The sequence below is a fragment of the Podarcis liolepis genome (assembly GCF_965112155.1).
Source record: "Podarcis liolepis genome assembly, chromosome: 8".
Lineage (NCBI taxonomy): Eukaryota > Metazoa > Chordata > Lepidosauria > Squamata > Lacertidae > Podarcis > Podarcis liolepis.
In genome coordinates, this window is record NC_139560.1 from 13,527,360 (window position 1) to 14,026,230 (window position 498,871).

General features: G+C 45.2%; 5 protein-coding genes across 9 annotated transcripts; 2 read left to right on the plus strand and 3 right to left on the minus strand.

Annotated features, from left to right (window-relative positions):
* Positions 1-74,650: 74,650 nt before the first annotated feature.
* On the minus strand, positions 74,651-91,947 carry TRIB1 (tribbles pseudokinase 1). 2 transcript variants are annotated; one of them, XR_014529093.1, is made up of 4 exons: positions 90,823-91,504; positions 87,275-87,567; positions 76,830-78,862; positions 74,651-76,713 (listed from the first exon to the last, which is right to left on the minus strand). XR_014529093.1 is itself a non-coding variant. In XM_083516902.1 (3 exons), exons 1-3 carry the CDS (start codon positions 91,213-91,215, stop codon positions 78,394-78,396), a joined length of 1,155 nt encoding a protein of 384 aa, XP_083373028.1. In that variant the 5' UTR covers positions 91,216-91,947; the 3' UTR covers positions 74,651-78,393. The 2 variants fall into 2 exon arrangements, 1 of the variants encoding a protein (XP_083373028.1); XM_083516902.1 differs by having other exon boundaries at positions 74,651-78,862; positions 90,823-91,947.
* A 16,253-nt stretch (positions 91,948-108,200) lies between these two features.
* Positions 108,201-320,252, minus strand: NSMCE2 (NSE2 (MMS21) homolog, SMC5-SMC6 complex SUMO ligase). Of its 3 annotated transcripts, none has more exons than XM_083517045.1 (7): positions 320,116-320,252; positions 318,589-318,735; positions 293,614-293,720; positions 239,446-239,599; positions 116,399-116,502; positions 114,556-114,662; positions 108,201-108,608 (listed from the first exon to the last, which is right to left on the minus strand). In XM_083517045.1, exons 2-7 carry the CDS (start codon positions 318,719-318,721, stop codon positions 108,494-108,496), a joined length of 720 nt encoding a protein of 239 aa, XP_083373171.1. In that variant the 5' UTR covers positions 318,722-318,735; positions 320,116-320,252; the 3' UTR covers positions 108,201-108,493. The 3 variants fall into 3 exon arrangements, with proteins under 3 accessions (XP_083373171.1, XP_083373172.1, XP_083373173.1); XM_083517046.1 differs by having other exon boundaries at positions 320,063-320,204; XM_083517047.1 differs by lacking the exons at positions 293,614-293,720; positions 318,589-318,735; positions 320,116-320,252 and adding an exon at positions 245,578-245,712.
* Positions 320,253-320,411: 159 nt separating this feature from the next.
* Positions 320,412-368,382, plus strand: WASHC5 (WASH complex subunit 5). Its single transcript, XM_083516553.1, has 29 exons — positions 320,412-320,664; positions 324,665-324,961; positions 326,181-326,326; positions 328,124-328,208; positions 328,471-328,571; positions 330,263-330,452; positions 331,816-331,968; positions 333,768-333,881; positions 334,639-334,810; positions 336,201-336,328; positions 336,688-336,817; positions 338,716-338,828; positions 339,050-339,216; positions 343,430-343,505; positions 344,974-345,084; positions 345,216-345,356; positions 346,022-346,102; positions 347,665-347,766; positions 348,363-348,542; positions 350,408-350,532; positions 350,729-350,891; positions 354,221-354,323; positions 356,584-356,663; positions 360,426-360,529; positions 362,036-362,165; positions 362,997-363,093; positions 364,630-364,783; positions 366,738-366,825; positions 367,864-368,382. The coding sequence occupies exons 2-29, from the start codon at positions 324,776-324,778 to the stop codon at positions 367,918-367,920; spliced, it is 3,477 nt and encodes a 1,158-aa protein (XP_083372679.1). The 5' UTR covers positions 320,412-320,664; positions 324,665-324,775; the 3' UTR covers positions 367,921-368,382.
* A 16,677-nt stretch (positions 368,383-385,059) lies between these two features.
* Positions 385,060-405,483, minus strand: SQLE (squalene epoxidase). Of its 2 annotated transcripts, none has more exons than XM_083516767.1 (12): positions 405,378-405,483; positions 403,362-404,204; positions 402,157-402,409; positions 401,321-401,501; positions 397,874-397,970; positions 396,444-396,557; positions 394,730-394,901; positions 392,684-392,779; positions 391,892-392,034; positions 390,309-390,405; positions 388,441-388,528; positions 385,060-386,461 (listed from the first exon to the last, which is right to left on the minus strand). In XM_083516767.1, exons 2-12 carry the CDS (start codon positions 403,641-403,643, stop codon positions 386,269-386,271), a joined length of 1,716 nt encoding a protein of 571 aa, XP_083372893.1. In that variant the 5' UTR covers positions 403,644-404,204; positions 405,378-405,483; the 3' UTR covers positions 385,060-386,268. The 2 variants fall into 2 exon arrangements, with proteins under 2 accessions (XP_083372893.1, XP_083372892.1); XM_083516766.1 differs by lacking the exon at positions 405,378-405,483 and adding an exon at positions 404,396-404,888.
* Positions 405,484-405,494: 11 nt separating this feature from the next.
* On the plus strand, positions 405,495-410,944 carry BBS10 (Bardet-Biedl syndrome 10; the record flags this gene model as incomplete). Its single annotated transcript, XM_083516710.1, has 2 exons — positions 405,495-405,859; positions 408,605-410,944. The coding sequence occupies 2 exons, from the start codon at positions 405,495-405,497 to the stop codon at positions 410,586-410,588; spliced, it is 2,349 nt and encodes a 782-aa protein (XP_083372836.1). The 3' UTR covers positions 410,589-410,944.
* Between the last annotated feature and the right edge of the window lie 87,927 nt (positions 410,945-498,871).

Below are 498,871 nucleotides of genomic sequence, written 5' to 3' on the forward strand. Positions count from 1 at the left end.
AGCAGGCAAGGAGAGAGCCAGCCCGCAATGGTGCCCGCCTGAGAGGTGCTGGAACCATGCTCCAGCCGAAAAGAAGCACTGATTCACAGTGAGCAGAAGAAAAAAGGCTTGCGTGTCTTTCTTTGACTCTGGTACGTTCTGCGGATATTAGTATCCACAGAACTAAGGCGCCAGCTTGGGCGAACCTGTTCCTCCACCACCCGCAAGCTTTCTATATTTTCCCTTGTTTCTATGTGTAGGGGGATGTTTGTAGATAATCTCGGCCTTGCAGCAACAGAGAGGTAAATATTATATCTGCGTGAGTCAGTCCATCTCAAAGGTCACTCTCGGTTCATGTTCCATGTGAAAAGGGAAGCAGAAATCTCTCTCTTGAATTCTGGAGGGCCCTCTTCTCTCTCGGCGGTGAGTCACCCCCCGCACCCACCCTAGTCAGAGCTATAAAATGACAAACATTGGTAAATAAGATAATATTAATTACATTGGTGACTCAACTGAAATAAACAGAGCTCAGTGACTGTGAAGTGGAAATAAAAGTGTGTTATCAAAAGCAGCGGGTGGAGAACATTAAAAGCAGGATAACCAAGGCAAGCCTCCTATTCTGTTGTGTTTTTTTCATTGACAAAGAGGGTCCTGTGCTATATTAGATACAGAGGTACCATGTTTTCCTCATGATGCTCCTGTGCCCTTAGCAGCAGTATTCCAGGCACCAGGGGAACAGGTGGTGTTGTGGTCTAAACCACTGAGCCTCTTGGGCTTGCTGATCGGAAGGTTAGCGGTTCGAATCCATGGTACGGGGTGAGCTCCCGTTGTTCTATTCCAGCTCCTGCCAACCTAGCAGTTCGAAACTATACAAGCGTGAGTAGATAAATAGGTACCGCTGCGGCGGGAAGGTAAACAGCGTTTCCATGCGCTATGGCACTCGTCACGGTCCCCCATGCTCCAGTAATGGTTTGGTCATGCTGGCCACATGACCTAGAAAGCTGTCTGTCAACAAACACCAGCTCCCTCGGCCTGAAAGCGAGATGAGCGCTGCACCCCATAACTGGACTTAACCGTCCAGGTTACCTTCACCTTTTTACCTTTTTTCCAGGCACCCTGAAATGTACTAGTTAAGTCTTTCCCCATTGCTTTATCTCAATGCCAGGCATAATGCCAGGCTAACCTTCCAGGAGGGCACCAGCCTGGGCTGCTCCTTTTAGAGGAACTCCATTGGCAGAAATAACAGGCGAACCTTTCATGGCATGGTGCTGAGCATCATTCGAACCTGCTGATCGTTGCAGCTCAAACGGCCGTTAAAAAACACAGCAAAGGAAACTGGCAAGCCTGGTCAGAGAAAAGCTTGACCTCTTAGGTTTCTGACAGGACCAGTCCTATCATTAGATAGATCGAGGCGGCAGCCTCAGGCGGCAGATGCTGGGAGGCAGGGAATGGTGTCATAGGTATCAGAAGGCATGTCTGCCACATTGCCTGCCCTGCAAACCCCTAAGCTAGCCTGCTCCTAGAGATGTAAAAAGGCATCATTTTTCCTTTCTGCTCTTGTATTCATCACACACAGCACTGTTCCTGTGCCACTGCAGTTTGGACTTCCACCCCAAAACTGCATTACTTGCCTCGCTGTCCACTATGGTGAAATTACACAATTTATGCAATTTACGGACTTGCATAAATCGTAGAAATAAATTGTAATTAAGCTGCTCCACCCCACCTGTTTCAATGCAAAGGAAACACAGTGTAGGGGACTGTAATCAGTTCAGCAACTATCAGGAGAGCCAAAGGCTCCACACACCTGCTATATTATGATGGCATCAGCATACTGTAGCTTGTAACACTTAGTTCTGGACCGTTTTGTTGTGTCACCAACGAATCAAAATATATCCTTATGCACAAAAAGGTTTCATAAGATCAGTTTTATAAGATTATATATTTCTGCTTTTGTTTCATGTTTGTAGAGCACCTATTGTTGTTGAGTTTTGTTTTAGAGGAGAAATCATTTCGTTGAATTTATTTCAAAACACAACCAGGTTCCATGGGAAGTATTTCAAAGACATTCTGGAATACAGTACCTCTGCTTCAAGATATGAGTTACTCATATTCATCTTCTAGCCTTTGAGCTACTTTTTAAAGTTTTGAGGCCACATAACACATATGTCAGGGCTGCCTCAGGTCTCAGCTCACGAAAGACCAACGCCAAGTTCTTCTTATATACAAGGACGTTTATTGCAGTTCATAGTAAGTTCCACAACCGAGGCGCGCAGCCCCCACGTCTGTTAACCTTAGACGGTAGAAGTCCCCTCTGAATCAGTCCCTCCTCTACACCAGTTTAATAGGCTTACGCTGCTCCACCTCTTTCTCTCTTTCCTTTTCCGCAGGGTCTTTCTGCCCGCTGGGGTTCCGCCCCTCCTGGATTCTCCTGACACGGAATCGCCAGACTGCTCTTCCCCCCTCCTGCAGGCTTTGGGACCTGGCTCCTCCTCCGGGCTCCCTGTTCTTCTGCGCGCCTCCTCATTTGAACTTGGCGCGCGCGCCCAACCTCTAACCTTCCTTTTGACAGTTATGCTACTCCCCTCACTGCTCTCCTCCCCTTCCGGGAGAATGGCTTCCTCTGACCCCTCCTCCTTCTCTGCTGCCGGAGCTGTTTCCCCTGACACACTGGAACCTCCCCCCCCCCTTCGCTGCGCTCTGGTGGGGAAGCTGGCCCTGATTCCCAGCTGCCGCTTTGGGGTCCCCTGCTGGCCCCCCGCTCCTGACACTTTCCCCCTGGGGCTCCCCTTGCCCTGACCACAGGCACCCCCTTCTGGGAATCCTCTGATTCGCTGGAGAGACTCATGGAATCCCTTGCATCATTGCCATCCTCTTCCTCGCTGTCCTGGGATTCCTCTCCATCGCTCTCCATTTCCTGCCTTCCCTGTGCCTCTGTCCCTGTACCCCTGACAACATACATTTTCCATCATACAATATTTCTATAGTTCTTCCTGCTGTTTTCAAGGGGGGAATCATAGGGGAACAGTATTGCCCATGTGCAGTAGTGACATCACCCAGTGATATTTGTAGTTGTATCACACCATACACAAAGGTACTGCAATGTGAAAGGGATATTAGAAACTGGAACAAAAGCGCTAGCTTTATAATCAGGAAAACAAGCACAATATTCCTCACATCTGAACGCACCCTTTCTCTCTTCACAAATTCCACCTTCACTCCAGGGCAAGAACTGGGGGTTGTTTTCAATGAACTTTTACTCAAAGTAGACCCATCAGAATCAGTGGACCTAAGTTAGTCGTGGCCATTCATTTCATTGGATCTAGCCTAAGTGAAAGCTGGTTGAATGCAGCCTTAGATATTTTGCCACCCTGGGCGGCAAACAGCATGCCCCAAAGCCAACACCACATTTTATGGTGTAACCAATTAACCGCTGTTGTAATGAAAGGATAAGCAAGTACATTTCCAGGTTTGTGAAAGGGCTTTTCCACAATTCTGCTTGTCCTGTGTCCTCGTGGTTTTCCATTTGGTCCACACTTTCTTGGCGCGTCTGAGTGATTTCCCCCTTGCCCAGCTCCTTTCCAGGGAAAACCTGCTCTTTCGTGCTAAATCGGAGCAAACGTCAATCCGGAGAAAACCCGAATTGCCGTTTGTTCCAGGTGGCTTTCCCCAGGGAAAAGAGGAAGTGTGAAAAAGCCATAAAACTCCTAGTGAATATTCATAGATTATTTTCAAGCGGTCTAAACTTGTTGTTGCCTTGAACTGGGAGAGATCTGATGGCACCTGGTGCTTAAAGTTTACGATTTCTGGCAAAACTTCTGCAGGATTTTGATTGCTCTCGTGTTTTAGTGCCAAGTGGAATAATCTTGCCTAGCACCTCATTAAAATATATAGGGCTAGATTCAGCTAATGAGCCCTGCTAGTGCTTTCCCCCTCCTTCCCCTCCGGCGCCCTCCCAAATTGTCTCTGGGGGTGTCAAGAGAACCACCAGAACAGAGGGGTGAAGAGGAGAGGGAGATTTAGGGAGAAGAAAGAATATGGCATGGACAAAAAGGAATTAAACAAGGCACAAAGGATTTACAGTCCACATTAAGCTGAGGTATGGACAGGCCCAAGGTTAAATTAGTAGTAGTAGTAGTAGTGGCACTGTGGTCTAAACAACCGATGCTCTTGGGCTTGCTGATCGGAAGGTCAGCAGTTTGAATCCCCATGATGGGGATCCCGTTGCTCTGTCCCAGCTCTTGCCAACCTAGCAGTTCAAAAGCATGCAAGTAGATGAATAGGTACCGCTGTGGGGGGAAGGTAGACGGCATTTTTGTGCACTCTGGCACTCGTCACAGTCCTCCGTGCACCAGTAGTGGTTTAGTCCTGCTGGCCACATGACCCAGAAAACTGTGGACAAACAGCAGCTCCCTCGGCCTGAAAGCCAGATAAGCACCACAACCCCATAATCTCCTTTGACTGGACTTAACCACCCAGGGGTCCTTTACCGTTTACCTTTTAGTAGTAGTAATATTAGCATTACAGTGGTACCTCGGGTTACATACGCTTCAGGTTACAGACTCCGCTAACCCAGAAATAGTACCTTGGGTTAATAACTTTGCTTCAGGATGAGAACAGAAATCGTGCTCCGGTGGCACGGCAGCAGCAGGAGGCCCCATTAGCTAAAGTGGTGCTTCAGGTTAAGAACAGTTTCAGGTTAAGAACGGACCTCCGAAACGAATTAAGTACTTAACCCGAGGTACCACTGTAGTAGTATTATTAGTATTTCAATTTATACACTACCCTTTATCAAAAGATTTCAGGGTGGTGAGACATTACAAAACATCAGTGATAAAAACATAATAAAAACATAGCAAAAAGCATACTGACAGACAGCCTAATGGTAAAATCATCATCATAATAACAGAGCACTCCTCCACACTTTTACAGGCCATACATTATTTAATAGCCATTGGCCTGGGTAAAGAGGAACGTTTTTGCCTGGTGTCTTAGGCATGCAATGATGGCACCAGGCGAGACTCCCTGAGGAAGGCATTCCACAGTGAGGAAGCCACCACAGAAAAGGCCCGTTCCAGACCCTCAAAGTGTCCCTATTTTCCAGGAACGTCCCTGATTTAGAAAAGCCGTCCCGGTTTCTGATTTGATCCCGGAATGTCCCGCTTTTCCTTAGGATGCCCCTATTTTCTTCGGAGAAATGTTGAACGGTATAGAGTTATCCAACCCCCAAGCTGTCTGAAGGCAATCCTGTATAGGGAAGGTTTTTAAAAATGTTTAATGTTTTCTCTCTCTCTCTCTCTCTCTCTCTCTGTGTGTGTGTGTGTGTGAGAGAGAGAGAGAGAGAGAGAGAGAGAGAGAGAGGGAGAGAGGGAGAGCGCTGGCCAGAGTGGCTGGGGCAACCCAGTAAGATGTGTGGGGTATAAATAGTAAAATTATCATTATGGAATGGGACATCCCTATTTTCTTTGAAGAAATGTTGGAGGCTATGCCGTTCTCATGTTGCCACCCTCCGAACCTCTTGGGGACATAGAGAAAGGCCTCAGATGACAAGCGCAGGGTCTGGGTCAGTTTGTATAGGGAGAGGCAGCCCTTAAGGTATTGAGGTTCTGATCCATGTAAGACTTTATAGGCTTTATTATATATTTAAAAACCTGTTTAAAACAACCTACAAGGAGGCAGATTTCTAGGTATTTGGGGCCTGAGTCATTTAGGGCTTTAAACACTAGCATCAGCATATTGAATTGGGCCCGGAAATAAATTGGCAATGAGCATAGCTCCTGTGTTTCATTTAAATCTTTACGTGAGATCTTAATGAAAACCCAGCCAGTAAACTGGTTGTTGTCCCCGGTTACCTGATAAAGAGGATTAAGGTCATGATGGAGAGGGGAGGGGAGCGAGCTCTACAGCGATTTCCAGAAGCTTCCAGGTGCTTCCTATTTGCAAAACAAACCAAAGCAGGCAGAAAATATCCCCTGGCTGTTTAAACAACAACGAAAACCCCAAAGTCAAAGTGCACAAGGTTTACAATATGCCTTACTTCTAACCTACACGTAGACAAAAGCTGGAGGCTATAATGGCAATAGATGGGCGATGTTTTATGTTTTGTTTAAAATTTGTGTTTTGGATTTTATGCGTTTCTGTTCCTACTTTTCACCTCCATGACAAGGTTCAGTTTTTTATCCTGCGAATTGTTTGTGATACGTGTGCAACTGCATTCCTTGGCATTATGTGGCTTTTGTATCCCCCAAAATTCCTCAGATGAAAATAGGGACATTTCTCCCCCCCTCCCCCCAATAACCCCCACAGATTTTCCTCCACCACAACACCAGCAGGATACACACCCTTGAACATCCTGAGAAAACCCCTTAATTCCGATTTTATTTTATTTTATTCTTTGGTAAATTTACAAAAATAAAAACTCACCAATAAATAAATTTTAGAATGGGGCAATATTAGACCCGGACTCACAAAGCATTTTAAAAATAAATAAATCAAGACTTCTTGCACTCAACGTGTCGACGAGGTTACGCACGAGAGTTAGACAGGGTTTGTCGCGCGTTTGTCACCTGTTTCACCCATAAAGAGTCTTGGGCTTCTTCAGTAAAATCTCACTCATGGCTTTGATATATTTATAAACATTCACTGGTGGCATAAACCAAAACTTATTAGTGTTTAAATAAAATTTCCAAATAGTATCTGAACAGACAAGTACAAAAGTCTATACTTACAGCCCATATGTTACATTCCTTTTTGGCTTAAGCTACAATATTTAATTTGTTTCTTCAGGAAATTCTCCCTCAAGATTTTGGTGTATTTCCATACATTCACTGGTGATATAAACCATAACCTGATTAACCTTTAAACATTCATTATATAACTTCTGAGAATATAAATACAACAATCAATACACTTCATATGCTAAGTTCTTAAGCATTTATTCATTTATCTTTGTTGATATCTAACCCTTGAGTGTAACATCGCCAACACTTCATTTGATCAAACTGACCTTTGTTGATATCTACAGGAGCATGGCTAAAGGAACTTTAAAGACTGACTCTTCCTTTTGGACACAATTTGAATGAGTTTTCTGTTTGTGGCTTTTGTAGTAGATCTTGTACCTTGTTCTCTCCATTTTTGGATTATTGAGATAAGATTAAGAACGTAGAATGGTTTGGTAGTGTTTCGTGTGCCGCTTATGTGCTGCTTACTTCATACTGGTCTACAACGAGAATTGGCAGCACAGGTTCATTTCTTCAGGGCTGGACCTCAGTGGCTGCAGCCTCCTCACAGCAATGACTATGGGGAGGCCCCAGAGAGGCAAAGGGATGCTCAAGCACTGCTGCTGCTGCTGCCGCCGCTCGGGACAAGCGCCAGTTCATCCTCCTCTCTGAGCTTGGTGGCGGCGGCACTGGCAGAGGAAATAGGGACTTTCCAGGATCAAATCAGAACCTGGGATAGCTTTCGTCATTCTGGGACTATCCCTGGAAAATTGGAACACTTGGAGACTATGGACTGTTAACCACTGTTGCTGATTTGGTGGGCAGAGCAGGTATTCAGTGCTACAGAAGACAACCTTGATGTTTTCCTTAATGGACTGGTCCTCTCTCTCTCTCTCTCTCCTCTCCTCTCCTCTCCTCACTCCTCAAGTTGGAGGAGCTGAGAAACAGCTTGTGGCACATCCTTATGGATAGTGGTGAGACTATATTGCGGAGGAGTGCAATACAGGAAGCAGGGATTGTATGCTGTGCATTTTTTCTTTTAAAAAAATGTTTAAGGGTACTCTCATTATCCTACTCATATTGAAATACTGCCCCTCAATGAGGCCAAACTTAGATTCACAAAATGTTTAGAGGTATGCATGCCTCTGTGTCCCCCCAGGGGGAAAAAAGCACTGATTGTATGAAACCAGAACTATCAAAGAAGCAGCTCACAAGCTGGGACTTTGGGCTTACAGGGACTTCGTCAACAAACCTGTAGGTGGCACTGCGAAATTTCTAAACGGGCTCATTTTGACTCAGGATGAGTTCCGCAGCAATCTGGTTTTCAAAGGAAAATGTAAGCGTCCACGCAATTCAGCACTTCCAGAGCTCAAAGCAATGGCAACAAGGGTTTGCCTATGGGCATACCAAGTGTACGTTTTCAATAGGAATCAGATGTGTTTGATAAGAACACAGGAAGGTGCCTCATGCTGCTGAGCCTGACAGTTGGCTCATCTAGTTCAATATTGTCTACTCTGACTAGCAGCTGCTAGTTTCAGGCAGGGTTTCAGACAAGGGTCCCTTCTAGCCTCACCTGGAGATGCCAAGAATTGATACTGGGACCTGCTGCATGCACTGAGCACTGCCAAGTATCCATGTATCAAGAGACCTGCTTGCTTCCAATATGTATTGGTTTCTCTCAGTTGGTAAAGCATGAGACTCTTAATCTCAAGGTTCGAGTCCCACGTTGGGTGAAAGATTCCTGCATTGCAGGGGGCTGGACTAGATGACCCCTGTGGTCCCTTCCAACTCTCCAGATCTGTGATTCTGTGATTCTTGTCCTCTTTGATCCACATAGATCTCTGCACAATTATGTCATCAGGGGAAGTGTTCTGTCATGGAGATAAAACGATCAGGTCTTTCTTTTTTCCTTTGTTTCTTCCGCATGCCCAGTCCTCTCTGGTCACATCCACACAATACATTTAAAGCAGGCATGGCCAAACTTGGCCCTCCAGCTGTTTTGGGACTACAACTCCCATCATCCCTAGCTAACAGGACCAGTGGTCAGGGATGGTGGGAACTGTAGTCCCAAAACAGCTGAAGGGCCAAGTTTGGCCATGTCTGATTGAAAACATAAGGATGTAACCCTGCTGGATCGAGCCCATGTTCCTTCTGTAGCTACACAAGATGCCTGTGGGAAACCCGTGAGAAAAGAGCACACCAAGAACTCTGGCCAATAAAAGTTTCAATAGTGGGCTCGCAAATCAATAGTCAATTGTAACAAAAACTAATCCATTCAAAAGTATGTATTCTGACAAGAATTACAAACTCAAATAGAGATTACAAACTCAAACAGAGATTTCAAACTCTTAAGGATATGTATATCCAATTATGGATCAGAAACCAGTAAGTTCATAGTCAGATTTGACGTGAAGGTCTTAGTTTCAATCACTGAGCAGAAGTCAGAAGTCAATTATGGATCTGAAACCAGGACAGGGCCCTGTTTCGATGTATTCACCTTCATCAGCTAATTTGAAGAATTCATATAAATATATCCTGTTATTTTCTACGTTTCTCAGAGATAGCAGTAGGGTGGATAACATGGGGCAGATCAACATGTATCACAAGCTTTTCTGTGCACATAGCTCATCCACCTCATGAATCCAGGGAACTATGGTTTATTAAGGGTGCTGGGAATTGTATGTCTGTGAGGGGTTTGGCAATCACACATGGTCCCTGGACATTTAACGGTCTATTGATCCCTGTGCCACCACTGTGCTCGCTTCCCCGCTGCCACCAGCCCGTTACTCTCTGGCAAAACACTGAGTCCAGACAGTTGTTAAAATTGAACCAAATAAACAAGTTTATTTTATAAACATTAACAAGTTTATGGTCGCTCAGATAATATTCCTGTCAGTTTCTTAACTTTAGTTTCTTTACCGGCCTATACCTTCCTAATACCTTCTGACTGGTTATCTCAACTGTTTGACTGACTCCTCTTAACAAACTCCCTCCCTCTCTCACATCAGACTAGCCCAACCCACAGACTTAACCTCTCCATCCCTTCTCTAACCCCAGACTGTCTTCTCAATCACCTTAACGCTAACTCCTAACTCCTCCCCTTGGGTTCCCATTGGTTAGTCATTTTACACTTATTTAACCCTTTCCTTCTGAACCCAGTATGATGTCACACACCTAGGAGGGCAAACGCCGCAAGGGGTAACCTATCGTTCCCAGGATTCATTGCAAGAAGCCATGTGCTTTCAATATGGGTGTGACAGGCTCTTTCTCCTTTCGCTCTGATGCTTCAGTTAATAACATAAGATGAGCCGGCTGGATCAGGCCAGTGGCCAATCATCCTGTTGCCACAGTGGCCAACCAGATGCCAGCAAGCAGCACCTAAGCAGAAGAGCACTCTGGTTTTTAGCAACTGGTATTCAGAAGCCTTGCTATCTCCAATTACGCAATAGGAAAAAAAGACATAATATTATCAGAGGGATTAAGCCTCTTTGGAAATTGGGAGAGTTCTACCTTAGGAAATGCAAGACAGATTAAGGAGGTTATAATATTAAAATGAAGGTTCAGAGGATGATCTCGTCCAACCACAATCTCAACTAAAGCATCCATGACAGGTGGCCATCCAATCTCTGCTTTGAAACCTCCAAGGAAGGAGAGTCCACCACTTCCAGAGGGAGTCCATTCCACTGTCAAACCGTTCTTACCATCAGAAAGTTCTTCCTCATGTTTAATTGGAATCTCCTTTCTTGTAACTTGAAGGCATGGGCTTGGGTCCTACCCTCCAGAGCAGGAGAAAACAAGCTTGCTCCATCTTCAATGTGACAACCCTTGAGATACTTGAAGATGGCTATCATATCTCCTCTCAGTCTCCTCTTTTCCAGGCTAAACATACCCAGCTCCTTCAACCATTCCTCATAAGGCTTAGTTTCCAGACCAAGGGTTGTGCCAGTAAAAGCAAGTACAGAAGCCCTGTCCAGCCTGGTACCACGGACTATAATTCCTGATGGGAGTTCAAAACATCTGGAGGGCACTAAGTTGAGGAAAGGTGGTGCCGAGGGTGAATATTGAAATTTCTCTCATTCACTCACTGTGCTTAAATGCAGGGCTGTGCACATACTGAAAAACACTGAGCCGTAAATTTAGAATTGGCAAGGAGTACAGGCATTCTCACATGTTACTGCGTATACGCACAGCACCAGGAACTAACTACAGTGGTACCTTGGGTTACATACGCTTCAGGTTACAGACTCCGCTAACCCAGAAATAGTGCCTCGGGTTAAGAACTTTGCTTCAGGATGAGAACAGAAATTATTCTCCGGCAGCACGGCGGCAGCAGGAGGCCCCATTAGCTAAAGTGGTGGTTCAGGTTAAGAACAGTTTCAGGTTAAGAACGGACTTCCGGAACGAATTAAGTACTTAACCCGAAGTACCACTGTAAATAGATTTGACTCCAGAAATGGTAGGGGAGAGCTGGAGAGTCCTCATGACTTCCTGGAACACGAAGAGGACCTGAGGCACAGAGAGGCTTTGTTTAGACTGCTCAGCCTCCCCGCCTAACAGCTGGCATGAGGGGTAGCACAGCAGCAGCAGCAGCTTTCCAACACATCCTCCAGCCTCCTGCCGGCTCCAGAGCTTCAATTCTAGTTGTGATATTTTTGGATACAGTATTTTTGGTATGGATTGAAGAGAGGACATTTAAAGGGTGTTTAGAGGGTGTTCCCCACTTTACATGATTTCACTTATGCTCACAAGGACATAACCTTGCATAAGTGGGGAGTAGCCGGTAGTTCTTCACATAAATTGTAATGAAACTACCTATTTTACTCCCACAAGAAGCAATGACATATGAGATTCCTGCATTGCAGGGGGTTGGGGAAAATGACCCGCTTGGTCCCTTCCAACTCAATTCTATGATACTGATGAATTTTCATGAGGAACTTTTTTTGAAATAAGAAAATTGCAAACGGAAGTGCGAATGTAGGTGTAATGGGTTTGAGTTACTCGTGCGTAAATTGTCCCCGTTAGGGGGGCTTAATTGCCTTGGTTAACCTTCCTGACTGCACAGCCCATCTCAGCGTGGCTGCCTCAGTCGCTAGCAGAATCTGTCTGTGGGCGTTTCTTAAACCTTTTCCAGCATAAAAGCTGTTTGACTCCCAGTCGTCTCCGCCTCTCATTGCGCGGGAGTCTTCTGCGCAGGGAGGGCGTGGGTAGTGGAGGACCAGTGCTTTCCTCACTGATGTCCAGGGAAGAATACCGGAGCTCTCCCTCCGCTTCCCCCATTTGCCCCCCTTGATCCCTGGTGTTACGCCGATTTCCTTCCTCCTCTACCAAGCTGCGTCTCCCCCTAGTGCTGGTACCTTCTCCTGCAGAATCGGGGAGCCTCTCCTTCGCCTTTCGCTCTGATGTCGGTTCCCTGACAGTAGGGGACTGTACTAAAGATTGGGGAAATAAGAGGGAAACCAAGGTTGACAGACTCACCCATCCCTATTTAGGAGAGGTATTTGTTGTTGTTGTTGTTTAAGCAACTGGAACTAGAAACTCCTGCTCATCTACTGCAAACCATTCAGTGATCTAGTAGTAGATCCTAATCTACCTTCTGCCAAGCACTACTGTAACCTGGCAGTCCAGGTGTCTGGAGGCTGCCAATGACTGTACAGTGGTGCCTCGCAAGATGAAATTAATTCGTTCCGCGAGTTTTTTCGTCTAGCGAATTTTTCGTCTTGCGAAGCACGAAATCCCATAGGAATGCATTGAAATTCAATTAATGCATTCCTATGGTCAAAAAAAGTCCAAACAAAGCCAAATTTGGTACAACAAGAGTTTATTAAGTGCTATTTAAAGTCACACATACTGTAAAGAGCATTTCAAAAACTGAAGGAACAATAAATTAAGTTTCTAAACATGACAGAAAAACATTTAAAAATCAACAAAGTGTACAGTACATTTTCTAAGACTCTGGGGGACCACTCGAAGAAGGTTCCTCTTCCACTCTTTGCTTCTTGCTGAAGAACCCCCTCCCCAACTGTTCCCCCAGCCGCCCACAACACAGAAATTCAAATCCAGATTTTTTAAAAAAAAAACAGCAGAGTGGCCCAATGGTCACAGAAAATCATAAAAATGCAGAAAAACACACACACAAGCTTCCAGATTCTTGCAAACCCCTCCCCAACACCAAGTCCTTGAATTCCAAACACCCCAACCCAAAATCCAACCCCCCCAAAAAAAAGTTTTAAAAGTTTAAAAGAAGTTTTGGAAAAGCTTCAAAAATCACCAAAGTCTTCAAAAACCTCAAAAAAGGCTACCACACCAAGTTCTATGAGTTGCTCCTCGAAGTCAAGTCACAACTGTATTAACGGTGTTAAGAAAAAGGAAACAAACTTGCAAGACGTTTTCGTTTTTCATCTTGCGAAGCAAGCCCATAGGGAAATTCGTCTTTCGAAGCAGCTCAAAAAACTGAAAACCCTTTTGTCTAGCGAGTTTTCCGTCTTGCGAGGCATTCGTCTTGCGGGGCACCACTGTAATTAGGGAAATTTTCTCTCTACATTTTTCCACGCACCATCACTGCTGCCATGAGCACAAAGTCAATAGGATCAAAAAACAATGCAAGTAATAGGTGTTATTTTTGATGAAAATGGCAATGCAATATATTGAAACTATAATGTGTTAAAGCACATAGAATCATAAAGTTGGAAGGGACCTCAGTGGTCATTAGTCCAACCCGCTGCGATACAGGAATCTCAAGACATGTGAAATATATATTGATATGGAACAAAACTCATACTGCGGCCAAAACAAGAGAGTCTGAGAAAGCAAAATTCCCCTGTGAAGCTGGATCTAGAATGAGGGCATTGTGGACTTGTTGACGAGATCCCCAGATTACATCTCATTTCATTACTTCATCAAAGCCAATTTACAAATGAGGAATTGCTCATGGCTGGCAGCTGAATTCTTGTAACATAGGGGAATTTTGTTTTCAGCCTATTTTATTTATCTATATATACAATATGAGTTTCCTCATATTGTAAAACCACCTTTGTGGTTTTAATTGTTACGCTTTATTTCATTTTTACTTTTACCCTGTACATTGCCCAGAGAATTGATTGTATCTGGCACCACACAAATATGATGAATACTGAACTAGCAGACAAACGCCCCTGGAAGCCTATAAGCAAGGCATGAAGGTAACAGCTATCTCCTCTTTCTTCCTGAGGTGGCAATTTCTCCTTCCATTCTTAGCCATACCTTCACACCCCATGAGGCTTTTTATATATACGATATCTTTATTGTCATTGTCCCATGCAGTTCTGGCGCCTCTCAGGTGGATGACATTGTCAATCTAAGAGGATGAGGGAGGTGTTCATAGTGAGTTCCAGCACCTCTTTTTATGGAAAAATAGCATTGATTCTCCTTTCATTTTCTGTCTCTCCAGAGGCACCAACTATGGTGCCCAGTCTCCTCAATATTTCTGGGCAGGCGGTGGTCCTTAAGGGGACTGCCATCTCCCGCCAACCCCGGGCTAGCACTGGCCTGCCAAATGGGTCACATGATGTCCCCTCAATGTGGGGGGCAAGTTGGTACCCCTGTCTCTCTCTCATTCCCCCTCTCCCTTTGTCTACTTATTTACCTCTACTACATTTTGACCCATGGCTTACAATAATGGAACAATAGCATTACAGCTAAAGACCACTTAGTTTCTATCCAACATCATTCTAACATTCATTAATTTTACAATATTTCTGTAGATAGTCTTTAAATTTCTTCCAGTCTTCTTCCACCGACTCTTCTCCCTGGTCTCGGATTCTGCCAGTCATTTCCGCCAGTTCCATATAGTCCATCACCTTCATCTGCCATTCTTCCAGGGTGGGTAGATCTTGTGTTTTCCAATACTCTTATGCTATAAGAGAATATGAGAAAATGGTTATTAATAGGTAAAAACTTAATGTTATAATATTTTAAAATTGAAGATTAAGATGATTGAAGAGGGGAGGGATTTGCTGAATTAACAATTTGAATTGGAATACAGAAAAGGGAGGCGTGAGGAGGTCCGGGAAATAAGCAAATGAAAATATGTGATGGAAAGACTGAATTGTTTTTAACTATTTTTATTTTGTATTTTTCTTTTTTTTCTTTTTTTGTAATTTTTTGAAAATCTCAATAAATATTTTTAAAAAAATAATAATGGAACAATATCCACAAAGCATGGGTGTAGCCAGGATTTTTGTGGGGGGTGCAGGCTTTTTTTCGGGGGACGGAACCTCAGGTTTGTATAGATTTGTATAGATTTGGGGGGACAGCTGGCCCCCTGCCTCCTCCCCCCTTGGCTACGCCCATGCCACAGAGTCAATAAAAGAATTCAAAACAAGACAAGAAAATCCAACAAACATGCTGGCAGTAAACAAATACAATCTTAGAGGAGACCACAACACCCACTGAATTAAAAATGTTTTTTCCTGACACCCAAAAATGAATAAAGAAGTGAAAAGACTTCTTGGGGGACACATTCCTGAACCTCAGGGCCACCACAAAGATGGTAGACTCAGATCATGGTCCTCCATTGATGGTCTGAGTGCTTGGCTAGGTTTGTATGGGAGAAAGTGGTAGACCATATGTAATGGGTATGAGTTACTCGTGCGTAAACTGGTGCCTTTCTCGGCTAATTTGCCTTGTTAAACCTTTCTGACTGCATAGCCCTTTCTCATCGTGGCTGCCTCAGTCGCTGGCAGAATCCGTCAGTGGGCGTTTCTTTTTTTTTTTATAATAATTTTTATTACATTTTTTCCAATTACAAATACAACAGAAAAGAGAAAGAACATAAAGAATAGAAAAGAAGGAAAAACAAAAAATCCAGACCATTTCAACAACTTCTTTCAAATTTCTATCGGACTTCCCCACATCTCCCGCCCAATGCATTCTTAACAATAAAAGTTATCAGCAAGTTATACCCTTGTTTCATGTGTTTCTTTGTACTTTCAATTGCAATTTAAGTTTAAATCCCTTATTCTCCAATTGCTCTAAAAATATAGCATATTATTGTTTTCACACATTTAAACTTTGGTTCTTTCATAAATATTATCCAATTTCTTATATAATCCACTCTCATTGCTGGGGCTAACCTTCCAAGTCATACGGCATCTCAAAGTTCATATAACTTATAATACTTTTGCAAATAGTCCTTAAATTTTTTCCAGTCCTCTTCCATTGCTTCTTCTCCCAGATCTCGGATCCTGGCAGTCATCTCAGCTAGTTCCATGTAGTTCATCAGTTGCGTCTGCCAATCCTCCAGTGTGGGCAAATCTTGAGTCTTCCAATACTTGGCGATAAGAATCCTTGCTGCTGTGGTGGCATACATGAAAAGAGTTCTATCCTTCTTTAGCACCTTCTGGCCGACAATGCCCAGGAGGAATGCCTCCGGTTTCTTAGGGAAAGTGTATTTAAACACCTTTTTTAACTCATTATAAATCATTTCCCAGAAGGCCTTCACTCTTGGGCAGGTCCACCAGAGATGAAAGAATGTCCCTTCAGCCTCCGTCAGTGGGCGTTTCTTGAACCTCTTCCAACATAAAAGTTGTTTGACACCCAGTCTCCTCCTCCTCTCACTGCGCGGGAGTCTTCTGCGCAGGGAAGGCGTGGGTAGCGGAGGACCTGGGCTCTCCTCACTGATGTCCAGTGAAGAGTCCTGGAGCCCTCTCTCTGATTCCCCCATCTGCCCCCCTTTATCCCTGGTGTTGCGCTGATTGGCTTCCCCCTCTACTGAGCTGTTTCTCCCCCTGCTGCTGGGTCCTTCGCCAGCATCATCTGGGAGCCTCCCCTTCGCCTCTCGCTCCGATGTCAGTTCCCTGACACCATGAGATATTTAAGGCTTTTTGGGACACCATTCCTTCCACCTCTATCCTACGTGTGAAATTTGGATGCCCATAGTTGTTTGTTTCTTTGCTATTTGTTTCTTTCAAAAGTCTTGGCTAACCTGGAGGCAACCGTACTCGTCATTGCACTATAAAATATTGCACAATACTTGATTAGCCCTGAATGTCACTGTTGGGTTATACAATAATGCTATACTTGGAGACTTGCTCAATTACCGCACAAGTTCCTGGTCTGTTTAGAGTGAGCAGGTAGTGGATTGGTTCGTGGCTGCCCAAGGTGATGAAAGCAGGAAGGTCCATGGCAAAACTGGGCAGCAAAGTGTGAAGTCACAAGGCACCTTGCAAGCCTTTCCAAACAGCACATAGCAATATATCCTACCTGTTGCACAACGGTGGCTACCAGCTGCAAGCTACAGAGCTGGGGGCGTATGTCTGTATGCGTGACGTGTGTGTGTGTATGTGTAGCGAGAGAAACAGGCAAATATTGGGAGAGCAGTTTTCTGTTGGAACCTAAGCACTGACACCATGTGATCCCTTTTAACAAACAGCATTGAGATTGCATCATATTCACCGGGATGCAAAATTTTAGACAACCCAGGTGAGGAAAGGGCAGTTGAGTCTCTGTGAATCGGGGGTGCTAGGATAGAACAGAGGTACCCAACATGCCACACTCTTTTCAGGTTTCACTTCAGCCATTGCCATCTGAGGAAACCATTAAGACTTCTGTCCCACCTTAAACTCCCAACCTGAAAAAGTGCATTTTATTCATTGCCAACACAGCCTGCCCTTCACCGGATGACGGAAATACCACAATTCAAACAATTTACATTCAGAGCATAAAATGAAAACCTCAAAACCAAACAATGACAATGTTAACAGAACGGCAGCTTAGAATAGCAAAGGCAGGGGAGAAGTCATCCACTCAGCCAAAGACCAAAGCGAAAGAGATCCTTCTTTAATTTCTCTTTATTTATGTCTTCTGCATTCTGATTTTTACATTCTACCCACCTGTCATGATTTCCCCCCGTTCTTCTCTTGTCAAAGCATAACCATGGAACTGTTGAAAATGGCCCGTCTTATATGAGGTTGCAATCCAAGAACTCCTAGCTAATGGCTGTTTCTGTATTGCCAGTTACTTATTTTGGCAAGTTCCAGTCATTTGCGATGCATTATGGTTTATGAAGCTTTCGAATTATGATGCTTTTGAATTATGCTTTTGAATTATGGTACTGGAGGAGACTCTTGAGAGTCCCATGGACTGCAAGAAGATCAAACCTCTCCATTCTGAAGGGAATCAGCCCTGAGTGCTCACTGGAAGGACAGATCCTGAAGCTGAGGCTCCAATACTTTGGCCACCTCATGAGAAGAGAAGACTCCCTGGAAAAGACCCTGATGTTGGGAAAGATGGAGGGCACAAGGAGAAGGGGACGACAGAGGATGAGATGGTTGGACAATGTTCTCGAAGGTACCAGCATGAGTTTGACTAAACTGCAGGAGGCAGTGGAAGACAGAAGTGCCTGGTGTGCTCTGATCCATGGGGTCACGAAAAGTCGGACACGACTAAACGACTAAACAACAACAACAATGGTTTAATATTCCCCCACCTCTGTGTTCTCTTTTGGTTTCCAATATCTTCGTCATTGATTACAGTATTTATTTAGACCATTTAGACACTGTTTACATTTTAGTGAAAAGATCCTAAGAGATTTGCAGCGTATCTTAAAGCACCATAAAGATCGATACTAATTTAATAAGATAATAGTAATAGCAATCCACATTATAAAACCCACCACAATTCTCAACTAAATAGTGCATTCCTTTAAGCCCCGGGATAAGCACTGCACAAGAAAATCAACTGCAAAAATACGGTTAGCAGCTGAGAGCACAAGTTAACAACAAAAGATCCTTTAAGTATACAGATTAAAAAAAACAAATAGAAACCAGCTACAAAATATGGATTCTACAGGTGGTATTCAACTAAGCTATATGCAGGCAAAACCTGTTGAAATTAATGGACCTAACTTAGTCATGTTCATTAAATTAGATGGGTACACTATGTGTAAAACTTATTGAACACCACCCAGTGTTTTTAAAACAACATAACTGACAACTAAGCAAAAGGGTAAGAAACCCACTCTTTCCAACCCACCATGTGCCCAATCATACAATTAAACAAAACAAAGCAAAACCCCAATAAATTCCAGGCCCCCCCCCTTCGTTTTGTTCCATTGACTGCTGTCTTGTTGCAAAATTGCACAAGCAGGTAAATAGGAACTCTGTGTCATTCGTTGTTTTGCAAAACTGTGGCGTTTTCCCTTTCCAAAGCACATGTCCTCATCTTTTCACATAGAGACAGGACTTTTGATTGCCATATGTCCTTTCCACAGGCTCGTTTTGCACTTCCCCAAGGCCTTTTACTTCATTTTATTCTTGCAAAGTTCTTTGTTCTGCTGGCCTCCAGCCTTCAGCCTTTGCACCCTTAATGGCCAATGAGCACCAGCTGCTACTTCATGGATAGCTCCACTGTGGTTCCTCGAAGCTAACCAGACCATCATTCCTCGGGATCACGGTTTGTTTTCGCCTTGTGTGAGCTGGGAGGAGCAGAGAAGAGTGGAATGTTTGCTTGTGGCACAATTAGCCACTGGATATTCAGCTGGAGACTACAATTCACATATTGCAGGAGGCCAACTAATGGTGTCTACCTTCACTATCATCATTCCAATTAACCACAACCAGTCCTCACATATCCGGGATCTGTGGGGGTCGGCTGGGGTGTGTCAAACAACATGCATTTCCAGCATGATGGAGTGCTACAAATCCTCTCCCTCGACCCATGGAAGTTAAGCCCTTGTATTAATTGACAAGAGGGACGCAGGTGGCGCTGTGGTCTAAACCACTGAGCCTCTTGGGCTTGCCGATCGGAAGGTCGGCGGTTCGAATCCCTGCGATAAGGTGTGATTCCGTTGCTCTGTCCCAGCTCCTGACAACCTAGGAGTTCGAAAGCACACCAGTGCAAATAGATAAATAGGTGCCGCTGCGGAGGGAAGGTAAACGGCGTTTCCATGCGCTGCTGTGGTTCGTCATAAGCGGCTTAGTCCTGCTGGCCACATGACCTGGACAGCTGTCTGTGGACAAATGCCAGCTCCCTCGGCCAGTAAAGCGAGATGAGTGCCGCAACCCCATAGTTGCCTTAGACTGGACTTAACCATCCAGGGGTCCTTTATCTTTTACCTTTTATCTTGCATGAAAAGGTGCTTTCTTTTTAGGCTTTGCCATTTCTGTGTTGTTTTTTCTAAGAAATGACCGGTATACAAGCATTTTATTTTATTTATATTTATTAAATTTATTAACCCCTCCCTCCCACAACACAGTTAAAATGGCGTTATTCAGCCAAAGGCCTTGTCAGGGAACTGACATCGGAGCTAGAGGCAGAGGGAAGGCTCTCAAATGATGCTGGAGAAGGGCCCAGCAGGGAGAGAGGCAGCTCCACAGATGGGGAAGCAAATCAGCGCAACACCAGGGATATAGAGGGGCTGATGGGGGAATCGGCGAGAGGGCTCCAGGACTCTTCACCGGACACTAGCAGGGAGAGCACGGGTCCTCCGCTACCCACACCCACCCTGCGCAGAAGACTTCCGCGCAGAGAGAGTAGGAGGAGACTGGGTGTCAAACAACTTTTATGTTGGAAAAGATTTAAGAAACGCCCACTGACGGATTCTGCTAGCGACTGAGGCAGCCACGAATACCCATTACAGGCCTGATTGAAGAGGAACGTTTCTGCCTGATGCCTAAAAATGTATAGTGAAGGAGCCAGGCAAACCTCCCTGGAGAGAGCATTCTCTGGGGAGCCACTGCACGAAAGGCCCGTTCTCGTGTTGTCACCCTCCAGACCTTTCGTGGAGGAGGAGGAGAATCTCAGGGTCTCCATAGGTTCATATGGAGAGAGGTCCCCCTTGGGGTATTGCAGTCCTGAGCCATTTAAAAACTGTGCCTGCGTTTGCCACCACAGCCATGCGGGCTGGACGCTTCGGATTTTTATAACCAAGCTCAAAGGGATGTCGGGCAGTTTTGCCATATGCCGGCGCCACTGCTTGCGCCACGCAGCCACCTGGCTAGCACACACTGTCCTGCCTATGGATGGAATGCTTCTTGCTCCATGGGAAATAAGGAAACAGGCGACGTTTTGAAAGCAGCCCTCTCATGACAACAGGCCCTGGGCTCTGAGCAAGATGTCACACTCCGCTTACCACATTGGGTATCCAGCACGGTGTCGTAATCTGCCCCCAAATGGCTTCTCGAGGACTCGATGTGAAACCGTGTCTGTGTCTGTCTGCAACGTGGGTGGATCAGAAACTTTGCAGCGCAGAAAAGAGAAGCCGTTATTTGGGGGGGTAGGAGTGTATTCCCCTCTCTTCCTCTCCTTAAAACGTTGGTTTGCTGTTCTACTCGGGGAAACCCTAATCTTAGCAGCTTTCCCCCACCTCCGCCAGTCTCTCCACACATGAAAGCAGAGCTGGTAACTTGCCCTTAGCCAGTTTCAGCAACCCCAGGTTACATTTCCCATTAAGAAACACTGCTGCCTTTTGAAATGTCACATTTCTCATTCAAATAAGACAGCAGTGGCAGTTCCTGAAGGGAGGAGGAGGAGGTAGATTTTTATCAAGAAAACAGCATGGGGAAGGGGGGTGGTTTTTTTGCGCCTTTGTTTAAGGCAGCTTCTCCCAGCATCACAACCATGGCCTGAATCAGCAAACACGTTTCCCACATCTACACCAAAACCTATAAAAGCCACGGTGTCTAGCTTGCCCACCCCACCCACTGGACACTTCTACAAGGTTTAATTCCTTTTTTTAAAAAATGGACAGTGCCTTTTTGTAATAAAGGGTTTGAGTTTGGGTTTGATATCCCGCTTTATCACTACCCAAAGGAGTCTCAAAGTGGCTAACATTCTCCTTTCCCTTCCTCCCCCACAACAAACTCTCTGTGAGGTGAGTGGGGCTGAGAGACTTCATAGAAGTGTGCCTGGCCCAAGGTCACCCAGCAGCTGCATGTGGAGGAGCGGAGACACGAACCTGGTTCACCAGATTATGAGACTTCCGCTCTTAACCACTACACCAAACTGTTCTTTCATTATTATTCAAGCCGAGGAGGCAAAAAGCAAGAAGATATACCAGGGATCAGCAACCTTTTTCAGCCGTGAGCCAGTCCACCATCCCTCAGACCATGTGGTGGGCCGGACTATATTCTGGGGAAAAAATAAATGAACGAATTCCTATGCCCCACAAATAACCCAGAGGTGTGTTCTAAATAGAAGCACAAATTTTACTCATGTAAAAACATGCTGATTCCCGGACCATCCGCAGGCCAGATTGAGAAGGTGATTGGGCCGCATCTGGCCCCCGGGCCTTAGGTTGACTACCCCTGAGATATACCATCACTATTCCAAAGCTCAGGGGTGGTGCATCCCGTTTTGTGGCTGGAGGTGCAACGGGAATGGGCCGGTGTGCTGTTGTGCTGCCCTTACCTGGGAAACCACACGGCACCCCATGTTCCACACCCTGCCAGCCACTGGCGGAAAATCAGCAGCAGCAGTTATCTAGAGAGGTCTCTCAATATCTCGATGAAAACTCACGAGATCTCGTGGTGCTCTCAGAGCCACTTCTTCACCAGCAGCAGAGGCAGCAGGGTGATGCAGTGCCTCTCCAGCTTCCGCCACCCAAGGCAGCTGCTTCAGCCCGCTTCATGGGCGAGTCGGCCCTCCCAAAGCTGTATCAGCACTCCTGAATCCTCCATGATCCACTTCCAAAAGCAGAGCACTGAATTCTTCTTCTCTACCTCCCTGCCCCCCTCATTTCAAATGATGGGTCCCACACAAGGCTGATCAAGCCAATTCCAAAGTCCTTCTCAACCAGCAGATGAGTGGGAGGAGGGCATTCAAACACCTGCTGCTTGGACTCTCCAGGGCTTCACCTCAGTTGTGGTCACACCATCAAAAAGCTGGAGAGAGGCTTTGGCTAACTGAACTACACGGCTCATAATATGAGCAGCGTAAGCAGGCAAGCAGGCAAATGGCAACACTCTTCGATATAACTCTGTGTGTGTGTGTGTGTGTGTGTGAGAGAGAGAGAGAGAGAGAGAGAGAGAGAGAGAGAGAGAGAGAGAGAGATCCAGAATCAGGACCAGCAGGGCATAGCTAACTTCCCATAATACTGTTTGGGGTGGCTGCCACTTTAATTTTGCGTCATGCTACACTCCCCGTGGCAGCTGTTTTGTTTTATGCCACACCCTCCCCATGGCAGGGCCTGACACGAGGGCCAGCTGACACATGCGGCTAAGTGAGGAGGAGGAGGAGGGCAGATCCAGCCTCTGAGGAGCATGCTTTTCACCACCAACACCTACTCCCCAGCCCCCCCTTCTGCTGTTGCCTCTTCTGCAGCTCCACTGCACCACTGCCTCCACCTCCTGTGTGGAGGACCCCTGCCCCACCACCCCGCCTGCTCCTCTCCAGTCTCCTTTTACTTGAATGCCACCTTCAGTGCACTGGGCATTCAACTGGGCTGCATCTACTTGCCTTAGGTGGTGGAGGAGGAGGCAGCTGCAGAAGAAGAGGTGGTGGCAGGGTGGTCTGTGGCAGGGTCTGCAGAAGAGTAGGTGGGTGGCAGAGGAGGAGCGGGGCTGTGGAGGAGGCAGTGGCAGGGAAACTGTGGAGGGAGGGAGGCAGGGAGATCCAAAGGGCAAGTGCTGCCACACGACACGATCGAATGCTTACAAATGTGAAACGGCTTTTATGCAGCATTTCTGGTAGGGCCAATTCCGCTGACCAAAGCAGTCAAGTGGGCACATGTGGGGTGTGGCTATCTCGCAGGTAAACTATCACTAGTAACACCTTGAATTTGGCCCAGCAGCAAATCATCAACCAGTGCAGATCTCTGAGCCAAGGTGTTAGATGCTGACAAGGCCTCACTCCTGACTGCAATCGTGCTGCAGCATTCTGATGATCCTGCGGAAGACAGTGCCTGCAAAAGGCTTAACTGTCAGCGGGAGAGGGACTATGTGGACATAGCCTGCGGCTACCCAGAGAGTAAGTGGTTTCTCGGTTCCAGCCACCGTCTGCAATTGCATTAAAAATAGCTCTTATGCAACTCCGGAGCTGATTCTGAAATTCTGACATTGTTGGGTCTTCCCCTCTTAGTCACCCTCATTTCAACTCATTTCCATGCTGCCAGGAGAACTTCATGCAGAAATAGCATAAACCTGAAAGAGGAACCAAGGCGGGGGATTGGGAAACCCTGTTAGAGAGGGTCATCAATTCTTTGCAACCGGGAGATGAGGAAACCTCACAGCTGTCATTCCTCCTGTAAGAAGTGAAATATGCCTACTCGACAAAAAAGAGAGAGAACAGCATTCTTGTGGATAGCAGGAAGGATGGGGGGAGATCTCTTTGATTGTCTTATGAGTGACCAAGGAGCAAGAGGTTCTGAAGCAACAGGAAGGGAGGGATTCCTGCAATGTTATGACAATAGTTCAGGAACGGAGAGGCACATAATTCTCAAATGTGCCTGGCATCAGGGCTCAGACTGCTCTATCCCAGCTCCTGCCAACCTAGCAGTTTGAAAGCACACCAGTGCAAGTAGGTACCACTGTGGCGGGAAGGTAAATGGCGTTTCCATGCGCTCTGGTTTCCGTCACAGTGTTTCGTTGCGCCAGAAGCAGTACAGTCATGCTGACTGCAATGTTATGACAATAGTTCAGGAACGGAGAGGCACATAATTCTCAAATGTGCCTGGCATCAGGGCTCAGACTGCTCTATCCCAGCTCCTGCCAACCTAGCAGTTTGAAAGCACACCAGTGCAAGTAGGTACCACTGCGGCGGGAAGGTAAATGGCGTTTCCATGCGCTCTGGTTTCCGTCACAGTGTTTCATTGCGCCAGAAGCAGTACAGTCATGCTGACCACATGACCCAGAAAGCTGTCTGTGGACAAACGCCAGCTCCCTTGGCCTGAAGCGAGATGAGCGCTGCAACCCCAGAGTCGCCTTTGACTGGACTTAACCATCCAGGGGTCCTTTAACTTTACCTTTTTAAGATGAAGTCTAAGGGCTCGTGTAGATCTGTGTTTGTCCCGTGCCTAGAAAGTACGGTTTTCCTTTTCCACAATTTTTTTAATTGATTTTCAAACAATTTAACAAATTCAATTCAGTTTCAATACAATATTCCCTTAACATTTTGATTTCCCATCTTTACTTCCGTGATGTTTCTGTTCAATCCTTTATCCACTGCCTTAAATGTAGTACTTATTTCTATAACATACCCTACATTACATTTTTTTATCATTCCCATTCCTTTGCTTCTATTTCCAGTCCTGCATGCGATCTCATTTGACTATAGTATTTTCTCAGGTAGCCCAAAAAGGGTTTCCACTCTTCCACAACCATTTTGTCTTTTTGGTCTCTTACTTTTGCCATCAATTTTGCCATCTCCATATAGTCCAATAGTTTTAGAGTCGACTCCTCTTTTGATGGAACTTCTTTCTATTTCTGCACATAGAGAATTCTGGTTGCAGTGGTAGCATCCATAAACAATTTGACCAACTTTTTTTTGGATCTCTGCCCCTATTATTCCACCAAAAAATGCTTCTGGCTTTTGGAGAATGACTATTTTAAACATCTCTTTTTAAAAATCATTACAAAAAGTGCAGTTTTCCAGGTGGTTTTGCCCTTGCCCAGCCACTTTCCCTAGGAAAATCTGCTCTTTAGCGATAAATTGGAGCAAATGTTAATCTCAAGAAAACCCAATAGCTGTTTGCTTTGATCCAGTGGTAAAGATCCGGTTTCCCCAGGGGCAAAACCAAGTCTGGATGAACCCCAAGAGCAGGAAACCACCACCAGTTCCCAGTTGCAGGGCATCCCTCTAACATCAGAACAAAATATTTGTTTACTTACTATATTGTTTATTTGTGAATGCTTGCATTTTGAAATGACAGGCTTTGTCTTACTCAGGAGTAGGCCTGCTCACAATGGAAGCACCCCAGACCATGTCCGGAGCCAACAACAACAACAATTTTATTATTATACTCCGCCCATCTGGCTGGGTTGCCCCAGCCACTCTTGGCAGATTCCAACACATACAGTATAAAAACGTAATAAAACATCAAACATTAACTACCTCCCGATACAGGGCGGCCTTCAGATGTCTCCTAAAATTCATATATAGTCAAACCTCAGTTCCCGAATGCCTTTATTATTGTATGTTTCGACTCCCAAATGCCGAAAACTCGGAAGTAAATACTCCGGTTTTTGAACGTTTTTCGGAACCTTGACGTCCAATGCGGCTTCCGCTTGAGTGCAAGAAGCTCTTGCAACCAATAGGAAGCCGTGCCTTGGTTGTCGAACGTTTCAGAAGTCAAACGGTCTTCCAGAACAAATTACATTTGACAATCTCACCGAGATTTGACTGTAGTTTATCTCCCTCATAGAATCATAGAATCATAGAATCATAGAGTTGGAAGAGACCACAAGGGCCATCGAGTCCAACCCCCTGCCAAGCAGGAAACACCATCAGAGCACTCCTGACATATGGTTGTCAAGCCTCTGCTTAAAGACCTCCAAAATAGGAGACTCCACCACACTCCTTGGCAGCAAATTCCACTGTCGAACAGCTCTTACTGTCAGGAAGTTCTTCCTAATGTTTAGGTGGAATCTTCTTTCTTGTAGTTTGGATCCATTGCTGCGTGTCCGCTTCTCTGGAGCAGCAGAAAACAACCTTTCTCCCACCTCTATGTGACATCCTTTTATATATTTGAACATGGCTATCATATCACCCCTTAACCTTCTCTTCTCCAGGCTAAACATGCCCAGCTCCCTTAGCCGTTCCTCATAAGGCATCGTTTCCAGGCCTTTGACCATTTTGGTTGCCCTCCTCTGGACACGTTCCAGTTTGTCAGTGTCCTTCTTGAATTGTGGTGCCCAGAACTGGACACAGTACTCCAGGTGAGGTCTGACCAGAGCAGAATACAGCGGCACTATTACTTCCCTTGATCTAGATGCTATACTCCTATTGATGCAGCCCAGAATTGCATTGGCTTTTTTAGCTGCCGCGTCACACTGTTGGCTCATGTCAAGTTTGTGGTCAACCAAGACTCCTAGATCCTTTTCACATGTACTGCTCTCAAGCCAGGTGTCACCCATCTTGTATTTGTGCCTCTCCTTTTTTTTGCCCAAGTGTAATACTTTACATTTCTCCCTGTTAAAATTCATCTTGTTTGTTTTTGCCCAGTTCTCTAATCTGTCAAGGTCGTTTTGAAGTGTGATCCTGTCCTCTGGGGTGTTAGCCACCCCTCCCAGTTTGGTGTCATCTGCAAATTTGATCAGGATGCCCTTGAGTCCATCATCCAAGTCGTTGATAAAGATGTTGAATAAGACCGGGCCCAAGACAGAACCCTGTGGCACCCCACTAGTCACTCTTCCCTCACATCTGAGGGGCCCTCTACCTGGTTCCCTTGTAACCTTGCAGAGAGGGAACCACCAGAAGGTCCTCAGAGCTGGACCTCAGTGTCCAGGCTGAATGACGAGGGTGGAGAAGATCCTTCAGGTATACAGGGCTAAGGCTGTTTAGGGCTTTAAAGGTCAGCACCAACACTTTGAATTGTGCTTGGAAATGTACTGGGAGCTAGCATAGGTCCTTTAGGACCGGTGTTATATGGTCCCAGCAGCCACTAGCAGTGACATTCTTCCCAAGTCATTGCCAGATGTTGGGGTCATTGGGGTCAAGTTAGCTAGCAGGCATAATAGCAGCAGAGAAGGTGAGTGATAGGCAGAGACAAACCCTTCAGTGACTTTAACATTTGCCTAAAGATCGCCTTAGGGACCACTTCTTCCACTGAGTGTCTCAGGTTGGAGGATGGAAGGCGGCTAACAGATTGAGGATGAATCCTGACAAGACAGAAGTACTGTTTCGGGGGGATAGGGGGCAGGTGGGTGTGGAGGATTCCCTGGTCCTGAATGGGGTAACTGTGCCCCTGAAGAACCAGGTGTGCAGCCTGGGAGTCATTCTGGACTCACAGCTGTCCATGGAGGTGCAGGTCAATTCTGTGTCCAGGGCAGCTGTTTACCAGCTCCATCTGGTACACAGACGGAGACCCTACCTGCCCACAGACTGTCTCGCCAGAGTGGTGCATGCTCTAGTTATTTCTCGCTTTGATTACTGCAATGCGCTCTATGTGGGGCTACCTTTGAAGGTGGCCCGGAAACTACAACTAATCCAGAATGCGTCAGCTAGACTGGTGACAGGGAGCGGCCGCCAAGACCACATAACACCAGTACTGAAAGATCTACATTGGCTCCCAGTACGTTTCCAAGCACAATTCAAAGTGTTGGTGCTGACCTTTAAAGCCCTAAATGGCCTCGGTCCAGTATACCTGAAGGAGCGTCTCCACCCCCATCGTTCTACCCGGACACTGAGGTCCAGCACTGAGGGCCTTCTGACGGTTCCCTCACTGCAAGAAGCCAAGTTACAGGGAACCAGGCAGAGGGCCTTCTCGGTAGTGGCACCTGCCCTGTGGAACGCCCTCCCATCAGATGTCAAAGAGAAAAACTACCACCAGACTTTTAGAAGACATCTGAAGGCAGCCGTCTTTAGGGAAGCTTTTAATGTTTAACAGACCACTGTATTACCAGCAAACAGTACTTCTTCTCACCCAGAGTCACCTCTGAGAGCAAAAGACAGCTCTGGACCTCTTGGAAACTCCCTGAAAGCCCAAATGCATCTGGTAGCATCAGCATAAAATGTTGCCGCCCATCTCCCCGTGGTGAGAAGCAGCAGCAGAAATAGCTAGGATCTGCAGCATGTGCCACACAGAACTGGGCAGTTTGATTCACTTCCACAACTTGCGTGTGATTTCTGGAAAAGGAGGCACTGGGGTTCAGCTCTTTCTGGAAGAACCACCAACCTCCATGATGTGGGAGGACTGTCTAGACATTGCCTTACATATCATAACGCTTAGCATTTCTGCAGCGAACGACAAGGGTTCAAAACTCCAGCCAAGCAAAAGATTTTGCTGTGAAAAAATGGAGTCAGAAAGGTTCTTTAAAAAAAAAAATCCTCCACAAACTTGGGCGGGGAACTTTAGGCTAGGGACATAATGCAGCCCTCCGTAGCTCTCTGTTTGGCCCTTGGGAGTCTCCAAAAACCATGCTCATTGGGCCTCTACACCCTAAATTGCTGCAGAATAAAGGCAGCTGCCTTATAGCGCATCAGGACCATTGGCCCCTCTGATTTAGTGTTGTCTACACTGACTGGCGGGACGTGGGTGGCGCTGTGGGTTAAACCACAGAGCCTAGGACTTATTGATCAGAAGGTCGGCGGTTCGAATCCCCGTGACGGGGTGAGCTCCAGTTGCTCGGTCCCTGCTCGGTCCCAGCTCCTGCCAACCTAGCAGTTCGAAAGCATGTCAAAGTGCAAGTAGATGAATAGGTACCACTCTGGTGGGAAGGTAAACGGTGTTTCCGTGCGCTGCTCTGGTTTGCCAGAAGCAGCTTGGTCATTCTGGCCACATGACCCAGAAGCTTCCTTGGCCAATAAAGCGAGATGAGCGCCACAACCCCAGAGTCGGTCATGACTGGACCCTAATGGTCAGGGGTCCCTTTACCTTTACTTTACACTGACTGGCAGCAGTTCTTCAGAGACAGGGGGCTTTCCCTGGAGATGCCAGGGATGGAACCGGGAGCTTTCTCCATGCAAATCAGATGCTCCTTCACTGGGCTACAGCCCTTCCCTTGCTGACACATGCAGAGAGGGCAGGCGAGGTCAGATGAGACATCGTGTTTCTCTGAAAGTAGTTGTGTTTAGGGTAAACCACCTCGCTGCTCTGGAGCCCTGTGGCTCAGGACAGCGAAAGTTGCCAGAGCAGGAAATGAATAACCTACAAGAAAGCATGTGAGGAGCAAACTTCACCATTCCAGGTGAGTCATTACCCTTTGGAGATCGTTTCCAGTGCCGGCCGCTCAAAGGCAGTGTTGCCACTTGGGTTACAGTTATGTGTTTTGAAGATATTTTTTCCCTTGTGGGTTTTAAAAAAAAAATTCCCAAATTTTAAAAGACTTAGGCATAATTGCATGCAGACTTTCAGATTATTTAAGGAACGCTGCAGCCAACAACATTGGCGTGGTTGCCAGTATTGAGCAATATTACTACACTATGTATTTTTTAAAAAATTGAAATTTGCAATGCCATGCATATACAACGCATACACACAGTGTAATATTTGTACTGTCATGATGACTGAAGGGTGACAGGAATTGTAGCTGGCTGCTCCTGAGTCCCATGGACTGCAAGAAGATCAAACCTCTCCATTCTTAAGGAAATCAGCCCTGAGTGCTCACTGGAAGGACAGATCCTCAAGCTGAGGCTCCAGTACTTTGGCCACCTCATGAGAAGAGAAGACTCCCTGGAAAAGACCCTGATGTTGGGAAAGAAGGAGGGCACAAGGAGAAGGGGACGACAGAGGACAAGATGGTTGGATAGTGTTCTCGAAGCTACCAGCATGAGTTTGACCAAACTGCGGGAGGCAGTGGAAGACAGGAGTGCCTGGCGTGCTCTGGTCCATGGGATCACAAAGAGTCGGACACGACTAAACGACTAAACAACAACTCCTGTGAAACTAGGCTTGCTAACTTTGTCTGGAAAGGCCCCTGTGTCAAGCAGTTGCATGATGACAGGAAGAAATTAAGACTACAACAGATAGGCCTGCTGGATCAGGCCAATCAGTGGCATAGCCAGGGTTGGTTGCCCCGGGCACAAAATTGTTAGGGGGTCCAAATTTTCAACACCCGGTACTGCCTCAATACAGCTGTGCACTTCCAATGCTGGGCTCCATCAAAAAAGGCTACATGAACCAGGAAGTGAACTCTCCGGACAACGGAACGACTCTTCTTTTCTTATCTCTACAGCTGCAATCTCTTGGGTGACGTGGATGCCATGAGGCAGCTGAATGTGTATGCGTACTCCATCCATTTCCCTTCCAACCCCAACCCCTCTGCACTGCCTGGGGAGCTGGCAACCCATGCTAAGCCACTGAGGCCAATGACCCACCCCTGCTCCAGCATCCTGTTCTCACAGCGGCCAGCAAGATGCCGTGTAGGAAACCCACAAATAGGACTTGGGTTCAATAGCACTCTCCCCACTCCCCACACTCCCCACAGCTCACAGGCAGAGGTACCTGGCCTCCCCCGAGGCAATTGAGCGAGATACTGTGCTTACCGTCCGTCTGCGACCTCGGCAGACTAGGTAAACAAACCCGACGATTCTTCTCATTAGTAGTGAGAAGAACACACCCTCTGCTTCTCTCTCCCTCCCTGCATTCTCCCAGGGAGGAGAAATGAGACAGACAGGAGTCCTTTCTACATGTTTTATTCCTGTCACTCAACAGTACATAGAAATGTGACTGTTCCCTTCAGACTCCATAAGAAGAGTCACAACTCCACCCCTGTACTTCCAGCACAGGTCAGATGACACACTGAGCTAACATCCGGTGCTCAGTACAGAGAATAGGCTCCACCTTTTCTCCAGCAGTACATCTGCAAACCACAACATCCTGTTTTGCATTCCAGACACCTGGAGCTGGCTTTTGCCTTGGTGCTTTTTCCTGACAGCCATTAGGCAGCTGAATGTGTATGCGTACCCCATCCATTTCCCTTCCAACCCCAACCCCTCTGCACTGCCCGGGGAGCTGGCAACCCATGCTAAGCCACTGAGGCCAATGACCCACCCCTGCTCCAGCATCCTGTTCTCACAGCGGCCAGCAAGATGCCTTGTAGGAAACCCACAAATAGGACTTGGGTTCAATAGCACTCTCCCCACTCTCAATTCCCAGCCACTGGCATGCAGAGGGGTTACTGCCTCCGACAGCAGAGGGCAGAACCCAGTCATTGTTGCCAGTGTTCATGGATAGTCTGATCCTCCATGATTCTGCTGCCCGAAATTCAACGTAAGATATCCAGTCTAGCATTCTGTTCCAACAGCAACCAGCCAGAGGCCTCTCAGGAGCCAATTCCATTAATTAATTCATTCATTCAATTTGTATTCCATCCTTTTGCCAAAGGTAAAAGGTAAAACTAAAGGACCCCGTGGACATTTAAGTCCAGTCAAAGGCACCTATGGTGTTGCGGCGCTCATATCGCTTTCAGGCCAAGGGAGCCGGTGTTTGTCCACAGACAGCTTTCCAGGTCATGTGGCCTGCAGGGTTAAACCACTACTGGCACAACGGAACACTGTGACAGAAACCAGAGTGCATGGAAACGCTGTTTACCTTCCTGCTACAGTGGTAACTATTTATCTACTCGCACTGGTGTGCTTTCGAACTGCTAGGTTGGCAGGAGCAGGGACAGAGCATTGGGAGCTCACCCCGTCATAGGGATTTGAACCGCCGAACTTCTGATTGGCATGTCGAAGAAGCTCTGTGGTTTAGACCACAGCACGAGTGGCAAACATCAACATGTGCAATTTAAAAAAAATCTAAAAACAACCACATGCCCTCACATTTATTCCTTTCATGGTTGCCATGGTCAACATCTACCAGCCATCAAATGTAAGCAGGAATGCTTTTAGAGTTCTCCTGGAAGTCAATAATAAGGGTGATAGCATAAGAGCCAACTCCTAGGGGCTGAGGTCCCTTCACTCTCCTCCCCAATAAAATAGCCACCACCCCCAAGTTGATGGGCATAGCTCTTCAAACAGACCCTCCAAGTGCCCCTATTTTCCAAGGACAGTCCCAGATTTACAGAAGACATTCCAGTTTCTGATTTGATCCCAGAATGTCCCGCTTTTCCTTACATCGTCCCTATTTTCATCAGAGAAATGTTGGAGGGTATGGCAGGACATCCCTATTTTCATCGGAGAGTATGGAATCATGAGACCCCTGAGCCAAGGAGATAAGTAACCATACAACCTTTAGAAGACCTCTGAAGGCAGCCCTGTATAGAGAAGTAGTATTTTAAAAAAATAGTAATAATGTTTAATTATGTTTATATATATATATATATTGGAATCCAAGCTCTCCCCTCCCCTCCCCTCATTCAAGCATTTCTACTCCTTAAATTTCTGTCTTCCATGCATAGAGGTAGAACGAGGTAAAGGTCAACGGCAGCAGGTCTTAATAATGTCAGGAATTGCAAGCAGACGTGAGCCTCACATTTCCTACAGGCAAAGATGCTTAAAACCTCAAGCCGCCTCATGTCTTCTGATCTCTCAGTGATTTAACCTTACAGAGCCTAGAGTCAGAGAGGGTCATGGCTACCTGGAAACGAACTGTAATTTGTTAAGGGTGCTGAGAGTTGGGGGGGGGACACACACACACCCCCCAAAAAAATCCCCACCCAGAGCTACAATTCCTAGAGTGGTTTAACAGTGACTCTCTCTTCTCAAGGCAATTGCACCAAAGTGCTGCTGAATTTTTATTTTAATGCAAACTGGTGTGTAAGAAGAAGAGTTTGGATTTGATATCCCACTTTATCACTGCCCTAAGGAGTCTCAAAGCGGCTCACATTCTCCTTTCCCTTCCTCTCCCACAACAAACACTCTGTGAGGTGAGTGGGGCTGAGAGACTTCAGAGAAGTGTGACTGGCCCAAGGTCACCCAGCAGCTGCATGTGGAGGAGCGGACACGCGAACCCGGTTCACCAGATTACAAATCCACCGCTCTTAACCACTACACCACACTGGCTCTCACCACACTGGTAAATACAAGGAACCAAATTTAAGACAGGAAAAGATAAGTGCTGGAGATGCAAGGAGGTTGAGGGAGCGTTTTTTCATATGTGGTGGACCTGTAAAAGGTTAAAAGAGTTTTGGGAAATAATCCATAATGAATTGGGGGAGGGGGAATGTTCAAAAGTACTTTTCCAAAAAAACAACAACCTACCAGAGTCCTTTTCGTTGGGGATAATTCAGACAGAAATTCCCAGGTGTCAAAAAAGGTTATTTATGTATGCCACTACTGCAGCCTGTGTTTTCTTAGGCCAAATGGAAAACAAGCAAAGTCCCAACTAAAGAAGAATGGCAACTTAAACTGATGCAATATGCGCAGCTTGTGGACATAACATACAGAATAAGAGAAGAAGAAGAGCATACATTTAAAGAAGATTGGAAAATGTTTATTGGATATATGGGGGGGGGAATTGTGTACATCTGAAAACACTGGCAGCATTAAGATAAATTCAACAGTGTAAATAAGTTTTGATGGATGTAGTAATGGAATACTGAATGGTTTGGTTTATGTAAAATATGCAAGGATTTATGGCGTGCAAAATGAGCCACAGAAAGAGAAGATGGGAATAATAATAATAATAATAATAATAATAATAATAATAATAATAATAATAATTATTATTATTATTATTTATTATTTATACCCCGCCCACTCTGGGCGGCTTCCAAAAAAATATTAAAATACTGTAATACATCAAACATTAAAACCTTCCCTAAATGGGGCTGCCTTCAGATGTCTTCTAAAAGTCTGGTAGTTGCTGTCATTTATATTGCAAGGGTGTTTAAATGAGTATTCAAAATTGTAAAAGAGAAAATTTAATAAAAATTATATAAAGAAACAAAAACAAATTTAAGACAGGAAATAATAGAGACTTGAGAGAAACCAAAATTAACAGCTTGGCCCATCCCCAAGAACATGGCTCCTGCAACCTTAATAGTTGTGTTTGATAAAGGGTTCTCCTAATACAATTGTGCCTTTTGAGGGGCAAAAGGTTTTGCCGGGTGTCAAACCGGGCCGGGAGAGAAAGAAAAGAAGCCGTTTTCAACTTTTCTTGCTGTGCGGCCTCTGCGTGAATGGAAGAAGGAGCGTTTGGGGGCTGTCCCCTCCCACCATCAAAAGACTCGGTGTTCTCCATGTCCTAGAAAATCCCCCTGGCTCCTACACCTTCCTGAACGACAAAAGGCCTCGGCTGTTCTGTTCTCTAAAGCAGCTCTCCCCACAACAGTGTATCGTGCAGTCAGGCGTTTTCAATAGAAGCACATGGTTGGGGGTGAAATAATTGGACTTCATGTCAGATGCCCTGTGGCTGCAATCAGTGTCGAATGAGCCGGGTTGGAGAAAGAAAGGAGGAAGAGAGTGGGTGGCTGGGAACTGCGAACTGGCTTCCAACAAAACAGTACGCCGTTATTTCACTGCTAAGTGTGGGGGCCCCACCAACCTCCTCCATCATTTCCTTGCACAAACTGTTCAGCAGTTTTGAAGAGGAAAAATATTTTACATCGAGTTGGACGGACGGCCACACATGCAGGCTTTGTCTGCTGGCTTGCTCTTTGTGGGACGTACGTGGGTGGGGACCCAATTCATCCTCTCAAGTGTGGTGTAGTGGTTAAGAGCAGTGGACTCGTAATCTGGGGAACTGGGTTCGCTTCCCCGCTCCTCCACAAGCAGCTGCTGGGTGACCTTGGGCTAGTCACACTTCTCTGAAGTCTCTCAGCCCCACTCACCTTACAGAGTGTTTGTTGTGGGGGAGGAAGGGAAAGGAGAATGTTAGCCGCTTTGAGACTCCTTAAGGAGAGTGAAAGGCGGGATATCAAATCCAAACTCCTCTTCTCAACAGCCCTGCGGAGAAGCCCAGGATGAGAGACAGTGGCTGGATCACATCACCCAGCGAGTTTCAGGGCTGAGAAGGGATTTGAACTGTGGTCTGTCAGGTCCTTACCTGACCACTGCACACCATGCTGGTCTCAGATGTATGCACAGAGCAGTTATCCTAGCAAGCTCACCTTGAAAAGCTCATAGGTAGGACTGGGGAAGACTTGAGTCAGTAGCCATACTGCCTGTCAGTGGGTACCTGTTGCCCTCCCTAAGTTGCTTTGACTCCAGCACCCGTCTTCCCTGCCTGGGGCCGATGGGAGTTAGAAGAAAAAGAAGAAGAGTTTGGATTTGATATCCCACTTTATCACTATCCTAAGGAGTCTCAAAGCAGCTAACATTCTCCTTTCCCTTCCTCCCCCACAACAAACACTGTGAGGTGAGTGAGGCTGAGAGACTTCAGAGAATTGTGACTAGCCCAAGGTCACCCAGCAGCTGCATGTGGAGGAGGGGGGAAGCGAACCCGGTTCACCAGATTATGAGTCCACCGCTCTTAACCACTACACCACACTGGTGGAGGAGACAATCTACTGCCAGCATTCTCCCTTGGGCAGCTCATAATGTCTGCTGGATGAGAAGGAAGAATGGCTGAGCTTTGGCCGGGTTACATGCCAGCTCTGAGGGGCAGGCAGAGGGCAAGGCCACCCTGGGCAGGAAGAAAGTTGGGGCAGAGTCTTAGTTGTTTTTAAAAAAAAATGCTTTGTGCAGCCTTGTCTAATCTCGGCACTTTCTAAAATCTATTTATTGGTGTGTGCTTTTCTTTCTGTAAATCTACAGAAATAAATAAAACAAAATCTGGGGTCTTCTCAGGACAGTGGAAGGTGTGTGTCCCGTTGGTGAAGTGGTGGTGACTGTTGCCCTTCTTCTGATAGGAAATGCCCTTCAGTTGGTGGGGAGTGGAGAAATGTCCCAATTTTCATCTGATGAATATTGGAGGGTGTGCAATTCATGGATGATAAGGTTGTGAACCAAGATGACTATGTTCTCCCTTCTGATATCTTCTGGTTGCCTATCCCTGCCCAATAGTAGCACTAAATAAATAATAATTTGCAATTATAGTACCAGTGAAATATTGGTAGCTCAGTGTGCCAACCTTCCACAACATTATTATTATTATTATTATTATTATTATTATTATTATTATTATTACCCCACCCATCTGGCTGGGTTCCCAACAGAATATTAAAAACATGATAAAACATCAAACAGATGTCTTCTAAAAGTCAGATAGTTGTTTATTTCCTTGGCATCTGATGGGAGGGCATTCCACAGGGTGGGTGCCATTACTGAGAAGGCTCTGTGCCTGGTTCCCCTGTAATCTCACTTCTTGCAGTGAGGGAACCATCAGAAGGCCCTTGGAGTTAGACCTCAGTGTCCAGGTTGAACGATGGGGGTGGAGACACTCCTTCAGGTATACTGGGCTGAGGCCATTTAGGGCTTTAAAAGCTCACCAACAACACTTTGAATTGTGCTCACCGTTGCTTTCATTCATCTGTTTAAATTTTCCATCACAGAATCCCTTTACTGCCTCAGCATTAGTGGTGCAGACAACTACACAACAATCCTATTGATGCCTCCTCTCCCCATCTGACATTTAGCCTATCTTGACTTGTGTAGGTTTTTCTTTGAAGGCCACACCTGTTGCAAGGTAGGGTATTTGTAACATTTAGCTGCAAACTTCCATTGGGCAACCTGATTGTGTCTGATGGAAATATCTTGAGTAAACAGCATCTTGTGCACATGGACACTTGCTCAAGAGGCCAAACATTGCATTACTCCTTTGCACATGGGGTGTTTTGAAAATTTAGAAAAACCTCAAACGCCAGATGGCTTATCTATAAAAAGTCAGATTAACTGCCCAGATTTCTAAAGGCCAGCATCTGCACTAAAAAACCCAATGTGGTTCCGAAACAATGCACACATCAACTTGGTTTTTATTTGGTCCCAGGGTTCTCAAAGTCTGAAAATGAGTTTCTAGAGAAATGTAGATATGCAATTGCTACTAATTACAGTGGTACCTTGGGTTAAGTACTTAATTCGTTCCGGAGGTCCGTTCTTAACCTGAAACTGTTCTTAACCTGAAGCACCAATTTAGTTAATGGGGCCTCCTGCTGCCGTCGCGCCGCTGGAGCACGATTTCTGTTCTCATCCTGAAGCAAAGTTCTTAACCCAAGGTACTTTTTCTGGGTTAGTGGAGTTTGTAACCTGAAGCATATGTAACCTGAAGCGTATGTAACCCGAGGTACCACTGTATGTGGTTTTTCCTCAAGAGATCAAGCAAACACAAGGAAACTGGTCTCTGGAAGATAAAGGGACCCCTGACCATTAGGTCCAGTCGTGGCCGACTCTGGGGTTACAGCGCTCATCTCGCTTTATTGGTCGAGGGAGCCGGCGTGCAACTTCCGGGTCATGTGGCCAGCATGACTAAGCCGCTTCTGGCGAACCAGAGCAGCGCATGGAAACGCTGTTTACCTTCCCGCCTATTTATCTACTTGCACTTTGACGTGCTTTTGAACTGCTAGGTTAGCAGGAGCAGGGACCAAGCAATGGGAGCTCACCCCATCACGGGGATTCGAACCGCTGACCTTCTGATCGGCAAGTCCTAGGCTCTGTGCTTTAACCCACAGCGCCACCTGCGTCCCTGGCCTCCTCCCTTGCACAGGATTAAATTGAGATAAAAGGGTTTTCTCAGGACAGTGGAAGGCATGTATGGCATGTATGTTGTGGCCTGTTAGTGGAGTGGTGGTGGCTCTTGCTGTTCTTCTGACAGGAAATGCTGGAGGACACACACACAAAATGAGGGGGTCAAAGAGAGTCAGTTGGGGTAGAGTGAGCAACATCCCTATTTTCATCTGAGCGATGTTGGAGGGTATTGCCTTAGCGGGGGGGGGGGGGGAATGAGGCTCTCTTCTGCTCAGTCTTCCAAGCCAAACAGGTCTGGTCTCACACCTTCACTTGGGATGTTTATCTATTAATCCTTCCAGATCCTTGCTTTCCCATCCATGTTGTCTCTGCATGCCAATAAAATAAAATTTAATATGGCCTTGAGCACCTAATAAATAATATTCTTGTGGATGTACGAGCTCATGCCTTTCCTTTTTCATGTTTACTACTTTTCTCTCGTATTCTGAGCCCAGGCACGTTCCCCATCCTCTTCCTCTTCAGAGGCCTGTCTTGCAGCCAGCCCTTTTCATGTTTTATGTGCTCATTAGGGCTGCCTAATGAAACCAGGACTGCGGTGCATCATAATGGCAGCACGGGGCACCTTTTCAATTTGCTTCATAGCAATGTTTGCAGCACAGCATTGAAGTCCAGCAACGAAGCCTATTGTAGAGGTTAAAATAGCCATTGTTTAGATATATGGTGGCAAATTACCCCACAAATGATACACCTCTGTAAGACCCCGAGGGATGTCTTAGTAGTTAGGCAGGGCCAAATGAAAACCTGCCTTTTTGTTGGAAGACACAAGACCTACTCACTTTGGAAGAATGGCAGATGAAGCTGATTGACTGTATGGGACTTGCAGAAATGACTAGCAGAATCCGGGACCAGGTAGAAGAGTTGGCAGAAGAAGATTGGAAAAAATTTAAGGACTATTTACAAAAATGTTGTAAAATTAAGGAATGTTGAATGATGCTGGATTGAAATTAAGTGGTTTCAAGCTGTAACTATGATAAAACGACTTTCTTTTTGTAAGCAAGAATTTAAAGCTATAATAATCTAAGATGTTGAGATAAGGATTTGCTGTACAAACAATTTAAACTGGGTATACAAGAAGGGGAGGTATGAGGAGGTCAGGGAAATAAGCTACAAGAAAATAAGCTGTGAAATTTAAGTGTTTTTAATATTTTTATGTTTGTTTTTTCTTTTGTTTGCAAAAAATTGGAAACTTTAATAAATATCCTTTTTTTAAAAAAAAGAAAACCTGCCTTTTGGACTCAATAATGTTCGCCACAAACCTGGAGCAATTTGCACTTCATGGAGCTCCATTTCTGTCTTGGCTAAAGAGCCCATCATAATGTAATGCTGAATTCATTCTGAACGCTCCCCCACATGCTGAATGAATGAATGAATCTCCTTGCAACTAGAAAATCAGCACATCAGAGTTCCAGCAGATCCATCTCATAACTTTCTACACATATGGAGTTGTAGTTTTGTTTCAGCTATGGAACCTCTAAAAAAAATTAATGATTCCATATCTGCTGCCCAAAGACATGCAGACCATTCTTCCCAAATCATTCTGCTGTGTGCATATGGATCCAGCGGGACTTTTTCCTGAGACTCAAGCTTGCTCACTTACATGGTGAACTTGTGTGCGAGGAAGCCCTTCCCACCACAACACCACCGTTGGAAACCCCCAGCTGGATGTGCAAGACTCAGGACTTCTTCTGCCTTCATATTCATTGAGTGGCCTTGAGAAAATCACTACGTGTGGGTGTGACCCAGCCCAAGCTCAGCATGGTCCTAATCCTTTCCCATTCACTTCAATGGAACTTTGAAGGCCCTAACTTTGACCGGGTTAAGGCAACCCATATTTCAACCCATTAGTATTGTAGGGTGATGGGGAAGAGAAAGGCACCTTCCTCACCCTTGCCTTGAAGTGGGTTCTCAGATGTCTGCCGAACAAAACGTCCTATGCTGCCCAAACCCAAGTATTGCATTCATGGAGGGTTAGGAACAACACACACAGAGAGAGAGAGAGAGATGTTTTAAATCCCCTGCCACATTTCCCCCCTCTGTATCTGCAGTAAACTTGCGCCTAGCCTTCAGACTGCAGATTGTGTCACTTGGCTGAATGCTTCTCCACACCCAGTTCTTACTATATGAAAAATCAGATATCAGGGAGAATGGTTCTAGCCTAATCCTAGAACTTATGGTCTTTCATGAAAGCCCAGCCCTGAAAGTGTCAAGGACACCTTACACAAGATACAGGACTCCTTTAAGAAATCTTTAAACTATGCTTCCAAGGACTCTTTGTGGGAAGCCATAACTGTTTTCTGCCCCCTTCCATTTTGTCTTTAAACAACCCAGCTAGGTAGGTTAGGCTTAGAGATATTGACTGAACCAAGGTCACACAATGAGAACTCCATGTGGTCCTAGCTGTAAGCACTGCACCACACTGTCTCTCTGTTCATGTTTGTGCTGCTTCTTTGGACTCTATGCTCATATACACAAGGATCACCCCTGACATCTAACCTCGGAATGAGTTGGTGTGTGCCTACATATTAATTACCTGGGTCATTCCACTTCTTCATTATTATTCTCAAAAGAACGTCAGTGAGCAAGTGAAGAATGGATTAAAATGAAGGTGGCAGTTTGCATGTTAAAACGAAGGAAGAAGTTTGCACGTTAGATTTCCATGGGGAAGTTCCTTGCCTTTGAAAAAACCCAACCTGGAAGTGGGAGACTTTCCCCATAAAAACACAGTATAGAGATGGATTTGACAGCATCACCAGAATGCTAGATCATCTCCCGTCATGAGTAAATGGGACAGTCAATCTGGAGGCTGTGAAAATGAGGTCATAAGAATAGCCCTCCTAGAGGAAATGGCCAAACGCCTATATAGTCCAAAAACCTGTTGTTAAGAGAAAGGGAATCTCTCCAAAGAGAGGAGGAAATGTGCTATTAACCTGCTTGAAGCAAGACTATTATCAGCTGTATGAATAAACATTTAAGACTTGTCAGAGCAGACTAAACGTCTGGTTCTTTATACAGCGAACCAGGAAGAATGTAACAAAATGTGACAGCAAAGCATGGTAAGACAGGTCTTCTCATTCCAGAGCAATTAGCAAGAGTCCTCTGCAGATGTTGCTCACATGAAGCGGGCAAGCATGGAACAAGAGGACTGGAGAGACAAACAAAGTCTCACGGCTGCCGCCACAAGCCATATTGGGGCATCACTTTGGAAGCAGGAACCTTGGTCTACAAGCGGACCTTAGGCGTTCTTAGGGTTGAGCCCTGGCTCTTTTGCCCTGAGCCCCTGGATCTTTTGCTCTTTTATCAAATTTAATTTTTACAAGACACCCCACTTTCATAGAATTGGAAGGGGCTCCAGGGTCATTGAATCCAACCCACCGCACTGCAGGAATCTCAACACACGGTCCCCCATCCAATTTGAAACCATTCCAGATGCTGCTTAGCTTTGCAAATGTGCTAACAGTTTGATTGCTGCACCCTTTGGTTTGAGGGCAGCCCAGAGGCAGCAGAGCATAGAAATTAGCACATGAAAACATTGTGCAAGTGTTGAGAGCTCTGTGCTAGCACCTCGAGACCTTCAATAACCTTGCAGCACCGCTGGCATGGAGGATTCCTACATGATTTAGCACCCTGGGTGGCCAGGGTTCGAGGTCACACTGAGATTAGGCTCCCATCTTCAGAAGCTAGGTCCACACACAGCAGGATGGGTCATGCAACTTGGGGGGGTGGGGCTAAATTCACATTTCTCCATCCCTGCTTCCTTCCTGTGAGCAACACCTGAAGAGACCTCAAGTCAGTAACTAGAAGTGGAGCAACAATTTCCTCAGAATATGGTGAAGTCAGTTGAGGACATCTGTAGTGAAGTGCTTCACCCAGAGTCTGGAAAGCTCACGTTCATCCTGTTCCAAAAGGAACCAGTTCCAGTTTGTTCCTTTTCAAAACAAGCTTAATTTGGTATGGCATACAATTTAATTCACGTTCATCTAAATTATCCTCGGCCATTTCCACACACACACACGTGTCCAGAATGCTACACGCTGCTATGCTGAAGAATTAAATGTACTTTAAGAGGCTAAGAAAACATGGCATGGAATGTGGATTGTTGAATTTTCCCAACAGTTACGGTCTTTAAGCTAAAATGCCGAAAGTGTCTATAGCGTGAGATGACTGAGAAAACCTTAGAATGCACACATAGTGTAAGTGTGACTGCAAACCTTTTTGTTCTTGGGTCACATTTGGATTTTTTAAAGTGTCCCCTTAGCGCCATTCACACAACAGCCGCCACTGTTGTGATCTAACAGGAAATGACTGCCATGGGGGGGGGTGGAGCTGGCTTAACACAAGATGGCTGCCCCAAGGTCAGACTGTTACAGAATTGGCGGGGGGGGGCACTCCTTTGAGAACGGATTTCTTTGGTTGCCCCCTTCTGCTTTCTCATGGCACGGGACAATGAGCCCAGAAAGCCTTTTCTTCCACAGTCCCAGAAGCACAACACACACACACACACTTTTCTGTTAAACGGAAACCCTGCCTCTTTGTCTCCATGTATGCAGACTCTGTATGTTATGACTCAAACTCATGAATGAACTCTGTATTTGTGAACTGCCTACAACTGTTTTGCTCCTATATTTGGCCGGAACTTCCTTCCTTTCAGGCCGCATAAACCCGTGGGTTCTGTTCCGACGAGCTGGGCTGTTGCGTAGCAACCCAGAATTTCTTGTATCAAGACAAACTAGAAAGTTCCACCCGAACTCACATTCAGTTCACCCAACAATTACGCAAACAAAGATTCTGAAATGTTTGAACTAAGGCAAAGAACTTCATTCAAGCAAACCAGTTCCTTCGAAGCACTGACATCACCACACTTTTGAAAGCGGACAAACTTCTCCACATTAACCACTTGGGAAGATGATTGCCTGTGTTCAATCTGCGTCCCATCGTGATACCTCAGACGAAACAAAACACTTTAATAATACCACCTGTAGACCAATAAATAACACAAGGCCAAGAGTGCCAGAAGTGGAGTTCTTAATTTTTATTACCTGAATAATTAGGCCATGCTTTTGGCTTCGTTCTGGATTGCCTGAGGGGTGTGTGTGTGTGTGTTACACACCACCCCAATCTCCACAGCAATGTGAGATTCCAGGAGCTCCTGGTGCGTCTTACACACCAGGGTCTTTGTTTCCTTTTGGGAAATGAGGCACAGCAGAGACTGTGGTGTCTTTATGATATATGGTTTATTTACACATATTTACAATCTGAGTCTACAATGGAGGGGTCCCAGAATTGCACTCCAATAGGGTCGCACCTTCTCCATAACACTCAGTTCATTTTTTTAAAAAAGATATTTATTAAAAGTTTAATAGTTACAGGAAAAAAGTAGAAAACAATAAAAAGTTCACAATACATCAAAAATAAAGAGAAAAAAACAACAACAAAGAACAATACAACAAAACGACAAGAAAAGCAAAAACATTCAAAAAACACATCCAATATCTCTATATCTCTACCTTTCATTTACTTGTATCATCGACCTCCTCACACCTCCCTTTTTTGCATTCTTGTTCAATTAGCTATTTCAGCAAATCCTTTCCATCTTTCTCAATTTTTGTTCTATAATTTATCTTAACACAATCTGACCTTAAATTTTACACTTTGGCCCATTAACAATCTATTTTTACTTAGTTCTTTATAACATTTCTGCTAAAACCATGTAACTTCATTCCAGCATCCTTCTAACATTCATTAATTTTACAATATTTCTGTAAATATACTTTGAATTTTTTCCAATCTTCTTCCACCAACATAACACTCAGTTCAAACAGACACTAGACATTTTTCTCCCCCCCCCCTTTATATAATTTTTATTAAATTTCCTGTTATACAATTTTAAATACTCATTTAAACATCCTTAAAATATCAATGACTTCCCTTCTCCTCTTTCCATGGTTCGTTTTGCATACCATAAATCCCTGCATATTTTACATAAACCAAACTATTCAGTATTCCATTATTATGTCCATTAAAAACTTATTTACACTGTTGGATTTATCTTAATGCTGCCAACGATTTCGAGTGTACACAATTTCCCCTCATATATCCAATAAACATTTTCCAATCTCCTCTAGGCATTTTCCTCTGCCTCCTACATTCACATAACCTTGTCTCTCTCATCTTCTGGCCCACGGTATCTCCTCCCCCTTCCCTAAGCTCTTGGCTTTATCTCTAGAGTCAAAGGGGCCCCACCTATCTGATCCTGTGTCATGCTAATGTTCCATTGCCCCCAGGCTGCCACCTCAAAGGGGATCAGTCTGAGTTAATTAGTTTTAAACATATCGCAGGAAACACCAGCCTCCCTTAATTAGCCCTTAACACATGCTAATTTCAGAGGGTTTGGAATTGTCTAATACACACCTGGGTCTAGCTATCACCTCACACAGGAGACTAGGTTTTGACACCCCAAATCTTAATTGAACTCATAGGATCTTTTGGCTTACTGTCATCTTAGAAACTGGGCCAAACAAACAAACAATGAATTTAGTACAGTAGTTTATTGCACAAAACTCACATATACATGGTACAAAACTCACATATATGTACATTAGTAACGGATATGACCTCTGCTATTTTTAAGCAGCGTTTGAACACGGTTTGGCATGGAGTCTACTAGTTTCGAACTGTCACTGTTGATTTTCGGATCCCTGTATCACACTTGAATCAGCGCCTGAATGAGCTTTTCCGTAGTTGTACAATCTACAGCACGAAGGCGACTTTTGCATATAGTCCACAAATTCTCAATGGGATTTACGTCCGGAGAATTCCCTGGCCAATCAAGTACCTGTATTTGCTGCTCTGTCATGAATTTCTTCACCACTTTCGATGTCTGACAGGGAGCTAAGTCCTGCTGCAATATCCCAGTACCGTCAGGATACCTCTTTTCCAGTTCTGGAATAACTATCTTTCGTAGAACCTCAATATATTGTGGCGAGCACATCATTCCTTCTATTGGCTGCAGGCTTCCAACACCATAATAACTGAAGCATACCCAACATCTTTTGTGGGTGCCTGACAGACTCATCAATGTGGCATAGAAAACATGCTTTGTTTCAATTAATTTGCACAAGCATGTATATATATTTACAAGTCATATCTGCTTGGCTATAATGCTAAACACATCCAGCTCAGCAAAGTGGCCGTGGAAGCAACTTTAACAGTCTTCTCTGCTTGAAGGAACCTATTTGAAGAACTCTCCAGTCAGTGTCTAGTTCAAAGATAAAGAAAGGAGATCAGAAGGAGACCTTGAAGCTGCCGGTCTGTGTCTGGGCAGCAGAGAGAGCAGGCACAAAGCTCAGCTGATCACAGTAACAATTGCAGATGTGCAGCATCTGCACATCGGATAATGGTGGAGCACAGAGCAGGGTCTCCCCAAAGACTGCACTGGTCTTTTGTCCTCTTTTCTGGTGATGCAGTTCCACTCTTTTTGGGCAGCGTGTAAGTCGCCAACTCTAGCCAAGCATTCCCCCCCCCCATACACACTGATTCTCCCCTGCAATGCCCTTCCTCACCCCTCTGTTCATGTTAGCTGAACTAAGCTGAGATTCCTCCATGTTGTTATCAACAACAACAACAACAACAACAACAACAAATTTTATTTATATCCCGCCCTCCCTGGCCAGAACCAGGCTCAGGGTAGCTAACATCAAAATCTATAATACTTGTTGTTGTTGTTGTTTAGTCGTGTCCGACTCTTCGTGACCCCATGGACCAGAGCACGCCAGGCACTCCTGTCTTCCACTGCCTCCCGCAGTTTGGTCAAACTCATGCTGGTAGCTTCGAGAACACTGTCCAACCATCTTGTCCTCTGTTGTCCCCTTCTCCTTGTGCCCTCCATCTTCCCCAACATCAGGGTCTTTTCCAGGGAGTCTTCTCTTCTCGTGAGGTGGCCAAAGTATTGGAGCCTCAGCTTCATGATCTGTCCTTCCAGTGAGCACTCAGGGCTGATTTCCATTAAGACATAAATTCAGCAATCGACTGAAATACAACTTAAAAGCGGATTAAAATCAAAATAAGATCAGATGGATCATACAGGACGCGGGTGGCACTGTGGGTTAAACCCTGTTTAGGGAAGCTTTTAATATTTGATGTATCACAGCATTTTAATATTCTTTTGGAAGCCGCCCAGAGTGGCTGGGGAAGCCCAGCCAGATGGGCGGGGTATAAATAATAAATTATTATTATTATTATTATTATTATTATTATTATTATTATTATTATTATTACTAGGGCTTGCCGATCAGAAGGTCGGCGGTTCGAATCCCCGCGACGGGGTGAGCTCACGTTGCTCGGTCCCTGCTCCTGCCAACCTAGCAGTTCAAAAGCACATCAAAGTGCAAGGAGATAAATAGGTACCACTCCAGTGGGAAGGTAAACGGCGTTTCCGTGCTCTGCTCTAGTTCGCCAGAAGTGGCTTAGTCATGCTGGCCACATGACCCAAAAGCTGTACGCTGGCTCCCACAGCCAATAAAGCGAGATGAGCGCCGCAACCCCAGAATCGGTCACGACTGGACCTAATGGTCAGGGGTCCCTTTACCTTTAAGATCAGATGGCTACCCGCAAATTATACCTATAGGGGTTAGGAACCTTAAGTACTCATTGGGCTCAACAGTAAGAGCTGTTCGACAGTGGAATTTGCTGCCAAGGAATGTGGTGGAGTCTCCTTCTTTGGAGGTCTTTAAGCAGAGGCTTGACAACCATATGTCAGGAGTGCTCTGATGGTGTTTCCTGCTTGGCAGGGGGTTGGACTCGATGGCCCTTGTGGTCTCTTCCAACTCTATGATTCTATGATTTGTATGAGCCGGTAAGAAGAGTTAGAGAAGCCACTTATATGCAGGGTCTTGTAAGAGGAGAGGGGTCAGACTGAGCCCCGACCAAAGGCCAGGCGGAACAGCTCCATCTTGCAGCCCCTGTGGAAAGATGTCAAGTCCCACAGGGCCCTGGTTTCTTGCCACAGAGAGTTCCACCAGACTGGGGCCAGGGCCAAAAAGGTCCTGGCTCTGGTCAAGGCCAGTCTAACGTCCTTGAGGCCCGGAACCTCCAAGATATTATTGTTAGCGGACCGTTAGGTCCTCTGTGAGGCATACCTGGGAGGCAGTCCCGTAGGTACGAGGGTCCCAGGTCGTATAGGGCTTTAAAGATTAGAACCAGCACCTTAAACCTGACCCTGTACTTCACCTGGAGCCAGTGCAACTGCTGTAGCACTGAATGGATCTGGTCAGTCAAATTCATTGGCTAAAAACCATCACAAAAACTATTGTTAATGTATGAGTTATAATATAATGTATGAGATATAATATAATAAACCCACAAAAAGCAATAGACAAGAGTCTGTATCGGGAGGCAGTGGGGACAGAGAGAAAGCAAACTGAAAATACTACAACGGATACACCTTCACATATAAATCATTTTTACAAGATGAGCATAATGTTACTTTCCTCCTGTTACTTAACAACATGCAACAGCATCTCTCCCTGCTCATAAAGATGTTCATCAGATTTTGGTGGTTTCCTTGCTAATTGAGATTGTTCTTAATCCTAGGTTACAAGTGTACCTAAAACCTTAGTGCGGCAGTTCTTGGCCTGCCAAACACTACCACTGTCTGGGACCATAAACAAATCACCTTTGCTTCATAACTGTATTAAGATTTCTTCCTAGAAGAATTTTCTCAGGCTGTGCACTGTTTGTACCGGCATCACCTGACGGTTCTCCTTCGGACACCTGATTTCTGGGAAGCGCGTGCCGGATCTTAATCTTCCTTATAATCATCCGTTTTGCAATGGGGCGAGCAATCCGTTTCAGCACCCTTAGCAAACCACGGAACCCAGAATTCATTGGGGGGGGTGTGGAACCATGTCGGTTAAAACCGGTGCAATACTGCTTTAAAGGTATAGCACAGATGGGGAATTAGTTTGGTGTAAAAGAAGTGCAGCTGCTTTCAGGAACTTCTGGAAATCATTTATTTATAGCATCCAGTCAAGTGTTACTACTCAGAGGAGACCCACTTAAACAAATGGCCCTAACTTGATCACGTCCATTAGTTTCAATGGGTCTACTTTGCGCAAAACTAGCGTGGGATGCAATTTCCTTCCATTTATGAATCACTTAGCATTGTGAAGGGATTTCGCAATGAAAGATTCAGCAATAATAATAAAAAATCTATGCACAATTAAAAAAACAAAACACTTTCATATGTAGCTTCAAAAATCCCCTCTGGCAAGCAAGGCTTAGGGTAGCCCATGTGATCCCAACACAGTTCAACAACGTTGCTTTCAAAACACGTTTTCTAAAAATTAGCTCCATGTCAGATGTGCTGCGCTAGGCTAGCCTTCCATGTGCTGTCCCTAAAGTTACTTCCACTCCTCTGACATTTGTCGCCCTCAGCATTTTGTGGAAAGCAGAAGGTTGTGTGTGTGTGAGAGAGAGAGTGCTGGGGAATCTGAATTGAGCAACAGGGCACAATTCACAATGGTCTTACAGTCACAAGCGGCCATCAGCACTGCAGCCGAACAGTTTGCTCGAGGTAGACTTCACTTAATCCTTTAACAAAAACTGCCTTGTAAATAAATAAGCCCACTAGGCTCTGGAAAAATAGTGAAAGAAAAGAAAAACAAACAAACAAACAGAAAAGTAACTTTCTCTGTCAGTCACCTTGAGATTTATTTATTTTTACGATGAAAGGATGAACAAATGAATTTTTTATGTACTTACATATTTATTTTATTAAATTTGTATACCAATCCTCCTCTCAGTGGACGCTGCTCCTTTGCTCACGCTTAAAGTGGTTTCACAGTTGAAGAGATACGAAACAGAACATATCTCATTTACTGGTAAAGTCTATTGCAAAAGCCAGGAGTGGTAAATCTTAGAATTAAATAGATTAAACCCTACTCAGAGCAGACCTACTGAAATCAATGGGCATGGCTAATTTAAGACCACTGGTGAACTCTGAGTAGGACTAAGGCCCCACCTGGGCTTCACATTTAAAGCGGTATCATATCACTTTAAACAACCATAGCTTCCTCTAAAGCTATGGTTTAGAGCAGGGGTCAGCAACCTTTTTCAGCCATGGGCCAGTCCACTGTCCCTCAGACCATGTGGGGGGCCGGACTATATTGGGGGGGGGAATGAATGAATTCCTGTGCCCCATAAATAACCCAGAGATGCATTTTAAATAAAAGCACACATTCTACTCATGTAAAAACACGCTTATTCCCAAACCATCCGCGGGCTGGATTTAGAAGGCGATTGGGCCGCATCCGGCCCACAGGCCTTAGGTTGCCTACTGTTAAGTTGTGGGTGAACATATCAGACAACACAGCGATTCTTCAAACAGCTCTTGTTTATTCACAGGCCAGAACAGAACTGAACTGAAGGGTTCAGCTAGCCTGCTTATATAGAGCTCCACTACAATGCAACTGTAACAACTTTCTGTAACTATCCAATCACTGAACGTCACTTTCAATCCCTTATTTACATATGTGGACCTGAGTGAAAACTATCTACAGTATCCCCCTGCTGGCCCAGGGTGAGAACTTCAGTACATAACACCTACCCCTGGTTTAGAGAGAACCCCTCACAGAGCTACAACATGTTGAGCAGCGTAACCATCGATCCCTCTTCCTGGGAACTATGGAAATGAAGTTCTGTTATGGAAACAGGGTGTGATGTTTCCTAACAACCCTTAGCACCCTTAGCAAACTACATCTCCCAGGAATCTTTGAGGGGAGCCATGTCTGTTTGAAGTGCTGCTTTCAATGTCTGGTGCAGGAGGGGTATTCGCTGGAAACAAACCTTGGGGCTGGAAGGGACCTTGAAGAGCATCTTCTCCAAGCTTGAGGTCTTGCCACTACAGCAGCCGCCCAGCCTCCAGTTCAATAACTCCAGCGAGGGAGAGCCTTTCACTTGCTTAGACAGACCTGTCAAACTAGCTCTATACCATTCAAAAGCACATTCAAAGCACATTCTTCACCTCGAAGAATTCTGGGCCACTGTAGTCTCTGCCCTCGCAGAGTTACCTTTCCCAAGAACCCTTTACAAACAACAGCGCCCATAATCCTTTGAAGTAAAGAATGTGCTTTGAATGTGCTTTAAAGGTACGTACAGTCTGCTCCAACTTGATGGGCAAACGTCTGTGGCGCAATTAATTCTGCATGTGCCAATTTCACACACCATAATGTGCATATAATTTCCTGAACAGCAATTATCGACATGTGTGTGTGTGTGTGTAGCTGCCCTAAATCTTCTTGATCACACCATCAGAGATACCACCGGAGGAGGAAATAGTCATAATTATCCTGAAGCCTTTTACGGGCAATGAGTAACTCCTAATCCCACAAACAGGCCTAAATGCCTCCTTGCGAAATCAGGTTCTTTGGCATTAATTATGTGAGCTAAAATTGGCCACAAGTTATTCTGACATCTTCAAGCCCCTCCTCCCTCCCTTCCTACTTGGGCTGTGACCATAAAATGCTTTCACCATGAGGTGACGTGTCGAGGCCTGAGGTAAAACGAACACAGGCATTAGAACCAACAAAGCTTTTACACTTGATTACATTTAGAGTTTCTTTGTGACTCATCTCAACTTTCATAGGTTTGTCATCACCTGTTTACGGTATTTATTTTGAACATTTATTGGCAACTTTTTAGAACAGCCCTATCACCTAGAAGGGACGCAGGTGGCACTGTGGGTTAAACCGCAGAGCCTAGGACTTGCCGATCAGAAGGTCAGCGGTTCGAATCCCTGCAACGGGGTGAGCTCCCGGTGCTTGGTCCCTGCTTCTGCCAACCTAGCAGTTCGAAAGCACGTCAAAGTGCAAGTAGATAAATAGGTACCACTCCAGCAGGAAGATAAACATTGTTTCCGTGCGCTGCTCTGGTTCACCAGAAGCAGCTTAGTCATGCTGGCCACATGACCTGGAAGCTGTACGCCAGCTCCCTCGGCCAATAAAGCGAGATGAGCACCGCAACCCCAGAGTTGGTCACGACTGGACCTAATGGTAAGGGGTCCCTTTACCTTTACTTTATCACCTAGAAGTAGGACCCGATCCGTGTCTTTGAGAATCACTGCATTACACAGCACCGGCCCAACCATTAGGCAAAGTGAAGTGACCGCCTCAGGCAGCAAATGTTGGAAGCGACAACCAATTTGTTGCTAGTTTTGAACTAAGATCAAATTTCCACACTAGCCAACTTCTGTGCATGAAAAAGGGAGGGGCATCATATTGACCTTTTCCACAGGCCACAAAATGTCTCAGACCATCTCTGTCATCAGGTGCTACTACTAGCAGATGAAGCTCTAAACGATTTGCAGCCCAAGTACCTACAAGCACAGCAACCACCCTGGGCCCTACAATAAGCAAAGGAAGGCCGTGTTGATAGTGCCACCACTGGGTGCTGACTGGTTCTTGCTCACCCAGAACAGGGACTTCTTAGTGGTGGCTCCCAATTTGTGAAATACCTTCCCTGGTGAAGTGCATCGGTCACCCTCACTATTTACATTCAGGAAGACTTAAGGGGAGAAAGCATTCCTGTTCACTCAGGCATTTGATGACTGAAAGGTTTAGTATTGGAATGTTTACTGGGGTACCTTGATGGGAAAATTTGACTATGAATCTCTGGCAAACCTATTTGGAAGACAGAGGCTCTTTTTGTTTGATTTGTTAAGGGGTGGAAACTAAGTGGATTAAGTTTGTTTGCTGGAGTCTTCTGGAGCTGTCTGTCCTGCAGGAAAACCTTGGTTCTTGCTCTTTCTCTGTTTGTGCTCCACCTGAGGGGATAGGAATTTGGCCTGGTAAAATGAGAGGTCGCTGTGGAATGTAAAGCAAAAACGGAGGAGTGAAACTGAAGAAGGAAAAGAAGCCAGATAACCAACTGACGTATTGGGACATAGGAACAAGAAAAAGAGCCCTGCCAGATCAGAGCAAGGGTGGTCCAACAAACCCCTGTCTACTTATTTATATACAGACTTTCCCTCAAGTTAACTCTGTGCTCAGAGTGGTTCACGCAGAAGTCAAAGTCTGCACAGAGTGATAACAACAATAATAAAGTATGCAGTATCACTGAAACGTAACACCAAAAAGCAAATAGCCAACAATTAACAGATCATTTAACGTATATAAACGTGTAAGTAAGCATGCAGCATACCAATAGGTCAAGTCAAGGTATCCATTAAGCTACTCCCTTCTGAAGACTCACAGGACTTAGAGGGTGGGGCAACACAGGTGAAACCAACCACCCCCTGATGGCAACTACAAAGTCTCTCTCCACACACAGTTATTCCTCTGCAAAAGCCTGGAGGGGGGTCAAGAATAATAATAAAAAAAAACCCACACACTCCAGTGCCTGGAGCGGTTGGAGGATGGATGGCGGCTAACAAATTGGGGTTGAATCCTGACAAGACAGAAGTACTGTTTTTGGGGGGCGGGGTGGGCGGGTGTGGAGGACTCCCTGGTCCTGAATGGGGTAACTGTGCCCCTGAAGGACCAGGGCGACTGTCTACCAGCTCCATCTGGTACGCAGGCTAAGACTCGACCTGCCCGCGGACTGTCTCACCAGAGTGGTGCATGCTCTAGTTATCTCCCACTTGGACTACTGCAACGCGCTCTACGTGAGGCTACCTTTGTTGTTGTTTTTTAAATAATATTTATTGAGTTTCCAAAAATTTAAACACTACAAACAAAGAAGCAAAAAGAAAAAACAAACAAAAACCAACACAATGCAATGCAAAAACACTACAAAACACTAGCACATAAGACAAATAAAACAAAACAAAGACCATTTTAAACAATTTCAATGTCATATCTTTCATTCGCTTATTTCCACAACTTCCTCACACCTCCCTTTTTGTATTCCACATCAATTAATTATTTCAGCAATTCCTTTCCATCTTCCTCTGTTTTCTATCCTATAATTATCTTAACACATTCTAACCTTATTTTATTCCCTTTAATGCTCAATTGATCTATTTATACTTAATTCCTTATAACATTTCTGCTAAAGCCATATAACTTCATTCCAACTTTGTTCTAACATTCATTAATTTTGCAGTATTTCTATAAATAGTCTTTAAACTTCCAATCTTCTTCCACCAGCTCTTCTCCCTGGTCTCGGATTCTGCCGATTCTCTCAGCCAGCAAAAAGCAGATGATTCACAACAAAATTTAGGGGTCTGGCAGGGCAAGTCCACCTCCTTCTTTAGCATCCGTTAATATCTTAAATTTTACTCGAGGCTTCCTGCCCTGCCAAACATATCTAGAGACGTCCCTCTGCCACCTCCTGAAACAATCCCTCCCATCCAAAACTTGCAATGTTTGAAACAAAAACAACATCCCCGACATCACAGCAACCCTCATCTCCACCACAGCAACTCGGCCCAACAATAACAACTTCCAATTTAACCCTATTTCCAAATCCCCCTTCTCTTCAAGCCAACGTCCTTCACAGTTGCCCTTGAATAAATTCACATTTCTGGTGGTCGTACTAACCCCCAAATACCTCTCTTTCTCAACCAATGTTAGTCCTATCTCCTCCTGAAACTCTATCAAGGTTTCCTTTTCCTCAGGTAGGGCTCTGATCCTCAATTTCATCTGTTTCTCTTTAAGTTCAGTCATATCAAATGTCAGCTTGTATTCATCAAATTGTCCTTGTATGGATGGGACTCTCTCTCTCTCCAGTTGAGTTACTTTAACTTCAGCAGCAAGGGTTTTCTCCTTAACTTCATCTGCAGTTTGCCGTATCAGGATAAATTCCTCTATCAATTTCTAGGTGGTTTCTGTATTGGTATTCACCTTTTGTCCCAGGTTATTTAGACTTTCTACCATTAAATCAGTTTTTATATTTGCAGCATCCACTTTCATATTTATCACATCCATTTTCTTGTGAAGCTGTTCCAGCGAATCATTTATTTTCACTAATACAACCGCTAAGGCCTCTTCTGGCGACATTCCGTCTTCCCCATCTGCCATAACAGTCAATAGATTCAAGGTCAACTCACAGTCTCACGGTTTTTATCTTACAACTGGAAATTTCCCAGCCCAGATCTTATGTAGCCACCAGTTTCAAGAACTTCCACTAGAGGGAAACAGTTTCTATTTGTATTGATAAGTAATATTCTAACTAATTTCAATTTTCAGTTACTTTCACTGCTGGAGACAGTAGAAACAATGTATCTTCTCTTATGCTGTCAATGAACGATCCAAGCGCTGTCAATAAACGTCCCACCAAAACGTCGAACCTTCTAGCAGCCCGTTACCAGGGTCCAAGTGGCAGTGTTTTACCTCTCTTGGTCTCTTCCGCAGGCAAACTCAGTTCACAACTTCCCTCCCCCCTCTTCTCCTGCCTCCAAGGGGGGGATTATATTCTTTACTTATGGAAATTTAGTCTTTTACAAAAGGCTTTCCAAGACTTCAGCTTGCAGCCTCAATTGCTTCAGTCTATTTACAAAAGGGGAAGGCGGACTTCCTGTATTGAACCTTCCCCGTTTCGATGCCAAATTAGACGTTTTAAAAAATCCAATTTTCCCGATTAAGCTCTACTCACGGTTAATTACTTTAGAGTCAAATTGTCCACAGGAAAAAGTCAGCGCTCTCCGACAACAGCTATGCGGCTTCGCTCTGTGGAAGAAGCAGATGATTCGAAGCACCGCGCCGCTCACCCCACGTCGCTCCGGATCCCCGAAACTGGGTTTCCCCGCGAGTGGGGGAGGTGCAAAAGGTGCCCGCCAAATCCCACGCTCACAGGCTTCTCCCGCCTGTGATTTTTAACAGGTCTCCGCCTTCGCCGTGGCGGCCAGACCCAGATTTCCACGGAGCTGATTCCTCCCGATCAGAGGAATCCAGCTATTGCCAGAGGCGCCTCCCCGGAAGTCTCTACGTGGGGCTACCTTTGAAGGTGACCCGGAAACTGCAATTAATCCAGAATGCGGCAACTAGACTGGTGACTGGGAGTGGCCGCCGGGACCACATAACACCGGTTCTGAGGGATCTGCATTGGCTCCCAGTACGTTTCTGAGCACAATTCAAAGTGTTGGTGCGGACCTTTAAAGCCCTAAACGGCCTCGGTCCTGTATACCTGAAGGAGCATCTCCACCCCCATCGTTCTGCCCGGACACTGAGATCCAGCGCCGAGGGCCTTCTGGCGGATCCCTCATTGCGAGAAGTAAGGTTACAGGGAACCCGACAGAGGGCCTTCTCAGTGGTGGCACCTGCCCTGGGGAACGCTGTCCCGGCAGATGTCAAGGAAATCAACAACTATTTTACTTTTAAAAGACAGCTGAAGGCAGCCCTGTTCAGGGAAGTTTTTAATACTTAACGCTGTATTGTTTTTAATACTTGATTGGGAGCCGCCCAGAGTGGCTGGGGAAACTCAGCCAGATGGGCAGGGTATAAATAATAAATTATTATATAATTATTATTCACCCACATAATGCATGCATGCAAGGACTGGCCACCCTGTCAACAGGTGTTAGTACTAGCATAGAAAAATTGGTTTTGGCAAGTCCATCTGTTCCCCCACAAATTGAGAAAATAGCTTGATTCATTCCAAGCCAGCCAGATCATAGTCCTGTTGAGAATGTGACTGCCCCTTTTACCATATGTGGTGGGAATGCAGAGAAATTAAGAAATTTTGGGAAATGATATATAATGAATTGAAGAAAATGTTTAAATTAACATTTGTATAAAAAAAACCCAGAAGCATTTTTGTTAGGGATGGTAGGAAAAGACCTGCCAAGGAAAATAAAGAATTTATTTACGTATGCTACAACGATGGCAAGAGTCTTGATAGCACAAGGATGGAAGAATGAGGAAACCCCGACAAAAGAACAGCGACAAGAGAAATTGATGAATTATGCAGAACTGGCAAAACTGACATACAAACTGCGAGAGAAGAAGAAGAAGAAGAAGAAGAAGAAGAAGAAGAAGAAGAAGAAGAAGAAGAGTAGTAGTAGTAGTAGTAGTAGTAGTAGTAGTAGTAGTTTGGATTTGATATCCCGCCTTTCGCTCCCCTTCAGGAGTCTCAAAGCGGCTAACAATCTCCTTTTCCCTTCCTCCCCCACAACAAACACTCTGTGAGGTGAGTGGGGCTGAGAGACTTCAAAGAAGTGTGACTGGCCCAAGGTCACCCAGCAGCTGCATGTGGAGGAGCGGAGATACGAACCCGGTTCCCCAGATTGCAAGACTACCACTCTTAACCACTACATCACACTGGCTCTACACAAGGACAACTGTGACTTCAAAGAGGAATGGGAACTTTTTACAAACGACTTAAAAAGACAACAAAATTAACTTGGCAGGTTCATTCAAGACACTGCCAGAGCCACAGTCAGAAAAGTGGGTGAGAAGGAAATAGGAAGTCCTTTTCAGGTTAAAGTTGTAACCCAAGCCAGAGAAGGAATGGGAGGGTGGGTATAGCCCAGTTCAAAACACCTGTAGGCTTTTTTTGGTTTATGCCAAATTCCAATTCCGAACTAGGCTATTCTTATTTTTATTATTTATTAAACTTACTAGTTGTTGCTGGTTTTCTTTTTTTTCACAAAAGCGTCTAACCCCAATTAAATAAATAACACCTGCATTTGAACCAGCATAAAAGTGAAACAGAATAAAATCTAAAACTCTAAAAGGCAGGACTGAAACTTTCCACCCACTGAAGGAGGCAACAAACGATCAAAAAGCCAGAAAATAAATGTTTTTGCTTGGTGCCTCAAGATAAGCAATGATGGTGCCAGGCGAGCTGTCCTGGGGAGAGCATTCCACAAGGCGGGAGCCACCACTGAAAAGGCCTGTTCTCATGTTGCCACCCCTCTTGACCTCCCATGGAGCAGGCACATGGAGGAAGACCTCAGATGATGATTGCAGGACCCAGGTCAGTTCATATGGGATGGGGCTGCCCTTGAGGTACTGAGGTCTTGAGCCATATAAGGCTTTGCAGATCAAAACCAGCATTTTGAATGGAATTATGAAGCCACTAAAAGGATGACTTCATCTACCTTTTGTCAACGCTAGCTAGCTGGGTGCTTTTAACATACTGCAAGTAAGATATGGATGACGAATGTGATAGCCCTCTCCCGTTCTTTGCCCCCCCCCATCAATATATTAAATAATATAATTGTTTCTGAACATACAGGCTTATTTTAGCGATCTTTTCAGGCCGTTGTAGCAAGACCTGTCCAGAACATATGGTGACATCCTGGTTTTCTCTGGAAACAGCTGGAACCAAGTTGAAAGTTATTTAACAATACAGTGGTACCTCAGTTAATCCGTTCCAGAAGTCTGTTCTTAAACCAAAGCATTCCAAAACCGAGGCGTGCTTTCCCATAGAAAGTAATGGAAGATAGATTAATCCGTTCCAGACAATGAAAAACAACCCCTAAAACAGCAATTTAACATGACTATTGATCCATAAAATGAAGGCAATAATCAATGTACTGTACTATAAAATAAATAAGACAGTATTGTAGATGATAAAAAAATTAAAAAAAAAATTCTTATGTGCACTGATGATAGTCATTGTTTGGATGGGGGGCTTTTATCCATTTCTGCAGTCACACAATCAACCAGTAGCTGAACTGGGTTCCACACAGTCACAAAAGCGAAGTCACAAGCCACAGTCACAAGCCAGTCCCATAAAACGAAGAACAAGTCACAGTCCAAAAAAATGAAAAAGCCACACAAACAAAAACACAATGAGATAGCAAAAACGAAAGCTCCAAATATCACCTCTGTGTTGCGTGGGTGCTCGGGACGCAACAGCCAACAGACTTAACAGGAAGCCTCTGATTAGCAGCGGGGAAAACATGTTCAGCTTCCAAGGCAAAGTTCACAAACCAAAACACCTACTTCCAGGTTTGCAGCATTCTTATTCCAAGTTGTTCATATATTAAGCTGTTCTTAAACCAAGGTACCACTGCAGTAGAAAAAGCAGTGTGTGTGTGTGTGTGTGTGTGTGTAAAATGCAGACATAGGTTATTTTGCCAGAGAGATTCAGGGACGTGCTGGAAACTTAGGGTGTTGCAACAAAAGTGGGAGAAAACATTCTGACACCCTAGCAAAAAAAACACCCCAGCAACATACACTTAAATATAAACAAAACTGTTGCGGTTAAGAAAGTCTCAGGTAAATGCACAGAAGCATGTGGGATGAATGAATAATTAAGTGAGAGAATGGAGGATGAATGGCGATCGTCACCACTAAGCTACCGCCAGTGGCGTAGCGTGGGGGGTGCAGGGGGGGCGGCCGCACCGGGCGCAACATCTGGGGGTTAGGGTTAGGGGGCGCAAATCCACGGGTTAGGGGACGCAAATTACTTGCCTTGCCCCGGGTGCTGACAACCCACGCTACGCCACTGGCTACCGCCCTTTCCATTTGAAAGCGGTGCCCTGGACCACTCTGCCCTCTCTCCCCTTCCCTTTCTCTTTCTTCCTAAATGAATCAGCACTTGTCATACTATTTGATATTGCGTCAACCTTCTGTGGGTTGCTTTGACAGATATTATGTGGGTGACTGCACTTTGGACGTGGGTATTGGCTGACGACTTCCGGGTCTCCATATCCTGCTTCTTAAATTCCGCTGGTGGCGTCAGTTCCAGGGCAACCTCACTTGTTTCTACACTGCCAGGCAGTGGGACCAAAATCTGAGCCTTGTAGGAGAAGTCTATGCCATGACTCTTCTTTTTGCCAGCATTGCCCGACTATCATGAGGATGGAGCCACAGTCTCCAGTGGCAAGGGAAAGAACATTTTACTTTGGGTAATTTTTTAGTCTGGATAAAGGGCAAATAAGAAGTGACATGGCGGAAGTTTATAAAAGAAGTGCTATTTTTCTAGAAAAAGAGATGCCGCAACTCACCACAAACTCACCACAAACACCTCCCTTGTTCTCTTAGAATGGCAATGGTGCCCACCTGAGAGGTGCCAGTTTCAGTGAGATCCAAGCTGGGGGAAAAAGAGCTCTGTATACATAGACTGAAGCTGAATGTTGGAAGACTTGGGACAGATAAAAGGAACAGCTTTGGCCCTGTACCTCGGGTTACAGACACTTCAGGTTACAGACACTTCAGATTACAGACTCCGCTAACCCAGAAATAGTACCTCAGATTAAGAACTTAGCTTCAGGATGAGAACAGAAATCGTGTGGTGGCAGCAGGAGGCCCCATTAGCTAAAGTGGTGCTTCAGGTTAAGAACAGTTTCAGGTTAAGAACAGACCTCCGGAACGAATTAAGTTCTTAACCCAAGGTACCACTGTACCTGAAAGAGTGTCTCCACCACCATCGTTCAGCTCAGACACTGAGGTTCAGCTCCGAGGGCCTTCTGGCAGTTCCCTCACTGCGAGAAGTGAGGTTACAGGGAACCAGGCAGAGGGCCTTCTCAGTGGTGGCGCCTGCCCTGTGGAATGCCCTCCCACCAGATGTCAAGGGGATAATAATAATAATAATAATAATAATAATAATAATAATAATATATTATTTATACCCCGCCCATCTGGCTGGGTTTCCCCAGCCACTCTGGGCGGCTTCCAAAAGAATATTAAAATACTGTGATACATCAAACATTAAAAGCTTCCCGAAACAGGGCTGCCTTCAGATGTCTTCTAAAAGTCTGGTAGTAGTTGTTCTCTTTGACATCTGGTGGGAGGGCATTCCACAGGGCGGGTGCCACTACTGAGAAGGCCCTCTGCCTGGTTCCCTGTAACTTGGCTTCTCACAGGGAGGGAACTGCCAGAAGGCCCTCGGCACTGGACCTCAGCATCCGGGCATAACGATGGGGGTGGAGACGCTCCTTCAGGTATACTGGACCAAGGCCGTTTAGGGCTTTAAAGGTCCGCACCAACACTTTGAATTGTGCTCGGAAACGTACTGGGAAACGTACTATCTGCAACTATCTGATAAGCAACTATCTGACTTTTAGGAGACATCTGAAGGCAGCCCCTGTTTAGGGAAGTTTTTAATGTTTGATGGTTTATCATGTTTTTAATATTCTGTTGGGAGCCGCCCAGAGTGGCTGGGGAAACCCAGTCAGATGGGCAGCATACAAATATTATTACAATGGTACCTTGGGTTAAGAACTTAATTCGTTCTGGAGGTTCGTTCTTAACCTGAAACTGTTCTTAACCTGAGGTACCACTTTAGCTAACGGGGCCTCCCACTGCCGCCACGCCGCCGGAGCACGATTTCTGTTCTCATCCTGAGGTAAAGTTCTTAACCTGAGGTACTATTTCTGGGTTAGCGGAGTCTGTGACCTGAAGCGTTTGTAACCTGAAGCATCTGTAACCTGAAACGTCTGTAACTCAAGGTACCACTGTGTTGTTGTTGTTGTTGTTAGTGTTAGGATTATTATTATTATTATTATTATTATTATTATTATTATTTGCCTTATACAGCACATTGTTAAACTATGGAATTCCCTTCCACAGGAGTGATGGCTACCAACTTGGATGACCTTAAACGAGGATAGGACAAATTCATGGAGGAAGGGGCTATCAATGGCCAGTGGCGTAGTGTGGGGGGTGCAGGGGGGGGCAGTCGCACCGGGCGCAACATCTGGGGGTTAGGGTTAGGGGGCGCAAATCCACGGGTTAGGGGACGCAAATTACTTGCCTTGCCCCGGGTGCTGACAACCCACGCTACGCCACTGTCAATGGCTACTAACCACGATGGCTATGCTCTTCCTCCACAGTTGGAGGCCGCAGCGCTTCTGAATACTGGAAGCCACAGGAGGAGGAGAGAGTTATTGTGCTCAGGTCCTGTGTGAGGGTTTCCCACAGGCATCTAGTTGGCCACTGTGAGAACAGAACATTGGACAAGATGGGCCATTGGCCAAATCCAGTAAGCTCTCCATATGTTCAGATGCTAGCTGTGTTTTAGCAGCCTGGGCTTAACCATTTTGATGTGAGGAGGCGACTTAATAATAATAATAATAATAATAATAATAATAATAATAATAATAATAATTTATATCCCGCCCTCCCCAGCTGAAGCCAGGCTCAGGGCGGCTAACAACAATAAAATCGTACAACATTCTAATATCATTTCATTATAAAATTAATTCAACTCAGATTGATGGCAACCATTAGGCTAAAGTTCTGTGAAGATTGCCAAAGGTGGGAGTCAGGCTGTGCCCTGACCAAAGGACTGGTGGAACAGCTCTCTCTTGCAGGCCCTGCGGAAAGATGTCAAGTCCCGCAGGGCCCTAGTCTCTTGTGACAGAGCGTTCCAGCAGATCGGGGCCACAGCCGAAAAAGCCCTGGCTCTAGTTGAGGCCAGCCTAACCTCTCTGTGGCCCGGGACCTCCAAGAGGTTTTTGTTTGAAGACCGTAAGTTCCTCTGTGGGACATACCAGGAGAGGCGGTCCCGTAGGAATCCCAACTCCACTTACCTAGGAGTAGGCCCCATTGAATTTAGTGGGCCTTACTTTTGAGTAGGCATGGCCAGGCTTGCAACCTTAGGCTCGCAGCCCGGAGATTCTGCCGTCTTCAATAGCGAGCAACCACATTACTGATCAGAAACTCAGCTGCTTCCTTGAGCGACGGGAGGGCCATTTCTTGCGGTGACCAGGGCTATATTTGACTTCTTAAGCAATGTCAGCTTTTGCATGCTGAATTCCTTGGCTAATAGCCAGAAATGATGTGTAATACTTAAGACACACTGTTGTTACTTAATCCTTTCCTAATCTGAAATTTGCGCAACAGGGTAAAAGAAAAAAGAAAAAACTAAGAAAAGGCAGTGAGCACACCATTGCTAACCATTTATCAGATGTTGTGGTGTTGTTGCAACTGACAGATGCAGACCCTTTTTACTGTAAACAGAGGCTTTCCTGGAATACTATTTTTTTTAAAAGCATTTTTTTAAAAAATCCATAGTATTGGCCAATGCAATGCAGGGTCTCTCTGTTCTGGAAAGGCTTAAATTAGAAGAGAGAGGGACATTGTGTCATCCAAATCCCCCAAAGGAAATTGTTTGTTTGTTTGTTTGTTTGTTTGTTTGTTTGTTTGTTTCATTTATATCATCCCTCCAAGGTGCTCACAACTGTGAGGTAGGTTAGGTCGAGAGGCGGTAACTGGACCAAGGTCAACAGTGTGGTGTAGTGGTTAAGAGCGGTAGTCTCGTAATCTGGTGAACCGGGTTCGCTTCCCCGCTCCTCCACATGCAGCTGCTGGGTGACCTTGGGCCAGTCACACTTCTATGAAGTCTCTCAGCCCCACTCACCTCACAGAGTGCTTGTTGTGGGGGAGGAAAGGAAAGGAGAATGTTAGCCACTTTGAGACTCCTTCGGGTAGTGATAAAGTGGGATATCAAATCCAAACTACTCCTCCTCCTCCTCCTCCTCCTCCTCCTCTTCTTCTTCTTCTTCTTCAACTAGTGGATGAGTGGAAAGTCGAACCCTGGTCTCCAAGGTCCTAGTCCGATACTCTAACCACTATGTCACACTGGCACCAGCACATGCCACCCTTTTCAGAACAAGAGCCTGGCACGAAAAACGAGTTTCGCTTTTAAGCTTGTATTGTGCATAATGCCATCTTCTTCCTCTCCCTCCTTCCTTTTTTTCTCTCCTTCTGGTAAAAGCTTTAGGCAAGCAAAGGAACATTCTGGTGATGCCAGCAGAATGGCCCCTCGTGGCCAGCGTGTTGCAAAATGAGCAGCAACTGGGAGAGTTATTGCAGCAGAACAGGAGATACAGTGGTACCTCGGGTTAAGTACTTAATTCGTTCCGGAGGTCCGTTCTTAACCTGAAACTGTTCTTAACCTGAAGCACCACTTTAGCTAATGGGGCCTCCTGCTGCCGGAGCACAATTTTTGTTCTCATCCTGAAGCAAAGTTCTTAACCTGAAGCACTATTTCTGGGTTAGCGGAGTCTGTAACCTGAAGCGTCTGTAACCTGAAGCATATGTAACCCGAGGTACCACTGTATTGTCCTCCTGTTTCACAGGCTGCAGCTCCTTCATCCACCTCCAGGAGAAAGCAACTGAAGAAGTTTATTCATTGGTCCTCAACGCTTTCCCTTGGAAACATGCGGGTGATAGGACTTGTAGTTCAAAATATCAGGAAGGCACCAAATCAGGAAAGGCCACTGTATACTAATGCATAAGGCTGCCAAGACTATTTTTTAAAAATTGATTAAATTGTCTAATATACTGTGATATTAGACAATCAATAATTGTTGATTGATTAATCATCCTAAATTGGAATGTGATATGCTTTTCTTATTTGATCAAATCACCTGATATACTCTGATTTAATAACTGTTGATTGATTTATAGACCCAAGTTGGAATGTGTTATGCTTTTTTATTATTTGATTAAATCATCTGATAGACTCCGATTTAGTAATTGTTGATTGATTCATCGACCTGAGTTGGAATGTGCTATGATGCTCTTAAGACTGAACCTCCTGTTTCTACACGATTGGAGCAATTCTGCATCGACGGTCATGCCTAGCAGTTCCCTCGACCAGACCAATGAAACAGAGGAGGTGGGGCTTCTGAGCTTCTGGCTGCCATTGGCTGGACTGCTCTGATGTGAGAGAAAAGCAAGACAGGCAAGAAGTTTCCAAAGATGTAGGAGTGGGCAAATTATAACAAAAGCATTAAAAAAAAATTAATTGGGTAACAGGCAGGGGATCCAGTGCAAAATACCCAGGGCTTGACCCTTCTCACCCCAAAACACCCCTGAACACATCAGAAGCAGCTTGCAAAAATTAACCAACTGGGCCTTTTTGATTGTGGCTCCCTTTTGTGGAATTCTTTCCCCAGTGAGGTCTACCTGGCACTATCACTAGCAGCTTTTCTGTGCCAGGTAAAAATTTACCTTTCCCTACCCTCCACAAGTTATTGATGGACCACAGCAGGCATCCCCAACCTTCGGCCCTCCAGATGTTTTGGACTACAGTTCCCATCATCCTTGACCACCGGTCCTGTTAGCTAGGGATCATGGGAGTTGTAGGCCAAAACATCTGGAGGGGCGCAGGTTGGCGATGCCTGGACCACAGGGGTGAGACTTGTTATTGATGAGTTGTTGCTTTTGCTGCTACTTTATTGGGGTTTTACTTTATTTTATTGTCTGTGGATTTTTAATGACCTGCTATACATTGTTTTTTATTATAACCTATTTTTAATGTATACTCTCTGCTCATAAAAAGTGACCAATGGTTTTTAAAAAGGAATGATATCAACATTTGCTCTCCCAAAATCTATCTATTAATCCAATGCAAGTATGTGTCCTGACTGAAATTTAAGCCCTTTTTAAAGTGCTCCCACCGAAAACAAGTGGGTTTCAAAGGAATGATTGGGGTGTTTTTAATTTATTTTTTAATGTTTTGTTTTTGCAGGATAACCAGCCGCATATAACCAACATGCATAAGTCTAATTAATGCATGAAGGGGTTAAGACCAGAGTACAGTGGTACCTCGCAAGACGAATGCCTCGCAAGACAAAAAACTCGCGACTTTGTTTCCTTTGTCTAAAAACAAAGACATGTTTTGTTTATAAAGTTAATTTATTTTCCCTTCAATTTTTGAACTCCTCTTTACAGTATGTGTGACTTTAAAGAGCAGTTAATAAACTGTTGTTGTACCAAATTTGGCTTTGTTTGGACTTTTTTTGACCATAGGAACGCATTAATTGATTTTCAATGCATTCCTATGGGATTTCGTGCTTCGCAAGATGAAAAATTCGCTAGATGACAAAAATTGCGGAACGAATTAATTTCGTCTTGCGGGGCACCACTGTAAACTTTCCTGTCAAGCTTAGCTCATCTGGGATTAGGTAACCAAGCCTTTGTTCCACTTCCAGTCTATCTGAGAAGCTCAAAGTCTAAGCCACATGGCTCTCACAAGCCACTCTTGAGTTTCTTTACCAATAATTTAGGAACTTTCACCACTACAACTAAACCAAGTTTTACTGCCTGTGCAACTTTTCAGACTGATGTGTTGAAAACCACATAAATCTGACCTTGGAAGGGTTTGTAAGTAAACCATTTTTAAACTTACCAAATGTGTGGTCTTTTCCTATGCTGGGGGAAGAGGGACATTTTGGAACTCACTTGGACATATGTTAAAGTCCTAACATCCTATATTTCCACACTTTCCTTTGCTGCATATTTCGTGATTTTTAAATCTCCACTGGAGTTCTCTCACCAAAAAGTACTTGCCCAAACTTGGATCTTGGTCTCCTAACAACTCTTAGCCACCTTAACAAACTATAGCTCGCGGGATTCTTTGGGGGGACACTGTGCATGTTCCTTTGGCAAGGAAAAGCAGCCAATTAATTTGATTACTAATAATAATTCACTCTGGGTGGATAGTTTCTGAGTCGTTTTATTGTCTTCCCCAGAACCCGGTGGATTGCTTAACAACCAACCTACAGAATGCTTCTTCACACCAGGGCAAGGCCCGACCTAACCTCTTCTGTCTAATTAGAAATTAATTGCTCGTGAGGGTTGTGCAAAGAGCCCTAAACAACCTCCTAGTCTAATGAGTCTCTGAGCCCTCTCCTATCAGTCACGGTTTCCATTCCCGCATAAGAAGCAACACCCTGCCTGTGCAGATATCCAGTCATCAGAGATGCCTGACGGTCCAGCGAAGGCATGGGGCACGCCAGGAATGCACTTGTCCCTGCAACTCCACCGTCCCGGAGTCGAGAGAAGTGTTACCTCTTGCTCTGTGAATTCTATTTATTTTGGTCTTCTGTGCATGGCTTGCTGTTGTTAGGGGCATGATTGCTTCACGCAGTTATGCTAATGTTTGCACTTCGCAGAACGTAATTGATACCCCGGCTGCTTCCAGGCCAAATATGGAAGCGGAGTCCTGCACATCAGGCTTGTTTTTCTCCTTCCATACTGTAAATAAATGGAGAGAGTCAAGCTGTAAAAGGGTGGGAGACTTTTAAAATGCCTGCTCTTTTGCAGCTTGCATACATACATATGTCTCAACAGCCTCTCCTCCCTTCTTCTTTCGTTGGAGATTATGGGTATGCAGCCAAGGGCCAATAATTGGATTTCACGCTCTGAGCAAATGCTTTTCAGGTTCCGCGAACCGTATCCTCGTAGCCTTCTCTGCAAGTGTGCTAAGTGGATGTCACTGGATTTCAGGCCCCCTGGTCCCATGGAAGTCTGTGCAACAATCCACTCGATTCATCACTGTATCTAGAGGGCCAGGGGAGATGCAAAGGGTAACTGCAGCACTTTAAGCCACAAGGTCTCCCATATCCAAAATTAGAGATGGGGAACCTGTGTCATTGGACTCCAACTCCCTTCAGCCCCAGCCGACTTGGCATACAGTCAGGGATGGTGGGAGATGTAGTCCAGCAGCATCCCCACAGCCACATGAGCTCCAAAGACAAGGCTCTTTCAATTTTAACGCACCCTGTGTTGAGGCTTCCTGCCAACCTAGCAGTTCAATAGCACGTCAAAGTGCAAGTAGATAGATACCACTCCGGCTGGAAGGTAAACAGCATTTCCGTGTGCTGCTCTGGTTCGCCAGAAGTGGCTTAGTCATGCTGGCCACATGACCCGGAAAAACTGTCTGTGGACAAATGTCAGCTTCCTCAGCCAGTAAAGCAAGATGAGCGCCGCAACCCCAGAGTCGGTCACAACTGGACCTAATGGTCAGCGGTCCCTTTACCTTTTTATGTTGAGGCTTCCATCCAAGATGTAACTTGGGGAAGGTCTGTAGGTTCAGTGGCATGGCGTCTGCCCTGCATGCAGAAAATCTTGGGTTCAATCCTTGATATCTCTTTGTTGTTGTTTAGTCATTTAGTCGTGTCCGACTCCTCGTGACCCCATGGACCAGAGCACGCCAGGCACTCCTGCCTTCCACTGCCTCCCGCAGTTTGGCCAAACTCATGCTGGTAGCTTCGAGAACACTGTCCAACCATCTCATCCTCTGTCGTCCCCTCAATCTTTCCCCACATCAGGGTCTTTTCCAAGGAGTCTTCTCTTCTCATGAGATGGCCAAAGTATTGAAGCCTCAGCTTTAGGATCTGTCCTTCCAGTGATATCTCTAGGCAGGCCTAAAATCCTGGAGAGCCACAGCTGGTCAGCAAACAATGCTGAGCTCAATGGTCTCGCTGTGTATAAGGCAGCTTCCTATGGCTGTGCTGGGGCACAGGGTAACCTAATCAGGCTGCCTCGTCCATGTACACAACACAGTCAAGATAACTTCAGGGAAGTAACTTGAGATACAATGGCGTCAGACATCCACTCAGTTCATGGGTGCGATGCTTGCTCTGTGTGACAACACCTTCAGAATAGTGCAGGAAGCCATAGCTAAGAGGAGCGTACTCTTGCTGTTGTTTTGATTGAGGGACTCCGACCATCCTTCTCCTCTCCGAAAGGAAACTGGTAGGAAAACTTGCTCAGGATGAAATATTGCACACAAATGTCATTTGAAGCAATATTTGTAATGCTTAAACTCAGGTTTGCTGTGGTGTAAAGCAGAGACATCACCTTGCCAACAAAGGTCCATATAGTTAAAGCTATGGTTTTCCCAATAGTGATGTATGAAAGTGAGAGCTGGACCATAAAGAAGGCTGATCACCGAAGAATAGATGCTTTTGAATTATGGTGCTGGAGGAGACTCTTGAGAGTCCCATGGACTGCAAGAAGATCAAACCTATCCATTCTGAAGGAAATCAGCCCTGAGTGTTCACTGGAAGGACAGATCGTGAAGCTGAGGCTCCAAGACTTTGGCCACCTCATGAGAAGAGAAGAGTCCCTGGAAAAGACCCTGATGTTGGGAAAGATGGAGGGCACAAGGAGAAGGGGATGACAGAGGATGAGATGGTGGGACAGTGTTCTCGAAGCTACCAGCATGAGTTTGACCAAACTGCGGGAGGCAGTGGAAGACAGGAGTGCCTGGCGTGCTCTGGTCCATGGGGTCACGAAGAGTCGGATATGACTAAATGACTAAACAACAGCAACATCTACAGTGGCCACAGGTTCACCTTCCCTGATCTAGATGACTAGACAAAACCCCAGTCCTTGTAACCCAGCGGTTCTCAACCTGTAGGTCCCCAGATGTTGTTGGACTGCAACTCCCATCATCCCTGAGCTCTGGCCTTGCTAGCTAGGGGTGATGGGAGTTGTAGTTCAATAACATCTGGGGACCCACAGGTTTGAGAAAGGCTGTCAGAGCAGCCGGCAGGCTACCCGTTGTCTCAGGAGAGCTGTTGTGCATTGGTATGTATTGACATAAGGCCAGCCCTGCAGAATGAGACCAGAGACCTATGTAGCCCAGCCCTGAGTTTTTTCCACTAGGGCCAAACGGATGTGTCTGGGAAGCCCAAAAGCAGGGCATGAGGGCATTGGCCGTCTCCTGCAGTTATTCCCCTGGAACTGGTGGTTTCAAGGCATACTTGAAGTCTCGTAATTCAGTAGTTGCATCTTGGCACAGAGACACCTCCAAAGGAAACTCCACCACGAAACTACTGAATTACAAAATCCAAAGTTCAGTTCTATTCATTTGGGTCTGAACAGAGACAAAGGCTTCCTATTTTCCCTACAGGTGTTAATTTGCTTAGCACTGCTAAGGGGATTCAGTTAGCGCCAGCAAAGGGTCATTTAATCTACCTTTGGATGTAATGGAATTTATTTATTTGTTTCCAAGCACTTATAAGCTGCTTAATAGGTCCCCCCCCCCAATTTTTAAAATTAATTTTCCAAATTTATGACAAATATAGCACACACAAAATAAAAAGCATATTAAAAAAGAACAACAAACAAACATATAAAACATCTTACGATTAAAAATCCAATTTGATTTCCATTGTTAAGTGACTTCCTCGAATATTAACTTATTCAATTTACTATCTTCCTTCCTTTCCATAGTTTCTCAGTCCATAATATTATACATAATATTAATAAATTAATCAATAATATTAATAGGTTTTTAATCCCTAAGCGCTGTACAATATAAAAACAGACAATATGGGGTTGGGGGGAGAAAATGCAGCTTAAAGCCAGTAAAACAGTAGCATAAAAGCATAGGAAAATGTGCATATATTTTTTTTGTATGCATTGCCTGCCCATGGCAAAATTCAGAGAACGATGAATTTTGAAGGGCAGCTGTGTTTCAGTTTGCACGTTTCCCCAGAAATTGTGTGCAATATCCTTCAGTGGATACCTCGTGCAGCTGCTCGCACGGGTCGCACACTGCCCTGTGAACCATGTGGCGCCACAGCAGACTCCGAGATAGCAGCAGAATGTCTGCTTTATTGAACAGGTGATAAACAGGACTAGCTCAGAGGACAGCTTAAGCAGAGCTTCCTTGGTTTGGGGCCCAGAACACAGGCACACACACACACACACACATCACACAAACATAAATCTTGCTCACCAAGCCGTGAGAAGAGCAATGGCTGCCATTACTCTCCTTTTTAACCCCTTATATAGCCACATACCACCATTCAAAATAGGTAAGACTTTAAATGCTGACTGAACTGAATTTGCAGTTTTTGCTTTCTGCGGAGAACTTAGGTGCAAGATTATGCCTTCCATATCAAGGTGAAGCTCTCTTTTTTCCAGAAAGCAGTTTGTTTCTCTAGATCAGGGGTCAGCAACCTTTTTCAGCGGTGGGCTGGTCCACCGTCCCTCAAAACATGTGGTGGGCCAGACTATATTTTAGAAAAGGGGGGGGGGGGAATGAACGAATTCCTATGCCCCACAAATAACATAGAGATGCATTTTAAATAAAAGCACACATTCTGCACATGTAAAAACACCAGGCAGGCCTCACAAATAACCCAGAGATGTATTTTAAATAAAAGGACACATTCTACTTATGTAATAACATGCTGATTCCCAGACCGTCTGTGGGCTGGATTTAGAAGGCGATTGGGCCACATCCAGACCCCGGGCCTTAGGTTGCCTACCCCGATCTAGATCAGCCTGCATTGAGAAGCAATCATATAATAATAATAATAATAATAATAATAATAATAATAATAATAATAATAATTTATTATTTATACCCCCGCCCATCTGGCTGGGCTTCCCCAGCCACTCTGGGCGGCTTCCAAAAAAATATAAAAATACTGTAATACATCAAACATTAAAAGCTTCCCTAAACAGGGCTGCCTTCAGATATCTGGTAGTTGTTGTTCTCTTTGACATCTGGTGGAAGGGCGTTCCACAGGGAGGGTGCCACTACCGAGAAGGCCCTTATGGGGCATGTTATGTACTGAGTTGAATAGGATCCAAAATGCAGCAGTCTGATTGGTCCTAGAACAATAGGATTCAGAATGCAGCAGTCTGATTGGTCCTAGAACAATGCAGCAGTATGATTGGTCCGCAGGAGCCAACCAATCCAGCTCCAGGTGGAAGTGAATCCACAACCTGATTGGCCTACAGGAGAATCCCGGAATTGGCCAATCATGTGCGGCCCATTGTGTAAATAATGTATATAAAGCAGACATTCTGGGGGAACTTCCATTCCTCCTCACCACTATGAGCTGAATAAAGAGCATGAAATCCACTCTCAACTCCGAGTATATTTCAGGGCAAGATAAAAGGGATTTAAAAGCTCTGCTGCCTCTGTTGGATTAAATGTGCTTGTGGTTGTTGTTTTCCTCCATGCACAAACAGAGACATCAAGAGATGATCCTTCGCCTGAGCATTGCTTCACCGAATGACTGAGCCAACCTGGCAGCAGTGGCAGCCAGAAGTGGTGTGATGCCTCACACATGACTGCCGGCTGCAATCATGCCCCCACGCACTTGCTCAACATCGGATGGACATCGGCTTTAAAACATGATGCCTCCCCGTAATCTAAAGCAAAGTCCACCCACAGAGAACCATATTGCACAGCAGTTCCTCGTCTGCAATTACCCATCCTCAACTTTTCTACCTGTGGAGCAACCAAGTGGGAAGTCGTGGGAGGGGAGAAAAACTGGACCCAGCTCTCCTTTTCAAATCTAAAGTTGGGAAACCCAGATGCCTACTCAATGTGGTTAGACTGTAACACCCATCAGCTACAGCCAGCAAAGCCAGTGTTCAGGGATGACGGGAGCTGGACCCAACACTGGCTCCCTTCCTACTTTAGAAAGAAATGTTTTTTGGCATCTCAGTGTTAGCCCTGCTCTCCAGTGGCGTAGCGTGGGGGTTGCAGGGGGGGCCGGCCGCACCGGGCGCAACATCTGGGGGTTAGGGTTAGGGGGCGCAAATCCACGGGTTAGGGGGCGCAAATCCACGGGTTAGGGGGCGCAAATTACTTGCCTTGCTGACAACCCACGCTACGCCACTGCTGCTCTCTACAATATGGGGAGACGAGTCTAAAAAGCCCGGGACCCAATTTTCATGGCCCTCGAGCAGCAATAGTGGCTCATTTAGCGGAAGTAAATGACAAGTGGTACCTCGGGTTAAGAACTTAATTCGTTCCGGAGGCCCGTTCTTAACCTGGAACTGTTCTTAACCTGAAGCACCACTTTAGCTAATGGGGCCTCCTGCTGCCGCCGCACCGCCGGAGCACAATTTCTGTTCTCATCCTGAAGCAAAGTTCTTGGGAGCCAGTGTGGTGTAGTGGTTAAGAGCAGTAGTCACGTAATCTGGGAAACCGGGTTCGTGTCTCCGCTCCTCCACATGCAGCTGCTGGGTGACCTTGGGCCAGTCACACTTCTGTGAAGTCTCTCAGCCCCACTCACCTCACAGAGTGTTTGTTGTGGGGGAGGAAGGGCAAGGAGAATGTTAGCCGCTTTGAGACTCCTGAAGGGGAGTGAAAGGCGGGATATCAAATCCAAACTCTTCTTAACCTGAAGCACTATTTCTGGGTTAGTCTGTAACCTGAAGCATATGTAACCTGAAGTGTATGTAACCCGAGGTACCACTGTAATGTATTTAGTGTTAACTTTGGAAGTGTATACTCAATTCTGACCAAACTAAGCATCCTAGAGGACTATATATAGCAGGAGGCCACACCACTAGCATGGTCTAAACTCTGGCCATGCCCCCTTGGGCTGATGAGAGCTGGGGTTCAACCACATTGGGAGTTCCCCATTCCCCCTGCAGCACAGTCTAAAGACAGAGCATCCACTTTGCATGCAGAATTTCCAGATTCTTGGTGGACCACAAGCTTAGCTACTTAACACTAATGCTATTCTAGGCTACATCAACAGTAGTGTGCAGATCAAGGGAAATAATAGTCCCACTCTATTCTGCCTTGGTTAGACCACACCTGGAATACTGTGCCCAATTCTGAGCACCCCAATTTAATAATAATAATAATAATAATAATAATAATAATAATAATAATAATAATAATAATTTATTTATACCCCACCCTCCCCAGCCAAGACTTGGCTCAGGACGGCTAACACCGAATATAAATACAGTAAAAACATTAAAAACAAAAGAAAACCAAACCAACCGCTGATTAAAATATAAATTAGAATACAGTTTAAAATGCAGCCTCATTTTAGTGGTAGCCTATAGATCAAAGCCATAAGGGGAAAAAATGTCAAATATTCACTGGGGCCAACTATCCATGCTGGTCCTACATGGGCCAGCAAAAAGAGCCGAGGGAAAATTTATATACAAAATCCCATATAAGGGGTTCCATTAAAAAAAAAAAAATACATGGGGGGGTAGACTGAGTCCAGCCCAAAGGCCAGGCAGAACAGCTCTGTCTTGCAGGCCCTGCGGAAATATGTCAAATCCCGCAGGGCCCTAGTCTCTTGTGACAGAGCATTCCACCAGATCGGGGCCACAGCTGAAAAAGCCCTGGCTCTGGTTGAGGCCAGCCTAACCTCCTTGGGGCTTCCAAAGTGTTGTTATTTATGGACCTTACGGTCCTCCATGGGGCATACCAGGAGAGGTGGTCCCGTAGGTACTGTAGGGCCGCATTGGGCAATTTAAGGACGTTGACAAGCTGGAACGTGTGCAGAGGAGGGCAACCAATATGATCAAGGGTCTGGCAACCAAACCTTATGAGGAACGGTTGAAAGAGCTGGGTATGTTTGGCCTACAAAAGAGGAGACTGAGAGGAGATATGACAGCCATCTTCAAATATCTAAAGGGCTGTCACCTGGAGGAGGGAGCATGCTTGTTTTCTCCTGCTTGGGAGGATAATCCTTGAGGCAATGGCTTCAAGTTGCAAGAAAGGCGATTCCGACTAAACATTCGGAAGAACTTTCTGACAGTAAGAGCTGTTCAGCAATGGAACAGACGCCCACGAGAGGTGGAGAACTCTCCTTCCTTGGAGGTTTTTAAACAGAGGTTGGGTGGCCACCTGTCATGGATGCTTTAGCTGAGATTCCTGCATTGCAGGTGGTTGGACTAGATTACCTGTGGGATCCCTTTCAACTCTAAGATTCTATGATTCAATCCCACAAATACGATGAGCCCAGACAGTAGGTGAATCGTCCAGAGATGGACACCACCACTGAGGCTACCATTCGCCTCCAAAACACAGGGGCATGCAAGGACCTCCAAAGATCTTAAGCAGGCATCCCCAACCTTCGGCCCTCCAGATGTTTTGGACTACAATTCCCATCATCCCGGCCCACCGGTCCTGTTAGCTAGGGATCATGGGAGTTGTAGGCCAAAACATCTGGAGGGCCGCAGGTTGGGGGTGTCTGGTTCAAGCAGGCGGTCCTTTTGATATCTGTCCCCACTTCACGTGTGGTCAGAAGAAATTGGTTGGATGACTCAACTGACTTCCAGCTTGTGCCCATTTTGCCTGCCCTCATTTGCAAGCCTGTTCTGTCCTGCTTCTGTGGGCTTTTTTTCCTTTCACAACTGCACAAATATTTTGCATTTAAGTTGCATGCGTTCTTGTACGCACCTTCCCCTAGGTTTGTGGGCCAGCTAGGTGGCTTATCTCCTAGCAATGGAGATTTTGTTTGGTCTGCGTATATTAAAGACAACCAGCCAAATTCCCAGTTTCCTGGACCATGAGGTGGTACATACACATTCATTATTTTTTCTGTCCATTTACTTCTCCATCAAATGGCCTCGGTCCAGTACAGTGGTACCTCGGGTTACATACGCTTCAGGTTACAGACTCCGCTAACCCAGAAATAGTGCTTCAAGTTAAGAACTCTGCTTCAGGATGAGAACAGAAATTGTGCTCCGGCAGCGCGGCAGCAGCAGGAGGCCCCATTAGCTAAAGTGGTGCTTCAGGTTAAGAACAGTTTCAGGTTAAGTACGGACCTCCAGAACGAATTAAGTACTTAACCCGAGGTACCACTGTATATCTGAAGGAGCTTCTCCACCCCCATCGTTCTACCCGGACACTGAGGTCCAGCACCGAGGGCCTTCTGGAGGTTCCCTCACTGCGAGAAGCCAAGTTACAGGGAACCAGGCAGAAGGCCTTCTCGGTAGTGGCACCCGCCCTATGGAACACCTTCCCATCAGATGTCAAAGAGAACAACAACTACCAGACTTTTAGAAGACATCTGAAGGCAGCTCTGTTTACGGAAACTTTTAAAGTTTGATGTATTACAGTATTTTAATATTTTTCTGGAAGCCGCCCAGAGTGGCTGGGGAAGCCCAGTCAGATGGGCGGAGTATAAATAAATTATTATTATTATTATTATTATTATTATTATTATTATTATTTATTATTATTATTATTATTATCATCATCATCATCATCATTCTTCCATAATGGAGCCAAATGCTGTTTATGCACTGACCAGACCCAGACCCGATTTAGCTTCCCCAAGGTGAGGGCCTCATTTGCCTCTAGTCTAGAGCATAAGCCTGGGACTTAAAGGAAGAGAAAGACAAGTATTTGTTATGAAACCAGATTTATTAAACCTTTTTGTACAGGAATTCTCCAACATCATCATGTCGATTTTCAAATATGTACATTATTTACAAACATCCAACATAGTGTTATTAGCATAGTACCTACCAATATATACAGATTCATAGGCAAGTTTGTGGATATTTTTTTCTTTTTTAAAAAAACAACAACAACTGTATCACAGATACAAATATATTAAAGCAATCACAAGAGCTTTAGTGCAATCAAGGTCAAAAATTAAAGTTTCACCTCTAATTCTCTTGATTCTATCAAGTTAGTATTGCCAGCCATTAATTCACATTTAAATGCTCTTTTGACACCTCGGGTTTTAGGACACTCACACACACCTCTACAGTCATTAAGAAAACACAAAACCAATCAGAAGATGGCAAGACATTATGTGGGAAGGTTCATAGCAGATGAGGTATAAACAGATCACAAGAGCACAGTGGCTCCACCCTTTTGACAAAGCTAAGCCTTAAGAAATAGCAGGATTCTTAAGCAACGTCCACATTTGGTACTTTGAATTCTGGGCTAAACAGGTATATCCAACCAGCTTTTCCCCATGAAGAATTCTGGGAACTGTAGTCCCATGAGATTAGCAATCTCAAAACAGCCCAAGCAGAAATACATTTCCCAGTGTTCCTTGAAAGGTAAAGGTAGTTTGCTGGTAGCATATCCCCAAAGCTGATGAATACATCAGTTTCAGATACGGGATAAAAGTGTTTTTGAAACAAAACCTGGTTGGCGTGTGTTTATACACACCCACCCACCCTTGCAAGCAAGTCAACAAGAGATGTTAATCAACAGAGCTGTCTGCTAGCCTGTTGACCCACACATTTTTCCACAGGGCACATCAACCGCCTCTGAGAAAGGAGAACCAACCGTCTCCCAAATGAACAAAAGTTTCCCTCTCTAGTTCTCTGGGTGATTTCCAGCTCACCCCGGGGCAAGTACCTATTTGCACAAACCGGAGCAGTCGTCTTTGTCAGGAGGAAGTTCATTACCGCATCCAGGAAGCAAATGCTTATTCAAGTGTATTCATTATTCCACAAGAATTGGAGATACAAAAAACAACCACCACCAGTCACACGTGAACATTTAATAAGGGGAAGAGATTTCCAGAGGGAGATTACTCTTGAACAGCCTGATGGGAAGGTGAGGACATTGTTTAGAAGCTTACCGAAATGAGGATTTGTTTTTGTTTTCCTTCTTGTGCAAAAGAGTGGTGCAAGGCACCAGAGAGCAGAGCCCACACACTGCCAACACAAACGTTGTTTCGGTATATGTAATAAGATCGGGCTTCTATTTGCCTCTCGGGTTCAGGTTGGGACACTCTGGGCTGGTGTTTTGGCATTCAGATAGATATACCAGGCTACTTTTGGAGCGACACCTTCACACAGGAGCGCCAGGCAAGTTCCTTAGGATCATTTGCCTCAGAAACCAAAAATGTCATGTTTTATAGCAAGGATGAGGAAGACCTGTGTCCCTTCAGATAGCTGATGGACTCCAACTCCCACCATCCCAGGCCGGCATAGTCAATGGCCAGGAATGATGGGAATTCCAGTCCAACTGGAGGAGAACCACAGGTTTTCTCACCGCTGGTTTAAAGAGCTCAGGCAGATGCAACACCAAGGCCGGAAGTAAGCTTTAAATCTGCACCCACCAAGGACCAATTCTAGCACTCAACGGAGGACACATTCATCAGCCAAGTCAAGGAGATTGCTGCATCTGAGCCAGAAATGTCTCCGCCAACTGCCAGAAGTTATTCAGGGGCTCGGAAATAAATATCTCCAGACCCGTGGGGTGGGGCCGTGTTGTTGCTGGACTACAGCTCCCATCATGCTTGACCACTGGCTGATGGGAGGGCAGAATATGAAGTTCCCCTTGTGCTACATAGAAACGCTCTTCACTAGAGATGCCAGGGAGCTGTTTTGAGAACGCAAACCACAATTCCTCCTTTACTTGTCTTACGCAATGCGGTCGGTTAGTTCAATGTCGGACCAGAAAGTTCCTGATCAGATGGGAAGATCAAGTCCCATTAAGCCTTGGCCCTACCTCCACCTGTTTGCCTTCAGCATCCCCATCTGCAAAATGGGCACAGCGGTGCTCTGCCTTCCAAGATTATAAGGCTATGTTCACAGGCGCCAGCAGCAGTATTGCATCACCTAACAAGTGCACCCCATTTTATGGCTAAGACACATCTGGCAGAGGGTTTTTTTTTGGGGGGGGGCTAGCTGGCCAATTCAGGTTTTCCGTAACCCTTCGTAAAGGCTTACACACCTCCTTAGAACAGGCATGGCAGAGGAGGAGGAATAGGGCCAAAGGGAGAGAATGTCAAAAGGAAACCTCACCTATAAGGAAGAAATCTGTGAACTGCTCCCCTTAAGGAAGAGTCCTAAAGTCTGCTAAAGAATTGGCTCCAAGGGAAATCGGATGTGGAAGCATTTGGAGACAGAAAGACAAGATTTGCTACCTGCACCGTCACACAAGAGACAGGGGACTCCAAGGTTGTAGGGGCTTTTGTGGCAGTTCAGGAGGCACCAACAGTCCTGATCTCATCAATCAATCAGACATTCCTGGTTTAAGCTGACAATGGGTTAGGAACAGGGTGGTCTGATGTTCAAGCCAATGGCAAAAATCCTCATTGTTTCAAGAGCCCCCGTATTCCAAAGCAAAACAATTCCGGTGCAAAGGCACCCTGTGCCTGCCGACCCAAGTCCACCCCAAACCATTAAAGTCCCAAGAATTCAGAGAGGAGCCCAATTCATCCCACAAGACGCATGGCCAACTTCTACAGCTGCCTGATTTATCCAGACCTTGGCTAGCACAAAGCCGTTACAGCTCTGTCGAAAAGCCAACGAGCTACAGTTTAGTTGAGGTTTAGATTTTGAAGTGGGGGGGAGGGCGAATTTGACAAACCAAGTAATTCCAGGTTAATCGCCTCCTGGAGGGCTGAAAAGAGTCAAATGGGTTTCAAGACGCAAACTCAGAAATGCAGCTAAGAAAAGGAACTGGCAAACTGGAGGCAGAAGGGGGTGATTCTCACATGTCAGGGGACGCAAGTTCAAAACCAGTTAGATAATCTTAGCTATAAAAATAGACAATCTGGCTGGTTATTATTTTTTGCACCGTGACTATCACAAGCCCCCCGCCTAGCACTTCAAGAACTGTGCCTGCATTCTCTCTTACATCACCAGCGAGGAGATTCTGTAATCTAAGGCAGCCCAGAGCCCTGTCACTTTGATGGATGAGAGACAGAGCAATCCAGTTGGCCCTTCTGTAGTTTCTACAACAATATAACCTTGCCTGCAGAACAAGACTGTGTGGATCTGAACATGGAACCAAGAAGCTACAAGGTGTTTTGCTTTTTCTTGAAAAACCAGCCAACAAAGATTGCAAACTTCAGACCTGCTTATTCCAGACAGCCCTGTATGTAAAATTCCCCACTGAAGTTCAGAGCAAACTTTCAAAGTCACAGCCTAGAAGTCCCAGGCCGAAACGCGTTTTGCAAAGGTCCATTTGCTCCAGAGTAAGTCCCACAGGGATCCAAATGGGAATTCGTGAAGCAGGCGAAGGATGCCAATCTCCTACTTGCAAGGGTACTACTGTCCTGACCGCAGCTCAATTTTTGGGAAGGACCACAGAAAACAAAGACAGAGGCTAGAAATTAAAGACTGCAGGAGAGTGTGAGAGGCTTCTTGTCCCCCGAGGCAAAAACCCAGAGCTAGCAAAAGAAGGAGCTAATGTCGTCGTCCTCGCTGGATTTCTCAGGAACAACCTGATCAGAGGCTCTCATGTCCTGGTTGGCGTAACCAGATTCCAAAACAGAGTCAAACCAAGGATGGAGCAAGATTTCTGGAGCTGCGAGTCTCTCAGAGGGCTCCCTCCTGAGCAGGCTTCGGATAAGGCAACGGGCTTTGGGAGAGACGTGGTCCGGGATGCAGAACTGTCCGCGCCGGATTTTAGAAAAGAGGGCAGTAGGGTCCGAGTCATGGAAGGGGTAACGTCCCACGAGGAGGGTGTATAGCATGACTCCTAAGCTCCAGACGTCAGCCGACTTGCCGGAATAAGTCCCCATCGTGTTAAGGATCTCTGGGCTGACGTAGGCTGGGCAGCCGTGCTTGTCCGACAAGGCATCGTCCTCCCCTTTGATGATGTGTGTGTCCTCCAAGCTTTCGAGCCGGAGCTGCGTCCTGGAGAAGAGGAAAGAGATTGAGGCATCAGTTACCAAGCAAGGCCAGGAACTGGCACAGAGGAGGAAAGTTGACCGGGGGGTGGGGAAAATGGTATCATTGCACGCAAGAGCTCCCAGTTTCAATCCCAGAGATGTCCCGGTAGGGCTGGGACAGTCTGCTGTCTGAAACCTTGGACAGCTGCTTCCAGTCAATATAGACAATACTGAAGGGACTTTTAATCATATGTGGTGGGAATGTAGAGAAGTTAAAAAATTTTGGGAAATGATATATAATGAATTGGAAAAAAATGTTTAAAATGACATTTGTAAAAGAAACCAGAAGCATTTCTGTTAGGGATTGTAGGACAAGACCTGCCAAGAAAAACAAAGAATTTATTTATGTATGCTACAACAGCGGCAAGAGTCTTGATAGAACAAGGATGGAAGAATGAGGACATCCCAACGAAAGAAGAGTGGCAAGAAAAACTGATAAGCTATGCAGAGTTGGCTAAATTGACATACAAGGACAACTGTGACTTCAAAGAAGAATGGGAACTTTTTACAAATTATCTAAAAAGACAACAAAATGAACTGGACTCCTTGGCAGGTTTTGAATAAACACACAAAAAATTATTGGTTGATAACATGATAGACAAGCCAAGGATATGTATAATTTTATAACATGCAGAGAATACTATGTGCAGAGAAATCAGAGAGAGGGGCTGAGGGAAGTTTTTGGTGGGGGGGGGAGGAGGGATGGAAACGGGGGGAAAATAATGTATGTGATTATATGGTTTGATAATTTGCTATGCTGAAATTGCTTAATAAAAAGATTTTTTTTAAAAAAAGACAATACTGAGCTAGATAGACCAATAAGACAGTTTCCCTAGTCGCTTTTCCACACGAGGGCGAGCAAAATGGGTCACAAGACAAGGACAGAAACACAAGGAAGGCACGCCAACACGTAATTTCAACAAAAGGTCCAGCAATGGTGGTGGACTCCTTCATTGTATGTTTTTAAGCAGAGGCTGGATATGAGAGGCTTCAATTGAGATTCCTGCACTGCTCTACGCTTCTCTCAACCTATCAGATCTCAAAATACATGAACCAGAGTCAGGGATGATAACATAACCAAGAGCCAGTTCCTCAAGAATGGCAAGTGTAGGGAATTGGCAAACAGTTTCGTCACATCCTGGAGATAAGAACCGCCCCCTTCCCAAATGACAGCGACTATGTTGTATCCTGGGACACGGGTGGTGCTGTGGGTTAAACCACAGAGCCTAGGACTTGCTGATCAGAAGGTCGACGGTTCGAATCCCCACAACAGGGTGAGCTCCAGTTGCTCGGTCCCTGCTCCTGCCAACCTAGCAGTTCGAAAACACGTCAAAGTACAAGTAGATAAATAGGTACCGCTTCAGTGGGAAGGTAAATGGCGTTTCCGTGCGCTGCTCTGGTTCGCCAGAAGCGGCTTAGTCATGCTGGCCACATGACCTGGAAGCTGTACGCCGGCTCCCTCGGCCTATAGAGCGAGATGAGCGCCGCAACCCCAGAGTCGGCCACGACTGGACCTAATGGTCAGGGGTCCCTTTACCTTTATGTTGTATCCACGACCTGTACCAAAAATGGAAGACTTGCTCAAAACTTTTAGATTAAGGATCTAATTCTGTGTATTCAGAATTAAGTCCTACGGAACTCAGTGAGGGTTACTCCCAGGGTAAGTGAGCTTAGGTTTGCAGCTTCCACCGATCAGAAACCATTACACACAAACCGCTGCGGAAAGGTTTCTGCATGTCGTGCTCATCATTGGTTGACTGTAGCATCAAGAAGTGACTCAAGCTATGATGAATGGGACGCCTCAGATCACAGACCACAGCCAGAACTTTCATGATCACCCACCAAAAGAAAACACAAAGGCAAGGATTTTTGACTGAGACAAGTCACACGCTCCGGGAGAAGAGAGATTATTTATGCACGTGAAGGAATGAGCCGGACGGGAATATAGTTCCTGATGTCAACCACCATGAGACAACTGAGCCACTCAGGACCACTTCAGTGGTGCAGGGCAATTTCCCTGGGCAAATAATATATCAGAGAAACACACTGCGAAGACACTCACAGACATCACTCTGTGACTGCCACACCTACCGATGCCAGCACTCAGGTGACACAGCTCGGTAGGTAAAGCAAAAGACTCGTGCTCTCGGGGTTGTGGGTTTGAGCAAAAGGTTCTTGCATTGCAGGGGATTGGACCAGACGCCCCACGTGGCCCCTTCTGAATCTCCAATTCTACAAGAACATTACTCGTTTGCTCCGGCCTTGAGGATTTCAGTGCGACGATGCCAAATTCACAGGGCAGAGATCCTGGGCTGAAGCCAGCCGAGCCCCGGTGACGTCAAGCCTTAACTGGCTGGTGGATCGCAGCCAAAACCCACATCCCTTTTGTTCCTGATATAGTCACAACACTTTGGGCTCAGATACGCATTGCCACCACACACACACAAACACACATACAAACGGGCCTTGCAGGGTATATACCCTGCTTTTATGCAAACACCCCATTTCCCAGAGGTTTTCACAATTTAAGTTGCCGTTTTTTACGTTAAGTTGGTCAGATATTCTCTGGCTCTTGCAGGGCTCCCTGCTCAGCAAGCCTTCCTTACGGTTTTGTTGGCCTGTAAAATGCATTGATTTGCTCGCTGTCCTCAGGGTGACCTTCCTGTCCTCTAATGCAAAAGATTCCTCTCCCTTCCCTCCCCAACTCCACCGGATGGTTTTCTAAGCGGAAAATATGACTCAACCTACCCTCGCCTGCCCTCCCACTGCCTGGCGGGGCATACAAACTCTGCACCTGTGCTTGCCAGGCTAATTGCTTAACCCTCTGATTACCAAACAGGGAAGCACATGATACACTCCCTGCGCAACGCTTCGGTTTCCAAATTCACAGCACTGGATGCAAGCTGCTATTTTGGCTAGCGGTTGTTTGGGGGGGGGGTTGCTTTTCTCTACAGGACAACTTGTCATTTCTGCTGCGAAACTATAAATCTGCAAGCAGGGAGGGCAGAGAATTATTTGGCTACAAGGCTCCAGTCTCGATTTTTGCTCACCAGGGCGATGGTTCGTACATGCATGCCCCCTGGCCCTTAGGTGTTATTCAGCAGCTGATGACTTGGGAGCAGAATGCGTGATCCAGTTTCACTTTTTGTGGGGGGGTTGGGCTAGGGGGCACACTGGGTGAAAATGCAGGCTCCGTTTGTGGCGCTTTGATCATTCCGGCCACCCCATAATGCTCATGCTCAGCACTTCCATAAATAAGATCAGAGCGGGTTTGTTTTTTTAAAAAAAGAAAGAAAATCCACAGTCTGCTCTGCAATTGATTGGCATACATGGCACACAATTTGAACTCACTTCCTAGGGCAGATGCCAAGCCCTGCAATAGATTACTAAGTCCTTTCGACCCCTCAAAAAAAAATTACACTCACTACCAGATCTTTTTTTAAAAAAGCAGAAAACAAATTTGTGTTGTTGCACCTGCCTATCCCTCCATTCCCATTTTTAAAGTAAAAACTAAACCAAATAGCATTAATAATAATAATAATAATAATAATAATAATAATAATAATAATACTCTGGGTGGCTTCCAACAGGTATAAAAACTTAACAAACTATCTCTCAAAGTTCCTCTCTCTGCAATGTCAGGCCCCCTGCCTCCAAACAAACGAAACTAGATTGCATGCAGAAGCCCCCAGATTCAATTCCCAGCATCTCCAGTTAGCGTGCCGGGGGGGGGAGGGGACGACACCCTGCCTGAAATCCTGGACAGCTGCTGCCAGTCAGTGTAGACAGTACTGAGTATAAGTCAGATTCCTGTTTTCCTAGATTTACTGTGGTGTTTATTGTGGGGCGGCTGTACGAAATCAGAACTTATGAAATGCAACCGCCACCTCTTTCGTACAGTGGCTGGAAGCCTCCGAAATGGCTAGAAGCTCGCTTCTCTGCGTCTCAAGCCTCCTTTAGATGGCATTGCACACGGGAAAGACGTGATATTCTGCACCAAGAAAGTGATGTGGGCAAATTGAATGCAAAAAGGAGCCTTGCAAACAAGCTGCCCTTCAGGAACTGCTCTGCCAGGCTGAACCAAAACTTCCTTATTCCTGTCCAGGAGCAGATTCTCCCACCTGTTTGGAGGTTACTGTGTGGGGTGCCTTGAAGCAGATCAGAGAATCCAGGGGTTATATGTTTGAAACGCAGGAGAACCAAAACCTGTGGGAGCTTAACAGCCACCTTTACGAAGGATGCACAGTCATAAACATCACCCCAACGCAGGCTGCAATTTGCACACTCCCTAAGATCCAACAGCTGACTATGGCATCACTTCAAAGTAATGCGTGGATTGCAGCCCTCAAGTGTGAAACTGTTTCTGCTGATGTCAAAAGCAGAACTCCCACAGAGTTCAAATGGGCTGGAGTTTCACACCTATTCCGGGCTGCCCACATAACACCCAACTGCAGGTTATCTTCAAAGAGTTCTGCAAAACCTGCCAACACTTTAGCAGCAGCAGCAGCAGCATCCTCTTCTCCTCATTTTCAGTTGTATGCATATATATTTATAACAGAGAGAGAGAGAGACAGATGAGGCTCCATGCTTCTTGCACCACCTTTAAACAGTCCACCCCTTCCCATGGCCTGTATATACACAGTGAAAACTGCATCAATCCCGTGGACAACAGTACGCCAGGTCTGCAAAAAGAAGCAGAGCAAAGCAACCAGGTATGGATTGCAAGGCTGAGCACCGTTTGTGGATCAAGAGCTGGTTTCTAGAAGATGTGCTCTCTCTCCAGCGTTAGAAATCATAGAATCATAGAATCCTAGAGTTGGAAGAGACCACAAGGGCCATCGAGTCCAACCCCCTGCCAAGCAGGAAACACCATCAGAGCACTCCTGACATATGGTTGTCAAGCCTCTGCTTAAAGACCTCCAAAGAAGGAGACTCCAACACACTCCTTGACAGCAAATTCCACTGTCGAACAGCTCTTACTGTCAGGAAGTTCTTCCTAATGTTTAGGTGGAATCTTCTTTCTTGTAGTTTGGATCCATTGCTCCGTGTCCGCTTCTCTGGAGCAGCAGAAAACAACCTTTCTCCCTCCTCTATGTGACATCCTTTTATATATTTGAACATGGCTATCATATCACCCCTTAACCTCCTCTTCTCCAGGCTAAACATGCCCAGCTCCCTTAGCCGTTCCTCATAAGGCATCGTTTCCAGGCCTTTGACCATTTTGGTTGCCCTCCTCTGGACACGTTCCAGTTTGTCAGTGTCCTTCTTTTTGCACCTGGCTATCGGCCACTCGCCACCAAGCGAAGGCACCCAACGTCTCCTCCATCTGGATGCGCGTGTCTGGGAATCCTTGGATCCTGACCATTTTTCGCACGCTAACGACACATCCTGCAGATTCCTATCCCTTCTAATTTTATCTGCACAATCAGAATGAATTTCAGGAGCTGCAAAGTCACGTTGAAAAATACAACGTTTGAGCCGCCTGGCCACAAAATGGCAACTGGGCATTGTGTTTTGGCACCTGTAACCCTGGTTTAAGTAGCTATTTGGCGCCTAGCTTATATATCAGAGTTTCTATGAAGATGATGGACTTTTCGGAGCTAGCCGACCTCACCGGAAGAGTCCGCGACCAGAAGGAATGGAGGAAATTCAAAGACTATTTAGTTAAATATGCTAAGATAATTTAAATAGAAATACTTGCAAACACCAGATAGGCTCGGGATTTAAATATGTGATGTTATAGAATAACATGTTTAAATTTAATATGAAAAGAAATAAAGACGTTAATTGATTCAAGTAAATTTTATGAGAAATTTGTTTTCGAAAACTGTTACAATGATATATATTGAAACTCAGCCAGGGGATTTGAGGAAGTCACGTAACAATGTTATTAAGAGTGGAATAATTACAGTTAGGATTTATGTTTATAAATTTTGGAAAATCAATATATATATTGGCTCTCCCCCACCAACCCCATACAAATCCCTCCCTGAGCATATGTACAGCTATGGGTAACTGGACAAACATGGGACTGAGAGTAATGTCAGCCGTGTCTCTGCTTCCAGTAGCTTGTGTCACGTGACAACTGCAATAACACAAACCCTGGCCAACCCTGGATAGTTAACTACATGCCTGTTCAAATGCAATGGAAATCCATGCTCTAGGGAAAGGAGGGTGGGGGGAGGAATCTGTGTTGGACTGCGGACACAGGAGTTGCACTTTGCTGAGGCTCACCCCCAACCATTGTTCTGAGAGCGCCAGCGTCGTGTCAGCATCAGACCCATGGGATCTGACTGCCTAGCTTGACTCCTGAATATCAGTACTGCCTTGAACAATTCATCGCAAGTACACACTGTGCCAACTGCAACCCATTTCTCTCGCTTCACCACCCCCAGCCAACACAATTCTCATTCACGGTCCATGCCCAAATGTAAACCATTTGAATATGCAATACTTAAGAATGACACCAAGGTGTAATTTGCTGCCGTCCTGCCAGACACCTAGCCCTGTAATCTCAAGGAGACCTGGAGTAACACATAACCCAGCGCAATCCACAAACCAGCTGAGCCAGTCTCCGCACACCTGAACCAATGACCCACCCGGATCCTCAACAAAATCAAGACAAAGCTTTTCAGATTCTACATGGTTTAAGTCCAGCTGAGTTCAGGGGAGCTCTCGCTTACAGGTCGAACTTGAGAAAGCACCCTCTCAGTCCTGATCAGTATTCCTTTGCTTGCAAAGGAAGCAGCTTAGGAGCAACTTCACAGATGGAAACCTCCCTACAAAGGGGTGCCACGAGGTAATGCATCGTCCACAAACACCACGCAAGATTTAATTTCATCGCAGGCATGCAGATTGGGAAATCAGGATTTGGCAAAGAAATTCCCGACTTTGGTACGTGCCATCTGCACATATGATGGAATGTATGTTTTCTCCCACACCTAAATAAAATTGTCGGAAGCTTGGCGGTCCCCATCTAAAGCTGGAAGACTCAATGCACTACTCTGGCAGATGGATGGATAGCTCAGTTGGTTAGAGCATGGTGCTGATGACGTCAAGGTTGCAAGTTCAACCCCCCCATGAGATACTTGCCTATTCCTCCATTGCAGGCAGCGGTTAGATCAGGCATGGCCAAACCTTGCCCTCCAGATGTTTTGGGACTACAACTCCCACCATCCCACAACAAGCACTGTGAGGTGAGTGGGGCTGAGAGACTTCAATAAGTGTGACTAGCCCAAGGTCACCCAGCAGCTGCATGTGGAGGAGCGGAGACGCGAACCCGGTTCCCCAGATTATGAGACTACCGCTCTTAACCACTACACCACACTGGCTCTCAAACTAGGCAGACATACAGTAAAATAATACTCTAGATCCCTTGCCAGAAACAAGACAGATGTTTATATAACATAACTAATGTGGTGCAAAGGCAAAGAAGGTGCGCTTTGAACCAGGAAGTCCAAAGTTCAGATCTCTTGACTGTCATATACACAAGCCAACTGGCTTGGGTACGCTCCCGTTTTTATTTTGGGTATAAAACTACAGGGTTGTTGCACAGATTAATGTGATAGTGACACTTGCAGCAACCAATGTGGTGGCCTCTGTATGTTGCCGGGAAACAACTGCCATCACCACGGATCATCAGCCTCCCCGGCTGGGGCAGATGGAAGCGGGGATTGAAAAAAACACCTGATGTTTCTTATTATAAAGGAAGCACTCTAAGATATTCTGCAGACAAAAATGTATAGCGAAAAAGAGGACATGATGGTGGAACCTACACACATATAAAAAACCGCTTTGAAAACGCTTTGAAAACGTTTTTAAAAATACATCCAATTCTGCATAGCTCACTTTCACCATCTAGAGTCACACTTGTATACTGCAGTTTGCAATGCCTTTAAAACGTTTCACTTGCAGTTGTGTAGCTGAGTCCTACGACGACTTGGCCCCCACCAAAACTTCCTTTGGCTCAACAGACCAGTCAAACCTTCTCTCCTAAAGAGGCTTCTATGCCAATACAGGTACGCAACTTGCAGCCAGTGGGCCAAACCTGGCCTTGCAACCACCAGCTACAGAGCAGAGGGGTGCAAATACAGGGAATGCAGGAATCTGGCATGTGTTTGATGAGTGAGGCATTTGATCCTCCTAGCAACAGGTTTCCAAGCAAGGGAAGCCCCAGCTCCACCTTGAGACGCTGGGTCTTGAACCTGGGACCTTCTGCATGCAAAGCAAATGTTCTACCACCAAGGAATGCCCATTTCCCTGCAAAGCCCTGGGGGGGAAGTCATGGCTTTTTTGCCCTCCACCCAAACTAGCTGAAGAAGGAGCTCTCCCCAGAGTGTACGGGGAATGTTAAGACAACCACGAACCCCTTGCTCACCTTTCTTCACTAGAAAACACAAACTTCCTGAGTTTGAGGTCCCCCAGCACAATGGCGGACTGGTGGCAGTGGGCAACCGCCGAGACGATTTGCTTGAAGAGACTGGCCGCCTCCTGCTCTGGAAGACGCTTGCAGCTCCTGACGTAGGAATGCATGTCGCCAAAGTCCTTATCGAAGAAGACGTAGGCTTTCGTCTCCCCGAGAATCACTTCCACGATCCCGGTGATGTTTCTGTGCGACGGCAGCTGGATGTAAGGGCGGATCTTCTCCTGGTAGTGTTTGAGGGGGAAGACCTGGAAAAAAGAGGACCAAGGGGTTAGAGAACGGGGATTCGCCAAAGGGGTTTTCATACAGACAAAATCTAAGTTGATGGACATAGCTTGAAACATCCACCGCCTTCAAGCAGCAGTGGAGAACTTGTGGCCTTCCAGATGTTGTGGGACTACAACTCCCACCCTCCTTGACTGTTGGCCATGGCTGATGGGAGTTGTAGTTCAGCAACCTCTGGAGGGCCAAAGGTTCCCCTATCCCTGTTTTAAAGCATTAGAAATCAAAGAGGGAGCAGGTGGCACAAATTGCAGAGAAGGAGGAGTGACACACTGTTTAAAAGGGGCAGAGAATGGGAAGTCGGGAGGGTGATTATTTAAAAAAAAAGAATTATACATTTTCTTAATGGTGTCTGTTGAGATAAATGGATTTCAATGAAATGCACAAGGGTTTGCGTGCTGATAAATTCATGGACCATGGCATGCATATCAACAGCTACCAGCCAGAAGAACTGGAGAGCTTCCACTTGGGAGTGGCTGTCTATCTGGAATTGTTACTGGAAAGAGGTGTGCCCAGCCAGAGACATCTGGTTGGCTGCTGATGGAATCGGAAGGCTGAACTCATCTAGACCAGGGTTTCCTAAACTTGGGTCCTCCTGCTGTTTTGGGACTACAATTCCCATCATCCCTGACCACTGGTCCTGCTAGCTAGGGATGATGGGAGTTGTAGTCCAAAACCAGTTGGAAACTCAAGTTTGGGGAAACCCACAAAGTAGTACCACCCCCAGACCCAAGGCATTTGCATAGCCACACCCCTTTCTGTCCCACGCCAGCTTGCAACGCCGGCCAATTCCTAGTTCTGCACACTCACAATTACTGAAGAGAAAGGAAACCCCATTTTCAGCACCAATACCAAGCCGGCCACCCTGCCAGAAACCTCCTGAAAGCAAAGCGCCCAAGTTACATATGAGCTCAGTTCCTGAGGCTTCTCTGCCAGCCCTGAAAAAGTACCTCTGGGTATGCAGTGGGAAAGAGAGAGAGAGAGAGGAGCTGGGAGATGCATTTTAAACCCTCCACCCTCCAATCTGTCTGCGGTGATTCAGACAAAGGCGATGGCGACCGAGCTCCCATTTCGGAGCATGCCAAACTCTGAGCAAGGGAAGGAGAGGATTAAAAGCCTCTCTCATGCTTTATTCACAGATGTTTTGCAAGACTTTGGGCATGTTCTCCGGCTGACCTGCAAGGGCTCTGCTGGGTTACTCACATCCTAGGCCTGACTGGAAACTGTGACGTACACACAGAGTGTCATCATTCCAGTCCAGGCAACCCGGCAAGAGACTCCTCACCGTGGGAGCCCCATCGTCCTCTCCTCCCTTCCCAACTTAACTCCCTGCCCATGTCATTTCAGCTGTCTCCAGTTACTGCAAACGAGAAGAGTACGGAAAATTAACAGTCACCGAATTGTAGAGTTGGAAGGGGTCTCTGGGTCCATCTGGTCAAAGCCCCTGCAATGCAGGAATCTCAACTAAAGCATCCATCAGTGGCTATTGGCCCTTATTGCTCTAGTATCAGAGGTGCTTATGCCACGCTGCATACAGATCATACATTTAAAGCACATTCTTTCCCTCAAATTATTCTAGGTACTGAGGCTTAGCTTCCACTGAGCTACAATTCGCAGCAATCCTTAAACCGGTGAGTCCAGTCACAATCAGTCTATCAATGGCCTGCTTGAGCTATTCCAATGGAAAGAGATTCCCTGCTTGGGGGAGATCTGTGGGGCTGCTTGCAAAGCTCGATTAAAAGATCCTTGCAGTCTGACCTCCTAGGCGCTTTCACAAGCAGAAATAGGTCAGAACTGCTATGATAAAGTAAACCAAGGAGCAGCAAACTAAGCCGTGTTGCTACTAATTTGGCATGCAATATCCACTGAAACCTTGGGCACATTTTCTCTGTCCCCTGCCGCTTAACAAAGCCTAAATAGGGGTAAGTGAAATACATGATTATTCTACCCATGTTAATTCCTGCCTCCTTCCCTCCCCCACTTCCGTCATCTACCCTGTACCGAATCTTGTCCTTTCATATTTTCTAAAATCTGTCGCGGAGACCTGTGTAACTCAAAAGCTTGCCTCCCAGTTTGAAGATGAAATAAAACGCATCTCGCTTGTTTCAGGCTATGCAACTGTTAAGTGCTGCAATCATCCAGGGACTTGCTCCAGAACCATCTCATTTATTTTAATGGGTTTGCTGCAGAGCGAGCAAGTGCGGGAAGGCCGTCCAGGTCTCCACAACTGCTCCTATGAGAGAGCCCGCAAACAGCAGGTGGCAGCAGTAAACCCATCTCTCCAGCTACTGCCCTGCTCAAAGAGACTGGGGGAATATTCAAGGACAGGGTGAGTGTGCGCGTTTTATTTAAAGAGCTGAGGACACCTCATGGAAAACTTGGAAAGCTCTGCTAGTCTCAGCCAATTCCTGCTTGCGTACTATTCTGCAGGAGGGAAGCGGAAAACAGAGGAGAATGACGGAGGAGAAACTTAACCCTTCTTTGTCAAGTGTGGGGAATCTTTCCAGATGGCTTCCAACCCCCCAACCCCCCCCCCAAAAAAAAACCGAACGCGGAGAAATCCAGCCCTGGTCTCTGCACAGATCTCCACAAAAAGAACACAATCTAAGGTTGCAAAGTTCTGCCGGCTCAGTGCAGCCCCGACCAAATTCGTCTACATCATGTTTTGCAGATATTTGCCTGATTCATCACATAAATCCAGCGCCCACTACGATCTTATTTCCCTTCACAAGCCCATTCTTACACGCGTTTACTCGGAAAGAAGCCCAAACCACGCTCAATGGCATTGACTCGCGAGAAAGCGCGTCTATAGGCATCCACATCCTTTCGGATCACGGGAATTCCAGGAACGTGTGGAGCCTATGAGCTTGCCAGTGGGTCACCAATCCGTGTTGTTTCAAATTCTGCCCCCAACCTTCCACCTCGCGCACAAGAGTCCCTATCCACGCGCCACTTAAGCCCGAGATTCTGATTCAGAAGACCCGATTCGGCTCGCGTGTGAAAACACCGGATTTTCAAGGCTATTACGCACGCCTTCCTCAAGGTAGCCAAGTTCCACTGAAGTTTACTCAATGGAGCTTGCTTCCTTCCTTCCGAGCGCAATCGCCGACGGCGCGGCCGAGGCTGGCCGGCCCCCCTGCTTTCCAAGGCGCAGAGCGGGCTCCCCCCAAACACGACGAAAAGCTCGGACGCCCGTCCGAAGCGTCCCCGGCGGCGCTTACCTTGCAGCGCAGCTCCCGTCCGGTGTTGATGTCGAGCGCCCTGGAGACGTGATCCCGGTCGGGCAGGGGCAACAAGAGGTAACCGGCGACCAGGCTGGGGCCTTGCGCGCTGCCGTTCCCTCCGGGGGTGCCCGCAACCGAGCCGCCACCTCCGGGGGCCGGAGAGACCGGCCCGCAAGGCGATCCGGGCGCGCTGAAGCAATCGTGGGGCGCCGCCGCGCTGGAGCAGTCGACGGCGAGGCGAGCGCACTTGGCGGCGGGCGGCGCGTCCTCGGCGCCGTCGTGCAGCAGGAGCCGCTTGGCGGGCGCGCACCGGCAGCGAGGGCCTCCCGCGCCGGCTGCCGGCGGGTGCAGGAGCACGGCGGGGCTGCGGGGCTCGAGCTGGCGGCTCATGGAGCTGGCGGGCGGCGGCGATCCGAGCGCGGTGTGGCGCGCGAAGCCGGGAACAAGGCGGCCAAGGAAAGCGGCTCCGGCTGCTGCTGCCCAATTAATTGTCCTTCTGCGGCTGATTCAGGCGACCTCCTCCGCTCCGAGGGAAGCAGCGCTCCCGGCCGAGGCTTGTGCAATGCCGTCCAGCAGCCTGGCGCGCATCCCCTCCTGCTCTCCTCCTCCCTCGATGGAGAGCGCCCGGCCGCAACTGCAGGCGCGCCCCTCCGCTCACCATCTGCCGGCAGCGCGGCCAAACTCCCGGGAGCTCATCAAAGTTCCCCGTGACGCAAGGGAAAGCGGGCGGGGCCTCGGGGAGCCCGGCCTCCCATTGGCGGCCTCGGCCCCATTCAGCACGGCTGCAGCCGACGGAGCGAGTAAAAAAGGGAAGAGAGCCGAGCGATCTCCAGCCAAGCAATGTGAAGAACCCGCGAGGAGAGAAGGAGCGCCTTTGTCACTCGCCTGGGGCGCACCGGGGCGCTTCAGTACGGCGCGGGGTGGAGGTTACAGCCCTGGGCTGGGAGATCGGGGTTCAAGTCCCCCTCGATCAAGCTGGGAAAAGTTGGAGAGCAGTGGAAGAAACGCTCAAAGGCAGCAGCATTCTCCGACGTTGCATTCGGGCCCCGAGCGCGACTTGCATGCAATGGGTGCGAGAAGCCGCCGGCTGCTCTGGAGGGGAAGTCTCGTCAGTCTCGTGTCGTCATCCCACCACGGCCACCCATTCCCCCCACGTTTTCCCAATCTTAAATTCAGTTCTCCACATTCAGCCATGAATAATAGAAAGGGAGAACTGCAAAGTTGGAAGGGAAGCCCGAAAAACATCTCCAGTCCAACCCCCTGCAATGCGCAGGGAATCGAACCTGCAACCTTGGCGTCACCAACTGAGCTATCCAGATGCACATTTGCACATCAGTTTTGGAATTCGTTTTATTCAAAAAAAAAAAAAGCCCTTGTGAAAACGCACCAGCATTTTAGTGCAAAATGTATCTATTTTTGCATGCGATTTTGCCCCATAGGCACATTACTTTTGCAAGCAATTTCTCCCTAATGTTTTTGCATGTCATTTTCACCTCTATATGCAGCCCTATGCATCCTTTACCTAGCAATATTCATTTTCCTACAGATTCCCTGGTTGGAGCCTTTTGCATACCAAAATCTGGAGAAATGCAAAATTTGCTGCAGTTTGGTTTTTGAGAATTCCCTCAACTCAACAGCGTTCGTCCCATGTGTCTTAAAACTGCAACCATTCCTTGCAAATAGTACAAACTGGATGCGCTGGAATGATTTGTTGATTTGGACTACATCTATAACCATTCTTCAGACAAACCACCAGCTGGAGAAAAGCAGCCAGGACCAACATATATTGTCTAGAGATGGGTCAGGCATCCCAGCCACAACAGGAAGAAGAAAATACTCAATGTGCACACACACACACACACCTGCAATATTGAGCCATGAATAGTAAGCAATTTATAGGGCAGATCATCCGCTAAGTGCCAGATGCAATCAGTACCATCTGCTGATTCGAGAGGCAAATTTACTGCTTGAGGTCACCATCCACAGAATCATATGTTCCAGGAATACAGGTACTTTTAGAGATCTCCAAAGAGATACGCAAACCGCAAGGCCAGTGGCCAGCTTGCCATGAGCTACTTTCAGTGTATTTTAAGAAGCACATGCAATGCCTTGTGCTGGATGACTCATAGCATATCAGTCCCATTAATGCATCTGAACACTAAAAACAAGAACTGCATTTGTTCAAGGAGGATATCCTGGGGGTTCCATTTGCTGCTTCCCTCCATGATGACACCAGGAAAAGGTTCTGCAAATGCTTTCTCAGCCACTCGCCTTTTCTTTCAAAGTGCATCATTTCCTGGTCTTCCAGCCTCATAGAATCAGAGTTGGAAGAGACCACAAGGGCCATCGAGTCCAACCCCCTGCCAAGCAGGAAACACCATCAGAGCACTCCTGACATATGGTTGTCAAGCCTCTGCTTAAAAACCTCCAAAGTAGGAGACTCCACCACACTCCTTGGCAGCAAATTCCACTGTCAAACAGCTCTTACTGTCAGGAAGTTCTTCCTAATGTTTAGGTGGAATCTTCTTTCTTGTAGTTTGGATCCATTGCTCCGTGTCCGCTTCTCTGGAGCAGCAGAAAACAACCTTTCTCCCTCCTCTATGTGACATCCTTTTATATATTTGAACATGGCTATCATATCACCCCTTAACCTCCTCTTCTCCAGGCTAAACATGCCCAGCTCCCTTAGCCGTTCCTCATAAGGCATCGTTTCCAGGCCTTTGACCATTTTGGTTGCCCTCCTCTGGACACGTTCCAGTTTGTCAGTGTCCTTCTTGAACTGTGGTGCCCAGAACTGGACACAGTACTCCAGGTGAGGTCTGACCAGAGCAGAATACAGTGGCACTATTACTTCCCTTGTCGTTCAGCAACTACATAGGCGGCTCAGTTGGTACAGTGTGAGACTCTTAATACTCAGGGTTGTGGGTTCGAGCCCTATGCTGGGCAAAAAGGTTCCTGCGTTGCAGGGGGTTGGACTAGATGACCCTCAGGACCCCAACCAACTAGAATTCTGTTGTTCTAACGTGCATAGAGAATTTTTCAAATGTTTGGTGTTTTACTGCGCTTAATGTTGTTCATTTGTTGGAAGTCTCCCAGAGTGGCTGGGGGCAAGCCAGCCAGATGGGCAGCTTATAAGTAAATAATAATAATAATTACTGTACTTTCATCTACCCTGTCTAGCAACTGTCTACACAGACTGGCAACATCTCTCCAGAATTTCAAGTGGGACATGGAGATGCCGGGATTTGAACCTGGGACCTTCTGCATGCAAAGCAGATTCTCTGCACTGTTACAGGGGTCGACATTAGGGCAGGGCTGTGGAAACTGTGGACCTCCAGATGTGGGTGAACTATAATTCCCACTACCCCTGACCTGGCTGGGGCTGGTGAGAGTTGGTGGTGTACAGGAACCTCTGCAGGTCTGCCAATTACCCAGGCCTGCACTGGGGCCGAGATCTCTCACCAAAGTGGTCATCCAGTATCTGAAGTGTACCAATGTGGTCTAAACCACTGAGCCTCTTGGGCTTGCTGATCAGAAGGTCGGCGGTTCAAATCCCCACGACGGGGTGAGTTCCCGCTGCTCTGTCCCAGCTCTTGCCAACCTAGCAGTTCAAAAGCACGCCAGTGCAAGTAGATAAATAGGTACCGCTGCGGCGGGAGGGTAAACGGCGTTTCCATGCACTCTGGTTTCTGTCATGCTGCCCCATTGTGCCAGAAGCGGTTTAGTCCTGCTGGCCACATGACCCGGAAAGCTGTCTGTGGACAAACACTGGCTCCCTCGGCCTGAAAGTGAGATGAGCACTGCAACCCCATAGTCACCTTAGACTGGACTTAACAGTCCAGGGGTCCTTTACCTTTTACCTTTTTTCTACCACTTCAAACGGCAAGCTCAGACTCACTCTTCAGGTGAGCTGTTTGACAGTGGAATGGACTATTTTGGAAGGTGGTGGGACTCTCCATCTTCCTTGCAGGGCGTTGGACTATATGAGCCTTGGGATACGTTCAGTGATTTTTTAAAAAAATTAAATTGTGTGTCCTTGTTTCTCAGTTGGATCCTGTTGTATGTTTTGTGGTATTTTATGCACTGTGATTTGCCATTATTTTTATTTATAGCTTACTATAATTATTTACTGTAATTGATGGGTGGAAACTGTTTAATTATTATTTACTGATCTCTAATGTTTCTGTTTGCTATTAGTTTCTAATGGATTATTGAATATTGCTTTAATTTGATTCAAGTTGTTTATTTTAGAGTTATTGTGACTTTTTTGTATTGGATCAGATGGTTGTTGTTGTTGTTTTAAATAATTTTTATTGGGATTTTATTTACAACATAACATAAACCCCCACCAATACACAAAATACCCTCATTAAACGTGAACATAACATACAGCGAGTATAACATACAACAATACAAACAACGAAATAAAAGACTTCCTTTATCCTGTATCTGGCCTCCTTATTTACCGTATTTTTCGCTGTATAACACGCACCAGACCATAACACGCACGTAGTTTTTAGAGGAGGAAAACAAGAAAAAAATATTCTAAACGAAATACTGGATATATGATTTTTATGGTTCATGCTGTGGCCACAGACATGTGATCTGACAGTGAGTTTGGAGTAGCCCAATGCAAAAATCCTGAGGATCCATGTGGATCCATGCTTTGTAACCACAGAGGAGGGAAGGAAAGGGAACCATGGATCCTCTGCTCACGACTGCAGCAGATCCCCCCCTGCCACCCGCAGGCATTCGCTCCATAACACGCACAGATATTTCCCCTTACTTTCTAGGAGGAAAAAAGTGAGTGTTATGGTGCAAAAAATACGGTACTTCTTTTTATTTTAGAGTTATTGTGACTTCTTTTTTTTTGCATTGGATCAGATGGTTGTTATTAACGTGTTGGAAGCCGCTCAGAGTGGCTGGGGCAACCCAGCCAGATGGGTGGGGTATTAATTATAAAATTATTACTATTATTATATCCTTTCCAACTCTGCAATTCAGGATGATGCTCCATCTATGCACATAGGAAACTACATGCAAACAAAAGGTTTCCCTGACATGCTTGGGTGGGGGTTTCTCTTTTTGTCTGGAGGAGCATTCAATTACCTGTCACCTGCAAAGTCAGTGAGAACTAGGTCCTTAGGGGCTGCCAGCAACTCACAGCCAACAGTCATGCACCTCTTTTATCTATGGGTTGGCAGGTGCAGGTGGGTGAACCTAATAATTGTCAGCCTGGATTTGGTCCTGAGGCCCACAGGCAGCCCCAGCTATCTGGGGCATGCAGATAGCAGATAGCTGAGTGAAGTACTTGGTCACAGACATCCAGCAGCAATTTCAGTGCTTAGGGGGTGGGGAAATCCCGTTAAGGGGGCTCAATGCCACTGGGTTCAACACGTAAGCTGCACAATCTGCTCCGCTGATAGAAGAGGTAGGCAGAGGCTGTCAGAGCTTTGCCATCGTTTTACGATCGCTGTTTGTCACCGCGCTGAGTGCTTTGTCTTGTTTGACCTCACAGCAACCCAGTGAGTAATCTGCAACTCCTATTAATATTTTTATAGCGCTAACCAAGTGCTTGGATGGGAAGCGAAGGCACACAGAGCTGCATGTGCCACCTCTCTCTGATAGGCAGCTCCCCACCCCAGCCCTCCAGATGGAAACATGCCAGCCAGGATCTAAGGTCTCAACAAGCCTAGAGCTGGTGATCTGCAGGAAGATGTTGGTCGTCTGTGCCACTAGCCAGGTCTTCCCTAAGGAAGGACAATGTAGACTTCCTCAACCTTGCTTTCTTCTTCTGACCCATCGTTTCAGAACGGTCTGAAGTGGACTTGCCTCTTAACTCCCAACTGCAGTGTGAGACCATTTATAATTTTTTGTAATATACACCTCTAACTCTCTCTGTCTCAACACATGCACACTTAAAAACTGATTGGTGCCAGATTCAGGACAGACCAAAGGATGCCCTGCGTCCAGAAGAGCTCTTCTTTCTGAAGGAAGTGCAAGAGCTCAGTGGCAGCGCACTTGCTTTATATGTAAAGGTCTCAGGTTCAATTTTAGCACCCCCCAGGTAAGGCTGAGAATGAAACCCTGGACAGCCATCAGTGCAAACTATTGTGGGGAAGGTACAGGGGAGTACCATACGCCCAGAGAACCTGTCATTGTGCCATGGGTGTGGTTGAGTCTACCGAACACATTCTCTTGACTTGCCCTTCTTATGCAGAGCTTAGACAAAATTTTATAGACCCACTCCTATGTCAATCTAGCTTCCTACCCGGAGAAAACCAGGTTTTACACTTGCTGAATAAGGTCACTAGAGCTATACCTTCCTTGGTGGCCAAATTTCTTTTTTTAGCTTTTAAGCGTCGCAAGACTATAATTGACTGTATTGATATGGGGCTATCTGTTTAGCCCATTTTAGTGTTGGCTAAGTTCTAAAATCTTCCTGGAGTTTTTAACTGTGTATTGACAAATGTACTTTTTTCTGACTGACGGTCAAATAAAAGGTTGATGATGATGATCAGTGCAAACAACGCTGAGCTAGTGTCAGGAGCGAGCCAGCAGTAAATCACACTCTTCAAAGTTGGAGTTAACTCCTCATTAGCAAGAACACAATCTGCACGGTGTCAGGTCTAATGAGCACAGCAGCTCATCTCCAGTGGGTCTTTCCCCACGGATGTGTTGCTGAGAGTTAAAGTCCCGGCTTCCCTATAGCCATCTAAGTACCCTCCTCTCGAGGGTGTCCCCCATTGCGTCTGTTTGAAGCTAACTTCTCCGCCCTTTTCATGCCTCTTCTGGTTCTGCAAGACCTGGGAGGGGGGGAGTTTGTCACAGCAGGAGGAGGAGACACCTGTGACTCTTCACCAGCCTGACTAATATCAGCCTCTTAGGCTCCCTTCACTTCAGCTTCTGCTTCTCAACCTCTCTCTGCCACAGACTCTCCCAGCTCACTAAGCCCTGTTATCTCTTCAGCTTCTGACACCTCCTCCTCCTAGTTTTCTCCCTCTGACCACTCATTGTCATCCCACCCAAAATCCCAGGGCTCTGAGCCTTTTTCCCTTGGGGGCTCCCCAGCTGGTTCCTGTTTGTTGTGGGGGAGGAAGGGAAAATGAGATTGTTAGCCGCTTTGAGACTCCTTAGGGCAGTGATAAAGTGGGATATCGAATCCAAACTCCTCCTCCTCCTCCTCTTCTTCTTTCCACCATTCCTCTGCATCCACAACAGTCCACTACAGCCAGATGGACTCTGTATAAGGCAAGCTGTGTTCCTATGTTTCCCAAGTTGTTCAGGACCTCTCCTTCCCAGTTGATGCCCAACAACGTAAGGCACCCAAAAACACTTGAAAGTCATCTTCTAGCACAGGGGTCAGCAAACTTTTTCAGCAAGGGGCCGGGTCCACTGTCCCTCAGACCTTGTGGGGGGGCCAGACTATATTTTGGAGAGAAAATGAACAAATTCCTATGCCCCACAAATAACCCAGAGATGCATTATAAATAAAAGGACACATTCTACTCATGTAAAAACACCCTGATTCCTGGACCGTCCGCGGGCCGGATTTAGAAGGCGATTGGGCCTTAGTTTGCCTACCCATGTTCTAGCGCAATAAAGAAAGGAGCGGCAGTAGCAAACACAGCATCTGATGTGAGCAAGCAACCACAAATATGGGGACTCACATGTAACGTCCTGATGACATGCACTGTGCATGGGTGGAGAAGAGAATAATGTGAGAGTTATCTCCTGTTCATGTGAGATTTTCCCCTGGGTTCCAGCCATATGCTTCACCGAAAAAAATCCAGTTCCTCCCCACACCTTTTCTTCCTCTCCTATTCTTTTGGGGCTGTCACGGCCCTTTCGCTTCACAAACCTCTCTGGAAGTGGGTGGAAGTTACTACGGAACGGAACAACTGCCGAGCGAGGAGTGTTTTTCGTGTCAGCTGCTGGCAGGCTTGTTGAGGGTGACAACTTGTCTCACTGCTTGGGTGGTAGCGGAGAAGCCTGACAACAGAATACTACTGCAATGACTCAGCGTGGGAAGAATGCTAAGAAGATCTGTGGCGGGGGAGATAACTGATTCAACAGCACCACTGGAGAGACAGGCCAACGCTTTGCAGAAAGGGCTGCTTCGTTGTTATTTTTCGACTCGGCGTTGTTTTGGCATTTAGAAAAAGGGGGAAAAACATGAGGCTGAACTTGAGCCAGAATTCATCTGGGCTCAGGCCTCAGAAGCTGCCCAGAGCAGCTGGGGCAACTCAGCCAGATGGCCAGGGTATAAATAATAATAATAATAATAATAATAATAATAATAATAATAATGCTGTTTTCCATGTTAGAGCTCAGCCCCTGAGAACAGGGGAAGTTCTTTGACACGCAGGTGTGCCCCGACTTTGGGATTAAGAGCATGGTGATAAAATAGGCACAGTTGCACATTTCTCCCAAGTTCCTTAAAGAATGCCTGGAAGCGAGACCCCCACAGAAAAGTGCACGCCTACTTGCTGTGCGTACAGAACTCGCACGACACTATGGCTAGTGGTGTGGTGAATATGATGATGATGATGATGATGATAATAATAATAATAATAATAATAATAATTTATTTATACCCTGCCCATCTGGCTGGGTTTCCCCAGTCACTCTGGGAGGCTTCCAACCAAATATTAAAAACAATACAGCATCAGACATTAAAAACTTCCCTAAACAGGGCCACCTTCAGTTGTCTTTTAAAAGTAAAATAGTTGTTTATTGCCTTGACATCTACTGGGAGGGTGTTCCACAGGTTGGGCGCCACTACCGAGAAGCCCCTCTGCCTGGTTCCCTGTAACTAGGCTTCTTGCAGCGAGGGAACCACCAGAAGGCCCTCGGAGCTGGACGATGGGGGTGGAAACGCTCCTTCAGATATACTGGACTGAGGCCGTTTAGGGCTTTAAAGGTCAGCACCAACACTTTGAATTGTGCTCGGAAACGTACTGGGAGCCAGTGAAGAGGGAACATGGGGAAAACACAGCTCTTGGGACTTTTTCTTTCAAGAGCAGAGGTGATGGAGAGCAAGCATAACTGAGACATCTTCCTTGTGATAATGAGGATTTTGCATTTTACTATTGTTCGCACCAGATTAGAATGGAGGAAGCCGTATTCTACGACCTGTTGTACTAGGATAACTCTTTTAGTAGCAGCTGCAAACTTTGCTTTTGCAGCTTCTAAAAGTTTGCGTCAAATTTTGACCTTCTCATTATCACACCGTGCTATTGTGAACTATTCTTTTGGCAGGGGGTACTTATTCATTATTATTTTCTTACCCACTCTTTTGACGGATACAATGGTACCTCGGGTTAAGTACTTAATTCGTTCCGGAGGTCCGTTCTTAACCTGAAACTGTTCTTAACCTGAAGCACCACTTTAGCTAATGGGGCCTCCCGCTGCCGCCGCGCTGCCGGAGCACGATTTCTGTTCTCATCCTGAAGCAAAGTTCATAACCCAAGGTACTATTTCTGGGTTAGCGGAGTCTGTAACCCGAGGTACCACTGTAGTTGGAACCATAAATACCGACTCTCTGTGTTGCTGTTTTGTTATTTATTTGTACCTGACCCATCTGACTAGGTTGCCCAGTACACAAACACACACACAGCTCCCTGCATTTGAACTCTTCCTTGGGAGAGTGGCTACAGATCTGAAGCTACCGCACGTTCAAGAATTACAAGCCCAAAGGCAGGGATGCTGCTGGTTGAAGTTCAGCAACATCTGGAGGGTTAAAGGTTTCCTGGATGCCAGGAATCGAACCCAGGACTTTCCTGCATACAGCACAGAGCACCTACCAATGATCTACAGCCCCTCTCTTTCCGAGTCATCCTAGTCCATCCCTGGGTGGCATCACCCATGCCTTATTACTCGCTAATAGGAAATACGTGCTGTCTACTTGCAACATAGGGTGGTAGCTTAGTTTGCAAGATAGCTACATTGACAACGTGTGTTGATTTCAGGGAACAGACAAATCGGGTTTGGGTCCACCTCTCTGCCACTAAAAGCCATACAGATCCAAGGCAGATGGAACTAACCACAGGGTAAGATACCAAACAATATATACAGGTCTTTTTTCCAGCTGAAACACACCAGAACTCAATTAGGGCACCTCTGAGCTGGGCGCCATTGCTTTTCCAAGAGAACGAGGGAGGCTTTCATGGTGAGTTCCGGCACCTCTTTTTCTAGAAAAATAGCACTGCATCTATATATTTCCTAAATAGCAAAATGGTGTGGCCCTTAGCAGCTTTAATTTCCAAGCATTTTGGTGCTTGAGTAAACATGGAAGGCCTTAACACCACACGTAAAACCGAAAAGGGCTTTGTTAACAGAATCTGGTTGTCGTTCCAGCAGTACAGTGGTACCTCGGGATGCGAACGGGATTCGTTCCGGAACCCCATTCGCATCCTGAATAGAACGTAAGACATGACATCGCGTCTGCGCGTCCTGCGTTTTGCCACTTCTGCGCATGACGTCATTTTGACGGTCTGTGCATGCGTGAGCGGCAAAACCCGGAAGTAACGTACCCCGTTACTTCCGGGTTGCCGCGGAGCGCAAGCCCAAAGTGCTCAACCTGAAGCACATTCAACCTGAGGTATGACTGTACAACTTCCGTGTAAGCCAAGCACACGCTTACTTAGGAAAGTGAGGTGGTCACACCACAAAGCCCCTGTCCTCAAATTCTCTTTCTCCCTAAATGTTCAATGCAACAATAATGGATGAATCCAGTGATAGGAAGTAGCCGTGATCCCCTGTGGGCATGTGACTGCTCCCATGCTTAACAAAGGGAGACACCTCTGTTCTTGAAGCTTCAGGGCATCATTAGCCCTAGCGAAAGAGACAGGGGTTTGTGCCAGGAGTGCGAAGGAGCTCAGCCAACATCTTATGAACACTCATCTCCTGACTTCACTCCATTCCAATCTACGCAGCATGAAAGCATCCTTTGTTGTTGTTATTATGGGATATTTGCAAATCAGAGAGACGAGCTTTGAAACCCCATTCAATATCCCTCCCCCCTCTTCACATGCCCCAGAAGTTGATTACACAAGTGAAAACACTCGAGTCAGTGTCTTTTCATTTCCCTTTTTAACTTTTGGCCCGGAAAAATAAGTCTTCATATTTGTCTTACTTGTCTTTCGTTACCCAAAGGTCTCCAAGCGATTTATAACACATTTAAAATATGAATACATTATACCATAAAAACAGAAAAGAAACCACCCCACGTAACAGCCGCAGGAAAATTCGGCGGCACACTAGTTAACAAAAGAGCATCGCCTTAGCCCAGCCTTTCCAAAATCAGATTCCCAAATGTTGGACTACAACTTCCATCATCCTTAGCTAGCAGGACAAGCGGCCATGGATGATGGGAGTTGTAGTCCAAAAGTATCTGGAGACCCAAAGCTGAGAAAGGCTGCCTTAGCCTATCAAAATCCAGGGGTGGGGTTGGGGAATGTACATCTTTACCTGGTGCCAAAAAAGATATCAATGAAGGCACCAGGCAGACCTCATTGGGGAAAGAATTCCGCAGATGGGGAGCCACAACTAAAAAGGCCCTCTCCTTTCACTTGATTAATTATTAAATTTTTTTGCAGACTCAAATTGCCAAAACAGAAACAATTGCCCTCTAACTAGGCTTGTGGGCTGAAGGTACAATATAAGGCAGCTTTGAAAGCTCAAATGGCTTGCCGTCAGGAAAGACGCTTCTGCATCCAGTTGAAAGAGAACATGCAGAGTGCCTGCAGTTAAGGATATAAAATTCATTACCAATGGCATGGCTTTCATTTCCTCTTTTATTTTGGAAGGATAACCTTCTCAAAGCTGCCATTGCTCAGTTCGAAGTTACAAACAGCCCTTCTTACTTATGCACGTGGCTATCTTATCAGGGATAATTTGGCGGCTTGTGTGCTTAATGCCAAGCAAAAAAACAGGAAAGGTTGTATTGTATTGTCAGGCATGGGAGTCTTCCAATGACCCTTTCAGATGGCTTGGAATGACGCCCATTTCAGGACTGCTCCCGTACTGTTTTTATTCAGTATTTCTACAACACCATGTAAGGTCCGTATAGTTAAAGCCATCGTTTTCCCAGTAGTGATGTATGGAAGTGAGAGCTGGACCATAAAGAAGGCTGATCGCCGAAGAATTGATGCTTTTGAATTATGGTGCTGGAGGAGACTCTTGAGAGTCCCCTGGACTGCAAGAAGATCAAACCTATCCATTCTTAAGGAAATCAGCCCTGAGTGCTCACTGGAAGGACAGACCCTGAAGCTGAGGCTCCAATACTTTGGCCACCTCATAAGAAGAGAAGATTCCCTAGAAAAGACCCTGATGTTGGGAAAGATTGAGAGCACAAGGAGAAGGGGATGACAGAGGACGAGATGGTTGGACAGTGTTCTCGAAGCTACAAACATGAGTCTGACCAAACTGCGGGAGGCAGTGGAAGACAGGAGTGCCTGGCGTGCTCTGGTCCATGGGGTCAAGAAGAGTTGGACACGACTAAACGACTAAAGAACAACAACACCACCATGTTGTATGCGAATGAAGTGAGGAGCTTAGGATTGCAAGCAGCATTAGCCATACTCGGAGGAGGCCCATTGAAAACAATGGACATTAACTTAGGTCTGTTAATTTCAATGGGTCTTCTCTAAGGGCAAATTTTCTGGTATCATTGTGCATTCATGATTTGTGCTCATGATGTTTATTGGGGTGGTTATACACAACCCTCCTTTTCCAGTTTGTGCCTGCAAATGTTTTGGGGTGGACATAGTGCTTCCTCACTACAACTGGTGTACGTCTTGTATCTTAAGAATGTAACACATAAGACAAATCTGCTGGAAGATACAAGATTTACCAACTATCAAAGAATGGCAGATGAAGATGATGGACTATATGGAACTTGCCAAACTGACCGGGAGACTCTGAGACCAGAGAGAAGAAACAATGGAAGAAGACTGGAAGAAGTTTAAGGAATATTTGAAAAAATATGTTAATATTTAAATCTTAGAATAGCTTTGGAAGTGGATATAGGATGTAGGGTTAGAAGTAGAAGATAGTGTATTTTAAAATAGTATTATTTGTAAGTGATAAAATAAGAAGTTATCTTAAGTGTGATTAAAAAAAAAGATGGTTAGAAACTATGATATATGGAAACTGCTAAAGATGAAGTAAAATGAAAATCAGATAGGTGGGACTTGGGGAAGCCCACCTAACAATGTTTAGAAAAAATAAGGATATGACAAGAATTTGTTTGTATTGTTTGTTTTTCTGTTTGTGTTATTTGTGTTATAAAATGAATAAAAAAAAATGGGGGGAGACAAAGCCATTTCCGAGCTTGGGAGGAGAGTGGGTTGCGGGTTACCCCCTCCCACACACGCGGGGGCTGGCCTTTTGCCCCTGCAAGATCCAGGGAATCCCCGGGCGTGCCTGCGACCCGACCCGCCAATCGGCGGGCTGGGGAGGCGTGGCCTAGCCTACTTAAGGCCAAGCACTCCCGGGGACCGCCCTCTTTCCCCTTGCCAGCTGAGCGGTTTTTTTTATTCGCTCCGGGACCCGTGCCAACGAGGTTTTTGCGTTTTTTGTTGCTGTCTTTTCTTTTCCTGCTGTTTTCGTTCAGACCGTTGTGCGTGCCGCCTCGCTCTGCCTGCTACCCCTTGTGCTGAAACCACTTCGGGACTCAGGTCTGGAAAAAGCTGAAATCACTAACCAGGAGTCCCAGCGGCTTACCTTTCTTGGATGTGCGGAAATTCAGTGCAGCGGTTCGCCACGCGGCTTTAAGATCTGCGCCCCGGAGTCCCGCCGGAACAATCAGGGGTTGGTAAAGTATCCGGGTGCTGGAGGGGGGGCTGGCTGCTTGAGACTCCGCACACTTCTTGCTTCCTTAATTGCCTCCCTTGTTTACTCGGTTCTGTGAGGAGCTTGTAGTCCCCCCCCCCTTCCCCCTCACCTGCCTTTCTCTGCTTCTGCCGGTCTCCGTGCCGGGTAGTCGATAGGAGCCAATGCCTAAGGCCAATACCTTTCAATTCTGTAATCAATAAAGTTGTGGCCTTTTTATGCCCATTAACCTTAAATAATGTGTCCAGTGTCTTCATTTCACATGGGGGAGGGGACTTGCCACGCAAATGTGCTGGATGAGGCCAGTGAATCGTCTAGTCCAGCATCACGGTGGCCAACCAGATGTCCGTGGGGAGCCTGCAAGCTGGACATGAATGCAACAGCACGCTGCTCACCTGCAGATTCCAGCAGCAGTGAAGGTAGAACATAGCCATGAATTTGTCCATAAGAACACAGCTTCCTGCTGGATCATAGAACTGCAGAGCTGGAAAAGATCCTGAGGATTATCTAGTTCAACCCCTTGCAGTGCAGGGATATTCAGCTGCCCCATACAGGGATCGAACCTGCAACACTGGCGTTATCAGCACCACACTCTAACCAACTGAGCTATCCAGGCTGATATCCTGCAACTTTAAATACCATAAATACTGCAGGGTGATTTTTTTTTTGGGGGGGGTGGTCCTGTTTTTGCTGCACTCCATCACAAGAGTACTTCTGCAGCTGGCAATAATGTGGAAACATTGGGAACAACCACCGTATTTTTCGCTCCATAAGATGCACTTTTTTCTCCCTAAAAAGTAAGGGGAAATGTCTGTGCGTCTTATGGAGCGAATGTGTGGTCCCTGGAGCCAAATTGCCCAGGGGAGAAAAGATCATTTTGTTTTGTTTTGTTTTTTTGAAAGAGGGAAGTGGGTGTTGAAACAAAGCCGCTGATCGACAAGCGATCGGGAGGGAGGTAAGGTTGCTGGTAAAGGAGGCTGCCAGGGGAGGTAAAGACCACAAACTTGCAAGGAGAGGAGACAGGAGTACTAAAACAAGCAATGAGGAGAGAAATTAGAAGAAAAGGAGGAGCAAAAAACTGCTCCAGCTAAGGAAAAGATACTAAGGCAAACAAGAAGAAAGGGGGTGTTGAAAGGAAGCAGCTGATCGGCAAGCGATCGGGAGGGAGATAAGGGACGCCGTAAAGGAGGCTGCCTGGGAGGGGGAGGTAAAAGCCCATGGATCCTCAGGTTTTTTGCATTGGGTCACCCCAAATTCACCATCAGATCACATGTCTGTGGCCACAGCACGAACCACAAAAAATCATACATCCACTGTTTCGTTCAGAATATTTTGTTTCTTGTTTTCCTCCTCTAAAAACGAGGTGCGTCTTATGGAGTGAAGAATACGGTAATAAATCAGGTTGAAGTGTGAAGGGTCTGCTATTAAAAGAAAGAGACACAGAAGGGATGAATGTAAGCAAACACTGACATGGATATGGGCCAAAGGCTTAGTGTTCCTACCAACACCTTGACCACCAGGACCATCCCAGCCTATTCTACCAGCTTCTTACACAAAGGAAAGATGCTCAGTCAGTGCAGCCTGGACCAGACATCCCAAAGGAGCATCTAGACACAGGAAATGGCTTCACGCTATTGGTTTGCCTAGCCCAGTGCTGCCTGCTGCCTGGCATCTGTTTCCTAACGTTTCATGCAGAATTATGGCTCTGCAGAGAGAGAAAAACAACAACAACGGAACGCCGAAAGCCAAAACGAGTGTGTGTAGACTGCAAGGCAAGAAAACATTTGTTTCCCGGTTCCTTGGCTTGGAATCAGAGGGAAAGCGTATGGACAAACGCCAATCAAAGCAGCTTCTTCCATTGAAAATAAAACTGGGGGAAATGTCAGCTTGTCAAGCAAATCTGCTCAGCTCCATAAACCAAGAGCCCACCTGTCTTGGACGGTGTTCCACCAGCTGTCTGGCAGCCCCTCTCTTATGGCAGTTTCAAAGCATAGCCCTGATGAGATGCCAGCATAGCGGTGGGCAGCGTGGCTTGGTTTGGCGTGCCAGCAATTGTGCTCACCTGCAGGAGAGCAGAGCATGTCTTTAAGCCAGAGGCAGGTCTCTCCTGCCTGAATGCTCTTTGCCTCCTGTTTACAAGGGTCTTGCCCTCTGGGTTTCATGGCTTCATCAGGTGTTGCTTAATCCGAGCGAGGGATGAAGGAAAGGTAAAAACAACATCAAGTATGTGGCAACAGTTTCCACCCGCTGTGCGGGGCGATTGATGCAATGGCCCATGTGCTCTTCCCCGTGAAATGCTGCGCTTCAAATTATCGCCAGCATTCTTCCAGCAGCCCTCCCCACTCCTGGAATCGTCACACTCCGGAGAAGATGAAAGAATGACGTGCTTGCAATGAGGATTTTTCCAAGAGGTGTTGCTCGGATGACCACTGTAAGAACTGTTGCCTCTAGCAGCTGCCACACCACTTGGCTGTTTCAGATGAGATGGCATCACCCCCTCCTTTGGCTCACCCAGAACAAATAGTCACAGGACTCATTCCTGCCCAGAACTGCCCCAGTCAGGGCCTTGATGTGCCTTTGTAACACAACAGCCTTATTTACAGGCGTCTCCCCATAATGTGGGGGTTACGTTCTGGGTACCCATGCACAGAATCGAAAATTGTGCTTAAGTGGGGAGCACCTCTGAACACCAGCTTTTTTCCTGTTCTCCAGAGCTCTCTCCAATCCAGACCAAAATATATGGAGCTGAAGCTCTGGGGCAGGCTAGAGGATGAGCTGGAAATCGGCTGCTGCTGTGCTACTCCGCACACCAGCTGTTAGGCGGGGAAGCTGAGCAACCTAAACAAAGCTGTGCTTCGGGTTTCTTCAGGGCTTCCTCTGCCCTCACTGACATCCTCTTTGGGCTCCAGGGAGCCACAAGGACTCTCCAGCTCTCTCCCACCATTTCCTGGTTTGAATCTATTTATTTCCAGGCACTGCACATAGTGACGTAGCGTGGGTTGCCAGCCATGCGGTGGGGGTGGGGAGGGAGGAAAATGGATGGAGTATGCATGCGTATTCAACTGCCTAATAGTGTCCATGTCACCCAGGAAATCACAGCCTCAGAGATAGGAAAACAAGAGTTGTTCCATTGTCTGAAGAAAACAGCCCTGTTTTCAACGGGGCTGTATTGAGGCAGAACCGGGTGTTGAAATTTTGTGCCCCTGACAATTCTGCACACGGGGCAATGCTACACCACTGGTTACACATCTATACAGTTGCATGTGAATCAATTGTAAGTAGGGGGAGGCCTGTATTAATTTCTCCACATTTACACCCTGCCTTTCTTCCCTCCCAGAGCCCAAGTGTGGTTCCCAGGTGGTCTCCCATCCAGGCTCTGATCAGACTCAGACCTGCTTAGCTTTGACACAGAGTTGGCCTTGCATGCCTTCAGACCAGCCTGTTATGGAACTGCAGCGTTAGCCAAGCGTAGGCCTTTCTTTAAAAAGATTGAAGGGGTTGCTTTGCAACGTGAACTCTTTTACTTAGCAGACTCTGGCAATGAGAAAAATACGTTTTTATTTACAGAACGCAAGACGTCAACTGCTGGGTGACATTTTTAAAAAGGAATTAAAAAACAGGTTGGGTGGCAGCGTTTTACGCCTGGCACTCTCGAAGGAGCAAGGAAAATGCTTTCGGCGACAGGTCAGACCTTCAACTTTGCCTGCAATTGGAATACTTGAAATAACAACCGGTTACACAACCACCTGGCAATCAGCAACTTATCTCAGGCGACCTCTTCTAACATCACATTTTCTTTGTCGTAACAGCCGCCGGGAGTGCCAGCTGACTTCTACTGTGTTGACCGGCTCTGTTTACTCTGACTGTCGATTGCTCTCTTAACGGCTTCATCCGGCACCAGGTCTGATCTCCTGACGGTGAGGTTACTGCAGCCAACCTTGGGGCAGCTGTAAAAAGACAGGGAGAGAAAGTGACCCCAGTAAAATCAGCAGAACGGAATTTCTCACTTTGGTTTACTTTCAGGTCCAGCGGTGGTTTCCACTGGCTACCTACAAGAAATGGGAAATCAAATACATAGGGAAGAAGACTTTTTCTGTCCACATTCCCACAGCATTCCCCCCAACAGCAAAACACCATTTTCAAAATCATAAAGACTCTGAAACTGACATACTACCTCTATGTGGCAGATCCAGTGTACTGAATTATGGTTCAGGATTACAATGACACCTTGGGTTACAGATGCTTCAGGTTACAGACGCTTCAGGTTACAGACTCCGCTAACCCAGAAATAGTACCTCAGGTTAAGAAATTTGCTTCAGGATGAGAACAGAAATCGTGTGGCAGCGGGAGGCCCCATTAGCTAAAGTGGTACCTCAGGTTAAGTACGGTTTCAGGTTAAGAACAGACCTCCAGAACGAATTAAGTACTTAACCCGAGGTACCACTGTATTGGAATTTTTCAATGTCTACAATCAATACAGAAGAGAAGAACGATTTGATAACGGCGAATAAGAAGCTGTTTTTATCATGACAGCCTTCTCTTTTGCCTAGTTTTCCTCCTCTGCTATGCCAACTTTTTGTAGTGCGATTTGAAAACGTGTTGCCTTTCCTAGGTTCTGTTAGGACTCTTCTTTTTCTGAGATCAGCCAGATCAGCAAGGTGCAATGCGATGTTGATCTCCTTCCTTGCTGGGTAGCAGTAATCTGTTTTGGGGAGACACATGACGAGGAATGCAATTTTCCTGAGCAGGTGGGAATAGATGCCCCCGGGGAGGTTGAATGCGCTGAGATATATGAACGTTTCTGCTTGTAGATCAGTCTTAAGTGGAACACAATTTGCCCGTGGTAGTAATAATAGGTAATAGCATTGCAGACTGTAATCTCTGCATATTGTTTTAGGCCTTCAAAGAACTTTACAAACGGCAACTTCTATATTCTCACCCTGCTGATGAATCTGAAGAGACGGGGCGGACAGATAAGAGAAGCAGTTTGCCTTGGGCCGCACTGAGAAACTGCAGCGAAGCAAATGTCATGGGAAATAATCAATTCTAGCCAAAACCTCAAACTCTGACACTCGACTCCAACAGTATGTTTTTTTTGGTCCATGCCAAAGCATGGAGTTTGGTGCAATGCACAGAATTTCCTTCCCCTTATTATTCTTCACCAGTTGCTTTTAAGAAAAGAAAAAAATTCCAAATTTTGAAGTAGAATTATGCAAAGTTAATAGGGTGCTCTCTACCTGTGGGCTCAAACGTGAACAAGAGTATTCGTTTTATGAATATGCAAAAGGCTCAGAACTATATTGAAACTAGAGGGAAAACTGCTTTTGCAAAATAGACACTGTGGAAGGGGGTAAGTGAGAGCTGTGGGGGCTTACTTCGACATAGGAGCAAGCCGTTCGTTTTGTGGAAAACACAAAGAAAACTACCAGACCCATCATGCCTAACCTGAAATGATGCTCAGAGTGTCATTTGGGATTTGGGTGCCTCATGAAGGCGTTCTTATCCCAACAGGCCTTCCCATAAGGCAAATCCTGGCCTCGTCGCTGTTGATTTTGTAACAGCATAAAGGTATTTTAAATAAGTATGTATATGAATATCAATGTACTGCATCGTGGTTTTTATTTTTGCATATAGCTTCGAGGTTCTTCATGAATATAAACTGATAAAGGGATTTTAAAATAATAATAATAATAATAATAATAATAATAATAATAATAATAATACAGTGGTACCTCGGGTTAAGAACGTAATTTGTTCTGGAGGTCCGTTCTTAACCTGAAACTGTTCTTAACCTGAGGTACCACTTTAGCTAATGGGGCCTCCTGCTGCCACCGCACGATTTCTGTTCTCATCCTGAGGTAAAGTTTTTAACCCGAGGTACTATTTCTGGGTTAGCGGAATCTGTAACCTGGAGCGTCTGTAACCCGAGGTACCACTGTAATTTATTGCACAGGAGAAGCTGTATGGGGTCTTTCACAAGAACATAAGAAAAACCTACAAGGTCAGGTCAATGGCACATCTAATCCAATATACTCTTCCCAGAGTGCCTTGTCAGATAATCATGCGAAGCCACAGAGAAGCATCTGAGCTCAATAGCACTCCTCCGGACAGTGAAGACAGCACATAGTCAATGTGGCCATCTTTCTTCTGTCTGTCCTGTATCTTCCAACCACAGACCCTCCAAGTGTCCCTATTTTCCAGGGACATCCCTGATTTAGAGAAGCCATCCCTGTTTCTGATTTGACCCCCTGAAAGTCCCGCTTTTCCTTAGGACGTTGCTATTTTCATTGGAGAATTGTTGGAAGGTATGAAATTACGCGACCCCCCCGAGCCAAGGAGATTAGTAACTATACAACCTATAGTAGACGCCTCACGGCAGCCCTGTATAAGGAAGGTTTTTTTTTTTAAAAAAATGTTCATTTCTGTTTTTATATATGTTGGAAGCTGGGGCCACCCAGTCAGGTGGGTGGGGTAATAATAATAATAATAATAATAATAATAATAATAATAATAATGGAATAGCACATCCCCATTTTCCTTGGAGAAATGTTGGAAGTTATGCACCCATCCCACTAACCAGGGAACTCAGGAAATTGAAGTTCTGTGAGGGAAATAGGCTTTTCTTAACAACTCTCACTAGCCTGAACAAACAATGCTCCCCAAGAATTCTTTGTGGGAAGCCACAAAGTGTTTGAAGCGGTTGAAGAGCGCTTTATTTGGATGGTGCAAATGTGGCCTTCAAGGGTTTTTTTTGGGGGGGGGGTGTTTGCGGGTGTACAGTTCAGACATGACAGTCAGGAGTTGGACATTTCCCCCCCCCCCGTGTCTTACGGCGGCCACCCATAAAAAAAGTTGCTCAATATGTACTGGAAACTGTTGTCAAAGACTCTACAACGCACAACAACTTGACAACCATTGTTACTGTGTGCGTCGCAACCCAAATTGTTTGAGGCCCCAAACTCTACCGACCAGGGAGCCCCAATCCAAAGCCCTTTTTATTTTTATTTTTGAGGTCCTACTCATCACCCCATGGACCCATTCTGCCTGGGAAGAAGGCACCTTGCCCCAGACTCAGCATTTGGAGCCGAGAGTCAGCAGTCATTACTTCTGCGCTGTGTCTCCTCGCTAGTTGCCTTTGCCTTGGGCAAACCGCGGAGTCTCACCGTTTGGGGTTTGTTTCTCCCAGTCTACAAAGTGGTTAGGGCAATTATGATCTATTTGGCACATGTTTTTGCCAGGATTAATTAATTCTGGTGAAGCGCCTAGGAAGCCTCAAGTCAAAAAGCAAATCTGCGCGACACAGGAATGCCGATGTTACTCGAGCACGGAGATTATTCTCAGCCGTTCGGAGGAGGAAGAAGCTAGGGTGGGGTCGTTTAAGGAAGGAGGGAGGGATTTGTGGAAGTGGGATTTTGTTCTTATTTATTTACGGATATCCATAAGGCCAATTGAACTTTTAAGGTGGCTTAAAATTTAAAAGTACAATACAGTTGCAAATTGTTTTTTAAAAAAAGACAAACACCCTTAATAATAATAATAAAAAGCCAGATAGAATTAAATAAACTCAGGCAGCCCCAAATCAAAACAGCTCAAATACTGGTTCATACTAAAAGGCAAAACATCTCAAGCAAAGGCCAATGACAATAGGGTTTGTTTAACTTCCACAAATCCCTGCACTGGTGAGGTTCAATGAAGCCCTTCTAGCAACGGCAGCCAGTGTGGTGCACTGGTTAGAGCATTGGACTAAGCCCTGGGAGATGAGGGTTCAAATCCCCATTCAGCCACGAAGCTCATTGGGTGACCCTGGGCCAGTCACAGACTTTCCGCCTAACGTACCTTACAGGGTTCTTATGGTGTTGAGCTGGGGAGGCAGAAAAACCCTGAGCTCCTTGCGGGAAAGGTGGAATACAACTGATAAGCAAATAAATTCCAGAGGCATGGGGGCTACCACCGAGAAGGTCTCCTCCCTTGTGCCTGCCATCCTGGTTACTTTCAGAAACAAGCGCGTGAGGAGGGCCTCCATTGAACAGGCAGGATGTGTGGCAACTAATGGGAGAGGTGTTCCTTCAGATATCTTGCTCCTCATCAGGGCTTCATACACAGAAGTGAGCATCTTATATTGAACTCAGCCAACAGGCAGCCTGTGGGGTTACTTTTAGGAGTGCCATGGCATGATGACATCTAGCTCCACCACCCAGCAACTTGATGGTTGTGCTTTGTGCGAGATGAAGCCTCTGGACCCTCTCTTTGGGCAGCCCCACATAGACAACACAGCCATAGTCCCATCACAGCATCTCAAACCAATCCATACCACGCAACAGAATGAGGTGGTAGAGTTTTGGAGTGATAAAACAGAGCAGGTAAGAGATACTGACTTTGCTCCTGAGATCCATAAGACGGAAAATGCTCAGTCCCCCACCTCCAATCCTTTAAAAATCCTCTCTGGGGGATCAGGAGATTCTCTGGGTCTGTGAGGATGGGATGGCGCATGGGGCTTCTGGGGAGAGGTAGGGGCGCCCAAAATTGAGCAGAGGTACCTTGCTTTGATTGAAACGCAGGTAGCAGAAAACCCCTTTCTGGGAACATCCTTGGATCACAGGATCTAAGCCACCATTTTTCAACACCCTGCATGATGAATTCTTGCAAAACAAAGTACGTTGGGCTACAACATTTCTGCCTGATGTGCCAGCTTTCTGCTTGCAAGGGAGCTTTCGGGTTTAGTTTGTTCTACCCAAGGGAACACTCGAGATGTATGAAGAATACATGTAATAGATGTGCGCGGCCAGAAATTATCTTTAAAGAGGGTTGTGGTGGAACTACTTCAGAAGCTGCCAAAAAGAAGAGCCTGGACATTTCCGCCCGTTCCAGAAAACAAGTCGGAACACAGCGCCTCGTAACTGCGCACTGCAGATGTTACATTTGCATCCTCACTTTAATATTGCACTAGGTGTTAATTACACCTTGAGATATAAATTACACTTTGCATCACCTGTCACGGGTGGACAGGTGTAGGGCAGAATGGGACAATATTCTGCTCAACTACTCCCTTCCTTTAACCCATTTACACGGGAGCAAGGCTCGTCAACGTGACTTACTTCTGAGAAGCATCTGTAGGACTGCCCTGTCGGTTGCTTTCGAGGTGAGGGCACCCAAAACTTGGGATTTAAAAATGCAGTCAGATCAAGGGCATGATGGTGGCTTCACGCCCCTGCAACTGATCCTCTTGTTTTGTTTTGCTCATGCTGATCCAAATGATCCCCGTACTTCCTCCTGGCACTTCCTCAACATTGTCATGTGCTGCAGAAACGCCAGCCTTCTCTACGATACACAACGCCTGTCTGCTGTGCATCATCTAGAAAACTTATGGATGTGGCCTCGACTCTCCGGCCAACAAGGTACACATCTCTAGGTAAAGGTAAAGGGACCCCTGACCTAACTGTCCAATCGCAGACAACTCTGTGTTGGTGGTTCGAATCCTCGCGACGGGGTGAGCTCCCATTGCTCGGTCCCTGCTCCTGCCAACCTAGCAGTTTGAAAGCACGTCAAAGTGCAAGTAGATAAATAGGTACCACTCCGGCGGGAAGGTAAACGGCGTTTCCGTGCGCTGCTCTGGTTTGCCAGAAGCGGCTTAGTCATGCTGGCCACATGACCCGGAAGCTGTACGCCGGCTCCTTCAGCCAATAAAGCAAGATAAGCGCCGCAACTCCAGAGTCGGCCACGACTGGACCTAATGGTCAGGGGTTCCTTTACCTTTACCTTACTACTACTACTGATTCTGACTTTGTCTCTCAGTGTAAAGAAGCAACTTCCTTTACTTATTTATTAAAAGAACCTACTTTTTTTTTGTTTTGGAGCTTAGCAAAATTCCCTCCCCCTTTGGTCATGGTTGCTTACCAAGCATTCTTGCCACGCTGTTCCTTGCGTCGGATCAGGTCCAGGATGGCTTCTTCTTCATAGAAGTGACCACAGACTTTATTCTTGACAGGTTTCTTCATTTCTACCTGCAATAATTAATCCACCTGTGCTTAACAAAGATCTTGATGTGGTTAGCCATGTTCTTAATTGAGCTCCATAGCATTCCATTGCCATGGAAAATATCTGCTGAGTAACCATTTAATAGTCTTGTCCTATTTTTTGATACATTTATTTCATTTGAAACATCTCAAGCCCTAGAAAGATACCCACTAGGAACAAAAGCTCCACTTGGAAAGCTTGCTGAAAGAGAAAAAAACCAAGAGTAAAAGTAAAAATAGCCAACATAACTTAAAAAGTAAATATGGCAAAAATAAGGCACAGGCAAACTCGGCCTCCAGATGCTTTGGGACTACAATTCCCATCATTCCTGACCACTGGTTGTGTTAGCTAGGGATCATGGGAGTTGTAGTCCCAAAACATCTGGAGGGCCGAGTTTGCCTATGCCTGGTCTATTGCTCTCTCTCTCTCTCTCTGTGTGTGTGTATGTGTCTACTGTACTGTGTTTGTGTGTGTTCAATGCAGTAGCACCTCCCTCCTGACCTTTGTGCTGCTGCAGCTCAGCCAGATGGCACGAGGCAGGGTGGTGACGTCCAAGCTGCATGAACGCCCTGGCAAGAGTGCTGGATTGACTTCACCAATGTGCCCACAAAGCCCCAGCCATGCCGCCACCTTGCCACAGCCCAGTCTGGTTCAGGTGAGCATCCGTGATGCTGGCGTAGTGAGGGGAGTCCTGTGGTTCTGCCCTAATGCCTTGACTGCTATGGATAACACAAGCTGCTACACTCAGAAGCTTAAGGCCAGGCAGATGAATAGAACAGGAGGAAGACAGAGACTGCAGAGTCAAAGTCAACAGCAGAAGACAAGGAGGGGAAGATGAGAGAAGGAAATAGGAGAAAAGGGTGAATTAGCATTAACACATTTACATTCTAATCAGTACCGGGACAGTTACTTCCCTCTAGGGCAGGGGTCTGCAACCCGCGGCTCCGGAGCCGCATGTGGCTCTTTTACACCTTCGCCGCGGCTCCGGGGTGGATACTAGCGAGGGGAGGAGGCGCATTGTGCGCCCCGACACTCCCCACTGTGGCGGGCGCTGTACTGGCTGTGACGTCGCATGGGGGTGGTGCGTGCGTTAGTCACGCACCGTCCCAACGTCACCTTCCCGCCCGCCCACCCGCTACATTGTAAGTGGCATGTACGCTGGTCACTGCATTGAAAGGGGGCATGTACGCTGGTCACTGTTTTGAAGGGGAGTGAAGAATACACACACACAAAAAGGTAACTTGTTAATTTAACGTTTATTTCTATGAGGAGGAGTAATTCTGAGGGATCAAACAAAGAAATAATAAAAAAGTGAGAAAAAAGTTATTTTTATAATGACGAGTTTTGCGGCTCCCAGATGTTTTTTTCCTTCGGAAACGGGTCCAAGTGGCTCTTTTTGTCTTAAAGGTTGCAGACCCCTGCTCTAGGGCTTCCCAAACTAGGGTCTCCAGCTATTTTTGGACTACAACTCCTATCGTCCCAACTAGCAGGGATCAGGGGTGATGGGAATTGTAGTCCAAAAACAGCTAGAGACCTAAGTTTGGGAAACCCTGCTCTGGTGTGACAGTCCAGGCTTTGCCCAAAACTTTTAACTGGAACATAGGCAATTGACACATCCATCTACGACAAAAAATTGATGTCGTGAGCAGAGGTGAAGTGGTTAGGGATAACTAATGAAGCCACCATGAATGTTCCCCACCAGGTATGAGTGTGTGTTGCCTACCTGTGTGATGGGGCACACAAAGTTCATTTGACTTTGCGTCACTGCAAGGTCCTCATCAACCTGTTCAAGCGGCGAGCTCTTTTCCCCATCTGACTGGACACCGACTGCAACATAAACAAGAGGGTGGAAGACCACTCAGTTACAGACATGGCTGCCATCGTGACATTCAGATCTTTGGGTTGCGCCAACCCCTGTGGAGGTCTACCTTGCGACAACCTGGAGGAGGGCCTTTTCCACTAAGGCATTATTATTACCTGTTCATAAGCCACTTAGCAGCCCGAGGCAATCAAGAGATATGCAACAGCAAGAGAAAAATGGCATAAAGTACAAAAAAAATGCAATTATTAAATTCGCTTCCAACAGCAACAACAAGACCATTCCTCTATAACCAGGCCTTGGGCTGATGAAACAATCTAAGACCTTTTAAATATGTTTGTGGTTCACTTCATGCACGGTTTTAAAGGAAAATATTATGAAAATGATGTATAGATGGTACTTAACCCCAGTAAAAGTAGCAAAGATTTATCACAATAGTGATAATCTATGCTAGAAATGTAAAGAAAAAGAAAGTACCTTTTTTCACATGTGGTGGACCTGTCCCAAGGTGAAAGACTTCTGGGAGAAGATTTATAATGAATTGTAAAAAATGTTGACATATACATTTATTAAGAAACCAGAGGCCTTTCTTTTTGGAATAACGGGTTTGGAACTGCCCAAGAAAGATGTTAAACTGTTTTTGTATGCCACAACTGCTGCTCGAATTTTACTAGCTAAGAATTGGAAAACACAAGAAGTACCAACAGTGGAAGAATGGCAGGTGAAGATGATGGACTTTTTGGAGCTGGCCATCCTGACTGGAAGAGTCCGTGACCAGAAGGAGGAAGACTACTAGGAAAAATGGACAAAATTTAAAGACTATTTACTTAAATATGTTAAACTAAACTAATTGGATTGCCTGCAAGTATCAGATAGGCTTAGGATTTAAATGTGTCATGTGATGAATTAATATGTTTAAAGTTGAAATGTAAAGAAAGAAAGATGTTAAGTGATTAAGTTAACTGTTTTAAGAATTTAGGTATTGGAAAACCATTAAAATTATTTACACTGAAATTCAACCAGAGGGATACGAGGAAATCACTTAACAATGCTACGAAGTTTGGTTTAAATACAGTTGAGATGTATGTTTGTTAGTTTGTTTATATGTTTAGTTGTTCAATTTTTGGGGGGAAAATTAATAAAAAAATTGAAAAATAAATAAATATGTTTGTGGTGGGGCTATAGGTGTGCGTTATTATGTTATTTGTGTTCTCATTTTGTCTTTTCATACTGTAAACCACCTTGTGATTTTTGGATGACGGGAAGTATATAAATTTCATAAATAAAATGAAAACCACATCTTGTGGGCATTGCAACTAGTTCCTTTTGGCTCTCAAACCACCCGGGAACAGCCCTAGTTATCTGTGTCATCTCATTTCCACAATTTCCAGGATAATTTTGTCATCTGAGTAGCTTCCCATAATTTAGTACTAACAGAGCACTGGAGACTTCTGGGATTGTCATGGCTGGCATACACAATTACAGGATGCTTGTGCCTACCAGCACGACGGACGTGTCTCACCCTTTAAATCTTACGATGTAATATTAATGATAACTTATACTACCCGGGTTTCTAAATGGCTGCTTGCCTGTGGCACGCTAAGGATCTCCTCAAGAGACACAACTGGAAACCTTCTGGAAACTAAAGAAGAGTTGAGTCCCTCTTTCCTTTTTAGTGTATCACAAATGAGAAGTATAAGAACGTGGGCTAGTTAAAAAAAAAGTTGTCTAACTACTTCCATGGACTTGTTTGCAAAGCTGTACCACGCTGAGGGGGTGGAAGCTTCTAGAAACTGCACACTGATGAATTACTTACTTCTTGCAGCACTAGGGTTGTGTTTACACACACACACACACACACACACACACACAGCCTTTCAGGCTTAATTTTCTAATAAAATGACCAGGTCTACAGAATACAGTGACTTTCCTTCCCCGCTGCAGTTTGGCCAGAGTTATAGAACAGAACGGCACTGTGTATGTGTGTTACGCAACCGCTTTCATTCGGAGACATGTCCTTCCTTCTCCTCTGCCAAATAAAATCCATTTCTCTTATTTCCTTACAGTCCTTTATGGTGGCCAATCATCTCCTGGGCAGAACTGAGGCTCAAGACAAAGGCTGGCTAACCGACGGTATACAGAGACGGCGTTGAAAGGAAGTAAAAAAATAAAAAATAAAAAAAAGGTCAATCCTCAAGCATGTTGCAGGAAAGATTTGGGGCTGTGTATCTGCCAGGAAGAAAAAGTGCAGAATGTGCAACTCAATGCAGATGCCAGATTCTGGAGAAATTTGACTCCCATTAAGTAATTCTTTTGTTTTTTTAGAATCCCCTGCCGGTGGTGAAACCTGTTGGGTGGCTTAGGGCCAGTCACTATCTCTCAGCCTTTCCTACCCCACAGGGTTGTTGTGAGGATAAATGGAACCTGAGGGGAACCCTGTGCTCATCGATGAGATAAAATTCTACTTAATCAGGGATGGGGAATCTGTGACCTTCCAACTATTCTTGAGCTAGACCCAGACACTGAACACTTGCCAAAACACCATTGGCCATGTTGGATAGGGCAGAATGGGATTTAACGCCCAACAACATCTAAAGGGTGACAAGTTTAAATAAATACAGGTGGTGACTACAGCGGTACCTCAGGTTACATACGCTTCAGGTTACAGACTCCGCTAACCCAGAAATAATGCTTCAGGTTAAGAACTTTGCTTCAGGATGAGAACAGAAATTGTGCTCTGGCGGTGTGGTGGCAGCGGGAGGCCCCATTAGCTAAAGTGGTGCTTCAGGTTAAGAACAGTTTCAGGTTAAGAACGGACCTCCGGAACGAATTAAGTACTTAACCCGAGGTACTACTGTATTTTAGGCAAGTCCAACTGACGCATGGCCACCAACAAACGGCCCTTTTGGACCCGGAAGAAGGCAGAATAAATGGCAACGTTTGTCTGTCTAAGGCAGAGGTTTTCAACCTTTTTGGGTCCCTGGCTCCCTTGACCAACTTTCTTTCTGCGACTGCTCTATGCAGCTCAGGAGCCGTTATGTCACCCCTTGCCTGCAGAGCTGGCAGCCTCAAACAACCTCCCTTGTGGACTCTTCCGCTAGGCTCCTCTCCTTTGGAGTCCTCCGTGCAGATGTTGCCCCTGGTCTCTTAGCTGCCCCCCACCCCGTCCCAAATAGAGGTGCCTCCTTGTCTGCCCATTATCAACAGCAAGGGTTGATAGACTGGCTGGGCTCCCTCACCCACTTGCTTCGAGGTCGCTTCAGCTCCTGGCAACCAGGACCCCCTGGCCAGAAGCACCATTCCCCTGGGGAGTTTGTAGTTGGGGCTGCTGCAACACACAGCTGTGCAAGCCTTTGGGAGGCAGAGACAGGAGAAGGCATCAGAGGAGGGAAGGAAGGAAAGAGGGACAGAGGCCAGTGTTGCCTGCGGCACCCCTGACCATCATTCAAGGTAGCCTAGGGTACCACAGCACACTGGTTGAAAACCTCTGGTCTAAGGGATGTTGTCGTTTAGTCGTTTAGTTGTGTCCGACTCTTCGTGACCCCATGGACCAGAGCACGCCAGGCACTCCTGTCTTCCACTGCCTCCCGCAGTTTGGTCAAACTCATGTTAGTAGCTTCGAGAACACTATCCAACCATCTCATCCTCTGTCGTCGCCTTCTCCTTGTGCCCTCCATCTTTCCCAACATCAGGGTCTTTTCCAGGGAGTCTTCTCTTCTCATGAGGTGGCCAAAGTATTGGAGCCTCAGCTTCACGATCGGTCCTTCCAGTGAGCACTCAGGGCTTATTTCCTTAAGAATGGAGAGGTTTGATCTTCTTGCAGACCATGGGACTCTCAAGAGTCTCCTCCAGCACCATAATTCAAAAGCATCAATTCTTCGGCGATCAGCCTTCTTTATGGTCCAGCTCTCCAAAACAAAACATAGTCAAAGAAAATGGTCACCACTTGCTTCCAGAATGCCAGCATTGTAGACTTTTGAGCAAAAGCCCAAAAATGCCAATCTGGCTGGAATCTGGCCTTAACTATGGGAGTTCCATAGTTTAAATGCGGTCCCACCCTAGATTTGCAAAGTGGCATAGTGATATCGGCAGTTTTATTTTCAGTTCCTTTCCTGATGATCCCTAGCACGGGGTTTGCCTTTTTCAGGGCCGCAGCACGCCAGGTTGAAGTGGACATCTGTTGTAAGCCACTTTTGGCTCAGCTCACTGAGCCAAGTCAGCATATCATTAATCTGAATCCGTCAATCAACAAGAAGAGGGAGGCTGTAAGGTTTCCCAGCCATGATCTAGCCAGTGTTATCTATTTGGGTGGGTAGTGATTCTCTTTCCCAAATATGCAACCTGAATCCTTTTAGCCAGAGATGTTGGGGATTTGACCTGGGACTGCCCACATAGAAAACACACATTGCACCACCGAGTTCATCCTTCTATCTAGTTTGTGAAGTGAGAAGAGGCAGCAGTTTCATCTTACTATGGTGCATGTTGCAACAATTGCTCAAGGAGAATATGCAGTGCTCTTGTGGACTTGGTTGCAGAGAGCTCCTAACTCAGTTACTGCCTCCAAAGCAGATGTTCTAAGGGACAAGCGTGCATTATCAGCAAAACACAGATAAGCGGATTATTGGTTGCATAGGAGAAAAGATTATGCAGATGAGCAGAGATTTGCAGGATACTGTTTTCTTCCAGGGAGGGAGTGTGCATTTTCTGCGCAAAGTAAGGGTGCCTGAGAAGTCCAGTTTCTGGGAATTACGAAGCAAACTGTCCTAAACCTGCGCCTCTTCAACTAATGCACAGACCGTATATGTAACCAGAACCTTCAATGCAATATATTTTAATGTTGCAATAGTGCCATTCAAATTCAATCACAGCTGAAGGACCACAAGCGATAGCTTGATAGGCAGGATAAAGGTTAAGGTAAAGGGACCCCTGACCATTAGGTCCAGTCATGGCCGACTCTGGAGTTGCGGTGCTCATCTCGCTTTATTGGCCGAGGGAGCCGGCGTACAGCTTCCGGGTCATGTGGCCAGCATGACTAAACCGCATCTGGCAAACCAGAGCAGCGCATGGAAACGCCGTTTACCTTCCCGCCGGAGCGGTACCTATTTTTCTACTTGCACTTTGACGTGCTTTCGAACTGCTAGGTTGGCAGGAGCAGGGACTGAGCAATGGGAGCTCACCCCGTCGCAGGGATTCGAACTGCCGATCTTCTGATCACCAAGCCCAAGAGGCTCTGTGGTATAGGGAAGCTTTTAATGTGTAATGTTTTACTATGTTTTTATATATGCTGGAAGCCGCCCAGAGGATGATAACAACAACAACAACAAAAACATTTTGAATGAATCTAAATCATCTGTGTCTTGCAAGAATTCCTGCAGCTGCCCCACCATGGCACACACACACACCCCCAAGTGGACACTGGCAACTGGCCGCTAGCTGTTCCAATCCAAAGGCTCTAGAGCTGGTATTATTAGTATTATTTCTTCCACATACAAGGTGATGTACATTTTTTTTAAAAGCTACAAAAAAACGCAAGCCCCATAGCAGATAAATTTAAAAAGCACTGCACAGTCAACATCCGTAGCAGAGCCCTATTCATCCAGTTGTTCCAGAATTTGCACAGTTAAGATGTGGAGAACATATAGAGTCATCCAGGTTCTTCTGGAGTAATGCAAGCCTATAAGCAAATCCTGAATTAGCAGCTGTGTCTTCACTGTATATTTTGACTGTGGGCAAAGCTCATGGCTTATTTCTTAACCGTTTCTGATATGACCCAATCATTCTTTTCATCTTTCCAAATCTCTTGAGTGAGAATATAAGGAGTTGCAAAAGAAAGCAAGGCACTTTTTTTTTTTTTGCACAGCTTCAAAGCATTTATGGGACACAAGCTTACACCTGGAATTGAATTTCAGCAGTTGCAAAAGCCCTCAGGTTTCTATACTGCCTAGGTTCGCTTTTGCATGGTTTTCAAAACAAGTCCAGCATGGTGTTCGAAGTAAGTTCCAACCATGGTTTTGAAAACTGATCTCTTCCCCGCCCCCCCCAACTGTGTGACGGTCTCCACAACAAAATTTCTGATGCCTCGAAAATGTTTGCCATACCTAAAATGCTGATATTGCAATATTAGCACTCAAAAAAGCACTCAAACTCAAAAAAGAGTTTGAACACAGTTCCCCAGAAATTTCTACTATACAAGCCCTGTTGAGATGAGCGGAAACACGCCAGTGCAGATACTGGAAAACTTCATAGTGCTGAGGTTGCAATCCTTCACACGTTTACCTTGGAGTAAGTCTCATTGAATGTGGTGGGTCTTAAATTCTGAGTAAGCATTCATAGGATTGCCCTCTAAGCCATTATTAACACAAATTCATATATTTCATTCACATCAAATTCATTTTCTTTCATCTCAGTTGCCTGTCTTTCTAAAGGTATTTTATCTAAAAATGCTCTCTATGGCACAATCTGCTGGGTTACACAGTGTAGGATGAAGCAGATCTCAGATGAAGCAGTTTCTCAGCCCCACTCACCTCACAGAGTGTTTGTTGTGGGGGAGGAAGGGAAAGGAGAATGTTAGCCGCTTTGAGACACCTTCGGGTAGTGATAAAGCGGGATATCAAATCCAAACTCTTGTTCTTCTTCTGCTGCACATCCTGACTCAATGCTGGCTGAGCTAATGCCAGCATAAGTCTCAAAAAGGGTATCCCAGGGGTGTGGTACGGGCAGTGCCAGAGAGAGGGGACTTGGGCCCATTCAGCTTGGTTGCGTGACCTGGCAACCTGGTACAGAACACTGTTTTACAGGCTTGTTTTTCCTCTGTCAGACTTAGGCAAAGGAGCAGCAGCAGCAGCAGTAAGAGCTGTTCGGCAGTGGAATTTGCTGCCAAGGAGTGTGGTGGAGTCGCCTTCTTTGGAGGTCTTTAAGCAGAGGCTTGACAACCATATGTCAGGAGTGCTCTGATGGTGTTTCCTGCTTGGCAGGGGGTTGGACTCGATGGCCCTTGTGGTCTATTCCAACTCTAGGATTCTATGAATGAACCCGATTTTGGATCTGGTGTAACTTTTTGCTGGCTTAATTTACACCGGCATGCTTTACACCAGCTTATTGCACATTGTGTTTTCTCTCACTCCTGCCATCATTCAAAGTACGTACTGAGCGCATACCACGAGCACAGAACATCTCCACGAGGAAGAAAGTGTTCTCTGTTCATCATGCCTCAGACGTGGTTGGGAGGAACAGCAAGCGGTTTGTGTGCTGCAGCCAACTCCAGTTCTCATCTACACACGCCCGACGCATGGAAGAAGGCTTAGATGTCACGGCCCATGCTAGTGACTGTGTCTGACACCTTTTGATATGCCATGTGGACAGAGCACCAGTTCTTGACCACTGGGACATTTTTGTCCATGTCTCATGTATATTCCTGGAGCGGGTGACCCTGTTCTTCTCCCTCCCTGCTGTTAACAGAGACTTAGTCTGTCACAACAGCCGAGGTACTTTTGAACCTACACTGGGTAGCAGTATCTTAGGCCAAGGCCTTGCACCCCACTGATTATCGGTTCTCCCACTCCTAAGGAATCTCGCTCTTCTTCTCCACATTTGGAAACCACTTTACCTAACGTGTAACTTTTGTCTGTGTGTATCCTGCCTATCGGGACGCGGGTGGCGCTGTGGGTTAATCCACAGAGCCTAGGACTTGCCAGTCAGAAGGTCGGCGGTTCGAATCCCCGTGACGGGGTGAGCTCCCGTGGCTCGGTCCCTGCTCCTGCCAACCTAGCAGTTCGAAAGCACGTCAAAGTTCAAGTAGATAAATAGGTACCGCTCTAGTGGGAAGGTAAACAGCGTTTCGGTGCGCTGCTCTGGTTCGCCAGAAGCGGCTTAGTCATGCTGGCCACATGACCTAGAAGCTGTATGCTGGCTCCCTCGGCCAATAAAGTGAGATGAGCGCCGCAACCCCAGAGTCGGTCACGACTGGACCTAATGGTCAGGAGTCCCTTTACCTTTATCCTGCCTATCGGGATGCAGGTGGCGCTGTGGGTTAAACCACAGAGCCTGGTGTCCAACCTTCTTCAAGGTGGCATGGGGTTCAACCCAGCATGCCTAATGCTAGGAAGCCATTTAAAATAGAGCTCATCCTTTGGATTAGCAGAAGTGTTGCTTCTTTTCCAGGCTTGCAAACTGGCACACGCCTGGTCGCCTGCGGCGAGTAAGATCCACGCAGAAGTGACCAGGAATGACAGTTCTCATTTATGCCATAAAGAAGAGATAGGTATGCTTACAGAGGCAGACACATATTTTTGTGTACGTATTGTTGGTGAACTTATTTTGCCAGGCTACTGTAACCACTGCATGCAGGAGCCAATTAAAACAAGTGAGTCCTTCTGACAATTCATCCAGGGGATATACTGCCATAAAACAGCCTTAAAATGGGGTTAAGACAAATTTGTGGAGGAACTGCGTTATCAATGGCTATTAGCCATGGAACTAAATGGAGCTTCCCTGTTCTGGAGCAGTATACCTTTGAATATCATTTGCTGCGGGTGGAAAAAGGAGAATGGCAGGGGAAAGCTGTTATCTTCATGGCCCTGCTTAGTGGCTTCCTAAAGGCAACTGTTTGGCCACTGTGGGAAACAGGATGTTGGAGCAGGCAGACCTTTGGTCTGATCCGGCTTGGTTGTTCTCATGTTCTTACTGCCCTGAAAGGGGAGTAGCACAGAGTTCGTCTGAATGTTTAGCTCAGCTTATAGAGTTGCATGGAAGAGGAAAACAGCACCATATTGGTATAATTCCCCCCAATGCTTCATGTGGAGCTATAGCCCCAAGGAGCTGCTGCCATGGTTATTATCATACCATCATAGAATCAAAGAATTGCAGAGTTGGAAGGGACTCCATGGGTCATCCAGTCCAGCCCCCTGCAATGCAGGAATCTCAGCTAAAGCATCTATGACAGATAGCCATCCAACCTCTCCTTAAAAACCTCCAAGGAGGGAGAGTCCAGAAACTCCCAAGGGAGATTGTTCCACTGTTGAACAGCTCTTACTGTTTATGTGTATTTATTTGCATGTGTGTTTGAATGAGCTGAAGAGAGCAAAAGATTATGAGTCACAGTGGTGTTGAGAGTGTGTGTATGAACTTGTACTGCATTTGTAAAGAGTTAAAGTGCCACGTTTAATTTTTGGCTGCTATTTTGTTAATGTTGCTGAACAACTCCAAGCACGCCTGGAGGATGTGGACCATTTGGATCCCTTCCAGTCGGGATTCAGGCCTCACCACGGGACTGAAACTGCCTTGGTCGCACTGGTCGATGATCTCCGGTGGGCTAGGGACAAAGGTGAGAGCTGTTTCCTAGTTCTGCTGGATCTCTCAGCGGCCTTTGACACCATCAACCATAACATCCTTCTGGACCGTCTTGAGGGGCTGGGAGCTGGGGGCACTGTCATACAGTGGTTCCGCTCCTTCCTCCTGGGCCGTGTTCAGAAAGTGGTGGGGGGGGGATGAGTGTTCAGACCCCTGCGCTCTCACTTGTGGGCTGCCTCAGGGTTCCGTCCTCTCCCCCATGCTTTTCAACATCTACATGCAGCCGCTGGGAGGGATCATCGGGGGGTTGGGTTGGATGACACCCAGCTCTACCTCTCTTTTAAATCAGAACCAGTGAAGGCGGTGAAGGTCCTGTGTGAGTGTCTGGAGGCGGTTGGAGGATGGATGGCAGCTAATGGATTGAGGTTGAATCCTGACAAGACAGAAGTACTGTTCTTGGGGGACAGGGAGCGGATTATTATTATTATTATGTTGTTTCATAGATTATAAAAGCTGTATTGATCTGTTAATTATGACAGGACTTTTGCTTCCATTGTGATGCTTAGCTTATTTTTTTAGTTACTGCTTCCTTAACAGTACATTACAGATTGTAATTGTTTCGCCGATTCCCCCCCCCCACCAATTTTTTTATTGATTTTCCAAAAATTTAAAACAAACAAACAAACATCCTATTTGTAATTAAACCAATCTTTGTAACATTCTTAAGTGACTTCCTCTAATCCCCTTGGTTGAATTTCATTATATATCATTTTAACAGTTTTCCAAAATCGAATTTCTCAAAAAATTAACTTGATCACTTAACATCTTTCATTCTTTCTAAGTTAGCTTTAAACATCTTAAATCCTATCCTTACATATTTAAGTCCTAAGCCTATCTAATATCTGCAAGCTTTTCCAATTAAGTTATCTTAACATATTTAGCTAAATGTTTCACCGATTATTTGTTAATTATTCTTTATGATTTATATGGCGGTACTTGTGATGTGCTATTATGTTCTATCATGCTATTGTTATTTATTGGTTTGTGAGCCGCTTTGGGATTCATCTGAACGAAAAAGCGGCATAGAAATGTAATCTATCAATCTATCTATTTATCTATCTATCTGGGTCTGACAACCTTAATAACTCAAGCAAATGGAACCTCCAGTTCTGACATCTGACCACATTTCGAGGGAAGCAGATGGTTTGCATGTTGCACTGTAAATAAATACAGTCATAATTAGCTTCTGAGAACATCTGTGGTTTCTCTGTATGGCTAAACTGTTACATCTCAAGTTGCGCTTCTGGTTCAGAAGCAAATGTTGCCAGCATCAACATGGGGCACTGTCAGTGTGGCTTATAATAGTCGCCAAGATTTGACAGATGTCTGACTTTCAAAATCCCACCACAATTTCGAGAGACAGCTGTACGTTTACATAGCAAGCTTGCTTCCAGACCTGTCTTCTACCAATATTACTAAGGTTGGGAAGGGCCAAGGATCAGCAGCTCTAGGCCTCTAGGGCTGGGAAAGAACGAAGTCTGAGATCCCGGTAATCCACTGACAGCCAGTGTAGACAAGACTGGGTTAGATGTAAGACAGCTTTCTGTGTTCCTGTATTCCTACTCTCAAAACTGCTTTGCTAGCATCCTGCGTTTCCATGATGGTTGCGGTGAAGGGGCAGCCCAGTTTTCCCCAGGTGCCATGGAAACTGTTCTCTACCTGTTGAGCATCATATGTAGCTCCATTTCTGTTCTTGTTCCTCAAAAGGATACGAGAGATCCAAATACCACTAGAGATTTGTTGTTGTCCTTGTTTAGTCGTTTAGCCGTGTCCGACTCTTCGTGACCCCATGGACCAGAGCACGCCAGGCACTCCTGTCTTCCACTGCCTCCCACAGTTTGGTCAAACTCATGCTGGTAGCTTCAAGAACACTGTCTAGCCATCTCGTCCTCTGTCGTCCCCTTCTCCTTGTGCCCTCCATCTTTCCCAACATCAGGGTCTTTTCCAGGGAGTCTTCTCTTCTCATGAGGTGGCCAAAGTCTTGGAGCCTCAGCTTCAGGATCTGGCCTTCCAGTGAGCCCTCAGGGCTGATTTCCTTAAGAATGGATAGGTTTGATCTTCTTGCAGTCCATGGGACTCTCTGGAGTCTCCTCCAACACCATAATTCAAAAGCATCAATTCTTTGGCGATCAGCCTTCTTTATGGTCCAGCTCTCACTTCCATACAGCACTACTGGGAAAACCATAGCTTTCACTATACAGACCAGCATGCATTTCTCTCTCCTCTCTCTCTCTCTCTCTCTCTCTCTCTGTGTGTGTGTGTCTGTGTATCAGATACACATAACATCAATTTGATGTCCAAAGCTGCTTCTTTTACTTCCTCCCCATACATTTTTCCTATTCACGTATTTTGTTTTTAAGATTGTAAGCTTGAGCGCAGGGACTGTGCCATTTTTACAAGCTGGTAAGTTTTTCTGCCTGAAGAGGAAGATATTAATGTTTTGAATGAATGAATGAATGCACACATAAATTGGAACACAGACAACTTTGCTCTGAGGATGTCTTTGTGAACTCGAAACTCTATCAGCATGTTCTATTTCTAACATAATCGGTTTCCAGAGGGTTAGACGCATTAGCCCGTAGCAGCAAAAAATAACAGGAAGTCTTGTGACAATTTCTTTTTCTTTTTTTAATGGTGTAAGTTTTCATGGACTGGAGTCCAGTTCAAGATAAATCTGATGAAGTAGACTCCAGTCCATGAAATCTTATGCCATAAAACATCTGATAGGTGGAACAAGACTCTGTTACTGAGCCTAACTGAATGTCTGCTGCAACTTACAGCTTTCTTCCCAAATTTGAAAAAAATAATAATAATATGCAGGCTTGGAACAGAATAGCTACAGATTTTTCTTTGCTTTTTAATATTCAGACTGAGGAAGAGTGAAGAGTCCTGCGTTCAAAGCTCGCATTCAAGACACTACTTGCTCAAAGGCAAACATGGATAGAGGGACCTTTGTTCTCTCTAATCCATCAGAGGAGGACTGAAGCCCTTTTTTCAAAATATAGAGCAATACACCAATATTTGGATTTGCAAAAGTGAATCACCTACTCGGACTGCTCACAGATAAAAGGAGTGAAATTTAAAAATAAACTCTGTGCTGGGGACCACACCTGTATGAAGAATCAGGGTTTCACAATTCAGATGCACCGGGAAGAATGACTGACTTATCAGTGCTCCTCCCAAAGCAGTAACACAGTCATCAGAGTAGAAGATTTTACAGGAGATTGCTCAGGTCAGTTCAGAAAGAGGTCAGCATCAAAAGACTGCACGGTGGGGCATTGGCCCCAAAGGGAAAAGAGCCCCCAGGACATGCCGCTCCCCTCCACCATCGCGACTTGCTTGCTATTTTGCCCACTCCTTTCTTGCTCTGGCCCAGAGAGGCTACCTACCCAAGGACCTTCCAGAACCTGGAGCCAAAACAGGTCCCAAGGATATGAAATAAGCACAGTTCTTTCAATTCCTCAACCCTTCCATTAAACCCACCACACTTTGATCGAAGTAACAGCAGAGAGCTGGGATGGCCTTTGTACATGTTCAATTTCTGGAAGATGCATTTGCTAAGGACGCTGGGAAATTGGTTTTCTGAGCCCTCCTATTTCTCAAGTGCCTAGGTCCCATCTTGCCAATACAGTACCTTTACCTTCCCGCCGGAGCGGTACCTATTTATCCACTTGCACTTTGACGTGCTTTCGAACTGCTAGGTTGGCAGGAGCAGGGACCTGAGCAATGGGAACTCACCCTGTTGAGGAGATTCAAACCGCCAACCTTCTGATCGGCAAGTCCTAGGCTCTGTGGTTTAACCCACAGCGCTAATGGTATGTGCAAGCATATTTACTCATAGTCTATCCCTGTTTTATCAGAAGCTAAAACTATGGTTGAAAGAAAGAGTTGGTCCATATGTTACAAGGAGAAGCCGGGAATGTGCAAGCAAAAGCAACTTTTCCATTTCTCGTGCATCCTAAGTTGTAGATCTCCCTTCCCCACAAGTTGCATTTAGCATCTCTGCCATACAGCTTTTGCCATATTGAAATTGAAATACTTTATTGTCACTTGTACAACTTGTATACAGTGAGAATACATGAAGATTCCATATGCTGAAGACGTGTCTTCTCCCCCCGTCCTGGCCTTGGACAGTTAAGGTACTTTGCTACGTGGGTGTAAGTCCTTTCTCGAACTTATACTGAGCCTCCTGGTATCAAGCCAATGGGCCCATCTTGTTCTCACTGTGGCCTGTTCCATTTGGAATGGTCTTAACTTGTTTTATAGCTGTAACAGTTTTACCTGTTCTTATAATTGTATGGCATACGGTTGTAACCCGTCCTGGGAAATTATTGTGAAGGAAGGGCAATAAAACTTATAAATAAACAAACCCATGAGCCCTGGCATCAGCAGGAGCTGACTGTGGGTGAAATGTGTCCATCTTTACTCTGAACTTCGCAGCAGATCCGGAGAAAACCGAGGTGTGAGTCACACATTCTTTTCCTTCTGCTGCCCTTTTTTGGGGGTGGGGTGGGATATATAAGCTTGCCTCTCAAGTGCACCGTTCTACGTGTCAGATCAGCTCCACAAAGTCGTGCAGAGAGGCAATCTCCAAAATAGCAAAACAGATAATAGAAGCAACTCTGGAATTAGCTCTATTAAGAATCTTCCAACGACGAACACGCACATGACAAGGAACTTGTAAGTCATTTGCTCTCAGCAGCTAGAAATATCGTAACTAGACACTGGAAGGGACTATCAGGAATGAACATCGACCACTGGGTACCCAAATGTACGGGAAACCGCCCTACTAGAAAAGTTATCCAATGAACTTAAAATAACATGGGGGCAAACAGAGGAATACACCTTCACCCCACTGTGGCTCCCCTTTATCACATCTACAGCACAAGAAGACAATGACCTATCCCCACCCCCCCAAAAAACCCAGCATACCAAAAAATATGGCTAATCTAATCCAACAGCCCACCTCTCACACACTTACAAACAAACCACACTGCAACCGACCGACCGAACACAACCAAGCAAGCTCTGGACCCTCCAAACCCTTGCAATGCCAACAACAGCAACAACAAAACTTAGTAATTGTGTACAGATTGTGTAATGCTGACACAAAAACCTGGCACAAACACTATGCAACCCAACGATAAATCATCATCTCCTCCATCTCTTGCCCTCGCTCTCCCCTCTTTTCCCCCAACTGCACAATGCCTATGACAATATTGTCTCGCACTGAATGTAAATGAACTGTGAAAAAGATTCTATGAACTGAAGTGGAGACGCTATATGTACTATCCCTTAATTGTTTGTTTTGCAACACAATAAAATCTTTAGTAAAAACAAATAAAATAACGGACATTTAGAGAGGCGTTCTCGGCTTCCTTTAACTTTGGAATTTCGCTTTCGTTGGAGGCCCACCAAAGGCCAAGCCTTCGGGTTTTGCAGAAATGCGGAGAGTTGTTTTTATGCTAACTGATTTTTCACATTCAGAAACAGGACAGAGGACTTTCCATCATTTATAAGACGAAGCGGCAGAGGTTCTCATTTATTTAACAGGCACAACAGCAAAGGGTCTCTTTCATTTAACAAGATTTGCCTTCATTTTAGGTGGAGGCTAATCGCTGCTCATATCCTCTCCTGCAAGGCTGAAAACAGAAGCTTCTGCTTTCACTTTTGAGCAAACCAGAGTTCTCTGTTACTCCCAAACTCATGAAACAGTGATTTGTTCAAACTGTGGTTACAAAGAAGTTGTGAAAATATCTTACTGTCACTATGCAAGATACGTAAATAACAGTCCTTGATATACAGTCATACCTCGGGATAAATATGCTTCAGGATAAGTATTTTCAGGTTGCGCTCCGCAGCGACCCGGAAGTAATGGAGTGCGTTACTTCCGGGTTTCGCCGCTCGCGCATGCACAGACAGTCAAAATGACGTCACACACATGCGTGGAAGCGGCGAAACGCAACCTGCGCATGCGCAGATGTGTCTTACGTTCTGTTCAGGATGCGAACAGGGCTCCGGAACGGATCCCGTTCTCATCCTGAGGTACCACTGTATTCTAATGCAATGACCAGCTACGTAGCAACAGCTCTGAAGAATAACTTTGCAATGCTATGTCAGCTGCACTTAATATCTCACCAACTGCATTATAACCTTGACACTCTAAATCATGCGTCAGGTGAAGCTGAACACACTAATTGTTCTCAAATACCTTGACTGTGTTCTGTAACACCAATGTTTTGGATAGAGCAATTAATCCAAGGGTATGATAAGCTAAAAGGTATTGTTACCTCAACTGTCTTACGATACTGATGCTACAGATCAAGATTTTGTAATAAATTTGTCAACAGCAGCAAAGATAGGTATTGCAGCACACTGGAAGAACTTTGCAGCACAAACCAGTGCAGAGCGGTTCCAAGATGATTTGGAAACCTGCCTTTATTACTATATTGACCTATTTCACAAGATGTTATCTTAAACAGCAAACTGACGGATTCGTGGAAAAAAAATGATATTTTTTATTGTGTTCTGGAACAACTAGTTTCACCTTTGACCCTGATCTGGCCCCGCCCACCCCGGTGTTATAATCCAATGTATGTTATTATAGAAATAATAAAAGATTGTGAAATGGAATAAGTGTGTAAAAAAATCTGGTGGATTGCGCAAGCTTAAAAAAGAGAGAGATGAAAGTGGCAGAAGTAGAGATGTCTAGAGGCAGGGTGGTGTAGTGGTTCGGGTGTTGGACTAGGCGCATGGATAGGCAATCTAAGGCCCAGGTGCCGGATGTGGCCCAATCGCATTCTCAATCCGGCCCGCGTACGGTCCAGGAATCAGCATGTTTTTACATGAGTAGAATGTGTCCTTTTATTTAAAATGCATCTCTGGGTTATTTGTGGGGCCAGCCTGGCGTTTTTACATGAGTAGGATGTGTGCTTTTATTTAATATGCATCTCTGAGTCATTTGTGGGGCATAGGAATTCGTTCATTTCCCCCCAAAAAATACAGTCCGGCCCCCCTCACAAGGTCTGAGGGACAGTGGACCTGCCCCCTGCTGAGCGCAGGACCTAGGAGACCAGGGTTCAAATCGCCACCCAGCCATGAAGCTCACTGGGTGATATTGGGCCAGTTACAGTCTTTCAGCCTAACCACCTCATAGGGTTGTTGTGAGGTAAAATAGGGTGGGGAGAAGCATGTGTGCCCTCTTGCTTTCTTTGGAGCAAAGAAAGAATATAAACATAATAACAAATAAAGGCGTGTTTTGGAAAGTTGGTTGCATTTGGGGTCCTCCCTGTGTAGGTGAGAACATAGCGTACAGTGGTGCCTCGCAAGACGAAAAGAATCCGTTCCGCGAGTCTCTTCGTCTTGCGGTTTTTTTGTCTTGCGAAGCAAGCCCATTAGCGGCTTAGCGCTATTAGCGGATTAGCAGGCTTAGCGGATCAGGTGATAAGCGGCTTAGCGGATCAGCTGTTAAGCAGCTTAGTGGATCAGCTGATAAGCGGCTTAGCGGCTTAGGATCAGCTGATAAGAGGCTTAGCGGCTTGGGAAAAAGGGGGGGAAGGGGAAAAAAACCCGCAGGAACTCGCAAGACATTTTTGTCTTGCAAAGCAAGCCCATAGGAAATTTGTTTTGCGAAGCACCTCCAAAACGGAAAACCCTTTCGTCTAGCGGGTTTTCCATCTTGCGAGGCATTCGTCTTGCGGGGCACCACTGTAAATGAGCCCTGTGATATTTGTGGGGTCTTTTCTGTGGTGGCTCCCGGGTTGTGGAATACCCTCCCTTCCAAGGTGCATCTGGCTTCATCCTTTCATACATACTGACATCAGATCCAGATGCATCTTTTTGCAGGGGTTTTGGGGGCAGCTTGCAGTGATGGAGGAGATCAGAATATCCCTCCCATTGCAGTATTGCTGCTATTTCTGACTGTTGATTCAGTATTATTTATGATCCAGGAATGCTTGGGTATTACATGGCTTACCCTTGTTGTATGAAACCCACCCTGGAACTGCATAGCGAAGCGACTATTAATTCATATAAGTAAATAGTTGCTAATAATGGAGAAGAGAGGTTGTTAGCTATTCTAGGAGGAATTTAAGACCAGACCAGCTGGATCCAACCAAGGATCTATCCAGTCTAGCACTGCTGAGAGTGCTAAAAACAGCACAATAGCTTTCAGCTCAACAACCAGTATAATTTAGAGGTACAAAATTTTCTGAACATGGGGAGTTTCTGCTTAGGTACTGCAGCAAATTATAGAGCTGAGTAAAAATGGCTAAAAAAGAAAATCCACTCTATTTGGGGAAGGGGGCACCTGTTCACCAAATTCCTCCAAGGGAGGGGATTATCCAAGAGTTTGTGAGGGGAAGGAGCACACTATTAGCAATGAGAGTAACACAACCCCTCCCTCCCTCCCTCCCTCCCTCCCTCCCTCCCTCCCTTCTTCTGCTGTACCAAATAGTCATTGGCAGACTGGACCTCCATGAATTTGTTTAAACCTTGACTAAGGTCACCCTTAGTCACCGACAAGGGTGGCGTTGTGGGTTAAACCACAGAGCCTAGGACTTACCGATCAGAAGGTCGGCAGTTCGAATCCCCACAACGGGGTGAGCTCCCGTTGCTCGGTCCCAGCTCCTGCCAACCTAGCAGTTCGAAAGCATGTCAAAGTGCAAGTAGATAAATAGGTACTGCTCCGGCGGGAAGGTAAACGGCGTTTCCGTGCGCTGCTCTGGTTCACCAGAAGTGGCTTAGTCATGCTGGCCACATGACCTGGAAGCTGTACGCTGGCTCCCTCGGCCAATAAAGCGAGATGAGCGCTGCAACCCCAGAGTCGGCCACGACTGGACCTAATGGTCAGGGGTCCCTTTACCTTTAAGGTCACCCAAGCCAGGGGCCACCCTCGCATCTTATGACAACCATGACACATGCTTTCTTTGTCCATCCTTGGAAGCCACAGTCAATACAGTTGGTTAGAGTGTGGTGCTGATAACGCCAAGATTGCAGGTTTGATCCCTGTATGGGACAGCTGCATATTCCTACATTGCAAGGCGTTGAACTAGACCAGGGGTTGGCAAACTAAGGTGCATGGGCCACAAGTTTAACTGACCCATGGACCCCCGCCGCCTGCTCGGGAACCCCCACAGCCTGCTCGGTTGGCTCCTGTGCGCCGCGCTAAACCGGCGCGGAGCAGAGCAGGGACTGCCTTCCGCAATGCTGGCCGGCTTACCATGGGTTGCAGGAAGCTCCTACAGCCAATGGGAAGCTGTGCACGCCTCCTCTGTGCCAGAAATAGTATTTGCACATGTGCGCGTGCGCGCACTCTGGCCCACCGCGCCGTCTGCGGGACCGTGAACCAGCCCAAGCCACAAAAACTTTGCCCACCCCTGAACTAGACGGTCATCAGGATCCCTTCCAACACTACAATTCTATGACTCACTGGAAGGTGTAGGGTAAAGGAGGGATAACAAACATGTAGCAACTCAATATGTTTCTTGGACTACAGCTCCCATCAACCACTGACTACGTGGGCTGCGACTGATGGGAACTGGAGTCGAATACCATCTGCAGGGCCACAGGTATCCCAGCCCTGTAGTATGGTGACCAGAAAATACAGAGGAGTACAGGTCTATCAATCCATTCGATTGGGCGAGCCCAAATGATAATATTGTGAGAGCAAAAGGACGACTTCACTCTATCCACTTTGTCTGCAGTATTCACCATCTGTCTCTCATAGCCTCAGAATTTGGAGTCACCCATTGAAAATGATTTCGCAGTGTTTTCTCCAGCCTTTCCTGAATTGTCTGCCCATTGATTTCAATGGTTGACCCACATCTTGAATAAGAATGTAAGAGGATGGCAAGATCTAGTTCTAAATCTCTCTCTCTCTCTCTCTCTCTCTCTCTCTCTCTCTCTCTCTCTCATAGATGTGGGTTTATTGCAGCTGCTCTCTCTCCTTTCCCTAAAAATACCTCTTAAGTAACAGCAGCGGAGAAACAGAGGCCAGTTCATTGCTTCCAGCTGCCATTAGGTATGGAAGAACAATGGGAAAGAGGGGAGGAAGAAGAAGGCTAAGAAACAAAGGAAAGAAAAACGAAAGCTAAAGGCATCAAGGATCATCATTTCCAAACAGGGGACAGTGCAAACGAGCAGAAGTGAATCAACAGACAGATCCAGTCCAGAAAAAACGCATATGCCTCAATTCTAGTGCAGAACAGGAGAGGGAGGGGAAACTTGAACATCAGTAAATTTAGGTTGTCCTTGTTTAGTCATCACTGCTCCTAACAAGTGGATAGAGTTTTCCCATTTCTTAAAAAAATGAACATTTTTCATGCAGATTGACAAGGAACTGGGATTGATGAGTTGGCACAGGTGATATAGCAGTCATAACAGCAGCAGCAGCAATCTGGATGGGAAGGCAATTGGTTCAAAGAGGCCGTAGTGATGCAAGAAGCAGCACTCTGTGACTTTAGCCAATTGCTGAAGCAATGCCAGGCCTATGGGAACCGAATTCTGAAATCAGATAATCCGGAGTACTTTGATTTGAATCAAAGATTACCCCAACCCGTAACTTAATGGTGAAGCAAGCACAATGGCATTTGCAGGGATGCAACTGCATTCATTTGAAGTTTACATGAGCATCTGTCTGAACCAACTCATCACACGGTCACGGTGCCAAGCAGCTTGCGCAACCTCCAGTATTTGGAGAAACCAACTTGACGTGGGAATTGTTAGAAGAGCCTGCTGGATCCGGCCAGTGGCCCATGTAATCCAGAATCCTGTACTGTCTCAGTAGCTAACCAGGCACCTGAGGAAAACTCACAGGGAGGACCCAAGAACAAACGCACTCTCTCCTCTCATTTTCTAGTACAGTGGTACCTCAGGTTAAGAACTTAATTCGTTCCGGTGGTCCGTTCTTAACCTGAAACTGTTCTTAACCTGAGGTACCACTTTAGCTAATGGGGCTTCCTGCTGCCGCCAGGCCGCCGGAGCACGATTTCTGTTCTCATCCTGAAGCAAAGTTCTTAACCCGAGGTACTATTTCTGGGTTAGTGGAATCTGTAACCTGAAGCGTCTGTAACCCAAGGTACCAATGTAACTGCCTTTGACTGCGTGGGGCATGTCTAGGAGCCACTGATTGCTTAATTCTCTTTGAAAGCCTAATTCTCTTTGATAGCCTTGGCAGTTGAACTTGCATGAAACCTTTTGGAAAGCTAGAACGCAGCTATGCCAAAAATCTCACAGGTGGTGAATTTCCCCACAATTGGGTGGCGCTGTGGTCTAATCCACTGAGCCTCTTGGCTTTGCTGATTGGAAGGTCAGTGGTTCGAATCTGCTCGATGGCGGTGAGCTCCCATTGCTCTGTCCCAGCTTCTTCAAACCTAGCAATTCGAAAGCATACCAGCACGAGTAGATAAATAGGTACCGCTATGGCAGGAAGGTAAACAGCATGTCCGTGCGCTCTGGCACTTGTCACGGTGTGCTGTTGCGCCAGAAGCGGTTTAGCCATGCTGGCCAAAAAAGCAAGATGAGCGCCACGCCCCATAGTCTCCTTTGACTTAGACTTAATCATCCAGGGGTCCTTTACCTTCCCCACGATTATTAATTATTTTTTTTGGGGGGGGAAGGAGTCCTTTGCCTATGGCATTAAGAGATCTAGTTTCCAACCATGCATAAAACAAGGCTTAGGAACCAATAAAAGGAATCCAGCAGAAACTAGACACATAAGAGGAGTGGTGGTGGAATCACTTCTCTGAAGGGTGGATCTGCAATAAAATCCCTGAGTCATGATGAGGCTACTTTGTAAACAAGGGAGAAATTTACAGGAGGAAAACCTCCTCCTGGCCTGGTGCTGTGCTACCTAGATGTGTAGGCACTCTCTCCCCTCCCCGCCCCAGAAAAGAGGTGAGGAAATATAAAGAAGAGTCATCTGCAAGTCAGAGGTGTTCCTTGAGAAGCACAATTACCTGGGATGACACATTCCTGGATCACTAGAGGTTTACGTAGCACACAGAGTCTTTAAAACTGATAGAGTGGCTATCGCTGCCAATTGCTCGGGCATTAAGAGCAGGGCTGCACTGGCTTTGAAGAAACAATTTTGTCTTCTGATGCTGAAGCAGTCCTCCAGAGATCCACCAGGAAATGGTGTTACATCACGATGAAGAGTTTCAGGAATTGCTTGAGAGCCACACTTCAGAAATACAGTGGTACCTCTGGATACGAACGGGATCCGTTCTGGAGCCCCATTCGCATCCTGAAGTAAACGTAACACGCGACTGCACGTCTGCGCGGGTCACGTTTCGCCGCTACCGAGCATGCACGCGACGTCATTTTGAGCGTCTGCGTATGCGGCGAAACCCAGAAGTAACGCGCTCCATTACTTCCGGGTCGTCGCAGAGTGCAACCCGAAAATACTTAACTTGAAGCTACTTCAACCCGAGGTATGACTGTAGGCGCATCTCCCAATGCCAAACTGAGAAAACAATGGGAACCAGAGGGAGGGTCTCGATTCTATGAAATATCTTTCAAAAGACCTGCCTGTCAAAAAGGAAGGAAGGAAGGCTGTGATGCAAAACACATAGCTTGTGGACTCTCTGCTAAATAACCTGTACAGTGGACGTTCGGGTTGCGAATGTGATCCGTGTGGGAGGCACGTTCGCAACCTGCAGCGGCGTGTCTGCGCACACGCGGGTTGCGATTCGGCGCTTCTGCACATGCGCATTTTCGTATTTCTGCGCATGTGCGAGCCCTGAAACCCAGAAGTAACCCAGGAAGTACTTCTGGGTTCAGCGCGGTGCGCAACCCGAAAATGTGCAACCTGAAGCGTCTGTAACCCGAGGTATGACTGTACTTTGGTCCCAACCTGTTGCACAGCGTGCAAAAGTATCAAATTTTGCAGATTAGGTAAGAAAGCCCTGGATACCCTTGGCTTCTGAGATTTCAGGAGGCATAGCACATGTGTGTCCAAGCTTCTCTCTTCAGCCACAAAGGCTAAAAGATGACTTCGGCAGATGACTTTAGCTCATTATAGATGACTATGCAATAACTTTGCCGACTGTGTATTAGAAGACACAGATCTAGCAAAGAAACTCGGTCCTGATATTTGGGGAAGGGCTCTAGCTCACTGGCAGAACATCCACTTTCCATGCAGAAGGTCACAGGTTCAACCTGGGCATCTGCAGGCAGGGCTGAGAGAGACCTCCTGATTCTGAAACCTCTGCTGGTCAATATGGACAATACTGAGCTAGATGAACCAATGGCCTGACTAATGTCAGTTTAATCAAACATTATCAAACATCAAATCATATAATCAAACGTGGTTATAAGATTAGTGTTACGATATAGAAGCAATGCAGCCGCGAGCTGCTGGCTTGAAAGCAAAACATAATGGGAATGTTGGGACTGTTCCATGGGAAACAGAGGGACAGTCTATTCACAGTGCGAAGCACCGGAATTAGCTCAGAGTGTAATATGAGCTGTACAGGAAGTACAGGAGGAGTTTGTCTCTCGGCTGTTGGAGTTTGAAGGGAGCAGACGTGTTTTCTGTACCGCTGCAAAGACAGAAATAAAGGCATGTAAATACGTTTCTGACTATCTCTTTCCCCTGCCCGGGGGGGCAGGAAAGAGGGGGTGTGTTCTTCTCACGCTGAGAAGGATCGCCTATCGCGACCTAGCCTGTATCCTGCCGGGGAATGCAGACAGGGAGGTCAACCGGAGATCAAGCCGGGTGCCTGGAGAGTGGCCAGTTTCTCCTGATAAAGGCTTGATTCCCAACAATTAGAAGTATGTAGGACTATTAGGAAAGAGAAAGGATTGATTGATGAGTTAGTGATGGTTAATGAATGACAAATCAATGCAGCATTGACCAACAACATGTTGAAATATTTTCCCTTTCTTTTCCTTATATCGTTTCTTCTAAGGGAGGTACGATTTTGAAATAAGCTAAGCAGGAAGTTAGGAAGCATGGGGTTTTTTTTTTGTTATTATATGTTAAATATCATACCATAAGATTTTATGGTAACTATATTTGTAATGTATTTTTGTCGGTGTTTGTCCTTTGATGCTATGGCCTGTTGGCTACGCAAAAATAGTCTATGGTAATCATGCTATTTGATGATTTGTTTATTTTTTTAAAGTTGCAATGAGGGTATAGATCCTGCAGAAAGGTGCATTCACTGAAACCAGGGGACATTGGTGGGGGCGGGCGGGCGTATTTTTGTTGTCGCTATGTTATGTATTTTGTGTTTTTATGTTGTAAATTGCCCTGCGATCTTCAGATGAAAGGAGGCACATAAATCTAATAAATAATCATAGTAATAGGCAGGGTATGGTACAATGTATGTCCAAACATGAATCATAGAATCATAGAGTTGGAAGAGACCACAAGGGCCATCGAGTCCAACCCCCTGCCAAGCAGGAAACACCATCAGAGCACTCCTGACATATGGTTGTCAAGCCTCTGCTTAAAGACCTCCAAAGTAGGAGACTCCACCACACTCCTGGGCAGCAAATTCCACTGGCAAACAGCTCTTACTGTCAGGAAGTTCTTCCTAAGGTTTAGGTGGAATCTTCTTTCTTGTAGTTTGGATCCATTGCTCCGTGTCCGCTTCTCTGGAGCAGCAGAAAACAACCTTTCTCCCTCCTCTATATGACATCCTTTTATATATTTGAACATGGCTATCATATCACCCCTTAACCTCCTCTTCTCCAGGCTAAACATGCCCAGCTCCCTTAGCCGTTCCTCATAAGGCATCATTTCCAGGCCTTTGACCATTTTGGTTGCCCTCCTCTGGACACGTTCCAGTTTGTCAGTGTCCTTCTTGAACTGTGGTGCCCAGAACTGGACACAGTACTCCAGGTGAGGTCTGACCAGAGCAGAATACAGTGGCACTATTACTTCCCTTGATGACATGAAGGCTGGCAATATCAAGCCTGCCATGGGGAAATCCCGTGCAAACGACCGCAGTGCCTGGAGATGGATAATCAGGTCATGCGTCCACAGCAGTGACCAGAGGAGAAATAATAATAATAATAATAATAATAATAATAATAATAATAATAATAATAATAATAATAATTTATTATTTATACCCCACCGATCTGGCTGACTTTCAAATGTTAAAAATCAAATCTTAAAAACAGTACAGCATTAAATTTTAAAAACTTCCCTGAACAGGGCTGCCTTCAGATGTCTTTTAAAGAGAGGATAGCTTCTTATTTCCTCCACAACTGAAGGGAGGGTATTCCACAGGGTGGGCGCCACTACCGAGAAGGCCCTCTGTCTGGTTCCCTGTAACCTCACTTCTCGCAATGAGGGAACCGCCAGAAGGCCCTCGGCGCTGGATCTCAGTGTCCGGGTTGAACGATGGAGGTGGAGACGCTCCTTCAGGTATACAGGACCGAGGCTGTTTAGGGCTTTAAAGGTCAGCACCAACACTTTGAATTGTGCTCGGAAATGTACTGGGAGCCAATGCAGATCTCTCAGGACTGGTGTTATGTGGTCCCAGCGGCCACTCCCAGTCACCAGTCTAGCTGCCACATTCTGGATTAATTGCAGTTTCCAGGTCACCTTCAAAGGTAGCCCCACGTAGAGCGCATTGCAGTAGTCCAAGCGGGAGATAACTAGAGCATGCACCACTCTGCCGAGAAATGACCGCTGGGAGGAGCACAGAGAGAAGAAACACCTTGGTGAATCTGCAGCAGCACAACCAGACACCTTCATCTGCCCCAGCTGCAACAAAATATGTCTATCCCTTACTCGTCCCCCTCCCCCCAAAAAAACCCTCAAAAGCTTTCCCCATAGAGGAGTTATTCCAGGCCTGTGCCTCACTAGTGGCTACAGACATGCGTCTTCTCATCTAGCTATTTTGCTGGACAGAAACATGAAGGTAGACCTCAGTTAAGTGCCTAAAAGCAAAAGTCTGGAGAGAGATTTGGAAGCCATCGTAAATTATGAAAAGTGATTTACGGGCAAGAGGGCAGCGCCACCTCTGTGAGATTATAAATGTACTCCCATCCACTAGTTGTCTCCTTTGCTTTCTAGGAGATGATATAGTGATTGCACTTAAGATGTTTTTCTAGTTAGGCACTAATTGACTAATTTTAAAGCTTTCCCACCCAGAATGCAAGTTGAACTCAGATGAGTCCTTTTCAGCAGAAGCAATAGTGTCAGTCAAGATTTACAATAGAAATGATAACATTTTAGCACCCTTTGAAATATGATCATCTTATTTTCCAAGGCTTCTAAAAGGACTCGGAATGAATGGATTCCTGCTGCTTTCTAATGCCCCTTCCCTTTGCTGTTAATATTGTATTTAGCTTGAACTTCCAATTTCTTTTATACTGATGATTTCTTTTGTGACTTTTGAGTCACTGCTATGTCCCCCTCCCTAGACAGTTTTGCTTAAAGAACGTGGGTGGGTGGAAGTTGCTTAGATAAATGAATAAAATGAGCAGGCTTCGCCTAACCAGGCCCATAAGTGGAAGTCCTTGCGAGGACACCCACCATTGTAGCCCCGTATGCCTCTGAAATTGGCTCAGGCAAGGGGTGTTCAGGAGAACCCCCAGAAAAGCATATGGGGCAAGAAGAAGGGGGGTCATGCCATGTGGCAAGAGGCAATGCTTGCAGAGACAGAACAACTGGAACATTGTACAGTGGTACCTTGGGTTACAGACACTTCAGGTTACAGACTCCGCTAACCTAGAAACAGTACCTCGGGTTAAGAACTTTGCTTCAGGGTGAGAACAGAAATTGCGCGGCGGCGGCAGGCCCCATTAGCTAAAGTGGAACCTCAGGTTACGAACAGTTTCAGGTTAAGAACGGACCTCCAGAACAAATTAAGTTCTTAACCCGAGGTGCCAATGCAATGTTGAATTCCACCCAATTTATCTATCTACATCTGCATAGACATATGACACCATAGCATATTGCATTGATGCCGAAATCCAGCACCGCCTGAACTCTGCGAGTGCAGCTTTCTCCCAGTTGAAGTGCAGAGTGTTTGAGGACCAGGACACTTGCAGGGAAACCAAAATTATTGGTTACAAAGCTATTGTACTACCAACCTTACCGTATGCTTGTGAAACATGGACCACTTATAAACGCCATCTCCAGCTCCTTGAAAGATTTTATCAACAGTGTCTCCGAAAACTTTTACAAATCACTTGGGAAGACAGGCGAACCAATGTCAGTGTACTGGAAGAGGCAAAGATCACCAGTGTCGAAGCAATGATTCTTCATCAACTTCGTTGGACTGGTCATGTTGTGCGGATGCCTGATTATCGTCTTCCAAAGCAACTACTCCATTCCCAACTTAAGGATGGAAAGCGAAATATAATAAAAGAGGTTTAAAGATGCCCTCGAGGCAAATGATAACTGGGAAACACTGGCTGATAACTGGGCACTGATAACTGGGAAACACTGGCTTGGGAGTGCTCCACCTGGAGAACAGCCTTTACCAAGAGTGTCACGGACTTTGACGAAGCCCATACTCAGGGTGAAAAGGAGAAACAGGCTAAGAGGAAAGCATGTTTGGCAAACGCTCACCGTGATCAACTCCCACCCAGAAACCTATGTCCCCACTGTGGAAAGACATGCGAGATCCAGAATTGGCATCCACAGTCACTGTTAAGACCGTGTTCATGGAAGACAATCTTACTCGGCTACACGTGATTGCCAAAGAAGAAGGCGGCACCCAAAATTATATTCTGGGCGCAAGCACCATACTGATGCACCTGAAGATGAGCCTTTGAAACAACCCGTCTCCCTGGTGGGGAATGTTTTTGCTTTTGTTCTGTTCTTAAAGATAATCCCAGCTACAAATTTCAATATAATCTCTGGAGACTATCTTTGGGTTTCAGTTGCGCAAGTCTACTGCAGTGTTAGCCATCAAAGCAGCTCCAGAATGTTTCTCTTGGGCATTGTCGGCCAATTGGTGCCAAAGAAGGATAGAACTTTCTTTATGTATTCCACAACAGCAGCAAGAATACTCATCGCAAAGTATTGGAAGACACAAGATCTACCCACTCTGGAAGAATGGCAGATGAAAGTGATGGACTATATGACATTGGCCGAGATGACAGGCAGAATCCGTGACCAACGAAAAGAGACGGTGGAAGAAGAATGGAGAAAATTTAAAAGTTATCTTAAGGACCATTATAAACTTAATGAATGTTAAAGTGTTGTGGTTTTTAGAAATAAAGGGATACAGTGTTATAAGGCTAGAATATGAAGAGGATTAAGAAGACAGAGGTTGGAAAGTAACAATTGGGAGTTGCTATAAAATTATGGACATTGGGATGCAGAAAGGGGGGGTATGGGGAAGTCCAAGAAAAAAGGTTTATGAAAATATGTTATGAAATTATACGTGTATGTTTGTCTATTTAAGTGTTTGTTTGTTCTCTAAAAATTTTGTAAAACCAATAAAAATCTTATAAAAAAAAAAAAAACAAAGCAGCTCCAGAATGGATGCCTGCAGCATCCTGAGTCTCCATTGTCCTGCAGTTCCATGGGCTGTTGCACAAGCAAAAAAACAGGTCTCAGCTGGAAACATTTGTAGGCAGGTGAGGTCGGGAGGAACCAATGGACTCTTGGAAGTACCTCCAAGCTACACTCAAGAAGAAATAATATAGACCCACCACCACCACCAGTCTCCAGCTTAAGTGGAGAAGATTTCTGGTGGGCTGACCCAGACAAGTGCTTTCATTTGGTGAACTTGGGACATATCAGCTGCCCATGCTGAATCTCAGCACTTGGTTATTCATGGCAGAAGTCAGAGGTGCTGAGGTCCAAGCTATCTGAAAGACTGTACTTTCTGGGGGCTTAGTGAATCTGTGGCAGAGAAAAGTTCAGAATCAGAACCTGAAGCAGGAGAGTGGGGTGAGAGAGAGCAAGAGAGGAAGAACCAGGCTGCTGAAGAATTATGGATGTTTCCTCCTGCTGTTGCAACAAGCTCCCCTCCCAACCTTGTCCCCCAGAACCAGAAGAGCCTTGAAAAGCATGGAGGAGAGATTGGTGACGGGCTTAGAAGTCTCTGATTGCTTGGATAAAAATATGGAGAGGACAGGACAGACTGCTACCCACATGCAAGGCCTACGGAAGATGAGTTGCTGTGCTCATTAAGCCTGACACTCCTGTGTTGATCATGTTTTTGCTAATACTGTGGTACCTCCGGTTGCGGACGGGATCCATTCTGGAGGTCCAGTCGGATCCCGAGGTTTCCACAACCTGCGTATGCGCAGACTGCTTTTGCACATGCGGCAAAATCCAGTAAAATACTTCCGGGTTTGTTGCGCACGCAGAGGGTTACGTTAACGGAGGTTTGACTGTAAAGAGTTATCTCCAACTTGAATGGTGTTATTTACTGCTGGCTCGCTCCTAACACCTTTGTGTAGAATTCCTGCTCCGTGATTGCAGTCATGGGATTTTGTCTATCACATAACTGTGTACGTTTTGACTCCACAGAGTGGGAAGTGACGGAGACAGGATGTTTGTGTTACTGTGTTCCGTGAAATGGGACTATTCTCCTTTGTTCTTTTTCTCTTTGCTATCTGATGCTAGAGAGAGAGGGAGCCATGTTGCAGTGCGCCATGTGTGTTTATATGTAAATAAAGTAGACTCTGTGGATCCCTAGTGTGCCGGTATCGCTGTGTTGTTCGGGCTGAAGAAAGCTCTTGAAGCTTCCGAACGAAAGACCAGGAGGGAGAGAACATGCCAGTTGGGCACGTGTCTCTACCAGGGTCCTACTTGAGTGTAGGCTAAGCTCCTGACAGTTTCTACACACACACACACACACACACACACCCCTCTCTATCCTCCACCCAGGCAAGGAGGAAGCATTATGAGAATTCAAGGCCGCAGCCCTAACTATCCTTACTGCTGCTGAAGCTCCAAGCAGCTCGGCGGTGCCATGTAAGAGGTGAAATTATGGGAAAGGAGGACCAAGGAGTTGCTTGCTCCCCAGATTCCTCTGGCTGTTGGTCACATCCTCCTGACACAGGGCGGAACAGAGTTAAGCTTCACAGAGCCTCTTTAAGAGATGCCAGCAATCAGGGCAAGCATCACATTAAGGGTGAAAGGGTGGCTGATAGAGCAGTAATGAATTTAGATTAAGGGCAGGGCTTGCACTGTGAAGGTCCTTGCAGGTTCCCACATTCAGTCATCTCTGGATCAATCTTGGAATCTCATCTGTCTTGTTTTGACTAGCCTCTCCTTTTCCCTCGATGTGTCGGCCCCATCACCTGGTTTTGCACTTGGCTATCTTGGGTTTCAAACCCTTTAGGGCAAAAGGATGTTCCATACACTTCTCAAGAGGTGTTTAAAAACAAAACAGCAATGCAACTTTTATGACACAATATAAACGGTCGCTCCTCAATTTGCACCCTGAATTAATGGAACATAAACCTCTCGGCGGATCCAGCCCCAGCATGCGGCACCATCTAACGCTGATAATTTCTTCTTTGACAAGAAGAAATTACTGGAAACCAAGTTAATTTAAAAGCGATTGCTTAAGACGTGGAGCTGGAAACAGAAGTTCAGAAGCGGTAAGAGGAGGGTGGGGATGGAGATGAGGAGAGAACTATAAAAGTTTTACCCAGACACAGAAACTTGTCAGTCAAAGGTAGCATTAATAATGAGACAGAAGGGGAAACCCTATCAAGTTAACTGTCTCTCTGCAGTGCTAGAGAGGAGGAAACTTGCACCCAATAAAGCTATGTTTGTTAGTGAGTTGATACTTACAACGTATTACAGTGGTGCCCCGCAAGACGAATGCCTCGCAAGACGGAAAACTCGCTAGACGAAAGAGTTTTCCGTTTTGGAGGTGCTTCGCAAAACAAATCTCCTATGGGCTTGCTTCGCAAGACGACAATGTATTGCGAGTTCCTGCTGGGTTTTTCCCCTCCCCCCCTTTTTCTAAGCCGCTAAGCCGCTTATCAGCTGATCCGATCAGCAGATAAGCCGCTAAAAGCCGCTAATAGCGCTAATCCTCTAATCCGTCAATGGGCTTGCTTCGCAAGACGAAAAAACCGCTAGACGAAGAGAATCACAGAACGGATTCTTTTCGTCTTGCGAGGCACCACTGTATATCTCTTGAAGTGCTAGGGTAGGAACGGGAACAGGGAAGCGTCCGTTTCAAATCTAACTTCAGCCATGAGCCCACTAGATAACCTTTCCCAAGAGACTGTTCCACAGCCTCAATTCCCAACCCGTGTCTGCAATACGGAAACTAATAGTCTTGCTCAGCCTTGTAAGGCAGTTGCAAGGATTTCATTAATCAAAGCCTTCTCCGAATCCATAAAAGCTTTCGTATTACAATCACAATCATTTGGTCCAATCTCTGTTGTGATCTAGGGGACGCGGGTGGCGCTGTGGGTAAAACCTCAGCGCCTAGGACTTGCCGATCGTATGGTAGGCGGTTCGAATCCCCGTGGCGGCGTTTGGTCCCAGCTCCTGCCCACCTAGGAGTTCTAAAGCACCTTTAAGTGCAAGTAGATAAATAGGTACCGCTTTATAGCGGGAAGGTAACGGCATTTCCGTGTGCTGCGCTGGTGCTGGCTCGCCAGAGCAGCTTCGTCACGCTGGCCACGTGACCCGGAAGTGTCTCCGGACAGCGCTGGCTCCTGGCCTCTTAAGCAAGATGAGCATGCAACCCCAGGGTCGGACACGACTGGCCCATATGGGCAGGGGTACCTTTACCTTTACCTGTTGTGATCTAGGAAAGATGGCTTGAAAGTGGAAGGCATAATCGCCAGTGATAGCCGGATCACAACCCTTCCCCCTCTATTACACTGACGATTCTCCAATGGCGACACATTTCCAATAAGATGCTGACAACTATCAGGGGAGGCCTGAACCTCTCCCAGTCCCCTTCTTCTTATGCGCAGGTGTCTTACACCGAGTCAGCAGAAAGGAGCAATATGCCCACACCCTGTCCCTCGCGTTAATTAACACTGATGGGGACACTCATGATCTGTATTACGCAAGCCTCTTGGTTTCCTGGGAATCTTCTCACGAGGACTTTATAGCATGCTGCAGCCTCCCTCCGTCCCAATAACATTTGCGGCTTGTTTTTCACCCACTTGGGCTGGGAACAAGAGAGAATGCTATCTTATGCTTGTCCCATGGGCTGGTTCTGACACCGCACCGTCTGTAACAGGAGCCTCAAACAGAACTGGAGGAAGAAGAGACGAAGGCAGAAGCCACATGGGAAAGGTAGAACATGATGCAAAAGGACCGTGGGACACAGAGCCCCTGAAATTCCCATGTGCCGAACCCGAGTCAATCATTCCTATGTAAGAAATGCTCACATTTTTAGCTGCCTTCCCACCATCATCATAGAACCCCCTATATCATGGGTAGGCAAACTAAGGCCCGGGGGTCGGATCCGGCCCAATCACCTTCTCAATCCGGCCCGCAGACAGTCCAGGAATCAGCGTGTTTTTACATGAGTAGAATGTGTCCTTTTCTTTAAAATGTATCCCTGGGTTATTTGTGGGGCCTGCCTGGTGTTTTTACATGAGTAGAATGTATGCTTTTATTTATTTAAAATGCATCTCTGGGTTATTTGTGGGGCATAGGAATTCGTTCATTCCCCCCCCCCCAATATAGTCCAGCCCCCCACAAGGTCTGAGGGACAGTGGACCGGCCCCCTGCTGAAAATGTTTGCTGACCCCTGCCCTATATGCTAGCATGCAGCGTGGAGCATTGCCAGTGAGTATGGATGGGGGAAGAGTCCCGAGAGATGGATGGAGAGGTCCGCATTTGGCCCACGACCCCAAGTTTCCCCACCTCTGCATTGTAACATCAAGCCTTTTGATTTGTTTAATTATGGTCCGCCAACAGGAAGCAACTGGGATGATCCACGGAAACATGACTCTGGAAGACAGCAGGTGGAACTCAGCATGGTGCTAATACGTACGATCGTCCCAGCAACACAAACATTTCTAGCGCAAGTATTTAGTTGTTGAATCCAGCCCAAATAGTCAAAAAATGAGATTTTGGTTAGTTACATCCCACCATATCAAGAGTGTATATTATTCCCAGATCTTACATGCATATTATGTTGTACCTTGCAGGCATATTTGTTGTCATACTGCCAGGATGCTAATACAGTGGTACCTCGGGTTACATATGCTTCAGGTTACAAACTCCACTAACCCAGAAATATTACCCCAGGTTAAGAACTTTGCTTCAGGATGAGAACAGAAATTGTGCTCCGGTGGTGCGGCAGCAGCGGGAGGCCCCATTAGCTAAAGTGGTGCTTCAGGTTAAGAACAGTTTCAGGTTAAGAACGGACCTCTGGAACGAATTAATTACTTAACCCGAGGTACCACTGTATTTCAGTATTTCAGTCTTGCAACATCAACCATTTAAGACTCCCCCCCCCCTTCTTTTAATTTACTGGCAACCACCACAAACCAAAACAATCTAACTCTAACCCATTTCATTTTTACGGTTCTGATGAAATTATTGCACTGAACAACAAGGGCCCATTACGGTTCTCTCCCTGCCTGGAATTTTAATACAACAAACAGCATCCCGGTTCTCATCACCAGCCCTTTGAAGGCATGGTGAAGCAATCAATCAGATGATCATTTCACCATATGCTCACTGTGATACGAGTAGGAGTTCAACGCATATAAAATGCACAGAAAAGCCTTTTAGTAGCATCTAATACTCCAGCTGACTTGCCTGACCACCCTGTTAATTACTGTTAACGGACAAGGAAATGAACCCATAAATTTCAGGTATTCACCCATCGTTCTGTTCATTCACCCACACTAGGTGTGTGGCATCTCTCCTATTATTCATAGCTTGCATTCAGGGCAAGTTGGATTCAAGAGTAGACCCACTGAAGTTAATATGCGTGACCACCATAGGTTCATTAGCGGTAACCGAGTCTGCTCAGTGTAAGGCTAGCATTGGTTGCAACCCTAAGATTCTAGAATCTATTCTAGTAGTAAAGCAAGTTGAAGATACAGCTGAAAAGCCATGGAGAATCTATTCCACAACTTTCTCAAAGGTAAGGCCTGGTCCAGGTGTGCAGCGAAGTGAGTTGGCAGAATCCTGAAATAGTTGACTCGATGCTTCCTATATCCTTGGCCAGAGTGAGCAGCGTACACTGCCTAATGTGTAGCTTTGTGATCAGGAGTTCTCGTTAATTCTCTGTTTCTCCTAACATTCCCCACTGTCGTTAAAAAAAAATGTGTTTCAGCTGTGATGGTTGTGGACATACATCTGAAAATGTGATGGTAACAGCTGGTACTTCAGTTGCCATACTAGCAAAGCTCATAAGATTCTCGAAGGGTGAACCACATAAAAGTTTAGATCTTTTTAGATCTTGAAGTACTGAGATCAAGAGAATATTCCCACTGTTAGAGGAGAGGCCATTTTTGCTGATCCCCCTTCACTAAGCTAGGGTTGTTGTGGGAAATTGAAATGGTGGCTGGACCCAGCTGTCTAATGTTGCTTGAAGTGATGGGCATGGAAAAATTAAAATAAGGGGGGAACCACAGGGCACACATCCACAGGGCAGGTTCCATGGCAAATGCCCAAGGAAACTTCATGCTGATCCCAACCTTGGTTGCAATCCGTGTCGCAGAACTTTTGGAATCAAAAGGTAGGGTTCAAATGATCTATGAATAAATAAGTAGGGTATCATGGTTCTAGGCTTGGCCAGGATGCTACTTTTCTGTTTGCAGGGAGATTTTTTTAAAAAACCCAGTTACACAGCATTCCTGATCCATAGTGGTACAGTCTCTCTATACCACCTCCTTATGCTGCCTATGTAAGCTAAAGCTAAAGGGACCCCTGACCATTATGTCCAGTCGTGACCGACTCTGGGGTTGCAGCGCTCATCTCGCTTTATTGGCCGAGGGAGCCAGCGTACAGCTTCCGGGTCATGTGGCCAGCATGACTAAGCCGCTTCTGGCGAACCAGAGCAGCGTACGGAAACGCCGTTTACCTCCCCGCCAGAGTGGTACCTATTTATCTACTTGCACTTTGACGTGCTTTTGAACTGCTAGGTTGGCAGGAGCAGGGACCGAGCAACAGGAGCTCACCCCGTCATGGGGATTTGAACCGCCAACCTTCTGATCAGCAAGTCCTAGGCTCTGTGGTTTAACCCACAGCGCCACCCGCGTCCCAATGAAGGCACACAAATTTGACTTCAGTGAAGGCACGCAAGGAGCACACAAATTTGGTTCAGGGCTTGAACGAGTCTGTAGGTGTGAAGTAAAATAAATGTCCGGTCAGGCCTTGTCCCCCTGTGGTGCACAAGATAATGGTTCAGGTTTGCCGAAACCGAACATATATGAGCTCTCGGCATTCACGCTTGAAGCCTGAACAGGAGGAAAACAAAACGGAACCTTCTGATCGGCAAGTCCTAGGCTCTGTGGTTTAACCCACAGCGCCACCCGTGCTATGCCTATGTAGAGTAGGCCTAACTGAGATTACTCAAGATGACTTAGACCAGGGATAGCCAGTAGGATGGTGTCCCTCCGATGGTGTCAGACCACACTGGCTACCCTGACTTAGGCTGCATATACAGCACACCTTTGAAGCAACCCCACTAAAATAATCGTGGGAACAGTAGCTTACCCCACAGAGCTACAATTTCCAGTACAGTTAACAAACTACAGTCACTGGTGGGGGTGTAGGCTTTAGCTGTGTGGTGTGTACACACAGAAGAATTGATGCTTTAGAATTATGGTGCTTTTGGAGACTCTTGCGAGTCCCATGGACTGCAAGAAGATCAAACCTCTCCATTCTTAAGGAAATCAGCCCTGAGTGCTCACTGGAAGGTCAGATCGTGAAGCTGAGGTGCCAATACTTTGACCACCTCATGAGAAGAGAAGACTCCCTGGAAAAGACCCTGATGTTGGGAAAGATGGAGGGTACAAGGAGAAGGGGACGACAGAGGACGAGATGGTTGGACAGTGTTCTCGAAGCTACCAGCATGAGTTTGACCAAACTGTTGGAGGCAGTGGAAGACAGGAGTGCCTGGTGTGCTCTGGTCCACGGGGTCACGAAGAGTCGGACACGACTAAACGACTAAACAACAAGAAGTGTACACAGTCCCAGGCGAACACACCCTTTCCAAGAGACCAAAGCTGTACCTCTGATGGAAAAGAAAAACATAACCATGACTCCATAGCCAAGGAGTCCAAAACACAGTTTTATAGAAAGTAACTTTGACTTATCTTCAGCCAACATCAGAGAGGCAGAGTGGTGCCACAAAGGGGGATTTCGCAAAGATGGGGGGGGGGGGAATCTGCGGAGAGTCATTAGCACTTTGGAAATTGTACTTCAGGTAGGCAAAACCTTATAATCAAAACACTATTATAACTTGGATTGAAATTCTTTAAAAGGTCTCTGTTCAGACAGGCCTCAGGAGTTTCCCTTCCTTTGAGAAAAAGAAAAAAGAAACTCAGGAGAAATCTCTGTGTTTGAATGGGTGGGTGGGTCTCCTTGTGAGATGAATCAGACTGTTCATTCAGTTTTATAATAAGTCTTGCTCCAAGCTGGGCCTGTAATTATCTTCTGTTGCAAATCGGATGTGGAGTAATTACAGAGTGGTTATAATCCAATACAATTTATGGAACTCAGCTAATGGTGCAGCAATTATGTTAAGTCTTCCCTTGTGCTCCCACAGGTCGAAAGACAGGCCAGTCTCTCCCACTCTGAAGAGACACACACTCCTAAGCACAGAAACCACTCCCAGCAATCATCTATATTCCCTGTTCATCTTCATTTATACTACAAACTGGTCCCTGCGCCATCGGTTTTCTGCAGTTTGGGATCCTCAAGGAGCAAAATGTCCAGAAATGTCAGCAAACCTACCCCGTTGTAAAGACTGCAGAGAGAATAATTGGGTGCACTCTTCCTACCTTGGATCAAATCTATGCTTCCAGGTGCCATAAGAAAGCTGCAGAGATAGTGCAGGATAGTGCGCACCCCGGAAATGATCTCTTTCAGCTTCTGCCTTCTGGAAGAAGGTACAGGGTTATAAAGACTAGGACTAGCCGCCTGAGAAACAGTTTCTATTCAAATGCGATTTTGGTTTTAAACGCAGTGTAAGGTAGTCTCTAGGGACGCGGGTGGCGCTGTGGGTTAAACCACAGAGCCTAGGACTTGCCAATCAGAAGGTCGGCGGTTCGAATCCCCGCGACGGGGTGAGCTCCCGTTTCTCAGTCCCTGCTCCTGCCAACCTAGCAGTTCGAAAGCATATCAAAGTGCAAGTAGATAAATAGGTACCGCTCCGGCGAGAAGGTAAACGGCGTTTCCGTGCGCTGCTCTGGCTCGCCAGAAGCAGCTTAGTCATGCTGGCCACATAACCAGCTGTACGCCGGCTCCTTCAGCCAATAAAGCAAGATGAGCGCTGCAACCCCAGAATCGGTCACGACTGGACCTAATGGTCAGGGGTCCCTTTACCTTTACCCCGGACAAATTCCATGCCCAGAATGTCCCCAGATTTGCAAATCTGTCCCCCGGAAATGTGGCAGCAGCAGCCTCAGCAGCTGGAGCCAGCCTGGTAGTGCAGTTGGCTCTGGCTGGCTTCAGGAGCTGCTTGATGCTGTGGCGCCCGCCATTTTCCCCATGCCATGGCAGCGAGCAACTCCTGAAGCCAGCCGGAGCAAACTGCACTACCAGGGTGGCCCCTCCTGGGCAACGGCTGCCCGCCCGTGACTCCCGAGCCTCCCCTGATCTGTCAAAATAAAGGGGGAAGGAGATCAGGGAAGGCTCGGGAGTCATGGGTTTTAAAAAAACTCTGCGCATTTATGTTTCACAGGGTGCAAAAGAAAGCCTTTGCACTTTTGCACACATCACACCAAACACCGAAAAAACAAAATATAGCTCATAGCCCACCAATGAAACAAAGCTGTGAAATTTCAACAAAAAGAACAATTGGGGGTGGGGTATGATCTATTCTAGACAAACCTTTGGGTACTTTCTCATTCTGTGTAACATTTGAAAATAGTGCAGCTGCACAACAACTCAGGAACCTTTGAGGAATTGTCTGGACTTAAGAAATAAAATTAAATTAAGCCCTCTCTTTTGGGGGTCAAGGGGTTCGAGCAGTTTGCTGAGCACAGCAAAGCACAAAGCATCTTCTCGTTTTATCTCATGGGGATGGGGAGGGAAATAAATTGGAGCCTGCTTTACAAAGAAATTCACCACTTTTTCTTTCTTTTTTTCTCTTCATGAATCAACGAAGCTTCAGACAGAGGAGGAGGAGGAGAAATGAGCAGCCTGTGAGAAACGAGGGGGGCTTTTTAGACTGAGGATAAACACCAACAGCCTACAGTACAGTCATGCCCCCTTGCAGACAAGACAAAGCCATGCTTGTCATTAAAACTTAGCCTACTGCTTCTTTGGTGGTGGTGGTGGGGAATGCGTTCAGAGTTACTAGTCACTTCCACACCTGCGGTGTCTCCCCATCACGGCTCTATATGCAAATCCATCCTCCACATTCAGCCATTCCAATAGGTGCACTTAGGTATCTGGGATTTCCAATCTAGGTGGGGAGGAGGTAGGCTTAGAAAATTTCTAAGGACACTTTGGGCTCCTCTGCGGGTCACTCATGTTATACACTTTTTCCCCCTTCGTGGATGTTAATCTCTGTGTCACAAGAAGAGTGTACTTTGTAATGTCTGAACAGTGGCACAATTGTCTTTTCGGAAGATGCCAAAGGTACTGGTAATAAATGAGGAAAAAACAACTCACCCACAATTAAAAACGTTTCCGAATTCATATGATGCCTCCAACACTGTGATTAATCTCAGTACTGAAGGGGGGGGGCATGAAGAGAGGAATCTGAATAGGACAGATGGAACGCAAGGGGTCCACTTTTGGCTCTGGGGGTCAGATCCTTATCTGGTCCCACCCCACAGGCTTTCAATCACATAGCTGAGAGGTGGGTTCTCTCGCTCACCTGTCAAAATCCCTTGCATAGGTTTCCCCAAGTGCAAGGTGTGCTGCCAGCCCTTAGAGCTGGCAAAATAGTTTATTTCTGCCCCCAGCCATCAGCTGACGAGTGTGACAGAATCCTACATTTTGCAAGCATGAACTGCGAGAGGGACTTCTCCCTCGCACAGCCGATGTTTGCAAAAAGCTGCTCCCTCCCTTTCTTCTTTTCCCTACCACACATCAGCTGATGAGGAGGGAAGCAAAAAAAATCACTTCCCTTCCCCATTCAAAGCTTGAAATGCTGTACGTGCCTCGTCAAATAATTGGAGGTATGCTACCTACCCCTGCTAGAGGGGTAGAAAGAGAAATGAAGCCTTTGTAACCCTGTGCACTGGCTTCCCAGGAATCACCAACATAACAAACCTTGCTTGCTTATAATAGAAGGTGCACACTGCTTCCGTGGGCTGCAGAGAGAGGAAGGCAGCTGCAAATCTTATATTCCTTCAGAGGTTTCGTAAGGCTGAGCCTCTGACATGCCAGTGATTCATGACATGAGTAAGATGTTAAAAAAATATATCAAAAAAGGATTCTGGGGCTGCTTATAGATTTGACGAAATAGAGATGAATACAAACTTCATGGATAATTTGCCCTAAAAGGAAATGATTTAGAACATATGCAAAGCCGTTTCCCAATTAGCAAATTTCATTTCTCATTTGTCTCCTGCTCTTGCTGGTTCTGTTATGCCTTCCATTCTGCAGATTCCTATGCCTGGAACCCCAGCTCCCTGCCCTTATCCATCTATCTGGCCAGTTGCATCTCCCTCTTTTCAAATCCAGAAAGCTTAGGCAGAACGTAAGAATCCTGACCCTTTTTCTTTCAAAGGCCAAGAGAATATGCTTGATTATTTCCCCCCAAAGTAAAGTAGTCCTTGGCAGGAGTGGGAAATAGAGGTGCACAAAGTATATGCAATAAATTGGAACTTTTTCATTAAGAAGCAGGGTAGAAGCACATGGAGCAGCAAATAAAACTAAATCTGCAAGCTACTTGAACTTTCTTGAGTGCAAAGGGCTGCTTTATTATTATTTTTTTTAATAATTTTTTTATTGCTTTTTTTCCAAGGTCAGAATACATCGTCAATAACACAACAAAAGCGATTTTACAGAAAAAAAGAAGAAATTATAAAAGAAAATTCACTTTTTCAAGTCTATTTTCATGATCGACTGGACTTCCCCACGTCTTCCATCCCCTGCTTTCTTTACAATGAAAATAAACAGCAAATTGATACCTTATTTTATGTGTTTTTGTACTTTCATTTAGTTATATAATCTGTAATTTATACTTTTCAAAATCATAACTTAATTTCCATCATTTACCAATCTCAGTACTGAAGCATGTTTTTCCCAAAAGCTTAGCAAATTCTCAACATTCATATAACTTATAATGTTTTTGTAGATAGGGCTGCTTTAAAGGTAGTTCACGACAACAGTATTTGTGTCTTTGTTTTGATTTCATGTCTTCTTTCTGTTTCCTTTTGGAATAGCTCTCATTCTCCTTCCTTCCTTCCTTTAAAAACAACCCTCTAGTGGAAGTAAAATGCGAGGATCATGCAAGCATCTGGTTCTAGAGAACCATCTGCATCGCACCGTCCTCCCTTTCCGGGTAAAACAGTGAAGCCATCTGCTGGCATCTGCCGCACAGCTCTTCCAGAACACATGGGGAAATCCAGACTGTTCCTATTAAGCACCCAAGGGCTGTCCAAGTGCAGCTTACGTGAAGCATCACAATTTACAGGAACGGAAGGGAAATCCCCAGTTAAACAGCATTGCATCATTCCCTTAATGTACAGAGCGGACCTGAACGAGCCAGTGCAATATGAGAGCCCACAGATTTCACCTGGGGTTGCTATGATCTAAATAAACCTCGGGAGGCTGATCTGTGTGCAAGAAATCCTCTTATATAAAGCAATGCCTCAGAGACACGGCTGGGGAGTCAAAAAATACCTTGTAAAAATACCCTGGCTTTAAAACTCCCACAAAACAGCGTGTAATTAATAAGCGGTTCATAACAATAACATAAAGTAAGGATAAGGCATTGCCTCTGCTTCTCAGCCATTACGGTTCATGAATCATAAATCAAGAAGCTTTCTATAGATTATACTATATATACTTCCCCATCCGAGAGAGATCCACAAAGCTCCGGTTTGATTTTACGCATCCAGTGAACCTTTCAGCTACCTTTTCAACTCTGGATGGTTGTTTGCTGGCTCTCATTAATTAATAATAATAATAATAATAATAATAATAATAATAATAATAATAATAATAATAAAAACATTTAAATTCTTCAATTGGTTGCATAAGTATGTGCAATAATATGGTTCTCGGATCCCACTGAATAAACTCAGGTGGAAGTTTTACTTTTACTCCACAAGCGCTAAAAAAAAACAGAACATTAAGAACAGAACATTAAGACCTACTTAGAAAGGCACTTGAGGGACGCGGGTGGTGCTGTGGAGTAAACCACAGAGCCTAGGACTTGCCGATCAGAAGGTTGGCAGTTCGAATCCCCACAATGGGGTGAGCTCCTGTTGCTCAGTCCCTGCTCCTGCCAACCTAGCAGTTCAAAGCACAAGTAGATAAAGTGCAAGTAGATAAATAGGTACCGCTCTGGCGGGAAGGTAAACGGCGTTTCCGTGCGCTGCTCTGGTTCGCCAGAAACGGCTTAGTCATGCTGGCCACATGACCCGGAAGCTGTACGCCAGCTCCCTCTGCCAATAAAGCGAGATGAGCGCCGCAACCCCAGAGTCGTCCGCGACTGGACGTAATGGTCAGGGGTCCCTTTACCTTTAGAAAGGCACTGTCGTTGAGCAGAGGTCACCTTTTCAGGGAACACTTTCAATGTTTCTATTATTATTATTATTATTATTATTATTTCAACATACACCGCCCTATACCCGGATTTCTCAGGGCGGTTCACAACAATACCACAACATATAAAATCAAATCAAAACCAATAACCCAATAACCCGCCCCCCCAAAGCCACATTCTAAAAGGGTGTTGGATATCAACAAGATCAACCAAAGACCAAATGTTCCTTAAAAAGGAACATTTTTGCCTGGCGCTTAAAGGTGGATAATGAAGGCGCCAGGTGAACTTCCCTGGAGAGAGCATTCCACAGATGGGGAGATACTGCAGAGAAGGCCCATTCTCGTGTTGCCACCCTCCGGACCTGTCGAGGAGGAGGCACACGAAGGAGGGCCTTAGAAGATTATCTTCTTTTACATGGAGCCTGTTACAGATAGGTAGCCGTGTTGGTCTGCCATAGTGAAAATAAAAAAATTCCTTCCAGTAGCACCTTAAAGACCAACTAAGTTAGTTCTTGGTATGAGTTTTCGTGTGCATGCACACTTCTTCAGATACACTGAAACAGAAGTTGCCAGATCCTTCTATATAGTGAGAAGGTGGGGACACTACTATAAAAATACAGGATGGGCGCATAGACACCACCTTATACCGTAAACCAACTGACCAACAAACATATCTACATGCCTCTAGCTACCATCCCAAACATACCAAACAGTCCATTCTATATAGCCAGGCACTACGTTACAGCCACATCTGTTCCAATTCTACAGACAGAGACTCTCACCTAGGAGATCTACAACAAACCTTTTCAGAACTAAAATACCCAGCAGATGAAGTTAGACAACAGATCAACAGAGCCAGACTGATACCCAGAGAGAACTTGCTGCAAGACAGACCCAAAAAAGAAAATAACAGAACACCTCTAGTCATCACATACAGCTCCCAAGTTAAAACAGTACAACGCATCATCAGAGATCTACAACCTCTCTTGGACAATGACAGTTCTCTTTCTCAAGCTCTGGGAGGAAGACCTTTCATTGCCTACAGACAGCCACCCAATCTTAAACAACTCCTAACCCACAATAATACTACAACCAGACTTAACATGGACACTGGCACCAGAGCCTGCAATAAACCCAGATGCCAACTTTGCTGCCACATACACCCGGACAACACCATTACTGGCCCCAACAACATCACACATACCATCTCGGGACTATTTAATTGCTCATCGTCTAACATTGTGTATGCCATCAAATGCCAACAGTGTCCTTCAGCTCTCTATATTGGACAAACAGGCCAAACCTTACGCCAAAGAATAAACGGACATAAATCTGACATCAAGAATCACAAAACAGAGAAACCAGTAGGAGAACACTTCAATCTCCCAGGACATTCTATACAAGATCTCAAAGTAGCTGTTTTACTACAAAGGAATTTCAGAAATAGACTGGAAAGAGAAGCTGCTGAATTGCAACTCATTACCAAACTTAAAACCATGGAGAGACCTGGTCTGAACAGAGACATTGGATTCTTATCTCATTATACATGACTAAGCCATTTTTCACCCTCTCACCCCTTGCCTTTTCCTGTAAGACCTACTGCAGTCGTTAAGAGTCGTCAACAGGCTAATCTCAGCTATCTGCCAATCTCCCATTCCCACCACCCTTCTGAGTAATACCCCTCCCCACCTTCTCACTATATAGAAGGATCTGGCAACTTCTGTTTCAGTGTATCTGAAGAAGTGTGCATGCACACGAAAGCTCATACCAAGAACTAACTTAATTGGTCTTTAAGGTGCTACTGGAAGGAATTTTTTTACATGGAGCCTGAATGCACTGTGGCACATGATGCTAAATGCAGCCTGTTAGGGCCGGCCCACCTATGAAACAGGGTGAAACAGCAACCTTGGGCGGCAGAAGCTCCGGCCTCTGGCATCAGAGTTGCCTCTCTTCCAGTGGTGGCGGCAGCACAACGAGCCAATGGGTGGTGAGGTGGCAGTGCTTGCTGGTGGCAGGGCGGGCAGCGAAACGGGATGTGCCGCCCCTGCCATCCCTTTGTTGTGACTTGCCAGAAGGCTGCCTTCACCTGACACACAGACCTATTTTACAACCCATATTGGAAATAGGGGTGGGGGAATTGGTATTTTCAGGTCCCTGAAGAAGCCAAGGGCATGACGAAAGACGAGTCAAAAATACTTAGGAAGACTGTAGTAAATGTGTCAGGTGCCTCAGCCGCAAAACCACTGCAGATTCTTGGAAGCAGATATTCAAATGCTTTTCTGTGTCCTCAGAGAGAAAGCCTGCTTCTTAGAATTTGGAAAAAAACAACGACCTGTTCTCATTAAGTGAAACTGGATGAGTCAACGGCACATGATGCAGGGCTTACTTGACTGCACGGCTCACTCCAAATGTAAAACGGGGAAAGCCATTGCTGCAAGTTCTTAAACCACAATATTGCTTCGTTTTCACACCGATTTTCCCATTGTGCAGAAATTCTCAATGTATAAAATAAAGTGGTCCATTTAGCTATTCATTCCAAACATGGAACTAATAATTATCCTTACTGTTGTTGCTGGTGTGATATATAAAATTCAAAACCAGGTCTCTACCGTGAGAGGCTCGCAAACTAAAATTCAGCACACAAGGAGGTAACATGGAAAGGGAAAGGAATTGGTGGAAGAGTAAACGGAGGGAATCTTGCATTTATTTCAGTCACATGGCACCCTTAGGTGTTGCTGGACTACAAATTCCTTCGTCCCCAGGCAGAGTGGCCAGTGACTTGGCTTGATGGAAGATGTAGTTCAACAACCTCCAAAGGACAGCATGCTGTGTACTCCTGCTTACAGCTACCATGCTTAAGTTCAGGCTTCCTCAACCTCGGCCCTCCAGATGTTTTTGGCCTACAATTCCCATGATCCCTAGCTAGCAGGACCAGTGGTCAGGGATGATGGGAATTGTAGTCCCAAAACATCTGGAGGGCTGAGGTTGAGGAAGCCTGCCTAAGTGCATGAAACAACAAGAAGAAGAGTTTGGATTTGATATCCCGCTTTATCACTACCCGAAGGAGTCTCAAAGCAGCTAACATTCTCCTTTCCCTTCCTCCCCCACAACAAACACTCTGTGAGGTGAGTGAGGCTGAGAGACTTCAGAGAAGTGTGACTAGCCCAAGGTCACCCAGCAGCTGCATGTGGAGGAGCAGGGAAGCGAACCCAGTTCACCAGATTACGAGTCCACCACTCTTGCCCATTACACCACACTGGATCTCCACAACCAACCCCCAACCTCTCCCCACCATTCCCTCCCCCTTCAACGTGTTGAATTTTATTTTTTTTAATCAATTTTTGTACTGAAAGTTTTCCACTTAACATACAATAAAATCAATGTGTTGAGCTTTAGATTCAGCACACAAGGAGGTAACATTTGTTCTACCCGGATACTGAGGTCCAGCACCGAGGGCCTTCTGGCGGTTCCCTCACTGCGAGAAGCAAAGCTACAGGGAACCAGGCAGAGGGCCTTCTCGGTAGTGGCACCCTCCCTGTGGAACGCCCTCCCATCAGATGTCAAAGAGATAAACAACTACCAGACTTTTAGAAGACTTCTTAACCTGAAGCACCACTTTAACTAATGGGGCCTCCTGCTGCCACCGTGCCACGCCGCCGGAGCACGATTCTGTTCTCATCCTGAAGCAAAGTTCTTAACCTGAAGCACTATTTCTGGGTTAGCAGAGTATGTAACCTGAAGCGTATGTAACCTGAGGTACCACTGTACTTACCTGGAGATGTTGGGGATTGAAGCTGTGACCTTCTGCCTGAAACGAGATGCTCTGCCATTGGACTATAGCATCCCTTACACTAAGGGCAAATCATGCACTCAGTTCTTGCTCTGGCAATTCCTGACAATCGGAACAACTTTATTTAGATTCCTTGCCTAACTAAATGACAACTATAGCCTGCCATTAAAGGGGAAGGGGGTTTCAGTTCAGCTATTTCATGTGTTCCAGCTCAAGCACACCTGGTGCAACTAATTAAGCCCTTGATCAACTGCATCAGGTGTGCGTGAGACGACACCGGTTGTATTTGCGCTGTTGTGAGGTTTTCTGTTCAGGGGTTGAATCAGTGTGAGACTGCAGAAGCCAGTATAAATTGCATTTTCAGATGAATTCGGGAGAACCACTTGAAGCATTCGTTGTGTTGAGCTATTCCAATTGCTTTTGTTTGATATGCCCATTGCAAACAGCTGAACGTCTGCAAATTTTGATAATAAACCCGGTTTTCAACGGGGGTTGAGCAATTTCAACTGCAACCGTAAGTGAAGACTTCTATTATAAGATTCATTTCTTTCATGGAGAATCAAAGCTGCTCATTGCACCTGCATCAGCAGAACCTAATAACTTCATCTACCCCAGCTGCAACAAAACATGTCTCTCCCGTATCGGTCTCTACAGCCACAGCAGGTGCTGTAAGCCTCCAATGATTTGTCTGAAGGCACACCCTTCCATTGTCTTCTAAGGCAAATGGATAACAGAGGTCAACCAATCCATAGCTACAAGGCTGTACCAAACAAAGTTCTACTTAGAATATACCTGGTGAAACTAATGGAGACAACTATTGTACATCCATAAATTTCATTGGTTCTTCTCTGAGCAATACTTAGTTGGATGCAAACCACACTCTCAGGTCCAAAACTTCACTTTCACGTAGGACTGAAACAGCTGCTGAAACTCACTGGAAGCAGCAGAATCCAATTGTGTTTCATTTCAAGAACTATTTTTAAATTTGGCCACATTACTGATTTAACTTAATACCTACAGGGCATCCATCAGATGTGTGTGTGTGTATTACACCACATCTAATCACTCAATCACACATTTCCTGAGAAGGGAAAATGGTAATGAACTTACTCTTAAAACGTCTGACAACTTTATTGCGATTTTTAAATCAGTTGTTGCCTAATTTGGAGGAGTCGGTGTGATGAAACTCCTTAATTGAAGTTCGCTTCTGTTACTTTTGCCGACAAAATCCCAAACTAAGGGCTCGCAGATTTCAACGGAGGTTGTTTGTGAGTAGAAACGGCACCCATTAAGCAAAAGAATGCCACCCAAAAATAATAATGAATGGCTATCATTGTGTTTTCCCAAAACACTGTACTGTTTCTAGTCATCTGAATGAAGTGTCAGCAATCACACTTGTTATATCAATTTCTCACCCTCATATGAGCTATCTGCGTGTACAATAATGTGTATATATGCCAGAATGCACTCCTGGTCTGCACACAACTTAGTGGAGATTCCCACTGAATGGGAGATTTGCATTCCTACCTAAGACTATCAGTTGCATGGGAAGGGCTGTAGCTCACTGGGATATCACATGCAAAAGATCCCTGGGTTCAATCCCAAGCATCTCGAGAGAGGGCTGAGAAATATTCCCTGCCTGAAAAGCTGGAGAGCCGCTGCCAGCCAGTGGTGACAAACACTGAGCTAAATGTAATAATAATAATAATAATAATAATAATAATAATAATAATAATATATTATTTATACCCCGCCCATCTGACTGAGTTTCCCCAGCCACCCTGGGTGGCTCCCAATCGAGTGTTAAAAACAATACAGCATTAAACATTAAAAACTTCCCTAAACAGGGCTGTCTTTAGATGTCTTCTAAAAGTCTGGTAGTTGTTCTTCTCTTTGACATCTGATGGGAGGGCGTTCCACAGGGCAGGTGCCACTACCAAGAAGGCCCTCTGCCTGGTTCCCTGTAGCTCGCAGTGAGGGAACCGCCAAAAGGCCCTCGGCACTGGACCTCAGTGTCCGGACTGAACAATAGGGGTGGAGACGTTCCTTCAGGTATACAGGACCAAGGCCATTTAGGGCTTTAAAAGTCAGCACCAACACTCTGAATTGTGCTCGGAAATGTACTGGGAGCCAATGTAGGTCTTTCAAGACCGGTGTTATGTGGTCTCGGCGGCGGCTGCCAGTCACCAGTCTAGCTGCCGCATTACTTGCAGTTTCTGGGTCACCTTCAAAGGTAGCCCCACATAGAGCGCATTGCAGTAGTCCAAGCAGGAGATAACTAGAGCATGCACCACTCTGGTGAGGCAGCTTCCTAGGCACCCAGCAAAGCACGACTGGTGCTGTGCATCAGAACATTTTCATGTGATGGCCAACACTTTGATACATCATTGCAAAGGGCTGAATTAGACAGTCGGCTGCAGAACGAGGTCTAAGAAACCGATCACTAAACAACAAAAAAGCAATAGAGGGCATAATCTGAATAGGGGAAGTGGGAGCTGGGAGAGAGGGGAGCTCCTCCTTTTTTAAGATGGCACCTGCCCCCAATTACTTGAATCATAGCTTGAATCACAGAATCATAGAGTTGGAAGGGACCACAAGAGTCATCGAGTCCAACCCCCTGCAATGCAGGAATCTTCTGCCCAACGTGAGGCTCAAATCCATGACCCTGAGATTCTCTGCCAACTGAGCTCTCCCACCCATTTAAAGGGGACAAGGATCACCTACCTTGGGGTGCAGGGACTGCTAGAGAGAAGCAGGGGAGACGTGGTAGGTGAGGAATGAACTTCTTCTCACCACCCCTCCCAATAGCACCCTCTCCCCAATTTTCAGCTGCTTTGGCTGCAAAAATCGAGGTAGTGTCCTACAAAGACTGGAGAGTTTCTTTCACTTTCTGTTTTCTCTTTGGGATAGCCAAAATGGCAGCCTCCAGATATTGCAGGACTCTATTAAAAGACAAAAGGACATTGGTCCACCTAGTCTAGCATCCTGTTCTCACGACGCCAATCAGGTGACTAATCCATCTACCATCAGCCTCAGCTACCATGGATGATGACAGCTCTAACCCAACAGCAGATGGAAGGGAAAACCTTGGCTTCCTCTGCTTTAGACAATGCTGGTGAAATGTCCATGTCTTGTGAGGTTAACAATGAGATCTCCTGCCTTTGTACTCCAATGGAGAGCTAGGCAGATAGGTAACTTGTTGCTACTTCTAGTCTCACAGGACCCACACAGTACATCACTATATAACATTCATGCTTATGCAGTGGTACCTCGGGTTACAGACGCTTCAGGTTACAGACTCCGCTAACCCAGAAATAGTACCTCGGGTTAAGAACTTTGCTTCAGGATGAGAACAGAAATCGTGCAGCGGCGGCGCAGCGGCAGCAGGAGGCCCCATTAGCTAAAGTGCTACCTCAGGTTAAGAAAGGACCTCCGGAACGAATTAAGTTCTTAACCCAAGGTACCACTGTATAGAATTTTAGACCATGGGAAGCAAAGTTGCGGCCCTCGATATGTTGTTGGACTAAGACTCCCATGATCTCTGACCACGGGACACGATGGCTACAGCTGATGGCAGCTGGAGTCTAGCAATTTATTGACAATCACAGGTTCCCCATCCCTAGAGACTGGGAAATTTAAAATGGAGGCTTGTGACGGCCTGCCACTTCTGCTGGAGAGCTGAGAATTAAGGAGAGGCCCACCAGAGAGAACTTTGCTGAAGGCCCCCTGAAACCTCCTTTCTTTTTGAAGTAATAATTTTAAAGTTAATCATACCCATTCGTAGCAAACCCAAATCCTTCCAAAGCTTCAACCCCCACACCCACCAACTTTCAGTATAGGGTGATATTGTACTAGAATTATTTGGAACTTCATGGCTTCAATCCAGCTCAGTGTTCTTCACCCTCAGGTTCACCAATGTTGTTTTGCTACAACTCCTATCATCCTTGACCACTGGCTAAGCTGGGCAGGGATCATGGGCACTTAAGTCCAACATTTGGAGACCCAAAGTTGAAGAACATGGCTGGACCACTTTTTCAGAGGAGTAGCACCAGTATCACAACAGACTCCTTGGAGCTAACTTAGTTTCAGTATGACTGTGGGCACCTAATATGCCATTCAGACCTAATTCTATTTATATATTGAGTATCAGCTTTGCACCTCATTGCTGACACATGTTCAGCTCTACGCACCTCTGGCTTCCAGGAATCTCACAGATGTGGCAGCTACTCTGAATTTTTTAAAAGGTGCTACACGGGCAGTGCTGTACTGAAATTAATTAGCGTATCAGCAAACGGCAGCAAAAAGGGGGGTAAATGAGAACAAGAAGTTCTTATTTAGAGGTGAAGCTATTGCAGACTTATGTCTGTTGCAATGGCTACACTGAGCATCTAATTGGTGTTTAGGTAATAGAGCAACTGACAAGCCAGGAGAGATGTGCAGCGCATTAAGTCAGTGACAGCATGAAGCATATTACGTCCAGAGGTCAACGTGAATTTTAAACGGACGCCTTCTTCAAAGGTTCCATTGAGACACCTCACCGACTTTGTAGATGGGCAGTAATAAATTCGCTTTGTGGCAATTCACTGACATCACCCTAGGAAGGGATTAGACTGGTGCAATACATGGTCCACATACAAATGAAATGAACCATTGCAGACATATGATAGGTGTGGGGAGAGGAAAGCATCCCTTAGAAGAGCTTTGATGGATTCATATTTTTTTTAATAATAATTTTTATTAATTTTCCAAACATATATAAAACAAATAATAAAACAAAACAATACAAAACATACAAACAAATAAACACATATAATTTCTTAAACTTATTTTCATACACCTTATTTCATGGACTTCCCCATACCTCCCTTTTTCTGCATCCTTATGTTAGCCCTTTCTCAGCAACCCTTATTTCAATTAATTCGCTCATTTTCATTTTACATTCTTTAAAGTTATGATTTACAGCTGCAATTCTCTATTTCTTATAACCATAACATCTCAGCCATCATCAATCTTACAACAGTCTTTAAGATATATTTTAAATTTCTTCCAATCTTCTTCCACCGTCTCACTCCCCTGGTCGCGGATTCTGCCGGTCATCTCTGCCATTCCCATGTACTCGATCACCTTCGCTTGCCATTCTTCCCGAGTGGGTAGCTGCTGCGTCTTCCAGTACTTTGCCATAAGAATTCTTGCCGCTGTAGTAGCATACATAAAGAATGTTCTGTCCTTCCTTGGCACCAATTGGCCCACCATGCCCAGGAGAAAGGCCTCTGGTTTTTTCAAAAATGTCCATTTAAGGACTTTTTTAATTTCATTATAGATCATTTCCCAGCAGGCCTTTACCTTCGGGCAGGTCCACCAAAGGTGATAGAAAGTACCTTCAGTCTCATTACATTTCCAACATTTGTTGCTGGGCAAGTGATAGATTTTTGCAAGTTTGACTGGGGTCATGTACCATCTATAGATCATTTTCATTATATTCTCTCTCAATGCATTACAAGCTGTAAACTTAATACCTGTATTCCACAACTGTTCCCAATCATCAAACATTATGTCATGACCTATGTCTTGTGCCCATTTGATCATAGCTGATTTTACTGTTTCGTCTTGTGTATTCCACTTCAGCAGCAAATTGTACATTCTCGACAAGTTCTTAGTACTGGGTTCTAACAATTCTGTCTCTATTTTCGACCTCTCCATCTGGAAACCTATTTTCCTGTCCTGTTTGAATACCTCATTTATCTGACGATAGTGGAACCAGTCTCGTACCTTAGACTTTAATTTGTCAAAACTCTGCAATTTAACTCTTTCACCATCTTGTTCTAAGATTTCACAATACTTTGGCCATTTGGACTCCATATTTAGCTTCTTTGACTCATTAGCCTCCATTGGTGATAACCACCTGGGAGTTTTACTTTCCAGTAAATCCTTGTATCTTACCCAGACATTATACAGTGCTTTCCTAACAATATGGTTTTTAAAGCCTTTATGCGATTTTACCTTGTCATACCATATGTATGCATGCCAACCAAATCCATTGTCATACCCTTCCAGATCCAAAATGTCTGTATTCTCAAGAAGTAGCCATTGTTTCAGCCAGCAAAAAGCTGCCGATTCATAATAAAGTCTCAAGTCCGGCAGGGCAAAACCCCCTCTGTCTTTTGCATCAGTTAAGATCTTAAAGTTTATTCTGGGCTTTTTGCCCTGCCAGACAAATTTTGATATGTCTTTTTGCCACCTCTTGAAACAGTCCATCTTATCCAAGATCTGGAGTGTCTGGAATAAAAACAACATTCTAGGCAATACATTCATCTTGATGACAGCAATTCGGCCTAACAAGGAAAGTCTCAACCTTGACCATATTTCTAGATCTTTCTTCACCTCTGTCCAACATTTATCATAATTGTCTTTGAATAAGTTCACATTTTTAGAAGTCAAGTTCACACCCAGATATTTCACCTTTTTTGTTATTGTTAAACCTGTTTCACTCTGAAACTTGTCTTTTTCTGCCATTGTTAGATTTTTCTCTAACACTTTGGTTTTTTGCATGTTCAGTTTAAATCCTGCTACTTGACCAAATTTCTCAATTAGTTCTAAGACTCTTTTAGTACTAGTCTCTGGCTGTTGCAAAGTCAATACCAAATCATCTGCAAATGCCCTTAATTTGTAGTCTTTTGCTCCAAGCTGAACACCTTTAACCAATTGGTCCCCTCTAATCATGTTCAGCAAGACCTCCAGGACTGTTATGAAAAGTAAGGGTGATATTGGGCATCCCTGTCGTGTACCTTTTTCTATAGGAATCTCTTCCGTTACCACATTGTTAACGATCAACTTTGCTTTTTGCTTAGAGTATATAGCACCTATACCGTTTTCAAATCTTTGGCCTACCCCCATCCCTTGAAGATTCTTCTTCATAAAGGTCCAACAAATGTTATCAAAGGCTTTCTCCGCATCCACAAAAATTAACACTACTTTTCTATTAATCTTTACTTCCAACAACTCTAAAATGTCTATAATGTTCCTTACATTGTCTGACATATGTCTCCCTGGGAGAAAGCCTGTTTGGTCCTTATGAATCTCCTGCACCAAAACTCTCTTCAGTCTTTTTGCTAAAATGTCTGCAAAAATTTTGTAATCCACATTGAGTAATGATATAGGGCGGTAGTTTTTGACCTGATTCTTTTCAATCTCTGTTTTCGGTATAAGTGAAATAAAAGCTTCTTTCCACGATTCGGGTGCCTTTTTCCCTTCCAAAATTTCGTTACAAACTTCCTTCAATGGTTGTATTATCCATTCCTTCAATGCCTTGTAATCTCTAGCAGTCAAACCATCTGGGCCTGGAGATTTTCCCAGTTTCATCTTCTGAATGGCATCCTCTATTTCTTGTCCTGTTATTTTCTCATTCAAAATCCTTTTACTTTGATCTGGGATCTTTGGTAATCCGTGCTTTTTAATAAATTCTTCTATTTCCTGCTCATTAACCGGCCCTTGTGCATAAAGTTTCCTAAAGAAACTTTGGAAACAGTTATTTATCTCATTTGGTTTGTGGATGATTTTTCCTTCCATTTCCAAACTTGTCACAGTATTCAATTTTTGTCTCTTTTTCAGTTGCCATGACAGGAGTTTCCCACATTTGTCTGCCGATTCAAATGTTCTTTGTCTCATTTGCTTTATCTTCCATTCTATCTCTTGATTCATCAGTTCCATATATTGTGTCTGATAATACTTTATTTCTCTCAAAATCTCATGAGACTTTGGTTTGGACCTCAATTTCTTTTCGGCTTCTTTTATCTTTTCCAAAAGTTTTTCTTTTCTCTCATTCTGTTTTTTCCTCTTTATGGAGTTTTGTTGTATTAGGAAACCTCGCATCACGGCCTTGCTAGCGTCCCAAATTGTTCTTTTTTCCACATCAGTTCTCAAATTTATTTCAAAATAGTCTTTCAATGCTTTTTGGGCCTTTTTGTAAATCTCTTCATCTCTAAATAGGGCGTCATTCATCCTCCATCTGAAGGTTCCAGTTGTTGTTAGTTTCATCTCTATCTTCACTGCGTTATGGTCGGAGCAAGTCTTTGGGCAGATTTCTGCTTTTTTTATCTTCGGTGCCATACAACTAGTTACCCAAATTTGGTCAATCCTTGTCCAGGTCATCTTTGCTTCAGAGAAGAAAGTTCCCTCCCTCTCCAGAGGGTTCTTTACTCTCCAGATGTCAATCAAGTCCAGTGTTTCAGTCATTTCAAAAAAAGTCTTTGGAAGTCTTCCATCGTTGGAGATTATCTGTCTCTGTGCCTTATCCATGTTAGCGGAGACAACACCATTCATGTCTCCCATCATTATAATTTTAAAGTCCAGATAGTCCATTAAAGTCTCATGCAACTTCTTGAAGAATTCCGCCTTCCCCTCATTTGGTGCATATATTCCCAATATCATAATTTTTTCTCCTTGGACTTGTATTTCTATTGCCAGGTATCTTCCTTGTTCGTCTTTAAAGATCATTTTAGGAGCCAATTTCTCTTTTGCATAAATCACAACACCTCTTTTTTTAACTTTATCTGATGAGATGAATTCTTGTCCAAGCCTCTTATTTATAAGTAGTTTCCTATGTGTCCTGGTCACATGCGTTTCTTGTAAGCAAATTAAGTCCAATTGCTCTCTTTTCAGAATATGAAAGACTTGGCGTCTCTTCCTGGGGAGGTTAAGACCATTACAATTCCAACTAAGAAGTTGCAGAGACATTTTGGTACTATGTACCTACTCCTCCAACTGCTCCAAGTTTTTGTTCCTCCTCCGATGGTAGTAAGAGTCCAAATGAGAGATTTGCAATATCTGTCGGTTCTTTCGAGCTTTGATGGATTCAGCCAAGCAGACCATGAGCCCACAAGGACAGCACAAAGAAAGCAGCCTGATCCAGTGTTTGTCTCCATGGCCTATTCTTCAAAAGGATGCAGTACCTGAACAGGAGTGGAGCCTTCCTGGATCACCCAAAAGGCCCACTAGGTTCAGTATCCTGAAGGTATCCTGAAGGTAAAGGGACTCCCTGACCATTAGGTCCAGTCGTGACCGACTCTGGGGTTGCGGCGCTCATCTGGCTTTATTGGCCGAAGGAGCCCGCGTACAGCTTCCGGGTCATGTGGCCAGCATGACTAAGCCGCTTCTGGCAAGCCAGAGCAGCACACGGAAATGCCGTTTACCTTCCCACTGAAGCGGTACCTATTTATCTACTTGCACTTTGAGGTGCTTTCGAACAGCTAGGTTGGCAGGAGCTGGGACCGAGCAACGGGAGCTCACTCCGTCACGGGGATTCGAACCGCCGACCTTCTGATCGGCTCTGTGGTTTAACCCACAGCGCCACCCTAGGATGCCTAATTTGGCCCATGGTCCAGAGATTCGTAATAGCTGAAGTTCCTCTCCCTCAACTCCCTACCCCAATGAAGCCCCCTCCCTCAATTCTCCACTCCAATGATGGCTATTTTTTATTACGTCTAACTATTCAACAAATAGGGCATTAAAACAAGATGTTGCGACATATTCCCTCGCCAAGGAGTGCCTCTCTTCCCTACACCTGATGCTTGTCAAAAGTCTGGTGTGGTGCAGGTGAAGATGCAGAGGAACAAATGGGAGCCTTAAAGTGTGCTCCTGAATGTTCCTTGGCGAGAACGGCTTGCAGTCAGTGTCAATCAGCTGACTGGTGTTGGGATTAGCTGCCCTTGGGAGTTTCCAGGCAGAAGCTCCCAAGTGAAGCCGATCACTACTGAAGAGCTGATGGGCACTGGCAGGGATCTTCCTTTGAAGCCCAGTTTGAGTTTAAACTGGGCTGCAAAGGAATGGTTTTTGCTTTGCATCGACAGCTTTACCTCGAGCTGGGTTGTAAAGGAAGAAAGGAAATAACTGGGAGTGCACTTAGGACTGTGCTCGCGATTTGTTCTTTTGCAGCTGGGACACCTGTTGTCATGGTGACACCAAGCAATTGGCAGGTGAGATGCTCCACCTACCTGTCAAAATGGTCTGCAGTGGAGCTTTGGCTCCAACTGGCTGGCCAGAAAACTCTATGGCAATTTATATTAAAGACTATATATGTTAACATTTGGCATCCAGGGTTTTTCACCTGATTCTGCCTTGGGTGAAAGTGTCCTTATTTAACAGTACGCATATTTGGTCATTTTATATGCACTCCATCTCAAAAGCAGGGTGAAAGAAACAACAACCAAGTCTGTCGAAACAGCAAACAGCTGGATCGTTAACTTCCAAAATAAATACATCAAGGAAAATTAGTGATTGCTTATAAGGGCTAATCAAAACAACTTAGCCTTGCAGTCATGAGAGAGGTGACATTACACTAATGAGATCTTGAGATGAAACAAGAGCAAGAAGAGACTACACCATAGGATCAGGCAGAGAAAAATGTTTCATAACACAGCCAACACACAAAGGTTTCCTATGGGAAAGGCATGGTTTTAACTCTATTGCATTACCTCTGTACAAATGATTTGAAACAGGGAGCCGGCTGCTTCATATCAATGGCACTCTCAATACAAGCGCCTCAGCTTTCTCATGGTAGAGAACAAGCCATCGGGGCACCTTAATTGGCAATGTCCTCCACTCATTTCTTCATAGTAGCTAATGAATTTGCAGGTTCTGATTGGGAAAGAATTGTACTGATGTATATCATCAGCATGTTAATGGGGCTTCTATTCTACATATAGGATTAATCTTAAATCAAGAGATTGCAAACACATTGAGCAATAGGTGAGATAGGATATGGCCTTGAGGGCTGCTGCATTTCAAAATCCTCGTGGGCTATGTGCAATTCATCACCACCTAGAAGATCCTCCTTCTAGGTATGGATGGATATTGACACGCCCGCGTTTCTCAAAAGCGTTGCCTGCAATGAAGCCCTGCTGAGATGTTTTGGGTTCATAAAAGTGGTCGGCAGACCTCAGGTGCTACTAGAACCAATGCGGGACAATGATCTCTGGCCAAAGTTTCCCGAAACAGCAAAACCAGAACACCACTGGAATTTACCCAAGTCAAATGATTTATCGGGATTTGTAGGGCACCCAATAATAACAAAGAGCAATACGTTGGAAATATTGTAAAAATGGAAAAGGGGAGATGATAAGTTAAGAGAGGTAAAGACAATACAAAATTAAGTAATGCATAAAAAGAGGTTAAGACGGAAGATCATCGGAGGTCCAAAAAAAGTGTATTTGTAATAATTTGTGTTGTACGTTTTGTAATTTGTATGCTAAAATTAATAACAATGTATTTTTTTAAAAAACAACAAAGAACAACACAGCTCGTTTTGAAGGTGTACTTTAATTTGAAGATCCTGTGCCTCTCTTCTCTAATCGGCGCAAACGTTACCTATGCAGCTGACATTTTAAAAGCAAACCTGGTAATCTAGGGCAGGCATAGGCAAACTCCGGCCCTCCAGATGTTTGGGACTACAATTCCCATCATCCCTGACCACTGGTCCTGTTAGCTAGGGATAATGGGAACTGTAGTCCCAAACATCTGGAGGGCTGGAGTTTGCCTATGCCTGATCTAGGGATTGTGGTTCATTGCTGGAGAGGACTGCACCCCCTGTTGCCCCACAGAACATTTATGTTGTCCCCATAGCATGACAACAGCAAACTCCCTGAAGATCTCTCCTTGAGGACAGCTGAATGAGAATCTCCTTATATATTGTTTGCAATTTCTACTGTGGAGAGAGAGAGAGACAGAGAGCTCTTTGTATATACTCGTTTAGCTTTTTCACAGGGCTCTAATTTTCCAGCTGGTGTGAGCAATGAGAAACACCCTCAGGCACTGTGAATATTTTACATGTCATCCCTGAGAAACACAGGGCAAGCCAAGAAAGTGCTTGTCCTCAGGGTGAAGAGAAGCCAGGGACAAATTTGGCATCCAGGGTTTCTCACCTGCCTCTGTTTCCAAAGTAGGAATCGAGTAGGGCTGCACCTCCCAGAAAGGTGTCCAACGTGAAAGGAGTGGAGCAACATCAAAACAGGACTGCGAGATTCGCAGCACTGCACCTAAGCACACCTTAATTGCAGAGCCAATGGGAAGGCAAAAGTTGAGCAGATAGTGACTTATTGCAAATAGTAACTTGTTACGGACCGCATCTAACCACTTGGCAGTCTGGTCTACCATCTTGCCAAGTGGTGAGGAGAATGTTGCCACATCTCTGCACCTGATCAAAAGCAGATTTATTTTTTTTAAGCTCCTCATCAAAACACAAGACATACACAGATGACAAGTTTGCCAGGTTGTCAGATGCTGTCAATCGCCGCTTGAGAAACATCCGTCTGAGGCTACAGTCCTAATTATGCTGTCTTATATGGGAGTAAGTCCCATATGAAAAGAGTAGGATTTGCTCTCAATTAAGCATGCATAATATGTGGTTATCGGCACAGAACCAAGGAGATCTGGATTCAAATTCCGACTCCACTATTAAAGGGCAATTCAGTGACTTGGGACTATTTGCTCTCAGTTTAACCTACACCATAGGGCCGTTATATCTTTAGGTGACAACATTCCTTTCAACCAAGCCTTTAGGCATAATAGCCCGGCAACAGCATCACCTTGCCAACAAAGGTCCGTTTGGTTTAAGCTATGGTTTTCCCCAGTAGTGATGTATGGAAGTGAGAGCTGGACCATAAAGAAGGCTGATTGTCGAAGAATTGATGCTTTTGAATTATGGTGCTGGAGGAGACTCTTGAGAGTCCCATGGACTGCAAGAAGAGCAAACCTATCCATTCTTAAGGAAATCAGCCCTGAGTGCTCACTGGAAGGACAGATCCTGAAGCTGAGGCTCCAATACTTTGGCCACCTCATGAGAAGAGAAGACTCCCTGGAAAAGACCTTGATGTTGGGAAAGATGGAGGGCACAAGGAGAAGGGGACGACAGAGGACGAGATGGTTGGACAGTGTTCTCGAAGGTACCAGCGTGAGTTTGACCAAACTGCGGGAGGCAGTGGAAGACAGGAGTGCCTGGCGTGCTCTGGTCCATGGGGTCACGAAGAGTTGGACACGACTAAACAACAACAACAATTAGAGGGTTACAGGTTTCCTATTCATAGTTTATATTACCACAAATGCACTTCAGTAAGCTACAGGATCCACAACTGGTACCATCCATATGTTTGGTCAACATGAGAAGGAGCTGTGTGTGTGTGGACCAACAACTAGCTGCACATGGAGAATTGTGACCCAATCAGAATCCCTCTCGCAATGAGGAGGCCTGCACACTTACATGCTTAGAACCTCTTTCCATGTGTTTCAAATGCTGGAGGGGGGGCGTATGCGTGGCCAAGGGGCATATAAGGGGCAGGGCTAGTGTGTGTGGCCCCGTGACTTCCCTAATGATTCAGACCTGGGGTCCATCAGACCTAGCGATGTCTATTCTCAAAGGTCTCAAGCAGAGAAAGCTCCTTCTGCGCTCTGCCACCTGAAGTCCTTGTGGGGAGAGAGATGTGGGGGAGATGGAGATCAGGCAGTGGCTTTTTCCACCTGCCTTGCCCTAACTCCAGCCCTAGGAGCCTTCATAAGGGAGCTGTTTGCAGAGGAAGAACTGGGAAGGAGAAGAGATTATGTGCTGTCATGTGGGTGGAGGAGTATGTGCATATGAATTCAACAGGGCTTAGTTTACTTTTTGATTGCTATTTTGTTGATGTTGGTAATATTGTTTTATAGATTATGAATGTCAAGGTTCTTAGTGAATCCTATAATAAGACTTTTGTAACTGCAGCTTACTTTTTAAGCTGTTTTCTTAATAGTGTTTCATAGATTATTTTACTAATGCTTTACTGATTTGTTATTGCTTTACTGGTGATTTGTTTATTATTCTATATGACTTATGCTGTATTTGTGATGTTCCATTGTGTTATTGTTGTTTATTGTTTGGAAGCTGCTTTGTGGATGTAAAGAGAAATATAATCAATCAAATCAATCAAGCTTAGGACCTTCTGCAAAGTACATTCTCTACTACCCATGAACAATAGCACCACCTAGAACCACTACAATCCAGCAGAACAGCCATTTCCAAACTAGTACCCTCCAGATGTTCTGGACTATAACTCCTATCAGCCTCAGCCAATGTGGGCAGTAGTAAGGGATGATGGGAGTTGTAGTCCCAAGCATCCAGAGGCCAACAGGTTGGGGAAAGCTGCAGAAAATATTTTGAGCATCTTATAAAACACCTTATGATGTAGTAGTGCAATATGAGCTGATCACATGTATTATATATAGATATATTCCTTACCTCGTATCACCTAAGAAGTTCCAGTTTTTACAACGCCATAAAAATACCTCCTCGATTACTCAACTGTAAGGACATTTACTTTGCTGCTTATCTGCTGATACTGTTCCATTTGTTTAGCTAAGAATATACAAGGCCCAGAGGATTCATAAACCAGGGTGGAGAGTGCTAACCACGATATATTGGACACTTGGCAAGAGATGGACTTCAAACACTTATCCCTCTCCTTTAAAAAAAAAAAAAATCACGGAAAGATAACGTTTCACGCAGGAATGTTTATGAGCTAGAACATTGTCCGCGATATCTGAGAGACCCTATTTTAAATCATATCAAAACTACATAGGATTCGCTTTTCCAGGCAGTCTTTAAAGGGCCAGCCATGTGGACAGGGGGGCGAATCGCATGAGTCCCGATAATTAAAGCAGAGAATAGTGTGAGAAACATTCGTGCAGTCAAACCCCCGCCCACATGGTAGAGTCATTTAACTGTGACTCCAAAGACACGGAAGCCCATGGAAAATCAGCTCCCACGTGGTTAGGGAAACGGTTAAAGTGAAACGATGCAAGAAGTTCTACCAGTTACTGCCAAGGTTCGTTGTCATTACAGTAGCATGTGTATTTGGGTGGGATCCGGGCGCCCTTTAAACTTCTCGAGTGCTGAGTCACATACGGTTACACAAGTAACGACTCCCACAGTAAATGTGTACACTGCGAGGTTCGTAAATATTTAGGAATGTTCCCAAATGTCTCCCGCAATGAAATTTGCAAGGGAATGGGGGTCTGGTGCTCTCTGCCTCAACTGCCCCGCAGAACAGAACTACATGCGCTCACGCACTTATTTTGCACGAGCTTCTCGGATGCAGCTGCCAAAGCACTTTGTATTTCGGCATGCTTATGCAACTGGTTTCCAGTTTGGCTGAACTGTGCGCACTGCCAATGCACTCTGCTCACCCAAGCTCAGCCTCCCGCTGCAAGCACAACCCCTCCCAGCAGTCAAAAACGTTGACGGCTGCAGCTGCCGCTTTGGGTGGCAAAGGGGGTTATTTGCGGCGCCCAATAAAGTACGCAGAAGCAGCAAAGCAGTGGCGTAAGAGTCATTTCTTGCAGCCGCTTTCTGCAAGGTAACAGTAGCAAATCCTACAGGAAGGGTGGGGAACCTCACGCCCCGGGGCCAAATGAGCCCTCCATTAGAACTCTCTCCAGGCCACGCCCCCTGTGCTCAGGCCACACCCCTCACTTTCTACTCTGAGTGTTTTCGCCTGGCTAGAATGTGGACAATACATTTCACACCTAGAAGAAAATATCACTAGGCATGCCCAAATCATATGCCTTAACGAGGCACTTATACATCCCAACATCGATCTGCATTAGACAGCGCCTTCCCATAACGACATTGTGGTTGCCTTTCACATTTCATGTTTAAGCAAGGGAAGCAACACTGCAGTCCCAGTACAGTGGTACCTCTGGTTACGTACTTAATTCGTTCCGGAGGTCCATTCTTAACCTGAAACTGTTATTAACCTGAAGCACCACTTTAGCTAATGGGGCCTCCCACTGCTGCTGTGCCGCCGGAGCACAATTTCTGTTCTCATCCTAAAGCAAAGTTCTTAACCCGAGGTAATATTTCTGGGTTAGCGGAGTCTGTAACCTAAAGCGTATGCAACCCGAGGTACCACTGTATAGCCTCAGTCGATGCGAGACTGTCAGATTTTTAGTTACTGCTCCCAAGGAAAAGTGTATTTCCGGTTTTCACGAATCCACACAAAACAAATAAAAACACCACAGCTATGCGAGGCCTCCATGTTAGGAGCAATCTGGCAAGTTCAACCGAAATATTCCACCCACCCCATTTCAAACATTTAAGGACCTTTCAGGAACTTCAGAAGAGACCACAGTTGGGTACTTGCACATGGAATGCAGCAAATTTTGGGTGGGGTGGGACTAGCCCATCTAGTCCACCATCCTGTTCTCACAGTAGCCAACCAGATCCCTGTGGGAAACCTGCAGGCAAGACCCAAACACAAGAGCACTCTTTCCTCCTCCAGTTTCCAGGAACTGGTTTTGTGGTGTTTCCCGTTCGTTTAGAGCCTGTCTGTACAAGGGGGAAAGAAAGGGTTAAAAAAGTAGACCAATAGGAAAGCTGGAGGCGGAGCCTACATGTGTATAAAAGGGCTTAGCCCGAGGTTTGTTAGAGTTGTTGGTGGGTAGTTGGTTGGTTTTAGTGGGTTGGCTGGTTGGGAAAGGCAGTTGGAGAAGCAGTTGGCAGGCATTTGGAAACAGAGAGACAGTTAGGGCAGTGGGTTCTTGAGTGAGGGGAGGTAGGAGAGATAGAGAGAGGAAAATAAGACTTAAGAAAGTAAAGAGTATCAACGTTTGGAATGCCGTAAAAGTTTGTTTGTGTCTGAAATAAAATACACTCTTCTTTATTAATTTGAGAACCTGACTGAGACTGAAGTGATTTTACTGGGCTGGTAAAATTTTCTTCATGCATAATTTTATAAACTTCCATCATGTCGCATCTTAATCATTTTTCCTCCAAACTAAAACGCCCCTGATGCTGTAACCTTTCCTCATAGGGGCGTCATTCCATCTCCCTGATCATTTTGGGTAGTCTTTTCCTGGTTTGATTTAATCTCAATGAGATATTTTCCCTACCGGGTTCACTGAGTACGTTTGTGCTTGGCTGTTGTAAAAGCTTAGATCTCTTACAATATGGTTACCAGATGTCCCCATTTCCCCGGACAAAATCCGTCCCCGGAACATCCCTGGATTTCATTTAATGTCCCGGGATTTATATTTTAAGTGTTGTAGATTTATTAGTAGGGAATGAATGTTGCGTGATTGGTTCAACGGCACAAGACACATCATATGGGGACTTCCGGTGAGGCAAAATGGCAGGCGCCACAGCAGTGAGCTGCTCCTGGAGCCAGCCAGAGCCAACTGCACTACCAGGCTGGCTCCGGGCTGCTGAGACTGCCGACACTGCCACGGGAGAACCGGGGGTGCCTAGCGCATAAACAGGGGGAACCACTGACACACACACACCCGTGACCCAAATTAAGCTGGGACTGAGAGCGCCCGCCACCCGGCCAACTGCCCAGTGGTGCTCCGGAGCCAGAAAACCCCCGGAGCCGACGCAGGGAGAAGGAGGAGAGGAGAAGGAGAAGGAAGAGAGAGGAAGAGGAAGGAGAAAAAAGAGGGGAGCCCCGACCTTGCTGCGCCGCTGCTGCTGAGGACAAGAGGTAGGAGAGCACCAGGAGGGCAAGGACACGTGGCCAAGCCTAGGCCTGACCCGACCCTACTCCATGGTGGCTAACGCTCCAAGAGAGTAGGCCAGGGCCACACGACAGAGGAGACCACAGAAGAGAAGATATTACAGTACTTCTTTTTTAAAAATAATAATAATAATTTTAATAACTTTTTTTTCTCTTTTCAAAAAAAAAAAGTGTCCCCGGATTCTTTGAAAAAAGTCTGGTAACCTTATCTTACAAGCCTACAATTTATGGCTACAACCATTCAGCAAAGGGAGAGAGCGAGAGAGAATTAACCTTTGTAACATGTGAACGGAAAGTATTAGAGAGGAGATACTCTATGATGTGCATCAGAAATGGCTAAAGTTCATAAGCTGGGAGGGAAATGGTGTACAATGCAGGAGCAAGTGGCAGCCAGGGAAGGGGAATGACACTGAGGCCTCTTATGGTGCTGTTTTGCCACAAGGCAGTTTCTGCACGTGCTGTAAGTGGGAAGTGAGGGGCAGATGGGGCACATCAACCTTGGAAGGTTGCCCATCTAGATAAAGAAATCTGATGTTAAACCTCTGCTGCCTTGCGAGACATCTTCAGGAAAAGACAAGGCTAAGAAAGAAGCTGTACACCATGTTTCCTCAACCTCGGCCCTCCAGATGTTTTGAGACTACAATTCCCATCGTCCCTGACCACTGCTAGCTAGGGATCATGGGAGTTGTAGGCCAAAAACATCTGGAGGGCCGAGTTTGAGGAAGCCTGCTGTACGCAAATCCAGAGTGGAGTCCCTAAGACAGTTGCCTTGTACACCTCTGGCAACTCCTGTAGCCAAGCTGTCCAACAACATATTGTTCTTTTTTCCTTTGGTGGAGCCAAGAGAGAGATCTTGTTGTCTGGGAAGCCCACAGACCTCGAAACACACTGCCCTGGCTTACACCTCAGGGAGGTCACTTCAGTGTTAACACAGTGGTTTGACTTCACCCCCAGAGGCGCACTCCATTGTGTCTTGAGACAAACGGATGCCAACCATTAACAAGCCAGAATCTGGGCTATCTTACAGTACAACTCTACGTAGGTCCTACCAAGTTCAATGGTACTAAGCAAGACCGCTTAGGACTGTCACTGTAATTCAGCTGTTTTGCCAAAAATCCCCATTTCCCAGCAGTTCTCAGTGAAGGGTCAGATAAGGTTAAGCAAGCCACAGCCAATCCTGTTGGGCAAGATAACCATTACTTAGTTGGATGGACGCGAGATCAGTTGCAATGAAATCTCCTCGCTCAAGTAACTGCAAGGGGAGAGGACAATGTCGCCCATTGTCTCTGCGTGAGATATTCATACCATCTCCCTCCTCCACAGCTACATGAACTGTACAACACCTACTATGGCTATCAGATATGCATCCCAATTTAGGATTTCGAGCCACAGCTAAATGCTTCCTTTGTTGCAAAAAATTAAATGGAAAAAAAAAATGAACACGCACAAAACGTTTCAGAGGTCAAATTAAATGTATCCCTAGACGTCCTTCTGTGAAACAGGAAGGGAAGCAGAATTTTTCCCAGTACAGAAAACCCCAACTCCAAACCCATAGCTTATCTAGAAAAAGGAAGTAGGGTTTTAGTTTCGGGTGGTGGTGGAATGAGGGGGAATAATTTTGGGTGCTGCTTCTGTCATCCTTCCTAATGGCCAACAGTGTGCTCTCTTTGCTTAAAACAAAAAAGGAAAAGGAAAGGAAAAATGACGCACATGAGGAATTCAATTTCTGAACCAACAAAAGCCAAATTCAGTGACCCAAAGAAACAATGTAGAAGTGCGCAATTTTGCTTTATCTTTGCATAATATGCTCTGGAGGGTTTCACGATCCCTTCTCATCTTGCTTGTCAACAGGGGGAAGGCAAGAAGCACTAAATCATGGGAAGCCAATATGGTCCCCTCCAGATTACACTAGACTGCAACTCTTAGGCCCAGACAAGTTGGCCAATGGTCAGGGATGATGGGAGCTGTAGTCCAGCAACATGCGGAGGGCAACACATAGGTTAACCTTGTTCTAGACCAGTGGTTCCAAAACTTGGGTCTCCAGCTGTTTTTGGACTACAGTTCCCATCATCCCTGACCACTGGTCCTGCCTGCTAAGGATGATGGGAGTTGTAGTTCAGAAACAGCTAGGGACCCAAGTTTGGGAAACAGTGTTTTAGGCACTGAACTCAGCCCCAGTTCCTGGAACTCTTATTTATCCAAACACATGACTTGCATGATTTTGGCAAGTCTTGGTACACACACTCCTAAAATACCTTCTTAATCATGCAAACTAGACATTTGTTTTCTAAAAATAAAAGCTGACGTTCTAAGGAAATTTCTGAAGCCACCACCACATTTAGTGTTTATCCTATACGGCTGCAGAATCACAACGCTCACCCCTGTATTTTGCCCACAGGTATTTGAAAAGTCCAGAAATCTCTGCTTTCCATTTGTGAAATTTTCCCCGGACATGCTTGCTTTGTAGGATTCTCCCTAAAATTACTATTCTAGGATAAATAACCAGAGTCAGAGCACTGGTCCACCTATTTCAATATTGTTTACTCTGACAAGCAGAGACCTCCAGCGCCCATGCAGAAGACTTTCCTATAACCTGCTACCCCATCCCTTGAACCAGAGATGCAAAGAGATGGGGGGGGGGAATGTGCTCTAATTGCTGCAACATCCCTCTCAATTTAGCCTGTAGTAGTTATTTCTCATAGAATTTGTTAATTATTATTTTTTTTAAAAAAAAAAAACTTTCTCCACGGCGTAGCTTCTGATCTGCACAGGCAGTGGTACCTTGGTTTTCAAACATAATCCATTCTGGAAGACCGTTTTGAGTTCTGAAACCTTCAAAAACCAAAAACTAAAAAGCCGACAGCCAGGCATTAGGATCTTGCAGTTGGCAGAAGCCGCGTGCCATGTTCGGCTTCCGAGGTGTGTTCAAAAACCAAAGCATTTACTTGCGGGTTTACGGCGTTTGAAAACCGAAATGTTCGTCAAGGGAGAAGTTCGAAAACCGAGTTAGCACTGTATTCCCATATATGAGGACTCCATAGAATACCCTCTCGAAGAGCAACACCAGTGGGTAAGCATCTTCTTCAAGATTCTGGTGTGCCCCACACAAGAGGGGCTGAAGAGAGCGTGGAGAACTGATCTGTGAAACTTCATGAGCTCCTGTTGGCTTCAGGCCCCATGTCTGAGAAAGGGTTGAAGGAGCAGACAGGGTAGCCGCCCACTCTACCGGTCAGTGATGCGAATCCTTTTGATGGACAGGGTAGAATGTGTGGAAAGAGGATCAGAGCAGTGGAACGACATTGGGAAACTTTCGCAAGCGACATGGAGCAATGCTGACTTATTGCAGCCTTAATTAGGGAAAAGTCTTAGCGATGAGCAGAGAGGCAGATTCAGAGGAGGATTTTGTTCTACCCATGTAAAAGGTGAAGGCATGGTGATATGCTCTAGGATAGGGGTAGGGAACTGGTGGCAGAATGTGGCTCTCTAGGCTACTCAATCTGGAATCTCGCCAGGCCACACCACTCATGAGTTCTGCTCCACACCATATTCTGTAGGACTTTTGTCTGGCCACAGTAGGTCTGTCCTGGAGACAGTCAGGTCATGCATCCATAGCGAAGACCAGAGGAGGAATGACTGCTGGGAGGAGTGCAGGGAGAAGACATGCCATGGGCTCAGCTGCAACAAAACATGACTCTCTCCCGCATCGGTCTCTACAGCCACAGCAGGCGCTGCAGCCTTCCAGCAGTTTGACTTCATCCCCGAATGCACGCTCCTCCATTGTCTCCCGAGACAGAAGGATGCCAATAAGCGTGTCTTTGAACAGTGACAATGCTTCCTGATAGCCTGGTAGGGCTGGGCAATATCAGGTTTTCAGCATCATGACATATCCCCAGCTAAACATTGCGACGTGGCAATATATCACGATATCTGAAATAAGGATGGAACTATGTAGAGGCGAACAGTAGGGTAGGGCAATAGCTGGTTTTCAACTCTGTGGTATATCACCAGCTAAACATCGTGATATACTGATACAAAACAACGTCTAACATAAGGATGGAACAATGTAGAGGCATTGGTTGGATCCACATTGTGACTTTTGCATAGCACACACACACACAAAATTCACAATATATTGCCAGGCCAAAAATTATAAAACCAGTATCATATGAACTTGAAACCGGTTTTGGACGATATATTGATATATCACCCAGCCCTATTCCCTGAACATGTGAAAGTATAGAAACCTGGTTTTGGTGAGGCTGAGATGTACAAAAGGAAAGAGACATACCCATCACTTGCCTCTAGACCAGTGGTTCCCAACCTTTTTTTGGCCATGCCCCACCTAAGCATCTCTAAAATCCTGATGCCCTCTCCCCCATGACGTATAATAATAATAATAATAATAATAATAATAATAATAATAATAATATTTATACCCCGCCCTCCCCAGCCAAGACCGGGCTCACGGTGGCTAACAACCAATAATAAAAACAAGTTGATTAAAATACAACTTAAAAAACAAGATTAAAATAACATCAAAACATTATAATTATTATTATTCAAAAAGTGACCTCCTATTCACCTGGAGGAAGCCTAAAAGGCCATTAACTTGGTCTAAAAGAGCTTCCAAATTGCCCCTCTTAAAAATCAAATTGCCCCCCCCCCTGTGGGGCATGTGCCCCACGTTGGGAACCACGGCTCTAGATCCTCCCATCACTAGCATGTGGCCCCCAGAACATTGTCTATGAAAGAGTGTGGCCCCCAGGCTGGAAAAACTCCTCCACCCCTGCTCTCGAAACTGAATGGCCCACTCGTTCTCTGAGACAGGCAAGCAGGGAGGAGAGACAGCAAAGTATCTGTAGAAGGAGGTGAAACTGAGAAGCCACCTTGGGCTTAAAACAACTATCAGGCAATGCAGTCACTTATCTCTTAAAAACTGAAGATAAGAAGAATCTATATAAAGGGTTGCCAGTTTACCCACAAGGCAAGCTGAAATAACAGTATGTAACACACCTGACTGTTTCTTTACAGGCCGGGCAGGCTTTCAGTGATGCAGACAGAAACTGAACAACCAAGAACAGCAACTGTTAAGAGAACCTCCTTACATGGGTTATTTTAGTCCATGTTCTGTATTCTATGGACCGTCAACGTACAGTTCCACCCCTACATATCCATGACTACTTCACGCATAGTTAAACGATGGAACTTGCTCCCACAGGAGGCAATGATGGCTACAAACTTGGAAGGCTATAAAAAAGGTCTAGACAAATTCATGGATGATACAGCTGTCGGGCTACTAGGCACAATGGCTATGCTCTGACTCCAGTTTCTGGGAACCACAGGAGGCTTTTGTGCTTGGGTCCTGCTCGAGGGTTTCCCCACGGGTATCTGGGAGCCCAAGGACACAGGTGGCGCTGTGGTCTAAACCACTGAGCCTAGGGCTTGCCGATCAGAAAGTCGGCGCTTCAAATCCCCACGACAGGGAGAGCTCCCGTTGCTCGGTCCCTGCTCCTGCCAACCTAGCAGTTCGAAAGCACGTCAAAGTGCAAGTAGATAAATAGGTACCGCTCTGGCGGGAAGGTAAACAGTGTTTCCATGTGCTGCTCTGGTTCGCCAGAAGCGGCTTAGTCATGCTGGCCACATGACCCGGAAGCTGTACGCCGGCTCCCTCAGCCAATAAAGCGAGATGAGTGCAGCAACCCCAGAGTCATCCATGACTGGACCTAAGGGTCAGGGGTACCTTTACCTTTATCTGGGAGACCATTGTGAGAACAGGATGCTGAACTAGATGGACCACTGGCCTGATCCAGCAGGCTCACGTATCTTTGTAGAACAACCAGCAGAGGTGGCACATAGCGGGGGGAAAAGGAGAGACCAATCTCAATGTGAAGTCCATAGGCAGAGGTCAAGAAAGCTTCTTAGCTAAGCCTCACAAACAACAATCCACTAAAATAGGCCTATCTAGATGTTATTGGACCACATTTCTCATCGCCCCTGACCATTAGCCATGGTAGTGGTTGGAGATGGGAGGTGGAGGCCAACAACACTGGAGGACCTGCAGTTACCGATCTCTCCACTAATTCATCATAAATGAGACCTTTCACTGGAGACAGGTCAAAATGGCCGCCCTGTGAACCTTTATGGATAACTAAGACCTACTCACATCTTTTTCCAAGAGACATGTTTCAGAACAAAATCCACAGTTCTTGTGAGACGTCCAGGGAAGAACCACTGTCCAGAACTGATGACCCTACGCAACCTCAGGAAACCCAGGAGAAATATTTCCACTTTCACATTCCTGGCCATAAGGCAGAATCCAAAGAATATCTCAAGAAAGAGAAGAATATGATCAGCTTCATAGCAGTACTTTGAAAACACTGGGTTTTTCTTGCTTCCTTTTTCTGTCCGTTTAAGAGCATGGATATTATCTCCCACTTAAAAGAAAAAGGGATGCAGTACATTTGAGACTAGTTTTGCTAGAAAGGCACACATTCAGTTGTTGTTGTATGCAATTGCTTCTTTCTGAAAGTCGCTTCATTGTGCATCAGAGCTTTCCATTACGGCTCATTTTGACTCCATCCAGTTGTCATTACGCACCAACCACCAAGAAAAGAAAGGCACCTAAGCATGATAAAACCCAAGCACGTCCTTGGGTTACTTTCTCATTACTTTCTCATGTTGCTAATAGCTTACAATAGTGGCGTCCCGGATGGAGCGGGGAGGGGGGAGTGGAAAGACACACAGTTCCCGAGACAGCTCTTTTGATGTACAGGTAAGCCCATTATTGCTTATCTTGCGAAATCCACTCCCGATGTAAATTTGGAAAACTGGAGCCTGCAAACTGGCTCAGTCTCCACAGATCAGACAATGCTCTCCTAGGGAAAGATGCGCCTCCTATCACTCCTGGGGAGCTAAGCATCTTTCGCTGGCTGCTTCCAGAGCTATTCCACTCCCCCCCCCCCTTTCTTGATTCATCGTCTACCTTTTGACATGCCTGTGCTGGAAGTACGCTCACATTTATACGCGGGTGGCAGAACGCCAGTCACTGCAGATGATGGAACTGTGTGGAGGGAGGGGCTGTGTTCTGTCAGGGCTCTATGGGGAGACGGCGCAACAAATGCATCTGAACATAGTATTTCTTAAGCAATTGCCGCATTTAAAAGTCTGCTTATTAGGAGAAATTAACATGAAAGGGCAGGTGAATATTCACGAGGATGTATTCCCCGCCCCCCCCCATCACAAAGTGGTGCCTCCGCTGCCTAGAATGGAGAACGCCTAAGCAGGAGCCTGTCTATATATATATAGTGGTACCTCAGGTTACAGACTCCGCTAACCCAGAAATAGTACCTCAGGTTAAGAACTTTACCTCAGGATGAGAACAGAAATTGCACGGCGGCGGCGGGAGGCCCCATTAGCTAAAGTGGTACCTCAAGTTAAGAACAGTTTCAGATTAAGAACGGACCTCGAGAATGAATTAAGTTCTTAACTCGAGGTACTACTGTATATGTGTGTGTGTGTGTGTGTGTGTGTGTGTGTGTGTTTATACACACACACACACACACACACATATATATATATATATATATATATATATATATATACACACACACACACACACACACACGTATACATATATCTCGATGTCATGTCCAATTCGTGTTATGATCTACACCCTGCCAAAATGAAGAGCACTACCCATACATGCAGAGCTGCTGGGGTAAATGAGCCAAGATCCCTGTGCAGAGATGGGGCCTAAGCAATGATGGGTTGGTGTAACCCATCGGTATAATCCTGAAACCCCACTGGTGGTCCAAAAATCAAAGATCTGCACAAGGCTATACAAGGTGCCCTATATTCCCGTTGCTAAAGACTTGGTTACTCAAGGGCTGGATTTAGTAGTGATGACAGTGGCCAACGGTTGTGTAGACTGAGCCAGAAGATGAGGGAATGTGAGTGGGCACTGGTGCTTGGAAGAAGAGGACCCATGGAGACCTTGCCAAAGCCTAGGGTCAGCACTGAACTAGAGACCCACAAAGGACCCCCATAAACCTCTTAGGTAGGGACTGGGGAGAAGTTTGATTCAGTTCAAATTTAAAGGTCCAATCCTGAAACCACACTTCGTCCATAAATCATAAATGAGTAAAGATCCCTGTGTAGATGGGACCCTATACCAATAGGTACAATCCTGAAGTCCCAATGTATTTATTGGTGGTCCAAAAATCAAACATCTGCACAAGGCTATATACAGGCTATGCCCTTTATTCCCATTGCTAAAGACTGGATGACTTGAGAGCTGAACTTAGCAGCTCTTCAAGCATGCCTGGACTGAATTGCGATTTCAGGCCCACACTCCTTTTCAGCTAGCGGTGGGCAGCATCATGCATAAGACGTGAAAGGAAAGAAGGAAACAAAGGCATTTCTTGTACATCCTCTCGCTGCACAAAAGACAAGCTGGCATTTTTCTGAGCACTAACATTCTTACAGTTCTCACAAAGCACAGTTCGGATTAGTGTTCGTGTGTGGGTCGCCCATTCTCTCCCCCTCTAGCAATCTGCAACAAAATGGAACATGTGTGAGCATTCTGCTGTCACATTCTAATTAAGACACAGCAGCTACATTTATCTTTCGGATTAACTGATTGCTATCGCATCTCTTGTGCTAGACCTGTACAATGAGAGGAACATCTGTATATTGTATTAGACACGCAGATGTACTATCACAAGGGGTTTCAAGAACACAAAAGGCCTAGAGACTCCTACGCCAATAGACTTTGCTCCAATTGTAAGGCAAAAAAATGAATAATAATGCTTTTCGGGTAGAATACTAGATTTCCTGGTCCAGCATTGATTTTGAAGAGTAGGATTGTCTTGGGGTTTTAAAAAAATTATTCGCTTTATTAACAATCTCTTATATCATATGACACATTTCATATAGCATATCTCTTATAACGTATACATAGTGGTACCTCGGGTTAAGTACTTAATTCGTTCCGGAGGTCTGTTCTTAACCTGAAACTGTTCTTAACCTGAAGCACCACTCTAGCTAATGGGGCCTCCTGCTGCCGCCAGAGCAGGATTTCTGTTCTTATCCTGAAGCAAAGTTCTTAACCTGAAGCACTATTTCTGCGTTAGCAGAGTGTGTAATCTGAAGCATGTGTAACCTGAAGCGTATGTAACCCGAGGTACCACTGTACATATATATACACATATGTATTATACATCTTCTTGAGTAAACATATATATAATCCGTATAAGCAAAAACCATATACAAGTAGTATTCTGTTTATTTACATAAACTAATTCGTATTTTTACTATCTTGTTGTCTTATCTATTTATTAACATGAATTAAAGAAAGAAAAAACCAGAAAAAAGAAAAAGGGGGAAATGTTCCAACCATAACAGACTGGCAAAATAAATTACAGGAATATGTAGAAATGGCGCAACTGACTAATAGTTTGAGAGGCAACACAGTATTCGTACAAAAATGGGATAAAGACAAGAAAATAACGTCTATGGAAGCATTTGATTGACCCTAATATAGTGAAACATATGAGAAATAAGTCAAAAGGTACTAACTGTTGTAAGAATGCATTAGAAGGAATATAAAGAATAACTAAATAATGTTAGGTATATTCATTACAACAACAACAACAACAACAACAATAATAATAATAATTTATTTATACACCGCCCATCTGGCTGAGTTTCCCCAGACACTCTGGGCGGCTCCCAATCAAGTGTTAAAAACAGTACAACGTTAAATATTAAAAACTTCCCTGAACAGCGCTGCCTTAAGATGTCTTCTGAATGTCAGGTAGTTGTTTATCTTTTTGACATCTGATGGGAGGGCATTCCACAGGGCAGGTGCCACTACCGAGAAGGCCCTCTGTCTGGTTCCCTGTAGCCTCACTTCTCGCAATGAGGGAACCGCCAGAAGGCCCTTGGCGCTGGACCTCAGTGTCCAGGCTGAACGATGGGGATGGAGATGCTCCTTTAGGTATACAGGACTGAGGCCATTTATGGCTTTCAAGGTCAGCACCAACACTTTGAATTGTGCTCGGAAACGTACTGGGAGCCAACGCAGATCTCTCAGAACCGGTGTTATGTGGTCCCGGCGGCCACTCCCAGTCACTAGTCTACCTGCCGCATTCTGGATTAATTGCAGTTTCCGGGTCACCTTCAAAGGTAGCCCCACGTAGAGCGCGTTGCAGTAGTACTATAATAAGGCCATGCACTGAAAAATGATAGGAAGTCCAACTACACCATTTTTTTCAGTTACAGATGGGTAGCCGTGTTGGTCTGCCATAGTCAAAATAAAAAAATTCCTTCCTGTAGCACCTTAAAGGCCAACTAAGTTAGTTCTTGGTATAAGCTTTCGTGTGCATGCACACTTCTTCAGATACAGATAGTGTGTATCTGAAGAAGTGTGCATGCACACGAAAGCTTATACCAAGAACTAACTTAGTTGGCCTTTAAGGTGCTACAGGAAGGATTTTTTTTATTTTGACTACACCATTTTTTGTTTTCAATTTCTTCATAGGTCAAATCCATGTTTTCATAATATCCAGGCTTGACTGCTGCAATGCACTCTTGGCGGGGCTGCCCACAATCATGTCTAAGATGCTTCAGGTGGCGCAGGATGCTAGGATGTGCCTTCTGAAGGGGGATGGAAAGAGCAACCATATTCAACCTGCTCTGCCCCAGCTGCATCCGTAGCCAATTTGCTTCTGGGTGCAATTCAGGAAATGGAGGGTGGACCATTCGGGCAAATGGGGCAGAGCCCCACAACCTCAACCTGCCCTCGGATAGCCCACACCTGTCTGCCTTCTTACAGCCAGCCCAAGGGGTGGTGCGGTCTATCAGCTACCTCCTCCTTAGTCTCTGTGCTGCTCGGGTACAACTCAGCAGAGAAAAGGATGGGTTCTGCTCGCCAATGGCTCTGGCTTCACTTACCATACAGATGAAAGAAAGTACTTCTTCACACGGCATATCATTGAACTTACGGAACTCCCTCCCACAGTGTTGGTCACCAGCCTGGAAGGCTTTAAAAGAGGATTCGGCAAAATTCATGGAGGAGGGCGCTGTCAATGGCGACTAACTACGATGGCTATGTTCTGCCTTCACAGCTAGAGGCCGGAATGCTTCCAAATTGTTGGAAACCACGGGAATGGAGCGTGCTGCTATGCTCAGATCCTGATTGATGGGCCACACTAATCTGGGGGTGTTATTTTTTGTTTTACAGACAGTTATAAAGGCATGTCTAAAGTTCAATTTCCAGGGTTTGTTTGTTTTTTACGTCTGTCCCAGCTCCCCACTGAGGAACTCTATGGATGCAATTCTTTTGAAAGGGCTAGGAAGAAGACTCTCAGTATTCTTAAAATAATAATAATACATCCATTCACAAAGTTATTTATTTATTGGTAAATGTACGGCTGACCGTTAGGTCCAGTCGCGGATGACTCTGGGGTTGTGCGCTCATCTCGCTCTATAGGCCAAGGGAGCTGGAGTTTGTCTGTGGACAGCTTCCAGGTCATGTGGCCAACATGACTAAGCCGCTTCTGGCGAACCAGAACAGCGCACAGAAACGCCGTTTACCTTCCCGCCGGAGTGGTACCTATTTATCTACTTGTACTTTGACGTGCTTTCGAACTGCTAGTTTGGCAGGAGCAGGGACCGAGCAACAGGAGATCACCCCGTCGAGGGAATTCGAACCACCGACCTTCTGATCGGCAAGCCCTAGGCTCTGTGGTTTAGACCACAGCGCCACCCATGCCCCTATTTATTTATTTATGTGTTTGTTTACTTATTTTATATGCCATCTCTACCTTCCAAGGATCCCAAGTTTTTGTGCACGGTTCTGCTCATCCTCACAACAACCCCGTGAGGCAGGTTAGGGCTGAGAGACGGTGACTGGCCCAAGGTCACCCAGTGAGCTTCATTTCCGAGTCAGGATTCGAACCCTGGTCTCCCAGGTCCTAGTCCAACACACTAACCACACTGGCGTACATCACCCTTCATTATATAGGAAACTTGGAGTCTAACATATAAGGGTTGCACCTATTGAAACACCAGCTCTGATCCCCTCGGGGGGGTTCCCTAACCCCCTAGAGCTGACTTTGAGGGTGCCTGGGGGGAGGGATAGAAGGGACAAGAGAGGGAGAGGGAGAGAAAGCTCTACAGCAGGCGCAGAAGTCTGTTGTACCAGAGGAGATGTAGCATTGGATAAAAATTAATACAGATGAATCAAACCATACAATGTTAATAAACTAAAACCCAATGTACAGCAGCTGATCAGACAAAGACCGAGACTTTAGGCACAAGCAGAAGTCAAAATAACTAATATATCTCCCAAGGCCTAAGAGAATGCGTCAAGGCAAATTCCTTGTTGGAGGAGGCCATGAAAGTTAGGGCTGTGCAAGCAACTATCCCTGTTTCCAGACTTTCAGTTCCTGTCATCCAAATATCGTACTCATGCACCCAGCGGACTCCACCACCAACGTTACATATTACTGCACAGATCTTACTTCTGCAACAGGTTGTGCCAGTAAACTGACCGTTACTAGTTTCCAGGATGTCCAACAGACTGGTCAATAGATCTATCTATATTTCTGACATGAGGGATAGGGATCCTGTGGCTATACAGATGTTCTTGGACCACACCTCACATCATCCCTGACCACATTGGCTAATTTGGAGTTGCAGCTGAACCACATCTGGAGATGGTAAAGGTAATGGGGTTGCAGCGCTCATCTTGCTTTACAGGCCGAGGGAGCCGACGTTTGTCCTCAGACAGTTTTTCCGGGTCATGTGGCCAGCATGACTAAGCTGCTTCTGGCGAAACCAGAGCAGTGCAAGGAAACGCCGTTTACCTTCCCGCCGGAGTGGTACCTATTTATCTACTTGCACTTTGACGTGCTTTGGAACTGCTAGGTTGGCAGGAGCAGGGACTGAGCAATGGGAGCTCACCCCGTCGCAAGGATTCGAACCACTGACCTTCTGATCAGCAAGCCCTAGGCTCTGTGGTTTAACCCACAGCGCCACCCTTGTCCCATCTGGAGATGCCTCTGTAGTAATACAGCAAGTGAAACATTTCCTAACAAGGAGATAAGGTAATGGGCAAAGTTTCACCTGCTTAATTTCAGCAACTGGACTTAAAGTTACAGGAGCAAAGCCAGGTTTAAAAACAAAAAAACCAAAACACAATATTGAGATGAATGAGATGTCTCTGAGTATCAAAGACTATGTGCACACACACACACACAAGACATACTTTGCACTGTTAAAACTACCTTGTCTGTTCGCATTCTTGGCTGCTAAGATTTAAATACTTGCATTTACAAACATCTGTTTCATTCACACGGAGAGAAGTTCAAAAAGGAAAGGGCGTAAAATAAAATAAAAACAAAAACCAAGAGGGGGTTACTGAAAAAGCCCTGGTTCTTTGGAAAGAAAGCCAAGCTTAGGACAACATATGACGAAGAGTTCAAACAAAAGCTAATTTGGTTTAATGAACGAACCATGGAGGTATTGTGAAAGGGTTGTGCAACCGAATGCTTAGCTAATTATTGTGAGATCAAATAACCGTTGCCATCGTTACCACACTGTGTTTTCCATAACCACTTTTATCTCTTCCATAAATCGGGGTGACGCAACCAATATATAAAAAAAAGTTTACTGTAACATGACTATTATGTTGTGGAAGGTATTTGGCTATGGCTGACCCCCTCTGATTTCGATTACGTTCCCGTATTTGTCAAAGGGGATAATAAAGCGACCCGGATCTGCTTCGCTTGACGTTAGAAGCAGCTGCTCCGTCTCCAAATACAGCTGCTTTTAGCTTGTGGATGATGTGCTACAAATAGGTGCTTGATAGCCCTGGGACTGCCGTCTATGGCCACTGGCATAACCCCAGGACACACCCCCTTGCCTACGTTGCACCCCGACTCCATCCCCAGAATGTGTCTGTGCCCAGATGCCAGCAAAGGGCTCGTAAGTTCTGCCTGCCTCAGTGAAAATAGCAACTGGGACCTTAAGTAAAGCCCTTTCTTTATGGGTAATACCTTCTCTTTTAATTGCTCCAAGTCACAGACGAAAGTGACTCTTTGGCTGCAAACACACCCCAGTTTATGCTGCACCCAGAATGCTCCCACTGCTGATTATGTTACCCACAATCCATATCTACCCTGGGTCCATCTTGTCGCTTTCTTATGAAATACTGCATTTTCATGAGTTCCCCTCTGCCAAACCAGGTTCAATCCAAACTGAGAAAGGGAACAACCTAGCTGCATTTTAAGCTGGTCATGTGTACAACTAGGGGTGGAAGGATTTCTTAATTTTTGTTCTCTCCATTTTACACTGGAGAATGTTGTGTTATTTTACTGTTGTTAGCCACTCTGAGCCCGGCTTCAGCTGGGGAGGGCGGGATATAAATAAATTTTTATTATTTTATTTTTTATTATTCTCTTTTCTCCCCCTCCCCAAGCTTGAGTTCAGTTCTGCAGAGATTTGCCATGCCTTACAAAAATTCCGACAGCCTTTTTCACACGAATTTCTCCTGATTAAACACATTTTTGCATGCAGGTACGCTTTTCATGCAAGCAAATTTTCCCAGTACAGTGCACTCTTGTATGTTCTCATGAATGTATCCATTTTTATGCACCCTTCCTCCTAATATGTGCTTTTTTGTGAGCACTGCTTGGTTGGAGAACTGCACCACAAAATTCAGAGTGCACAAAAGTGCAAATTCTGAAGGATGGCTGTGTATTGGTTCTCATCTCATGTTGTTTTGGAAAATATGAACTCAATAGAATTGGCTTCAAATGTGAACTGATTCAAATTCCACTCCCGCCCCCACCCCTAATGTACACACCTTTCTCCTTTCTCCATAAGAAGAAATAACAACAGAGGCTTTGCCAAAATTTCTACCAATATCTACCTGCTGTCTCTCATGGAAGAATCAAAACACAGGTAATGAATTTCCCTGCCAAAAGTCCTATTTTAAGTCATTTGACTCTGCCTTAGATCATGGCGGAATAAGTCAAAAGTGAAACAATACGGATAGGTTTTCAGACCTTGTTCAATTCATATCACTCCTGTTTTTATTTCTTTTTATTCATGAATATCTTTCTCTCTCTCTCTCTCTCTCTCTTTTGCAAAGTTAATTTCTAAAAATGAACACAAATTAAATCCAGGCATTCTTAACACAGACAAAGTAATCAAAACATTAAAAAGATAATTACGTAAACAGAGACGAAAGTAAAAGTTGATTGACATCTACAGATTCAGTACCAAAGAAATAAACTTCAGACCAAAAGTAAATGAGTAATTAATTAAGATGCAACAAGGCAAACAGATCAAGTTTCAAAGTTGGTCACGGGGCTGTCGTAACCACAAAGTATTAACTGGGGATAATCTGGATTCCAAGTTCTTACAAGGTATTCTTTGCAGTCTGTGCTGTTGCACACCATCCCAATCTATGAGTGGTGCAGGATTCTAGGGGTTCCAGGGTTTGTGTTTCCTTTTGGAAATGAGGCACAGTGGAGACTCTGCTGTCTTTATGATACTTGGATTATTTACACATATCTACCACCTGAGCTTGTGATGGAGGCACAAGCTCAATACCCCAGAAGTCTTGCTTCTCCCATAGCCACAGCCTTGGATTCAAACAAAAATCAAACATCTCTGACCCTCTGCTTGCTGCTTTGCTTCTAGCTCACATCACAGCAAACTCAAAAACTCAGGCTTTGTCCTTCTAACTATCTAAGAGTTGAAGGAGGGGCTCCACTCGTTTTCATATGGCATAGAGCCTCCTTTCCTTTGCTCTCTTAATAGTCCATCACCCAGACAACCACAACAACAGGAAGCTAGACTGGCTTAGATTTTAACACTTGCTGGATCCAAGGGTTCAGGAAGCTAGCCTGGATCCAGAGATCAGATGGTTGGGAATCCCACAAACCCATAATAGTATGTACTTCACGAGCAACCTATGCAAGACACCTGGTAAGAACTTGTACACCCATGAGCTCTTTGCAGACAATCTGATTGAGTCAGAGATTGGGGTGGTTCAAGTGTGCATGATGCTGCTCCTCTGCTAGCTACCATGTCCAACACAGAGGTCTTAGCTTCACTGAGCTGCTAAAGCTAAATGTGGTGCAAGGGTAGAAGGTGACTTGGATATCACCGTGTTCACAAGCTAGATCTAAGGGGGAGGAAGCACTCAGCACCTATGATGTGGCCAAAAAGTATATTAAGCCAAATGTTTTCTTACAGGCTTGCACTTCCATCACATATGAGGAAAATTGCCCATCTGCTAACTGCCTCTCCAACACAGACTCACGTTTAAATGTTAAACAAATGGGAGTTGCCTACTGTCTGAAAAGGATTTTTATAGGTCAGACATGGAATAACCCCTTTTTGGTCCCCAAATGGGCCATTCTTGGATAACCCTCCAAGGGGCCGTATGCCAGAAGATCAGATGATCAACCTGAAGAACAGGGAAGCAGCAATTTGCATCCTGTTCATTTTCTCCTCCTTTTTCTGCTACTGCCAAAATCAGTAAGGTCCTTGATGGGGAACCAGAAACATTTGCTTGGAGGGTCATTGTTGCTTTAAGTTGAAACAGCTGAACAATTTATACATACCTTTTTTTTGCCAACTACCCTTTACTAGTTCTATCTGCAGACCAAATAAGCAGGTAAGGTAACTTGATATTGTGTTTCCTTTCCAGAAAGGTACAGCAAATATTTAGTGGCAGGTTCTTCCCACACTTGCAGAGATATCCAGGCCTCAAACACTGTAAATGATCTCCTGACACACGACAGGTAATGCTATCAGAAATGGACTCAGTTTGAAAAACTAAAAACTAGGTTAAATTGCAGGTCCGGGTGGATGCCTCTAAAATATTAACACATCTGACAGCGCCTGGGAGCAAAAATGTTCTGCAGGCTGTTCTTTTTCAAGGTAGCAGCAGCAGAAGAAAACACTATCTAAGACTTCTGAAGTGCCAGTAAACTCCAGAAAGAGATGTTACCTGGAAAATGTCAAGGGGTCAAGATATTTTATCCTCATTTTAAGGCGCGTCTTGGTAAAACCAAGGTTTTCAGTGGTCTCAGCAAAACCAGGGTGGGCAACCTGGGGCCCTCAGCCTAATTTTAAAACCTTGGATCTAGTTAGACCTCTAGCAAGAGCAATCTGTCTCTCTCCAAGTAGTCTTCCTGGGAAGGGAGAAAGAGAAAGAGGGGTAGCAAAAAGGGAGGTGAGTAGCCCTCCTCTGGCTAAACCCACTGCTTCAGCTCCATCTGCGGTCAGAATGCGGCCCCAAGCAAAATACCTGCGAGAGAATGTGGCCCTCAACAGAAAGAAAACTGCCCACTCCTGCAGTAAACAGACGATACATGACATGTTACATAACTAAGCAGTGACTAATTCCGATTCTGCTAGTTTCCTTCCTTCTCTTCCTGCTAACTCAATGCTTTTGTTCTTAACTGCAATTCATGACAGTTATAATGGCAAACTAGGGCATGTGCCAAGCTTGGGCCCTTGTCAAAAAGTGGCGGTCAATCAGGGTTATAAAGACACTGCAATGGGAAAAGCTTAGAACAACTTCAGAGCCTGGAACAAAAGAAAAGTCAAAAATCAGTGTGAAGGGAGACAGATACGGTTCAGCAGACTCTGCTTAATTAATTAACGGGGAAAGACGGAAGAGTTACAAAGCAACGAGAGAAGTACAGCTCTTAGTCTTGCAACACCTTCCCTTTAATTCCCGGTGTATGGTTTTCTGGTTGCTCATTGCAGAGGGAAAGGTTCAGTGAACATACTCCAAGACGCTCTCTTTTGCAATACTTCTTCAAGTTCCAAGGCTGAATTTCTGATTTATTTGTTATGTTTATCTTCTGCTTTTCTTCCACCATGGAATTCACAGCGACTTACACGGGATGCTTGGGGCAGATGGGGCTCATCCACCTGGGAAGGTTGTGTCGGATTCTTAAGCCTTATCAGAGGAAACTGGCCATTCTCCAGGCACTCGGCTTAAGCTCCTTGTTGACCTCCCCGTCTGCGTCTCCCGGCAGGATACAGGCTAGGTCACTATCGGCGATCCTCCTCAAGCGTGAGAAGAACACACCACTCTTCCCTCCTCCCTGCCTCCCCCAGGGAGGGGAAAGAGACAGACAGAAATGTATCTACATGTCTTTATTTCTGTCTTTGCAGCAGTACAGAGAAACGCGTCTGCACTCATCAGACTCCAACAGCAGAGAGAGATAGACTCCACCCCTGTACTTCCAGTACAGGTCAGATGACACTCTGAGCTAACATCCGGTGCTCAGTACAGTGAATAGACTGCCCCTTTGTTCCAATGGTACAGTCCCAAACATCAACATCCTGATTTGCATTCCAGCAACTTGCAGCTCGCTCTCGCATTGCTGCTTTTCCGTAACAGGTAGCTCCTCCATACAGGAGAAGGAAAACTCAGATCCTAAATCTCTGCTGCCTTGCAGGATAACTTTGGGAGACAAAAAGGCTAAGGAGCAAACCCCACACAAATCTGCAATTGAGTCCCTAAAACATTAAATGTCCTTGCATTGCTCTGTACTATTCTGTACACAAATCTGCAGTGGAGTCCCTAAAACATTAAATGTCCTTGCATTGCTCTGTACTATTCTGCCTTGGTCAGAAAACACCTGGAATATTGTGCACAGTTTTGGGTGCTACAATATAAGAATGATATTGACAAGCTAGAACGTGTGCAGAGGAGGGCAACCAAGATGATCAAGGGTATGGAAAACAAGCCTTATGAGGAAGGAGCTGGGTATGTTTAGGCTGGAAAATAGGAGACTAAGAGGAAATATGCTAGACATCTTCAAATACCGTATTTTTCGCTCTATAACACGCAGATTTTTGCTCCTAAAAAGGAAGGGGAAATGTCTGTGCGTGTTATGGAGCGAATGTGTGCTCCCTGGAGCCGAAAAATGAGGCAAAAATCAAACCGCGCTTCAGGGAGAAGGGAGCTCCGTGAGACAGGAAGCTGCAGCTTTCCTGCATTCTGCCTCAGGGTCTTACTGCCCACCCTGCTCTGTTTCGTTGCTGTGTTTGCTCAAACGGAACAAAGAGCAGGGAAAGCCCCTCCCCTCCAGGCAAGTAGAGAGGAAAGCAGAGCGTCCGAACAAAGAGCAGGGAAAGCCCCTCCCCTCCAGGCAAGTAGAGAGGAGAGCAGAGCGTCGCTCTATCCTGTCCCTGCTCCGGAGGGAACAATGTATGTGAAAGGAAGAGAGATTACAGGTTCGGCTTAAAATTCTGATTTGACTTCCTGCTTTTTGTTTTTGGAGACACACAGCATTCAAATATGCTTTCTTCCATTTAAAAGGATGAAATCCTTAAACAGTGTTTTGCCTGTAAATTCATGCGATCTGGAAGATTACAGTGTCTGTACCTCTTAAGGGATGGCAAAGCTTAGGTTTCGCTGCTAAATAGTTCTTAATGCAGTTAAAATGCTTTCTTCTGTCATGCTGGTGGGAGGGAGAGAGAGAGAGAGAGAGAGAGAGAGAGCGCACGCTGGCTGGCTTGGGTGGGTTGGGGGGGGGAACTTTTGCCTTCCTTTCCTCACGTTATAGCCCTCTCCTGCATTCTTAGCCTTCTGTGTTTTTCCTTCCCTCCCCACTTAAAATGTGGTTACAAAGCATGGATCCACATGGATCCTCAGGATCTTTGCATTGGGTCACCCCAAATTCACCATCAGAGCACACAGCATGTCCATGGCTACAGCCTGCCCCCCCAAAATCACACACCCATTGTTGCCTGGGGCTGCAATGGTGCAAAAACGTGGTTACAAAGCATGGATCCACATGGATCCTCAGGATCTTTGCATTGGGTCAGCCAAAATTCACCATCAGAGCACATAGCATGTCCATGGCTACAGCCTGTCCCCCCCCCCCAAAAAAAAAATCACGCACCCACTGTTGCCTGGGGCTGCAATGGTGCAAAAACGTGGTTACAAAGCATGGATCCACAGGGATTCTCAGGATTTTTGCATTGGGTCACCCCAAATTCACCATCAGATCACATGTCTGCGGCCACAGCATGAAGCACAAAAATGATACGTCCACTGTTTCATTCAGAATATTTTTTCCCTTGTTTTCCTCCTCTAAAAACGATGTGCGTGTTATGGTCAGGTGCGTGTTATAGAGCGAAAAATATGGTATCTAAAGGGCTGTTGCATGGAAGAGGGAACAAACTTGTTTTCTCCTACTCTGGAGGGTAGGACCTAAATGAATCAAATCAAGTTATGGGAAAGGAGATTCTGACAAAATATCAGAAAGAACTTTCTGAAGGTAAGAGCTGTTCAACAGTGGAACAGATTCCCTTGGGAATTAAAAGGTAAAGGTAAAAGACCCCTGAACAGTTAAGTCCAGCCATACTTGACTATGGGGTGCGGTGTTCCTCTCGCTTCAGGCCAAGGGAGCCGGTGTTTGTCCACAGACAGCTTTCTGGGTCATGTGGCCAGCATGACTAAACCGCTTCTGGTGCAACACGACACCGTGACGGAAACCAGAGCGCACAGAAATGCCATTTACCTTCCCGCTGCAGCGGGACCTATTTATCTACTTGCACTGGCGTGCTTTTGAACTGCTAGGTTGGCAGGAGCTGTGACAGAGCAACGGGAGCTCACCCCGTTGTGCAGACTCAAAGTGCAAATCTTCCGATCAGCAAGCCCAAGAGCTTCAGTAGTTTAGACCATAGCACCACCCGCTCCTTAGACTCTCCCACACCAGGTTTTAAAGCAGAGGTTGGGTGGCCATCTGTCATGGATGCTTTAGTTGAGAAATCCTGCACTGTAGGAAGTTGGAGTAGATGACCCCCAGAGTCCCTTCCAACTCTTCAGTTCTTTGATTCCATGCACGCTTCTGCCTCCGACTCTGCCCACACCAACATGCGGGCCTTGGAAGGTTGCCCAGAAAGGAATGTGCCCTTCCAAACAGTTCCCTATCCCTGCTCCAGTCCTTTCCCTGCATGCAAAACGAGAAGCAGAGACAACTAGACTCAAAACTCCAGCGGGTGCAGAATGCAGCAGCGAGGCTCCTCACGGGGTCTCTGCCATGGGAGCATATTCACCCCGTGCTTTTCCAGTTGCACTGGCTCCCGGTGGAGTATAGGGCCAGGTTCGAGGTGCTGGTCTTGACCTTTAAAGACCAGCCTCTTTATGGGACCGCCTCTCCCGGTATGCCCCATGGAGAGCCTCAAGGTCCATAAATAGCAACACCCTAGAGGTCCCGGGCCCTAAGGAAGTTAGATTAGCTTCAACCAGAGCCAGGGCCTTTTCAACACTGGCTCCGGCCTGGTGGAACGCTCTGTCTCATGAGACCAGGGCCCTGCAGGATCTGATTTCTTTCCGCAGGGCCTGTAAGACAGAGTTGTTCCACCGGGCCTTTGGCTTGGAGCCAATTTGATTCCCTCCCCCTCTTTCTTTTTTCTTTTTCCTTTCTCCTCCTGTGATGAGGCTTTAATGTTTCAATATTTTACTGTTGTATTTTAATCTTGTTTTTAAGTTGTATTCATTCAACTTGTTTTTATTATTGCTTGTTAGCCGCCCTGAGCCCAGCCTTGGCTGGGAGGGCGGGGTATAAATAAAAATTATTATTATTATTATTATTATTATTATTATTAGAGCTGTAGCGAGGTTAAGCGGGATATGGAAACACTAACTGACGAAGGTGAGCTGTGTATGTAAATAGATACACCTGAAACAGGCCTCCAGGTAGCCCAGAAGCATATTGGCATGTGCATCATCTTTCACACTTTCATGTCCTCCTACCTGCTGTTTCTTAACTTCATTGCCAAGGTCAGTCTGAGGGCCATATTCTCTCTGAGCAACCTTTCAGAGGTGTGGCCGAGCCAGAGGGAAGCCATGGTGGGGAATAGGTGGGTTTACATAGAATAATTTGAGAGGGGCAGCACTTTTACAGTGTCCCTCTTTCATCTTCCTAGGGAACGAACCCTCTCTTCTTAAAAGGAAAAGGTGAGAGGGAGAGGGAGAAGGGTGCTTGCGGAAAAAGGTACCAACAAATGATAACATCCTATAAATAGCTGCACATGCAAATGTGTTTTGTGTACAACGAAACAAAGAAAGAGCTGTGAAGAGTCATAAGACGAACCACACCCAAACCTCCAAACCTAAACCCACGCTGTATGAAATTTCAGAAGCTCTAGAATGTATAAAAATTTCTCGGGCAGTTGACATGATTGTCTTTGAGCGCCCTCTTCCACTTTGCAGAGCCCATCTGGCTAGAGCTGAGTATGAGCAATCAAGCTGGGAGGCAGCTTGAAAATGAGTGGAGGAAATTGGCAAAATGCAATTGAGCCTACCTAGTGGCAGTGAAGGTAGCAAAGAAGGAACACTTTGCTGACTCCATTGCGCCGTCCGGCAGAGCTTTTCTGGGCATTGCATGGTCTCTTACAGTCTGGCCGAAAGTACAGAGAAATGTCAGCTCGCTGTGACTTGCTTGCAAAGCATTTTGAGGACAGAATCGCTTGCATCCACCGGGATCTTGACCCAGCTGTGAGAGCAGATGAATCCCAAGGGCTCTCCAGAGCACTGTCTAGTCCTGTTGTGTTGGATAAGTTTCCGTTAGTAAGGCTTGAGGATGTAGACAAGGTGCTTGGATTGAGCAGGGTGCTCACATGAGCTCCGGACCCTTGCTCCTGCTGGCTCATGAAAACTAGCAGGCAGGGGAAAGCTGGCTGGGCCAAGAAGGTGATTAATGCTTTCTTGCATGAGAGGGTGGTTCTTGCCTGCTTGAAGGAGGCAGTGGTAAAACCACTCCTTAAGAATGGCAGCTTTCCTTTCCTTTGCGGAATCGAAAGCAGAAGAGGAACTGCTAAATTCCAGTTCTTGAGAACAGGAATTAGAGGTAAACAAAGTCTGGCTTGGCTGAACAGATGGGGGTCCGATGGCTGGAAGGGAATGGTGTGGGGTTTTTCCAGATGTTCCCCCCCCCCGCCAAAAAAATGACACATAGGTAAAATGGAAAACAATGGCTGGGAATGCTTCTAAAGAGGTACCTTGGTTGTGCCCAAACTCACTCTTGCATCCAGGAGGATTTCGTGACCATGATTGTTCCCGTGTCAGGACACCTCCCTTCCACAGAAAAGCAACATTGCACATGGCATGGTGAGGGCTGATGTTTGAGAAACTCAAATCCAGATCTCTCTTGACTAGTGATGGGGCGAGCGACTCATTCCTTGTCCACTCCATAATTAATCCAGAGGAAAAGAATTGTTTTGATGGGCATCCAAAACACTGATCAGGACTCAGGATTGGAACCAAAGAAGAATGCAATGTTACAAATTTATGTAGAAATGTCAGTGGCGGACTGGGTCTTGGCTCTACTTGAGCATGTTTGCAGAACAGCAGACCCGGCTATTGCAAACACACACACACACACACAATCATCAAAGCTGCTCAGCAATGCTTGGGAAGTTCCAGTTTAGTTTTATTTGTAACATTATTATCCTGCCTTTCCACCAAGGAGCTTGAATAAAAACTGGGTCCTCCTCTCCCCCAAATTTTATCCATACCCAACCCCGTGAGCAGGCTTAGAGATCCCAATATCATTGAGGAATCTCCATGGCTGATCAGAAATTTCAGCCTAACTTTGATCAGTTCTAGTTTGGCTCCCTAACCCAAGGATAGCCAAAATTGTGCCCTCCAGAATTTGATGAACTATGACTCCCATCATCCGAAATCACAGGACATGCTGACTGGGGCAGATGGGAGCTTGAATCTAACACCATCTGGAGGTTATCACATGAGCCACCCTTTTTTCTGATTGCTACACTGCACTGGCTCAAATCTGAAATCAATTACACCCGACTGTACATGGGGAGCCAATAACGAAACGATCTGGCCTAGTCATAAGCAGCTGCTCTTCATTCTGAGGCAACATGTGCTAAGTACATGTGCTAAAAAACCCAGTTTGATATCCTATTGATGTTCATTGTCTAGACCAGGCATAATCTGAGCTAAGCAAGAAAGACAGGTAGAGAAAAGAAAGAAAGAAAGAAAGAAAGAAAGAAAGAAAGAAAGAAAGAAAGAAAGAGAAAAAGAAAGAAAGAAAAGCGGGATGCTGAAACCTGCATACATTATTTAAATTTGCATGACTTTTCTAATTTTGCAGAATTCGTTCTGCAATCTTACTAAATTTGCATGGTTTATACCAGAATTCCTCGGCCATCCAGATGTTTTGAGACTACAATTCCCATCATCCCTGACCACTGGTCCTGCTAGCTAGGGATCATGGGAGTTGTAGGCCAAAAACATCTGGAGGGCCGAGGCTGAGGAAGCCTGATTTATACGGTTTCCACTGTGCCCAGGAGCTGAAAGGCTGGAACAGGGGTCTACAGCCCCACCGCTGGAGATTATATTAATTAGAAGAACCCCGCTGGATCAAAGCAAAGGTCCAGTTACTTCATCATCCTTCTTTTCCCAGAAATCAAGTAAATGCTTCCAGGAAGCTCATAAACGGTGTATAATGACAACAGCCCTGCCATAAGTGTTTCCTTCTTAGCAACTGGGATTCAGGAACTGATTAAGGTGCTGATATTGCATCAGGCATTGCACACACACTTTCAAGGGGTTTTTTCTTAACAACAGATGGAAACTTCCTTTTTTAAATAACGTGAACTCTCAGGATGTTTCAAGCAATTCCATACTCCGCTGCTTTCCTGCTCTCCTAGAAAGCCATGCCATGCAAACAAGCCCAGACTGCTCTCTTCGTAAAAAAACGGCTTTCTATTAAAATCCACTTCGAAAGATTTTCTATTATTGTTTTGCTTCCCCTTATCAGCTTTTAACCAAATCTAGATGTTTTCTGCTGACCTATTTGCAAAGCCGTCCAACCGCCTAATCCACAAATCCCACAGTTATGCAACCTTTGAGGGATTAGGCATTTTGTCATGAGAAAAGTCTGCGTTTCTTTAAGCTCAATGAAGTTCTGCGGTTTAAACTGAGTCCTCTGATTAAATTACATTCATAAAAAAAAACACCTCTGGCTCTTGCCGGTGCCAAGAGAACTCACTTAGATGTGTGTGATATAAACTTAGGCCCAAAGTTAAAAACCACAAAATATTTGCACTGTGGTCTCTTTCTGGAAGAGAACTGGCCACAAATGTATTATGGTGAGAGAGATCCAAAATGGAATCAATCTTGGATTTCTGGTTGTTGTTGTTTTTAAAGAATGTTGTAACCTCAGAAAATGAATATCTGTTCAGGCTTTCTTTCCCTCTGCACACATAATTGCCACTATGTGAATGGAAGCACATTCCATGTGTTGCTCTGCTCTCGTTTCGTAGAGCCAGTGTGGTGTAGTGGTTAAGAGCGATAGACTCGTAATCTGGTGAACTGGGTTCACATCTCCACTCCTCCACATGCAGCTGCTGGGTGACCTTGGGCCAGTCACACTTCTCTGAAGTATCTCAGCCCCACTCACCTCACAGAGTGCTTGTTGTGGGGGAGGAAGGGAAAAGGAGATTGTTAGCCACTTTGAGACTCCTTAGGGTAGTGATAAAGCGGGATATCAAATCCAAACTCTTCGTTTGGACTGCATCAGCGAGGCTGAGAAGGGGGTCTTGTCATCTAGGCAGCCCAGGACCGCCATACACACTGACCAGGCCTGTGCCCTGGAGAGATCACTTTGGTTCTGCTAATGTTGCAAACACAACGCGAGAGTCAGCAGCCATATCAGGTGCTGTGATTCTCCGGCACCCCTGGAGGCGCACTCCATTGTCTCTCGAGACAGGCGGACGCCATTATCGTGGGAGCCTCTATACTCCAGACATGAACCTGGAGGCTAGAGACCTCTTTTGCCTCAAAACTGCGACCTTCACAGGCCACATCCATTAAAAGCACTACAATACCACTTTAAACAGCCATGGCGTCCCGCAAAAAATCCTGGAAACTGTAGTTTGTTCAGGGTGCTGATAGGTTTTAGGAGGTCCCTATCCCTGCCCCAGAGCTACAATTCCACAATCGCTTAACACCCAATCCCTCTGCACGGAGAACTCTGGGAACTATAGCTCTGTGAGGGGGCCTTAACGAACTACCACTCCCAGAATTCTTTGGGGGAAGCCATGGCTGTTTAAAACGGTATCATGCCCCCTTTAAATCTACGAGGCGGGTGTAGCCATAGTCACGCGCGGTCATACTCCAGAATAAGGCTTGCACCACCAGTTCATGAATATGGAACACACGCATTTTGTTAAAACTGGCGCACTTGGAATCTGAATCCCTAAATCAGAGGTAACTAGCAGTAGCTGCAGTGAAGCCATTCTCTGTTAGGAACTGTTATTCATGTTTGTGGAACAGTGGTGGGGAACCTCAGGCCTGGGGGCCACATGCGGACTCTATCTGGCCCTTGAGACTCTCCTCAGGCTCAGCTCTGCACCCTCCCTCAGGTGTGTTTTTTCCCCCTGTCTGGGATGCGTCCTTGAACTGGGATGACGCCCCTTGGTTGCCTGGAGGAAGGTCAGAGTGGGGTGTGCGAAGAAACTAGCACAAAGGTAAAATTTGTGCTCATTGCTCCATCTTCAGCCATACCCACCAATGGCACGAGGCTCCCAGAAGGTTGCCAAGAAAGGTATGTACCCCTTGGGGTAGAAATGGTTCTCCATGTCTGCTATGGAGCAACCGAGTGGTGAAGGGAATTCCAGTGCTTCCAAAAAATGACAGGGGAAAATGGCAGAAGCAGAAGGCATGCTAGCCAGCACCATGCAAGATGATGATGATGATGATGATGATGATAATAATAATAATAATAATAATAATAATAATAATAATAATAATAATAACAATTTATTTATACCCCACCCATCTGGCTGGGTTCTCCCAGCCACTCTGGGCAGCTTCCAATGGAATAATAATAATAGTAATAGTAATAATAAAGCGATAAAACATCAAACATTAAAAACTTCCCTAAACAGGGCAGCCATCAGATGTCTTCTAAAAGTCAGATAGTTGTTTATTTCCTTGACATCTGATGGGAGGGCGTTCCACAGGGCAGGAGCCACTACCAAGAAGGCCCTCTGCCTGGTTTTCTGGAGTGAGGGAACCGCCAGAAGGCACCCAGAGCTGGACCTCAGTGTCTGGGCTGAACAATGGTGGTGGAGACGCTCCTTAAGGTATAGTGATGTCATGCTGTCCCTGATGATGTCAGCAGTCCATTCCTGCATGGAAACTGGCTAGCTAATCGGCAAACACTGCCAATCCTGCCTCCCATCGCCATTCCCTGTCAGTTTCTCACAGTAACCGAAGTTCACTCTCCTCCCTGCAGCTGATCCTGCTGCAGAATTGCCTTATCTGCTAACCACTGGGTGTTGCATTAAAAGCTTGGTTTCTTACAAAACTCGGGGGGGGGGGTCCTCTCCCTCTTGGCCTTACATGTGAAATGGTACAAAGATGTCAAGGACTGGCTGTATGCTGGGAGGTGGTGGCTGGGTTCTGATGAGCGGGCACTGGGGGAAATGGGGCTGGAGACTGACTTGGAAGAAGGGATCAGTGATCTGGGGGAGACTGTAACCGCCAGGAGACAAGAGTCAGAGGCAGGAGAAGACTGCAGGATAGGAGAGTGGAGAACAGGTGCAAAAGGAGAAGAAAGAGGTCAGGCTGGAGTCCTGATCCACTGTCTCCCAGGACCAGAAGGGAACTGAAGTGGGAGGAACAGAAGGTGACATGCAGGCATAGTCTTTGCCTGCTTTTTAAATTTTATTTTTGTGTGCGCAGTTTGGGTGGGGAAGAAATATAAGCTGAGGTCGGAGACAGGGCATCTACCTCATCGGGTGCACACCTAGGAATACCTGAGAGACATAGGACTGACGGACATGCCTTCCCTTAACTTGTAAGTGTACTTTTGACAATAAAGTGTTAATTTCTCACTCTGGCATCTAATTCATTCCCAAAAGAGGAAGAATGAGGCAAATCAAAGTTGGCCGGGATGGAGGAGGAGAGTTGTGAGGTAAGGAAAAAGTTAATAGCAGGTCACAGCCTTTAACCCATGAGGGCCTCTGTCATCACAACACACCATCTGCACTTTCCTGTGCTAAGCAGTGAACAGGCCAGTTTGAGAGGGGGATAAAAGATACAGCAAAGAGTTTTTTGCATTCTCATCTTGTTAGAAGCTTGACATGAATAAAAGCTTGAGAGTGTGTGAGAAATAAAGAAGCTTTTTTGAACTGGAATCGCTCCATAAGGGAAGCTGAGTGCCAACTCCTGGTGAAAGATAGCAATTCCAACTGAAAAGTGCTTTGGGAGGAGAAAAACGAGTCCTGGGGTTTGAAAGAAAACAGCAGTAACGGAAAGGATTGCAGACAAGGGGGGAAATTCAGCCTTGAATGAACCTGAACATCAGCAAACCTGAGCCTCAGCACAAAATCTGAAATGGAATCCCGGCATACCTGTGTGGCTGCATCAAAAACACACTGGTCTAAAATGTTTAGGATTCAGTTAGCTGTCTCACTCTGGGTACCTAAATTCTGAAGAGGCAACAGAAGATGAGTAATGGGACTCCGGCAGTTTCAAACTTTTACTTTCACTAAAATGCTGATGTTGCATGTAGCATCCACCGAAAATCTTCCCCCCACAAACCCCCTCCAAATATTCCACTGCAGTGCAGTTTCTGTAGGACCTGGGCAACGTCTAAGAATTATTTAGCAGCAGCATGTTTTAGGGCCATTTCACACAGCAGCCAACCCAAGTTTGCAACGTTGTGTTCTCAATATGCAGCTGGAGTCCATTCCGACTCCCCTGGCAATTGTATAAGCATGAGTTTGCACACACAGGTTTGATGCATTTGCACCTTCCATTTGTCAATGTTAACTTTAAACAAAAAAAACAGAAACACACTAAAAATATCTCATGCTCATGCATCATGAAGCCCTTAAAGGTTCTGGGGGGGGGGGAGTGTAGAAAATTTATTGAGGAAATCTCCCAACAGTCAACACTGTAGTGCTGAAGGCTGCAGGGACTCTTGCACTCACCTATAGGTCACTGCTGACTGCCACAGTTACGGAAGGAAATGTGATCATTCCCTTAAATGGAGAAACACTTTTTAAATAGGCACAAGTGACTAATAGCATAGCACAACTTCCTTCTTCAACAGGATTACTAAATTTTTTTTGGGGGGGGGAGTAGGAAATGCCACATCCTTCAAACTTTCACTTTCGGTTATATTACGTTTTCAAGCAGTTTGACAGCCTGGGAATGAAAGAAGGAAGTCCCCCCCCCCTCTCTCTCGGTAAGTGTACACTTGCCATTTAAAGAAAAGGACTTGCACAAAGCGTGACACAATCTCTGTTATATGAACAATTACACAATAACGTGACCAAATCAATTATGGAAAAGACATGGATCTGAAAGCGTTATGGTGGGTGGACTTCAGACTTTCAAAAAAGCAGCTGTAGATGTTCAAGGCAGAGAATTATGCGCCCCACACTGGAGAAATGCCATAGCTCAGTGGTGGAGCATTGCCTTTGTGTGCTGAAGGTTCCAGGTTCAATCCTCACCATCTCCAGTTAGACCTGGGAGCGATTCCTGCCTGAAACCCTAGAGGACCGCTGACCATCAGTGCAGAGAACACTGACCTAGATGCATCAATAGCCTGACTCAGCATAAGGCAGTTTTTTTGTTTAGTCGTTTAGTTGTGTCTGATTCTTCGTGACCCCATGGACCAGAGCATGCCACATACTCCTATCTTCCACTGCCACTGGTCAAACTCATGTTAGTTGCTTTGAGAACACTGTCCAACCATCTTGTCCTCTGTCGTCCCCTTCTCCTTGTGCCCTCCATCTTTCCCAACATCAGGGTCTTTTCCAGAGAGTCTTCTCTTCTCATGAGGTGGCCAAAGTATTGGAGCCTCAGCTTCACGATCTGTCCTTCCACTCAGGGCTTCAGAAGGGATAGGTTTGATCTTCTTGCAGTCCATGGGACTCTCAAGAGTCTCCTCCAGCACCATAATTCAAAAACATCAATTCTTTGGTGATCAGCCTTCTTTATGGTCCAGCTCTCACTTCCATACATCACTACTGGGAAAACCATAGCTCTAACTATATGGACCTTTGTTGGCAAGGTGATGTTTCTGCTTTTTAAGATGCTGAAGCTGGGTACCTATTAACTGCCAATTCCCCCATCCACTGCAACTCCGTGAGTCATCCCCCATATTGTTCAGGAATGTCCTCCATCAGGATCAGCTTTCGAGAGAGCACAGGGTCTGCAGCGCCCAGGGGGAATTGAGGAGAACCAGATGCTCTGCTTTATGTAAATAATAACTATTTCTATTGGTGCAAGGCAATCAGCTTCAGGATCTGTCCTTCTAGTGAGCATTCAGGGCTGATTTCCTTCAGAATGGATAGGTTTTATGTTCTTGCAGTCCATGAGACTCTCAAGGGTCTCCTCCAGCACCATGAATCACTGACTTGTCATGGCGAAGGGGCTTGAATAACTCAGAGAAGCTATGAACTATGCTGTGCATTCCACCCAAGACGTATCATATTGGAGAGTTCATATTGGAGAGTTTTGACTAAACGTGATCCACCTGGAGCAGGAACCGGCAAGCCACTCCAGTATCCCTGCCAAGAAAACTCCATGGACAAAAACAACAGGCAGCTTCCTATACAGTGGTACCTCGGGTTAAGAACTTAATTCGTTCTGGAGGTCCATTCTTAACCTGAAACTGTTCTTAATCTGAGGTACCACTTTAGCTAATGGGGCCTCCCACTGCCGCTGCCCCGTCAGAACACGATTTCTGTTCTCATCCTGAAGCAAAGTTCTTAACCCGAAGTACTATTTCTGGGTTAGCGGAGTCTGTAACTTGAAGCGTCTGTAACCCGAGGTACCACTGCATAAGCATGAATGTTATATAGTGATGTACTGTGTGGGTCCTGTGAGACTAGAAGTAGCAACAAGTTTCCTATCTGCCTAGCTCTCCATTGGAGTACAAAGGCAGGAGATCTCATTGTTAACCTCACAAGACATGGACATTTCGCCAGCATTGCCTAAAGCAGAGGTAGCCAAGGTTTTCCCTTCCATCTGCTGTTGGGTTAGAGCTGTCATCATCCATGGTAGCTGAAGCTGATGGTAGATGGATTAGTCACCTGATTGGCGTCATGAGAACAGGATGCTGGACTCGGTGGACCAATGCCCTTTTATGTTTTAACAGAGTCCCACAATATCTGGAGGCCGCCATTTTGGCTACTGTGGACCAGCAAGGCTCCTTGGAACAGCCCCTGTGTTTGTGGAGCTTCTGTCCCAGCCAGCTTACCCTCCGCACCGATCCGCCTCACCAAAGATTGGTACCCTAATGCTTTGCAGAGCATCACCTTCTGCTCTCCAAGACAGCACCAGCCACAGCTGCACGAGGCACCCGTCTGTGAAACCACTTGGGGCAAATCCTGTCACAGGTGCCGTTTCATCCCTTTCCCGATAGAAAGGCAAGTGTGTTTTCCACTAGAGACACACGGCCTTGACTCACTGCAGTGCACATCCACTTCCAAATTGATGTGGCAGAGAAGGCAGCTGAGGTTTCAATGTGACACTACAGGGTAATCTCTGAGCTGTAAGAACTAAGGTGTGAAATGGCAATTAGAGTTTGGCAAGGAAAAGGGGAGCAATACTCGTCGGTTGAGGATGCTAAGTTTTCAGCTGAAAGGTTCCAGTTTCTGGGCGAGACAAGGGCTGGCAAGGATGCCACTCACTAGAGATTGACTCTAGGCAGACAACTAACAAGGAGAGACAAGCACTCACAGCCAGGAGTTTAGAAAAATCAGGACTCCTTCCAAGGTACAGATGTCGATCCGCCTGATGTTTTGCTATCTATTTCAAGTCCTGCCAATAAATACAGTGCCTAAACAACTTGCAGTTTGGCAGAGATTATTGGGTAAATACATTCATAGAGGAACGAAAGCCTGGTTATGAAGCAGCAGCAAAGTTTGCAAGGTGGAAAACCCATTTTACTCAGTGCATTAAGTGTTTGGTGAGGAATACACAAGGAAGCTGCTCCTTCGATCTCCCTGCTGAGATACCACCCCATGTTCTGTGAAGCTGGAGTTATGATGGCCTGGGAAGGCTGGGAACAAGCAGGTCTATATAGACTCAGGGTTTTTTAATGTACTGTGATGTATGGGACATTCTGAGATTCCGTACCTGGCTAGATATGGAGAATTTTGTTCCGTCTGCATTTTTTAAGCCATCTGACATAATTCGCAACTCCCATGCTTATACACGGATCAGAACGTAGTAATTATCCTTCACACTTCTCTGAATTTTGCAATACAGTGGTACCTTGGTACTCGAACGGCTTGACTCCCGAACAAATCAGCTCCCAAATGCTGCAAAGTGAGTGTTCTGGTTTGCGAACGTTTTTTGGAAGCCGAACGTCCAACGCTGCTTCTCCTGCAGCCAAATGGAAGCTGCATCTTGGTTTTCGAACCGTTTCGGGAGTTGAACAGACTCCCGGAATATATTAAGTTCAAGAACCAAGATGCCACTGTATAGTTCTTGGCTCAAGAAACACAACAAACTACAAACAAATTTGTGTATTTTAGGATAAAATAAGTTGAGAAAGGTGTACATTAAGGTTAAATAGGTATTTTGTGATGAATTTCATGGTTAAATGCAAATTTACAATATTTTTGAAGAAAAATTGTAAAAGAATGTGTAAAAGATGGGGGGTGAAGAATAATAAAAGCAAATTAATACAGTAATGGGACTGGAGAAACTTAAGAATAAACAAATGTGACATGGACATGGGCCAGAAACAGATTGATCTGTCCATCTGTACATGCGGACACATGAATGTCAGTGTCCCCTGCCTCTATGCAGATAGTAGCACATTTGGTTCCTTATTCCAGGTTTGCAACCTTTCCTACCTTTGCATTCTGCAGAGGTGGAAAGCCTTGGAGCAAAAGAGTGAAGCCAAATCTGGTTTAACATCTCAATATAAACCTAGCAACACAGGCGAAAAGGCCTCAGGATTCAAAACTTGAGAAACTCCAAGTCTACCCCAAGTTGCCTACTCCCTACAGCTTTCCCAGTATCATTAAGACAAGGCGTTCCAAAAATGATAAGCTTTATGATACACATAGCCAAAAGCTTCCGTGTTTCATGCCGATTCCTAGAACAAAATGCAACGTTTGCTATTCACACCAGAGACTCTTTCAAAAAACAGAGGGGTTTTCCCCCCAATGCAGCATTCTTCACCTGTGCTGCTACATGGTCTTGGAAATAAATGAATAGGCATTACGCCAATATGATGCAATAGTGCAGAAGTTAGACCAGAGAGCTCTGGATTCATTTCCTATTCTAATTATGAGGTTCACTAGATGGCCTAGATCAACTCTCTAGTTGATCATTGTGGTGAGGATCATCATCGTGAGGATTAAATGAAGTATTTAGTCAAGAAACTCAATTAACAACTTAATAATTTTTTGGACATTTAAAGCAGTGCCTCTGATTAAATCAGGTGTATTTTGTAAAACGAAGTATTTATTTTTCACATAAGGACTGCAGATGGCAAGTGCCATCTTAGAAAAGGGACTCTTCTATTAGATGGTACCTCCTACGATCAAAGTTTAAAATTTAGGCTCACTTTAGCCTCATCCAGGGGGAGGCCTGTTCTTCTCCAAGGTGAAGAGGGGCAGTTCTTCGTTTTGCAGGATTGTCTGGTTTAAAGATAAAAGAACCACAAGGAGGGAGAGCAGGACCTTGAAGGTGCCCTCAACTGGCAGCACCCATATAACAAACTGGGGCCACCTGGTCAAAGTCTTCCCCGCTTACAGTGAGATGTGTTTAATTTAAAACTATAGTCATTATTTCTAAACGTATGCCTGTAAATATGAAGTAATATCTGTCAATGTTATGCAAATCTATGTCCTCTTTGGCTGGTGATGCAATCCCTTTTTGGTGGCGTCATTCCTTCAGCGCTGGCTATGTCTAAATGGCCACCCTGTACTCCAGAACAACGCAGCACTCCTCCTTCCTCGGCCTGCCACTTCCGCCTGCCTTTTAGGTGTAGCTTTCCTGCCCTACCTGCTTCTTGACTCCCTTGTTTTGCTTGCGAGTAGGCCAAAGGTAAGCTATTGCTCAAGAAGACAGGTTTCCTCTGGTTCTAGCCAACTGAGGTCGTGGACTGCTGCTCTACCCATGGCTCCCTTCCCCACACAGTCTTTGCTCTTCTTCTGCCACCACCGTCATGGAACATATGAGGGCTTTGCAATGTTGCAGTGCCCACTCAACATCAACTTTGTTGGACTGGTCATGTTGTGGGGATGCCTGATTATCATCTTCCAAAGCAACTCGTTGTTGTTGTTTAGTCGTATCCGACTCTTCGTGACCCCATGGACCAGAGCACACGCCAGGCACTCCTGTCTTCCACTGCCTCCCGCAGTTTGGTCAAACTCATGCTGGTAGCTTCGAGAAGACTGTCCAACCATCTCGTCCTCTGTCGCCCCTTCTCCTTGTGCCCTCCATCTTTCCCAACATCAGGGTCTTTTCCAGGGAGTCTTCTCTTCTCGTGAAGTGACCAAAGTATTGGAGCCTCAGCTTCAGGATCTGTCCTTCCAGTGAGCACTCAGGGCTGATTTCCTTCAGAATGGATAGGTTTGATCTTCTAGCAGTCCATGGGACTCTCCAAACTTAAAAATGGAAAGCATAAAGCCGGTGGTCAACAAAAGAGGTTTAAAGACTGTCTCAAGGCCATTTTTGTTAAAATGTAGTATAAACACCAACAATTGGGAAACACTAGCCTGCAAGCACCTCTGTTGGAGAACAGCCTTTACCAAAGGTGTCATGGGCTTTGAAGACACTCAAACACAGGACGCAAGGGAGAAACGTGCTAAGAGGAAGGCACGCTTGGCAAACCCTCACTGTGATCAACTCCCGCCTGGAAACCTATGTCCCCACTGTGGAAGGACGTGTGGATCCAGAATTGGCCTCCACAGTCCCTTACGGACTCATTGTTAAAACCGTGTTTATGGAAGACAATCTTACTCGGCTACGAGTGTTTGCCAAAGAAGAAGAGAAAAAGAACCATTTGAGGGCTTTGCAATGTAGCAGTGCCCACTCAGCTCCCATAGTAGGCATTATCGTGTGTTTTTAACTACTATTCAGAAAGGATTGAAACGTAACACGATTCAATCAAGTGCAATTATTTTCAGCCAGGCGAGAGAGAGAGAGAGAGAGAGAGAGAGAGAGAGAGAATATGCACTTGAGCTGAACTGCAAACATTAAGAGTGTCTGGATTCCATTATTGTGCCACTGGCTCCTGTTTCCCAAGTGCTGCATCACTTGAGCTGATGGTCAACCCCCAGGAAGGAAGTTCTGACACTGAATGGCGGAGTGGATACAAATTAATGATTATTTTTTTAAAAAAAAATCAGATTTTTTTTTAAAAAATCAGATTTTTTTTAAAAAAATCAGATTTTTAAAAAAGTAAATCAGATTTTTTAAATTTAAATTGGATTTTTTAAAATAAAATGTTTTTGGAGGAAAATCTTTCTAAAGATAGTTTTCTGTATAAGTTACACTATAGTCCAAAGGCTATTCATCAGGAAATAAGGATTTGTTTTAAGTTTTTCATGTGTGCTAAAATTCAGTCTTAAGGGTTTGGGGTTTTTTGTTTTTTTTAAAAAAGGTTAACCACATCAGTTAACAAACATGGATACATATGCTATAATTTTGTTTTAGTTAAATAAATAGTTTAAATTGTTATTAAGGAAACGATTATTTTTCTTCTTCCAACAAAGTATAGCAGAAAGGTTGTCCAAATATAAACAGTTAACTTATTAAACCTCACAATAATTTCATAATTATCTGTCTATGTATTTCTAATAGTATAACCAAAATCAGTAATTTTTGATATAACTGTAAAACCAACTCTGAAAATTTATTATTTCAAAAATGAAACCTTCCTCTGGTTGTAAATATTAATATTATACCAGCAAGACCTCATCCTAGACCACTCTAGCAGATTCTTTGTGAATGGTGCGTTAGAAGGCAGATGGAATGAAACAAAAAAATTCATTGACTGGTGTGGAGATACTTTTGCAATTCCTGTTCCACACCTCTTGACAGAAACTCAGAAACTGTACTTAGCATCTATGAGATTTTCCACCAGAAAGCAGTGGAGAGAAAATTATTCCACAACTTGTGTCCTTAAGAACTTCCCTGCTGGACGAGAACAAAAGCCTATTAAATCTACCTTTCTGTTTCCAACAGTAAACGAAAAGATGCTTTGTGGAAACCCACAAACATCCTTCCTCTCTTCCCTTCCTATACTAGTTACTCAGAGGTAAGGTAAAGGTAAAGGGACCCCTGACCATTAGGTCCAGTCGTGGCCGACTCTGGGGTTGCAGCACTCATCTCCCTTTATTGGCCGAGGGAGCCGGCGTACAGCTTCCGGGTCATGTGGCCAGCATGACTGAGCCGCTTCTGGCGAACCAGAGCAGCGCACGGAAACGCCGTTTACCTTCCCGCTGGAGCGGTACCTATTTATCTACTTGCACTTTGACATGCTTTCAAACTGCTAGGTTGGCAGGAGGTACATCATCCATCCCTAATGCCATTTTACTACTTTGCTTAGTACCCAACAACACAGCTAGTCCTTGTGAAATACCTAACCTACGGTTACCATATTTTTTTCAAAGAATCCGGGGCGGGGACACTTTCTTTTCTTTTTTTGTAAAGAGAAAAAAAAAGTTATTTTTCAAAAAAAGAAGTAATATCTTCTCTTCTGTGGTCTCCTCTGTTGCGCGGCCTTCCTCTCTGCCCCAGCCTGCTCTCTTGGAGTACTAGCAGCCATGGAATAGGCTCGGGTCGGGCCTGGGCTCAGCCATGTGTCCTTGCCCTCCCGCTGCTCCCCTACCTCTCCTCCTTAGCAGTGGCGGCGGCAATGGCGTGGCAAGGTTGGAGCTCCCCTCTTTTTTCTCCTTCTTTCTTCTCCTCCTTCTCTGCATCGGCTCCGGGGTTTTCCAGGGTTGACGCGTAGGGCATCTCCTGTTCCCCCTTGGCAGTGGCGGCAGCAGCGGCAGTCTCAGCAGCCCGGAGCCAACCTGGTAGTGCAGCTGGCTCTGGCTAGTCTCAGGAGCTGCTCACTGCCGTGGCGCCCACCATTTTGCCTCGCCAGAAGTCCTCATATGATGTGTCTTGTGCCGTTGAGCCAATCACGCAACATTCATTCCCTACTAATAAATCTACAACACTTAAAATATAAATCCCGGGACATTAAATGAAACCCGGGGACGGATTTTGTCCAGGGACAGATTTGTAAATCTGGGGACTGTCCCCGGGAAATGGGGACGCCTGGTAACCATAACCTAACCCTTTTTCTCGTGCACAATCCCCACTTGGCTGAAAAATGTGGAAGATACCCAACAGGACCTATAGCTTGCACAGTTCTCATTCATTTCAATGTGGCTTGTGGAGGAGATTGTCCCAGTGGATAGTAACCTATGATTAAAAGGGGGGCATTTGGAAGACACTAAAATGTATTCATTTGGGAATGTGAGACTTCATCTCACATACACATAAGCTAGTGAATTAAATATCAGCACATATCAAGGAAGCGGGTTCTACAAAGTTAATTATACACTGTGTTTTACCTTGGGCTGTCTCAGATTATGTGGAAGTGATAAATTATGAGTTTGAATTGATTATTTTACATTATGGAAATCAAGATTGGTAAACAGTAAGCAGTCTTCGTTCCTGGAATATTAGCTGGAATATTATTCTGGCTGGGCCACTGTGGGTCTTGGCCATGAAGTTCTGTGTTCTACCTGTTAGGATTTGGCTCAAATCCTGAGGTTATAGGCGAAGGAAGCTGTTTTGAACCTCAGCATAAAATGTTTGTTTCGGCTCCTGTAAGGCTGAGGTGCTACTGGCATGGTCAGATGAACACGGAGTTGCAGGAGCCAAAAGCCACCCCGTGGAAGAGTTTACAAAACAGTGGTACATTGAATTGGATTGCATAACTAGTTGGGCAGCTTACTAAGGAGAACAGGAGCCTGATAAGAAGTGGTATTAAAAAAATATTGTTCTATTACGTGGGTAGGCAAACTAAGGCCCGGGGGCTGGATTCGGCCCAATCGCCTTCTCAATCTGGCCCACGGACGGTCCGGGAATCAGCATGTTTTTACATGAGTAGAATGTGTGCTTTTATTTAAAATGCATCTCTGCGTTATTTGTGGGGCATAGGAATTCGTTCACCACCCCCCCAAAAAATATATATAGTCTGGCCCCCCACAAGGTCTGAGCGACAGTGGACCGCCCCCTGCTGGAAAAGTTTGCTGACCCCTGTTCTATTAGTTTTCAATTACAGTCCAATAACAGCCTCATTATAAAAATACCAATTTATAATACTTTTATTAATACCAATTGTTCAAATACCGAATTATATACCGTAATTTAGACCAATCTAGCTCCCCACGTGCTAGATTTGATGGTTTGATTATTTTCTTTATTTCTGTGTTCCCCTTATTAATTTCAATTACATTCCAATCATAATAATAATCCCTTATACAACAACTTCTATTTGTGTTGACACATTAAATGATTTAGAAAACTACAAGTGAGGAACTCAAACTAAAGTGGTAACTTGGGTTAAGAACTTAATTCTGGAGGTCCGTTCATAACCTGAAACTGTTCTTAACCTGAGGTACCACTTTAGCTAATGGGGCCTCCCGCTGCCACCGCCACACGATTTGTGTTCTCATCCTGAAGCAAAGTTCTTAACCCGAGGTACGATTTCTGGATTTGCAGAGTCTGTAACCTGAAGCATCTGTAACCTGAGGTACCACTGTATATCCTTGCTCTTCCTGGGTTTGGCAATTATTCTGTTTGTGGTGTTTCTTCCTGTCCTTTAAGATGTTATGTCTTTCTTTCCCCTGGTTGTTGCTGTTATTTGTCATGCCGTGGGCGGAGCTGATATCCCACTGTTGTTCCAGAAATTTCTCCATCGATCCGTCAAGCAGTTTGTTGTTTTGCAACTTTAACGACAAATGCAAAAGTCACTCTGTCCCAGTAAAAAACCTGTTTTCACCATTTTTTTCCTCTCAGCCTGGGAAGAAGAGCAGTCTGTCAAACTGCAGATGACTCAATAAAGAACTTTATCAGTTCCTTGGCAGTTCACAGACTTCTTTCATCCTTCCTTCCAACTGGATATACTTCCAATTAAATTCCAAGTCCTCTTAGCGTTATTCAGTTCACTTTGTAAATAATAAAGGATGGGGAAGAGTCAGCTGTAAGCTTCCATCATAAACCTTCTGCAAAATAGAGCTTCACATAGTTCCAGTTGAGGATATATACCATATTTATAATCCAATTTCTTCCATCCTTGCTTGTACAAATATAATTTGAACTAACATTCAGAGGAGGATTGCCGAATCATAAATGCAGAGAAGAAAACTTTAAATAAAGAAACCGTAGGCTCCCCTCCCACCTACTGTCTTTTGCACCAAATGAAGTCTTATCTCAAGTTCAAACCTTCAAGTCCTTGCAGTTGGTTTGTCCCGCAGTTTGTGATATCATCTCTTCTAGCACGTGCCTGTAAAGGTAAAGGGACCCCTGACCTTTAGGTCCAGTCACGGATGACTCTGGGGTTGTGGCGCTCATCCTGCTTTATTGGCCAAGGGAGCCGGCGTACAGCTTCCGGGTCATGGGGCCAGCATGACTAAGCCACTTCTGGCGAACCAGAGTATTGCACACAAACGCCGTTTACCTTTCCACCAGAGCAGTACCTATTTATCTACTTGCACTTCGTGCTTTTGAACTGCTAGGTTGGCAGGAGCAGGGACCGAGCAACAGGAGCTCATCCCGTGGTAGAGATTCAAACTGCCAGCCTTCTGATCGGCAAGCCCTAGGCTCTGTGGTTTAACCCACAGCGCGACCTGCATGTCTGTACCTTAGTCCAATTAAGCTCTAATTAACAGGAGAACCTCTGCTTCTTAGTGGCGGAGTTGGGGGGTTTTTGGCAGGCAAAGTGCTTTTGTACTCAGTGCCTCCCTAACCCCCGTATTCCATGCTGGAGCGAGAGCCAGGTACCGAGACTAACTGCAAGGGAAGCCCGTTCCCCCCGTCCCTGGGGGGAATTTGCAAGGATAATTATCCTCAATCATCCCTGTTTTTCCTTTGCCAACAATCTCCTGCTGTTGTGGGGGCTGCCTCCATTAAGATAGAGTGGAACTGGAAGCCAATATAAGAAGTGGTTAAGCCTCCATTTATGCAATAGTGTAGGAAGTGGGATCACTTCTCAGGAAGTCACATATTGCAAGAGGCGCCTAAGCCTTTGCATTACAGAAGTAGGAAATAAAAATAGAGGAGCAACCAGTTTCTGCTCAAAACAGTCTTAAAATGTTTTGATTGCATACTACATTGCATGCTGTTTTTACTCATCCATCAATCTATCTGTTACACACACATTTGCAAGAAGCCTTTAATGATTATGAGTATGGTTTTGGTAGAAGGGATATATAATTAATTGTCTGACTAACATGGTCCATGCTGGTGGAGAAGAGTCCACTCACAGTTTGTCCCTCAGGCTAATGCTGCCCCCAAAATAAAATACTGTTGTCGGATTTTCCCCCATATGAGGGAATGGCAGCCATTCACTTCTATGGGGGAAAGTGAAAACCAATGGGTGAAACTGAGAACTGTACAAGTCTCTATTAAGGCTTGGAGCCTAATTTTAAGGGTGGGGAGAGGTGAATTTCGGCTCAGTCTCTATCCGAATAGACTCGCACTGGGATCTGTTCCTTTCATAAACACTGAACTCTATGCCTAATCAAGCAATCTCTTCCCTCAAGTCTGGGAGCAGCAGAAACAAAATTCCATCATTTCGCCCTCCATAATGAGCTCATACTGGAAATTTGGCATGCTAGCAACACATCCAAGACTCCACTTTTGGGTGAGATTAAAAATCACGGTATATAAGGTGGTAGTATCTAATTTCCAAACTTACAAGGAAGACTGAAGGTCCTTTGTTCTTCCTTTAAAATAGCCATGGGGAAATCCAAATCCAAATGTTTGTTCCAGAGGAAGAAAATGGAAGTTACTATGCTGTGCCTGTACGGTTCTGCCCGGGGGGGGGGGGAGCAACTTGGGGTGGGTCAATTTAGAGGAGGGAAATAGCCACCGGTGAGTGGCTAATCTGCCCTTCCCCAGTGGTGCTACCCTGATCAAGCTTGGAGTTTCTTGCAGCATCTTTTAAGTGAAGATGAAAATGTCAGGGTATCCAATCCCACAGCTCTTTCCCATAACAGCATCTGGCTGTAGGGGATGGAGGGCCAAGCCACCGATCTCGCAAACTTTGTTTCCTTAAACTTATAACCCATATTTTCCTGCCAGATGAACTGAAGCTGAATTACTCAAGACACAGCTTCATTGTAATATGAAAGAAATAAAATGACCAAAGTATCATATACAGTGGTACCTCAGGTTAAATACGCTTCAGGTTACAGACGCTTCAGGTTACGGACTCCACTAACCAAGAAATGATACCTCGGGTTAAGAACTTTGCTTCAGGATGAGAACAGAAATCATGCTCTGGTGGCGCGGCAGCAGCAGGACGCCTCATTAGCTAAAGTGGTGCTTCAGGTTAAGAACAGTTTCAGGTTAAGAACGGACCTCCGGAACAAATTAAGTACTTAACCTGTAATAAATCACATCCAGAAAATGAGGACTATTAAAATAACAAGCCAGGAGAATAGACAAATGAGCAGCTAAGGGTAATTAACAGCATAGTGTCAGGGCCTGATAGATCTCACCTACAATGTGAGTCCCGCTACAGAAAAGGTCAGTAGTCCAACCCGAAGAAACTCCCCCACTCCAGGCTCAGGTTTTGAGAAAGTGGAATCTTGCCTTCAGTATACATACCGCAGACTATGAAGGATCCTTAAAGTTCTTTTGTGAAAAGAGTGACTAATAATTGTAACAAACAAATCATGTCAGCCAATTAGTAGGTTCATGATGACTGAACATAGCAGGACGTGAGTATTTAGCCTGCAGAGCTGAAAACGAACACTGCGTTAGGGAAAAGAAAACAATTTCCCTTCCCCACTGTAAGGTCACTGTCCTGCAATGTGACACAGTAAGCAATTGTGCAACTAAGCCCTCCAGAACCTGATTGCAACTTTGGAATGTGACCATTCTTGTGCAATTGAGTTTGTCACGATCATATGAACGAGAGAGAGAAAAAGAGTCATTGGGAAATAAATCTGTTGTTTACCTGCTAGTTGCTGATAGGAATCCATGGATTCCCATACTCTAGTAGGTATCTAAATTGAAGGGGAAAGGTTCAAACTAAATGACATGCTTATCTAATTAAGCAGTTTTTGACCATTTCACACAATTCCTAAACTCTGTGCTGGGGTGCCCTGGTGTGTCACAACAGTGGCTGAAATAATAATATTAATAATAGTAGTAGTAATAATAATGTGCTTTGAAACATAGCCACCATGTTCGATACAGCTACCACCCTATGCTATTGGGACATTGTCAGGCTCCTGTCCCAAAACATGATAGTGGCACTTAACTTCAGAGTCAGGAAAAGCTGCATTATTCAGGCTAGTAGCAGAACAGGCTCGGCAGTGAGAACAAGGTCCAAGAGTCAAGATTTCAAGGTATATTGGAAAGCAAAAGTTTCACAACTGAGCAGAAGTTATGGCAATGTCCCGACATGCGCACTTTCTCAGGGCAGGTGCAACTGATGTCTCCTACAAAGGCAGCACCTGGTTTTGGGTGACAAGGCTGTCTGCTGCCTTTCTCCAGCTCTGACACGATCTCTTCCTGTTCAGCCCCTCCTCCTGGCTGTTCAAAGTTCATCCCACTCCCCGATGATGATGATGATGATGATGTGCACTTTGCAGGAGGGATGGAGGAGAGAGGGCCGATCCTCTTCTCTGACACATAGGGCCACACTTTTTTTGCATGCAATCTGGAAGGCTTTAATCAATTGTAAATGGGCTCCTGTGCCCATAAATTTCATCCGCTTTGGTCAAGAGGGAGGAAAGTTCTAGGCATTTCTAGATTATCCATTACAGTGAATGGGGAAGAACAGAACTTCCTTTTACACAGAGCAGTTCAAAACTCAAAACACAGATGAAAGTGGAGAGAGGACAGATAGATTCAGAAAGAGACTGGATTTTTTATTTTTTAAAAAACACAGATACCAATACAAGGCAAATCTTGAAGTTTGTTCATACCCCAAAGAATGGTGATTCTTCCCCCCCACCCCACCCCGTCTGGAAAATGGATTATATTCATCATTATTGTTGTTGTTGTTGTTGTTGTTGTTGTTGTTGTTGTTGTTGTTGTTGTAGTAGTAATGATTTTTAAGATAGTGAACACCCACTATCTTTGTTTTCTCTGTTTAAATTTGGATCTGAAGTATTATTTTATATGGTGGCATGAGTAAGATTGTAAAGCATTTCCCAGTATCTTTCCTTTTACATTCACTTTACACTTTTGAGAAGAATCATATTTATTCTGTGCATGTATATTTATGCGAGAGTATATATTCTCTTTCTTCCATCAGGAAAGTAAGAAAGTAAGGGGATAAAAAGAGCATACTGTGTTAAGCAACACTTAGCCAGCATACTGCACTAGGAGACAAAGGCATGGACATCATTTGCAATTCACAAGAGTGCGCAGTAATCAAACCGCTCTGATCTTACTTTTAGATTAACAAAGTTTGGTTTTGCTTTTGAACCATGTGACAGGAACTCTTGAGTGTCACGGCAGAAACTGGCTACAGCCAACCATATAATTACTAGGAGATTTAGAATTGCACATTAGAGCTCCCATCCATTGTATATGAATTGATGAGTTCCTCTGATAATGAGGCACTTGATAGAATCAGTTTGAACTGAAAGATAAATTGTTTGTAATTGGTGCTGGTTTTGTCAGCACCAAAATCCTCTGCACAACCACAAAACAGGTTATAGCAATGCATGCTCCCCAACTACAATGCAACCAGTGGCGGAGCTTCATGCGCCGGCACCGGGGGGGCAGAGAGCAGGCGGGTGCAGGGCTGGCGTGCATCCCAGAGGCGTGGCGTGCCACCCACAGGGGTGTGGTGGGTGTCCTGGGGGGCATGGCACACCGCCTGGGGGCATGGCATGCCGCCTGCGGGGCGCCCAGCACAGGAACAGCTGCAATGGCACCCCACCGGGATTGCGCTGCCAGGGGCAGTGCGCTCCCCCTGCACTCCTCTTCCTCCGCCACTGCGTGCAACAACCCCCAATCTTTACCGGTGCCTACATTGGAAAAGTGCTCTGAAGGCACTGATAAAAATGAAATGAAAATTAACTAACCATGTTCAAAGCTAAGTTTATAGAGTTGTAAGAGACTTGGTAGACCCTCAAACCTTGTTATTTTCCTGGTCTTTTTATCATGCTATGGGTGACTCTGCAGGGGAAAGGTTTTGCACCCGTGATCTGCGGAAAGCTAGCTGCAGTTTGTTCTAAAAACCCGGCTAAATTGTACGGCTGGCTGTTTTCAGCCATTACTCTCTGCTATTTTATCTATTCAATTATTTGTTGGTTCCATATTTATTCTTACAGTGTTCCCTGGGGTTTGCTTGTTCGTTTGTTTTAATACTCCTGGTTTTTAATTACCTTAAAAAGCTGCTCCGCGAGTTCCATTGACGGATGGTGTAGAATAGATTAAGCAAAAACGACAACAGCATCTGAGAAGCAGTGTGGTTCAAGTGGCTAGTGTCAGACTAGAACCTGGGAGACCAGGATTCAAAATCCCCCCTTGGCTGTAACGCCCAATGGGTGACCTTGGGCAAGTCACTGCATCTCAACCTAATCTGCCTCACTCGGTTGTTCTGGGGATTAAATGAGGAGGGGGAGAATCACGCATGCCACCTCGAGCTCCATGCGGGGACAGAAGGTGTCTGTGACTACCTCTGGGCCCTGGCCAAAAATGAGAAGATGATGGAGGATAAGACTATCAGTAGCTACTTGTCCGTATAGTTAAAGCCATGGTTTTCCCGGTAGTGATGTATGGAAGTGAGAGCTGGACCATAAAGAAGGCTGATCACTGAAGAATTGATGCTTTTGAATTATGGTGCTGGAGGAGACTCTTGAGAGTCCCATGGTCTGCAAGAAGATCAAACCTATCCATTCTTAAGGAAATCAGCCCTGAATGCTCACTGGAAGGACAGATCCTGAAGCTGAGGCTCCAATACTTTGGCCACCTCATGAGAAGAGAAGATTCCCTGGAAAAGACCCTGATGCTGGGAAAGATGAAGGGCACAAGGAGAAGGGGACGACAGAGGACGAGATGGTTGGACAGTGTTCTCGAAGCTACTAGCATGAGTCTGACCAAGCTGTGGGAGGCAATGGAGGACAGGAGTGCCTGGCGTGTTCTGGTCCATGGGGTCACGAAGAGTCGGGCACGACTAAACAACTAAACAACAACAAAGTATTATAAATACCAGTTGCTGGGGATTCTGCTTGCAAGGTATCCCAGAGGCAAGTGGTTTGCCACCCTGAGAACAGAATATTGGACTAGATCAGACCATTCCTCTAATCCAGCAGAGCTCTTCTCCCATGCTTATGAACTTGCCTGGCATCTGCAAGGCTCTTCCTGATATGCTACACAAATCTACCTCCTTGGGGTTTAAAAGCCATGGCTTCTTGTCCCTCTCCTCGTCAGAGGAGGGCCCTTTAGCAACCTTGAAATCTGTCCGTGATTAATTTTTTGGGAAAGAATCCTGCGTCACCCTTACAAAAGTCAGAACGTTTATTGAGTGCCCTGCGTGTGTTGAGTAGCTTTCCTCAACCTGCTCCACGCTCACGTCAAGCCGATGATGAAGGGGGCAAGAAGGAAGAACTCACAACTTGCAGGAGGAGGAGTTGCCAGATGAGGCATAGACTGTAAGCTCCAAGAAGCCTGCTTTGGGCAGCATTTCCATGGTGACCACCATGTGCGCTCTAGCCCTCGCACAATGGAGATCGGAAGAAAGCAAACCAACCATCGCTCCTCCCACGGATGGAGTAAATAAACAACCATCTGCTTCATATTGGTGGGTGCCCTGTCTACCTCCTCCCTTTCTCCCTCCATGAATGAAGAAGGCCGATAAAGAAAGCAGCATCTGTGCAACCAGCGGGATGAGGCGGTGGAGTTCTGAGGTGATAGGGTTGGGGTACATTTATTTGCAGTATTTATACGCTGGTTTCCACGCGGATCTCACCAAGTGGATTATTACAACAATAAGAATCATGGCTTTTTTCCAAGTTACTGTCACGGTCCGGTTCATGGGCGATCGAAGTCCCGGCAGGGGACGTCAGGACCGGGGACAAGATGGCGGGGTGGGAGCAGGAACGGGAGTCCAGAAGCCAGGAGTCAGGAAGCCAAGAGTCCAAGGATCAAGAAGCAGGGAGTCAAGAAGCCAAGGTTCAAGGACCAGGAAGCAAGAAGCCAAACACAGAAAGGCAGGAAATGGGTTGCTGTGGCAAAGGGAAATGCTGACCTTATATCCCTCCCCAGCTCTTGCCACCAGGTGCTGTGAGTTACCAATCGGCCTTGCCTCTTCAGAACAAACTTAGGAAGGCCCCAGTCCTGCAAAGTCCTATCGATCACAGGGCCTGGCTCCTGCATGCACACCTGACAGTTACAAGATAATAAATAAGACAACTTGTTTGTTTAGAAAAAGCTGCCATTGCTTCTTCTCCTCACTCCTCAGGGCAACATGGCCCTCATAAGCCCCTGAGGTGGCAATTGGAGGAAAGAAGGGGCTACTATGGAAGCTTCCTCAAGTCTCTTTCTCATTCACCCACTCCTCTTCAGCGCAAGATGACAACCATTTCGTGCAGGGAGTCAGCCCCCAGTTCTTGAGCGTGTATAAGCAAATGGACCCTGCCCTGTTCCATTCTGTCCCCATTCCGCCTTCTTCCAGGTCCACGAGGACCTGTGCGTCAGTGACCGAATGTCAACAGGAAGCGCCTAAAATGGCCACCACCTATAACATTTGGGTTGCAGGTGTGTGGATGCCATTTTTCAATGTGCCCCGTACATGTGCTGAAAGAGTAGGCAACTATCCCAACAGTGAAGAAGACCCTAAACTGGAATCTCTACCCTCCATCCAGGCAAACAAGGAGCAACAGTCAGACTTCAAGGACGCATGTCGAACAGGCAAGAAGAACTCAAGGAGGGTATGGAGAAGATCTGGGGAGTGGTGTGGCCCAGAGTGTCCCCACTCTTGATGTAGGCAGAAACTGTGCCTGTTCTTTCATATTAGGGTGACAGCAACCTAGCTCCACCTCCTACGCAGGGAAATATCTTACAACATATGAATAAAATACATTTCAGCATTCAGAATATCTAATTTGAAGGTGCGGATGACGTACAGTAAATCAGGATATATTGCCGAAGAGCATGCATTATGGAATAACTCTGCCCAACAAGCCTTTTTAAAAAGCAATGATGCATGGTCCATCATGAGCAGGAACTATTGTAACGGCAACCATTTTTAGCCAGTTGAAATTTCTCCATGCAGATTTGGATCCTCCGAAAATGAAACACCCAAGGAATTTTAAAAGAGGTAGGTGGCAGTGCTTTAAGCTGGCTCTCGATAACGGACCAAGAAGTTGTTTTGCAAGCAAAAAAGATTTCAGGTTGCAGAGGTTTCCAGATTGCAGTGATGTCTACTGTGAACGACGGCTATGAGTCTAGATGGCTACACTCTGCAGCCCAGCCAGGTGAAGCAATGTTTCTGAATACTAGGAGTGTTCTTGCAGCTGGGTCCTGCTTTGGAGATTCCCATAGGCCACCTGGGTGACCACTTTGAGAACAGGATGTTGAGCTAGATGGGACATCCATCATCCAGCAGGCTCTTCTTTGGTGTCTCGTGTGTCTTTCATGTCATGGAGGGACTCTGTAGATACCAACCCTGCTATACAGGTAGCATCTGCACCAAACTTTTGGTACCCATTGGAACATCACCACATACACACATTTCAACCAAACTAGAAACCATTATATTGGCTATAATGTTTCTTTAAAGCTCAATTTGAGCAGGGGGGAGGGACTACATGGACACCAAAGGTGGCCTCTGAAAGGAAATGGTTGCTCACAGGTACAACCTCTGAAATATACCAATTTTTAATACAGTGGTGCCCCGCAAGACGAATGCCTCGCAAGACGGAAAACTCGCTAGACGAAAGAGTTTTCCGTTTTGGAGGTGCTTCGCAAAACGAATTTCCTATGGGCTTGCTTCGCAAGACGACAATGTCTTGCGAGTTCCTGCGGGTTTTTTCCCCCTTCCCCCCCTTTTTTCTAAGCGCTAAGCTGCTTATCAGCTGATCCGATCAGCAGATAAGCCTCTAAAAGCCGCTAATAGTGCTAATCCGCTAATCCGTCAATGGGCTCGCTTCGCTAGACGAAAAAACCACTAGATGAAGAGAATCACAGAACGGATTCTTTTCGTCTTGCGAGGCACCACTGTACACACAACCATCACTAGCTGAATGCATTTGGAGTTGTATGAACGTTCCGTTTCCTTTCCTATAAGATGACTACACCCTCCCCCCTCCTTCCCCTTTTTCCTGATTTAATTTGCACTGGGCTGTATTTCTCTTGTGAAATTCCCAGGGAAACTGCAGTGAAACTGTACACTTAAAAGAGAAAGGCATGGAGTGGCTCAGCTTTTTCCCTCCACCATTAAGCAAGAAAAGAAAGCGTTCCTTGAGCAGCCCCCTCCAAGCTATGCTAAAACTATTTGAACGCAACAGGTTGCATAACCAGTATAAAGTGTCGTGAAGTTTAAGCTTTGTAATGCAATCAGCCTGTTCCTGGAGCCAAAACCTGAATTCAGAGAACCTGCATTTTCCAGAATCATGCCTTTCTGTGTGTGTGTGTGTGTGTATGTCTTTCACCACTCTCTGATTCATCTGACTTTGAAAGCAAAACAAACACATTGCTGCTTTTCGTATTATTGCACAATACGGCAATTCGCAAGAATGAAATGTGTTCAGAGTTCCTAGAAGAAGGGGAAAAAAAACCTGCAGCGGTGCAAGCTGCCAACTCGTTCAATGTCAACCTTCAGGCAGTATAGCAGGCCGAGCAGTAAAATGAGTCACGGTGAGTCACTCTAAAGCTATTTTTTGCTTTGAAAGTATTGCCAGGCACAGTGTTAATGTTCAACCCAGAGTAAATTTAGCAATGGCAGGAAAAACAAGAGTTTCCATGGTTGCTCCTCAGCAATGTTTATGGTGCATATGGGCAACCAATAACGCAAAAGAGTTAAGCCAAATAAATTACGGGGACACATTCCTTTTTCATTAAAAAAACACACACACCAAACAAACCCTCCAAATTTTGACACATTTGGGTTTCATGACTCACTTGGCGACTTTCTCTACGTTTCTCCAATTCCAAAAAATGCAATCAACAACATGCCTCTCTTCATCCAGAGTACCATAAAACTACTGTTAGTAATATGCTTCGCACAACACAACACAGCCTTCCTTTTTTTACTGGACCAAAGCATATGCCTTCTGCATCCATCACCCAGCTGTGGGTGGAACTAGGACCAATTAACATAACGCTGGTAGCAGGCAGACCTTTCTTACCCTGTGAATGCACATGGAAAGAAAAAAAGGAAGGAAGGATTACAGCTTCATCATGTCAATTGCCTCTTAGGGTTTGTGTGTCTTCTAAGTGCCAGGCAGAAGAGGAACCTGGAAGCTAGGTTTCATGAGCAGCGGTTGCGTGGTGCAACACCCTGGCGATCAGGGGAGATGGGAGAAGGCAAACATGCAGAAAAGAGAATTATCATAGAATCATAGAGTTGGAATAGACCACAAGGGCCATCGAGTCCAACCCCCTGCCAAGCAGGAAACACCATCAGAGCACTCCTGACATATGGTTGTCAAGCCTCTGCTTAAAGACCTCCAAAGTAGGAGACTCCACCACACTCCTTGGCAGCAAATTCCACTGTCAAACAGCTCTTACTGTCAGGAAGTTCTTCCTAATGTTTAGGTGGAATCTTCTTTCTTGTAGTTTGGATCCATTGCTCCGTGTCCACTTCTCTGGAGCAGCAGAAAACAACCTTTCTCCCTCCTCTATATGACATCCTTTTATATATTTGAACATGGCTATCATATCACCCCTTAACCTCCTCTTCTCCAGGCTAAACATGCCCAGCTCCCTTAGCCGTTCCTCATAAGGCATCGTTTCCAGGCCTTTGACCATTTTGGCTGCCCTCCTCTGGACATGTTCCAGTTTGTCAGTGTCCTTCTTGAACTGTGGTGCCCAGAACTGGACACAGTACTCCAGGTGAGGTCTGACCAGAGCAGAATACAGTGGCACTATTACTTCCCTTGATCTAGATGCTGTACTCCTATTGATGCAGCCCAGAATTGCATTGGCTTTTTTAGCTGCCGCGTCACACTGTTGGCTCATGTCAAGTTTGTGGTCAACCAAGACTCCTAGATCCTTTTCACATGTACTGCTCTCAAGCCAGGTGTCCCCCATCTTGTATTTGTGCCTCTCATTTTTTTTGCCCAAGTGCAATACTTTACATTTCTCCCTGTTAAAGTTCATCTTGTTTTTACGAAGGAACTCCGATGGCTTGGGAGAAAAGTCTAGCCAGTTCAGCATCCTGCTTTCCTAGTGGGCAATTAGATGCCTCCAGGAGGACCACAAGCAAGGTGTGAGGCAACAGCACCCCTTGCTGTTGCTTCACAGCTACTGCTAGGCATTCTGCTCTGAGAGCATGATGGTTCCATATGGCCATCAATCCCTCAATTTCTGGCGCTCAGGCATAATGGCTGTTGCTTTTGTAGCCTAAATGGGACCACCCACATGGAAGAGGGAGCTATCAAAAGGCTTGGGGAGACCTCTACATTTGCAATATTCAGCCACGGGATCTGGAATGTGAAGTTGGAGAGGCGGACACACAGTGCAATGAGGACTGGGCGTTATTCAGTGACCGCAGAAGGTAGTATCATGGAGGAAGGCACAGTGAATACACTGGTTGACTGAAAAGGAGTACTTCGTACTGCAACATTTTGCTGCAGCTGCGTTGTTAGGCAGCATATCCATCAACAGCTGCATCCTCTCTGAGTCCGTAGAGTTCCCCTTTAAAAGACACCTGAGCTAGTAGTCGTTGTGTATTTTATGAGAGCGCGGACATTCTGTCTGTCCTGAATCTACTGCCAATCAATTTCATTGGAAACTGAAATCGAATTAACTGGGAGGGAAGCAGCACTTTGGAGAGAGGCCCTGGCTCAGTGACGAAACACACGCTTTGCTCACAGAAAATCCCAGGTCACCCTCAGTTAAAGGAATTTCTGCTGGCAGGGCTAGGAAATACAACAAAACAACACCACCAGTATAAGTATAAAACCAAATTTACTAGAATAATAGCTAGAATAGAGATAGACTTGTAACCATTCAAACAACAAACATACTAAGGTGCCATGTGCAAGACAAAGCCTGGAGATACTGTAAACAAGGAGTGGATAAATGTACAAGTCTATCTTAACAAGTGAGAGTCCCATGGACTGCAAGAAGATCAAACCTATCCATTCTGAAGGAAATCAGCCCTGAGTGCTCACTGGAAGGACAGATCCTGAAACCAAGACTTTGGCCACCTCATGAGAAGAGAAGACTCTCCAAGACTTTGGCCACCTCATGAGAAGAGAAGACTCCTTGGAGAAGACCCTGATGTTGGGAAAGATGGAGGGCACAAGGAGAAGGGGACGGCAGAGGACGAGATGGTTGGACAGTGTTCTCGAAGCTACCAGCATGAGTTTGAGTAAAAGTGCCTGGCGTGCTCTGGTCCATGGGGTCACGAAAAGTCGGACACGACTAACCGACTAAACAACAACAATCTTAACAAGTTACATGTGCAGTAAACGTTACACAGACTGGATAAATGAACCGTTCAAGAAGTAGCGTAAATCCAATCACAGAACACAACAGCAAGGGTAGCACACTGGAGAATATGAAAAAGCTTTTCAAAGCTGTTTTTCAAAGATTGAACTGGATGAGATGTTCTTTGATGGGTCTTGAGTTGGAAACACAAAGCCGTATGCACGGATCAATCACAGGAAGGCAAATCAGAGCCACCACCCTGGTGAGAATAATGCAAGAGGGCAAAAGGAGACCTGTTCTCCGGATATAATACAGGGTTCGAAACACACACTTTGCTCACAGAAAATCCCAGGTCACCTGGGATTTCGGCTGGCAGGACCAGGAAATACCAAAGACCCACTGGTTTAAAGATTTGTTCTGGACTTCCATTACACTGGGTTTTCTGTGTGTCACGTACCACCTTTTGGAAGAGTACTGAAATACACTGCAAACTGAAATTTACAGTTCAACAAATTCACACCCACTACGCTGCAATTATTCATTTTTTAGTTACACGTCATTTTATTTCTATAAAGAGCACTATGTCTGAACATCTGATTTCACGTCCTGAAGCAACATGGTGATTAGTCAAGGCTGTCAAAGGTATCTTCAGGCTATAAGGGGAAGTATGGTGTGAATGACTTGCAGCAACCCCACTCTTCCAGTAAGGATGGCTGGATCAAAGAACAACACTGTAATGAAGGCAGGCTAAACATGCATGTGCTGCTCTTTCTAAAAGGTAGACGTGCAACCAGCTTGCAGATACTAATAGTGATATGCAAAAAATGTATCAATTAAAATTGCTTCGTTGGGTGGAGGGGATCCTGTCTAAAGCAGCAGAGAATAGTGTGCTCTCCAGATTTTGAAACCTATGTTGTTTGTTTGTTTTGTTATTTATATTGCAATGCACATTCCTCCATGCAGGGAACCTGCCTCTGCAAAGCACCAAGCATTTTCAATGGAAGTATAGAAATAAAACGACATCCTAATAAATACGTACCTTACTTATTAACACGTTTATAACCTACCTTCCCAGCAAAGTAAAAATTAAATTAAAAAAATCACTGGAGTGCCCCACATTTGATATGAACGGCTGCTAAAAACGCACCGCCTTTGCCCCCGGGAGGGATTTGTTCCAAAAACGTGTCAGGGTTGGAATAAATTTTATTTCAAGTACCTGCAGGTGCTTTTCCTCTTTTTTTTATCCTGCTAGAGGAGGTGTTTTCTCTGTTTTGTGGTTTGCCTTCTTCCCATCAGAGCCCTTAAAGGTGCTTAAATGTACTTTAATAGTATACTCCATGTACTTTAGTACATGCACTAAATAAACAGCTAAATGAATGTCAGTAATGAGCAAGAAAGGGGGGCGGTAAATACCTTTCCGAGCCACATTTTAAAGTTACCGTACTTTTCTGTGTATTAGACGAGGGTTTTTTTTATGATAAATTAATCTGAAAAATTGGGGGTCGCCTTATACATGGACAGTGCAGAGTGGGGACGGGTGACTGGTTGCTGCCGCAAGCATGATATTTTAAGTGGTGATTGTTTGGGTGACTGGTGGCTTCTGCAAGGGCTGCTGTGGATTGGCTGTTGTTGCTGCAATTGGGCGGGCGTTTGGCGGCTGCTGGCGGTGAGTGGGTATAGTATTTTCATCTTCCGCAGCGCATGCAATAGCGTTCGGCAGGCAGGTTAGCGGTTTTCGTCAAACTGCCCCCCCCCCAAGAAAGCTGGGCAATCCCACCCAAGAAACGCTCTAGAACCCTGGGCAATCTTCCCCCCAAAAAGCTCAACATCTCTGAGCAATCTCCCCCCATTTTCTTAATTTTGAGTCTCCCAAAATAGGGGGCATCTTATACATGGGGGCGTGTTATACACGGTAAAAGACGGTACATGCGGCCAGTTAAGTGGCTGAAAGGTGCGTGCATGGAGAGCGTCTGGGGATATCGACACACTCAAGAGAGAGCATGATGCACATCGCAGGGGTGAAATCTCGCCGAATTTTGCTTGTTCCCATCTCTTTACTGCAGCACTATCCCACCAGCTCAGGGGTGGATATTAGACAAAAACTCAAAGGTAATTATGTAGATAGATTTACCAGAGCTAAACGAGATTGCCAAACAATTACACATTATTACGAATGCCAGCTAAAGAAGTGCTTTCTTGCTTGGCATGCTAATGCGCCGCCTTTATTCATTAGACTTAAGCTCCAGTAATTATTATTTGCAGCCTAGAGTGAGATAAAGTAATCAAGCAGCTATTGCTTATTGCTGTTCTGACTGTGGGAAGAAGCTTCCTACACAACTTCTGGTTATGAGTCTAGACGTAAATTAAAGGCTCTAATCCTATGCACACGTACCAGAGAGCGGGTCCCCATTGAAATTAGGGAGGTTTACTTCTGAGTAAACATGCACTGCAAGAATGGGGCAGTGAATCCTGCCCCTCTCCAAATTATATTTCTGTTACTCAGATTCAGGGCAACTGAAAGTCACTATTTTCCAGAAGTGCCAAGAGATTGTTTATTTAAGCACCTACTGTCTTGGCCTGAATGTAAGCCTCACTTTTCCCCCAAATTCCGACCGTGAAAAGTTAAAGTGCGGCTTATATTTGCGGCCTTAAGGTATGCCGCCAGGGCAATGGAAGGGAGTGAGCGAGGAAGGGGGAAAGCCGCCGGCAACACAGCGCAGCTCCCCCCCTCCCAGCTCAGTATGCAGCCAGGAGCAGCGAGGAATGGAGTGACTTATATTTGGGTATTTTTTCTTTTTTTCTCCCCCCCCTCCAATTTTAAGGGTGCGGCTTATATTCAGGCCAATACGGTATATATCACTTTGCCTTCCTGCTGTGCCATATGACAGGAAGAGCTTTTAGTAGAGGTCCCATCTCTACATCAGATGAAGACCATTTATCTGCCTGAACTGAACTGCCTGAACTCTCCAAAGAACAGTAACTGTCGATTTTATTCTTGCGACTGCTAGATGATTTGATGTTTACTGTTTTATACTGCTTTCCTAAATTAGCTGTTTTGGTCTACAGCTTTCTTTTTACAGTGCTTTCTTTGTATTTCTACTTCCAGGTTATCTCAGGGGTCATTGGGTTTTACAGATGTCCTCTACAGGGTAGAGGGAGGGCCACTCTCTGATGCCGCACTCCCAGTGACTTTCTGAATGGACTGTCATCATTACTCCTCAAAGCAGAGGAAGAAGAGAAGAAGAGTTTGGATTTGATATCCCGCTTTATCACTACCCGAAGGAGTCTCAAAGCAGCTAACAATCTCCTTTTCCCTTCCTCCCCCACAACAAACACTCTGTGAGGTGAGTGGGGCTGAGAGACTTCAGAGAAGTGTGACTGGCCCAAGGTCACCCAGCAGCTGCATGTGGAGGAGCGGGGAAGCAAACCCGGTTCACCAGATTACAAGTCTACCGCTCTTAACCACTACACCACACTGGGCATGTCAAGGAAGGGATTTTGACCCACTAAATGCAAAGCCCACCCAGTATTATGATGTGAGCGCTGACTTCATCTAAGGCGAGACATTGTGTAGTGCTCAGGATGAGCTATAGGAGAGCAGAGAACGGATGTTGCTTCAGCAACAGCCTGCCTTCAAGCGAGCCATGTCTAGGAGCAGCAATTATGTCTATTGCAAGCCCTGCCTTTACTGAAAGATGCCTTTTCAGTTTAGGACTGGGGTCAGAAAACTTTTTCAGCAGGGGGCCAGTCCACTGTCCCTCAGACCTTGTGGGGGGCCGGACTATATTTTTTTGGGGGAAATGAACGAATTCTTATGCCCCACAAATAACCCAGAAATTCATTTTAAATAAAAGCATACATTCTACTCATGTAAAAACACGCTGATTCCCGGAGCGTCCGCAGGCCAGATTTAGAAGGCGATTGGGCTGGATCCAGCCCATGGGCCTTAGTTTGCCTACCCATGGTTTAGGGGGCCCAGCCTGCCCCAGCACTCTTTTACTCCAATAGAGTATCTGGGAAACTTTCTGCAAAAAGGCTTTAAAAATGCACACCACTCTCTCCTCTTACTGCTAATCCCTCTCCTCCCATTTGCTTGCATTCCCCAAAATGGAGAATGTCTCTGTGAGCAACTTCAAATTCCACCCATTCCTGCAAAGCAATGCAAAACTATGGCCAAATATTCTGCACTAATTTTTAATCTCCCTTACCCCATAACCTCAAGCAATCTGAGCACCCTTAAACAAAGCAGCTAACAATTATAATGAACCAACCATATATTTCCCAATGCAGCCACCCTATGCACAATTATACACATTTTAGAAATATCTTTAAAAGAAATGGAACTCGCCTTTGTATAACCAACCAGATGGAGGAATGCAGCCTGATAATGACTTAGAAACTGAGACTCTTAAAACAACTGAAAGCTAAGAACCATTCAATACTCAAGTGTTGGGGTTTCTTGTACAAATTTGTTCCTTAAAACTGGACATCACATGCCACCTTGAGAGACATGGCACTTAAAAAAAAAAGTTTCAGAGTGCAGATCTTCTAAGCTTATCAGAAATTCAGATGCAATCTCCAGCATCTGAAATATGTATGATGTTTCTGGTGAGTGCAAGCCAGCCCGGTCACAAGAGGTAATGATTTTGTAACCCAACCAAGTTGCACAAATGAATTACTTATACAGTCAAGAAATATGGGAACAGGATGATCTGATGAAGTGGTGCTGGTGGGGAAATGCAATTGCTCCACCACTAAGCCTCAGCAAGCATAATGCTCGGCTGAGAAGTTCCCAAAGGCTTCTTCCGTGCAAGCATAATAAAAGTCACTCAGTCACAACGCTGCCGGTCAAGGGGTTGGAGGCCCCTTGAATTCCAGCTAGATGGGTTTTCTCTGAGTCGCTGCCTGAGAATGCGACTGTTTTGGAGAAACTCGCCCAAACAGTTCCAATTTACGAGATACAATACAGGATTGCTGTTTCTGGAGGAGCAGAAAGAAAGTTTTGGCTAACCAAGGGACTTGGTAGCACATGAGCAACTGCAGCGGGGATGCTGGAAGTCACCCTTCCAGCCGGAGTTGGGACGCCGACCAGTCCACTGACCGCCAGTTATCTATTGTGAAACATTCCACGAAGTGTTAAGAAAGTCCTTGTGTAAGTAAGCAGGCTTCCTTTTGCATTGATTACAGCATGGGGTCATCTGATAGCAGTGGCAAGGGGTGAGGGCCCTTTGCTCCTGGGCCACACAAACACAGGGCTGTGTACACATACACTGTCAACCACATTTAGGAGCAAAGGAAGGGCAAGATCTGCCCTCTTGATCCTTTCCCCTTCCTCACTTAAGCCACACTCCCTAGCTTTTCCTTGTGGCCATTTTCTTAACTGCTAGCATCACTCACATGAAACCTCATGAAGCAAGCACACACACAAGCACACAAAAACATCAACTTAGTGGCACAGGTCTAGAGATGCAACAAGACCTCCACCCTCTCGGCCTCACTGATGTGGTCCAAAAGAAAGCAGAGCAATACGTTTGGCACCAGCTTGGCTGCAGGAGCTGCTGGAAGGAAGCGTACAAGGAGCCATCTAACCGCCTTAGGAACTCCACCCCATTTTTGTGTAGTATTTACTCCTTAACCTTTTCTTGGATGGGCTTCCATCTACCTTGGCAGGTTGATAGGCCCCATCTGCCCTTCACTTCCCTCTACAGCAAGTGCAGAAACCACGTTCTTGACCATCGGACCATTGGCCTTCTCCACTCAACCCACCAGAGCCTATCTTCTCATGTAGGGGAAGTCCCTAACTCACCAAGGTTTTGAGATTCATTGGCTGCGCTCACCTGGTTTAGTCAGCCAGACGAAGCAGTTCCCAGGGTGTGGCCACTGTCACATGCTGACATCTTCTAGGAGCCACAGGTGAGAGCTTAATGCAAGATGAGGACCAAAGGTGAACAAACTACTGCAGTATGAGCACAATGTGCCTCCCACCAAAGCTACTACCCCTCCCCTAAGACCCCATATATTATTAATATTATTTTATTATTAAAAATAGTTTATTATAAAATGTAACCTATATATTAGAGTCATACCTCAGGTTGAAGTAGCTTCGGGATAAGTATTTTCGGGTTGCGCACTGTGGCAACCTGGAAATAATGGAGCGCGTTACTTCTGGGTTTCGCCACTCGCGCATGCGCAGACGGTCAAAATTATGTCACGTGCATGCGCAGAAGCGGCAAATCATGACCCGCGACGCGCAGACACGCGTTGCGTTCACTTCTGGATGCGAACGGGCCTCCAGAATGGATCCCTTTCGCATCCAAAGGTACCACTGTATTAGTAATAATTTTACTGGTTGCCATATTTATTACTCACGTACGCGCAAAAATAACAAAGCAAAAACATGTAGAAGCAGCAATACACAGAAACGAAAATGCTCACCTGACAACATATTTAAAGGGGACAAGTCCTACCCACCCCCCACTTAAAAGATGAGCACAACAAAGGCACAGACAGACAGCAACGGCACCAGGGGGGCTTCCCTTATATTGCAACACTCATGTGCAGGCTCTGGGATGTGCAAAGAAGGGCCGTGGAATCTTCATCTTAAAGTTAATGGCATCTGGTGCCCTGGGAACTCCAGAATCCCAGGTCTCCTTACACCCGCAATACTGCCATTGCCCCACTGAAGGAACTGAGCAGGAGGTGATGCCATGGCAAGAGGCCTTCAACGAGGCCTCCTTGCTGATGCTGCCAAGAATGTATGTAAAGAGAGGGATGGCAGTTGCAAGGAGGAATTGAGATCCAGTTGCACTAGGGCAGAACCCATGGAGCTCTGCTGCCTAGTAGGTGGAGGCTAAAATGACTCCTAAATAATCCTGGCACCACATTCCTCTTCGTGACACCAGATCTGAATGCGATTACAAGGCTCTTTCACAAGCCGCCATGAGAAGCTTTCGCAGCATAAAGCAGCGTATAAGTACTCGGAACCTGCAATTGCTCCTTCACACTCTGAGCTAGAAATTATAATTCAGTGACAATTTCCCTTCTAGGAACGCCTTCCGCCCAAGGAAGAATCCACCCATCAGATATCCCAATCACGTTGTGGAGGTTTCTGAGACATTTTTGATGATGCAGAAGAAGAAGAAGAATCCAGCCCTCACATGGCATGCCAGCCACGTCAACTGGGCCTCCTAACTGCACCTTCTGAACTGGGAGTTCATCCTGAGACTCCCCCTGGAGCTCTGCATGAGACAAGAATGTTCAGTCCTGGTAGTCAAGCTGCCTTTCAGGCAATCTTCTGGAGGGTTTCCTAGAGCTGCCAGTATCAACCCCCCTGGAGTGGGTGGGACTGTGCAGGAGATGAACAAAGCCCTAGGGAAAAGGACTGAGGAGGGGGGAATACGTTTGTGAGGTATAGTGGGATGAATTCAATTAGCCTCAGAAATAAAGGACATGGGGGCAAGGTATATAGAGAGTGTGCCTTACGATGACAAGGCGGAACATCTGCATTTAATAAGATATATTTTACATTTTATGAGTGCTAGCAATAAGGATGGATGGCTAACAAATGTTGGTCGTATACTGGTATTTCCTGACTTTATTTCATTTGCATTCCGAAGAATTTGGGTTGGGGTCCACAGCAACTATGTAAGCTCATTGAGGGCTCAATAAGCTCAGGAGTGTGGAGAAATCCTGGCCTGTCTTCTCACAGGAGATCCCCTGAGAAGCTTACAAGGAAACCTGGAGTTCCCTGGAGCACGTTTTGAGAGCAAACTGAATTAGGCCATAAGGGATTTTAATAGGCTGCAGCCTTACATGCTCCTTGTGCCCAATCCGAAAACCTGGGAACAGACACTGTAAGCATTTTCCAACAATATAGTTCCATGATTAAAGCAAAGGTCTCTTTAGGATTGCAACATATCCTGGGTTGTGAAACTGGAGCAATTTGTTAAGAGTGACAAAATGAAAACAGCTTACCTAATCCTTCTTTAAAAGATCCTATCAAAACGAGAATACAGCATAAGTGTAAAATAAAAAAAAGCTCGACTTCAAACATAAAAAAGGGATGTGAAGCAAGATTTGCATTACATATGCATGCAAATAAGCCCAGCACCGTGAGAGAGACTCAAGAAGGGGGGTGGGGTGGAATCGCTGCATATTACCTACTGCTTTATATTTTGCTGCATGGAGTGAAAACTTTCATTCAGTCCTACGGAAGAAATGCAAATCACAGATTGCTCCCCAATTGCTGCCTTTTGTACTTTAAACAATTCGCTAGCAGATTAAAAAGGAAAAAGAAAACTGGGCTTCTGCAGAATGAATTTTAAGTTTACCTATTAATTCAAACTAAGCATATCGCATAAATCTCTGGCACACTTTATAAATGGGTGAGATGAACGAACAAACAGGGAACAGGCGCTCCAGCATGGCTCCCAATCACAAAATGCGTCTCGGGAATTTTTGGCAATATCCCGTTTCACCCTAGCTCATCCTGAGGGGCAGCCTGGTGGGAACGACGCAGGGAGATTAAATTCCTATTTTGCTGGGAACCTCACCTGAGAGTCGCTTCCCTGCTCAAGGTTCACAGTGAGAGACAGAGCTAAGAGAGGAGGATCAGCTGTTTGTACCTTCTCAGAACTCTCCAAGTATGGTGACAAAGAAAAGACTTACACTGCGCCTTCATTTGCCTGAGCTGCTCCTTAAAGTGGACATATTTCTCATTTCCCTGCAAGTCAAGGTCACTGTTTCTGCTTTCCAAGGCTTCAAACTTCTCTTCAACTACATTTTTCAAATCCGGCAATGTTTCTGGCTTGTCTCGCTTTAGCTGTAGAAAAACAGAGATAAAATAAACAATTAGATTAATAAATAAATAGCCGTCATCTTGTGACTCGCCAGAGCACATCATGCTTCTCATCCCATTTTAAAAAGGAGAGGGAGAAGCTATACTTGAAGTATTGGTAAATTTATGAGACTTCCCCCTGTATTCAGCTCCATCAAACTGCTGGGATTGAAAGCGGGCAGAAGTGGTTATTTATATATTCTGGCTCCTGATCAGAATGAAACCTCTGGAAAGACAGTAAAATTTAGCTACACACAGAACGGTGGCATATAAAGGTGTTAAGAGACCCGCTTAGCATTACAGATGCCTGCACACCTTAAGGCTATTAAAGGTGAAACAGAGAACAGAACATATCAGAATATGTCACCAGAAATGAAATATTCTCAATAGTAATTTATAAACTGGTTGCTTGTCAAATTATTGGAGTATTACAATATATCCAAAACAATGAGAGAAATTGGAAGGATCTCAAAAGAGAAGATAGACAGGGACTGGAAGGTGTTTAAAGGATACTTGCAAAACCATATTGAAAAATCAGAACTCCTATTTGAATAAACAAGTTCCATTTTAAATACTGAAATACTAAATAAGATGGATAACAATGTGTAACAGAAAAAGAAGCATGAAATTAGGTTAAAGGTGTGTGAAAGAAAGTAATAGAAGTGGAAAGAAATTGCAATTGAGTAGATTGGAAGTCTAGCACAAAGGTGGGGTAAGGGGTGGTGGATGGTGATGGGAAAAGGAGTTATCTGTGGGATTGAGTGTATGTATGTTTGAACATTTTTAAGGATTGTATGAAATGTATGTTTGTATTCTTGTATATTCGCAGTATGTGTGTATTAATGCTGAATTGTTTTAATAATAAAAACTTTTTTTAAAAAATTATAAACTGGGTGCACCAAAGCACATTGGAATGCCACAAAAAGCACTGGAAGTGTTGCTTGGGGGGGGAAAGGAAAGCCAATGTATTGGATGAATCCACCATGTTCAGCCTTCATCAATCTGGTTCCCCTCATAGGTCGTTGCACTAATTCCCATCATTCCCAGTCAGCATGGTCAATGGGAAAGGCTGGACCACCCTCCTTCCCCTCAGAGCAGAGAGGTCCAGTGTGGTCCTGACTCTTTCTCTCTATGCCAGCATTTGGGCAGGGACTTGTCGGACATGAGTGAGTAAAAAGGATGGCCTGATTCAGCAGGTATAGGTATACATTTGCAGGTATAGGAGCATCCCAAAAGCAGCATCTCTGACTGGAAAGCACAATCACATCCCTGAGTCCTTAACTGACTAGATGAGATGCAAATATCTTAGCAAAGATATCCTGAAGTTTCAAGGGTGCCTGCACACTGTTCCAGGGAACATCAAAGGGACTGTCTTTCTAGCTACAGAGTGGGCTTAAAAAACTTTAAGTAAAACAAAAACAGAAATCCAGCTCTGTCACAGTATAAGACTGACACAAGCATTTTCAGAGGCATATTCTAGAGTCCACCTTAAATGAATGTGGAGCGCTGCCAGGGCTTTTGGGACCTCCTAGGAACACTTGTCTGTGGCTACACAACACAGGGGAAGATTAGTAGGGAAGGACGCACTTTTGGGGGAAGTATGTCAAAAAGTACTAATCTTTTTGACACAAGATCTACCCACCTTGGAGGACTGGCAGATGCAACTAATAGACTATATGGAGATGGCGGAAATGACTGGCAGAATCCGAGACCAGGGAGAGGAGTCGGTGGAGGAAGATTGGAAGAAATTTAAAATTTATTTGCAGAAATACTGTAAAATTTTTGAATGTTGAAGAAATTGAAATGAACCGCAGGGGCTTTAGCAACAAAGTAAAATGTAAGATTGGATTAATAATAGATAAATTAATAAGATATGAATTTGCTGAACTAATTTCCAAAAGGGATACAATAATGGGAGACGTGAGGAAGTCGGGAAAATAAGTTAATGGAAGATTAGAAACTAAGAAAGAGGGAATTTTTGTGTTTTTTGTTATTATATGTGTTTTTATTTCTTTTTTCTTTTTCTTTTGATGTGCTTAATGTTTGTATTTTGCATTGTATTGTTTTTTGTGATTTTGTACTTTCTTTGTCTTTGTATGCTTTTTATTATGAAAACTGAATAAAATATTTATTTTAAAAAAAACTACTAATCTTTTTATTATGAAATGTCTGAGGAACAATCAGATTCCCTGGAAATACAATTTGAAAACCAGTGCTCAAAAGCACTATGCAAATACTCCTGGAGCTATACAGAGGCTTGAAGGTTCCTCTAAAAACTCACCTCTCCAAGAGCCAAGATCTCCAAGTTCCCTGTCTATATGCTCCACACACTATTTTTACTAATTTTTTATTATTAATTAAATTTCCATATTGCCCTTCATCCAAAGATCAGAGAGTGGTTTACAATATATATATTGTAAAACCCATAACATAATAACAAGGAAAAACAATAACCCCTCTTCCACAGTCCAGGGTGAAGAGGAATGTTATTGCCTGGAGCCTAAAGGTATGCAATAAAGGAGCCAAGCGAATCTCCCTGGGGAGAGCATTCCACAAGCGGGAAGCCACCACAGAAAAGGCCCCGTTCTTGTGTTGCCGCCCTCCGGACCTCTCAAAGAGGGAGCACACGAAGAAGGGCCTCCGATGATGACTGCAGGGTGCAGGTTGGTTCATATGGGGAGAAGTGGTCCATGAAATATTGTGTTCTTGAGCAGTTTAAGGCTTTATGGGTCAGAACCAGCACTTTTGAGTTAGGCCTAGAAACTAATCGGCAGCCAGTGAAGTCGGACCAGGATTGGCGTTATATTAGTCAACTAAAATTCCTTTCCCTGACTGGCAACCTAGCTAGTGTTAGCAGGATGTCATTTCTTAAAACATAACCAGAGAGAAACTGATCCTGTGTGCAGACTTTCCGTGGGCTTCTGGTTGGCAACTGTGAGAACTGATGGGCCTTTGCTCTGATCCAGCAGAGATTTTCTTAGGTTTGTATGCAGGTAAAGTTCATCTGCCAAAACAAATTTCCAAGGCCCTCCTCTCTGCTCCAATTTCAGATACACATTGCTTTACGTGTGACACACACGCACACCCTCCCTAAATCTCCAGAGAACAACCCATCATTTCTAAAACAATGGCACCAATTTGGCCAAATTACCTCTGCAACCATGGGTGCTCCCGGTCCGTCACCTAGGCAGTTATTATCATGATCACACTACAAGGTCATGTCAAAGGGAGGCGTTGGAATTCTCACCTGCCAAGGCTGGATATCACACCTGGAATACTGCACGGGTACAAAGGAACTCTCCAAAATGAGATATACAGTGGTACCTCGGGTTACATACGCTTCAGGTTACATACACTTCAGGTTACAGACTCTGCTAACCCAGAAATAGTACCTCGGGTTAAGAACTTTGCTTCAGGATGAGAACAGAAATCGTGCAGCGGCGGTGTGGGGGCAGCAGGAGGCCCCATTAGCTAAAGTGGTGCTTCAGGTTAAGAACAGTTTCAGGTTAAGAACAGACCTCCAGAACGAATTAAGTACTTAACCCGAGGTACCACTGTACTATCAGGAGCTCAGACAAACAGCCTCCTGTCGGCAAGCAGTAGTCTGGACCTCTTTCACAAGCCTCGCCACAAGTATTTTAATGCCTATGTATTAATGAAAGACCTATTAATGAAAGACCTATTAATTCAAACTAAGCACATCGCATAAATCTCTGGCACACTTTATAAATGGGTGAGATGAACGAACAAACACGGAACAGGCGCTCCAGCATGGCTCCCAATCACAAAATGCGGCTCGGGAATTTTTGGCAATATCCCGTTTCACCCTAGCTCATCCTGAGGGGCACTGCCCCTCCAGAGGCTACAAACAGCATTATTCAAACATGATTGTAAACCATCTTTCTATGGCTGGATCTACACCGATTGCAAAAACGCTTTTTAAAAGTTATTTGGCTCTCAATGCAATTTTACATCAACAGGTTGCTACAGCACTCTCCGGTGTCACATGTTTATAATGCATTTTTAACGCTTTAACTCACCAGTGTACATTAGTCCTGTGTAAAGCGCCCTGAGTGGGACGCGGGTGGCACTGTGGGTTAAACCACAGAGCCTAGTTGTTGCTAATCAGAAGGTTGGTGGTTCAAATCCCCGCAACGGGGTGAGTTCCTGTTGCTCAGTCCCTGCGCCTGCCAACCTAGCAGTTCGAAAGCACGTCAAAGTGCAAGTAGATAAATAGGTACCGCTCCGGCGGGAAGGTAAATGGCGTTTCCGTGTGCTGCTCTGGTTCGCCAGAAGCAGCTTAGTCATGCTGGCCACATGACCTGGAAGCTGTACGCCGGCTCCCTCGGCCAATAAAGCGAGATGAGCGCTGCAACCCCAGAGTCGTCCGCAACCGGACCTAACGGTCAGGGGTCCCTTTACCTTTACCTTTTTAAAGCGCTCTGAGAACCTCTTTGTGGAAAAGTAGTAGATAAGCATTATAAAAAGACGAGCGAGCTCTGCAACAAAATGTTGCAGTGCACTCACACCTGAAGGGTCCTTCCAGCTGATTATGCCCCATAATATTATAAGCAACTCAAGCCAGGAACTGTGCACACACACACACATTTTACATTTCCACCTGAAAGCCAACATTTCTTGGCTACCAAGCGTGTTCAGCCGAGGAAGCTGCCTCTTAAAAGTGTTGTTTAAACATATACTACTGCAAGTGTCAAGAGTTCCCCTAAGCATGCCAATGCCTCATTTCTCAGCTGTCCCGTTGCAGCTACAATCCTGTCTACCCTCGCTACACCAGAGTTTACTGTTAGAGGGAGTGATAAATAAATGTTCAACTGCTTTGACTGGCGTCACTGGCACCGTTAGAGCTGCCGCATAATACAGTGGTGCCCCGCAAGACGAAATTAATTCGTTCCGCAAGTTTTGTTGTCTAGCGAATTTTTCGTCTTGCGAATCACGAAATCCCATAGGAATGCATTGAAAATCAATTAATGCGTTCCTATGGTCAAAAAAAGTCCAAACAAAGCCAAATTTGGTACAACAACAGTTTATTAACTGCTCTTTAAAGTCACACATACTGTAAAGAGCAGTTCAAAAATTGAAGGGAAAATAAATTAACTTTATAAACAAAACATGTCTTTGTTTTTAGACAAAGGAAACAAAGTCGCGAGACGTTTTCGTCTTGCGAAGCAAGCCCATAGTGAAATTCGTCTTGCGAGGCAAATCGAAAACGGAAAAACCTTTCGTCTAGCGAGTTTTTTGTCTTGCGAGGCATTCGTCTTGCGAGGTACCACTGTACCCATTTCACAGTTGTAAGAAATCAGTCTTTTAGTGTGGCAGCAATGAACTTTGGGAACTCCCTGCCTATTGACAACAGGTAGGTGGCAACTTTGCTGTCATTTCCTGGAGCCTGCTCAGTACGTTTTGGTTTCGGCAAGGTATCCAGACACATGAGTTCTAATCTGTTTTAAACTTGCTGATGAATTTAATTAGTTTTTGGGTGTTCTTTGAATACCTCTTTTTAACCTGCCTTTTATCGATAACTGTAGCATTTTGGGTTTTGTTTGTTTTTCCTAAAAACACTTTGAGGTTTTATTACAATTGAACGGCACAGACATTTTGTGAAATCAATAAATTTACCACCCAAGGAACTTGTCTTCAAATATTTGGAAAGATTCGCACATGCCAATACAAACTCAAGTTATAAAGCACACAATAAACGCTTTAAAGGGACGGTTTTTGTATTCTTGTTTTGTACTTGTGAACCGCCTTGTGTTCCTCGTATGAAGGGTGGCATAAAAATTAAATAAATAGATGGAATTTAGATACCATTCTTTCAGACGTGGGTGACAAGCAATACTGGTGAGACCCATAAATCACTGCTTCATGCATTTATATTTTTCTCATGATCTGGGAGCAACTCCCCCAACTTCAAGAACCTGAAAAACATACGAAGTATTACCTACACTGTCACTCATGAAAGCTCTCGGTGTCAAGTTCCTCTCCAGGAGAATTATGATTAAAGTAATTGCGTCCAAAAGCACCGACAGGAGAAGGGAGGCAGTGAAGATACAAAAAGCAGACATGGAGGATGATAAATCTGCGATTACATCATCAGAAAAAAGATTGTCTGGGAGGCAAAATCTATAGAATGATATAATCTGAAATCTTTGCTTTAAAAAAATAATAATATTGAAATGTGAGGGAGGAATCTGGCAAGAGCTTTCAACTAAATTAGAAGAATGCCAGAAAGACAAGGAGGAACAGATGTTCTTGAGTTCTATTCATGACAGAAAAAAACCTGCTTTTATAATTATAGGAAGGTGACTTAAAAACCACGCTATATGTTCTGAAATACCATGTGGTGCTGCTTTTCAAAAGCCACGCTACTTCAGAAATAACATCACTGAAAGCTTTCCACACATCAAAAACAAACCAACTCCAATTGCGGAAAGCTAACTAGGCCCTGGTTCAGGCCTAGCTTTCTCGCTGAAAATTGCTTTGGAAAATTTAAGCCTTCTAGAAAAGACAAGAGAGTGCCTTGCGTCACCTTAAAAGCCTTTATGAATGCACTGCAGCATAAGCTTTTGTGGACCACACGTCATTTTCCCCACTCTCAAAAAAGGCTTGCACGGTCCTCTGGTCTACAAAAGCATCTTGCCATAATAAAACTTGTTAGTCCTCTAGGTGCCACAGGTCTCCTTTGTGTTTTTCTGCAATGGACTAATGTAGCTACTGCCATAGAAATGCTTAAAAAGGGGGATAGTTTGCTTGATTCAGCCCCTTTCCCACTCCTTTGATTTTAATATCTGGCTGGCTCCCTGGTTCTCTGTAGCTTGGGTTCTGTATAGTCTTCACGGTTGTAAGGACTGTACATTGTTTCTGTTGATTCTGTGAAGTACGTTGTGGGTTGCAAGCAAACAAATAAATATTGCATAAAGTCAAATATGAACAATCCCCTATCCTAAGAGCATATGAAGACTCCAACTCCCGCCAGTCCCCAGCCAATGTGGTCAGTTGTTGTCAGAGTTGTTGAACAACATCTAGAGAGCCAGTGTGGTGTAGTGGTTAAGAGCGGTAGTCTCGTAATCTGGGGAACTGGGTTCGCATCTCCGCTCCTCCACATGCAGCTGCTGGGTGACCTTGGGCCAGTCACACTTCTTTGAAGTCTCTCAGCCCCATTCACCTCACAGAGTGTTTGTTGTGGGGGAGGAAGGGAAAGGAGATTGTTAGCCGCTTTGAGACTCCTGAAGGGGAGTGAAAGGCGGGATATCAAATCCAAACTCTTCTTCTTCTTCTTCTACAGCTTCCACAGCCCAGTAATAATGAATATAGGCAGTCTCTCCAAGAGAAAAAGTGTATTGGGATATGTTATGGAAGCAGATTGGGCAATTCACTATGTTAGAAGGACATTTTACTATTTTATGAAAATCAAATTTGTGGTACCTTTCCAGCTGCACCGGCCCTCTGCCCAATTCCAGATAAATTATGGGGTAATTTGACCCAGGTGGCGCTATGGTCTAAACCACAGAGCCTCTTGGGCTTGCCAATCAGAAGGTTGGCGGTTCGAATCCCCGCAACGGGGTGAGCTCCCGTTGCTCGGTCCCTGCTCCTGCCAACCTAGCAGTTCGAAAGCACGTCAAAGTACAAATAGATAAATAGGAGATACCTCCAGCGGGAAGGTAAACGGCGTTTCTGTGCGCTGCTCTGGTTCGCCAGAAGCAGCTTAGTCATGCTGGCCACATGACCAGGAAGCTGTACGCCAGCTCCCTCGGCCAATAAAGCGAGATAAGCACCGCAACCCCAGAGTTGTCCGCGACTGGACCTAATGTTCAGGGGTCCCTTTACCTTTACCTTTGAGCACTACAATTCAGTCTAGGCTATCGTGGAGCACCGTGGTGGTGTTTATATGTTTGTTATCTCACCAAAGACATCAGGTTAAATCAAGCAACACCTTCTTGGCTCATGGTGCTTCAAAGGCAGGAACACGGTGATCCAGGTAAAGCAATATGTTTTGCAGCAATTACGTCAGCTAAGAAATAGCAATACATTCCAATCAGCACCTTAAAGGAATTGGGTAATCCACCTGAGTTGTGCACAGCTTTGAACCAGGGAAGAGGGCACAGTGTGTATCCATGTGTATCCATAACACCTGCGAATGACACAGTCGCGCAAGCAGGGAGCGGCCAAAACATACACGGGCAGATGGGTCAATCCCCAAAACTTATTGACAACAACATTGGCGACGGCAGTCTTCATGGAGACAGCACTTGTTCTCCACCAATATTGGGCAAACATGCTTTCGAGATATTGTGTTGATCAATATCAGCTATTGTTTACCTAGAGCTTTTAAATGTCCAACGTGCTTTCTGACACTTCACCTCATTGCCGTCTTAGCAATCCTGCAAGCCCCCTCCCCAAAATGTCTCCTCTGCTACAGGTGTCCCTCACCTGCAAAACAAATCAGTCTTCTCCCCCCTTGCCACATAAGTTTTGGAAGTCAACTAACTTCGTTTATGTTCATACTGCCGACTCAATGAGGAATACATGGAACTGGCAGGAAGGAAGTTCATGAGGATTTTATTACTGAAGTTAACGGAGGTAGGGAAGTATCCTTCCAGCACTTATCCAAGAGACACTTGCTTTTCTGCCAATGTTTTTCCTGAATGCAAAGCCCTTCTGTGTATGAAGAAGTGTGAAACCACATGCAGATTGCCACATCCATGTGCTATACTGTATGTGCACATGCAATACACACTGGGAAGCTGTGGCTGATCATAGCTTCCTTGCACATGTCTTATTCTTCGGCGATCAATCGTAGCCGAGTAAGATTGTCTTCCATGCACATGGTCTTGACAGTGAGTCCGTAAGTGACTGTGGAGGCCAATTCTGGATCCACACGTCCTTCCACAGTGGGGACATCGGTTTCTGGGCGGGAGGTGATCACAGTGAGCCTTCCTCTTAGCACATTTCTCCCTTTCGTCCTGAGTTCAAGCGTCTAAAAGGCCATAACACCTTTGATAAAGGCTGTTCTCCAATTGGAGCGCTTGCAGCCAGTGTTTCCCAGTTGTCGGTGTTTATACATTTTTTTAGATTTGCCTTCAGAGAATCTTTAAACTTCTTTTGTTGACCAGCATTACTTTCCATTTTTAAATCCGGAATAGAGTAGTTGCTCTGGAAGACGATAATCAGGCATCCAAACAACATGACCAGCCCAACGAAGTTGATGTTGAAGAATCATTGCCTCGACACTGGTGATCTTTGCTTCTTCCAGTACACTGACATTGGTTTGCCCGTCTTCCCAAGTAATGTTTAAATTTTTTTGGAGACAACATTGATGAAATATTTCGAGAACTTGGAGATGGCGTTTATAACTGGCCCACGTTCCACAAGCATACAGTAAGGTTGGTAGTACAATAACTTTGTAAACAAGCATTTTGGTTTCCCTGAGAATGTCCCAGTCCTCAAACACTCTGCACTTCAATTGGGAGAAAGATGCATTCGCAGACCTCAGGCAATGCTGGATTTTGGCATCAATGTCGGCCCTTGTGGAAAGATAACTGCCAAGGTAGGAGAAGTGATCAACACTTTTAAACGTCACACCATTGAGCTGGATTTTGGCGCTGCAGAGGGGTTCTTTTGTGCTTGTTGGTGCACCACTTTGGTTTTCTGGATGTTGAGCGGTAGGCCAAGTTTTTCGTAAGCTCCTGTGAAGATATTTAGGAATGTCTGGAGGTCATCCTTTTGAGTGTACACATACTACATTGTCATCAGCATGTATGTGCAGACTGAAATATACATAGTTGTGACTGCCACATGTTACAATCCACAGGTTAGCCTTGTGCCGTTTCATCCATTAAAGCAGCATATAAAATGTAAAAACTTGGTGTGGCCTCTAGTGAATCCAGCTATGTGGACTAGGAATACACACATAACCACTTTAGAGTTAACTAACTGGTTCTTAGAATCATAGAATTGTAGAGTCAAAAGAGACCCGCAAGGGCCATCTGCTCCAATCCCCTACAATGCAAGTTGCTGCTGCTGGTCTTGTTGGCATCCATCTGTCTTGCGCGACAATAGAGTGTACCTCTGGGGGTGAAGTCAAACCACTGCATTAGCAGCACCCAAGTGACCTCCCTGGGGCACAAGCCCAGGCAGCGGGCACAGAGGTCCTGGGCTGCTCAGACAATAAGACATGTGGCACAAAGGAAAGCAGAGCAATACATTTGGCGCCAGCTTGGCTTGGCTACAGGTGTTGCCCAAAGGAGACATACAGGGCGCCATCCAACCATCTTAGGGACTCCACTTCACATTTGTGATGAATTTACTCCTTAGGACTGTCTCGCCAAAGTGGTGCATGCTCTGGTTATCTCTTGCTTGGACTACTGCAATGCGCTCTACGTGGGGCTACCTTTGAAGGTGACCCGGAAACTACAACTAATTCAGAATGTGGAAGGTAGACTGGTGACTGGGGGCAGCTGCCAAGACCACATAACACCTGTCTTGAAAGACCTACACTGGTTCCCAGTATGTTTCCGAGTACAATTCAAAGTGTTGGTGCTGACCTTTAAAGCCCTAAACGGCCTTGGTCCAGTATACCTGAAGGATCGTCTCCACCCCCATCGTTCTACCCGGACACTGAGGTCCAGCGCAGAGGGCCTTCTGGCGGTTCCCTCACTGCAAGAAGCCAAGTTACAGGGAACCAGGCAGAGGGCCTTCCTGGTAGTGGCACCCGCCCTGGGGAACGCCCTCCCACCAGATGTCAAAGAGAAGAACAACTACCAGACTTTTAGAAGACATCTGAAGGCAGCCCTGTTTAGGGAAGCTTTTAATGTTTGATGGATTACTGTATTTTAATATTTTGTTGGAAACCGCCCAGAGTGGCTAGGGAAGCCCAGCCAGATGGGCAGGGTATAAATAAATTATTATTATTATTATTATTATTATTATTATTATTATTATTATTATTATTATTACTACTACTACTACTACTACTACTACAAAGATAACCCGCAAGGCAGCAGAGATCAGTGTTTTCCTTCTTCTAGGTGGGATACCTTCCTAGGTTGACAAGCCCCACCTGCCCCTTATAAACCCTACCAATAAATATTGGGGAACACTTCCAAACCATGAGAACAATTTGTCCAGGTGTGCAGTGAAATGTCATTTTTCCTCCAGGTTTTTTGTTTGCTTGTTGCATACAGACAACTAAAGGCAAAACTGTTTGGTGTGATTTGAATTGAAGGAAGTCTTCTGGCGCCCACCATCAGACCAGGCAGCCCACAAAGCCCCTTCTAGGTATGCTTCTGTAACTACTCAGACATGAAGGTGACCAGTGAATCGCACTCTGAGCCCCGCAAGATAATCATTTCAGCTAAATTATATAAAAACCTTGTGACTCAAGACTACGCATGAAGACAGCAGCATTGCTGAGGCTGATATACTCCAAGCACAGTTAAAATAGAGGCCTGATAGCTTTCACGGTAATCATTTTCCGTATTGTTGTTTCATCTAGAAACACTGTGTGTGTGTGTGTGTGTGTGTGTGTGTGAGAGAGAGAGAGAGAGAGAGAGAGAGGGAGGGAGGGAGTTTAATATATGTGGCTGACTCGTTTTGTACAAACATATACAGCAGCTTGTGGCTGCTTATCATTTTTTGTGATAAAATAGTTGTTATTGTACCTACCACAAAACTCCTTCCAATGCTTTATATTAATGCTGTGATTCATAATTGGATTAGTCAGAACAATTTACAGTTTCAGGTTGGAGTGGAGAATTATGCTGTCCTATATATTACTTTTTGACCGAAGCACAGCCATTAAAAAACCCCAACAACAACAGGATTTCTTGCTTGCAGCAGCACTATTTAGGGAGGTCATGAGGGCAGCTACACACTTCACAAGAGATGACTCAGCCAGAACGTATATATATGTCACACAAAGAAATGGGTTCGTGCACTAGAAAAGCGAACACTAATTTCTTTACTTCAAAAATCGTGATGTTACGACGCATGTTGCATTGAGCGTTTGGATTAATGGGAAAGCTATGTGTAAGTTTTATGAGTGAACTGTTATTAACTTTTTATTCTATGCTCCTTTCATAGAAGAGACACGCAGAGCAGATGGATGTCAACAACAAGTATAATTAAAGAAAATTAAAAGTGCTACCCAATGAATTTCTCTTACTAAAAAATATTAAGACCATTTATAGGAATGACGGATATTCAGTACGTCGAGCATGGCAATAATTTTATTACAGTTACGTTCAACGGTTCCTGTTAGTTGAAAAGTAAGATCTTGTTTTCTTTTCCTTTGCTAATACGCAGCAACATAACTGAGGAAGTTATGTGTTCTTCATTCAGTTCCACTATTTATGAGTTAATTTACAAAGTAAAATAACAATCTAGCTGTTTCCTTAAGCACAAACCAATGACCATGCCTGGCAATGGCCAACTCTTCATATATCACATTATGACAATTATTGTCAGGAGGTAACATTGGCTAAAAAACAAAGCCTGTTCTAATTTCTGCCATCACCTCATTTTTCAAGAATGAATGGGATTACTCAAGCTGCCACACATTTCCAAAGCGTGTAAACACCTACATGCCAATATAAATCTTGAGGAACTTGTCATAAAGACATCACAGCATCCTACCTGGTACTATTGCGACCTCAGAACTATGAGGAATTATTTGCAACAGGTAGAACAATTGTGATAACCTGAATGCATACATAATATAATCAAAAGAAGCCATTGGCACATCAATCCTAACACCTCATAATCCAATTCCTTTCCCATTATTCCCATGGGCTCTTGCTTCCTATCAACACCAGAGCCACGAGGTAACTAACCTAGACATTTCAAGGTTTCCGGCAAGAAAGACGAGTTTGTTCTGCAAAGAAGGAAGTCAGACTGAAACTCAGCATCCATTTCCTGGGAGAAAACGCAAGAAGGGGGAGTCTATTCCCAGAACTGGGGGCACCTAAAACTACCCACTAACTATATGGAACTTCTGTAGAAAAGAAAACTGCACAGAGGAACTGTATATTAAGATGTAACTCAAAGGAGATTAGCAGTATCGATAAAATACCAAGGAAAAGAGAAATGAACTAAGATCTTTTTAAGCAGTACCGCTGTGCTGAATTCTGGGACAATATATTTTCACTTCTCTAGTAACCGACTTTTCATTTTCATTTCCTGACAACTTAGCCTAATTGTCTGTATGTTTAAGTATATGGATATGTAAAAGTGTGAGGGTTTTCTCTCTTTGCCTTTTGTGTGTGTGCTTTGTCATACGATTTTGTAAAATGTTGATAAAATCATTTTATTTTATAAAAGAAAACGCTGAATAATTGGGGTAATCCCCAAATGTGCATCTTCCCTTCCCTTCCCCATTTTGAAAACGACAAAGGAGTCTCTGAGACAGCTATCAAAAGCACGACTGTCAGAAGGAAAGGTTGCCTGCCCCTTTAACTTCAGGCAGGTAGCCGTGTTGGTCTGACGCAGTCGAAATATATATATATTTTTAAAAAATTGTCCAGTAGCACCTTAGAGACCAACTAAGTTTGTTCTTGGTATAAGCTTTCGTGGCTGGCAGGAGCCAAGCTTGGGTGCTGGAATGGTAAGCTATTGCTTTGGGGGCAACTGGTGGTGCCAGTGTGGTATAGTGGTTAAGAGCGATAGACTCATAATCTGGTGAACCGGGTTTGCGTCTCCGCTCCTCCACATGCAGCTGCTGGGTGACCTTGGGCAAGTCACACTTCTGAAGTCTCTCAGCCCCACTCACCTCACAGAGTGTTTGTTGTGGGGGAGGAAGGGAAAGGCGAATGTTAGCCGCTTTGAGACTCCTTCGGGTAGTGATAAAGCGGGATATCAAATCCAAACTCCTCTTCTTCTTCTTCTTCTTTTAAGACAGTAGGAAAATAGGAATCTGCCTTGCACAGAGTCTTACCATGAGGTCCATCGGGTTCACAGTATTGTCTACACTGGTGGGCAACATTAGCGCCAGATTTAGGGCAGTGTGGGCAGTTCCCCTGCATGGTTTAGGAACTCCTGGCTTTATTCCACCACCACCCCTTTAAAGCCATTCATATGATTATCTCAGATGGTGCACTGACTGTAGGATCCACACAGCCTTTGTATTTGCAGGACTGTAGCTTCAGATGCTGCTAATGAGTCCCAGTTAAATAAATCCCTCCCTAGAATAAAGAGCATGATGCTAAACGGCTCTGAAAAGAGAGCAATGCATGTACTTGTGAGACAGTCTTGAACAGCCACCTAAAAGAAGCAGTATCACTGCTTGCAATCCCATTGGGTGGATGCATCATTGCATCACAGCATGCAATCCAGTAGTCAATCCAGTGTATCGCCAAAACAGAGGCGAAGAAAATCTGCATTAAATTTGTACGTGCTCATTTGTATGTGTAGAGGCAATTTCAGCAGTGATAGTTATAATTTAAATAGAAATTCAAGGCATCTCACTATAGTGGGCTAGACTAGGACCACGTGCTCGGTCTTGCTGCCCAGGTGCTAAACACTGATAGGCAACTTCTCATAGCTTTAAAGCAGACATCGCTTTAAAAAGGATTACTTCCAACAGAGGACAGTCCTCTGCAAAGTGGGACACATGGCCACCTAATCTTGGTGCCTCACTAAGCCTATGTGCCTAGAAATTGCTACAGCAGAAAAAACAGAAAACTGCAAGCTGACACATTCCTTACTTTTAGGAAGTTCCCACATAAAGACAGTATAAAGTAAGTAAGTTTGCATTAATCGGGTGCTACAAAATCTTGTTTTTAAAAATAATAACAACAGTATTATTCTTTCACCAATCTTTCTCAAGAATCCCCCTGGAAAATTAGTCACTTGACATATTGCATTCGCTTTGGGCCCAGGGCATAGTCAAAAAGTCTCCTCATGCAATCATTAATTTATTTATATTTGGATAACCATTATTTCACAGGGAGGAGGGAGGGGGGAGAGAATCATGAGAGCAAAGCAAATTTGCAAGTTGAGTCACACGTGGCCTTTCTGAATCATCTGAGAACCAAATCTTTGGTGTGACTCATCTCTGCTAACTGAAATCAGGCTGCAAAGTTTCTGCTCGAAAAAGAATTAAGAAGGAAAAAAGAACCTCCGCCAACTAAAAACACTCATTTGTTTGCCGCCTTTCTTCTTTTGCCGAAGCACCACCTAAAAATTTCAAAAACGGAGCAGCGCAAAACTGGTTTGTGGTGTGCAAAAAAATGAAAGGGGGGGATTTGCAACTGCAAAGCTAAAGGGCCGATCAATCAGCAAAACGGCTGCCTTTTCCACTGATCTGAAACCAGCTCCTCCACAAAAATCCAGAATCACCGCAGGGCTAACATCTGATCCAGGAGATGGAACAGACTGCTGGACATCATGCCTGAGGCACTGGAACCCAGGAAAGCTGGAACCTAGGGTTGAGCAATAACCTCCCAGACGATTGGGAAACACCCCATGAGGCATGCCTGTGGGAGTAGACTCACACGTATGACACATTACTTGAGCAAACTCAGCCTGTACCATGAGGCGGGCGGGCGGGGGGGTGTTGCGGAATTTGAACCCAAAGGTTGTTATGTTGACAGTGGCATGGCAGCAAGGGAAAGCAGCATGGGAAAGCAACCAAGGTTTTGCATTGTGCGCAAGATCTGGTCCGCGGTAGCTGCAGCTAAAGCGTTGAGCTTGCAGCACGTGCCGATTTCCTTCGCCTGTGCAGAGTTTGTTTCACTCAGGGAGTTACCTGAACAAGGTGGGTCTGGCAATGCACTCTATGCACTCTTGGACTACTGCAATGCGCTCTACGTGGGGCTACCTTTGAAGGTGACGCGGAAACTACAACTAATCCAGAATGCGGCACCTAGACTGGTGACTGGGAGCGGCCGCCGAGACCACATAACCCGGTCTTGAAAGACCTACATTGGCTCCCAGTACGTTTCCAAACACAATTCATAGTGTTGTTGCTGACCTTTAAAGCCCTAAACGGCCTTGCTCCAGTATACCTGAAGGAGCGTCTCCACCTCCATCGTTCTGCCCGGACACTGAGGTCCAGCGCCGTGGGCCTTCTGGCGGTTCCCTCGCTGCGAGAAGCCATGTTACAGGGAACCAGGCAGAGGGCCTTCTCGGTAGTGGCGCCCAACCTGTGGAACACCCTCCCACCAGATGTCAAAGAGAACAACACCTACCAGACTTTTAGAAGACACCTGAAGGCAGCCCTGTTTAGGGAAGCTTTTAATGTTTGATGCATTACTGTATTTTAATATTTTGCTGAAAGCCACCCAGAGTGGCTGGGGAAGCCCAGCCAGATGGGCGGGGTATAAATAAATTATTATTATTATTATTATTATTATTATTATTATTATTATTATTATTATTATTATGTGAAGCCAGGGGGATCCCAGGTCTCTTGCTGAAATTTCCCAGCTGATTTTTACCCCACAAAAGAAAATATACAATACCCAGAAAAAATGCCAAGGAGAATTGAAGTCTAAAGTGTAACCAAATTTATTAGGGCATATGTTTTTGCAGACCAGAGGACCATGCGAATGTTAGAAACTCACATATGTAAGTATGTGAGTACCTTCTGAGTAATACCCCTCCCCACCTTCTCACTATATAGAAGGATCTGGCAACTTCTGTTTCAGTGTATCTGAAGAAGTGTGCATGCACACGAAAGCTCATACCAAGAACTAAGTTAGTTGGTCTTTAAGGTGCTACTGGAAGGAATTGTTTTATTTTCACATATGTAAGTTAGGTGCCAAATGGCTCCTTAAACCAGGGTTATGGTTGCCAGGACAGAACGTCTAGTTGCCATTTTGGGGCAAGATGGCTCGAAAGTTGTCTTTTCCAATGCAACTCCCCCCCCCCCCGATGCAACTTTTTAGTTCCTAAACTTAGTACTGATGGTGCAGGAAAAATATCACAGTTCGAATTCTACAGGGTGTGTTGCTAGTGTGCAAAAACAGGCAAGATCCAGTGATCCACAGGCACGCACCTCCAGATAGTGAAGTCAGGTACTATCCTGGCACCCAGGACATCTTCACTTGGTCACAAGTGGCCAATAAAAGGTAAAGGGACCCCTAACCATTAAGTCCAGTCACAGACGACTCTGGGGTTGCGACACTCATCTCGCTTTACTGGCCAAGGGAGCTGACGTTTGTCCGCAGCCAGTTTTTCCGGGTCATGTGGCCAGATGACTAAGCCGCTTCTGGCGAACCAGAGCAGCGCACGGAAACGCTGTTTACCTTCCCGCCGGAGCGGTACCTATTTATCTACCTGCACTTTGGTGTGCTTTCAAACTGCTAGGTAGGCAGGAGCAGGGACCGAGAAACGGGAGTTCACCCCGTCACGGGGATTCGAACCGCCGACCTTCCGATCGGCAAGGCCTAAGATCCACCATGCACATGGAGCCAAGAGTGATTAAGATGGTGCCCCTGGTGAAGTCTGGCACTCTGTGGCAGGGTGGATTTGATTTAAATCACTAGTCAGTGAGGCTTGAGTTAAATCACTAGTCAGTAAGACTTGATTTAAATCTTTTTTACAGAAAGACTCATTCTTGCTGGTATAATCTTAATATTTACAACCAGATGAAGGTTTCATTTTTGGAATAATAAATTTTCAGAGTGGTTTTTTACAACTGTATCAAAAATTACTGATTTGGTTATACAATTAGAAATGCATAGACAGATAATTATGAAATTATTATTTATATTTGGACAACTTTTCTGCTGTACTTTATTGGAAGGAGAAAAACAATAATTTCCTTAATAACAATTTAAACAATTTATTTAACTGAAAGAATAACATTATGTATCCATGCATATGTATCCATAGAATATGTATCCATGTTTGTTAACTGATGTGGTTTAAACGATTTTAAAAAACCAAACAAGACAGTTTTAGCACACATGAAAAACTTAGATCTGTATTTCCTGATGAATAGCCTTTGGACTATAATGTAGCTTAAATAGAAAACTATCTCTAGAAAGATTTTTTCCTCCAAAAATATTTTATTTTAAAAATCCGATTTAAATACAAAAAAATCCAATTAAAATTTTTAAAAATCCAATTTTTTAAAAAAATCACTGATTTTTTTCCCACCCTGCTCCATGGCACACATTTGCACTCGATGCTGTTGCTAAGCCTAGTCCAAGCCACCTGGATGAGCCACAGCAGCAACAACAGTGACTGTAAAAGCCGTGAGGCCTCGGCAACTGACAAGGGATACCATGCGCTGTCGCCCGGTCTGTCGTCTGGGAACCTTGTACATCAGGTTTCATGAACACATGCATGAGGTGTTCGCCTGGTGCCCACAGAAGCCTCTGAGCCCCCGCTCGCATTGCCCACTTGGTCACGAGATAGCCAGAGTGGTACTCCCCCCCCGCAACCGAAAACCACATAAAGATGAAGAAGGAAGTGGAAAGAGTGACGCCCTTTCTCAAGATAAAAAAATTCCTTCCAGTAGCACCTTAAAGACCAACTGAGTTAGTTCTTGGTATGAGCTTTCGTGTGCATGCACACCTCTTCAGATACACTGAAGCAGAAGTTGCCAGATCCTTCTATATAGTGAGAAGGTGGGGAGGGGTATTACTCAGAAGGGTGGTGGGAATGGGAGATTGGCAGATAGCTGAGATGAGCCTGTTGACAACTCTTAACGACTGTAATAGGTCTTACAGGAAAAGGCAAGGGGTGAGAAGGTGAGAAATGGCTTAGTCATGTATAATGAGATAAGAATCCAATGTCTTTGTTCAGACCAGGTCTCTCCATGGTTTTAAGTTTGACCCTTTCTCAAGGTCTCTTTCAGCATCCGTGGCAGAAACTCAGATATATGAACTAATCACCAAATGACACCTTAAAACCTAGGCTGCAGTCGCCACAGCGGAGCGTCTAGGTGGGATTTATTATTGCTGTCATTTATGTCGCTTTCATTTCTATACCACTTTATATTTTAAAGAGAGAGAAAAATCTCAGCACGGTTTTACAACACATTAAAGCATCAAATAAAACAATCCAGTATAAAACAAATTCAAGCGTCAAGGAAAACCTTCCAGATCCTTCTCTCAGTGACATTTTGCTTTCCCCATATTTGTTCACCTGCTTAATTTATACAGCAGAAGGACTCTAGGAAGGCAGGGTGGCGTAGTGGTTAGAGCAGGCTTCCTCAACCTTGTCCCTCCAGGTGTTTTGAGACTACAATTCCCATCATCCCTGACCACTGGTCCTGCTAGCTAGGGATCATGGGAGTTGTAGGCCAAAAACATCTGGAGGGCCGAGGTTGAGGGAGCCTGGGATAGCGTGTTGGACGAGGACCCGGGAGATCAGGGTTCAATTATGAAGGCTCATGGGGTGACCTTGGAGTCAGTCCCAGTCACTTAACCTACCTCATAGGGTTGTTGTAGGGATTAACTGAGGAGGAGGGTGGAGAAAAGATGAGATATGAATGCAATAAATAAACTCTTCGGCTTACCTGCTTAAGACAGCTGGAGAGGCCAGCCTAATAGAGATGTCAGTCACCAACCCGACACTCACGAGATTTCTGTGCGGTTACAAATTGAACCCACGCCAGTCGCAAAACGTGCCCCGCGCCTGGGGAGTCTCTAACGCTGTTTTCCCCCCCTCAAAGATATTTATTAAAGTTTTTTAAAATATAACAATGAAAATTAAAAATAAAAAGAAACAAAATACAAAATACAACATAAAAACAATTTAAAAAACCAAATACTTTTCCATAACATATCTTCCTTACGCTTATTTCCCCGGACCTCCTCATACCTCCCTTCTTTGTATTCCACTTAAATTTGTTAATTCAGCAAATCCTTACCATTAAGCTTTTACCCATTTATAAACCTTTTGTTTTTTCGTATCTCCTGAAGCATTACAGCTGGAAACCCCTTGGTTTCTTTCCAACATCCTTCTAACATTCATCAACTTTACAATATTTCTGTAAATAGTCTTTAAATTTCTTCCAGTCTTCTTTCACCAACTCTTCTCCCTGGTCTCGGATTCTGCCAGTCATTTCTGCCAATTCCATGTAGTCAATCGGGAGTCTCTAACGCTGTTTCAGCTCCATGTGCTTTTCAATCTAGTCGCCCCGACTTTGCCCAGATTCCTTGGGGAAATGATGCCTGTTTTACATGCACACTTTCCCTTTTTCTGTGTCTCTCAGGGCAGGGGGCACTGGCCCGTGGGAGAGAAGAGGCCAGCGTGGTGCTGCCCGTGGGACGAAAAAGATTGGGAACCCCCATGCACCCGTACCCAGTGTGGTCTCCCCTGTCCCCTGACTGGGTATGCTGCTGTACATATGAGTGAGTCTCACATAAAGTTCTGTAGTTCATTTAGATCAGGGGTAGCCAACCTAAGGCCCGGGGACCGGATGCGGCCCAATCGCCTTCTCAATCTGGCCCACGGATGGTCTGGGACATGAGTAGAATGTGTCCTTTTATTTAAAATGCATCTCTGGGTTATTCGTGGGGCCTGCCTGGTGTTTTCACATGAGTAGAATGTGTGCTTTTATTTAAAATGCACCTCTGGGTTATTTGTGGGGCATAGGAACTGGTTCATTTATTTATTTTTTCCAAAATACAGTGGTACCTCGGGTTAAGAACTTAATTCGTTCTGCAAGTCTGTTCTTAACCTGAAACTGTTCTTAACCCGAGGTAACACTTTAGCTAATGGGGCCTCCCGCTGCAGCCACGCGATTTCTGTTCTCATCCTGAAGCGAAGTTCTTAACCTGAGGTACTGGGTTAGCGGAGTCTGTAACCTGAAGCGTCTGTAACCCGAGGTGCCACCGTATAGTCCGGTCCACCACAGGGTCTGAGGGGTGGTGGACCGACCCACGGCTGAAAAAGGTTGATGACCCCAGATTTGGACTGTAAGCTACTTGGGGAGAGCAGAGAATTCAAAGCACAAGGTCCAAATATGTGTTTAATGTCACATCTTGTCAGACCCCAAACAAGCAGAAAAACATGAGATTTGTTTTACTAAGAAGACCTCTTCCCTTAAAAAGAGCTTGAAAGCTAAATTTCGATAGTGGAAAGACAAAGGGGACCTAGGGAAAAAGACTATCAAATGCAAATGCGTAACTTTAGGCTTTGCTGCTGATGAAAATGAGAATGAAGAGGGGAAACCAAAGGCCTCACGGGAAATATGGGCTGAGGAAGGGCAGAAGCAGTCTGTGAGGGAGGCCCATAGGTAACAAGAGAGCCGGGGTGAAGTTGTTTTTAAGAGAGCGAGAGACTCCTGGATAGCAAGCAGTGCCATATTTACGTATAAGATAAGCAAGCTATAGCTTAGGACCCCACTCTCTTTGGGCCCCCCAAAAAAATTTAAAGGGAAAAAAACCACTGGATGTACATTTCCAAAATATAACATAAAAAACAAATAAAATAAAACCTACATACAGCAACAGTGTTTTACGTTGTGTAAGCTCCTGTGGTGTAAGTAATGGGCTTGCCTGCTAGCCTGCTCCCTAAAATATCACTGGTTTGCTCATTTCTACATCAATTCCTTTGATAAAATACATGTTTTGTTATGTGCAAATGGCTTTAGATACCTATTAGGTCCATAAATTACCATATAGCATATATTCAACACAAAAAAGCAACAATTTGTTGTTGACGAAGGACAGCTGGACATATAAAGGGCCCCATTACCTTCAGCAGCTCAGGGCCTCATCAAACCTATATCCGGCCCTGATGGCAAGGGAACTGAACTGGCTTACCGGCAATTTGCCACCCTCAAGAGAAAACTGTAAGGTGAATAGTTTCTCTGTGATATGTAAAAGAAAGAGAACGAAGCAGCCTGTAAATTCATTTCATCTATTATATTCTCCAGTAATCACCATACTTCTGTGCTGCAAAGATGCATTCATAGTTTAATTTCTGCAGTAGAGCTGTAGCCATTATCCCGCCCTGGGCATTTTATTTTACATTTAAAACAAATGCTGTCAACACCAGTACTGTATTAATACTAATAACCGTCACTTATCAGCTCTGCTTTGTTTCAACAGCACATGACAAGAATCAGAATTCTGTCTCTACCAAGCTGCCAGACTAGTTTATCTAGCAGCAGTTATACTCATGGAAAGTCTGGAAATTTATTAAGGAACTGACTGGATCATCTTTAAATGCCCACGGTGTGAATTGCTGCAATTATGCAGAAGTGAAAGAGAAGCAGGGATTGTGTGTATATAGAATCTGGCACCAGAGACAGAATTCAGCTGCCTGGAAAGTCTCAGATCTCTTTCTCTCCAAAGCAAATTTCTAGCCCTCATGTAAAACGTATGTGCACAAAATTTCAGAGAAGTTGATAAAGATTTCCAGAGATTAGGGAAAGGGGATTTAATAGTACCTGCTATTATGCAAAATACTAAAAAAAAAAAAAATCAAATCGTGCACATTTACCCAATTTGCGTAATGTAAACAAGTTGCAGCTTTTCTTGATGATGAAAGCACTTAGTATTTCAAAATTTTCTAGGCACTGTGTGCAGTTTAAAAAGCAAATGCCAAAACAAGAGTAAGAACACAACCTAAAAAGAATAAAACAGGAATATAAAAGAAATAAAACTGGAAGGGGGGGTGTCAGAGAATTCAAACACCTAAAACAGGCGCCAATCTTACTGGCCAAGCAAAAAAAATCCCAAAAAACAAAAAACCACGGTTATAGCTTGAAATGCACACAATCTAAACCTTTTGGTGATTTCTGAATCACTGTTTGCCTTTTTTCAGATTCACTGATGGCTCGAACACTTAAGTGCACACCCACAATGACTAGACTGGCCATCACTCAATGACTACCAGCTGAACATGAAACCTGATTCACCTAAACTGAGATTCGGCAACTGAAGGACTCCCCTGCTCTTAGCTCACATGAAGTGTTAGAAGCTCGGATATATAAGCCAGGCACCAAATGGATCCTTAAAAAAACAAGGTCTTGGTAGCCAAAATGGAACGTTGGCCACCCTACGCCCTGGGTCCATCCCCAATCTGTCGCCCTCCCAATCTGTTGGACTACAACTCCCATCTGTCCTAAAGGCAGCCTGACAGCCAGCTCTGGAGGCAGAATGCTGGGGTAGGTAGTCTCTCTGTCCCGCCCTGCAAGGCAATCTGTATATACCTATGAGAACTGCAGGCAAGAACACAATGCAAAGCCCAGCTGCATCAGGCTGAAGACACATCTAACCAAGCATTCCGTTCTCATAGCACCTAATCAGACACAACTGGGAAACCTGCAAACAGCACCTGAGCTCAAGAGCACTCTCTGCAGAATTTTCCTTTTACACAGAGCCATTTCCGACCTGGGAGGAGAGGGGGTTGCGGGCAGAAATCCCTCCCACATCCCACGCGGGGGCTGGCCTTTGCCCCCGCAAGATTAGGGAATCCCCGGGCGTGTCGGCGACCCGGCCCGCCAATCGGCGGACCGGGGAGGCGTGGCCTAGCCTATTTAAGGCTGGGCACGCCCGGGGACCGCCCTCTTTGCCCCTTTCCAGCTGAGCGGTTTTTTCCCATCCCACCCACCCCTTAGGTTTTAGGTAGCTTTGACCTTGCTATGGACTTCGGTTGGTCGCCGCAAGGGGCCTGGTAGGAATTTTTCCAAGTTGGCACTCTTCGAGCCTTTTGGTTTTTTCGCCTACCTCGTAGCAAACGTCACAACTTATTCGGTGTTGGCGGTTAGGCATTGGCAGGGGTCAATTGTTATGCAAATAAAGGGGGGAAGGAATCATAGAATCATAGAATCATAGTTGGAAGAGACCACAAGGGCCATCGAGTCCAAGGAAACGCCATCACCTTCCCCAAAAGAAAAGGGTAGTCCGGTAGAGGACTCCGGGGGGCGTTGCCTTGTCCGAAACCTAGGGAGGTAAGGGCCTCCGGCACGCCCCAGAGCGGTGACACCCGTTGGGATCCTAGTTGGCGTACTTCAACAGGACTCCCACGGCTTGTGGACAACCCTTCACAATCCCCATGCCGGGTAGTCGATAGGAGCCAATGCCTAAGGCCAATACCTTCCAATTCTGTAATCAATGAAGTTGTGGCCTTTTATGCCCATTAACCTTAAATACTGTGTCCAGTGTCTTCATTTCACATGGGGGAGGGGACTTGCCACGCAACAACATCAGCTCCTTGAAATGCAATTCAAGAAGAAGATTAAAAGTCCCTACCAGAAAAGAATGGGGGATCAAGTTGATGGATTATGCCAAAATGGTTAAAATGACCGATAGGATCAGAAATCAGGAAGACCAAAATTTTAATAAGGAATGGGGGGAAATTTATAACTTATCTTAAAGACCACTGTAAAGAGTTAAAATCGTTAGAAGCATTGGAATATCACTTGTAGTTTAATGGTGAATTTTGGATACAATGGAGAGATAAAAGATTTGGATTATTATAAAAGATGTAGGAGGAAATGATTAACAATAGGACCCACAAAGGGGAGGAGGGAAGTCCAAGAGAATCTGTTTTTATGTTGTATGTTGGACACGTGACTGTAAAATTATAATCTGAAAAACCAAATAAATATTATTATTTGGTACTGTCAGGTTTTTAATGTAAACTTAAAGACATGCCCATATTGTACTCCTACTGCCAGCAGACTACAGACTGCGTGTGATCGAGATCGCAAGTCACTGTGTGTATTATCCCATAATCTTTGCTTTAACGTCTTTAGGGCGCCTTCATAACCCAGGTAATAAAGTTGGGGGGGGTGACAGACCAACAGAGGTGGCTTTTCTAGCCATGGTTTTCTGCCATTTGCTGACAAACTCCTCATTGGTCAGGTGTTGGTACAAACCCTTCCCTAGATCAAACACTGAAATCCTGAGCCAATGTTTTAGGGCAGCCCACCACGCTTTAGTTGAAATTGGGCATTCACCAGCTTCTAACGGAAGTACAGTGGTGCCCCGCAAGATGAATGCCTCGCAAGACGGAAAACTCGCTAGACGAAAGAGTTTTCCGTTTTGGAGGTGCTTCGCAAAACGAATCTCCTATGGGCTTGCTTCGCAAGACGAAAATGTCTTGCGAGTTCCTGCGGGGTTTTTTTCCTTTCCCCCCCTTTTTCTAAGCCGCTAAGCCGCTTATCAGCTGATCCGATAAGCTGATAAGCCGCTAAAAGCCGCTAAAAGCCGCTAATAGCGCTAATAGCACTAATCCTCTAATCCGTCAATGGGCTTGCTTCGCAAGACGGAAAAAACCGCTAGACGAAGAGAATCACGGAACGGATTCTTTTCATCTTGCGAGGCACCACTGTATGGAGTTGGGGACACAGTTGGGTACCTGTAGCAGAGATCGTAGAAATTTTGCCTGAAAGCCATCTAGCTTAGGCAGGAAAAAAGGAAATGCATCTCTCTCTCTCTCTCTCTCTCTCTCTCTCTCTCTCTCTCTCTCTCTCTTTTATCCAGCAAAAGCCACCCAAAGTCAACTGCTACCCTTCTTCCTCCTCCTCCTCCTCCCTCTCCCCTAGGTTAACTTTTCTTTCATCCACCTGCTGAGATTTTGGTTCTCCCGGCGGTTTTTCTACACCAGCTGCAGCCTCATCGCCATATGTTTAAGGGCAAACTGGCAGGGTGACTCACGTTGTCCTTTCTCGTTAAGGCCAAGCGTAACCATCGAAATTTACGGGAAGCTACAATGGGATCTGCACACACGTTCCCTCAGAAATTACGTCCATTGAAACGCACGCCCACAGCTGAAACCCGCTTCGAAAAGAAAATTCAAGGCGATATACGTGGGCATCCTTCAATAGAGTGAAGTTTGGCGATGCTTCACGAATCCTAGCAGGAGGCTCGTCATTTTGACAGTCGGGATGTGTGAAGACAGAAAGTTTTGATATCGTAAAACGGAGCCTTGGAGGGTACAGTCAACGAAGAGAAACACATTGCACACCTACAGATGAGCCACCGCATTCCCAGCTTCGATAAAGGACAGCTGGGTTGTGGAGGTAGAATTGTATAAAAGCATTACGATACTGACAGCTTTGTTTTCCATGCCATGGCCATTAATCTCTACCATGGAATTCAGCTTCTTCCCACCTGCCACAGGCTGGACCAATGTTGTCACAATTTATACAACTTTCAGAAGACATCTGAAGGCAGCCCTGTATCGGGGGGAAACTAATGTTTGGTGCTATACAGTGGTACCTCGGGTTAAGTACTTAATTCGTTCCGGAGGTCCGTTCTTAACCTGAAACTGTTCTTAACCTGAAGCACCACTTTAGCTAATGGGGCCTCCTGCTGCCGCCGTGTCGCCGCCACACGATTTCTGTTCTCATCCTTAAGCAAAGTTCTTAAGCTGAGGTACTATTTCTGGGTTAGCGGAGTCTGTAACCTGAAGCGTATGTAACAAGAAGTACCACTGTATTATGTTTTTATATGTTTTCGTAGCAGCCCAGAGTGGCTAGGGCAACCCAGTTAGATGGGCGGGGTACAAATAAAAGAAAATAAAATAGTTGTTGTTGTTGTCCACCAAATCAGTCTCTGTTTTGTATATATGTGAAGCTTAAAGAATTTGCACTATTTTACACTGAACTACACTGAACCATATATGCCACTTTATTGCTATTTGTCTAGTTTGGAGAAAGAGTGTTTGCAATTCCTTACTTATTTTATTTATTTTTACCACCTTGAATAATTAGATAAAAAAGCAGATCTAGCTACTGGCCTCAGGCACCTGATCACACCAGCGTGTATATAATTTTGGTGCCCTTTCATTGATAAAACTCTCTAAGGCGCTTACAAAACAAAAGCAAGCGTCTTACAGTATTTAAAAAAGCAACAATCCAAACAACAACTTTCATTAGAACACATAACATTAACATACAACTTCCCCCAGTGGAGACAGAATAAAATCAAGAGCGGCTCAGGTGAAAGTCACTCTAAAAGAGAAGATAAAGTTTACTTAAGACCTCGTTAAAACAGCAAAAGCCCAAGGTTTGTACTGAACCGCATTTTTAAAATCTGGATGAATTAAAGGTGCTTTGCTTCACACTTAAAAAACCCCATAAAGAAGGCCCTAGGCGAGTCTCTCGGGAGGGGGACTATTCCATAGAAAAAGGTGCCACCACTGAGAAGGCTCTTCCCTTAATAGCCACCCATCTGCCAGTAAGCACATGACTGTCTCAGAGATTAAGTCATGTGTGCAGTAGTAGCACCATGTCCTTCTTAGAGGCTCTTAAGGCTCATGTGGAAATGTGGAAAGCGGCAATCTTTCAAGTAAGCTGGACGAATGAATGCAAATGAAGAGAGCAGACTTGAAAGGAGTGAATTTTATGTTCTAAGCCGGTGTTATAATTATGACAGAAACCGAGGAACCGGAGCAGCAAAGCTAATAACTCTATTATTTACATAAGATCGCAGCAACCTGATGCGAAAGTTATTGCTGGATTCTTTTGCGGGGCGGGGGGGGGGGGTGAATTGTGTAAGTCTGAAGATAATAGGAGGGGAACTGCTTCCCAATTAAATATAATTGAATAATTGCTTTGAATTTACTAGAGGAAGAAAGAAAAGAAGTTCAAAAACTTCCTTGCATCTCTCAAGGGGGAATATTTAGTTTTATTTGAGTCTCAGAGCTGGAAGAGGTCCAGAAGGAAATTCAGGTCCAACTCTGTGCTGAGCCATGGAAGATGGAGCACACTGTAGAACCAGAGAAGGAACTAACCTGTTGTTCTGCAGTATCTCTACAAAGTTCCTAGAAGCAAAGACATTTGATGTCTGCCTAGGAAATCCACCCAGAATCCCTGAGTCAGAGGAACGATCCAATGGTCCTCAACAAATCAAATACCGTATTTTTCGCTCCATAAGATGCACTTTTCCCCTCCCAAATAGTAAGAGGAAATGTCTGTGTGTCTTATGAAGCTAATGTGTGATCGATCGCTGGCTCCCTTTCTGGCCCCGCCCCTTGCCCAGGACTCCATTTCTGAATGTTCTGCAGACGGAGGCTGTTTGTTTCCCCAGAGACATGTGACTGGCTGATTAGATTATCTGTCTGGAAACTGTAGAAACGCTCCCTTTTCTTTCCTAAAGAAGCTGCAGAACTGTGAGTTGAACCCCATAAAAACAGGATTTTTCCCCTTTGCAAAGAAAGCTCAACAACTTTGAGCTGATCCTCAAAAAACTGGGCTTTCCCCCTTTCCTCCTCTAAAAACTAGGTGCGTCTTGTGGTCAGGTGCGTCTTATGGAGCGAAAGATGCGGTATCTAACAGCAGGGCAGGGCAGAGGTTATCCACAGATCAACTCCCATCGTCCAGAACATATCTGTTTGGATAGAGCAGGGATGGGGAACCTGTGACATTCAAGTTGCTGTTGAGACTTCAACTCCCATCAACCACAAACAGCATGGCCAAGGCCAGGGGTGATGGGACTTGTAGTCCAACCTCATCAAGAGGACCACAGATTCCCTGTTTCTGGGGCAGAGCATTCGGATGGCTGGCGGTGTAATTATATCTGCATTTTTATGGGATGTCTCGACTGAGACACATTTTCTTCAGTTATCTTAATTACATTGCAAACATTTTCAACAATTATCTGATGAGATCCAGCAAGGGTTGCAACAAGAGGAACAGCCACCAGGAAGATATGCATGTTATTATGCCAAGACACTCATAAAGGAAAGATCTTCCGATAAGAGCCTTCTCACAAGGTCCTCCTTTTAAGAGTGTCTTGGCAAACTAACCTACATGCATTCCTCCTTGTTGTTCAATCTTGCTGCTACAAACTCCGGCCAGGCCTACCGTACGGAAGCAGCTCAGCTCACGATTTAAACATATGCCTGTCACTAATAACCCAAAGACGGTAACAAGCATATTAAAATTGTACAAGCTGATGACTATTTATTTAAGACATTTATAGACCACTTAATTGCTCAGATTTCTACGTGGTGCGTATAAGAAACAAGCCGCAGAAAACAGGACAATAAAACAATAGCAATTCATCATAAAACACAACCTTAAAATGCCTGCCGGAACAAGAAAACTTTACACCATAGGCCTGAAGTTCAGCAAAGAGGATGCCTGTCTAATCGCAATTTTAGGGGAGAATTTGACAGGAATGGACCCACAGTACTGAATGCATGGCTTCTAATCAGTCATGAGCCATAGGGAGCCACCAAGAGAGACTTCCCCAAAGTTCCCATTGATTGAGTCAGGATGTAAGGGATCAAGGAGACCTTAAGATATCATGGACTATAGCCAAGATTCCTACACTGCATGAGGTTACACTAGATCAGGCATGGCCAAACTTGGCCCTCCAGCTGTTGTTGGACTACAACACTCAGGGCTGATTTCCTTCAGAATGGAGAGGTTTGATCTTCTTGCAGTCCATGGGACTCTCAAGAGTCTCCTCCAGCACCACAATTCAAAAGCATCAATTCTTTGGCAATCAGTCTTCTTTTATGGTCCAGCTCTCACTTCCATACCTCACTACTGGGAAAACCATAGCTTTAACTATACGGACCTTTGTCGGCAAGGTGATGTTGCTGCAATAGGGAAACTCAAAACAGAAGCCACGTAGCACATTCGGCTTCTGAAAATCTTTCGAAAACCACAGCAGTTACTTCTGGGTTTTTGGTGTTCGGGAACCAAAACATACGACAACAGAGGCATTCGGGAACCGAGGTTTGACTGTACAGGGGTATGCGGTATGCAGTTCCCCCAAAAAATAATCCCAGGTAAAAGCACACACACAAACATATATATATTTATCAAACACACATCTCCTTAATTCTTCCCGTCTCTCTCCAAACATCCCCCACTCTATACAGTTACACCTCCCTGACAACTCATACAGTGGTTGCCACAAGCTGCAATTAAGTAAGGTTACTCAGCATTATTATATCTAATTATGAAGGCAAAAATATCTGTGCAAGCAGCTAGGCCCATACTAGCTGGCTGAAGGGTAAGTGAACATGAAGGTAGAACTGGTTGAATTTTTTTAGGTGAGAGGTTTTTTTAGGAAAATTAAAAAGATAAATGAAGACACATCTCATCATCTACAAGTCTGTCTCCTTTTTTCACCCCACAAAAAAAATAATGACTCATCCGATTATGATCTTGGCACCTCTGGTTTCTGCAATAAAAACCTACCTGGTATTCCAAGATCGTTTCCTTACTTTGTTCTTTCCCTTCTCCTCAACAGCCTTATCTGAAATAGGCTTTCCCCATCTTTTCTTATGGCAAATTTAGCCTACACATGGCACAAAGAGACATGGGAAAAGCTTTGCAGTTTTTCAACTTGCTTTTTTTTTTTTTATAAAATTTTTATTGATTTTACAACACTTTTAAGAAAAACAAACAAACACTAAAAATGACAAACATACACGTATAATTTCAAACATATTTTCATAAACCTCTTTTCTTGGACTTCCCCATACCCCCCCTCTCTGCATCCCAATGTCCATAATTCAACTAGCAACTCCCAATTGTTACTTTCCAATCTTTATCATCTTAGTCCTCTTTTATAGTCTAGCCTTGTATCCCTGTACCCTTTTGCTTCTGGAAACCACAACATTTTAGCATTCATTAAGTTTATAGTAGTCCTTAAGATAGCTTTTAAATTTTTTCCAGTCTTCTTCCACCGTCTCTTTTCGTTGGTCACGGATTCTGCCTGTCATCTCGGCCAGTGTCATATAGTCCATCACTTTCATCTGCCATTCTTCCACAGTGGGTAAATCTTGTGTCTTCCAATACTTTGCGATGAGTATTCTTGCTGCTGTTGTGGCATACATAAAAAAAATTCTATCTTTCTTTGTCACCAATTGGCCGACAATGCCCAAGAGAAAGGCCTCTGGTTTTTTAGGAAAGGTACATTTAAGTACCTTTTTCATTTCATTGTAGATCATTTCCCAGAAGGCCTTAATCTTCGGGCATGTCCACCAAAGGTGATAAAAGGTACCTTCAGTCTCTTTACACTTCCAACATTTATTATCGGGCAAATGATAGATTTTTGCCAGCTTGACTGGGGTCATGTACCACCTGTATACCATTTTCATAATGTTTTCCTTTAAGGCATTACATGCCGTAAATTTAATACCGGTGTTCCATAACCATTCCCAGTCAGCTGACATAATGTTATGTCCAACATCCTGAGCCCACTTAATCATAGCCGATTTAACTGTTTCATCCTGTGTGTTCCATTTCAACAGCAAGTTGTACATTCTAGATAAATTCTTAGTATTGGGTTCTAACAATTCGGTTTCTAATTTTGATTTTTCCACCTGGAAACCGATTTTCCTATCCTGTTTAAAGAATTCCATTATTTGACGATATTGGAACCAATTTTCTACTTTATGCTTCAATTTCTCCTGACTTTGTAGTTTGAACTTATCTCCATCCTGTTCTAAAATTTCCCAATACTTCGGCCATCCGACCTCCATATTGAGCTTCTTCACTGCTTTAGCCTCCACTGGTGACACCCATCTAGGGGTTTTATTTTCCAATAGATCTTTATATCTTATCCAAACATTAAACAATGCTTTTCTAACAATATGATTTTTGAAGGCACTGTTAACTTTATCATACCAAAGATATGCATGCCAACCAAAAGCATTATTAAAACCTTCCAGATCCAAGATGTCCGTGTTCTCGAGGAGCATCCATTCTTTCAGCCAGCAAAAAGCTGCTGCCTCATAGTACAATTTTAGGTCCGGCAGGGCAAAACCCCCTCTTTCTTTAGCATCTGTCAATATCTTAAATTTAATTCGGGGCTTTTTGCCCTGCCAGACAAATTTCGAAATGTCTTTGTGCCACCTCTTAAAACATTCCATCTTGTCAAGAATCTGCAAGGTCTGAAACAGAAATAACATTCTAGGCAATACATTCATTTTAATTACTGCAATTCGGCCTAACATTGACAATTTCAAATTTGACCATATTTCTAGATCTTTTTTAATTTCTGACCAACATTTTTCATAGTTGTCCTTATACAAATTCACATTCTTAGATGTTAAGTAAACCCCTAGATATTTCACCTTCTTTACCACAGTCAAACCTGTTTCCTCTTGAAATTTCTCCTTTTCCATATCTGTTAAGTTTTTCCCTAAAACTTTAGTTTTTTGCTTGTTCAACTTAAATCCAGCTACCTGGCCAAACTGTTGTATTATTTCTAAAACCTTTTTCGTACTAGTGTTTGGCTCTTGCAAAGTCAATACTAGGTCATCTGCAAACGCTCTTAACTTATAATGTTTAGCTCCGACCTGCACACCTTTGACCTGCTGGTCATTTCTTATCATGTTCAGCAACACCTCCAGAACTGAAATAAAAAGTAATGGGGAAATCGGGCACCCCTGTCGTGTTCCTTTTTCTATCTTAAGTTCCTCAGTCACGACATTGTTTACAATCAGTTTAGCTTTTTGTTCAGAATATATTGCAGCCATACCATTCTCAAAACCCTGGCCTACCCCCATCCCATGAAGATTCTTCCTCATAAAACTCCAAGAAATGTTGTCAAAGGCTTTCTCCGCATCCACAAAAATCAATACTGCTTTAGTGTTTATATTCACCTCTAGCTTTTCCAGAATGTCTATTACATTCCTTACATTGTCTGCCAGGTGTCTTTTAGGGAGAAAACCTGCTTGGTCCTTATGAATCTTCTCCATCAAGACTCTTTTAAATCTTTTTGCCAAAATGTCTGCAAAAATTTTGTAATCCACATTAAGGAGTGATATTGGGCGGTAGTTCTTGAGTTGGGTCTTTTCAGTCTCTGACTTTGGTATGAGTGAAATATATGCCTCTTTCCACGATTCAGGTGCCCTTTTTCCCTCAAGGATCTCATTACAAACTTCTCTTAATGGTTGAGTCAACCATTCCTTCAGCGATTTGTAGTATCTGGAAGTCAGTCCATCTGGTCCCGGAGATTTGCCCAGTTGCATATTCTGAATGGCAGCCTCTATCTCTTGTTCTGAGATTCTCTGGTTCAAGTCCATCTTACTTTGATGAGAGATGTTTTGTAATCCATATTTTCCAAGGAATTTGTCTATATCTTCTTCATTTTGCGGGCCTTGAGTGTAGAGTTTTTTGAAATAACTTAAGAAGCAATTTCTAATTTCATTAGGTTTAGATATATTCTTTCCATCCACCTCTAGGCTTGTAACTGTATTTAGTTTCTGCCTTTTCTTCAGTTGCCATGCCAAAAGTTTGCCACATTTATTTGCTGATTCAAAAGTCTTTTGCTTCATTTGCTTTATCTTCCATTCAATCTCTTGGTTCATCAATTCCATATATTGTGTTTGATATAACTTGATCTCTCTTAAAATGTCCTGAGATTTTGGTTTTGCTCTTAATTTTCTCTCTCCTTCCTTTATCATTTCCAAAATCTTCTCTTTTTTCTCATTTTGTTTTTTCCTCTATTGAATTTTGTTGAATCAAAAATCCTCTCATAACCGCTTTACTTGCGTCCCAGATCACTCTTTTCTCCACGTCGGTCCTCAAATTTATTTCAAAATAGTCTTTTAGGGTCTTTTGGGCCTTCGTGAGAATCTCCTTATCTCGAAAGAGGGTGTCATTCATTCTCCATCTAAATTGACCAGTTATTGTGAGTTTCATCTCCATCTTCACGGCGTTATGGTCGGAGCAAGTTTTTGGGCAGATTTCCACTTTCTTGATCTTTGGGGCCATTCCACTAGTAACCCAGATTTGATCGATTCTGGTCCAGGTCATCATTGCTTGGGAGAAGAAAGTTCCCTCTCTCTCCAGAGGGTTCCTTGTTCTCCATATATCTATCAAGTCCATATTTTCTGTCATTTCGAAAAAAGTCTTAGGGAGTCTCCCTTCCTTGCTAACTGTTAGTCTTTGTGCCTTGTCCATGTTAGTGGAGACCACGCCATTCATGTCTCCCATGATTATCATATTGTAATCCAGATAGTCAGTGAGGGTTTCATGGAGTCTCTTAAAGAAGTCAGATTTGCCTTCATTTGGTGCATAAATTCCAACCACTAGAAGTTTTTCTCCTTGTATTTGTATCTCCACTGCCAGATATCTCCCTTGTTCGTCCTTGAATATCATTTTTGGAGCCCATTTCTCCTTCACATATATTACAACTCCTCTCTTCTTAACTTTGTCTGATGAAATAAATTCTTGTCCTAGCCTTTTATTTATAAGTAATCTCCTGTGGGCTCTGGTTATGTGAGTTTCTTGTAGGCATATCAAGTCCAGTTGTTCTCTATTCAATATATGAAATACTTGTCTTCTCTTCAAAGGCCCATTGAGCCCATTACAATTCCAACTAAGGAATTGCAGAGCCATCTTGCTATTTTTCTGAGGCTCCTCCAACAGCTCCAAGTTGTTGCTCTTCTTCTGATGGTGGTGGTTTTTGTCCAATCGAGAGATTCAGAATATCCAGTGCTCTCCTCTGTTCTGCAAGTACGTCCACAGTCCCCTTCTGTAGGTCCTCCTGGTATCTTGCCAAGAATTTGTCTTTATCTTGAATTGTCTTTATTTTCACCTTCTTTGCCTTGTAGTCAAATGACAGTCCTTGTGGGAATTCCCACCTGAAGCGGATAGAATTTTTCTTTAGCAAAAGAGCTAAGTCCTTGTAGAAGTTTCTTAAGTCCAGAATGTATTTTGGGATGTCTTTGAAGATCTGTACAGCTGAATTTCCGATTTGCAAGGCCTTTTCAAAGTGTAGTCCTAGTATTTTATCTCTTTCCTCCTTGGATCTGAGTGTGATCAAACAGTCTCTCGGGGTCTTTCTGTCTTGCTTTTTACCCAATCTAAAGGCAGTCGTAATTTTAAATTCGTCTTCCTCAAGGTCCCAGCAATCCGCAAACTCCCGTGTCAAATATTCCACAAGGTTATCTCTTTCATTCTCCGGAATCAGTCTTAATTTTAAGTTTCTCTCTTTCCTCTGTAACTCCCACAAGGCCAAAGTTGCATCATGCTCATAGACCTTCTTGGCAATCGGCTCTAATTTCTCCTGTGTCTCTCCCGCAGTGGCTTTGGCATCTTCCGCAATTTGGCGCGTGGTGGCGTTTTCCTCCACCAATTTATTTATAGATTCTGTATTCTGGTTTAATCTTGCTGAAATTTCTGTTAATTTTAGTGTATTCTCTGAAGTCTGTTTTGTCAAAGACTCCAGAGTTTGGTTTATCTTGAGCAGGGCGTCTGTCACAGCTTCCATAGAAACGGCTGTTCCTTTGTCTTGTCCTGTTGTTCCTGCTGATCCGGCTATTGCGCCTGAGATTGAGCCTCTTTTCTTTACCTGTTGCTGCTGCAGCTGTTGTTGTTGTTGTTGCTTGGTCTTGGCTCTTGTAACTATCTCTTCTTGTGAGCCACTCATGTCAAGGTCAATTCCCACGGGATTTATTCTCCCTTGGAAAATTCCACTATCTTAGGCCGTGCCGGACTTCACTTTATCCTCTAGAGGGAGCAAATCAAAATGGCCATAGAACAAAATTTCCAAATACGAAAACAAAGGAGACTGTCCAAGATGTAAAAAAGGAGATTAACACAGTCAAAGTCAATGTTACTAAGAACTTGTAACTTCAAATTGCCACAGTTGCCCAATTTGTGCTGTTTCTTCTTGTATTATACAGTAGCCAGGCACTGTGGAAACTTTGTATCAAAGTATCACTTCACAGGGAAAAGTCAGTTCAGTGTGCTAAGAAGGCAGACCGTTTCATGCTTTCAGATGGGTGAGACAGCAGAGGTTTTTTACTTCCAATAGATCATGCAGTTATTGATCAAATTCACCTCCCCTCTGTGCAGTTTTTCAACTTGCTGGGTAATTCCAATCTGGTGCTCTCATCCAGCATGAGGAATCCAATGCTCCTTTCTGAATCTCTTCCAACTCTGCAGTATCCCTTTTGAGATGAAGTGACCAGAACTTTTTGCAAATGAAGGTCCAACTTTTGTTGGCTGGTTTATTATACATGGCTGCTCTCACACACGGTGAAGCCCTGTGTCTTCTAAGGCTAATACCAGCTTAGATCATCTCTAAGAGGCATGTCCTTTACAAAGCATCTCTGCAGCATGTAGAAAATGTTAGCCGCTTTGCATTTTGTATCTGCACCCTCCCTAAAAACAAACCGTGCTTCTTCCCATTCAGAAGCATTGTTTCGTTCATATGTGAATGAACAAACTAGCTAATTAATTAACAGCGGTTGGAGCTGTGGTCTAAACCACAGAGCCGAGGACTTGCCGATCAGAAGGTCGGCGGTTCGAATCCCCGCAACGCGATAAGCTCCCGTTGCTCGGTCCCAGCTCCTGCCAACCTAGCAGTTCAAAAGCACGTCACAGTGCAAGTAGATAAATAGGTACCGCTCCAGCGGGAAGGTAAACGGTGTTTCCGTGCACTGCTCTGGTTCGCCAGAAGCGGCTTAGTCATGCTGGCCACATGACCCGGAAGCTGTACGACGGTTCCCTCGGCCAATAAAGCAAGATGAGCGCCGCAACTCCAGAGTCGGCCACGACTGGACCTAATGAGTTTTTATTGGTTTTACAACATTTTTTTAGACAATACAAACAAATAAAAAGACAAACAAACATGTATAATTTCATAACCTTTTTTCCATAACCCTCATTTCTCAGACTCCCCCATACCTCCCCTTTCTGCATCCCAATTTCCAAAATTGTTTCAGCAACTTCTAAGCAATTTTATCAAATATGTGTCCTCTTAGTCCTTACTTGAACTTAATCTTATGTCACTGTAATCCCTTTTTCTCTCAACACCTCGGCATTTTAGCATTCATCAATTTTATAATAGTTCTTAAGATAAATTTTGAATTTCTTCCAATCCTCTTCCGCCGTCTCTTTCCTCTGATCCCGGATTCTGCCAGTCATCTCAGCCAGTGTCATGTAGTCCATCACTTTCATCTGCCATTCTTCCAAGGTGGGTAGATCTTGCGTCTTCCAATACTTTGCGATAAGTATTCTTGCTGCTGTCGTAGCATACATAAAGAAAATGGTTTCTTGGGAAAGGTACATTTAAGTACTTTTTTCATTTCATTATATATCATCTCCCAGAAGGCCTTAATCTTTGGGCACGTCCACCAAAGGTGGTAGAAAGTACCTTCCGATTCTTTGCATTTCCAACACTTATTGTCAGGCAAATGATAAATCTTTGCTAGCTTGACTGGGGTTGTCACGACTGGACCTAATGGTCAGGGGTCCCTTTACCCTTTATGAACTGAGGAAAAAAATAATATTGAATTGGGTGACCTAGGCCTCTCACATGGGAGAGCGTTTTGAGAGCATCAGAGAATACTTAAGACGCTAGAACAATGGTTCCCAACTTTTTTGGGTCATGCCCCACATAAGCATCTCTAAAATCCTGATGCCCCCCCCCTGTGACATATAATTCTTATTATTAAAAAAGTGAACTTTTTTGGGTCATGCCCCACATAAGCATCTCTAAAATCCTGATGCCCCCCCCCCCCTGTGACATATAATTCTTATTATTAAAAAAGTGAACTCCTATTCAGGTGGAAGAAGCCTAAAAGGCCATTCACTGTTAATAATTCATTCTCGAACTGCCCCATTTAAAAATCAAATTTCAAGGGAAGTGTCCTTCCCTTGAAAGGTATTTTTTCTTTTTAATTATTTTATTGCAAGTGCATTTTGCGTTCCCATTTTGTATCTTTATATTTTGAACCACTCTGTCATTTTCTGGATGAAGGGTGGTATACACATTATCATCAATCAATCAATCACTACTTTTACAAACCTCAGAGTTACTGTGTGGGGGTGACGTTGCATTGGCAGCCGAGACCGCTATTAGTGTGTGTGTGTGTGTGTGTGTATATATATATATATATATGTATGTGTGTGTGTGTGTGTGTGTGTGTATATATATATATATATATATATATATATATATATGACAGAACTCCAGTAGTTTCTAATCAAAGCCAGATCCCATGTTGTTGAGATTGTTCTCGAAAACCACAGCAGCTAGGAAGTCACTTTAAAAACAAAAAGGCTTGTTTTTTAAGAATTCCATGGGAACAACTGAAATATAGGTTAAGGTCGTAAGAAAGCTGTCCATCCGCTCAGCATCGTCCAGCTCATTCAGACTACCTTTTGTGATGCCTTTCTAAGCACAGGGGCATGCACTAAGACTCTGTATCTGAGCATTTTCCTTTCCTTTTTGTCCCGGTGCTTTCCCCGCAAAAAAACACCCCTTTACCTCTGAAAACCATTCTGCAGCAAACCCAAATTGAAGTTTGTTCTGATTCAAGGTTGATGAGCTGCTTTTCCTGGGGAAAGCAGCAGGGCCAAAAATAAATAAAAATAAATGCTCAGACACCAACCGGGAAAGTGCCATCGGAAGTACCATCCCTCCCCTCAACCTAATAGACATTTCCGGTGTCTATCGCCAGTCCTTTTCCTTCATCTCAAACACACAGCAAAGTCCTCACTCTTAATCACCCTATTTCCCAATGTTTGATCTATTCTGCTGGACTCTTACTGTAAAAAAATGCCAGGCAGGCCCCATCAAGCATTTCAACGCAACTCTTTTCCCCACCACCACCTAGGAATCCTGATCTGATTTCACCTCCCAGATGCCAAGGCCACTGCAACAAGACAGAAGCTTATTGTGCATCCCTGCTGAGCAGGGTGCTCTGAAAGTCGTGTTCCACCACCTACTGGACTCCACTGAAAACTGCAAGGAGACCCAAGCGTTTTCGCAATCCCATTGCTTCTGCGTGAAAGAATAAGCAAGTGCTGCAAATCTGCATATTCAGTGTGCCCAGACCAATAGGTATACAGTGGTACCTTGGGTTAAGTACTTAATTCGTTCTGGAGGTCCGTACTTAACCTGAAACTGTTCTTAACCTGAAGCACCACTTTAGCTAATGGAGCCTTCTGCTGCTGCCACACCGATTTCGGTTCTCAACCTAAAGCAAAGTTCTTAACCTGAAGCACTATTTGTGGGTTAGCGGAGTCTGTCGCCTGAAGCGTATGTAACCTGAAGCGTATGTAACCTGAGGTACCACTGTACAGTCATACCTTGGGTTACAGACACTTCAGGTTGCGTTTTTTCGGGTTATGGACGCGCCGAAACCTGCAAGTACTGGAACGGGTTACTTCCAGGTTTTGGCGGTCGTGTATGCACAAAGCGCTAAATCGCGCTTTGCACATGCGCAGAAACTCCGAATCACAACCCACACGTGCACAGACGTGGCGCTGCAAGTTGTGAACGTGCCTCCCGCACGGATCACATTCACAACCTGCAGCGTCCACTGTACAGATTTTGTTTGTGGGGGGAGAAGTTAGTCCAGGCAACTCTATGAACGACAATGGCCTTCTTCCCAGACTCTTGGCTAAGGCACTCCTCGTTCCAAGCTAGTTGCCCCACTCCAGTTGCCTTGCCCCAATGCATTATTTCTAAGTGTCACACGGCCTGAAAGAGAACTTGCAGCATTACGAAGCTGCCTCTGCCAGGACCAAAGGGGCTCCACCTTTCTACCCAGGTGAGAAATGGGCGAGTGGCACCTTGGGCACCTTCTTCCAGCAACACCTGCAGCCAAGCTGGTGCCAAACGTATTGCTCTGTTTTCCTTTGGACCACATCAGTGAGACTGAGAGGAGGGGTCTTGTCATCTGGGCATCCCAGGACCTCCAGACACAATGCCCAGGCTTGCACCCTGGGGAGGTCACTTCATAATAATAATAATGATAATGATGATAATAATAATTTATTATTTATACCCTGCCCATCTGGCTGGGTTTCCCCAGCCACTCTGGGCAGCTTCCAACACAATATTAAAATACAGTAATGCCTCAACCATTAAAAGCTTCCCCAAACAGGGATGCGTTCAGATGTCTTCTAAAAGTCTGGTAGTAGTTGTTCTCTTTGACATCTGGTGGGACGGCGTTCCACAGGGCGGGTGCCACTACCAAGGAGGCCCTCTGCCTGGTTCCCTGTAACTTGGCTTCTCGCAGTGAGGGAACCGCCAGAAGGCCCTCAGCGCTGGACCTCAGCGTCCGGGAAGAACGATGGGGGTGGAGACGCTCCTTCAGGTATACTGAACTGAGGCCATTTAGGGCTTTAAAGGTCAGCACCAGCAGTTCTGACTTCACCCCCGGAGGCGCACTCCATTGCCTCTCAAGACAGACGGGTGGCAACAGCAACTCCCCTCACCTCAGGCAGCAGGGATGAAGGGCCTTGTAGTTAAACATATGTGGGTATGGGGAGGCAGATTCTTCTTCCCCGAGTTACAGCAATCTCTTTTTCCCCATTGTGCGGCAATGTATTTGCAGGAGTTCCTAACATGGTGTCCTTCAGATGCTGCAACTCCTATCAGTGCCAGCATGTGGGCAATGGACAGGGATGGTGCAAGCTGTAGTCCAGCAGTATCAGGATATTATTATTATTATTATTATTATTATTATTATTATTATTATTCCCCGCCCATCTGGTTGGGTCGCCCCATAATAAAACATCAAACATTTACAACTTCTAAAAGCACCACTATCCCAGCATTTATATCCCAGCGCAGACACAACCTTTTAGACCTGTTTCATAATCGGAGGATAAAAGATATTGGGAGCATCTCAGAGAAGCAAAGTCCGCCTTACTCAAACAGCAACCTGATGCTTGAGACCACAAACCAAAGAGCTGTCAAGGTTGCTGACTTTCCTCTTGCTATTTTCCACTACAGTGGTACCCTCTACTTATGCGCACCTCTGGTTATGTATCCTTCGGGTTACGCACACGGCAAACCCAGAAGTATTTTTCCGGGTTTCGCCAAGCGCACATGCGCAGAAGGGCTCTACCGCGCCGCACGCATGCGCAAAACAGGCACCTCTGGTTGCGAAAACCTTGGGATCCGACCGGAGCTCCGGAACGGATCCCGTCCGCAACCAGAGGTACCACTGCACTGTATTGCAGAGCTGATCTCTCTCTCTCTCTCTCTCTCGTGCCTTTTCCACCTGCTTTAGTTAGCACCAATACTCTCTTCTTCAATGCTCTCAAAACTCTGAAATCATATTATTGTAGAGACACATATAATTGTAGAATTGGAAGGGAGCCTGAGGATCATCTGATATCCCTGCGACGCAGGAATATGCAGCCGCCCCATATGGGAATCGAACCTGCAACCTTGGCATTATCAGCACCACGCTCTAATAACCAACTGAGCTATGGCAAAACAAATGTTGGAAGGAAACCATTGGGCTTATGCAGGGCATGCATCCAATTTGTGTGGGATGTTGTCTGGGTTTGATGGACTTCGCCATCACGTTATGTGTGCCTATAAACCCATCCAACTCTTGGTGGTGGATGGGCACTTAATTGGCAGAGTTGGGCAAGCTGTTCTTCAAAGAAGCTTGTCCACTATCCTCCCGCTACAAAAGCTCTTACAAGCTTCCAAGAAATCAAGGGTTCCCCAGAACGGTTCAGCGTTAGGCATGTCCTATTGCAGCAGAATTTATTGCACGGTCCTTCCAGAGAAACTGAGGTTTCAAAGACTTTAGCAAGACAACGAAAGCATGACACAGAGAGGGACAATGAAAAGCAAAGCAAAGAATTGGGACTCTCTCTCTCAAGTGTGTAAAAGTCAGCTCAGGTTAAGGGAGTAACTGCTAAATTAATCATTGGCGGATGCTATGGAAGGTACCTTCGTATCTCAGTCCTAGACATGCCAATGCAATAGCGGATTTCACAGGGTTCAATAGGATTTTATTACTAATTTTATTATTCTCGTTGGGTTGCCCCAGAAACTCTGGGTGGCTTCCAACACATATAAAAACGTAATGAAACATTCCACATTAAAAACTTCCCTATAGAGGGCTGCTTTCATAGGTCTTCTGACACTGAAACCTGTTATCATGTCTTGCATCAAATGTCAGGGTCCTGTCAGCGTGAAAATTTTCGCTTGTGCAAAGGGATTTTCCCTGTGTACACTCCGCGCCCTACCCAAATCTCTTCTGGAGGGTTGGATAAACCCCCAGAAAAGATTCATGGGGTGCACTGGGGGAGGGGAGAAGTCCCATTCCACAAGTCCTTGCGCTGACAAAATGCTTACATAGTGCTACAGTATGTTGGATATAAGTTCCCCACTTCTCTCATTTGGACAGTGTTTTTTAAAAAAATAATAGAGTTGGGGGGGCACAGAGTTCTCAACAATTTCTGGACCATCTAAGACCTTGTAAAGGCAATGAGTTAGGTGCACCAGGGGACTTGCTCACAACTCCCATAATTATTAGTATAAATAAAATAAATAATAATAATAATAATAATAATAATAATAATAATAATGACATTTGACATGGTATACTACAGACTGCTTTTGAAACACTTGCTGAGTAATGAAAGCAGTTTGTCCCCTGGGAGAGGAGGGCTGATATTCTAGAAATACAAATACATAGCTTCAGAGGACATATGGAATTAACCATGTGGTTCTTTGGATACTGTCCTACAAATGTCAGAAGCAGGCTGGATTCCAGGGCGAGAACTAATGCAGAAACAACTACACATTCCAGGGTGGGTATTCCATATGGCTCGTCTCAGCTTTATTTTCTAAACGAAAAGCAGTCAGGAATAATATGCCCTTTTATTTAAAAAGGAGAAGAAAAAAAAGAAAAGGCTTTCACCAGCCAAAATGTTTGTCCCATAACAAGAGGCTATGTTGACACAGAAGGGCTATGTCAAAACACATCCCTGGAACAAAAGGTTAAAGTCCTCTGCCATATTTCATTTCCATAGGGATGTAAGTCATAATACAACAAAGCGGTGACTCAGAACTTAACACAAATCCACTAACACGCATTAGTCATGCGACCAAACAATGCACCGAGAGTTTACAGAAAACATGTTTGAGAAGGAAAAATAAAAAGAAAACTCATCAGGCCCAGCCAATGGGCTGCCAAAATCACATGGAAATGCATGTCTCCACTCTCCACAGGTATCAATACTGGCACTTCCTCGCTTTCCAAAGGTATGTGGTGTCACCCTAGCCCAGGCTTCCTCCGAAACAGTTGCTTTCAAAATGTTCCAATGAGCCCCGACATTCCTTGTGGGAAAAATCAATAATGGCAGCCATTCTTCTCCCTGAAAGGAGAACTTCCCCAGGTCTGCACAAAGCACACTTGGGCAACTTTTGCGGCCTAACAGGGTACCAGACCTTATTTTAACAATTTATTTTCCTGATACCTTCACAATCTGTGTTGGGCAGCTGCATTGGGGAAACTAGCCGCCATCTTAATTTCCCACAGTGGCCTTGAACATTGTTCTGGGGAGGTGTAAAGGTAAAGAGGGAACCCTGACCATTAGGTCCAGTCGTGGCCAACTCTGGGGTTGCGGTGCTCATCTTGCTTTATTGGCCAAGGGAGCCGGTGTACAGCTTCCAGGTCATGTGGCCAGCATGACTAAGCTGCTTCTGGCGAACCAGAGCAGCACACGGAAACGCCGTTTACCTTCCCACCGGAGCGGTACCTATTTATCTACTTGCACTTTGACATGCTTTCAAACTGCTAGGTTGGCAGGAGCAGGGATCGAGCAACAGGAGCTCACCCCGTTGCAGGGATTCGAACCGCCGACCTTCTGATCGGCAAGTCCTAGGCTCTGTGGTTTAACCCACAGCACCACCCGCGTCCCAGGGTAGGTGTAGGAAACTAAAATAGCAGCACCCGCTGGGAAACCCAGAGCTGCCATTTTTAATTTCCCACAATGCCCCCAAGCCTAGGGTCATGGGAAATTACGGCAGCTCCTAGACTCAGCTGCCCGGGGATTGTAGGAGTGCCACTGCTGTTGCCCACTTCTGCTGCCACCAAAATGGGCCCAGCAGCCTAGAAGGGGGTCCACCAGCAAGAATTCTGGCAGGAGAGCCATCAGAGGTGGGAATGGCCTTGAGCTCTCCTGCAACTACCAATCTTCCCCAGTATTGCAAGAGAAGAGGACTGTGTGTATTCTGAGGTGTACCCGTGGTTCATATGGGGCAATGATAACAGCCAACAGGCCTGTCCATCATCCCACATGAACTGATGGAGCCACTAGAATCTTTTACAATATGGGGAGGGTTGCTTCAGGAAGAAAAGGTAGACACCACTCTCAGGGGAGAAGATTTCTACTAGCTCAGCATTAGTGCATGTGGAAAGCCACAGCAGAAGGATGCAACTGATCTCAACACACAGGGCAAAGGAAGGAGTATCTCCTTTGAGTTTGGCAGCCTTATTTAAGAAACATGAAGTGAGATGTTCTGCGGCATACATGTTCTCATACATGCTCATGTGTCAAATTCTGCCCATGTGCTTGGTTGGGTCGGCCTGTGCAAAACCAGCAGGTAGACGCTCCTGCCACTTGCGGAGAGAAGATTTAGACGTCAGTTCTACAGTTTGCAGCTTTTGTTACTACCAGTCTACAATCCTTTAGCTGCAAGCAATCTATACAGCTCACTACCCTACCAGGCTTTGCCATATATCTCCTCGCTGATCCACATATTTGCCTTCCTGTACATGGCTTCCCTTTATGGTCCTCCTTCCCAGTCTGCAGACACCAGTTCCCACTCAGCTTTCACGGAGTCCCATAGCCAGCAGCTCAGGGAAGTGAAATATCAGCATTGTCGTGCACCTGGCATCATGACCCTGGGGTCAGATTCCTGTTCTTCGAGGGATGAGATTGAGGACTTTCTGAGTTGGACATGTAACAGCATGTAGGGTTAGCCCCAAGAGCATGTCCATAAGATGGGTCCACTGCAGCAGTGCCCCTCCAGCCCGAAGAGGCTGCACTGCCACCCTCTAAGTTTGAGGACTTGGTTACAGAAGTCCCAGTTGAACCAGAGTCTCCCACACTCTGCCGGGGTAAAAAACTGCTGGAGCAAGCTAGGGCCCTTTTAACTGAAGGTGCAGAACTGCTGCTCCTATATGAGGCTCAGTCTATGCTTGACTGTGTTGCTTTCTGGTAGCATTCAGGCTTGCCATGTTTGATGACCTCGATGCCTGCATCTCAACGTTTGCCAAGTTCCACACCCTGGCAAATGGAATACAGCCATACCTTGGTTTTTGAACAGCTTAGTTCTTTAACGTTTTGATGCCCAAACGCCACAAACCCAGAAGTGACTGTTCTGGTTTGCAAACTATTTTTGGAAGCTGAACGTCTGACGGGGCTTCCGATTGGCTGCAGGAGCTTCCTGCAGCCAATCAAAAGCCGTGCTTTGGTTTCAGAACGTTTTGGAAGTTGAACGGGCTTCCGGAATGGATTCCGTTCGACTTCTAAGGTACAACTGTATATGGTCCAACGCCTGTTCCTGAAACCTTGCAGGACTCCTCCTCTTCGCTGCTCGCATGCCCGCTTTGAGCAAGTGAACCATGAGAAGATCAAAGAGGAGGTGCAACAACTTCCACGCGCCTTGTCTTCCCCTGCTGGTAGGTAACTGAGGATTGGCCCCACAGCAAGAAGAAAGCGAACGGGTGGTAGCAACAATGGTCGAAGGAGAGTGGTTGCACACAAGGAGGAGAGACACTCAAAATGTCTTTTTTTTATGCAAAGTTACAGCAAAATTACAATGAATCCAAAATAAAACAGTACAAACAAGGGGGGGGGACACAAGAGAAAAAAGAACACAAACAACCCCATACATCTACAAATAAAACCATATCATCATTCTAATCATTACGTATTGTCAGGGAACTGACATCGGAGCTAGAGGCGGAGGGAAGGCTCTCAAATGATGCTGGAGAAGGGCCCAGCAGGGAGAGAGGCAGCTTCGCAGATGGGGAGCAAATCAGCGCAACACCAGGGATATAGAGGGGCTGATGGGGGAATCGGCGAGAGGGCTCCAGGATTCTTCACTGGACACCAGCGGGGAGAGCACGGGTCCTCCGCTACCCACGCCCACCCTGCGCAGAAGGCTTCCGCGCAGAGAGAGTAGGAGACTGGGTGTCAAACAACTTTTATGTTGGAAAAGGTTTAAGAAACGCCGACTGACGGATTCTGCTAGCGACTGAGGCAGCCACGAAGTGAAGGGCTGTCCAGACAGAAAGGTTTAACAAGGCAACATAGCCAGGAGAGGCTGCAACTTACGCACGAGCAACCCCATACCTATTACACGTATATATACACATATTGACTTCCTTCCTTTGTTCTAAGACCTCGAAATTTTTACTCTTTCTAAATTGTTGTGTCTACTGTAGATTACATCTATCTTTATACTTTTTGCACTATTTTTCTCTTTCTTTAACCCTGCAAAGCTTCATTCGTTACGTGTTGTCCTCTTAGTCATTTTCGTACTCTTTCTGAGTGGCCAAAGCTCTTAACCCTGAAAGCCACGAGCTAAAATAACTCTACATGACAAGCAGCGTGAGAGACCACAACGGAGCTTCCCCCTACGCACAGCAGCTCAGAGGCACATCACAGAGCACCTCACACTTACTGTATGAAAGCTCCCAGGAAGCCATTAGGAAGGCTGCCAAGCTGGGGAAAAACACAAGAAATTCTGCGCTCGGACAATCCAAATTCTGCATCAAGAAAAAGATGGATTATGCAACCTGTATACATTAGGGGTAGGTAGGAAAAAAGGTTAGAAAGATCACTAGGAGACCACCACCGTAGATCTGCAAGGATTTCCAACTCCCACTTTCTGCTTCACTAAATTAGACAGCTAGGATCCCTGGTCCGTAGAAACTCAGGCACAAATTGCATATTACCTTTGGAACATTCCAGTGTGTGCATCACACAGCATAGCAGGAAATTGGCCCTGCACCTTGGGCCACCATATCGCACCCGACTATAATTAGTGGACCTTGGAGATCTAATAAAATGGGGAGGGGACCCCAAATATTGCTGGACTCCAACTCTCGTCAGACCCAGCCAGCATAGGCAATGACCAAGATGATGGAAACTGTAGTCCAACAACATCTGGAAGGCCACAGCATCCCCACATCTGTAATTTTAGAACTATAGATTCTGTAAGGCTGAAGTTTGTGATGTAAATTATGCAAAATGGGGGAATAATAATTTCTTGGTTTTGCATAATTAATTTTGCACATTATTGTTTTCCCTATTAATTTTCTTTTGCAGTTTGGGATGTGTAAGAAGCATTTGAGGGTCCTCAATTCTCTCGCCGCCACCGCTAGATGTCTTATTCAGCCTGACTTCTGTGATTTCAGTGAGGATGGCCCATTCATTCTGAAGGCATATGGGCTCGATGAACTAAGTTGCCATCTGTCATTCACTTCAAAGGGGAGTGTTCAGGAAAGTTCCCCAGCAAATTGTGCCATTTCTAGTTACGGTTTAGACATGTTAAACTGGCATTGGAAAAAATAAAAATGCGGGTTATCAGCCTGTAGGACACTTTTTCGCTATCAGCTTAAAGGAGAAAAGAAAGAACACTTGGGATGTTAATAGATTATAAAAATGCAGGAAAGGATTTTTACCCATTTCAGAGTTTTAGCACTTCAAAAATGCAGACCCACCGGATTTGGGAAATGAAACTTATCAGAGCTTTAGCTCACAACAGGACTCGATTTATTCAGAGAGAAGCTTATTGCCCCAGACTTGGAAGGATTAGCAAAATGCCACAAATACTATAACTGGAAGATTAAAAAAAACATTGTGTTTCCTATGCTTCCTGGGGGGGGGGGGCGAGCTGCAACAAAAAGGAGTCCAACTGTGCCCCTCTCTCACTTTCCACAATTACGATGCAAAGTGAATTTAGCTACGTTTTCCAGCCTTTGAAACATCAACAAGAAATTGGGGTGGGGGGGGTGGAGAGAAATAATTGTCACATTAAAAGAGCGACACCCGTAGCATACAGAAAGTGGGTCCAGAAAAGATTTTCTCACTCTCTCTTAACAGTAGAACTTGGGGATACCCAATGAAGCTGAACGCCAGAGGATTCAGCACAGGGGGACGCAGGTGGCGCTGTGGTCTAAACCACCAAGCCTTTTGGGCTTGCCGATCGGAAGGTCGGCGGTTCGAATCCCCACAACAGGGTGAGTTCCTGTTGCTCAGTCCCTGCTCCTGCCAACCTAGCAGTTCGAAAGCACATCAAAGTGCAAGTAGATAAATAGTGCATTTACTCGAGTCTAATGCGCCATTGAATCAAATGTGCACCTCAAGTTTCAGAACCTTGAAACCCCAAAAAGAGCATGTGCTGGCGAATGTAAATGTGCCATTGAATCTAATGCGCACCTTAATTTTGGCCAAAAAAGGTGAGCGATAGATTTGAGTAAACATGGGAGGTACCACTGTGGTGGGATGGTAAACGACGTTTCTGTGCGCTCTGGCACTCGTCATGGTCCTCCGTGCGCCAGCAGTGATTTACCCTTGCTGGCCACATGACCTGGAAAAGCTGTATGTGGACAAATGCCGGCTCCCTCGGCCTGAAAAGTAAAATGAGTGCCGCAACCCCATAGACACCTTTGACTGGACTTAACTGTCCAGGGGTCCTTTATTTTTAACCATGCAGTACATAGCTGAACTATGGCATTTGCCTCCACCGAAAGCAGCAATGGCCACCAACTTGGAAGGCTTTTAATAATAATAATGAAAAAAATATTTATATCCCGCCCTCCCTAGCCGAAGCCAGGCTCAGAGCGGCTAACAACAGTAACAGTAACAAAGTTTACATAAAATCACAATCTATTAACTGAAATACATTCTAAAATCAATTCATTCTAAAATCAATTCAGAATCAAATTAATGGCAACCATTGGGCTAGGGTTCTATGAGGATTACCAAAGGAGTGAGTCAGACTGTGCCTTGGCCATAGGCCTGGTGGAACAGCTCTGTCTTGCAGGCTCTGCGGAAAGATGTCAAGTCCCGCAGGGCCCTAGTCTCTTGTGACAGAGCGTTCCACCAGATTGGGGCCACAGCCGAAAAAGCCCTGGCTCTGGTTGAGGCCAGCCTAACCTCCCTGTGGCCTGGGACCTCCAAGATGTTTTTGTTTGAAGACCGTAAGGTCCTCCGTGGGTACCAGAGTCCTAGGCCGTATAGGGCTTTAAAGGTTAAAACCAGCACCTTAAACCTGATCTAACCAGGAGCGGGTTAGAAAAAATCACGGAGAAGGAGGCTATAATGATAATAATAATAATAATAATAATAATAATAATAATAATAATAATAATTTATTTGTACCCCACCCATCTGGCTGGGTTTCCCCAGCCACTCTGGGCAGCTTCCATAGAAACCAAAAAACACTAAAATATCATACATTAAAAACTTCCCTGAACAGGGCTGCCTTAAGATGTCTTCTGAATGTCAGGTAGTTGTTTATCGCTTTGACATCTGCTGGAAGGGCGTTCCACAGGGCGGGCGCCACTACCGAAAAGGCCCTCTGCCTGGTCCCCTGTAGCTTTGCTTCTCGCAATGAGGGAACCGCCAGAAGGCCCTCGGCGCTGGACCTCAGCGTCCGGGCAGAATGATGGGGGTGGAGACGCTCCTTCAGGTATACTGGACCGAGGCCGTTTAGGGCTTTAAAGGTCAACACCAACACTTTGAATTGTGCTTGGAAACGTACTAGCCAAGATGGCTGTGTGCTGCCTCCATGGCTAGAGGCAACGCTCCTGAATACCAAGTGAGAAACCTCACTGTGACCGCGTGCCATTGACAGGTGAGCAGCCTCGAACGGCTAGAGCCCGACTAAAAAGAGGACCTCTCAGCTCAGCCTACAACATCCTTTTATCCAGCCATGTTGCATGGTTGCTTTTCACTCCTATAAGAAAAACGTAAGCCCTGCAATTGGGAGAACACAGCGGCAGCAGCGAATGCAAAACCCACCTCCCACTTCCAACACACGGCTCCCCCGCCCCCCCCACAGGGATCTCATAGGAATGGGCAGAACAGCCGTGATGTGGGTTTTCCATAAAATTTCCCTACCCACATTAAGGTCGTTTGCATTGGGGGATATTCCATTTGCAAAGGCAAATTTTCTGATGTTTTAGAGAGCGATCTAATTTAGTGCCTTTATTTGCTTTCAGGAAACAAAGGTAAAACACATAATAACACACTGAAACCAAACCTGCCTAATAATGTATTTGCAACTGACGTATATCTGTGGTTACTAATAACTTATGAAAACAGAAACTTCTTTGTTGAAAATTAAAGCACTGGGAAAATTCCTGCCCCACATCACTGAAGAAGAGCGCAAAAGATATCTTGTCTGCACAGCGGTATCAACGATACGAAAGTCTTCCCTCCCTCATCACAAGCAAACCATAATGGAAGGCACTTTCTCAACATAAATGAATGGATAAGGAGGAGGATCTAGGGCAATCAGAGAGGAGCCGGTCTACCCCATTTTCTTTCAGAATACACCATTTAATTTCCTCTCCCCACTGCTTTTCCAGGGGAAGAAGACACCCTTAGCAATCTGGTTAGCATTTTGTGGCAACTGAATACATTCCATCCTCATTGGAATGTACCGTATTTTCCCCCAAAAAAAATTAATAAAAAAATTGTACTAATGTAATGGCGCTGTGAGTTAAACCACAGAGCCTAGGACTTGCTGATCAGAAGGTCGGCGGTTCAAATCCCCGCGACAGGATGAGCTCCCATTGTTCGGTCCCTGCTCCTGCCCACCTAGCAGTTCGAAAGCACGTCAAAGTGCAAGTAGATAAATAGGTACCGCTCCAGCGGGAAGGTAAATGGCGTTTCCGTGTGTGCTCCGGTTCACCAGAAGTGGCTTAGTCATGCTGGCCACATGACCCAGAAGCTGCACACTGGCTCCCTCGGCCAGTAAAGCAAGATGTGTGCCGCAACCCCACAGTCGTCCGGACTGGACCTAATGGTCAGGGGTCCCTTTACCCCTTTACCTAATGGCTTGGTTGCCCAGACCATGATTTAGCACCTTCTGTGTACAAAGTATGTGGTCCTTCATAGAGTCACAGTCAGTCTTCATCTCTAGTTTGGAGAAATCACCAGACAGGCCAGTTTAGCAAACCAAGAATGGCTTCTAAGACAATGGTTTGAATGACAGATGGGGTGATGCGGAGAAGCTTAGGAAAGGAAGTAAAGGGAAGAACTGGAACCCCACTTTCCCCACCCTCCATCTAATTGACGGACCTCTGAGACGAGGGTGGGGAACCACTGTCCCTTCAGATGTAGATGCACTACAACTCCCACCATCCCTGGCCGTGATGTGGTTGATGGGAATTATAGTTCAGCTACATCGGGAGGGCCAAAAGTCCCTCGCACCTGTTCCAAGAAGTCATTCTGTAACCTGATTTGGGGAAAGAACTACTATAAATAAGGTAAGGGGGATTTGTTATTTTCTCTCCCTTTCAGGCTATTGACGTGGCACAGGTGATTCACTCAGGTATATGCGGACAAGCAGGTTATTAAACATTGTTGTGGGTGATAACAGCTTTTATGGGCTAATTTGCAAAGCTATGGCAACACAAAGATGATTGGGAGGGGAAATCAAATCAGTAGGGCTATGGATTGGGATTACTGGTGAATTTCAGTTTCCCCACTAACATATTCCCCACTTGTGGCTGTGTAAAAGTTGCTATGCCAAATTACCATCCTGCTGTAGCCATTCCTACAAACAACCGACCAGGAAGTGTGCATTTAGCTATTTTTCAAGGCTTAGGGTAATGATGTTTTTACCGACGCTGCATCAAAGTGCCACTTAGCAACTGTGTTACTGGAAGTTTTATGGGTTCTATTCTTCCAGGACATTACATTCTGTTCTCGTACCCATGAAACTTAGTTTCCTCATATTGTGCAACTAATCGATCTTGAACCTGAATATTCTTCTTGGGCAACTCTTCGTCTTGATCCTGAATATTCAGAGAGATTCCCATCAGGATGAATTTTGCAAATCTTCCTGCTTCAAACAGTTATATAATAAATGCTGCAGAGAAGGAAGACATTCCACCTCTTGCACTTCCCACCAGAAGTTAATCGTTGCCTGGAAGTCCCTCCCTCCTCCAATCAGCAATCAGTTAGCCTCTTGCATCAGTCAAATTCATTTTACAACCCCAAAAACTGCAAGGCACTGGGGTATATTAAGGGGGTGGCACACATTGGTTACTGTTACTAATCTTATTATTTTTTGCATCTTTATTTTAGATCTTATTATGATTCATGTGGAAATGGTTTAGTTTGGCTGTATACTTTCTGATGCTTTATCTATTGTTTATGACTGCTTTTGTTATGTTTGAAATTACATGATTTGTTTCATATTGTAAGGTAAAAGGTAAAAAGGTAAAGGAGCCCTGGACAGTTAAGTCCAGTCAAAGGCGACTATGGGGTTGAAGCGCTCATCTCGCTTTACAGGCCGAGGGAGCCCGTTTGTCCACAGACAGCTTTCCGGGTCATATGGCCAGCATGACTGAACTGCTTCTGGCACAACGGAACACCGAGACAGAAACCAGAGCGCACGGAAACGCCGTTTACCTTCTCACCGCAGCAGTACCTATTTATCTACTTGCACTGGCGTGCTTTCAAACTGCTAGGTTGGCAGGAGATGACAGAGCAACAGGGGCTCACCTGGTTGTGAGGATTAGAACCACCAACTTTCTGATCAGCAAGGCTCTTATTATGTTTTTAAGATAACTGAGATCCATCCAATTTGTTGTTAGCTAATCCTAGTTAAAGCTATGGTTTTCCCAATAGTAATGTATAGAAGTAAGACCTGGACCATAAAGAAAGCTGAACGCCAAGGAATTGATGCTTTTGAATTATGGTGCTGGAGGAGACTCTGGAGATCCATTCTGAAGGAAATCAGCCCTGAGTGCTCACTGGAAGGACAGATCCTAAAGCTGAGGCTCCAATACTCTGGCCACCTCATGAGAAGAGAAGACTCCCTGGAAAAGACCCTGGTGTTGGGAAAGATGGAGGGCACAAGGAGAAGGGGACAACAGAGGACAAGATGGTTGGACGGTGTTCTCAAAGCTACCAGCATGAGTTTGACCAAACTGCAGGAGGCAGTGGAAGACAGGAGTGCCTGGCATGCTCTGGTCCATGGGGTCACAAAGAGTCGGACACGACTAAACGACTAAACAACAACAATCCTGGCATGTAAAGAGCTGCATAGAATATATATTTGTGCATTTTGGTCACACCTTTATCGTGCCCTTAGTGCAACCCTATGATCAAGCAAATAGGAAAGTGGATCTAAGGAAATAAGTTGTGTTTGGTCTCTACCATTGGACAGACCAATTACACACACACACACACACACACACACACACAAACAACAACAACAACAACAACAACCCCTCTCTACTTGCCCGTTATGGCTTGCTTCACTTCGGTAATGCTGTATATAAAAGAGGATCTGGTCTTTTGCTTTCTTCCTAAAAGCTAAGCCAAATAATGGCATCATTGTTTATGTTCTTGGTCTTTAAAAGGGTGTTGGTTAACTTGGAAGTGGAAGAGAGAGAGAGAGAGAGAGAAATGCAGTAGTTCAAACATACTGGAAAGGAGAAGTGGCACAAGGTAGGTCATTTTACAGGTGAGATAAATGTCTCACACAAGGGAGTTTCCACTCCTGATCAAACAAAGGGTTTCCCACAGTCCGTTGCTGGAAACATCACAGTAATCCAATGGCTCATTTCTTACTCAGCGGGTTGCTGAATCAATCAAAAGAGGATGTTGGTACAGTTCACCTGCTGTTTCGCTCCAACAGCAGCTTAAGTCAACAGCAACTCGGCTTTCAAAGCCACGCAACTGTATGAATTACTGACAATCCTTCATTTTCATCAGACATGTTTATTGTTTTATAAGTAGCACGGGGTAAAGGGTTATTTGAGGCAGGAGAGAGAGAGAAAGAAAAAAAGAGTTGAACTCCAGGAACTGGCAGATATCTCACAGTGACTTGCATATCGTTCACAAGTCAGCTGAACATGTCTACTAAAATCCACCAAAAAATTGCTTCACCTCACAACCTTCAAACCCCAGCATTTCCAGGGAATGTCCCCTGTCTGAAACCCCAGAGAGTCCCTGCAGGCCAGTGAAGGAAATTCTGAACTAGATGAACCATTAAGGCAGCTTCCTATGCTCTTCTGTACTGCCAAACTTCAGTTTTATCCAGTTTGTCAGAATACCTTTCAAATCAGTGTGCCTCTGTAGGGGTCGTACAACTTGTTCCACGTGTAACGCGACGGTTGTCGCTTACCTGATTCACAGTGTCTTCAACAGCTTCCATATAGTGGTTCATTTCTCTGCTCATTGCAGCGTATTCCAACATCACCCTTTCCATTTCATCAACCTCTTTCATGTCGTCTGCAAAATAAACGATTTATTTTTTGTGTGTGTTTTTTTAAAAAAAATAAAGGCATTTGTTCTTCCAGACCTAGTGAGCTCATGGCTCTAAAGGAGTCAAGACAAACACCAGAGACAGGATGAGAGGAAGAAGAAAAAACACTTGAGAGGTGGAAGAAAAAGCTGAAAACAATAAATTGATTTCAACACTAAGGCGGCAGTTCTCCAAGTGCTGTGTTGCAGTCTAAAGCTCTAACCCAGGGGTCAGCAAACATTTTCAGCTGGGGGCCGGTCCACTGTCCCTCAGACCTTGTGGGGGGCCAGACTATATTTTTTTTGGGGGGGAGGAACAAATTCCTAGGCCCCACAAATAACCCAGAGATGCATTTTAAATAAAAGCACATATTCTACTCATGTAAAAACACGCCGATTCCCAGACAGTCCTCAGGCCAGATTGAGAAGGCGATTGGGCCGGATCCGGCCCCCCGGGCCTCAGTTTGCCTATCCATGCTCTAATCATACATTTAAAACAAAGGATGTACAGGCCTCATGACTTCTTATTCTTTGTTTCCAAAGCTAGCAGATATTTTGCACTTCAGGGTGGTAACACCAGAGTATTATCACTGTCAAATCAACATGGATACAGATACCCATTCACCATCTGTTCACCTGACACACTGCATGTCAATCACTTGCTACGCTAGTTGAATAACTTTGATGGGCAGTAGGGATATTTCTCCTCGCTTTGTGGGGAGGCACAAAATAAATGTACCAAGTGGTTACAGTTGGATGAGAGGTTCTCCACAATTGGCCCCCTCTCTTTTAAAAAACCTCCTCCCCGTTTCATCCCCTCAACATCCCTGCCAGGTAGGCTGGGCTGAGAGGGACTAGCTCAGTAAACTTCATTGCCAGCTGGGTTTGAACTCATGTCTCCTCAGATTTCTAACCGCCACAGCTCATTGGCTTCCCACTACGGGTTTTTTTTGCTCTATAAGACTCACTTTTTCCCTCCTAAAAAGTAAGGGGAAATGTGTGTGCGTCTTATGGAGCGAATGCAGGCTGTGCAGCTATCCCAGAAGCCAGAACAGCAAGAGGGATCATTGCTTTCACTGCGCAGCGATCCCTCTTGCTGTTCTGGCTTCTGAGATTGAGAATATTTTTTTTCTTGTTTTCCTCCTAGGTGCATCTTTTGGTCTGGTGCATCTTATAGAGCGAAAAATACGGTAGCTGCTTTTATTTATTTTCACAGCACAGAAGATAAATTTTGAGGAAACAATTGCTACAGCAGTCAACGACTGATAAAATGACAGACTTCTGTCATGCCATGTGTTTCGTTTGATTGCTCTAAGAGATCGCACCACGTTTTCCCATGAGTGCTGGGTGGATTCCTGCCACAGCCTGAACCATTTAGGTATTCCATAAACATTTGCCGTCTGTTATAAAAGGAATATGGATTTGTGTTTGCCATAATGGTTTTATTCCAAAATATTTGTTGTTTTCCTGCCCACCACTACCGAGAGTATTTTATTCATACCCTTCAAACACTTCCCCACTTCAACTTTGTCAACGTACATTTTGTCATACAACATGACAGGTGTTTTCCAGGTTCTTCAAACGTTAAGTTATGTTTTTACAGCTTTTGCAATCAAAAGTCACTCTGCAGTTCTTGGGCAACCTCAACGAATGCATTACTCAGAGAGACACTTCCCAGATTTTTTTATGCAAGAAAGATGGTGAGAAAGGGAGAAAGAGTGTGTGTCTGTGTGTAATTTCAGTTACCAACACCTAGTCATTAGGCAATCAGGGTATTTTGTGCAGAAGTTATATTTAGTGACTCATCACATTGCCTGAGAAATATTTAGTAGAAACACAAATGCCCTCTCTTGTCGAACTACGCTTTAGACTATAATTAGTCCCCATTCTTATAAATGCCAGCGTTCTAACATCAAAACCTGAGTCAGCATTTTCTAACCCACAGGAAATAATGGGAGGTGTGCTTAGAGCTGAAAGTGTCCCAACAAGAAGCTGTGCCTTACCCGTAGAAATTAGCAACCCAAAAGATTTGTGTTTTTCTCCTCCCTCCCCTTAAGGCAGTATATTCTATCTTTTAAGATCCATCTAATAATGATAATAATAATTTATTATTTATGCCCCGCCCATCTGGCTGGGTTTCCCCAGCCCACCTTCCAATCTTGACTTTTTACCTTTCTCCCCAATTGCCCTTTTCTTCATCGCAACGTGAAATCTGCTGCATCGCTTTTCGCGGAAAGGATGTGCACATGGTGCAAAAGTCCAGAGTTAACGTCTCTGCCAGTTGTGCAATCTCCTTCCTCAGCAAAACACACAAGTTGTGTGACAAGCCCTCTTCTGGCCATGATGTTAGTTCTCTGCCAGTTCCTTCCTAACAAGTCTTATGGGGCAACCCAGCCAGAAGGGTGGGATATGATGATGATGATGATGATGATGATGATGATGATGATGGAGGTGGCTATGTGAACAGCCCATGCCGAATGCAGAAATACACTACCTCATGCGCTTGAGCAACCAACATTTAGTTTCTGCTGCAATCCCACTTGCATAATGTTGACCTTGGAAGGTCACGCTCAGCTGCCAGATTTGACTACCGCAATACATTCTAGGTGGGGTTGCATGATGGAAACAGCAATGGGCCTAAAGTGTAGGTCCAGGAGGCTGGTTCATGCCAGACAATTAGAGGATATTATGGGGAAGGGTTGCAGCTCGGTGGTGGAGCAGCAGCTCTACGTGCACAATGCCTAGGGATCAAGCCTCAGTGTTTCCACATTCACACAAAGTACAGCCAACAACCAACTTAGGTGTGTTTGAATAATGCACGATTGCACAGGCATGCACAGCGCTGAACCCGGAAGTAGCTGCCAGGGGCAGAGCAGGGCAGAACGGGCTTACGCATTTGGGGGTCCGAACCATAACCTCCACTCAAAACGAGGACTAAACCATGGTGTGTTTCACAAATTTATGGTTTGTTTGAATGTCTGAATCCGGCCAACCAGACTAACTTGTAGCTTCATGCCACTCACAGAACCATGAGCGAAATGCAGAAAGAGATTCCCCCTTCAAATAATTAATAATAATAATAATTAATAATAATAATAATAATAATAATAATAATAATGTTGATACTTATTCAAAGATACAGTGATACCTCTGGTTGTGAACGGGATCCGTTCCGGAGGCCCGTTCGCAACATGAAAAGAACAGAACCCGCAGCGGCGCGTCTGCACACGCGTGGGTTGCGATTTGCCGCTTCTGCGCATGCGCGTGACATCATTTTGCGCTTCTGCGCATGCGGCAAAACACGGAAGTAACCCTTTCCAGTACTTCCGGGTTGCCGCACAATGTAACCTGAAAGAACGTAACATGAAGCGGACGTAACATGAGGTATGACTGTATACAGAAATACATACCCATTTATAATAGACTGAGCAAAGTCGGAAGGAAGGAGAAAGCTAAAGAAGGAGAAAGCAAGAGAGAGAGAAAAGAAAGAAAGAAACTAAAGAACTAAGGACTAGAGTAGAATAAAAGGACTTCTCTCTGCAGCTACATATGGTATTCATTCTTTAGAATCCAACTATTCTATCTTTTATAAGCCAGTATTTTTTTCAATCTTCAAATCCAGAGTCTGTGTGTGAGAGAGAGAGAGAGAGAGAAAGAGAGATCCCTTTTCGACTCTCATTCTTATAATACTGGAATTCACAGTTGCCCCCAAACTGGCTAGCAGCAGTGTCAGTACAGGTAAAAGATGGGACCTTTTCCCCAGCAGCCCTTGTGTGTCTCTCCTAACCCCACCCTGCCGCTACCCAATGCACTTTTAGCATTTAGCTACCGTATTTTTCGCTCTGTAACACACACCCGACCATAACATGCACATAGTTTTTAGAGGAGGAAAACAAGAAAAAAAATATTCTAAACGAAACAGTGGATGTATGATTTTTGTGGTTCATGCTGTGGCCACAGACATGTGATCTGACGGTGAGTTTGGGGTAGCCCAATGCAAAAATCCTGATGATCCATGTGGATTCATGCTTTGTAACCACTTTTTTGCACCACTGCGGCCCCAGGCAACAGTGGGTGCCTGATTTTTTTGGTGCAAGCTGTAGCCATGGACATGCTATGTGATCTGATGGTGAATTTGGGGTGACACAGTGCAAAAATCCTGAGGATCCATGTGGATCCATGCTTTGCAACCACATTTTAAGTGGGGAGGGAAGGAAAACCACTCAAGGGACAAGGAACACGTGTGGGGTGGGTGGAGAAGGATGCTGTTAATAATGCAGAAGAGGGGTATAAGAGGAGAAGCAAGCAGGCTCTCCCTCTCCCTCCTCCCCGGCTCGCTGAAAAACTTTGCTGCTATTTAGCCAGCTGAGTGGGGAGGAGAGAGGGACAGAGAGCCTGCTTGCTTTAAAGGAGCCAACAGGACAGGAGCCGCTTACACTTGTGTAAGCGGCTCCTCTCCTCTCCCGCTTTGCTCCTTTAAAGCAAGCAGGCTCTCTGTCCCTCTCTCCTCCCCACTCAGCGGCTCTTCTCCTGCTTTGCTATTTCAAAGCGAGCCACGGAGGAGGGAAGGAAGGGGAACCATGGATCCTCTGCTCACGACTGCAGCAGATCCCCCCCCCCGCCGCCACCCGTAGGCATTCGCTCCATAACACGCACAGACATTTCCCCTTACTTTCTAGGAGGAAAAAAGTGAGTGTTATGGTGCAAAAAATACGGTAATTTCTCCTTAAGGAAGCAACTCTCCTCCCTTGTCACGTGAAGGCGCCTCCTACAAGGCTGACATGCATTGCACTTCATGAATCACAAGGAAGATTTGTGTAGCAAGCAACCGGCACCCTCCTCCCCGCGGCCCAAATGAATCACAGCTGCAGCGTACACAAAACTTCGCCCGTCCTACGACTCTGAAATCATGCAAAAGGAGAAATAGATGAAGGAGTCGCCACTCAACAGTGAGCTGCGATTCTCACAAGAGGGGGGGGGAGGTCTTGCCTGAAACCCCTTCAGCATATCAAACAACGGCTTAATTGTTGTGGATCCTCAAGAGCTGTTTATATATACATATATATAGGAGCAAACAAACAGGCAGAACCCAACTGAGACAAGAAGGATATTAAATACAGTGGTGCCTCGCAAGACGAAAATAATCCGTTCTGTGATTCTCTTTGTCTAGCGGTTTTTTCGTCTTGCGAAGCAAGCCCATTGACGGATTAGCGGATTAGCGCTATTAGCGGCTTTTAGCGGCTATTAGCGGCTTATCTGCTGATCAGATCAGCTGATAAGCGGCTTAGCGGCTTAGAAAGGGGGGGGAGAAAAAAAACCAGCAGGAACTCGCAAGACATTGTCGTCTTGCGAAGCAAGCCCATAGGAAATTCGTTTTGCGAAGCACCTCCAAAACGGAAAACCCTTTCGTCTAGCGGGTTTTCCGTCTTGCGAGGCATTCGTCTTGCGGGGCACCACTGTACCGTATTTTTTGGTCAATAAGACTCACTTTTTCCCTTCTAAAAATTAAGGGTAAATGTGTGTGCGTCTTATGGAGCAAATGCAGGCTGCGCAGCTATCACAGAAGCCAGAACAGCAAGAGGGATCACTGCGCAGCAATCCCTCTTGCTGTCCTGGCTTCTGAGATTCAGATTATTATTTTTTCTTGTTTTCCTCCTCCAAAAACTAGGTGTGTCTTGTGATCTGGTGCATCTTATAGAGCGAAAAAATACGGGAATTGCCTCTTACACTGCATTCTTCCGGTGTCAACATTCCAGCCACAAGAGCTCCACTGCTAATTTCAAAATGATGCTCACCAGAAGCATTTCTGGTTTTCTAATCTCTAGGTGTGCGGCCTATCAAAAGATTAATCTTTATTTGAACTTACTGTACAGAACTTAATGTACTAGCAGTACTTTTAGAAAGAACAAACTTTACACAATATGGGTCCTAAATTTACCGGGGTTCTCATGCGCAGAATACAAGAGGAGGTGGGAGGAAGGGATCCATGTGGCTTGTTTTGCTTTTGAAACACTGTCAATTATTATTTGTAATAGGCACCGGCGGTTTTGCATAAACAAAGCTGCATGGATGTACCTATTCCATTGCAGCAGTGTGCAATCGAACATGGAATTTCGTTTGGCAGTAAAGCAGACAGAGAAGCCGTGCTCTTTTTAAAAATAAAAATAAAAATCAATGCACAAATTTGAGCAATATACTAAGTTTTTCCTAGCCGTGTGTGGGCAACACCTGCTGAACTCTAAGAAGGGAGAGAGAATTCCACAAGAACTTTCTACACTCCTAGAAAAAGGAGCACACTAGATGGTTAAAGGCAGCATAGAGTTGGCCAAGTTTTGCCAACTTCACTGCAGATTTAAAAAGAGGACTTAAAGCATCCGCTAAACCGGGCTCTTACGCCCCCTGATTTCTGTCATGAGCTAATCCGAATTATATTGGTAAATCTGTAGCAGGAACTGGAATAGGAAGAATATCTTTGGGGCAGAATTAAAGCAGCTTTATGGGCACTGCTACACATTATAGGGAAACTTTATAGCTGCGGTTTCCTACTTCCATTTTAGCTGCCAAATATATATCATGGGGAATTTTGGTTCAGCAAGGGTGCTCAGAGTCCCTTGTAAATGATTTCTAGAGAGCCGCTGCCAGTCAAGAGCACGTGATGCTAAGCAAAATGAACATATGGCCTGATATAGTACAAAGCAGCTTATTGTTTCCCCAAGTTCCTATTCCAAAACTAAAGTTTCTAGTCAAAATAAAAAAAATTCCTTCCAATAGCACCTTAAAGACCAACTAAGTTAGTTCTTGGTATGAGCTTTCGTGTGCATGCACACTTCTTCAGATACCATCTGAAGAAGTGTGCATGCACACGAAAGCTCATACCAAGAACTAACTTAGTTGGTCTTTAAGGTGCTATTGGAAGGAATTTTTTTTATTTTGACTATGGCAGACCAACACGGCTACCTATCTACTAAAGTTTCTAGGTTTCTCTGGGGGCATAAACAAACATCTGAGTATTGCAGCAGCCGCGGCTGCCGCCCACTTTCAAACTCTCCCATATTTGTAGAATCATAGGCGGTATTTTTCCAATGTTACCCAGATAATAAAAATTTATAATAATAATTTATTATTTATACCCTGCCCATCTGCCTCGGCTCCCCCAGTTGTTTGCACATATTTGTCAGGCACTCTTGATTGCGGCTACCGATTTCAGCTGGCTATTATCAGACCGAGAACAGCTTCCCGGACATGACTACAAACTGATAGCAAGTTCTACATACGGTAAGCGGACGTACAGTGGTACCTCAGGTTACATATGCTTCAGGTTACAGACTCCGCTAACCCAGAAATAGTACCTCGGGTTAAGAACTTTGCTTCAGGATGAGAACAGAAATCATGCTCCGGTGGTGCGACGGCAGTGGGAGGCCCCATTAGCTAAAGTGGTGCTTCAAGTTAAGAACAGTTTCAGGTTAAAAACGGACCTCCAGAACGAATTAAGTACTTAACCCGAGGTACCACTGTATGCTTACAATGGATCAGTGTTTAATCCACTACTGTCCATTCTGACTGGCAGTAGCTCACTGAGACAGGGGTCCTCCCCAGGCCCTCTTGAAGACCTATTTTAACTGGCGATGTTGGGAATTGAAGTTGTTTCCGAGCACAATTCAAAGTGTTGGTGTTGACCTTCAAAGCCCTAAACGGCCTCAGCCCAGTATACCTGAAGGAGCATCTCCACTCCCATCGTTCTGCCCAGACACTGAGGTCCAGTGCCAAGGGCCTTCTGGCGGTTCCCTCATTGCGAGAAGCAAAGCTACAGGGAACCAGGCAGAGGGCCTTCTCGGTAGTGGCGCCCACCCTGTGGAACGCCCTCCCACCAGATGTCAAAGAGATAAACAACTACCTGACATTTAGAAGACATCTCAGGGAAGTTTTTAATGTGACTTTTTAATGTGTTTTTAATCTTTGTTGGAAGCCGCCCAGAGCATAGCTGTCAACGTTTCCCTTTTCTTGCAAGGAATCCTATTCGGAATAAGGGAATTTCCCTTTAAAAAAGGGAAATGTTGACAGCTATGGCCCAGAGTAGCTGGGGAAACCCAGCCAGAAGGGTGAGGTACAAATAATTATTATTATTATTATTATTATTATTATTATTATTATTATTATTATTATTATTATGTGCCCCTGCACCATGCGAAGCCATTGCTATTCCACTGAGCGGAAATATCCTGCCTTTTGTATCACCAGAGTAGGCTCTGTGGGTCGAAGGTGCCCTCTAGGTCAGAGGAAAGCATGAGCTGAGCTTACAAGTCAATGGAGACACACCAGGCCTTAAGCCAACTTTTCCGTCCAAGCCAATTCCTCCAGAAGACTCCCTGGCCTCACCTGCTTGAGTCTGATTCTGGTCAATCTGACCCTCACTTACTTTGCACCAGGGTCAAAGTCCCCCACTTAAACCTGTTGCAAAGGCAGGCTTTCCTCCAAAACAGTTTGGTTTAAGGAATCATAGAATCATAGAGTTGGAAGAGACCACAAGGGCCATCGAGTCCAACCCCCTGCCAAGCAGGAAACACCATCAGAGCACTCCTGACATATGGTTGTCAAGCCTCTGCTTAAAGACCTCCAAAGTAGGAGACTCCACCACACTCCTTGGCAGCAAATTCCACTGTCAAACAGCTCTTACTGTCAGGAAGTTCTTCCTAATGTTTAGGTGGAATCTTCTTTCTTGTAGTTTGGATCCATTGCTCCGTGTCCGCTTCTCTGGAGCAGCAGAAAACAACCTTTCTCCCTCCTCTATGTGACATCCTTTTATATACTTGAACATGGCTATCATATCACCCCTTAACCTCCTCTTCTCCAGGCTAAACATGCCCAGCTCCCTTAGCCGTTCCTCATAAGGCATCGTTTCCAGGCCTTTGACCATTTTGGTTGCCCTCCTCTGGACACGTTCCAGTCAGTGTCCTTCTTGAATTGTGGTGCCCAGAACTGGACACAGTACTCCAGGTGAGGTCTGACCAGAGCAGAATACAGTGGCACTATTACTTCCCTTGATCTAGATGCTATACTCCTATTGATGCAGCCCAGAATTGCATTGGCTTTTTTAGCTGCTGCATCACACTGTTGGCTCATGTCAAGTCTGTGGTCAACCAAGACTCCTAGATCCTTTTCACATGTACTGCTCTCAAGCCAGGTGTCACCCATCTTGTATTTGTGCCTCTCATTATTATTATTTTTGCCCAAGTGCAATACTTTACTTTGGTTAACCAATACTTTGGTTAAGGAGAGCTTAACCAATAAGTGAGAATGTTATCCAAGTCTACCTGCCGCACCAGATCCCTGGCTGAGGCCCGGTTTCACTTGCTCCCTTCAGACACCTGAAGCAAGCTCCCATCCCCTGCGAACATCATTTTCCTTAAGGGTTATTGCCCACTCAACGAACTGTTTGTGTTATTTATCTCGCTGGGCTGCGTAATAACCGATTTAAAACCTGCTTTAGTCTCTCGCAACACAATTAAATAAGACTTAGAGAGGTTAATTATAAACCATTTCATAATAACAGCACCCTTCGGTCGTTAGGAGATGTTTAGTATTGCTTTCATCTGAGTTTTAACGGCATAAGTTCACTTTACCCCCCACCAGAAGATTTATTGTGTTTTCTGCTTTATTCCGTTTTCTAAATAGGGGCCTAAGCTTGCAAACCCATGGGGCACAGATGCACAATTAAAACATAGGCCCTTCATATTTTATTTTTAAAGCCCCTAGCGTTTCTCGGCCACTCTTCTGTGCGAGCAGGAGAGAAGAGGGAGCAATGTGAAGAAGCATTTCCCAAGCCAACATCCATTCTCATCTCTTCCTAAAGACCAGTCCCTATTCCTTCAACCAGCAGTGCTTTTGTTGTTGTTTGGTCATTTAGTTGTGTCCGACTCTTCGTGACCCCATGGACCAGAGCATGCCAGGCACTCCCATCTTCCACTGCCTCCCGCAGTTTTGTCAATCTCATGTTGGTAGCTTCGAGAACACTGTGCAACCATCTCATCTCTGTCGTCCCCTTCTCCTTGTGCCCTCCATCTTTCCCAATATCAGGGTCTTCTCCAGGGAGTCTTCTCTTCTCATGAGGTGGCCAAAGTCTTGGAGCCTCAGCTTCAGGATGTGTCCTTCCAGTGAGCACTCAGGGCTGATTCCCTTCAGAATGGAGAGGTTTGATCTTCTTGCAGTCCATGGGACTCTCAAGAGTCTCCTCCAGCACCATAATTCAAAAGAATCAATTCTTTGGCGATCAGCCTTCTGGATGGTCCAGCTCTCACTTCCATACATCACTACTGGGAAAACCATAGCTTTAACTAGACGGACCTTTGTTGGCAAGGTGATGTCTCTGCTTTTAAGATGCTGTCTAGATTTGTCATTGCTTTTCTCCCAAGAAGCAGGCGTCTTTTAATTTTGTGACTGCTGTCACCATCTGCAGTGATCATGGAGCCCAACAAAGTAAAATCTCTCACTGCCTCCATTTCTTCCCCTTCTATTTGCCAGGAGGTGATGGGACCATGATCTTCGGTTTTTTGATGTTGAGCTTCAGACCATATTTTGCGCTCTCCTCTTTCACCCTCATTAAAAGGTTCTTTAATTCCTCCTCACTTTCTGCCATCAAGGTTGTGTCATCTGCATATCTGAAGTTGTTGATATTTCTTCCGGCAATCTTAATTCCGGCTTGGGATTCATCCAGCCCAGCCTTTCACATGATGAATTCTGCATATAAGTTAAATAAGCAGGGAGACAATATACAGCCTTGTCGTACTCCTTTCCCAATTTTGAACCAATCCGTTGTTCCATATCCAGTTCTAACTGTAGCTTCTTGTCCCACGTAGAGATTTCTCAGGAGACATCTCTGCTGCAAGAAAAATCAGGGGGTATAGCCATGGGACAGGATAACCCAGCATGGCTTGGCTTCCTCAGCACGGAATAGCTTCTGTTATCCAAGACCAGGGCCAGCCAGATATTGCTGAACTACAAATCCTATCATCTCCAACTAGTGGCAGCGCTGGCTGTGGCCAATGGGAGTTGTAGTCCAACAACATCTGGAAGTCAGCCTGTTGGCCATCCCAACAGGATTCCACTTGGTTGCATAATGGTCCGACAATCACCTGGCTTCTCAGTCTGAGGAACCAGTCATGGACTGGTTGGATGCAGATGAATGGTGGGTCAAACCAGCTGGGGAACCACCAAGGGAAGAAGGTTCAGAGCCCCAGAGGTAGTGGTGGGACAATGATCACAGGGAGAAGACTTGGAAGAGGAGGTGTCGGAACTGAAGGGGGTAACAGGGCTCCATGAGTTGGGAGAGTCTGTGACAGAAAAAGAATCAGAGGCAGAAGAATGAAGGAGGAGAAAGGGATGAGGGCGGCCAAGAGCCAGAGATGAGTCCGGCTGGTGAAGAGCCGCAGGTGTCTCTCCCTCCTACCACGACAAGCTCCCTTCACCACTTGTCTCCCAGAACCAGAAGAGGGATGAAAAGCGCAAAGGAGAAGTTAGCTTCAAACAGGCGCAGTCTCCTATTGCTTGAAAGAAGCCCTGGAAAGGAGAAGAAAGATGGCTGTGGGGGGGGGGGGCAGGGACTTTTAGTCTCACAAACCTTTCTCAATTTGTAGGACCTACAGGGCATGAGCTGCTATGCTCATTAGTCCTGAAACCCAGCCAAGTCTGTGAAGACTGTGTATTTTCTAATAAAGAGTTAGCTCCAGCTCTGAACTGTGTGATTTACTGTTCCTCAGGCAAGGACAAAGCTTCTCTCAGACTCCCCATTGATTGCCTTGATGTTCCACCAGTTTCCCAAGAAGCTGCCCTTATACCAGGTCAAACCCTGGCTGTACTCCTAGCCCAGAACTGTCTACTGTCTCTGGCAGTCTTCAGTGTCTCAGAAACACAATCTTCCCAGTCATCTGCTACCTGGACTTTTCTTTAACTGAAGATGCCAAGGACTGAACCTGAGATCTTCTGTAAGCATGCCATGTGTTCTACCGCTAAGCTATGATCTAGGGATGGGCAATATCAGGTTTTAAACATTGTGATGAAGCTGAGTTTGGATTTGATATCCCGCTTTATCACTACCCGAAGGAGTCTCAAAGCAGCTAACATTCTCCTTTCCCTTCCTCCCCCACAACAAACACTCTGTGAGGTGAGTGAGGCTGAGAGACTTCAGAGACGTGTGACTAGCCCAAGGTCACCCAGCAGCTGCTTGTGGAGGAGCGGGGAAGCGAACCCGGTTCACCAGATTACGAGTCTACTGCTCTTAACCACTACACCACACTGGATCTATCACCAACTAAACATTGTGATTACAGTGGCACCTCGGGTTATATATGCTTCAGGTTACAGACTCCGCTAACCCAGAAATAGTACCTCGGGTTAAGAACTTTGCTTCAGGATGAGAACAGAAATCGCGCAGCAGTGGCGCTGCAGCTGTGGGAGGCCCCATTAGCTAAAGTGGTGCTTCAGGTTAAGAATAGTTTCAGGTTAAGAATGGACCTCCGGAACGAATTAAGTACTTAACCCGAGGTACCACTGTATACCAATATATCATGGGAGGCATCAGCAGACTTTGCGGTTTTCCCCACATTGTGATTTTTGCATAGCACACAGACACACGCACCAGGATCTGCGATATATTGCCAAGTCTGAAATTATGAAACCATTATCACAACATTGACTTCAAATCGGTTTGGGACGATATATCAATATATCGCCCAGCCCTACAAGGCTCCTTTTCCAGACTGATTACAGTCAGGGCAACAGTCCCTGTCAGGCATCTATCTCCTCCATTATGCATTATTGCTCCCAAGCAGCCTTGAAACTAATAAGACTGGGTGAAGAATTACTCCCACATACTGTCACAGAAAGCCTGATTCAGATTTAACAAGGTCAAGTTTTTACCCGTGAGATGCCTTGAAAAACTAATGAGTTTGGTGAAGTACGTCCTTTATATTATCTCAGGGCACACCCGCGCCTCGTTGCAGGAGGGAATGGAGTTATAATTAAAACAAGGGCAGAGGTGTGTTTTTTTAGCAACAGGGGAACGTACTCCTGAATGCAAAGCTAAGCACCTCGGCGCATTACAGACTTTATCCGTTTCCTTATTCATCTCCTCTAATCCGGCATAAACCCGCACGCAGCAGAATGGTATCTGGCACAGCATCACTGGAGTCCGAAGAACAGGAAAGCCATGGTAATATCTCTGCCGCCTCCCCCATCCCCTGGGATAAAAGGCAGGGCCAGGAAAGTAAATTATGGGATGGCAGGAGGACAGCTGATGTAGTACTCGTTCTCAGAAAGTTTGCATGCACTTTCATTTTGCACTTTCTGCTGTGGGCATTGGTGTAATAAAGGGACAGCCAAGGAAATGCCTGGGAGATGTTGCTGGACTCCGATTCCATCAGCCCCAACCTGCATGGCTAATAGTCAGGGATGATGGGAGATGTAGTCCAGCAAACACTAGTAGGGGGGAACACTACATTGGCTACCCCCCACCAACTAAATACACTCATTTTGTAAGTTCAGGGTGCGGGGCAGTACCGCAGCAGCACGCTTCATCCTACTGTGGGAACATTTGTTGACATGCGTGCATGAATGGATAGGCAAAAGTTACAGACATACCGGCAAATGCACATGGTGGGCTGCTGAAACGCCGCCCTCAAATGCACTGTGGGAATATGTACTACAGTGATACCTCGGGTTAAGAACTTAATTCTTTCCGGAGGTCCGTTCTTAACCTGAAACTATTCTTAACCTGATGTACCACTTTAGCTAATGGGGCCTCCCGCTGCTGCTGCGCCACTGCTGCACGATTTCTGTTCTCATCCTGAAGCAAAGTTCTTAACCTGAAGTACTATTTCTGGGTTAGCAGAGTCTGTAACCTGAAGCATCTGTAACCCGAGGTACCACTGTACTGCCCAAGGTGAAACACAAGCCTTAAGAGATAGAAATGCTGGGGGGGGACGGACATGTTATTGTACAGTAAACAGGCAGATGCAGAAATGTGTCCCAAGAGAAGCATCACAAGAAATAATAAATAAATTAATAATAATAATAATAATAATAATAATAATAATAATAATAATAATAATAATAATAATTTATTATTTATACCCCGCCCATCTGGCTGGGCCTCCCCAGCCACTCTGGGCGGCTTCCATAAAACAAAAAATACAGTAAAATCACACGTTAAAAACTTCCCTGAACAGGGCTGCCTTAAGATGTCTTCTGAATGTCAGGTAGTTGTTTATCGCTTTGACATCTGATGGGAGGGCGTTCCACAGGGCGGGCGCCACTACCAAGAAGGCCCTCTGCCTGGTTCCCTGTAGCTTTGCTTCTCGCAATGAGGGAACCGCCAGAAGGCCCTCGGCGCTGGACCTCAGCGTCCGGGCAGAATGATGGGGGTGGAGACGCTCCTTCAGGTATACTGGACCGAGGCCATTTAGGGCTTTAAAGGTCAGCACCAACACTTTGAATTGTGCTCGGAAATAACTTTTAATACCCATTTTTGTGCTGCATGCAGTTATTGCTTACTGTTCTCCCATGCTATGCACACATGTTTACATACTCAAAATTTAAATTTTTTTTTTACCAGTAGGGAGCAAAATAGATGGGTAGCATTCTAAATGTTTAAAATCTTTGCATTTACGGGACTCTCAGAACTTCCACTTCTGACCATTCATCCCATCTGACGTAAGAATCTGGAAGCAGCATTCATATGGACCACAATGTCTAACTGGCCAGCTGGCCTTTTCTTAGTACAGGGCAGGGAAAGCAGGGGAATGCTTCAAGAATATGATGAATTTATCTTTTACAGCAGCAACAGCTACTAATCATGACTGGTTTTGACAAAAGCTGAAACAGGAAAATGGAAAGTGTGCCATCGTGTGGCAGAAAAGTGAGACGACAACCCAAAAGCAACCTCATATTGAACATTTACTGAACACAGAAGCCAGGCTAGCACAGAGAAAATACTCTCCTTCACCAGACCCTGGCCTTTTCCTTTTCTGTCAGCTACAAAGAGGGAAGAAAGCGGAGCTAAACCAACAGGAAAAAATGTGCCTCCTGCCATTTCATGCACATAAATCTAGCCCTTCCTGGCAACTCTTATAAACAAAAACCTTTCCCATTGCTTTATTTTTCTGCAGAAAGTTTTGTATTTGTAAGTTCATTCCTAGCAGCAATCAAGGATTTCAGACAGAGGGTTTTCACAGCCCCTGCCTAAAAATTATGAGAATCATTACTGGGACTTTCTGCATGCAAGGAGGATGTACTGCCACTGCTAAGGTAAAGGTAAATGAACCCTGGACGGTTAAGTCCAGTCAAAGGCGATTATGGGGTTGCAGCGAGCATCTTGCTTTTCAGGCCGAGGGAGCCGGCGTTTGCCCACAGACAGCTTTCTGGGTCATGTGGCCAGCATGACTAAACCAAAGGACAGAAGCCAGCGTGCACGGAAACGCCATTTACCTTCCCGCCAGAGTGGTACCTATTTATCTACTTGCACTGGTATGCTTTCGAACTGCTAGGTTGGCAGGAGCTGGGACAGAGCAACGGGAGCTCACCCTGTCGCGGGGATTCAAACAGCCGACCTTTTGATCGGCAAGCCCAAGAGGTTGTGGTTTAGACCACAGCACCACCCACGTCCCTTGCGCCACTGAGCTACGGCTACGGCTGTTTCCCATAACAGCACAAAATGGGGAGCCTTGTTTTAATGCAAGAGGCAGGTTGTCTGAACTCCTCTAATAAGCTTCTGTGCAGATTTCATATAAATGCTATTTGTGTTAATATACCGTGAGCATTCTTAGAAGGACCCATTGCACTGCTGTGGGAATCTTTTGTCGGAAATCAAAGCCTTATCAGAGGAACTGGCCACTTTCCAGGCACCCGGCTTGATCTCCTTGTTGACCTCCCCGTCTGCGTTTCCCAGCATGATTCAGGCTAGGTCACTATCGGCGATCCTCCTCAAGCGTGAGAAGAACACACCACTCTTCCCTGCTCCCTGCCTCCCCCAGGGAGGGGAAAGAGATAGACAGAAATGTATTTACATGCCTTTATTTCTGTCTTTGCAGCAGTACAGAGAAACGCGTCTGCACTCTCCAAACACCAACAGCAGAGAGATAAACTCCACCCCTGTACTTCCAGTACAGGTCAAATGACACTCTGAGCTAACATCCGGTGCTCAGCACAGTGAATAGACTGCCCCTTTTTTCCAATGGTACAGTCCCAAACATCAACATCCTGTTTTGCATTCCAGCCAGCTGCAGCTCGTTGTCGCATTGCTCCTTTTCCGTAACAGAATCATCCCTCAGCCCTCAGCACACCTGAGATGTCATTCGTGCCAGGTGACGTCAACTATATTATTGGACCAACTGCTCCTGGGGACAGCAAGAATCAGGAGAATAATTGTTCTTGTTTTTTAAGAGGCATTTTATAAGTAATAAAGATTATTATTCATAATAAGGGACGACTGAAAATTTAGAAGTTGGTTCTCTCTGTGTTAACTGAATAGTGCTTACTAACAGGAGCACTTCAAGAAAACAATGTAGGAATTTAATCAGGCGCTAAAATCTGGCAGGAAGAAACCTTGAATTGAATTGAATACAGGAACTAGCAGAACTCTAGCAAGCGTTGATGAAACCACAGGTAATGGGAGGGTTCTGATTTTTCAGATGGGAAACAAGAGGCATGGAGAATATTAAGCGACTTCCCTTGAGGGTACGAAAATGAGTCACTGGCAGAACCAGAATGAGGACAAAGTCAAAAGGGACGTCAACCTGATCTGCGAGGCGAGCAACAATTCAACTGTCACATTTATTCATGCAAGGATACGTGAGAATTAGAATGCTTCTAAACAAGATTAAGACTAAGAGTAAGAATAAGCCTTTTATAACTTAGCCACACAGGGCAGTACAATCATACCTTGGAAGTCGAATGGAATCTGTTTTGGAAGTCCGTTCAACTTCCAAAACGTTCAGAAACCAAAGTGTGGCTTCCGATTGGCTGCAGGAAGCTAAATTTGTTGTTAGCCGCCCTGAGCCCAGTTTTTGAACCAGGAAGGGCGGGGTATAAATGAAAAATTATTATTATTATTATTATTATTATTATTATTATTATTATTATTTAGTTGCCCCACCAGTAGAAGCCAGTGCAAGGAGTTCTGATAGTTGCGGACAACCATGGGAGCATAGAAAGGAAGGCAGCGAACAAATTTAATAAATGACAATAATAACTGTGCAACAGGGCTTCCGCAATTCCTCTTCCCCCATGCACCACCCACAAATCCACTCTGGGGGGTCGGGATACCCCCGAGAACAGCCCACCAGGGACGGGGGACAGGCAGCAATCTTTCCATCAAGCAGAAACACTTGGGCAGACGGAACAATTTTCAAAGCACAACATTATTTTCCTCCCTTTGGGTCTGTTCGGTAGGCATCAACATTTGCACAGACTGCTGCAGTTAAAAATACCGGATCATGGCTGGGGTGGGGTGGGGAGAGGGGGAGAGACCCTGGTATGCCCCCCCCCCTTCTGGAAGGATTTACACAAAGGGCAGTGACTAACATGGGGAAGGCTAGAGATGCGTAATATTTACATAAAGGAATCTCCAGACCGAACACACACGTCAGCTGTGTTTTCAGTTAATTTGTTCCAGCTGGTTCGGCTTCTTAAATCTTGCTGACTGTCTTCCTCTTGGAAACTGGGGTGGTGGCAGGGTGGGTTGTTGCTATTAATTAGTCATTTTCACACAAAGCTAAATATATTATTTGTGTGTGTGTGTGTGTAAGTAATATATATACAAACACAACACACAGATACACACACAAAGAGCGTAGTTGACTCAAAACAAGGAGTCCAACAACAGTTTTTGACGTTCCCCCTCACGCTATTATTAACAGAAGCATTTTCTTTTATTTCAATAGGCTTTTCACGTGTTATTCTGTGGCTTGTTGGTTTGTTTTTTAAAAAAATGTGATTGGCTGCTGGTTCGGATAGTATTGTTTTTTAATCGCTGCGGCTTAATAGATTTATTTTTGTAATTTACTGTATTGTGTATCTTACGGACGTAGACTGCTTCAAATTCTCAAAGATCAGAAGGCTGCAAACTATCTTAAATAGTAATCCACAACAGCAACACCCCCCCCAAAAAAAAGAGCAACAAAAGGGGTTTATTTAAGGCAAGGGGGGAAAGTTGTGCAACAGTTCGAAAGCACGTCAAAGTGCAAGTAGATAAATAGGTACCACTCCGGCAGGAAGGTAAACGGTGTTTCCGTGTGCTGCTCTGGTTCGCCAGAAGCGACTTAGTCATGCTGGCCACATGACCTGGAAAAACTGTCTGTGGACAAACGTCGGCTCCCCTGGCCAGTAAAGTGAGATGAGCGCTGCAACCCCAGAATCGTCTGCGACTGGGACCTTTACCTTTAAGGCCTCTATGTAAATGTTGTCCGATCCTGACTGAGACAGCAAACTCTCTTTCCAAATTGACTGAATCAGCACCTCTGAAGCTTTAAGTGTGAATCATTCACACTCCAAACAAACAAACATTTAAATCCGTTTTCAAATGGGTTGTTAATAATACAACTGCCATAGTGGACCTCCTCTGCAGGAACAACTCTGGCTCAGGCTGGGATCCTAAATACTGTACCACTTTACTGGGGAGTAAGCCAATGGGTACAGTGGGACTTACTGCCAATTGTCCACAATATTTTATGAATCCTGAGCCGCTCTCCCAGCTGAGACTCAATTGTACTTGCTTTTAACTGTTTTTTGCCAAGACCTTTAACGTTTTACTTTGTGCTGTTTTGTAAACTGCTTAAAGGCTTTCTTGCAAACAAACGGTAGATGGTTTTTTTAAAAACAAAACTTAATAATGCGCAAAGCATTGGAAGACACAAGATCTACCCACCTTGGAAGATTGGCAGATGCAACTAATAGACTATATGGAGATGGCGGAAATGACTGGCAGAATCCGAGACCAGGGAGAGGAGTCGGTGGAGGAAGATTGGAAGAAATTTAAAATTTATTTGCAGAAATATTGTAAAATTTTTGAATGTTAAGGACACTGAAATGAGTTGCAGGGGCTTTAGCAACAAAGTAAAATGTAAGATCGGATTGTTGTTGTTGTTTAGTCGTTTAGTCGTGTCCGACTCTTCGTGACCCCATGGACCAGAGCACGCCAGGCACTTCTGTCCTCCACTGCCTCCCGCAGTTTGATCAAACTCATGCTAGTAGCTTCAAGAACAAGATTGGATTACCAACAGATAAATTAATAGGATGTGAATTTGCTGAATCAATTTCTAAAAAGGGATACAAGAAAGGGAGACGTGAGGAAGTCGGGAAAACAAGTTAATTGAAGATGAGAAACTAAGAAAGAGGGAATTTTTGTTTTTTGTTACTATATGTGTTTTTATCTCTTTTTTCTTTTTCTTTTGATTCGTTTTCATTCTCTGGCGTCTAATTGTAACAGGGTCTGAAACAGAAAATATGAAAAAGGAAGCCTCTGTTTCTGACAGCAAATAGTGGAGTTGCTTGCTTAAAAATAACATTTGCTTGCACTTCGTATACCTAAACGAAAAACGTAAGGCTTTGACAATATGGAAATGCATTTGAATTTAAACTGGTTGATTAATCAATTAAGAAGCAGGCGACACGTCAGTTCAACTACTAACTTGGGCACACAGTTCTAAAATAAAATGTTTAAATCCAGTGCTTTGCCCCCCCCCCCCCGCTAGAAAAATAGGTGCCCATAACTGCCTCAAGTACCCCCTGAAAAAAAGCACTGCTTAAATTTTTAAATTTCAAAGTGACTTGGATTCTTCCACGTCCATGGAGATTAACTTTGGCAAGGGCTCCCTCTAGTGCTCTACCATAATATATCGTTTCCACTTTCTTTGTTGTTGTTGTTTAGTCGTTTAGTCGTGTCCGACTCTTCGTGACCCCATGGACCAGAGCACGCCAGGCACTCCTGTCTTCCACTGCCTCCCGCAGTTTGGTCAAAATCATGCTGGCAGCTTCGAGAACACTGTCCAACCATCTCGTCCTCTGTCGTCCCCTTCTCCTTGTGCCCTCCATCTTTCCCAATATGAGGGTCTTTTCCAGGGTGTCTTCTCTTCTCATGAGGTGGCCAAAGTATTGGAGCCTCAGCTTCAGGATCTGTCCTTCCAGTGAGCACTCAGGGCTGATTTCCTTCAGAATGGATAGGTTTGATCTTCTTGCAGTCCACGGGACTCTCAAGAGTCTCCTCCAGCACCATAATTCAAAAGCATCAATTCTTCGGCGATCAGCCTTCTTTATGGTCCAGCTCTCACTTCCATACATCACTACTGGGAAAACCATAGCTTTAACTAGACGGACCTTTGTTGGCAAGGTGATGTCTCTGCTTTTTAAGATGCTGTCTAGGTTTGTCATCGCCTTTCTCCCAAGAAGCAGGCGTCTTTTAATTTTGTGACTGCTGTCACCATCTGCAGTGATCATGGAGCCCAAGAAAGTAAAATCTCTCACTGCCTCCATTTCTTCCCCTTCTATTTGCCAGGAGGTGATGGGCCCAGTGGCCATGATCTTCGTTTTTTTGATGTTGAGCTTCAGACCATATTTTGCGCTCTCCTCTTTCACCCTCATTAAAAGGTTCTTTAATTCCTCCTCACTTTCTGCCATCAAGGTTGTGTCATCTGCATATAGGAGGTTGTTGATATTTCTTCCGGCAATCTCAATTCCCTTTCTTTACCTCCTCTCAAAACGCACAGATACACTTACAGTAATTTTAAAGAAAAAAGAATATCTGCCCACAGCTTCTTTACCTTGCCTCGAAATGTACAGAAACTTTTATTAGACTCTTATTAATTTGGTTGACCAAATTAATGGAGTACGCGGAGATGGACAAGTTGACTGGGCAGATAAGAGATCAAAGAAAACAAAAATTTAAGATTGGAACATATTCAAACGATATTTGAAAGACTATCACGGGGAAATTGAAATTTTGACTGGTTTAGAATAACTTCTGTGAGAAAAAATACTAAAATATAGTGGAAAAACAGGAAAACAAACTCATAGACGTGCTAAGAGAGGCATTCAAATAAGTAAAACATAGGGCCCAAGTAAGAAGGGGAGGGAAGTCAAGTATAAAAGGAATGCGAATGAATCAAGCAATTAAGCACAAATTTTTGTTTATGTTTTCTTTATTATTATTTAGAAATACATGTTTAGCCACAGGAGAACTGAGATGTTATAATGTGATTCTATGAATGTAAATTAAAAGAAACCAATACGTAAAGATGATTTGCAAAAAAGAAAGGAACTTTTATTATCCATTCATATTTATCGATTTGCAGCATTTCTTTCCTGCCCTTTACTCAAAAAGGCTCTGAAAAGTTATTTCCATTCTAAGATGGTCCCCTCTTCTCAGACTCACATTATTAGTGGAGTAGATGAATGGAAAAGAATGCCAAAATATGTCACATCGGGCAAAAACCACCCCTTTGGTTTCAGATAGTACATGGAAAGGAGAGTCTAAAAGGTCCGGGAGACCAGGGTGGATAAAAATCAATTTTTTTTTAATTAATTTATTTTAAATCTGTTTTTTTTTAATTTAAATCAGATTTTTAAAATAAAATGCTTTTGGAGGAAAAAAAATCTTTCTAAAGGTACTTTTCTACTTAAGTTACATTATAGTCAAAAGGCTATTCCATCAGGAAATAAGGATTTGTTTTAAGTTTTTCATGTCTAAGTTTTGTTTTTGTTTTTTAAAAAAATGTTTAACCACAACAGTTAACAAACATAGAAACATATGTTACAATGTTATTGTTTTAGTTGAATAAATTGTTTAAATTGTTATTAAGGAAATGATCCTTCCAATAAAAAGTACAGCAGAAAAGTTGTCCAAATATAAGTTAACTTATTAAGCCTCACAATAATTTCATAATTATCTGTGTATTTCTAATGGCATAACCAAATCAGTAATTTTTGATATAACTGTAAAAAGTACTCTGAAAATCTATTATTCCAAAAATGGAACCTTCATCTGGTTGTGAATATTAAGATTATACCAGCAAGAATGAGTCTTTCTGTTGTTTTTTTTAAAAAAGGATTTAAATCAAGTCTTACCGACTAGTGATATAAATCATGATTTAAACTGTGATTTAAATCGATTTGATTTAAATCAAATCCACTCTGCGGGAGACTAATTTTCACTGACCTACGATGGCTCATTTAGCAGAAGTGTACCTTGGAAGTCGAACAGAATCTGTTCCGGAAGTCCGTTCGACTTCCAAAGCACAACTTCCGATTGGCTGCAGAAAGCTCCTTCAGCCAATTGGAAGCCGCGGAAGCGCTGTCAGATGTTCGGCTTCCGAAAGAACGTTTGAAAACCAGAACACTCACTTCCGGTTTTCGATCGTTCATGAGTCGGAACATTCGACTCCCAAGGCGTTCGTGAGCCGAGGTACGACTGTCCTTGATTCTGACCAACCCCTGTGACTTTCAGCAGTCGGACTCACCTCTGCCTCTCGGCCTCCCTCCTCCCACTCTCCTGCTTCAGCTTCTGCCTCTGATTCCAGACTTCTCTCTGCCACACACTCTCCCCGCTCACGAAGCCCTGTGACCTCTTCAGCTTCCGACGCCTCTTCCTCCCCATCTTCTTCCTCTGACTGATCGTCGCCATCCCACCACCAATGCCAAGGCTCTGAGCCATCTTCCCTTGGTGTCTCCCCAGCTGGTTCCTCCTACCATTTCTCCGCGTCCAACCAGACCACAGCGTAAGCCAAGCACAAGTCTTTATCAGAGTTAAAGGGCACGTTCCAGCCAGGCAAAAATGCTCAAGGAAGATGTGAATCAAAGTCCATGGCTTGGGGAAAGGCTTGGAGGACTGTGTTCAGGCCCAACTTAAGGTTGGGCTATCCTACAAGTTTCCCACAGGCATAATATCCCTCTCCTGCTGTTGTTTACCAGGAACTCTAACCCTGAGGTTAACATCCAGCCACCCCGACCAACTCCCATTGATAGCCAAACTGTCCCAGTACGATGCACATTAGGGAAACTGTGTACAGTGGTACCTTGGTTCTCAAACGCCTCTGTATTCGAACAACTTGAAACCCAAATACTGCAAACCCAGAAGTGTTCCATTCTGCGAACTTTTTTTGGAAACTGAATGCTTCCGATTTGAGTGCCACGCTTCCGTTTTGAGTGTTACGCTGAGGTCTGTCTGTTTTTGCTATTTATTTTGAGTTTTTATTTTTGCGGCTCTTTTAGTTTTGTTTTTGTGACTGTGTGGAACCCAGTTCAGCTACTGATGGATTGATTGTGTGACTGCAGTACATTGTTTATTGCTTTCATTTTGTGGATCATTGGTCCATAGAGTCTCCCCTCTCCATCTGGGGGTCCATTGACAGCTAGTCAAAAGCACACAAGCCTAATCTGAACACACAGTGACAGTCAGTTTTGTGCACCCAACATTCTGACTTTTCAATGCAAGTGGGCATCTTTCTACACAATGACTAACCCTTAGAAGCTTAAATGCCAATGCCCAGTGAAAAACAGTTATTTTGAACATAGAAACACCAGGGAGAGCTACATCAGAACGAAGGCTGGGCGATATATTCATATATCATCCAAAACCAGTTTGAAGTCCCTATGGTGATATCGGTTTCAAAAAAAATTCACCTGGCAATATATCATGAATCATGGTGTGTGTTTGGGCTGGGCGATCTGAAGTCCTTATCACGATATTGGTTTCATAATTTTTGACTTGGCAATATATCGCAAATTATGATGTGTGTGTGCTATGCAAAAACCGCAATGTGGGGGAAACTGTGACGCCAGCCAATGCCTCTACAAAGCTGCATCCTTATTTCAGACATCATGATATATTGCAATGTTTAGCTGGTGGTGTATAGCGCAATGTTGCATACCTGATATCGTCCAGCCTTAATCAGAACTGAGCTTGCATTTTGCAGCACAAAATAAGCCACATTCCTGATCACATTTATGTCTGGTTCTGATTTGTCATTCAAAATGCAATTCACAATGCAGGGGGGAGAATTTAAGTGTCAGGATGGAACCCTACGACTTCTTTGAAGTGCACTTTAACAAAGCTAAACAGCTACTGCTGTTTGGAGGCCCTGAACATTTATCCAGGGCCCCATTTGCATTCTAACACTCAACTAAAGCTTTATAATCATAGAATCTTCGAGTTGGAAGGGACCCAAGGGTCATCTAGTCCAACCCCCTGAAATGCAGGAACTTCAACTACAGCATCCATGACAAATGGCCATCCAACCTCTGCTTAAAAACCTCCAAGGAAGGTGATTCCACAACCTCCCAAGGGAGTCTGTTCCACTGCTGAACAGCTCTTACTGTCGAAGTTTTTTCAAACGTTTAGTCAGAATCTCCTTTCCTGCAACTTGAAGCCACTGGTCTGAGTCCTACCTTCCAGCGCAGAAGAAAACAAGCTTGCTCATCTTCCATATGAGAGCCCTTCAGATATTTGAAGATGGCTTTCTTATCTCCTCTCAGTCTCCTCTTTTCCAGGCTAAACATACCCAGCTCCTTCAACCGTTCCTCATCAGGCTTAGTTTCCAGACCCTTGACCATCTTGGCTGCCCTCCTCTGCACACATTCCAGCTTGTCAACATCCTTCTTAAATTGTGGTGCCCAGAATTGGACACAGTATTCCAGATTTGGTCTGATCAAGGTGGAATATAATAATAATAATAATAATAATAATAATAATAATAATAATAATAATAATTTTATTATTTATACCCTGCCCACCTGGCTGGGTTTCTTCTTTAAAGAAAATAAAGCAACAGCACAAATGATAGCCACTCCAAAAACACAAAACAAACCCACAACTCACTTTTACTTTCCACAAGGTCCAGAGCAACGGTTGTAGCAATGTCCATTCCAGTACTTATGTTGGACTGGCAGGTTTTCAGAGACGAAAGGCAGGCATCCACAGCGCTGAAGGAGACCACAGAGCGCCCAGACATTGTGGACGTGTTTCCTGAAAAAAATATAACGTATGTTTTTACAGTTCTGACACTGTGCCACTTTGCGATGCACATCCATGCACACATTTTCCCGTCTCTCGGAAGGCAGGGGTGCCTAGTTGATCTCATTTATAGTCGGTCTAATTTGAGCCAAACAAACTCTCATCTCTTCCGCAACACAAAGAAACCTCTCCCTTTCCCCGTCTTTCCTATTTGAAAATCCCTGTTCACAACAATACATCGTGCAGAACTGTGTAGAAGAATAGCCCATGACCTTGAATACCTATCCGTACTCCACAAATTAAAAAATAATAATTTCATACTGTACTATCCTCAATATTTGAAGTTTAAGGGCCAAATGGGTTCTTAAACCAAGGTTGCAGTCGCCACAACACAATGTCTAATTGCCATTTTGAGGCAAGAGGGTTCTCAAATCTATTTTTCATGGACTGAAAAATAAAAATGTGCTTGATCTGGCTAGTTCAGATGACAACCTTGAGCTAGGTTAAAATCTGAGAACCTAAAGAAGCAATCTTGATCTGGGGACAGTCCACATAAATATTGGCCTATTCTGACCTCTTTTTCTTAACGAGGCTGATTTCACCTTTTTCTTAAAGGTGCTCAGACTGCACAGTTCTAAAAATCATTTTGGTGTGTGTGTGTGTGTGTGTGTGTGTGTGTATAAACATAAATTTATACAGTGCTGATTACACACATTTAGAAGTATTGTAAAAAGAAGGCCAGCTTCCCCAATAAATACATAAAAGGAGAATCTCTGTGAAGCAAAAACAGCAACAAAACAAAACCACCCTAGATTCAATCCTGCCTTCAGGGCCTAAACTCAGAACTGTGATTCCAAGGGTCTAGAATCCAAGCAGCAAAGCAGCAACAAACATGAGCACATGGAAACTTGTGGAAAGTCGTGGTTTATAAAGCAGGCCGACAAAACAACAAATAAATAATTTCCTCCCCACCCACCCCTTCAAACTACTACCCACAACTTGTTGCCACGCATTTAGGAACTATGGGGGGGAAAGGGTCAAGAAGACTCCTGAAGCCCAGCCTGCGTTCCCAAAGCTTCTCCACCTCCTGGGCAGAACTGCCGGACTGCAAGCTCCTGGGGCAGGGAACTTAAAAATAATAATAAAGTTTATTATTATTTATACCCCGCCCACCTGCCTGGGTTTCCCCCAGCCACTTGCAGCATATCTAAGAACAATAAAATATCATAGAATAGCATCATCACAATAAAAATAAAATCTGAGCAAAATCTGTCCTCTTGGAAGGCAAGTTCCCACCCCTCTCTCTTTATACTTTAAAAACAAATAAATGTCTTTATACCTTATTTAATAAGTTTTAAAAGAGAGAGATTACAAATGACTGGAGGTACACACCCACTCCGCTCCCTTGACTCTCTCCTCCCCCTTAGTTCCTGAGAAAGAGAAGGCGGGCAGGATGCGTCCTCCTCCCACTTTTATTTTCCTTTTCCTTTTTTGCCGTTGCCTTGCGAAGATCACTATTTTTTATTCTTATTTTATTCTTATTTTTGCATCCCTCGGCCGTCCCCCCGCTTGCCTGGCGCACGTATCCCCGGGGTTGTGGGTGTGAGGAGAGGTGGGGCAGCGGCGGAAACGCGCGTCTCATCATCAGCCGGCGCCTGTTCACATGACCCGGGAAACCCTCATGTGATGCGAGGCGGGGAGGAAGGCTCAGCCCAGCGCTTTGCATCACCGACGGCGTTTGGCAGCTACTGCAAGCTCCTTTCCTTGCCCCCTCGCGTTTCCGGGATCCTGATCCTCTCTCCCTTTTCGCCCCAAGGGCTGGTCGACCCGGGTCGTTGCTGCTGCTTGCGAAAGACCTGCTGGGCTCTGCAAAATAACGGGGCTGCAGAAGAAGAAGAACCGCCGCTGCCTCCCTTTGCAAAGATCCCAGCTGCAAGCCGAGTAAGCGCAGGGGGCCCTGGGGGTAAACAATGGTTGTTTGTTAACAACCATTGGGGGGGTTAACGAGGCTCTAATTATAGGGGTGCTGCCCCCGCGACGACTCTCACTTTCCGCTGCAAAGGCTCCCGTCTTTGGAACAGGAAACCCGGGGGCAGTTTCTCCCAAAAGCATTGCTGCCCGTGCAAATGCAGGCTTTGCGAAATTCTCCCCTTCCAAAAACAAACCAACACAAAAAATAGGCTACAGAATCATGGAATAGGTGGTACGGCTGTTTTGCCTTTTTATAAAATGCATGCAGTGTTAGGAGAGGCCTGGTTGAAGAGGAACTTTTTTCCCCGGGGCCTAAATATTATTATTACAGTGGTGCCTCTGGTTACGTACTTAATTCGTTCCGGAGGTCCATTCTTAACCCGAAACTGTTCTTAACTTGGAGCACCACTTTAGCTAATGGGGCCTCCCACTACCGCCACACGATTTCTCATCCTGAAGCAAAGTTCTTAACCCGAGGTACTATTTCTGGGTTAGCGGAGTCTGTAACCTGAAGCATATGTAACCCGAGGTAAAGGTAAAGGGACCCCTGACCATTAGGTCCAGTCGTGGCCAACTCTGGGGTTGCAGCACTCATCTTGCTTTACTGGCCGAGGGAGCCGACGTTTGTCCGCAGACAGTTTTTCCAGATCATGTGGCCAGCATGACTAAGCCGCTTCTGGCGAACCAGACCAGCGCACGGAAATGCCGTTTACCTTCCCGCAGGAGCGGTACCTATTTATCTACTTGCACTTTGACGTGCTTTCGAATTGCTAGGTTGGCAGGAGCAAGGACTGAGCAACGGGAGCTCACCCTGTTGCGGGGGTTCGAACCACCGACCTTCTGATCAGCAAGCCCTAGGCTCAGTGGTTTAACCCACAGTGCCACCCGCGTCCCTCCAAAAACAAACCAACACACAAAATAGGCTATAGAATCGTGGAATAGGTGGTATGGCTGTTCTGCCTTTTTATAAAATGCATGCAGTGTTAGGAGAGGCCTAGTTGAAGAGGAGCGTTTTTGCCCGCCGCCTAAAGATTATTATTATTATTCAGTGGTTTTTTTCTGGGGGTACGTAGGGGTGTGTGACCCCTAAACATTTGGTGAATCTAAGTTTGGCCTCATTGAAGGGCAGTATTTCAATATGAGTAGGAAAATGAGAGTACCCCTAAACATTTTTTGTAAGGGGGGGAGCACTGTTATTATTTATTGAATTTATATAATGCCCTATAACCCAGTGGTCTCAAGGCGGCTCACAGAACAAAATCAAAATACAAAGCACAAAATATAGGATCAAAATAAAAACAGCAACCCAATAAACCCCCCTCCCTCACAATACCCACATTTTAAAAAGGCATAGGGTGTCAATCAAATCAACCAAAGCCCTAGTTCAAAAGCAATATTTTTGCCTGGCTCCTAAAGGTGTGTAATAATAATAATAATAATAATAATAATAATAATAATTTAGTATTTGTACCCACCCATCTGGCTGGGCTTCCCCAGCCACTCTGGGCGGCTTCCAACACAATATTAAAATACAGCAATGCATCAAACATTAAAAGTTTCCCTAAAGAGGGCTGCTTCATATGTCTTCCAAAAGTCTGGTAGTAGTTGTTCTCTTTGACATCTGGTGGGAGGGCATTCCACAGGGCGGCTGCCACTACCAAGAAGGCCCTCTGCCTGGTTCCCTGTAACTTGGCTTCTCACAGTGAGGGAACCACCAGAAAGTCCTCAGAGCTGGATCTCAGTGTCTGGGCTGAACGATGGGGGTGGAGACGCTCCTTCAGGTATACTGGGCCAAGGCCGTTTAGGGCTTTCAAGGTCAGCACCAACACTTTGAATTGTGCTTGGAAACATACTGGGAGCCAATGTAGGTCTTTCAATGAAGACTTCCCTGGGGAGAGAATTCCACAGATGGGGAGCCACTGCAGAGAAGGCCTGTTCCCGTGTTGCCACCCTCTGGACCTCTCTTATTAAAATTATGAAAAATAATAATTTTATTATTTGTATGCCGCCCATCTGACTGGGTTGAGCCAGCCGCTCTGGGCGGCTCCCAGCAGAATAATAAAAACACGGCAAAAGGTTAGACCTTAAACGCTTCCTAAACAGGGCTGCCTTCAGATGAAGGCAGCAGGCAAACCTCCCTGAGGAGAGCATCTCAAAAGTAGGGTGCCACTGCAGAAAAGGCCCTTTCCCATGTTGCCGCTCTCTGAACCTCTCGTGGAGGAGACCCACAAAGAAAGGGCTCAGAGGATGGTCGCAGGGTCCAGGTCAGTTTATACGAGGAGAGGCAGACCTTGAGGTTTGCGGTCCTGAGCCATTTAAGGCTTTATGGGTCAAAAGCAGCACTTTCCATTTTCAAATAGCGCTTACTGTCAGAAAGTTCTCCTAATATTTAATCAGAATCTCCTTTCTTGTACCGGTAATTTGAAGCCATGGGTTCAAGTCCTCTCCTCCAGAGCAGGAGAAATTATGTGTGTGCATGCAATGTGTGTGTGTATGTGTGTGTGTACAGTCATACCTCGGGTTACAGACACTTCAGGTTGCGTTTTTTTGGGTTGCGGACCGCCGAAACCCAGAAGTACCAGAACAGGTTACTTCTGGGTTTCAGCGGTCGCACATGTGCAGAAGCACCGAATCGCAACCCGCGCATGCGCAGACACAGGTTGCGAATGCTGCGGGTTGCGAGCGTGCATCCCGCACGGATCACGTTCACAGCCTGAGCGCCCACTGTATATGTATATATACGTAGATGTATGTGTGTCTGCGTGCACACACACACACACACATATAATATATATATTGCTGTTGTTGTTTCTTGCAACTTGAAAACACTTTTTTTTTTCGTTTTCCTTGTGAGTGTAACTGTGGATCCATGTTTTACCCTCCTGAAATAAAGCTTGGAAGTGCTGTTGTGAAAAGCAAAGTAAGAGGAAGAGCTTCAAAATGGCGCTAAGAAATCAATCTTTTATCAAATATAGTTCTTGTAAAAAGCTAACAGTGCCAACATATTTTTAGTTTGGGGCATTTATTCTCCCTCTTTTCCTTCCTAAGCCCTGCTGGATAAAATTTACTATAAAAGTAAAGGTAAAGGTACCCCTGCCCGTATGGGCCAGTCTTGACAGACTCTAGGGTTGTGCGCTCATCTCACTCTAGAGGCCGGGAGCTAGCGTGACGAAGCTACCATGTGATCGGCAAGTCCTAGGCGCTGAGGTTTTACCCACAGCGCCACCCGCGTCCCTAAAATTTACTATAGAACATATTCATAACCCACTTCTAAAGAGACATTCTTAACACAGCAGTTTTTTTAAGAAAGAAAAATGTTGGGAGGCATTACAACAATAACAACTCGTGGGCTGCCAATTCTTTATCTATTTTGTCCAATGGGCTGCATTTCATTTTAAGCAGGTATCCTCAACTTATTTTTCAGAGAAGAATGTGCTGTTGTTGCTCGTCTGACTTAATAATAATAATAATAATAATTTATTATTTGTACCCCGCCCATCTGGCTGGGTTTCCCCAGCCACTCTGGGCGGCTTCCACAGAAACCAAAAAACACTAAAATATCATACATTAAAAGCTTCCCTGAATAGGGCCGCCTTAAGATGTTTTCTGAATGTCAGGTAGTTGTCCATCACCTTGACATCCGATGGGAGGGCATTCCACAGGGCGGGCGCCACCACCGAAAAGGCCCTCTGCCTGGTTCCCTGTAGCTTCGCTTCTCGCAATGAGGGAACCGCCAGAAGGCCCTCGGCGCTGGACCTCAGTGTCCGGGCAGAACGATGGGGGTGGAGACGCTCCTTCAGGTGTTTTGTTCATGCTGTGAAACCCTATTCCAGGGTGTTGAGAAAAACATATTTTAAGAACAGGCTTGTAATTAAAAAAAATATGTTGGGTAGCGGAATGGGAACACATCATAAACTGAGAAATGATGAATATGCAATGTCAAATATGTTCAGTGGTTGCTGTTTTTCAGGTACATTAATGGCGCTCTCAGCAATGCATCTTCCTTCAGATAACTTAAAAGAGTGAAAGTACAAACTTGGGTTGAAAAGATACTTTTGGAAGAATCCTACTATTCTTCGCCATGGTGGACTTCCTAGCGGAAAATAATCATTGCGGGCAGGCCATTCTCAGAATTGTCTCTTGTGGAAATGCTATCATTGCTGAACTGTTGAGACTCTCCGAGTTCGTTCCGGGTGTTTTCCGACTCAGAAACAAGGCTGATCAGCAGAAATATGGCGATATTATATTTGATTTCAGCTATTTCAAGGTAAGAAATACCTTTCCCACCCTGACCTGGCCACAGTGATCCATGCGATGGTCACCTCCAGACTTGATTATTGTAACTCGCTCTACACAGGGCTGCCCTTGAAGCTGACCCAGAAACTCCAGCGGGTGCAGAATGCCACGCCGAGGCTCCTTACAGGGTCCTTGCTGCGGGATCACATTCATCCAGTGCTTTACCAACTGCACTGGCTCCCAGTGGAGTACAGGGTCAGGTTTAAGGTGCTGGTTTTGACCTTTAAAGCCCTATGTGGCCTAGGACCCACATACCTACGCGACCGCCTCTCCTGGTATGTCCCATGGAGGACCTTAAGGTCCACAAATGACAACACTGTGGAGGTTCCAGGTCACAAGGTGGTTAGATTGGTCTCAACTAGGGCCAAGGCCTTTTCAGTACTGGCTCCGTCTTGGTGGAACGCTCTGTCACAAGAGACTAGGGCCCTGCGGGACTTGACATCTTTCTGCAGGGCCTGCAAGACAGAGCTGTTCTGCCTGGCCTTTGGTTTGGACTCAGCCTGACCCTTATGTTTCCCTCCCGTTATGGTTTTGATCTATGGGCTACTTTTAAAATAAGGATGCATTTTAAATTGTATTTTAACTTGTATTTTAAATTAGGTTTTTTCTTTATTTTCCCTATTATATTTTTATTGTAATTTTACTGGTGTTAGCTGCCCTGAGCCCGGCTCTGGCCGGGGAGGGTGGGGTATAAATAAAAAATATTATTATTATTATTAAGAAATTTTGCTTCGCTGGAGCCTTATTTAAACTCTCTGTTCTTTAAAGTGATTAAAACTGATTGAATTATGTAGGCCCCAAAGATCTGAACGACTGCCCTCTTTCCTACAGACTCTCCCAGGAGAGGTCATTCTCTGTTGACAACCCTAACTTGTTGGATTCCCTCCCTATAGAGCTGTATCTGGTACCTTCAGTTATGCATCTTTCCTCATATGCTGATGATGCAACTTTTTAACCTGGCTTTCGACACGGAAGTATTTTTTAGCACCCACCCTAGTTGTGATTCTAATTTGTTTTGAATGTTGTGGTTTTTTTGTGCCGTAACTTTCTTGTGACTTTCTGGTGAAGCATGCATAATAAAACTTATCGCTACAGTAATTCACAGCAAGTGCACATTGATATTTGGCAAATAATAAGATGGTCCTTTCTTTATGCCATATTTCGTCGAAATGATTGTTTCTTCATCGCAGGGACCTGAGCTATGGGAAGGGAAGTTGGAAGCCAAACCCGACCTACAGGATCTAGACGACGAATTTCGCGAGAACAACATAGAAATCTTGACGAGATTCTATCTGGCTTTCCAAAGCGTTCATAAATATATCGTTGACTTAAACAGGTGCGTAATTGCTGGCTCCAAAACCTGTGATCTCTTCCCCCTTTCCCCCTGAAACTTTGATTCTGGTTTTTTTCTTACTTTTTAAGCTTGTGTGGCCTCAGCAACTGGCAATATAAAATTGCAAGAAAATTAGATTATAGAATCGTAGAATTATAGCGTTGGAAGCGACGCTGAGAATCATTTGTAGCAGTTCATTCAAAACAGGCAATGAACAATGGCACGGTTTTTTTAAAAGGGAAGAGGCATCAGCATTACATTAACAGCTGAGGAGAACATGACATTTTCAAATACTTTTGAAAAAGCTAAGAGGGATGTAGATGGGGGAGTTGGGGCCCACAACTGAAAAGACCCTGCTGCTTGGTGCAGCCAACTTTATTTCAGAAGTTGATGGTATTTTGGGCATAGTCTCTAAAGACAATGTCAGTGGACCGTAAGCCCTGTGCAAGCTACTGAAAAGGTGGGTTTAGCCACCGCTAAATGTTAATAAGAGACAATGGCTGTGAACCTTAGCTTATTTGCATATACTGGTGGCATCAGCAAGGCTTCACCATTCTGTGGTGGGCTTTGCTCAAAATGGTGCCCATTGATTTCTACAGGGCAAAGCAAATGGGCTGGTGTCTGGAATGTTGTGTTTGTTCATGCAGACATGCAAAACATGCCCTGAACTTGGGATCGTTGCCTGACTTGACATAACGATAGCCCTGGTTGCATTCCTTTTATAATGTCTCCTGGGATTTTACGTTTAAAGTTTTAGAATATATGAGTTGTGGAGACACTTTTATACAAGGTGTCAAAGCAATATATATATACTGACCAGTCAGATGAGTTGATGCAGTGGTACCTCTGGTTACATACGCTTCAGGTTACAAATGCTTCAGGTTACAGACTCCGCTAACCCAGAAATAGTGCTTCAGGTTAAGAACTTTGCTTCAGGATGAGAACAGAAATCGTGCTCCTGCGGTACAGCAGCAGCAGGAGGCCCCATTAGCTAAAGTGGTGCTTCAGGTTAAGAACAGTTTCAGGTTAAGTACAGACCTCTGGAATGAACCCGAGGTACTACTGTACTAAATAATGTCCTGACTGAGAACTGTAAAAAAACTGAAGGAACAAGACAAGGCTGTCCGTTGTCACCTTTGTTGTTTATAATAGCTTTTAGAAGTATTGGCTCAATGTAAAATGTAATCAAGATATTAAAGAGTGGGACAGGGACAATATAAATTTAAAAGCATTTGCAGGCAACATGATGATATCTGTGGAAGAACCAACAGAGCCAATCCCGAAAGTATTACAAGAGATAAAAAATTTTGGTGAGGTAGGAGGTCTTAAGACCCTGATCCCTATTCTTGAGACTGAGTAATCCCATCTCCAGTAAGAAAGCCTACTGGTCCTTAAAGGAGCTGCTTGTACAAATATATCATGAAAGCTGAAGGAAAGGCAGGTTGAGTTCACCTCACCATGGGAGGTTGTGAATGTATCCCTCAGCGTCAAGCTTGCTATCCACCTTTTGATACGTTGCTCGACCCAGCTATAAAAACCATTTTGTCCTAGCTGTCGTGAGACATCTCCCATCAAGACTCCTTATTCTTAGGGCTAGACAACCTTACCTAAGAATGGCCCTGGTGGGTCAGGCCAAAGTCTACTCTGTTCTCACAGTGGCCAACCAGTAAACACAGCCTGAGCGCAGCAGCACACTCCTTTTTTTGTGATTCCCAACAACTGGTGTTCAGAAAGAGATCCGTTGCAGCTGGTAAGCCATTAACGACTGAACCTTATTCTTGATTTTTATGCTGTTCCTAGATATCTAGATGACCTCAATGAAGGAATTTATATCCAGCAAACCATAGAAACAGTGCTGCTGAATGAGGATGGCAAACAACTGCTGGTAAGCGCTCCGGCTTCTGTGCAATAATAGACTCGCCTGTTCCGCAGTTCTGTGCAGACTTGCCTGGGTAAAAAAACAAGAGATTGGATTATCGTGTTAATTCAGGTGAAGTGATTTACTGGATCTGCCTGGCTGTGGAATCACCTAAAGCAATTTACTAATAATGAATGAATTGGATCTAGTAGGCAGCACTGTTTTTGGCCTTTGAAACTATTGATGTCAATGAGCACAATATTGTTATTTTTTTCCCCCTGCACTATAGTGTGAAGCTCTTTATCTATATGGCGTCATGTTGCTCGTCATCGATCAGAAAATTGAAGGGGAGGTGCGAGAGAGAATGCTGGTTTCCTACTATAGATACAGGTATTCTGACCGTTGTTGACCATTCTTGATTCTGGCTAGCATTTCCCAGAAAGATAGCAAGGTGAACTTCTGCTGGGAATCACATGACTCAGTGGAATAGCGCCTGCTTTGTGTTTAGAAGGTCCCAGTTTCGATGGGAACATCAGCAGCCGCCTTATATGGAGTTAGGGTTGTCGGGCACACAAACTGCAGAGCGTGATGACATCCTACATTTCTTTCTATATAAGAAGATATTGTGCCAACGCCTTAATGAGATTATGCGTAAATCAGCTGTCATAATTAGGAGGCTATCAAAACTAACAAGTTTAAAATTAAGGATTTTAGGAAGCTAGGAAAAATAAGAAGCAGTTGGGGAACAGAAAACTCCATCTTTATTTTTAAAAAGAGAAGGATGCCCTTAATTATCCACCTTGAAACAGAATGGGAGGAATCCACGCACCTGAAAAGCTGAAAAGGAAATTCCAGAGACTGGGTGTCACTGCTGAGAAGGCCCTGTTCCATATGCCTGCCAACCCTTATTTATTTATGTATTTATTTGTTTTTTCGTTTTATCCTGAGGTAACTAATCAATCGCAGCCCATTTTTATCCTTGCAACAGCCCTGTGAAGTAGGTTAGGCTGAGAGATAGTGACTGGTCCAAAATCCCCCAGTGAGCTTCATGGCTAAGTGAAGATATGAACCTGGTTGCAGACCCCTTTATTTTTTGCTCTATAAGACTCACTTTTCCCCTCCTAAAAAGTAAGGGGAAATGTGTGTGCATCTTATGGAGCGAATGCAGGCTGTGCAGCTATCATAGAAGCCAGAACAGCAAGATGGATTGCTGCTTTCACTGCGCAGCGATCCCTCTTGCTGTTCTGGCTTCTGAGATTCGGAATATTTTTTTTCTTGTTTTCCTCCTCCAAAAACTAGGTGCGTCTTGTGGTCTGGTGCGTCTTATAGAGCGAAAAATACGGTGTACCCATTACACACACACACAGAGAGAGGGGGGCGTTCTGGTTGGGCATAGAGCAGACCCCTCAGAAGATCGCCACAAGTATCCTAGGAAACCCAAAGTGAAGCAAGATTTGAAGTTGAGATTCGTTAGCTCACTTTTTAATCTATATCATTATGATTATTTTGCAATATTTATCCGTCACTCCTCGTCCAAGAGAACTCAAGGCGATTGACAACCAACACAAAACAAAATGTATTGGCCACCAATAAAAATGTATACAATATAAAGAGATTTAAAAGAGAGCCAGTATGATGGTGTAGTTAGAGTGTTAGACTAGGACGCAGGGGCAGCTCACCCCTTTTCTCCACCTGAGGCAATCCTGGAATTGCCATGCTCCACTAGGACCTAGGAAACGAATTCGAATCCCCACCCAGCCATGAAGCTCGCTGGTTGACCTTGGGCCAATAGCTCTCTCTGTCTCTCTCAGCCTAACTTACTCCACAAGGTTGTTGTGAAGATAAAACAAGGATGGCATCATCAGCCACGTATGCCACTTTGGAAATGCATAAAATGTAAACAATAAGACCAGCTAGAGCGCACCTGACGTACTGCTTCTAAGGATTCGACCTCTCAAAGCTGAATTCATTTGAGATCGCGTCAGTGTTCCTTGCTTGCAAGAGTCGTCCTCTGTCCCTTTTTTCGTGTTTCTTCCTCTGTTCTTGCTCCCGAAGCTCCTTTTTCTCTCTTTGCCAACCAGCGCTGCCCGTTCTGCTGATTCCAACATGGACGACATATGTAAGCTCCTCCGGAGCACGGGGTATTCGAGTCAGCCTGGAGCGAAGAGGCCTGCAAATTACCCAGAGAGCTACTTCAGCAGGGTACCCATAAACGAAACCTTCATCAGCATGGTCATTGGCCGGCTGAGGTCGGATGATATATACAACCAGGTGAGTCTCAGCGTGCCAGGAAAGACCTGTTTATTGACTTATTGCATTTGCATCCCGCCTTTTCCTCTGAGGTGTTCATTTAACCCCAACAATCCTGTGAGGTTGGTTATGCTGAGAGCCAGTGACTGACCCAAGATTGCCCTGTGAGCGTCATGTGACTGAGTGGGGATTCGAACCCGGACCTCCCAGGTCCTAGTCTGACACTCTAGGCACCGCATCTCACTGATTCTCACTGTGCCTCTAGGCCTAACTTGACACGCGTAATAACAATTTTATTGTTTATACCCCAGCCACTCTGTGCAGACACTCGTAATAACAATTTTATTGTTTATACCCCAGCCAACACATATAAAAATATGATTAAAAAAGCAAAGACCTGATGAAGAGAGCACAGCAGAGGTTATATTTTCTGAGAATCCTCCGGAAAAACAATCTCTCAAAGGACCTGTTGATGGCATTTTACCATTGTACTGTGGAGAGTCTATTAACTTATGGTCTGTGTGTGTGGTTTGGGAGCTGCACGGTCAGGGGAAAAACAATGCTGTCCAGGATTGTAAAGACTGAAGAGAGAATAATTGGGTGCACTCTTCCCACCTTAGATCAAATCTATGCTGTCAGGTGCCATAAGAAATCTGCAGAGATAGTGCAGGATAGTGTGCACCCCGGAAATGATCTCTTTCAGCTTCTGCCTTCTGGAAGAAGGTACAGGGTTATAAAAACTAGGACTAGTCGCCTGAGAAACAGTTTCTACCCAAATGCAATTCTGGTTATAAACGCAGTATAAGGAGTCTCTATAGTATAATGGTAAAGGTACCCCTGCCCGTACGGGCCAGTCGTGTCTGACTCTAGGGTTGCGCGCCCATCTCGCTTAAGAGGCCGGGGGCCAGCGCTGTCCAGAGACACTTCCGGGTCACGTGGCCAGCGTGACGAAGCTGCTCTGGCGAGCCGGCACCAGCACCGCACTTGGAAACGCCGTTTACCTTCCCGCTATAAAGCGGTACCTATTTATCTACTTGCACTTAAGAGTGCTTTCGAACTGCTAGGTGGGCAGGAGCTGGGACCGAACGACGGGAGCTCGCCCCGCCGCAGAGATTCGAACCGCCGACCATACGATCGGCAAGTCCTAGGCGCTGAGGTTTTACCCACAGCGCCCCCCGCATCCCTCCTCTATAGTATATTGTATTTTAAAATGGGGTTTCAGAGTTTTTAGGGGTTTTTGAAAGTTTTATGTAGATTTTCAATTTCATTGTTCTGTATGGGACAATGACAATAAAGATATCGTATCGTTTCATACTGTTCTGTGTCTACATGGCGTCCATTGACTTGTTGTCTCCCTCTTCCTATTGCTCTCCTTCCATTTTAGGTTTCCGCTTACCCGTTACCAGAGCACCGCAGCGTCGCCCTCGCTCCTCAGGCGGCCATGTTGTACGTGGCGCTTTATTTTGATGCCTCCATTCTGCACATGCAGCAAGCGAAGATGAGGGAGATCGTGGACAAATATTTTCCAGACAACTGGGTAAATACGGTTCGGAGCTGAAGCAACGAAACAGCCAGATAGATTTGGAAGCTCATCTCTTTCTTGTTCGTTTCTTATTTGCTGCACCTTATGTGCTTCCTTTCTGCCATGGCAGCCGAGCACAAAGGCTTACAACTTTTAAAAATGCTAAAACTTGGAGTGGCAGACAAAAATGGTTGAATATGTAGAATTAGCAAAACTAACCCACAGGATCTGTAACCAAGAGGACACAAACTCCAAAAAGGAGTGGAGTAAATTTGTTGAATATATAAGCAGCAATTGTAGAAGTTTAAAGACTCAAGTAGGATTAAAATAAATTTGTGATGTGTATAGAATGTAATTAAGAATCTGCGAAAAAAAGAAAATAATATCAAAACCTGTTGAAGGGAGGGAGGGAAGTCCGTGCGCGATAGAGCGTTTAGAAAATAAGTAGACATATGATTGTGGAATGTTAGGGTATTTATTTTATTTGTTTGTGTTAAAGAAAATTCAATAAAAAGCATTTGAAAAAATAAAAATTCTTTTAAAAAAAGGATATTAAGCATAGAGCACAGGGGTTAGGAACCTGAGGCTTGGGGAACAATGTGGCCCTCAAGCTATTCTTGTCAGGCCCTCGGGACTTTCTCCAGACCGCACGTCTCCCTAGCCACGCCCCCTAACCAATCCTTGTGTACAAAAGTAGCATTTGCCCCTCCCACTTTTGCCTCTGGCCCCACCCACCACTGGCATGTGACCCCCGGAAGATGGAAAGGAAGGCTGCACCAGCAGTTCCCTCAGGACTTTGATGGATGTGTTGGGAGCCAATGGCAACGTGCTTTCTGGCTGGGCTTCCTCCCCTGTCGACCCATTCAGACCAGTGTTTCCCAAACGTAGGCCTCCAGCTGTTTGGGGACTACAGCTCCCATCATCCCTAGCTAGCAGGACCAGTGGTCAAGGATGATGGGGATTGTAGTCCAAAAACAGCTGAAGGACCAAGTGTGGGAAACCATCGTTTAGACTTCGCTGGGATCCAACTTCCCAAACATAGCTAGAAGACGGGCCAGCGTCACTTCTGATGTTGGCCATCGCTCGTAGGTTTGGTTGGCGGAAGTACTGCGGAAGCATAAATATGAGTATCCGAGATAACTTGGCTTGATAGGAGCTTGGCTGGGGAAGGGCTATAGCTCAGTGGTACAGCATTTGCCTGGCATGCAGAAGCATAGCTGTCAACTTACAGATTTGAAAATAAGGGACCAGCAGCCAAAATAAGGGATTTTCAGAGCACAGGGAGGTTCAACTTCTGAGCCCCTCCAAGCCAAAGGCAGAAAGCCCAGCCAGCAGCCAAAGGAAGCCTCAAGCGGTGGTTCCCACAGCACAGCAACCCGGCAAAGGGGATGCAGCAAGGAAAACCACCGTCACCTCTCCGCTGGGAAGCGCTGAGCAAAGGCAAGTCCCCAGGCAGCGCGTCCGATTTAATTGGCACAAGGCATGCAAGCTCCACCCCCCAGTCGTTCTTAGACTCCTTATTGGGTGAGCAACGCAGCCAAGCAACACAGTTGGAGCCTCCCTCCTCCCTGGCCGGCAGGGAGGGAGGGAGAGGAGATGCTTCCTTTGAAACCCGGGAAATTTAAGAGACATCATCAGTAAGGGACAGCAGTGGGACACAGCGCTAGGATAAGGGACTTTCCCGCCAAATAAGGGACGGTTGACAGCTATGCGCAGAAGGTGCCAGTTTGAGGGTCGGGAGATAATCCTGTCCGAAATCCCAGAGAGCCAGATGGCCCCACAGGCTGCCTCTTACATTCTGTTTCTCTCCGCAGGTAATTAGCATTTATATGGGGATGTGTGTGAACCTGGCAGAAGCCTGGGAGCCTTACAAAGCTGCGAAAATGGCTCTGAACTACACGCTGGATCTTTCCAATGTCAAGGAACAGGTTGGCAAAATGCGGTTTCCTTCGCAAAGTGGAATTTCCTTAAACGTCCTGCTCTGTGATGCTTCTAGCTCCGCTTTTACCGTCCTGGTGCCTTCCAGGCGGACTACAGTTCCCATGGAGGCTGGGCCTGATGGGAGTTGTAGTCCGAAGCAGCTGGAGACGGGCGAAGGCAGAGGAACGGCTTTTTGAGAGCCTCGTACGACATCCCTCTGACCTAGAGCCCTACCGGGTTCCGCCTGTTTTGCAGTAACGCTCCTTTGGTTTCTGTCTTTCGAAGGCCGGCAGATGCGCCTCAGTCAGTTGGGATACTGCCAGGGAGATAAAGTCCATCATGGCCCCAAGCCGTTTGCCGGACGATCCATCAATCTCCCGTAGGCACGCAGTATCATCGATTAGCGACATGAGTTTCTAGAAAATAGCCCAACATCTAGAGCTCATGCACACTCTGTCAGCAGATAATGCACAGCCAAAAGTTGCACTCAGGAGAGCATTATTTACAAGCTTTATTCAGCGTTGATCAGAACAAAGAAAGACATGACTGCCTGCGTCAGTGTCTCGGACAGAGAGAGAACGAAAGCAAAGACACAACAGAAACATCCTGTGAAAACAGGAAATACGCAGGCTGTGACACAAACATCCTGCTCCCTTTTAAGGTGGAACGGAAATATCCTAACACGTACGACATCCCTCTGACTTAGAGCCCTACCGGGTTCCGCCTGTTTTGCAGTAACGCTCCTTTGATTTCTGTCTTTCGAAGGCCGGCAGATGCGCCGCAGTCAGGGAGCGAGTCCACACCCAGGTGCAGCAGTTTCTTAAGGAAGGCTGCTTGAGGGAGGAGATGGTGCTGGACAATATCCCCAAACTGCTGAACTGCTTAAGGGACTGCAACGTGGCGATACGGTGGATGATGCTGCATACTGCAGACTCGGGTAATGTTTTCCACCAGGGTGGATTTGATTTAAATCACAAGTCATTAAGACTTGATTTAAATCATGTTTTTTTACAGAAAGACTCATTCTTGCTGGTTTAATCTTAATATTTACAACCAGATGAAGGTTTCGTTTTTGGAATAATAAATTTGCAGAGTACTTTTTACAGTTCTATCAAAAATTACTGATTTGGTTATGTAATAATAATAATAATAATAATAATAATAATATTTTATTTATATCCCGCCCTCCACAGCCGAAGCCGGGCTCAGGGCGGCTAACAACAATAAAATAATACAACATTGTAAAATCATTTCATTATAAAATTAATTCAAATCAAATTGATGGCAACCATTGGACTAGAGTTCTGTGAAGATTATGTACTGAATTGAATAGGATTCAGAATGCAGCAGTCTGATTGGCCCTAGAACAATAGGATTCAGAATGCAGCAGTCTGATTGGCCCTAGAACAATAGGATTCAGAATGCAGCAGTCTGATTGGTCCACAGGAGCCACCCAATCCAGCTCCAGGTAGAAGTCAATCCGCAACCTGATTGGCCTACAGGTGAATCCCGGAATTAGCCAATCACGTGGGGCCCATTGTGTAAATAATTTATATAAAGCAGACATTCTGGGGGAACTTCCATTCCTCCTCACCACTATGACCTGAATAAAGAGCATGAAATCCACTCTCGACTCCGAGTATATTTCAGGTTATGCTATTAGAAATACATAGACTGATAATTATGAAATTATTATGAGGTTCAATAAGTTAACTGTTTATATTCGGACAACTTTTCTGCTGTACTTTATTGGAAGGAGAAAAACGATCGTTTCCGTAATAAAAATTTAAACAATTTATTTAGCTGAAACAATAACATTATAGCATATGTTTCCATGTTTGTTAACTGATGTGGTTAAACAATTTTTTTAAAAAAAAACTTAGACTGAGTTTTAGCACACATGAAAAACTTAAAAACAAATCCGTATTTCCTGATGAATGGCCTTCGGACTATAATGTAAGTTAAATAGAAAACTATATTTAGTACGCCGGCTCCCTCGGCCACTAAAGCGAGATGAGCGCCGCAACCCCAGAGTCGGCCACGACTGAACCTAATGGTCAGGGGTCTCTTCACCTATATTTAGAAAGATTCCCCCCCCCCAAAAAAAAGCATTTTATTTTTAAAACCCCATTTACATCAAAAGAATCCAATTTAAATTTTTAAAAAATCATTTTTTAAAAAAATCATTGATTTTTATCCTCCCTGTTTTACGTTCATGCGACCAAGAGCACATTAAATCTTCTCCCTTGAGATCGTTGAGGGGGAAGGTGGGTGTTGCATCACAGCAGCAATCGAGGAAGCCTTCACTTTCTGCTCTTTTTCCTTAGCTTACGATCCAAACAACAAGCGCCTCCGCCAAATAAAGGACCAGGTTCAAACAGATTCCAAGTACAACCCCAAGATCCTTTTCCAGCTTCTCCTGGATATAGCACAGTTCGAATTCATATTGAAAGAGGTAACGAAAACATCCTGCATACATACACCCTATGCCTAGAATGCGCTTGTGAGAGAACTGTACACAAGTCAGAGGCTTCCTTTGACATTTCCACTGCAATCATCTGTGCTGCTGAAGAAGCAAGCATCTTTTTATTTGTTAAAGTGGCTTGCCTCTTCAGCCCGTAGGGGGGAAAATGCACAGAAACCTCCAGCTTTCCAGCATTATTTTTCTATTTTCAGCATAAATGTTCACCCAAAAGCCTACAACGGATCCCTAGTCTAGATCAGTCCTTGCCAAATGGTATTGTTGCTGTCGCTGTAATTTTCCAGTCACGGCAGGTTGTTCTGTTTTAGACTCTGGTCTTGCTTTTTCGTCAGATGTTCAAGCAGATGCTGTCCGAAAAGCAAACAAAATGGGAAAGCTACAAAACTGAAGGATCCGAAAGGATGACTGAGCTGGCTGATGTCTTTTCAGGCGTTAAGCCTCTAACAAGAGTGGAGAAAAATGGTAAGAGCCGTTAAAAAAAATGAATTTTATTTTTCAGTTTGGGAAATTACCTTCCCAGTGAAACTTAAATGTTTTTACTTTCCGCTACCCCTTTTGCGGTTTCTTATCATTTTAATTTTTAATGCTGCATTTGATTCCATTTATCAGTTAACTCCCTGGTTTTTCTTTAACATTACCTTTAACCGCTTGTTTTATGTTAATCCTACTAATGAACTCAAATGTATACAGAAGCTTTTCAAATATTCCTCAGATTTCCCCCATTCCTTGGCGCATTTTCTTTCCTCTTGGTTTCTTATTGTTCCAAGAGAACAATTGGGAAGCAATTGGGGAGCGGGAAGCAATAATCAATATTTTTCTATTTCCTTTGAGGTAAGCCTTTTGCGAGCTCATTTATATTATGTCTGGTTGATGGGGTTCCAGCTAGACTATGATTCCAACTGGCAACTGGTGCCAAGCAGAAGACTTTCCAAGGCTTGCGACAAAGATTAACCCGTGCTCCTTTAGTGAGAGGTGCATGGGGTCTTCTTCATGTCGCCAAGCTTTGAAGGCTCTCCAAAGATTTGCGTTGATCAGTTTGAATCAGTAGCAGCCCAACTCACACCATTGCAAGGATGAACATCTGTGCTCCTTGGTCTTGTGCTCTTGGTTCTCCAGTTCTGCAATGGGGAGAAGAGTGGAAGCGTCAACTTCCATTTTCAACTAACCACGGTTTAGTGTTGCGTCTGAACCCTGAATGAAAACGAGCCACTTTCTGGAACACAGTATATGACAAGCTTAAAAAAAGTGTTTTAAGTATAACTTTATGAAAAATACAGAAGCTTTTCTACTAGGGATAACGGACACAGGTATAGCAAGAGAAGATCAGAAAATATTCTTCTGCCATAGGGGCGGCGAGGATCCTCGTTGCTAAAAACTGGAAAAACGAAACTCTGCCAACAAAAAGGGAATGGCAAGACAAACTGTTAGAGTATATTGAACTGGCTAGATTAAGAGAGGCAATTAGAGATCACACTAGACAAGAGTTTCAAAAATCATGGGGGAAATGCAGAGAATACTTCACAAAACAGTGCCCTAAAATACATAGCTGGACTTGTTTTGATTAATGTCTGCAGGAGACTTTGTGGATATTTAAGTTATAATTAGAAAAATCTTAATAATTATTCATAAAGGAAACAGTTTATAAGAAGTAAATAAAGAGGCCAGATACAGGATAAAGGAAGTATTTTATTTGGTTGTTTGTATTGTTGTATGTTATGCTCACTGTATGTTATGTTCACGCTTAATGAGGGTGGATTCCTGTATTGGGGCTGGTTTATGTTACGTTGTAAATAAAATTCCAATAAAAAGAAAAAAAAGAAAGCGAGCCACTTTCGTAAACCATGGTTTGAAGTAGACTTGTTTTCATTAACCCTAAAGGCAAACCACAGTTCGTCTGGGTTCAGACACAAGATCCGTGGTCTTAAAAGGGAAATGAAAGTTTCCTCCTCATGGCCACATGGGAGGGGGAACACATGAGCCCAAACTTTGTTGTGGCTCTTCTCATAATTCTAAATTGGGGTGGGGAACTGGTTAGACTTCTAGATTCTGCTGTTCTCCAACTCCCATCTCCCCCAGCCATCATGTCTCAGTGATCAAGGATGGTGGGATCTTCAGAGATTAACCACTTCTGTGCAAAATTATGGTTTCACGTGCAAGCAGAATATTCACGTACATGTGTACAGCGCAAACTTTAGGGACCACCCTCCCGACCCTGATACATTTTTGTTTCTTTCAAAATAATTCCTTGATATTTGGATGTTTACAGTTTGTGAACTGGGGGCTGGTAGCACACTCTCTTTTGGTTTCAGTTGCACTAATTTAATAATTTGTCTCTTCTCCCGTTTTCCCACTAAAAACAGAAAATCTGCAAGCCTGGTTCAGGGAAATCGCCAAACAAATAATGTCTCTGAATTACGATGACTCCACTGCAGCGGGCAGGAAAACTGTGCAATTAATACAAGCTTTAGAAGAGGTAAGGCAGTGAGGTGGTGGTTGTGCCATTTTCTGGGTATAATTTCTTATGTGGACTCAAGCAACATTGTCATAAGACCAGTTGCTATAGAACTCCATACCAATTGGGATTTATTTAAGGAGTAGCCAAATTTAAAATCTCTCCTGTTTGTTTTTAGGCATTTTAATAACACCCCCCCCCCAAAAAAAAACCCCACTATGTTTCTAATTCTTAATATGCAGGTTCAAGAATTTCACCAACTGGAGTCCAACCTGCAAATATGTCAGTTCCTTGCTGACACTCGCAAGTTTCTCCATCAGATGATCAGAACCATCAACATTAAGGAAGAGGTTTTGATCACCATGCAGATAGTTGGAGATCTTTCATACGCCTGGCAGCTGATTGACAGGTAGGGTCCCAGAAGCGTTTACATGTGCTTGCTGCCTCTTCTATGGAGTGTGGGGCTCCTATTCTAGTTGGTACCACTGCCTGCTGGCTCCATCCTCAATTTTATTTCAGTATTGCCTTTGTAGAGCTCAGCAGAAAGCAGAAGGAGGACAAAACTAGGATTAGTTGGTTCCTCCTTTCCTTGGCTTTGGCGCCATCTACTGTTGGGCTCCTTGCCTTCTGCCCTACCAGACCCAAAGGGCGCTTGCTGCCACTGCCTGTTTGTACAGTCGTACATCATGTTACGTTCTTTCAGGTTACATCCTGCAGCAACCTGGAAGTACCAGAAAGGGTTACTTCCGGGTTTCGCCCCTCGCGCATGCGCAGATGAGCAAAATGGCGTCACGCATATGCACAGCAGCAGCAAATTGCAACTCGCGTGTGCGCAGATGCGCCGCTGCGGGTTGCGCTCTTTTCATGTTGCGAACAAGCCTCCGGGACGGATCTTGTTCGCAACCAGAGGTACCACTGTACATTGTTTCTCTCTTGGATTCACTGCACTCCTGACTCGGTGTCTGAGTCAGACTGAAGCAAAGCTGAAACAGATTCTACCAGAGAAAGCAGGGTTGGAGGATTATGAACAAGGCGTGCATGTCAAAGGGAAATGCAACACGGCAGGAGGTAAATATTTGGGGTGGCCAACAAGAAATATGGTGGGTCTTTCTATTGCATTCCTGTCTGGCTTATAGACTTTGCCTGGGCATCTGGTCGGCTGCTGGGAGAACATAATGCTTGATTAGACATTGGTTTAAAATACAACTCCCAGGGATTTAAGATTATTGGTAAGACTCATTGCTCAAAATTGACACATGCGCTTGTTCTGTTTTGCATCGTTTATTGTCCTATTTGTATCAGCTTCACTGTGGTCTAAACCACAGAGCCTAGGGCTTGCCGATCAAAAGGTCAGCGGTTCGAATCCCCGCGATGGGGTGAGCTCCCATTGCTCAGTCCCTGCTCCTGCCAACCTAGCAGTTCGAAAGCACATCAAAATGCAAGTAGATAAATAGGTACCGCTCCGGAGGGAAGGTAAACGGTGTTTACGTGCGCTGCTCTGGTTCGCCAGAAGTGGCTTAGTCATGCTGGCCACATGACCCGGAAGCTGTACACCGGCTCCCTCGGCCAGTAAAGCGACATGAGCGCCGCAACCCCAGAGTCGGCCATGACTGGACCTAACGGTCAGGGGTCCCTTTACCTTTGTTCCCTTTTTATATAGGCTTCCTGAGTACATCTTCGTAGGTCTTTCTGTTGTTTGTCTTATAGGGAACAAACCAGGATCCTAGAGCTCCGCAACAACAATAAACATTGTTCGGATAAGCAGACAAGAACTTAAGAGCTGCTTCCTGGTATTACATACCTAGCTTGGCCAATCTTAATGCTGAGTTTTTAAGAGAGATGATTATAGATATCCCCATTCCTTACTGAAGAGAAGCCTGTCCACATGTCCCAGGCTATGCCCCCGTTTAGAAATGTAGAAAACATAGGAAGTTGCCTAGAAGGTCAAGCTATTTGTCCACCTAGCTCTGTCTGGTTTTTTCCACGACCTCGGAAGATGCAGGCCTTTCCCATCACGTGCTACCTGAACCGCGGACAGGCGGACCTTGAAACCTTCTGTTGTGGAGCTATGATTGCTCCCTAAGCTTTTACGGTCTGTGGACCTACTGTATTTTTCGCTCCATAAGATGCACTTTTTCCCTAATAAAAAGTAAGGGGAAATGTGTGTGCGTCTTATGGAGTGGATGCAGGTGGGAGTCTCTGCCAGCGCTCCCTTTAAAGAGCCGTGCGGCTCTTGCTGGCTTTTCCCCTAGGAGGGAGCTTTTCCGGGAGGTGGGGGCAGGGACTGACATGCTGCCCTCTGTCCCTTCCCCCACCTCCTGGAAAATCCAGCAAGAGCTGCCGCATGCTCTTTAAAGAGTCATGTGGAGCGTTTGTGCGGTTCTTGGGGGCTTTTCCTCAAGGAGGGAGAAGGCACTGATGGGCTGCCCTTCTCCCTCGTCGGGAAAACCCCAGCAAGAGCCGCACACATGCTCTGCGCGGCTCTTTAAAGGGAGCGCTGAGCAGAGCCTCACGCCTGCATTCACATCTGGGATGCATACAGGCTCTTATCAGCACTCCCTTTAAAGAGCTGCGTGGAGTGTGTGTGTGGCTCTTGGGGGCTTTTCCGCGAGGTGGGAAAAGGGACGGACTGACGGGCTGCACTCTGTCCCTTCCCACACCTCCCACAAATGCCAGCAAGAGCCGCTGCCAGGCTCTGCTCAGCGCTCCCTTGTAAGGGCACCCTTTCTCTTTTTTCTTCTTTTTTTAAAAATGATATTTATTAAACTTTTCCAGACAATAAAAAATTACAAAATTGTAAATAGAAAAATACAAAAAACATAACAATAATAAAAAAGAAAAAAGAGATACGAAAACCAAGTATATAGACAATAAAGAAAAAAGTTTTAAAAAGAGAAAAACAATCAATATTTTCATGTCGTATCTTTCATTTACTTATTTCCTGACCTCCTCACACCCCCCTTTTCTGTATTCCAGTTCACATAGTTAGTTCAGCAAATCCTTACCCTCTATCATTTATCTTTACTTATTATCTTAACCTATTATAACTATATATTTCCAACCATTGTCAGTCCGCATTTACATATTCTTATTCGTCTTTTTACCAATACCGCTTATTTTCAGTCCAACATCCCCTCAACATTCATTAATTTTACAGTATTTCTGCAGGTAGTCTTTAAATTTCTTCCAGTCTTCTTCCACCACCTCTTCTCCCTGGTCTCGGATTCTGCCAGTCATTTCTGCCAATTCCATGTAATCCGTCACCTTCATCTGCCATTCTTCCAGTGTGGGTAAATCTTGTGTCTTCCAATACTTTGCAATCAAAATTCTTGCTGCTGTTGTTGCATACATAAAGAAAGTTCTGTCCTTCTTTGGCACCAATTGGCCGACTATGCCTAGGAGAAAGGCCTCTGGTTTCTTCAAGAAGGTATATTTAAATACCTTTTTCATTTCATTATAGATCATTTCTCAGAAAGCCTTAATCCTTGGGCACGTCCACCAAAGGTGAAAGAATGTACTTTCAGTTTCTTTACATTGTAAGGGTTCCCTTTCATCCCTCCTCCCGCTTCGCTGGGAAGCCAGTAGAAGAGGTGCTGCGCAGCTATCGCTCTTGCTCTGCTGGCTTCTCAGTGAAGCGGGAGGAGGGCCAGAAGGGTTTAAAGCAAGAAAAGCGAGAGCCGCTTACATGCTCTGTGCAGAATTTTTCTTGCTTTCCCCCTCTAAAAACTAGGTGCCTCTTATGGAGCGAAAAATACGGCAATTGTCAGGAAAAGGGAGAACATTTTGCAATGGGGCGCCTGCCAGTCAGGCTCCACTTTCAAATGTGAGGCAAGCAGGGTTTTAGGCAGGGGTCTCGACTTGGAGATGTCACAGCCTGAATGTGGGGCTACCTTTGAAGGTGACTCGGAAACTACAACTAATCCAGAATGTGGCAGCTAGACTGGTGACTGGGAGCGGCCGCCGAAACCACATAACACCGGTCTTGAAAGACCTACATTGGCTCCCAGTACGTTTCCAAGCACAATTCAAAGTATTGGTGCTGACCTTTAAAGCCCTAAACAGCCTCAGTCCAGTATATCTGAAGGAGCGTCTCCTCCCCCATCGTTCTGCCCGGACACGGAGGTCCAGCTCCGAGGGCCTTCTGGCGGTTCCCTCATTGCGAGAAGTGAGGCTACAGGGAACCAGGCAGAGGGCCTTCTCGGTAGTGGCGCCCGCCCTGTGTAATGCCCTCCCATCAGATGTCAAAGCGATAAACAACTACCTGACATTCAGAAGACATCTTAAGGCAGCCCTGTTCAGGGAAGTTTTTAATGTGTGATATTTTAGTGTATTTTTGGTTTCTATGGAAGCCGCCCAGAGTGGCTGGGGAAACCCAGCCAGATGGGCGGGGTACAAATAACAAATTATTATTATTATTATTATTATTATTATTATTATTATTATTATTATTTATTATTATTTCTGCACACAACATGCACGCAGTACCACTGAGCTATAGCCCTGAACTACAGTGTCAAATTGGTGTGGCTGTGTGTAGCACTACCCCGAGAACAGGATCGTGGAGGAATGACTTCAGGTGCTCGTTCTGATCTTAATTTCCCCTCCTCCCTTTTTTTTTCCAGTTTCACATCTATCATGCAGGAAAGCATCAGGGCAAACCCATCTATGGTAACGAAACTCAGGGCCACGTTTTTAAAGGTAAGTAGGAAAGGGGGCTTTAAGAAAAACTGGCAGGAGCCGGGCGTTATTAATTTACTTTTGCAGAAACCAAAGGGTGTTTCCTGCCTGTAACGCCTCTGCGCCAGCTCGGAGCCAAATGGATCTTGGTCATCTTTCATCTCTCAAAGTGGCGCTTCCTTAAGTGATTCTGCAAACTTCAGAAATTGCAGTGGAGTTTCGAGCATGGGATTCTTGAAGCCGCCTCCCCCCCCCCCCCACGTTTCCGCTCTCTCCACTTCCAGTTTGGGATTCGAGTCCAGCCCAGCTGGGCCAAACACAGGGTTCACATTCCATTCCTGATGCCCCGCAAGCCAATCAATTTTACTTTGAGTATTGCTGGCATCCATCCATCTCGAGAGACAACGGAGTGCGCCTCCAGGGGTGAAGTCAAACCACTGGAGAATCACAGCGCCTGCTGTGGCTGCAGAGACCGGTAACTCGTAGCTGCTCCCTCCCACATAGTTTTTGCTGCGTTACCAGCATCAAATGGACCTCTGTGGGTCGCAGGCCTGGGTATGGAGGTCCTGGGCTGCCCACCCTTTCAGCCTCACTGATTTGGTCCAAAGGAAAGCAGAGCAATATGTTTGGCACCATCTGGGCTGGAACGAGGCCTACAAGGTACCATCCAACCGCCTTAGGGACTCTATTCCAGATTTATGCAGGCTCTGCTTCTTAGCCTTTTCTTCTGAAGATGTTCCGCAAGGCAGCAGGTTAACTTTGAATATAACTCATGGTTATCTCGCCTGCATTAGCAACAGGGTGGATTTGACTTAAATCACATCTATTTAAATCACTAGTCAGTAAGACTTTATTTAAATCATATATATTTTTACGGAAAGACTCATTCTTGATGGTATAACCTTAACATTTACAACTAGATGAAGGTTTCATTTTTGGAATAATAAATTTCCAGAGTAGTTTTAAAAGTTATATCAAAAATTACTGATTTGGTTATACTATTACAAATACATAAACAGTTAACTTACTAAACCTCACAATAATTTCATAATTAACGTGTTTATATGTGGACAATTTTTTTTGCTGTACAGTGCTTTGTTGGAAGGAGAAAAGCAATCATTTCCTTAATAACAATTTAAACAATTTATTTAACTAAAACAATAACATTATAGCATCTGTATCCATGTTTGTTAACTGATGTGGTTCAACATTAAAAAAAAAAAACCTTAGACTGAGTTTTAGCACATGTGAAAAACTTAAAACAAATCCTTATTTACTGATGAATATCCTTTGGACTATAATGTAACTCAAATAAGAACTACCTTTAGAAAGGTTTTTCCTTCCAAAGCATTTTTTTTAATCCAATTCAAATCAAAGAAATCCGATTTAAATTTTTTAAAAATCTAATTTTTGGGGTTTGTTTGTTTTTAATCATTTATTTATATCCACCCTGAATAGCAACCTAAACCCTTATTCCTTCTGCTTCTAGCTGGCTTCAGCTCTCGATATGCCTCTGCTTCGCATCAATCAAGCCAACAGCCCCGACCTTCTGAGCGTATCTCAGTATTATTCGGGTGAATTGGTTTCCTACGTAAGAAAGGTAGCAACTTCCTCCTAATCCTGGTTTTTAAAAAGGGAGGGTGGATATTTGCTTTTGTTTTACACCTAAAGAGAGCAGAGCTGTTACTAAACCTGTGTCTGTTCTTCCTGGGATTTGCCTGGGGGGGAAAGGTTTTGCAGATCATCCCCGAGAGCATGTTCACATCCCTCCTGAAGATCATAAAACTGCAGACTCACGACATCATCGAAGTGCCTACCCGCCTGGACAAAGACAAGCTGCGGGATTATGCCCAGCTTGTACCGCGATATGAGGTGCGTCGTAGCTTTAAGAGGTCAGGGACGCTGGAGGAACCGGGTTGATAGGAACGAGAGGCACAACAAATTGTTGCAGCGTGGAGTTATCCTCTTCAGGGCTCCGTTCTGTTCCGCTCCCACTCAGTTTTCCTTTCTCCTCCCACATAAGTCAACTGGTGCCGTGGCTGCTGAAATAAAGGAGGTTTTTCAGCAGAGCTGATACGAGCTCCCCAGGCAGGAAGCCCTCAAACCCAGCCCACCGATACTTTTTGATGATGTCTCGTGAAACCACCCTGGGACTCTGTAAAAAAAGCACTCTGTAAATGGAATAACTAATTTCATCATCATCATATAATTTATTATACCCCGCCCATTTGCCTGGGTTTCCCCAGCCACTCTGAGGGGCTCCCAACCGAATATTAAAAACACAATAAAGCATTAAATATTAAAAACTAGCCTAAACAGGGCTGCCTTCAGATGTCTTCCAAAAGCCAGATAGTTGTTTATTTCCTTGACATCTGATGGGAGGGCATTCCACAGGCGGGCACCACTACCGAGAAGGCCCTCTGCTGTGTTGTGTTTTGTTTTTATTTAACATGTTGGGAAGGAGGGGAAGCGACCATTATTTGCCCTACTATAGTTGTTGCTTTTTTAACTGCTAGCTTCTCCTCCTGTCCCCAAAGGTCGCTAAGCTTACACATGCCATCTCGATCTTCACAGAAGGCATTCTGATGATGAAAACGACACTGGTCGGAATCATCAAGGTAATCGTTTTGCATTGCATCAGGCTGGAGAAAACTAGAAAGCTGTGGCTCCCCTAAGACAGCTGCAGAGTGCGGCAAGGCAAGAATAGGCCTTTTCGGTGGTGGCTTCCATGGGATGCTCTCCCCAATGAAGCATGCCTGGTGCCATCACTGTCAGCTTTTAGGTGCCAGGCTAAAGCTTTTCCGCTTGCTGCAATGCCAGGGCCCACTCTTTCCATAGGACAAGTAGGACAAGCACTTTTAGGAACTATATTTCTGAGCATTTGGTTGTAAACCACTGCCAAGTTGTATACAGTGGTACCTCGGGTTACAGATACTTCAGGTTACAGACGTTTCAGGTTACAGACTCTGCTAACCCAGAAATAGTACCTCGGGTTAAGAACTTTACTTCAGGATGAGAACAGAAATTGTGCTCCGGCAGCAGCAGGAGGCCCCATTAGCTAAAGTGGTGCTTCAGGTTAAGAACAGTTTCAGGTTAAGAACGGACCTCCAGAATGAATTAAGTTCTTAACCCGAAGTACCACTGTATTATGGATTTACAAGCCGACAAGCGCTTATAACAAACAATGGAAGCATTTCTGAGAAGCAGCTGTGCTCCGACTGGGAGGAGGAGGGATCTGGAGGCTGATGGGGTAACAGGGCTTAGTGAGTGGGGGGAGTCTCTGGCAGAATCGGAGGCAGAAGCTGAAGTAGCTGAGGCAGAAGTTGAAGTAGGAGAGAAAGACGGAGTTGAGTCCAGCTGGTGAAGAGGCATGGGTGTCTCCCTCTTCTGCTGCAACTACCGTGTTTTTCGTTCTATAGGATGCACACGACCATAGGACGCACCTAGTTTTAGAGGGGGAGAACAAGTAAAACAAATTCTCTCCCTCTCTGCGCAGCGCCCCTTCCATTTCTCCTCCCGCTTCGCTAAAGGGGCGCTGCGCAGAGGGGGAAAGCTGCGGAGCGCCTCTCCAGCAAAGCGAAGCCAGGAGAGCAAGAGGGATCTGTGCGCACCGACCCCTCTCGCTCTCCAGGCTTCAGCGAAAGCAACATGAAGCCTCCGGAGCGCAGCGGGAACACTCCCGCTGCGCTTCGGAGGCTTCGCGTTGCTTTCGCTGAAGTCATGCAGCCTGCATTCGCTCCATAAGACGCACACACATTTCCCCTTAATTTTTGGAGGGGGAAAAGTGAGTCTTCTAGAGCGAAAAATACGGTAATTCCTCTGGTGTCCCAGAACCAGGAGAGGCATGAAAAGGGCAGAGGAGAAGTTAGCTTCACGCAGGCACAGTCTCAGATCGCTTGGGGGGGAAACCCTGGAGAGGAGGAGACTTAGATGGCTGTGGGGAGGCAGGGTCCTTGAGTGTCAGCAACTGCTTCATGGGGGCCAGACCTGCCATAGGTGAGTTGCTGTGCTGGTTAGGCCTGACTCCTGTTTTCGTTAATAAAGAATTAACTCCAAATTGCTCTGTGTGATTACTGCCGGCTTGCTCCTGTCACACGGCTACAAGGTTTTGCATTGACATTCGTAGGAAGTATGTGGGGTTTTGTACATAATGTCTTCTGTCTTTGTTTTCTCACCTTAGGTGGATCCCAAACAGCTGCTAGAAGATGGTATAAGGAAAGAGTTGGTGAAACGAGTGGCGCTAGCACTGCACAGAGGGCTTATCTTCAACCCCAGAGCTAAGGTGCCAAACACATCCCTCAATTTCCCCCATTTTTCTTTCCTTCCCTACATCCACTTGCCGTGGCCAGTTGCTATTACAGTTATATGCATGCTTCCTTCCTTCCTTTGCTTGCTTATATTTTATTTTCAGATTTGGGCTCTGCTCTCAAGATTGGTTTGCATGCCACGACAAAACGTGGTCAAGAGAAACCACGGTTTACTGTGAGCAAGCTGAGTGCTTGTGGATGCAGCTCAGATTGCCCTCGTTTGACTCCTTCGCTCCAAGCAGGAACCAGAGTTCTGACTTAGTGTTGTGTGCAAACCACAGTTTGGAGAGTTTCTCTCCAAATTACCTAAGATCCAAGAAAAAACCTAGCTTCCTCCTGTGGTTTGTTTGGAGAGAAGAAAACCATGGGTGTCAAGAGTTTGTGTAGGCTATAGTTCCCTGTGACAGGCGCTACAGAAACTCTCGCTTAAATTGCATTTGTTACTTTGGTGTCTAAATCTTTTCTCTGTCCCCTGTCCCAACCTTGCTGATTACAAAAAAAAAAAAAAATGATGAACTGTAAGAGAAATAAATGCTGGGTGTCATTTTCATTTTCTTCCCTCTTTCCACAGCCCAGTGAACTCATGCCCAAGCTGAAAGACATGGCAGCCACAATGGATGGGTTCCACCGCTCTTTTGAGTATATCCAGGATTATGTCAACATCTACGGCTTGAAGATTTGGCAGGAAGAGGTGTCCCGGATTATCAATTACAATGTGGAACAGGAGTGCAATAACTTCTTGAGGACCAAGGTACAAGTCATTCTTGGCAATGAGCTTCATAACTGCTCATAATCTGAGCAGTTCGAAAATAATGACGCCACACAAACCCTTTTTTTAATGTGTTTGATCCTACAATCAGCTCCACTTGCAGATTTAGCGATAAGGGGTGGAGTGCCCGGAAAGATATAGAGTTGGAATCCAAGTATTGGTTGCACTGTGACCACAATGCAAGCCAGCCCAGGACAGTTTGCTTGTGCACCAGTGAAAGATTTAGAATCGGGCTCTTAGCTTCAGAACCTAGGGAGCTTCCTTTACTCTGCTGGCCCATCCAGCTAAGTGTTGTTGTAATGGGAATTGGGGTTGCTTGTGCGTAAACTGCAAACTGCTCCAAGCTGGTCGTATAGCTAAACCTTTCCCTGGTTTGACAGCCCTTACAACGCGACTGTCTTAGTCACTGGCAGAATCCGTGAGTGGGCGTCTCCTAAACTTCCTCCAACATAGAAATTCTTTGACGCCAAGTCTCCTCCTAGATTCTCTGCGCAGAAGCCTTCTGCGCAGCGTGGGCGTGCCAAGCGGAGGTCCTGTTCTCTCTCCGCTGATTTCACTGGAAGAGTCTCGGAGCCTCCCCTCCGCAGTATTCTCAGTCTCCCCTTTCTCCCTGGTGTCCCCTGGATTTCCTTCCCCAGCGGAAGCTCTCTCTCTCGCTAGTTCCCTCCCCTGCATCATTGGAGCGTCTTACCTCTCCTCTTGCCTCTGATGGCAGTTCCCTGACAGTTGTCTACGCCAGGGATGGGGAAACGGTGGCCCTGCAGATGTTGCTGGACTCGAGCTCCCATCAGCTCCAGCCAGCGTTGCCAGTAATCAGGGACGATGGGATTTGTAGTCCCAACAGCATCCAGAGAGTCGCAGGCTCCCGATCCCTGGTGGTCTCCACTGACTAGGAAGCAGGCACCTTCCCGGAGGCAGGGATCTTTCCCAGCTCTGTTTGGGACATGCAAAAGCAGATTCTCTAGAGCCCTTCCCCAGTTAGTCTGTGTTGTTCCAGTTGCTATTTCCAGATACCTGCAGCAAACCACTGTGCAAGACTTACTGGGCAGAGGAGGGAAGGGTGATAGGCGAAGCTGAAGATGACTTGCTGTTTTGTTGTTGATGGTACATCCTGAATGGATTTCAGGCACCAGTAGAGGGCAGCAATCTGATTTAGGACTGGTGTTCCACCTCATCCGAAATGAAGAAGGTCTACTAGGCATATCTTGCTGAGGGGCACCCAAAATACAGTGGTACCTTGGGTTATAGACTCTTCAGGTTACAGACGCTTCAGGTTACAGACGCTTCAGGTTACAGACTCCGCTAACCCAGAAATAGTACCTCAGGTTAAGAACTTTGCTTCAGGATGAGAACAGAAATCGCACGGCGGCAGCGGGAGGCCCCATTAGCTAAAGTGGTGCTTCAGGTTAAGAACAGTTTCAGGTTAAGAACAGACCTCCAGAACGAATTCAGTTCTTAACCCGAGGTACCACTGTACAGAACGATCGCTGCACAAAGGCAGATGTAATAGCAACATGGGGTGGTATCCAGCTAATATGTTCCTTCAGTGCAATGATTTCCAAAATGGAACCTACCCCCTTTCTCCTCTCCTCTCCCCCAAATCTGCTCTGTGGGGTTGAGGGAAGCCCCAGAACAAATCGAAGCGTGTGGCATAGGGCGGGGAAAGTCTTTTGCACAAGCAAAAATCCTTCTACTGATGGAACGCATTGGATACAAGCCATGGTGTTTTGAACCTCAAAGCAAAACCGTTTTGTAAAATACCATACCACTAATAATGCCGTAGTTGTTTTCATCGTTGTAATGAGAGACAGGCCTTAAGAGTTACTTCTGACCTGCGTATCTTTCAGATCCAGGACTGGCAAAGCATGTATCAGACCACACATATCCCAATACCAACATTCGCACCTGTGGATGAATCTGCTACCTTCATTGGCCGGCTCTGCCGAGAGATCCTGAGGATCACAGACCCAAAGTGAGCGTCGTGTGCAGCTTGCATATTGTTGTCCAGGTTTCTGAAAGCCTGGCATTTGCATAAACGTATTAAGAAAAGTTTGGGATGAACATTTACCCACCAGAATTGTGGGGGAGGGGGGAGGAGACATGGGAAAGATAAGGACTTAGGCATAGAAGTTTCATGGAAGCCTCTCCATCCTCTTTGCCTCTTGCAGAAGCGCCTGCTACATTGACCCCCTGAACACCTGGTACGATCTGCGAACGCACCAGGAAGTGTCCAACAGCCGCCTCTTTTCCGAAATCCAGGACACCCTCGGCACCTTCGGCCTGAATGGTCTCGACAGGCTTCTCTGCTTCATGATTGTGAAAGAGCTGCAGGTAACCCAAGCGTAGGGTGCTCCAGGAGTTGAGCAAAAGCAGACCAGTGCCTGGGGAGGTGCAATTCCAGCATCTTGGGGAGAGAACTGCCCTCTGTCCTTTTGGATTTGCCCAATTTTCCCATGCCATGCTTAGTTACGCTACCTTCAGCAAAAACAAGAAAATGGCCTTTAGTCACCCTTTGATTGCTTACTATGATGTTGTTAGGTTGTTCATCACCTAGCATGGCAAGAACGCCTTGACAATTCTTACTTAATACTACCATTTAGCAATCCATCGCTTTATAAGCCATAGGTCCATGTTGGCTAATATTGTCTCCCAGCACGTCATATATCTTGGGACAGGGATATTTCCCAGCGCTTTCTCAATCTGATTCTTCTAATTCAGTGCTTATAACAAAGGACACTATGTACCGTATTTTTCACTCTATAGGACGCAGTTTTTCCCCTCCAAAAATTAAGGGGAAATGTGTGTGCGTCCTATAGAGCGAATGCAGGCTGCGCGGCTAAGCCCAAAGCCAGAACAGGGAGACGGAGCGCTGCGCAGCGCTCCGTCTCGCTGTTCTAGCTTGGGAATGGCTGCGCAAAGCCTCCGCAGGGCAGTGGGGTGCCTTCACCCTGCTGCCCTGTGGAGGCTACAAAGGCTGTCCCTGAAGCCTCAAGCCTTTGGAGTGCAGCAGGACCTCGCGCTCCAAGGGCTTTGGGTCAGCAAAAGGAACCCGAAGCCTTTGGAGCGCAGCGCGACGTCCCGCTGTGCTCCAAAGGCTTCAGGGATCTTAGAGGCTGGCGGTGGGGGAAAGCAGCGCTTCCCCCCACCGCCAGCCCCACAAGCTCGGGGGGCAGCGGCAAGGCCATCGTCTCCTGCCGCACCGCCCCCTTTGAGAACCACTACTCTAATTGGGCATGTTTGGGTTGGAATTGTGGGCCTTTTTCGCGCATGGCTTCTGCTCAGCCTCTGAGCTATGGCCACTCACAATCATCTCTGTGCCAATGCAAAGCTGCACATTCAAGGGGGGTGAGATCAGCATAGGGCATGGACAGGGGACCTGTAACCTTCCATATGCTTTTGGACTCCCAACTCCCTTCAGCCGCAGTCAGCATTTCCAATGGTATGGAGGGATAAGAATTGCAGGCAAGGTAAAGGACCCCTGGGCGGTTAAGTCCAGTCAAAGGTGACTGTGCGTTTGCAGCGCTCATTTTGCTTCAGGCCGAGGGAGCCGTCCACAGACAGCTTTCTGGGTCATGTGGCCAGCATGACTAAACCACTTCTGGCGCATGGAGGACCGTAACAGAAGTCAGAACACGCAGAAACACCGTTTACCTTCCCGCCGCAGCGGTACCTGTTTTATCTACTTGCACTGGTGTGCTTTCGAACTGCTAGGTTGGCAGGAGCTGGGACAGCAGCAGGAGCTCACCCTGTTGCAGTGATTCGAACCGCCGACCTTCCGATCGCCAAGCTCAAGAGGCTCAGTAGTTTAGACTGCAGCGCCACCCACGTCCTATGAGAGTTGCAGTCAACATCTGAAGGTCCACAGGTTCCATTCCTGCCATAAGACAGTATATAGCTATTGGCAAAACCTATTGGTGTTTCACAACTTTCTGACTAGTTGCAAGACCTTAGCCAGACCTAGCAAAGTAAACGCAGAATCCACAGAAGCAACTGGCGACTTGACTGCAGACAGGATGGACGAAGCAGGAACCAGGAACTTGTAGTTAGGTGTTTATTATATACAGTGGACTATTTACAGGAACAGAACACGGATCTTTTGCTAGCTTTCTCTTAAACGACTCACAACTCCTACACTCAAATTTGTACTAGGTCACATTCCAGTTAGTAGGCCATTAATTATCACTCCCTTGGGAGAGCTTGACCAATCAAGGAGCTATCTCTATGCCTTCTGTATCACCAGGCAGACTTACTCCTTCACATGACCTTTTGGCTGTCTGCCAAATCTTAATTGCCTCTATGTGAGTAGCTGCACGTATTCAGATTCCCAACAATAGCCTCTTGTCTTGGGTATACATTGCTCCAGATGTGCAGCGGGCATGTGCATTACCTGGGATCGGAGCTCCTTCCATGTATCTCACAGAAGGACTGAGTGATTCTGCTTTCATGGGCTGCTCTCCTCTCTCTTTCCAAAGCCTGCGTAGCCAGAGTTGTTGGATCTGTCAATTTGAGGGAGGAGGCACGGAAATTGAATCGCCTTCCAGCCGCTCCAGCAGCATATCTCTATTCCCCCACACCCAGAAATGCAAGAAGGGCTTTTAATCTTGCTAGTAGTTCAGCCTTGCCCTCACTGGTTCTGGAAGGCTCCTATAGAAGGGTCCCGTATGAACAGAGACTTTGCGCCTGCCCATCAGGGGAAATAGGAAGCCCCGAACATATATATTTTAGATGTCCTTTTTATGTTGAGATCCGTAGAGACACCATTGATCCTTTGCTGAAGAGGCTCACCGATCTTTCAGACAAGTCTAAACTTAATTCTCTCCTCTTAGGCAAAGATCATAAGACGACCTGGCTGGTAGCCAGATTCTGCGCCCAGATTTGTAGGCACAGATCATCCTCTAGAATAAAATAGCTTAATAGGGAAATGCTGAAGTTGCCCTTTGGGGTGCCTCAGGGTCAATTTTTTATGGTAGCCCAAATCTCAGTTGTACAGGTGAATGTATATATCTCAATTTTAACTCACGAACTACTGCTGCAATCTGCTCCGATGGTATATTTTATCTTTTATCTAACGCTGTTTTTATTGTGTTCTGTTGTGTGAGCTGGTCTTTGACCGTAATAAATTATCTGTCTGAATCCCCTTCCAGCTAAGGACCAGGTGCCCAGAGTTGCTGCAATGGTGGGAGAGGATGGATCATGCCCTCAAGCTATAGGCGCTTTCTGGAACATTGGTTTCATTTGCCCATGAAGTAGACCTAGGAGCAGGGACGGCCTTTGGTAATCTTTCGTAAAATGGCGCCCAAAATTTGGCACCCTCAAAGGGATCTTTTTCAGTTATGGATCTTCTCAATTTCGCGCCCCCTCAGCTCAACGCCCTGTGTGAGAGAACCGCCTGCAGCGCCCTAAATCCAGCACCACTAGGAGAATAGGTCACTATTATCCCCATTTTGCAGAGTGGAGGACCGAGGCTTCAGTTTTCTAGGGCCTCTGCTCTGAGAAACTGAAGGCAGAACTTGTTTGCGTCTTTGCAACTTCTTATTACTATTTAAATTTGAGACTGGTGCTGATATGAATTGCTTTCTCATGCACACGCTTGAGTGGCGGACTTGCTCCAAAGGAGATCGTCAGCTGTGGCTTTAATTGTTCTTTTTGTTTTGCTTTAGAATTTCCTCAGCATGTTTCAGAAGACGGTGCTACGTGACAAAGGTGTACACGACGCCTTGAAATCTCTCACAAACGCCGTCAACCCTTTGAAGGGAATTGTGGGTAAGAATCCTTTCCACCAGAGTTCCAGGCTAGAAAACAGATTCTCAAGCGATGAATCGCTTGAGAAGTTTTCAGGAGCTTTGCAGGTGGGCTGCCGTTCTTCAAGGGGGTGACGAAAATCTTCAGGCTCTCACCTTCAGGCTTCTTTGCCCCACAGACCACTGGGAAACTGCTGAGGCTCCTGCTGGTCTGCTAAATATTTTTTCTTCCTGTTGCAGCCATTGGAATGAGCTGCGCTAGTTACCACACGATTTTCAACCGTATCTTTATTTCTTCTTTCGTTTCTTATATATTACATTTTATTGCATACATTTTATTGAATGCTGCTCGAACTGCAATAGAATAAAATGCAATACATGCAAAAGGAAAGGAAAAAAGCAACAAAAGTACTGCTAAAAGCCAGTATGGATATTTAATGCAAACTCCACAGACCACCTGAATGAAGCTTGCGGGCCACAGTTTAGGAATCACTGCATTCAGGAGTTGGAAGATAAAACCACAAGGGATGGTATCCTATCTATATACAGTGGTACCTCAGTTTATGAACTTAATCCGTTCCGGAAGTCCATTCTTAAACCGGAAGTCCGTTCTTAAACCAAAGCGTTCTTAAACCAAGGCGAGCTTTCCCATAGAAAATAGTGAGAAATGGATTAATCCGTTCCAGACAATGTAAAACAACCCCTAAAACAGCAGTTTAACATGGATCTTACTATCTAACAAGACCATCGATCCATAAAATGAAAACAATAATCAATGTTCTGTACTATAAGATAAATAAGACAGTATTGTAGATGATGAAAATTAAAAATATTTTTTTCTTACCTGAGCTGATAGTCATTAGAAGAAGAAGAAGAAGAGTTTGGATTTGATATCCCGCCTTTCACTCCCCTTCAGGAGTCTCAAAGCGGCTAACATTCTCCTTTCCCTTCCTCCCCCACAACAAACACTCTGTGAGGTGAGTGGGGCTGAGAGACTTCACAGAAGTGTGACTGGCCCAAGGTCACCCAGCAGCTGCATGTGGAGGAGCGGAGACGCGAACCCGGTTCCCCAGATTACGTGACTACCGCTCTTAACCACTACACCACACTGGCTCACAGAAAAACAAGCCATTCACAAAAATGAAAACAAGTCACACAAACAAAAATTCAAAAAAATAGCAAACACCAAATATCACCTCAGAACACTGTGGAAATGGAAGGCTTTAATTAATGATGTAGGGGGAATCAAATGAGCGGGGCAAGGGCAGAAGCGGGAGGGAAAAGGCTTAAAACAGGCATAGGCAAACTCGGCCCTCCTGATGTTTTGAAACTACAGTTCCCATCTTCCCTGACCACTGGTCCTATTAGCTAGGCATGATGGGAGTTGTCCCAAAACATCTGGAGGGCCGAGTTTGCCTATGCCTGGCTTAAAATAAAATGGGGAGGGGATGCAAACCAGCCGTGCAAAGGCAGAAGTGGGAGGGAAAAGGCTTAATTACTATGCGGGGACTCAAATTTGCTGCGTAACGGTGAAAACGGGAGCACGTTCGGCTTCCGGGACAAAGTTCAAAAACCGGAACCCCTTCTTCTGAGTTTGCACTGTTCGGGTTCCAAGGTGTTCGTGAACTGGGCTGTTCGTAAACCAAGGTACCACTGTATGTATTTATCTTACTGTTAATCACCTTTTGACATGATGGCAAATGCACAAGGGGGCAGGGGCGTAAGCGTCACAGTTTTCCAGGCTACAGATACCGTGGTCCGTGTGATTCCATGTAGGAAGGGAGGAAGCACAATTTGCAATGCCAACCCTTAAGGTGGATTCTGAGTAGCATGGAACCTGTAAAAAGGTAAAGGGACCCCTGACCATTAGGTCCAGTCGTGGCCGACTCTGGGGTTGTGGCGCTCATCTCGCTTTATTGGCCGGGGGAACCAGCATACAGCTTCTGGGTCATGTGGCCAGCATGACTAAGCCGCTTCTGGCGAACCAGAGCAGTGCATGGAAATGCAGTTTACCTTCCCGCCGGAGTGGTACCTATTTATCTACTTGCACTTTTGTGCTTTCGAACTGCTAGGTTGGCAGAAGCAGGGACTGAGCAACGGGAGCTCATCCCGTTGCGGGGATTCGAACCACCGACCTTCTGATCGGCAAGTCCTAGGCTCTGTGGTTTAACCCACAGCGCCACCCGCGTCCCGATGAAAACTGTACGCAGCCTAATAAAAACACGGAGGATTCCAATGATAGGGCTTTGTGTTTTTCCCCCTCCCTGTTTTCTTTATTGCAGCCAATTGTGTCAAGGTGTATTCCACAGCAGTCACCAAAACGCAGAGGATATGGCCTGCATACCTCGATGCGATTATGAAGGTACTTTTGTAATAATGTTCATTACACGTGGTGTAAGGTTACGATGTTCTCCCTGTCTGACTCCTCTACTTATTCTCCCAGCCTTTTGCCAGCCGTCGCCCAAGCTCTTCAAAGTCTTCCCCACCCCCGCCTTCTGCTAATCTATAGGATTATTTCTAATTGCATGGGTTTGTTTGTTTGTTGCAAAAACCTAAGCAGCCGTGAACGTGTCTAGCTACAGGGCCCTCGGTTGTTGTGCTCTGTCTGCAGGCTTTCCACGGGCACCTGGCTGGCCTCTGTGCAAGCAGGATGCTATGGTAGATGAGCCTTTGACTTCATTCAGCAGCCCTGCTCTTGTCTGGCTGCGATACTGCTGCAGAAGACCAAAATGGGGCTTGCTGGAAAGGCTGCGGAGAGAGACGCTCATATAACACCGGTCCTGAGAGACCTGCATTGGCTCCCAGTACCTTTCCGAGCACAATTCAAAGTGTTGGTGCTGACCTTGAAAGCCCTAAACGGCCTCAGCCCTGGATACCTGAAGGAGCGTCTCCACCCCCATCATGTAGTGATCAGGTGGGATTGCTATGAGGAATTACCGTATTTTTTGCACCATAACACTCACTTTTTTCCTCCTAGAAAGTAAGGGAAAATGTCTGTGCATGTTATGGAGGGAATACCTACGGGTGGCATGCCTACGGATTTTCCTCCTCTAAAAACTACGTGTGTGTTATGGTATAACAATACGGTATAACAAATATAGAGTAAGAAGAAGAAGAGTTTGGATTTGATATCCCGCCTTTCACTCCCTTTAAGGAGTCTCAAAGCGGCTAACATTCTCCTTTCCCTTCCTCCCCCACAACAAACACTCTGTGAGGTGAGTGAGGCTGAGCGACTTCAAGAAGTGTGACTGGCCCAAGGTCACCCAGCAGCTGCAGGTGGAGGCGCGGAGATGCGAACCCGGTTCCCCAGATTACGAGTCCACCGCTCTTAACCACTACACCACACTGGCCATCTGTGTCAGCAATGAAAGCATTGCGTTGACTGGGTTTAAACTATTTTGATATGATGTTTGATCAATCCACACCTCTGCTTCTTCAAATCCCACAACCCTCTGCATCTCTGGCCATTTCTTCTACTGTCCATTTCTCTTGCTTGACAAGTCACGTACACAGCCAGGTGCCAGTTGCTGCATCATGCATCCTGGGCTATGAAAGATAGTGGGTGGCTTCTTTGAAGTAGCCTTTCCGATGTGTTAATCTCAGGATGTCAATCTTAGGGCCTGGAAATAGTTTCACAGGAAGGTGATAAAGATGCCTATCTCCTTGCCCTCCTTCTTATATATATTGCTTGTTTATGATCTCCGGGGTTGCTGGATGCACTCCTTTGTAGTTCTGTTTTGTTTACCCCAGAAATATGCGTGCGTAATTAGTTTTGGTAGTCTAACTTTGTCCCCATGTGGGGCTTGTTGATATGCTCAGGAGAAATCTGATTGGTTCTTACGAACACTCTGTAAAAGTTCTTTTGTGAATAAAATGACCTGGGCCGAGGGGACAGACACAGATTATTATACGCACCCTTCCCAGAGTCTTGCTGGTTCAATCCTCTGTGTATTTTGTGTATTCTTATTAATCAGAGTTCAATCCTTCCTTTACTTTGAGAACGCCTCACCATCATTCAATCCAGACACTGAGGTCCAGCTCCAAGAGAGGTCCACTGGCTCCAAGAGCCAGTGTGGTGTAGTGGTTAAGAGCGGTAGTCACGTAATCTGGGTAACCGGGTTCGCGTCTCCGCTCCTCCACATGCAGCTGCTGGGTGACCTTGGGCCAGTCACACTTCTTTGAAGTCTCTCAGCCCCACTCACCTCACAGAGTGTTTGTTGTGGGGGAGGAAGGGAAAGGAGAATGTTAGCCGCTTTGAGACTCCTGAAGGGGAGTGAAAGGCGGGATATCAAATCCAAACTCTTCTTCTTCTTCCAAGGGCCTTCTGGCAGTTCCCTCACTGTGAGAAGTGAGGTTACAGGGAACCAGGCAGAGGGCCTTCTCGGTAGTGGCACCCGCCCTGTGGCAATAAGCAGCTATCTTCCTTTTAAATGACATCTGAAGGCAGCCCTGTTTAGGGAAGCTTTTAATGTTTAATGCTGTACTGTGTTTTTAATATTCGGTTGGGAGCAGCCCAAAGTGGCTGGGGAAACCCAGCCAGATGAGCGGGGTATAAATAATAAATTATTATTATATTATTATTATTATCTTCATGCATGGTGTAGTTGCACGTAGCTAAGCTCCTTTTGGGAAAAGGTGTTCCACATTACTTCCAAAATTATGCAGCTGTCTCTTCCACCCAATTCAGCTCTTGTTATCATTAGACTCAAATCTAAACAATAACCTTAAATGTAGAGACTCAGCATTTTTTCTGTTATCAGCAGCCTGATTAGCAATAGCCCAATACTGGAAACAGTCTGTAGAAATCCCCACTGGAATCTGGCCAGGTAATATTTGGAATGTGGCTGTCGGAATGCCTTACTCACCATAGAAGGGTAATTAATGGCACTTCAAAGGCTTGGCTTCAAATCTTTACAATTGAGACACAAGATATTTTTATTCCACCCATGACAGAAGAATCTGTGGAGAGGGTATTTGAATTGACGGTGCATAAATAAATGTATTGCTTCTGTACTGTGTACTGTGTAAGAAACTTAATAAGAATGGTACTGCTGGACAAGTTACTGTAGTTTGATGTTGTTCTTGTATGAGGCGTTCTCAGAGTAAAGGAAGGATTGAACTCTGATTAATAAGAATACACCCAGAGGCTTGAACCAGCAAGACTCTGGGAAGAGTGCATATAATAATCTGTCTCTCCACCCCCTGGCCCAGGTCGTTTTATTCACAAAAGAACTATTTACCGAGTGTTTGTAAGAACCAATCAAATTTCTTCTGAGCATTTCAACAAACCCCACGTGGGGACAAAGTTAAACTACCAGAACTAATTAAGCACACATATTTCTGGGGTAAACAAAGAACAGAACTACAAAGGAGTGTGTCTGGCAACCCCAGAGGTGATTGCCAGAACAGGCAATATACATGATAAGGAGGATGGCCAGGAAGGCAGCGATCATTATCACCTTCAGCTGAGATCTGTTTCCTGGCCCTAAGATTAACATCCTAAGATTAACATATCAGAAAAGCTACATCAAAGAAGCTTGCCCACTATCTTTGATGTACCAGGATGCATGCCTGGCGAAGCAAACTGGCAACTGGGCTGTGTACGTGACTTGTCAAGCAAGAGAAATGGACAGTAGAGGAAATGGCCAGAGATGCAGAGGGTTGTGGGATTTGATCAGAAATGATTGTCAAGGAATCAAACCCAGTCAACACAATGCATTCATCGTGAACACAATGGCTTGATGCATATTTTATAATTCCTCATAGTAATCCCACCTGACCCCACACTCTGGATATTTGCACTCATACACTTGAATTTACATGAAAACTGCTTTATTCGTGTGGCATAGGAATTCGTCCATTGTTGTTTTTTTCAAAATATAGTCCGGCCCCCCACAAAGTCTGAGGGACAGTGGACCGGCCCCCTGCTGAAAAAGTTTGCTGACCCCTTATAACCTCACCCCTTTTAACTGGTGCTTGGTAAACCCTACTTTGGAAAGACAAGATGTTTGCTGCAATGAAGTTTGTTTTTCACTCCTTCCTTGTGATGAGCTCCTTAAGTTCTTTCTTTCTTTCTTTCTTTCTTTCTTTCTTTCTTTCTTTCTTTCCTTCCTTCCTTCCCCAGGTTGGCCAGATGCAGATTCTGAGACGGCAGATCGCCAACGAACTTAACTATTCCTGCAGATTCGACTCCAAGCATTTAGCAGCTGCATTGGAGAACCTTAATGAGTAAGAATCAAAGCTCCTTGAGGATCACTGGCTGGTGTCGCCAGGATGATAATGGCCTGTGCCATTTTACAGGCAAAAATGGTTGCATGCAGAATGCGCTGCATTTTGGGATGGAACAAGGGCTGGGGGGGGGGGGCGGACCAGGTCACAGTTTCATAGACCCAAAACCCATTGGAGATTTCTTTGCATCCCACGTCCTGTGAATCGGGGAAAGGCTGTCAGCCCAAGATATTCTGGGTGAGATGCAATCCCCACCCAATTTTTTTGTAGCCAGAACCTGTTGCAAGGTCTATATTCAGTATCATTGAAAAGACTCTTACTTGTTTTGAAGATCCAACGGCATCTCAAGACAGCTTACAGTGAGGGGAGGATGAAATAAGGCTAATATTAAAAACTAGAGTTTTTAAAGTGCTGGTCCTAGCTGGGTGGGGTGGGGGAAAGGTTAATTTGAGGCAGCAAAATATCTTGGGCTGCTCACTCTTTCCCCATATAAAATTTGGTTAAAATCCATTGAAGAACAAAAAAATACTCTAAACCGTAAGGCTGCGGATTGTGGGAAAGGCGTCCCTATTGAAAGAGAACATTCTGATTCAGAGGTTCCCATTTTTAATTGCATACCAGAAAAAAGTCTCTCTTTTTTTGGTTAAAAATATAACCTTAAATGATCCAAAAAGAATCATAGAATCATAGAGTTGGAAGAGACCACAAGGGCCATCGAGTCCAACCCCCTGCCAAGCAGGAAACACCATCAGAGCACTCCTGACATATGGTTGTCAAGCCTCTGCTTAAAGACCTCCAAAGAAGGAGACTCCACCACACTCCTTGGCAGCAAATTCCACTGTCGAACAGCTCTTACTGTCAGGAAGTTCTTCCTAATGTTTAGGTGGAATCTTCTTTCTTGTAGTTTGGATCCATTGCTCCGTGTCCGCTTCTCTGGAGCAGCAGAAAACAACCTTTCTCCCTCCTCTATGTGACATCCTTTTATATATTTGAACATGGCTATCATATCACCCCTTAACCTCCTCTTCTCCAGGCTAAACATGCCCAGCTCCCTTAGCCGTTCCTCATAAGGCATCGTTTCCAGGCCTTTGACCATTTTGGTTGCCCTCCTCTGGACACAATCCAGTTTGTCAGTGTCCTTCTTGAACTGTGGTGCCCAGAACAGACCTCACCTGTTTATGGAAAGCAATTCGATGTTTCACGTATTTGGCATAACCGCTTCTCTGCCTGTTCTTGGGTGGGTGGGTGTTCAAAATAGCATTTGTGTTGTCGGTGAAACCCTCTCCTCCTTGGCTGACTCTTGTTTCCCTCCTGCCTTGCCACCCCCCACCCAAGCTGAGACTTTAGGAGGCTTCGTTTGCACATTTTCAAGCAGTGAGGACTAGATACCTGAGTTTTTGAGACAATGGGTACTACGCTTGTGGGTGCTGCGATCTCGCCTCCACAGCTTGCCTTTGTGAGTGATGGTTATTGAGAGCGGCTCTTTCCTTCCTGTTGCCCTTCTAGAGCAATCCTGGCTGACATAGAGGCCCATTACCAGGATCCCTCATTGCCTTACCCTAAAGAAGACAACACTCTTCTGTATGAGATCACAGCCTACCTGGAGGCAGCCGGAATTCACACCCCGCTGAATAAGGTGATGTGGTTTTCCTTTCATGAGAGAATCATTCCCTCTCACTTCCAGCATTCAGAGTGTGGGTCTCAAGGTTTGTGTAGTCTAAATGGAACTTTTTTTAAAAAAATAATCTTTATTAATTTAAATTACACACATATAGAAAGAATTTTCAATCTCATACTACAAAAAGAAAATTAAAATACAATTAAGAAAAAAGAAAATACATCAAAAAGAAAGAAGATAAAACAGATTTATGTGCATTAAAAAATACTTAATCTTCCTAATTAATACTTAAATAAACACTTAAATAAAAAAGACCACAAACGAGTCTTCCAATCATTGTACTGTATATACTGTTGTTGCTTTTCCCCACACAGTTTTATATTCTTTAATATTGTCCCTGTCTACTCCACAAACAGTATTTGTTGTGTTTACAAGTATCACTCAAGTTCTGCTAATATGGTGTGGTTGGTACAATATGATCTCATATAATCCTTAAATATTCTCCATTCTCCAAATATTTTCTGGTTCAATACTCCTCTAACTCTTCCCGTCAGTTTTGCTAGTTGTTAATATTCTAACGTGAGTATGGGACTTAACATGAAATGGAACTTAACATGTGAATGTGAGTGTTGTTAACTGTTAGTTGTAGTGCATTAAAAAAAATAATAATATTTTTGAACTTTGTGAGTTTATGGCCGGATACGCACGATACAGTTAGAGCACTATGATACCACTTCAAAGAGTCGTGGCTTCTTTAAACCGTAGGGTCAGTAATACAAAAATCCTAATAAAATAGATAATATTAATGTTTTCCTCTTCCTCCCATCTTTTTTTTTATTTCCTTTCTAGATCTACATAACTACAAAACGATTGCCGTATTTTCCCATCGTGAACTTTCTCTTTCTGATTTCCCAGTTGCCGAAACTTCAGTACAATAAAAACCTAGGTATAGTATAACTCTATTTTTCCTCTGCTCACCCCCTTGTTTTTTCATGAGCTAAGACTGTAAGCGTGGACAACTCACAAAGAGCTTTCATTTTAACTTCGGCAAGCTTGCAAGTATAACGGAATTCCCTTTCTTGTTCATTATGTCCACCTGTAAATGAACCTGCTTGCTTTGAGCTGCGTAATTTTCTTCTTAGGGAACCATTGGAAAGGTTGCGAGGGCCTCCGAATAATTGCTTCGCAGCTTTAATTGATCCACATTTTCAGAAGATACACTTACTGATTTACTTGAGGGCACCCTTATTTTAAAAAGGAAGGGGGGGGAGCCAGGAAGCTGTCTCTTATTGAGTCAGGCCATTGCAGCATCTAGATCTGTTTTGCTTACACTTTTTGACAGAGGCTTACAGGAAGAAATCTTTCACCCACCCACCGACCCACTCAAAGATAATAATAATGATTTGCTTCTTGTATCCCACACATCTGATTGGGTTCCTCAAGCCACTCTGGGTTGCTCCCAACAGAATACAGTGGTACCTCAAGTTACATACGCTTCAGGTTACAGACTCCGCTAACCCAGAAATAGTGCTTCAGATTAAGAACTTTGCTTCAGGATGAGAACAGAAATTGTGCTCCAGCGGCACGGCAGTAGCAGGAGGCTCCATTAGCTAAAGTGGTGCTTCAGGTTAAGAACAGTTTCAGGTTAAGAACGGACCTCCAGAACGAATTAAGTACTTAATAAAAATGCAATGGAACATTGCATATTGAAAACATCCCTATACCGTCATACCTCGGGTTGAAGTTGCTTCAGCTTGAGCGTTTTTGGGTTGCGCTCTGCGGTGACCCGAGAGTAACTGAACGCGTTACTTCTGGGTTTCGCTGCTCGCACATGCGCAGACGGTCAAAATGACGTCATGCGCAGAAGCGGTGAATCGCAACCCGTGCATGCACAGACGCGGGTTGTGTTCACTTCAGGATGCGAACGGGGCTCCCGAACTGACCCTGTTCGTATCCAGAGGTACCACTGTACAGGGTTGCCTTCAGATGTCTTATAAAAGTCAGGTAGTTGTTTATTTCATTGACATCTAGTAGGAGGGTGTTCCACAGGGCAGGGCACCCCGTCGCGGTGATTCAAACTGCCGACCTTCTGATCGGCAAGCTCTAGGCTCTGTGGTTTAACCCACAGCGCCACCCGCGTCCCACTGGCACCTGCCAGTAGCTTACCGCTATCTGCCCTGCCGGATAGTTTTCCTTTTCAGGATGACCAGAGGATGCAAATGGTTCCACGTAGGTGCCATCTTTATATCGCTTCACACGACGGCCGTCTTCAAGTAACAAGCCATTTGTTTTGGCCCAGCTGATAGTGGGATTTCCCCCATGTTGGTTTTGACAGCTAGGAAATGAATACCTGCTTCCCCCTGACCCACAAGGGGTGAGCCCCCACATAGAGAAGAATTCAGAGCGGCCTCCACAAGGTGGCTGGGTTTTTTTGGGTGCACCTTCCCTAAGAAATGTCTCCTCTTTCTCTGTTTTCCTTCAGGGATGGTGTGCAGGAAGCCGGCAGATCCCATTGACTGGCCGCCGCTGGTGCTGGGCTTGCTCACTCTGCTGAAGCAGTTTCACTCGCGGTACACCGAGCAGTTTCTGGCCCTGATTGGCCAGTTCGTTCGGTCAATGATGGAGCAGTGCACAAGGTACTCCTGCTGCTTAGCTAGGGCCAACCAATGTGGTTCTCTCCCAGCATTTGGACTACAGCTCCCATCATCCCTGACCCTTAGCCATGCTTGGCTGGGGTAGATGGGAATTGTAGACAAAGGCAGCTGGAAGGCACCAACCACGATGGCTGTCCTGAAGCATTTTCATAAGTTGCCTTATTTCATTAGCCCTGACTGTTGTGTAGGATAAAGGCTGAGGAGGATAGGCTTTAAAGTGTTTAAGCAGAACAGCGCAGAGGAGGGAAACCAAGATGATCTAGGGTCTGGAAACCAAGCCTGATGAGGAACAGTTGAAGGAACTGGGTATATTTAGCCTGGAAAAGAGGAGACTCTGAGGAGATGTTGTTGTTGTTTAGTCATATCCGACTCTTCGTGACCCCATGTCACAGTCCGCTTCATGGGCGATCGAAGTCCTGGCAGGGGATGTCAGGACCGGGGGCAAGATGGCAGGGTGGGAGCAGGAATGGGGGTCCAGGAGTCAGGAAGCCAGGAGTCTGAGGGTCAGGGAGCCTGGAGTCAAGAAGCTAAGGGTCCAAGGCTCAGGGAGCAAGGAGTCAGGAAGTCAAGGGTCTGAAGATCAGGAAGCAAGGAGTCACGAGTCAAGGGTTCGAGGAGCAAGGAGTCAAGGAACCGAACGCAGCAAGGTAGGGAACGTGATGCTGTGGCAAGAAGAAGAAGAAGAGTTTGGATTTGATATCCCGCCTTTCACTCCCTTTAAGGAGTCTCAAAGTGGCTAACATTCTCCTTTTCCTTCCTCCCCCACAACAAACACTCTGTGAGGTGAGTGGGGCTGAGAGACTTCAAAGAAGTGTGACTGGCCCAAGGTCACCCAGCAGCTGCATGTAGAGGAGCGGAGACACGAACCCGGTTCCCCAGATTACGTGACTACCGCTCTTAACCACTACACCACACTGGCTCTCAAAGAGCTGAAGGGAAATGCTGACCTTATATCCCTTCCCAGCTCTTGCCACCAGGTGCTGTGAGTTACCAATCAGCCTCACCTGTGAGGCCGCGCCTTGCCTCTACAGAACAAACTTAGGAAGGCCCCAGTACTGGTCACAGGGCCTGGCTTCTGCACGCACACCAGATACCCCATGGACCAGAGCACGCCAGGCACTCCTGTCTTCCACGGCCTCCCGCAGTTTGGTCAAACTCATGCTGGTAGCTTCGAGAACACCGTCCAACCAGCTTGTCCTCTGTCGTCCCCTTCTCCTTGTGCCCTCCATCTTTCCCAACATCAGGGTCTTTTCCAGGGACTCTTCCCTTCTCATGAGGTAGCCAAAGTATGATATGAGATATGATAGCCATCTTCAAATATCTCAAGGGCTGTCACATGGAACACGGAGCATGCCGGACTAGGTGGGCCACTGACCTGATTCAGAAGAGCTGTTCTTACGCTTGTGGGCTTCCTGTTGACCACCATAGGGAAACAGCATGTTGGACCAGATAGGCATTTGGGCTACACAGCAAGCCTATGCTTCAGTTTGTTTTAGGTTTTGTAAAACAACAGGACTTTTCCCACCTGGCCTGGGTGGGATTGACTCCAGCTACAAAAGCTGAGGCTGCTGAACAGACTCATGGACTGGGGTACTCTTTGAGGAAATTTTTTTGGGGGGTGGAGGTTATTGCTGTTATTGCTATTAATTTTTTTTAATTAATTGTTTATTTTTAGATCCATCTTAACGATTTATGGGGTTTGTGTACCTTTTGGTGTGTTCCGTTTTATTTTTCACGACTACTTTTGTTCTGTTCGGGGTTGTGTAAATCTCTCGATGTTGGGAGCTGCCTCAAGCGTGATTTGAACTATGGAAAGGCAGCATACAAATAAAATGAGGATAACTATGCCTTGTCCACAACAGTGTGACCACCTAATGATACTCTCTGTTGCTCCTGAACGATCCATCAAGGTTTTGGTTTTGTGTCTTGTCCACAGCCAGAAGGTCCCAGAAATGCCGGCCGATGTTGTAGGTGCCCTGCTCTTCTTGGAAGATTATGTTCGTTATACAAAGTTGCCGCGAAGGGTGAGTAAATAAAAGGTTTTGCTTTTCAGCTTAGAGATTGAAAGCACACAGAAAGCCCTGGAATAATTCTTTGCTGCGCATCCAGACTTTTGGGTTGCGTTTGTGCTTTGGATCAGACCTTGGTGTAAGTTGGACTTTCAAGACATGGGTCACAGGGAATGTGTTTTGCATGAGTACATTGTACTTCATTGCTATGGCTAGTGGTTGATGCAAATAAAGATCCTTCTGATCTGATCTGTTTTGTATGTAGACATTCCCAGAAGCTGGATGGCATCTCCAGCTGCAGGTGGGAAAAATCGGGTAGAAGGGCAGGAGATCAGGGATTGAGAATCTTTGGACCTCCATCATCCCTGACCATTGGTCATGGTGACTAGGGCAGATGGGAGTTCAGAGCCCCAACAGCACACATCCAGTAACTTGAATTCTGTGTGGAATTGTCCATTGAGAATTGAGTAGGCCTTAACCAGTTGAGAAGTAACCTCTTGACGACGGGGTAGTCCCTTATCAGCCAGGTAGAACGTATGAACTGGGTGACCCCAAGACATTTTGCCGCCTGAGGTAAAGGGCGAGATGGCATCCTCCCCCTCCATTCCTGTGCAACAACTGACTGGAAGGGCAGCTGAATCGAAGTTCACGGAACACCTAAAGGCCACAGGCCAGTTAAGAAGATACAAAGGCATCAGGAAGGTCTTCTTTCACATTCAGTAAAAGGAAAAGCAAATTGGACATCCGTGTGTATAATAACAACAACAACAATTTATTATTTATACCCCGCCCATCTGGCTGGGCTTCCCCACCTACTCTGGGCAGCTTCCAACAAAGATAAAAAATACATTAAAAATGAATCTTCTTGCATCCAAATGGTGTCGTTACCTGCATTCTTGAAGAATGATTTGGAACACATAATATGCCTTGCCTTGCTGTCTTTGAAATTATTCTAATTTTCTAATGCATCCCTAGCCCTTGTCCTATTTGTTTTGCGGAAGTTGTTTCCTGCAGAGTTTTTAAAACCAGTCTTGGGTTCTTCTCTTCCTCCAGGTAGTTGAAGCTCATGTGCCTAGTTTCATTTTTGATGAGTTTCGAACAGTTATGTGAATGCCAGAGGAAAACCAACAGGCCTGCTCAGGGATTCACTAAACAAGAACGCAAGAGCAGATGGGAGGAAGAGGAGGAAAATAGCGCATCGCTTCAGAAGCGGCTTTTGCAGAAGCATACTTATGCCTACGTTTATCTAACATAATAAACTGATACTAAACCAACTTTCCCCAGTCTGGTGCCCTCCTGCTGTTCTGGACTGCCGGCTCCCAGTGGCTGATGGGAGTTGTAGTCTGAAGCAGCTGGTGGACAGCAAGCTACACTAAACCTTTTAAGCAACCCCATTTAAAAATCATGACGTCCTGCTCAGCTGATGGTTGCATATGTGTATTTTGTACTTTTAACCTGCAATGTTGTACACTATTCCTTTATGTACAAAAATCATTCAGTTTATGTTCTTAGCAATTTGTGGACATAGAATGACTTTTTTGTATAGCGATTAAAAGAATGATATTGAAATAAGGAGCTCTGGAATATTTGAATAATCCAAAATGGTTTCCTTAACTTGGGGTTATCCTTTGGGCAGATTAAACACATGCAGAAAACCAATTGTGAGGCACACAACTGCTTTGATCATCCTTGAACCTTCCTGCCACACCAGTGTGACGCAGCACACCTTTTGAGAACCACAGGGTTCTTGTGGCCGGCACTAGAACCTTTTGACAGCTGAGACCCCTGCTAAACCAAGGTTAGATGCATTTCAGTTTACCGTATTTTTTGCTCCATAAGACGAACCTAGTTTTTAGAGGAGGAAAACAAGAAAAAAAATATTCTGAACGAAACAATGGATGTATGTGTCAGGGGTTCAGGAGCAGAGGCAAGGGCAAGGGAGGAAACAGAGAGCGAGGGGGAGGAGGCAGAAGAAAGGATGAGTGATGACGACGACCCGAGATCTCCGAGTCTTTCCAGTGAATCAGAGGATTCACAGAAAGGAGCACCAGTGGCCAGGGCAAGGGGGGAGCCTAGGGGGACACCCCAGGAGGAAAGGGCCAGAGGGGGCTCAGAGGGGAGCAGTTGGAAATCGGGACCAGCGTCACCAACAGAGAGCAGGGGAGAGGAAGGGCGTCAGGTATCAAGCGCTGGCAGCTCACAACAGGAGGGAGGGCACGAGTCAGGAGTGGCCACACCTCCATCGGGGAGCGAAGAAACGGTCAGACGGAAAGTGGAAGGTTGGGCGCGCGCGCCAAGTTCAAATGCACAGGAAGGTGGCGCAGTAAGCAGCCCGGAAAGGGAGCCAGGTCCTAAAGCCCGGCGCAAGGAGGCAGGAGGGTCCGGGGGGTCGGCGTCAGAAGAATCCAGGAAGGAAGAGACCCAGGGGGGCAGAGGGACCCAGAGAAGAACAGTCAGGCGGAAAATGTGGAGTAAGGCTAGGATATTAAGTTGGTGTACAAGGGGCGGAGACTCAGACGGAGCTTCGCCGGTCTAAGCCATAAGACGTAGAGTTGCACGCAGCAGCTGGAGAATGGAAACTGTAACTCAATAAAGACTTTTACAAAGTGATTGCTGGCTAGCGTGGTCCTCTGTGAGCTAGGATCTGGAAGCAGCTCTGACAGTAAGCTCCGTCTCCCGTTGTGGGCATCTACAGCCTCGCGGACAGAGGAGAAGGAGGGTGCCTGCGACTCAGCTCACGAACGGCAGACAATATGACGGCCGAACAGCAGATAGGAGAACTCAGAGAAGCAGTGACACGTCTGAATGCCGAAATACTTGCATCTAGGAAGAGAGAGGAGGACGCAGCTGCCGCCTACAGGGATCTCCAGGTCAGGTTGGAAGTGCTTATGAAGCAAGGGGAACTGACACCCAAACGGGAGGGGATTGGATTGGGAAGAAGAACAGGCGGTTTAGTCTCTCACTTCGATGGGAATTTACAGATGTACCCCAACTTTAAAGCAAATGTACAGTGTGCACTGCAACTGCTGGACAAAGACTTTAGAGATGAGCAAGAGAAGGTGGGATTTATCATGTCCCATTTGCATGGAGATGCTAAAGCATGGCTGCGCAATTTGTGGAGGGATAAGGATCCAGCGCTCCAAACCGCGGATGCCTTTCTTAAAGCGATGGATGGGTGTTTTTTATCAAGCATAGACGTGGATCTTGCCCGGAAGGAGGTGCATGGGCTGAAGCAAGGGAGGGCCAGCGTAAGGCAGTACCATGCCCGCTTTTTTGCATTAGTCAGTGCCTTGGAATGGGACAGAGATTCAGCTCCAGTCAGAGATCTATTTTGGGAAGGCTTGAACAGTGCGGTTAAAGATGAAATTGCAAGGGGGGAGAGACCCCGGACCACGCAGGAGGTCGTTCAGAGGGCGCTGGCGGTGGGAGTGCGGCTAGAGGAACGTCCATGGAGCAGGGACGAAGGACGTGGAGGGCGCGAACCAGCGAGAGGGTTCTCCTTCGTTCCCAGGGAAGCTGCGCGTGCGCAATCCACACCTCCGCCAGGAGGGGGAGCGGAACCTATGGAGGTTGGCGGTGCCAGGGCTCAGTCAGCAACCAGAGCCACAGCACCGGGAGCAGTCAAGGCGAAGCCTCCTAGAGGGAACAGGAAGTGTTACATCTGCGAAAGTCCGCAGCACCTGGCGAAAGAGTGTCCCCAGAGGCTCCACAAGCACACTGCAGCCTCAGCAATGGTAACTGCAGCAACTCAGCAAGGGGAACCACAGCAGGGAAACGAAGGAGTCTGGCTGGAGAGAGAGGCACTGGGGCCCAGCCAGACGTGTCAGTGAAGCAGTCCCCAGAGATTTTGCAGCCCACAGACCCCCTCCCACCCAAACCAGTGGTGAGGCTCACCGCATCGCTCCAGCTACCCAATGGACTCACCATGGACGTGCCAATCACCATTGACTCTGGAAGCAATGCGGACTTTATAGGGCAGGACTTTGTCGATAAACACGCTATACAGCTGCTGCCTGCCACGCTGCCCCTGCAGGTCGTCACGGTGGATGGCAGGGAGCTGCTAGGGGGGCAGGTGGTGAAGCAAACGCCACCAATGGTGATGCGACTTGGAAATCACAGGGAATTCATCAGTTTTAATGTCACCAGACTGTCGGACACGCCTATTGTCTTGGGCATGAGTTGGCTGGACAGACACAGTCCGACGTTGGCTTGGTACCAGCGGCAGCTAGTCTTTGGCTCCTCATACTGCGCTGAACACTGCATCCTACCCCGGCAGGAGGGAGAGGAGGAGGAGGCGCAGCTGCAGCTGGGGACGCTGCAAGCAATCCCCCACAAATACGCGGGATTTTTGGAGGTTTTCTGCAAGAAGGAGGCGGACAGGCTACCCCCCCACAGATCATATGACTGCAAGATTGACCTACTGCCAGGGGCGGCGCTGCCCAAAGGGAAGCTGTATTCCATGTCTGAGGACGAACTTCGGGAACTCAAGGAGTTCATAGATCATAATTTGGAGCGCGGCTTCATCCGGGAGTCCAAGGCGCTGGGAGGCAGTCCTGTATTCTTTGTTAAGAAGAAGGACACGCCCCAAAAAAGACTTGTAGTGGACTACCGGATCTTGAACAGTGTGACCAAGCCATCGGACTTCCCCATGCCCAGGATCGACGACCTCCTCGCGACGGTACGCAAGGGTCGCGTGTTCACCAAGTTGGACCTGCGTGGGGCGTACAACCTCATTCGCATGCGGGAGGGAGATGAGTGGAAGACAGCCATGTTCACGCCCCTGGGCACCTACGAATACAGAGTTATGCCTTTTGGATTGCAAAATGGCTCTCACTGTTTTCAAGCTTTCATGCATCACGTGCTGGTGGGGCTCCTCTACAAAACGTGCGTCTGCTTCTTGGATGACATCCTGATATTTTCTGAGTCCCAGCAGGATCACGACAGACACGTCAAGGAAGTGCTGAGCAGACTACAGCAGCATAGGCTTTACGCCAAGCTGGAAAAGTGCCAGTTCGACGTGACGGAGGTGGATTTCCTGGGCTACAGGTTGTCAGACAAGGGGCTCGCCATGGACAGCGCCAAGGTTTGTGCCGTGTTGAACTGGAAGAGCCCGCGCAACCGGAAGGAGGTCCAGCGGTTTGTTGGCTTTGCGAACTTCTATCGCAAGTTTATCAAGGGGTTCGCTATGCAAACGGCGGCCATCACAGACACGCTCAGTTCCAAGAAGAAGTTGTTCATCTGGACGGAGCAGGCGGAGCAGTCCTTTCAGGCACTCAAGCGTCTCTTCGCGTCGGAAGAGCAGCTACTGCATGTCAACCCCAGCAGGCCGATGAGGGTGGAGACGGACGCATCAGACAGAGCCGTGGGAGCAGTCCTGTTGCAGCAAGACCCGCAGGGGGCCTGGAGGCCGGGAGCGTTTTACTCCAGGAAGGTCAGCAAGTCTGAACAGAACTACAACATCTGGGACAGGGAGTTGCTTGCCATTCATGCAGCTTTCAAGGCGTGGAGGCACTTCCTGATCGGCGCCAAGCACACGGTGCAGGTCTGCACGGACCACAAGAATCTGGCGCACGGCGCAGTTCCTGAACCAGAGGCAGATACGTTGGGCCGAATTCTTTGCAAACTTCGACTTCCGAATAGAGTATGTCCCGGGGGACACCAACGTCATGGCGGATGCCCTATCCCGTAAACCACAGTACCTGGAGGAGGCGACGCCAGCGGCTGCCATGCACATCTTCGCACCGACGGTGTGGGCGTGCGCTTCGGCGACAGTTGACCTGGATGCGGTGAGGAGAGCGCTGCAGGATGACACCTTCGCGCGAGCCAAGATGGCAGAGGCGCAAAGGGACGCGGCGGCGACCGGAGAGTTCCAAGTTCGCGATGGATTACTCCTCCGTAAAGGGGCCATCTACGTGCCGGGGGACGATCTTCGCGCCAAGGTACTGCAGCAGCTGCACGACGCACCCACTGCCGGGCACTTTGGCAAGGAGAAGACGATAGAATTAGTCACCAGGGACTTCTGGTGGCCCAGAATGAGAGGGGAGGTCGCGGACTACGTGGCGAGGTGCGACACCTGCCAGAGGGCCAAACCAGTACACAGACCGCCGGCGGGACTGCTGGAACCGCTGCAAACCCCGTTCGAACCGTGGGAGAGAGTGGCCCTGGACTTTGTCACGGATCTGCCCAGCTCGAGGGGCAAGACGGCAGTGCTAGTGGTGGTGGACTTGTTCTCCAAGATGGCACATTTCATCCCGTGTGCGAAGGTGGCCACGGTGGAACAAACCGCCAAACTGTTCATAGATCACGTGTTCAGGGTTCACGGTCTGCCGCGGTCTATACTGTCCGACCGGGGGCGGCAGTTCATCTCGAACTTCTGGCAGAAGCTGATGAGCTTCCTGAACGTCAAAATCAACCTGGCTTCGGCTAGACACCCGCAGACCAATGGACAAGCGGAGCGGGTCAACGCCATCATGCAGCAGTACCTGAGATGTTATGCGAATCAACAGCCCGTGACGTGGGTGGATTACCTGCCTCTCGCCGAGTTCGCCTACAACAACACGAAGCACGTGTCCACGGGGGTCACGCCGTTCTTCGCCAACAACGGGAGGCACCCCAGAACCTTCCCGGGACTGGAAAGAATGGGGGAGGGGGAGCCGCAGACAGCAGATGCGTTCGCGTTGGAGTTGCAGGAGGTCCACGATCAGCTTCGGCGGCACCTGGAGCTGGCTAAGCACGCATACAAGGTACAAGCGGACAAACACAGGAGGGTTGGCGAAGAGATCCATGTGGGAGACTGGGTATGGTTAGCAGCCCACGCAGTGCCGGCCAGGTCGTTGGCGAAGAAGAAACTGGGGCATAAACAACTGGGGCCCTACCAAGTCGAAGAGCAGGTCAACCCGGTGGCTTTCAGGCTGGCGCTTCCGGAGGGTTCCAGGATGCATCCGGTGTTCCACAGATCGGTGCTCACTCCCTACAAAGCACCTCACAGATTTCAGGAACCAGGAACGGCACCAAGTCCGCTCCGAGAGAGAACCGAGCAAGGGGGAGTGGCACAGGAGGAGCGCATCAACGAAGTCACAGAGATTTTGGACTCTAGATGGGGGGAAGAGGGGGTAGAATACCTTCTCGCCAAGGAGGGCACCCCGGCCAGTGCCAACAGCTGGGTGCCGGGCTACGCTTTAGACGAACCTCTGCTCAGAGAAGAGTTTCATGCCCTTTTCCCACACAGGCCCATGCCAGCCGATTTTTTCGACGACTGGCTTTTCACGCCCACGCTTTCAGCCAGCACGTTCCGGGGGTTCGACTCGGACGAGGAACCGACATGCGACGCACGTTCCCCGGAGGGGTCACCCTCGGGATCTGCCTCAGAACCCTCGTATTGGTGCGACGATAAACCAGAGGAGCAGTGGCGCAGAAAGTGGCTGGAGGGTCCAGGACAAGCGACGCCCCCAGAAGGAAGCGAGGGAGAGACGGACATGGACGTATTCGGGGACGACCCGGGTTTCGAGCACGGCGGCACAGAGATGGAAGCGGAGGTGACCGTCGTCGACGAGAGCAGGGAGGAAGAACCGGAAGACTTCAGATGGAGGCCCGCCACAGGAAGCGAACTGTATCCGACATTCGTCCCCCTGACACGGCAGCACCCAGCTCCCGCACCGGAAGGAGAGGAGGGGGGAAGAGGGGGCTTCGAGGGGGGGATGGATGTCAGGGGTTCAGGAGCAGAGGCAAGGGCAAGGGAGGAAACAGAGAGCGAGGGGGAGGAGGCAGAAGAAAGGATGAGTGATGACGACGACCCGAGATCTCCGAGTCTTTCCAGTGAATCAGAGGATTCACAGAAAGGAGCACCAGTGGCCAGGGCAAGGGGGGAGCCTAGGGGGACACCCCAGGAGGAAAGGGCCAGAGGGGGCTCAGAGGGGAGCAGTTGGAAATCGGGACCAGCGTCACCAACAGAGAGCAGGGGAGAGGAAGGGCGTCAGGTATCAAGCGCTGGCAGCTCACAACAGGAGGGAGGGCACGAGTCAGGAGTGGCCACACCTCCATCGGGGAGCGAAGAAACGGTCAGACGGAAAGTGGAAGGTTGGGCGCGCGCGCCAAGTTCAAATGCACAGGAAGGTGGCGCAGTAAGCAGCCCGGAAAGGGAGCCAGGTCCTAAAGCCCGGCGCAAGGAGGCAGGAGGGTCCGGGGGGGTCGGCGTCAGAAGAATCCAGGAAGGAAGAGACCCAGGGGGGCAGAGGGACCCAGAGAAGAACAGTCAGGCGGAAAATGTGGAGTAAGGCTAGGATATTAAGTTGGTGTACAAGGGGCGGAGACTCAGACGGAGCTTCGCCGGTCTAAGCCATAAGACGTAGAGTTGCACGCAGCAGCTGGAGAATGGAAACTGTAACTCAATAAAGACTTTTACAAAGTGATTGCTGGCTAGCGTGGTCCTCTGAGCTAGGATCTGGAAGCAGCTCTGACAGTATGATTTTTGTGGTTCATGCTGTGGCCACAGACATGATATGTGATTTGACGGTGAGTTTGGGCTAGCCCAATGCAAAAATCCTGAGGATCCATGTGGATCCGTGCTTTGTAACCACATTTTTGCACCATTAAGGCCCCACAAAACAGTGGATGCATGATTTTTTTGGTGCAGGCTATAGCCATGGACATGCTATGTGATCTGATGGTGAATTTGGGGTGATCCAATGCAGAAATCCTGAGGATCCATGTACTTTTACCTTCCCCACTCCCAGGCAGCCTCCTTTATCGCTAGTGTCCCTTATCTCCCTCCTGGTCACTTGCTGATCAGCTGCTCAGCGGCTTCGTTTCAACACCCCCACCCCTCTTTCAAAAAAAAAAAAGCATGATCGGCTTTTCACCCCTGGGCAATTCAGCTCCAGGGACCACACATTCCCTCCATAAGACGCACAGACATTTCCCCTTACTTTTTAGGAGGAAAAAAGTATGTCTCATGGAGCGAAAAATACGGTAGTTAAGTGGTGAGTACTTACATAACTTCAATGCTTTTGTGTGCAAAGCTTTGCAAGTGAGGAGGACAGGAAGAAAACCAGAACAACTTGGTCCCACACCTGTGACCTTATTGATCCCACCTACATGACCTCCTTGGCCTCTGACCGGCCACCAGGTCCAGGGTCTACCAGCCACCACTGGTGTTCGGATCTGGCTGGCCTTGAAAACTCCAATGTTCTTCTGGGTTCCTTGCTAGGCACAAAACTTGGAGGAAGTCTTTTCTGGCAAGAGCTGCTTTTGAGAGCTGGCATTGCCTTTTTCAAAGAGGAAATAAAGCTTGTGTGTGGTTTCTGACTTCTTTTGACTGGTCGTCTCTTTACAGCTTTCCTTGTTTAGAAAGATTGTTCTGGCTTTTATTTTAGGTCAGGCATAGGCAAACTCGGCCTTCCAGATGTTTTGGGACCACAATTCACATCATCCCTGACCACTGGTCCTATTAGCTAGGGATCATGAGAGTTGTAGTCACAAAACATCTGGTGGGCTGAGTTTGCCTATGCCTGTTTTAGGTCTTATTTTACTGGTTGGTTGTGTTAGGCAATCTAAATCAAAAGCCGCTTTTCAAAAGAGTTAAAGGAGTAATTCCCACTTCGTCCAGCAATATTTGCATCCAGGTGAACATATATAGGATTAGATTGTAGGATAAACTACACAGAAGCGCAACTAATGTCTTATAGTATCTTGGTTCTCTCCGTTTTAATAAACACAGGGAATTAAGTGATGCAAGAGAAGCTTACACATGTTCTATAATGGCTCACCAAACAGCTTATTATGGTTATTAATTAAATTTGTATACTGCTCTTCATCCGTAGAGCTCAGGGCAGTTCACAACATAAAAATGCAATATAAAAACGCAAATTGCATAACAAAAACAGCACAAAACACACAAAAGAACAGCTCCCTCCCCTTTAGCAATGCCACCCCAATTACAGTTCAAGGGATGAAATGGACTTGGAAGAATATAAACTCCCTATTTGGGCATTTTGAAACATCTGTTAAATGGAATCACAGGCAGGATTAAATTTTGAGCAGTGGGTGGAAAATAAAATACAGTCGCAATGAAAGAACTCTGGAATAGAACAGTGTGCCCTCGCCACTCTGGGCAGCTTCCAAAATATATAAAACCGTAATAAAACATTAACTTTCCGATACAGAGCTGCCTTCAGATGCCTTGTGTAGTTCTTTACCTCCCTGACATCTGATGGGAGGGTGTTCCACAGGGCAGGTGCCACCACCGAGAAGGCCCTCTGCCTGGTTCCCTGCAGCTTCACTTCTCGGAGTGAGGGAACTGCCAGAAGGCCCTTGGAGCTGGACCTCAGTGTCCAGGCAATGGGGGTGGAGACGCTCCTTGAGGTATACTGGGCTGAGGCTGTTTAGGGCTTTAAAGGTCAGCACCAACACTTTGAATTGTGCTTGGAGTGGCCCCGTGCCTGTAGGACACCCTGCAGATGACACCAAACTGGGAGGGGTGGCTAACACCCCAGAGGACAGGATCACACTTCAAAACGACCTTGACAGATTAGAGAACTGGGCAAAAACAAACAAGATGAATTTTAACAGGGAGAAATGTAAAGTATTGCACTTGGGCAAAAAAAATTGAGAGGCACAAATACAAGATGGGAGACACCTGGCTTGAGAGCAGTACATGTGAAAAGGATCTAGGAGTCTTGGTTGACCACAAACTTGACATGAGCCAACAGTGTGACGCGGCAGCTAAAAAAGCCAATGCAATTCTGGGCTGCATCAATAGGAGTATAGCATCTAGATCAAGGGAAGTAATAGTGCCACTGTATTCTGCTCTGGTCAGACCCCACCTGGAGTACTGTGTCCAGTTCTGGGCACCACAGTTCAAGAAGGACACTGACAAACTGGAACGTGTCCAGAGGAGGGCAACCAAAATGGTCAAAGGCCTGGAAACGATGCCTTATGAGGAACGGCTAAGGGAGCTGGGCATGTTTAGCCTGGAGAAGAGGAGGTTAAGGGGAGATATGATAGCCATGTTCAAATATATAAAAGGATGTCACATAGAGGAGGGAGAAAGGTTGTTTTCTGCTGCTCCAGAGAAGCGGACACGGAGCAATGGATCCAAACTACAAGAAAAAAGATTCCACCTAAACATTAGGAAGAACTTCCTGACAGTAAGAGCTGTTCGACAGTGGAATTTGCTGTCAAGGAGTGTGGTGGAGTCTCCTACTTTGGAGGTCTTTAAGCAGAGGCTTGACAACCATATGTCAGGAGTGCTCTGATGGTATTTCCTGCTTGGCAGGGGGTTGGACTCGATGGCCCTTGTGGTCTCTTCCAACTCTATGATTCTATGATTCTATGAAATCAATTAAGCTCCAATGACACTATTTTATTTACAGCTCCAGGCAAGCAGTGGGTTGGGCACAGCTTTCCCAATTAGCGCAGGTCCCAACTGCAACAGCAACCATTAAGTACGTGTTGTAGGACTCTACATACAAAGGTTGCTTTTGTCTATTTTGTAATGTCTTGATGGAGAGGATTAGGTAGCTGCCCTACAGGTTTCAGATATTGAGGCGTTAGATGAAAGGAGCAGATAAGATCGGATAAGAACAGATAGTACACTTGATCCTAGCCAAAAGGCCGAGAAGTTTTAATTGCTGCAAATTGGAAATCTGACAAACTTCCATCTATGCAAGATTGGATCCAAAAATTGACTGAATATGCAGAATTAGATAGCTTGTCTGAAAAAAATAAAGAATAAACGAAAACAGTTGTTTGTTTCAAAATGGGAAGTCTTTAAAATATATTTGAAAAACATTTACAGAAGTTTAAACTCTTGCAGCATTTGACTAATTTCAGTAGTAGTATCAAGAATGATGTGAGATCAAAGAAAACTAAGAATCAGTTAAACCATGATAATAGTTTTTACCGGCAATAAGTTATATGTAATTGAATTAAGTAGTAGACGGGAGGTCAGGTCTGTAGTCAGAAGACCTCTTTTATTTTTGTTATAATGCTTTGTGGTTTTTTGTTGTTGTTGTTGTTTTACTTCGCTTATTATTTCTGCGTTTTGATGTATGGTTTTTCCGATTGTGCATTAATAATTACCGTATTTTTTGCTCTATAAGACTCACTTTTTCCCTCCTAAAAAGGGGAAATGTGTGTGCGTCTTATGGAGCGAATGCAGACTGCGCAGCTATCCCAGAAACCAGAACAGCAAGAGGGATTGCTGCTTTCGCTGCGCAGCAATCCCTCTTGCTGTTCTGGCTTCTGGGAGTCAGAATATTTTTTTTCTTGTTTTCCTCCTCCAAAAACTAGGTGCGTCTTATGATCTGGTGCGTCTTATAGAGCGAAAAATACGGTAATTAATTGATTGATTGATTGATTGATTGATTGATTAAATTAAATAAATAAAAAAGAAAGGATCAGAAGTTGCTGCCAACCTAGTGGAGTGTGTTGTCAGACTAGTTGGACAGTGCAACTTACCGTAAATGTCATAAGCTTAAATGTCATTTGCAAGCCTCCACCCACGTAAGAGTAGCAGAAGCAATCTTCTTCCCCAATGGAAGTGGGTGAAAGGATAAAAGCAGAGCATCAGAAGGTCTAATGACACTAAATACACCTTACTAACATCTAAATAGTGCCATGTCTTTTCCAGAGGATGAGAAGCATTTGGGTAGGAAGTCAGAAAGATAAGTTCCTGTTTAGTATGAAAGGGAGACAAGACTTTTGGCATACAGGAAGGATCCGTCCTGCGCACCAAAAGGTGCATAAATATTTGGCAGCGGGGAACACGGCAAACTTGACACTTGATAGGCATTTTTGGCAGGAAACTGCAGGCAAGCGGTAAAACTGCTCTGTGTTTGTTTGGTTTTTTCCTGGCGCATCTTCTGATAGCAGCAGGAAGGAAGGGGAGAACAGGGAAAAGAAGGCAGGTGTTGTAATTTCATTAAAGTTTTTCTTCTGTGTGTGGAAAAAATAGCTGCAGAAGCTACTCCGGAGAGAGAAGTGAGGGAGCTGAGGCAGATAAAAGCAATAAGGCAGATAAGCCTAAAGCCATTACTGGTATGAGGAAGAGGATTAAAGTTTAATTAGAACAGGTGTAGGCAACCTAAGGCCCGGAGGCCAGATGCGGCCCAATTGCCTTCTCAATCCGGCTCACGGGCAGTCCGGGATTCAGTGTGTTTTTACATGAGTAGAATATGTCCTTTTATTTAAAATGCATCTCTGGGTTATTTGTGGGGCCTGCCTGGTGTTTTTACATGAGTAGAATGTGTGCTTTTATTTAAAATGCGTCTCTGGGTTATTTGTGGGGCATAGGAATTCGTTCATTTTTTCCCCCTTCAAAATATATTCTGGCCCCCCACATGGTCTGAGGGACAGTGGACCAGCCCACGGCTGAAAAAGGTTTGCTGACCCCTGGGTTAGAGCATCACTTCCTCCTTCCCTTCTGTGTACTTTTCGGGGGAGAAGGGTAGCCACACTCGCCATCTCGTGACCAAGGGGGCACTGACTGGGGGTGGGTCTCAGGAGCTTTATGGGCCCCATTGCATCCCACGGCTGAAAAAGGTTGCTGACCCCTGATTAGAACAAAAGTAAGATCAGGAAGACCTTGCCAACAAAGGTCTGTATGGTTAAAGCTATGGTTTTCCCAGTAGTGATGTATGGAAGTGAGAGCTGGACCATCAAGAAGGCTGATTGCCGAAGAATAGATGCTTTTGAATTATGGTGCTGGAGGAGACTCTTGAGAGTCCCATGAACTGCAAGAAGATCAAACCTATCCATTCTGAAGGAAATCAGCCCTGAGTGCTCACTGGAAGGACAGATTGTGAAGCTGAGGTTCCAATACTTTGGCCACCTCATGAGAAGAGAAGACTCCCTGGAAAAGACCCTGATGTTGGGAAAGATGGAGGGCACAAGGAGAAGGGGACAACAGAGGACGAGATGGTTGGACAGTGTTCTCGAAGCTACCAGCATGAGTTTGACCAAACTGCGGGAGGCAGTGGAAGACAGGAGTGCCTGGTGTGCTCTGGTCCATGGAGTCACGAAGAGTCGGACATGACTAAATGACTAAACAACAACAAGATCAGGAAGTAAGAGGAAAGGCTGAAGTAATGCGGAACAAACCGCTCTTGACAAAGCCGGAGAGAAAACTGGAGGTGGGAACGCCCACAGAAATCTGTGCTGCCTCCTCATGTGGCAAGGGATGTTACCCAACCCAGTGCCTCCACAATACCAGAAATAAATAAGAGTTTGTCCAGTGTTGCAACCGTTGAGTCTGCATCGAACATACAAAACATGAGCATTGTAGCAAGCACACATGCACGATTTCTTGCGTCATTATTGTCTAGGAATGCGCATGAACAAAGTATCCCAGGCAGGTATTCTTCTACTCGGCTACAGAATGTTTATTCACACACTCTTCTTTAGCTCAAGCTCAGTTGCAGTTTTATGGAAGACCCAGCACTCTGCGGTTAGCTGTGTCCGTGAGGCGCAAACATCGGAATTGTGGCACCTCCGAGTTCTGTCACCCTGGTATCAGGAATATGTGTTGTGTAAGCGGAGCATGCGAGGATGTGAGTAAAGATGCATGCTGTGTTGTGCTGAAGATGTGGGCCCTGACATCCAGCCCTAGGTTCTGGCATCCAGCTGGGTCTCAATTCATTAGTAAAATCCAAGGCAACACGATGAGCAAGTACAACAATGCAATGTCAATATAAACTCTTTATATAATCTATACAGAACATTGAACAGTATGAAATATATGAAATGCACTCTCTGCAAATCAAATAAACAGAAACCTTATAAACCTCTGAAAGTCACAAAATATGCACTCCTGATGGATTCTCTGAAAGAGACTTATAAGACTTTCATTTGGTTCTATGTTTTCAAGAGAATCCATCAATCCATATGTTGGATCCATATATTGTTTGCAACACAGGGGTTTAATTGTTTGGTTACTTATGGGTCCCAATTCATGGCATCCAGCGCTCAGAACCATCAAAAGTACACTGTTCCCTCCAGCACCAAATGATTTGGACAATGTCCATCAGCTGGTAGCCCAGAACAGCTGGAGGGCATCAAGCTGGGAGAAACTGGTATAAGAGCTAAAAGTTCAAAAAAGGATTATTTATGTACGCCACTACTGCGGCCTGTGTTTTGTTAGCCCAAAAATGGAAAACGAGCAAAGTCCCAGCTAAAGAAGAATGGCAACTTAAACTGATGGAATATGTGCAGCTTACGGATCTAGCATATAGAATAAGAGAACGAGAAGAACATACGTTTAAAGAAGATTGGAAAATGTTTATTGAATATATGGGGGTGGGGGATTGTGCACACTCGAAAATGCTGGCAGAGTTAAGATAAATTGAACAGTGTAAATAAGTTTTGATGGATGTAATAATGGAATACTAAATGGTTTAGTTTGTATAAAATATGCAGGGATTTGTGTTATGCAAAATGAACCATGGAAAGAGAAGAAGGGAAGTCATTGATATTTTAAGGTTGTTTAAATGAATATTCTAAAATGTAAAACAGAAAATGTAATAAAAATTAAAGAGACAGATAAAAGTTCAAGATTCACCTTGATTTTAATGACTTACTTCAATGACCTTTGGTAAACTATCATTGTCCCAACACCAGAACCCAAACACACATACCCTGCACATGGGAATAACTGTTCTGGGTTTCTGGGAGGGGTAGCTAATGCTGCAGAACACAGAAGCAGAATTCAAAATGACCTCAACAAATTGGAGAACAGGGTGCAAGCTAACAAAATGAATTTCAGTAGGGACAACTGTCAGGTTCAGCACTTAGGCAGGAAGAACCAGATGCACAAATATAAGGTGGAGAACACCTGGCTTACTAGCAGTACATTTATAAAAGATCCAGGGATCTTGGTGGGTCACAAGCTGAACATGATGCAGTAGTTGATGCAGCGGCAAAAAAGAGAGAAAAGCTAATGCTATTCTAGGCTGCATCAACAGAAGCATAGTGTCCAGATCAAGGGAAGTCATAGTAAAACTCTTGTTATGCCTTGGTCAGACAACGATGCTGTGTTCATTAGGCCTGACACTCAATTTCAACATAACCTCAGTAGTTTTATAACCAAGTTTTATAACCAAGTAACCAACAGATCACAAGGTACTGGCCTTTACATGTCATGTTGTTAATTTTGCTGTTATTGTTCAAATGCACACTTGCCATTCGCTTCTTACTGCTGAGAAAGCATAATTTTACTTTCGGTAGATTGCTCTGAAATGTGTTTTGTAATGACTCTGGTTGTTGCGAACTGTATTCTTTTTATTGCATGACACATTTCTCAATGAAATCTGCTTATAAAAATTGCACTATAATTACTGCGAATCACACATATGGGGTTTAAAAACATTGCAAAACAAATACTTTAGTCACTGGAAAGCAAGACACAAAAGTCTATAAATGAACAAGTTAAGCACACTCACCTTGGACTTCCCAAGAATCTCCATCATGGCATCATCTTTTTGTATGAGCATTTTATCATAATATTACCATAGTAAAACTACTGCTCAGGATATCACCTTAGGCAGGGAAAGAGTCACATGAGTGAATGATCTTCCAGATAAAAACTGCATCTACGAAACTAAATGTCAGCAAGGAGGTTGACAAACCCTGCCATGCTAGATTTCTCGATGCAGGGGACGTTCGTCTTACAGTATGGGGAAACCAGCAAATATGCATAAGATCTCAAGTGGTACAGTCTAGCAAGTTTCCCAATGCAATTTGCTCATGTTTACACGGGGAAACGTTTGTGTGAACTGCACAAACTACAAATAAAGCTACAGTGATTGCTAAGCTCACAGAAGTCGAAAAATGTTTTGCTGTGATTTGGGTGGGGAATCACATCTGCTTTTATGTGGAGAACTTGGTATGAGCTGTCCCTTGCTTGTCATTCTATGGTGCCAAACCAACACAGGAAAACAAAATCACTTAAAATTTACTTCACTGTATACTTTTCAAGGGGACGCAGGTGGCGCTGTGGGTTAAACCACAGAGCCTAGGACTTGCTGATCAGAAGGTCGGTGGTTCGAATCCCCGTGACGGGGTGAGCTCCTGTTGCTTGGTCCCAGCTCCTGCCAACCTAACAGTTCACAAGCACGTCAAAGTGCAAGTAGATAAATAGGTACCACTCCGGAGGGAAGGTAAACGGCGTTTCCGTGCGCTGCTCTGGTTCGCCAGAAGCGGCTTAGTCATGCTGGCCACATGACCCGGAAGCTGTACGTCGGCTCCCTCAGCCAGTAAAGCGAGATGGGCGCTGCAACCCGAGTCGGCCACAACTGGACCTAATGGTCAGGGGTCCCTTTACCTTTATACTTTTCAAGAGTAGAACCAGACAGGCTCTCGTGATGTTTCATGGGCACAGAATCTTTGAGGATCAAAAAACAAACTCTTCTGGGATCCCCTACTGTAGCACTGAGGAGCAAACCAAAGTTGCCAGGATTCTCTGAGGGAAGCTGCATGCTTTAAACGTATGGTATGGATGTGACCAAAGTTGTATCTCATAGCAACTGAGGAAGTGGGTTTACAGCTACTTAGCTCAGTTGGTTAGAGCGTGGTGCTGATGATGCCATGGTTGCAGGTTCGATCCTCATATGGGAAAGCTGCATATCCCTGCATTCCTGGGTTGGACTAGATGATCCTCAGCATTCCTTCCAACTCTAGGAATCTACTTATTTGGGACGCGGGTGGCGCTGTGGGTAAAACCACAGAGCCTAGGACTTGCCGATCGTCAGGTCGGCGGTTCGAATCCCCACAGCGGGGTGCGTTCCCGTTGCTTGGTCCCAGCGCCTGCCAACCTAGCAGTTTGAAAGCACCCCCAGGTGCAAGTAGATAAATAGGGACCGCTTACTAGCAGGAAGGTAAACGGCATTTCCGTGTGCTGTGCTGGTGCCGGCTCGCCAGAGCAGCTTCGTCACGCTGGCCACGTGACCCGGAAGTGTCTCCGGACAGCGCTGGCCCCCAGCCTCTTAAGCGAGATGGGCGCGCAACCCCAGAGTCGGACACGACTGGCCCGTATGGGCAGGGATACCTTTACCTTTAAAGGGTTGTGGCAAGGATTTACAGCTCTGTGTTGTGATGCTGCTTTAAATCTCCTATGCTGCCACAGGCCTCCTCAACTATGAAAAGAAGCAGCGTCATATCTCCCTCTTCCCTATCAGAAATTTATTTAAATAAAACTTAAGGAAAGGATCCCGGTACTTATACCACAGGACAAAAAAAGTAGACACAGGGACATTTAGCTGAATAAAACACATTAGGATTTTATCTCATCATAGAGGGACATTTCACATAAAAGATAGAAAATGTCAAAGGTACAGATAACATTAGCAGCAAAAAGAGTTAACTGTTTGAACTACCCCTTGCTTCATTAGCTTTTAATTAACATTAATGGGGCATGCTCAACAATCCATCAACTATCTTCTGCTGGAATCAGCATTTTAGCTTCTGTCCTGAACATTTTTATAGTGGTCCCTGGAAACATCGATCTCTTTTAGAATCTTCATCCGTATAAGGAAATCAAACTTACATATTTTTTTGTATGTGAGTTTGTTATTTTTACATACATACACGTACATATTCATTCATTGTCTCTGTGACTAATAACTAAATTATTCAGATTTGTATAGTTCTGGCACGAGAAACCCTCAGGAACTAGCAGTAGTACCAGCAAGGCTGCCTGAGCTAGAACTACACATTATTCATTGTAGGAATCAAACGCCAAGAATGAACCAGCTCCCAAGGAAGCAAACCTGGGCCTAGGCTGCAGGTGAGGGTTCAACGCGATTCATTGTTCCTTCATATTGTTTTAAAAATAAATGCATCCATAAACCTAGCCTAGCTCTCACCCTGATGTGCTAGTTTTCTATGTGCAGGGCAATTTATTTGTTTATTTTCGAGGAAGGGTTGTATGGAAGAGCATTCGGTCATTCCATTTTTGATTTCCAGTCTAAAGTGATGCAGCCAAGGCACAGGTTTACCTCCTCAGTGAGAACGATTCCTGGCTATCTTGTCTCCTGTATTGGCAGGATCGCATGTGCTACAGAGTTTTGCGTAGCATTTAGCCATGGCCCCAGAAGCCAGAGGGATGGGAAGCTCAACAGGCAGCTGGTTATTTGCACTCCCTTGGTTCTGAAGAGCTACGTCCAGAAACAGCAGTAGGAATTACCTCTCCCTCCCCATAGATTTGGCTGATCTTTACTGAAATGTTACCTTCTTGGTTCATGGGATTATACACACTTGGGATCCCCCTTATAGGAAGATCTCACATCCAGAGGCTGGCTCTCTCTGTACAAAAAAACACAAAACGAAGCTTGGTCCTTTTCTTGAGAAAGAGAGAGTAAAAGTCTGTTTTTTTTGGGACAGAACTATCCCACATTCACAAGAATGGAGGGTGAGAGGAGAGAAGGGAGTCTACTGCGTTCCTTTTCCTGCGGATTTGTCTTCCCGAATTTAATAGGTGAGGTACTTTATTTCAGAGTATATGAGTGGAAATAAGACGGAGCAAGCCCGGTACAGCACAGCAACACTGCTGAAGATCGCTCGCGGCTTGGTGATCCAGGACTCGGACTTGAAGCAGAAATACACGGCGTAGAGGGCAACAGCAAAGAAGTGGCCAATCAGGACGACAGGCTTGGGAGATAAGCTGCAGGGAAGGATTAAGGAAATGATGAAAAAAGCGTTTCACCTTATGAGCAACGTACTAGATTTTACAAAATAGTAATCCGTTGAAATGGTTGGGCAACAAAGCCTCTCGAAAGGCCACTTTATGCATTGCAGGTTGGATTAGATAATCCTCAGGGTCCCTTCCAAGTCTATGATTCTATGATTTTTCCCCCTCCCACAACCTTACCTATGAAAAGGTTAGTGTTAACACAGATTGAATGTTTCACTACTGGGTTAGTTCCATCTGCTTTTCCGTTCCAGCTGCACACAAACACACACAATGCCCCTCTGACCCTGATGCAGGTGTCGAGCCAACCTGCCCTGTGCCTACTCAGGGACCACCCACTCCACCCCAGTCCCAGCCCTGGATCCATTTGGGGATGGGGCTATTGTTCAATCAGAGTTCTTAAGACCCCAATTAAACATACTGCGGGGAGAGGAGGAAGGAGGAGACGCTGCCTCTCCTCCCCGCTAACAGAAAGCAAGAGGATTCAATCCTGCACAGTGCTGCTGGCGTCTTTTTGGCTGATGAGAAGGGTAAAAATGATTTACCATATTTTTCGCTCCATAAGATGCACTTTTTCCCTCCTAAAAAGTAAGGGGAAATGTGTGTGCATCTTATGGAGCAAATGCAGGCGGGAGGCTCTGCTTAGAGCTCCCTTTAAAGAGCCGCGCGGAGCGTGTGCGCGACTCTTGCTGGCTTTTCCCCAGGAGGGAGAAGGGACTGATGGGCTGCCTGTCAGTCCCTTCTGCCTCCTGGGGAAAAGCCAGCAACAGCCACACACAGGCTTTGCTCAGTGATCCCTTTAAAAAGCACCTGTCCCAGTGTTTCCTCCTCTTTTACAGAGAGGCAGGAGGAGGGATGGGCAAGCAAAGTGAGAGCTGCGCAAAGCGGGAGAGAAGCCGTGTAAGCGGCTCTCGCTTTACTTGCTTTAAAGCAAGAAAAGCAAGAGCCGCTTACATGCTCTGCACAGAATATATTTTTTCTGCTTTTCCCCTCTAAAAATTGGTGCATCTTATGGTCAGGTGCGTCTTATGGAGCAAAAAATACGGTAACTGAATAAGCAAGTAAGAAAGAATCGGGTAACAGGTGATGCAAAAGACCCCTCTCTGCCTAAGGGTGCTGGAGAACCACTGAGAATACTATTAAGCTAGATGGACAAATACCCTGGCCTGGGATGAGGCAGCTTCCCATGTTCCTGAATAAAAATAAATATTTGGAGTGGGGAGAGAGAACATGACACCTGGCTTAGCTTGTTTGTATTAAGTTATCTGATCATAAAACTGTGGACCTGGAAACTACAACTAATCCAGAATGTGGCAGCTAGACTGGTGACTGGGAGTGGTAGCCAAGACCGTATAACACCGGTCCTGAAAGACCTACATTGGCTCCCAGTACATTTCCAAGCACAATTCAAAGTGTCGGTGCTGACCTTGAAAGCCCTAAACGGCTTCGGCCCAGTATACCCGAAGGAGCGTCTCCACCCCCACCATTCTACCCTGACACTGAGGTCCAGCTCCGAGGGCCTCCTGGCGGTTCCCTCATTACAGGGAACCAGGCAGACGGCCTTCTCAGTGGTGGTGCCCACTCTGTGGAATGCCCTCCCATCAGCTGTCAAGGAAATAAACAACTCTCTGATTTTTAGAAGACATCTGAAGGAAGCCCTGTTTAGGGAAGTTTTTAATGTTTGATATTTTATCGTATTTTTAATATTCTGTTGGGAGCCACCCAGAGTGGCTGGGGAAACCCAGGCAAATGGGCAGGGTATGTATGTATGTATGTATGTATGCATGTATGTATGTATTTTAGTAGTTGCAGTAGTATTATTTGATCCCCAGCCCCTCTACACCTCACTGGTTAAGTGGACTCATGAAAGGTCTCTTTCACAGGGTTTCCAAAGAGAGTCCTGCTCTGGACAACAACCTGAGAAGGATTTTATAAACATTTCTCCAACTTACACAGACAGTAATCCAACTGGGCCGGATACGCACTCGCCACCAAGCTTGAAATAAAGGAAACAGGCTTGCCTTAACTGACGCAGAGAAACTGCAAAAATAAATTAAAAAGAACACTGCTTTACAAGAAGGCACAGAAAATAAGAGTGGAATGAACTACTTAAATGAAGAATAATCTTATAACATACATGGCAACACACACCCGTTTCTAACATCCTCCTGCCCCTCATTTCTTCAGTCTGATATTATGCATTTCTAAATAATCGCCACCACAACAAACTGATGCAGCAACAGTGCCTTATTGTTATTTATGCATTTATATACAGCTTAATGCCAAAATACTAATCAGTTTACAAATCCAAAGACCAATTAGAGAGTTTTTGGAGTTTTGGATTTGATATCCCGCCTTTCACTCCCCTTCAGGAGTCTCAAAGCGGCTAACATTCTCCTTTCCCTTCCTCCCCCACAACAAACACTCTGTGAGGTGAGTGGGGCTGAGAGACTTCACAGAAGTGTGACTGGCCCAAGGTCACCCAGCAGCTGCATGTGGAGGAGCGGAGACACGAACCCGGTTTCCCAGATTACGTGACTACCGCTCTTAACCACTACACCACACTGGCTCTCACAAACATTAACATATAAACATCCATTCTTAAATCACACAATAAAACAATCCCATTAAAACATTCATTAAATTATGCAACGAAACAATCCCATTCCAACAAAACATCAATTAAATGATGAGACTCAGGTGGTGAGATCAACGCAATGCCTGTGTGAACAGGAGTGCTTTCAAAAGCTGCCTGGAAGCCCATACAGGTGGGGCCTCTCGTATTTCACCAGGGGTCACTCCAGGAACACTGCTGCTACCAGTGAAAAAACCTGCTTCCGTGTCACCACAAGCTAATGATCGTTACCAATGCAAGACTGTCATACGTTATGCAAACTATACCCATACTAAAAATCTAAGTTTGGCCTCTGGTGAATGGATCTAGGCTGCACCAGCAATCTACAAAGCATTCAATGAGACTTAACAACTCTGTCAATTAATTTATTAATTTATTAATATAATTTATTTGCTTTCCAGGCTAGCATAACCTTCCAATGAAATGCTGACAGTAGACTTTTTTTTTTACATCCCATAGTCCACTTAGGTACTGATCGAGAAAGTCAGATGGACAGAGCACATGTTAAGATTGCCATAAGGATGCTGCTGACATCCCTGTTCTAAATACACCTTTAGGCACCAGGTGAAAATGTTCCTCTTTAACTAGACCAGGCATAGTCAAACTCGGCCCTCCAGATGTTTTGGGGCTACAATTCCCACCATCCCTGACCACTGGTCCTGTTAGCTAGGGATCATGGGAGTTGTAGTCCCAAAACAGCTGGAGGGCTGAGTTTGCCTATGCCTGAACTAGACATTTGCCTGACAGACATCTGGTGCCTTTTTAAACGGTTTATCGGAAGGGGGATTATTGGTTTGTTTCTGTTCTTATTTTTATTATGCCTTTTGTGTATTTTATATTGCAATTTTATGTTGTGAACCGCCCAGAGATCTATGGGTATAGGGCGGTACACAAATTTAATAAGTAATAATAATAAATGTCACATGTTCAGGGAAGAAATGGCAGTGCAGAAAAGCTTGTTTTCAATGGCAACCCCATAGCTATCAAACAGCGTGCTTCTGCCTTAGGGGTGGATGGATGGATGAATGGATGAATGATCGATCAAGGTATAAGTTTGCCACAGAGCAGCTAAAGTAATATGGAGGTGTTCCATCATGTCAACAGGTCTTGCATCATTTAAACTGGAGCAAAATAGATTGATGAAGTGTAATTAACTTTGTGTGTACCTTTTTAAAATGCACTTACCATCTGTTCCAGCAAATAATTCATAAAGTGCCTGAGCAAGGACGTTCACGACAAAGGAATGGGACTTTCTTCTTGTCCAGTAAAATGACTTCTTTGCCTGCAAAAGGTAAGATAAGGTTGCTTGCTGGCATCAGGATGCAACATAACATTGCATACGCAGTGGGGTTTACTAGTTCCAAGATGGTTTAAGATGGGGGCACTGGGAACTTACTCCACCAAATGACAGAGGAATGGTCTCACGATGAGAAGGGATCTCAAGAGCTTGTCAGCAAATTGTTATCAGTACACCTATGGATCTGCTTTATATTGAGTCAGATCCTTCGGCTTATTTCTAGTCTGCTCTTACTGAAGGAAGCTCTCCAAAGCAGAATTCTGTCCCATCAGTTGCTACCTAACAATCTGAGATGACAGAAATAGAACATGAGACTTTTTCTGTGCAAAGGCTAGTTAGTGCTCTACCATGGAATCATGGCCTGCTCCCTTTTTGCATTTCCCCACAGAGAATGCATAATGCATTTCACATTCTTAAAATGGTGCACATGATTTATGGGTACCTCAGTTCGTTAGAGGGTGGTGCTGATAACGCCAAGGTTGCAGGTTCGGTCCCTGTGTGGGACGGCTGCATATTCCTGCATTGCAGGGGGTTGGACTAGATCAGTGTTTCCCAAACTTGGGTCCCCAGCTGTTTTTGGACTACAACTCCCATCACCCCTAGCTAGCAAGGCCAGTGGTCAGGGATGATGGGACCTGTTGTCTGAAAAATAGCTGGAGACCTAACCCTGGACTGGTCCTCAGGGTCCCTTCCAACTCTACAATTCTATGATTCTATGACACCTATTTCATCACCCATCACAAACAAGCCCACCATGGTGTCAAAATGTCCAGGAATGTCACATCTCTAAACAGAAATTATAGGAATAGCAGGACCAGGCTTGTCCCAGCAGAATACTTTGTCAGGAACAAAATAGTTTTCTGGCATCTTAAGTATTTATTGCAGCATAAGTTTCCATGTAGTACAGCATGGATCACAAGTTACACATGACAAGCAGCAGTGAACTCAGAAAGAATCTTATCAGACTTGATTGTCAATGTCTTCTAATCAATTCTCTTAAGTCCATCATTATACTGTCATGAGTTTGGGGAAGGAGGATGTAGGCTGTATGGAAAATCCTTCTAATTCCTGGATCCAACAAGTGTTAAAATATAAGCCAGGCTAGCTTTCCTTAAAGAATCCTGGGGAACTGCAGTTTACCCTTCAGAGAGCTACAGTTCCAAGAAGCCTTGACAAACTATAGTTCCCAGGACTCTTTGGGTAAAGCTATGTGAGTAGATTCATGGTGGGGTTGTGACCACAGTCATCCCTTGAACCTGAAAGTTTGGTGTGCAGGTGATCGGAACTCAAGATTCTCTCTAACCTAGAAGAGGCAGCAGCTTAAAGTTGGGGAAAAAAACCCTTACCTGAACTAAAGCCCCCATCCCAAAAGGAAAAGCCAGAATCATACCCATGCTTTTAAGTTGCTTTGGGTTGCCCTGTGCAAAATAAAGTGACTAATGAATGTAATAAAAGAAAAAGAATAAAATACCTCCAGAATAGCAGAATCCTCATACAGGTCTGGAATGGCCTGCAGCAGGTGTCTCCATATCTTGATGTCATTCAGAACAACAGTCATTCCTCCACCTGTTAGAGGGTGCCTCATGTTGTAAGCGTCACCCAGAAGGAGGACTCCTATGTAAAAAAAGAAGGAAACAACCTCTAAAATCAACCACTGTTGTATAGATGCAGCATCCTGGCATTCATTCTAAACTTTTGCACACTTTGGGGTTGGCAGGTGCCGCTATCTTTCCTAGCAATCTCCTAGATTGCTTCATGTCTCTACTGAGTGAAGTGGCATCATCGTAATGCTAAACAGAGTGACAGCAATGATTCCAACCCTGCCCTCTAATCCCTGGGGCCGAGGGACCACGGAAGGTGCCAGCAAATGGTGCCTGCTGGGTTTCTGGGCACTGAAGGTATAGAAAATAGAAGCATGATTGAACTAAGCACTTAGAGGGGCAGGTGCAGGGGCATTCAGCCCCTGAGCTTGAGGTTTACCACCTCTGTCTTAAAGTCTGAGGAACAACCCCTTTGTTTTCAAGGCTGAAATCCAAAGAAATATGCAAGTAGTTCCCCACACCTGAGCGGTTTAGGCTTGTGTTTTGCACCCTATTTGAAAGGGGAAAGTCTTTCCAAAGAAGTTAGGTGATACGGCATTGGTGGATGGGATTCTGTGCTGTTCAAAGCGAGGGGGAACAAAACCCCACTGGGCACGCCCCCACCCTTGGATGGGCAGACCCTTAAGCCTTTCAGATTTCAATTCACTCTTCTGCTCACAGACCTGATTTGTTTACAGGGGACGGAGGCAGAAAGCTTGCTGGCATGGTCCTCATGCGATCATTCTGCACAGCTATTAGGAAAGGCTCCTGTAAGTGCGCTGCAAAAACAAAAAATGCAAAAGTTCAGTCATTTACAGAACATTCAATCTTTTCATCAAGATTCAGAAGAGAGACATCATTAATACCTAGCTCCAACCTGTCCCCCCAAAAGTCATTAGAAAACTGAGACAAGTTGTTAGCTCTCCTACAGAACTCCGGTGACCTAAAGATAAATCCACTCTGGGGGCAGGGGGGATCACTTAGAAGTCAATCCGTTGAGATTTCTTTCAAAATTATTGGCACCGACATGAGAAAACATTATGGAAAGTGTAAGGTGTCCTAATGCCAAATACAAGTGAAGTATTGTACATCTCAAAATGCTTGTTAAAACTAGGCTGCTTTGGATAAATAAGGATGTGGATGGAGCAGGAATCAGAGAGCAGCAAGCAATACATGTGAAAAGGATCTAGGGGTCTTAGTAGACCATAAGCTTAACATGAGTCAACAGTATGATGCCGCAGCAAAAAACCTAATGCTATTCTAGGCTGCAACGATAGAAGTACAGTCATACCTTGGATCCCAAATGCCTTGCGACTCGAACATTTTGGCTCCCGAACGCCGCAAACCTAGAAGTGAGTGTTCCGGTTTGTGAACGTTCCTTGGAAGCTGAACGTCTGATGTGGCTTCTGCGGCTTCTGATTCAGTGCAGGATGCTCCTGCAGCCAATCAGAAGCCGCGCCTTGGTTGTCAAATGTTTTTGGAAGTCAAACGGACTTCTGGAATGAATTCCGTTTGACAACCAAGGTACGACTGTATAGTGTCCAGATCAATTATGGGATGATGGGAGTTGCTGTTCAGCAACATCTGAATGGCCAAATATTCCCCACATCTGATTTATTATTATTATTATTATTATTATTATTATTATTAGTAGTAGTAGTAGTAGTAGTAGTAATAGTAGTAGTAGTGTATCAGGAATATCTTCTGCACACATCTGACTGAAATGATGGGGTGTTGTTCAAAAGCACATCTGTGAAACCCAAATATTCACTGGCAACTTGAAACAAACAGCCTCAATACTGAAGTACAGGAATCTATTCCCAGTACAAAACAGTCAGGTCAGGTAAAGAGACCCACAGCTAAAAAGTTGCAGTTTGCCATTGACAGAGCAAAGACATTTTTAACAGGTGAAGGTGAAACTCCATCAGACTCTTGCCCAAGAAAAAAATCCTTCCTGGTTCTGAAGAGACCCTTGCTGTAAAAAGCAAAACCAGCCTTTCAAGTTTTCTTCAGAAACATACACCTTTTCAAATTACCATTTCTGGCTAGTCCCACAGCCTGCTCAATTCCCATCTCATTCCCTCAGGTGCTCACTGCTCCAGGTACCCAAAGGTGCTCTAAGAAACTCCCAAACTGAGACGGCACAACTCGAGGCCACCCACCAGCAACACCTGTGCTAGGAAAATGCCACATTTCCAGTATATCACCTGGGGGAAACTGTTGTGCAAGATTTCCCTGAAGTCATTATAAGGAGGAAGATAGTGATGCCCTCATGACCGTAACAATGAACTGGTCAAATGTGGCTTTACACCAGCTATTTATCCTTGTGAATGTGTGACCACTGAGGGTAAGTGACGAAGAAACTTGAGACTATGCCCCTGTGCCTCTATGAAATCAGGCATACTTCAGGCATGCCCAATTCCAAGTCCATCATTGACCATGGACAGGATGTAAAAGGCTACCAACATAGGCACTTACACTGCAAAGGGCTATTTTCCACCATCCTCTCCCAGTCACAGCTACCTTTCAACCAAGTCTAGAAACATGAATATTTGCAAAAGATAATGCTCCTTGAAGCTTCAACTCTGAGTGCATGTTAATCACAGTTTAGACATTTAAAGTTTATTTCTTCAGTGACGAGGCAATTCTGCATCAAATGAGAGTTGATGCAAACACTTAAGTAGATGGTTTCTTTCACAGTATTGACAACCTGTGCACATAATGCTTACCAGGTAGTTGTGGATAAATCTGTTCAACCATGTATTCTTTAAGGTTCTTTGGCATTTCACCTCGAATGTCAACAAGGACTCTGGTTTCATTGGAAGAAATCTGGTAGAAAAGTACTGGACTAGGATTACCCAGAACAATTTCAGAATGGTTGGCTTTAAACTGAGGTGAATCCTTTACAGTGAAAGAAAGAGAAAAAGTTATTAAAAGTGCCTTCCGACTTACATTTATCAATACATCTCTGGTTGGCCATGAATTCACTGGCCAGTTTTCAACAAACTACTAGTACAGATGCTCAATTCCCAATCTGTAAAATGTTAGCAACAGTGACCACATTTGGACAACCATTCCTCAGCTTGTATGATCCTGGTGCCCTCATACATTTAACTAATTTCTCCCTTTGCACAAGTCAGAAAACAAACAAGGAAGTCTTCAGTTGGCTACCATTTCTTGTTTCATACAAAGTGGGAAACCATAGTTAACAGAATCTTCTTCTTGGTGATCACTCGTGGCACATAAACACAGTTTTAGCGGTGTATCCGTAGATGGCTGTGGAGGCCATGGTCTGATTTTGGCTTTATATCCTGGCTTGTACCAAAAGCATTAATCTAGAGTTTCTTGTTTCTGACAGAGAAGGAAACAAGAGTTAAATGAATCCTTCCCAGCTTGTTCACTTGCTTGTGTGAAGGGTCAAGTGAAGTGGCTGAGTGCTATTTATACACTGGCTTACTAAACTATGATTCTCCGGTCATGGTCAATAACATCAGAAGCTGTTGTGAAGATGGATGAAACATGGATTGATAATGACAGGATTTAATAACGACAGAGGTATGACAACATTAGCAATTTAAATGGGACGACTTTGAAACATGCACCTTGATCACTGTAATTTTTCCTCTTTAAGCATCCATAAGGTAAAGGTAAAGGTACCCCTGCCCGTATGGGCCAGTCTTGACAGACTCTAGGGTTGTGCGCCCATCTCACTCAAGGGGCCGGGGGCCAGCGCTGTCCGGAGACACTTCCAGGTCACGTGGCCAGCGTGACATCGCTGCTCTGGCGAGCCAGAGCCACACACGGAAACGCTGTTTACCTTCCCGCTAGTAAGCGGTCCCTATTTATCTACTTGCACCCGGGAGTGCTTTCGAACTGCTAGGTTGGCAGGCGCTGGGACCAAGCAACGGGAGCGCACCCCACCGCGGGGATTCGAACCGCCGACCTGACAATCGGCAAGCCCTAGGCGCTGAGGCTTTTACCCACAGCACCACCCGCGTCCCTTTAAGCATCCATGCCCAGCCCCAAATACAGCAGCCAATGAGGTTCACAGCAAGGTCAAGCGCCAAAAGAGCAGACAATATGCAAAGGAATTGGGTGGAAGATCCGGAGAAGAACTGGGTGCTGGGGTTGAGACAGGCTGCTTTAGATTTCCCAGCAGCGCACCCAAGAGAAGCCTACGTGTTCCGTTGGGCCTGCCCTCTGGGAAAGGCCTGCCTCCCAGCCCACCTGCTATTGGTCGATTCTGCAGGCAGGCTTGAATCTGAAGCCCTGGCCAGCAAGGCAAGCAGCTATGCCTCCCCACTGGCCGTGTTATCTGAAGCCCCACACCCAGGATTCAACCCTGGTTTACAATGATGGCCCACAGTGCCACCACACCATAGATGGTAAGCAGACTAACTGTAAGCTTAGTTGTTGTTGTTGTTTTTAAAAAGTAACACTTACTTTCAAAATTAACCCCACAAAATGAGATGGAACTCTAACTTTGTTGGAGATAAGTTGTTTTCTAAACTTGGAAAAGACACCATCAGCAATAACAGTAAGGGGTGCACGGACCTCCTGCAATGGGGAAGGATGAAAGAAAAAGTGATAAACATGATAAATAGTGTCATATAGTACAGTAACCCCTTAAGCCAGTCTATATTCACAGAAGTTTCATTCTCATTTGAAAGTTTGTCAGAGTTCTCAAAAGGAAATTGCACCATATCTCTGAGCAGCAGCTTGTGATGCTCTTCCTTAACATCAACAACACACACACATAGTTAAAACAATTGCATATATAAAAACAATTTAAAAAACAGTTATAAATATAAAAAAATAGAGCAGGAGCACATATATAAAATCAATTTCAATTCAGGACAGATGCCAACTGGGATAAAGATTTTAGAAGGCTTTTTGAAAGAGGAACACCATTAGCAGGCACTGAAAACGACACCTGTCTGATCTGCAATGGGAGGGAGTTCCAAAGGATAGTGTTGCCTTACCAAAGGCTTGATTCTGAAATAATATGCAACAGGCCACCAGACTGGGTGGTATTTGCAGAAGACCCTCTCCTGCAGAATACAATGATTGATTTGATGTATAGAAGATGATATGAACTTTTAGGTATCCTTAGCATACTGTATATCTAAAGGTAAAAAGGTAAAGGACCCCTGAACGGTTAAGTCCAGTCAAAGGCGACTATGGGGTTGCAGCGCTCATCTCGCTTTCAGGCCAAGGGAGCCGGCGTTTGTCAACAGACAGCTTTCCAGATCATGTGGCGAGCATGACTAAACCACTTCTGGCGCAACGGAACACCGTGATGGAACCCAGAGCGCACAGAAACAGCGTTTACCTTCCCGCCACAGTGGTACCTATTTATCTACTTGCACTGGCATGCTTTCAAACTGCTAGGTTGGAAGGAGCTGGGACAGACCAACGGGAGCTCACTCCATCACAGGGATTTGAACCGCCGACCTTCTGATCGGCAAGCCCAAGAGGCTGTGGTTTTGACCACAGCACCACCCACGTAGCATATATCTATTGAGGCAGCAGTCAGACTATGTTTTTTTCTTTCTGCTTTGGCCCTTAAGAAATAACCTTATGACTTTGAAGGGCAATGCTACAAAACATAATTTTCCTGTAAATATACTTTGTAGTCTGTAGACTGGATATGTATTTATGCCATGGGAGGAGAGGACTGAAAACAGAAAACAGATAAATAGTAATAATACTGTCATATAATTTGGCCCTGTGTTTTTAACCACACTCATTGTGCTAATTTACCTGTTGGGTTACCTTAATTGTTTCCTGCTTTAATTTGACAGAGGATTACTGTGCACCAAAACAACCTAGAATATTTTCCTGTAAAAATATATATGTCTATTGAGCCTCACCTTTGTAGCACCAGTTTCTTTATCTTTGTACAAAATTCCAACAACACGTTCATCTTCTTCAAGCAGCTGAGTCACTGTTCCTTCAATGAATTTTGTACTGGAAGAAAGCAGTTTGTTTATTTGTTTTAATGCACACAATATCCATGGTTCATATTCCATAATACAGTAAGTTAAGCACATTTCCATCTAAAATATACACTACTAACTTTAGTAGGTAGAACCATTCCCCTGAACAGAACCAACTGCACAGGTTGTCTTCCTACTCCTGGGGAGAAAATAGACCCGTATTTAAACAATGGCCTTAAACCAGGGGCAGGCAACCTAAGGCCCGGGGGCCGGATGTGGCCCAATCGCCTTCTCAATCCGGCCCGCAGATGGTCCAGGAATCAGCGTGTTTTTACATGAGTAGAATGTGTCCTTTTATTTAAAATGCATCTCTGGGTTATTTGTGGGACATAGGAATTCATTCATTCCCCCCCCCCCCCGCCGCCGCCAAAAAAAGTATAGTCTGGCCCACCACATGGTCTGAGGGACGGTGGACCGGCCCACGGCTGAAAAAGGTTGCTGAGCCCTGCCTTAAACCATGGTACAATTGTGAACAAGCTTCTCCCATACCTCATAGATCTCTTGCAGCTTCTTCTCGCCTGCATGGAACCTGCATGGCTCAAACAAGCCATACTATTATTTGCCATGTTGTCTGAACCAGGACTGTGGCTGAACCAGTTGGCAAGAAATTAACCAAACTTTTCTTATAAACCAATTGGATATCACCCCATGAGAGAGCTGTGGGACGCAGTTAATGATACGCCCTAGTTTGCCTTAAACCATTCTTTAATTGTCTTCAAAAAAAGAAGAAGCAAGAACTGACTAAGATAGAAAATAAAATCACATTATAACACTAAAAACAAAAAACAAATTTAATAGCAGAATAAGCAACCATATCATTAAAACTAAAGCAACAGCAGATCAAACTAAGGGGTATTCAAGTCTCAATACATGAGGAGGAGAGAAGAAAAAACATTATAGCAGCCCACATCAGGTCAAAATTTGTTCAGTGCTGGAGTTAGGCAGGCCTGCCCAGGAAAGGCATTCCACAGGACAGGTATCACAACTGAGAAAGCCCTGCCCTATTCAGCTGGCAAGAGGTACCTGGAGAGAGCTTCAGAAGTAGGACAAACATGATGGAAAAAGTCAGTCCTCTCTAGGCAAGCTATTTAGAACTTTAAAAGGCAGGAATCAGCAACCAATTGATCATGGAAATAAATACATAGCCAGTGCAGACTGAATATAACTGGCATGGTTATGTTCTAGCTACCTTCCTCTAGGCAAGAATCTGGCGGCGGCAGTTTAAACTAAATGAAGTCTCTGAACACTACTCAACAGTAGTCCCACACAGAATGCATTGCAATAATACAGCATGGAAGTTATTAAAACACAAATGGCTGTGGCTATCTAGCATAGTGACTATATTTGTACGGGCCAGTCGTGTCCGACTCTAGGGTTGTGCGCTCATCTCACTTAAGAGGCCGGGAGCCAGCGCTGTCCGGAGACACTTCCGGGTCACGCGGCCAGCGTGACGAAGCTGCTCTGGCGAGCCAGCACCAGCGCAGCACACGGAAACGCCGTTTACCTTCCCGCTATAAAGCGGTACCTATTTATCTACTTGCACTTAGGGGTGCTTTCGAACTGCTAGGTGGGCAGGAGCTGGGACCGAAAGACGGGAGCTCACCCCGCCGCGGGGATTCGAACCGACCATACGATCGGCAAGTCCTAGGCACTGAGGTTTTACCCACAGCGCCACCTGCGTCCCGTCATAGTGACTATTAGAAATGCATTATTTCATACTATGGATTTGTTATGCAGCACACGTGCCAATAAGGTTGGCCACCACCAAGCCACAGGATCTGATATATTCTCTCCTGATCCTTTCTGCAATACTGACTCAGTTCATGATTCAATATATGTGCTGTGGGTATGAAGGTAGGTGGGGTATATAAAACTGAATACTCATCACAATGTTTATCCCTTCTCATAAATGTATTTTAAGGGTGAAAGATTACTTTAAAATGAGTTTTTAATCTGATATTTTTAGGGCTGCATGTGCTGTATTTCTAATTTCTCTCTCTTCACTAAAAAGCAGATGCAGAGAGGATTGAGACTGGGGCTGAAATATGGAAATAAGAGGATTAACTCTTTAACTCTGCACCATGGTCCTGATCAAAATTCCATCCCATCCACCCAAAGCTATGAGCCATGAAAGGGAAACAGAAGCATAACATGAGGAAGCCTTTATACATTCTCATACAGAACTAATGGCAGCCCCATGAGTCATCTGCATCAGGGCGTCAATACAGAGGAAAGAGTTGAACCCTTTTCCTCTTGCCATAGTCCTGATCTAAATCACTTCCTGCAGCTCCTATTAGCAATTAGAACAAAGAATACATCATGTATAGTTTGACCATGGTACAGTAAAATCAAACCAGGACATTTTGCAAATTAGTGGAAATGAGAAGTTTCAAGCAGCAGTTCCGTTCAAGTGGGAGGGAGCTACGTGACCTAACCATACTTCTATTCGGATACATGTATATTTCATTTTGCTTCAAGGAGGGAAAACACCCCAGTTTCCAGTTTCCTGGTGTCGCTGTTGCACAACCAGAGACGGTATCTAGTTGCACCTCTACTTACATAAATATACTGATGCGCAGTTACTCAACAGACTCTGGGCTAGTTACAATCAATTTTAAAAACTAGAAACACTATTAAATAGACTTAGTAGTTTTCTAAGCAATTCAGACTTCAAAGGAAGCTTAACCATGGTTTAGAATAGGAGCAGGCAACTCTGACCCTGCCTGTTGTTCTCTTATAACCTCTAAATACTGGTCATGCTGACTGGGGCTGATAGGAATTGTAGTCCAGCAATACCTGGAAGACCATAGGTTCCCCATTCCTGATTTAGAATATTGTCTGAATTGATAAACCATAGCTTGCAATTGGCTGGAAAGTGAGAACTGGAAAATATGGCTTTAAATTTCAATCAAAATGCTTGCTGTGATATTATTTTTTAAAATTATTCGGTAGGTGCTGGAAGTTGAGTAGGGAGGGTGCCTATCTGACCTCAAGTGGAAGTTCCAGTTTATTTTCTTTCAAGTGCCCAAAATGACTAAAGGTAAGCATGCCTGTTTGGGTGGTGCAGTAAAACATGTCTGTGGCTGAGTTGATTTGAGGAATTACTCGCACGACTGTATAAGCACCAATGCACTGCTGATGGCTGGGATGCTACTTCCAGTTGATATGAGACCACAAAGGTGTTATTCAAGTGATATAAAAGGAAAAACAAAATAAACAAAAAATAAAAAATAAATTCAACAAGATGGAAGGATGCACATCAGTCAGGCCTAGAGCTGCTCATTCAGTAGATGCCTTATTATTTTAAGTTGCCGTTCTTACTTGGGTTCTGCCATGGCTGTCCTTCGGAGACCCATGATGAAACGCCCATGATGAAACGCTATTCCACTCTGTATCTGGCCATCCGTTTTGGCAGGGAAAGGAATTTCAACTTCTGATTTACTTTCTAGGTCATGAAGTACATAGCCGTTTATTGCGTGAGCATCAATCCCTTTCACAACCTCTGCAAAATAAATGTCAATACATTAGGGAAAGTGCAGAGTTGAGGGCAGTATATGAGAAGGATACATATCAAGTTGCCTCAAGAACATACATTTAGATCAAGCATTTATTATGTTATACGCACTAGGAATATGCAATGGAAATTCTCTCCAACCATGAAAAGATATTTTGAATGTTCTTCAGAATCTTAGAATCTAAGAATGTAAGCTGAATTCAGCCAATAAACCAGGTATTATGTCCTTCTAGATGTTCAACAACTACCCTGTTTTCTACAGTCCCTGATAAGCAGCAAAAACAAGGGGTTTACCGAGTCCCTGGTAGGTCATATATGAATCATATATGGCTTCATTCAGTTTCATAGGTCTCATGTACATTACTGACAGAATTAAACAACAGTGACAGAGGAATTTTGTAATGTGGAAAGAAATGGAAACTCGTGCACCCCCACTCCTGTCAGAAGTCACCCCAAATCATGGAGAGGCTAGATTCTAATTTCAGCCTATAGGCCAACATATATAGGGAGGTTTTTTTTGGTATTATGATATTATAAAAGGCATAGATGGAAGGCAAGGATCAGGCTACCCAGCAAATTAAATAAACAAAGTGGGGCAACAAGCACATCAGAACGAGGCAGGATTTGTGATTTGCTAACATACCTCCCAGTCCCAGGTCTTTCAGAGCATTATATCCCCCTGGTTGCAGCAGTTCTCCAACTATCCTGTCAGGTTCCTTCAGATCCCTCTCAATTACTGTCACTTTTCTTCCATCCCTTGCCAGTACTGCTGCCAAAGCAGAGCCAAGCACACCGGATCCCACAATGATAACTTCTGGATCACACGGAGGAGTGAGATTTGAACCCGTAGTTGTCTCAATTGTGCTCTCAGGTGAGGTACCAAGTTCCCTTCTATCCTGCATAAAGATGAAGCCATAAGCAAAACAAAACAGATGCATTTTAGCCTATTGTGATTACCATTTACTTCAAGGACTTGGGTTCACAAATGTCACAAAAGCACAACATATTGAGGGAGAGAATTCTGTACATGATATATACACAGAGGAACTTGAGCTTCATATAATGTTCTTGGATGAAACTAATTATCTTCACTCATTCCAGCACAAGTTCAGGTTCTGTGACAGAATCAGCCTTGGGTGCCCCGGTGGATTATCTTCTTTAGGAAAGGAATGGAGGAATGAGAACTTGCTGATTCCCCTGGATCTCTCAGCGACTTTTGATACGGATGGCCACAGTATCTTCCTGGACCACTCCTGGATGACCTCAATGAGTTGGCTACAATAATTAACATACCAAGTCCCATTGAACACAGTAGGAATTACCTTAGTGCCAAGAAACCATGCACAGAATTGCACTTGTAGTTCATTTACATTATGTGCTCCTCAAAATGGCAAGGAAGGATGTTGTTTCTTACCTACATATGCTAGATATAGGACAGAGACCCTCTCCCTAGAAAGCTACGAGGGGAAGGGGAATCTGAAATCCTAGGAATGTATTACGAAGGAGCTAATGTTTGAGAATTTCAAATAACTGTTATTAAAATCTCTTATCAAGCTACATAGTTCTGAGTGTTGAGGTTGATTGAATACAAAACCGATGGAAGCTGTTGCAATTTCCCAAAAACTGAACGTTCTAGATCCCTCTCCCCCAGTTTGGGAAGTGCTAGCCTAAGTAGATTTCCATCACCGTTCAGGAACACAAGCCTGCAATCTGATTTTCAAAAAGAAATTCCCTCTTCAGAAATCCCCAGTATTAAAAACAATTTTTTTCTGAAAGGTGCAAGATGATTGTTTTAAAACATAGGAAAGAGATCTCAGTCCTGGGTTGTCATGCTAAGAGCCAACATACCTCTTTGGATTTCGGTTTCAACACCTTTGGAGAGCCTGCGTGGAATTTAGTCCAGAAAAAACCAAGGAGAGGCACAGCGGCAAGAAAATTAGAGAGCATTCCACAATGCGGTTGCCTGTGCTTCTGTTGCTTTAGTCCCCATGTCCGGTACCGATAGGACAGCAGCAAACCAATAGAGAACACCAGCATGGAAATCAGGACCTCCTTGTTGGCATAATTCAGCAAATCTCCACATTTCTTATAGACATAGATGAAAGAGGCAATGCCCAGAAAAGTCCACATTGTGGAAGAAGGGTGTGCTCTCTCACAATCACTGCTGGATTTCCCCCTTTTCGAGCTTGATTCTGAATAAAGTTCCTTGAACAGGGCTACACACACCCACACCCCATACAAATTGCGTTACGAAATTACAAAGATCCTCATTTCAAACCAAAGGAGGAGAATTAAAAAACTGTACTACAAATCCAAAAAGGTAAAAAAGAAAAATGCCAAGAAATTTAATACAAAACCTCTGTGGTCACAAAAAGCAGTTCCTCAGCTTAGGCACCAGGCAGGAAAACATAGTGGATTTGCAGCTCCACCTATTGCCACCTGCTATTTCTAGGGTCCCTAGAAATGGCATTGTTCATTTAAATTTCTTCAGCCATCTGCTGGTTTCTGCCAGGACACGTATTTTAAGGCTCCTGACCCTTCAGTCAGCAGGAATAACTAAACAAACAAACACCCGGGAAGGTATTGCGTGTGTTTTAAAAATGCAAAATGTCACAATCCAACAAGGGAAGCGTATCTCCGGGTCCTGTGCTCCTTTCCCTCCTGCTCCTTCGTAAGCGATTCTCGCTTCACCTGTGAACAAAAACCAAAAAGTTACTAAAACGAGAGAGGAGAGAGAGAGCGCGTGCCAGCCACCGCCATCCCTGCCAAAGTGGCTGGTGGGCTTTGCAGGTGGCACACCTGGTTGGCAGGAGAGCATGCCATCCTTGATAAAGGTGTGGAAATTTAATTCACAAGAATGAAGAACTGAAACGCATACATACATGAAAACCGGAGGGGTTTTCTTTTTAAAAAAGAAAATAAATGCGAGGGCTGCTCCTCTTTCCCTCAGCGACCCTGACAGGATTTTTCTGACAGGAAAAGGGCTCGTTCCTTTAGCCTCCTCCTCCTAGATCCGTGGATGGCGGAGCTGTGCCGCCCTCAGCCCCAAGCTCCTCCGGGAAAGAGACCTGGGCTGTTGGTCCTGTTTGATGGCCTCTCCTCCTCCACCACCTCCTCAGGGAAATGGCTCGCTTATCTTCTCTGCCATCGTCTCCTCACGGCCGCTCGCCTCCGCCCTCGCCGTGCAAAAGGCTCGCTTGGCGACCAAGGATGCTCTGAGCAGGTGAGGAGAGCGGAGGCAGGCGGGAGCGAGGCCACGAGAGAAGAGGGCGGGGTTATGCTAATAGCCGGCTGCCGGCTCAACTCCTGCCTTCGCCTCAACTCCTGCCTTCGCCTCGCGCTTTCCACGGCCCAGCCCCTCTTGGCCAATCCGCCGCGCTAAGACGAGATGGTGCTATGGCGCTCGGGCCAATGGGAAGCGGCGGCGGGCGGGGTTTCGCGTCCCGCCGGAGCCTAGTGCGATGTGACGTGGGGCGCGAGAGGTTCGGCGTTCGCGGATAGGCGGAGAGAGGCAAGAGGGGTGGGATGGGGGAATGAGGTGTTTGCCGTTGCTATGGTGCCGAATAGGCAGAGCGAAGCTGGACAGCATCCCTAGCTGAGACGGAAAGTGTGGGTAAGAGAGTTAACGGGCGTCTGGGAAAGGCTTCAGAGTGCTTACTGCGCAAGAGAGAGGAGCATGCGCAGTGCGGAAGAGTGACCTCCTGCCCTCTCGCTGGCACTGCGAGAGCAATGCTGAGGGGAACGTGCCTGAGGAACTGAAGTGGGGAGGGCGTGCGCCGCGCGGCAGAGTAAAGAGGGTTTTGTTTTTTACATTTAAGTCACGGCCTGTGCTCCTGAGCATGTACAGAGTGCCTTTTGCCTCACCGCCACAGAATAACTCGCAGGCCATTGAGGACTGAGGAGAAGGAAGAAACTGCCACGGCCCGGCATACTTCTGTAGCGCAGTACCACTTGGTTCCTCGCTTTTAAACTACGTAAAAGATGAGGGGCAGAATAAAAACTAACGGACGGCGAAGCTTTGAAAAAAACAACGAAGAGGCGGGGCCGTGCTGCTCAACCAATCGCAAGGCTGGGCGAGAAGCGCCTGACGTCACGGCGTCGCCGAGAGGACGTCGAACGACCGCGCGCCCCCGCCTGGGCCGCGGTTCCGTTGCCATGACGACCGCGCGGCGCTTGGGACCGGGGCGGCTGGCGCAGGAGGCCGCCGCACTCGCTGCCGTCGTCCGGGGCTCCGTGGGGCCTCGAGGAGGGCACGTGCTGCTCACCCGCCCCACGGGGGAAGTGCTGCTTTCCAGGGACGGGCGGCGCGTGCTGGAGGCCTTGAACGTTGAGTCGCCCACGGCCCGGTAATCGACGGTCCCCGCTCCGCCCTTCCTCCTCACGAGCAGTTCCGTGGTCTAGGCCGCGTCGTCCGCGTGAAGGACTCGGGCGGGCCCCCTCTCTGGGGTTTCGGGGAGGGGCATGGGCTTAGCCAGGGCGGCGGCCGCCCCGCCTAAATCAAGGAAATAAAGGGAAAATGCTTAAAGTAGAAATGGTAAAAAGTTTTTGACAGGTTTTCTGAGCGCTTGGGGGTGTCAAAAGAAGTACTGTAATTCGAAGCAACTGTGGTTAAGACATTGCATTCCGAATCTGGTAGACAGATCCAGACACGGGATGGTGACAGCTGGGTGTCCTGCCTCCCCCCCCCCCAAAAAAAAACCCCCATAAATCCTGGCTACACCCAGGAGGAGGAGGAGGAGGAGAAGACAGTGTGAACTGCAAATTTTCCACATCGACCACCTCACCTGTTTTTAAGGTTTTCGTTTTAATTTTTAGCACTTCAGAAGATGCTGCTCACGGATCTCCCGTGCCCTGTCTAGCATTGCTCTTCAGCATATCGCTGTGAGATTTAGCTCTGCCTCACCAAGATTTGCAACTTAAGTGCGCGTACTATTATTATAGTTGCCGGCCCACTCATGAAAACAATGAACAGGGTGGTGATACAATGACGACTACTGCAATCAATACAAGATTTTATTTATATTCATTTTTCCATGTTCTTTTTGCTTTATTTTTATTTGATTTGGTTTTTCAAATGACAGTTTTACAATCACATACCCAACATAAACAGAAGATTCCAAAGAATCACCTGAACTTCCCTCCTCCCCTTTGTGGGTCCTATTGTTAGAAAAGATGCAGGTGGAAAAGTCTAATAATCCAAATCTTTTACATCTCCATTATATCCAAAAAGTCACCATTAAACTACAAGTGTTCTTCCAATTCTACTAACAATTTTAACTGTTCACAGTGGTTTTTAAGATAAATTATAAATTTTCCTCAACAGAAGTTAATATTACCAAGGCAACTATCTGTAAACAAACAAGAAATGTCCATAAAATGGCAAAAGTAGTTTCTTTCCCAAATAGGTTTTATCTTAAACGGTAGCAAACATGGTAAATAAAGAGTTCACCTGTAAAACAGTGCTCATTTCTTCTCTTTCCAAAATAGATTTTATCTTGAACCATTGCGTAATAGAGAGTCCACTTGTGATATACCAGTGGTTCAGTGCTCCGATGTCATTCCATAATCCAATGTTTCATCACTAAAGCGCTTAGTTATCGAGTTTTGTAATAAATAATATGCAAGAGAAGATGGTATGTAAACAACTTAAAGCAGGGGTGTATCTGTCCCCATCTGCATGTTTCCATTGGGAGGAGCATTGTCCTTCAGTTTGTTAAACCTTCTCATTTCCAGCTGGATACTGGTGCCCCTGTGACTGCCCTTCAACCTAAGATCCCAGGGCAGGTTACACCAAATGAAATCTAATGCTAAAAACAGCTTACAATCATAGAAATAAGGTGGGCCCTAAAAATGTACATCTCAGGTGTCAAAGGGGTACCCTTGATGGCTGCTCCCATCCAGATAGCTCAGAGGGTCATAATCTATGACTTCCCTCACAAAGGCATCATTTATTTCAGTTGATATCCCATGTTTATCATGGTCAAAAACACAAGAAGTCACATGCCCATCCACCTTATCTCCTAAACTGAAAGGCAGCATTTTCTCATAGGGGAGTTTCTCGAGACCCTTAATCGCTTTTGCTGGTGTTTAGTGCACATTTTCCATCAACGTCATTTTTAAGGCATAGTGAACATAGAAACCATGACCTCCACACTGAGGCAATTTCACAGAAATATTGCCTCCCTCACAGCCTCATAGTTGCCAGTGGCCCATGTATGGAATCTGCCCACAACCATTGTGTTTTTAATGTCTTAGTACAGATAACTCGCATCTCAGGAAGGTTGTAATGTATGATGTTTCGTTGTGTTTTTATTGGAAGGTGCTCAGTCACAATCTGGGTGGGTGGAATAAATAAATAAAAATGGAAACCCTCTGTTCCCCACTTTCCATTTATTTATTTCCTGCACACCCAGCTGGTTTTCCTTGTTTCAGGCTCTGGGAAGGTCCATGGGAGGGCCCTGGGAATCTCCCAGAGCCTTCTCCCAGAGGCTGGTAAGCAACGAAGCACCTTAATAGCTTCTGGGAAGGATGTGTGGGAGCTCTCAAAGTGTCCCAGAGGCCCATAAGAAAGGCTGTGCCTTGCTTACCAAAGTCTGGGAATGTTGAGTGAGGGTCCTGGGAGCTAGACCCTCCTGCCACCTTTCCAAAGCCCAGTAAACAGCCCCCTGACTTTGCGCAATTTTGCGTTTAAAATCAGATCCCTGGAACCAAACTCTCACTTAGGTTGCAAGTTACTTGTATATTGGGATCTTACATAGAAACTGTCTGTATTTTTGTTTTTCTGCTGTAGACTTGTAGAAAAGAAATAATTCATTTAGAGATATTTCAAATCTAGTAAGTTCGCAGTCTACGCAGGGGTTACAGTCCAGGGATCACGCCTAAAGCCAAAATCATGTATAGTCAAAACACATTGGGTTGGATTGCCAAAGTCATTTTTCCAGGAATTCCACCCCCTTTCTGCTCCTATGTATGTATGTATGTATGTATGTATGTATGTATTGTCATGCACGTAGAGCTGAATGTGCACAAGTTAAATGCACATAAGTTGTGGGCTTACTTTAAACCATTTGTTTCTCTTTGGCTTTTAACAGAATGATGATTTCATGCATTTCCGCACACTGCAATTTGACTGGGGATGGTGCTAAAACGTTCATCGTAATTCTCTCCGTTTTACTTCAAGAACTTGAAAAACTTGCTAAAGGAAGTAGTCCTTCCTGTTATGAGAAGATCCAAGGAAGAGAGAATTGTAAAGAAAATTTTTACAGACTGAAACAAGTTTCCCAGCTTCTTATAATGATCCAGATGGACATTCTAGATTACATAGTGACAAGAGACCTTGAAAAGCATTTTCATTCAGTGTTTTCTGTTTCTGATGAAGAAATAAGTATGAGCACAATGGGGTTGGTACTGGAAGCTTATTTTTCTGGGAAAGTAGGAATCGATAGACAAAAGTTTCTTTCCCAGTTAAGCTGTGATTTCTACTTCAGAGTTACTGCTGGTAAAAATAGGAGTGAAGTCCTATGCTTTGTGGATGACTGTTTTGCTGAGTTGCATACTACTGTGACAGGCCTCCCTGTTTCAAGTTCAAGAATCCTAGATGGGCTTATTCTTCACAGAGACTTTGCTGTGTACTGTCCTGCAGACGGTGACAAAAGAGTTCTAGTTATAACAGAACTTATCCAGCCTGCTTATTCTGACTTGGGTGCTGAAGTTGTCATAACTGCTGAAAATCAACATGGGGCATCTAAAACCTGGATTACAAAAAGAACAGAAGATGTTCTAAAGCACATGCGGGACAATGACATCAAGGTTTTATTGTCAAGTGTAAAACAACAGGAAGCTGTTCATAACTACGCAAAAAGCAGTGGCATATCTATTGTAGAGTGCCTGTCCCCAGAGGAGATATCTCTTATCTACAGGATCACAAATATTTCACCTTTTAAGCCATCTTTGGACAATATTCACACTGAAATCACAGAAGCCGCTGTTGCAAAATTTTGCCTGCCATTGCACCTTGGCTCCAAAAGATTTGTCCATATAGGCTTTGAAAGGACGTGTGCCCTTCAGCTCCACTGTGTGATTCTCTGTGGGCCAGTGCATGGGGTTACTGAGCAACATGTTTGTGCTTTTCATGGCGCGTTCAAAATGTTGCGACAGATGTTTACGGTTGTTTGTCTGACTGAGCAAAACCTCTCTGAAACACTGCATAATAGTCAGCAGTGTTCTGATGCACAGCAACATTTTGTAGAGAAGCACACTGGCTGCGGTGAGGTTCACGCTTGTGCCAAGCAGCCAAGACCTTGTGGGTGTGAAATGGAAGAGGACTCTGTTGTTTCTGCTTCATCGGTAGACAGAGAGTTGGCCTGTTCATCCATGCATCTGCCTAAGTCGTGGGGCGTAGATTTGGCGCATGATGCCATGTGTTCAGAACCACATGAATGTGAACGTGATTTATTTGACTTGCAAAAGGTGTCTCAGAAACGCAGTCATCCAAAAGGAATATTGAGAATGGACAGGAATGAATCACTTGCGAAAAATCAGCTTGCTCCTACCAGAGCAGAGAGAAGCATCAGTTCCAGAAATGTGCAGCTGCAACCCACTGAGGACAGTTGTACTAGGCAAGGCCATGGAGTTAAAGAAGTGGATAATATCAGAAGCCATATTCAGAGTAATTTCAGCTCTTACATAAAGGAGGGATCAGTTTTGCCAGTCGGTGGTATATTTGAGATACTGGTACATTACTACCTGTCCTGCTATGCAAAGCGGTGCCAGTCAGCAAACGTATCCATTCTTTGTGCTGTAATTGCTGATGCATTGCTCAGTGTTCCAAAAACCCTCTGTAGGGCACAGAGAAGGGATGCTTTTCCTCAGCTCTATCTTGAAGTTACCAGCGCTGTCAGAAATAATCGACCGCTTCTGCCAAATCAAGAAAGGTTAGAATCAGTGTCCTGTAAGTACCAATTGGTGGCTTCCATTCTTCAATGTGCAGCTCGGCTTTTAAGTATTGATCTTATTGTTGGCATTAAGAGGTTACCTCAGAAGACCGAAGAAAGCGATTCAGAAGCTGATCTGTGAATAAAGGGTTTTCGTATGCAAGTGATGCAGTTGCGAGAACCAGCTACGTCCTTTAGTCTTCCTTAGTCCAGTGTACTTCTATGCAGCCCCAGGACTGTCCAGATCCTAACAGAAAGGTGGAGAGAGGGGACATTGGCTACAAATTTTCTTAAATCCCATAATGTATTTCTGGCCGATAGATTGGGTATAGATTTAGACTAGGAATTGTGACACATTGAGGCTGCAATTCTAAAGTCACCTATCTAGGAGTAATTGAATTCATTGGGATTTACTTGAGGGACGTGCTTGGATAGGTGCCTCAGGTTGAGACTGATTTAGCATGTTTATTTCTCTTAATAAACAAAACTTTAAAAGCATGCTATGTTAATTTTATGCCTTGTATAAGTACATCTCCAAAATTCCAGGAGTCAAAAAATGGTTGAACTGAAATACTTGATCGGGGGGTGTGTGTGTGTGTAAAAGTCCACTTAGTATGGTTTTAATGTTATATTCAGGTTCAAAATTTCACCTGGGAACTGTTTGCATTGGAGTGGTTATATATATATTTAAGATAAGACAATAGGATACACTTTGTGTACACTGTTTAAGCTTGTGTCCAGTGTTGTCTTCTATTAGCAAGGAACAGCTCCTCCCTAGAAACAGCTACCCACACCCTGATCAAACTCAGGAGCAGAACAGATAGCCAAATGACTCAGCTATACAGCTGCAAATAAAACGTTTTAAGTGTGTTGTAAACTGCAGTATACAAATGTGGCACTAGATGGTGATTGTGAGCTATGGAAAATTCCATATATTTTTCAAAACGTTTTTAAAAAAAGCATTTTCACAGCATTTTCATATGTGTCTAGATTTCACTAAAGTCTGTGCCAAGGCTGCACCTCCAACCCCACCCACCAACCATTATTTCCTCTGACTGCTCTATACAACTGCCTTCTATTCTGATGCTGTTCTCCAAAGCAGCAAGCAAACCCTTAACTAGTCCATGTAATGGTCAACTATCAAGTATTTATCACGTTGATCTTTTGATTCTAGGGGGGCAATGTGGTTATAAATACTTTGAGGAAATTAAAGAAATGGATCCGCTGCGGAGGTTTCCACAATGACAAAGGTATGAAGCAAAACGTTCCCTCCAGTCTGTTTGGGTCATCTGCAAAGTGGTGGCCTGCTTTTGGGAACTGGCACTGAGAAACAAAGGCATTGATCGATTAAGATTTGAACTGGTATATTTGCATTTAACTTAAGCCCCATTGGCTGATTAGATTGGTTGTAACTAGGGCCAGGGCCTTTTCAGTACTGGCCCCGACTTGGTGGAACACTGTCACAAGAGATTAGGGCCCTGAGGGACTTGACATCGTTCCGCAGGGCCTGCAAGACAGAGCTGTTCCGCCTGGCCCTTGGTTTGGACTCAGTCTGACCCTTATGTTTTCCCTCCCCTTATGGTTTTGATCTATGGGCTACTTTTAAAATGAGGCTGCATATTAATTTGCATTTTAACCTGTATTTTAAATTGGTGGTTTTTTTGTTTTTTCCCTATTATGATTTTACTGTAATTTTACTGGTGTTAGCCGCCCTGAGCCCGGCTCTGGCTGGGGAGGGCGGGGTATAAATAAAATTTATTATTATTATTATTTACACATCACTTACTATACACTGGTCTCACTGAAGACAACAGCATTCATCCAGCACAACCAGTCCTTGGTTTGCTGCCCTCAGCTACAAATGATCTTGTACCAGCTCATCCAGTAGGAAAGGTAATGGGCTGTCTTCCTCCTACTTTTCTTTTTTTTTAGCACTACAGTAATTGAATGCCCAAAACACTTCAGACGTGTTATCTCAAAAATCCCCAAAGTCATTTTGAGAGGTATGACATATCTATTTCCTTATTACAAAATTTGTGGGGGTTAGAGAGAAAGTGGCCTGCCTAACGCCATCTAGCAAATTCATGGACTTCCTGGTTTCTTGGTCAATACAGTACTTTCCTCTAAGACCTAACGAGAATCTAGATGGAAAAGAAACACCTTGCACTGAGTACAGCAACTGTGTAAGGTAAAAAGGTAAAGAACCCATGGATGGTTAAGTCCAGTCGAAGGCGACTATGGGGTTGTGGCATTCATCTTGCTTTCAGGCCAAGGGAGCCGGCGTTTGTCCACAGACAGCTTTCCAGGTCATGTGGCCAGCATGACTAAACCACTTTTGGTGCAACGGAACACCGTGACGGAAACCAGAGCGCACAGAAACGCCGTTTACTTTCCTGCGGCAGCGGTACCTGTTTATCTACTTGCACTGGCGTACTTTCAAACTACTAGGTTGGCAGGAGCAGGGACAGAGCAACAGGAGCTCACCCTGTTGTGGGGATTCGAATCGCCAACCTTCCAATTGGCAAGCCCAAGATGCTCAGTGGTTTAGACCACAGCACCACCCATGTCCCTTTGCAACTACGTAGCAGTAAATTATATGCCAAAGTTCTGATTGGCATGCTATTATTATGCCAAAGGGCTAATTGGCATGCTTTGACTGTTGTGTGGAGGCCACTCTCAGTTGTTCTCCAATAGTTGCTGTTACCACATGGCAAGGCCTTGGTTTTAAGTGCTCAAATTTTCTCTATGCCACCTAAATTTTTGTTTTGGGGCATTTAATGCAGTTGGGAGAAGGTTGGGCCTCATTGTGGGCTCATCTACACAGTTCAGCAATGGATTTAGAAAATTCTCTGGGCACCTCGACAGTGGGGGTGGAGTTCAGGTGTATTCTACAAAACTTCATTGATGCAACAATACTTCATTAGTAGTTATCCATCCATCATTATGCATATTAGTTTTGTGATCCTCCCCAGTGGTACCACATTATTGTCATCTGGATAGGCTTTAGAGCGAAACAAATGCAGTACAAAAGCCAACAACCCCAAAATGTTTGTGGAGGAAGAGATGGTACAAATGACAAATAACGAGACTGGAATCAATGTCTTCATTACAAAACTGAATGCAGTAATAAAAAGTATTCCACACTCTTACCGTGTTGGAGCTGAAAGACAGTTCCTTTCCATCACTTTGTGCCTAAAAGAAGATTGGGAGGGAGAGATTGGGGAACTCCTTATGGGTGCTTGGACTGACTCACCTTGTACCTACAGCCTTGGTCTTCCTATTGGGGGAGTGCTAGCCTCTCACCATTGGCACATCTGCATTTAAATGAACAAAACAATATTAAGAGCTCCAATAATGGATATCCAATGTTGTTTCTAGTTTGGACAGAAACACTTTCATTGAGACTGGCATAGAATGAAGCCACTGCTTTTCTTAGAACTGCAGAAAAGCAAAAGAGCCCCAAGCAGGAGCTCTCTGGTTACCATAACTCTTAAGAGCCTCAAGGAAAGCTTTAGTCAAACTATCAAGGAAAGCTATGTGTTCATATTATTTCCCCCTCAATTTCACAATTTCTGGGGGTGGGGAGACTTGTCCAGTATTGCAAAATGGCACCTTATTTTTTTGGAAAACCCCATTTTCGGGAAGAGATTCATCTCTGTCATTGCCTCCCCTATTTTCATTGACACTGCTGCTGATGCTGTATCTTTCACTGGTATTCAGCTGCCTTTGAGCTGCTTTAACACATTGCCTTCTGCTCCCATGTGAGCAGGTCCACCTAATCGTGGAGCATCCTTGTCTAAAATACAGTGGTGCCCCGCAAGACGAATGCCTCGCAAGACGAAAAACTCGCTAGACGAAAGGGTTTTTTGGTTTTGCGTTGCTTCGCTAGACAAATTTCCCTATGGGCTTGCTTCACAAGACGAAAAAGTCTTGCACTTTTTTTAAAAAGCCGCTTGAAGAGGCGCAGTTGCGACGGACCGTGCTTCGCAAGACGAAAAACATCGCAAGACGAAAAGACTCGCGGAACGAATTCTTTTCGTCTTGCGAGGCACCACTGTACAGCATGCCAACTCAACCACCATGGATTGTGGGCAGCAGCTGTCTCTCAGGTTCTCAGATTATTTTTTCATTGCAGAGACTGCTGTTGCAGTCACAAAACTAATTAACAACAATAATTATTATTTATACCCTGCCCATCTGGCTGGGTTTCCCCAGCCACTCTGGACAGCTCCCCACAGAATATTAAAAACACAATCAAACATCAAACATTAAAAACTTCCCTAAACAGGGTTGCTTTCAGATGTCTTCTAAAAGTCAGATAGTTGTTTATTTCCTTGACATCTGAAGGGAGGGCACCAGTACCGAGAAGGCCCTCTGCCTGGTTCCCTGCAACCTCACTTCTCGCACGGAGGGAACTGCCAGAAGGCCCTCAGAGCTGGACCTCAGTGTCCAGGCTGAATGATGGGGGTGAAGATGCTCCTTCAGGTATAGCGGGCCAAGGCCGTTTAGGGCTTTAAAAGGTTAGCACCAACAATACCCATGAGACCCTCTTCAGAAATAATGTTTGAACATAAAGAGCTACTTTTGTGTGTGCTGTTGAGAGGGGATAATCTGCAGGCACACCCATTTTTTAATCCATTTTTTAATTTTATTTTAGTGTTTTAAAATGGTAAACCACTTTGGGTGGCTTGACAGAAAAGCAGTATATCAACACAATAAATGAATACATAGAATAATAGAATTGTAGATTTGGAAGGGACCCTGAGGGTCATCTATTTCATCCCCCTGCAATGCAGGAATCCTGCCCACAGCCATCCCTGGGTAGAGTCAAACCACCAACCTTCTGGTTAACAGCCAGATGCACAGACCCGTTGCGCCACATGGGAAGAGTATTCATGCATGGGATCATGGGATCCCACAGCTGCAGTCTCAAGGAGTACCATCCAATAGCAGATAGGTGCTGGCTGTCTTTCTTAGTTCTTACTTGACTTGAAATCCAAAGGGAGCAATCCTACGCACAGAATGCTGACATAAAGCAAAGCAGTGTAAAGTGACAGTGGATCCAAACCCTGTTCAGCAGTGGGTCTGCCGCTCTGCCTAAGTCTGGCAGAGGGAAAAGAAGCCTTTAAAATAGTGTCCTACATCAGACGAAGCTGGTGGGGGTTTAGGATCCAACTTAAGTCCATCACAACCCCCGAACATCTCTTTTTGGGAATTCACACCAGCCTCGGCTGAGCCACGATGAGCAAGTTACACTGGCAAATGTTCAGTTGAGCTGGAGATCTGATCTGCTGCATCCTAAGGTGCTAGTCCTGATTGATCTTGTCATCGGATTGTCCCCAAATAGCCTGTTTTAAATTATTTGTGGATACAGCTGGCAAAATGACCAACCAACTCCTCATTACAGCAGTGGAATCCAACCTAGAAAAAGTCCTATGAAGGGAAAGGCTTGTGAACATATTGGCTGAAGCCCCGACAGAATGCTGTGGGTCTTGGAAGACTGTTGGGTGTTTCAAGTGTTCGGTTTCTGTTAATTGGTTCTCGTGGGAAACTTGCAGATTCTAGCTTCACCAATTAACTCAAGCTGGTGTCAATTTACTCTTGGCAGAAAGCCCAGGTCTGCTTGACCTAGAAACTACTCACTCTGATTGGTTAACGACCAGCACTCAACTCTGTTATCAAGGGATTGTTAGCTCAGTTTGATGTGAGGTGTGTTAGGAGTTAGAAGTGCTGTGTATGGTTTTGAGAGAGAGAAAGAGAGGATTTATTTTGCTTTTATTTGTATGCAGAAACTCTGCTGGTTTTATTTTTCCTTTTAATAAATCCTGTAAATAGTTATTCTGAGTCTAGCTGACTAGTCATTACTGCCGCAACTAGCTTCCTCGCTGTGCAGGAAAACTCTGCTACGTTTGGGCTAAAGCCAATAGGGCTATGCCTGACACTTCAAAGTTCCATGAGGTTATGGGCATTGTGCTGCCAGCCTGAGTTGCGGTGGTGTCAGCATCAACGGTGTTGGTTCCAGTAGTTCCAGAAGTTGTTGTTCCTGTTGGTGCAGCAGATGGACTCTGGCTGGTTCCTGACCGTGGTGAGCTGGTGACGCAGCGGACACAAGGACAACAGCTGCAGCGTGTGAGTGCTGGGTGCTGTGGTTCCTGTTTTCTCTCTTGGTGGTCGTGAGTAGCTGGTTCCGGGTTCCAGGGACATTGCTCTCAAGATGACCTCACAACCAGTTCAGATGGCTTTTGAGCGTCTGAATGACTCCAATTACTTGCTGTGGTCGGAACGCATGCAGGCAGTGCTGCAGAGGGATCGTCTCTGGCAAGTGGTGAGTAAGTTTCCTACGAAGCCTGATGATGAAGACCTCGATAAAGACCAAAGAGCAAGGGCCACAATTGTCTTGGGGCTGGAAGATTCCCAGTTGCCGTATGTGAGGGGAATCAAGACAGCTAGAGGTGTGTGGCAAGCACTTAAAGAACTCCATGTGCGTGAGACAGCGGTTTCCAAGCTGTTCATTCGCAAGGCATTGTACAAGGCAATGTTACAGCCTGGGGTTACAATGCAGGAACACCTACACAGTTTACAGTTAAAGTTTTCTGCGCTACAGGAAAGAGACTGTGCGTTAGACCAGCAGGAGAAGGTGGCTATTATTTTGAGTTCTCTCCCGGAAAGCTGGGATAATTTAGTTTTGTCTCTAGAAGGCATACAGGAGCATGATTTATCAGTCAGTTACGTTACTGGGCGTTTGATTGAAGAATGGCAGAAGAGGCAAGAAAAGTCGTTGGCTGCAGAGACTTCTACTGGCAGGTGGTTTGGAAGGAGTTCTCATGCCGTGCCAGAGGTGAAGCAAAAGCAGCGTACTGGTGAGGAGTCAGCGTTTGCTGTTAGGCGTTGTTTCCGATGTGGGTCTTCAGCGCATCTAAAACGACAATGTCCGGAGTTGGTCAAGTCTCAGTTGCCGGTGCAGGAGCAGAGACGAGATCAGCAGCAGCAGCAGCGTAAAAAGAAATTCTTCAAACGAAAACAGTCGGCTCAGCTGGTGACCGGCGAGGTCAAGATTGCTGATGAGAAACAAGCGGTCTGGGTGGTCGATTCGGGAGCGTCTCGCCACATCGTGAATTCAGATGAATTGTTTGTTTCCAAGAACTCAGCACAGCGCAGCCAGGTGGCTCTAGCAGACGGAAGTACTTCCGAAGTGATTTCGGGGGGTGCAGTTTATGTTCCTTGTCTGCGTGAATGCCTGCAAAATGTACTTTGTGTGCCTTCATTAAGGAGCAATCTGATGTCTGTAGATTGTTTGCTAAAAGCTGGGTTTAAAGTGTATTTTGAAGGAGACAGTTGCATTATTAAGAAGGCTGGTGAGATTTTAGGCACTGCTAAGTCAGAGGGAGGCTTGTTTTGGCTTAAAGCAGGATCTCAGGTTGCAGCAGCAGTCAGTAAATCTCAGCCTGCAGTGAATAACAAAGCTATACATGACAACTGTGTGCACTTATTGCATAGGAAAATGGGGCATGCTTGCTGGAAAAGTGTACTAAAAATGTCTGAATTGGCTGATGGGGGTAATTTAAAGAGTTGTAACAAGTACCTTGATTGTAATGTTTGTAAAAAGGTTAAAACCCACAGAGTCTCTTACCCCAGAAGTGACAGAGTTAGTGAGTCACCGCTACAGCTGGTTCACATGGACGTAATTGGTCCATTTGCTGTAAGCAGGGGTGGATCGCGCTTTTCACTAACAATTGTGGATGACGCCACGCGTTACTCCTGGGTTTTTCCCATGAAGAATAAGGGTGACGTGTTCACTAAGTTTAAAGGCTGGGTGGCATCTGTGGAAAGATTTCTGTCCATTAAACTCAAAAGGATTCAGACGGACAGAGGTGGCGAATTTATGTCAAATGCCTTTAAAGATTGGTTACAAAAGCGTGGCATTGGGCATAGAAAAACGAACGTTTTTTCCCCAGAGGAGAATGGCGTTGCAGAGCGAAAAAACAGATCTTTACAAGATATGATGTTTGCCATGCTTGATGATGCTGATTTGCCCATGTCTTATTGGGGGGAGAGCATGCTCACCGCGTGTTATCTCCAAAATAGGCTCTTTCACCAAACAATAGGTACAACCCCGTACTTTAAATTGTTTCAGAAAAAACCTAAAATTGACCATTTGCATGTGTTTGGATCAAAAGCCTGGGTATTAATTCCGAAACAAATGAGAAAGAAGGGAGATCCTAAGACCAAACAGCTAGTGTTTGTGGGTTACCAGGAGCTGGGAAAAGGTTTCCGCTTTGCTGAAGGGACAAACGGCATTGTGATCTCCAGGAATGCCAGTTTTTGTGAACATAGTGGCTGGGAGAGACTACATGCCAATACTGAGGTTTGGTTTGAACCTTCCCAGGAGCTTCATGACTCTGAAGGTAGACACAGAGAATCAGAGTCTGAGGGGGAGGAAAGTTCAGATAAGAGCTCTCAAGAAAGTGGAGTTAGCCAGAGACCAGTTGCTAAGCAACAAAAGAGAGGTCGTAGTTCTGAGGAGGAAAGTGGGTCAGAAGAAAAATTTTCTCCCAGAAGATCTAAAAGACAAAACAAAGGAGTGCCTCCGGTGCGTTTTTCTCCTGATACTGCAAATGTGTTTAGTGTAATTGCAGAGCCCAAGAGTTTTCAGGAGGTGTTAAAGTTACCAAAAGAGGAGGCAGAGCGCTGGAAACAGGCAATGGAGGAAGAGATGTCCTCTCTGAATGAGCACAAGGTTTTTACACCAGTGGCAGCGCCTGAGGGGGCAAAGATTGTAGGCTGCAGGTGGGTGTACAAACTTAAACCTCTGGTGACAGGAGAGTACAAATACAAAGCTCGTTTAGTTGCTCAAGGATACTCTCAGAGGCCTGGAAAAGATTATGACGAAACTTTTTCCCCTACTGCTAAGGGGGACAGTGTAAGACTGATTCTAACACTTGGAGCAAAGAGAAAACTCCTGTTAAACCATTTTGATATCCAGACTGCATATTTACATGCATCAATATCAGAAGACCTGTATCTAGCCGAACCGCCTGGTTATGAGACAGGTTCCAATAGAGTGTTAAAATTAAACAAAGCTCTATACGGTCTCAAACAGGCTGCAAGATCTTGGAACAAATGTTTCCATGAGGCCTTAGTGTCATTTGGTTTCAAGCAGAGTACAGCTGACAATTGTGTTTATGTACGTGGTACAGGCAGTGATCAAGAGTTTTGTCTGATTTATGTAGATGATGTATTGTATGCCTGTAAAACAGATAAACAAACTAAAAGGTTTGCCAAGCAATTGTCCAGTAAGTTCAAAGTGAAGGACTTAGGCCCGGTTAGGACATATCTAGGGTTGGAAGTGTGCTGGGCCCAAGATGGCAGCTGCCTAATTAGTCAGCAGAACAAAGTTAAACAACTACTGACTACATACAGGATGCAGGATTGCAAAGGGGCAGCGGTGCCTATGGATCCAGGTTTCATAAAAACACTTCATATAGATGAGAGTCCTGAATTTGAACATCCTGATGTATATCACTCTGTAATTGGAAGTTTATTGTATCTTGCACAGTGGTCCAGACCTGATATTAGCTACGCAGTAGGCATATTAAGTAGATTGGTCTCAAAACCCACACTAAATGCCTGGAAAGGGGTAAAACAAGTTCTGAGATATCTCAAACAGACAATTGGCTATATGTTACAATTAAATTCTTCCGAGGACGAAATGTTGAGTTGCTACTGTGATAGTGACTGGGGAAATTTGCCAGATAGAAAATCTGTCACAGGACTAGTAATAATGGTCGGTGGAGCTTTAATCAGCTGGCGGTCACGCAAGCAAGACGTTGTAAGTGTGTCATCAACGGAATCAGAGTACGCCGCATTGAGTGAATTGTGCAACGAGGTGATTTATTTCAAGCATTTGTTAACAGATTTAAATGTGAATTGTGGAGAACCAGTACAAGTTTGCATTGATAATCAAGCTTGTATAACCTTAAGTAAAACAGAGGTTTTCAAATCACGTTCAAAACATATCTCTGTAAAATACCAAAATGTACGTTGCTGTGTACAAGACAATGTAATCACCTGTACTTATGTGTCAAGTGAAGAAAATGTAGCAGATGTGTTAACTAAACCATTGGCAAAGGTAAAGAACAAGCGAATGTGCAAGGGTTTAGGTTTGCTGGAAAAATAATCTCCCACATAGGTGTATTTGGTGTTAATTGTTCAGCAGAATCTGTGAGGGGGTGTTCGGTTTCTGTTAATTGGTTCTCGTGGGAAACTTGCAGATTCTAGCTTCACCAATTAACTCAAGCTGGTGTCAATTTACTCTTGGCAGAAAGCCCAGGTCTGCTTGACCTAGAAACTACTCACTCTGATTGGTTAACGACCAGCACTCAACTCTGTTATCAAGGGATTGTTAGCTCAGTTTGATGTGAGGTGTGTTAGGAGTTAGAAGTGCTGTGTATGGTTTTGAGAGAGAGAAAGAGAGGATTTATTTTGCTTTTATTTGTATGCAGAAACTCTGCTGGTTTTATTTTTCCTTTTAATAAATCCTGTAAATAGTTATTCTGAGTCTAGCTGACTAGTCATTACTGCCGCAACTAGCTTCCTCGCTGTGCAGGAAAACTCTGCTACGTTTGGGCTAAAGCCAATAGGGCTATGCCTGACACTTCAAAGTTCCATGATCAAGGCTTTAAAAGGCTCGAATACACAGATAAAGCCAAAATCTGTAGCCTGCTGTGTCCCATTCATATAAATGGGAATAACCTGGCACAGATCCAGTAATCCTGGCCACTCTGAGGCTGGAGTTGCGTCTGCCTTGCAACATTACGTCATCCTCAACTTTTTCATTGACAAATTTGTGCTAGCTCCATTCCCTGATTACTTCAGCTCTCTTTATGGCTGGATAGTGGTGCCCTCTGGTGCATATGTGTTGAAATACACCAAATTCTTGTTTTAGAGATCCGCTGCTGCTGTGTAATGTAGTCACTACTGTGCAAGGGAAATGCTGCTTTATTTGTATGCATTTGTAAGATTCTGAAGAGTGAAGGCCCTGGCAGTCTTTCAGGTTGCTGATAGGGCTGTAGCTCAGTGATGGACCACATGCTTTGTGTTTGAAAGGTCCCAGGATCAATCCCTAGTATTCCCAGAGATGCTGTCTTAGTATTAGGCAGCTTCCTGTGCAGTGGAGGTTTAGGGATTCCCTGAGAATCACTGGATTCTCAGTTGAACTGGTTTTATCTGAAATGGCACTGAGGCTTCAAATGTAGGGTTATAGAAATGATCAAACAATGGCTCAATTTAAAATATCGTTTCTGACTTCATAAAGCATGATTTATCAAGCTGGGAACAATTCGTCAAGGCCAAGCCCTCTTCTCCTCAAGCACCATTTCAGTGCTATGCGTCTGGCTGTATTAAGCAAGGGTTACCAATACATACAAACTGGGGATCTCTGGCTTAATTTCAGGAAACAAGTCAAGATTATCCTTGCTTGATAAATGACAATTAAGCATTTCCCCACTTATCACCCTTGCTTGTTAACCAACAATAAGCCGGAATTCCCAGTTTGGATGTAACTGGAACTCTGGCTTCATACGAGCCAGAAACAAATTCACCTAATGAGTTCTGTCAACAGGAACCCTAGGCAAGGACTTGCATTTGCACAGTGGGGCTTTCTCTCCTGCCTATCGGGAATGGTAGGGCGGAAGGCAGGAGGAATGTAAGAACATAAGGAGAGCCTGCTAGACCCATCTAGTCCAGCATCATCTTCTCACAGTGGCCAATCAGATGCCTGTGGGAAACCCAAAAGCCGGGCATGAGACGAACAGCACTCTGCTCTCCTACCCTTTCCAGCAGCTGACATTCAGATGATTGCTAGCCCTGACAGTGCAGGTAGCTCCACTGTTAGAATTCCTGCTCCATGATTGCAGTCATGGGATTTTTCTCTACCACATGACGGTGTATGTTTTGACTCCACAGAGTGGGAAGTGACGGAGACAGGATGTTTGTGTTACTGTGTTCCGTGAAGTGGGACTATTGTCCTTGGTTCTTTCTCTCTTTGCTGTCTGATGCTAGAGAGAGAGGGAGCCATGTTGCAGGACTCCGTGTGTGTTTATATGTAAATAAAGTAGATTAGCCAAAAGGTTGAGTTGCTGAGGTCTGTTATGCAACTGCGAAGACTCTGCGGATCCTGATGTCTGTTGGCATCGGTCACTGTGATGTTCGGGCTGAAGAAAGCTTTTGAAGCTCCTGAACGATTGACCAGGAGGGAGGGAACATGCCAGTCGGGCATGTGTCTCTGCCAGGGACCTACTCGAGTATAGGACGAGCTCCTGACAGCTACAACTATATAACATTTAGAAGACACCTGAAGGCAGCCCTGTTTAGGGAAGTTTTTAATGACTGAGGTGTTAGTGTATTTTTAATCTTTTGATGGAAGCTGTCCAGAGTGGCTGGGGAAACCCAGCCAAATGGGTGGGGTAGAAATAAATTATTATTATTATTATTATTATTATTATTATTATTATTATTATTTTATTAATGTGCTGCATGAATAAGTTCTTTCATCTGTTCTGATAGCTTCATTGGATGTCCACAAGTTCTAGCATTTTGAGGGAGAAATACTTTTCTCTGTGCTGTGCATAATTTTATAAATTATACAGTGGTGCCCCGCAAGACGAATGCCTCACAAGACGAAAAACCCGCTAGACGAAAGGGTTTTCCGTTTTTTGATGCACTTCGCAAGACGATTTTCCCTATGGGCTTGCTTTGCAAGACGAAAACGTCTTGCGAGTGTTCCGATTTTTTTCGCTCCCCCCCTTTTCTAAGCCGCTAAGCCGCTAATAGCCTTTTAGCCGCTAAGCCGCTAAGCCTTTAATAGCCGCTAAACCGCTAATAGCGCTAATCCGCTAATAGGGTTGCTTCGCAAGACGAAAAAACCGCTAGACGAAGAGACTCACGGATTATTTTCGTCTTGCGAGGCACCACTGTAATGTCTCTATAATATCACCTGTTCCTCGTTTTCCCTGAACTAAAAAGTCCCAAATGCTGCAATTTTTCCTTACAGGGGAGTCGCTCCACCCCTTGGTCATTTTGGTTGCCTTTTTCTGAGAGCAACCGAAGATGGAGCCAGAGCCAATGACAGATGTGGCCAACTGATTCTAAGTGTGACCGCCATCTTTCTCCCTGCTGTGTTCTACAAGGGCAAAACAGATTAAGAGGGGAAGCTGACAGCCAGAACTCACTTCTACTGGTTTCAAGAAGGCAGGCAGGTGTTTGCCCTAACAGGCCAGCCCCCACCTATTTTGTTATTGCCTGCCACCTTGGGTGTCTACTTCCCTCTTGATGAGACATAATCCCTAGATTCTCTGCTTTCTTTCTTTTTTTAAAGTATGTCTCTAGCTCTTGTAGCATTCAGAGATTAGCAGGGCCGGCCCACTCATGAGACAAGGTGAGGTGACCACCTCGGATGTCAGAATCTACAGGGGCAGCAGGTCCCTGTGTAGATATTTACTTCCTCCTTTGTTCTTGATGTAGATCTTCACTCATGATTTCTTACCCAGCAGGGAGGGGGCACCATTTTGTAATTTGCCTCAGGTACCAAAATGTCTTGGGCTGGCCCTGGAGATAAGGCAAATTTTGCAGGCAAGTGTCTCCTCGGCTGCTTTGTGAGGAACTAGACAGCAGAGACATCACCTTGCCAACAAAGGTCTGTATAGTTAAAGCTATGGTTTTCCCAGTAGTGATGTATGGAAGTGAGAGCTGGACCATAAAGAAGGCTGATCGCCGAAGAATTGATGCTTTTGAATTATGGTGCTGGAGGAGACTCTTGAGGGTCCCATGGACTGCAAGAAGATCAAACCTCTCCATTCTGAAGGAAATCAGCCCTGAGTGCTCACTGGAAGGGCAGATCCTGAAGCTGAGGCTCCAGTACTTTGGCCACCTCATGAGAAGAGAAGACTCGCTGGAAAAGACCCTGATGTTGGGAAAGATGGAGGGCACAAGGAGAAGGGGATGACAGAAGATGAGATGGTTGGACAGTGTTCTCGAAGCTACCAACATGAGTTTGACCAAACTGTGGGAGGCAGTGGAAGACAGGAGTGCCTGGCGTGCTCTGGTCCAGGGGTCACGAAGAGTCGGACACGACTAAACGACTAAACAACAACAACAAGAAAACAGCTCCCACCTTTTCTTTTCTTTTAATCTTTTTTTTTATTAAAGATTTTCTTGATTTACAAAAGTGTGTGCAATGTCTCTCTCTCATATATTTTTTTACCATGTAACATTTTTACAAATCAGTTTCATTTGTTGAGACATTAAGAAAAGGGGGAAAGGTGGGGGAGAGATGAGGGGGTTGGGTGGTGATGTTTCTATTTTACTTATTATATGTAGGGTTTGGTGTCAGCATTGCTTGTGCAGGTTATTTGCTGTCCACCTGTGTTCCTTTGGTGATGAGAGAGGTTGGGGTTGGCCTAGGGTGTGGTTGTTCATTTGTGATTGGCTGTGGTGGTCTTTGTTTTCATGTGTGAGTGGGGTGGGTGGGTGTTTTGGATCAGGTTAGCCATATTGATTTGTATGCCGTTGGTGGATTTTTGTCATTGTCTCGTTGGGCTGTGTATGTGATAAAGGGGAGCCATACCGGGATGAAGGCGTCTTCTTCTATTTCTGATCTCGGAAGCTAAGCAGGGTCAGGCCTGGTTAGTACCTGGATGGGAGCTCCCACCTTTTCGTGTTTTTAACCACTGAATGAAGCCAAAGCAGCAGTCAACATCTAGAAAAGCAGATCTAGCCAATTCAGTAAAGAGTCTAGAGAAAGACATTCTTGGTTATTTTGTATGACTTTCTACGTTGTTCATTCCTCGTGGAAAAGTAGTTATTGCCCTACAGGGAGGCAAGGGGACAGATAACTGGGATTTTACTATAGTGTTGTGATTGGTTAGTGGTGTGCCAACCCAAAAGCAAAAGTTAGCAGTCAAGACAGGAGTTCATGTTCTTTCTAACTTAGGTCTAGTTTCATAACTAAAATAATGGTCATCCCCCCAATCCCCTGAAGTTGGCAAACATTAAAAACAAAACCTGTCAATGCCTACGCAGCTGAAATTTGCAGGAAGAAGTATTGTGGCTGAGAGACCATGTTCCCAGAGAATGATGCCTTATACAGGAAAGACTTGCCAATAGCCTAGAAACTGAATGCACTCCATGAACGGTTTTAGCAGAAGGTTTCAGGACACATTTGAGAGCTGTTCATAGGCACACAATATTCAGCGCAAGCAACTCTGGTGCTAATGTTTTTTAAATTATATTCCATGTGCAGCTCGTAATGGAGCTTCTGGGTTCTGTTTTAGCCTTCGCAGAAAGGTTAATACTTTGCCAGCATTATTCCATGTTTAGGAAATGCTTTTGAAGTCGTCTTCAGAAGAATATTTAATGCTTATTACATAAGAACTGAATCCAATTAGGGGACTTGGAGAAAAACAGGCACCGCAGTACAAAGCAGATGCAGGCACAGATCCACAGCGCTTCTCCTTTTATTTTTATTTTTTAAGCAATGAAAATGATGCTGGGGTGGTGTGGAGTAGAAAGGTGCACGGCCCAACCTGAGATGTGGTGGTTTCAAAAAATGCAGCATGGGCAAGGAGGCACTGATCTCTTTCCCCACCTGCAGGAACCTTGGAAGAAAGGGAGTCCGCACCCCTTAGATTGGCCTTGCAGGTCTAAGCGTCACCTCACTCCACCAAAGAGATGATGAAGCAAAAATACTGCTGTTGAAATTTAGGGCACAGAGAAAGGTATCCCTGTTTTCCATCAGCCATTGTTCTTGTTGTGCCTCAAGGGATTTTGCTGTGGGTGGAAGAGCTGAGTTGGTTTGCTAATGTGTAGAGAGTGAGGGAGACAGCAGAGAGTAATCAAGCATATGTATTTGTTTATATTAGCTTATTTATAGGTCAGCTACTAGCAAAGGTTCCTAGGTGGCTCAGGGGAGAGCAGTTTTCTGCACTGAGAAAAGTTGTTGGCACTCATCTGTCTTGAGAGACAATGGTGTTTGTGTGTGTGTGTGTGTGTGTGTGTGTGTGTGTAGTTAAACCACTGTATTAACAGTACCAGCATGAACTCCCTGGGGTATAATAATAATAATAATAATAATAATAATAATAATAATTGTACCCTGCCCTCCCTGGCCAAGGCCAGTCCCAGAGCGGCTAGCATCATAAAAAGAACACAATATGCATAAAAACAGACATCAGTTAATTAAAATACATCTTAAAATTAATTCAGACAAGTTAAAATCTGGGCAGGTGGCAATTATCAGGTTGGAACTGAGAGTGGCTGATACTTGCCACGGCCAACTGTTTCCACTGACCATACAAGGACCTGTGAGCGGGTTGGGGGCCTCCTTCGGGCTTGTTTTATACAAGGAAAGTACATCAAACTGCATCCTGCCCAAAGGCTTGGCGGAACAGCTCTGTCTTGCAGGCCCTGTGGAAAGAAGCTTAGACAGTGTGTAGGGAGGCCCTCGGCTGCCAAGATGACAAGAGCCACCCCCATTCTCAGCCTCGCTGATGTGGTGCAAAGGAAAGCAGAGCAATGCATTTGGCACCAGCTTGGCTTGGCTGCAGGAGTTGCCAGAAGGTGGCGCACAAGGCACCACCCAACCGTCTTAGGGACTCCGCTCCAGATTTATGTAGAGTTTCTCCATTAGGGCTTTTCTTCTCCCAAAGATACCCCTCAAGGCAGCAGAGATCAGAGTTTCCCTTCTCCTAGATGGGCTACCTTCTCAGGTTGATTGGCTCCCTAACCATTGGACCCACCATTGGTCTTGTTTGCTCAGTCCACCGGAGCCAGTCTTCATGTGCAGGGGGAGTCCCTAGCTCACCAAGGGTTTGAGACCCATTGGCTACCCTCACCTGGTTTAGCTGGGGTGTGGCCACTGTCACATGCCGACAGCTTCTAGGAGCCACAGGAAAGAGCTGAAATGAGGAAAGACAGACATTTGATCCCATCAACTCAGACAAATGAGAAGCTCCTTCATCTCCATGTTTGCAAACTGCTGTTCCCTCTGACTGATTTGATGCCTGGTCACCGCCATGCATTGAGGGACGTGGGTGGCACTGTGGGTTAAACCACAGAGCCTAGGGCTTGCCGATCGAAAGGTTGGCGGTTCGAATCCCTGCAATGGGTTCAGCTCCCGTTGCTCAGTCCCTGCTCCTGCCAACCTAGCAGTTCGAAAGCACGTCCAAGCGCAAGTAGATAAATAGGTACCGCGCCGGCGGGAAGGTAAACGTTTCCGTGCACTGCTCTGATTCACCAGAAGCGGCTTAGTCATGCTGGCCACATGACCCAGAAGCTGTACGCCGGCTCCCTCAGCCAATAAAGCGAGATGAGCGCTGCAATCCCAGAGTCGGCCACGACTGGACCTAATGGTCAGGGGTCCCTTTACCACCGCCATGCATTAGGCTGAACAGAGCACCCTTTGCCAGCACCCTCTGCCAGATGTTTTGTTTTGGGATATGATTCTCATCAGCCCCAGCCAGCATATAGAATCATAGTGTATGTAACATAGATGTTACATGTGTAACGTCTTATCTGATGAAGAGCTATGGAGAGCTTGAAAGTTTGAAATGTTTTTGTGACATTTTGGTTCGCTGCAATACAGGGATTGATTTGATAGCTGCAGATTTATGAGTTTCCCCGCTTCTTCTCATGTACCATCAAGGCTCCCTTTACGTTTGAAGAGAACGATGAAATTATGCAAGCAAGCCAGCAGATGGCGTGGCATGTACATCTGTCAAAAGCCACATGCTTGTCCAAGAGCTCAGCACCAGGTGATCTCTGCTGCAGCAGGTCTGCAACCTGGATGTGAGTTCACTGAAACTGCTGCAGCTGAAATGATATGAAGTGATACCATCCCATCTGGCTGAAAGCATGAACTGATTGGTTAGGGCAGCTAATTCAGGCTGATTCATTCAACCGCAGATTTAAAAGGCAGCATTTGAACCGGATTTAAAATCAGAGCTGCAGGCCTGTTGCAAGCTGGCCTTGTTGGCAACGCAGAGAGCACTGTTCAAACGTCCAAAGCGCTTTGTGAATGTTATCTCAGTAGCCCAAGGGTGGGGAGCCAGCAGTTCCCCAAATGTCATTGGACTCCAGCCCCCATCAGCCCAAGCTGGTATGGCCAATGGTGGGGCCACATAGGGAGTTGTCATCAAAGCAAACAACAAACTGCAACCCATTGTTTATTTCTTCTCCTGCTGCAAGCTAAACCAATGTTATTGTTGTGAACCATCCTGCGATCTTCGGATGAAGGGCAGTTATACAAATTAATTTAATTAATTAATAAAAATTATAATCCATAAATTGTAAACAAAAGGGCTCAAGTTGAGAAGTACAATATGTACACATTACCGTTTAATCCAGCTCTACTGCGAAGATGGTTTCCAGTACGTCCAGCTGGATTGGCACAAAATGGAAGCAGGAAGAATTACCGACAAAAGAAGAATGGCAAATGAAACTAATGGACTGTGCAGAATTAGATAAATTAACAGGAAGGATAAGAGATTCTTAGAGGACTGGAGTAAATATTTGAACTATTTGAAAAGCAATTGTAATAAACAGATTACGCTAGTAGGATTGCAAGAAGTTCTGTATGGAGGATTTTGTGAAATATTGCAAGGAAGGCTATGAAAAGAATTATTAATGACAATTAAAAGTAATAGAGAAATTAAGAAATGTAGAAAAAGTGATAAAGAACGGAAAATCTTCAGAGGTTGTTGATGGAAGTCTAAAATATTGTATAAGATAAGAGGTTATGTTAAATGATTGTTGAAAATGCTATTTCCCGTTGCTCGGTCCCTGCTCCTGCCAACCTAGAAGCTCGAAAGCATGTCAAAGTGCAAGTAGATAAATAGGTACCGCTCCGGCGGGAAGGTAACTGGCGTTTCCGTGCACTACTCTGGTTCGCCAGAAGCAGCTTAGTCATGCTGGCCACATGACCTGGAAGCTGTACGCTGGCTCCCTCGGCCAATAAAGCGAGATGAGTGCCGCAAACCCCAGAGCCATCCGCGACTGGAGTTAATGGTCAAGGGTCCCTTTACACACACACACACACACACACACACACACACACACACACACAAAAACACATATATCCAGCTCTACTGCACTCCTGCTGCTGGTGTTTGAAGTAGAGTGTGCATGACGTTAGCCGCCATCCATCTGTATTTTGCAGTTTCTTGGGAAATACTCCTGTGTGGTGCATTTTCCCACAAGCCACCTTTTGTCCAAGCTGCAGTTAACCTGAGGTGTGTACAGTTTGGACAGCCATTGCACATGTTCCTTGAATATGAGTCAGGGTGGGGGATTGCAGACACATGGGTAAAAACAATCAGGTAATGTGCATGGAGTGAAGACATGCCCTCTCCCTCCCTGGTCGAGGAAGCTGAATCATCTAAGCACTTGAGCCACGTATGTGAGAAAGATCTGTTAGGACACAGAAGCCATGGTTGCTGTCACATTGTTCGGTTTGGTTATTTATTGATATTTAACAGAACGTTTCATTGATAGCGTCTCTGTTTTTACTTACATATTTATTTGTATTTTTGATTTTAAAACTTGTGTATACATTTTTCTTTTAAAAATCATCTTACAAGGACAGGAAGTAATACCATGGACAGAATAATTGCCACATACAGGAAGAACAAGGATATAGTTTTGAGTTCCTCACTTGAAGCTTTATAAATCATTTAATGGGTCAACACGAATAGAGGTTATTAATATTACAGTTGTTGTATAAGGGATTATTATTATGACCGGAATGTAATTGAAACTAATAAGATTTTGGAATGCAGAATTAAAGAAAATCATCAAATCTAGCACACCCGGGGCCACTTTAAATTATATAATTCCATATTTGAAGCATTGGTATTAATAATTGTATTATAAATTGTTATTGTTATAATTGGTATTGTTAAATGTGTTAAATGTTTATAAATTGGTATTGTTATAATTGTTACATTGTTGGACTGTAATAGAAAACTAATATAAATTTATTTTAAATAAATAAACTCTCCCCCCTTGTCACATAGCAGCAGGGATGCAAAGAATCAGGAGATCAGAGATCTCCCACAACACATGTACCGTATATTCTGGCGTATTAGGCGACTGGGCATATAAGATATACGCCCAGTCGCCTAATACGCGGCAGCTTCACTGGGCGGCTTCGCCTGGCGGCTTCCTCCCAGCGCGGAGCCCGCCGCCCACTGCCGCTGCCCAGCGAACCCATACCCAGCGTATAAGACGACCCCCAACTTTTTAGAGGATTTTCCAGGGTTAAAAAGTCGTCTTATATGCCGGAATCTATGGTAGTCCGATCTTCAGCTTCATGGCCAGGTGGGGATTTGAACCATCATTGTCAGCCACTCCCAGGCCCCTGCTTCCCAGCCTATAGATTTGAGACTGCAAAAGCTATGTCAGGAGATACTTCCGAACTCTCCCCACCCTTGCAGAGGAAGTTTTGCAGAATCCAGGAGAAGAGTCGGCTGAAGGTGCTTTTTAGCTGAGCTCCACAAGGAAGCCTTCAAATCAAGGCTCTTGCAACAGAATGGCCCAGGAGGAAAGGCAGTTTAAAAAGAGAGAGAGAAATCCTTCTCTGTGACTGAGGTTTCCTTTAAGCCCTTATAAAACTTTAAATATGATTAATAAGTAACCGGGCTTGTCAAGCGCCAGCTCTGCTCTGACCCTTCTGTGAACTTTTTCTCTGCGCTTCTCACAGCGGTTTATTTAAAGGTGCACAGCTGTTAAGTAGCAGGGAAAATGAGCATTTCTGAGAAGTCTTCTTGATAAGCCACACGGTGCAAGGATAGACGTATATTTTTAAATGCATTGATCCATGCATTTAACTCGGCTCTTAGGTGTGAAATCGGCTGAAGCTTGAGCTCTGGGCTTGGATACCTTTAAGTCAGTCTTCCCCAACCTGGTGCCCTCCGTATGTTGTTGGACTGCACATCCCATTAGCAACATGCCCAGTGGTCAGAGAGATTATGGGAGTTGTTGACCAACAACATTGGGGGGGTGTACCACTACAATGTCTTGGCTAGAAGAATGTGAGCGAGCTCACGTTGGTGTGTTGTGCACCAGAGGCATGGATCTGCTGGGCTGTGGACCAGATATGGCCCCCGAGACTTTCCTGTCCACCCCACAGTGACTGAAAATCACTGTCATCGTATTTTGGGATGGCAGCATGACCAAATGAGTGGCGGAGGCATGGTGCATATTTCCTTTTCAAAAGAGAGACTTGGTAGTATATAATTTTATTATTATTATTATTATTATTATTATTATTATTATTATTATTAACATCTATCAGCATTTTGTTGTTGATTTCTCTTTTTAAAAACCACATTTTTGTATGCAGTCTTGACTAATACACACATTCTGGCAAGCAATTTCCCCAAATATAATGCAGCTTTGTATGTTATTTCCACACATATGTGCATTTTTAAGTATGGATTGTTGCACACCTTGATTGGGTTGGAGAACGGCATCACAAGATTTGGAAAACAAAGAATTTCATTGGATAGCGGTTCTTTGGTTCGTGTACTTGTTTGAGAATTCATATTAGGTAGTTTCTCATTAAAATGCAAACAAAGTAACATTTCTCCCCCATCTCTAATAGTATGCAAAGCTAGTCAAGTTATTTTGCACCTCAGACAGGAAATCTCACAAAATATTAATTGAATTATTATTATTATTATTATTATTATTATTATTATTATTATTATTATTGAAACCATTAAATTTCCTGGATTCTCCTAGGATCTAACCCCTTCCCCCGCAAATCACTCCAAAAAAAGCGAAGGGGAAAACCTCTGCACTGTCTCTTCAGCGAGCACATACTTTAGAGATCTCTCTGAACTGCACAGTAATGTGCTCTGAGCAACACATCTGACAACCAGGCAAAGAACAGAGCAGAAAACCCCATGGCAACCCACCAAGGACCGTGCTAATGCAACATAACCTACTTTTTTTGCTGGGGAATACTGCGAGTTACGATAGCAACAGCGTACAGTCATATTTGCAAGCTCTGGATCTGCCATAGGAAATCAAGCTAATGCAAATGAACTGCGCCTGCCCTATCCCCGCTCTTGTTTAATACCGCCAGTTTAATATGGTAGAATGAAGGCCAAATCAGGGGCTGCTTACACAATCAACAAGTGTGCGGTTGCGACAGACAAAGCAGTGGAGAATGCCGTGCATATTGGACCCCAGTCGCTTGCGCAATCTCTTCTCATCTGCAAGATCTGGGCTTGGGTGCACCTTTGACAAAGCACCCTCAGAAATGTTGCTTTTGCGTTAATGTGTCACAAAATCAAATGGCAGTGGGTCCTCACCTAACCCACTTGGTACTGGCTGCATCAACACACGGAAAGACATTTCTCGCCATTTGTGCATGCCCAGATGGCTGCATGTGTTACAACACTAATATCCCGTCTTTCCTATTAAGCAATGCCCATGGCAGCTCACAACAAATTTCAAAAAGTAGCCACCATCACAACAAACCAGCTTAGAAGATCAAGAGGCAGGAGAGAGAGAAATATATATCACTACCATAAAACTCATCTCCAGGGAGTCAATTAAAATAATTGGCTCGACAGGGCAAACACCTGTCAAAAACAGGAGTTCCAGAGATCCAGTGCTGCCACCAAGAAAATTTTCTCATGTTTCCAAGCCAGCCTCTTTTCAAACATTGGAAGGATTTGCTGGAGGGCCTCCCCATCAGAACCTAATGAGCAGGCAGTCTGTTATGAGAGGTGAGAGTGAATAACCAGCAGCCCAATCGGTTTTGAGCAATGGCACAGTTCCAAGGCAAGGCTTCAGCAGTACCCTGGACAGCTCCGTGCAGGGCTTAGGGAGGAGACTCTCTAAGAGCAAAACTCGGATGTTGCTTTAGCAGCAGTCATTCCCAGACTGAGCCTTAAGTAGGAACTTAGGTCTATCTCATTTGCTCCTTCAGCCTTTGGCGAGAGGAGCCTCTGCATACATAGGGGGCAGTCTGCTGTGCTTTCCTTTGGGAGGAAAGGCAAGATATAAATTTAATAAATAATAAGTCCTCTGACAAGAGTAGGGGAGACTTTGCTTCCCACTAGGGCTTCTGCGCTGGAGTCCTCTGTGGAGTCCAGCATGATAATTTTTGCACCAGAGAGGCACTGGCTCCTCTTGCACAATTGCTTTTGAATGGTTATGTTCATCTGAGGACAGTTCCTTCCACCACTTTGAAATCCCCAGGCTCATCCCTTGAAGGAGCAGAATTTGAGCCCAGGTCATGACATCTGCAACTGTGTAGTGTGCAGTTATGCAGACTACACGGATCCTCAGCGAAGTGTTCTAGTTCCAGCTCCGTAGTTCCAGTTCTAGAAAACTCGCTGCCCCTCAGTTGGAATCAGATGCCCTTTCTGAAGGCTGTGCCAAGGTACATTGTCCCCCATGCCTCACGGGATGTTATTTTCATGCAATATGTGTGGCGGCATTGGGGTTGTGAAGATACAGTGGTACCTTGGTACTCAAATGCATTGGTACTCAAACAACTTGGAACAAAACACTGCAAACCCAGAAGTGTTCCGGTTTGCAAACTTTTTTCAGAAGCCAAACATGCTCCATTTTGAGTCTTACACTTCCGATTTGAGTGCCACACTTCCATTTTGAATGTTACACTGTTTTGGCTATTTAGTTTGCGTTTTTGTTTTTGCAGCTTTTTCGTTTTTTGTTTTTGTGACTGTGTGGAACCCAGTTCAGCTACTGATAGATTGATTGTGTGACTGCAGTACATTGTTTACTGCTGTCATTTTATGGATCAGTGGTCTCGTTAGATAGTAAAATTCATGTTCTAGGGGTTGGAACGGATTAACCCATTTTACATTACTTTCTATGGGAAAGCGCACCTTGGTTTTGGAATGCTTTGGTTTTGGAACGGTCTTCCGGAACAGATTAAGTTTGAGAACCAAGGTACCACTGTACTAAGCAAGAGCATCACCTCTAGTGAAGCATCTTCACTAGTATAATCTCAACTGAACCTTTACATAGCAGAGCCATCTGCTTACAGCCCAAATCCCACCCATCAGCTAAACAAGGAGAACCTGGCTAGGATTCTTAAGTGCTGGTGCCTCACTTTGTGCCCTAGTAATACTTTCTGCCACCTCAGGAAGAGGATATAAATGTGAGTGAAGGGTTATTGGTGACTGGTGTGCTGACAGGGAAGAAGACATAGCATCCAGATAACTGGCCAATGAAGTAGAGCTGAATATGGAGGCTTATTCCTCATGGTGGCTTGCTTCCTAACATGCCTATCCGCTTTAAGATCACCACCTGCAATATCTGAGGATTTGGCAATGACAACTGAGTAGCACTTTGGAAGGCTCTTTGCCCACAAAGGACCTGAGTTGTGTAAGTGCACTGCAAAGTGCTTTGCAAAGTTCACATTAGGAATGTAGGAACATTGGAAGCTACCTTGTACTGTGGAAGACCATCTAGTCCAATATTTCCTACACTGAATGGCAGTGGCTCTCTGGGTTTCTGGCAGCCCTTCCTGCAGATGCCAAGGACTGAGCTTGGGAACTTCTGCATGCAAAGGAAAGCTCTACCACTGAGCTTCCCATTACAAACAGCTGAAGAATAGAAAACTGAGATAACTGTCTCCGATTCCTGATCCTCATTCATCTTTCTGTTCCAAAGCTTATACCAGTTAATTCAACGAAAGCTTAAAACCCCAGCAAATACCGGTGGATGTAAAGATTTTCAGCTAGGGGGCCACTAAGCAGAAAATTTACAGCATGCACGAGAATTTAGGAAAGACCACATCAGTTAAAGCAACATTTCTTCTGGGTAACCATCCTTCCTTCCACAAGCAATTAGCCAGATCTTACAGAGAAGTTCAGAAGCCGGTCGAAATGGCAAGGCGTCGTCTTGTGTATTTATAGGGTCTTTTTAGAAAACTGTTTATGCCAGTGGACCTTGCAATAGCCTGTGGCAACGAATTCCAAGGGCCAATTACATTTTATGCAAGGCTCTTTTCCAGTCTATTTCTCGCACATGTTGGCTCATGATAAAACATTAAAATAACATGATACTAATCGTTCCGTGGGCTGGATTAATGAGCCGCAACCCCACCACCTGAGCAGCGAGTGGAATTTTCTCTGCCGGTCCCGAACAGTGTTTTCGCTTGCCTTCAGACGCTCCGTCTCGTTAGGTCAATTTCAGCCATGATTTGTCAAGCATTATTAAGCCATCAGTCCAATCAGGTCTCAGTGTCAACTACAGTGATTACTTCACAGCAGTTGAGCATTCTGAGACATCTCCCTTTATCTAGAAGAGCGCAAGAGGAGTCCAGCAAAATAGAGACGAAAGTGTACTGTTTGAAGCAGTGGCTAGGTGCCCCTGGACTCTCACAAACAGGCTGTGAAGGTGATAACCTACTTTTTCCTCTTCCTTGAATCTGTAGCAGGAATAGCCTGCCTCTGAACTTGACTATTCCATTTTTAGCCACCATGACAAACCTCTGCTTTCTTCCTGCATTTATACGTTGCCTATCCGCCAAAGCCCTCGGACCAGTTTGCAGTTTAAAAACAACGGCTTACAAATGATACAAAGAGATTATTAGAAAAACATGGCGCAAATGATACAAAAGAAAAAAGGAGCCTGGGGGGGAGAGGAAAAAACAAGCATCTGATGGTGATTGTATTTACAGTGGTACCTCGGGTTAAGTACTTAATTCGTTCCAGAGGTCCGTACTTAACCTGAAACTGTTCTTAACCTGAAGCACCACTTTAGCTAATGGGGCCTCCTGCTGCCGCCGTACCGCCAGAGCACAATTTCTGTTCTCATCCTGAAGCAAAGTTCTTAACCTGAAGCACTATTTCTGGGTTAGCGGAGTCTGTAACCTGAAGCGTATGTAACCCGAGGTACCACTGTACAAATATTTTTTAACCTCCCCTTTGTTGACTGAGGTCCAGTTCCAAGGGCCTTTTGGGGGTTCCCTCACTGCAAGAAGTGAGGTTACAGGGAACCAGGCAGAGGGCCTTCTCAGTAGTGGCACCCGCCCTGTGGAACGCCCTCCCATCAGATGTCAAGGAAATAAACAACTATCTGACTTTTAGAAGACATCTGAAGGCAACCCTGCTTAGGGAAGTTTTTAATGTTTGATCTTTTATCGTGTTTTTAATATTCTGTTGGGAGCCACCCAGAGTGGGTGGGGAAACCCAGCCAGATGGGCGGAATATAAACAATGACAAAAACAACAACTTCTAGATAAATTGCAGTGATTCCAATGATGGGAGGGTGAATCTGCAGCTCTGCCCGACATTCGCTGCTACTGGCAGGACAGAGATGGGGAAATTTGGAGAGGGGTGAAGCTAAGTGGTAGAGCAGCTGCTTTGAATACAGAAGGTCCCAGGTTCAATCCTGAGCACATCCAGGTAGAGTGATTCCCTACCTGAAACCATAGAGAACCTCTGCCAGTCAGTGTAGAAAGTACTGAGTTAGCTGGACCAATGGTCTGGCTCAGTATAAGGCAGCTTCCTATATTCTTGCACGAGGTGAAGATCATTTCAGTGGGAAGGGTTGTAACCCTGTGCATGCCAAAGGACTCAGATTCAATCCCCCAACATCTCTCAGTGTAGACAATATCACGGTAGACTAATGGGTCTGACTATGTATCAGGCAGCTTCCTATGTCCCTAAATTCTCAGTATGATGAGATGGCATTACACCATACAGTTCATTTCATTTCTACAGTGGTACCTCGGGTTACATACGCTTCAGGTTACATACGCTTCAGGTTACAGACTCTGCTAACCCAGAAATAGTGCTTCAGGTTAAGAACTTTGCTTCAGGATGAGAACAGAAATCGTGCTCTGGCAGAGCGGCAGCAGCAGGAGGCCCCATTAGCTAAAGTGGTGCTTCAGGTTAAGAACAGTTTCAGGTTAAGTACGGATCTCCGGAACGAATTAAGTACTTAACCCGAGGTACCACTGTATTTTATTTTTTATTTATTTATTTTATTTGTTCAACACGCAACAACAAAGGACAAGTTAAACCATGATGAAAGTGCCATCAGTCGCACCTTACATAGAGAATTAATATAAGTTTCATAATCCTTAAACTGTAATGGTCTCTTCTTGATAAATCCGACTTCCCATCTACTCCATAAATCAAATGACCATTCTTTACTGCCTATACATGTTGTTACTGTCATCTCAAATCACATTCAAAATATGCTTAATCGTATAACAAGTGAATGATATTGCTGGAGTTATTCAAATGCCACTACGGATTTTAGGTCAGTATTATTAATTTTCAAATATATTTTAAGTACTTCCCATTTTGAAATGAATTCTTTCCTCGGTTTGTTCTTTAATTTTTCGGATAAACTATCTAATTCAGCATAATCAATCATTTTTGGACCCACTCTTGTCTTGAGGGAACTTTTCCACTTTTCCACATTGTAGGTATAAGAACCCTCGCTGCCACCGTTGCGTAGAGAAAAATATCATTAATTTTTGGGGGAAAATCTGTATCAATAATACCCAGTAAATATGCCTCTGGCATCATACAGTTCGTTTCAATCTTCATAATCAGGGATGGTTTGGGGCTTGGAAGGAAGCGAGGTGTGAATTCTCCCCACTTGAAAAAGGATGCCCAAATTTAGGGTTGGGTGCAGCCCCTCTTCAGCCAGGCCTCAAACTAAAGCCCAGAGGTTCTCAGGGATAGGTCTGGAAGGTGGGGCGGGGGGCTAGTGAGTGGGTGGGTGGGGAATCTGGTGAGAAATGCTCCTGCAAATTGCCTCTGCCCAATTTTCAGCAATTTCCCTGGCCTCTGCAGCTGCCTCCTGCATTCCAGGTCTTGCTTTGGGGTTTCCCCTGCCCTCGGCAGAAGCCGTGCAGAGGGTGTGTGTGTGTGCAGGAATGGGAAAGAGCCATCGCATGAGCTCACATCACTTTCAAGACAACCTATATTTATAGGTTTCTTCTCAGGCATTCAGTGCTTCCCAAGAAGTCTCACAAAGTAAATAAAAGCAAACCAAATCTGAGAATACGAAGGGTTGTCTCCAATTATGTCCTATTCAGAGTAGATCCATTGAAATTATGTTGTTTTTTATATATATATAATTTGGTTTAAAAGCATAAAGGGAGAATTCTCTGGGTGCTTAGATCCAGGTTTGGGGGCAAGTGCTCTTCCTGGAGAGAGACGCAAAGCAAAGCATGGAAATATTGGCTGTTAAAATATCTCCCAAGTCCTTTCCCACTTCCCTTCACATAGAAGGAGACCTTTCATTTGGTCAGTGGAAAATGGTTTACTTACAATCTCTTCAAAGGTCAGGTTCATGTGCTTTTCCGTACAGCAGCAGCAATTCCCAGAAGTCTCTGAAAATTGTAGCTCTGGGAGGGCAATATTGGTCTCCTTAACAACTCTCAGCAACCTTAAGAAACTGCAGCTCCCATAATTCTTTGGTGGGGAACCATAACTGTTTAAAGTGGTATCATAGTGCTTTTTAAATGTATGGTGTGAATGTGGTGCTCCTAATTGATGGTATGTGGAGCAGGTCTTCTCTAGCAAATCTGAAGACTGAGAAGGTGAGGTCTCGGGGAAAAAAGTTCTGATTAAGGAGATTTGGAAAGAATCTTCAAAAATGCACAATTGCTTCCTTTCAACTGACATCAGTCTTAGTACCCAAACAGAGCAGGAAATGTAGCTTACATGTGTTTTGAAGAAAGCTACAAACATGCTATTTGTGGATAAGATGAAGGCAGAATTGGGGGGTGATACAGTTGGAGACAGACAGCTCACAGTTAAGTTCATCTGTGCAAGATAATGCATTCTTTGTTGACCCAAATCCTAATCCAAAGGGAATTAGCCTTACATAAGCAACCAGTGGAGCAAAAGAGGCTATTTGCTCCAGTCTGTTAAAGTACATCCCATTCAAAAAACATGTCCCTGGGTCAGAATTTAATTGCTTTCTGAAAAACCACTACATTGCATGGAGTTGCCCTGTAGGCAATTCCAAACATGTCGTTCTTCAAAAGGGGAAAATAAAAGTGGTGGTGTGGAAAAAAGTCTCTGCTTGGAATGTCTTTTTCTGTACTGTGTGTGACCTCACACCTGCTTAATCTATGCTCTCTACAAGTCCTTGGAAAACATCTGGAAACTTCAACTGGTGCACAATAGTTGCACCAGGCAGCTGGTTGAAGTGGGTCATTCAGAGCACATTATACCAATCTGACTTTATTTGCAATGATCTTCTGTTTGGTTCAAGGCTCAATTCAAAGTGCTGGTTTTAGCCTATAGAGTCCTAAAAATATTAGAACCTGGATACCCTGGCCTGTCATTGCATCTTAAAAAGCAGAGACATCACCTTGCCAACAAAGGTCCGTATAGTTAAAGCTATGGTTTTCCCAGTAGTGATGTATGGAAGTGAGAGCTGGACCATAAAGAAGGCTGATCGCTGAAGAATGGATGCTTTTGAATTATGGTGCTGGAGGAGACTCTTGAGAGTCCCATGGAGTGCAAGAAGATCAAACCTCTCCATTCTTAAGGAAATCAGCCCTGAGTGCTCACTGGAAGGGCAGATCGTGAAGCTGAGGCTCCAATACTTTGGCCACCTCGTGAGAAGAGAAGACTCCCTGGAAAAGACCCTGATGTTGGGAAAGATGGAGGGCACAAGGAGAAGGGGACGACAGAGGATGAGATGGTTGGACAGTGTTCTCGAAGCTACCAGCATGAGTTTGACCAAGCTGCGGGAGGCAGTGGAAGACAGGAGTGCCTGGTTTGCTCTGGTCCATGGGGTCACGAAGAGTTGGACACGACTAAACAACAACAACAAACAACCCTGGCTTGAGTGCCAATTAGTTTCTGGGCTTGTTTTGACCTATAAAGCTTTAAATGGCTCAGGACCGCAATACCTCAAGGAGCGCCTCTCCATATGAACCAACCCAGACCTTGTGATCATCTCAGACCCTTCTTTGTGTGCCCTCTCCATCAGAGGTCCAGAGGCCTTTTCTGCAGTGGCTCCCCATTTGTGGAACACCCCCACAAAAAGTGGGGGATCTGGGGTGGGGATCCTGGAAATTACAGACCCGTTAGCTTAATGTCTATCCAGGGGGGGATATTAAGTTAGTGAATTAGTTGTGCTCCACCTCTTCTCCCAGTGCAGTACCTAAGGTGGTTCACATAAAAATTAAAACAGAAACAACTTAAAATACACAATAAATATAGTCTGATGGAGCAGTATTGCTAAAGGTGGGCTGCTCAGGTGACATGACACACACCCCTTCACCTCGCTGATGTGGTCTGAAGCAAAGCAGAGCAATATGTTTCACACCAGCTTGGCTGCAGGAGGAGGTGTGCAAGGTGCCATCCAACCGTCTTAGGGACTCCATGTTATGGAAAAGCAGCAATGCGGGAGCGAGCTGCAGGTGGCTGGAAAGCAAAACAGGATGTGAATGTTTGGGACTGTACCGGGGAAACAAAGGGGCAGTCTATTCACTGTACTGAGCACCGGATGTTAGCTCAGAGTGTCATCTGACCTGTACTGGAAGTACAGGGGTGGAGTTTATCTCTCTGCTGTTGGAGACTAATGAGAGCAGACGCGTTTCTCTGTACTGCTGCAAAGACAGAAATAAAGACATGTAAATACATTTCTGTCTGTCTCTTTCCCCTCCCTGGGGAGGCAGGGAGGAGGGAAGAGTGGTGTGTTCTTCTCACACTTGAGGAGGATCGCTGATAGTGACCTAGCCTGTATCCTGCCGGGAGACGCAGACGGGGAGGTCAACAAGGAGCTCAAGCCGAGTGCCTGGAGAGTGGCCAGTTTCCTCTCATAAGGCTTGAGAATCCAACACTCCACTCTGTATTTGTGTAAGGTTTACTCCTAAACCTTTTCTCCAGAAGGTATCCTGCAAGGCAGTGGAGGTTTAGTATCAGAGTTTTCCTTCCCCTAGATGGATTACCTTCCCAGGTTGACGAGCCCCACTTGCCCCTCACTTCCCTCTGCAGCACATGCAGAAACCACCTTCTTGACCGTTGGACCCACTATTGATCTCATCGGCTCAATCTGCCAGAACCTATCTTGGTGTGCAACTCACTGAGGCTTTGAGACCCATCACTACCTTCACCTGGTTTAGCCAGCTAGTTGAAGCCGTTTCCTGGAGTGTGGCCGCTGTTGCATGCTGACAGCTTATAGGAGCCACAGGTGAGAGCTGAGAGCAGGGTGGGGACCAAAGGTGGACAAACTGCCTCTACCCCAGAAGAAACATGCTTTGACCTGCACCAGAGGTAATATTCTTCCCCTAACAACCAATACACCCTGGCGGGGGGGGGTGTAGTGAGCCAGTGTGGTGTAGTGGTTCAGAGCGGTGGACTCGTAATCTGGTGAACTGGGTTCGATTCCCTGCTCCTCCATATGCAGCTGCTGGGTGACCTTGGGCCAGTCACACTTCTTTGAAGTCTCTCAGCCTCACTCACCTCAAAGGGTGTTTGTTGTGGGGCAGGAAGGGAAAGGAGATTGTTAGCCGCTTTGAGACTCCTGAAGGGGAGTGAAAGGCGGGATATCAAATCCAAACTCTTCTTCTTCTCTTCTTCCCCCATCTGCAATACACACACACACATCAATCTATAATTAATTGTACAATGACTCTTTCTTTCTTTCTTTCTTTCTTTCTTTCTTTCTTTCTTTCTTTCTGTTGGTCAGATGGATATTCTGTTGAAGCTATCGTAGGGAAAGGGATGCATGCAACAGAAGCCGCAACACAGTCATTGCCTTTTAATATTATACAGCACGGAAGAATGCAACTTCTCCTTGTGCTTCAGGGTTTATATAGGGCTTGTCTGTGTCCCACTTCTTTCTTTGTAGAATCACAGCAGTTATGTCAATTCCCATCTTACGTTCGTATAGGATTCCTTCATCCTGGATGAACAGAGAACGCCTTGAAGACTGACATTAAAGAGAGATGACCTCACCCACTGCTAACATAGAGACTCAGTATAGCTGAAAACTGCCAAGCGTTTCATGGTTAGCTCATCTGCTGCACAGGGTTAGCAAGGATTCCATTAACAGAGGGTAAAAAAACCGGATTCATGCCCAGATTTCCAATTAGGATTTCCCCTGCAAATTGAAAAATAAAAAGCCATGTGTTTGCAAACCTATGTCGCTTGTAGCTTACCAAGCACGAATGCACCCCTTAGCCATGTATTGTGGCCAGACATTAATTTAGCACCCACAGCTGAGTGACACCATTGAATACAACCCATTTTGGGGGGAAGAATGCCAAGATCGTTTTATAGTGATGGTGCTGTGATAGGAATATTGAGGTCTTAGATATATGTTAAATGTTCATAAGTGTACCAACCAAGCACATACATAGATCAGCACAGGAAGACCAACCTGGAACCATTTTGATTCCCAAACTGTCCCAAACTGACCAAATGTTTTCTCTGCAAGGTCAAAGTGGAAAAGCCTCCCTTTTCTTTTCCTTCACAAATCCTGTCTTAAGGGTATGTCTGTGTTTGAATAGTGTGTGAGCCTGTGACCTGGCCCAAGAACTAAGTATTTATCACTATAAAAGAATGGCCAGGCTCCCCAGGCAATCCAATCAAGTAACCTGCCAGACAGGAGATAAACAACAACAGGAGAAAAACAATATTCAAATTTCTGTTTTAAACCGCCCTTTCTGTGATGTAGGTGTGATGTATCTGAGGGGTGGTCTTAGGTTACACCCCTTCTGTGATGTATGTATGATGTTTCTGGGGGTGGTCTTGATCTACGGGGTGGCAATTTCAAAAGTCTTTATAAGGCCTTGCACACCATTTTTCTGGGTCCTCCTCCTCTCCTGTGTGTGGGGGGAGCACCCTGTTGCAACAGATCAATAAAGATCCAGCTTACTAGCTGCTTTGCTTCTCAATATTCTCTGGTTGGCCTCTGTTATTTTTTCCTACCAATAGGGAACCTATGTAAGGACTCTATATGGGCTCTTGGATACCCCATAAGGGAAAAGGGCAATTTTTGTTTACAACAGTGCCTTTTGGCACTACCAAATATGCTTGTCAGAAATGACGACTAGCTTAATCTCAGCCCTGTATTTTCACTAAGATCCCCTTCTCTTAATTAGACCAGTGCACCCCAGCCTTTTGAAATCATGTATCACCGATACTGTTGAGAAAACTGTGGCTTTGCTAACATAGGTTTAGCTGCTTACATTGGATGCCCTGCGGGGCCCATTGCATTTCTTGGCACCAGCTCCCGCTGGAACATTTCCAAATGATGTTTATGTTTCTAAAATATTTGAGGCTGAAGGCATTAATCACACGAGCCATTAATCAATTAGTACATTTGTCACGAAATTAAAACTCGATCGTAATTCAGAGCGGCCTCTGCTGAATGGAAGATCAAGCATAGGCATCACTCCTTATTTGAGCAATGGGACCAATCTAAACGAAATCGGGAGTGTGGTGGGGAGGATGCTTCAATGTACAAAGTGTTCCTAGATCAAGAGATTATTTCTGGGATATACACACAGACTGCAGGATCCATCAGAACTAACAAAACGGGTGCCCCATGCCTGGGGACTGACAGACAAAACGGAACAGTCATACAGCTCTCAGGCGCTTCTGAGACTGATGGTGTTGAGATCTGTGTGTGCCTCCTCCACCAAACTACCATTTGCAACATCTGCATAGTGTTACACGCCACCCCCAGTCCCTGCTGAGTGGTAGCAAGATTTCAGGTGCTCGCCCAGGTTTGTGTTTCCGTTGGGAAATCAAGGCACGGTGGAGACTGGTGTCTTTAAGAAACATGGTTTCTTTTGCGCATATTTACACCTGGAGCCTTCAATGCCTTGCACCCCAAGAGTATCTCTCATTGCTCCTTTCATAGCTTCAGCAAGCTTGGGTCCAAAACAGCAGCCAGCCATGGTCCCTGGTCTCTCAGTGCAGCCTCCTCCAGCCAGCGCCACATGGAGTTCTCCCTACTTCTTCCTTCTTGTTTACAAAGAGAAAAGGGGGGAAATAAAAAAAAAAGGAAAGAGAAAGAAGATGAAGAAGAAAGGAACTTTTTTCACCCTTCTATCTTTATTATTATTATTATTCATTTTCATTTTTAACATTTATCATAATCACAATCCTTTTACAAATAGGATTCTAAAAAAACCCAAACTTTCCTCCACTCCTCCATGGTTTCCCAGGATATTCTTTTCAAACTGTATCTTATCATATTCTCCATATTTTCTTAAAACTCAATTTTTATCATAGTTCTCACTTCTTTGCAAGTGTTTTTAAAATCCTGCCAATGTTTTCAGTTGTTTACATCGTTCTTTCAAGTAACTTAAAAAAAAAATCCCCATTCTTTATTAAATTTACAGTGATACCTTGAGTTAAGTACTTAATTCGTTCCAGAGGTCCGTTCTTAACCTGAATCTGTTCTTAACCTGAAGCACCACTCTAATGAGGCCTCCCGCTGCTGCTGTGCCGCTGGAGCACGATTTCTGTTCTCATCCTGAAGCAAAGTTCTTAACCCGAGGTAATATTTCTGGGTTAGCGGAGTCTGTAACCTGAAGCGTATGTACAGTAACCTGAAGCATATGTAACCCGAGGTACCACTGTATTGTCCTCTTGATCTCTGATTTTCCCAGTCATTTTTGCCCATTCAGCATAGTCCATCATCTTTATCAGCCATTCTTCTTTTGCAGGTAAGTTGTCCTCCTTCTATCTTTGGGCAAGTAGTCTCCTCTGATCCTTAGATATTTCTGGACCTAAAATTCCTAGTAAGAAAACTTCAGATTTTTTTTTTACAAAAGTTATTATAAACATTTTTTTTCAACTCATTATAAATCATTTCCCAATATACTTTTGTTTTGTTTTTCACCCTATCTTAATCTTCAATTCACATACGGAGATGTGAGTCTTCACAGCTCTCACCTGGGATAGCTTCCACCTTCCTCAGCCTCTCACCCTGAGAAAAAAAACACTCCAGCTGTCACACAGGTCCCTTCCAAATTTAAGAATGTTCTGATGCTTCCAAAAACCAACCTGGCAGGTGAGCCCACCAACAGCTCCCTTACTGTTTGGGCACCACTGGAATCAGGGGCACTTTACTTATTTAAGGTCCAAAGCGCTATGCATTTCATGTGCATCTCAGAAAGCAGCACCCTAAATATCAGTGCAACTGTCAGACTCGATGGCCGTCTGTTTGAGTTGCTCCAATACCGTATCTAAAAATACCCTTAAAAGCTGTGCATTGAGAGAGGCAAGAAACTCGATGCAGGACCAAATGAAAAGGAAGAATGTCAGAGCCTTGGGGGATAAGTACAGCGGGGATGGGCAGAGGGAGGGGAGAGGCGTGCATAGCCATAGACGAGCGATTCTCAAGAAACACCGATCTTCCCTTTTCTTCCTTACAGCGGTTCTCCACACATGCTCCTCTGTGATTGAAACAATGCAGGATGAGAACAGGGCCAAAACAGTTAAAATGGCAGTCCAAAGGCAAAATGGCACCCATGATATGGTAACATCGAGGAAGGGCCGCTGGGGAAACGGCAAGGAGAAACATGGAACCTGGGTTTTTAAAATAGAATCATAGAATTGTAGACTTGGAAGGGACCCCACAGGTCATCTAGTCCAACCCCCTGCAATGCAGGAATCTCAACTAAAGCATCCATGGCAGAAGGCCATCCAACCTCTGCTTAAAAACCTCCAAGGAAGGAGAGTCCACCACCTCCTGAGAGAATCCAATCCACTGTTGAACAGCTCTTACTGTCAGAAAGTTCTTCCTGATGTTTGATCTCCTAACTTGAATCCCTTGGTTCGGGTCCTAGCCTCTAGAGCACGGGAAAACAAGCTTGCTCCATCTCCCATATGACAGCCCTTTAGATATCTGAAGATGGCTAACATAAGTCTTCTCAGTCTCCTCTTTTCCAGACTAAACATACTCAACTCCCTTAACAGTTCCTCATAAGGCTTGGTTTCCCGACCCTTTATCATCTTGGTTGCTCTTCTCTGCACACTTTCCAGCTTGTCCATGTCTTTCTTAAATTGTGGTGCCCAGAACTGGACACAGTATTCCAGGTGTGGTTTGACCAAGGCAGAATAGAGTGGGACTATGACTTCCCTTGATCTGGACACTAGACTTCTGTTGATGCAGCCTAGAATAGCATTAGCTTTTTTTCTTTGCTGCTGCAAATAGGTTTGGAGTTTGGAGACTGCCAAGGGAGTCATATTCAGCCAGGCCTGAAAGCATGGGCCCATGGATTCATTTGCTAGAAGTAGCGACTGGAAGAGGATCTGGGGTGCTAGATGGAGACTGGGAACTGGGCACTTGTGGTCCTTCACATGTTGTTGGACTACACTTGCAGCTTCCCTGACGATTGGCCATGCTGGCTCAGGGGAAGCAATGGGAGATTTAGTCCAGCAACATCTGAAAGTTGAAAGGTTCATCACCCCTGAACTTCAGATTTGGGCATACGTTTAGGACTAAAATCTTATGGCAAGATTTTTCAGGGATGGGGAGCTTAGGATGCAATGGATCTCCAGCTCAGCTAGGAGGTTCCTGGCTCAGATGGGCTCAGGTGGGGTTAAGTCCCCAATCCCAGCTCAGCCAAAGACACGCAGGTGTTACTTGCTCATCCTAGCTCAGCCGAGTGATGTCAGTCCCCCAGTGAGACCAGAGAGGGGGTGGTTAGGCTCTATCCTAAGCCTGTAAAATAAACCAAAGTTCATATACTAACTACAAACCATGATTTCGGATCATGGCAGTAAACAAATCTTTGTCTCAGAAGCAGGTAGCCCTACGTTCTCTTTGCTTTCTGACTCTACTTTTGCCTTAGAAAGGCTAATTTGATATCCTGTAATACTGTGCTCTGTCATTAGGTGTCACCGTTTTCTCTTTTACGTTGGTTCTGAAGGAGTGAGAATGACCTGGGTTGGTGATAAGCTTTTACTTCCACTTGGATCTTCCAAACAGAGTGCCACACAAATTGGAAGAGATAGCTTATGTTTGCTTTTTCAAAAATCATTGTGTGAAATAAACCTACTTGGTAACAACCACTTTGTGCTACAAAAAAAGGGGATGAAGATCAAAGTTGAAACAAAATAAAAAAATTCCTTCCAGTAGCACCTTAAAGGTAAAGGGACCCCTGACCATTTGGTCCAGTTGTGACCGACTCTGGGGTTGCGGTGCTCATCTCGCTTTATTGGCCGAGGGAGCCGGCGTACAGCTTCCGGGTCATGTGGCCAGCATGACTAAGCCGCTTCTGGCAAACCAGAGCAGCGCACGGAAACGCCGTTTACCTTCCCGCCGGAGCGGTACCTATTTATCTACTTGCACTTTGACATGCTTTCGAACTGCTAGGTTGGCAGGAGCAGGGACCGAGCAACGGGAGCTCACCCTGTCGCAGGGATTCGAACCGCCGACCTTCTGATCGGCAAGCCCTAGGCTCTGTGGTTTAACCCACAGCACCACCCGCGTCCAGTAGCACCTTAGAGACCAACTAAGTTTGTTCTTGGTATGAGCTTTTGTCTGCTTGCAGAAGTTTCGTGTTCTGAAGAAGTGTGCATGCACACGGAAGCTCATACAAAGAACAAACTTAGTTGGTCTCTAAGGTGCTACCGGAAGGAATTTTTTTATTTTGTTTCAACTACGGCAGACCAACAATGACCTGAAGATCAAAGTGTTTGCATTCTAGGTTGGTTATATCTAAACGAGGAGTCAGCATTTGGAAGTCCCAAGGCCAAAGCCAGCCCACTCGGATCTCCATTTACCATAGAGGAACGCCCGGGGGGGGGGGGAGGAGAAGAGGAAATGGCATATGTGCAAACTTGACTTAGGAACATAGCAAGCTGCCTTATGGGAGCTGGATCTTTGCTCCACCTAGCTCAGTATTGTCCACACTGACTGTCAGCGGTCCTACTTGTGGTGGGAGCTGAACCTGAGACCTTCTGTATTCCAAGAAGCTCTCTACCACTGAGACCTTCTGTATTCCAAGAAGCCCTTCCCCTGATTTGCCACTTTGGGCTTCATTTTCAAAGTGGACCTGCAGGGAATACAGCTATTGAGTAGTGATTTTTTTATTATTATTAAAAATTTTACAAATTACTTTCATTTGTTGAGACACTAGGAAGAAAAGGGGTGGGGGGGGGGGAGATGGGTGGGGTCGGGTGGCGATGTTTCCATTTTGCTTAATGTATGTAGGGTTTGGTGTCAGCGTTACTCGTGCCGGTTCTCTGCTGTTCACTTGTGTTCCTTTGGTGGTGAGAGAGGTTGGGGTTGGCCTAGGGTGTGGTTGTTCATTTGTGGTTGGCTGTGGTGGTCTTTGTTTTTGTGTGTGAGTGTGGTGGGTGGGTGTTTTGGATCAGGTTAGCCATATTGATTTGTATGCTGTTGGTGGATTATTGTCATTGTCTTGTTGGGCTGTGTATGTGATAAAGGGGAGCCATACTGGGGCAAAGACGTCTTCTTCTATTTGTCCCCGTGTCAGTTTCAGTTTATTGGTTAATTTTTCTAGTAGGGCTGTTTCCCGTACTATTTGGTACCATTGGTCCATGCTTACTCCTGACAGGTCTCTCCAGTGTCTGGTTATGGTGTTTCTGGCTGCTGAAAGTAGGTGGGTTATGAGTGCTTTGTGGTGTAAATGGGCATTGTTGTCTTGGAAGATGTTTAGTAGGGCCAGTTCTGGAGTGATGTCTAATACTTGCTTAGTTATTTTACATATTTCTCGTATGGCTGTTGTCCAGAATAGTTGGGTTTTGGGGCACTCCCACCACTATTGAGTAGTGATTTGAAGTTTATCACGCTGCATCCTCCAGATTCATTCTGAAGTCCAGACGATCAGCCCATTTCACGTTTGCAAATCGGAGGTGTTCCATGGGTTCTCTTGCGCCTCTGTGGGCCTTTTGCCTTGATTCCTGTGCATGCCTTTGCAAGAGATAATCTGGCAACTTTTTGCTGGGTTCTTCATTTCAGGCTGCACAGCCTCCCTTTGATATGATAAATTATACGTGCTGTTAATTACCTAATCCGGTGTCTAGACTACTGTTGGCATACTTTCATTTGGGCATTGCGTATCTCACACTTATTTCTGTGTGTGATTTATCTTGTTGTGAGTTGCGTGGGATGTGTCTCAATATGCCCCGTGTGGAGCATGTGGTGGCAACTGCAAATCCACGTAGCATGAGTAAGAACTGGGGATTATTCAGTTACTCTTTTCCGATGAATCTCCTTCCAGTTCTGCATCTCCCCAGATCACAGTGGAACGTTAAAGACATTAGCCATGAGCTTGGGGATGTACGCAGTGGGAAAGAACTGTCAGATGCTTCCCATAGTCATCATCCCATGTCTTCGGCATCATCAAGAGCAGAGAAAACTACAGAGCGCCATCAAGTCTGTTTTCTATATGTAAGACAGTTCTTGGGGGTCATTGCGGACACCTCAATAGAGCGGTCAGCCTAGCGCATGGCAGCTGTGAAGATGTCAAATGCCATGCTAGGGATCATTAGGAAAAGGAGTGAAAATGAATCTTCCAATATCATAATGGTGTTATAAAAATCTATGGTGTGACTGCACTTAGACTGTTATGTACAGTTCAAAAGAGAGATTGTGGAGCTGGAAAATGGTTCAGGAAAGGGCAACCAAAATGATTGAGGGGATAGAATAAATCCCCTCTTGAGGGGTGGTTATAACGTTTGGGGACTTTTGGTTTCGAGGAAAGTTGAGTAAGACAGTGCATGATGGAGATGCAGAACATTATGGATGGCATGGGAGAGTGGGCAGAGAAAGGCATTTTCTGCCTCTAGGACCGTGATCATCCAATTTAGCTTGGAGGAAAGGTAGGATGTAAACATACTACAGTGGTACCTTGGTTCTCAAACGCCTTGGTTCTCAAACGCCGAAAACCCAGAAGTAAGCGTTCCGGTTTTTGAACGTTTTTCGGAAGCCAAACGTCCGATGCAGTTGTCGGCTATTGTTTCTGGGGCACCTGCACCAATCAGAAGCTGCGCCTTGGTTTTCGAACATTTCGGAAGTCAAATGGACTTCCGGAACAGATTAAGTTTGGCACTTTTGTTTTTGCTATTTATTTTGCGTTTTTGGTTTTGAGGCTTTTTTGGTTAATTTGTTTTTGTGACTGGGTGGAACCCAGTTCAGCTACTGATTGATTGATTGTGTGGCTGTGGAAATGGAGAAAAGCCCCCCATCCAAACAATGACTATCATCAGTGCAGGGAAGGAAAAAAAAATTTGATTTTTATCATCTACAATACAGTGGTACCTCAGGTTACATACACATCAGGTTACATATGCTTCAGGTTACAGACTCCGCTAACCCAGAAATATTACCTTGGGTTAAGAACTTTGCTTCAGGATGAGAACAGAAATCATGCTCCAGCGGTGTGGTGGCAGTGGGAGGCCCCATTAGCTAAAGTGGTGCTTCAGGTTAAGAACAGATTCAGGTTAAGAACGGACCTCCGGAACGAATTAAGTACTTAACCTGAGGTACCATTGAACTGCCTTATTTATTTTATAGTACAGTACATTGATTATTGTTCTCATTTTATGGATCAATGGTCTCGTTAGATAGTACAATTCATGTTAAATAGCTGTTTTGGGGGTTGCTTTTAAAAGTCTGGAACGGATTAATCCGTTTTGCATTACTTTCTATGGGGAAGCATGCTTTGGTTTTGGAACACACTTTGGTTTTGGAACGGACTTCTGGAACGGATTAAGTTTCAGAACCAAGATACCACTGTATTAAATAAAAATAAATAAACCCTGTACAGCAGGAGCTGGGACCATCTGGCCTTCCAGTTATTATTACACTCCTCACTTCCACCTGCCCCATCCCTGCTATGCAGTTAACTGGGGTTGGGTGAGAATAAGTCCCATTGACATTCATCGGAGTGTGCCATTAGCTATATATTTACTTAAACTCCACTTGTGTTCTCCTTGTGTCAAATCAATAGTGAGGCTGTCCACTGGGGAAGGCTGAATTTGTTGATTAACTTTCAGTTTGGCTGCTTTTAACAATCAAGTGAGCGAGTAAGAAATGCTACAAAAATTTCGGTATATAAAGGCTTTGAATTCCCTGCGTCTTGGCTGGATTCACTCAAACGTTGTGTTTCCTCGCACGGCTTGTCCATTTCCAGTGCCTGTTTGGATGTGACAACATTCCCGCAGGGAAAACACATCCTTTTTAAAAGTGAAGTGCAACCTGCAGGCAGAGTCATGCATCTCCTCACCTGCGGTACCAAAACAGCTTGAGGTGGTCTTATTCGTGGCATGTCTACACAACATTATACTTGCTGGAAAGCTGCATGTAGCAAAATGCACACTGGTGCAAGCATGAAACATAAATACCTGTGTTCTATCAGCACGCCGTTTTATACACAGAAGGCTTCTTGTATATTGAAAACAAGCAAGTTCTTATGATATATTAAAAAGGTAAAGGTAAAGGGACCCCTGACCATTAGGTCCATTCGTGGACGACTCTGGGGTTGCGGCGCTCATCTCGCTTTACTGGCCGAGGGAGGTGGCATACAGTTTCCAGGTCATGTGGCCAGCATGACTAAGCCGCTTCTGGCAAACCAGAGCAGCGCACCGAAATGCCGTTTACCTTACCTATTTATCTACTTGCACTTTGGCTTGCTTTCGAACTGCTAGGTTGGCAGGATCAGGGACTGAGCAACGGGAGCTCACCCCGTTGCGGGGATTCGAACCACCAACCTTCTGATTGGCAAGCCCTAGGCTCATTGGTTTAGATCGCAGTGCCACCCGCATCCCATATGATATGGTATCTGAGTACAAAATACATGTTCTCTGCATCAGTGGTGAATAATGCGTGCATATTTAAATCATGCCTTGGCAAAATACACGGTAACTTTCGTCAGGAAAGGTTTGGGTCCTCATCACCTGTGCTTTGCGCCCAGACAAGTCCAACTTCCTTTTTTTAAAAAAGGTATTTTTACTTATGAAATATTAATGTACAATTCAATTTATTATTTCATTTCAAAAACACATCTGCATATTATAATACTTGTTCATGTTCATATGATTTAGATGTGTATATACTGTACTTGCCATTCAAAGTTGATGTTATATATTATATTCGAGGTACTGGTACCTGGCTCTTAAAAAACAACAACAAAAAACAACTACTGTAGCCTTAAAGCAAAGTTCCTCCTTTTTTCTTTTCTGAGCAATGACAGCAGCCATCTGCATCATTGCACTTACTTGACCTGTGCAGAGTGAGGCAATTCTTTATGCTGAAAACCAACACAAATTTGGAGCAATGCTAAGGAAACAGGAAGCACCGCTCCTCCTAGCTGCAAAAACAAAGCTATAATCCCATAGCATTGTTCTTCTACTGTGGGGTCCCCGGTGTTGTTGGACTACAAATCCCATCATCCCTGACCATTGGCTAAAGCCCGTTAGGGAAAACGGAAGTTTTGGTACAACAGCCTCTGAGGGTAGACAAACTGCAGAATTCAACTATTGCTGGAAATTGCCTGAGGACCACATTATTTAACCCTCTACTAACACAAGTTGCTTTCACAACCACATTGCCTGCATGCAGTTGTCTGGCATATTTATATGCAATTCAGGGCTTCGGGAATGCACATGTCCATATGGCTAGGTAGGTATCTGGGCAAACTTGGAGGAATGCAAATAAACATGTCCTCTGTCCCCTCGGCTTTGAGGTTGCAGCCTTTGGTCAAGGCCTGTTAGCGCTGTCTAGACACAACAGGGAATCTGGAGGAACTTCCCTTCGATCTCATTGCAATGCCATTCCTCTGCTTCCCAGGACTCCTTGAAGAAGGAGGAACACATTCCTGCTGCGTCCTATAAAGAAATAACAACAACCCGCAACTCTGTAGGCATTCCAGAGCTCAAAGATGAGCTGGGTTTTTTTTTTCCAGGGAAATAGTTCTCAAAACAGAGCACAGCTAAACCTCAGTTACCTGAAACTTATAGTTAAAGCTGCTCCACTCTGCTGCTCTGTAATTAGCATTCCCTTTCACAGGCACTCCTTATTATGCAGGGATGAGCAGAGGGCCTGGCAACAGAAGGCGATTGTGCTTGCCTTCAGCAGTTTATCTGTTAAGAAACGGGCAAAAGGACAGGCAAGGGCTGGGTAAATCAGGGGTCTCTCTGCAACGGCACTGGGGTGGATCTCTACAGCAATGAGATGCAGGAAAGATTTGTCTGTCAAGACTCAAGCCTGTGGATCAGCTTCCCCCAACGTGGTGCCATCCAGCTGTTTTGGACTACAACTCCCATCAGCCCCAGAGAGCTGGGTTTTAGCCATGGCATCATCTCGTACACCCCAGGCAATTGCTTGTTTGCTTTTATACTGAACATTAGGCAAGCCTGCTGGATAAGGTAATCTGGTCCAGCATCTGGTTCTCACAATGACCGACCACCAGATGCCTACGGGAAGCCTGCAAAAGCACAACAGCACTCTGCCTCTGACAGTGAACATAGCCTTCATGACTAGTAGCCATAGATAGCTTTGTCTAGTCATCTATTTCAAAGCCATCCAAATTGATGGCCATTTTTGCTTCCTGGGGAGCAAGTTCTTTGGTTTGACTAACGCCGAATGTTGTTGTTGTTCTTTAGTCGTGTGCGACTCTCCGTGACCACATGGACCAGAGCACGCCAGGCACTCCTGTCTTCCACTGCCTCCCGCAGTTTGGTCAAACTCATGCTGGTAGCTTCGAGAACACTGTCCCACCATCTCGTCCTCTGTCGTCCCCTTCTCCTTGTGCCCTCCATCTTTCCCAACATCAGGGTCTTTTCCAGGGAGTCTTCTCTTCTCATGAGGTGGCCAAAGTATTGGAGCCTCAGCTTCAAGGTCTGTCCTTCTAGCAAGCACTCAGGGATGATTTCCTTCAGAATGGATAGGTTTGATCTTCTTGAATAGAACTTTACTATTATTTTCCTTGATCTGGACACTATACTTCAATCGACGCAGCCCAGAAGTGCATTGGCCTTTTTTGCTGCTGCAACACGCCATTGACTCGTTTATTCACGAGCTCCTGGGAAAAAAAAGATTTTGTTCTGCATAAAATACACCTTTCAGTATTTTCTGTGGATAGCCTTTTCTCTACGAGAAAGCTGAAGTGTGGGAAGAGAATTAAGGTTGCACATTTTTCAAGAGTTGAAGGCCTCTGCTGTTGGAACTTGTTTCCTTGAATAGCTGGGTTTAAAGAATCAGAGACGTTATCTGACGAATCAGTATTTAAACTTTCTTACCCTTCCTAGATTTCAAAAAGATTTTATGATGGCACAACATAGTTCTCTGCCAGGCACAGTAATGGAAGGTCACTTTAAATGACTCCGCTAGAAGGATTTGCCTTGTGATGAAGTCTGTTGCAAATATCTATGCCCTGTCATGTTTTATTGCAATTATTACAATGGAGTTAAGGAAGGATTTGATACTCCCATTTTTAAATCATTTTCCTCGTTAGGATGGTGGTTGTTAAGATTTGAATTTTGCATGAAGGGAGAGTTTCATACTACCTCCTTTAAAGTTTGATAATCAAATCAATAAGAGCTCAGATCATCTCAAAATGAATTTCAGGTGGGTGTAAAAGTTTTGTATGTCTGGTTGGTAGTACATTGCATGCTAAAAGTAGCATTCCATGTTACCTGGCATCTGTTACTCCAGCTGTATCCATTTCACATTGCATTCTTCCTCTGAAGTTCCTTTGCTCCAGAACAAATTCCTTAAAATCAGTTACAAATATAATTTAAGCCTAGCAGAGATGTATAGAACTGTTTCAAATGTATGTAGGAAATGTAAGGAGAAGGAAGGCATGTTCTACCACATATGGTGGACGTGCAAGAAAAGCATTCTGGGAAATGATATATAATGAGTTGAGAAAAATGTTTAAAATAACGTTTGTGAAAAAACCAGACGCTTTTTTACTAGGAATTTTAGGTGTGGAGATACCAAAGGAGCAGAGACGCTTATTTATGTATGCGACGACAGCAGCACGGATACTACTGGCCCAGAGATGGAAAGAAGATAAAGTCCCAACCAGAGACATTCGTCTGATAGCTGATGAAGATGATGGACTCCGCCGAAATGGCGAAATTGACTGGGAAAATCAGAAACCAGGAAGAGAAGAACTTTAAGAAGGAATGGGAAAAATTCATAATGTACTTAAGAGAACATTGTAAACAACTGAAAACTTTGGCAGGATTTGAGTAACGTTTATTATGTACTGAAAACCAAGGTAAAATTAGATTATTTAAGAAAAATAGATAAAATAAGGGAAGGGGTGGAAAAAGATTGAAAATGGTAGCCGTGGAGGGGAGTCGAAGGATTCATGGAATCCTAAATGATGTTGTTGTTTATTGTTTGAATTTAAATTTGCAATGTAAAACTCAATAAAAAAAATATTTTATATAAAATTTAAGTGCCTAACTCTTTCCCTCAACAGATAATAACAGCTTGTACAGAAGGATACTGTGTATATGAACTGTAAAATGACGCATAATTTGAAATGCTAGCCCCAGCAATGAGAGTGCAATATTTATGAAATTGGATAATATTATTGAAAGAATCAAAGTTTAAATGTTAAAAATGATAATATGCTTTGTTTTTAGAGTAAATGGACAATAAGGGATTTAAACTTAAACTGCAACCGAAAGTACAAAAGAAACACATGAAACAAGGTTATAATTTGCTGATAAATTTATTGTTAAGAATGCATTGTGCGGGAGATGTGGGGAAGTTCGATAGAAAGTTGAAATAAGCTGTTGAAAGGTTATGATTCTTTTTATCTTCTTTGTCTTTTTTTCTTTCTTTTTTTCCTTTTTCTTCTGTCTATGTCTGAAAAAATGCAATAAAAATTATTTTTTAAAAAAACAACAACAGAAGGATACTGTGTAGATATGGGGATAAGGGGGTTAAACTGCAGCCTCAAACCAATTTGACAGGGCACTGCTTTGAAGCCTAAAAATTGATTACATATCTACCTGTATCATTTCATGTTCAGTTTTCACCCTCAACCTGAAGTTTGAAGAAGAAGAAATCCAAGATACACACAGCTGAGAATCAGAATAGGGACAGTGAATGGAAATGAGTCAAAAGTGGATGTATTAGTAATTAGTGAGTGGCTTAGACACAATTTTCAGGGAAGCTTTTCCATACCAGGTGTTACCTGTAGAGCACACCTGATCTTGCTGAGGTGAACAGGTATGCAAGCAGCAAAACAGATGGCTTAGGGGCTGAAGAAACTCAAGAGTTATTGAAAACAGATTTTGTAAGCAGGCAGGGCTAAGCAAGGACTCCAGCTGATCCCTGAAATGTTCGGAATGTTGTTGCCGAAGAACAGTACACAAAGTGCAGGGACATTTAGAAATTGCATCTTAAGAGCTTTGTTTTCAAAATATATATATTGTTTTGCTTCCCAGTTCTCATCTCACTGGGGAGGGAGACGTTTGACGCAGACACAAGGCAACAGGCCTCTTTGTTTACCTAAGGGCAAAACCAGACACTATGGACGCTTCCAGATGACCTGCTTATTGAGCATTCCTCCTGATTGGTTTGCAGGGAGCAGGGACGGAGAATAAATTCAATTCAGTTTGCATTTAAAACCGAATCCATCAAATTAACACCATGCTAGATAATACGAGAAGCAAAAGACAGCCGCCCTTCAAAATGGTTATTCAGGCTTTGCAATGAAGTTCTCCACCTAAATAATGTTTACAAAAATGCATATATGAGCTCAAAAGTGACTATTTCAGTGAAAATAGTATACAAAATGTGGTCATATTAGGAGAGCTTGCAAAAACATATACTACTTTAGTCAAAACTGCATGCAAAAAACCGAGTTTATTGGGAGAAATTTGGTGTAAGATGCCGTAGCGTTTTCATGAGGATTTAAAAAAATATTTATTTTTTTTACAAATTGCTGCAGAAACGTGGAAAACTGAATTAAAAATGGGAAAGATTAGAAATGGAGAGGCAGATTCTTTCATCCTTCGCAGGGAGACTAGCCAATGTTGATTATTTAGTGAACATTCGTTCTGAGGTCGGATCATGCTCCGTCTTATCTAACACTTTCCAGTGCAATTTGTTGTCACTTCCCTTATCACAAGAAGTCCGTCCTTTGTAGAAAGCAAGACCTCACAAATCAACCCTAACTGGGTGAAATGGATTTGCTGGTATGTGGCTGAATCCCAACAGCAACAGTCTGGAAGTAGGTTTGGTATGGGGCTTCCAGTGAAAAGAGCCATTCTTTCTCAAGCTCTACTCATTAGGCACGCTTACCCATTTTAGGTAAACGATAGATCACAAACTCCAGAAGCTACTGGGCTCAGTCTCTTGCACCTCTAGCTAAAGAACTGGGGGAAACTTCTGCCTAAGATCCTGGAGAGTACGCAATAGGTATAGCACGGTTTCATGTGTTCATACAAGACTACAGCTGCGTACATTCTTGCAGCCAAGAATGTAGTTTTCTAAACCTGGACACATTCATTCACATTCTCGACATGCTGCTTTGAGTCTAGATGGATTCTAGATCCTGCCATCTGCAGGGGTGAGTGTGGTTACTTTATACACATTTTGTAGAATCACAGAACTGTAGAGTTGGAAAAGACCCCAAAGGCCATCTAGTCCAACCCTCTGCAATGCAGAAATCTCCACTAAAGCTTCCACGGCTGCAATCTTAGCATAAGCCCATCTACAGTGTCATTGAGCAAGTGTGAATGCAGCCCCACTGCCAGGACCGCCAACATCTGTTTTCATATGGACATGTTGTTGTTGCTGTTGTTTAGTCGTTTAGTCGTGTCCGACTCTTCGTGACCCCCTGGACCAGAGCACGCCAGGCACTCCTGTCTTCCACTGCCTCCCACAGTTTGGTCAAACTCATGTTTGTATCTTCGAGAACACTGTCCAACCATCTCGTCCTCTGTCATCCCCTTCTCCTTCTGCCCTCCATCTTTCCCAACATCAGGGTCTTTTCCAGGGAGTCTTCTCTTCATATGGACATACTGCAGGGTAAACAATCTCCAATGATTTTCAGACCGATACCAGTTTCTCAAGGAGCGCTTTTCACAGGCAGAAAATATGCCATCGATCTCGATGGTGCGCAGACTACAGAGAAAAGGCACATGGCTCAGTCGGTAGAGCACGAGACTCTTACTCTCAGGGTTATAGGTTCGAGCCCTATGTTGGGCAAAATGATCCCTGCATTGCAGGGGGTTTGACCCTCGATGGTCCCTTCTGGTATGAATCTGTCATTCCACTGATTCTAGAATGAAATGTTGCATGCGTGCAATCCAAGAACCAAGTTAACAACTTCCAGATGGAAAGCCATGTCCGTCTGTCGTAGCAAAGAGTCTCATATCTCCTGTTGTAAGGTGCTCTGACTTAAGTGTGAAATAACTGTGAACCATCATGGGTTGGCAAACTAAGGCCCGCAGGCCAGATCAGGCCCAATAGCCTTCTGGATCTGGCCCCATGGACAGCACGCACGTTCTTTCCCTCTCCCTCCGTCACGGTCTGGTTCACAGGCGATCGAAGTCCCGGCAAGGGACGTCAGGACCGGGGGCAAGATGGCAGGGTGGGAGCAGGAACGGGGGTCCAGAAGCCAGGAGTCCAAGGGTCAGAGAGCCGTGAGTCAAGAAGCCAAGGGTCCGAGGGTCAGGAAGCAAGGAGTCATGAAGTCAGGGGTCCGAGGATCAAGAAGCAAGGCAGGAAATGTGTTGCTGTGGCAAAGAGCCGAAGGGAAATACTGACCTTATATCCCTTCCTGACTCTTGCCACCAGGTGCTGTGAGTTACCAATCGGCCTCACCTGTGCGGCCGCACCTTGCCTCTTCAGAACAAACTTAGGAAGGCCCCTGTCCTGCAGAGTCCTATTGGTCACAGGGCCTGGCTCCTGCATGCACACTTGACACCCTCACACCACAACGACGGCACCTCCTCCCTCCCTCCTCCTGGCTTCTCCCTGCCCTGCCTAGAGGAGGAAGGGGGCTGGGCTTTGTTGGTGCCAGCAGCAGCAGCGCTCGAGCCGCCACCATTTTAAGCAGCCCCTCTCCGGAGCCCTTTCACACGCCGCTCATCGTCCCTCCGCCAGCCCCTGTTGCTCGCAAGACACAGGTAAGCAGCCACTGGGGCTCGTGGTGCTCTTGCATCATTTTATTTTATTTTTCAAAATACAGTCTGGCCCCCCACAAGGTCTGAGGGACAGTGGACCGGCCCCCTGCTGAAAAAGTTTGCTGACCCCTGGAAGAAACTGCATGGCTCTTCCCTCTCTGTCGAAATAACATCACCACTTTCTTTGGGACGAAACTGCAAAAGGTTAGCATTGCCATTATCTAGGCTGTTCTTCCCACTCCTTTCCCCGCTTGCAATCAGCACGTCATTGTGGTCACAAGCGGAACCCTGTTCTGACATCACTTCTTTCAGACACGTTGTGCTTGCAGATAAGGGGAGAGGTGGTTCGGCAGACCTGTTCACAGACTGCAAAAGCTATTAACCGAGAGCCCCTTCGCGGGGAATCAGTGAGAAAATGGCATGTAAAGTTTCTCGTGTCCCTAATTTTGGGTGACTCATCCCTTACGTTTATCTGATCTTAGGGACTGAGAATGGCCTAAAGGCAGCTTCTGTGATTACAGCCACTTCATTACTCATGTGTATGTTTTGGTCACTTTTTCACTTCTTGAGCAGGAATGGACAAAAGATGTCGATTTCGCTTCTCTGCTTTTCTCATTTTCCCCCAAATTTAAATTCTGCCCTCCACATTTCTGCAGCAATTCCTGATTGTTAAAAAGAGAAAGTCCTCGTGAAAATCTATCAGCATTTTATTGTGGGTTACTCCTAATACACACATTTTGTATGCAAATGTAGGTGCAATAAATACTGGACTTACTTAACAGTTATGCTGCGGTTACTTACAAACACTTTGCATTATGGGCAGTATTTAAGAAGAAGTAGACATCTCATTTCTGCCTTTTTTGGGTGTTAGTAAAAGACATGGCTTTGCAAGTTGATCTGCAGGATGAATTTCCTTTGTCCTTTATACATGACTTTGCCTGAAGGGGTGATAATAAGGAAATGTGAAAGCTGGTGTCATAGTAATTTTGCCAACACTTTTACATGAGGGTTTTTTTTCTTCCCGTAATAGTTCTTGGTGTTCTTTGATCTGCTCTCTCCTCTATCTTTGCCTGTGCTGAATATAAACTCGGACTGACAGATTTAATTGGGTTAATCCAATCTTGGAATTCCTCAGGTAGGGCAAACCCTCAGTCGATTCACGCGAGACATTTATTTTAAATGCACCAAAAATGTTTTAGGGGAATGCTTGAAAGTGTAAAGTTTGAACAAGTGTTTGCATGCACATGTGTAGTGTACAAATATTAGACCGACCAAATTCCAAAGATATTGGCAACACAGAAAAGGGCCAGAAACCTGCTTCAGAAGAAACCTTCAGAAGAATCTGTAAAGACCAGGATCTGTAAACTTTTCAGTTTGACGAAGCTTCGTCCAGACACATCATATCTGACCTAGATCAGCCACTATGGCCCTCTCAAGGCCACAGATTATTTAGGCTATGGCTACAGTCAGGATCAAGGGGATGGGAGCAACTCCCCTATGAGAAAATGTTGCAGCCAGGGACACGATCAGGAGGGGTTGAGGCCTCCCCAAAAAAAATTCAAGGAGGGGGCCGTGTCCCCTCAATATTCTCTCTCTCAGCCAGTGTGGTGTAGTGGTTAAGAGCGGTAGTCACGTAATCTGGGAAACCGGGTTCGTGTCTCCGCTCCTCCACATGCAGCTGCTGGGTGACCTTGGGCCAGTCACGCTTCTGTGAAGTCTCTCAGCCCCACTCACCTCACAGAGTGTTTGTTGTGGGGGAGGAAGGGAAAGGAGAATGTTAGCCGCTTTGAGACTCCTGAAGGGGAGTGAAAGGCGGGATATCAAATCCAAACTCTTCTTCTTCTCTTCTTCTTCTTCTCCCCCCCCCCCCACACACAGAGAGAGAGAGACAGACAGACAGACAGACATAGTGCTTTTTTCTAAAAAAAATGTTCAGAGGTACTCTCATTTTGACTCAAGAAAATCACAATTTTATAGTTCAAATTGGGAAAAATAAATGCAGTAAATGGACAAAAGTACAAATATTCACAAAATGTTTAGGGGTGTGTGTGCAGGGGTAAGTGTGTGTGTGTGTGTGTGTGTGTGTGTGTAATTTTTATTAAATTTTCTCTTTTACAATTTAGAATATTCATTTAAACAACCTTAAAACACCAATGACTTCCCTTCTTCTCTTTCCATGGTTCATTTTCCACAGCATAAATCCCTGCATATTTTATATAAACTAAACCATTCAGTATCCCATTATCACTTCCATCAAACTTATTTACACTGTAGAATTTCTCTGCAGTAAGAGGCAAAACGACAGAGGTCTATAAAAATATGCATGGCACAGAGGAAGTGCATAGAAGTTTTCCTTCCTCTGTCATAGCACTGGAATTCCTGGACAAACTGGATGTTGGAATATTCGGGACAGACAGAAGAAAGTACAGTGGTGCCTCGCAAGACGAAAAGAATCTGTTCTGTGATTCTCTTCGTCTAGCGGTTTTTTTGTCTTGCGAAGCAAGCCCATTGACGGATTAGCGGATTAGCGCTATTAGCGGCTTTTAGCGGCTTATCGGCTTATCGGCTTATCGGATCAGCTGATAAGCGACTTAGCGGCTTAGAAAAAGGGGGGGAAATACCTGCAGGAACTTGCAAGACATTGTTGTCTTGCGAAGCAAGCCCATAGGAGATTCGTTTTGCGAAGCACCTCCAAAACGGAAAACTCTTTCGTCTAGCGAGTTTTCCGTCTTGCGAGGCATTCGTCTTGCGGGGCAGCACTGTACTTCTAGACCGTTTTAAAAGAGGGTTAGACTAATTCGTGGAGGGGAAGTCAGTCAATGGCTACTAGCCGCAATGGCTAGGCTCTGCCTCCGCAGTAATGTGTTTGAATACTGGTGGCAAGACTTGTGTTCCGGTTCTGCTTTTGGGTTTCCCACAGGAATCTGGTAGACCTTGTGAGAACAGGATGCTAGACTAGGTGGGTTATTGCTGTCCCAACCCAGCAGGCTAAACTTACGTTCTTATCTCTGCAGGGGAGCTCAGACAAAAGGGCAAAGATGCGATGCAGACTTTAGAATGATTGTTCCAGAGTCGAGGCAACCGTCTGGAATTTCCTGACACATCATGTATTTTCCATGAGTATGTCAGGGGCTTTGGAAGATCTAAGAGGGTTGATCTGATGAGAAATGTCTCAAAAAGGGGTGCTTTACAGAACAATCTATGCATGTTTACTCAGAAGGAAATCTCACTGTGTTCAGTAGGATATACCGTATTTTTTGCTCTATAAGACTCACTTTTTCCCTCCTAAAAAGTAAGGCGAAATGTGTGTGCATCTTATGGAGCGAATGCAGGCTGCGCAGCTATCCCAGAAGCCAGAACAGCAAGAGGGACTGCTGCTTTCACTGTGCAGCAATCCCTCTTGCTGTTCTGGCTTCTGAGATTCAGAATTTTTTTTTTTCTTGTATTCCTCCTCAAAAACTAGGTGCATCTTGTGGTCTGGTGCGTCTTATTGAGCGAAAAATACGGTACTCCCGTGTGTGTACATAGCATTGCAACCTAAATTAATTGTGGCTTACTCTCACTTATCCAGGAGTAAGCCCTGTTGAACTTAGTGAAACTTTATTTTTAATATGTTTGCATTGAATGCCACTGTTGAATTAGGTTTTAAAGGTAAAGGTACCCCTGACCATTAGGTCCAGTTGTGAACGACTCTGGGGTTGCGGCACTCATCTCGCTCTATAGGCCGAGGGAGCCGGCATTTGTCTGCAGACAGCTTCCGGGTCATGTGGCCAGCATGACTAAGCCGCTTCTGGCGAACCAGAGCAACGCACGGAAATGCCGTTTACCTTCCCGCCAGAGCGGTACCTATTTATCTACTTGCACTTTGACGTGCTTTCGAACTGCTAGGTTGGCAGGAGGTGGGACCAAGCAACAGGAGCTCACCCCATCATGGGGATTCGAACCGCCGACCTTCCGATCAGCAAGCCCTAGGCTCTGTGGTTTAGACCACAGCGCCACCCACATCCCGAATTAGGTTTTAGGTGTCTCTAAACTGATGTGCAGAGCTGCTCACTGCTCAGTGTGGAGGAGATGAGCCCATACTCTCTCTGCCAACCTGCCCGATTAGCAGTGTCCCATGACAGGGCCTTTTCAGTGGTGGCTCCCTATTGAAGCATGTCTGCCTCCCTTATGTTATTAATTTTTAGTAGCCATTTTTAAAACATTCCCGTTGACCCAGGCATTTGATTGCTGGGAGATACTGCTCCTGGCAACCCTGGAATTATTACCTGTGAAAGTAGGTGACTGCTTTTGAGAAGTTTTTGACTGTTTCATTTAGAAGTTTTAATTGCATTGTTTCATTACTCATACCCTGTGTCAGGGAGGACAGGGTATACATTTACTAAATCAACTCTTCAAAGTGCTGTCCAATTATACACTGCAACTTTGCTTGCCCAGGTTACCCAAAAGGTGGTTGTGGGGATGGGAAAGCTATCAGGCCATGTTCACTTGAGCCATCGCTTCAGTTTCACAAACTCTTCCTTCGTCCAGAGATGGGGTACCTCAGATCTGGTGGCCAAATGTGGATCTCTAATCCTCTCTATCTGAACCTCAAGACTATTCCCAGGCCACAGATCTCATCAGCCCTGCTCCACAGCTTCCTCGACTCCATTCGCCTAGCTGGAGTGTGTCCTCATTAAACTCCATTCTCTGGAGGCCGTGCACTTGGTCTCTCTCTTGTGGGGACATACAGACATGAGCGAGCTAGCAGTAAATCGCTCCGAGCAAGTTGGAGTCAGCTCTTTATTGGCAAAAACAGGATCTACACAGGAGTGTCAGGCCTGTTGAGCACAGCAGCTCATCTCTGGCAAGTCTGGCCCTCATGAAGCAGTTGTTGAGACTGAAGGCCTCTCCACAGCTGCCTAAGTCCCCTCATCTCCAGGGTTTACCCTAAGCAATCGGAGACTGTGCCTGTGTGAAGCCAACCCTTCCTCTGCCCTTTTCATGCCTCTTCTGGTTCTGGGGGACCAGGGGGAGGGCAGCTTATTGAAGCAGGAGGAGGAGGGGACACCCGTGCCTCTTCACCAACTGGACTCATTTCTGTCTCTTGGCCTCCCTCCTCTGCTGCTTCAGCTTCTGCCTCTGATTCAGGACTTCTCTCTGCCACAGATCCCCCCACTCGCTAAGTCCTGTCACCTCTTCCCAGTCTTCTCCTTCTAGCCACTCAGCATCGTCCCACCACCACTTCCCTGGCTCTGAGCCTCCTTGCCTTGGTGGGTCCCTGCTGGTTCCTCCCACCATTCCTCTACGCCCAGCCAGTCCATGACACTTACACAGCCTCCAAAGACTTGAAGTTTAGCAGAGTGGCTAGGCGCAGGAGGGAGGCGCAGAACCTCAATAGTTTTCCCCACCGCTTCCAAAGCATTTTGGCAAAGGTGTGCATTCCAGCCCTGAGTTTGCACAGCTGGGGAAATGCAGCTGTGTCCTTTTGCACAGCTGGGGAGTGCACCACACATCCTTTTGCCCTTTCTCCCTCCCTCTCTTTGGTATCACACAGGAGCCTGGCACTGAAGAACCATTCCAGGAGACGAGACCGCATGGTGAGAGATTTATGACTCCGCAACACAGCCTTACAAACGTTGGCCGTCATCCTAACTTGCTCATAGGTTTTAAACCCGCCGTGATTTATCCGTCTTTGCAGAATCAGAAGTTTGTCCCGACAAACTTTTCAACCCTTTCTTGTACCTGGGTGGCTGCTCTTACCCCTGCACTTTTACACACCCCTTTCTTTGCTTCTATTTTCCAGTCGTCTGCTGTTACTACAGCAACACACACCTGAGCTTTCTCAAAATTTGGCTATCTTTGATCTTGTCTGATTTCTTAAGCTAACAGCTGAGTGAGCAAATTCCAGGAAAACTTGAGACACGGCAGGATATGATGTGGCTGATTCTGTTGTCTTCAACCGTCTGAGTCAGAACTGAGCCGATATAATCATCTTTTCTCCCCCACAGCATTGAGAGACTAGGCTGGGGAATGTCCTTCGTCCCAACCATAATGGATTTTCTCTCCTGTCTTTCTAAGAACTGGCTCCAACACTTCTGCTGTACAGTGGTGCCCCACAAGACGAATGCCTCGCAAGACGGAAAACTCGCTAGACAAAAGAGTTTTCCGTTTTGGAGGTGCTTCGCAAAACGAATTTCCTATGGGCTTGCTTCGCAAGACGACAATGTCTTGCGAGTTCCTGCTGGATTTTCCCTCCCCCCCCTTTTTCTAAGCTGCTATGCTGCTTATCAGCTGATCCGATCAGCAGATAAGCCGCTAATAGCGCTAATAGCGCTAATCCGCTAATCCTTCAATGGGCTTGCTTCGCAAGACGGAAAAACCGCTAGACGAAGAGAATCACAGAATGGATTCTTTTCGTCTTGCGAGGCACCACTGTATCTCTTTACAAGGAACGGTCCTTGCTTTCTGAGATGTCCCTGAATGATCACATATTTTTGAAAGACCTACACTGGCTCCCAGTACGTTTCCAAGCACAATTCAAAGTGTTAGTGCTGATCTTTAAAGCCCTAAACGGCCTCGGTCCAGTATACCTGAAGGAGCGTCTCCACCCCCATCGTTCTGCCCAGACACTGAGGTCCAGCTCCGAGGGCCTTCTGGCGGTTCCCTCGCTGCAAGAAGCCAAGTTACAGGGAACCAGGCAGAGGGCCTTCTCGGTAGTGGCACCCACCCTGTGGAACGCCCTCTCACCACATGTCAAAGAGAAGAACAACTACCATACTTTTAGAAGACATCTGAAGGCAGCCCTGTTTAGGGAAGCTTTTAATGTTTAATAGACTATTATATTTTAATATTCTGTTGGAAGCCACCCAGAGTGGCTGGGGAAACTTTATTATTATTATCCACATTTTTGCATCTTCTAAAATGGAGATGGCATGAGTTATCAGAGTGGCAATTCTTCAGGGATGAATGAGGGGACCCTCACAGTAGTGTGGAAGTGTGCCATAGCTCAGTTTCCTGCTGTATAGAGGCTTGTGAAGACATATTTTTCTCTGGGCCAGTGTGGCTGGGGCAGCTAGTAGGAAATTTACCTCCATCCGTAGTCAGGTTGACAACTGACCATAAAAAAGGTCTGGCCTCCTCTCGTACCATTATCATTAGTTTGCTCTGCAGATATTAGCATGGAGATAATTTTTATTCCCACCTGATGTCTACAGTGGAGGTTTCCCACAGTATTTTGATGGTCCGCAATCTCAGTTCAGAAAGTCAGAGCATGCAAAAATATCTATCCTGTGCCCTGAGCCTGATTTACGTATTCTGTTAGTGGAGAACAGGGATGTTTTGACCACAGCCAGATTCTCAAAAGCTATGTGATTTTCATATTAAAGTTCTGCCGGTTTACTAATTCACCCATAACAAAATTTTCCCAGTTAAGGTTCTTTGGCAACCTGATTAGAGGCAGTGAAGAACAGATATAGCAGAGAGACACAAACAAAACCCAAAAGGGGAGAACAAGGAAGTACAACAGATTATTTTTGTCAAACAGTGGTCTTGCGCCATCGCTTAGGCAAACAATCAGTCGAGACAATGAAAGCCACCAACCACACATTGTCATTTTTTGGTGTCTGTTCTGCAATTCCACAACAGTGGTGAAACAGAAAAGACAATAATATGCCTCTATCACCAAAGGGCACTCAGTATGTCTTTGTTGTTTCTTATTCTTCATTTTTGATTTTGATTTTGATTTTTTAAAAGCTGTTTTTAAAAGCTTATGAAGTGGTCGGCTTAGACACACACACAATTTTCAAGTTCTCTGTTTTGGTGAATTTTTTTGAGAACTGCTGACCTACATCAAGCAAACAGAAGAAGCGGGAGTCAAAAACTTGGCCGCCCTGTAAAGTTTAGTCTTGTGGATGGGAATTTGAACCATTCCAGGGACTGGGCAGCTCAGCTCCTTTCTACGATCAGACATCCTGAGGCTATTAAAACTCAACCCCAAAATATAAACTCCTTCCTTTTTATGAGGACCACTGGCTTAGAAAATGACTGAAGCCTTTCTTTCCTGCCAGATTCCTAACGGCAAGGTTTTAAAATTCAGCCGTGAAAATGTGCTACTGTGTGGAACTGGGTGACCTCAGCTCATCTTACTCATTTTTGTTTGACAAATTAGATAAAGGGTTGTGGGTTTTGGAGTTGGGAGTACTATAGGAAGATGGTTTTTTTTAAAAAATGATTCCACTGACCTAATGTCTGCATTTCAGAGGGGAAAGAATATTAGTCATCTCTTTTAAACTGCGATTTAAGTTTTCTATATATAAAACAGCCTTCATCAACATGGAGCCCATCATATGTTTTGGAATTCCACTCCTTGAGAATGACTGATATAAAATAACCAGAAGAAAGGCCTTTCTTGGGTGAACATTATTACAATCTCAGCTTACATAACTTGTGTATTTGTGTGTGGGGTAAATATCTCTATATATTCTGTTGCCAACTGACCAAGAAAAAACTGGGATTGTTATTATTATTTATACCCCATCCATCTGACTGTGTTGCCCCAGCCACTCTGGGCAGCTTCCAATGTATATAAAAACATAATAAAACATTAATCATTAAAAGAAATCTTCCCTATACAGGGCTGCCTTCAGACATCTTCTAAAGGTTGTATAGTTATTTATTATCTTCTTGGCTGGGGGGGGGGTGTCGCAAAACTCCATACCCTCCAACATTTCTCCGATGAAAATAGGGATGTCCTTTATATATATAAAAATTATTTATTTGGTTTCCTGGACTTCCCTCCTCCCATTTGTGGGTCCTATTGCTAATCATTTCCTCGTGCATCTTTTATGATAATCCAAATATTTTACCTCTCCATTGTGTCCAAAATTCACCATTAAACTACAAGTGTTATTCCAATCCTACTAACAATTACTAGACAGCATCTTAAAAAGCAGAGACATCACCTTGCCAACAAAGGTCCATATAGTTCAAGTTATGGTTTTCCCAGTAGTGATGTATGGAAGTGAGAGCAGACCATAAAGAAGGCTGATCGCCAAAGAATGGATGCTTTTGAATTATGGTGCTGGAGGAGACTCTTGAGAGTCCCATGGACTGCAAGAAGAGCAAACCGATCCATTCTTAAGGAAATCAGCCCTGAGTGCTCACTGGAAGGACAGATCCTGAAACCGAGGCTCCAAGACTTTGGCCACCTCATGAGAAGAGAAGACTCCCTGGAAAAGACCCTGATGTTGGGAAAGATGGAGAGCACAAGGAGAAGGGAACGACAGAGGACGAGATGGTTGGACAGTGTTCTCGAAGCTACCAACATGAGTCTGACCAAACTATGGGAGGCAGTGGAAGACAGGAGGGCCTGGCGTGCTCTGGTCCATGGGGGCACGAAGAGTCGGACACGACTAAGCAACAACAACTAACACTTTTAACTGTTTACAATGGTTTTTAAGATAATCAATTTCCCCCATTCCTTATTAAAATTTTGGTCTTCCTGATTTCTGATTCTTATGGACATTTTAGCCATTTCGGACTTGATCTGCCATTCATCTCTGGTAGGGACTTTGTCTTCTTTCCATAGGGATGTCCTAAGGAAAAGCAGGACATTCCAATATCAGATGAGAAATTGGGATGGTTTCTGTAAATCTGGACTGTCCCTGGAAATTAGGGACACTCGGAGGGTCTGTTATACAGCTCCAATATTTGAAGTATCTGGTGTAACTGTGCTTACAGCAGCTGTCGGGCTGCATCAGTTGAAGGTAAATGCTTTACTCGATGTGATTGCCCTTGTATCATGGCTTGACTTTTCCGCTAGGATGCAGAGGGAGAGGAGGCGGGGGGTGTAGGATGAGACCTGCAAACAGGCATCATAGTTAAGCTGTTAAGACAGGTTGCGAGATGACACCCAGGATAGTACTCTAATGGAGGAGAGCGGAATGAAGAGGAAGAGGAAGAAGAAGATGCTCTAGCCACAATCCACTGACTTTTCAATGCTACTCTTTTAAACTCAAGTGGTTCTTGTATGCTGCTGTGGAAGCGTGAGAAGCCCTGGACCATTTGCAAGGAGCTCAGAGTGCTTTAAGAGGGACGCGGGTGGTGCTGTGGGTTAAACCACAGAGCCTAGGACTTGCCGATCAGAAGGTCGGCGGTTCGAATCCCCACGACGGGGTGAGCTCCCGTTGCTCGGTCCCTGCTCCTGCCAACCTAGCAGTTCGAAAGCACCTCAAAGTGCAAGTAGATAAATAGGTACCACTCCAGCGGGAAGGTAAATGGCGTTTCCGTACGCTGGTCTGGTTCACCAGAAGCGGCTTAGTCGTGCTGGCCACATGACCCGGAAGCTGTACACCGGCTCCCTCGGCCAATAAAGCGAGATGAGCGCTGCAACCCCAGAGTCGGCCACAACTGGACCTAATGGTCAGGGGGGTCCCTTTACCTTTACCTTTGCAGAGTGCTTTAACCATCCACAGGGAACTCTGGGAATTGTGGCTGTGTGAGGGGAATAGGGGTCTCCTGACAACTCTCAGCACCATGACCAACAGCTCCCAGAATCCTTTGGGGGGAAGCCATGATTGTTTAAAGTGGTACCACAGTGCTTTAAATGCATGCTATGAACATGGTGCCTGTTTCATCAAGTGCTACCGGATGCTGAGGTTGGGGCCTACTATACACGAAGCGTACAATCTGCCCCTGAGTTTTGGGTCACAGAGTGATGAATGGAAGGTAGTTCTGTAACACAATTTGCATATAGAAAGTCTGATTATTATTTTTTGCCACATAGGGTTCTACAATCAGCCTGTGGAAATGCCATACTTTTAACCAGTGCTTTTTTATCCAGCGCATATCCCTAAACATTTTGTGAATCTTTGGACTTTTGTCCATTTACTGTCTTTATTTTTCCTGATTTGAACTATAGAATGGTGGTTTTCTTGAGTCAAAATGAGAGTACCCCTAAAGGTTTAAGGGGGAAAAGCACTGCTTTTAACACACATTTAAAGCACCCCAAGGAATCCTGGGAAATGTAGTTTGTTAAGGATGCTGGGAACAGTGTCTCTGTGAGCACTAAACTACAGTGCCCAGGATTCTTCACTCTGTACGGTGTGTACATTTAAATGAGTTTGCTGTCCTAATATACAGGAGAGCCATTATGATACATCTCCCTGAAGTGTTCTGTGCTAATAATATAACCGACAAAAATAGGGAAATAGGGGAAACCATACATACACACTGGAAAACCTTCCCCATGAAATGGAAAGAGAAGACAAGGGGGTATTTCAGATGCCTGGGCTGTGACTTGGCTATTTTGGCTACTGAGAACAGGGCATTGTTTACCAAAATGTGGATACAGCATAAATCTTGGAAAGTGGCATGTTAGCTACTGTTCCAGACCCTGAACTCACTGCCAGATTTCCCTTAGCCCCAGGGGAAGGCCTACAGAAGTCAACTACACGAACGTAGACAATAGAGCAACTCATATTCTTGAATGTCTACAGCAGGAGTAGCCCATGTGGTGCCCTCCAGCTGCAGTTGGACTACAACTCCCATCAGCCGCTGCCCGTATGGCTAATATAATGGACGATGGGTGTTATGTACTGAAGTTCTCACCCTGGGCCAGTAGGGGGATACTGTAGATAGTTATGCAAATGAAGGATCGAAAGTGATGTTCAGTGATTGGATAGTTTTGGAAAGTTGCTACAGTAACATTGTACTGGAGCTCTATATAAGCAGGCTGACTGAGCCCTTCAGTTCAGTTCTGTTCTGGCCTCTGAATAAACAAGAGCTGTTTGAAGTCTACCGGTACATGGATGGCACCATGTGGGCTACCCATAATCCATAGAAACTTTTCCTCTGCAATAATCCTTTGGTTTTGGTACAGGAAACAGGAGAAGAGTATGAGCCAACTGAGTGGGTGAATAAATGGGTCCTGGAGCAAAGTGATTGCATAATATTCAGCAACGAGCATGATGGACCCCAATGGCAGAACTTTGAGTGGAGTCACCTAATGTCCAACAGCAAAGCCCTGCTAATGTCCTTCAGATGATTCCAATCTGAACTTGCTTGAGCTTAGAGATCAGCTTCAGAAGCATTGCTCTATGGACCATCATTATAAAATATTTTGTTGGTGGGTACCAGGAACAGGGCCTTTGTAGTGGCAGCCCCACCAGTAGTGGAGTTCTCTTCTTGGGGAATTCCACCAAGCTCCTTCTTTTTAGATAGCTGGTGGAATTGTTTTATTCCATGCCATGACGGTTTTAAAAACTGATTTCTGCAGTTTTTATTATCTCTCTCCTTTGCTTTCCATGTGTTTTGTATTCATTTTATTTTATGCCTTTTTAATCTGTAATACTTGTCATTTTTTTAATAAGATGCTTTGGTGGGAGGGATGTGGATAACTGAAATGAACAAAGAAATAAAGTTTCTGTTTGACTGCTTCCAGCTCTGGTACAGGAGGATAGAAAGAGTCCTTCTTTGCCTCTGAAATTAAATTGACACAAATATCTCTGTCACCTGACACACACACTCTCTCTCTATTTCCCTATTTTGCTTCTGCTTATATGAAGCAGAAGAGGCGTGGACTGAGAAATATACTGCCAGGATTCAGATCTCTTCTCCTTCTTGTCCCTGAAGCCATCTCTGGATCTGGTGACTTGCTTTGCTTTTACAGTACAAAGACAATGTCTTTCAAACGGCAGCAGCTAGCATTGGAGCATGATGTGCTGTTTTATTATTCTATTTTTAAATTTATTTAAAATATTTATATTCCCTTTTTATAGCCCCACAGGGCTTTCAAGGTGCCTTTCAAAATACTCTAAAGTATACTTACATTCAAGTATCATATCAAGAACAGAGATTGTGCCTGTTGGCTACTCCAGAAGACCTGCTTATGGAGCATAAATTCTGATTTGCTTGCCTGGTAGTAAGACTATATCTACTTTTTGGGTTTTTTTACTGAGCATTTGCTCTGACTTGTTTATGGGGCAGGTTAATGAGCATCCACCCAGAGTTGCTTACACTGCGTTTATACATCTTCCTGTCAATCATTTGTTGATCCCACACACTTTTCAATGCATTTCCTCATTACAGTGGTACCTCAGTTTACATACGCTTCAGGTTACATACACTTCAGGTTACAGACTCCGCTAATCCAGAAATAGTGCTTCAGGTTAAGAACTTTGCTTCAGGATGAGAACAGAAATGGTGCTCCAGCGGCGCGGCAGCAGGAGGAGGCCCCATTAGCTAAAGTGGTGCTTCAGGTTAAGAACAGTTTCAGGTTAAGTACGGACCTCCGGAACAAATTAACCTGAGGTACCACTGTACTTCAACACGCAAAAACTCCAGTTTTGTTTCTTTTAATGCATTTGTTGTGATAGGGGGACAGAACACTTCAATCCACTTTAACAGCACAAACCTGAAATTCCAGTATTCTCTTGAATCCTTCCTGCCGGAATAATGACAGCCTGGGGGCATCTTAAATGATGGCAAGCTCATTCAGGCAACATGTTCTGACCTCAATTAATTGATTCAATGTCAAAATACCTTTTTACATCCAATTTTGCCATATTATTACTTGATTTCCAATTTTTAATTTTGGGTTGGCCCATATTGTTAATTTCTCATGCTGATAAGGGTCATCCTTATTATTTTTATTTATATCCATCCAAATTTTTATAGGTGCTGTAATAGTCTCCAGAATAATAGGATATTTCATAAAATTAGAGCCGACTTTAGTCCACCCTTCAAGAGGTTCAAAGAAACTATATTCGAGGGTAGCCCAATTGGGATTCCTGCTAGCTCTCCAATTGTTCGTCTTACTCGGCAGGTAGGCCTGGTGATATAGTTCCAGATTTGAGAGACCAAAGCCACCTTCCTTAGTTGGAAGTTGCATTTTATGTGGTGATATTTTTGGTGGCTTTGTACCCCACAGGCACCCCAAGACCTCATCCTTGGTGTTCCCTGATGCGGAGGACCTCTGGGACGAGGGTCTGGGGCTGAGTAGATGCAATTCACTTAATCTGTGATGGAGCCTAGTCTTCCCTTCTTCTACGTCTACTGTCGGTTTGCTAGAAGTCATAGGTGGGCAGAACATCCATCTTGCGGGCTTCTAACAGGCATCTGGTTGGCCACTGTGAGAATAGGATGCAGGACCATGTGGGTCATTGGCCTGATCCACCAGCCTTGTCTTACGTCCTTACTGCAGTCTGCAACTACTTGGGAGCACTAGAAACTCAAAGGCTCTCACACTTTCTCCAGGTTAAACACAGGAAGAGCTGTTTGACCATGGAACGGTCTCCCATGAGAGGTTGTGGACTCTCCTTCATTGGAGGTTTTTAAGCAGAGGTTGGATGGTCATCTGCCATGGATGCTTTAGCTCAGATTCCTGCACTGCAGGGGGGCTATATAATAATAATTCTTTATTATTTATATCCACAGGACGGACGCCACTACCGAGAAGGCCCTCTGCCTGGTTCCCTGTAACCTCACTTCTCGCAGGGAGGGAACCACCAGAAGGCCCTCGGCGCTGGACCTCAGTGTCCGGGCAGAACGATGGGGGTGGAGACACTCCTTCAGGTATACTGGGCCGAGGCCGTTTAGGGCTTTAAAGGTCAGCACCAACACTTTGAATTGTATAGAGTTAACTTCAATAAAGAGTTAACTTCAATAAAGAGTTAACTTCACTGACACCTTGTGAGTTATTGCTGACCTGCTCCCAGTACCTGCCCTGACAGCCTGTAAGGTAGGTAAGGCTGAGAGGAAGTGGCTGGTCGAAAGGTCACCCAGTCAGTGAACTTCATGGCCAAGTGGGGATTTGAACCCTGATCTCCCCAGGTCATAGTCCGATACTCCGACCACTACACCACACTGTCAGATGCCAGAATGAAAGCAATTAATAGCTATGACACCTTTGGCAGCAAGACTCTATATTATTGCAAAAAATGGGGTGGGAGGAATGCCACTAAGGATGCAGCTAATTATATATGTTTAAGAAAATAAATAAGGGGTGCTCTGTACTGTAGTAAAGAGATATAATATGCATGGGTTTAAAGAAGGCATTGCAGAGAGCATGGGGCATGTGGGCTAATCTGCAAAATCTGCTCCCCTTTGTTACTTCCCATAGAACCCTTTATATGAACTACAAAAATATTTTTTCCCTTTTCATGGGCAGTAATTCATGGGCACTTTGAAGTGGTTAGATCTCATTGGAGAGCAATTTCTTTTTGCTAATTTGCTCTAATAAAAGCATAAAGGCAATTGATCTTTCTTTCTTTTAATTGTCTGCCTTGTAGAAATCAAAAGCTTTTTCTTTTATTTTTAAAAAAGGCACTTTCATATTTCCCCGCTGGGCTTATCAAGGAAATGTTGTATTCCATTAATAACCCCGGTAGAGGCGGGGGAGTGTTCCGGAACTCGGGGAGGCTATAATTATGTCATGTACGAGGGAATCCTGTGATACTGTAGCAGCTTTTAAAGAATCCCCTCTCTGAAGCATGGGCCTTTGTAAAAAGGTAGAGCCACAGCAGCCTCGCTCCGCCACAGGGTGCTTCCAGACATGAGCATCAGCAAAAAAGGCCATTTTCCTTTTGCTAATGCATTGCTTGCTATGCAAGTGTTACTTTCCTGCTGATGGAGCCATATGTGGTTACCACCCACACAAAGGAGTCTCTTTCAGAGGGAGAACGGAACTGGAGAAACACCATCTCGCCCATTTCATTCATTGCCGTTGCCGCCAAGATAGCTCAGTCAGTAGAACATGAGACTCTTAATCTCTGGGTTGTGAGTTTGAGCCCGACGTTGGGTGAAAGATTGCAGGGGGTTGGACTGGATGATCATTGGGACCCCTTCCAGCCCTATAAATTCTATGGTGCTAAGAGACCTTCAGCAGGCCACTGTCCCCTCTGCAGAGCACCCAGTGGGGGTTGGGAATGCCCCTACCACTGAATGTAAACCCCACAAGATTTGCAATGGGGAATATAATTGTTTCTGATGGAGAGAAGCCAGATTTCTTAGGGGTACTGTCTGAGGTTTTGTGCTTATTATGCGATCAGGGCAGCCAGCAATCCCATTTCCAATATAATTTGCACCTGCAAAAGTTTTGGGTTAGTCGCACTGCTTCGTTCCCACTCAGCGCATGTCCCACATCCTCCTGCTGAAATCCTGGTACTTTCTAACCCACATGTTATGTACTGAAGTTCTCACCCTGGGCCAGCAGGGGGATACTGTAGATAGTTATGCAAATGAAGGATCGAAAGTGACCTTCAGTGATTGGCTAGTTTTAGAAAGTTGCTACAGTTACATTGTTCTGGAGCTCTATATAAGCAGGCTGGCTGAGCTCTTCAGTTCAGTTCTGTTCTGGTCTCTGAATAAAGAAGAGCTGTTTGAAGAATCGCTGTGTCGTCTGATATGTTCACCCACAACTTAACACCATAAATGTTCTGTTCTGCTTTTGTTGTGCTGCTGTCCTGCAGGAGAGCAATTACGGTATGTGGTTTCCTTGGGGAAGAAGGAAGGTTGCTGCCTGGAGAGGCTAAAATACTGTATAGTCTTAAGAAGTGCTTCTGTCTTCCTTGTTCGTAGGTAACAAATACGTAAATAAGCAAGGTTTGCAGAAGGACCAAAATGTGTGATGTTTTGGATGATGGGCTTCCTATCGCCAATCTCTTCTGAATCAAACAAGTTTCATTCAAGTAGCTGTGCAGAGAGCATCATGTTGCAGCCGAAAGGCCTGGAAACGATGCCTTATGAGGAACGGCTAAGGGAGCTGGGCATGTTTAGCCTGGAGAAGAGGAGGTTAAGGGGTGATATGATAGCCATGTTCAAATATATAAAAGGATGTCACATAGAGGAGGGAGAAAGGTTGTTTTCTGCTGCTCCAGAGAAGCGGACACGGAGCAATGGATCCAAACTACAAGAAAGAAGATTCCACCTAAACATTAGGAAGAACTTCCTGACAGTAAGAGCTGTTCAACAGTGGAATTTGCTGCCAAGGAGTGTGGTGGAGTCTCCTACTTTGGAGGTCTTTAAGCAGAGGCTTGACAACCATATGTCAGGAGTGCTCTGATGGTGTTTCCTGCTTGGCAGGGGGTTGGACTCGATGGCCCTTGTGGTCTCTTCCAACTCTATGATTCTATGATTCTATGAAATGTAGGCTGCAGACATTTCACATTGACTAACTACTTCCCTTGGGTGGTTGGATTCTGTGTAGGGATTTACTCATCCAACACCCACAGCAAACAGTGAGTAACAGGCGATGAGTAATCTGTATGTACACTTTTCCTTTGCTGTGCTAGGCTGGAATTTCAAGATATTTCTGAGAATTAGCTTAAGTTATACCCAAGAACCCATGCAAGAAGAACACGTGTTTTGAAGCGTGCCATTTGGGCATTGGGGAACTTGATGGTAGGTAACATCATCTGTGTGAACGAAGCCCAAGAGATTATGCCGCCTGAGGCAAAGGATCAGATGACATTCCTCCAACAAGGAGGGTGAGCCCTGACAGTGCCAAGGAGTATCTGGCCAGAAGGGAGACCCAGCAGCTTTTGTGTGAAAAGCCCTCCTCACTATTGGACCTCAAAGCCTATTGGCTATTCAGAGCTGCAGCTACCGGGGGGGGGGGGGTTGCCGGGGGTTTTGCCCCTGTTGAAGCCTCGAAGGGGGCGCCATCGAAGCTCCCAGTCTCTGCATGTGTGTACTGTGTAATAATAATTTGTTATTTATACCCCTCCCACCTGGCTGGGTTCCCCCAGCTACTCTGGGCAGCTCCCAATAGAATATTAAAAACGTAATAAAACATCAAATATTAAAAACTTCCCTAAACTGGGCTGCCTTCAGATGTCTTCTAAAAGTCAGAGAGTTGTTTATTTCCTTGACATCTGACTGGAGGGCGTTCCACAGGGCGGGCGCCACTACTGAGAAAGCCCTCTTCCTGGTTCCCTGTAACTTCACTTCTCGCAGGGAGGGAACCGCCAGAAGGCCCTCGGAGCTGAACCTCAGTGTCCAGGCTGAACGATGGGGGTGGAGACGCTCCTTCAGGTATACTGGGCTGAGGCATTATATGAACGGAAGGGGGTGCCAAACAGGGTCTTTGACCCTGGTGAAATAAAGCCTAGTTTTGCTCTAACTATCCCCTAAGGCTATTAGCACTGGGTGGATATTTTCCCTAAAAGACAGGGATTCAGAAGGAGGAGAGAATGAGATGGCTGGGATCTAGGGATCCAAGGATGAAAAAGGAGAGAAGAACACAATCCCTAGGAACCAGGCCTTGCAGGGAGACAGAGTCCGCCCCCCTATAAAGCAGGGTGAATCACCCCACCCACCCTACCACTTCTGCCAGTGGTGGAATGCCCCCCTCTGATCGATTTCAGCAAGGTTGGGGTGTTCCAGTGTGCCGCCCATTTTCTTTACCCCTGAGATGGAGGAGACAAGCACCAGGGCCTTGAAGAATGCTCCCCCTCTCACCGAGTTACTGGCAGAGAGGGGGAGCAGAGAGGGGGCACAGGAGTGTCAGGCCTAATGGGCACAGCCACTCATCTCTGGCAGGTCTTGCCCCCAAGGAGCAGTTGCTGAGGCCGAAGGTCCCAGCTGCCTAAATCGCCTCCTCTCCAGGGTTTTCTCCAAGCAGTTGGAGACTGTGCCTGTGCTTTCCTCCACCCTTTTCATGTCTCTTCTCGTTCTAGGAGACCACGGGGTCTCTGCATCCCACCAGTCCATGACAATGAGTGGCTGGTCGCTCTGCATGGTCTCCTGCTGGGCAGAGCTATCAGATGCTGCAGACTTGAGGGTTGGGGAGCAGATGTGGCCTACAGGCCAGAGGTTCCCTACCTCTGCTCTATGGTGACAATAATTCTCGCTGGGATGGTGTGACGATAACATATGAGTGTGCTGGAGGTGAAATAGTTAAACAGGCTACCCAATCAGAACCAAGGGGGGTGGAGTCAGAGGGACCATAAAACCAGCTCTAGGAGGGATGAAGGAAGGAGTTTGTTGGGAGTTGGGTGGTTGGTTGGAGTGGGAGTGAATTGGGATAGAGTCTGTGGGTAGGTTGAGTTAGTGTAGCGAAATAAGTTGAGTCAGGAACAGTTAGGAGCTAGGCAGACAAGTAAATATCTGAGAGGTGGCTTAGTGAGTGAGAGCAGGTAGCGGAAGTTATAGGTCTGGATAGGCACCCCATTATTGTAATGGACCGATACCGTTTATGAAACCACACGCTTGTTAAACTGCAATAAATAAACGGAAGTTTATGTTCCAATTTAACCCTGACTGGACTCAGTATTGTCCCAGGTAGGGCCTGGGTCAGGGGTCTGCAACCCGCGGCTCCGGAGCCGCATGTGGCTCTTTTACACCTTTGCTGCGGCTCCGGGGCGGATACTAGTGAGGGGAGGAGGCGCATTGTGCGCCCCGACACTCCCCACTGTGGCGGGCGCTGTACTGGCTGTGACGTTGCATGGGGGCGGTGCGTGCGTTAGTCACGCACCGTCCCGACGTCACCTTCCCGCCCGCTGTCAGATCGGAGGGCAGCGGCGCACATGCTTTAAATGTCGCAATGGTTTTGCAGCTCCCAGTTGTTGTTTTTCTTCGGAAACGGGTCCAAGTGGCTCTTTTTGTCTTAAAGGTTGCAGACCCCTGGCCTGGGTGGTGGCTGTAGGTATTTTGATTAGTCCGTGACGTGCTAATTGATTTACCATCAGCAATTAGCTCTTTATGGCAGCTTCGGCAGGTCCGGCACACTTCCTCTGCGCGAATCTGCTCCTTCTTCTCCGTCACGCTCAGCAGAGTAAAACACAGCAGCAACTTGTCACTCAGTTTCCCACAAACACACAGAGCATAGTAATGTCCATTTACAGCTCTTTTATTGCATCATTTTCTCAGATATTTCCAGGACTTCTCGCAGACATGGCAAACACCCTCTCTCTCTCAACGACTAGAGAGGAACAGACAGGAAAGCTCCGCCCAGCTTCCATTCCTGACGTCAGAATGCTGAGGCACCATGGGAACAACTTAACCTCTTAAGTTCCAACTCCCATACCCCCTCTGCCACACATTCTGACAATACCTGTGGAACATCCACGTAACTCTCAGGTTCACACTGTGCGAAACTTACCAACGCACCCGTGGCTTGGTATCTTTCCGGTGGAACACCCTTCGTTGTGCGACTGGATCGCCTGGGCACAAACTCAGATGTTACCTCTGACTCACTGCCACTAGGAACTGTGTCCTCAGCATCACGGGATTCCCCCTCTGACTTAAAGCGTTTTCGAACCCTCTCCATTACACTCACAGGAGAACTAGGCTCACTCTTGGCCTTCCTTTTAACAACTTGTGGAGATGCCCCACCCTGCTCCAGACCTTGGTCAGTGACCTGATCGTCATCAGCAGACTCAGCCTCTTCTTCCTCCCCCTCAGAACCTTCCTGTTCTGAATCAGAGAGACACTCTGAGAGAACATCACGCTTGACAGCAGCCTTTGACTTTTCATCCTGCTCATAGAACTCAGCGTGTTTGCTGATCAGCAGTTTACTCTGATCACCTGATGGAAACGCGAACCTCCATGCATGCGCTGCTGGCTCATACCCACAGAAGATCATTTTCCGGAACTTGGATCCATCTGGCCCCTGCAAAACTTTAGCCACTGGCACAGATGCTTCCGACCCAAACTTGCGCAAAAAATGAATCTGGGGTTTCCTGCCATGCAACAACCCAAACGGTGTGTCACCTACCACTGAATTGTAGGTCCGATTCCAGGTGAAGCTCACATACCTGATTGCCTCCAGCCAAAACTTTGGTGGCAACCCAGAATCTTTCAGCAACACCTTTGCAGTCTGGACCAGAGCCTCACATCGGAGCTCTGCCTCCCCCCTCTGATTGGGTGAAGTCACTGTGTGACGTATCCCTTTCTTGCGAAAGAACTTCTGCAAAGCAGAACCTGTAAACTGAGCACCTCTGTCACTTGTGACAGCTTGCACTTTGGTGGCAAACCTTTGTTCCACCTCCTCAATCCACCTTTTGATCAGCTGTGCTGCATCATCCCTGGATTTGAGACCATGAGTCCAGGAATTCTGCGTAAAATTATCCTGCAGCGAGAGCAGAAACCTTGACCCTCCCAGACTTGGTTCTTTTACAGGACCACACAGATCTATGTGAACTAGCTCAAAAGGTTTTTCGGTTACCCTATCCACTTTTGGGTAACTGCACCCTTTCACCTTTGCATGTCTGCATGCTTCACCATCCATCGCACATCCACATTCTACAATGTGGCAACCGTTAGCGACCTCGGGTAGCGTCTGTAGTTCTTCTACAGAGCCATGAGCTGTCCTAGCATGCCAAGCGTGTACACATGCATCATGATTGGGAATTGTAGCACGCAGTGCTTGTGCTTTCTCAACTTTCCCCTCGCCCTCCAGAGACGTTTCAAGAATGAAAAGATCATTCTGCCCCTTTTTAACCTTGGCAAGCATCCTCCCTCCTTTGGAGATTGTGCACACATCACCCTGAAAACAAACCGTAAATCCCAATTTCAGTAGATACGGCACAGATAAAAGACAGTGGTTCATCCCAGGAACGGTACAACACTCCAGCGTTTCCTGTAAAATACGAAAATGCAGATTTACAACGTTAGTCATACATTTTTTCTGTCCATTTGCAAACAGCACAGTGTTCCCGGCCGGAATTGCCTTGCAATTCCACATCTCGACAGCAGGGGTCTCTGGAATCAAGTTGCGATTAGCTGCAGAGTCTATAACGAAACGAAACTTTGATCCTTTCTCACAGCTGTTTTCAAACAACGCCAGACTCGCCGTGATCTCATACGTCTCTTCCTGGCACCTGGCACGTACATTAGCCTCAGTCCCACGCCTGGCTGTTTTCCCAGACTTGTTGCCATGGAAACCCGACTGATTCCCATGGGAGTTGTCCTTGAAAACATCCTGCCTTGCCTCTCTGCTCCGGTGGGGGCAATTTCGACGCAGATGGTCTGTAGAATTACAAATGTAACACCGACGAACTTCAGTGGAAAAACACTGCCTGGGGCTCTTTTCAGCTGGCCTGGCCCTCCTTCTTCCGGAAAAGCACCCTTTGCCAGATCCGCCCCCTCTGAACTCCACTCCAGCAGGCACAGTGGAAAACTTTTCAAACTTGCCTTTGGAACATTCCGCCCCCCCGACTTGCTCACTAGCACTCCTTGAGGCTAAATCACCAGGAACAGGGGCTCCAGCCATCTCTAGGCTCTCAGCTTCCATCTGCCCTTGGCCTCCTGCTGAGCCTTTGCACAGACGTTTCAGCACTCTCCAGGCCTCACACGCAGATTTAACGCTCTCCAGGTGATGTTGCAAATTAGCATGCACACCTGCTCTCAACATGCAGATCTCAGCTCTCTCAGCTTTCTCTCTCTGCATCTTCTCCTCCAGAGAAACAGATTGCAGCTTTCCTGCATCTCTGTCCACCAGCCCTGCACTTTCAGCAGCAGCCGCTTCGCTTGTGGACGGCTCTTTCTTGCTTACGTCCCACAAGCCAGTTGCCCAAAACCAGGCTCTCACCCTTCTGACCCAGATTTCCCACGACTGGGTGGTGAGTTCTTCAAGCTGTTCAAACGGAGCTTGAAACACCTCCTGGCCATCTGCCATGGTTCCCGTTCTCCCCAGGGGCCCCAAGCTGTACTCACAAAAACACCAGCTCTTCCGGCTCCTGCTGCGTGGAGAAACGGTTTCCGCTGTTCTCAGCACTTCTGCATTCAGCACAGGCAAACCTTTGCATCTTTCAGCTAGCTGCTTGCCTTAGACACAGACCTCCGCTTTCGCCAACTCCACTGCCATCCGAACGCAACTTCAAAGCATTCCAGCAGCCTCTGGTGACAAGTTTACAAGCGGTAATTTATGGGTCCATAACCTGTAGGTATTTTGATTAGTCCGTGACGTGCTAATTGATTTACCATCAGCAATTAGCTCTTTATGGCAGCTTCGGCAGGTCCGGCACACTTCCTCTGCGCGAATCTGCTCCTTCTTCTCCGTCACGCTCAGCAGAGTAAAACACAGCAGCAACTTGTCACTCAGTTTCCCACAAACACACAGAGCATAGTAATGTCCATTTACAGCTCTTTTATTGCATCATTTTCTCAGATATTTCCAGGACTTCTCGCAGACATGGCAAACACCCTCTCTCTCTCAACGACTAGAGAGGAACAGACAGGAAAGCTCCGCCCAGCTTCCATTCCTGACGTCAGAATGCTGAGGCACCATGGGAACAACTTAACCTCTTAAGTTCCAACTCCCATAGTGGCTGCGAGAAATAAAGTGGTGGCACAGGGATCAATAGGCGGTGAAACGTCCGGGGACCCTGTGTGATCGCCACAGGAAAGGACCCCCAGCTCATCATTTCCCCAGTGCTTATCCCTGATTTGTGCCTATCTATCCACTGAAGAGGGATGCGGGTGGCGCTGTGGGGAAAACCTCAGCGCCTAGGACTTGCCGATCGCATGGTCAGCGGTTCGAATCCCCGCGGCAGGGTGCGCTCCCATTGCTCGGTCCCAGCGCCTGCCAACCTAGCAGTTCGAAAGCACCCCCGGGTGCAAGTAGATAAATAGGGACCGCTTACTAGCGGGAAGGTAAACGGTGTTTCCGTGTGCGGCTCTGGCTCGCCAGAGCAGCTTCGTCACGCTGGCCACGTGACCGGAAGTGTCTGCGGACAGCGCTGGCTCCCGGCCTATAGAGTGAGATGAGCGCACAACCCTAGAGTCTGTCAAGATTGGCCCGTACGGGCAGGGGTACCTTTACCTTTACCTTTTATCCACTGAAGGATCACTGGGAGGGAGTCGTCTGACCCGTTGCAGCAAGTAATGACCCAAAGCCTAGCTGACTGTCAATGCAACTTCCTTCCTCGCACCCAGATGGAAGAGGCAGCCTTTCTTCCCCCTATTTATTTGTGGGATGTGTTAAATTGGTACATTGGCTTCTTTACAAAAGCTAATTAATGGAGTCGCATAATGGCACCCATTGACCGCCTGGAGCTACAGCACAGCCTCTGTTTGGTTCCTGGCCCGGATTCTGCAATGTGCACGTCTGCCTACGTTACTTGCCTCCTGGAAGGGCGGATCTATTCCCCTTTGGCAGCTCTTCTGCACTACAGCAGATGTCCCCCAATGCTTTTTAATTCTGAAGCCGTGCCTTCTGCAGAAACCAGCACTCGTTATATTAAGACTCAAGGCTTGGGTTTATGCTCAACTCCAGTAAGGAGGCTAATATTGGCTCCTTTCATAGCTCTCAGGTGTTCCTTTATCTCGGCAAGTAACGCTGTGTGGAGGTGGGGCCAGCATGCCCACCCCGTGCCCATCTACTGCAAACCCTGTTGCCCACCTGAAATCGAGGGGCAACTGTCTTCAGCAGCGTGCAGTGCACCCCTGATATTCCAGGGTTCAAAATCCTGTGGGGAGCCAACAGGAGTAAGTCACCCTCCAACGCATGGAGGGCAGGGGTCAGGGTAGGGGATGAGAATGCTTGTTTCTGTTTCCTTACCATGCAGGCAGTGCCGGATTTATGTATATGCTAAACAAGCTATAGCCAAGGGCCCCACTCTCTTGGGAGGGCCCCAAAAAATCTAAAGGAAAAAAACTGGATGTACATGTCCAAAATATAAGATAAAAAACAAATAAAATAAAACCTACATACAGTTAGAGCGTAATAATTATTTCACTATTAATATACTTCTTCTTAATTGTATTTCAGTTCAACAATTACTTTGATATAATACATATTTTGTTATGTGCAAATGGTTTTAGATACCTATTAGGTCCATAAATTACCATATAGCATATATTCAGCACAAAAAACAGTGACAATTTGTTGTTGACAGAGGACAGCTGGACATATAAAGGGCCCCATTACCTTCAGTAGCTTAGGACAGGCATAGACAAACTCGGCCCTCCAGTTGTTTTGGGACTACAAGTCCCATCATCCCTGACCACTGGTCCTGTTAGCTAGGGATGATGCGAGTTGTAGTCCCCAAAACATCCGGAAGGCTGGGTTTGCCTATGCCTGGTTTAGGGCCTCATCAAACCTAAATCTGGCCTGTGTGCAGGGTTAAAAACTTCAAGAAAAAAAGATTCCTGCTAAACCTCAGGAATAACTTTCTGACGGTAAGAACCCGTTGGACAGTGGAACAGGCTTCCTCAGGGTGGGGTCACATTTATGGGAGTTTTTAAAGCAGATGTTGGATAGCAATCTGTCCTGTATGATGTAGCCCACTGCAAGGGTTCGGACTAAATGACCCGCAAGGTCCCTTCCAACTCTACAATTCTATGATTGTGTGGTTAATTGCAGGGGAAAAGGAATGCCCCCAAAATATTTGCTATTTTCACCCCCTAAGGCAGAGGTAGGGACGCGGGTGGTGCTGTGGGTTAAACCACAGAGCCTAGGACTTGCCGATCAGAAGGTCAGTGGTTCGAATCCCCTCGATGGGGTGAGCTCCGGTTGCTCGGTCCCCTTGCCAACCTATCAGTTTGAAAGCACATCAAAGTGCAAGTAGATAAACAGGTACTGCTCTGGCGGGAAGGTAAACGGTGTTTCCGTGCGCTGCTCTGGTTCGCCAGAAAAGGCTTAGTCATGCTGGCCACATGACCCAGAAGCTGTATGCCGGCTCCCTCGGCCAATATGAGCGCTGCAACCCCTTTACCTTTACCTTTACCTTAACCTTTAAGGCAGAGGTAGGAAACCAGATTTTTTTTAACCTAAGGGCCCCATTCTGGAGAAGGGTACATTCAGTGCCATAACTGTCAACGTTTTCCTTTTTTTAAGGGAAATTCCCTTATTCCGAATAGGATTCCTCGCAAGAAAAGGGAAAAGTTGACAGCTATGTTCAGTGCTATTTTTCTAGAAAAAGAGGTGCCAGAGCTCACCACAAACTTTTCCCTTGCTCTCTTAGAATTAGAATGGCAATGGCGCCCACCTGAGAGGTGCTTGAGTTGAGGTCCAGCTGGGGGGGGGGAGCCCTGGGGACATTCTGATGGTGAGTGGGGATAGAGGCAAAAATGGATGGAGTAAGGAAAGCAACTCTCCCCTTTGCCTAGGAAGCTATATTCAAAAATTCACATGAACGCCAGCAGTTTCTACATGCAAATGTCTCTCCACCTAGGCAAGCGAGCAAGAGGCCACAAAGAGAGTCCTATTTGGCCTTCAGGTCTGTGGTTCTCCTTTCCTGCCCTAAATCATGAAAACTAATGAAAGAGGTGGTACCTACCGGGAAAAGGCTGTGCAGAATTCCCAGGTGCTTAGGATTACAGTGGACGCTTGGGTTGCGAATGTGATCCGTGCGGGAGGCACGTTCACAACCCGCAGTGTTCGCAACCTGCATCTGCGCGTCTGTGCACACGCGGGTTGCAATTCGGCACTTCTGCGCATGCGCAAAGCGCGATTTAGCGCTTCTGCGCATGCGCGACCACCAAAACCTGGAAGTAACCCCATCCGGTACTTCTGGGTTTCAGCGGTCCGTAACCCGAAAAAAAACACAACCTGGAGCGGCTGTAACCTGAGGTATGACTGTAATTCCCCATGCAAACACACAGACACACTTCTGACACCACCCCGTGCTTTATATCAGTATCATTTTGTGGTGAGCGATAGCATGAGGATAAAAGGACGGCACTGCTTTCCGTTAAGACTATAAAGCAATTAAACAGTAGTTTGGAGGTTGATTTACTGTGTTGCTGTAAATAAAAAAATGGATAGATTAAAATAAACACCATGGTATCACAATGCAGCTGACGTTACAAGACTAGAAATGAAGAGAACAGCATTATCTCAACTCCGCAACACAGACAAATTACTGTCCTGACAATTATCTGGCAGCTTGGTGATTACAGGAAAATAAAGATACGGAATTAAGTCTTCCGATCTGTACATCGCAAACCATCACTCAGTGGTAGAGAACACACTTTGCATGCAAAGGGACTCAGCGATGATCCCCGGCATCAGTGTGGCAATGTTCAACTAGGGTATAGAAACAAACAAATCCCTGTGTTGCAAAATATGACTCAGCAATATCAAAAGCAACACGATGGCCAGAAACAATTACAGTATAGAAAACTTTGTGGAATAATGCAAAACTGTCCAAACCCTCAGTCTCTGTTCAGACCTCATGGCAAAGGAAGGAAAAATTTCCTGCAGTGCCAATGGCTCTCAATGGCCCTGTATTGAGAGCCAGTGTGGTGTAGTGGTTAAGAACGGTAGACTCGTAATCTGGGGAACCAGGTTCGCGTCTCCGCTCCTCCACATGCAGCTGCTGGGTGACCTTGGGCCAGTCACACTTCTGTGAAGTCTCTCAGCCCCACTCACCTCACAGAGTGTTTGTTGTGGGGGAGGAAGGGAAAGGAGAATGTTAGTTGCTTTGAGAATCCTTAAAGGGAGTGAAAGGCGGGATATCAAATCCAAACTCTTCTTCTTCTTCTTCTTCTTCTTCTTCTTCTTCTTCTTCTTCTTCTTCTTCTTCTTCTTCTTAATGGCCCTCACTTGGCTGGGTTGTTTTGCATAGGCTAGTTCAGGAATTCCTCTGCAGCTTGTATTTCTTCCTTCACATTCCAAATTATCAAAATTTCTAGGGTGGGGGGGGTCCACACCCCAAATCTATAACAATATTGAAAGCTGTGGTGCTAACTGTGTTGAATAAAAAATGGGCACACAGTTAAAGCAATCCGATTAGCAATTAACGCCTTGCCACAGGGCTGCTCCACATCACAATTCGATGAAAAAGTCAAATTTTTAAATCTCTTATTAACCAGGCAATCTATTAAACGCCAGAGGTGCTATTTAGGAAAGAACGGAAGTAATTGCTCTGCCTGGGTTCAGACCAGATCCCTTGTCAAGAGCATCAATATACGGCCACCAGCCGATGACCAGCCTTACCTACTGAAGATTTCCTTGATAAAAACATTAAACAGAACTGTGTGCAAACAGAGTACATTTAGCCAAAGGCACAACTCTCTTTGTGATGAGGGGTGGTGGGGACACAACAAAAAAGAGGGCGAAAATGTTACTATGTTTTATTTATTCTGAAAAGAAGATAAGCACAACAAATATGGTTTTGAAATACATCATTTTTATTGCTGGGCAGTTTAGGGATGTTTACTCAGAAGGTCCATTGAGTTCAATCAGAATTTTGCCTAAATGCAGTGCTTTTTTTCTTTAAAAAATGTTTAGGGGTACTCTCATCTTCCTACTCATGTTGAAATACAGTGGTACCTCGAGTTAAGAACTTAATTCGTTCTGGAGGTCCGTTCTTCACCTGAAACCGTTCTTAACCTGTGGTACCACTTTAGCTAATGGTGCCTCCCGCTGCCGTCACGCCACCGCCACACGATTTCTGTTCTCATCCTGAAGCAAAGTTCTTAACCCGAGGTATTATTTCTGGGTTAGCGGAGTCTGAAACCTGAAGCGTCTGTAACCTGAAGCATCTGTAACCCAAGGTACTGTGCTGCCCTTCAATGTGGCCAAACATAGAGTTACAGAATGTTTAGAGGTATATGTACCTCCCATACCCCCCAGAAAAAAGCACTAAATGTGCTTGGAATTTTAGCCTTAATCTTGCCAAGAGTTGGATGGGTCTTTGGGATAACTCTGAGGTAAAGGTAAAGGTACCCCTGACCATTAGGTCTAGTCGCGAACAACTCTGGGATTGCGGCGCTCATCTCGCTTTACTGGCCGAGGGAGCCAGCGTACAGCTTCCGGGTCATGTGGCCAGCATGATTAAGCCGCTTCTGGTGAACCAGAGCAGTGCACAGAAATGACATTTACCTTCCCGCTGGAGCGGTACCTATTTATCTACTTGCACTTTGACGTGCTTTCAAACTGCTAGGTTGGCAGGAGCAGGGACCAAACAATGGGAGCTCACCCTGTCTCAGGGATTCGAACCGCCAACCTTCTGATTGGCAAGCCCTGGGTTCTGTGGTTTAGACCACAGCACCACCCACGTCCCAACTCTGAGGTAGCTTACACTATTTCCCATTACCCCATTTGTGTGAGAGTGCGGACGCTCTGTTCTCAGTCGCACCTGTGCAGCTTCTGTAACTCAAAAGTTAATGATTCTCCAAATTTGTCCTTTTAGGACAGGAATGGGAAATCTCTACCCTTTCACCGGTTGCAGGGCAACACCTCCCACCAGCCCCAGCTAGTCAGGGATGACCATTGTGCAACAATGTCTGTATGGTCACGGACTCCCTATTCCTGGTGCATGTGGATGAAGAGACTGGGAAAGTAGAAAGAGTAAAGCTCCCAGCCTTCAAAAAAGTCTTGGCATAACTGGAATTGCTTCAGTCTGGGCCCTGCAAGGTTACTGTTAGACGGAATGATGCCCCTTTTGAAATGAAACATGTGTTCAAAATCTCTCATCTTCATTCTCAAGAATGCTGGACGTGGAATGTGTTGTGTATGCAGTTACATAATGTCGCTGATGCTGGTGTGTTCGTGTGTGCATTTTTTTGGGGGGGAATGTTGATTCAATTCTATTGGGTGCCGCCTCCAGTTCAGACATCTCAGCAATTCCTTGCATTCAGTGTTTGGGTGGTAGGGGAGAATGAAATAACAGGTGGAACTTCTTAATCATGGAATGGATTCCTGAGCAGCTGCTCTGGCTGAAAACCACCTAAAGCATGCGCAGGGGAACTTCTCCAGTCAGAGGGCTGCCATCTCTTCTGAGCAAGCTTCTGGGGACCACATGCCAATAGTGGCTGGTGCCAGGGGCAAAAGTAGGCGGTGCAATGAATATATATATACAGGAGACTATTTGCTTTCGTAGATTTTCACGGGTACAGGAATGCAGGTTTTGGTGTCTTCGGGTGTCTTCCCGTGTAAGAGTTGGGGTGTCTAGGCGACGTTTCGACGAGGTCTCACTCGTCATCTTCAGGCTGGTGCTTTCGGCTTCTTGTTACTGGAACAGAGCTCTGTTCCAGTAACAAGAAGCCGAAAGCACCAGCCTGAAGATGACGAGTGAGACCTCGTCGAAACGTCGCCTAGACACCCCAACTCTTACACGGGAAGACACCCGAAGACACCAAAACCTGCATACAGGAGACTAGTATCCACACACATTCACACACCTGTCAAAGAGTCAGCCGGCAGTAAATCGCACAATTCAAAGTTGGAGTCATAGCTGTCAACCGTCCCTTATTTGGTGGGAAAGTCCCTTATCCCAGTGCCGTGTCCCGCTGCTGTCCCTTATTGATGATGTCCCTTAAATTTCCTGGGTTTCAAAGGAAGCAGCTCCTCTCCCTCCCTCCCTGCCGGCCAGGGAGAAGGGAGGCTCCAACTGTGTTGCTTGGCTGAATTGCTCACCCAATAAGGAGTCTAAGAACGATTGGGGGGTGGAGCTTGCATGCCTTGTGCTGATCAAATAGGCCACGTTGCCTAGGGACTCGCCTTTGCTCAGCGCTTCCCAGCAGAGAGGTGACGGTGGTTTTCCTTGGTGCATCCCCTTTGCCGGGTTGCTGCGTTGTGGGAACCACCGCTTGAGGCTTCGTTTGGCTGCTGGCTGGGCTTTCTGCCTTTGGCTCGGAGGAGCTCAGAAGTTGAACATACCTGTGTTTGGGAAATCCCTTATTTTGGCTGCTGGTCCCTTATTTTCAAATCTGTAAGTTGACAGCTATGGTTGGAGTCAACTCTTCATTAGCAAAAACATGATCTCCACAGACTTGGCCTAATGAGCACAGCAGCTGAGGCTCCATGAATCAGTTGCCAAGACTGAAAGTCCCCACCTCCCCACATCCATCTAGGTCCCCTCCTCTCCAGGATTAACCCCCAAGCAATTGGAGACTGTGCCTGCATGCAGCCTGCCCAGGCTCCTCCTGTTTCATGCCTCTCCTGGTTCTGGGAGACCAGGGGATGAGGGGACCATGTTGCAGCAAGAGGGGGAGACACCTGACTCGCTCGTCTGACTCATCTCTGCCTCTTGGCCTCCTTTCTCCCACTCTCCTGCTCAGCTTCTGCCTCTGATTCTAGACTTCCTTCTGCCACAGACTCTCCCCGCTCACTAAGCCCTGGCACTTCGTCTTCCTGGTCTCCTCCCTTTGAGCACTCAGCATCGTCCCACCACCAACCTCGGGCTCCGAGCCTTCTTCTCTTTCTGGTTCCCACCAACTTGGTGGTGGCGCCAACTTGGATGGATTTAGAAGAGGATGAGACAAATCTGTGAAGGCTAAGTCTGCTCGCCTTCCGGGGTGGCCGGTGTTGCGGCCAGGCATCGGACCACACCAAGTGATCTGGCAAATGGCAGGCCAGATCACATGGCTGCCTGCCAATTGGCCAATGCTGGCAGACCTTGGCCGGGCAATCCCATGGCCCAACCAACCAATGAGAATGCTTGGGCCAAATTCCAGGAAAGTTTATTATTTTTTTTTATAATAATATTTTATTAAGATTTTCCAAAAGGTTAACATCAACAAAAATCAACAAAAATCAAAGAAAACAAACACACATCAGGAATTCAAACAAAACAAAAAAAAAACAAAAAAGAGGAAAAATACAGAAGAAAAAATTAGCATAAAAAACACTCTTTTATATTAATAACTTTCAAAACCTTATTCTCTTTGCTTCCACCCGCCTTCCCTTCTTGTATTCTACTTTGAAAGTTAGTTCAGCAAGATCGTTTAATGTTCATTTTAAACCTTTATCCCTCCCTTTATAATCTTATTTATCTTAATCGCTAGAACCCCTTCATTTCATTTTCAGAGCCTTCAACATTCATAAATTTTACAATATTTTTGTAGGTAAACTTTAAACTTCTTCCAGTCCTCTTCCATCTGCTCCTCTCCTTGATCTCGGATTCTGCCAGTCATCTCTGCTAGTTCCATATAGTCTATCACTTGCATCTGCCATTCTTCCAAGGTGGGTAGATCTTGCGTCTTCCAATGCTTTGCAATAAGTATTCTTGCTGCTGCTGTAGCGTACATAAAAAAAGTTCTATCCTCCTTTGGCACCAATTGGCCGACTATGCCCAGGAGGAAGGCCTCTGGTTTCTTCAGAAAGGTATACTTAAATACTTTTTTCAGTTCATTATAGATCATTTCCCAGAACGCCTTAATCCTTGGGCACGTCCACCAAAGGTGAAAGAATGTTCCTTCACTTTCTTTACATTTCCAACATTTATTATCAGGCAAATGATAGATTTTTGCAAGCTTGACTGGTGTCATGTACCACCTATAAATCAAATTCCAGGAAAGTTGAAATTGTGGCCTGCCTGGCACACTTTCTCAGCACTTTTTGTCAGGGATCTGGTTGATCACTGTGAGAGCAGGAGGCTGGACTAGATGGGCCATTGGCCTGATCTAGCAGGTTTATCTTATGTTCTTAACATCGCTACCATTCATACACACACATTTTACACATCACTTGGGAAGGGAGAACCAATGTCAGTGTACTGGAAGAAGCAAAGATCACCAGTGTCGAAGCAATGATTCTTCAACATCAACTTCGTTGGACTGGTCATGTTGTGCGGATGCCTGATGATCGTCTTCCAAAGCAACTACTCTATTCCGAACTTAAAAATGGAAAGCGTAATGCTGGTGGTCAACAAAAGAGGTTTAAAGACTGTCTCAAGGCAAATCTTTAAAAATGTAGTATAAACACTGACAACTGGGAAACACTGGCGCCTGCGAGCGCTCCAGTTGGAGAACAGCCTTTACCAAAAGTGTCATGGGCTTTGAAGACACTCAAACTCAGGACGCAAGGGAGAAACATGCTAGGAGGAAGGTATGCTTGGCAAATCCACACCGTGATCAACTCTCGCCCTGAAACCAATGTCCCCACTGTGGAAGGATGTGTGGATCCAGGACTGGCCTCCACAGTCACTTATGGACTCATTGTTAAAACCGTGTTTATGGAAGACAATCTTACTCAGCTACGAGTGATCGCCAAAGAAGAAGAAGATTCTTGGTCCATCTCTGCCCCAATGTTGTTCAAATCCTGCATCTTAGAAAACAAGTATTATTTTTCACAAGATCTTAATATCATATATATATATATACATACACACACACACACACTCAGCCACCATGAACAGAAGAAGGTTGTGTTGGCATGTTGCCATGCAACCTAATGTTTGACTGGAATACCACAACTTTCGCAAGATGACGTTGCCATATTTAGGTGGTGGGGGGAGAGGGGGGTTGATGATTCATAACTTCTTAAACTGCCTCGAGTGTAAGTGAAGGTTTTGCAAGTAATGTTTGCAGGAAGTGGCTTGCCATAGCAACTCGATCTTCGGATGATCATAATGGCAGAAGTCTTCCCACAGGATTGTACAAGATATGTTAGTTGTGGAGCATACTGAAGATCATTTCATTTATGCCCCTCTTCACACACACGGCTCATATGCGATAAATATCAGTAACGTAATAGAACATCACAAATCACAACGTAAGTCTTATGAAATAATGAACAAATCATCAGTAAATCAACTGCAAAACAACCACCTTCTGTCAAACACGATTAACAAAGCAGCTCAAAAAAATAGGCTAAACACCACCACAAGAAAAGTCATACTGTGAAATTCACAAAGCATTACAGCACCCTTAAGTCCATGAAACAATATGAACAACGTTAACAAACTCACAACTGAAAAGATACAAAGCACTGTTGAATTCACACATTTTCTTGCACCCCATGACTCATAGACCTCCACTCAGTTCATCAAAAGGCAGCAAACAAAAATAAGGATGATCCAGTTAACAATTATTATTATTGATTTTTTATGATTAGCTATTCCTATACTGCCCTATGTGCAGCAGGCATCCTAATCTGGAGGTGGCTTCAAACAGGGCTGCCATATGGATATTCCTGGACATTCGCGTGATTTCAAAGGTGGAATTGACGTCCGGGGGGAATTTCTGAAAGGCGGTGCTTTGTCAATAGTGGTTTTTTAAGGCATTTTTTTAAAAAATGAAAAAGCTCAACAATTTCATTGTCTTCCTTAAAATAACCTCAACAATTTTGGGTGCTTCCTAAAAAAAGGTCAAAGGAGTATCCTGGTTTTTGCTTTTTGAAATATGGCAACCCTCTCTGTAATGCTGCCTAATCTGCTTTCCCTTCACAAAATAAGATTATCTACGTGGTCCAACTATGTGATTTAAATGCACATGATTAATAAACACGAATCCTAGTTACTTGGAGGAGCTGCCAGCCATCAGATGCCATTTGCCAGGACATTATGGTCCACCAACAACTGCCAAACAATATAAAGAAAATTAGGCAGGGAGGCATTTTTACATATATGAAGAGCGTGCTTATAGCAATACTATTCACGCGGACATAATTGGAGTGCAGGATATATGTGGGAACATGAAATGTTTCTTTTGGCTCTCCATTGTGGGTGTAGATAATTACTTAATGCTATTTTAAGTTGCACAGAGTGGTTGGTACACAAACTAAGCAGAAAGGGAGGGGAGAAGCCTTCTGTTCTCCTCTTGTTTGATAGAAATGAACTCTGAAAAGAGGGTGTGTATTTTAACAAATTCTATGCGGTTAGCCCTTTGTTATGAAAGATGAAAGATGCGCCCAACCCAGCACGCCACATTCACATGTGATCTCTGCTTCCATACATCTATGGAACACTCTACCCACACATCTCTGCCATGGGGCTAACAGCATTGTTGAAAAGTTGTTTAGATTGGGCTGGAGAAATGTCACTCAGGGGGTGGGGATATGGAAATATTTCCCAGCAGTGTTCAAAAAGGATCTAGGGGTCTTAGCTTGGCAGGGGGTTGGACTCGATGGCCCTTGTGGTCTCTTCCAACTCTATGATTCTATGATTCTATGATTCTATGATTCTAGTAGACCACAAGCTTAACACAAGTCAACAGCATGTTGCAGCAGCAAAAAAGGCAAATACTATTCTAGGCTGCATCAACAGAAGTATAGTGTCCACATCGAGGGAAGTCATAGTCCCGCTCTATTCTGCCTTGGTCAGACCACACCTGGAATACTGTGTCCAGTTCTGGGCACCACAATTTAAGAAGGATGTTGACAAGCTGATATGTGTGCGAGCAAGTTGATCAAGGGTCTGGAAAACAAGCCTTATGAAGATCTGGATATGTTTAGCCTGGAAAAGAGGAGACTGAGAGGAAAGCCATCTTCAAATATTTAAAGGGCTGTCACATGAGGATGGAGCAAACTTGTTTTCTCCTGCTCTGGAGGGTAGGCTCAAACTTATGGCTTGCAAGTTACATGGAAGGAGATTCTGACAGTAAGAGTTGTTCGACAGTGGAACAGACTCCCATGAGAGAAGTGAGAGGGTGGAAGACAGGAAGACCAACAGTATCATAGAATCATAGAATTGTAGAGTAGAAAGGGACCGCGAGAGCCATCTAGTCCAGCCCCCTGAAATGCAGGTCTCTCAACTAAAGAATCCATGACAGGTGGCCACCCAACCTCTGCTTAAAAACTTCCAAGGAAGGAGAGTAGATGGAGCTGGAGGCATTGGCAGACAGCTCCAGCTCTTAAGAAGGAGGAAGCTGATAGGCCATACCACCTCCTGGACTAGTTGGAGTTTAGAAAACAGGCAGGTGGGAACTGGCTGGAGGCAGACTCCATTTGCCCAAAGAGATCAACCTCCACAGCTTGTCCCTGCAACTGCCAATTATATCTTCATATATATATATGATTGTAAGGCTGTCGTCAAGCCACTAAACCACTCTCTGATTTGCCTTCCTCCTCCTTTAAAAGGGGTCACGGAGACCTGTGAGGGGAGAAGGAAGGGTGGGGATGCTTGGGCGAGCTGTGAGGGAATGAGTGAGGTTTAAAGCAGGAGAGATTGGCAGGTAGGTGAGCAGAATGAGTAAAGGCAGCGGCTCATAGTGTGTGCAGCTATGTGCATCCGCGCTCTCTGCCTTGTGGTCAAGCTATCCCTATATAGGCATACAGTGGTACCTTGGTTCTCAAACTCAATCAGTTCTGGAAGTCCATTCGATTTCCAAAATGTTCGAAAACCAATTGGCTGATTGGTCCCGGAAACAATACCGACGGCTGAAACGGACGTTCGGCTTCCAAAAAACGTTCACAAACCAGAACCCTTACTTCTGGGTTTGCAGCATTCGGGAACCGATTTGTTCGTCAACTAAGCCATTTGGGAACCGAGGTACCACTGTGCTAGTTACCTTTTTACTCTTAACTTTTGTTATTAGGATGAAGAACATAGTGGCTACATAGCTTTCTGTGCATAGAAACATCACTAGCAGTGCTTTTTCCCCCTGGGGGGTACGCAGGGGTACACATACCCCTAAACATTTTGTGAATCTAAGTTTGGCCTCATTGAGGGGCAGTATTTCAGTATATGAGTAGGAAAATGAGAGTACCCCTAAACACTTTTTTAAGGAAAGAAAGCACTGATCACTAGTATTTAAAAGTGAAGGATTTCTTCTCTCTACTGCTTTTACAAAGTGACAAGAACCCTTAGACCACTAGCAGCTGAGTGACCAGGTGCAAGCAGGTGGGGGTTCTTGCACCAGGAGCAGGTGTGTGGAAGAGGGAATTCCAGCAGGTGTGGCTTGTCATGCAGGAGGCACCAGCTGAAATTTCCTTTTCCACACAAGCATTACAGAAGCAGCAGACCTCAACTGTTTGCACCTGGTCACTCTTAACTTGCAGCTAGATGTTATGCAGAAGGATTTGTTTGCAGAGAAGTGTGAAACCCACTGCCAGTTATGATTTCAATGGAGCCAGGATTTCCCAATACTGTATACAGAATTAATCTTATCTCCAAAGCGTTGCCTGAAATGTTTCCCTCAGTTACTCCTCAATGACATCTGCTGCCACCGGGCAAATTTTCATTATTGGCAAGTGTCTTACATAAACTCTGACTCAGGACAGTCTGTTTATATAAACTGTTTTTAAAGTTAAAACAGTAACCAGGCTGATGACGGTAAGCAAATTTCAAACCAAGGCTGCAATCCTAGGAACACTACTGTTTTAAGTCAGCAGGATTTTCTGAGTAAATATGAAAAAGGACCAGACTGCACAGTTGTGGACCTATGCGTGCTTTGTAAAATTCCTTTACTAGTTTACACAGTTTTTTTCAAGATACAGAATTCTTCCCGGGGTCTTCATCTTACAACGCTGCTTGAATAACAGCAACAAAAATGCTGGAGTAAGTTTAGCAAGGTCTCCCAATTTCTGGCCAAGTACACAGTTTACAGTGGAAAAACATGCATTAGGTTTGGGGTCACCAATACATATGGGTCATTTGCGCTGGCACCAATCGCAAAATGGCTGTCTTGGGGAATGTGGCGTAACACAAAATGGCTGCTGTGGGCAACTGCAGGAGAGGCAGTTCAGAGTCAAAAAATCATGCATTGCTGATTTTTGAGGGATATTTGCTGATACCTTTTGTGGGCACTATGTGAGGTATTGGCAGATGTGCTGGTGCCCAGGGGCACTGTGTTGGCAACCCCTGCATTAGGCCACAAAGCATGCAAGATCATATGTTGCCTTGCTCAGATGCCCCCTCAGAAAACAGGGAGGATTGATAGCTCAGCGGCAGAATATTTTATTTCCATATAGAAAGTTCTAGGTTCAATTGCTGGCATCTTCAGTTAGAAAGTTCCGGTAGCAGATGATGGACAAGACTTCTGCCTGGCACCTCAGGAGAGCATCAGCCAGTTAACATCCATTAAACTGGCAGGTTTTTGTGTTCTTACAGTCCACCTCCTTAGGCATCCAAGCCAGCACGGCATAATGGTTAAAGTGTTGGACTAGGACCCGGGAGTTCAGGGTTCGAAACCCCACTCAGCCATGAAGCTGACTGGGTGACCTTGGACCAGTCACCATCTCGTAACCTAACCTACTTTACTTACAAGGTTGTTGTGAGGATGACACGGGGAGAAGGAGAACCATGTTATACCACTTCAAGACCCTTGGAAGATAGAGGTGGTTTCCAAAAGAAAATAAATAAATGTGAGTTTTGTGTGTGAACATAGGGTGGTATTGACTAAGTTGTATACCCTTTGAAATTAATGAGCATTACTAAGTTAGGCCCAAAGTATTGGAGCTCAATACTTTAGCCACCTGATGAGAAGAGAAGACTCCCTGGAAAAGACCCTGATGCTGGGAAAGATGGAGGGCACAAGGAGAAGGGGGCGACAGAGGACGAGATGGTTGGACAGTGTTCTCGAAGCTACCAGCATGAGTTTGACCAAACTGCGGGAGGCAGTGGAAGACAGGAGTGCCTGGCGTGCTCTGGTCCATGGGGTCACGAAGAGTCGGACATGACTAAACGACTAAACAACAAGAAGTTAGGCCCATTCATTTCAAGGTTTACTCTGAGAGGAACTTCGCTGAATACCATCTATATCCTTGTGCTACGTGTTCCTGAGCTACCGTGATTCACCTGGCAAAGGAACAACATTTCATGCAAAGGCAGTATTATTTTTACTTCTATAATCTCCTTATTCTCTGCTCTAGGCACTTAGATGGCACCGATAAATTTCCTAATTCCCACACCTGGGCTTAATGAACTTGGGCAATAAATAATGAAGGCTGATTTCCCTCTGGGGCTGCTAAAACTTGGGAGCAAGGAGGACTTGCGAAACAAGCCCAGAGTCGCCAACTTTATTCACATGTGTGCGTGACTCTCTACCTGCTGGGCCCGATCCATAAAATACTATTTTTGGTGTCAGCCAATCTCTAGATTCACCTGCGCACTGCAACTCTGGCACAACGTCAGTTCTTTGGAACTGGGATTGCGTTGAACGAACCAAACAAAGCTCAGAAACGATGAAGATTACACAACTCTATAGCAAAGCTGGATGCATTCCTGGATTTATACAACAGGTTGCACAGAATAGGAATTACATGTACTTGTGTTTATTGGACAAGGGTAACAGTCAAATAATTTAGATTTGTCTACACTGCACCCTTTTAATTCATTACTCTCCATAAATCTACTCTCCAATTTATCTGCCTACGTCGAGCTCATCATCCCCTTTTCTTTTATGCTAAGCACTTCTATATATCATATGTAAAGAAGGCAGACTTTGGCAATACGGTGTCCTGAGCAAGGATAAAATTTGCTCCCCCATATACAGTAATAAATTGCACCCCCTCAGGTCAACACCTGGGGGGGACGGGACTGCTTGCACCATCCTAAATCTGGTGCTGTGTAGAGGATTTGGAGGTAGACGCGGGTGGCGCTGTGGGTTAAACCACAGAGCCTAGGACTTGCCGATCAGAAGGTCGGCAGTTCGAATCCTCACGACGGGGTGAGCTCCTGTTGCTCAGTCCCTGCTCCTGCCAACCTAGCAGTTCGAAAGCACATTAAAGTGCAAGTAGATAAATAGGTACTGCTCCGGCGAGAAGGTAAACGACATTTCCGTG

What these genes read in the sequence shown, in the direction of transcription:
- TRIB1 (XM_083516902.1), bottom strand. Translation starts at nt 91,215, where the DNA reads ATGAGCCGCCAGCTCGAGCCCCGCAGCCCCGCCGTGCTCCTGCACCCG. An exon ending in GACGGGAGCTGCGCTGCAAG is followed by an intron (nt 87,568 to 90,822) that starts GTAAGCGCCGCC and finishes TCTTTTTTCCAG; the next exon opens with GTCTTCCCCCTCAAACACTA. An exon ending in GTGTTTTCTAGTGAAGAAAG is followed by an intron (nt 78,863 to 87,274) that starts GTGAGCAAGGGG and finishes CCTCTTCTCCAG; the next exon opens with GACGCAGCTCCGGCTCGAAA.
- NSMCE2 (XM_083517045.1), bottom strand. Translation starts at nt 318,721, where the DNA reads ATGTCTGGGCGCTCTGTGGTCTCCTTCAGCGCTGTGGATGCCTGCCTT. An exon ending in TTGAAGACACTGTGAATCAG is followed by an intron (nt 239,600 to 293,613) that starts GTAAGCGACAAC and finishes GTTTTTCTACAG; the next exon opens with CTAAAGCGAGACAAGCCAGA. An exon ending in CAGGCAAATGAAGGCGCAGT is followed by an intron (nt 116,503 to 239,445) that starts GTAAGTCTTTTC and finishes TTTATGTTGCAG; the next exon opens with TCGGTGTCCAGTCAGATGGG.
- WASHC5 (XM_083516553.1), top strand. Translation starts at nt 324,776, where the DNA reads ATGGTGGACTTCCTAGCGGAAAATAATCATTGCGGGCAGGCCATTCTC. An exon ending in GCCTGGCAGCTGATTGACAG is followed by an intron (nt 339,217 to 343,429) that starts GTAGGGTCCCAG and finishes TTTTTTTTCCAG; the next exon opens with TTTCACATCTATCATGCAGG. An exon ending in ATAACTTCTTGAGGACCAAG is followed by an intron (nt 348,543 to 350,407) that starts GTACAAGTCATT and finishes CGTATCTTTCAG; the next exon opens with ATCCAGGACTGGCAAAGCAT.
- SQLE (XM_083516767.1), bottom strand. Translation starts at nt 403,643, where the DNA reads ATGTGGACTTTTCTGGGCATTGCCTCTTTCATCTATGTCTATAAGAAA. An exon ending in AAGAAACTGGTGCTACAAAG is followed by an intron (nt 396,558 to 397,873) that starts GTGAGGCTCAAT and finishes TCCCCATTGCAG; the next exon opens with GAGGTCCGTGCACCCCTTAC. An exon ending in TTGTGGGGTTAATTTTGAAA is followed by an intron (nt 394,902 to 396,443) that starts GTAAGTGTTACT and finishes TTCACTGTAAAG; the next exon opens with GATTCACCTCAGTTTAAAGC.